The sequence below is a fragment of the Mobula hypostoma genome, chromosome 17, assembly GCF_963921235.1.
Source record: "Mobula hypostoma chromosome 17, sMobHyp1.1, whole genome shotgun sequence".
Taxonomy (NCBI): domain Eukaryota; kingdom Metazoa; phylum Chordata; class Chondrichthyes; order Myliobatiformes; family Myliobatidae; genus Mobula; species Mobula hypostoma.
The window spans coordinates 12,317,095-12,844,822 of record NC_086113.1 but is presented as its reverse complement, the minus strand read 5'-3'; the positions used below and the strand labels follow the sequence as shown (position 1 = coordinate 12,844,822).

The window sequence follows — 527,728 nt, the reverse complement described above, 5'->3', positions numbered from 1 at the left end:
CAGCAATGCCCTTGAATGGAAAATCCTACAAAAAGTAGTGGATGCGGCTCTGTCTATCAGGGGTAAAGCCCTCCCCATTATTAAACACTTCTGGACACAATGTGCTGTTGCAGGAAAGAAGCATCCACTATCCACTATCTCTTCTCACTGCTCTCATCAGGAAGAAGGTACAGGAGCCTCAGGACTCACACCACCGGGTTCAGGAATAGTTCTTACCCCTCAGCCATCAGGCTCCTGAACCAGAGGGGTGAACTTCACTCAGTTACACTCACCTCATCACTGAACTGACAACCAACTCCAACCCCTGGCCTTCTAATGACAAGAGAAGGAGCAAAGGTGGGTTACTGGCGCCTTAAAGCCAGTGGCTTTGGGCAGATGGGGCTCGTCAGCTGTTTTTGACAGCTAACCTAGGAGAAGGGAAACTCTGATCTCAAACCTCTGCTGCCTTGCGGCTACACCCACTCATTGGTAAGGATTTGGGGGTAGAAATCTAGAAGTCCCCAAGACAATTCTAATTTGAGTTGAGCGCTGACTGGAAACTCCTGCGATGCTGCTGGTGCCAAATTGTATCGGCCTCTGCTCTCCTTTGGGTTCATCAGCTGCGTGGAGAGGTGGAGCTTGCTCTCCGCATCGTACTGCCCTGGCTTGAGTTTCACGTAGACTGCTGAGACGCAACATTCATAGTCAACCCCGAACAACAGAGGGCTCAAATGTTACGGGAAGAAGGCAGGAGAATGGGGTTGAGAGGGATAATAACTCAGCCATGATAGAATGGCAGAGCAAACTCAATGGGCTGAATGGCCTAATTCTGATTGTATATCTTATGATGTTTTAGTTACATAAAATACTGAAACTTGACCATCTTCCACTTAGTGACTGACCCCTATATTAAGACGCAACTGCCCTCATCTTTCTTAAGAGGGATCTTATAGAAACATATAAACTTATGAAATGGATAGACAAGGTAGAGCCAGGAATGTTGTTTCCACTGGTAGGTGAGACTAGAACAAGGGAACGTAGCCTCAAGATTCTAGGAAGTAGGTTTAGAAACATAGAAAATAGGTGCAGGAGTAGGCCATTCGGCCCTTTGAACCTGCACCACCATTCAGTATGATTATGGCTGATCATCCAACTCAGAACCCTGTACCAGCCTTCCCCCCATACCCCCTGATCCCTTTAGCCACAAGGGCCATATCTAACTCCCTCTTAAATATAGCCAATGAGCTGGCCTCAACTGTTTCCTGTAGGCAGAGAATTCCACAGATTCACCACTCTCTGTGTGAAGAAGTTTTTCCTAATCTTGGTCCTAAAAGGCTTCCCCTTTATCCTCAAACTGTGACCCCTCATTCTGGATTTCCCCAGCATCGGGAACAATCTTCCTGCATCTAGCCTGTCCAATCCCTTTAGGATTTTATACGTTTCAATCAGATCCCCCCTCAATCTTCTAAATTCCAACGAGTATAAGCCTAGTCGATCCAGTCTTTCATCATATGAAAGTCCTGCCATCCCAGGAATCAATCTGGTGAACCTTCTTTGTACTCCCTCTATGGCAAGAATGTCTTTCCTCAGATTAGGGGACCAAAACTGCACACAATACTCCAGGTGTGGTCTCACCAAGGCCTTGTACAACTGCAGTAGTACCTCCCTGCTCCTGTACTCGAATCCTCTTGCTATAAATGCCAGCATACCATTCGCCTTTTTCACTGCCTGCTGTACCTGCATGCCCACTTCCAATGACTTTAGGATGGAGATGAGGAGAAACTGCTTTTCCCAGACTGTGTTGAATCTGTGAATGACTGTCCAGGGAAGCAGTAGAGGCTACCTTTTTAAATGTATTAAACGTGCAGAGTAAATTTATTTTCGAATTACATATACAACGCAGAGATTCATTTTCTTGTGGGCTTACACAGTAAATACATAGAAGCACAATACAATCAGTGGAAGACCGCACACAACATGACAGTCAAACAACCGATGTACAAGAGATGACCATGCAAATACAGAAATGGAAAGAGTAAATAAATAAGCAATAAATATAAAGAACATGAGATGAAAAGTCCTTGGAAGTGAGTTCATTGGTTGTGTGAACAGTGCAATGCTGGGGCAAGTGAAGTTATCTCCTCTGGTTTGAGAGGCTGATGGTTGAGGAGTAATTGTTCCTGAACGTGGTGGTGTGGGTCCTGAGGCTTTTGTATCTTCTTCCTGATGGCAGCAGCGAGAAGAGAGCATGGCCTGGGTGGTGGGGGTCCCTGATATTGGATAATTATAGGGGAAGATGAAAATATTTGTGAGTAGCAAGCCTGTGGGTGATAGCAGAAGCAGAGAAAACCAGCAGGTTCTTACCTTGATTGTACCTCCCTCTGCAACTGAATTCTCAACTTCCAGACTGGAAGACGATGATATGTGTGAATTGGAAATAGCATCTCCACCTCCCTGACAATCAACACTAGTGCACCTCAGGGATGTGTGCTTGGCCCACTGCTCTACTCTCTCTACACCCATGGCTGTGTGGCTAGGCACAGCTCCAATGTCATCTATAAATTTGCTAATGGCGGAATTGTTGGCAGAAAGGACGCACAGGAGGAAGACATACCAACTAGTTGAGTGGTGTCACAACAACAACCTTGGTCTCAGCGTCAGGAAGACCAAAGAACTGATTGTGCTCTTCAGAAAGGGTGAACTGAGGGAACACACACTGGTCCTCATAGAGGGATCAGAAGTGGAAAGATTGAGCAACTTCAAGTTCCTGGGTGTCAAAATCTCTGAAGACCTAACCTGGACCCAACATATCGATGCACAGCAGCAGCTATATTTCAATAGGAGTTTGAGGAGATTTGGTATGTTACCTAAAACGCTTGCAGATGTACCATAAAGAGCATTGTAACTGGCTGCATATTCATCTGTTTTGGTTGCGGGTGGCTACTGCACAGGATTGAAGTAAGCTACAGAGAATTGTAAAATTAGCTCCATCATGGGCACTAGCCTCTGCAGTATCCAGGACATCTTCAAGCATCAATACCTCAAAAAGGTGACGTCCATCTTTAAGGACGTCCATCACCCAGGACATGCCCTCTTCTCATTGCTACCATCAGGGAGCAGATACAGGAGGTGGAAGGCGCACACTCGATTCCAGAACAGCCTCTTGCCCTCTGCCATCCAATTTCTGAATGGACATTGAATCCATGAACACTATCTCACCACATTTTTATTTCTATTTTTTGCACTACTTATTAATTTAACTATTTAAAAAATAAATATATGTACTTACTCTAATTCACAGTTTTTTTCCTTGTATTATCATGTATTGCATTGTACCGCTGCCGCAAAGTTAACAAACTTCACGACGTGCAAGTGGTATTAAACCTGATTCTGATATCTGGAAGAGTTCAATGCCACACTTTCCCATGATCTATGTTTTTGGTTGGAGGGCTTCCTGACTCCTGGTGAGAACTGTGTTGGCAGAAGAATCAGAAGCAAGCTTGCTCTCTCATTCGGTAAGAAGGTACACGATTTGATCTTGGCCTCAAATCCACTTTTGTCTCAGTTCTCACCTCCCTACAGTGTAAAAATCTGTCTCAATCTTCAATAATTCAACGTCTCAGCCTTTAGTCTGAGGCAGAGAATTTCAAGGATTCATGATCTGTTGAGAGAAATTCCTTCTCATCTCTTCCTTATATAGACAATTCTTTTTCTGAAACTCTGTCCTGAATTCTAGATTCCACCCACCCGCCCTCATCAAACCCAATCATTTACATTTTCAAACTGTTTTTAAAACTTCCCTTCTCAATTTTATAATCTCCATCAATGTCCAATCTGCTCAACCTTTTGTAATAAGATAAGCCATCATACCAGCAATCATCAGGCATGGCTTTGCCAGTGCCCTGTGGCAAAACCTCCCCATATTTTTGCTTTGTTCTCCCATGCAATAGCCGATGTTACATTTAACTTTCACTGTTTTACTGTGTTTTGTCTACGAGGGAACCTGATTCCTCTGTACAGCAGTATTCTGTGGACTTCCACCATTTAAACTATTATTTCCTTTCTGATTCCTCTTCTCAAAATTTCCCCACATTTGAATCCACATGCTGATATTGTGGATCATTTACTTAATTTATCTCTATCCACTCACAGCCAAGATTTTCTGTATCTTCACAATTTCTTTTCTCTCTCTCTTTCTATACTTCTTGCTGCCTCAGTAAAGCAGCCAGCACAATCAAAGACCCCCTTCCTTTGAACAAAAGACAGAAAAAGCATGTACTACCAGGCGTTCTCATCCCCCACCCCCTCCTTTGAACAAAAGATAGCAAAAGCATGTACTACTAGTTTCAAGGAGAGCTTCTGTCCCACTATCAAACTCTTGGACCTGTTCTACAATAAGATGGACTTTTGGTATCACAAACTACCTCGGTATAATCTTCTGCTTTATCATTTATCTGCACTGCACTCTTTCGGCTGCTTTTGCATTTTATTGTGTTATAGGGTAAAACAATAGTATTGTTCTACCTTATTCCAGCTCAATTCACTGTGTAATTATTTGATTTCTAATCAGAGATATAGGCTCTTCCGGCCTTTTAAGCCACACTCCCCAGCAACCTAACGATTTAACCCAGTCTAATCTCAGGACAATTTACAATGATTAATTAATCTACCAACCGGCACATCTTTGGACAGTGGCAAGCAATTGGAGTACTGTACCCGGAGGAAATCCATATGCTCACAGGAAGGAATGTCCAAACTTTCTTACAGAGGACGCCGGAATTGAACTCTGTACTCTGACGCCCTGAGCTGCAATAGCGTTGTGTGGACCACTGTGCTATGGTGGCACCCTGAGCGGTAGGCAAGACAAGCTCTTAGCTGTATCTTGGTATACGTGACAATAATAAACCCATACCAATACCAGCCTTTCTTTGTTGTCAGCAAATTTAGCTATGGCATATTCAGATCCTTCTTGTAGGACACGAATATACAGTGTGCGTAAGTCATAGGCACATACAGTGTGTATAGCTATGGTGCCTAAGACTTCTGCACACTGTATAATACTGTTTATTATGTCTTTCCAGTTACCAAATAACACTTAATACTACTGGGCTAATTCAAAGCCAAGTACTCTGCTCCCAACCAGCTTCCTACCTTAACTAATATTTATTTATCGAACTGCAATACGGAATAGGCCCTTCAAGGCCGTCCAGCAATCCCCAATTTAACCCTAGCCTAATCACAGGAAAAGTTACACTGACCGATTAACCTACCAACCGGTACATCTTTGGACTCTGGGAAGAAAACTGGAGCACCCAGGGGAAACTCACGCTGTCGCAAGGAGCAGCAGGAATCGAACCCGGGTTGTCTGTACTGTAAAGCGCTGGGCTAACCACTACGCTACTGTGCAATAGTGTGAGGTATCCACAGTTACATATAGTATATCTACTTAAGACTTTTACACAGTACTGTAGCTAGTAAATGATTGAAGCCTGAGCATAGATCCTGTGACAACTCACCTGTCGATCTAAAAATGACCCATTAACTCCAACATACAAAAAAACGCAGGGGGAACTCAGCAGGTCAGGCAGCATCTTATGGAGGGGAATACATGGTCGATATTTCGGCCCGAGGCCCTTCACCAGTCCTGAAACGTTGACCGTTTATTCCGCTCCATGACTGCTGGAAGAATGCAGCAGGTCAGGCAGATTTCCAGCATCTGCAGAATCTTTTGTGTTTACCATTTAACCCAACTCTCTTTTGTTAATTAGCCAATCCTCTTTTTTTTGCTATTACTGTACTTTACCCAGAAGAAGCTGAACTTTTAGCTTGTGCAGTACTCATTTATACAGCATCTTACCAAATATTTCTTGCCAATCCAATTTTACTGATCTGCCATTTGCCCACTCTGCTCCTTACAACCCTAAAGATATATAACACATTTGACAAGGCCAGTTTCCTTCTCAAAAAATGTCCTTATGTCAGTTCGATTGTATAATTTCCCAAATATCCTGACTACATATTTAGTAATAGATGGCCAGCATTTTCCCGGTGATGGATGAAACTGATCGAGAGTTCTCTGCTTTGTTGCTCTGTTGCATTAAACTTACAGATTGCTAAATTTTCTGAGACCTTTTGAGATTACAGAGATCATAAACATTGCATTCATTATCTCTCCAGGCACTTTTTAAAGGCCCTAATGCATCCCATCAGGTCCAGGGAACTTGTCAGCCTTTAGTGCCATGACATTGCCTAGTGATGCTAATTATTTCAAATCCCTCCCTCTCCTTTGCCCTGATATTCCGTTAGGATGGGTATGTTTTAAGTGTTGCTTGCCAAGAAGGGAGGTTCAAAATAATTGCATGTTTGTCATTTTCTTTATTTGCAATGTTTTTTTTTTGGCCTGGTCTCATCCCTTGACTTTCCTAATGCCCAGTAATCTGTTGAGCTCTGCTTTGACGTAATCATGGGTGACTGTAAACCTTTGGATGGATTGGATAAATCAAAATGGTAAAAAGTAACTTTGGTCTCAAGTTCATGGAGCGTATTGGAGATCGTTTCTTAGAAGGTTATGGACTTGCATAGTCATGTAAGGTAGAAAATTCTAAAGGTTCCCCATTCTCTGAGGGAAGAAATTTTTCTTTGTATTGGTTTCAAATAGCCTATAGGTATTGTCAAATTCTCAGTTCTGTTCTCACTCAGGTGAAACATTCTGCCTTGCATCTAGTGATCAAGACCTTTATCAATTTTGTAAGTTCTGATGAAGTCTCTTCGTTCTTCTAAACTCAGGAGTACATAATCCTTGATTCATTCCATAACCTTCTTGGAAACTAGCTCCAATACGCTCCATGAACTTGTGACCAAAGTTTTTTTTTACCATTTTGATTTATCATTGGCCTGTCCCCTAAAACTCTCACAAATTTTTATAGATGCACTGTAGAAAGCATTTTTCTAGGATGCATCACAACCTGGTATGGAAGTTGTCCTGTCCAAGACCGGAAGAAGCTGCAGAAGATCGTGGACACGGCACAGCACATCACGCAAACCAATCTTCCGTCCATGAACTCACTTTACACCGCACGCTGTCGGAGCAGTGCTGCCAGGATAATCAAGGACACGACCCACCCAGCCAACACACTTTTCATCTCACCTCCGGGAGAAGGCTCGGGAGCTTGAAGACTCATACGGCCAGATTTGGGAACAGCTTCTTTTCAACTGTGATAAGACTGCTGAACAGATCCTGACCCGGATCTGGTCCGTACCCTCCAAATATACGGACCTGCCTCTCAGTTTTTTTGCACTACCTTACCTTCCCTTTTCTATTTTCTATTTATGATTTATAATTTAAATTTTTTATATTTACTATCGATTTGTACTCCAGGGAGCATGAAGCACAGAATCAAATATCGCTGTGATGATTGAACACTCTAGTATCAATTGTTTAGTGACAATAAAGTATAAAGTATCCAATGCATCCAAAGGTTTAAAGTTACCCATGATTATTGAAGTACCTTTCTTACAAACCTCCATTTTCTTTTGATTAATATTTTATTCTACAGTGTTGCCAAGTACTGTTAGGAAGCATATAAAAATTCTTTCATTTTATCTTTCTTATCTTTATGCACAATACATCATCTGCTCTTCCCATTACAAAATAATTTATTTACTTAATTTGTAATTAAGTTTTTCATTACTAATTTTTAATTAAAATTTGGTCCAGTTTATATTCACTCTGTCATATCCCACTTTTTTGATAAAGTGATAGAAGACTTCATATGGCTTCTTAGGTCCTCTGAAAGCTACTTTGCATATTTTATATGGGTCCTGATGTCCAAATTACTGTAATTAGTACTGAAAATCAATTTTCAATCCAAATTAGAGGCATTTTGCCACCCAAGGCTCTGATCAAACTTTTTTTTTTCCGATCGTATTTTGAATCCAGTCCTGCCTGAATCCCTGGCACATAAGTAATGTTGCTTTGTAATGGTGAGATGAGATTTTATAAGCTACTGTCTTTATTTCTATGTTTTGGTTCTGATCTATCCTTTCAGTGTCTTGTTATTTTTTAAATTCCTGCAGTACTTTACAGTGTCTTAAATTTAGGAAATGTCATGCGAGCTGCTACCAAAATGTTTATGATGTTGAAATGTTAATTAAATCTTTGCTTGAGTTCCTTTATGGATCAGTATTTTTAAAGACTGCTCACATTTATAATATTGATTTAATTTGTGTAAAAGTTCTGTTAAGGTTTGGAAGTACTAGGGCTAATATTATTTAACTATGTCTCTCATAACAGCTGAAAGTACTTACTTAAGCCCATCACCCCAATGGGGCACCAACTGCAGTCAGAGTCCTGTCTTTGACGTTTCTCTTGGTGTTTCTGTAACTCTGTATTTTTATGGGATGGGGTTTCTAGCCCCTTGCCCAACCCTTCCCCTTTTACAGCTGGGCTTGGGACCACCAATGGGGGGCGGGGGGGGGGACGTTGAATAGCGGAGTTATAACAGCTTAAGTTTTAGTAAAATACTATTGTTTTTTTTAAAAAATTGAACATTTCAAATTTCATTGTGGTCCCATTTTCATTTAGTGTGGAATGGCTGCAATTGATCATTATGTGACTTCAAGGATGTATAATATTTCAAAAGTGTCATAGTTTCTTCCATAGATCACAAGTTGCCTGGCTCCGAGTCATTCTAGCCAGCCTTCAAAATATATTTATTATCTTTAATTATGCAGAAATTTTTGCGCTAACAGAAGCTCACTGTAAAGTGGAATTTCTGGAATGTACTTCGGCAAAATATTACTCCTCAGAAAACTGTGTGTAGCCTGCTCAGACAGACAATGCCACTGAAGCACCATAGGAGCCTCTAGGACTGCGATTCCATTACCTATAGCCCTCTAGCTGGGCATAGTACAAACGTAGAGGAAAAGTGGCTGGCTTCATAAGCAGAGGGATGATCGGAATTGAACCACCTTTAGCTGGGAAATTCATGCTTGACTTTGAGAAACCTCCTTACCGAGAAAAAAGCTCTAGTTTCAACGGGGCTCAAATTCCTGGCCCTCTTATGTTATGAATATCTAAACTCACCTGTTCTATTGTTGAGGTAGGTAACTCCTCTGGAGGTTTAACACAGAATTATCCATTATCAAAGACCCCCACCATCCAGGCCATGCCCTCTTCTTGCTACTGGCAGCAGGCAGGAGATACGGAAGTCTTAGACCCCAAGCCACCAGGTTCAACAACAGTTTTTATCTACAACGATCAGGTTCCTTCACTCACGACAACCTGAACTGACTTTACAGACTTCCCCTCAAAGTTTCTTTACAACTTCATGTTCTCGGTATTTTTTATTTGCTCAATTTGTCTTCCTTTGCACATTGGTTGTTTGTCAGTGTTTATGTATAGTTTCTCATAAATTCTATTATATTTCTTTATTTTCCTGTAAATGCCTGCAAGAAAATAAATTTCAAGGTAGTATATTTGACAATACACACTCTAATAATAAATTTCACTTAGTACTTCATATTAAAGTTGAATGCCTTCCTCTTGTACTGCATAATTTTATGATTTAATATTAAAATTCGCATCTGTACTATTTACATTGAAGAAGTTTGTGCTAGTAATGGGGAAAGTTCTAGAATCTATCATGAAGAATTTAACAGCAGAACATCTGCAAAGTGATCGGACAAAGTCAGCATGATTTTCTAAAAGGGAAATCATGCTAAATAAATCTATTGCGTTTTTTTTGAGTATGTTATGAGTATACTAGATTAGAAGATCAGTGGTTGTATATCTGAACTGGCTTGCATACCGTTTAGATTAGAATAGATTTATTTATTAATCACATGTACATCGAAACCTACAGTGAAATGTGTCATTTCCATTCACAACCAAGACGATCTGAGTTCATGCTGTAAGTCCCTCACACATTCCAGTGCCAACATAGCATGCCCAGAATGCTCTGAAGAACAACATGCAGCCAACATAATGCAAACAAAACCAGCAATAGGAGGAAAACAAGCCCCTTTCCCAACCTCCCACCCACACAATCTGGCCTCCAACCCCAGGATAGGTCTCCTCAGGGCCTCGGACATCCAGTCCTTGGCCCAGGCTCTGTACTCGCAACCTCACACGCACTGGGACTCCTTCCCAACCAAAGGGCTTCCCCAGATTCTGAATCCGGGGAATGACTTTCAGGCATCAATCTCCAGGCTCGTATCCAATACATTTTGAGGTCTCACCCAAGAGATTAGTATGCGAAATTACAATATAAGGGATTAAGAGGTAACACTGGCAAGGATTGAGAATTGATTGGCAGATAGTGAACATGGAGTAGGAGTAAATGGGTCTAATTTTAGGTGGCTGGAGAGGTACTGCAGGGATCAGTGCTTGGGTCTCTGCTCTTTACAATCTATACCAATGATCCGGATGAGGACAGTAATGTAATATCTCCAGGTCTGCAGGTGACCAAGTTGGGTGGGAAGCTGCAAGGGAGCTCCAGTATGATCTAGACAAGTGGAAAATGCTTGGTGGGTGCACTTTAACATGGATATATGTGAGGTTAGTCATTTTGGTGGTAAAATTAGTGAGTCAGAGTACTCTTTGAATGATGGTGAGATCGGGAGGAAGGAAATCAAGGTGTGGATGCAGGCCAGATGCTGGAATCAGGCTCTCAACTTGATCAGGCAATTAGGACGACAATGTAAGTTCGCCTTCATCCTAAGACAATATGGATAGAGAGGCAAGGATGTCTCGCTGCAGCGGTACAAGGTCTTGCTGAGATCGTGCAACACAGCCTTCTGGATAAACAGTGGGCCAAACGGTGTCAGTGGGAAGAGGTGAATTGTTAATGTTTCAGGTTGAAACCCTGCCTCAGGACTGAGAATGGGAACCAGATGGAACCAGGCTGGGGGGTGGGGGGGGGGCGGTGTGTGGGAACCTGTGTGAGAATTGGGTGGATGAAAACAGGGAGGGAGAAGGAGATAGGTGGGGGAGATAAAAATGGTACGATCAGAATCAAATGGAGAAGGAAAGGGGGTGGGGGGGAAGGAAGGGGAGTGGAGAGAAGAAAATGAAAGAAAAAGGGGAAGGTTTACTTCAGACTGGAAAACTCAATATTCATGCCATTGTGTTGCAGGCTGCTCAGGTGGAATATAACCCGCTGCTCCGACGGTTTCCATCGTGCTCCATCCTGGCAACAGAGAAGGCCAAGGATGGGCCGGTCAGTGTGGGAATGGAGAGGGATTTGAAATCCCTTCTCCTCTTATAGTGCCTTGTCTGGGCTTGGACACAGGTCTCTGGCAACGTGGTCTAGAACTCTACCACAGTACGCAAAGGATTGAGTTAGAAATGAACCCAGGTCCCAGGTGCAGAGAGCATATGGGAGGCCAGAATGAATAGTCAGATAGGACCGCCTTGTTAAGACCCTGTCAGAGGTCGAACAACAACTACCTGTTATTGAGCATAAAATCCACAGGAGACTGAAATATCCTCCATTGCATCTGGAAAATATATTGCATGCTACCAGCAGTACAACCAAAACCAATATGCAAACTTTCTTTGGAATGCACTCATAATAGGAGGAAGAACGTGGACTGGCACTACAACTGCAGCTGAATGGTGGATGCTTCAGTGATTTGGATGAATTTCCAAGAGATGGAGGAACTAGTGCCTGCTGGGTTTGTGCCAGTTGAGGGAGTTACGGCCCTGGCATTTTTGTCTTGGAACTTTGGCATTTTTGTCTGGAGGCATAGTGGTTAGCGTAACACCGTTTCAGTGCCATTGCAGCAGGTTCAATTCCAGCCGCTGTCTGCAAGGAGAAAGTACATTCAGAATCAGGATTAATTTTGTAAAAATTCATTTACGGGATGTGGGCGTTGCCAGCTAAGCCAGCATTTATCGCCCATCCCTAGCAGCCCTTGAGAAGGTGGTGATGAACTGCTTTCTTGAACCGCTGCAGTCCCTGAGGTGTAGGTACATCCACAGTGCCGTTAGGGAGGGAATTCCGTGATTTTAACCCAGCAACAATGAAGGAATATCGCTGACATAAGTCATGAAATTTGTTGTTTAGTGGCAGCAGTACAGTGCAAGACATAAAAAACTATATAATAAATATAAATAAGAAATACAACACAGTAAGAATACAATAAGTAGAGCAAAAAGAGACCTCCTAGAGGGCCACAACCTTGTGATATGGAGGCTTTCACGCCTCATCGACCCAGAGAGCTCTGCTGGCTGGAGTCAGGGCTTTGTGCTTTAGCTCTAGGTAGAGTCACCCGGCCAAACAGGTCTAAGGGTAGAGGCCAGACTAAGAATGGTCCAACGATCCTCCAGGTTCAGGGATTCAGATTAGGGCTTGCAACCCTGACTAGTAAAACAGAATTGTTACAGGTACAGCAGTGAAGAATCTTCCTGCACCTAAGTGCGATGATATTCCTGAGTCTCCACCCGAGACTTGCATGGATGACAGTAGTGCAAAGCTGAGGAGAAGCTACTGGCATGATGAAGGAAGCCCCGAACATCACCAAGACCATGACTAAAGGCCAAGGAGAGACTGAAATGGAGGACCTTCATTGCTGCCCTAAACACCAGTAGGTGTAACGGCCCTAGGTAAGAAAGTAAGCAAAAGGAAAGTAAAAATTGTGAGGTAGTGTTCATGGGTTGGTACATTGTCCGTTCAGAAGCTTGATGGCGGAGGGAAAAAAGCTGTTCCTAAAATGCTTTTTTCCGAGTCAGGCTGAATGTCCTGGCATATGTCATGACATTTGTTATTATGTAGCAGCAGTACACTGCAAAACATAATAATCAAACCTGTAAATATATATATATATATTTATTCTTTGGAGCATAGAAGGTTGAGGGGGCACTTGACAGAGGTGTTTAAAATTATGAGGGGGATTGATAGAGTTGATGTGGATAGGCTTTTTCCATTGAGAGGGGAAGATTCAAACAAGAGGACATGAGTTGAGGGTTAAAGGACAAAAGTTTAGGGGTAACATGAGGGGGAGCTTCTTTGCTCAGAGAGTGGTAGCTGTGTGGAATGAGCTTCCAGCAGAAGTGGTTGAGGTTGTCATTTAAAGTTAAATTGGATAGATATATGGACAGGAAAGGAATGGAGGGTTATGGGCTGAGTGCAGGTCGGTGGGACTAGGAGAGTGTAAGAGTTTGGTATGGACTAGAAGGGAAGAGATGGCCTGTTTCCATGCTGTAATTGTTATATGGTTATACATGTGGGTAACATATATATATGTTGAAATAAATTGAATAAAAAATAGTGAGGTGGTGTTCATGGGTTCAATATCCATTCTGAAATTGGATGGCAGAGGGGAAGAAGCTGTTCCTGAATCATTGAGTGTGTGGCTTCAGGCTCCTGTACCTTTTCCTTGATGGTAGCGATGAGAAGAGGGCATGACCTGGGTGATAGGGGTCCTTAATGATGGATGCCACCTTTTTGAAATATCACTCCTTGAAGATGCCCTGGATGCAGGGGAGGCTCGTGCCCACGACAGAGCTGACTGAGTTTAACACTTTCTGCAGCTTATTTTGATCCTGTGTAATGTTTCTCCCACCTCTCATACCAGACGGTGATGCAGCCAGTTCGAGTTCTCTCAACTGACTGTGGGTCTTCAGGCCCCTGTACCTCCTCCTTGATGGTAGCAATGAGAAGGGGGCATGTCCTGGGTGATGGGTGCAGCCTTTTTGAGGCATTGTATTTTGAAGAGACATTCTACCCATGGTTGCGTGGGTTTCCTCCGGGTGCTTGGGTTTCCTCCCACATTCCAAAGACATACAGGTTAGATGGTTAATTGGTCACATGGGTGTAAATGGATGGCGCAGGCTTGGGCCACAAGGACCTGTTACCGTGCTGTATTGATTTAAAAAAAAACGTGGAAGAAGTCGAGAAGCAAAACCCTGGAATAAAATTCACCGAAGAAGTTTGATGTACAAGTATTTTTCCCTTCTGAATAACTGTGTTTTTGCCACTGGAAGGTATTCCAGTTGGCAGTGACTGATGAAAATAGGCCCTTGTGATCAAATTAAATGATCTGAACTGAAACACAGCAGGCCTTTATTTCATTGTCAGATGGAGGTATAGAGCGTTGTATATTACTGGAATAAATATTTAATGTAATATTTTAATATAATATTAGCCTTATTGATGTTGTTTCCCTCTAGAGGTAGCTCGGTAGAAAGTATACGACTGATCAAATATTTATGAGTTCACCAGTTGCTCAGAAATTCTTGCACCCAGAAAACATTTAGCTTGCAGCGTGCCTCATACTTTATTAAGCATTTGCTAAGGCAACAAGCCAAATAGATATAGTGCTAAATTATTTTTAAATTTAAATGCATGCAAGTGTTTTAAATAATTACTTACAAGCCCAATGGTGTTTGGAGTCTCTGCCACACGTATTAATAGGCCATGGAGTCTAGTTTCTCCTCATACCCTTTAGTGATCAGGCTCTTGAACCAGCGTGAATAACTCAACTCAACACCAAACTATGGACTCACTCATGTTCTCTGAATTATTTACTTGCCTATCTATCTACCTACCTATCTATTTATTATTTGTTTCTTTTCTATTTGGACAATTTGCCTTCTTTCACACGTTGACTGTCAGTCTTTCTGTGTAGCTCTTCATTGATTTTATTGATGCTTGCAGGCATTCACAATATTGTTCTATTGTGAATGCCTGCAAGAAAATGAATTCAGGGTAGTATATGGTGACACACAGTACTGTGCAAAAGTCTTAGGTACATATATATATAGCTAGGGTGGCTACGATTTTTGCACAGTACTGTAGTAATTTTATGTATTGCACTGTACTGCCACAAAATAAAACAAATCAAGTTTGTTGTTATTTAACTATATACATATATATAAAACGTATATAACCATATAATGTATAAAGAAACAATACGTTTCTTCGAGGCAGGGTGTAGAGCAGAGTAGTATATATAACACACATAACACACAATGACTTATGAAGGTAAGGCTAAACTCTACAGATGAGTCACATAAATAACAAACTAAAGTGCATTAATATTAAATATTGTAAGGTACAGAACAGATTAACCACTGACACTTCAAATACGATATGGCAGGGAGTTCAGAAGCCTAATGGCCTGGGGTAAGAAACTGTTTCTCATCCTGACCGTTTTTGTTTTTATGCATCGTAGTCTCCTGCCTGATGGTAGAAAGTCAAAGAGGATGCTGGATAGATGGGTGGGATCCTCAGTAACACAAAGGACCCTGCATATGCAACGCTCCTGATAAATGACCTGATGGATGGTAGGGAGACCCCTTTGATCCTCTTAGCTGTTCTCACTGTCCTTTGTAGAGACTTCTGGTCTGATGCTCGGCTGCTCCCGTACCAGATGGAGATGCAACCTGTCAGGATGCTCTCAATGGTGCTCCTGTAAAACTTCAGACATCTGTGAGTGATGATTAACCTGATTCTGATATGGGTCTCTTTTATGGACTGAGAGTGGGAAGGGGGCAGGGAGAGGGGAATTATGATAGGAGAAGGGAGGGTGTGGGAAGCCCCAGAGGGGGCATTCTTTAATCAATACACCAATTGTTTGGAATCAAATGACCCTGCCTGGTGTCTTAGGGCTGGGTGTGTCTGCACTTCTGTAACTCCGCCCATCCCTGGCACTCCTTATCTGCGACCTGTACTTTAATAATAAATTTACTTGGACCTTTCGAGTATTGCATTTTCTGTTGATATTTGGAAGTACCTGTGCTCCTGGGAGCCTGAACACCGATGGGAGCCAGAGGTGAAATATTGATTGACTGGGAGGCATCGGATGTTCAGCTCACACATTGTAGAGCCACGGACCAATGCAGCACTGAAGCAAACCCCTCAGTTCAACTGCTCCACACTGACCACGGCATCCTCTCTGCAAGTCCTAGTCGCCCACGTTCAGCCCATAACCCTCTAACCTCTCCCCCTCCATCTACCTATCCAAATGTCTCTTTAAAGTTGCATTTGTAGCTCTTCACCCACTTCCTCTGGCAGATCATTCCATCTACTCTCTATCCTCCATGTAAAGAATTTACCTCTCAGTTTCTTTTAAACTTTTCCCCTCGTATATCTGTGCCTTCTAGTTTTGGACTCCTCAGGCCAAGTGAAAATACTATGACCATCCACCTTATACATATATTTTTCATAGTCATATCCAGATAAACTTCTGCAAGATCATCCCTTGTTCTCCTAGGTTCCAAGAAGTAAAGCTGCAGTGTTGCATCCTCTACATGTAACTCAGGCCCACTAATACTCTCGTAAAGCTTTCTCTTAAACTCAATGCATTGATCCCTCCATGGTGTGCCAGAAGCTGCTAATTTCTTCAATTTTTGGGGGGAACAAGGAATATTTGACCCTCAATTCTTTGATTTGATTCTATTTACCCACCTTTGACCCTATCTTAAAAGATTTTTTGCCCTATAAAGTCCCAGAAAAATAGAAAAAATAATCTCACATTAACCAGGGTTTATCATCTTTCATAAGTAGAATGATCTAACCTGGATCCACAACATCTCCTAATAGACAAGAAGCCACAGCAGTGTCTACTCTTTCTGAGGACACTGAGCTGTGCAAGGTCTCCTGCCCCCATTCTAACGACTTCCTCCAGGAGCACGATCGAGAGTGTCCTGCCTGGCTGCATTGTGTGGTAGGGGAGCTGTAAGGCACCGGACCACAAGATCCTACAGAGGACAGTAAAAATCACTGAGAGGATCCCCATTTGTGATATTTACCAGGAGCGTTGTATAAGAAGGGCCTGAAGCATTGTTGAGGGTCCCTACCACCCATCCCACAATCTTTTTGACCCAGTACTATCAGGAGGAAGGTACAAGAGCATCAGGACTAGGACTGCCAGACTGGGTGACAGCTTCTTCCCTCAGGCCGTGAGACTAATGAATACCCTGCCACCACCGAGGTCTCGTCACTAGGACAGCGAGCTGTTTACTGTTTAACCATGCTGCACACTACATGCATTTTTGTAATATATTTTATTATACTTTATACTTTACTGTTGCCAAACAATTGATACTAGAATGTACAATCATCACAGCGATATTTGATTCTGCGCTTCCCGCTCCCTGGATTACAAATCGATAGTAAATATAAAAAATTTAAATTATAAATCATAAATAGAAAAAGGAAGGTAAGGTAGTGCAAAAAAAACTGAGAAGCAGGTCCGGATATTTGGAGGGTATGGCCCAGATCCGGGTCAGGATCTGTTTAGCAGTCTTATCACAGTTGGAAAGAAGCTGTTCCCAAATCTGGCCGTACGAGTCTTCAAGCTCCTGAGCCTTCTCCCGGAGGGAAGAGGGACGAAAAGTGTGCTGTCTGGGTGGGTGGTGTCCTTGATTATCCTGGCAGCACTGCTCCGACAGCGTGCGGTGTAAAGTGAGTCCAAGGATGGAAGATTGGTTTGTGTGATGTGCTGCGCCGTCTCCACGATCTTCTGCAGCTTCTTCCGGTCTTGGACAGGACAACTTCCATACCAGGTTGTGATGCACCCCAGAAGAATGCTTTCTGTGGTGCATCTATAAAAATTAGCTAATTTATGGTTATATTTTGTTTTATGTGCAGTGTATGATGTACAGTAAGTTTTGCACAGGGTCTGGAGGATCATTGTTTCTTTTGATTGTATATATGTTCGGTCAGATGGATAGTAAAGTTGAACTCAAATGTAGAAATGTTTCCCAGCTGCATTCCTGAAGGGCTGGCTCCAGTTTTTAATCCGTGAGCTCTAGTGTTGAGCTCATCATTCATTGCCACATGTGGCTGTGGAGGCCAGGTCATTGGGTATATTTAAGGCAGAGGCTAATAAGTTCTTGATTAGTCAGGGTTATGGGGAAAAGCCAGGACATTGGGGCTGAGTGGAAAATGGATCAGTCACGATGAAAGGGTGGAGCAGACTTGATGGGCTGAATGGTCTAATTCTGCTATATTTTATGGTCTTACAGCGGTCATCAATGAATGGACGATGTTCTCCACTAGCTACTCTGCCAAATCCTTGTAAAAACTTGGATACTTTGGTCAAAACACTATGATCTAAATTTCTTGGAGCCCAATTCTATGTATTCCTTTCTCATAATGTTTCTTTGATATTTTGTTGTATTTCAGAAACTACACATGTTGACAACAGGTTTAAAGTTGTGTTTCGGTTCCTCCTTATGCCATATTCACCGAAACAATTGGGATTTTCTTCTGCTTACATGCAATTATAGATGTTCCCCATCCGAATGTGTTGGGGAAAATCAGGGGTTAATGTGCACAGAGGATTGGTGGTTCTTTACAGCCCTCACTTTGGAATGCATATTGTGAGCCATCTGAGATCTTCCGAGTCCTTCTTGAGCAGCAGCAAGTGGCATTGTGGTCCTTCCATGAGGGTCAGTCTTCCTTGGGTAACGTTTTTCAGGAGCTGGGAGGTGGAGATTGGCTGGTGCACTGCCAGCCAGACAGAAAAAAAACAGACAGGTTATAGTGCAGACCCTTCAGAATCAGAATCAGGTTATGATCAATGACATATGCTGTGCAATCTGTTGTTCTGTGACAAAAGTACAGTGCAATTCATAAAAAATCATAATAAGTTACAATAAAAGTAAAAGAATATTAAGGCAGTGTTCATGGGTTCATGGACCATTCAGAAATCTGATGGTGGAAGGGAAGAAGCTGTTCCTAACATATTGATTGTGTGACTTCAGGCTCCTGTACCTCCTTCTTCAGAGTGGTAATGAGCAGGGGGCATGTCCCAGATGATTGATTCCTCCTTCTTGAAGCACCATATTTTAAAGATGGGGAGACATGTGCCCATGATGGAGCTGGCCGAGTCTACAATCCTCTGAAGCCTCTTTGCGATCCTGTTCATTGGAGCTTCTATACCAGGCTGTGGTTTAACCAGAGGGAATGCTCTCCACAGTACAAACATTTGGCATTAAAGGCTGATGAGGATGAGGTTCCATGGGGGAATGTGGCCATAGAAAGTGCAAAAGCAACACGAGTGGCTGAACTGGCTGAATGGTGCCACAACAACAACCTCTCACTCAATGTCAGCAAGACCAAGGAGCTGATTGTAGACTTCAGGAGAATGAAACCAGAGGTCCATAAGCCACTCCTCATCAGAGGAAAGGAGGTGGAGAGGGTTAGCAATTTTAAATTCCTAGGTGTTATTATTTTGGAGGACCTGTCCTGGGCCCAACACGGAGCCTCTACTTTCTTAAGAGTTTGTGGAGACTTGGAACGACATCTAAAACTGACCAACTTCTATAGGCGCATATAGAGATCTATAGAGAGTACATTAACTGGCTGCATCACAGTCTGGTATGGTGTGAGCAGAATTATCTGCAGCTTAATGTGAAAAAGACTAAGGAGCTGGTGGTAGACCTGGGGAGAGCTAAGGTACCGGTGACCCCTGTGTCCATCCAGGGGGTCAGTGTTGACATTGTGGAAGATTACAAATACCTGGGGATACGAATTGACAATAAACTGGGCTAGTCAAAGAACACTGAGGCTGTCTACAAGAAGGGTCAGAGCTGTCTCTATTTCCTGAGGAGACTGAGGTCCTTTAACATCTGCCGAACGATGCTGAGGATGTTCTCCGAGTCTGTGGTGGCCAGTGCTATCATGTTTGCTGTTGTGTGCTGGGGCAGCAGGCTGAGGGTAGCAGACACCAACAGAATCAACAAACTCATCCGTAAGGCCAGTGATGTTGTGGGGATGGAACTGGACTCTCTGACGGTGGTGTCTGAAAAGAGGATGCTGTCCAAGTTGCATGCCATCTTGGACAATGTCTCCCATCCACTACATAATGTACTGGTTGGGCACAGGAGTACATTCAGCCAGAGACTCATTCCACCGAGATGCAGCACAGAGTGTCATAGGAAGTCATTCCTGCCTGTGGCCATCAAACTTTACAACTCCTCCCTTGGAGGGTCCGACACCCTGAGTCAATAGGCTGGTCCTGGACTTATTTCATAATTTACATATTACTATTTAACTATTTATGGTTCTATTACTATTTATTATTTATGGTGCAACTGTAATGAAAACCAATTTCCCCCGGGATCAATAAAGTATGACTATGACTATGACTATGACTATGAAACACCAATATCCTTGAATGGAAAATCCTACAAAATATACTGGATAGAGCCCAGTCCATCACGGGTAAAGTCCTCCCCACCACTGAGCACATCAACATGAAACGCTGTCACAGGAAAGCAGCATCCATCATCAGGGACTCCCAACACCCAGGACACGCTTTCTTCTTGCTGTTGCCATCAGGAAGAAGGTACAGGAGCCTCAGGACTCACACCACCAGGTCCAGTAACAGTTACTACCCCTTGACCATCAGGCTCTTGAACTAAAGGGGTTAACTTCACTCAACTTCACATGCCCATCACTGAAATGTTCCCACAACCAATGGACCCACTTTCCAGGTCTTTTCATCTCATGCTCTCGATATCTATTGCTTATTTATTTATTATTATTATTTCTTACTTTTTGTATTTGTACATTTTGTTGTCTTTTGCGCTCTGGCTGAACGCCCAAATTGGTGAGATCTTTCATTGGTTCTGTTATAGTTACTATTCTATAGGTTGACCGAGTATGCCCACAAGAAAATGAATCTCAGGGCTGTATATGGTGACATATATGTACTTCGATAATACAATTACTTTGAACTATATGGGAGGGAGGAGAAAAGTCTGGAAAAGCAATAACTTTCAGGGCTTCTATAATCAGGGGAGCAGACAGCCACTTCTGGCATTGGAGACATGATACCAAAGTGCTACATTGCTTCTTGGCTTCAGGAGTAATATATGTTACCAGTCGAACTGCATAACATTAGAAAGATAGGAATGAACAGTTAGAAATATTGATCCAACTCAGTCCCACTGCCACAGTCAGATAAAGGAATGAGGTGTTGAATTTTTAAGGATCCAGTGAAGGAGCAAAATGATAACAGAATCCAGATTAATCCCAGTCTCACAAACCAGTGATTACAGAAATAGGTGGAAACGACAGACGGGTGGTTGAGGAATGATGCGGGATGGAAGGCTATAAGTCATCAGGCATTGGGATTGGTTATGAGGAAGATGAAATCTGCAAAGGCCAGTTGGGTTGCATCTTAACAAGAGGCAGTTTCCAGGGGGAAGAGTTCTAACAAGCTTAGCAAGCTATTTGGGATCTGAGTAAAAGTGCAGGAGGGAGCTAAAGAGAATCAAAAACGAAAGCTAAAAAAAAAGGTCAGTGAGTTATGCAGAAGAGTCACAAATGGAATAAAAGTAATAGAGGCTTATGAGGTACGGTAATGCACGCTGGTGGTGCAACTAAACAAGGTAGTTCAGTACTGTGCAAAAGTCTGAGACACATATTGTATGTGTAGTTAGGGTGCCTAAGATTTTTGCACAGTACTGTATTCGTCAACATGGAGCGGAGAGCGAGTTTGTAAATCTGGCGGGAGAAGCAAAGGATGTTGGGAATGGCGAGGGCTGGAGCGCCACGGATGGGGTGTGGGACAGGTGGCAGAGAAGGAGTGCCAGGAGTGAGGGGTAGTGCAGGTGCAGACTCACCAGCTCTGAGTTACAAGGCAAGGTCATTTGATTCCAAACAATTGGTTCATTGACAATTACAGAATGTCTCTCTGGTGCTTCTCGCTCCCTCCCCTCTCCCTTCTTTTCCCAACCATAATTCCCCTCTCCCTGCCCCTTCCCACTCTCACTCCACAATGGACACCCGTATCAGAATCAGGTTTACTTTCACTCACATATGTCACGCAATTTTTTTTTGCGGCATCAGTACAGTACAACGCACAAAATCATTGTAGTACTGTGCAAAAGTCTTATACACCCTAGCTGTATGAATGTGCATAAGACTTTTGCACAGTACTTTGTGATCAATTGAAGGATACTGGAGGAACAGAGAGATGTTGTACTTTATGTCGACTGATCAACAAGGCTAGGTCCTAGAAAAATAGGGTCATATGATAATTTAAAATCCATGGAGAATGCTTATCTTTATTAGCCCAAGTATAGAATACTATTTGGGACTAGGAGAGCTGTTTATAATACTAATCTGACCGCAGTTTGAGAATGATTCCAGTTCTGGACACATTACGGGTAAGATACAATTGCACTGGAAAGGCTGTGGAGTAGGTTTATGATGATAATACTAGACTGGAAGATTTTGAAAGGAGATTGTATTGCATGGCGTTTCTTTCTTTAAAACAAAGTGGTCTGAAGAGAGACGGCTGAAATGTATAAAATTATGTGGGGCCTAGATAAAGAAAGTAGGAGGACTGTATTTTCCATTACAGCTGGGTCAAAAACCATAGGGAACAGATTTTATAGGACTGCTGGAATAATTAAAGTGAAGATGAAGTATTTTTTGTCACTGCCTTAGACTGGTGGGTGTCTGAGACACCCTAATTGAAAAAAGAGGTAGACTCTCAAGCCTACCATTTATAAAATACTTCAATGTAGACTTGAAGCATTATGGTCTCTAGGGCCATGAATTAGTATTGGAAGCTGGGATTAACACAGGTGCAATTAGGCTATTTTAAAGATGGAATATACACAATGAGCCAAATAGCCTCTCTCTCTTATAAATTTTCTGTAATTCTCCTGTTATGGCATTTTCTATAAAGGGATTGTACAGTATCTATATAAAAACATTTAGAGCCAGAGAAAAGTACAGCCCAGAAACAGGCCCTTTGGCCTATCTAGTTCATGTCAAACCATGTAAACTGCCTACTCCCATCAACATGCACCCGGTCCACAGCCCTCCATACCCCTACCATCCATGTACCTATCCAAATGTCTCTTAAATGTCGAAATCAAGCTTGCATACACAACTTGCGCTGCCAGCTCATTCAACACTCTCATGATCCTCTAAGTGAAGAAGTTTTCCCTCATGTTCCTCTTAAACTTTTCACCTTTCACCCTTAACCCATGACCTCTAGTTGTCATTCCACCCAGCCTTGGTGGAAAAAGCCTGCTTGCATTTACCCTATCTATAACACTCATAATTATGTATATCTTTATCAAGTCTCCCCTCAATCTTCAAGGAATAAAGTCCTAACCTATTCAAACTTTCCTTATAACTCAGGTCCTCCAGTCCTGGCAACATCCTTGTAAATTTTTTCTGTACTTTTTCAACCTTATTTACATCCTTCCTGTAGGTAGGTGACCAAAACTGCACGCAACGCTCCAGATTTGGCCTCAAAATTTGTGTGTGGTGACTATGGGTCTTCATACTGAACAGACTCTGTGACCTATAGACTCACTTTTAAGGACCCTTTACAAGTCGTATTCTCAGTATCATTTTTACTCGCACAGTTTGTCGTCTTTGTTTATGTATAGTTTTTATATAGTTTTATGTAAGGCTTTTTTGTAAAATTTTATTTATTTTATTTCTTTTTCCTTGTAAATGTAGTCTGCAAGAACAATGAATCTCAGGGTAGTATGTGGTAACATATGTACTTAGATAATAAATTTACTTTGAACTTTCAAAGTTTATTGAATATTTCAACCTCCTGCAGCTACATCCAAAAACTATTTCTGAAATTCTGGGCAAAATAAATATTGCAATTGTGCAGTTCCAGGTGCATGTTATCACTCTCAATCTGAATTCACCACTTTGTCATCAGAATCATGTCTGTCTGACATATTAATATCTGAAAGAACCCAGAGGCTGATGGAATCTTCCACATGAACTCATTACAGATCCAAATTACTGTGCAGAACTACAGTACGTGGATAGGAGGAGCATGGATGGCTAGGTTCAAGGTGAGGGTCGATGGGACTAGGTGGAGTAAGTTTGGCATGGGCTAGATGGGCCAAAGGGCCTGTTTCTGTGCTGTAATGCTCTGTAACTCCATGGCATCAGAAATCTGAAATTAAAACAGAAAATACTGTGTGTGTTCAACACATCGGACAATGTCCGTAAAGGCAAGATCTCAGGTAAATGAATTTACATCAAAACTTTTCTAAAAGATCATAGGGCTAATTTGTTAACCCTGTTTCTCTCTGCACAGAAACTGCTTGACCTTTGTCATCCCAGTGGATTCTGCAAACCACAGAGTATTATCATGGCTTCCCCTCAGCCATGTGCAGCTGTCACAGCATGAGGTAGGAAGCAGAGAATTCTGATAACTATTCATGAATTTCCTAAGCATCCATGTTTAAATAAAAGCTCCCTGTTTTGACAATGCATTGCCCTGTTTCACATTTGCTGTGGTAAACTAGTAAATAGATTGCCATTATATTGATCAAAGTGGTAGATGCTAACCACAGCACTGGACTGACACTCAATTGTACTCACTCCTTAGTTTACCTGGTACTTTTTAGACCATAGGACATAGGAGCAGAATTAGACCATTTGGCCCATCGAGTCTGTTCTGCCGTTCCACTATGGCTGATTTATTATCCCTCCGAACTCCATTTTCCTGCTTTCTCCCCGTAACCATTGCTGCCCTTACTAATCTAGAACCTATCAACTTCTGCTTTCGATATACCCAATGCCTTGGACTCCATAGCCAGTGGTGGCAATGAATTCCACAAATTCACCACCTCATACTAAAGAAATTTTACTAAATCATTCCAGGGAACACTGGAAGTAATTATCTTCAAAGCATGACTGTAGAGGAATCAATTAACCTATGGTATTGATCTCCATTCCAGTAAACTCTTGGGATTCTAAGCAGGTGGGACAAGCTTCCTTTCATACTCCCGGCTTTACTTATTTTTACATCCTTACTCACAATAATTACTTTACAATGCAGCACACCTTATCTTATACAGTGTAGAGGTAGCACTACGGTCAGTGGAATTGTATTATAGTACCAGCGATCACCAGTCCTCCCTTACATAACCCTCCCTCTGTACCCCACAATCTCTTAGTCCTTACGTTAAATCTCTACCCTCAGAGGCCAGATGTATTGAAGTGAGCCAACAGCCTTGAAGCCATCTGGATTACAATACATAGTGAAGGCAGCTCTATTCCACATATGGTAACTTGTTTTGCTTCTGACAGATATTATGCTTGTTACTGTTAGCTAGTAGCTGTGTCATTAGTCTACAATTCCAACTAGACAGGGCAACACAGGGGGTTAATTAGTAAGAGCCAACTACATAGGGTTAATTAGCAAGGGCCAATGAAAAGAAGTGGGGTTTGAGCGAGGCGGCCCTTGCTCGAGTTAGACAGCGTTAGAGTGGTCAGGCTTTGGTTCAACAGGCTCAGGCGAGAATAGGTGGAGGCTAGAACTTAAGTTTGAAAAGTTAGAGGCACGACAAGATTAGGCAGGATGGTAGTCGAAGCAGTGCAGTGCTCCTCCTGTTAGATGTGGGATTTCAGGGTACCTAACGGCCTCCCTGATGACTAAATCTGCGGGAAGTACACCCAACCTCAGCTCCTGACTGATAAGGGCAAGGAGCAGGAGCTGGAGCAGGATGCACTCAGAGATGAATATTTGACTGAGGTTGCCACACTCAGAGCACAGGCTTTAGATAGTAGATGGGTGACCACCAGTAGAAGTAATGGAAGGAAGCAGTCAGTGCAGGGTTCCCGTCTGTGGCCATTCCCCTCAGCAACAATACTGCTGGGGGTGGGGGTTGACCTGTGAGGGCACAGCAGCAGCAGCAGCCAGGCCAGTGGCACTGTGGCCAGCTCCGAGGCTCAACAGTGAAGGGTAAAGTCAGGCAGAACGACAGTGATAGGGTACTGGATAGTTAGGGGGATGGACAACAAATTCAGTGGGCTGAAAAGAGAAGCCAGGATGGTGTGCTGTCACCCAGGTGCTAGGGTCCAGGATGCCTCAGAGCAGGTGCAGAAGATTCTCAAGAAGGAAGGTGAGCATCCAGGGGTCATGGTGCACATTGGCACCAATGACATGAGGTAGAAAGAGGGAAGAGATCCTGTGCAGTGAGTACAGGGAGTCAGGGAAGAGGCTGGAGAGCAGGACCTCCCAGGTAGTAATGTCTGGATTACTCCCAACACCATGTGCTAGCCAGGGCAGGAATAGGATGATAGCACAGATGAATGAGTGGCTGAGGAAGTGGTGCAGGGGGCTGGTTTTCAGATTTTCAGATTATTGGGATTTCTTCTGAGGAAGGTATGACCTGTACAAAAAGAACAGGTTACACTTGAACCTGAGGGGAACCAATATTCTTGTGGGCGGGTTTGCTAGAGATGTTGGGGAGGGTTTAAACGAAGATGGCAAGGGGTTGGGAACTAGAGTGATAGGGCAGAGGATGGGGAAGTTGGTATACATGTGTAGTGAGACTGTGAGGAAGGACAGGCAGATGATAGGGCAAAAATATAGTCAATGGGATGTGGTGAAGTGTAACATAGGGGAAAATTTGAAAAGGGTGATGAAAATAGGAATGAAGGTGTTATACTTGAAAGTACACAGTATACGATATCAGGTAGATAATCTTTTAACGCAGCAGGAGATTGGCAGGTGTGACGTTGTGGGCATCACTGAAACGAGGCTGAAAGAGGATCATAGTTGGGAGCTTAACATCCAAGGATACACCTTGTATCGAAAGGACGGGAGATACAGAAGATGAGCTGGCAGGGATGTTCAGAGAATGAGTCTAGGAATGAAAGGGTTAATGGATGAGGAGCATTTGATAGCCGGGCCTGAACTTGGTGGAATTTAGAAGAATGGGGGGTCGGGGTGGGAATCTCATTGAAACCTATCGAGTATTGAAAGGCCTAGATAGAGTGGATATGGAGAGGATGTTTCCTTTAGTGGGTGAGTCTAGGACCAGAGGGCACAGCCTCAGAATAGAGGGATGTTCATTTAGAACGGAGATGAGAAGGAATTTCTTTAGCCAGAGATGGTAAATCTGTGGAATTCATTGTTATGAACAGATGTGGGGGCCAAGTCATTGAGTATATTTAAAGCAGAGGTCAATAGCAAATAAACATTTTTTGGGCTTCCAGCTGGGTACAGCTATAGATTTTAATTGAAGTTATGATGACAGGCATGTCTAGTCCAGTGGTATTTATACCCCTGTCATCTGTACATCCTGATTGCTTAGTCTTCATTCAGTCAGGTTTCCAATGTACCACCTTGTTTACAATCGAATTCCAGTTCTTATTTAGAGAGAGATCTTTGTCTTTATTAAAATTATTTTTGTCTAGTTTTATTTCAATGACTTCCTTTACCAGGCAGTCTCAAAAGTCATTGGCGCAGCACAGTAGCTTTGTGCCGTCGAAGTCAATCCTATGGCAATTGTGAATGCAGTGTTCTGCTACTGCCGATTTCTCTGGGTAACACAAATGGCTACACCTCCTAAGCTCTTGATGCACGTTTCCACCATGTGCCTCGTCTGGCCGATATACGCTACTCTGCATTCACAGGGAATCCTGTAAAAACCAGCCGTCCTGAGTCCCAGGTCATCTCTGACCCACATAAACTGTGATTTGAGCTTCCTTCTGGGTTTTAGAATCAGAATCAGAGTCAGGTTTATTATCACTGGCATGTGATGTGAAATTTGTTAACTTAGCAGCAGCAGTACAATGCAATACATCATCTAGAAGAAAAAAATATAAAATAATAATAAATAAATCAATTACAGTATACGTGCATTGAATAGATTAAAAATTGTGCAAAAAAACAGGAACACTGTATATTAAAAAAGTGAGGTAGTGTCCAAGGGTTCAATGTCCATTTAGGAATCGGATGGCAGAGGGGAAGAAGCTGTTTTGGAATCGCTGAGTGTGTGACTTCAGGCTTCTGTACCTCCTACCTGATGGTAACAGTGAGAAAAGGGCATGCCCTGGGTGCTGGAGGTCCTTAATATGGACGCTACTTTTCTGAGACACCGCTCCTTGAAGATGTCCTGGGTACTTTGTAGACTAGTGCCCAAGATGGAGCGGGCTAGATTTACAACCTTCTGCAGCTTCTTTCGGTCCTGTGCAGTAGCCCCTCCATACCAGACAGTGATTCAGTCTGTCAGAATGCTCTCCATGGTTCACCTACAGATGCTTTTGAGTGTATTTGTTGACATGCCAAATCTCTTCAAACTCCAAATGAAGTATAGCTTCTTTATAACTCATCGATATGTTGCGATCCTCGGAGACCTTGATACCCAGGAACTTGAAGCTGCTCACTCTCTCCACTTCTGATCCCTCTATGACGATTGGTATGTCCTTCATCTTATCCTTCCTGAAGTCCACAATCAGCTCTTTCGTTTTACTGATGTTGAGTGCCAGGCTGTTGTTGTGGATGGTATTAATCTGGTATTTCTTCTGAATCCTGGCGATCTATCCAGAAACCATGGAAATACGGAGAAGACAGGAAGCTGTGATGGGTTCCTCCTTGTTGTTAGGTTTCCTGGGTTTTTTCATCAGTCATGACGGAATGGCAGACTCGATGGGCTGAGTGGCCTAATTCTGCTTCTGTGTCTTCTGGTCAAATTATAGTCACGGAGGCGTAACGGTTAGCGCATCGCTTTACAGTGCCAGCGATTACTGATTAGGGTTCAATTCCTACCGCTGTCTGTAAGGGGTTAGTGCTTTCTTCACACGACCGCATGGGTTCCCTCCGTGAGCTTCCGTTTCCTCCCACATTCCAAAGATGTATGGTTATGGTTAGTGTGTTGTGGACATGCCATGTTGCCACTGACACATGCGGGCTACCCTCAGCACATTGGAAATGATATGCAAATGGTTCATTTTACTTTATATTTTCGATGTTTTGATGTGGGAAATACACTTACACCGTTGGACTATCACAGAAGGTTTCGAATTGTAGTGGTTCCCCACGAGCTTGACCAGTTCCTCATATGGAATGTCCCCTGGTTTCCGCAGTGTGGCTAAATTCCTTATTAGCTTGTAAGTGTTTGCCCCACACACACATGCTGAGGTTGTGTTGGTTAATTACACCAACAATGTATTTCATGTGTGTTTCAATTTTCATGTGTTGAATAAATCTTAAATCTGAAATCTAATTCCAGGGAACATTGGAAGAAACTATCTTCGAAGCCCATCTGTAGAGGAGCCAACCTACTATACCATTGATCTCCATTTCTGTAAACCCTGGAGCTTCTGGGCAAATGAGAGAAGCTTCCCTTCAAACTAACAGCTGCTATCCCACACATATTCACAATTAGGTTTAATATCACCGGCACATGTCATGAAAGTTGTTGTCATGTGGCAGCAGTGCATAGCAATACATAATAATAAAAACTGTGAATTACAAATTACAGTATGTGCATATAAAAGTTAAATAAGTCGTGCATAAAAGTGGTGAGGTAGTACTCACGAGTTCGATGTCCATTCAGAACTCTGATGGCAAAGGGGTAGAAGCTATGCCTGAATCATTGACAGTGTGCCTTCTGGCTCCTGTACCTCCTCCCTGATGGTAATGAGGAGAGAGCATGTCTGGGTGAGGGGGGTCCTTAATGATGGATGTTGCCATTCTTTACATCCTTATTCAAAGTCGTTACTTACAATGCAGCACACCCTTTCTTTTCATCTTCGATCATTTAAAAAAAATTCATTCCGGTTTCACTTCCCTGTTGATACATGACAAAAGGGGAGAAAATGTAGGTGCACAAATGCACAATATCATACAGAGATCCAAACTGTCTGGAAGTAAATAACAGCCATTAGTTGCTCAAGGCAGCTTAATTCAAGTGCATCAATTGTCACCGCAGGGGCCAAGCTAAGAAGAGTATTGGTTCCTGGTGTGTTTGTGAATTGCAGGAGTAACAGCAAACCAATGTCTCTGCACATAATAGTTCACAAACAACAATCATGCTGGTGGAATTAGAATCTCTGCAACAACATGAACTGGAAGAATCTTGTAAATGAATACATAAAGAGGCTGTTTGGGGCATTTCACAAAAAAATGCCAAGGAACTCAGCAAGTCAGGCAGCGTCTGTGATAACGAATAAGCAGTCGACATTTCAGGCCGAGACCCTTCTTCAGGACTGAGAAGGAAAGGAAAACAGCAAGAATAAAAAGGTGGGGGGGGAGGGGAAAGAGGATAGCTCAAAGGTGATAGGTGAGGCCAGGTGCGTGGGAAAGGTAAAGAGTTGGAGTGGAAGGAATCTGATCGAAGAGGAGGTTGGACCATAGGAGAAAGAGAAGGAGGAGGACACACAAGGGGAAGTAATAGGCAGGGGAGAAGAGGTAAGAGGCCAGAGTGGGAATTGATAAAGAGGGGAGGGAGAGGGGAAATATTTTTACCAGAAGGAGAAATTGATATTCATGCCATTGGGTTGAAGACTACCCAGACGGAATATAAAGTGCTGCTCCTTCACCCTGAGGGTAGCCTCATGTTGGCACATGTCGGAACAGGAATGGAAATTGGAATTAAAATGATCGGCCACCAGGAAGTTCAGCTTTTGGCAGGTGGTGCGGAGGTGCTTGGCAAAGTAGTCCCCCAATTTACGGCAGATCTTACCAATGTGGATGAAGAACACCAGACACAATAGAACCCTATGCTTTTTTTCTGATATCCCAGATATGACCGGATTTATTCAACTTCAAAATTAAACTTTAACTCAATTATTCAAACGTATTAATGTTCAAACTGCAGCTCATCATTGTGTGCTATCCTTCCAATGTAAGCATCTGTGGCCGTTGTAAGTAGTTAGCAAATACATTAATTTGAAGTTCAAAGTACATTTGTCAAAGTATGTGTACTATATACAAGCTTGATATTCGTCTCCCTACAGACTGCCAGGAAACAAGGAATCCCAATGTTGTTGTTTTTTGGTTGTTAAGTCGAGTCCGACTCTTCATGACCTCATGGACTCCGGCACACCAAGCTTTCTTGTGGGAAACTGCCTCCCCCAAGGTCATACACATTGAGTAATATTATCTATCCATTGTAGCCTTTGTTGTCCTCTCCTTTTTTTACTTTCTATTTTACTTAACATGAGAATCTTCTCCAAGGAGTCCTGTCCTCTCAGGATGTGGCCAAAATATTTGATCTTTTGTCTCATAATCAAGCCTCCGAGTGAGCAGCCTGGCTGTATTTCTTCAAGTAATGATTTGTTGGATCTTCTCGCTGTCCAACAGACTCTTACACTTCCCTCCAGCATCCAAGTTCAAAGGCTTTGATTCTTTTGTATTCAGCCTTACCAATAGTCCAGCTCTCACAGCCATACATCTCAACCAGAAATATCACAAACTTGACTATACGGATTTTTGCAGGCAATAGGAAACCCAATAGAACACATTAAACACCCCAAAAACAGATCAAATTGTGCAAACTATAAAAGTAAGCAAATAACATCCAGAACTAAAGTTCACGAAAGTGAGGTCACAGCCATGAAACCAGTCATCACCGCAGCCATTCCAGGACCCCATGAGTTGTGGACCACAACGTCAGCTCAGCACAAAGACAAGTAAACCTCACTGAGCAGCGAGCTGAACACTGGCCTGTCCATCGCCTCTGGCCCGGACAACTTGACCTTAAACCTGCCAAACATTGGCTCATCACTCACGCTCAGGCCCGGACCACACTGCCTCGCCTTGCCTTGGATCTGCCATTTTAAATCAGCTCCAAGTCTGCTTCAGCAATGGCCAAACATTGGCTCATTCCCTGCTCTCAGGCTCAGGCCCAGCTGCCTTGATTAGGCCTCCATATGCCACGCCACAACCATCCTGCACCTCGAGACTTCAGTTCACAATCCAAAAATGTCAGCTTGCACAGGCAGTTCAAAAATTACAGGCTATTGGGAAATGGAAGAGAAGGGAAGTTACAGGCTGTTGGGAAAGAGAAGGAAAGGGAAGTTACAGGCTTTTGGGAAAGGGAAGGGAAGGGAAGTTATAGGCTGTTGGGAAAGGGAAGTTAAGAGAAATTACAGGCTGTTGGGAAACAGAAAGGAAGGGAAGTTACAGTCTATTGGGAAAGGGAAGGGAAGTTATAAGCTGTTGGGGAAGAGAAAGGAAGGGAAGTTACAGGCTGTTGGGAAAGGGAAGGGAAGGGAAGTTACAGGCTGTTGGGAAAGAGAAGGAAAGGGAAGTTACAGGCTGTTAGGAAAGGGAAGGTAAGGGAAGTTACAGGCTGTTGGGGAAGAGAAAGGAAGGGAAGCTACAGTCTATTGGGAAAGGGAAGGGAAGTTATAGGCTGTAGGGAAAGAGAAGGGAAGTTACAGGCTGTTGGGAAAGGGAAGGTAAGGGAAGTTACAGGCTGTTGGGAAAGGGAAGATAAGACAAGTTACAGGCTGTTGGGAAAGCGAAGGAAAGGGAAGTTACAGGCTGTTGGGGAAGAGAAATGAAAAGGAAGTTACAGGCTGTTGGGGAAGAGAAAGGAAAAGGAAGTTACAGGCTGTTGGGAAAGAGAAAGGAAAGGGAAGTTACAGGCTGTTGGGGAAGAGAAGGAAAGGGAAGTTACAGGCTGTTGGGGAAGAGAAAGGAAAAGGAAGTTACAGGCTGTTGGGGAAGAGAAAGGAAAAGGAAGTTACAGGCTGTTGGGGAAGGGAGGGAAAGGGAAGTTACAGACTGTTGGGAAAGAGAAGGAAAGGGAAGTTACAGGCTGTTGGGGAAGAGAAAGGAAAAGGAAGTTACAGGCTGTTGGGGAAGAGAAGGAAAGGGAAGTTACAGGCTGTTGGGAAAGCGAAGGAAAGGGAAGTTACAGGCTGTTGGGGAAGAGAAAGGAAAAGGAAGTTACAGGCTGTTGGGGAAGAGAAAGGAAAAGGAAGTTACAGGCTGTTGGGGAAGAGAAAGGAAAAGGAAGTTACAGGCTGTTGGGAAAGAGAAAGGAAAGGGAAGTTACAGGCTGTTGGGGAAGAGAAGGAAAGGGAAGTTACAGGCTGTTGGGGAAGAGAAAGGAAAAGGAAGTTACAGGCTGTTGGGGAAGAGAAAGGAAAAGGAAGTTACAGGCTGTTGGGGAAGGGAGGGAAAGGGAAGTTACAGACTGTTGGGAAAGAGAAGGAAAGGGAAGTTACAGGCTGTTGGGGAAGAGAAAGGAAAAGGAAGTTACAGGCTGTTGGGGAAGAGAAGGAAAGGGAAGTTACAGGCTGTTGGGGAAGAGAAAGGAAAAGGAAGTTACAGGCTGTTGGGAAAGCGAAGGAAAGAGTAGTTACAGGCTGTTGGGGAAGAGAAAGGAAAAGGAAGTTACAGGCTGTTGGGGAAGGGAAAGGAAGGGAAGTTACAGGCTGTTGGGAAAGAGAAAGGAAAGGGAAGTTACAGGCTGTTGGGGAAGAGAAGGAAAGGGAAGTTACAGGCTGTTGGGGAAGAGAAAGGAAAAGGAAGTTACAGGCTGTTGGGAAAGCGAAGGAAAGAGAAGTTACAGGCTGTTGGGGAAGAGAAAGGAAAAGGAAGTTACAGGCTGTTGGGGAAGGGAAGGGAAGTTACAGGCTGTTGGGAAAGAGAAAGGAAAGGGAAGTTACAGGCTGTTGGGGAAGAGAAGGAAAGGGAAGTTACAGGCTGTTGGGGAAGGGAAGGAAAGGGAAATTACAGGCTGTTAGGAAAGGGAAGGAAGGGGAAGTTACAGGCTGTTGGGGAAGGGAAGGAAAGGGAAGTTACAGGCTGTTAGGAAAGAGAAGGAAAGGGAAGTTACAGGCTGTTGGGAAAGGGAAGGAAAGGGAAGTTACAGGCTGTTGGGGAAGGGAAGGAAAGGGAAATTACAGGCTGTTAGGAAAGAGAAGGAAAAGGAAGTTACAGGCTGTTGGGAAAGAGAAGGAAAGAGAAGTTACAGGCTGTTGGGGAAGAGAAAGGAAAAGGAAGTTACAGGCTGTTGCGGAAGGGAAGGAAAGGGAAGTTACAGGCTGTCGGGAAAGAGAAAGGAAAGAGAAGTTACAGGCTGTTGGGGAAGAGAAGGAAAGGGAAGTTACAGGCTGTTGGGGAAGGGAAGGAAAGGGAAGTTACAGGCTGTTAGGAAAGGGAAGGAAAGGGAAGTTACAGGCTGTTGGGGAAGGGAAGGAAAGGGAAGTTACAGGCTGTTAGGAAAGAGAAGGAAAGGGAAGTTACAGGCTGTTGGGAAAGGGAAGGAAAGGGAAGTTACAGGCTGTTAGGGAAGGAAAGGGAAGTTACAGGCTGTTAGGAAAGAGAAGGAAAGGGAAGTTACAGGCTGTTGGGGAAGGGAAGGAAAGGGAAGTTACAGGCTGTTGGGGAAGAGAAAGGAAAAGGAAGTTACAGGCTGTTGGGAAAGAGAAGGAAAGGGAAGTTACAGGCTGTTGGGGAAGGGAAGGAAAGGGAAGTTACAGGCTGTTGGGAAAGAGAAGGAAAGGGAAGTTACAGGCTGTTGGGAAAGGGAAGGAAAAGGAAGTTACAGGCTGTTGGGGAAGGGAAGGAAAGGGAAGTTACAGGCTGTTAGGAAAGAGAAGGAAAGGGAAGTTACAGGCTGTTGGGGAAGGGAAGGAAAGGGAAGTTACAGGCTGTTGGGAAAGAGAAGGAAAGGGAAGTTACAGGCTGTTGGGGAAGAGAAGGAAAGGGAAGTTACAGGCTGTTGGGAAAGGGAAGGAAAGGAAAGTTACAGGCTGTTGGGAAAGGGAAGGAAAGGGAAGTTACAGGCTGTTAGGAAAGAGAAGGAAAGGGAAGTTACTGGTTGTTAGGAAAGAGAAGGAAAGGGAAGTTACAGGCTGTTGGGGAAGAGAAAGGAAGGGAAGTTACTGGTTGTTAGGAAAGAGAAGGAAAGGGAAGTTACAGGCTGTTGGGGAAGAGAAGGAAAGGGAAGTTACAGGCTGTTGGGAAAGGGAAGGAAAGGGAAGTTACAGGCTGTTGGGGAAGAGAAAGGAAGGGAAGTTACAGGCTGTTAGGAAAGAGAAGGAAAGGGAAGTTACAGGGTGTTGGGGAAGAGAAAGGAAGGGAAGTTACAGGCTGTTGATGGGATTGACCATTGTTCAGAGAAAGAGTGATTAATAGTGTAGTTAGTAGTTTTGTTTGCTGCCAGTAAGGTGTTGCTGTGTTTCACTCGTGTCATCATGCAACTTGAAGATCATGTTACATAAACAAATAATTATTTCACTGGATTTAGAATTCAGTAAATCTCCATCTTCTACATTAGAAATAATATTACACATTAATGCAGTACAAAAGATGGCAATTAATCCAAATGCTTTATAATGTTAAATTTTCAGCAATAATTTGATGAGATTAAGCAACCTTAGTTTTAATCTTTCTCCTGATACATAGTTTTATTAGGTTTAACTAATTTAACACATCCAATATCTATTAGAGTATCTGGAAACTGAATTGCAGTCATTTGTGGTATTGAATTATTAGTGAATAGCTTGTGAAGAACATTTTTATAAAGGAATTCAATATTTACCAAGATCATATGACTCTGCATTCAAATGGGAATTAAACTAATGACACTGATACAATAGGGAGTCACACTGAGGCACAGGGGTAGCCTGGCATCAGTGAATTATTCCTGGATGCTTTGTTAACTCAGAAGAATAAAGTCCTGCACTTTGCATGTAAACTTGTCCATGTTGTAAACTATCTACCTGTACAACAAAATGCCCCAAATGCTCCTCAAATGGATGTTGTTTAACTAGTACAGATAAACTATCAGGCTAAATGACCTAAGATTTCATCAATTAGATATTTTTTAAGAAACATCCTAAAATGGGAGATGGAACAAGCATTGGAGAGGAACTCCAATTTTGGCAGTGAAAAACATGGACATCAACTGAACGTGAATCCCAACAGACAGTTGACTTTCTGGTCAGGTTTGAAGGAGCTTAAAGATACTTGAAGTTTTGTTTTACATCTTCAGTACCTCTAATCATTTATTTACAGTACCTTGCATCCTTTTCTTGTTAAAAGTGGGCTCACATTGAGTTTCCCAAGGAAGTTAAATGATTTGTACACATTAATTATTGAAATCACTAGGTGCCAGTTCAGAGACATTTATGAGGCTGATCAATTGTGCTGCCATCAGCTCATTTTTGAGAAACACAATTCAGATTCAGGATGCTGATCCACCTGCATTTCCATCGGCTTCAAACTTTTGTTCACCTTCCTTTGAAAAGTGGCTTCTGTGTCAACCTCTCCTGTAAGAGGCACTCTATCCCAATGATAGATTTCCTCTTGTCTTTACCTATCACCACATCTGCTTCCGGATCCAACATATAATCCTCCACAATTTCCGCCATCTCCAAAGGGATCCTACCACTAAACATACCTTTACCTCCTCCCACTTCTCCGCTTTCCACAGGGATCGCTCCCTCCGCAATTCCCTTGTCCATTCATCCCTCTGCCCTAATCTCCTTCCTGGCAAGTGGTCTAAGTGCCCACACACCTCCTCCCTCACTTCCATTCAGGACCCCAGGCAGTCCTTCCAGGTGAGGCAACACTTCAACTGCAAATCTGCTGGGGTTGTCTATTGTGCCTGGTGCTCCCAATGCGGCCTCCTCTACACGTGAATACCAATTTCTCCTTCTGGTAAACAAATGCCACTCTATTCCACACTATGACCTCTTACATTTTCTCACCTGCCTATTACTTCCCCCTGGGTCTCCTCCTCCTTCCCTTTCTCCTATGGTCCACTCTCCTCTCCTGTAAGATTCTTACTTCTCCAGTCCTTGATCTTTCCCTCCCACCTGGCTTCATCTATCACCTTCCAGCTAGCCTCTTTCCCCTTTCCCCATCTTTTCGTTCTGGCATCTTCTCCCTTCTTTCACAGTCCTGAAGAAAGGTCTTGGCCCAAAATATTGGCTACCTATTCATTTCTATAGATGCTGTCCTACCTGCTGAGTTCCTTCCAAATGTTGTGAGTGTTTCTTTGGATTTCCAGCATCTGCAGACTTTCTCGTGTTTATCTCAGTAGAGCTACTAGGACTTGATGTTTCAATCCCTATGGTAAGTTGGCACTTTCGATGTTGGCAGTGGGTTTGGAGTGGTGGCAAGGAGGGAGGGTAGGTACGTCATCAGGATCATCAGGTGGGCACCCTCCTTCTTTGACGTTTCCTTGATAAGCCCACAACGTCTCCAGAGGGCTCAATGGTGCTACCTGGCGTCCCAAATCCACCCCCCTCAGTTCCATACCCTCCTGTCTTCATCTTGCAGCCCAGTTGTTGCCTTTCCTTTTAATCCAAATCCAATTGCTGCTTTCTTCTGCTGCGTTTGACAAGGACTTGATTGCTTGTTGGAGGGAGTGACCCCTCACCCCCATCTTCTTCAATAGACTGGTCATAGATGTAGCAACGAATCCCAGACATCCCACTTCTACAGGGAAAATCTTGGTCTTCCAGCCATTCTGGGCAGCTTCAGTTGCCAGTTCTGAGTACATAGTCTTTTTCTCTCAAAAGTTTCTTCGACACCATCTTCCCATGGTACTGTCAATTCCACAGCATATGCTGGCTTGGCTGTTGTGGACCACAGGACCATGTCTGGCCGGAGTGTTGTAGCTGCAATGTCCGGGGGAAATACAAGCTTTTTTTCCAAGTCCACGTCCATTTTCCAATCCCGAGCAACCAGCAGAATGCTTACATCTTTTGATGTTATATGGTGCTGTGGAGGTTGGCCTGCTGGTACAAATCGTGTAATGTGGACATTTCCTGCTGATGTTTGTGGGAGAGCATTTGTGATGATTCGCCTCTGTTCCAAGATTGATGCCAAAGATTTATCCATCATTTTATTTCAAAAAAGCCTTCGAGAGAGTTACCTCCTGGGAGCGTTTACATCTAATTTGATTGCTCCATTGTCTTTCACTTTTTCTTTAAGATCTTTATTCTTTATTCTTTGGAGTGTAGAAGGTTGAGGGGGAACTTGATAGAGGTATTTAAAATTATGAGGGGGATAGATAGAGTTGACGTGGATAGGCTTTTTCCACTGAGAGTGGGGGAGACTTAAACAAGAGGACATGAGTTGAGAGTTAAAGGGCAAAAGTTTAGGGGTAACATGAGGGGGAACTTCTTTACTCAGAGAGTGGTAGCTGTGTGGAACGAGCTTCCAGCAGAAGTGGTTGAGGCAAGTTCGATGTTGTCATTTAAAGTTAAATTGGATAGATATATGGACAGGAAAGGAAGGCAGGGTTATGGGCCGAGTGCAGGTCAATGGGACTAGGTGAGAGTAAGAGTTCGGCACGGACTAGTAGGGCCGAGATGCCTGTTTCCGTGCTGCAATTGTTATATGGTTATATTTCAATAGTTACTGAACAGGTGAACCTTTCGGCAGATCCACAAAACCAGAGTGCAAGCACATAAACTGAGGCACAGGCCAACAAAGAAAGATCGAAGACTGTGATTGATATTGATAGGACCCAAAATACATCTAATCTTTGACGTCTACATTCCAATCTAATACGTCTTTTTTATGTGCGTCAGTTTCTCATTTGGAATCACAGAAGAAAGAAAATTACGCAGAAAGAGACCAACTGTCATTATCAGTTGCCACAGATCATAGAATATAAAATATTACAGCACAGTACAGGCCCTTTGGCCTGTAATGTTGTTCCATCTTTTTAAACTACTCTTTAAGATTCTTCTTCTTAAGCCCATCACCTCTACTGGGGCATAGGCCATTCTACCTCCTTTCACAGTCAGACTTGAGATGGAGTTTACTCTCAGCTAACCCTCCATTTTTTAAAAATGTCCATGATTTTAAAGAGTTTCAAAATGCCTGTACTGTTGTTGCCTCTACCAGCACTCCATTCCATGCACTCGCTGCTCTCTGTGTAAAAAACCTACCTTGTATGGGAACTGTACTTCCCTCAATCGCAGGGCTCTGCAGAGAATGGTGTAGATGTGAACTTACCACTATTCCGGACATTTACAAAGACAGGTGTGTAAAAAGGACCCGAAGGATCATTGGAGACCTGAGCCACCCCAACCACGAACTGCTCCAACTGCTACCATCCAGGAAACGGTACCGCAGCATAAAAGCCAGGACCAGCAGGCTCCAAGACAGCTTTTTCCACCGGGCCATCAGACTGATTAATTCATGCTGAAGCAGCTGTATTTCTATGTTACATTGACTATCCTGTTGTACATAACACTTATTATAAATTACTATAATTGCACATTTAGACAGAGATGTAACATAAAGATTTTTACTCCTCATATATGTGAAGGATGTAAGCAATAAGGTCAATTCAATTCAACCCTATATCCTCCTCCGATCACCTTAAAATTATGCCCCCTGGAATTAGGCATTTCCACCCTGTAAAAAAAGGACTCTGGCTATTCACTTCATCTCTGGCTCATGTCATCTTGTACACATCAATCAAATTGCCTCTCATCCCTCCTTAGCTCTAAAGAGAAAAGCCCTGGTTCACCCAACCTATCCTCCAAAAACACGCTCTCTAATCCAGACAGCATCCTGGTAAATCTCCTCTGCACACTCTCTAAGACTTCTACGTCCTTCCCATAATGAGGCGACCAGAACTGAACACAATGGTCAAAGTGTGATCTAAAAAGGTGAGCGTAAACCAGTTTTCCAATACGTACATCGCTACTGGTAAAATTTATGTATCTGTATTAAATAGCTAATCCACGCATTGACCTCACAGAGAAACCATAACTCGTTTTTCAGATTGAAGTTCTGCGTCTATTTACATTGACGCAGTGGATGGCATCTGTTAGTCTCCCGAGACCATGGATCTGCGCCTGGAAAGTCTTGCTTCAGTCTCTCCAGGGCAAGGTTGTAAGGAAGACTGGCAGTTGCCCATGCTGCAAGTCTCCCCCCTCCACGACACCGATGTTGTCCAAGGGAAGGGCAAGGGCCGATACAGCTTGGTGCCAGTGTCGTCGCAGGAGTTGCCAGAACAAGGTTGAAGGCAACGTCGGACTGCCTTAGGAACTCCAGCTCCGGATTTGTCCTCAGGGTTTACTCCCGAAGCCTTTCCCATGAGTGGGTATGGCCGCAAGGCAGCGGAGTTTTGAAATCAGAGTTTTCCCTCTCTTAGATGGACTGCCTTCCCAGGCTGATGAGCTCCACCTACCCGAAGCACTGGTTTTAAGGCACCAGGACCCATCTTTACCCCTTCTCCTGTCAGTAGAAACGATTCCGTCAGGCTTAGAGGCTAAGCCACACGAGAAGGCCAGGAATTGGACTTGGTTGTCAGAGGCTATTTGAGGCGCTTGCCATGAGGAGAACTTTTAGGTAGTGGGAGCTTATCCCCAGAAGAAGTAACGCAGAGTGGGATTCCATTCATCGGTCAAACAGATTTTAAAGTTATGCGACTTGAAGGCATTCAATTAAAATAGTTTAATTAGGTGTAAGGAAAGAAATTAAGTCAAGTCTTTAGAGAGAGGAGCCCTTTTAATACAGAGAAGGGGGACTTACTGAAGTTCTTGACAGCATTTAAGTTGTGGTCAATCGGGGAATTGGCCCAGTATTCGAGCAATGGAAGAAAATCAATAGTAATTCGTGTCGTTTTTAATGGTCCCGAAGTGGTTGCTTTTTAAAACCGAATGTGGGAAGGATTCATGCTTCCCATGCCAGTGGCAACTCCCCAGTCTCCCGGTCCAGCGATCTACATCTGCCCCAGCCGAGCTGCGCTGAGACAAGTGACCTCCACTTCTACCCTCTCCTCACCCTCGGGGGGGGGGGGGATGGAACGAGTCCACTCCAAGAGGCGGCGGTTCCATAAACCTTATTTCGCTGAGCGACAGGCAGGTGCTCTGCTTTCCTGACCCACTATAACGGGATTGACGTCAAAAAACTGTATCTAATGGCAACCTGGATCGCGCCTATTAATAACAGGCTGCTGGAGTCGGGGGACATTGTCAGCTGCGGAGTAGAGCACCCAACGGCTCAAAGCGGCTATCAATTGTGTGTGCTGTGTACGTCAAGGTGGACGGCGACCATTGGGGCGGCTAATTTCGCACTCTTTCCGGGCCACTTTTTCATTTGGATGAAAAATTCGACTGCTGTCAGATAAAGTGACCCCACTATCCATTTCCGACGAAAGAGCTGCACTAATTCCAGATTTTTTAATAAAATGTGACTTAAAATATTTTAAAAGTCCTAATAATCGGACTAATAAATAAATTAAAACATCAAATGAAATGAAGATATTTATTCTTAGAATAATTTATTCTTTGGATATTTCGAAGTGGCCGATATCCTCTGTTCCACATCGTGGTTTCGGGAAAATTTAAAATAAATATTTAAACTCCTCAGTTTAGACGGGATGAATCATGGGTTTTAAACGGCGGTAGAATCCGTCACTTGACAAACTTTGCAGCCGTCAGTTAGTTTGTGAAAGATTGATCACGCTCCCGCCAGTTAAATAGCGGCGCAGACCGGCTCGCCCGTGGAGCCTCTGTGTTCCGAGCGCGCAGTGTTTCTGCAGCACTGCCCGGGACACCACGTTACAGCGCTTCCTCGCAAGGAGGAGACTGAAGTGATGGGATGGAGCAGCGAAGGGAAGGGATAACCTCACTTCTCGGCTGAGGGCGGGGTCCTCCCTCCCTCTCGACTCCTGATAAATCTGCGACGCCGGGACTGCTTCCCAAGTGGTAAAGTGGGCGGTGAGCACCGGGCGCTAGAGCGCAGAGGGCTGGGCGCTCTGCCGGGACGGAGGAAGGTCCCGGCAGCGAATACGGAGATGCTGACAACTTTTAAGAGCGGAACAGAGCAGGTAACTTTCCTCATCCTCCGCGACCATGGCGGCCATCGACTTCTCGCAGGTGGAAGCTTTCCTAGACCGACATCCCGACCTCTTCGAGGACTACCTGCTGAGGAAGGGCAAACGCGAGTCGGTCAGCAAGTGGCTGAAGGCGCACAAGGGCGCTAGGCAGGTGGGGGGCGGGCCGCCGGGCGAGGAGAAGCACCCGTGCCCGGCCGAAGCCACTCTCCACCGGTCGTGCCAGAAGGAACTGCGGAGGAGCTTCGCCCGCTCCCGGGCCATGACCTGCCACCACACCCTGGACGAGCTGGTGTTCCTGCGGTCTTCCGAGCGGGACCCCAGCCCCAGCAGGCGGGCGCTGCTGCGGAAGGCCAGCTCGCTGCCACCCACCCCCGCGCACCTGCTCAGCGCCCTGCTCGAGTCCCGGGTCAGTGCCCCGCAGCACGCCTCGGCCGCCAGCCACCACAAGCGCTCGCTCAAGGAGGCCGACGAGAGGCAGTTCTTCCTGGAGCTAGTCAAGGACATCTCCAACGAGCTGGATCTGACCAGCCTGAGCTACAAGATCCTCATCAACCTGTGCATCATGGTGGACGCTGACCGCTGCTCCCTCTTCCTGGTCGAGGGTCCAGCCCACAAGAAGAGGCTGGTCTCCAAGCTCTTCGATGTGCACGCGGGCACCACGGTGGTGCCGTCGTCCAGCATGGAGAACTCCAACGAGGTCCAGGTGCCCTGGGGCAAAGGAATAATCGGCTATGTGGCTGAGCACGGGGAGACCATCAACATGCCTGATGCCTACGAGGTGAGCGTTGGCTGTATTGCCGCTTCCCCACACCCCCCTCAGGACACCAAGGATGGCTTATACTGGGGGACACCATGTCTTTCCTCTTAGATAGCAATCACTTGGTCTAACATTTGGGGCGAGTTTTGTCTTACTTTAATACCCCATTGGATTCTTTTGAAAACTTTTAATGGAAAATAATGTGGAGAGGGGAATGCCAAAGGAGGGGAGATTCCATAAAAAGGCTGGGAGTTGGAAGTGAGGTTGCTGTGAGCAAAGTGCAATGATAGAACACTTGTTTAAAAAGAAGTCAGTCACCCAAGTCAAAGTGAAAACCTGTCAACACTCGGTTTTAAATATGGCGTACTATATTCCAAGTCCTGGGTTAAAAACTGAAATACCAGCAGAGAAAGAAAGTGTTACTCACATGTGCTTTTTCAGGGGAAAAGATGCTTATTTATTTTGAAGAACGCCATCTCATTATTGTAATACCAAAACAAGGGGAAAAGATAGTAAGTATGAACTAGGAATGCAACTCCGATGATTGATTGATTTGTTTATTGAGATACAGTACAGAATAGGCCCTTCTGGCCCTTCGAGCCGTCCCACCCAGCAATCCCCAAACTTAATTCTGATCACGGGACAATTTACAGTGCCCAACTCACCCATCAACCGGGATGTCCTTGCACCGTGGGAGGAAACTGGAGCACCCAGCGGAAACCCATGCGGTCATGGGCAGAACGTGCACACTCCTTACAGGCAGCAGTGGGAATTGAATCCTACACTGTGAAGTGTTGTGCTAACCACTAAGCTACCATGCTGGTTGGAAGCCTGCAGGAACAGAAGAATAGTCACTTGGGTGTTGGTTTGTACGACTCAAGAGACTATTACAGGACATTAAATTGTTAGAGCAGCCGACATGAACGTTAGGGGTCAAGCCATTTTGGCAATTAAAAACACGTTATATAATTAAGTCATGAAACTTCCTTTTTAATCACAGAGCTGGTGTATCATTGGGATGGATATGTTGGAACACCAACAGTATTAACATGAGGGTAGTGGCATATGAAGGTGGTGCACCATTCTTGGTTCCACTGTCCAATGACCATCCAACCTAACTGGCAATTTGACAGGGACAAGAAGATGCACGTTCATCATTCATCAAAAATAAGTGTGACTTGATATTTGTGACTGCTTGCACACATCGTTACCCCTAACATTTAAGGATTCACACCTGAGCTCTTTTGGAGTTTGGGAAATTAACATTCCTGCACATTGGTCATGTTATAGGAAGTTCATCCTGATCAGCAACTCACTGGAAGCTCCAGGACCTTTAGGAGTTTTCTATTAGCTTGTAAGAATAGCATTTTAGTATTGGTATTGGTTTATTATTGTCACATGTACCGAGATGCAGTGAAAAGCTTGCTGTTCATACAGATCAACTCATTACACAGTGCACTGTGCTAAAATAAGGTACAACAGTAACAATGCAGAATAAAGTGTAACAAATACAGAAAAGGTATAATGCAGGTAAACAATAAAGTGCAAGATCATGACGAGTTAGATTGCAAGCTCATGACTCCACCTATTGTGCTTTGGAACCATTGAGTTCTCTTATTACAGCAGGGTAGAAGCTGTCATTGAACCTGGTGGAATGTACTTTCAGGCTTTCAAATCTTCTGCCTCATGGAAGAGGAGATTTCTATCCCCCTTTTCCTTTTCTAATGTAAGTTACAGGTCTGGACTCGGGTTGTGGGTGAGGAGCTCTTAAGCAAAATGCTCTTCTGGCATGCAAACATTTGGGGAGCTTGAGTTTGGAAGATGTCTGGTATGTTTTCCTCCTGTAGAGACCCAATCTGGTGAAGGAACCACGTCTTGGTTATTTTCAGTGGGAAGTGGGTGTAAGACATTTTGGCCAGTGATACAGGTTTTGAGGTGTGGAACAGAGTGGTGAGGCTAATGGACAATTTGCACATTGAGGACTGGAAAAGAAAGAAGTCCAGATAAGCAGGAATGACACAAATATGTGCTGTGTTAATTATGGCATCCCACTGTCTTTTATACTTCCTCTTTCTCATGGTAGTTACCTCTAGCTAGAAAAGCCTCCTGCCAGTGGAATGGGTTTGTTTACTTATTCTGTTTAAGTAACTCAAATTACAACACTGCTATATCGGTATCTGTCTAAAGATTCTCACCCAGGTACTATTCTATTCAATCTCCTTTTCCCTCTCTCCAAGTCCTTGACATACTTCCTGTAATTGTCTTCTCCGGGATTTATCACAGTGCTCCCTCCAGCTGAGCCTAAGGAGTGATTGATAAATATCAGCAACACTGCCTTAGGATGTAGTTAAAGGTCATCGCTGGATGAGACCAGAGGAAATTTAGGACCAATACCTTCTTGAATGCCTCACCCCACCCTGAAATTCTGTATAGCGTTATAAGGAAATTATACTTCTGAGGCTGCACAAATGATCACTGTCACTTGGATAGGGTTTTAACATTTAACTCTCAACAATGTCAATTCCAAGCGCGAAATTAAGGAAGCTGCCAAATGTCTCAAAAGCACAGAAAACTTAGAACATTACGGCACAGTACAGACCCTATAGCCCATGATGTTGTGCTGTTCGTTTAACTTACTCTAAGATAAAAAGTTTATGTATTTGCTGGATTTTTCCCCCCATTTCAACAATTTATTTCCAAAGTTGAACAGTGCACACCCATCCCCTCTCTCAACCCCCTCTCCCATACAAGTCCCACGTGCCTGGGCAACACCAGTCACTTTGGTCAGCTCGTACCATAAGTAGGAGGCTGGAGAACCCTCAGCTTGCAACTCTTTGATGGAAATTGATGTAGCCCATGTCTTGGGGTGGTTTCTCTGAGGCACAGACTTTCTGATGGTTGTATAATCACCCGCCTCCCTTCCTTCCTGAAAGTCATGACCAGAGAATTTCTACCCGCCGAGGAGGCTGATAAAAGTTCATACTGAATTGGCGACATGGTTAGCACAACGCTTTACGGTACAGGCGAGCAGGGTTCAATTCCCACCGCTGCCTGTAAGGAGTTTGTACGTTCTTCCCATGATTGAGTGGTGCTGTGGTTTCCTCCAACAAAGCCCAAAGACATACCGATTTGTAGGTTAATTGGTCATGGTAAATTGTCCCACGATTAGACTAGGATTAAATCGGGGAATGGCTGGGTGGTGCAGGTCGAAGGGCCGCAAAGGCCTAGTCTGCTTAGTATCTCAATAAATAAATAAGCTTCCTCAAGAAGAAAATTTAATTCTTAAAATAGCATCCTCAGATACTCAATGATACAAATACTAATGCAAACTTATATTCACCAGAAAATGAAAAGACCAATAAATGACATGACGTGTAGGTTCGAGTTCTGTTTTGTGTTTGTATTGGCTCAGGCCCAATGCTGAGGCGATCGTTATGGTCTGCTGTTTAATGTTATAGACTTGTTATCATTAGGTACTGAGTGGCTTGCTTTCTGAAACCTATCTATATATGATTTGCATTTAAATCCAAAAGCTACAGAGGAAAATAAAAGAGCTGACCAGCATTTGCTACGGTGCATGGAAGCAGCAAATAATATTTGAGAAAATTGCTGAAATCCAAGATTGAACAACATCACCTTTTTTCTGTGTAATAGAAATGCCTATCTTCATTTAAAGTTGCAACTAGCCAGCGTACGTAAATGTGTAGCTTTGAAACAATGCTTCGGATTGTAGTTTTCTAAGCAAACAATATTGTCAGTTGCAACGCAATTAGAATGTCGTCAAATAACCGATGCTTTCTAACGCTGCAAATCAAGTCCATTACGACATAGGCAACAAGCAGATCTGGTGTGGGACTGAAAGAATGAAGATGAAGTCAAGATTTAGATTGTTTGACAGGACGTTTAGGACATCTTGTATGACTTGGAATAGAATGCAAAGAACAATGCATAAACAGAACTAAGCCAATATATACACCATGAGTCAAGGAAGGAGACATCGTCACAGAGTTCCTTGCCAAGCCAAGGAAATGCATAATTGAATAATAAAACACATGAAGAGTGTGTAGTAGATTAAAAGGATGGAACTGAACACTGTTTTAGATAGCCAACAAATGCACAAAAGTGATTTTTTTTTATGATTCCACATTACTTGTATGAAGAATATCCTAACCTATATCAGAATCAGGTTTATTATCTTTGCCATGTGTTGTGAAATGTGTTGTTTTGGGGGACCTGTAGAGTGGAAGATGTACAATATACTATATATTATAGGAATGTATATGTTAAATAAATAGTCCAAAAATAGAGCAAAATTATAATGAGGTAGTGTTCTTGGGTTCATTGTCTGTTCAGATATCTGATGGTGGTGAGAAAGAAGCTGTTCCTAAAGTGTTAAGAGTGTAGAATGCTGCAAAGCTCTGTCGTTAGATCAGTAGCAACTAAAGATTGATTGTGTTCTGGCACTTTCTTCTGTTGTGCTACTTTCACTTGTTACTTTTCATTAATATTAGCAAAGAACACTCCTGTGCCAAAAGCTGTCAGTTTGCAACACTGATAACAGGATGAGCAATTTCCCTTATTTGTGCAATGTAAACAGACCGTATTATTTCCTTTTGCTTTCCACTATCTATTAAATGCTCCTAATGTTGTGCGTCACAAATAGTTTCTGATGGCCAAGTCCAGCTTCTGGCCTTCATGTGTGACTTAGCACTGGCAGAACCATTTCTATGGACAGGAGAAGGGGCAAAAGTGGGTTACTGGCACCTTCAAACCTCGGGCAGATGGGGCTCATCAGTCATGGTTGGCAGCTCATCTAGGAGAAGGAAAACTCTGATCTCAAACCTCCACTGCCTTGTGGCAATAACCATTCATGGGGAAGGCTTCAAGAGTAAACCCCTGCACCCTCTCTAAAGCTTCCACATCTGTCCTATAATGATGCAACCAGAAATGAGCACAATCCAAGTGTGGTCTAACTGGTGTTTTATAGAGTTGCAACATTACCTCAGAGCTCTTGAACTGAATCCTCCAGCTAATAGAGGCCTTCTGGTTTAAGATGGCGCTGGTGAAACTCAGCGACTACCTGCTGGCAACAAACAAGACAAGCAAAACTACTAACTACTTTATTAATCACACTTTTTCTGGTAAACCATCACTGCGATCTATAGTCTGTAACTTCTCTTCCGGGGTCGAGCTTTGGATCCAGCTGTACGACCTGGCATTTTTGCAGTGTGAATTGAAGTCTCGAAGGTGCAGGATGGTTGCAAGGCGCGAATCGAGGCAGCGGGGCCTAGGCCTGAAAATAGGGAATGAGGCAATGTTTGGCTGCTGGAGCGGACTTGGAGGCGAATCAATGTGGTAAAACTGAAGTGAGGCGGAGCAGAGTCAAGGTGGAGCCCGGGAGCAATGAAAGACACGGGGTTTGATTGATTTAAGCAGCAGGCCGAATTGGAAAGGTCAGATATGAGCTGAATTGATGTGGTGGGGTCTGGGCCTGAGACCATATTGAAGGCCTGGGTCCGAGAGGAAGGAATGCACTTAGGTTTGGACGATTTAATTGCCAGGCCAGATTGAAAAGGTCAGGGTGTCGGGGCCAGAGGCGGGGGATGATCTGGTTCAGCTCGCTGTTCCATAAGGTGTACTTGTCTCTGTGCTGAGCTGAGGCTGTGGCCTGCAGATATTGGACTCCTGAACCAGCTGCTGGCTTCGTCTGTGGACTCACTTTCAGGAACTTCGGTTCTGAATGCCTATTTGCTTACTTTTTTGTTGACATGATTTGTTTTTTTTCTCTGCACATTTTTGTTTTACGGTCTTTTTTAATGGGTTCTATTTATGTTTCTTTGTTTTGTGGCTGCCTTTAAGGAGATGAATCTCAAAGTTGTATATACTATAATGTACTTTGAACCTTTAACAACGCTGTCAACATGTGTGGAAACTTTGAAGGATCTACGAATGTGGACCCCAAGATCCCAAAGTCCCTCCACACTGCTAAGAATCCTGGCATTAACCCTATATTCTGCCTTCAAATTCCACTTTCCAAAGTGAATTAGTTCACACTTTTCCAGGCTGAACTCCATTTGCCACTTCTCAGCCCAGTTCTGCATCCTGACAGTATCCTGTTGTAACTTACAACAGCTTTCTACACTGTTTACAACTCCAGCAACCTTAGTGTCATCTGCAGACTTACTAACCCACCCTACCACTTCATGTCCGAGTCATTTGTAAAATAATCACAGAGAGCAGCAGTCCGAGAACAGATCCCTGCAGAACACCCCTGGTCACCAGCCTCCAGCCAGAATGCGTTCCATCTACAACCACCTTCTGTCCCCTGTGGACAGCCAAGCAGCCAGGTGTCCCATGCATCCTGACTTTCTGAATGAGTAACCTTATCAAAATCCACATACACCACAACCGCTGTCCTTTAAATATGCCTTTAGCTGTGTGATAAATGACAGCACGGCCATTCAGTCCCTTTCCTGATCTCATCCACAGAGATTCAATGCCGGCTGATTAACATGGGCTATTGTTTTTCAAGAATCTTCCATACCCAATGTCTGGTTTCATTATGGTTAAAATGGTCTTTGTACATCTATCAGATTATTTATAATCCTTGTACTGTATAAGTGTCTCTTTCACTGAAACTTGTACAAAGATTTTAAATGGTCTTTGTACATGTATCAATGGAAGAGCTAGCCTTGATAGTTTCCAATGTTCTCTTGCTGTGAAGATTTTTCTGAAGACTGCTTCTCACTTGTATTAGTGGTTGCTATCCACATTATTCCTGATTAAAATTGACATTCAATCCCTAGCACCTTGTTTCTTAGGCTTTTTGTTAGGCTTTCTTAACGCCTGCCAGTGTTTGAATTCTTTGTTGCTTCTTTTCAAAGATTATCTTTATTTGTCACAAATTATGACAGTACTGTGCAAAAGCCTTTGGCACATATAGATAGGGTGTCTGAGACTTTTGTACAGTACTATAGTAATTTTATATATTGCATTGGACTGTTGCTACAAAACAAAAAGAAATCTCATGACGTATGTGAGTGATGATAAACCTGATTCTGACATGGGTCTCTGGTGTGGATTGAGAATGGGAAGGTGGCAAGGAGAGGGGATCACATTTGGGAAAAGGGGAAGGGAGAGGGGAGAGAGTGGGAAGCATCAGAGAGACATTCTGTAATGATCAATAAACCAATTGTTTGGAATCAAATGACCTTGTTTGGTGTCTCAGGGCTGGGAGTGTCTGCACCCTGGCACTCCTCTCTGCCACCTGTCCCACACCCCTCCTGCGGCGCTCCACCCTCACCATTCCCAACATCCTTTGCTCACACCAGATTTACAAACTCTCTCTCCATTCCACGTTGACAAACACAGTACTTATTTGCAAAAGTCTTAAGTATATATATATAAAAAACTAGGGTCAGAAACCATCACAGTCCAAATATATTCTGGGGGCAGTCCACAAGTGTCGTCATACTTCCGGCAGCAACGTAGCATGCCCATAACTTACTAACCCTGACTCGTACGTCTTTGGAATATTGGAGGAAGCAGGAACACCTGGAGGAAACGGCAAGAATGTACAAATTCCTTGCAGACAGCCACATGAATTGAATGGCAAATCTCCCAGTCACTGTTATGCTAACCACTACGTCATCCTGTCACTAAGCAGAACTGACTCACCATGAAGTTTGACCAGGACTCACTTTGTTTTGATCCAAGCTTTTTTTTTTGTCTTCTATTCTTATCAGCCACCTAAAAGCAAAGCAAAGACCTTGCAGTTTTATGCATTTTATGGGATGTTGACATGGACCACCATTTATTGCCCTTGAGTATGTAGGGTCTGTCAACTTTTTGAAACACAATTTTCCTTTTGTTGAAACTGCAACCATTTTGGAGTTGAACTGGATTTCCAGTTTTCCCAAGGAAGTCTCCCGATGTATCCATCCCGGGTAATTTGTGATCTGGAGATGGTGGCTTTCCCTAGCAATTTCTGTTCTTGATCTTCAATATGGTTGTCACTGTTTGGTGCTTGTGGTTGGGGTGGCTCGGGTCCCCAATGATCCCTTTTTGCGCACCTGTCGCTGTAAATGTCCTGAAGAGTGGGAAGTTCACATCCACATATGTGCTGGGCTGTCCACACCACTCTCTGCAGAGTCTTGCGATTGAGGGAAGTACAGTTCCCATGCCAGGCAGTGATGTAGCAAGTCAGGATGCTCTCAACTGTGCCCACGTAGAAAGCCCTTGGGACTGTGGGTTTGGGGAAGGAACGAATGATTATGATGATCAGTCAGGAGGCTGCTTTAGTGCATTGCAGCATATCCAGCCTCTGAACAGTTTTTGTAGCCACACAGTCTCGTGAATATGCTGAATTGTAGCGGTGTGTTTTTCCCCTTAACCCATGTGTTAATGCTGGAGGGCTGAGCATTGAAAGTCAAGTGATGGTCATTAGATTCTTTTATGTTGGAAATAACGATTGCCTGGCTGTGTGGCAATAAAGTTATACACACAGTGACCGCTTTATTCAGAACCTCAGAGATGTTCTTCTTCGCACCACGGCTGAAATGCGTGGTTATTTGTGCTACTGTCGCCTTCCTGTCAGCTTGAACTCGTGTGGCCGTTCTCCTCTGACCTCTTTCATTAACAAGGCATTTTCACCCATAGTCAACTACCTAGATGTCCTCCATGTCGGTCCAATTTAGTTGATATGAGGGTCTAATTAAGTAATAGATAGATAGATCAATAGATAGATACTTTATTGATCCCAAAAGAAATTACTGTGTCACAGTAGCATTACAAGTGCACAGCTATACAAATATTAGAAAGGAAGTAAGAAAGAATAATAAATATGTTACCTCAAACAGTCTAACAGGAGGGGGTCATCACTTCCCTGGCTGTAGGTTGACTCATTATAGAGCCCTGTAGCTGAGGGTAAGAATGACCTCATATACTGTTCTTTGGAGCAGCACAGTTGTCTTAGTCTATTACTAAAAGTGCTCCTCTGTTCAGCCAAGGTGGCGTGCAGAGGGTGAGAGACATTTTCCAGAATTGTCAGCATTTTCCGTAGGGCCCTTTGTTCAACCACAGCCTCCAGTTTGTCCAGTTTGACTCCTATAACAGAGCCAGTCTTTCTAATCAGTTTATTGAGCCTGTTGGCATCACCTATGTTCATGCCATTGCCCCAGCACACCACCGCATAGGATATTGTACTGGCGGCAGCAGACTGGTAGAACATATGAAGGAGAGGCCTGCATACTCCAAAGGACCTCAGTCTTCTCAGGAAGTAGAGGTGACTCTGGCCCTTCTTGTACACAGCCTCTGTGTTGGTGCTCCACTCAAGTCTGTCATCCAGGTGCACCCCGAGGTTCTTGTAGGTTCTCACTATATCCACGTCCTCACCGTCAATAGTAATAGAGAACAGTGCAATCTACTGCACAGAGCAGGGAAATGTACTGATACGATAATTTTGAGTCCTGTAGTTTGGACTATTGCCAACAATTTTGGGCCTCACATCTAAGCACAGATGTGCTGACTGTGGCGAGGGTCCAGAGGAGCTTCACAAAAATGATCCCGGGAATGAAAGGGTTAAAGTATGAGTTTTGATGGTTCTGCACCTGTACTCACTGGAATTCAGAAGGATGAGGGCAGGACCTAATTGAAACCTACTGAATATTGAAAGGCGTGGATAAAGTGGAATTAAAGCAGAGGTTTCCAATAGTATAAGAGGCAAGCATCCAAGGCATAGCCTCAGAATAAAAGGACATCCCTTTAGAAATGAGATGAGGAATTTTTTTTTAGATTATGAGGACACGCAGTCCTCTTTTATTGTCATTTAGTATCGCATGCATTAAGAAATGATACAATATTTCTCCGGTGTGATATCACAGAAACACAGGACAGACCAAGACTGAAAAACTGACAAAAACCACATAATTATACCATACAGTTACAATGGTGCAAGCAATACCGTAACTTGATGAAGAACAGGCCATGGGCATGGTAAAAAAAAAGTTCAAAGTTTCTCGAAAGTCCCACATCTCACGCAGACGGGAGAAGGAAGAAAACTCTCCCTGCTATGCCCGACCACAGTCCGACTCTGAGTCGTCCGAAAACTTTGAGCCTCCAACCAGCCCTCCGACACCGAGCACCGAGCACCATCTCTGTCGAGTGCTTCGACCCCAGCCCCGGCCGCCAGCAGCAGGCAAAGCCGAGGATTTGGGGCATTCATCTCCGGAGATTCTCGATCGCACAGTAGCAGCGGCAGCAAACCAGGCATTTCAGAAGTTTATCCAGGTGTTCCTCCGTGCTTCTCACGGCTGTCTCCATCAAATCAGAATTGTGCACGGTACCCTATTTAACAAATACGATATAATTTCACCGGAGAGGCTGCGCGCACTGCATCGCACCGCCATCTTCTCCTCCCGCTGCATCCTTCAGCCGGAGGATGCAGATTCTGTGGAAGACATTACCACATACTGCTGTGGCGGGCAAGTCATTGGTATATTTAATGCAGAGATTAATAGATTTTTGATTGGTAAAGAAGTTAAAGGTTTAGAAGGAAAAGGCAGGTTTGAAAAAGTAAACAGCACTGATTGGATAGCAGAAGAGACCTGATGGGCCAAATGGCCTAATTCTGCTCCTTGTGATCTCGTGCTGTTAAGAATGTTTTGTCTGATAGTAGGAACTGGACGAGGAGACAATAAACATTAAGATTAGAGCTGGGCCATTTTGAGCAAATGAGGTAGAAATTTTCTTCACAGAGTGGAAGTATGAAGTTCTTTGCCTTAGGATGGTGGGTACTTGTAACTTCCAAAATTTAAATTGTTGAAATATTGTCAGTAAAGAGTTTCCAGGAATAAGGAATTGAGATATGTGCCGTGGGGGTAGTGGGTGTAGCTAGTGATAATTTGTGTTATGGTTCATTTAAGTGTTAGAGTACAATTGAGGAGCTGCAGGGTTTACTTCTGTTACACAATCACTGGAATTCTATAGGATTGGAGCTCATTTTATTGTGCTTGCAATAGTAATAGCCTCTGGAAGAATATTCATCCTTTCATTTTCTCTGTCAGTTTAGAACCCTTTGGTCTCTGTGCCTCAGTACTTGACATCTATGAAAGTTCTCAGAAAGCCTTTGAAGCAGGTGCCATGCTGATGGACTGTTGCTACAAATTTCTGTAATATCATTGTAGATGGATGTACCAAGGAAAGATCAAAGTTTTCATTTTAACAGGATCTATATACTTATAATGATGGAGCCATGCTTTATGTAGTCTGTTCTTGGAGGATATCTGCAAATTGGAATTGGGCATTCTCTTAAAATAATTTTGATTAACAGTTTATAAATCTAAAATCAGGACCAATGCTTGATATGAATTAAACTAAATTGCATATAAAACCTCAATAAAATAATTTGAAAATGGCGAATACAAAAAATGTGAAAATGTATTTCAATCCTTTGTAAAGCTCTCAAGATGTTATTTCACCACCTTATGTTTTGTATCGTTAAAAAGACTACTTTTTAATCTCACCCTCTCCCAGTGTAGAGTGCCCTCCTGCTTCAAATTATCCACCATTTTTCTTGTACCGAAAAAGACCAAGGTAACATGCCTGAACGACTGGTGTCCTGTCACACTCACATCAATAAAAAGCAAATGCTTTTAGAGGCTCGTCATGGATTACATCTGCAATTTGCCTACCGACACAAATGATTGACAAATGACACAATAGCCACTGCTTTACATACCGTCCTTACACATCTGGAGAAGAAGGATGCTTATGTGAGAATGCTGTTCTTGGACTACAGTTCAGCATTCAACACCATAGTTCCATTCAGGCTTGACAAGAAGCTCAGAGACCTCTTCCTTGACCCTGTCTTGTGCAGCTGGATCCGAGACTTCTTGTCAGATCGCCAGCAGGTTGTAAGAGTGGGCTCTCTCACCTCCACCCCTTAATAATGGACATTGTATTTCTGGGGCACCGCTCCTTGAAGATGTCTTGGATTCTATGGAGGCTAGTACCCAAGATGGAGCTGACTAATTTTACAACTTTTCGTAGCTTCTTTTGGTCCTGTGCAGTAGCCCCCCATGCCAGACAGTGATGCAGCCTGTCAGAATGCTCTCCACAGTACATCTATAGAAGTTTTCCAGTGTTTTAGGTGACAAACCTAATCTCTTCAAACTCCTAATATACTGTAACCGCTGTCTTGCCTTCTTTATAGTTTCATTGATATGTTGAGACCAGGCTAGATCCTCAGAGATCATGACAGCCAGGAGCTTGAAATTGTTCACTCTCTCCACTTCTGATCCGTCTGTGAGGATTGGTTCATGATCCCTCATCCTACCCTTTCTAAAGACCACAATCCGTTCTTCGGTCCTACTGATGTTGAGTGCAAGGTTGTTTCTGTGACACCACTCAACGAGCTGGTATATCTCACTCCTGTACGCCCTCTCATCTCCATCTGAGATTCCACCAACAATAATTGTATCATCAGTAAATTTATAATTGGCATTTGAGCTATACCTAGCCACACAGTCACGGGCATAGAGGGAGTAGAGCAGTGGGCTAAGCACACACCCTTGAGGTGTGTCAGTGTTGATTGTCAGCAAGGAGGAGATATTATCACCAATCCACAGAGATAGTGATCTTCCAATTAGGATCCAATAGCAGAGGGAGGTACAGAGGCCCAGCTTCTATAGCTTATCAATCTGGATTGTGGGAATGATGGCATCAAACGCTGAGCTATAGTCAATGAACAGCATCCTGACATAGGTGTTTGTATTGTCCAAGTGATCTGAGGTCGTGTGAAGAGCCACTCTATGATGATTTAAGGTGACAATCAACCCAGTGCTGAAAGTAGATCAGTACCCTTTGCCCAGGATAGTAGATATCTTTGCAAGCCTTTCTGGAGGGAAATGCTTCAGCAAAGTGGACTTAGGTGAGACCTACCTACAGATGGAGGTGAAGTAAGTGTCCAGAGTGTTTTTCACCGAAAACACTCAGAAAGGGCTTTATCATGATAATAGTCTTATTTTTGGAGTAGCATCTTCACCTGCACTCTGGCAGAAAGCTATGGACCAGGTGCCACAAGGCTGTCCAGGCTCTCAGTGTTACCTGAATGACATCATTGTTAACAGTAAGGATGACAAGGAACAGCTCCAAATTCTCAGTACAGTGTTAAAAAAATTAGAAGATTTTGGGTTCAGAGCGTGACACAATAAGTGTAAATTCTTTGAACCAAACATCACTTATTGTGGTCACACCATTGATGCACAAGGATTCCACAAGTGTACAGAGAAAATTCAACCCCCCCCATCGCCAAAGGACGTGTCATAATTGTGGTCCTTTTCAGGAAATGTCAAATGCTACAACAGGTTCATCCCAAACCAGGCTACTGTGCTCCACCCCCTTAAATTCATTACTATAGATCAGGAAGAAATGGCAATGGACAAAGGACTGTGAAGTGACTTTAAAAAAGGTAAAGGAAATGATGATGTCAGATACTGACCTCACACATTATGATCCATATCATCTAATGAAACTTGCCTGTGACTCCTTGCCTTATTGTATAGGTGCAGTCATGTCACATGTTATGAGTGATGGAAGTGAACACCCCATAGCTTTTGCATTACGTTCCCGTACCGCTGCAGGTAAAAATTTCACACAGATTGACAGAGAGGTCTTGGGTCTGGTTTGGGGTGTAAAGCATTTCAACCAGGACTTGTATGGAAAAGAGTCTACCCTCATTACCGATCATCAACCACTTCACAGTAGAACAAAAAAAAAAAAAATCAATGAAAAACTACGCACGAGGACTGACGGGCAGCCACTATGCAAAAGAAGACAAACTATGCAAATACAAAAAATAACAAATAAAAGTATTCATAAATAAATGACTTCATAAATAATACTGAGAACAAGAGCTGTAGAGTCCTTGAAAGTGAGTCTTTGGGTTATGGAAGCAGTTCAGTGTTGAGGTGAGTGAAGTCATCCACAGTGGTTCTGGAGCCTGATGGTTGAAGTGTAATCACTTCCTTTGCTATCCACCTATCCAGCCCTTCCAATATTTTCCACTCCACCTGTTAAGGGATTTGTGGATTCCATGGAAATGAAATGAAACCAAATGAATCTTTGACCCCAGGGAATTCATTTCATGATAAGAGGCAAAGCATGTTTTGGGCCACAGTGAGTTAATTTTCCATGGTGCCAGCTGCAAAGGAACCCAGTCATCACAGATTCAAAAAGTACATTTAAAAATCAAAGCACGTGTGCAGTATACAACTCTTAAGAAATAGCAAGGGTAAAAAGACACTAATAGCAGTTATATACAGGCCTCCAAACAGCAGTCGGGATGTGGACTAGAAGTTGCAGCTGGAAATAGAAAAAGTGTGTTAGAAGGACAATGTCAAGATAAGTATGGGGGATTTTAATATGAAAGTGGATTGGGAAAGTCGGGAAGGTAATGGATCTCAGGAGAGGGAGTTTGTAGAATGCCTACAGGATGGCTTTTTGGAGCAGCTTGTCCAGAAGCCCACCAGGGGACCGGCTGTTTTGGATTGGGTGCTGTGTAACGAACCTGAGGCGATTAGGGAACTGGAGGTAAAGGAACCTCTTGGAAGTAGTGATCATAATATGATTGAGTTCAGTTTCAAATTTGAAAAGGAGAAGCTGGTATCAGGTGTATCGATATTTCAGTGGAACAGGGGAAATTACAGTGGTATGAGAGAGGAACTGGCCCAAGTCAATTGGAAAAGTAAACTAAATGGAGGGACAGCAGAGCAGAATTGGATGAAATTCCTACAAGAAATAAGGAAAATGCAGGAAAAATATATTCCAAGAAAAAAGAAAATCATGAATGGAAGAATGGCACAAATGTGGCTATCGAGAGAGGTTAAGGCAAAAATAAAAGCAAAAGAAACGGCGTACAAGGAAGCAAAAATTAGTGGGGAAAAATGGGGACTGGAAGACCTTTAAAATCTTACAGAAAGAAACTAAGAAAGTCATTAGGAAAGAAAAGATGAATTATGAAAGGAAGTTGGCGATTAACATAAAAAAGGATACTAAGAGTTTTTTTAAATATATGAAGAGTAAAAGAGTGACAAGGGTAGATATGGGACCGATTGAAAATGATGCTGGAGTAATTATAATGGATAACAAAGAGATGGCGGAGGAACTGAATGAGTATTTTGCATCAGCCTTCACAGTGGAAGACATGAGCAATATACCTGATAGCCAGAGGTATCAGGGAATAGAATTAGGCACAGTCAAGATAACTAGAGAGAAAGTGCTTGGGAAGCTAAGTGGACTAAGAATAGATAAGTCTCCCGGCCCGGATGAGGTGCACCCAAGGGTTCTGAAGGAGGTGGCTTTGGAGATTGTGGAAGCATTGGAAATGATCTTCCAGGAATCAATAGACTCTGGCATGGTTCCGGAGGACTGGAAGGTCGCAAATGTAGTTCTGCTATACATCGGTGGTTGGAAAGATATTGGAGTCAATCCTCAAGGACGAGGTTATGAAATACCTCGAGGTGCATGACAAGATAGGCCGAAGCCAGCATGGTTTCATGAAGGGAAGATCCTGCCTTACCAACTTATTGGAATTTTTTGAGGTAATCTCGAATAAGATTGACAAGGGAGAGGCTGTGGATGTTGTGTATTTGGATTTTCAAAATGCCTTCGATAAGGTGCCACATATGAGGCTGCTTAATAAGATGAGAGCCCATGGAATTATAGGAAAGATATTGAAATGGGTGGAGCATTGGCTGATAGGCAGAAAGCAAAGGGTGGGAATAAAGGGATCCTATTCTGATTGGTTGCCGGTTACTAGTGGTGTTCCGCAGGGGTCGGTGTTGGGGCCGCTTCTTTTTACAATGTGTATCGATGATTTGGATTATGGATTAAATGGTTTTGTGGCCAAGTTTGCGGATGACACCAAGATAGGTGGAGGAGCAGGAAATGTTGAAGAAACGGAAAGGTTGCAGAGAGACTTAGTCAGTTTAGGAGAGTGGGCAAAGAAATGGCAGATGAGATACAACTTGGACAAATGTACGGTTGTACATTTCGGAAGAAGAAATAATCGGGCAGATTATTATTTAGATGGGGAGAAAATTCAAAAATTGGAAGTGCAAAGGGACTTGGGGGTCCTCGTGCAGGATACCCTAAAGGTTAACCACCAAGTTGGATTGGCGGTAAGGAAAGCGAATGCTATGTTGGCATTCATTTCAAGAGGAATAGTGTATAAGAGTAAGGAGGTGTTGATGAGGCTCTGTCGGGCATTAGTGAGACCTCATTTGGAATACTGTGTGCAGTTTTGGGCCCCCTATCTTAGAAAGGATATACTGATGTTGGAGAGAGTTCAGAGAAGATTTACGAGGATGATTCCTGGAATGCAGGGGCTAACATATGAGGAGCATCTGTCGGCTCTTGGATTGTATTCATTAGAGTATAGAAGAATGAGAGGGGATCTCATAGAAACATTTCGAATGTTGAAAGGGTTGGACAGAGTAGATGTGGAAAGGTTGTTTCCCTTGGTGGGTGAGTCCAGGACAAGAGGCCATAGTCTTAGAATTAGAGGGTACCCAGTTAAAACAGAGATGAGGAGAAATTTTTTTAGCCAGAGGGTCGTGGATTTGTGGAATTCGTTGCCACATATGGCTGTGGAGGCCCGATCATTGAAGGTGTTTAAGGAGGAGATTGACAGGTATCTAATTAGTCAGGGTATCAAGGGATATGGGGAAAAAGCCGGAAATTGGAACTAGATGGATGAATAGTTTAGCTCATGGGGGAGCTGCGGAGCAGACTCGATGGGCCGAATGGCTTGCTTCTGCTCCTTTGTCTTGTGATCTTGTGAGATGCATCTACCCCACAGACAGTCACGAAGCAAAGAAACACCGTGGAACCGGTTCAAAGAAAACATCAAACACCCAACACGCGACAAGAACAAGTTGTGCTAACGGTTTAAAAAAAAACGAGTGAAAAGACACAGAATATAAAACACCAAACCACAGAGTCATTGTTCAGTTTAGTTCAGTTCAATTTATCAATCCAGCAACATGGTAGCAGCTGGTCAAGTGAGTGCAAAGACAGGGGAGAAAGGGGAATCATCGATAGACCTGTAACGTAGGAATGATAAAGGATATGGTAGATGCGCATCTGTTTTGTATATGTGCTACAAGGACTCCTCAGATGTAAAAGACGAGGTTAGCATAGATACATGGAGAGGGTCAAGCTGCTCTTGTGATGGATTCCTGATGAAAGATCTTGACCTGAAATACCAATTGTGTATTGGCCTTCGTAGACGCTGCCTGACCTGCTGAGTTCCTCCAGCAATTTGTGTGTCTGCTTTGGATTTCTAGCATCTGCAGTATCTCTTCTGTATTTAGGTTATTTATCTCCTGTGTGATTCCCTGGGTAAGATTTCCACTGCTACGCTGTGAGGTAGTTTATATTAGCAGTTTTCCGTAAAAGCAGTGCGCCATGCTGGAAAGTGTGTTTTGGCTTCAGCTAAGATGAGGACCCATGTTGTCCGGCTTAGTCAGCCAATCAGGATTGTGGGATGTGAGAGAAGGTTCTAGAGAGCTGTGGGGGAGGAGTTTTCTGAAGGGCAATAGTCTGGTTTGCGGTCTTTTGGCAGGAGCAGCAGAGTGGGACAGAAGGGGGGATGCCGCAGACTGCCGTTGGAAGGAGAGACCCCGCTGTAAGAGGTGCTTTGTGCGGACGAATGGCTCCAAGGAGGAAGGCCAGTACTCCTGAGAGAGAGAGAGGGCTAGTTTGCTCGAGATGGTCTTTGAGGAGAGTTTGAAAATGCGGTGGGTGTTTTCACGCGGACCGTGGGTTCAGCGCGTGAGTAAGAGGTACACCCCCAAATAATCCAATGTTCGAGCTCCAACGCTTACGTGCACATCGGACTGGTTTACCTGTAATGAACCCTTTTCTTTTCTTTTTCCTATTAATTGATAAAGCTGAGACTAGTAAATATGCTTTCTTTATAATTTTATGTAGTATACGATCTGTTATTTCTTGCCAACCAATACTTGTATATGGGCAGTATTTACACAGCATTCACTCAAATCGAAGCTTCTTTAATCAGAACATCACAAGGTTCCTATTTGGTTGAACCCAAAATCATACGGACCCCAGGCGTACGTTGTTTATAAGAGGTGGGCCTTTTCACCGCTGAGTCACGTGGCTGTTAGCCAAGTTGGCTATTGAGTCAAATTTGCATATGAGCCCAGAGAGAGAGTTACACCTCTATACATGAAATCTGATGATTTCCATATTGGTGTGGAATTATAAAGAAGGGACAGGGGGTTATGAGAGTGGAGACTCTGGTCTGCTGGGAAACAGCTGGAGTGAAATTCCTGGGGTGTGGTTCCTCAAGTTCCTCAACCCTAGTGAAGTGAATTTCCTGGGAAGCTAAGGTTCTTCACTCTGGAACAGAGGAGGTTCTGAGGGGATCTGACAGAGATTTTAAAATCAGTGAAAAGACTGATGGGGGCAGATGGGGTTGGGGTGGGAAGAGTATCATGGCCAGAGCTGTTACTCAGCAATGATAAAAGGTATTGTATTGCACATCTGAATCTCGATAAAGGGTCTTGGCCCGAAACATTGGCTGTTTATTTTCTAGGTTGGCATAGATGCTTGGTGTTGAACCTCGGGTGCTTTGAAGTGAACTCTTGCAATAATGTCTTGGGTTCCTGATGAAGCACGTGAGGCTGAAATGCCGACTGGTTATTTCCCTCCATAGATGCTGCCTGACCTGCTGAGTTCCTCCAGCATTTTGTGTGTGCGCTTCGGATTTCCCGCACCTGCAGAATCTCTTTGTGTTCAGAGTTTTTTTAAAAAACAGGACGATTCTGGGTGTAACACACAAAGAGAGCTCTTCCTATCAGTAGAACATTCAGGAACTAGCTGTCAAACCTAGAGTGTCATGAGGAAATGCTTTCTTTTATGCCACAATTTAAAGTTGGTGTCTTTAGCACACTGCCACAGAAAGTGGTCAAAGCTGTCAAATTGTAACGTTCGAAAGGGAGGTGAATAAGAATCTGAATAGAAAAAAAATAACCCTAGAGTGGGATGACCTGAATTGCTCTTGCAAAGAGCTGGTGATGATTGAATAAGGCAAATATTCTTTCTATGTTGTAACCGTTTTCTGATTCTGTGAATAAGTGTGTGTGTCCCTTCGATAGTAGATTCACTTATAAGCATGATTTCTCTAATTGAAACTCAGCAAGCCCAAATTTCACGGATTATAGAAAATCCTGAGGAATTCGTGCATCTTTCAAAGTCAAAGATAACACTTGATTCTTCCATTTGGTCTTTCACAAGCTGAGCAATCTGCCACATGAATTCCGAATACCCACTGGAAAATATTGTTTTAATTGAAATTCAGTTTAATTATTTAAATTTGTACAGATAAGTTTAAGAACTCTAATCTTTTTAATAAACAGTCTTTTTTTTAGTATCAGTTTATACGGTACTGTGCAGAAGTCTTAGGCACATATATACAGCTAGGATGTCTAAGACTTTTGCACGGTACTGTATTTGTCACCATGGAGTGGAGAGCGAGTTTGTAAATCTGGTGGGAGCAAAGGATGCTGGGAATGGCAAGGGTGGAGTGCCACGGGAGGGGTGTGGGTCAGGTGGCAGTGAAGGAGTGCTGGGAAGGGTGGGGCTGAGATGCTAGATAACCTCATTTGATTCCAAACAATTGGTTTATTGATCATTACAGAATGTCTCCCTGGTGCTTCATGCTTCCTCTCCTCTCCCTTCCCCTTTTCCCAACCATGATTCCCCTCTCCCTGCCCCCTTCCCACTCTCAATCCACAATAGAGACTCATATCAGAATCAGGTTTATCATCACTCACATATGTCATGAAATTTGTTTTTTTTTGGGGGGGCAGTAGTACAGTGCAATACATAAAAATACTACAGTACTGTGCAAAAGTCCTAGACACCCTAGCTGTATATATGTGCCTGAGACGTTTGCACAGTACTGTAGGTAGGTAAAATAAAACACATTTCTCATGTATGTGGGTGTTTTAGAATGTCACTTTACCCCATCAGTTTCAAAAAGGAACCATGTTATGGTTTGCAACTTCAAAACATTAAACTAATTCAGAGGAAGATAACTTAGTGTTTACTTTAAGCGAGCCACACATGTATCACTTGGTAACGTGATGATGTATGCAATTCATGTATCCATACATATAATCTGTAATTATTTAAACAAGAATGCTTAATCAAACTGTGTGTATATATATATATATATATATATATATATATATATATATATATACACACACACACACAAGATTACTCAAATATTATAGGCATCCGTTAGTCTTGTGAGACCTTGGAAGGTTTCCAGGGCGCAGGCCTGGGCAAGGTTGTATGGAAGACCGGCAGTTGCCCTTGCTGCAAGTCTCCCCTCTCCACGCCACCAATGTTGTCCAAGGGAAGGGCATTAGGACCCAAGCGGCACTGGTGTCGTCGCAGAGCAATGTGTGGTTAAGTGCTTTGTTCAAGGACACAACACGCTGCCTCAGCTGAGGCTCGAACTAGTGACCTTCAGATCACTAGACCGACACCTTAACCACTTGGCCATGCGCCTCAACTCAAATATTACTGAATAATTTAAATACACAACAGACCATACGACTGATCTGACCCCTTCAACTTGCACTGTTTGGTTCTCTCTCCAGTGTTTATCTCACTTCCCTGTATTATGTTTTGCTATATTTCCTATGCATTCTATATGTGGTAGCATGGCCCACATTCCAACACTGCCAAGCCTCTCCTGAACCCCATCAATTTATTCGGCGTCTTGTACTTTTGATACCCACTTCTGGTCTTCCTGATGACTCTGAACGTCATTGAATTTGATCTTGCTTGTAAGGCTTGTATTAAAATAAGTTCACTCCCTGTCTAGCCCCTGCCTGTGCTATCTACTCAGTATTTGCATTTGCCTCAACTATCCCTTCACTTCAGGATTCTGTGCCTGATGAGAAAGGTTTAACTAACAACTCATATACACTTGACAAGGGAGGGACATTTTATAAAATAAATGTAATTTTATTACTTTCACAAATATTAAATGTGTCTTCTGTTAAATATTCTTAGAATATGTATTTAATGGACATAGTAGTTGCATTCTTTGATTATGATTTTCTTGTAGTTAAAAGCGTCGTTATAATTGTGTATTTTCTTTGCTTAAAAGGCATCTGTTAGTCTTGTGAGGCCATGGATCTGTGCCTGGAAAGTCTTTACTCTCCAGGGCACAGGCTTGGGCAAGTTTGTATGGAAGACCAGCAGTTGCCCATGCTGCAAGTCTCCCCTCTCCACGCCACCAATGTTGCCCATACAGCTTGGCACCAGTGTTGTCGCAGAGCACTGTGTGATTCAGTGCCTTGCTCAAGGACACAACACATTGTCTCGGCTGGTGCTCGAACTCACAACCTACAGGTCACTAGTCCAATGCCTTAACCACTTGGCCACGTGCCCACAAGAGGATAAATAGAGCTTCTGACCTGTTCATGTGTGTATATGTGTGTAGTTTATTGAAACCTGACTCCTTTATGTATCAGATAATGTTTTCAGCTACAGATCCATATTGTATTTTTAAATCCAATTGTAAGTGAGATCTTTCATGGTTATAGGTCTGATTTAATGAAACTATACACCTCTTCTGTATCGGGAAACATTATGGTTATCCATCTGTTGACTTTATTGGATCCAACAGCATAGGGAGAATGCATGTTATTTCCCAATATGTACACCTGGCAGATGAGGCTTGTGCCTGTTTGCTTAGTTGTTCTTTATGTTATTCTAGTTACAGAATTGTGAATGCAATTTAACACTTAATCTTTTTATACACCAGATAGCTGATTACTATCATGAACATTTTCTGTATAGTTTGGAATAAAATGTCTTTAACAATATCTTCCTGCCATATATTTGTCCTGATTTATTGTGCATTTCTCTCCAAATGTAATACAAAGGCCAAGCACGCATCTGCTCCAGTTTGCTTACTGTCACAACAGGTCCACAGCAGATGCCATTTCATTGGCTCTTCACTCAACCCTGAAACATCTGGATAGCAAAGGTGCATTCATCAAGATGCTCTTAATCAGCTACAGCTCAGCATTCAATACCATCATCCCCTCAAGACTAATCAATAAGCTTCAAGCTTGGCCTCGATACCTCCTTGTGATCCTGGATTTCCTCAGTTGTAGACCCCAGTCAGTTTGGATTGGCAAATACATCTCCTCCACAATCTGCATCAGCACAGGTGCACCACAAGGCTGTGTGCTTAGCCCCCTGTTCTACTCGCTTTGTACTTTGGAGCTGTGCTTAGCCTCACAGTCCCATGTCATGTTTAAGTTTGCTGATACCACCACTGTCGTTGGCTGAATCTAGGTGGTGACAAATCAGGCTGAGTGGTTCCACAACAGCAACATCTCTCTCAATGTCAACAAGGCCAAGCAGCTGATTATTGACTTCAGGAGGAGGAAACTGGAAACCATCAAATGCCCCTCATAGATTAATCCTTACATTTCTGGAATTATTCTCAGGAACCTCCTCTGGACCCTCTCCAATGCCAGCACATCTTTCCTTAGCTCACAGTATTCCAAGTGCAGTCTGACCAATGCCTTATAAAACCTCAACATTACATCATTGCTTTTGTATTCTAGTGCTCTCAAAATGAATGCTAACATTGCACTTGCCTTCTTGCCACCGACTCAACTGGCAAGTTAACATTTAGGGAATCCTGCACAAGCACCCCCAAGTTTGTTGCTGCCCCTGAATTTCTGATAATGGTCTATGCCTTCAATCTTTCTACTAAAGTGCATGAGCTGCACCATATTCTATTTGCCTCTTCTTTGCAGATTCTTCTCATCGGACTAAACCCTTTTCCAGACTCCCTGCTTCCTCAAAACTACCTGCCCTTCCACCTATCTTGTTATCTGCAAACTCAATGCAGGGCATTGAGCACTAGAGTTACAACTATAGAAGTCATTTTGTGAGATCACACTTGGAGGATTGTGAGCCGTTCTGACACCCAGCTATAGTCACTGGTCACATTGGTTTCCCTACCCAGAGAAGGAATTATTACAAATCAGAAGTGCAACAAAGGTTTGTTATTTTGATTCCTGGGATAGATATTTGTCGACTGAGAGGTTATGCAGATTGGACCTATACTGGCTAGAATTTGGAAAAAAGCGTGACTTCCTGAAGCCAAGTCTGATATGAAATTTTGTCGCTTTAGATCTCAGGGTGACTTTCATTCTTAATTATCAAACTTAAAGGGTTGGGGTGATAACTCTAACCCTTTAGTTTCTTTGTTCTTCTTTCAATTGCAAAAAAAACCTGGAAGGAAACATGGTTGGAAAGGCCAGGGCTTCACTGAATGTAACAAACCATGACCTCAAGCTGAGGAAGGGCACCACGGGTCCCACTTCTTCTCTGCTAACAAAGTAGACTAGTGTACTTCGCAGTGGTATGTTTGCTGATGTGAAGTACATTGGCCTTGCAGAATCACGGACAAGAGAAAATCTGCAGATGCTGGAAACCCAAGTAAAACACACACACAATACTGGAGGAACTGAGCAGGCCAGGCCCTACAGGAAGTGGGATGAGAGCTCCTTTTGAAATGAGCCAGCTGTATTGAGGGAAGCTACTTCGTGGTCAACATGGGACTCTCACCCTCCTCGTGCTTCTGAGATCCTTGCTCCCCTAAGTGCCTTTTGGACATTCATGCTGCTGATGTAGACATGGCTCATTTTGGCACATAGAACTGATGGGATAGTTCCAGTCATGTCTTTCAAACTTGGAGAAGAAATGCTTTTGATCAGTTCCTACAAGAGATCTATTGAAGTTATGACTGTTGTGCTTGGAAGTACAGTTGTCCTTGGAGCTTTATTACCATAGAAACCAACACATCTAAAAAGTTCTTCATGACCATGAAAATTTGCTATATAATGTTACTGCTGCAGCTACTGGATGCTTCAAGTCTCTCTGCTATCTCCATTACTTATGAAGCAAAGATTTAAGGGTCAATTTTGTTTGCCACCTGCGTTTACATGTAGTAGGAGTTTGCTGTGGGTGTGTTGTCGCAACATGTAACAAAAGACAACAATGTTCAACAATTATAAAGAATAAAACAATTCTTAGACTCTTAGGTTAAAGCATGGATATGCAATAAAATGTGCATAAATACAGAAATACCAGCATGTATTTATAACGTAAACAGTATTGTAAAAACTGGTTTGAAATGTTTACAGTGCAGTGACTGGGGTAATGGATAGAGGGGGCCGGGCTAAATAGAATAATGGTTGATCAGATGAACTGGCTGGGGGGAGAAACTTTTAAGTTGGTGTGATTTTTCTTGTTTCAATAGCCCTGCAGCACTTTCCAAAAGGGAGCTTTTGGAAAAGGTTGACTGTTTACTTTCTTCCGTTGATGCTACTTGGCCCGCTGAGTTCCTCCAGCATTTTGTGTGTGTGTGTGTTATTTTGGAAAAGGCAGTTTGCAGGGTGGGTAGTGCCCACAATCACTTTTCCTGCCTGCTTCCTAGCCCTCTATACATACAAGTCCTGCAGTGATTATAGACTGTAGCCAATAACCTCTTCTGCTGACCGGACAGTTTGCAAATATTATGAGAGGACGAGAGAAACTCTGCCCAGTTGGATTGGATTGCTGCTTCCTGATTATGTGATAAATATGCCCCTAGGATCTGGACCCCCTCCCTGAGTTATATGTGCTATCCTCTGGCAACAGATGGCCGTCTTCACTGCTCGTACTCTCAGCTTGTCCTGCTTAGTTGGCAACGCTGATTTTAAAAAGGGATTATGCACGGTAGAGAAGGTTGTTTATCTTAATTTTTGGTCTTTCTCAAAGGCTGGATAATTGGAGCTCAAAAATTAAGGGAGGGTATTGCCAGGAGTGTATCCGTTTCTCTAGTGCAGGGGTTCCCAATCTGGGGTCCATGGACCCTTGCATAATGATATTGGCCCATAGCATGGGAACCCCTGCTTCAGTGTGTGGGAAGCACAATGCGGAATAACGACTGGGAATAACTAAAACAGCCTTGGACAATGTTCTTGGTTTCTACCAATTACTTGGGCAGAGCAGGAGCGGTAGCAAAGTGGTTAGCACAACATTATTACAGCTCGAGGCATTGGAGGTAGGAGTTCACTACCAGTGTCCTCTGTAAGAAAGTTTGAAAGTTCTTCCCAGATGCATGTGGGTTTCCTCCAGGTGCTCCAGTTTCCTCCACAGTCCAGAGCCATACCAGTTAGTAGGTTAATTGGTCATTGTAAACTGTCTGTGATTAGTGATGAACCCTGGTGAGACCACACCTGGAGTACTGTGTGCAGTTTTGGTCTCCAAATTTGAGGAAGGACATTCTTGCTATTGAGGGAGTGCAGCGTAGGTTCACAAGGTTAATTCCCGGGATGGTGGGACTGTCATATGTCGAAAGATTGGAGCGACTGGGCTTGTATAGTCTGGAATTTAGAAGGTTGAGAGGGGATCTTATTGAAACATATAAGATTATTACGGGATTGGACACGCTGCAGACAGGAAGCATGTTCCTGCTGATGGGTGAGTCCAGAACCAGAGGTCACAGTTTAAGAATCAGGGGTAGGCCATTTAGAACGGAGTTAAGGAAAAACTTTTTCACCCAGAGAGTGGTGGATGTATGGAATGCTGTGCCCCAGAAGGCTGTGGAGGCCAAGTCTCTGGATGCTTTCAAAAAAGAGATTGATAAAGCTCTTAAAGATAGTGGAATCAAAGGTTATGGGGATAAGGCAGGAACTGGATACTGATTGTGGATGATCAGCCATGATCACAGTGAATGGCGGTGCTGGCTCGAAGGGCCGAATGGCCTACTTCTGCACCTATTGTCTATTAGGCTAGGGTTAAATCGGGGGTTCCCATTGTAAACTGTCCGTGATTAGGCTAGGGTTAATTTGGTGGGTGCCAGGTGGCCTGGCTCATTGGGCTTTTCTGCGCTGAATCTCTAAATAAGTAAATGAAGAAAAGGTAATGCTGAGTAGAGGATGTCGTCCTCAGGCATAAAATCCATAGGTTCAGATTCTGATTCATTTATCAGATCTACATCCATACTACCAGCCATGGGCGTTTGTTTCAGCTATCCTGACGGTAGTCTACTTGCCACTCCAGGTAGACATGAAGTCTGCACTCAATGAACTGTACTGCGTGTTCAGCAGCCTTAAACCCTGAGACCATTGCTGGTGACTTCAACCAGGCCAATTTCAAGACTGTACTATCAAAAAAACTACCAGCATGTCTTCTGTCCCTCCAGGGGTCTAACCACCCTTGACCATTGCTACACAACCAGCAGAGATGCCCACCTAGGAACCTCTCTCCACCCATACTTTGGCAAATCAACCAGCACGCGGTGTGCCCCTTCTCCCTGCATACAGATAGAAGCTGAAACGGGAGGATCCAGGACAAAACATCACATTTCACAATGTATGTCTGTTTTGACTGTGAACAAGGTTGTTGGGAGACACTGAAGCTGGCGATATAGATGTCTTTATTCAGCTGGCATCATACTTGAGACACACTTGGAAGAAGTGGTCTGCCTGACCTTCCTTTACATGACATTTTTATAAGCTAAAGATCAAAAGTAACAGCGGGACAATCCTATAGCTGCATTATATCCATAATGCTTCCTTTACATTATATATAAATTTCAAACACCTCCATCATCACACCAACACTCCAGACACCCAAAATGAATATTAAACCCCACTGACTCTGGGCTGCATTCATGCACACACAGATATCTAAGGTCCAATGGAGTGTTTCTTTGTTTGCAATCAACCCTAATTTGAGGCTCCAAAAACACCGTGTTCTGGGTACATTTTAAATTTAATCAACAATCCTTGTTCAGATCTGAAGATGGGTGGCTGGTGAAATTAGCATTTCCTCTACACCAAAACTGCAGAACTCCTAACATATCAGTGATAATAAAGGTGATTCTGAGTCAGACGTATCACTGGTGCAATTCTCATACTCACTTACACACATGGCTTGCCATCGAATAAGCAAATATGTCTTGCCAAACTATTACCTGACCCCCAATTATGCAGCTCAAGGTGATGTACAACTGGGGGGCCAGCAATAGCAACCAACCACATGGTAATGGGTGGAGATTCACCCTCACCTCCTGGACTGCACCCTTATTTATGCAATTATGGGGTCTCTGAGACAGTGACAAAGCTGAGAATACATTATACTTTATACTTTATTGTCGCCAAACAATTGATACTAGAACATACAATCATCATAGTGATATTTGATTCTGTGCTTCCCGCTCTCTGGATTACAAATCGAGAGTAAATATTAAAAATTTAAATTATAAATCATAAATAGAAAATAGAAAAATGGAAAGTAAGGTAGTGCAAAAAAACTGAGATGCAGGTCCGGATATTTGGAGGGTACAGCCCAGATCCAGGTCAGGATCCGTTCAGCAGTCTTATCACAGTTGGAAAGAAGCTGTTCCCAAATCTGGCCGTACGAGTCTTCAAGCTCCTGAGCCTTCTCCCGGAGGGAAGAGGGATGAAAAGTGTGTTGGCTGGGCTGGTCGTGTCCTTGATTACCCTGGCAGCACTGCTCCGACAGCGTGCGGTGTAAATTGAGTCCAAGGACGGAAGATTGGTTTGTGTGATGTGCTGTGCCGTGTTCATGATCTTCTGCAGCTTCTTCTGGTCTTGGACAGGACAACTTCCGTACCAGGTTGTGATACACCCTAAAAGAATGCTTTCTATGGTGCATCTATAAAAATTAGTGAGGGTTTTAGGAGACAGGCCAAATTTCTTTAGTTTTCTCAGGAAGTAAAGGCGCTGGTGGGCCTTCTTGTCAGTGGACTCTGCTAGTTTGGACCAAGTCAGGTCATTTGTGATATTGACCCTGAGGAACTTAAAGCTTTTGACCTGTTCCACTTGCGCACCACCGATGTAAATTGGGTCGTGCAGTCCGCTACTCCTTCTGAAGTCAACAACCAATTCCTTCATCTTGCTGACGTTGAGGGATAGGTTATTGTCTTCGCACCATGCTACCAGGTTCTTAATTTCCTCTCTGTACTCAAACTCATCATTACCCGAGATACTGCCTACAATTGTTGTTGAATACACAAGAGGATCTCACACTCCAATCTAATACTCCTTCTCACATCACAGGCCGAATTCTGATGTTTAAGCTGCAGATGGAGTAAACACAAGAGATTCTGCAGATGCTGGAAATCCAGAACAACACACGCAAAATGCTGGAGGAACTCAGCAGGTCAGGCAGCATCTATGGAAATGAATAAATAGTCTACAATTCGGGACAAGAGTCTTCTTTAGGACTGGAAAAGAAGGGAGCAGAAGCAGGAATGAGGGGACTAGTGCAAAGGAAGAGATATACAAAACACAGGAGATTCTGCAGGTGCTGGAAATCCAGAGGAACACACACAAAAAGCTGGAGGAATGCAGCAGACCAGGCAGCATCTATGGAAATGTAAATATGCATCACTTGCATTCTCTATCCTGACTCCACCATCCTTCTCCCGAACTCTTAACACCTACACCTTCTCTACTGCTCCTGCAGTGCATTGCATACCAAGCTAGGGAGGGAGTTAAACACCTTCTCAAAAATCACCCAAGCCAGAAGCTTTCTCAGCGTTTTTAATGAGAAAACTTTGTGAAACTGCAGAAAGTTAAGTAAAACACGTATTAGATTCAATACAAATCATCAATATACTAATATTATCGAATATTCTCACAATCAGTGTTAAACAACGTCATACACACATGCAACATTCTATAGCTATGCTGTAGACCAGAGTGAGCTCGCGGCACAACGATAGCTTAATAGTGATGAATGATAGACATAATAATTCCTTCAAAGTATATCTACTAAATATTTACCAATATTAAGAAAGCTTAAGACTCATAGATATTGCTGTTTCAAGGGCAAGTAAAGAGCAGATGGAGATGGATGTCTTTCTAAAGTCTTTTTTTCCCCAGTTGAAATCCAAATTAATCCACACAGGAAGTGATGTAAAAAAAAGCTTATGAACAGGAAGTGATGTTTGTACAAAACCAACTGTACAAAAAAAATGAACAGCACCACTCGAGGCAGAGCACCTACCTTTTTCCCTTTCTAAGTAGTCGTTGCAGTGCTTGATAAAAGAGAAAGGAAATGTTACCCTTTTGTCTTTTTGTTTCATACTATACTACCTGATTAAAAATTAACTGTAGTGACACCAGACATGGTTTTCAACTTCAGGAAAACCACTTGCACTCATCTTTACAGCAGTGGCATAGCAGGAGAAACTGTGGGCAGCTTCAAACTTCTACGAGTGCTCATCTTGCACAAACTCTCATGGTCCCAGAATACATCCTCCAGAGTCAAAAAAGCTGGCTACTTTCTGAAGAGGCTGGAGAGAGCTGGACCATGCACACCTATTCTCATAACCTTCTAAGATGTGCAGCAGAGAGCATCCTAACTGTGTGGTATGGAAACTGACTGCGGTGGACAGGAGGGCTCTACAACGAGTAGTCAAAACCGCCCAACTTATCACCGGCAGCTATCTAGGACATACTGTATATACAGAAAAATCCCAGTAATTCACGAAAGATCCCACCCACCCTGCTCGTGGACTGTTTGTCCCCATCCCGTCAGGGAAGAGGCTAGGTAGCATCCATGCCAGGACCACCAGACTCATAAAACAGTAACTTTTCCCAAGCAGTAAGACTGATCAACACCTGCATCCACTAACCCACTTCACCACCCCCACCGCCAACACTACACATGCATCACCTAGCATGTTAATGTACAAACAATCACTCTATGTATATAACAGTAGGATTGCTTTTATATTTGCATTCATTGTGTTTTTTTGTTTTTATTGTGTTCTTTATGCTTATTGTTTTTTTTATGCTGCATTGGATCTGGAGTAACAATCTTTCATTCTTCTTTACATTTGTTACTGAGGAATGACAAGAAACAATCTTGAATCTGGAACAGAATGATATTCTTCTCTTTATTGCTTTGCTGAATATATTAATCCCCTTAAACAACAGAACAACAATGATGTTGCAGAATAAATGAACTTAAGGATATATTTATAAAAGGTGTGTTGTCGTCTGGAAGTATTTCTTTGTGCACTTTTTAATATATGGAATAGATCTGGTGATTTAGTGATAGTGTTATTAAAAGGTCAGTTTTTGTGAGGGGGAATCTTAAGAATTGACTTTGATGAGGAGAATGCTCTCCTCATCTGAATTTATTTTTGTGACTCCCTATAAAATCATGAACAAATCAATTAGATATTAAATCTTTTTCTACTAGCCCCACCAACAATAGTCTGACTAAAAACATATACAGTGGATTCTGGTTAATTGAGATGCATCGGGACCAGTTCATTTTGGCCCAGTTAGACAGTTGCCCCAATTAGCCAAAGTTTCATGGAAATAGTTAAAAAGATATTAAAAAATGACAAACTACGATTTAGCTGAGAACAAATTACGTGTTTGAATGAAATACAGAACAAATTAGAACACTACCAATACTACTGCAGTACTATAAAGCTGTGCATCAGTTCCTAATAGTTATTGATGGAGGAATTTATCCAGCGTACATTGCCATGTTCTTTTGATTGACTGTAACTGAACAAATTCAGTGCAGAGATCTAGTGTAGATGATGGACGGCCATCATACAATGCATTCGATGACTGCATCCTCCAAATCTTCATTTTTCATTGTACCATTTAAGATGATTGTTGATACCTTCAAATTCTTCATAGTTTCTAACTTGTAGAAGTAGTAAAATCTTTTCATTATCATTCCTGGCCATTTCTGTCACCTACAAACCTGAATGTTTGAAACCACAGTGAGCAAAACTGTTCAAAATTATCTTATTGCTCACTTCTCAGAACTGTCAGTGACAAAAATCACTGCATTTGAACACAAACACATGCAGTTGACACTATTTAAAAACTATTTGCTTTAAGCACCGTGTAGTGTCTAACTGTTACACAAGTGCACATGATGGATGCTAGTTAGAAGCTGTTTGTCAACAGACTCCTGGCCCAATTAAAAGGCATTGTGTCCCAAATAAGTGAAGGGAGTCTCACCTATTTTCTTGATTAGTTTTTGTTCTTTGAGAGTTGGCCCACATAAGTGCCAGCCCGATTAAGCGATGGCCCAGTTAACCAGAACCCACTGTAGAGCAGTGTAGGTAAGAAAGCTCCTCAGTTATGTAACTGACACAGAATATTTATATCATCATCAGAAATTGTTTGACCATATTGGACGAACCATGTGTGATTTGCCAGCATGCCATTTTGGAACCAGAACTGCTGTTCTCCTCTGAATCCCACCACGAAGTCGTGCTCCAGTCTGCTTCACAACCTGTCCACTGCTGTGTTTCAGATCAGTGTTGCTCGAATGTCAATTCTCCTCTGCTGTCATCATATCATAATAACTCTGCCTCTTCATTAATATTAACATTAGAGCATCATTACAATTTTAGAAATGACCCATGAGCTTATTGCAGCATCCTGCTGCATTAGGTAAAAACTTGCCCTTGACCACTTTAGCCCCTGATATAAAATATACCTAAATCATTGATCAGATGTCAGGTTTGTGCAATAAGTGGGAATAAATCAAATTGTGGGTTAAAACCTACACACAGTTATCCACTTAATTGTCATTTGGTATTCCTGCTTTCACATTAATAAATGAGTATGTGAAGGGGGAAAGTAATTTATGAAAGTCTGGGATACTTATGAATGTGGTTTGAATAGTAATGTTAAATAGTTTAATAGGAATTATTCTACAATGTACTGTATTTTTGTGTCAGTAAGATCTTCCTGTGTAATATTTATAAGAGCTGCTATTTTCTTTTACATGGTGATACTTCAATCATCTCATTTTTGATTAATTAAAAGAAAAATAAAGCAACAACAAATTAAAACTTAGGAACTGTGGATAGGATATGTATATAAAACTTGTGGAACAGGTGTCCAATTGGTGTTAGAGCGATTTTTGAGTTTAGCACATTTATATTTAGCGAATGACTTTGACCACCAGCCTTCGGGTCTGAGTATAAATCGTGGATTTAATTTGAGTGCAACCCTGAACAATGGGTTCCAAAAAGTCATGAATCCCAGACCTGATAATGCTGATTAAAATTCATTTGGATGTCTGTGGCGTGGATGCGAATTAGGAGGTGTGAAGTTACAAAGAAAGCATTGTAGAGACATTGTAAATATGGAATTGTCCTTTCATGTTTAGACATAAAACATCAAGCCCCACATTAGGCCAGCCAGACTTTCCGACTGAAAGCATCTCCATATAATGTCTGCTGTACCTTTTTATTGTCGAAAAAGGAAGCTGCTTCATACGTACCAGTACAGTTCTCCGGTGACTTCATTCACGCAACAACATTTGGTGTCAGGAGTGGGTTACCTTCGTGTGACTAACAAACTTAGCAGTCTAAGTGGGTTAGTATTTTTAATTTAAAATCAGCACTCACACTTGGGATCTGTTCGTGTCGGTGGTACGTGGGAACACAAGGTATCCTGTACACAGAGAGCTGAACTGGTAGATATAACAGTAGTGTGTGTGCGTGCATGTGTGTTTATGTAAGAGACAAAACTTTGTGTGTTCATTTGGTGAGATGGAGCCACCAGTTGCGAAGGGTTGGGTTCAGGACGCCAGTGGGGGTGGGGGGGGGGTGTGGGGATACACGTTCCAGGGCCACATTTTAGCATACGCGTTTTGTGAGTGTGATGCAAAGCAACACAGCAGATATCATGAGTTCTGGCACTCAAAAGTGGCAGATCGCAGAGTACATACTCTGCGGGTTTAAGTACGCGCTGTTTAACTGGTACCCGTCATTTATATTTTTCGTTGTGTGAGAATTAGTGTGGAGATATTTCAGGGAGAGGTTTTACCCAGATATATCTGTCAGGATGGCACCCATTGAGGTCGGGGAAAGTCAAGTCGAGAACCCTGATGATCCAAGCCAGCCCGTGACTCTGATTATGACCATTCGTAAGCCCTTCACTGCCAGGGAGAAACAGAACGTTTTGCCTGAGTTGCCCTCACTTAAAGTCGCCTGTGGGAATTTGGAATTCTGACGTAAGCTCGAGGAAATGGTTGAAATTCACCAGATGCACCCTAAAGATACAGACATGTGGCAAAAGCCAAGTGCTCAAGCAATATGTGGGACTATGTGGGACAATATGGCCCAGGGGGTGTAGGATGGTAAAGGGCATTTCTGGAAATGCCAGCAATGAAGAAAGATATTGCTCTTTTAAAGGGGAAGTGAGGCAGCGACTGGGGCGAGGTGAGAGTAACTGGGGACGATAATGGCAGTAATTCAGAGAGTTGAAGAGCCTGCCGTGGATTACGCAGAATGTAAATATCAAGCGTATGAGGAGTATTCCGGGTTGGATAATCCAGGGAGGGATGACCCGGTCTTCCTAAAATGAAGGACGGCCTGAGCTCAGCCCACCAGGAAGTTTTAGATTTAGGGATAGCGGTGGGGTTGACCTACTCTGCGATTGTTTCGTGGACTAATGAGATAGGTCAAAGACAATGCAAGAGAAATTGTAGAGCGGCTATAGTGGATGCAGAAGGTTTGCTTTGTGTGCTGGCAGCCTGGGCACGAAGCAAGGAACTGCTGGAATAGTCGTGAGATGGTTAAAGAGTTAATATGCTACAGGTCCGACCTGTTGGGACATGGCTGGAGGCAGTGTCCAATAAAAAGGAAAGGAAAACAGGTGAATGTCACAGGAGACACTCAATCTCTCACCCCATCAGCGCCCAGTCTGACCCATCTGACTGTCGTTCAGATTATAGATGTGGTGAAGGTGGCTTCTTGGTCAGAAGAAGATGTGGTGGCCACCCCGGCGGCCAGCACTGGTGACCCGCGGATGTACACAACAGCATTGTTAGGGGGCCGGCAACGCAATATGTTAGTTGGCACAGGGGCATCGGTATTGATAACTGACCTACTCTTGCCAACAACCGGACAGGCTATTTATATTGCGGATGTAGGAGGGAAAACACGGAAAGCAGAAAGAAGCGAGTTGCAGATACTCAAAATCGGCTGCATGCAGCTTCCAGTGTATTTCTGGGTATGTCCAAATAATGAGGGTATTATCCTTGGATTAGACATCCTAAAGGAAGCAGGGGCTGTTACAGATTTAGGAAAGGGAGACATAATATGTACAGGTCAGGGGCCGAGAACATGTACAGCCAATAGATAACATGGTATAGCCAGCGTAACAGCGTATCCTCCAGGGTACAGTGAAGGAACTAAAACACCAGGGGATACTCAGGAGAGACTGTGTCCGCTACTAACTCGCCTACACGGCCAGTAAAGAAGCCTGATAGATCTTACCAGTTAACAATGGACTACACCGCCCTTAATAAGACCGTGTTGAGATTGCATCCCATCGTGGCGAGCCCTGCAGCAATCCTCTCTCCAGAACATAACGTTTTTTTCTGCTGGATATCGCTAATGGATCTTGGGGGCTCCCCTAAGGTCCCCTTAGCACCTGGGTCCCAAGACCAATTTGCCTTCACCCTGGGTGGGCAGCAGTATAGGTGGACCAGATTCCACAATAGCCCAGCCATTTTTCCTAAGGTCACGGCGCAGACTTTGGAAAAGCTCAATCTAACGCCCTACCAGTCGACCATCTTACAATATGTAGATGATCTACTAATTGCTTTGGAAGGTGAAGCAGTCATTTGGGGGTGGCAGCCAGTGTTTTAGAGATGCTGCGAGATGCAGGGTTTAAAATTAGTCCCCACAGGGCTGAGATAGGAAAGCAAACCATACAGTACCCAGGCTACACCATTTCCCAGGGGAGGAAGGACGTGTCAGATGACAGATGTTCGGCAATCAGCTTCATGCTTTGCCCAGTAAATGTAAGGGGTGTGAGGAAGGTAATGGGCCCATTCAATTACTGCCGTAATTTCACACCAGAGTTCTCAGCACTAGTGGCCCTGATAGAAGCTCTGTGCTACAGTAAAGGCAGATGAGGAAATATATATACATCCAGTCAGCCAGCATGCCTTCGGAGTGGTGCAGGGTTACCCGATGGGCACGGTGAGGATTTGTAACTTCAACAGGGCCAGGTATTCAGCATGGGCACCTAATTAAACAACGGCTGGAAGCAGTGAGTCTGCCAGCAGAGGTGTAAGGCAGTAACTAAAGTAAAAGCTCACCAGAAAGGGGAGAGTAAGGAGCGGGAAGGAAATGAGCGGGTAGGCATCGGTGGGAAGAAGGCAGCAGAGGGACAAGAGGCAGTTGAGGATGCAAGTGTGCAGGAAGAGATGACAGAAGCCAATTTATTAATTTATATGAAGAGGTAGAGGCAGAAGGGAAGGAGAAATGGAGGAGGAAAGGAGCAAAGGAGGGACCTGATGGGAGCTGGACACACGGGGAGGAAGGAGCTGTGGTGGCCCCACCAGGTGTTAGACAGATAGGACTGGCGTTATATCAGGGAAGGCAGAGCACGATCACAACCCTCCGGCAGGACTGGTGGTGGCCAGGGATGTTGAGGAATTTTGCTGCTATGTATCATTTGAGATAAGGGCATAAAGCTACAGCTGGCAAACCACCCAAGGATGAGGGGACGCTGGGAAAACATTCAGATGGACATCACGGGACCTCCGCCAAAAAGCAGGGGGAAAAGCCACTGTCTAGTAATTATGGATCACTTCACTGGGTGGGTAGAGGCTTTCCCAATGAGGGACTGCACCACCAGCACCCCTGCACCGATTCTCGTTCAGGAAATCCTCCCAAAGTGGGGAACCCCAGTCCAGGTGGATTGGATCAGGGAGCACATTTCACAGGGAAAGAGATGAAGGAATGTGCCGACTGTGAGGGATTGCAGAACGATTCCACGTACCCGACCACCCTCGCAGTTCAGGAATGGGAGAAGGGATGAACCCAACAATCAAGACCAGCTTAGCCAAAGCCATAATTAAGATGGGAAAGATATGGGTTGATGTATTACCAGGAATCCTGATGAGATTGTGGGCAACCCCAAACTCAGCCCCTACGAATTATTGATGGGGCAAGCAATGCGACTCCCTTAATTACGGGTTGCGGGGAGCCTGGGGCTTACAAGGATAGAATGACACAGTATGTGAAAAACCTTTGTAACCAACTTAAGGTGTTGAAGGACCGAGCAAAACACCAGCAGCACATTGATGTTCACTGAGAGTTGGAGGGAAAGGAGATAGCCAGCCACCCCAGTCCTGACCACATACCCACAGGAAACGCGAAGGCAGAAGACAGACTGAGAAAGGTTGCACACAGCATCTGAAGGCAGTCACCTCCAGCCTGAATGGGGAGTGAATACAAGTGAGCTGCACCCTTTCAGTAGTCAGGCCAGCGATCAACTGGACAGTTCGGTAGGGGGTGCCACCGGGGAGAGGTCCTTGTAGTCACTCAAATAGAGACTGCCTGCACATCTTCCTTCTTTCCTTGTACATCGATGGACTTACCTTGCTGGTGCCCCTGGATAGAGAGAGTTGTAGCTACCAGAGAATGAAGGGGCGAAGACGAGGAATGTGACAAAGCTGCAATCGGCCAGCGGGGGAAGATGCATTTCAAAACACTGTTGTTCAGATTTCTGGAACCAACTCTCTGCTTAGCATTTTGTAAGTAGTGATTAGGGATGGTAGGGTAGATGTAGCTGCACATAAATTAATTGTGGGAAACTAGATTCCCAATTTCGAGGCTTGGAGTTCAGTGATCAGCATGTCCAGGGATTGATGCTGTGGATTGAGGCCCGAGGATGACTTGTAAGTACAGAAGTCAAGGCCTGTTGGCAGAGCTGAGCCTGGGAGTTTCTGTGAGCCCACTGAAGAGCTCGAAGATGGTGTCTGCAGGCCCAGGTCTGTGTCTGCTGGAGGCCTGGCCTGGTCTGAGTATGTGGGTGGGTGGGTGGGTGGGGAGGTAGGAACAGGGCTTGTTTTTGCTGTTGTTTGTTGCTTGTTGTGTTCTGCGTTGTTCTGCTGTGCATTGTGGGCATGTTGTGTTGGCCCCGGAATGTGTGGTGACACTTGGGGCTGCCCCCACTAGATTTAGATTATGAGGACACGCAGTCCTCTTTTATTGTCATTTGGTAATGCATGCATTAAGAAGTGATACAATGTTTCTCCAGAATGATATTACAGAAACACATGACAAACCGACTTAAAAACTGACAAAATCCACATAATTATAACATATAGTTACAACAGTGCAAAGCAATACTGTAATTTGATAAGAACAGACCATGGCATGGTAAAAGTCTCAAAGTCTCTCGAAAGTCCCATCATCTCACGCAGACGGTAAACCTCCAGCACCGCCAGCTTGCCGATGCAGCATCCTGGAAGCATCCGACCACGGTCCGACTCTGAGTCTGTCCGAAAACTCCGAGCCTCCGACCAGCTCTCCGACACCAAGCACCGAGCACCATCTCTGCCAAGCACTTTGACCCTGGCCCTGGCAACAGACAATAGGCAAAGCCGAGGATTTGGGGCCTTCCCCTCCAGAGATTCTCGATCACACAGTAGCAGCAGCAGCGAAGCGGGCATTTCAGAAGTTTCTCCAGGTGTTCCTCCGTGCTTCTCACGGTTGTCTCCATCAAATCCGGATTGTGCACGGCCCCCTAGTTAACACAGACGGTATTCATTCGGAACAGCTGCGCGTGCTGCATTGCGCCGCCATCTTCTACTCCCTCTCCTACATTCTTTAGGTTGTTTAGGTTGTTAACGCAAACACTGCATTTCACTGTATGCTCCAAAGTTCAAAGTACATTTATTATCAAAGTATGTATAAGTTATACAACCTTGAGATTTGTCTCCTTAGAGGCAGCCACAAAACAAAGACACCTCAAAAGATCCCATTAAAAAACGACTGTCAAATACCCAATGCGCAGAGAAAGAAAAAAACAAATTGTGCGAACAGTAAAAGTAAGCAAATAGCGTTCAGAACTGAAGTTTTATGGAAGGCACATCATCTCTAATGTTCATTTCACTAGAACAAAATCAGGATTTTGTGAAGCTTTGTTCAATTATGAGAAGGTTCAAACTTATTTATCACGTGTAAATCAGAAAATGTGTCACATAGAGTATATTAATAACCATCACACCTGAGGGTGTGCTGGGGACAGCCCGTAAGTGTTGCACAGATTTCAGTGCCAGCGTAGCACGCCCACAGTGATTGGCAGAATAAGATGGCACACAACAAAAGAGATCACAAGCGTCAGAACAGCAACAGCAAAGCAAGCCCCTTTCGTCAAGTTACATTGTGAAAATTTACTCTGCTCTCAGGTCCTAACTGGCATTGATTACCCATTGCTAATTGTCCCTGAGAAGGCAGTGGTGAGCCATGTCTGGATCTGTTCAAAGGTTCAACGTTTCATTTTATTATCAAAGTATGTATGCAGAACACAACTCTGAGATTCATCTTCCCAGATAGCCATAAAACATAGATAAACCATGTGAGTCGTTGGGGCTCCCCTCCTGCATGAATAAAAAAAAGAAACAAAACTTGCAAACCCCTAACCTCTCCCCCCAGCCCGGCAAACTCTCCCTCGCACAAAAACTAACAGATCATCCACCTGAACACGGCAGCTAAAACATCAAACCACTAAATCCCCAAGTTCCTCCCACACACAAAAAAACCACAGTGACTATAGTACCAAACACCCACCCCCTTCCTCACCCAATAAAAGTAACATATCATTCACCCACCAATCGGCAACAAGAAAGAAAGCACAGAAGAACTGATGGAGGCCAGTATAAACTATAGTCCACACCGATTATCACATATGTCTCGGAATTTCGATAACATCCTTTGTCAGCTTCGAGGAGAACAACAGCTTGAACTCAGTCCTTCTGTGGGGTCTTCATCCTCTAAGAAGTGGCCTCCCGATCTTCAGCCTGAGGCGGCCTCCCGTGGGGAGTGACCTCCGGCCCAATGTGAGTCCAATCCATCCAGTTAAATGAGATTCACAGTGCTTTCGTATAGAAGAATGGGGGGGGGGGCGATTTCTTGAAACCTATTGAATTTGGAAAGACCAAGATAGAGTGGATGTGGAGAGAATGTTTCCTGTAGGACTAGAGGGCACAGCCTCAGAATAGAAGGACATCCCTTTAGAATGGAGATGAGGGTGAATTTCTTTATTCAGACAGTGGTGAATCTGTGGAATTCATTGCCACATACAGCTGTGGAGACTAAGTCACTGGGTATATTTAAAGCAGAAGTTGCTAAGTTCTTGATTGATGAGACCGTGAAAGGCTACAGGGAGAAGGCAGGAGAACGGGATTGACAGAGATAATAATGGAATGGCAGAGCACATTCGATTGGCTGAACAGCCTCATTCTCCTCCTATGTCTTATGGTCTTAGAGTGACATACTTTCAGACCAAGATAGTCTTCAACTTGCAGGGGAACCTGGAGGTGACGGTGTTTCCACGAGCTTGTTGCCCTTTCTCTTCTCAGTGTTAGAGATGATATGTTTGGAAGGTGCTGTCGGAATAACCTGGGTAAGTAACTGCAGTACCTTTGTGGATAGCATATAGTGTGGACTGGTCGTGAAGAAAACTCATGTTTTTGGTGGTTGATGAATGATATGTCAGAGATTGGTTGCTTTATTCTGGATGGTGTCTAATGTCTGTGGTTTTGCTATTTGTAAACCATGTAATTCCAGGCACTTTAGTCCCTCTTGCAAATATACATGATGTAGAATCAATGTTCCCTCTAATTTTTTTTTTACAGCCGTGCAGACCAACTATTCCTCTGAGCCGGAAATTTTTACATGGCCTGAAAACTGTGTGGCATTTTAAATGTTCTTTTTTGTAATATGTATGCTATGAATATTTAGAATAAAAATGGAAAAATCTCATACTGCTAATTCTATTTATTAATTGAAGGCTATAATGAAATACAGTACAAGGAAAAAAAGTGTTTTAGGTTTTGAAAACTTTTTTTCTTCCACCTTTATTCTAGCTGTGCTGCAACATGTGCACAGGAGCGTCTCAGTTACTGCTTGGCCTCCACCCGTGCAGCTTAGAAGGAACAGTGTCTGCTGCATTATCTCCCGTCCTCTAGGAGTGGCTTCTCCACCACTACTAATGTTCCTCCAGGCTTCTGTTCTTCACCCACACAGCTTGGTCCATTCCCTGTGTAGCCAGCTCTTGGTTATGGAGTTTACAGTGTACTCTGTGACTCCTTCCCTCTTCACAATCGAGCTTATGATGTTGCTGTGTATCCCTTTTATGCAGAGTTACAAAACACACGTGGACTAAGATGTTAACTGTCCTGTGCTATCACCAGTGGGATCATCAGTTGATCTGCCACCTGTCTTCAGGAGTTTCGGCCCACCCATGATCAAGACTCCCTCGAGGTGGTGGGCCAGCAGTGCTAAAGCACCACCTCCCACTGGTGAGCTCAAAAACTTGGCATCTGCCTCTATCAGAGTTGTTGGTCACTTCCATCCAACAGTTAGTCTACTCTTCAGGTGTCTATGCAACTACTGAAGGGTCTGCAAGATATGTATACACTGTCTGACTATCTGCCCCCTGGACATACTTGGTCCACACCCATGCTGATCCTTTCTCTGCTGCCTCAGCTACAGCCCTGCTGGTTGACTTGATCTCTCTTCTAGTGAAGCCAAGGTCACGCAGCCACTTCTGGAGAGTGAACGCAATAAACCCACGGCAGCCCACTTCGAATGGATAGCATGAGACCTTACACCCTCTGTCTCTGCACTCTGATCTTAATTCTGCACACTTGGTTAACTTGCGTTCATGGGCTTCATCGATGTTGTCTTCCCAGGGGACTGTGAATTCACCAATAACCGCTTCACTACTGGTGTCAGACCATACGATTATATCTGGACGCAATGTGGTGAAAGCTATTTGCTCCGGGAAACTGCCTTTCCCGTCCAGGTCAGCCTTGACACACCAATCATTGGCTGAAGAAAGTATACTTGATCGTGAGAAACTTAAGTATTTCTGCACCACAGCAGTCAGCTTTGATTCTGAGGTCTCCCCCCACAAAAGCAACTGCTCTAGCCGTGTACTCTCTGGCTTCCTGACTAGTAGCTCCCATACTACCCAAGTGTTCTGCGCTAAATCTGTTGCTCACCTAATGGGTGTACACGCACCCACTGGCCATCCACCTTTTTGTAACTAGCAGCCCTCTCTCGACAAACCACCCGACCTGTCTGGTAGCCAGTCCCTTACACAAAACACAGAGACCACACACACAGGGGGCAGGAATGGGTGATTAATGTACCAGGTTTTCAAAGTTTTAGAAAAGATAGAGGTAAAAGGGGGGCAGGACTTGCACAACTATTCAGGGACAATATCACAGCTGCAATCAGGGTAGACATAATAGAGGGGTCAGACACTGAATCCATTTGGGTGAAACCCAGGAACAGGAAGGGTGCAATCATGCTAATGGGATTGTACTACAGAGCCCCTAATAGCCACCAGGACTTTGAGGAACAGATATGTAATCAGATTTAGGAAATGTGTTAAAATAGCAAGGTTGTTGTCACGGGGATTTCTACTTCCCTAAAATCAACTTGGGTCTTCTTAGTGCAAGTGGTTTAGATGGGACAGAATTTGTTAAATGTGTTCAGGAAGGTTTCTGAAGTCAATTATGTGGACGGTCCAGTAAGAGGAGGAACTGTACTGGACCTGGTGTTGGGTAATGAGCCTGGTCAGTTGATTGACCTCTCAGTGTGTGAACAGTTAGGGAACAGTGACCACCACTCCCTAACTTTCAGGATAGCCATAAATAAGGACAGGTATGGTCCTTGTGGGAAAGTTTTAAATTGGAGTTGGGAAAATGAGGCTTTTTCTCTGGCAAGTCCACATCGGATATGTGGAGGGTGTTTGAAGATCAATTGCACAGAGTACAGGAAAGGTATGTTCCTGTTAGAAGGAAGGATGGGGATGGAAAGATAAGAGAACATTGGGTGTCCAGAGTGGTGATGAATTTAGTTGAGAAGTAATAGGAAAAATATATAAAGCTTTGGAAATTAGGATCAAATGAAGCACATGAGTATAAAGAAGCCAGAAAAGAACTGAAAAAGGGAACTCGGAAAGCAAGAAGGGCCATCTAAAAACCTGGCAAGCAGGATTAAGGTGAACCCCAAGACATTCTGTACATACATCAAGAGCAAGAGGATAACTAGAGAGGGTGGGACCACTCAAGGATAAAGGGGAGAACATTTGCTTGGATGCAGAGAATGTGAGTGAGGTACTTAGTGAGTACTTTGCTTCAATATTTACCATGGAAGAGGATGCAGAGGACCAGGAGATCAGTGCTGAGTGTATAATTATGTTAGGGTCAAGGAGTAGGAAGTGTTGGGCCTCCTAATGAGTGGATAGAACCCCAGGGCTGATGCGATTTACCCCAGTTATTGAAGGAGGCAAGAGATGAAATTGCTGGGCCCTTGACCAACAGTTTCATGTCTCCTCTAGCCACAGGCAAGGTTTCGGGGGACTGGTGAGTGGCTAATGTTGTGCCCCTATTTAAGAAGGGAAGAGGGGAAGATCCTGGGAGCTATAGACCGGAGTCTCATGTCTGTTGTAGGGAAACGACTGGAGAAAATTCTTAGGGATAGAATATATGAGCATTTGGAAACCCATGGCCTAATTAGGAAGAGGTGACACGGATTTGTGCATGGCAGGTTGTGCCTTACCAACTTGATTGAGCTTTTTGACAAAGTGACAAGAGAACTTGATGAGGGTAGGGCAGTGGAGGTTGTCTATGTGGATTTTGGTAAGGAGTTTGACAAAGTCTCTCATGGGAAACCAATCCAGAAGATTAAGATGCACGGGGACTGCAGCAAATTGGCTGGTTGGATTCAGAACTGGCTTGCACATAGAAGGCAGAGGGTAGTGGTTGAAGGGACTTAATTGAGCTGGAGGTCTGTAATTAGTGGAGTTCAGTAGGGATCTGTGCTGGGTTCTCTGCTATTTGTAATGTATATAAATGATTTGGATGACAATGTAGATGGGTGGGTTAGTAAATTTGTGGACAACACCATGATTGTTGGAGTAGTGGACGGTGTGGGAGACTGGCAAAGGATACAGCATGATGTAGATCAGTTGCAGATATGGGCTGAGAAATGGCAGGTGGAGGCTCTTAACCCAGGAAATGTGAGGTGTTGCGCCTCGCTAAGGGAAATGCAAAGAGACAGTACAATATTAAGGGTGAGATCCTTAACAGTGATGCTGAGCAGAGAGTCTTGGGATCCAAGTTCATAGCTCATTGAAAGTAGCTATGGTGTTCTCTAAGGTAGTTAAGAAGGCTTATGGAATGCTTGCTTTTATTTGTTGAGGCATTGAGTTCAAAAGTCAGGAGGTTACGTTGCAACTTTATAAAACTCTGGTTAAGCAACACCTGGATAACTGTGTACAGTTCTGGTCACCCCACTATAGGAAGAATATTGAAGCTTCGGAGAGGGTGCAGAAGAGGTTTACCAGGATGCTTGCCTAGTTTAGAAGGCATGTGGCTCGTTAACCTTGTATTGTTTTCTCTGGAGCAGTGGAGGCTGAGGGGAGATCTGATACAGGTTTATAAGATAATGAGAGGCATAGGTAGAGTATCTGTTTCCCAGGGTTGATAGACGCATAGGTGTAAGGAAGATAGAAGGATATGGACATGGTGTAGGTAGGAGGGATTAGTGTTTGGGTGGTTTTGAGGTTGCTGTACTGTTTTATACACACACACACACACACACACACACACACACATACACACACCACTTTTATACCTACCAGTTCAGCTTTCCACCGTGTCCTTTGATACTTTGCAATCCTTTTGTCACTGATCTAAACGACAAGGTTGTGGTTCTCTTGGAGGTAGATTGATCTTGCAGTAGGTTAAAAGGTTGACACAACATCGTGGGCTGAAGGGCCTGTACTGTGCTGTACTGTTTTATGTTTTTTCTTGTTATAGACATTATTATGCTGTTCTACTTTGCATTTTTAAAAAATAATTGTAGAATACTTTTTTTTTTGGACCTTGTACATTTGTCCACATTGGAATGAATAATGACAGAACACTCCATAGTAAGGTTGTCAGCACTATTACAAGCTTCAACTTGCATTACCTTTCAATTGTTACCTTACAATTCGTGGTCACTTCTTTTCTGTGCAAGGCCATGATACAGACCATAAGAATCAGTGTAGATCTGCGACAGTTGTATAACACAACATCATGGCAATAAGTATTCATCCTTGCCATGCTTCCTTTTAGTAAATTCAGTTCACTCGTAGGAGCGACTTGTGAAAAGTCTGCTATGGTTGCAAGGTCACATGTGAATCACGAATAACAAAGAGAATTCAACAACTTCGTTTAACAATGCAGAATGAACCTGTAACTGCACCGGGTCTTAAATCATTTCCGTGTTTCTCATTCAGCCACTTTTCCCATCCACGAGTTGATTTCTATTTCTATGACAAAAAGCCCTTTGTCCTGTTCAGCTGATATATTTAGAAGTAGTGTTCTGAATCTGCTTTTTCTATTGCACTTACCATGTTATGTATCTTTGTATTACCTCCATAATTATCCCTTGGGTGTTGTTCCAGAGCAGTGTTCAGAATTGTTATTCTGCACTCAAATGATGTTATACTATCTATAGGACAATTTAAACCATGTCCCTGGTTAGACTTTGGATTGGTGTTTTAGCATTTGAACAAGCATAAGAAATGAACTAAAATTCCCTTAAATTGGTTCGCAAAAAGCAGTTAACATTCAGATTATCTGAGTGTTAAGTCAGTCAATTAGTTCAAGAGGGCTAATGGTAATTTATCCAAGAAGTCTGATACAAGTAATTCAGGAATTGAAGCAAGCCTTGATACACATGATACTCTTCCTTAAATTAAGCAAGGGGCTTGGGCACTCTTGATTTGAAAATTGTTATTGTACCAAAGTCAAGGTCAAAGACAAAGTAAATTTATTATCAAGGTATGTATATGTCACCGTATACTACCCTGAGATTCATTTTCTTGTTGCCACTTACAGGATAATAGAGGAATACAATAGAATTTATGAAGAATTGTGCATAAACGAAGACTGACCAATGTGCAAAATGAAAACAAATGAAATCATGCAAATAAAAACTAAATCATACTGAGAATATGAGTTGTAGAGACCTTGGAATAAGTCTGAATATTGTGGAATCAGCTCAGAGTTGAGGTGATTGAAGTTATCCGTGCTGGTTCAGATGCTTGATGGTTGAGGGGTAATAACTGTTCCTGAACCTGCTGATGTGAGACCTAAGTCTCCTTTACCTTCTTCCTGATGGAAGTAGCAAGAAGAGAGCATGGCCTGGATGGTGGGGGTCTAACAGATCTGTAAAATGATTCCTCAGTGCTAACACCTCAAGCGACCTGTCCTGGGACCAGCATATAAGTGCAATTACGAAGAAAACATGACAGCACCTCTATTTCCTTAGGAGTTTGTGGAGATGCGGCATGACATCTAAAACTTTGACAAACTTCTATAGGTGTGCAGTGGAGGGTATATTGATTGGCTGCATCATGGCCTGGTATGGAAACACCAATGCTCTTGAACAGAAAATCCTCCAAAAAGTAGGATCCTAGGTAAAGCCCTCCCACCATTGAGCACATCTACGTGAAACGCTATTGCAGGAAAGTAACATCCATCATCAGGGACCCCCACCACCTAGGACATTCTCTTCTCGCTGCTCTCATCAGGAAGAAGGTACAGGGGCCTCAGGACTCACACCACCAGGTTCAGGAACAGTTATTACTCCCCAACCATCAGGCTCTTGAACCTAAGGGGATAACTTCACTCAGCTTCACTTACCCCATCATATAAATGTTCCCACGACCTATGGACTCACTTTCAAGCACTCTTCACCTCATGTTCTCAATACTTACACAGTGCATTAAGGAAGTATAAGATAAAACTATAACAGTGTAACAGCTACAGAGAAACAATAAGGAGCAGGTAGACAATAAGGTGGAAGATCATAATGAGGTAGATTGTGAGGCTAAGAGTCATCTATCGTACTAGGGAAACATTCAGTGGTTTTATAACAGTGGGGTAGAAGCTATATTTGAGCCCTATGGTCAGTGTTTTCAGGCTTTTGTATCTTCTGCCTGATAGGAGAGGGTAGAAGAAGCGGTGAGATTTTTGACTATGTTGGCTGTTTTACTGAGGCAGTGGGAAATACAGAGTCAACAGAGGGGAGGCTGGTTTCATGTGATTAGTATGTGTGGCTTAGATATATTTATGGAAATTATTGTGTTAGGCTTAGGCCAAAATCGGAGGCATTTCTCTGGAAGTAAAGAAAAAATTAATTTAGGACCCTGATTTTAATTCCTGGCTGATTTTGAGTTTGTGAGTGACAGAGTTGGAAAAGTACCTGGTGTTTCAGTAATTTTGCCTGAACTTACTGAATGTCCAAGACTTTACATCCTACCAGCTGGCTTTCCGTCTGGAGGTGGGAGGAAGTGTTGCAATTTCATGAGACTTTGAAACAATTAATTCATCAGAATATCCTGGGCATCTTGTGTTTGGGTGGATGGGCCGTGTGGTGAAGGCAGCCTAAATTTAGTTCAAAAGCTGGACCAATGTTCTTGTTTCTTCTGACATGACAATGGAAAGACAAGCCGGATGGTGCAGTTTTGAATTTAAAAAAACACGTAATGAATGCATAGTAAATTAAAAGAGGATGGGACTAAACAGAGAATTGTTTCGGATGCTAACAAATGTACAGAGCTGATTTTTTTTCATGATTCCACAGTACCCTGATATAGCTTACTTACTTACTTACTGCCTGTTATACTGCTGGTGTTTAGGGCAGCAATGAAGGTCCTCCATCTCTGGTGGTGTTCAGGGCTTCCTTCATCGTGTCAGCAGCTTCTTGTTGGTTTTCACTACTGTCAGCAATGCAAGTCCTGGGTGAGGACTCAGGAACACCGTTACACTCAGATGGAGAAGGGTTCTTCGTTGCTGTTTCCGTAACAATTTTGTTTGACCGGTCAGTTTTGTTTGAGCCAAACCCCCAAACCTGGAAGACTGGTGGACCACTCTTAGCCTGACCCCTGCCCTTTGACCTGTTTGGCATGGGTCAAAGAGCCAAAGCATAAATCCTTCACTCCAGCCAACGTAGCTTTCTGGCTCGTTGAGGCATGCAAGCCTCCAAACGACAACAAGGTTGTGGTCCTCTTGGAAGTATATGTAGCATATTTTATCCTACTGTATATCAGAATCAGGTTTATTGTCAATCACATGTGAAATTTGTTGTTTTGTGACACAGTACGGTTAGTTAGTTCATTATGTGCCGTGTCATATGACGTGGGCGATCATGGTCTTTCTACGACCATGATTGTCCCTGGCAAATTTTTCAACAGAAGTGGTTCGTCCGGGCAGTGTCTTTACAAGATGGGTGACCCCAGCCATTATCGATACTCTTCAGAGATTGTCTGCCTGGTGTCAGTGATCGCATAACCAGGACTTGTGATATGCACTGGCTGCTTGTGCAATTATCCACCACCTGCTCCCATGGCTTCACGTGACCCTGACCGGGAGGTTAGGCGAGTGATACTCCTTGCAAAGCGGTATCCTGCAGGCTAGCAGAGGGAAGGAGTACCTTACACCTCCCTTGGTAAGAGATGGATCTTCACCCTGCCACCCAATGCAGTACAGTGCAATACATAACAACTACCATAAGTTACAATGAGAAATATATATTAAAGAATAAAAAATGCAGAAAGAGAGCAAAAGAATGAGGTAATGTTCATAGTTTCATGGATGATTTAGAAATTTGATGTGGAGGGGAAAGTATATGAAGGTATGGACCATCCTAGTTTGTTTTGATCTATATATAGAACTGTCTAGATTGTATTATTGTGTAAATAAGTGCATGCTCATTGTCTGCTTTATTTAACAGCCTAGCCCATATTAACCACATAATAAGATATTCCAACTTGCGTTATTCTGAATAAAACATACAGTAACCTGTAAGATCTAGTATATCATGCAAGTCAATTCAAGTAGTCCAATCTCACGTGTACTATCACCTCATATTACACACTCTAGCTATTAACCCCAAAAGATCAGTCTAATCTGTGTTATAAAACCATAAAACCACAAAATATAGAAGCAGAATTAGGCGATTTGGCCCGTCAAATCTGTTCCACCATTTCATCAAGGCTGATTTATTATCCCTCTCAACCCTATTCTCCTGCCTTCCCCCCCCACTCCCCCATAACCTTTGATGCCTTAACTAATCAGGAATCTTTATCATAGTCATAGTCATAGTCATACTTTATTGATCCCGAGGGAAATTGGTTTTCGTTACAGTTGCACCATAAATAATAAATAGTAATAGAACCATAAATAGTTAAATAGTAATATGTAAATTATGCCAGTAAATTATGAAATAAGTCCAGGACCAGCCTATTGGCTCAGGGTGTCTGACCCTCCAAGGGAGGAGTTGTAAAGTTTGATGGCCACAGGCAGGAATGACTTCCTATGACGCTCTGTGTTGCATCTCGGAGGAATGAGTCTCTGGCTGAATGTACTCCTGTGCCCACCCAGTACATTATGTAGTGGATGGGAGACATTGACCAAGATGGCATGCAACCTGGACAGCATCCTCTTTTCAGACACCAGTGAGAGAGTCCAGTTCCATCCCCACAACATCACTGGCCTTACGAATGATTTGTTGATTCTGTTGGTGTCTGCTACCCTCAGCCTGCTGCCCCAGCACACAACAGCAAACATGATAGCACTGGCCACCACAGACTCGGAGAACATCCTCAGCATCTTCTGGCAGATGTTAAAGGACCTCAGTCTCCTCAGGAAATAGAGACGGCTCTGTCCCTTCTTGTAGACAGCCTCAGTGTTCTTTGACCAGTCCAGTTTATTGTCAATTCATATCCCCAGGTATTTGTAATCCTCCACCACGTCCACACTGAGCCCCTGGATGGAAACAGGGGTCACCGGTACCTTAGCTCTCCTCAGGTCTACCACCAGCTCCTTAGTCTTTTTCACATTAAGCTGCAGATAATTCTGCTCACACCATGTGACAAAGTTTCCTACCGTAGCCCTGTACTCAGCCTCATCTCCCTTGCTGATGCATCCAACTATGGCAGAGTCATCCGAAAACTTCTGAAGATGACAAGACTCTGTGCAGTAGTTGAAGTCCGATGTGTAATTGGTGAAGAGAAAGGGAGACAAGACAATCCCCTGTGGAGCCCCAGTGCTGCTGATCACTCTGTCGGACACACAATGTTGCAAGCACACGCACTGAGGTATCAACCTCTGCTTTAAATATACCCAATGACGGCTTCCACAGGTGTCTGTGGAAATGAATTCCACAGATTCACCACCCTCAGGCTAAAGAAGTTCCTCCTCATCTCTGTTCTAACTGGATGTCCGTCTATTCTGAGGCTGTGCCCTCTAGTCCTAGACTCCTCCAATATAGGAAACAAACTCTCCACAGCCAGTCTATCTAGACATTTCAATATTCAAAAAGTTTCAATGAAGATCCCCCCATATTTTTCTAAAACCCTACTGAATACAGGCCCAGAGCCATCAAAACACTCCTTATACATTAATCCTTTCATTCTGTGTATTATTCTCATGAACCTCCGGACCCTCTGCAGCACAATATCATTGTATGAGGTACACCAAACAGTAAATCATACTGCAACTTGTGTTATAGACATTGAACAGTCTTCCCTGTGTTTTCTGAGATACCAATCCATATTATCTAATTACAACAGTTTTAATTCAACACTATATGTCTCAGTGGAATAATGAAAACAACTCTCCAATCTATTTGTATTTCAGTGTTTGTCAAATACAGATCTACTTTGTGTCTAAGTATAAAAGAAATATTTTCTTTTCCTTTATAAAGTACTCTGCAAACTAATTTCCTGTAAACGGGATGAAGTGCATTTTGAACTTGCCACGAACACTAAAACAATCAAGGAGAAATATAGAGCTGATGGTTTCTATACCAACTGTTACATCTTCAGTTTAATATGGAAGAAAGGAGATTGAAAATTTATTGTGATTAGTTTTGGGCCCCATATCTAAGAAATGGCATTGGAGCCGGTCTTACAGGTATCCGTTAGTCTCGTGAGACGATGGATTTGCGCCTTGGAAGATTTCCAGAGCGCAGGCCTGGGCAAGGTTATATGGAAGACCGGCAGTTGCCCATGCTGCAAGTCTCCCCTCTCCACGCCACCGATGTTGTCCAAGGGAAGGGCATTAGGACCGATACAGCTTGGCACCGGTGTCGTCGCAGAACAATGTGTGGTTAAGTGCCTTGCTCAAGGATACAACACGCTGTCTCAGCCAAGGCTCGAAATAGCGACCTTCAGATCACTAGACGAATGCCTTAACCACTTGGCCACGTGCCAACACAGTGGGTCTAGACATAGTTTAAATCAATGATCCCGGGAATCAAAGGTATGAGGAGCATTGGATGGGTCTGGGTCAGTACTCGCTAGAGTTTAGGAGAATCTCATTGAAACCTATCAGATATTGAAAGGCCTGGATGGAGTGGATGTGGAGAGGATGCCTCCTTTCATGGGAGGGTCTTGGACCAGAGGGCACAGCTTCAGTAGCATTCCAGGTTCTAAGGGACATCTGTCGAAGGCCGTGATGCAGAAGGGGTGATAGATAGGCTCTGTAAGGAGTCCAAGTTGCACACACAGAGTCCATTCCAGAAAGTTGCCTGCTGCACTGGAGTTTACCAGAGCCTCCTGTGTGCATAGAGCCATCGGGGTGTGGTGGAGGACAGAGAGAGTGAGTCAGGCTATTGTGCTGGAACGAGGGGCCAGTGGAACTTACCAGATAGAAGCCCCCTCGTCTCTACCTGGTGGTGCATTTTCCTGGATGCAGTGGGCATTTGATGGGTAGGTGATCTGTGGCTCTGCAGTAAGTGCACAAGTTATTTCTCCACTGACATTCTTGGTGGTGGCGGGGGGGTGTTTTTAAGGGAGCTCTCCCTAACTGCATAGGTTCAGGGGGCATTGATGATGAGGGTCCTGCAGACTGAAATGGATCTGCCTGATGATCTGCAGGGTCATTCCATAAGATACTTGTCAGTTCGAAGGGCCAGAATGCTGAGGCTTTTGAGATCAGTGGGCATCGCCCGTGTAGATAGTTCAAGAAGCCATGATAGCAATAGGGCAGCAGCATTTCTGCACTCCGCTGTGAGGGTCCTGAGTTCCACAGTGTAATCCTGCACTGAGAGTGAGCTTGATGCGCCGAAGTATCTGATCCACTCCTCCCTTCCGCCTCCCGGATGGTCGAAAACCTGACACCTCAGCGATATTTATTGCACCTGGTGGATTTATTGTCCCAGTTAATGACGGCTACAAGAAAGAGATGACCAAGCCAATCTTGGCTCGTGAGACGAACTGGGACAAGAAATTGCAGCATCGGGTTGGGGATCTGTCGAAACCTGTGGACACTGGAACCCAGGGCTCAGAGGGAGGGGGTTAATTGAGGCAGGGTTGCTGTATCGAGATGGAGAGTTGGTTGAGAGTGGCAAGTAGATGGTCAATGGTCTCCTGGTGCTTCTGGACCATGTACCCATGTTGACGGGCAACTTCCTTTAGGCGAGCATACTCTGCTGGGTTAACCAGTGTTTCACTCATCCTGTCAGAAAATGTAAAGGAGAAAGCTTGACCCAAACACAGAGCAGTGGAATCTATTTAGTGGTGAATGATAATTTTAATAATAGACTGCAAATTAATAAGCCATGAGGGACCACAAAACAAGAGAGAACAGATACTAAACACAACAAGCCAAGGTAACTGAAGGTGAGGAACAACTGGTTGAAGCTGCCTGGTTCGTATGAGTAAGCGACGATTGTGGATAACAGCTGGGTTTAAATAGGTGATGAATTGGAAATGAGTGGCAGGTAATTCCTGTTAGTTGGGTGGAGACTGGGACGTGCCTGCCTCTGCAGGCCTGAAAGATGTTTCCTGTAGTGGAGGAGTCTAGGACCAGAAGGGTCAGCCTCAGAACACAAGGACACCCCTTTAGAACAGAGATAAGGAGGAATTTCTTTAGCTAGTGGGTGCTGAATCTGTGGAATTCATTGCCACAGATGGCAGTGGAGCCAAGTCATTGGGAGTATTTAAAGTGGAAGTTGATAGGTTTTTGCTTAGTAAGGACGCAAAAGATTATGGGGAGAAAGGAAGAGAATGGTGTTGAGAGGGAAATCAGCGTTAATCAAATGGTGGAGCAGGTTCAATGGATTGATTGGCCTAATTCTGCTTCCATTTTTATTAGATTTCTTATCCCATTTTAAACTGTGTGTAAAATTTGGATGAATCATTGTAATTGGTGAAAGAAGCAGGCAACTTGTGTATCAATGGATTCAGTCTAGAGTTGGGTAGATAGATAGATACTGTAGATACTTTATTAATCCCAAAAGAAATTACAGTGTCACAGTAGCATTACAAGTGCACAGATATACAAATATTAGAAGTAAGAAAAAACATTAAGAGACTATTGTGTCAAAAGCATTAACTGCTGTTACTATATAAAACTTTTCGCTCTTGCTTCATATATCTGAAAATATTCAATGTTTTTTTATTTTCTAAAGGATCACCGGTTTAACGATGAAATCGACAAGCTGGCAGGTTATAAGACGAAGTCCATTCTGTGCATGCCAGTTCAGAATTGTGACGGAGAGATCATCGGAGTGGCACAAGCTATCAACAAAAATCCCGCTGGAGTTCCCTTCACCGAAGACGATGAAAAGGTAAGAGTCTCGCACCAGTGTGGGCATTCCTCATTGATAGTACCTTGTCATCAGTGTTACGTTTTGTAGCTTCAACAAGTCGGTTCCTGTCTCGGGTTCGCTTTTAAAATACTTCGATGCCACTGTTCCCTTTTGTAACCTCAAAACATTAAACCAATTCAGAGGAAAGCAAGACAATTGAGAGATGTGAGTCTTAGTTTGTGATTTTACTTTAAGTGAGGCATACATGTGTCACGTGCTCGCTTGACAATGCATGAAATTCATGTATTTTTATATTTTACCCCTTGTGAATTATTTAAATGACAATGGTTAATCAAACAATATATTTACAATACTACTGAAATATTAAATGCACAACAACAGGTTATATTATCTTACAGAAGTATCCAAAATATTAGCATATGCAGGTATATCTTCATTCGTGTCTAGTTTAGTATACTATATTGTTTGTTGCGTAGTTTATTTGGATACCAGTATCCTTTGATTTGTGTAATCTAGTGGGCACTCTAGTTTAGCATCTAGTGTAATGCTTTCAAATGCCAGTGATCGAGGTTCAATTCCCACTGCTGTCTGTAAGGAGTCTGTATGTTCTACCCGCGACCGTCTGGGTTTCCTCCCACATTCCAAAGATGTTTATGTTAGTAGTAAGTCGTGGGCATGCCACGTTGGGAGCATGTTGACACTTGTGGGCTGCCACCAGCACACCCTCACCTTGTGTTGGTCATTAACACAATCGATGCATTTCATTGTAGGTTTACTGAACTTGTGACAAATAAAGCTGATCTTTATCTTTTATCCTTTGATTTGTAGAATATAATTTTAAGGAAAATATATGAGTTGATATATTTTATGTGATACACCATTTTGAATTGCTTTACCTGGAGTGTAATGATATTATATTATTCTTATAGGAACTTTTATGGTAGTGTTTTGAGTGACAGGGCTCCTGGATTATGTATGACCAGACTAATGGAAATCTGACTTTACACAAATTCTCCCAAACATTTTTAAAGCTTTTTTTCAAGCCAGTGATACCACAAATAAAACATTTCATGCTGTTCATTTATAATTGTATGGAGTACATATTCCATCAGATTAATTGTGGATACCTTTAGGGTGATTTTGTTTTAATGAAATGAAAGAATGATAGCAAGTGTTTGTAGAATGATATGACAAGGGTTACTATAAAAAATGGAAGTTTCAGACAATGAGAAATTTGTTTGCAGTCAACTCTCAGGAACAGAACCCTTGTGTAACCCAGGGAGCACCTGTATCATATTCTGCAGATGCTGGAAATCCAAAGCAATGCACACAAAATGCTGGAGGAACTCAGCAGGTCAGGCAGCATCTATGGAAATGAATAAACAGTCAATGTTTTGGGCCGAGACTCTCCGTCAGGACTGGAATGGAAAGGGGAAGATGCCAGAATAAAAAGGCAGGGAGAGGGGAAGGAGGGTAACTAGAAGGTGATAGGTGAAGCCAGGCGGGTGGGAAAGATAAAGGGCTGGAGGAGAAGGGATCTGATAGGAGAAAGGGAGGGAGAAGGGGACTCAGGGGGAGGTGATAGACTGGTGAGAAGAGGCAAGAGGCCAGATTAGGGAGTAGAAGGAGGGGGAGGGAATTTTTTTTTACTGGAATGAGAAATCGATGTTCATGCCATCAGGTTGGAGGCTACTCAGATGGAATATAAAGTGTTGCTCCTCCGTCCTGTGGGTGGCGCCATCTTGGCACAAGAGGAAGCCATAGACGGACATGCTTGTATCAGTATGGAGTGTGAAGATCCGCGAATTTTCCAGTTTGGGTCAGAATCAGGATTAGGTTTATTGTTACTGACATATGTTGTTTTGTGACAGCAACACATAAATATACTGTAAACTACAATATTAATATACTGTATATAAATAAATAGTGCAAAAACAGGAGTAAAAATAGTGAGGTAGTGTCCATGGGTTCATTTTCCATTCAAAAATCAGATTGTGGAGAGGAATAGGCTGTTCCTAAAATGTTGAGTATATGTCTTCACTCTTCTGTACCTCCCCTCTAATGTTACTGATCAAATGAGGGCATATCCTGGATGGTAAGGGCCGTTAATGATGGATGCTATCTTTTTGAGGCCTCACCTTTTGAAGACGTTCTTGATGGTGAGGAGACTAGTTTCCATGATAGAAATGGCTGAGTTTACAACCCTTCGCTGCTTGATCCTGTGTGGTGGTGATGCAACCATGATACACCTGTAGACATGTGCGAGAGTCTTTGATGATATACCGAGTCCCCTCAAACTCCTAATGATCCAGTGTGAGTGTGCTGCAGAGTGGCCTGGGAATTAGGATGGCACTCAGCTATTTGGGCTTAGTTTTTCCCTAACCATTTCTTCAGTGCTTGTAAAGGGTGGACCCACCAGCGCCTTGCATGTGGGCCAGAGTCCAGATTCATGAAGGTAGATGCAATTCTACCAGTATTGGTCCTGATGATGTCCTGATAAAGGGTCTTAGCCCAAAATGTTGGCAATTTATTCCCCTCCATAGATGCTGCCTGACCTGCTGAGTTCCTCCAGCATTTTGTGTGTGTTACTCTGATACTTGTTGTACGTTGTACTGTTCATCTGGTACCCGCTCTGCTGAATTGTTTAGTATTGATGGATGCAGAATCTGTAGAGTCTCTTACCATTTGTTTTACCAATATTGTCCAGTTCCCTTAAATAAAAAGCCCAATCAAAAATTGAGATTGTTTTTCTGAGGAGGGGGAGGTTGGTATCCATTACGTGGATACCCTCTGTCAGTATTGTTGCTCTTTCTGGACGATCTACGAGTGGAACTAGCCACTAGCCACACTAATTATGTAAATGAACCAATTGCCCCTCAAAAGTTTGCTGGCAAATATTTGAAGTCGCTCCAGTCGTACCATGACTCTTTGGATGGATATGCAGCCTCTGGATTATGACCCTTGTGGGTTGTGCTTTCCTGTTCTTACTAGAAATGCTAAGACCATAAGACATCAGAACAGAATTAAGTCATTCGGCCCACTGATGTGCCCTAACAATTTAAAAATATCTTATTTATTATCTCTCTCAATCCCATGATGAATTCCACAGATTCACCACGCTCTGCCTAAAGAAATTTCTCCTCAAGGGTTGTCCTTTTATTCTGGGGCTGTGCCCTCTGGTCCTAGACCCCCCCCCCACTTAGACCCCCAAACATCCTCTCCATGTCCACTCTATCTAGGCTCTTCAATATATGATAGATTGCAGCCATCAAACGCTCCTCATATGTAATCCTTTCACTCCTGAACCTCCTCTGGACACTTCCCAATGTCAGTGCATCCTTTCTCAGATACGGGGCCCAAAACTGCTCACAATACTCCAAAGGCAGCCTGACCAATGCCTCATAAAACCTCAGCATTACATTCTAGCTTTTATTTTCAAGTCTAAACGCAAAGGCTCTTCTTTGAAGGGAGTTTTACTCAAGTTGCAATTGCCATGTGTACCTCAGTGAATTTACGATGCAGCTGCAGAAAGTTATGGGAAGGCTGCACCTTTAAAAAATTTGCTCGATAAATTACAAACATGAGAAGGTCTGCAGATGCTGAAAACCCAAAGCAAAACATACAAAATTCTGGAGGATCACAGCAAGTCAAGCAGCATCTATGAAAACAGTAAACAGTTGACATTTCGGGCCGACACACTTCTTCAGGTTTGAGAAGGAAGGGGGAAGATGCCTGAATAAAAAAGTGGTGGGGGGAGAGGGGAAAGAGGCTAGTTAGAAGGTGATGGGTGAAGCCAAGTGGGTGGGAAAGGTCAAGGGCTGGAGGAGGAAGGATGTGATAGGAGAGGAGAGTGGACAACTGGAGAAAGGGAAGGAGGATGTGACCCAAGGGAAGTAATAGGTAGGTTAGAAGAAGAGAAGGATCAGGGTGGGGAATAGAGGAAGGGGAATTTGTTTTCCAGAAGGAGATAGTGATATTCATACAATCAGGTTGGAGGCTACCCAGATGGAATATAAGGTGTTGCTCCTCCACCCTGAAGGTGGCCTCATCTTGGCACAAGAGGAGGCCATGGATTGACACGTCAGAACGGGAATGGAAATTGGAAGTAAAATGTTCGGCCACCCGGAAGTCCCACTTGTGGCGGAAGGTGCAGAGGTGCTCGGTGAAGTGGTCCCCCAATTTATGATGGGTTTCACTAATGTAGAGGAGGTCGCATCGGGAGCACCGGACACAATGGACGGTCCCAGCAGATTCACAGAGATGTGTTGCCTCACCTGGCAGGACTGCTTGGGGCCCTGAATGGAGGTGAGGGAGGATCTGTATGGACATGTGTAGCCCCTAGGCAGTTTGCAGGGTTCAGTGCTGGGAGGGAGACTAGTGTTGGAGGGACAAATGGACAAGGGAATCGTGGAGGGAGCGATCCCTGCGGAAAGCGGAGGGAGCATGGGAAGTAAAGATATGTTTAGTGTTGGGATCCCATTGGAGATGGTATAAATTTGTGCATACCTTTTGTATGACAGGTCTCTGCATGCTCACAAAATTGATTTTTGATAGCAGGTTATAATGTGCTTTTACACATGGTGGTATTCTTTAGCACAGTTCTGTTGTGCACACATAACTAATGCTGATCCTTATTCTGGCCTCTTCCCTCTACTGTTCAGTCCTGAAGAAGGGTCTTGGTCCGAAATGTTGACTGTTTCTTCATTTCCGTCGATGCTGCCTGACCTGCTGAATTCCTCTAGCATTTTGAGCAACACACATAAAAGTTGCTGGTGAACGCAGCAGGCCAGGCAGCATCTCTCTCTAGGAAGAGGTGCAGTCGACGTTTCAGGCCGAGACCCTTCGTCAGGACTAACTGAAGGAAGAGTGAGTAAGGGATTTGAAAGTTGGAGGGGGAGGGGGAGATCCAAAATGATAGGAGAAGACAGGAGGGGGAGGGATGGAGCCAAGAGCTGGACAGGTGATAGGCAAAAGGGATACGGGAGGATCATGGGACAGGAGGTCCGGGAAGAAAGACAAGGGGGGGGGACCCAGAGGATGGGCAAGAGGTATATTCAGAGGGACAGAGGGAGAAAAAGGAGAGTGAGAGAAAGAATGTGTGTTTAAAAATAAGTAACAGATGGGGTACGAGGGGGAGGTGGGGCATTAGCAGAAGTCGATGTTCATGCCATCAGATTGGAGGCTACCCAGACGGAATATAAGGTGTTGTTCCTCCAACCTGAGTGTGGCTTCATCTTTACAGTAGAGGAGGCCGTGGATAGACATGTCAGAATGGGAATTGGATGTGGAATTAAAATGTGTGGCCACTGGGAGATCCTGCTTTCTCTGGCGGACAGAGCCACACTCAGGTTGGAGGAACAACACCTTATATTCCGTCTGGGTAGCCTCCAACTTGATGGCATGAACATCGACTTCTCTAACTTCTGCTAATGCCCCACCTCCCCCTCGTACCCATCTGTTACTTATTTTTATACACACATTCTTTCTCTCACTCTCCTTTTTCTCCCTCAGTCCCTCTGAATATACCCCTTGCCCATCCTCTGGGTCCCCCCCCCTTGTCTTTCTTTCTTCCCGGACCTCCTGTCCCACGATCCTCTCGTATCCCTTTTGCCTATCACCTGTCCAGCTCTTGGCTCCATCCCTCCCCCTCCTGTCTTCTCCTATCATTTTGGATCTCCCCCTCCCCCTCCAGCTTTCAAATCCCTTACTAACTCTTCCTTCAGTTAGTCCTGACGAAGGGTCTCGGCCTGAAACGTTGACTGCACCTCTTCCTAGAGATGCTGCCTGGCCTGCTGCGTTCACCAGCAACTTTTATGTGTGTTGCTTGAATTTCCAGCATCTGCAGAATTCCTGTTGTTTGCGCCTCTAGCATTTTGTGTGTGTTGCTCTGGTACACATTATACATGGCACCTGCTCTGCTGAATTGTTTAGTACTAATGGGGACAGCACACAATGTGGGACATGTAGAGGATACCAGGTCAGAAGAGCTGGAAGCAGATCCCACACCTGCAATATTTAACACATACTGTAAATTAATAAGTTGGTTTATAATTGTCACATGTATGGAAATACAGTGAAAAACCTTGTTTTACATGTCTCCTCGTAAACTCCAGTGGCAGAATGGGAACTTGCTGCAGTCATTGACAGGTTAACTCCTTTTGGTGGAGTGTGAGACATCGGACACTACTGAAAGAGCATGATCGCACCTTTTGTACCCCTCCACTGCAGAGAGTGCAGAGCAATGACCCCCACGGTACCATAGTGGTTCGCACGACGCTGTTACAGCTGGGGACGTAGGAGTTCAGAGTTCAATTGCCATATCACCTGTAAGGAGTCCGTGCATCCTCCCTGTGGAATGCGTGGGTTTTCCCTGGGTTCTCTGCTTTCTTCCTACTGCCCAAAGATGACTGTACCTCTTCCTAGAGATGCTGCCTGGCCTGCTGCGTTCACCAGCAACTTTGATGTGTGTTGCAAAGACGTACTAGTTAGGAAAATTGGTCATTGTGAATTGTCCCGTGATTAGGCTACAGTTAAATAGGGGGTGTGGTTCAAAGGACCGGAAGGATGTATTCTGCCCTGTATCTCTATATTTATAGAAAATATAAATGGGGAATGGATCAGGACCTGATCTTGCGAGTGGAGGTGAGGTATCTCAGAGAGGATAGAGAGCTGGTGCTTGGAGATCAACAACTTGATGGAGGTCTGGGGTCAGTGCTGTATGTCCAACTGGGGTTTAAAAATTCAGTTGGAAGAAGGTAGGGAGGGTGAGGGATTGCATCTTTGATGAGGCTTGTCCCACGTTCGACCCTGCAGTTTTCCGAAGCTTCATTGTTGGCTGTTCACACGTTACAGGATGTTGGTGTACAGACCTGGAGGAACAGGACTTTCAATTTGATATTTTTCTCCTATATTATTCACTACCGCGATGGTTATTAATGCATTAATTTGTAGCTTTTAATTTTTGTTATGAGAAGTTCAGCTGCTTCATTTATTAAAGAGATGTCTGATTGATTCCAGAACTGTTTAAGCTAGGCATGGATGAATTTATGATTTCTTTGACTTAGAGCAAATCACACCATTGATTGTTATGACTCAGTAGAGCTCGAGTCACACAGTCATAGAGCACTACAGCACAATAACTGGCCCATTGGCCCATTTAGTCCATACTGTCATTCTGCCTAGACCCATCAACCCGTACCTGGACCGTAGCCCTCAATACCCCTCACGTCCATGTACTTACCCAAATTTTTCTTAACTGTTGCAATCAAATTGAGGATCTGAAGATATTGATAATATAAAATGTGCCTTGGTATTTCCCAATGTTGATGTTTGGTGCTTCCTTTCAATCTCCGTATTCCACTCTGAAACCCGTCAGAGTATATATTAAAAAAGTTATTTTTATTTGGAATTACAACATAGTAACAGACCCTTCTGGCCCAACAAGCACACACGGCTCAGTTACACCCATGTGACAAATTAACCTGAAACCTGAAATTGGGAGGAAACTGGATCACGTGGAGGAAACCTACGTAGTCATGGGGAAAATGTACCAGTTCCTTATAGACAGTGGCAGGAACTTAACTCTGGTCACTGGCACTGTAATAGCGTTACGCTAACTGACCCAGCTTTCCCATGCCCTCTCATTGGCTCGTATGACACCTAGCTCATTAGCCAGTGCTGCTAACAGCAACTGGACTCAGTGGTGAGAGGGCCACCTCTCTTAAACAATATACATCTTGGGTCAGTATGACTTGGGTCCAACCAAACAGGACAGTTGGGATGTTTCGATTAACGGAAGCCCAATTTGAGCAAGTGCTGTGTAAATACTTTTTTCTAGCCCTTAAGTCCGAGTGGAGTCATCAGGAAGCCATCATGATGGCGTTTTTTTTAGCAGGTTTTCTTATTTTGATGATGCCGAGTTGCTAGGTCGACGCTCAACCCAGCACAGATGGAAAGCGTGCCAGGGAGCCAGCTGGATTCAAACTTGGGAGCCTTCGCTCCGAAGTCCGGCGCTGATGCCACTACGCCACCAGCCAGCACACGTGTAAATACTGCCCAAAGACAATTATCCGTCGGCAAGATTGTACACCGCATACAATCATAAAGAAAGTGTGTTTACTAACTTCACCTTCATCAACTAGTTATTAAGAGGAAAAGAAAAATATAAAAGAGCCGTTACAATTAAACCAGTCCAAACATGCACATTGTTGGAGCTTATATCTTCCAAAAGCCACTCACTGCACTGAATTTGCATCACCAATCACCAGTAGAACTTCTCATCTTGGACTCCTTTGACTTGCGAAGCACTCCTTGCAATCGGATCTTCCCGTCATCTCTCCCGACATTCTCCTCTCTCCATCTCCCACCAAAAAGACCATAAACCCCACCGGTGTCAGTCACAAATCCCTCTCTGCCTGGCTTTCTCAAGAACCTTCTCCCAATTCCACCATCTTGACTGGCTGACACAATTCCTAAGATAAATATCACTTATCTTTAACCGAAACCCAAACACTACAGGCAGGACACACAACTTTTACACCTGCAGCAAATGACCTGTGGCATCTATTGTCACTGAGATCAGGATGTAAGTCAGTGGATTGTTGTCAGTCCTCACCTTGAACTTGGCACTATATATATAGTCACTTAACTTATTCACCACGGCCTGTTTCAATGCTGGAACTCCAATTTGTGCGTAGGTTAGTTTCGTTCGGAGGGTGACAGGCTCCAGATGATGAAGGCAACAGGTCTCAACCCTTTGCTCTGGTCCTGATTTAGAACACCCCCTAATCCCTCACAGCTGGCTTCAGTATGCAGTACATACAGCAACAAGTGCTTTATTCGGCAACTCTTACAGCAGCTGAAATGCCTCTTCACATTTTGCATCCCATCTTTCTCTGAAAGGCTCCGAAGGGCTAAGATAAACTTTACCTTCTTCTCCTTTTGTTCTCCTCCCTTTTTTCCCCAGGGGAGGGTAACCACAGAGAAGCTGATTCAAAGGGTGGCTTACTTTGGCGTAGACCTTCACAGATAGTACCGACAGAATTCAGAGCACACACATTCTTGGGCCTTGGCCATGCGGTCACCGTCTCTATCTTGGACGGATCTGTAGCTACTCTAATCTTGTGAGACCATGTGCCCAACATACTTGATTGGCATCTTACAGAACTGGCACTTGTCCAGTGACAGTTCTAAGCCTTCAGCTTTCAGGTGACCCAGCACCTTCAGTAGCCTCGTCTCATGCTCCTCCAGTGTGGACACAAACGTTATAAGATCATCATACAAGTACCTCAAGCAAGTTCATCTCCCCAACAGTCTTCTCCATGACATGTTGGAAAGTGGCTGGTACTCCTGATCTGCCCTGGGGCATTCTTTCAAACTGGAAGAATCCAAGTGGACATATAAATGCCGGATTCTCTTTGTCAGCTTCAGTCTTGGGTATCTGATAATACCCGCTCCTTAAGTCCAGCACACTGAACCATTTTGCTCCACTCAGGCAGGCCAGAGTATCCTCGATCCTTGGAAGAGTACATTGGGCAGGGACTGTATGTCGGTTCAGTGTCCGATAGACAATACATATTCGTACCTTCCCATTCTTCTTCCTCACCTCCACTATGAATGACGCATAGGGACTCCTTGACTCAGTAATATTTCCAGCTTCCTTCAGTTTCAGCAGATGCTGCCGAACATCTTCTACCTCCGTTGGTGCTAACCGTTGAGACCTTTCTCTGAAAGCGGTGTTCACTGTCACTCGAATAGTGGGCAAGTACTCTTGGAGTAACCCACTTCAAACTCATCAGTAGAAAAGGCATCTTCAAACTTCAGCAGTTTCTCTGTTAGTCTCCTTTCGCAACCCTCGGGTGCCGGGGAGTCACCGAAGTTGAATGACTTTGCTGTTAACTTTCCCGATCCAGGAGGTTGCCTCTCTCACCGGAAAACTGGATATTATGGTCACCGGGAAAAGATGTGCCATTGGCGTCCCACGTCTGAGTTTCTTGACTTCCTTTTCTGTTTAGATAACTATTGAGTCACTTTCTGAAGGTTTTCTTGTCCTTTGCCTTGCTTGAGATGCCCACCTTCACCACAGTTGTAACATAAAATACCAGCTGCTGTTGTCAAGTGACCCCAGTTAATAGCAGCCCTCTCACTGTATCTCCTCACCTACCCATCGCCTTCTTCTGGTGCTCCTTCCCCCTTTACTTTCTTCCACAGCTTTCTGTCCTCTCCGCTCAGATACCCCTCTCCAGCCCTGTATCTCTGTCACCAATCAACTTCCCAGCTCCTTACTTCACCCCCCCCCCGTTTCACCTATCACTTGTTGTTTCTCCCTCCCTTCATCCCACATCTTAAATCTACTCCTCATCTTTCTCCAGTCCTGCTGAAGGGTCTCAGCCTGAAACGTTGACTGTGTTCTTTTCCGTAGACGCTGCCTGACCTGCTGAGTTCCTCCAGCATTTTTTCTCTGTTGCTTGGATTTCCAGCATCTGCAGATTTTCTCTTGCTTATGATCTAATCAGCCAGTCATGTGGCAGCAACTCAATGCACAAAAGCATGCAGACATGGTCAAGAGTTTCAGCTGATGTTCAGACCAAATATCAGAATGGGGAAGAGATGTGATCGTGATCTAAGTGCCTTTGACTGTTGGTGCCAGACAGGGTGGTTTGAGTATCTCAGAAACTGTTGCTGTCCCGAGATTTTTTGTCACAACAGTCTCCAGAGTTTACAGAGAATGGTGCGAGAAACAAGAAACATCCAGTGAGTGGCAGTGTGTGGGTGAAACCACCTTGTTAATGAGAGAGGTCAGGGGAGAATTGCCAGACTGGTTCAAGCTGACAGGAAGGCGACAGAAACTCAAGTAACCACATGTTACAAAGTGGTGTGCAGAAGAGCATCTCTGAAAACACAACACATTGAGACTTCAAGTGTATGGGCTCCAGCAGCAAAAAACCACAAACAACACTCAGTGGGCACTTTAAGGGAAGTAATCGCAATCTTCTTCTCCTGTTTTCCATTGTCTCATCTCATTCCTTGAGAATTTGGCTCGCTGCTGGTGTGATTTATAGTCTTGTGTAATTCAATTTTGTGCAATTCAAAACTCCAGATATCTGTTGCATTAACAGCCTTCAGTTCTGATGTTACTTTAGCTGCTGGAACCTTACTGTTCGAACAAATTGGTATAATAAATAGGAGATATTTAAGTAGCTGAAGATTGGTACAGTGTAGGAGGCAATACCACAATAAGTAACTGAAGAACATTTCCTAGAAGTATTTAAGATGAAAACTCCACCATGGATGGCTACAAATGGAGGAAGGTTGAGCCTGGGACTAGCAACTCCATCTTGCAAAAACCCAGAAATGACAACAGAGACTCCGAAGACCTCGTCCCTGGGAGAGGAAAGGTCTTCGAAGGTAGATTTACACCTGGGGACAATTGAAGAACTGTCCTGGGACAAAGGACTCTAGTGAGCTGCTGTTGTGGCCTATGCCCCAGTAAAGTGATGGGTGTTAGGCTTCCGAAGAAGAGTAATTCTAAGATGAAATTGGAAAAAGCACGGGGCAGAAAGGAATGAATGATATGTTAATGTAATGGCTTCCGTGAATATCTTTAGTGCAGTATTACAGGCATCTTGTTTTTTATTGGGATCCTTCATATAGCACGAGGAAGCTGGCAGTGACCAACTCCGATCTATGTTTTTCTATTTGATGAGCTTCAGGGTAGTGACTGATCAATCATAGAATGAAGCATCTGTTGAAAACTCTCCAAGTGCATGATAGTGACTTGTAAAACTTTGAAAGATATTTGTAAGAGGACAAGCCACTTGTACAGCCTAAAATATCAGAATCAGAATGAGGTTCATTATCTCTGATATATGTTGTAAATTACAGTTAATTGGGACACATCAGAGCCAGTACATTTTGGCCCATTTTAGCAGCTGCCTCAATTAGCTGGTTTCATGAAAGTAGTTTTAAGTGTATAAAAAAGACAATCTACTGTTTAACTGAGTAACAAATTATGTATTTAAATTAAATATGGAACAAATTAGGACATTATCAATACTACTACAGTACTATACAAAGTGCTATACTTACAAAGTTATCCCACTCCCTCATCTTGGCCTGTGACCACATCTCCATAATGTTAATCCCAGTAAACCGACCACTGCTGAAAATGGAAAAACAAGTCAAGAGCACTGATAAAGGGGTTTATCACTGTAATAGGCTTGTTTTTGTAGTTGCATTTGTACCTGCTTTCTGGCAGAAAGCTATGGATGGCCTCCCAGGCATTCAGTGTTACCTGGATGTTATCATTGTTACTTTGTTGTTTACATAATATATTGTAGTTTATCTGTAAAAATACATAAATGGCATACATTATCACACCACCACATGATACGTGTGCACCTTGCTTAAGATAAAACGAAGTTAGACTCACATTCCTGGCTCTCTTGTTTTCCTTTCAATTAGTTTAATGTTTTGGATTTACAAAACTTAACAGCTAGCAGTTATACTTCATTAGGAATTTCGGGAGATTTGGTATATCGCCAAAGAATCTTGAAAGTTTCTATACATGTACTGTGGAGAGCATTCTGTCTGATTAAATCACCCTCTGGTATGGAGGCTTCAATGAAGGTTCGAATAAAGCTAGAGGGGGTTGTAGACTCAACAAGCTCCATCACAGGCAGTACACTGCATTAAATATCGTCAGTGCGCGTGTTTGTGTTCAAAAAGCATTGAAATTTTTCATTGATATTTGGTGAGGAATAAGCAGAAAGACAATTAAGAACATTTTTGCTCATTGCGGTTTCAAGCACCCAGGCTGGGAGCTGACAGAAACATCCGGAAGTGAAAATGAAACAATTTCACTCCTTCAACAAGTTAGGAACTGTGAAGAATTTGAAGGTATTAACTAACATAATGAAAATAAAGATTCGGAGGATGCAATCATTGATAGCATGTATGAAGGCAGTCCACTATTTTCACTAGATGTCTGCGCTGATTTTGTTCATTTACAGTCAATCAAATGAATACAGCAGCGTGCACTGAATGAATTCCTTGGTTGATACCTATTAGGAATGAATACAGTATTTCATAGTACTATAGTAGTATCGAAATTTGTTCTAATTTGTTCTGTATTTTATTTAAATACAAAATTTCTTACTCAGTTAAGTGATAGTTTTATTTATACCTTTTTAATATTTCCGTGAAACTTTGGCTAATTGGGGCAGCCGCCTTATTGTGCCAAAATGCACTGTTCGTGATGTGAACCGATTAATCAGAATCCACTGTTTTTATAAAATTGCACTTTATAGTTTTTTATGTATTGTGCTGTACTGCTGCTGCAAAAAAACAAATTTCCTGACATATGCCAGTGATATTAATCCTGATCTGATTCTGATTTGGAGATACCTACTTTACCTTTTCTACGGATAGATGTAACTTCTAGTAGCTACCACAGGGTGGCAGAAGATCCTCTTTCACCTGAGAAATGAGTTCAAGCAAATGCAATGAACAGCAAGAAGACCTAATACTGCCACCGTTGGGAATTACAGGGAATTGTTCTTTCCATAGTCAGACTGCACAGATGTGAAACACCAGCTGCTTCTCAAAATATATTTTTGAGGAAATATTCATATTATTAATACTCATACATATGATATTTTACTTGAAAAATCTGTTCTGATGTTGTCAGCATTGTATTGTCCTAAGTTTGCATTTTGCAGGAAAGCAGCATCGATCATCAGGGACCCTCCCACCACCCATGTTGTCTTCTCAGCGCTGCCATCCGAAAAAATGTACAGGCACATCAGTACTCACACCACCAGGTTCAGAAACAGTTATTACCCCTTAACTATCAGCTCTTAAACCAAAGGGGATAACTTCATTCAACTTCACTGGCCTTATTATTGACGCAAACAGGAGGAATTCTGCAGATGCTGGAAATTCAAGCAACACACATCAAAGTTGCTGGTGAACGCAGCAGGCCAGGCAGCATCTCTGGGAAGAGGTACAGTCGACGTTTCGAGCCGAGACCCTTCGTCAGGACTAACTGAAAGAAGAAGTAGTAAGGGATTTGTAAGTGGGAGGGGGAGAGGGAGATCCAAAATGATAGGAGAAGACAGGAAGGGGACGGATGGAGCCAAGAGCTGGACAGGTGATTGGCAAAAGGGATATGAAAGGATCATGGGACAGGAGGCCCAGGGAGAAGGAAAAGGGGGAGGGGGGGGAAAAACCCAGAGGATGGGCAAGGGGTATAGTGAGAGGGACAGAGGGAGAAAAAGGAGAGAGTGAAAAAGAATGTGTATATAAATAAATAACAGATGGGGTGCGAGGGGGAGGTGGGACATTAACGGAAGTTAGAGAAGTCGATGTTCATGCCATCAGGTTGGAGGCTACCCAGACGGAATATAAGGTGTTGTTCCTCCAACCTGAGTGTGGCTGTTCCCACAACCTATGGACTCATTTTCAAGAATTCTTCGTCTCATGTTCTCGATATTCATTAATTATTTGTTGATTATTATTATTATTATTATTATTTTCTCTTTTGCATTTGCACAGCGTGTTATCTTCTGCACATTGATATTTTGAGTGCGGTCTTCCATTGATTCTATTATGCTTCTTAGATTTGCTGAGTATGCCCACAAGAAAACCAACCTCAGGGTTGTATATGGTGACATGTATTTACTTTGATAATAAACTTACTTTGAACTTAGAAAAATACTTTTTTAGTCACACAGTTAATTTGACCCAAGTCTGGGTGTCTTTAGTGTTAGTTGCAAATTTGTGTGTGCGTGTGTGTTTTAGGTGTATTTTTTGAGGGACAACTTTGATGACGTGTTCCTCTACTTCACTAGGGAATTTCTCTCTACTGACTGGTGACTTTGCCTTCCCTCTCTTTATCGGTCAGTGATGTACTATCCCTTTACAAGCTGCCACAAATGATTTAAAGACAGCTACTTTTTGATATATTTAGGACAGTAGTTCCCAACCTTTTTGATGTCTTGGACCCCTACCATCAGCCGAGGGGTGTGTGGACCCTGGGTTGGGAAGCCCCGATTTAGAGAATAAGTATATCAGTTCTCTCCCTGGAAACATCTCCTTTACCAGCAGGACAACAAAGGCAAATAGATTTCCATTTCCCAGACTACAATACTGCTATATGTTATCTTTGCATTGTTTTGATTGCCTTCAATGAATAAAAATCTCAGTTAATTAAATTACACACTATCTATGAAGATAAAAGATCATTTAAAACTGCCATTAGTCATCACTTTTGATCTATTAATTGACTTCACTGCAGCCAAAATTAAAGAATCAGTCAATCTTTATTAGCCAAATGTAACAACATTGTAGCTGCAATCAAGAAGATCTTCTAGTTATTATTTCTACTTTTCTTTATTAACTATAATCTCACTTACAAGTAATTTACAAAATATATCATGAATGTAATTACTAAGTTGGGTGGCCTGGTAGCATAATGCTTTATAGCACCAGCAACCTGGGTTCAATTTCCACCAGTAATCAGAGTTCTGATCTCACCACAGTTTGTAAGGAGTTTCTACATTCTCCCCGTGACCGTGTGGGTTTCCTCTGGGTGCTCCAGTTTCCTCCCACATTCCAAAGATGTACGGGTTAGTAGGTTAATTGGTCACATAGACGCAATTGGGCAGCACGTGCTTATTAGGCCAGAATGGCCTGTTACTGTTCTGTATACTTGAGAATAAGTAAATTAGTACTTGGGGAATTTGCACATATCAAGCAAAAAATACAAGTATGAAGGGAACAGTTTGGCAGAGTAAATAGATAATATTAAATATATCACGTTGGAATTTATTTAGACCATGTGGTCTTTCCTGAGTTCAATGTTAATTTTTTAAGCATCTAGCACTTTACTTGGTTTCTTAAGGTGCCATAGGCAGGGATGGGGACTAGTGGGTATAAGCTTCCACCACTTAGTAAATGCTTCCAATAGTGTGTGTCTCAAATACCCTCAGACAACTAAGTCCAGCTCCTGACCTTCATATGTGGCTCACCTACTAGGCCCACTGGAACCATTTCTACTGGCAGGAGAAGGGGCAAAGGCAGGTTACGGGCTCCTTAAAACCAGTTGCTTCGGGATTCATCGACCATGGTTGGCAGTTCGTCTACGAGAAGGAAACCTCTGATCTCAAACCTCCATTACCTTGCGGCTATACCCACTCATGGGGAAGGCTTCGGGGAAACCTCGAGGAGAAATCTGGAGCTGGGGTCCCTAAGGCAATCCTATGTTGAGTTCAGTACGAATTGGCAACTTGCTGCGTTGCCAATGGTGCCAAATGGTATCGGCCTCTGCCGATCCTTTAGATTCACCAGCTGTGTGGAGGTGGGAGCCTGCTACATGGGCAACAGTTTGCTCTCCATATTGTACTGCTCCAGCTTGTGTAGTGATTGTATATCACGTAGGTAGCTGCAACCTAATGTCCATGGTTAAACCTGACCAACAGGGGGCCTCAAGCTCTGCTGTACAGTAACAAAATAAAAACCAGTAGCAACGCCCACAAAATGCTACTCAGGCAGCGTCTATGGAGACGAAGAAGCAGGTGAGCTTTTGAGCCTAGAACTTTTTATCAGGGCTGGAGAGGAAGGGGACAGAGGCCAGAATCAGAAGGTGGGGAGAAAGGGCTGGAGTACAAACAGACTAAGTAAGATGGAAGATGGGTGGCTGGGGGTTGGGAAGTGAAGTGAGAAGCAGGGTGGTGATAGGTGGAAATGGTAAAGGGCTGAAGAAGAAAGAATCTGATAGGAGAGCAGAGTGGACGATGGGAGAAAGGGAAGGAGGAGAGTCCCCAGACGGAGGTGATAGGCAGGTGAGGAGAAGAGAAGGGGTAAGAGGGGAGCCAGAATGGGGATTGGAAAAAGACTTGGGGGGGGGGGAGAGAGAAATTACTGGAAGTTAGAGAAACCAATGTTAATGTGTTTATATTGCAATAAAACCAATTGCTATAATTGCAGTTTTATTAATAATGCATTAGTTTCTATTAAATATAAAATGTAACCTTAATCGGACTTAAAATTATATTATTTATCAACTTTATATCCCATAATTTATTGAGAGATTTTATTTATTTATTGAGAGACAGCATATTAACAGGCCCTTCCAGTTCATTGAGCCTGTGTTCCCAATTACACCTATGCGATTAATTAACTTACAAATCCGTACATCTTTGGAGTGTGGGAGGAAACCCACATTGTCATGGGGAGAGCATACAAACTCCTTACAGCCAGCGGTGGAAATTGAACTCGGGTCACAGGAATGGTGTTGTGCTTAACCGCTACCTAATCACCCCTTTTAATCTTATAATTCCTTAAATGACTGTCAAGGATTTAATTTGTGTTTTGAAGATCACCTTATAACGGAATATTTCAAATGAGGCAGCATGTCTTTTACAATATGATTTGCAACAGGGCATTGTTCTAATATTTGCATTTGTTGTAGACAGCTATGTATTCATGCCCGTAGGCTTGGTATGGGTGAGAGCGGCAGATATAGGCACACCTAAGTTGGGAGAGGTCCACTGTTCTCTCCTATTAGATTCCTTCTGTTTTCACCCCTTCACCTCTTCCACCTGTCCCCTTCCAACTCCTTAGTTCATCCCCCTTCCCCCTCACCTGATCTTACCTATCACCTGCCAGGTTGTACTCCTCCTCCTCCCCCCCACCCCACCGTACCCCCCGCTTCCTTATTTGGACTTCTGCCTTCATCCCCTTCCAGTCCTGAAGAAGGGTCTCAGCCCAAAGTGTCGACCGTTTATTCCTCTCGATTGATGCTACCCGCCTTGCTGAGCTCCCCCAGCATTTTGTGTATGATGCTCTGGGTTTCCAGCAATTGCAGAAACTCTTGTGTTTATGAAACCATAAGCAGTTTGCTTTTTTTTGCAGCCATTAAGCTCTTTCGGGTCGGGATAAGTAAGCTTAACAAACGCTGTATATGACTTGGAACTTAACAGCTGCCAGCTGTTTTCCTCATTCCCTTCAACGCTTTTACTGAAGGTCAGCACAGTGCTAAGGAGCATTTTGGCCTTAATTCCCTGAGTTGTGGATCATGCAGAGTTATGCCCATGATTCCATTTCTCCTGCGAGGTTCCAATGAATTGTTGCGTGGAGACGCCACAGCAAGATGGGGATGTCAGTGATTTACAGAGTATTTCTCCAATCCAGTTGGTGGCGGTAATGCACCTTAAGTTGGACTGCCGACCATCATTAAAAGTCAGAAGAAGAAGTTTAAAGTTAAAGTCTGTCCAGAGCCTTTGTGGCCTATCAGGCCGGTGCTTAAGCCAGTTTCTCAGAAGAAGAAGAGTTTGCTGAAAATGCTCATCTGTTGTCAGAAGCTGGAGTGCATGGTATTAAATAAGTTTTGCAAAAGAACAAGGAATAAGACTTTTTCAAAATTAAAAAAAAAAGAAAATGTGTGGAAGACCAAGTATGAGTAATTGAATGTGTGATAAAGTCTGAGTCAGTAACTTGCCTGGGGATCTGGACTACATCTAGAGTGCCAGGAGTAGAGGACCTGAGTTATGGAGAAAGATTGAATAGATTAGAACTTTGTGCCCTAGAACATGGAAGACTGAGAGAAGATTTGATAGAGATATACAAAATTTTGAGAGCTATAGATAGGGTAAATGCAAGCAGGCTTTTTCCACTGAGGTTGAGTGAGACTAGAGCTAGAGGTCATGGGTTAAGTGTGAAAGGTGAACTGTTTAAGGGGAACATGAGGGGAAACATCTACACAGGGTGGTAAGAATGTGGAACAAGCTGCCAGCACAGGTGGTGGATGCAGTTTTGATTTCAACGTTTAAGAGAAGTTTGGATAGGTACATGGATGATATGGGTATGGAGGTCTATCGTCTGGGTGCAGGTCAATGGGACTAAGCGGTTTAAATGATTTGGCATGGACTAGATGGGCTGAAGGGCCTGTTTCCGTGCTGTAATTTTCTATAACTCTATGGCTGTATCTGAGGAACTGGTTCTGCCCAGAACACCACTGGTTGTAATTGAAAAAGGAATACAGCATCCTTCTTGTCCTCAGGATGTTCCCAAAACAGTGAAGAGAATGTCTTTTAGTAGCTTCCCATCAGACTACAGGGGGCAGTTTAAAGCCCAGGTGATGGCTCAGCAATCTGCACTCAAACTAACTCGGCAGCGTAGTGGTTAGTGCAATTACTTTACAGCGCCAACAATTACCGATTCGGGGTTCGATTCCTGCCGCCGTCTGCAAGGAGTTTGAATATTTTCACTGTGACTGCGTGGGTTTCTTCCCCCATTCCTAAGATGTATGGCTAGGGTAAGGTTTAGTAAGTTGTGCGCATGCTACGTTGGCCCTCAACTGATTTGATTTGATGCAAAATGATGCTTTTCACTGATGTTTTAATGTTCATGTGGCAAATAAAGTTAACCTTTAACTCTTCAGTAGACAACACAGTGAAATCCCCAGTGCAATTTAGAGGTTTAAATTGATTAAGTGAATCTACTAAACTGCCCATTTCTCTGGGTCCAAGAGCTCTTTCCTCTGTGCGGGTTGACTCTGTATCATGTTGCTAAAGGATGATTGTGTAGCAACCCAAGACGTCATCAAAGTTGGAGTTGTGGATCAAAGGAACTTTGGGATTATGGAAGTGAGAGAATGGGGAAGCTCTATGAACAGCTAGAACTCAAAACAATATTACACAGTTTAGAGGAATTCTCTGTAACACTTACAAAAGCAGGTTTTGAGGATTCAGATCAATGAGGGGGAAAGAACACTTCAATGTTGCTACAGGATATTTATTTAAAGTGTAACAGGAGATAAGAATGATATATACTCAGAGACTACTTTATTAGGTAACTCCAGTGCGTAATGAGTGGCCATTGAATACATATTTGTGGTTTTCTGCTGCTGTAGCCCATCCACTTCAAGGTTCAACATATTGTGCATTCAGAGATGCTCTCCTGCATGCCAATGTTGTAAAGGGTGGTTATTTGAGTTACTGTTGTCTTCCTGTCAATTTGAATCAGTCTGACCTATTGTGCATTCAGAGATGCTCTCCTGCATGCCAATGTTGTAAAGGGTGGTTATTTGAGTTACTGTTGTCTTCCTGTCAATTTGAATCAGTCTGACCATTCTCCTCTGACCTCTCTCATAAACAAGGCATTTTCACCCACAGCACTGCTGTTACTGGATGTTTTTTTTTGTTTTTCACACCATTTTCTGTAAACTCTAGAGACTGCTGTGTGTGAAAATTCCAGGAAATCAGCAGTTTCTGAGATACTCACACCACCCCATCTGGCACCAGCAATCATTTCATTATTAAAGTCACTTAGATCACATTCCTTACCCATGCTGATGTTTGGTTTGAACAGCATCTGAACCTCTTGACCATGTCTGCATGCTCTCGTGCATTGAGTTGTTGCTACATAATTGGCTGGTTTAGATATTTGGACCAACAAGCAGGTGTACAGGTACCTTATTAAGTGGCCGCTGAGTGTGGATACAATGCAGTAAGTTTAAAACACAGTGCAGGTTGATGAGGGAGCAAGTCTCATGCCCTACTGCTCAGTGAGGTCTTTGATTTACAATGACTAGACTGGAGAATCTCAGAGGTTCTTGGCACCGATTGCGATCCTGGTCCAATGAGCTTGTTCACTATATACACTTACATATTCTATCTATGTGTAGTGGAGGATATATTGACTGGCCGCCTCATAGCCTGGCAGGGAAACACCAATGCCCTTGAACAGAAAATCCAACAAAAAGTAGTGGATACGGACCAGTCCATCATGGGTAAAACCCTCCCCACCATTGAGCACATCTACATGAAATGCTATTGCAGGAAATTCAGCATCCATCATCAGGGTCCCCCACCACCCTGGACATGCTCTCTTCTCACTGCTGATGTCAGGAAGAAGGTACAGGAGCCTCAGGACTCGCACCACCAGTCTCAGGGACAGTTATTACCTCTCAACCTTCAAGCTGTTGAACAAAACCAATAGACTCACTTTCAAGGACTCAACATCTCATTATCTCGATATTTATGGCTTACTTATTTATATTATTATTTCTTCTTTTAGCACTTGCTCAGTTTTTTTTGTCCTCTGCACTCTGGTCGAAAGCTCTAATTTGTCAACTGTTCATTGATTCAGTTACTATTCTGGTTGAGTATGCCAACAAAAAAAAGAAAATGAATTTCAGGGCTGTACATGGTGACATATATGTACTTTGATAATAACATTTACATTGAATTTACTTTGAACTTTGAAGAAAACATATGCTTCTTTTCTAATCTCTACAATCCCGTCCGCTACAGTTCTAAAACTAATTATTTCTTAATGAGTTTTACATTGTCAACTGAACCAGTCTTGCTTGTCTCCAAGGTCATCATCAGGAACTGATGAAGGGTCTTGTCCCAAAAGGTCAACTGTTTATTAATTCTCATAAATGCTACCTGACCAGCTGTGTTGCTCCAGCATTTTGTCAGTGTGTTACTCTGAATTAAGCGGCACCTGATCAAGTAGATTACAGAAACAGCATACTTTTGTTTAAATGTTTTGTTTAAAATTGCTGCCTCATGAAGGATGTTATTCTGAATCACACAATGATCCCAGTGAACATTCTATTGATGAATCCTTGCCTTGCGGTCTATGAAAGAAATCCTAGCAAAGCATTGAAAGAGCGAGCAAGATTCAGCCTTTCAAGCCCTGTGTCTACTCCATCGTTCAATAAGGATGTGGAGGACCCTTAACTCTGGTGAGACTTTTCCAGCATATTCTCCAGAGCCCTCAACTACCTTAAATCTAACAATCTATGAATTTATGCCCTGAATACAATCATGACCAAGTCTTCACTGTCCTCTTTGATAGTGAGTTCTCAGCAGTTGTCACCCTTGAGGTGAGGACATTTCTTCTCAGTTCTGTCTTGATTACCATCTTCTTATTTTTGAAACTGGCCATGAGCTCTGAACACCCCAGCTTGGGAAATGCCATCCCTGCTCTCTATCCTACAGAGACAGGATAAAATCTCTGTGGTAAATGTGTTTGTATCGAGGAATATGACGCAAAAATATTTATCATGTTCTATCCATGCTAAAAAGCATAATCAGAAAATATAAAGAAAATGAAATTTAAAAATATTATTTTCTTGTATCACCCAGATTTGATTTGATGTAGGAATGATGAGGTTCAGGATTCAAGATGGTTTATTGTCATTCTTCAGTACTCAAGTGTAAGGAAGAGTGAAATGGTTGTAACTCCAGATTTGATGCAGCATAAAAAACACAAAAAACATACCATAAATACAAAAACAATCCTATAAACACCAAGTGCAAGTGAATGCTTGTGTGTGGCCATACATCATAAGTTTTAAAATACATTATACCTCTTTCATGCTGTTGTTCTTATTCTTTTCTCTATCCATAACCATGATTGTTTTTGGAAATTTTTTCTGCAGATGTGCTTTGCCATTGCCTCCTGGGCAGTGACTTTACAAGATGGGTGACCCCAGCCATTATCAATACTCTTCAGAGATTGCTTGGTGTCAGTGGTCGCATAACCAGGACTTGTGATATGCACCAGCTGCTCATACACCATCCACACCTGCCCCCATGGCTTCACGTGACCCTGATCAGTGGGGCTAAGCAGATAGTACACCTTGCCCAAGAACGATCTGCAGGTTAGCAGAGAGAAGGAGCGTCTTCCACCTCCTTTGGTAAAGACATACCATGTTCTATCCATGCTAAAAAAACATAATCAGAAAATGTAGACAGAAAATGAAATTTTAAATATTATTTTCTTGTAACATCAGGATTTGTTTGGATATAAGAATTATAAGATTCAAGATTGTTTATTGTCATTCTTCACTACGCAACTGTAAAGCAGAATGAAATGGTTTTTATTCCAGATCTGATGAAGTGTAAAAAACACAATAAGCGTAAAGAACACAAAAAAAACTCACAGTAAATATAAATATGAAAGCAATCCTATAAAGCTCAACGTACAGGTAACTGTTCGTGGCTCTATATAATCAGTTTTAAAACACATTTTATATACTGTATATTTATAATATTAATTGTTCACCTTCTGGGCCAGAGAGGTTAACAGACATTAGCAATGATCAGGTAGTTGAAAGGGTGCTCACATTATTTGGTTTGGCACTGCATTGTGTGGTGAAGGGCCAGTTTCTATACAGTATGGTTTTTAGCTATTAGACTTTGCATTCTGTGGTGAGTTTAATGTCCAAATTCAGCAATTTAAGAAATGTCATGGGAAAGTTAATCCAGAACTTCTATTTACTTAAAATATGGTTTGTATAATAATGTTGTACTGAAACCAGAATTATTCAGAAATTCAAATCCATTTTCTTACTAAATTTTCTTTTGCCCAAATCACGGTTTCTGCTAAGCTGTAATTCCCTAAGGGATCTCGTGTATGGTAATGATATTGAATGGTTTTTTACCACAACTGAATCCCCTACTGGTACCATCATAACCCTGGGGGTCATCATTGACCAGAAGCTCAACTAGACCCAATACTATATGTAACTTGGGTTAATTAAACCCAAAGATGTAATGTTAGAAAGCTGCACCTGGGGAGGGATGAAGACAAGGTTTACCAAGTTAACAAAAAGAGAACTTTGGCGGGGGGATGGCAAGGCGTGGGAAAGAGAGAGAAGAGCAGCAAACTATTAGAAGTTAAAGATATGAAACTGTTGAAAGTTGAATTAGTAGTGAGTATCTCTACCCTATTTCCCTACTTACTTGAAGACCTCAGGGTGAAACTCCTGGAGGAGAGATGATAGCGATAAAAGATCTATTGAAGCTACGGCTATAACAAACAGCAGCTGTAATGAGACAATATCGGCAGAGACGAGTGTCCAGGATCTCTACCGTGTAACTGGGAATTAGTTCTGTTAAATCACACCAAGGGATTTGGTCAGGTTTTTTTTGTATAAGTTTCTGAATCAGCTTTCTGTGGATGATCAACTAGTTCATCCAACGAACCAAGAAACCGAGCCACCAAAGGTCGAAGAACCCGTGCGGGAACGGAATGTTTGATGATGTAGAGGATTTAATGTGGTTGGATGTATAAGTTTTACTTTGTTTAAAAGCTGTGATGTTGGAGAATTGCTGTGAAAGGAGTTAAGCTGTATAGATATATATTTTTTAAATTTGAATTTGTAGACTTTCTGACTGGAACTGAAACTGAAGTTAACCATAATACTTAAAAATAGGAATTCAATTAGTTTCCTAACTAACTAGGGATAAGTAACAAGAAAGGTTAGTCTGTAAACCTTTTAAATGGGGAATAACACTAGATCTAATTAATTAGAGAAATTGGAGTAACAAAGGTTATTCTAATGAATCTCACTGATTCTAACTAAAAAGGAATTTGGTTTTTGTTGAATGTTGGAATTTTGAGTTGTTCTTACTCATAAATATTTTGTATATATTGCTATTTTTATAAACAAAATTTGACACCAGAAGTTTGTGTTTTCTATTCACTGCCTCCTTTCCATACCTAGAGCTTCTGATGTCCTGCCTATTAGCACCTGGTGTAGCACTATGTAATTTGATTTTTCTCAGAAATAGTGCAGTGATGAGTCACAGGAGATAAGACAAACACTTCACAGTTGTTACATATAGGTCAGGATGTTGGAGCAAGTGACTTATTTCCTTTTACCACGAAGCATGTCCACCATTGTCAAGGCCTGAATCAGGTGTGTGATGGAATACTTGCCACGTGTCTGAATGAGACGTCCAAAAGCATTCAATAAATTTGATGCTGTCCAGAACAAAGCAGCCCACTTGATTGGTATCAATATACATTGGTGTACTATATACAGTGCTGTGCAAAAGTCTTAGGCACATATATAAAGCTAGGGTGCCTAAGACTTTTGCACAGTTCTGTAGTTGTCACTGTGGAGTGGAGATTGAGTTTGTAAATCTGGTGGGAGCAAAGGATGTGGGAATGATGAGGGCGGAGAGTCACAGGAGAGGTCTGGGGCTGGTGCCAGGGAAAGAGTCCCAGGACAGGTGATGGTGCGGGTCAGACACACCCAGCCCTGTGACCTTGCCTAGTGTCTCTTGGTTCCAAACAATTGGTTTATTAATCATGACAGAATGTCTCTCTGGTGCTTCCTGTTCCTTCCCCTCTCCCTTCACCATGATTCCCCTCTCCCTGCTCCCTTCCCACTCTCAGTCCATGATAGAGACCCACACCAAAATCAGGTTTATCATCACTCACACATGTCAAGAAATTAGTGTTTTTTTGCAGCAGTACAGTTCAATGCATAAAATGACTACAGTACGGTGCCAATGTCTTGGGCGCCCTAGCTATCATGGAGCTCCTAAGCCAACATCACTGTCAGGGTAATTGTCCAAGAAAGGTTGCAATAGCTCAAGAAATAATGGGTGGCATGGTAGCGTAATGCTTTACCGTGTAAGCTGTATGATCAGGGCTCAGTTCTGACTGCCTGTAAGGTGTTCGTACGTTCTCTCCATGACTGCACGGGTTTTATCCGGGTACCCTGGTTTCCTCCCACATTGCAAATATGTATGGGGTAGTGGGTTGTGGGCATGTTGGCACTGGAAGCATGGTGACACTTGCCCGCTGCCCCCAGCACGTCCTCGGACTGTGTTGGTCATTGACACAAACAGCATCTTTCTCTGTATGTTTCAACGTAACTGTGACAAATAAAGTTAATCTCTATAAATCATTTTCCGGATGTGATTTACTATCACTTTCTCAAAGGTAATTACGGATTAGCAGTAAATGCTAGCCTTGCCAGAAAACTTCACATCTTCCAGAACACAAGTAAATAAAGGAACAACTAAATTCAGCCTCTTAATTTGAAACAGTGAGTGCTGTTTGATGGGGGCATGACTTCATGAGCTGATCCTCTTGGCTCTCTGCACTCTTGTTAGTGCTTTTCAATTAATTAACTAATTAATCTCTGATTAATGGAACGGCGCAGTAGTGAAGCAATTAGTATGACACTGTTATAGTGCCAGTGACCTGCGTTCAGTTCCTGCCGCCGTCTATAAGGAACGTATACTGTCTGCCTGTGGTCGCCTGGTTGGGCGCGCCGGTATCCTCACACATTCCAAAGACGTATGGGTTGGTAGTTTAAATGGTCACATGGGTGTAATTGGACGGCGTGGGCTCATTGGGCCAGAAGGGCCTGTTACCAAGCTGTATCTCTGAGTATGTACGTAGAGGAACAGAATCCGAGACAATATTCCTCCTCCGATCTTTGAAGTACTGGGTCTGCAGTTTGTGGATTGGACCATAGTTCCTGGTCGCTCCTTTTCCCGTTTGCTATTTTGGGAGACGCTGAATCGGGACAGCCTGCGGATAATGAACACTGAGCCGAACTGAATACGAACGCTTTTGATTTTGCTCTCGTTCTCCGTGTTTTCGCTCATTCTTTCCTGTTGCCGTTTATGCAATTTGTTATTTGCATGGGGGGTGCTGTTGATGTTCTTGTTACTGTTTGTGGGGGGAGGGGGGGTTAGTGTTCTTGTGATTTGTTCTTTTGCACTGGGGGGGGTGGGGGTTGATGCTTTTGTTCTGAACGGGCTTCATTGGTTTTCTTTGTGCCGTGACTGTCTGTGGAGAAGATGAATTTCAGGGTTGTATACTTTGATAGTAAATGTACTTTGAAATGAATGCTGAGGACAATTGCCAGAGCACCATTCTGTGGATATCTGAGACTACTGTACTCAGCAGAGAACTGAGGATTGGCCAGTACAGTTGAATATAGTGACTGGGACATCAGTTCGGTGTAAGTAGACTTTAAACTCAGTCATATATTAGAAAAAGCATGGCATGCAGTTTGAAATAAACAGCAGTTTAGTAGCTTATACTCAGCTAGTTTTATTTTAATTGGGTTGTGACAAACAAAGGGAATTTTTTGAATTTATCCTAGCATCATTGTAAATATAAATGAGTACGCACAGTAGTAATCTGTAGGTAGCAGACAAGGGGTTACTTGAAGCAGTTTTGGTTGACATTTTGAAAATGTCATACATTGAAATTAAACCCCGCTACACAAAAACCGAATCAGTCATATCCTGTTTATTGATAGCTTGAAAGGTGACATTGAGAACTTTGATAAATTCAGATGTCGCCAGTGTCAAAGATTGAGTTGATGGTTCAGCTACAAATATGTCAGTGACAACATGATGCAGAGTATCAGAGAAAAATTTAAGCTGGTCTAGGGAATAATATTGTGATATCAGACCATGAGAATGACCCTGGGAGATTCATAAACATGTAATAAATCAGAGTGACCCAACAGAGCTGGAGGATAATAAAATGCAGGCAATTGCCTCATTAAAACATTGAGATACCAACATTACCCACTGTTTTTGCAACCTGGTATGCAATACATGATGCACCTATCAGTAGTTTTTTCCCAGTAGTGTAAGTGTACTTGCAAAGACATGCTTCAGTGTTCTTTGGCAATATATTAAAGCAGGATTTTTACTAATTGGTGAAATTAGAAATTTACTAATGTTCTGTATATCTGTCCCGTCCTGTTGGCTACAAGCCAGCAATGCCCACTGGTAACTTGCCCAATTGGCTTTTGCTCATCCATAAGCTTAGACAGTGAGCAAAGGAGGTTACCTGACTCCCATAGGCATCACTTTTCATCTCACCCAAACTGCTGGAGCCACTCAGTGGGTCAGGGATCATCTGATGAAAGGAGCAATCGGTCCTTTGGGTCGAGACCCTTCGTTGGGACTGAAAAGGAAGAGGGCTGAAGGCGAGGGAGAGGGAGAGAAACAGGAATTGGCAGGTGATAGGTGAATCCAGGTGGGAGGGATATGTATAAAGGCATATGGTGAGAAACTGGGGTTAATAGGTGGAAGAGGCAAAAGTCTGAAGAGCTAGTTGGATCTGTTATTGAGGACTTTGCTTCATCCACCTATTAACTCCAGTTTCTCACCATATGCCTTAATACTTCAGATCAAGCGTGTAGCCATGGGCGCCCGCATGGGGCATGTCTATGCCTGCCATTTCGTTGGCCATGTGTTCTAAGCCTACACTGGTCACACTCCCCAAACTCTTCCACTGCTTCCTGAACCCATGCTGAGCTTTTCCATTTCATTAACTTTTGCCTCCAACTTCCACCCTCCCTTCAAACTCATTTGGTCCATCTTTGATATTTCTGTTTTTTTTGTTTTACTTCTCATAAAGCATATGCTGACATATGATGTAAAAGATGCCTTTCACTGTATGTTTCGATGTACATGTGACAAATGAAGCTGACCTTTAATCTTTATAATTTCAGCACATTACTTCTTTTATCTACCACCTCCAGCCTAATGCAAAACGATCCCCCTTTTCTCAATTTTGCTTTAAAAATATTTATTTTGTTTCCTTCCATTTTCTTACACAATTGCATGTGACTCTTACCAAAGTTATAGTTGATGTAACCCAGAAGCTTGTTTTCTTCCCTTTGGGATCTCAGTAATCAGCATTTGGAGCAATTGGTCTTTCACCATGACCCTTGTCTGGCTAGCAGATGTAGAAGATCTGCAGCCACCCAGTTCCGAGGAACCCTCCATCAGCCAAGCACTGTAATCAGCTACCCTTCCCAAACAGGACTGTTTATATTAAAACCATATAATACATTCAGTTGACCTTTGTGAAATTCTTTCTTGGTATTCAAGCCACGCAATTGTCGCAGTGCTATTTCTTTATTGTCATTACTTGAATTACCTCATTATTGTACTGTTTTGTAAATTACCATAATTTGTTGGCACAAAGCGTCAGATTTCAAGACAATTGTAAACGATAATAAACCTGATTCTGATTATCAAGGTGGAACACAAGACGGAGCATAATTCCTTAACAATAATTTTGCCTTAAGTCAATCTCAAGTTCTCTTTCTGGGGATTCAATATATAATGCAGATAACAGCAACACATTGTTGCTTTGTCAGAGGAACTATATTTTCAATGTGGTACTCCATTCCAAGTTCAAGTTTAATTGTCATTCACCCATACACGAGTACCTACAAATACAGCCAAACAAAACAGTGTACTCCGGGATCAAGGTGCGAAGCACAGTACCAACAGTCACACACAGTACAAGGCACAAATAGCATATACAAGTTAGCAAACTCATATAAGATATCAGTAAAATACAGTCACACACAAAAATATATAATCCAAGACCCTGAGTCCATGAAAGTTACAGCAGTCTGCAGTTGAACACTGGGGGGCAGCACCAACTCCAGCTCAGACACCACGCCACACTGCCTCTGGTGGAGTGCACCGACTCTGACGCCTCTCTCCTGGGTGACTGTAAACAGACGACACTGAGGCTTGAGGCCTACTCCTCTCTGCAACTGAGGTCACACAGCTCCTCCGCCATCTGCCCCTGCCAGATGAATTTAAAAAGGAACTACAGTCCTGCGCAAAAGTCTGAGGTATATTTATATAGTTAGGGTGCCTTAGACTCTTGCACTGTACTGTAGTAATTTTATGTATTGCACTGTATTGCTGTGCAATGAAAAAAACGAATTTTATGACATAGGTGAGTGATGATAAATCTGATTCTGATATGGGCCTCTATTGTGGACTGAGAATGGGAATCAAGATTGGGAAAAGGGGAAGGGAGATGTGAGGGAGCCGGAAGAACCAGAGAGACATTCTGTAATGATTAATAAAACAATTGTTTGGAATCAAATGACCTGGATGTGTCCACACCCGCACCACCCCCCACTCCTGGCACTCCTTCCCTGCCACCTGTCTTGCACCCCACCTGCGGTTCTGCACCCTTGCCGTTCCCAACATCCTTTGCTCTGGCCAGATTTACAAACCCGTTCTCCGCTCCACGTTGACAAATAAAATACTGTGCAAAATTCTTAGACACCCTGACAATATATGTGTGTTATATATGTGTACTAGTGTGCTTTACACCCTGGTCTGAAGAAACATTGTCTCTTTTGACAGAATACTTGTATATAGTGAAATGACAATAAACTTGACTTGTTATGTACCTAGGACTGTATATAAATGCATCTTTTCCCCCTATTAAAATCCAAGATACAAAAGTGTTTGTCAACAGAAACTGTAAATCCGCAAATGCTGAAAACTTGGGTGAAATATGTGACTCCCAGATAACGTACAGTATGTTCCAACCTGTGGTTCCTTGTCCAGATAGAACACAAACCATGACAAGTGAAAACTCATTTCAGGCAGTTCTGGCATCAGATGGTTCTTTGCAAAGGTTTATTGGTTTTTAGAACTGTATGATACTTAACTCTTTTAGCGTTTAGCTAGATGGATAATGTGACAAAAAGGCTGATTTAAAAATTAGGGAAAACTCAACTGAATAATTTGATTGGATTGATAAATCTGTTTGGGAATTGTGTGAATTATATTTAAATGCTTCCTCTGATAGGCCATAAACTCGCCTACCTGTTTAGTGAATGAAAGTGCTTTCTTGATTGCTTCACCCTTAACTAAGGTGATATCTTATTTAATGAATACGCTGTATATGACAGAAGGATAGTGTGGGCCAGAAATTCTGAGGTGTACACGGTGGTTATTGTGAGGCTGTTTCTTTAGGGTCATGGCTCATAGCTCAACAGAAACCAGCTACATGCATTTGGGTGTTGACGTTAGGAGTTCGGGAGGCCAGGTGATTGGGGAGCCCAGGAACTCAGAAATGAGGGGGGAGTATTGGGAGCAACAATATGAAAATTACATAAAGAACCTACCTACAAGAAAGCTTGATGCAATGGATTCCGCAGCAGTTGACCAGATAACTAACATGGAAGCTGGCTTTACAATCTCCTGATGGATTCAGTGAACTTGACTCTCAAGAAATGTAGGAATGGCATCTTAAAGCGGACAAGGGTCTGCCATCACCAGAAGAGAGACTCCTGAGGCAGATTTCAGGTCAGAAAAAGCATCGGGGCCTGAGAGCAGAAAACGAATCAGAGTCCAACACCCTTTTCTGTGCCAGACAAGATTCCCCACTTAAGCCCCTCCTATCTACCTGCGTCTGACTCATCTCTGTCTTCTCGCCACTACCATCGCGAGGGAGGTGCAGGAGTCTTGGGTCCTATGCCAACAGGGTCAGGAACAGTTGTTGCCCTACTGGTGTGGACAGCTTCACTCACCTCAGCACAGCACTGATTCCACAGCCTGTAGACTCACTCTGCCTTTGTATGTGTGGCTTTTCATTGATTCTATTGTATTTCTTTATTTTCCTGCAAAAGAATGTATCTCAAGGTTGTATATGCTATACATACTTTGATCATAAATTAACTTTGAATCTTAAATTTTAAGACTCCGGTTGTTCAGATGCCAACACCATATGTTGTTTTTAGGCCTCAAACATGCTCGGATAATGTCTCACTATGACAGTCTGGAGACTTTTGTACACTTTCAGCATGGTAAACCCAGATTAAATTTGAAGAAATGGGATAGGCAAGCACAAAGTACCCAATAATGTTTAATGGTCTTGTTTTATACAAAATTCATGTGCATTGACAATGGAAATGATTTGAGATCGAGGGTAAAATTAAACCAATTACTTTTTCTTATGACAGACCATGGTTTTAAGCAATGTTATTCTTGATGAATTGTGCTCTCAAATGTGAAAATGTTGTGATATTCATTTTAATGATGAAAATTAAATATAATATAATTTCATAAATATGTGGAGAGTCAGAGAGGGGTGTGCCCTTTAGTCCACCGAGTCCGCTCTAGTTATCCACCACACAATTACTAACCTTACATTAATCCCATCTCATCAACCTTTTTCAGATTCCGTCATTCCTCTCTGAGCACTTACGAGCAATTTATCGTGGGCAATTAACCTCCTGGTCCACACGTCTTTGGGGTATGGGAGGGAGCTGGAAGAAACCTGTGCGGTCCTGGGGAAAGCATGCAAGCCCCACACCGACTGCAGCCCAGTTCAGAATTGAACCTGGGTTTTTTTTTGCGCTCCAAACTCGCGGCACAGTTTTGAGAGGAGCAACATTTGTTAGAAGTGCGCGCTTCTCACAGATTTGTAGCCTGTGGGATTATTAGGCTGATACTCAGATTCCTCCAGGACTGTGACTATTGGATCGCTATTGTGTGCTTCTCTCCAGGTACTGCAGATGTACTTGCCATTCTGTGGAATATCCATATCCAATGCCAAACTCTTCACAGCATCTCGCAAAGAATACGACAGAAGCAGGGTATGTATTCTCGAGCAGTGTTAATTCATAGTCCAAATACGCACAAAAAAATTTAGCACTTATCCCCACCCACCTACCTTCTCCCTCACCTGGGCTCACCTATCGCCTGCCAGCTTCTACCCTTTTCCCTCCCTGACCTTCTTATCTGGGCTTCTTCCCCCTTCCTTTCCAGAGCAGAAACATCGATGGTCCATTCCGCTCCATAGATGCTTCCTGACCTGCTGTGTTCCTCCAGCATTTTCTGTGTGTTGCTTAAGATTTCTAGTGTCTGCAGCATCCCTTGTGTTTATAGTCAACTGTCCTCTCCCATTAGATTCCTTCTTATTCAGCTCTTTACCTTTTCCACCTATCACCTTCATCCCACCTTAGCCCTCACCTGGGCTCACCTATCACCTGCCAGCGTGTACTCCTCCCCTCCCCCCACCTTCATGTCCTAGCTTTTTCCTCTTCCTTTTCAGACCTGAGGAAGGGTCTAGGCCAGAAATGTCAACTGTTCATTCCTCTCCTTGGGTGCTGCCTAACCTGCTGAGTTCCGCCAGCATTTTGTATGTGTTACCCTGTATTTCCAGCACCTGCAGAATCTCTTGTATTTACAATTACGACTGGGCATTTGTGTAAGATGGGGGATGTTTACTCAGCTTCCATTTATACACCCCTCCTGCATCCTCAATGCTCTTGGAGTCAACAGGAATGAATAATGGGAGATATTTATAATGTTTCAGAGATGTTATTCTTTGTTTTATACTCTTAAATGCCACACCACCTATTGGTTGACATTGTGATTGGTAAAGTACATTCAGGTCTACATTAATGATGGTGTAATATAATCTATGCAAGTTGAGTTTCATCTCAGTATGACTTTATGATTCTAAGTGTTTCACTAGGAGGGCCAAAAAAGACCAAAATTTTCAGCAGTCTTTCGGGAAAGAATAAAGGAAGAAATGCTTCATTGCCTCTGTGCTGGAACAGATGTGATGGGCTGAATGGCCTAAATCTGCTCCTTTGTCTTATTTTCCGAAACAAATGATGCTTTCCTGTACATAAAGTGCTGCATTTGTTCTAAAAATCATTTCAGTCCTGATGAAGGGTCCCTCTCTATGCCTAAAACATCGCCTGTTTATTACTCTTCGTAGATGCTGCCTGACCTACTGAGCTCCCCCAGCATTTTGTGTTTATTGCAGGTAAAAGTTTGATTTGATGCACATTGACACTTACTCCACCAAAACCCAATAACTTGTTAGCTTCTTATCCACATGGACCGAAGCATAAAGATGATGGAATGCTACATTCTTTCAGTTAAAATGTTAAACTGAAGCTCCATCTACTTTTCCTGTCAACTAGAAGGAGGATTTAAAATCATTTGATGCCTTTCATGAAAGGGCAGGAAATACTTCCAAAGTACTGAACAAAATTCCTTAACTTCCCCTAAAAAGGTACAGTAGTATATTTTACCGCTTCGTTCTTTGCGAAAACTGTTGGCACACAGTACCTGTACACAATATTTCACTCCATATTGATAAGCATGTACTTAAATATATGAAATAACTCCCTTCATTCCAACTGTTAAGAATGGCACAGATCAACTTAACGGAAATATACTTGGTTATTCCCTTCTGACATTGAGTAGCAATTCTGATCTATGTCCTGTTGTCAGGAAGGAGATACAGGAGCCTTAAGTTCCATACCACCAGGTTCAGGAACAGTTACTGCTCTTCAACCATCAGGCTCCTGAACCAGGGTGGATACCTTCACTCACCTCAACACTGAACCGATTCCACAATCTTTAGACTCACTTTCCAAGGAGTCTACAATTCACATTGTCAGTATCATTCATTCATTCATTTATTTATTCATCTGTCTATCTATTTATTTATTTATTAATAATAATGATTAGTTTTTATACATTGTTGGTCTTTGTGTATAGTTTTTCATTGATTCTGTTTTATTTCTTTGTTCTACTGTAAATGCCTGCAAGAAAATTAATCTTAAGTGAGGTATACGTACTTTGATTATAAAAATTTACTTTGAACTTTGAACTTTGAAGCCTTTCCATCATCAGGCACTGCTTGGTTCGTTTTCAAGTTAAGAACTTCTTTAGTTGTGATACCTTATTCTTGTCTCTATTAACCCTGTTACCATGGTTACAGGCATTGCTGAAGGTTGTCAACGACTTGTTTGAAGAGCAAACAGAGCTGGAGAAAGTTGTCAGGAAAATCATGCAGCGAGCTCTGACCCTGTTGCAATGTGAACGGTGCTCAGTTCTTCTGCTGGAAGACATTGAGTCCCCCGTAAGTGTTTCTTTGCTTTCTTTGTTTCAGCCTACAACAGCACAGAGTTCTGTGAGCAGCCACAGTACCGTCGTGGATAGCACAACACTGTTACAGCTCGGGGCGTCAGCGTTTGGAATCCAATTCCTTTCTTTTTATATCTTTTTATTAATTTTTCCAAGATTATAAACAAAATACCAATGTTGATACAAAGAGAATGGAATAATCTTATTGTTAATAAACACATACAGAAAAAATTTCAGATAACACAGGTATAGTAGACTTCTAAACTCACGATGTAATTAATCATAGAAAAAAAGAAATAAAAAGAAAAAAAAATACAAAGAAAACCCCCCCCCAAAAAAAACAAAAAAAAAAGAACTAAATACTCAACCCAAAAAAGCAAATGGAACAAAACAAGGCTAGACCAATATCTTAAATCGAACAGGTTCAGTAATGTCATCAACTCCGCTCCTCTATTCATGTATTTTAAGTTAATACAAAGGATTTGGAAAGGTCGAATTACGTCATATGAAAGTGTTGAATAAATGGTTTCCCAGTCTCTTCAAATTTAACCGAAGGATCAGAAATATCACTTCTAATTTTTTCTAAATTTAAACATAATATAGTTTGGGAAAACCATTGGAATGTAGTAGGAGGATTGGTCTCCTTCCAGTTCAATAAAATAGATCTTCTGGCCATTAAAGTAACAAATGCAATCATCCGACAGGCTGAAGAAGATGAAGATCCCAGCTACATACATGTGCCGAAGACTTTTCAACAGCACTGTACATTCTGTGTCTAACTTTACTCTCATTTAATAAAGAAGTGTACAATTGAAGTTATGTTCATTTTTGTTAAAAGATGAACTCATCATTATAGTTTCTCTTGGATACGTAGGAATAATGTTTATATAATAAAATGCAGATTATGGATAAGGGGACTGAAATTCTATTTTACTTCCAGCCATTTCACTGGTTCATTTCTGGTTTTGGCCAGTCACCCCTTGGACTGATGAGTTTCTGAGTTGAGGTGTTGTATTCTATATCATAATGAATTTGGAAAAAGTATGGATTACCTTTGAGGTATTAAGAAATGAAAAAGTAACATTTTTTTATCTAGGATGTACGTATATTAAATTACAGTTATGGGATAGCCCGTATAGTTGGCCAATATGGACGTCAGTTTGTTCTCAAATCTATTCTTGGTTTATTCTTGCACTCAAGATTCATGATTGTTTAATGTTGTTTTAAGTACGCAAGTGTAAAAGAGAACAAAGTAATTGTTACTCTGGATCCAAGGCAGCACTTATAAAGAAACTCATCATTATCATCATCATCATCTTTATGCCGTGTCATATGACATTGGCGATCATGGTCTATCCATGACCATGATTGCTCTTGGCAAGTTTTTCTGCAGAAGTGGTTTGCCATTGCCTTTCTCTGGACAGTGTCTTTACAAGACAGGTGACCCCAGCCATTATCAATACTCTTCAGAGATTGTCTGCCTGGTGTCAGTGGTCACATAGCCATGACTTGTGATATGTACCAGCTGCTCGTACGACCATCCACCACCTGCTCCCATGGCTTCACGTGACCTTGATCTGGGGGCTAAGCAGGTGCTACACCTTGCCCAAGGGTGATCTGTAAGCGTGCGGAGGGACAGAGCATCTTACACCTCCTTTGATAGAGGCATATCTCCACCCTGCCATTTAAGGATAAAGAACACAACAACAAAAGAAAACAATAAATAAAAATATATCAGATAGTTTATATACATAGATGCACATGTACATAAATTGATATACGTACAGGAGTGACTGTGCATAAGGTGACTCTGACAGGAAATGAAAGTAGTGGTGGTGAGGTGGGTCACTGGGTGGAGGTGTTGATCAGTCTTACTGCTGGGTAAGGTGGCTGTTTTTGAGTTTGCTGTTCCCGGCGTGGATGCAAAGTAGCCTCCTTCTTTCCCCCTGCCATCCGATTTCTGAATGGACATTCAACCCCTGAATACTACCTTACTACATTTTTTGCACTACCTGTTTAGCTTAACTATACTTTCTGTAATTCACTTTTTTAATCAGATATTACATTGTACTGCTGCCCCAAAACAGCAAATTTCATGACATCAGCCATTGATATTAAACCTGATTCTAATTCCTCCCTAGTGGGAATGGGACAAACAATCCACGAGCAGAGTGAAGTGATCATTATTACACTTCCTCAATTTCCCCAAGTCCATGATGGATGATTTTTCCTTCCAGTGACTATTTATCGATAATGGTGCTTGCATTAAGTATCCTTGGATATTTTCCAAGGACTTTCATCAGCAAGAATAAAGGAACAGATTTTCTGCATATACTTAGTAACAATGCATGTTATGGGAGTAAACAATGCTATTAAAGTAAGCCAGTGACCAGCTATAATATATACCGTAGAATGTAAGTTCCGTGCTACAGTAGAGTTACAGAGGGCTTTGTGGACTGGTACATTCAGGAGAAATTCTGTGAAAAATAAAATGTTTCCCTTTTAATATTTCTGTGGCAACAGCGTTAAATTTTCTAGTGTATCATTCAGATCTGTCTTGCTTCCAAATCCACTTTCAAAGCAACAGCATCGCTCAAGGTCAGTGTTTTCTTTGGCAAGTTAGCTGATTGTATCAAAATCTGGAATGAATTTTCTGAAGTGAAAAAGAGCGCCTGTCTTTATTGAAAGAACCTGGCATTTACTTTTGTTTCATGGAAACTGTATAATTGATGGTGTGATTTTTGTCCAAATTATTGCTGTGTGGATTGTGCACAATGTTATTGCGGGCAGAATAGAGTGTGATTGTCCAGCATTTCTTCTTGGCGATAAACACAGGGCCTTCTTCTTTGATTTTCTCCTCTATAATTTAATGCTTCTGGCTATAATTAAGTATTTGAATGAATGCCCCAACAATGAACTGCCTGCATTTCTTAATTGCCTCAAAAGCAGCAGAATAAAATACAGGGACATGGGACTTGAAATGTCTTAGCTCTCTTACTTTTTGCTCTGATTGCAGTCTGGGTCACAATTAATTTCAGCTATATTTTGTTACTTTTTTAATGATAGTGCACAAAACTTGCTGCCTTATACTAGAAGTATTATCCTTTAACTATCATGTCACTGAATCTTATTTGTCCCCATTTTGAGTATTTAGTCAAAGACTTGGGCGGCGTGGTGGAAAAATGTCTTTACCAATGGAGGTGTAAGGTGCTTCTTCCCTCCGCTAGCCTGCAGGTCATCCTTGGGTAAGGTGTAGCACCTGCTTAGCCCCCCACCCCGATCAAGGTGACATGAAGCCACGGGGGCAGGTGGTGGATGGTCGTTTGAGTGGCTGGTGCATATCACAAGTCCTGGATATGTGACCACTGACACCAGGCAGACAATCTTTGAAGTGTACTGAGAATGGCTGGGCTCACCCTTCTTGAAAAGAAACTGTCCAGAAGAAGGCAATGGCAAACCATTTCTGTAGAAAAATTTGCCAGGAACAATCGTAGTCATGGGGCAATGATCGGCCACATCTTACGTCACAGCACATAATGATGATGATGAATCAAAAATGAGAGGCTTCCAAGACCCTTCATGCCTTCTTTCCTTTCTGTACACCAGATGCAGCTTCAGATACTTTTCAATCTGAATTTCCCTCTTCCCCTGAGTCTTGTCTTTGTGTCTCATGCGCTAGATCTTTTCAGAGCAACGGAAGAGTTCTTCGTGAAGGCACTATCAAATCCTGATCCCAGCAAATATAGGCAATATATATACAGGCAATATATACAGGTGAATTCAGGCAATCAAACATAAAATGATTCAATTTTTCATAAGTTTTCAGATAACATGAATATGATACAATATTTATCTTCAATCAAATGCAATCGAGATTCAATTTTATTTTATGCAAAGGTACAGTACAATAACAGACTCTTCAAGCTGAATTAGCCCATGCCTCCTAATTACATCCATGTGACCAGTTAATCTACTAACCCAAGCAACACACATCAAAGTTGCTGGTGAACGCAGCAGGCCAGGCAGCATCTGTAGGAAGAGGTGCAGTCGATGTTTCAGGCCGAGACCCTTCGTCAGGACTAACTGAAGGAAGAGTGAGTAAGGGATTTGAAAGTTGGAGGAGGAGGGGGAGATCCAAAATGATTGGAGAAGACAGGACGGGGAGGGATGGAGGCGAGAGCTGGACAGGTGATAGGCAAAAGGGATACGAGAGGATCATGGGACAGGAGGTCCGGGAAGAAAGACGGGGGGGGGGTGACCCAGAGGATGGGCAAGGGTATATTCAGAGGGACAGAGGGAGAAAAAGGAGAGTGAGAGAAAGAATGTGTGTATAAAAATAAGTAACAGATGGGGTACGAGGGGGAGGTGGGGCCTTAGCGGAAGTTAGAGAAGTCAATGTTCATGCCATCAGGTTGGAGGCTACCCAGACGGAATATAAGGTGTTGTTCCTCCAACCTGAGTGTGGCTTCATCTTTACAGTAGAGGAGGCCGTGGATAGACATGTCAGAATAGGAATGGGATGTGGAATTAAAATGTGTGGCCACTGGGAGATCCTGCTTTCTCTGACGGACAGAGCATAGGTGTTCAGCAAAGCGGTCTCCCAGTCTGCGTCAGGTCTCGCCAATATATAAAAGGCCACATTGGGAGCACCGGACGCAGTATATCACCCCAGCCGACTCACAGGTGAGGTGTCGCCTCACCTGGAAGGACTGTTTGGGGCCCTGAATGGTGGTAAGGGAGGAAGTGTAAGGGCATGTGTAGCATTTGTTCCGCTTACACAGATAAGTGCCAGGAGGGAGATCAGTGAACACCTACGTTCTGTCCGTCAGAGAAAGCAGGATCTCCCAGTGGCCACACATTTTAATTCCACATCCCATTCCCATTCTGACATGTCTATCCACAGCCTCCTCTACTGTAAAGATGGAGCCACACTCAGGTTGGAGGAACAACACCTTATATTCCGTCTGGGTAGCCTCCAACCTGATGGCATGAACATCGACTTCTCTAACTTCTGCTAATGCCCCACCTCCCCCTCGTACCCCATCTGTTACTTATTTTTATACACACATTCTTTCTCTCACTCTCCTTTTTCTCCCTCTGTCCCTCTGAATATACCCCTTGCCCATCCTCTGGGTCCCCCCCCCCATCTTTCTTCCCGGACCTCCTGTCCCATGATCCTCTCGTATCCCCTTTTGCCTATCACCTGTCCAGCTCTTGGCTCTATCCCTCCCCCTCCTGTCTTCTCCTATCATTTTGGATCTCCCCCTCCCCCTCCAACTTTCGAATCCCTTACTCACTCTTCCTTCAGTTAGACCTGACAAAGGGTCTTGGCCTGAAACGTCGACTGCACCTCTTCTTACAGATGCTGCCTGGCCTGCTGCGTTCACCAGCAACTTTTATGTGTGTTGCTTGAATTTCCAGCATCTGCAGAATTCCTGTTGTTTGCGTAATCTACTAACCCATATGTCTTCAGAATGTGGGAGGAAACCTATGCAGTTACAGGAAGGACGGCCTTTGGAAAGTCACTCGGTCACAGGGAGAATATACAAACTCCTTACCGATGGTGGCGGGAATTGCAGCCAGGCCGCTGGTTTTGTAAAGCACTATGCTACAGGGCTGCACAGTTTTGCTTTGACCAGGAATTGAATGTGTGATAAATAGGTGAGAATTCTACCACTGAGCCACCAATGTAAGATTGTTCTCCTTTACACTCGCGTACTGGAGAACGAAAATAAGCAAAGTGGTTGTTACTCCAGATCTAATGCAGCATAAGGAAAAACACAAGGAGCATAAAAAACACAATGTAAATATAAAGGTAATCATATACAACACCATGTGCAATTAACTGTGGAATGTGGCCGTATATACATATGGTTGACTTGTATACATAGACTGATTGTATATGCGTAAACTAACGTTAGGTGGAGGAGTATCTGAACATAAGGCGACTCTGACAGGAAATGATAACGTGGCAAGGTGACCCTTGGCAAGAGAAGCCCTTCCTGGTAGCAGCAGGACATGCGAAACACAATAGTACAGTGACTATAGATATGAGGTACAGAGTGTGAAGTGCAAAGTGTCACTGACCCTGCCTGTATTTGGATTTATGAATTTGAGGCAGGATGCGAATTATGGGTGATTGACTTTCAGATGTGATTGTCTGATGCTAGTCATGTTTGGTATAATTTCACTTCTTGGTCAACGTCAGTGTGGAGGATGACAGTATTTTTTTCTTTGTTGAACAGGTGGTGAAGTTTTCTAAGACCTTTGAGCTGATGTCTCCACTGTGTTGTGTTGAGAGCCATATCAGGTGAGGAATATAACTGATTTTGTACTCGCATATCAGGTTTTTATTAATATCTTTATCATACTTGTGAGAAACCAGTTGGAAAACAATACATTTTTATTTATTTTATAGGGACATAAATTAGGACGGGTTTTTCCACATGGGCAATACAATCTAATTTTGATATAGATACTGTAAAAAGGTACTTAAATAGTTTTGAAATGCATCCTAATTTTGCATTTTGTCTCTTTATAATCATGCAGAACATTGTAAGTAATGCTTTGAGTCAGGCTGGTGGTACTGAAGAGAATCTTTCATGTTCAATTGCTTTCAAGTTCCACCCTTAACATACTGTATATCTGTAGCAAATCTAAAGTGATTTTATACAAAGATTAGAACATTAGACAAAGGAGAAGAGCTAGGCCATTTGGCCCATCAAGTCTGCTCCACCATCCCATCAGGGCTGATTTATTATACCTTTCAACCTCATTCTCCTGCCTTGTCCCTGTAACTTTGACATGTTTACTAATCAAGAGCCAATCAACTTCAACTTTAAATATAACCAGTGACTTGGCCTCCAATGAATTCCACACGTTTTCCACCCTTTGGCTAAAGAAATTCCTCCTCATCTCTGTTCTTACGGGATGTCCTTCTACTCTGCGGCTGTGCCCCCTCTGTTGGAAAAGTTCTTTCTACGTCCACTAGGCCTTTCAGTATTCTGTAGTTTACAATGAGATCTGCTCCTCATACTTCTAAATTCCAATGTGGCCTGGCCCAGAACCATCCAATGTCCCTCATGCAAGAACCCTTTCATTCCTGGGATCACTCTCGTAAACCTCCTCTGGACCATCTCCAATGCCAGTACATCTTTTCTTAGATATGGGGCCCAGCATATTCTAAGTCCCAACATATTCCTCTGCTAATCAAAATGCAGTGCCTGTTATGTTCAACAGTCCATTGGAGACATGTTGAATGACAGATGCTGATGACTCTTTCTTTTATTTATTGCAAAGAGGCCGTCCTCAGAGGTCTTGCCTTTAAAGTTATGTTGAGGGATTGTGAAGACAGACTCCGGCAGATTGAGCGGACGAGACCAATGGAAGGTCCAACGGTCAAGAAGGCGGCCTCTGCAAGCGTCGTGGAACGCGTAGAGCACAACAAGACACAGAAGATGTCCTGGTCATCCACTGCGCCTAGTCCCATCTCCAGCCAAAGCGACTCTTGTCTTGCCACTGGATCCAGATAGGAATTGGGAAGAGAGAGTAAGGCTGACTCTCCCTCACTTAAATCCAAATCAAGCTCTAGTCTCGGCACCATCAGACGGCTGGTGGCGCAGTGTCACCAGCGCCGGACTCCAGGAGCGAAGGTTCCCGAGTTTGAATCCAGTCGAGCCGCTCCCGGGCACGCTTTCCATCCGTGCCCGGTTGAGTGTCGAACTAGCAACTCGACCTCATAAAAAGTACTAATGGTGTCAAGGTCTTCATTGATGACGATGGACAAAACTTTATGTTGAGGGAACAATACTGTCCTACAAATATGTAGTGTCAATATATTAATGGTTATGTTACAGAGCCTATATCATGCCACAGACAAGAAACAAAGTGGATATGTATCTAGTTGTTGGACACAGTCTATTAGTTAAGAATTCTGATTTAGAGTGCAATGCATGGTGGAGTTTCAAGGAAAAAGAAACATTTATATCTCAGATAAAATAGGTGGTGTTGTGGATGTTGAGTGTTATGATATACTACAGGCATATCTTGAAAACCCAAGTAAGTGGGCCAAGGACTGGCAAATGGAGTTTAATCCAAATAAGTGCAGTGTTGCAATTCAGAAAGTCAAATCAAGGTAGGGCTCTGGTGATGTAGCACAGAGGGACCTTGTAGAGAGGAAGTACATGGCTCACTAAGAGTGGAGACACAGGTAAACAGGTGACGAAGAAGGCTTTTGACATGCTGGTCTCTATCAGTCAGGGCACAGAGTAGACCATAGGATATAGGAGCTGAATTATGCCATTTGGCCCATCAAGTCTGCTTCACCATTTGATCATGGCTGATTTATTATCCCTCTTAACCCCATTCTCCTGCAATCTCCCTATAACCTTTGCGGCCTTTAATAATCAAGAACCTATCAATGTCCTCTTTAAAAGTTTCAGAAACTGCTGATCTTCTGCGATATTCACACTCTAGAGTTTACAGAGAATGGTGTGAGAAACAAAAAACATCCCGTGAGTGGGATTTCTGAGGGTGAAATGCCTTGTTAATGAGAGAGGTCAGAGGAGAACAGTCAGACTGGTTCATGCTGACAGGAAATAACCATGCATTAGAACAGAGGTGTATAGAGGAGCACCTCTGAATGCACAACACGTCAGACCTTGAAGTGGATGGGCTACAGCAGCAGGAGACCACAAACGTCCACTCAGTGGCAACCTTATTAGGTACAGGAGGTACATATTAAAGTGGCCTCTGATTGGAGATTGCCAATCCTTGGATCTCATCACTTGCGCGAATTTTACAGAGGTGGTTAAACCCTGTTTTTTTCTGAAGAGGATATGCAGGGTTTCAAATTGTAATTGGCTTCAAGGCAAGTTGGATTGTCTGTGAGATTCCTTTTTAATGCAGGTGAAATCCTAATGCTGATATGAATTAAATCCTTGTCAAAGCTAGCATGGAGAAATTATCGTGCTCTGGTTGGCTGATCAACAACAGGATAGCGGAGCTGGTCGCATCAACAGGTCTTCCAGTGAATATCAGTGATGCCTATCAGGACCCTCGCTTTGACACTGAGGTAAGAGAGAATTATATATATAACTGTGCAAATAAAAACTCCACACCCAGAAGCCTAACTGCACCATGATTCTCTAGTTTGCCATTACATGACGTCTTCTGCAATATTTTTCCAGCCCAGAAGGAAATTTCAACAGGATCTGTCCACCCTTGACTGTTGCCACATGTAAAACACAAAACTCAAATCCTCGCTGAGTGGAAAGTGGAGTGCTTGATCTGCTTTCAAACGCTATTAGCTGAAAGAAAAATGCAAGCTGAGGGATCCTTTTATTGGTTTTTATGAGAATATTCCAGAGAGTGGGAAAACCTTAAACACAAGAGATTAAGCAGATACTGGAAATCCAGTAAAACAAACACAAAATGCTGGAGGAACTCTGCAGGCCAGGCAGCATCTATGGAGAGGAATAGCAGCTGATGTTTTAGGCTGACCAGAGGAATAACCTGTCAACATTTCGGGCTGAGACCCTTCATTAATCCTGATGAAGTGTCTTGGCCTGAAATGTAGACTGGTTATTCTTCTCCGTTGGTGCTGCCTAATTTCTGTGTGTGGGGAAAACTTGATGTTTAAATCATGAGAAAAGCTTCCAAAGTACACCATGAAGGTTAGTCCTTCCCTACTGTAGTGGGCACAGAATAGCATAGTATTCCAGGCCTTCACATCTAAGGCAGCATGACTGGATTCGGACAGGGAATAATGCACAGAAAGATTGCAAAGGGGATTGTTGTAAGGAGGCAGGTAGGTATATTTGAAATGGGTTTGAATGAGTGGGCATGGAGGGGAGAGGGTGGAGGTGGAGAATGGGAGTGACAACAGGAAGGTAGATGGAGATGAGATATTGTATAGGGCAGTGAGGGAGACAGCAAGAGAGACAGAAAGAGAGGAAGAAAGAGAAAGAGAGATAGAGAAAGACAGGCAGAAAAAGAGAGACAGAGAGAGAGAGGGTCAGAGAGAGGGACAGAGAGAGAGAGAGAGAGAATGAAACTGTCAGACCAACTCTCACACCATTTTCTCTCCCTCTGTTTGACTCTTCCCCTCCTCCTCCTCCTCACTCCTTTCTCATCCCCACCCATTTACATTGCTCAATCGCTCACTTTAACACCAGTGGGTCCCTTTCAGCCTCCAGAACTCTCACCGGACTCTCACTCCTCGCTGATCCTGAGTACATCTCCCTCTTCACCCCTTGTCCCGTAAACCTCTCGCCTTTCCTGCTGTGCTTTGGACTGAGGGATGGCAGGAGTCAGAGTTCTTAATTGTGATCCTGAGCATTAGCAAGGCAGGTCACGGAGGAGGTCACTTCACAGCTGGTGTTGAGGCAGGGTTCAGGCCTGAGGCTAACACCATTTTGGGTGCCACCTGGAGTTGTTGTGTGATGTATGTTGCACCCGCTTATATTTGGATCATCAACATATGCATTGGATTGTTATCCTGAGGTCTTTACTTCTGTATAATTAAAACTATCATGTTTTTATCTCTTAAGGGAAAGATTGATTTAATTCAGTTGAAAGTAAGTATTGACTGAATCCGTTCATCCTTGATAGACATCATATATATGATAAACAAAATGTTAATTTTGTATTCCATTTAGGGTTTGTTCATATCTTAAAAACCAAAAGGTTCTAGTATGTACACTCAGAGGCCACTTTATTAGATACGCCTCTACACCTGCTCATTAATGCAAATATCTAATCAGCCAATCATGGGCGGTAACTCAATGCATAAAAGCATGCAGGCATGGTCAAGAGGTTCAGTTGTTGTTCGGACCAAACATCAGAGTGAGGAAAAAATGCAATCTAAATGACTTTGGCCGTGGAATGATTGTTGGTGCCAGACAGGGTGGTTTGAGTATCTCAGAAACTGCTGATCTCCTGGGATTTTCACACATAATAGGCTCTAGAGTTTACAGAGAGTGGTGCAAAAAACTAAAAACATCCAGTGAGCAGCAAGTCCTGTGGGCAAAGATGCCTTGTTAATGAGAGAGGTCAGAGGAGAATGGCCAGACTGAGTCAAGCTGACAGGAAGGCGACAGAAACAGTAACCATGCCTTATAACAGTGGTGTGCCGAACAGCATCTTTGAATACAGAGCACTTTGCACCTTGAAGTGGTTGGGCTACAGCTCCTGAACACCACATTGAGTACTAATCTGTACCTAACAGAGTGACCACTGAGTGTATAATACTTTTCAAAGTTTCTGGTGAACGCAGCAGGCCAGGCAGCATCTGTAGCAAGAGGTACAGTCGACGTTTCGGGCCGAGACCCTTCGTCAGGACTAACTGAAGGAAGAGCTAGTAAGAGATTTCTTACTAGCTCTTCCTTCAGTTAGTCCTGATGAAGGGTCTCGGCCCGAAATGTCGACTGTACCTCTTCCTAGAGATGCTGCCTGGCCTGCTGTGTTCACCAGCAACTTTGATGTGTGTTGCTTGAATTTCCAGCATCTGCAGAATTCCTCGTGTTTACGAATAATACTTTTACCCATTTTGCAAAAGAAAGAAGCAAGTGACAAGCTGGGTCCAAAATGTTCTGTCCTTGGTGCTTTGTTTTAATCCCAAAAGTACAGGAGATGAAATTTCATGGATGTGTGAATAGAGTGAAATGTTTTTTCCCTAATTAAATTCGCTTGTATACCGCACTAAATAGAATGAATAAGGCTGGCACTTGTTAAAATTAATTGTTGGAAGTTCATCCATTCTATTCAGGAATCTGCTCATCAGATTCAAGCCTTCATAGTAAAGCATTTCCAGGTTGTATAAAATAATGCAAGAGAAAACCTGACTAATTATCATGCCTTCAATCATTGTGTAATGTCTCCGTTTAAAACCATCTTCCTTTTGTTAAAAACTAGATTAGTAGGACATTTAAGGGGTGTTGTATTACAATCTACAAGATTAATGCCTTTTATTAATCCATGTGTCGATGGACAAGGCCTCTTACTCGTGGGTCTCCGGAGAAAATGTAGCAATCACTTCAGATCCAGCCATTCAAGGCAATAACATAGCTCCAGAATTGCAGACTAGTAGCTATAAATTATGTTAATTACAAGGGAAGAATTGTCATTATTATATTATACTAAAAATGAAGTACGCCATTGGTTGGAAGGGGTTACTTCACTGTTCAGTTTTATACCTGTAGTTAGTTTAATATTGTGGTACGGTTTATGTTGTCTGTTGATAATAAAGATTAGCTTTATTTGTCATGGAGCATAGAACAGTACAGCCCATCTAAAAAGCAAATCAAAACTCCCCTCCTGCCTACACCATGTCCGTAGCCCTCCATCTTCCTTACATACATGTGCCTATCCAAATGTCTCTTAAAAGCCTCCGATGTATTTGTGTCTACCACCATACTAGACAGTGTGTTCCAGGCATCCTGAGTAAAAAACTTACCCCTCACATCCCCTTCATCCTACCCCCTCTCACCTTCAACGTATGCCCTCTGGTATTAGACATTTCAACCCTGGGAAACATACTCCCCATCTATGTCATACACATATCAAAGCAAACCGTGAAAGGTGTTGTTTGCAGCAATGACCAACGTCTGTGGGTGTGCTGGGGACAGCTTGCAAGGGTCACCATGCTTCTGGCACTAACATAGCCTGCCCACAGCTCGCTAATCCTAAACTGTACATCTTTGGAATGTGGGAGGCAACTGGAGCATCGGCAGGAGTCCTACTCGAGCTGTTAACGTAATACTTAAGGGCAAAACTCAAATAATACTTCTGAATGTGTTCAGTTTTAAACAAAATTAAAAATACCAAATGGCATACTCCTATTACCCCTCATGATATAGTTCATTCAGTTTGTTAACTTTGAGTGAGAAAGTCGATACTGTACAACTGTTTGGGTAATGGTTTCGAGTCCTTCGTCTACAGTATTTCATTTTGGTAGCCTCTACAAGCGATATGTTGTGAGTGGGGGAAATAGAGAGATGGTGGGATTCTTTAAGCAGCCAATTGGAAGACACTTCACTGGCATACTGGACTTTGTCACTTGGGTTAATTATCCAATACAGCAACCTGATGGGGAACTGCTTCACTTAGGGGATAGTGTGAGTGTGGAATGAGCTGCCAGAGGAAGTGGTGGATATGTGGGTTCAATTTCGACATTTAAGAGAAGTTGGGATAAGAACATGGATGGGAAGGGTATGGAGGCCTATGGTCTGGGTGCGGCTCAATGGAATTTAGCAGAATAAGAGTTCGGCATGGACTAAAGAGGCCGAAGGGCCTGTTTCTGTACTGTAGTTCTTTAGGACTCTATAGCGGCTTTCTCTATTGCATTTCCTTTCCTGAGTTTCATTTCTTCTAATAAGAAAACCATAAAAACAGAAGACATAGGAACAGAATTAGGCCATTCAGCCCATCAGGTTTGCTCCACCATCTCATCATGGCAGATTTATTATTCCTCTCAACCCCATCCTCCTGCCTTCTCACCCTTTGACATCCTGACTAATCAAGAACCTATCGACCTCTGCTTTAAACATATCCTATGACGTGGCCTCCACAACTGTCTGTGGTAATGAATTCCACAGATTCACCAACCTTTGGCTAAAGAAATTCCCCCCCCCCATCTCTGCTCTAAAGGGATGTTCAATTCTGAGGCTGCACCCTCTGGTCTAAACTCCCCCCACTATTGGAAACGTCCTCTCCAACCACCAAATTTCACAAGTACAAGATGTACTGTGGAGAGTATTCTGACTGGCTGCATCAGCATCTGGAAAGGGGAAGGGGGGAGGGTGCTACTGCACAGGATGGAAGTAAGTTGCAGAGAATGGTAAAGTTAGTGAGCGCCCTCATGGGCACTAGCCTCCGTAGAATCCAGGACATCTTTAAGGAGTGGTGCCTCAAAGCATCCATCATTAAGGACCGCCACCACCGAGGACATGCCCTCTGCCCACTGTTACCATCAGGAATGAGGTACAGAAGCCTGAAGGCACATACTCAGTGATTCGGGCTTCAATCCCTCTGCCGTCCAATTTCTGAATAGACATTGAAACCTTGAACATTACCTCACTACTTTTTTTTATAAGTTTTTGCACTACTTATTTCATTTAGTTATTGCATAAACATATATTTACTGTAATTCACAGTTTTTTCCTATATTATTATGCATTGCTGCTGCAAAATTAACAAACCACGACATAGTCAATGATATTAAACCTGATTCTGATTCTACAAAATTGTACATTGGCTCATGTTACAGAGGAAACAAAGTTCATAGCATGAAGAATAAAACAGGAAATATAAATTACTGAACATTTTGTACAGGAAATGAAAGGGAGATTAGGAATACAGATGTGATTGAAAGAAAGGGGAGATAAAAAGGGATGGATAGATAAAATAAAAATAACTTTTTATACTACCCAGCTTTAATTTTCTTCTGAAAAAATGGCGCTTGAAAGTTGTGAAATTAATTTTTCAGTGTCAGAGAGGTTGTTCAATGATAATTATCACTTACTACATGCAATTGATTGTTACGGGGTTCGGGTTGCGTTCCTATGAAATTGGCTGTACCGATGTAACGTTTCGTCATCTGCACATGCATCAAGAGATGTAAATTGAAAAAACAATTTGTGTCGATTTACTGATTTTTGTTTTCCATATAATTTATCTTCTGTATCTCTTATTTTTTGGGTAGTGATTTGTGGGTTTTGAAGGGATGAATTTCTGTTCCCTGAGTAGACATAACACTGGACTCATCTGTCCACTAATGCCTGACCGTAGCCACTTTAACTCTTCCTCGGTCGTTTTAAATAGAGAATCGCTGGACAAGCACAGCAGTGTGTGCTGTGATGGCCATTTTCAATGCAGGGAATATGGAAGTTTTCACTAAAAGCAGATTATCTTTAACAAGCAACCTCTGATATTCTGCATGTGTAAGCCTTCAATCTAGAAGTTGCTGTCAGCTTTATCCTAAAGAAAGAATAAATGGTAATAGCTATCATTATTAATATAGCAATATCTGGGCCATTCTGTCAGCAAATCTGACTGACTTTATAAATTAATAACAATAAATTGACGTTTTAAATCAAAATGACCTCGATGATATGTATTAAATTATGATTAGTCCTGTTGCTTGGATAAATGGCTTTAACCTTTACTTTGGTCTAATCTTTAATTTGAAGTTAATTAAATTAATTTGTCATTAGATCATTAATTTCAGTTATCAGTTTCTATCCAATCTAATATTTAGGTCTATTTCTGTGACTGTATTTGGGTATCCAGGCCATTTGAAAAATGTACTACTAATTAATTTGTATGCCAATCAGACAACCTCAATTAATTGTTATTGTTCAGATATATGCTAACCCTTCTGTACTGTTGTGGAAATTTTGACAGACTGATCACATTTTGGTCAAGTAAGCCTCTGCTGCTACCAACTAGAACTTGTAGCTACAAGAAACTGCACATAAGATGCTTCTTGAACACAGTGACTGTCTGATTCTACCAGCTCTTCTGGCAGAACATTCCAGATATTCAGATTCAGGTTTATTTATCACATATATATCGAAATGACTCAGAGCTAGTTTGAACTGAGCTGAACTGAATATGCCTGGACTGGTTTGTTGATTCGTGGTTTGGTGTTTTATATTCTGTGTTTTACACTTTTTTTTTGCTGTTTGCACAATTTGTTCTTTTTTTTTGGCACATTGTGTGTTTGATGGTTGTCTTTGAATGGGTTCCATGGTTTTCTTTGTTTTGTGGCTGTCTGTGGGAAGACAAATCTCAGGATTGCATACTACATACATACTTTGATAATAAATGTACTTTGAACTTGAATTTGAAACGTACAGTGAATTGTGCCGTTCCCATTAACAGCCAAGGACGTGCTGGGGGCAGCCCACTAACGTGGCCACCTATTCCAGCGCCAACATAGCATGTCCATAATGTTTAGCAGAACACATCCAGCAACAAAACACAAGCCACGTTCCTCTCTCCCACCCACACACATACACAGTCCTGTAACTGAGACCCTTTGTCAGGACTGGAAAGGAAAGGAGAAGCAGCCAGAATAGGAAGGTGGAGCGGGGAGGGGAAGGAGTACAAGCTAGAAGGTGATTGGTCAATCCAGTTGAGGTGGGTGGGGGGGGTATGAAGAGAGAAACTGGGAGGTGAATGGTGGAAAAGGTGAAGAGCTGATGAAGAAGGAATCGGGTAGGAGAGGAGAGTGGACCATGGGAGAAAGGAAAGGAGGAGGGGAACCAGAGGGAGGTGATGAGGAGAAGAGAAGAGGTAAGAGGGGAACCAGAGTGGGGAATAGAAAAGGAAGGGCAGGGGAAGAAACTACCCAAAGTTTGTGAAATTGATGTTCATGCTGTCATTTTGGAGGCTATCCAGGCAGAATATGGCGTGTTGCTCCTCCAATCTGAGAGTGCCCTCAACATGGCAGTAGAGATGGCCATAGACCATGGAATGAGAATAGGGAGTAGAATTAAAATGGTTGTCCACTGGGACATCCTCCTTTTTGCTTACCACCACTGTATTGCAGATGGCCCCAGTAGCACCTATCCAGCCTACACCCACTGTCCTTTTCGGCAATTTAAAGCAGGCTTGTTCTCTAACTTTTTCCAATTCCAACAATATGTCATTAACTTGAAGCATTAACTTTATTTCTCTTCCACAGAGGCTGCCTGATCTGCCCTGTTGTCTGTCATTTAAGCGTTCCAACATGTCCATAATCTTGCTTCCAGATTAGCAAAAATACGACATGTGCTGTTCTTGTACCATCTGCTCCTTGGAGGGACGCACACATGAGAAATTTTTCCCGTTGCTTTGTTTTTTTTTCTCTTTTCGTTTCAGCTCCTAGCAACTTACAGATCCATGAGGGGGAGGAAAAAGATGCTTATTGGAACTGATTTATTATTGTCTCATATATCAAGATACAGTGGAAAGCTTGTCTCACATATTGTTCATACAGATCAAATCATTACCCAGTGCATTGAGAGAGAATAAGGTAAATCAATAACAATGAAGAATAAAGCTACCAACAAGTGTAGTGCAGGTAAACGATGACGTGCGAGATCATAATGAGGTAAACTGTGAGGCGAAAAGACCTTCTTATCATATAATAGGTCTATTCAAGAATCTGATCACAGTGGGGTGGAAGTTGTCCTTGTCCTTGTGCTTTTAAGCTTTTGTATCCTCGGGCCGAGAGAAAGCGAGATTTCTCCCTTGCCTGATTTGTAACAAAGTACTTCATTTTTAAGATGTATCCACAATATTTATTCTGATGTTTCATCTTGTGTAAATGCAGACAGAACAGTTCAAAACACATATCATTGTTGACCATCTTGAGAAAAGATATAACATGTGGCTTGTCATGATTTAGTGTTTTCTTAAATGGGTAGATTTCCTATGCTTTCAAGTCAAAATCATGGAATGAATTGCACACTTCATAAGTCCATCTTTTAAGTTTTTAATGTGAAAAGTCTGTTAAAGCTCTTCATGTGTTAGGCTGATCCAGGCATGTACACATTCACAAATCCTGCCATTTCATGGCAATTTAATATCTGCTTCCACTCAAATTGTTGCCCTGTACGGTACTGTGCAAAAGTCTTAGGCACCCGAGCTATGTACAGTACTTATAAAAAATATTCACCCCCTCCCCTTGGAAGTTTTCATGTTTTATTGTTTTACAACATTGTCTCCCTTTCTCTTCACCACTTACATCTCGGACTTCAACTACTGCACAGTCTTGTCATCTTAAGAAGTTTTCGGATGACTCTGCCATAGTTGGATGCATCAGCAAGGAAGATGAGGCTGAGTACAGGGCTACGGTAGGAAACTTTGTCACATGGTGTGAGCAGAATTATCTGCAGCTTAATGTGAAAAAGACTAAGGAGCTGGTGGTAGACCTGAGGAGAGCTAAGGTACCGGTGACCCCTGTTTCCATCCAGGGGGTCAGTGTGGACATGGTGGAGGATTACAAATACCTGGGGATATGAATTGACAATAAACTGGACTGGTCAAAGAACACTGAGGCTGTCTACAAGGTCAGAGCCGTCTCTATTTCCTGAGGAGACTGAGGTCCTTTAACATCTGCCGGACGATGCTGAGGATATTGTACGAGTGTGTGGTGGCCAGTGCTATCATGTTTGCTGTTGTGTGCTGGGGCAGCAGGCTGAGGGTAGCAGACACCAACAGAATCAACAAACTCATTCATAAGGCCAGTGATGTTGTGGGGATGGAACTGGACTCTCTGACGGTGGTGTCTGAAAACAGGATGCTGTCCAAGTTGCATGCCATCTTGGTCAGTGTCTCCCATCCACTACATAATGTACTGGTTGGGCACAGGAGTACATTCAGCCAGAGACTCATTCCACCGAGATGCAACACAGAATGTCATAGGAAGTCATTCCTGCCTGTGGCCATCAAACTTTACAACTCCTCCCTTGGAGGGTCAGACACCCTGAGCCAATAGGCTGGTCCTGAACTTATTTCATAATTTACTGGCATAATTTACATATTACTATTTAACTATTTATGGTTCTATTACTATTTATTATTTATGGTGCAACTGTAACGAAAACCAATTTCCCCCGGGATTAATAAAGTATGACTGTGACTAATCACAGTGGATTTAGTTTGGCTTTTTTGACACTGATCATCAGAAAAAGGCTCTTCTGTGCCAAAGTGAAAATAGAGCTCTACAAAGTGATCTAAATTAATTACAAATATAAAATACAAAATAATTGATTGCAAAAGTATTCACCTCGTTCAAGTCAGTATTTAGGAGATGCACCTTTGGCAGCAATTACAGCCTTGAGTCTGTGTGGAAAGGTCTATGTCAGCTTTGCACATCTGAACACTGCAATTTTTCCCAATTCGTCTTCACAATACTGCTCAAGATGTCAGATTTCAAGTTTCAAGTTTTCAATTGGATTGAGGTCTGGACCCTGACTTGGCCACTCCAGGATATTAACTTTGTTGTTTTTAAGCCATTCCTGTGTAGCTTTGGCTTTATGCTTAGGATCATTGTCTTGCTGGAAAACAGATCTTCTCCCTAGTGGCAGTTCTCTTGCAGACTGCATCTGGTTTTGCTCCAGGATTTCCCTATATTTTGCTGTATTTATTTTACACTCTACCTTCACAAGCCTTCCAGAGTCTGCTGCAGTGAAGCATCCCCACAGCACGATGCAGCCACCGCCATGCGTCACAGTATGGTGTGCTTTTGATGGTGTGCAGTGTTTGGCTTATGGCAAACATAACGTTTAGTCTGATGGCCAAAAAGCTCAGTTTTGAACCCAGCTGATTTCAGAGTCTCCCACATGTCTTCTGGCAAAATCTAGCTGAGATTTCATATGAGTTTTTTCCACAGTATATCTATATTTGCCACTCTCCCATAAAGCTGCAACTGGTGAAGCACCCGGGCAACAGTTGTTGTATGTGCAGACTCTTCCATCTCAGCCACTGAAGCTTGTAGCTCCTCTTGATTTGTTAAAGGTCTCTTGGTAGCCTTCCTCCCTTCTTACATGGCCACTTAGCTCCAGGTAGATTTACAGCTGGACTATATTCTTTCCATTTCTTGATGATTGACCTAACTGTACTCCAAGGGATATTTAGTGACTTGGAAATTTTCCTGTATCCATCTCCTGAATTGTGCTTTTCAATAACCTCTTTGCAGAGTTGCTTGGAGAGTTCTTTTGTCTTCATTGTGTAGTTTTTGCCAGGATACTGGATCACCAGCAACTGGACCTTCTAGATACAGGTGTATTTTTATTAAAATCAATTGAAACAACTTGACTGCACACAGGTCTCTAAAACAGATATCCATTTAACTAATTAGATGACTTCTAAAACCAATTGGCTGCACCAATGATGATTTGGTGTGTCATATTAAAAGGGGGTGAATACTTATGCAATCAATAATTTTGTGTTTTGTATTTGTAATTAATTTAGATCACATTGCAGAGATCTGTTTTCATTTTGACACCAAAGAGTCTTTTTCTGTTAATCAGTGTCAAAAAAGCCAAATTAAATTCACTGTGATTCAATGTTGTACAACAATAAAGCATGAAAACTTCTAAGGGGGTGAATACTTTTTATAGGCACTGTACATAACTAGGGTGCCTAAGACTTTTGCACAGTACTGTAGTAATTTTATGTATTGCACTGTCCTGCTGCCGCACAAAAAAATCATGACTTATGTGGGTGATGATAAACCTGATTCTGATATGGGCCTCTGTTGTGGACTGAGAGTGGAATGGGGTCAGAGAGAGGGGAATCGTGGTTGGGAAAAGGGGAAAGGAGAGGGGAGAGAGTGGGAAGCACCAGAGAGGCATTCTGTAATGATCAATAAATCAATTGTTTGGAATCAAATGACCTAGCCTGGTGTCTCAGGGCTGGGCGTGTCTGTATCTAAGCCACCCCCACCACTGGCACTCCTTCTCTGCCACCTGTCCCACACACCTCCCACGGCACTCCACCCTCACCATTCCCAATGTTCCTCACTTCTGCCAGATTTGCAAACTCGCTCTCTGCTCCACATTGACAAATACAGTACTGTGCAAAAGTCTGACCCTACCTACATATACGTGCCTAAGACTTTTGCACCGTGCAGTACATGACAAAATATTTCTTCGAGAATATTGATGCTAAGGTATTGTATTTCCCAATGACGTATGTTCGGAAAATTGTCATTATTTATCTCTCTAGCATTCCATTAATACTATCAGAGTGCATTGATTTTTTAATTCTTGCTAATTAACTGAGTGTGAGGTTCAATAGTACATTACCAACTAATCATTTATCTGCTTATTATGAATATGATTAATTGATATTTATAGGTAGGTTTTTAATATATCAGAATCAGATTTAATGTCACTGGCATATGTTGTGAAATGTGTTGAATGCGACAGCAGTACGTTGCAAGACATAAATACTAAATTACAGTAAGAAGTAAATATATATTTTAAAAAGGTAAATTAAATAAATAGTGCAAAAAGAGAAAAAAAGGTAGTGAGGTAGTGTTCATGGGTTCAACGTCCATTCAGAAATCAGATGGCAAAGGGGAGGAAGCTATTTCTGAATCATTGAGTGTGTGCTTTCAGGCTCCTGTACCTCCTCCCCGATGGCAGCAACGAGAACAGGACACCTTCTGGGTGATGGGGGCTCTTATTGATGGATGCCGTCTTTTTTGAGGCATTGCTCCTTGAAATCCTGGCTGCTAGGGAGTCTATTGCCCATGGCGGATCTGACTGAGTTTAGAACTTTCTGCAGCTTACTTTGATCCTGTGCAGTGTCCCCGCACCCCTCCCCCCCCCCAACCTCCCAGTGATGCGGCCAGAATGCACTTCACGGTACATCTGCAGAAGTTTGCATGTGTCTTTGGTGACATACCAAATCCCCAGTTGTGCCTTCTTTGTAATTGCATCGAGATTTTGGGTCCAGAAGAGATCTTCAGAGATGTTGACACCGAGGAACTATATAACAGCATGATAGTCATTAAAAAGATAAAAGATGGTAGGAGTCAGGTAGGCTGATAGAGACTATTGTTTCAAAGCCATGTATAAAAGTTGGAACCTATCAGCTTAACAATTGAGAGAAACCTTGTATATATGTTACACCATTAATAAAACTAAATAATTCATTCTACAAACATAGACAACATTTTGTTTTGTTGTACTTGGTAGTTTAGTTTTTTTTCACTTTGAACTTCTGTCCATATTTGCAATGCTCTTAAGATGGCAATGGTTGTGATGATGTTCAGATGGTGATCACCGAGTTCCATTTAGGTCTGCACTTTCAGGATAATATGACAGAAAATGTGTCTGGCCAAGGAAGGTTGAAAATTTAACTGTTAATCTCAGTATTGAAGAAAACTCTTTATGAAATTGACAAAATCGTCAGGTGATCTGAAAGCTGGTAATGAGTTACTAAATGGTAATACTTTTATTGCATTTTATTTTATTTTTATACTTTTATTTTATACTTTTATTTCATTTATTGCAGTAGGCTGGAGTTTGCAGGAGCAAGAATTTACTTTTATTTCACTCTGTGACTTTGTATTGAGGGAAACAGTGAGAGAATTCATTGTCAGATTATACATAGACAGAGGCAAATTGAGGAGCAAATTTAAAACTAAATGTGTTTCATTTATGGAATCTTCCATAACAATTTACCACCTGAAGGAATGAGATTCCACACATTTAATCGATCACTTTGTATTCCTGAGGTTTGTTGGGTAGTCATTAATAATCACAGTATTAGAAGGATATTTCTGATATAAATTACTAGATTTAATATTAATTGAAGAATTTAAGATTAAGATTAGCTTTATGTAGATAATGTTAATCTCTTTATCTTTATTTGTCATATGTACATCAAAACATTGAAGCATTCAATGAAATACGTCATTTGTGTTAACGAAAGACACAGTCCAAGGATGTGCTGGAGTCAGCCCGCAAATATCGTCACTCTTCCAGTGCCAAGATAGCATGCCCACAATTTACTAACTCTAACCCGCACGCCTTTGGAATGTGGGAGGAAATCAGGTCACCCTGGAGAAACCCACACGGTCTCAGGGAGAATGTACAAACTCCTTACAGACAGCAGCAGGAATTGATCATGAATCACTGGTGCTGTGAAGCATTACACCAACTACTTTTCTACCGTACACCCCTAGTTTTATAGATCACTGTACTATACTTTTATGAAATATGGTGGGGTGGTTGTTAAGCACAAGATGTTCTACAAAGCGGTTGGTCACACAAGTCATCCAGTAACTTGAGATGATTAACAACTTATGGCATATATTTTCCTTATCACAAGTTGCTTCTGTTTGTTTATTAATGCCAGAGAGTACCATTCACATCCATTTTTTCAGAAGCTTCCATACCCTTATGAATCCCTGGTATTTTAATTGGGTTGGGGTTCCCCAGATTGGCTGCCATAATTTTGGTGAATAGTCAGTAAAAAAACAAAATGAGACAGAAAGAGCCTCTTTCCTGTTGACCATCAACTAAAATTATGCCAGCCAGCTGAGGAATTTGTAGGTAAAATATATCCTTATGAATATGAGGTGGAGATGATGTTTCTTATAGTAGAGAATCTAGGACTAGAGGCCACAGCCTCAATACAAGGACATCCCTTTAGAACAAAGATGAGGAGGAATTTCTTGAGCCAAAGAGTCATGAATCTGTGGAATTCATTGCCACATATGGCTGTGGAGGCCAAGACATTGGGTATATTTAAAGTGGAGGTCGCAAAGTATACTTAATGAATGAGGGTGTCAAAGTTTACGGGGAGAAGGTAAGAGAATGGGGTTGAGAGGGATAATAAATCAGCCATGATGGAATGGTGGAGCAGACTCAATGGGTTGAATGGCCTAATTCTGCTCCTATGTCTTATATTCATCTGAATAATGCACAATTTGTCTGGTTTAATTTTCAAGAACTTTTGTAAATTTATATTTTCTTCCTAATCAGGAAGTTATTCCGTGGCAGGTTGGCTCAATCTAATGTGAGGGCCAGTTTAAGGATTAGCTAAAAGCATAGAAGGAGACTATATGATGGCACCAAAGCAGCATTATCTGTGTCGCTGAATTTCAAAGTTTAAATCTACGTTCTGCCGTAAAAGCTACAGAGCCTGAGTCAGTCAGGGCTCAACTGTAAATCTAGAAATTAATAGCTAAGGAATGAATCTCCCCTTACAATGAATCAGTGTGCTTTGAAAGCATCTACCAGATGCTCAGCACTGAAATATTGTGTTCAAGTAAATGTATTTGACATGTTGTTTTATTATGTGCAGAACAATTTGTACCCGGAAAGAACTACAAAGAGAAAAATAAATCAGGTCAGCGTCGTATCAGTGGTTTATCAGCATCCAGTGTTTAAAGGCTTAGTTTCGGATTTTCACATTTGCTTAATGTAAATCTGAACCTCCTTGCCCATTCTGGACGCCACGAGAGTGCGGAGTTTAATTTATAGACGTGCCACATTGATCAGACCGCTGCTTCCGCAATCGCAGGAGATGCAGCAGTCATCACAGAGAGAGATGTCAGTAGCTGTGTCCCAATTCCTGCTCGAAACTCTGGTGCCAGGTTTTACAACCCTTCTGAGACCTGACTACCGCAAATGAAGAAAAATCTATGTAATATTAAAACAGATGCTGTGTCTGTGATTAAAGCCTTCCTGTCAGCACCAGTGGCCCAACCAGAAAGAAACTTTAAACTGCAAACCAATGTAGTGTACATAAACATTTAACATTATTATGTTCCAGTAATAAAATTACAGATCTCACTGACCGTATGGCTCTGTGATATGATCAGAAAAGGAAAATCTGCTGAGAGAGAGGGTAGAGATTCCTGAGAACAGACCGGCCTTCTTTGTCGGCCTTCTGCCATGATTGGAAAAACTGCAGGCATCACATCATGACTTCTCCACTCGTCTTAGTGGAGGGTCAGATTCCTATGTATTTAGAAAATTATCCCCATAAATTTCTCCTTTAGGAAAAAAAATATAAAGATCAAAAACGTCTGCGTGCTTTTTGACCTTCCAACAAAATCACAGGAACACAAAGCATTATGGAGGATACGATTTCATTTCTCAGTCATTATTATGAAGGATGACAGCCATTCATTTCCTTTCTGTTAAAGGAAGGATTTCTCCTCAAAATTATCACCGGCAAAGCATATGTCTTTCATTAAATACTTTAGTGCAGATGGCTTAGCTGCAATCTTTATTTGGAATGTGTAGCTGCTGTTTGGTAGGTTACTGACCCCAATATACATTCAGTGGCCACTTTATTAGGTGCCTCCTGCAACTAATAAAGTGGTTGCTGAGTGAATATTCATGGTTGGCCGCAGCTGAGCCCATCCACTTCAAGGTTCGATGTGTTGTGCATTCAGAGATGCTCTTCTGCACATCACTGTAGTAATGAGCAGTTATTGGAGTCACTGTCGCCTTCCTGTCAGCTTAAACCAGCTTGACCATTTTCTTCTGACTCTCTCATTAACAAGGCATTTTTGCCCACAGAACTGCCCCTCACTGGATGTTTTTGTTTCTCCTCGCATTCTCTGTAACTCTATAATGCAGGAGTTCCCAAGCTTTTTCATGCAGTTGACCAATACCATTAATCCAGGGGTTCATCAGCTCCAGTCTGGGGAACCCCTGCTTTAGAGAGAGTTGTGCATGGAAATCCCAGGAGCTCAGCAGTTTCTGAGATACTCAAACCACCCTGTCTGGCACCAGCAGCATTCCACAGTCAAAGTCACTTAGATTATATTTCCTCCCCTTTCTGGTGTTTGGTCTGGACAACAACTGAACCTCTTCACCATGTCTGCATGCTTTAATGCATTGAGTTGCAGCCACATAATTGGCTGAATAGATATTTGCATTAACAAGCAGGTGTACCTAATAAAGTGGTCATTGTGTGTATAGAATTCATTCCTGGTCTAACAGTCTAATGGTGTCATGCTCTAACTAGAGTGGCCAGTGTTTGAATTCAAGGACACTCAGCTGAAATGTTACCTTTGTTATTTTCTCCACAGTTGCTGACTGAAATGTTGGCACTTTTATTTTTGAATGCGAGGGTCCTATTTGGTTAAGTTGTTTTGGAGCAAGTTAAAAAGTAAGCCTTATGATACTTCAAAGTCACTGTGTAAGTTGACAGGGTGTTTAAGAAGGCATATGGAGTGTTGGCCTTCATTATATGGAGGACTGAGTTCAAAAGCTGTGAGGTAATGCTGCATCTTTCTAATACCCTGGTTAGACCACACTTGGAATATCGCAAACATAAGAACTTCTGTAGGTGCTGGGTATCCAGTGTAACATATAGAGAACGCTGGAGGACCTCAGCAAGTCAGGGGCCTTTATGGAAAGGAGTAAACAATGCCGAGACCTTTCACTGGGACTGGAAAGGATGATTCCTTTCCATTGATGCTATCTGTCCTGTTGAGATCCCCCAGCATTGTGTTACACCTGGAATTATGTGTTCAGTTCTGGTCGCCTCATTATAGAACAGGTAATAAGAAGGATGTGGCAGCTTTCGAAAGGGTGCAGAAGAGAGTTTCCAGGGTGCTGCCTGGATTAGAGAGAATGCTTTCTGAGGATAGGTTGAGCAAGCTAGGGCTTTAATCTTTGGGGAGAAGAAGGATGAGAGGTGATATGATAGAGATGTACAAGATAATAAGCGGCATAGATTGAGTGAATAGACAGAGTCTTTTTTCCCCAGGACAGAAAAGGCAAACACAAAAGAACATAATTTTAAAGTCCCGAAGAAGTATCTCGGCCAGAAACGTCGACTGTTTATTCGCTTCCAAGGATGCTGCCTGACCTGCTGAGTTCCTCCAGCATTTTGTAAATATTGCTTTGGATTTACAGCATCTGCAGAATTTCTTGTGCTTGTAATTTTAAAGAGATTGGAGGAAGGTATAGGTGGGATGTCAGAGGTAAGTTCTTTACACAAAGAGTGGTGAGTGTGTGGAATGCCCTACCAGGGTTGGTGGTAGAGGCAGATACATTAGGGGCATTTAAGAAACTCTTAGATAGGCACACGGATGATAGAAAAATGGAGGACTAAGTTGGGGGAAAGTGTTAGATTGACCTTATAGTAGTTTAAAATGTTGGCAAAAGGGTCTGTACTGTTCTGTGTTCAGTTTCCAATTTAAGAAAGATGACCATTTCTACAAATGAGAGCTATCAACTTGGTCAGTCATTCCCTGAGTTAAGGGAATTGCAGTTCGCCTTACTTCATTGGCTGCTCTCAGTAAAGTGACTTCAACTTCAACTGGCGGCTTCACGATAACAGGAAATGTGAGAAAGCTTATTTTCTTTCAGTCCATTACCAAGTAAGACAACCATTCTCCAATAGAAACCAAATGTTCAATTGCTTCAGATGGTTAATGTTTTTTGGCAGAAATTTGTGAGTCGAAGTCCTTTTCACTTAAGTGCAATATTGAAGGGATTGTGTCTTGTTAGCTGAGGTAGTTGTTCCTCTCCGTGCCCTGTGGCGCATCGGGCAGCAACCTTGCCGTTTATGTAGCATTTTTGTCTTTTTTACAAAGCTGAGTTGTTAGCTTGATGCTCAACCCAGCACGGATGGAAAGCGTGCAAAGACCCAGCCCAGATTCAAACCCAGGACCACTTGCCTCCAAGTCCAGTGTGGATGCTGTTGTAGTACTGAATGAGCAGTTGAACTAAGGATTTTTTTTATCATTCTGGGGGGATATTAGGAACTTTGAACCCTGACCAATATTGTTTCTTCAACCAAGAAACAAGAATAGCTTCCTGTTGAAGTGACATAAAAATAAAACAATGTTTAAGCAAACGAGCTCCATAGCAGGGAATGTCTTCAAGTTAATTCACTCTACACTAAATATTTTTATGATTTCAGGATGTAAATAGAAGGTAAACAGTTACTTTTGTAAAACACAGGATATTGTGCAAATGCTGGAAATCCAGAGCAACGCACACAAATTGCTGGGGGAACTCAGCAGGTCAGGCAGCATCCATGGAAAGGAGTAAAGAGCCAACATTTCCCAATTAAACAGACCCACCATCACTGCTGTTACTTTTGTATGGCTCGGATGAGATAAGGAAAGAGAAATGAACTCATTCCCCAACAGCAGAATGGCTCTTACTGAGTCAAAATATAAAGATCAAGAGAAATTTGAACTGTTGCCCAGTATGGGCTAGTGATAAGGAAGTATGAGTACTGCCCTTGTGATTTAATGTACTGTCTGCATGCAATGGAATTTTGTAAATTGAAATTGCAATTTTACTTTGCTAGCAATGAGGAATTGATTAAATGAATAATAGTTGCACTTTTATACATGCACCAGTGCTTTTATACGTGCTTCCAGGTAAGTGTGTTGGGATGCTTTTGAGGAGTAAGGACTCCCAATCAGTCTAGTGGAAGAGAGAAAGAGAGAGATAGAGGAAAAGAGAGAGGAAGGGGAGAAAGAGGGAGCTGGAGAAAGGGGGAATGGGAGATGGAGGGGAGAGATGGGAGCGGGAGAGAGATGGGAGCGGGAGAGACAGGTGGGAGAGGGGAGAGGTGGAAGAAGGAGAGGGAGATGGGACAGAAGGAGGGGGAGATGTAAAGAGGGAGGAGATAGAGAAAGAAAGAGAGAGAGAGAGAGAGAGAGAGAGAGAGAAGCAGTAAGGAGTTCCTGGCAGATCGTGAATAATTACGGACACAGGAGACTGCAGATGGTGAAATCTGAAACGAAAGCTAAACTGCTGGAGGAACTCAGCGGATCAGGCAGAATCTGCGCAGTGAAATGGACAGTCTGGTCATTCCAGATGAGGAGTCTAAGCCAAATATTGACAATGCATTTCACTCCACAGATGCTGCCATGCTCACCGAATCCCTCCTGCACTTCAGGTTTTTTGAACATTTTCCAGATTTTCCAAATGCTTAATATCCATAATTTTTTTAAAAAATTCCACCCCAAATTATTCTACTTAGTTTAGAATATTTACATTCTGTGCATTTAAAATTCAATCTGTGTACTATTGGGACTGAAACAGTCTAATTTACAGTGTAATGTCCAATTACTGAACCAAATGATCTGTTTAATCAGTCTGTGGTTAAGGCCCTCCCAACCGCAAGGGACATGTGGCAGTGCCCAACTGCTAATAAATGACATAGATGGAAAATAGTTGGCACGAAGGTTAAGAAAAAAGTAAATGTACAATTTGCAACAGCTTAATGCACTTTTGTAAGGGTTAAATACTTTTGCAGTGCACAGGATATATTTCACAGTTCAACTAATTTCTTATAAGTGAATTAAAACAATAATTTATAATTTTTCCAGACTTCAAGTTTTGATTTTGGTTACAACAATATTAACTTGATTCAGCTTTTTATATATAATGCTTCTGGCAAGGAAGGTGACCTCCAGAAGGATTCGAATTTGTATCTTTGTTTAGACGTTATGTCAGAATCATAGAGCACTACAACAAAGAAAAAGGCCCCTCGGCCCAGATAGTCTAATCCCATTGACCTGCACCTGGACCGTAGTCCTCCATACCTTTGTCATCCATGTACCTATCCAAAATTTGATTTGCTGTATACGTGGTGGTGGGGTGGAGATATGTCTCCACCAAAGGAGGTGTAAGGCGCTTCTTTCCTCCTCTAACCTGCAGGTCGCCCTTGGGCAAGGTGTAGCACCTGCTTAGCCCCCGATCAGGGTCATGTGAAGCTATGGGAGCAGGTGGTGGATGGTCGTGTGAGCAGCTGGTGCACGTCGCAAGTCCTGGTTATGCGACCACTGACGCCCAGCAGACAATCCTGAAGGGTATTGATAATGTCTGGGGTCACCCGTCTTGTAAAGACACTGCCCAGAAGAAGGCAATGGCAAACCACTTCTGTAGAAATATTTGCCAAGAACAATCATGGTCGTGGACAGATAGAAGACCATAATTGCCCATGTCATACAACGTAGCACATAATGATGATAATGGCTGTCCCCCTCATAATTTTGTACTGAATACCTCTATCAAATCTTCTTATTCTCCTACTCAGTTTTATTGCATATCTAGAAAAACTTCATTTCTAGCTTCAGTAGAAATAAAGCTTTTGAAGCTATTTAATAAAACTGAGTTTTCATCAGGCTACGATAGGGTCTAGTTCGGTGTGAAGTATTGTGTAAGACTATTGAAATCAGAATCAGAGTTAATATCACCGGTATATGTTGTGAAATTTGTTAACTTTGTGGCAGCAGTACAACGCAATACATAATAAATATTAAAAAACTGAATTGTGGTAAGTATATTAAATAGTTAAATTAAATAAGTAGAGCAAGAACAGAAATTTTAAAAAAGCAGTGAGGTAGTGTTCATGGGCTCAATGTCCATTTAAAAGTCAAATGGCAGAGGGGAAGAAGCTATTCATCGAGTGCGTGCCATCAGGCTTCTGTACCTCCTTCCTGATGGTAACAATGAGAAGCAGGCATGTCCTGAGTGCTGGGGATCCTTAATGATGGACTCTGCCTTTCTGAGGCATCACTCCTTGAAGATGTCTTGGATACTATGTAGGCTCGTGCCCATGATGGAGCTGACTAATTTTACAACTTTCTGCTGAGGAACAGGAAGCTGATCATTTGACTAATTTTCCATTAAAGCAAATCTTTGGCCATCACACTGTGTGATTTTGGTGATGCTACGGTACCTTTGTAATTTGTTTGCGTAACAATTGCACCTAAAAAATAATTCATTATGCTTTGAAATTATTATTATATACTCAATAGACAGAGGATAAGGAAGACTTAAACATAATAGCAATATATAACATGAAGATGTTCTTGCTAATCCAAAGAGATTTAAAAATAACCAAGTAACATAAATGCAGCATGGTATTTTCTTAAAAATAATGCCTTTCATGTTCTTGAAAAATATGAAATGTTAATGATGCTCATATTTTCACTGTGTGTTTACTTTTCAGGCAGACCAGATGTCTGGTTTTCACATCCACTCAGTGTTGTGCGTACCCATCTGGAATAGTAATCATCAAATCATCGGTGAGTGGAGACATTTAACAACATTTTTATGCAAAAAAATGGTCTTCGTGCCAATTTCGTCCTCAACGTCTACAGCCATGAAACTGGCCGAATTGACGTAGAACTTGACCTTATCGGTATGTTTTTCTCAGTTGATGCACATGACGCAAAAATGTCAAATTTGCCAATACTTTGAACACATAGTTGTCTCAGTCCATTTTATTTTCACGAGCATGTTGGTGCCAAACAGCTTCCAGCAATAAGTAACTTCCTGCCTTTTGGATGAGAGCTCGATTGCTGGTGCCAGTTAGTTGGTGGAGATTTTGTAATGTCTGCTGAAACTTGACTTGGTGTCGATGAATAAATTGAAACCCCTGCTTGAAATTCTTCTAGCTAAAGTTTTTCTGGTTTCATGAAGATAGGAAACTTGTATTTTATGAGTTGTGGTAAATGGGGCAAATCTTTCATTGCTCCAGTGATGACACCTAATTGTCTCTCTGCCATGCTCTTCATTCTTCCAGCACAGTCTTGTTCTTCAGTGTGCTCCGGCACGGCTCAGTAGCTCCTGTAATAGAGGCAGCTGGCTACATTCCAGCCAAGAGGACCCCTTAACCCCCTCCTGGCTTTAAACAGTCTGTGCTTAGCGTCACTGGACGTTTCTAAGAACCTGCGATATCCTTAAGCAATTCAATGACACCAAGGACCCTAAAAATAAAATATAGTCGAAATATTTTATTTTTCCTTAACAGTCAAATTCAGTCATTAAAAAAAAATTAAGATGAATGCACCAAAAAGCAAATAATAAATAAATAAACAAATTGCCTTTCAACGCTGCGAGAAATTTGGCTTGTCCCTGTCAAATCCTACCAATTTTTATCGATGCAGTATAGAAAGCTTTCTGTCTGGATGGCAGCTGCTGTACACGTGACTGCAGGAAGCTGAAGAGATCCGGTCCTGGTGGAAACATTAAACTCTGTTTTCCCCTCCGTTGATGCTGCCCGACCTGCTGATTGTTTGCTTCTCTCAGTTTCCGTCTCTATTTCATACTTACAGAATCTGCGGCATTTTACTTTTAATTTTGTAATATTTCATTGGATCATCCTGGCTGCATTTGCCAGCTTAACTGCAGAAATTAATATTTTATTAGTGATTGATTAGTACAGCATCTAATGGAGTCTATAAAATTGGTTGATTATGTTTAATATTTGGTATTATAGTATTCAGATTAGATTGTTCTATTTATTATTTCTTTCACTTTATGACAAGGACCGGGCTAAATGTCATCAGTATCTATCCATTATAGTGTAGTAATAAGATTTATTTGTCCTAAAAGGAAATTAAAGAGTGAAGATTCTTCAAATACTTGAAATTATAAACCTTTTGCTGCAGGAGTTGCTCAGATACTCAACCGGTTGGATAGGAAAACGTTTGATGATGCCGATCAGAGGTTATTTGAGGTGAGATGATTTCTTTTCCCACACTGTAATAATGGCAAATTACAACGGTGCCTGTTGAATGTTGCAATATTCACCCCGTCCTGTGATGCACAGCAAGATTTTGACACTCCTGTGATGTGAGCCTGTCTTCAACCTGATTGCTGCAGAAGGCTTTTTGAAGTTCCACTATTATTTTCGAAGTGCCCTTCAATGCTTCTCTCTCTCAGAACTGATTAAGACCATAAGACAAGGGAGCAGAATCAGGCCATTCAGCCCGTTAGGTCTGCTCTGCCATTCCATCATGGCTGAGTTATTTTTCCTCGCAACCTCATTCTCCTGCCTTCTCCCATATCCTTCAACATCCAAACAACCTCCACTTTAAAAATAGCCTGTGACTTGGCCTCCACAGCTGTCTGTGGCAAACAATTCCACAGATTCACTAACCTCTGACGAAAGAAATTCCTCCCCATCTCTGTTCTAAAGGGACATCCTTTTATTCTGAGGCTGTGTCCTCTGGTCCTAGTCACCCTCACTAATACGATTGGTTTATTGTGAAGGTGTACAATTGTTCTCATTATGAGGTTTGTGAATAATCATGCAACAACAGCAGTCACTGGTGCTGAGATATTGATAAAACAGTTTTTCCTGCTGGTCTTAATGAGAAATAATTGAATAATTAAATGAATTGAATAGTTTAAATTCTAACCATTTACCATAGGTATCCTTATATCAGTACAATTTAGGGATCTAAATATATTTATTTATGTATTTATTTATTTTACATTAAGGGAAGTGGCTGTTTCAAAGGTCCAGGTTGTATCAGTGTTACTGGATTTAGAGCTGAACTATAATTAATTTTGGTGTCAGTGGTAATGTTATACGAGCACGCAATATGTTATTTTATTCAGTGGTGCAGAACACCAGTGATGAATCAATGGAGAAAGGTTTTCTATTGCACTGTGTGTAACCAACTTGTTTGCTTTTTACCTGGAAATGGTAAATGATTTTGCCGCATTGTTTTGAGGAGGGATTACCCTTAATATGTTATTTTGTTTTGTACAGACACTGCAGAATTCCCCTGAGACATGAATAAGAAAGAGGCTTCCCAGACTGAGGTCCTTTCCCATATGTGATTCATGCACAGCTACTTTAGTAAAGTTTTTAAATCGAAACTCTTGCAACTATTTATCATTCATACAACATTATTTATCTGGGGTTGTTTTCTCAGTTATTACACCAGCAGAATTAATGTTTTCAGCTTTTTTTAATATAGAAAAATCTTTAAGTGAACCCACCCCCATTCCCCACATAAAGCTACAACTACATACGGTATATTGTTAATAGTAATAGTAATACACATGCTCAAAATCATCAATAGACACCCATATTTAACAATCTAATTTGCCCCCAGGTTTCCTGATGTGCATTGGCCCCTGAATCTGTCAGAATGACCTGCTTTTCCACATTTCACAGAGGCTCCTTTTCTAAAGAGTAATCAATTAATCAATTATTAACTAATCCTGATTCATTGCATAGCACTCGATCCAAAATGTCTTGTTCCCTGCTTAGTTCCGAAAACGTACTTGATACATGCATCTTTAATTTCTTAGCTTACAATTTGTGCAGCCATAGCAGGAAGCTTTTTTATTTTATTTATGTATTGAGGTACAGTGCAGAATAGGCCCTTCCAGCCCTTCGAGCTATGCAGCCCAGCAACCCCGGATTTAAGCAACACACATAAAAATTGCTGGTGAACGCAGCAGGCCAGGCAGCATCTCTAGGAAGAGGTGCAGTCGACGTTTCAGGCCGAGACCCTTCGTCAGGACTAACTGAAGGAAGAGTGAGTAAGGGATTTGAAAGTTGGAGGAGGAGGGGGAGATCCAAAATGATAGGAGAAGACAGGAGGGGGAGGGATGGAGCCAAGAGCTGGACAGGTGATAGGCAAAAGGGATACGAGAGGATCATGGGACAGGAGGTCCGGGAAGAAAGACAAGGACAGGGGGACCCAGAGGATGGGCAAGGGGTATATTCAGAGGGACAGAGGGAGAAAAAGGAGAGTGAGAGAAAGAATGCGTGTATAAAAGTAAGTAACAGATGGGGTACGAGGGGGAGGTGGGGCATTAGCGAAAGTCAGAGAAGTCAATGTTCATGCCATCGGGTTGGAGGCTACCCAGATGGAATATAAGGTGTTGTTCCTCCAACCTGAGTGTGGCTTCATCTTTACAGTAGAGGAGGCCCGGATTTAATCCTAGTCTAATCACGGGGCAATTTACAATGCCCAATTAATCTACCAACTGGTACGTCTTTAGACTGTGGGAGGAAACAAAACACCCTCTGTCACACCTGTTATCAGGTGTGAGTAAGCGCGCCCGATAAGGGTCACAAGTTGAAAAAAAGATGGTAAACCACAATAGCGCGTTCGTGCAAGGGGTTTTATTTAGTACCAGGTAGGAAAAAAAAGCAAAAGCTGTGTAAAAAAAAATGTACTTACAAGTTGACAAATGAAAACAAACATGTCTGTACCAAAATTTACAAATATATAGAAGCTTTCCCCACGACAAATTTTGTCTTTAACTTTCCAACATAACTCTTCACCAACTGTCAGCTCCAACCTCCACACCTCTCTAGCATACAAAGTCCTACAGGCAGCAGTGGGAAGTGAACCTGGGTCGCTGGTACTGTAGAGCGTTGTGCTGCCCCGTTTAGTACCTTGCAGCAACTTCTTTGCTCATTATTACAAATTTTCTGGGATTTCCTATTTCTATATTCTATACGCCGTTCACTTTTCTAATTAGAGTTACAGTATCCATTTTCCACTTAGCATATCTGGAATAGTTTCAACATTTGGTCAGTCTTCAACCAGTTCTTTTCCTAATCACTATTAAATCAAATATCTTCCATCTGTGCTATTACTTTACTTTTTTGCCCATAATTCACACATGAGGAGCTTAAGAAATATGACCAAGAATGGTCCAGTCACTGCTCAGGCTGATCTGTCATTCATTAAGAAAATGGCTGATCCAAGCTTGTTGCTTTCCTCCCGTATCCCTTATCTTCCTTGTTTTTCAGACTCTACCTTACTTCTCTGTCTCCACTGTTAGCCCCATCCATCTATACAGCTCTCTGGGACAGAGAATTCCAAAAGTTCCACCTCATCTCCAACTTTAGTGGGTTCTCCCTTATTCTGAAACTAACCCTACAATTCATAGATACTCCCATTGGAAGGAAAATGAGGGTGCGGAATTGTTATTTATTTTTGTATTCTCTTTGTAGTTCAACTTTCCTGTGCTTGCTTGTATATTTATATAATAATCCCCTACATATATACCTGTTCATGTAAGGGAATGTTCAGGGAATTCTCCAGCAACTACGGTAAGGTTGTTTCTGTATTTTCCAGAAGCTTCTTAGTTTCCTTTGGTAAGCGTCACTCCACTTGAAACTGACTATTTCATAGGTTTATTGTTATCACTGGAGTTTTTGCTACCTGTCAGTTCCCCTGCTAGCCCCCACTCCCAGCAAACTTGGTGACTTTGTTGGAACAGCTTTCTTTATTCTTTTATTTCTACATTGATTATTTCATCCCAAAATTCACAAAATTTACAAATATCCCTCCCGGTCACATACCATCCAGATACACTCAGTGGCCAATTGAGTACAGGAGCGGAAACCAGTGTGGTCATTTGCTGCCATAGCCTATTCACTTAAATGTGTTGTGCATTGAGAGATGCCTTTCTGCACACCACTGTTGTAACGTGTGGTTATTTGAGTTACTATCATCTTCCTGTCAGCAGGAATCAGTCCGGCTGCTCTCCTCTGTCCTCTCTTATTAACAAGGCGTTTATGCCACAGAACTGCCCCTCACTGGATGTTTGTTTTTTTTCCCCCCTCTAACTCTAGAGACCGTTGTGTGTGGAAATGCCAGGAGATCAGCAGTTTCAGAGATACTCAAGCCACCCCATCTGACACCAACAATCATTCCACAATCAAAGTCACTTAGGTCGCATGTACCATTCCTCTGGTACAGAACAAAATGCAAACAGTTCATATCTATCAGATTATTGATAAAGTGAAAGGAATAAATTGTTATCTGCTTACACTCAATTTGTCCAATGATCTGTGTGGATACATTTTTCCCAAACCAAGCATATTAAAATGCACCACACATAAAATAATGGAGGAGCTCAACAAGTCATAGAGCATCAATGGAGGGGAATTAACAGTCAACATTTCAGGCTGAGACCCTTCATCAGGATTTGGATATTGACTTTATTCCTCTCCATAGATGCTGGCTGACTTGCTGAGTCCCCCCAGCATTTTGAGTGTGCAGCTCAAGATTTCTATCATCTGCAGAATCTCCTGTGTTTATATTTTAAAAAAAGCACATTCTGTCTGTTACAATGTCTTGGATGTATAATTTGTTCAGATATTTTCACAATCAGCAGTAGTTGCAGATAATACCATTTTATCATCAGTAATCTGACAGGGTCCAGACGGACTGTGTGTTACTGTGTATCAAAGGAATGGGACATGTTACATCTCTGGATTTTGAGCTCTAAATCTGTCCCAGTAATCTGATTTCTTCAGTCAGAATTTGTTCTGAAATAACTGCATCAGGAATTCATTATATTACCAGAGAAAATGTTTTTCTTCAATATTTTTGACATATACAGCATTGTGCCAAAGCCTTAGGCGTGCGCGCGCACACACACACACACACACATATATATATGCATATATATACATACACACACCTGGGGTGCCTAAGACTTTTGCACAGTACTGTATTTGTCGATGTGCAGCAGAGACTGAGTTTGTAAATCTGGCTGGAGCGAAGGATGTTGGGAATGGCGAGGGTGGAGTGCCGCGGGAGGGGTGTGGGACAAGTGGCAGTGGAGGAGTGCGGAGACGGGGGTGGCATGGATCCAGACACACCCAGCCCTGAGACACCAGGCAAGGTCACTTGATTCAAATAATTGATTTATTGATCATTACAGAATGTCTCTCTGGTGCTTTCCCACTCTCTTACCTCTCCCTTCTCCTTTTCCCAACCATGACTCCCATCACCCCGCCCCTTCCCACTCTCAGTCCACAATAGAAACCCATATCCCAATCAGGTTTATCAGCACTCACATGTCATGAAATTTGTTTTTTTTTGTGGCAGCAGTCCAGTGCAATACATAAAGTTACTACAGTACTGTGCAAAAGTCTTAGACACTCTATATATGTGCCTAAGATTTTTGTACAGTACTGTATTTAAATCTTCATTTGCCAATAACCAATTACTGCCTAACAGACTGCTGTTATCTATTGACTGATAGTTACACACATAATTGCAACTGTAACTTTGTACATGATTTCTAGTCAAGGTCCTAATGTATTTTCCTCTGTTTACTCTAGGCCTTTGTCATTTTCTGCGGCCTTGGCATCAACAATACAATAATGTACAACGAAGTGAAGAAGTCCTGGGCAAAGCAATCGGTGGCTCTTGATGTCAGTATGTTTTTTTAAAAAATTATTATATTTTAAATTGTTGTAGAAAACAGTGAACACTGGTTAATTAAAGGTGATAATTCTTAATCCAGTATAGATGCATTTTGTAAACCTTCGTTGGATAATAAGGGAGAAGGAGCTGTGTTTCACCCCTTTATCTTGTCATCTTAGAGACTAATTCTTTGATCATTCCTGAGCATTGCTTGCTATTTACTCAACACCCTGAGTTCACCTTATCTCATCACTCACATTCAAAGTTCAAAACTTCAGACCAAACTTATTATCTGAGTACGTACATGTCGCCATATACTACCATAAGATTTGTTATCTTGCAGGCATTTCACAGTAGAACAAAGAAATACAATGGGGTCAGTGAAAAGCTGTATGCAAAGACCTGAAAGCAACTGCTGTGCAAAAAAAAGACAAATTGTGTGCAAATACTAATAAATAAATAATACTGAGAACACGGGTTGTAGAGTCCTTAGGTTGTGGCCAGTGATCATTTCTGTGTTGAGACGAGTGAAGTTATCCACAGAGGTTCAGGAGCCCAATGGTGGAAGGGTAAGAATTGTTCCTGAATCTGGTGGTGTGGGTCCTACTTTTTCCCCGATGGCAGCCGCAAAAAGGCGGGGTCTTCTTATTGCTGCTACTGGGACGGTGGGGGTCCTTGATGGTGGCTGCTGGTTTCTTGTGGCTGTACTCCTCATTAGTAGAGGCCATTTGGAGTCTTTTGCTCAGTCTTTGATAAAATTTGTGAGTACTAGTCATTTGAACATTTTTGAGCAACATCAACAATATGTAGCATGAACATTAAGAAACAGGAGCAGGAGTAGGCCATCTGGCCTGTTGATCCTGCTCTGCCATTCAATAAGATCATGGCTGATCTGGCCATGGACTCATCTCCACCTACCTGCCTTTTCCCCATAACCTCTAATTCCCCTATTATGCCAAAATCTATCCAACCTTGTCTTAAATATATTTACTGAGGTAGCCTCCACTGCTTCAATGGGCAGAGAATTCCACAGGTACACCACTCTCTGGGAAAAGCAGTTCCTCCTCATCTCTGTTACAAATCTACTCCCCCCGAATCTTGAGGCTACGTCCCCTAGTTCTGGTCTCACCTACCAGTGGAAACAACTTTGCTGCCTCTATCTTATCTATCCCTTTCATAATTTTATATGTTTCTGCAAGATCTCCTCTTATTCGTCTGAATTCCAGTGAATACGGTCCCAGGTGACTCAATCTCTCCTTGTGGTCAAACCCCCTCATTTCTGGAATCAACCTGGTGAACCTTCTCTGCATCGCCTCCAAAGCCAGTTTATCCTTCCTCAAGTGAGGAGACCAGAACTGCACACAGTTCTCCAGGTGCAGCCTCACCAGTACCCTGTACAGTTGCTCATAACCTCCCTGCTCTTCAATTCAATCCCTCTGGCAATGAAGGCCAACATCCCATTTGCCTTCATGATAGCCTGCTGCACCCGCAAACCAACCTTTTGTGATTCATGCACGGGCATTCCCAAGTCCCTCTGCACAGCAGCGTGCTGCAATTTTTTACAATTTAAATAATAACCTTTTCATTTTTCTTTCCAAAGCATTGTACTCCATCTGCCAGACCCTTGCCCACTCACTTAACCTATCTATATCTCTCTGCAGACTCTCCGTATCTTTTGCACAATTTGTTTTTCCACTGAATTTAGAATCAGCAGCAAACTTAGATACACTACACTTGGTCCCCACTACCAGATCGTTAATGTATACTGTGAACAATTACGGGCCCAGCACCAACCCCTGCAGCTCACCGCTCACCACAGTTTGCTATCTATTAGTTAACCAATCCTCTATCCATGCTAATACATCACCCCCAGCTTTATGCATCCTTTTCTTATGGATAAGTCTTTTATGTGGCACCTTATTGAACACCTTCTGGAATTCCAAGTAAATAACGCCCATCTGTTCCCCTCTATCCACTGCGCTTGTTGTATCTTCAAAGAACTCCAGTAAGTTTGTCAAACAGGACCTGCCTTTGCTGAATCCATGCGACATCTGGCTGATGGATCCATTTCTTTCCAGATGCCTCACTATTTCTTCTTTAATGATAGCTTCAAGCATTTTCCCAACTACAGATGTTAAACTAACTGACCTCTTGTTACCTGCCTTTTACCTACATCTTTTTTTGAACAGTGGCGTGACATTCACCATCTTCCAATTTGCCGGGACCTGCCAGAGTCCAGAAAATTTTGGCAAATTATCACCGAAGCCTTCACTATAACTTCTGCCATTTCTTTCAGTATCCTGGGATGCATTCCATCAGGACCAGGGGACTTATCTATCTTCAGGCCCACAAGTTTGCACAGCACTACCTCTTTAGTGATAGCCTCCCATTGCATCCATAACATCTCTTTGGCATATTAGTCATGTCCTCTGCAATGAAGACTGACACGAAATAATCATTCAAAGCCTCTGCCCTTTCCTCATTACCCAATATCAATTCCCCCTTCTCGTCCTCCAAGGGACCCATGTTCATTTTGGTCACCCTTTTCTGATTTATACGATTGTAAAAACTTTTACTATCCATTTTAATATTTTGCGCTAGTTTATTTTCATAATCTAGCTTCCCTTTCTTCAGTGCTCACTTAGTGGTTCTTTGTTGCTTTTTAAAGTTTTCCCAGTCTTCCAGTTTCCCACTACTCATGGTGACTTTGTATCATCATCATCATCATCAGGTGCCGTGCCCAGTTTGAGCTTTGACTGCCATGGCCCACACACTCCTGTTTCGGGTCAAGTGGATCAATTCATTGGTATTCATTTCCAGTTCTCTGGCTGCTGTCTCCATCATCATTTGTCGTTGTCTTCCTCTTGCTTTCTTCCCTTCAATCTTTCCCATAATTACCGTGCATTCTAACTCCTCTTTCCTAATCACATGTCCAATGAAGCCTTTTCATGATCTCATACATTATTTCTCTTTTTGTGTTTGCTCTGTTCATGACATCCTCATTAGATATTCATTTCATCCATGATATTCTTTGCATCCTCCTCAAAAACCACATCTCTGCTGCTACAATTGATTTCCTCATGTTACTAGATATTGTCCAACTTTCTGAGCCATGTAACATAACTGGATAAACGTAACAGTTCAGTACTCTGAGGTGGGTTGTCATGCCTAGTTTAGTACTGGTCAGTATACTCTTCATTCTTGTAAAGGTGTCTTTTGCCATCCCTATTCTTCTTTTGATGTCCATGTCGCACCTGCCATCTGATGTCACCCAGCTTCCTAAGTAGCAAAAGTTCTGTACTTGTTTTATGTCTTCCCCATTTATTCTCAGCCTGCAGATAGGATTCTCCTTCTTTTTGGATATCACCATATATTCTGTGTTTTTGCAATTGACAGATAGACCCATTTTTGAACTTTCTTCAACAACTATATCAATTAAGTTTTGTAGTTCTTCCTCCGTACTTGCAATTAACAGTGTCATCTGCATATCTAAAATTATTGATATTTTCACCGCTAACTTTGATTCCCAAGATGTCTCTTTTTTTTTGGTAATATTGTTTCACTGTACACATTAAATAAATCAGGGGAGAAAGCACACACCCTTGTCTGATGCCTCTCTTGATTTTCGTAAACTGACTCACTTCTCCATCTATTCTTACAGCGGCAGTTTGTTCCCAGTACAGATTTCTGATTATGCGGAGGTCTTTCGAATCTGGATCTAGAGTTTTCTGTAATATTTCAAATAACTTAGTGTGCTTCACTTTATCAAATGCTTTTGTAGTCAATAAAACAAACAAGCCTTTCTGCACTTGAATAGCTCATTCTGATAGTATCCTTAACATCAATATTGCGTTTCTTGTACCTTTGTCTTTCACAAAACCACATTGTTCTTTACCTATTTCAGCTTGTATCTTACCTTTAGCTCTTGTCATCAAAATTCTTAGAAGTATCTTAGTGATATGACTCATTAAACTTATCGTCCTATGTAATTCATATTCTATTGCTCCAGGTTTCTTAGGAAGAGTGATAAATACTGATTTTTTCATCTCTTCTGGTATTATTCCAGTCTCATAAATGTCATTGATTAAATCAGTAAGTTTTTCAATTCCATAATCTTCAAGAGTGATAATTTGTTCTATTACTAATTCATCAGGACCTGCTGCTTTTCCTTTCTTCATCTTATTTATTGCATAATGAACTTCAGATTTTAAAATACTTGGACCTTCAATGCTTTTCTTAATTTCTGGTTTTTCGCCTCGATCGTCTTCAAACAATTCCTGAATTTACTCAGTCCATCTGTTCGTAATCTCATCTTTTTCCATGATAATGGTACCATCCTTTGCTTTCAAACATCCACCTGAAGAACAGAGGAGCTTTTTAAAGTTTTCTTCTTTAATTAATTGCAAGTAGTCAAGGGATTGTTCAGGTTTTTGCTTCTTTAGTTATTTAAGCTTTACTTTTACATGACACACTATTGGGTTATGGTCGCTATTACAGTCTGCACCTGGATATGTTTTGCATTGAGTGACTGAGTTTCTAAATCTTTGGTTTATAGTAATAAAGTCAATTTGATTTCTGGTGTTATCACCTGGAATTTTCCAGGTCCACAAGTGTCTTGGATGGTTTTTAAAGTAGGTATTCATAATGACCTGATTATTCATCTTGCACCATTCTACCCATTTCTCACCTCTTTCATTTCTTTCCCCTAGTCCAAATTTTCCTATGGAATTTCCATCAGCACCTTGTACTACTTTAGCATTTAGATCTCCCATGACAATAACAATATCTTGAGATTTGCATCCATTCTTTGCTTGTTCAAGCTCTTCATAGAATTTATCTATATCCCCATTTGTTCCATCTGTTGTTGGTGCATATACCTATATAATTGCTAAATCAAATGGTTGTCCTCTGAATCTAACAAGGATCACTCTTTCTGATATTGCCCAATGTCCTAAAATACTTTTTGCCATGTTTTCATCTATAAGAATTCTGACTCCATTAGTATGGGATGTTCCACAAGAATAAATTAGTGGTTTGCTATTGCGTACCATTGGGCGAACTAAAGAAATTGCCATTTCTCTTCCTAAATGTTCATCCGCCTGCACTATAACCGTTGACATTTGAGATCCTAGCTCATCTGCCTTCTCTGTGATAAGTTCAGTTACTGAACCTGCCGGATCTGCTGTTGGCCTTCGCTCGTATCCTGAGTAGGAACCCTTGCAGGTGCCACCGTTCTGGGTCAGAGCGGCCCTGGGAGCAATGAATGACTAAGGGGTAGCTCCACTTTCCCCAAAGCTCTGAAAGTCCCCAATCCGAGCCTCATCACTGGTTGCAGTTTAGAGTCATACCCAGGACATGGTGACTTTGTATGCACAAACTTTTAGTTTGATGCCTTCCTTTATTTCCTCAGTTATCCAAGGCTTGCTCTCCCCACCCTTACTGTCCTTGCTTTTAACTGGAATATAGATTTGATGAGCACTGGGAAAAATTTCTTTGAAAGTTTTCCACTGTTCCTCAACCATCCCACCATATAGCCTGTGTTCCCAGTCTACGCTAGCCAAATCCTCCCTCATCTGAGTGTACTCTCCATTGTTTGGGCATAATACACTGAATTATGAAGTTATCATAGTTTAAATTAGTGATTCCCAATTTTAGTAACAGAAATCCTTCCTTGCTCTGCAGGGCTTTCATCCTGGGGATTGCAGAGTCAAAAATGATGAGAATATTTTTATATATTTTGATTCTTTGTGAGCTAAATTTCCTAAATTTTATTAAAGCTCTTGTAATAGACCCCATTAATCTTTAGCTTTGTCTTCCTGATATCAAAAGAATCAAGCGCTCTAGGTTGGAAGCTATTATTTTTAATGATGCAGAGTGTAGCATGCATGATGTTAGTGAATTTTGACATTGCTCAGAGTGCAGATAGCTGAGGTCTCAGATATATTGCCATGGATGTTGGTTGCTATGGAAACATTTCTCGATAGTCTTCACTAATGTAAAGCTAATGCAGACATATGGGTCTCAAAAGCAGCTAATATACGTAGAGCAGGTAGATCCAAAGAAAGCAGGCTGTTAGTGGATACTTTATTGCATACTTCCTGTACCTAATAAAGTGACCAATGAGTGTACGTTTGTGGTCTTCTGCTGCTGTAGCCCATCCAGTTCAAGGTTCGATGTGTTGTGCCTTCAGAGATCTCTTCTGCACAGCACTATTGTGAATCATGCTTTTTTGAGGTATTGCTGCCTTTTTGTCAGCTTGAAGCAGTCAGGCCATTCTCCTCTGAACTCTCTCATTAACAAGTCGTTTTCACCCACGGAACTACTGGCCACTGGATGCTGTGTTTTTGTTTCTCGCACCGTTCTCTGTAAACTCTAGAGCAGGGGTTCCCAACGTGGAGTCCATGAACCCCTGAGTTAATGGCATAAAAAAAGTTGGGAACCCCTGCTCTAGAGCCTGTTTGTTGTGTGTGAAAATGCCAGGAATTTTGATGTTGTGGCCGTTACAGAGACTTGGTTGAGATGCAGACAGGAATGGGTGCCTAATGCCCCAGGGGTTTGCTGTTTTAGAACAGACAGGTGGGGGAGTTGCACAAGTAGTCAGGGACGATATGATAGCTGCTCTCTGCTGGGACATAATAGAAGATGTGGCAAATGAGTCTATATGGGTAGAACTCAAAAACAGGAAGAGTGCAATCACTCTGATGGGACGCCCCCTCCCCCAATAACCACCGGGACATTGATGAACAGATCTACAGGCAGATTAAGGAAAGTTGTATAAACAATAGAGTTGTCATGGGGAAACCTCAACTTTCCTAATATAAACTGGGACCCTCTTAGTGCAAGAGGTTTAGATAGGGCAAAATTTGTTGGGTGCATCCAAGAGGGTTTTTTAAAATCAATAAATAGTCCAAGATGAGGAGGGGCTGTACCAGATCTGGTGATAGGTCATGCGTCTGGCTAGATGACTGACCTTGCAGATGTGAGCAGTTAGGGAACAGTGACTACAACTCCTTCTGTTTCAGGCTAGCTATAGACAAGGATAGTATGGATTTTGCGGAGAGTATTAAATTGGAACAGGGCAGATTGTGAGAATATTAGGCAGGAACTAGGGCACATTAATTAGGAACAGCTGTGCTTGGGCGATTCCACAACCGACATGTGGAGGGTGCTTAAAGATGAAGTGCCCAGAGTCCAGGACAGGTATGTTCCAGTCAGAAGGAAGGACAAGGATGGCAAGGTAGAGAACCTTGGATGTCAATGATCGTGTGGACAGTCAGAGGCTTTTTCCCAGGGCTGAAATGGTTAATACAAGTGGGTACAGCTTTAAGGTGTTTGGAAGTAGTTACAGAGGAGATGTCAGGGGTAAGTTCTTTATGCAGAGAGTGGTGAGTGCGTGGAATGGGTTGCCGGCGACAGTGGTGGAGGTGGATACAATAGGGTCTTTTAAGAGACTGTTGGATAGGTACATGGAGCTTAGAAAAACAGATGGCTATGGGTAAGCCTAGGTAATTTTTTAAGTAAATACATGTTCGGCACAGCAGTGTGAGCCAAAGTGCCTGTATTGTGCTGTAGGTTTTCTATGTTTCCATGTCAAGATAGATGATGAACTTAGTCAAGAAGGAAAATGAGGCTATAATCAACCAAAGCCCTTGAGGATTATAAAGAAGCCAGAAAAGAACTAAAGAAGGGAATTAGCAAAGCCAGGAAGGGCCATGAAAAGTCCTTGGCAATTAGGATTAAAGAGAATCCCAATGCATTCTATACATACATCAAGAGCAAAAGGATAACGAGGGAGAGGGTAGGACCACTCAAAGATAAAGGAGGGGACATTTTCTTGGATGCAGAGGATGTGGGTGAGATACTTAATGAGTACTTTCCATCAGTATTTACCAAGAAGGATGTGGAGGATAGGGAGATCAGTGCTTGATATGCTAGGGCATTTCAAGGTAAAGGACGAGGTAGTGTTGGATCTCTTAAAGAGAATTAAGGTGGATAAGTCTCCAGGGCCTGATGGGATATACCCCGGATTATTCAGAGCAGCAAGAGAAGAGATTGCTGGATTTTTGACCTATATCTTTGGGTCCTCTGTAGCTACAATCAAGGTCCCAGAGGACCAATGAGTAACTAATTTTGTTCCTTTATTAGAAGGGAACCATGGATAATCCTGAAAACTATAGTCCAATGAGTCTCACGTCAGTTGTAGGGAAATTACTGGAGAGAATTCTTAGAGATAGGATTTATGAGCATTTGGAAAACCATGGCCTAACTAGTGAGAGTAAGCATGGCTTTGTGTGGGGCATGTCGTGTTTTACTAATTCGAATGTTTTTTGATGTGGTGATGAGGGTGATTGATTAAGGTAGATCTGTGGGTGTTGTCTATACGGATCTTAAAAAGATGTTTGATAAGGGACCTTATCAAACGTCTTTTTAAGATCCGTATAGACAACACCCACAGATCTACCTTAATCAATCACCCTCATCACCACATCAAAAAACATTCGAATTAGTAAAACACGACAATTAATCTTTTCAGATTAATTGCAGCAATTAAACTAAATCAGATCAAAGGATGCAGGAAGTTGCCTGTGCTGCCCTCAGACCTGCTCCAAGTCAGGTTCAGTTGAGTTTATTCTAATGCGACAAGTAGGGTGAGGTACAGGTACAATAAAAATCTAGGACTGTGCACAAGACCATTAGACATTAGAGTAGAGTTAGGCCATTTGGCCCATTGAGTCTGCTGCACTATTCCATGACGGCTTATTTATTACCCTTCTCAACCCCGTTCTCATGCCTACTGCCTGTACCCTTTGACGCTCTTACTCATCATGAACGGATCAAACTCTGCTTTAAATATACCCAATGACTTGGCCCCCACAAATATCTCAAAAATTGAGATTGCTTAATGTCATTTCCTGTACAGAAGTGTAAAGAAAAACAAAATCTTTGTTACTCCGGATCTGATACAGCACAAAAAAAATCACAAAAGATAAAGTATACATTAATAATAAATATAAACACATAAGGTAGGTTATATACACAGACTGTTTGTGTGTCTATAAAGTGACACTAGGCTATACATAAGGTGACTGATGGGAATAATAAAGTGCTGGTAGAGTTAGTGGGTGGAGTGTTGATCAGCCTTACTGCTTGGGGAAAAGAACTGTTTTTGAGTCTGGTGGTCCTGGTGTGGATGTTATGTAGCCTCCTCCATGATGGAAGTGAGACAGACAGTCCATGCGCAGGGTGGGTGGGATCCTTCATGGTGTTACTGGCCCCTTTCTGGCCCCTTTCTAAATATATGACCTTGATGGTGGGTAGGCTGATGCCAGTGATGTGTTGGGCAGTTTTGTCTGCCCATTGTAGAGCCTTTATGTCCGCCACAGTATAGTTTCCGTAGCAGGCAGTGATGTAGCTTGATCATCTGTAGAAAGTCATGAGTGTGGATCTGCAAAGATCAGCTCTCTCCAGGCTTCTCAGAAAGTAGAGGTGTCGGTGAACTTCTTCACTGTGTAGAATGTGCTCTGGGACAATGAATTTCACAGATTCACCACCCAATGGCTAAAAAAATTCCTTTGTTCTAAAGATACATCCTTCTATTCTGAGGCTGTGCCCTCTGGTCCTAGACTCTCCCACTACTGGAAACATCCTCTCTCACATCTACTCTGTCTAGGCCTTTCATTAATCAGTAAGCTTCAGTGAAATCCCCCTTGTTCTTTGAAACTCCAACGAGTACAAGCCCAGAGTGATCAAATGTTTCTCCTATGTTAACCTTTTCATTCCTGCGATAATTCTTGTAAACTGCCTCTGGATCCTCTTCCAATGCCAACGTACCTTTTCTTAGATACAGGGCCCAGAACTACGCACAGTACTCCGAGTGTGGTCTGAGCAATGCCTTATAAAGCCTCAGCATAGCACGCTTGCTTTTATTTCAGACCTCTTGAAATGAATGCATTTACCTTCCTTACTACTGGTGAGCCAAGTGCAGGCCTATTTGAAAACCTCACGATTGTAGGAGAGTAGTTGTTGTTGAACTCGGTGGTGCGGGACATCCTGCCTGATGGTGGTGACAAGGAGAGTGCATGACCTCGATGATAGATAGTGCCTTTGTGAAGCTGAGCCACCCCTAGATGCTGTCAGTGGTACGGTGATAGTTCCCTGAACACATCGCAATGAGACTACTCGTGCACCCCGTAGACTAGCCTCATTAACCACAGGTGTCCGACAGCTTTTCCAGTCTCTCTTTTCTCCTCTTGGTTGCCCTGTCTCTATCTCCAGTTCTGAGGACGACTCGTAACCTGGCTTAAGAGAAGATTGCCACTCGCATAAAGAAAATGTCCCTTTTATACCCTTTCAGGCCCCTTACTCTAATACCTTCCCAAACACTCATGTTTTTTTTACCAGAGCTGTAGACTGGAATTCACACTAAGTTCTTGAAACATGTCTCTGGACCGGCTACCTTGTACTTCCTCAAAACATCCCCACGTCACAGACGAGCACCATTTTGTCTTACAAACTTCCATTTTATGTTATACTTTTTACTATGCGCCAAGGAGGAATCAAATTTATTTTTTTAATGACAGGAAGAATCAATTGCACATTAGGCCGCTCAGTGGCCGCTTTATTAGGTGTAGGAGTGGAGCGTAGTGTGGTCTTTTGTAGCCCATCCACATCAAGGTTCAACGTATTGTGCATTCTTCTGGACACCACTGTTGTGACACGTGGTTAACTGAGTTACTGTAGCCTTCCTGTCAGCTTGAAGCAGTATGGCTGTGCTCTTCTGATCTCCCTCATTTACAAGGCATTTTTACCCAAAGAACTGTTTCTCACTGATTTTTTTGTTTGGAAACAGTTTTGTGTGAAAATCCCAGGAGGTCGGCAGTTTCTGAGATACTCAAACCACCCTGTCTGACACCAGCAATCATTTCACAGTCAACATAGCAGGAGTAGGCCATCTGGCCTGTCGAGCCTGCTCTGCCATTCAATAAGATCATGGCTGATCTGGCCATGGACTCATCTCCAGCTACCTGCCTTTTCCCCATAACCTTTAATTTCCCTGTAATGCAAAAATCTACCCGACCTTGTCTTTAATCACTTAGTCACTTAAGTCAAAGTCAATTAGATCACTTTTTTTCCCCATTCTGATGTTTGGTCTAAACAACAACTGAACCTCTTGATCATGTCTGCATGCTTTTATGCATTGAGTTGCTGCTACACGATTGGCTGATTAGATATTTGCATTAACAGTGTATATACAGTGTATGTACGCTGCTGTGAGCCATGCATACTTTGAGTGCAACACAAATTACCATATCGTTTGCATGGAAATATACAAACAGAAGTTTTATTTTGTGCTTTGTGTTATTAGGTTGTAATTGCATTTCAGAATCAAAAATATTTTATTGCCAGCAGGTGAAACACACCAGAATTGATTGCATAAAATACAGGACAATACCATAACAGACAACAGAGACAACAGTGGAAACATGCATGAGAATGCAACAATTAGCACGAACAACAATACTCAAACTTAAATAAACGTGAACATATAAACAGAATAAATATCAACAGAACAAGGAGAGCAAGAAAGACCACTTAACGGATGTTGTGCAGGGACAGTTAGTGTGAGTATTGTTAAGAATTCAGTTACCTAGCACTTAAGAACAATCTGTGACATGGTTCACTTTCTGTACACTGTCTAGTTTCTTGATTGGGAAGATGAGACCTCCCCTGCTCACTGTAACTATGTCAAAGCAAGTGTTCCCTCTTGAGTGGGTAGTAAGTTTAAAACAATTTTAGAATTCTCATTGTAATTGTGAAGGGCAGTTTCTTTTAAAAATGTTTTTGGTGTAAGATAAAATCTGTGTAATGGATAGGGAAAATACAGCTAGGCCATTTAACAATATAAAAGTCTTGCATAGCAAGGACCCTAAAAATCACATGGGTTTGAATACTGTAAAACTGTACCATATCTGACAGCTAAATATGCTGACAAAATGAAACAATTTATGTTGCCATTTGAAATGATAATAGGATTATGACTATTATTACCCCTCTACCCCTTACCATAATCTGTGTTCCTTGAAGATTAAATGGTTGTACTCAGGGGAAAAAATTCTTCAGTCATCGGTCCATCGCTGAAGGAACAACACAGCTCAAGTAACATTTTACTAAGCTATTCACACAGAAAGGGAACCTATATTCAGTTTAAACTGAATTGTTGTAAATTATGTTACTCCATTATTAGGTGCCTGTAAGTAGATATTAGACTGTTTTAAAGTTCTTAATATGGGAAATTGTACTGTAGTTCTAAGGGTTTGGGCATTATATCTGTATAGTGTTGGACCATAAACTTTTCCGCTTTGGTGTGATGCAAAATTCTACCCCAGGCTATCACTTGAGTAGGTGGACAAGCTAGCCCCAAAGACATACAGTTTCTACCTCTTGAACGCCTCTCGTAATGGCACATTTTGTTTCGATGGCAAATTAAGCTTATCTTTATCTGTCCTCGCCGCTTGCTCAGTCCAGCCAAGCTGTGCGACTTTTGCTGAGAAGGGCAACCATCCAGTGAATGGAATCTTTGTAGACGTTGTCAGTGTACTTCCTCAGAGGCCGATGTATCCTCCCCGCCTTTGAAGTTGACCCTATAGGACTTGGATATAGGATACAGAAAGGGCATCACAAGGTGCAGAGAGAAGGCAGGAAGACGTTAGATTAGATTAGATTATGAGGACACGCAGAACTCTTTTATTGTCATTTAGTAATGCATGCATTAAGAAATGATACAATGTTTCTACAGAATGATATCACAGAAACACAAGACAAACCGACTGAAAAACTGACAAAAACCACATAATTATAACATATAGTTACAACAGTGCAAAGCAATACCGTAATTTGATAAGAACAGACCATGGGCAGAGTAAAAAGTCTCAAAGTCTCTCGAAAGTCCCATCATCTCACGCAGACGGTAAACCTCCAGTGCCGCTAACTTGCCGATGCAGCATCCTGGAAGCATCCGACCACAGTCCGACTCTGAGTCCGTCCGAAAACTCCGAGCCTCTGACCAGCTCTCCAACACCAAGCACCGAGCACCATCTCTGCCGAGCGCTTCGACCCCGGCCCCGGCAACAGGCAATAGGCAAAGCCGAGGATTTGGGGCCTTCCCCTCCGGAGATTCTCGATCACACAGTAGCAGCGGCAGCGAAGCGGGCATTTCAGAAGTTTCTCCAAGTGTTCCTCCGTGCTTCTCACGGCTGTCTCCATCAAATCAGGATTGTGCACGGCCCCTAGTTAACACATACGATATCATTCGGAACGGCCGCACGCGCTGGAGTTATTGGGTATATTTAAGGTGATGTTGATAGGTTCTTAATTAGTAAAATTACAGGGGGAAGTCAGGAGAATGGGATTGATTCATCCTCGTTTGAATGTTGGAACAGACTCGATGATCCAAATGACCTAATTCTGCTCCTTTGTCTTATGGTCAATGTTAGGAGGTAATGTGAGAGGCATGAGAAGTAGTGGTACTGGCCAGACATGTTTATTTTAACTTCAGTGCAGTACTGCTAGATAAGAGATTAAAGAACATGAGAAAGGTAAGGTTAGAGTGGACAGCATGTTTCTTAAAGTGGGGGAGCCTAGGACCAGAAGACACAGACTCAGAATACAAGGATATTCCTTTAGAACAGAGATGAGGAGGAATTTTTTAGCCAGGGTGATGAAACCCGAAATGATTGCCACCGACAGCTGTGTAGGCTAAGTCATTGGGTATATTTAAAACGAAGGTTGGTAGGTTCTTGATTAGTAAGGTCATCAAAGGTTACAGGGATAAGAAAATGGGGCTGAGAGGGATAATAAATCAGCTATGATTGAATGACAGAGCAGACGCGATGGGCCAAATGGCCTGATTCTGCTTCTATATCTTATGGTCTTGTGGCTACAAGCGCATCAATGGAGGTAAATCTGAATGTAGTGACCATCAAGGCTGTGTGTCAATCGGTTGAAGTGCATTTGATACAAATATCAGAGTTCACTAAAGTGGACCCAAAAAACATACACTGTGAATGAATGTTGCAAGAAGATTTATTTTCGATAATGCTGACATTCTATATTACCTCTTCATTATATTAATTACATAATGGCAGTCTCTATAACTGGTAATCCAGATTATTCATGTGTGAGCAACTCATGCCTGGATCTGCACTGATAAGATTTCTTTTAAATTTGAGATTTAAGGTTAGCTTTATTTGTCACATATATATCGAAACACTGTGAAATGCACTGTTTGTGTCAAATCATATCTGCTAAGATCGGGTTGGGCAGCTTGCAAGTGTCACCATACTTCTGGTGTCAACACAATACACCCACAACTCACCAACCTTAACCATACGTCTTTGTTGAAACGTGGGTGGAAATCGGAACACCCTGAGGAAACCCAAGTACAAACTCCTCCTGATGAATAACATCATCAGGAATCTACTGTGCCTTGCTAAATTCATCTTGGAGTCTTCTTGCTGAATGTAACAGCACTAAATATGTGCTTTTCCGGCTCACTGTCAAGTCTGTTTGCATCCTAGCCATTAAAAGTGAGGTGGTGGGGTTTCCCTATTGGCTTGTGACAGAGAGTAAAGTGTCAGCAATTTGCAAATTACTTCTCTTTGTTGACTTGCATTGTATAGTGAGACGAACGTGATCCTCTTCCTAATGAAATGGTGCTACAGAAGCTGCCAGTAATGAGTCATGTAACTTCCCTGTGGCAGGAGCTTCATATGTACAAAATAGTGAGTGGACCACGGGCAATGTATTCTTGTAGGTGCTGATTATTTTTGCAAGTGCTCCCTTGCAGAACACATGCAAGATGTACAGCAGCTCAGAAGCTCAAACCTCAGTGGGCATAATCGGTAGATAATGGGCTTTCAGCTGGGAGCCCCTAAGGGAGCACAAGCAGGCGGTGATCGTAGGTAAAATGGCGGAGAATCAGTGGGCTGTCGCTGAGCTGGCCACACATGCCGTATCCAGAAGACCATCAGTTGAGAAAAGAAACCGAAAGCATCAAAAATGTTTGCTGGACTTCCAAATAATCCCTTCAGAATTATAAAAATAATGAAGAATCCAGTTCAAATATGAGCGAATTGATCTAACAATGCAGTGCAAGGATAGACTGGCCATCTCTGTGGGATGTTCCTTAAGGCACTCAAGTGAGTCCTTGTACATCTAGTGTACAGGCCCTGGATATCAAACAGGTCTTAATCCAGGACTAGGGCACTCCTAAAATTGGTGATAGGAATGAAGGATAAATTAAGAGACAACATAAACGGCTAAAATTCTGCAATATTATTTCACTGCATGGATTCTCCTTAATGGATCTGAAAAGAATATATTAGTGTGCTTTCTAAATGGTAGTAAATTAGAAATGATTAGGATCTTTTCATGTACTTACTGCTTGTTATGCTGCTGGCATTTAGGGCAACAATGAAGGTCCTCCATCTCTGGTGGCATTCTGGACTTCCTTCATCGTGTCAGTAACTTCCTCTCGGTTTTCACTACTGTCAGACATGCGTGTCCCGGGTGGAGTCTCAGGAATACCGTCACTCTCAGATGCTGTTTCTGTAACAATCTTGTTTTTGCCAGTCAGGGTTGTTAGCCCTGAAATGAACCCCCGAACCTGGAGGACCGGTGATCTACTGTTAGTCTGGCCTCCACCCTTTGACCTGTTTGGCATGGGTGACCCTACCAAGAGCTAAAGCATAAAGCCCTGACTCCAGCCAACACAGCTCTCTGGATCATTGAAGCACGCAAGCCTCCAAACCTAACGGCAAGGTTACAGTCCTCTTGGAGGTTTTCATGTTCTTCATTAAATTTATCAAATAGAAACATAAAAACATAGAAATCTAAGCACATTACAGGCCCTTCGTCCCACGATGTTGTGCCGATCATGTAACCTACTCCAGAAACTACCTAGAATTTCCCTACCGCATAGTCCTCTTTTTCTAAGCTCCATGTATCTATCTAAGAGTCTCTTAAAAGACCGTATTGTATCCACCTCCACCACCTTTGCATTCCACACACCCACCACTCTCTGTGTGACAAACTTACCTCTGACATCCCTCTAGAACCTACTTCCAAGCACCTTAAAACTATGCCCCCTCGTGTTAGCCATTTCAGTCCTGGGAAAAAGCCTCTGGCTGTCCACATGGTCAATGCCTCTCATCATCTTATACATCTCTATCAGGTCACCTCTCATCCTCCATCACTCCAAGGAGAAAAGGCCAAATTCATTCAACCTATTCTCATAAGGCATGCTCTCCAATCCAGGCAACATCCTTGTAAGTCTCCTCTGCACTTTGTATTTAAGGGGAGTGGCATGTTAAAGACTAATGCGTCATGTTAAAGCTTTACATGGACCTGGTTAGAGCCATGTTTAGCTTTAACATCCTCCAAGAGGACCACAGCCTTGACATCGGGTTTGGAGGCTCTGTTGGCTGGAGTCAGGGCTTTATGCTTTGGCTTTTGGTGGGGTCACCCATGTCAAACAGGTCAAAGGGTAGAGGCCAGACTAAGGGTGGTCCACCGGTCCTCCAGGTTCGGGGGTTCAGCTCAGGGATAACCACCCTGACTGGTGAAACAAAACTGTTACGGAAACAGCAATGAAGAATCCCTACACCTGAGTGTGACAGTATTTCTGAGTCTCCACCTGGGACTTGCATGACTGACAGTAATGAAGACTGAGAGGAAGCTACTGACATGATGAAGGAAGCTCTTCATTGCTGCCCTATACACCAGTGGCATAATCGGTGAGTATAGGTTTAACATAATACATAACTCTTGTGATAGTACCTGATAATGTCTTTATTTACTGCCCATAAAGGAAGTCCATTGTAGATCTACCAGAATGTTACATTGAAAATGAATCTCATTGAAATTGAATCTGCAAAAAAAAGTGTATCTCACAGTAGTATATTGTGACATATGCATACTTTGATAATAAATTTACTTCGAACTTTGAATAGAGGAGTTAAATTACTTGCTGAGATTTTTCAAACTGAGCTCAGACTCCCTGAAATTTAGAGGATTTCAATATCAAACTTTGGAAGACATTAATGGTTACTGATGTGGTTGATGGGGAAAAAGTATTTTTTTACTACTGATTGGTATGGTTAGAACTAGAATAACAAACAGGCCCAATGGAGTTAAGAAATATATGAAATGAAGTGATATTCAGGTCAAATTAATATCGGCAAACAATCGATAGTAATTTGTCCATTTGAAGTTTGAGTTTGAGAGACTTTTTTTTTGTTATCTGCAAATATATTCAGAAGTAAGGGAGAAAGATGGGGAAACATAACACCCATCATTTTAGTGAATGTTGCCAAGGACCAAAGAAGCTAAGTGGTTTATTGCTAATCCTCTGTTTCTATGAATCTGTGAGAGAGATGATGCAAAAGGTGAGAGGAAAGTGGGAGTTTCAGAAACTAATTCTGTGCCACATGCCTCTGCTTCTGAAACCATCACGCTGAACCAGGTTAGGGTGATAGGGAAAGGAGCACAGCTTTGTTCTCCAAATGGATACATGAGAAATGAGGGGATATTAATTTTTATTCTGTTCACAGGAATGATGTGAAATTTGTTAGATTGCTGCACTGCACTCGCTAAAGGTCTGGAGATAGGTGGTTATTCTCTAGTTGGAGACTTGGCCTAGTTTTAAATATCGTGCTCTGTATGCAAGACAACGCCTTTGAAGAAATCGTAAACCCCAGCGGACATTTCTACATACTGAACAAGTTGTTCGATTATTTCAGTATGTTGGCATTAAATGTTTCTGGTTCCTACCAGGCTCCTGCCACAACTTAGGAAGAAGATCTTTGAAACCCCCAGGGGATCAGAAATACTGACCCATAATTCCTTAAAGGTAGCATCACAGGTAGATAGGGTCATAAAGAGAGCTTTTGGCATATTGGCCGTCATAAATCGGATTATTTACTACAGGAATTAGGATGTTGTGTTGAATTTATGTAAGATGTTGGTGAGGCCTAATTTGGAGTATAGTCTGCAGTTCTGGTCACCTACTTATTAGAAAGAAGTCAATAAGATTGGAAGAGTACAGAGAAAATGTACAGGGATGTTGCCATCTCTTGAGGACCTGAGTTATAGGGATGGGTTGAATAGGCTGGGACCTTATTTCCTCGAGTGTAGGAAAATAAGGGAAGATTTAATAGAGATGTACAAAATTATGAGAGGTTTAGATAGGATATTTGCAAGCAGTCTTTTTCCACTGAAGTTGGGTGAGACTAGAACTAGAGGTTGTAGGTAAAGAGTGAAAGGTGAAATACTTAAGGGGAACCTGAGAGGGAACATCTTCACTCAGAGGGTGGTGAAAGTGTAGAATGAGCTGCTGGCAGAAGTGGTGATGCAGGGTAGATTGCAACATTTAAGAGAAGTTACATGGATGAGAGCTGTATGGGGAGCCATGGTCCAGGTGCAAATGGGTGGAGCTGGGCAGCATATAAGTTTGGCACAAACTAGATGGGCTGAAGGGCCTATTTCTGCGCTGTACCATTCGATCATTTTATAGCATGTAGTTATCAACCCTTGCTCATTAGAAAAATAACACATAATAAAAATGTTATTCCACTTTAATGTTTCTAAAGACTGAAGAGGTTTGATTTCGAGCTGTAAACTGATTTATTCAGATCTTGGCTACACAGGAACAGCAGTGTGTGTCAGCAGTTCCAGTGAGGAACGACCAACCACGAAGAAGGATTTACTCCCCCCTTCCTCTCTTACTGAGATAGCCCATAAAAAAAGAATGTTTTTTTTAATTAAGATATAATTAAAATAGATAGAGTGGAACTGTTCTTGTTTTCTTCAATAAAAAATTTGAATCTATCGAAACGATGCACAGATAAACATTTGGGACATTCAGTTCTGTGTGTGCTGAACAATACGATTGCATTGCCACACAGTTTTATAACTGCTATTTCTTCGCTTTGTTACGCTGACAAGATAAATTTGTAATTCAAATGAAAGTAATGTAATAATGTGTTTCGATCTCATTTACCATCTGTTGTATAGTTTTAGATAATTCAGGTTTAACTTATTCCGGTTTCCTATTTCAGCTGCTGTCCTACCATGCCACATGCTCAAAAGTAGAGGTTGATCGACTGAAGGTAAAGCGTTTCCTTTACAATATCCTATGAAGTAGCCCTACCACAAGTTCGTGTAGTATCTCCATTGGACAGGCACCTCTAATAACATCCTCCATTAAATCCTGGAAATCGTGTCCCTCTAAAATAAAACCTTTTTTTATGGAGATATTAAATCAATGCTTGCATGCATGCTGTCTGTTTTTTTTTACTCAGTTGTGCTGGACCCTTGTTTAGTCATAGATTATCTTGGGAATTTCATTCACAAGATGTTTTATATATCAACACGCGTGACTAGATTTATAAATTTGTAAACAGGTTGTTGATTATAAATCTGGACCCCTGTGATTAAATCTAATGCATTTGCTCGCTGACTCTCTACTGCCACATGAATAATCCCAAATACCGGAGATTGGTCAGTGCTGATTATTTATTTAAGTAATAAAACCCACTAACAGTGCAAAAAGCAAATGGGTGAATTTAAGGCTCGCAATCCCCTATTACACAAAGAGTTACTGCATATTACTTTCCTCGTGCATGCTGTTGCTATAATGTCTACTTTTTATGCTATATAGTAAAATGTTAAGTATTGTGCAAAATAAATTACTCTAATCACAAAACTGATAAATTATTGCAATTACTTTATGTATGGCTATTTCTCATAAACAAGTTGTATATATTAAAAGCAAATGTTTAGTTATTTGCTGTGTCATCTGCGTGAAATATACAAGTTCAAGAATTGGATAATGTCATTTAATGACATCATCAATTACGTTGGTCGTATTATAGACATTACTTTATGCACCATTCTTCTAGCTATGAGTACCCACAGCAGACCAGCTACTTTTATTAACCTGTCTCTGGTAATTTTAAGCGGCTTCTTTGTGTAACCTGTCCTTTTATGGACTCAAGGGTTCAATATTAACGATGTTCATTCTGAAGATAAAATACCGATCAGAGTTGAATTTTGAGCCGATCTCAAGGGCAGGTGTTAAATGATTTGCCATTCTAAAAGTGGACCATTTGATAACGTTATGGGCATTTTATGTTTTGCTGACAGTCTTAAGCCATTCAAAATGAAGGAAGGATGGGGAGTTTTGACGTCAGTACAATATTTGGAGCTAAGTTTAAAATCAGCCCGTGATTAAGATATTGCACCGTGAGAGTTTGGGTGGCAGAGTGATATGTCTCTACCGAAAAAGGTGTAAGGCGCTCCTTTCCTCCGCTAGCCTGCAGGTCAACCTTTTGTGCTCTGGTTTCCTCCCACAGTCCAAAGATGTACTGGTTGGTAGGTTAATTGGCCCTTATAAATTGCCCCGTGATTAGGCTTGGATTAAATTGGGATTGCCGGGTGGCACAACTCGAAGGGCTGGAAGGGCCTATTTCGTGCTGAATCTCAATAAGTAAATAAATAAATAAATAAATTTAAGAGAGCCTTAGATAGGCCCTGTAGGAGGGTAAGGTTAAGTTGATCTTAGAGTAGGTTAAAAGTTTGGCACAACATTGTGGGCCAAAGGACCTTTACTGGGCTGATATGTCCTCTGTTCTAAATATAGGGTGGGAAGTAGGGCAATCAATGGGTGTTTATGGGCACACATGATAGTATAGTTTAAAGGGGAATAAATTGGGCATCAGATTGGTAGGATTGGGCATCAGATTGATAGGATTGGGCATCAGATTGGTAGGAATGGGCATCAGATTGGTAGGGTTGGGCATCAGATTGGTAGGAATGGGCATCAGATTGATAGGATTGCTCTGAGAGCTGACATACAGTGGGTATACAATTGACCCTCTATTTTGATTAAAGGATCTTTCTCCTCACTCATTTAATGGAATATTCCTTCAAACCCTGCTTTCCCCACCCCCCAGCAAACTCTGCCAAATTTATTCTCTTTTTACTCTGTGATCTCCCCCCTCTCTTCCTCTACAATCCCTTTGCCCTGACTTGACTCCAGACTGCACTGCCGCCTTGCTGTTTTGCATACTGCCCCAGTCATCGTTCTCTCACAGTCCAGCTTCACCCTGTATCTCTCGCTTTCTGCCATCCTTCCCGCGCTTTTGTTTCCCACCTTCAAGCTCCCCCACCTTCTCATCTGAAATAGACCAGCTCCAGTTAACACTCACACAAACACACACACACTCACACTCACAGGCAAACACTCACTCAGACAGACAGACACTCACACAAACACACACACACTCACACTCACACTCACAGGCAAACACTCACTCAGACAGACACTCACACAAACACACACACACTCACACTCACACTCACAGGCAAACACTCACTCAGACAGTCAGACACTCACACAAACACACACACACTCTCACACTCACACTCACAGGCAAACACTCAGACAGACAGACACACAGACACACACACACTCACACTCACACACAGGGACACATACACTCACAGTTACACATTCACAGACAGACACACACTCAGACAGATGCACTCACACACTCTCACCCGCTCACAGACGCACACAGACACACACACACACACACACTCACTCACACACACACTTGCACTCACTCACACTCACACAAACATCATATTGTTATGTATACCCAATTAATATCCACCAAGTTTAAATTCTGCACAAACCCTTGACACTGTTTTCTTTCCACCTCTAGGTCAATTAACATTAAAATAAGGTTGTTATTTTTGATTTTTTTGATCTGATGTAAAAGATATGAACAGCTTGTTTCTAAACTGCTCCAAATCTCAATTTGTCTCTGTTCCTTTGTAAAATACTCTCTTAGTAACATTAAATATCCCAATGAAATCCGCATTCTGCTTTACTATTGCAGAATTTGGTAAAAAAACACAATAAGATGAACTTGATTACATTCTATTTAAACATCGCTCTGCTTTTTTTTTGGAGGAGGGATAATGAGGAGAGGGAATTCTACACCAGTTATCCTAACATCAGCCTACAGTAGGCAGAGTGACTAGCAACTTTCAGAGTTATCAGTTATCACAGAAGCTAGTATGGATTTACAAAGGATGTTCTTTATATGATGAACACGGTCGGGTTTAAATAATTCTGTTTCCCATTCTGACAATCTTATAAAAAGATTATCAATCCATCACTACTTATTGCATAGAATTTCCTATAATACTTTAATTTGTTATTGCTTTGACTGTCCTATGTCTCATATAATCAAGTATATTGATTACATTGCTAAATAAAATGCCTGCTTTAGATAAATCAAAATATGATCATAGTTCATGAAAGATCAATGTTTCCATCCATTGGGAAAACTCGTTTAATGCTCTTGTGCCCTTTATTAACTGGAAGTTGATGGGAGTGGCATGTCTACTATTACACAAGAAAATTGGTTATAGGTTTGGTAGTGTTTGGTGAGTCCAGTGTGCATTTCCCCACATCTAGCCTGACATATTGCTGCCATCTTACCACCCACGTTTTGCCCAATAAGACCTACACCATCATTTCACTCACTCCTCATAGTCAATTCCTTCATGAACACACACTTTTCTTTCTGTAAACTCTCACAATCACCCCTCCCCATCTATATATCTAGCACTACCACACAGTCTGTTCTACTTCCAACTTGCGCTTCTTCCCTCCCCCCCCCCCCCCACACCTTCTTATTCTGGATCCTTCCCCCTTCCTTTCCAGTCTTGATAAAGCGTCTCGGCCCAAAATGTCAGCTCATTATAACTCTCCGTAGATGCTGCCTGACCTATTGAGTTCCTCCAGCATTTGTGTCTGTTACTCTGGATTTCCAGCATCTGCAGAAGCTGTTCTGTCTACACACAGCGTACTGACTCCCTTTGACAGTCATGCTCACCAAGTGTTGATATGGTCTCCCAGAAAGTTTTGAAAAAAAAAATCCCCCAAAAAGAGATTTTTAACTAAAAGTTAATGTTTATGGAGTTGTATAGAAATTATTAATCCAGCTAAAAGAAAGACCAAAGCCACACACACAAAATGCTGGAGGAGTTCAGCAGGTCAGACAACATCTATGGAAATAACAAACAGTCGACATTTCAGGCTGATACCTTTCTTCAGGACTGACAACTGGCAAGGTATATGATTTGGGACATGGAGCAAGGACTCATATTGAGCGGATATGACTCGTATCTGCCAATGTTCTGTTAATTCGCATATAAATGACAGATGATGATTAAGAATCACACATGCAAATTTGTTGATGACACAATGTAAACAGTGCAGATGGAAAGACTGATTAGCAAATTTAATAGATGTTTCAATGAGCAAAAAATTGTGGCAAGTCAATTTCCAGGCAGGCCCATTTTGGATCGAAGGGAGAAGAATGCTAAAAGCAGAGAAGGTCCCAAATTATTAAAACGTACAGATATGCAGAACAATAAAAGACAACTGATCGAGTGCCTCTCTTTAGTTTCAGAGCAGAAGGGAACTGAAATGATGTTAGAGTTTACCATCTCCTGGTTTTGTCACAACTGAAATGCTTTGATAGTTCTGGATACATTGTCTTAAGAAGGATGTGTTGCCCATAAACCTGACTAACTTGTTCATCAGGCTAATGGATTGTTTGTTCACACACCTGGTGATCATCTGGCGTTATGTGACATAGTATTGGTTAGGCTTTGACACTCACCTGTCATCACCTGAGTGGGTATCCCTCTTCTCCATGAAGTCTACCTGAAGCTTACTTTCTGGTCTAAAATACCAGGGAGTTCAGATGCCATGGCATCTTCCTAGAAATCCTTACACTTTGCCATAGTACATTATGTATGCATTTATTTATTTACTTATTGAGTTGAGCTACAGCAAGGAATGGGACCTTCTGGCCCTTTAAGCCACACCGCTCGGCAATTCCCCGATTTAATCCTAGCCTAATCATGGGACAATTTTCAAGGACCAATTAACCTATCTTTGGACCGTGGGAGGGAACTGGAGCATCCAGAGGAAACCCATGTGGTCACGAGGAGGACATTTAGACTCCTCACAGCAGCGGCGGGAAATGAACCTGAATCATTGGTACCGTAGAGCATTGTGCTGGCTACTATGCTACCGTGCCGCCCAGTGGTGCTACATTAGTTACATCTCTGGTAGAGCTCTTGAAGGAGCCAAACAAAATCTTGATACTGTAGATGATAGAGATTTTCAAAACTGTTAATATATTTCACCAAGGTCTAGAATGGAGCAGATCTTCTAGGAATTTGTAGATACCTCTTCACATAAATAATCTGTTATTTGTGCTCATCAGGCAAAACTCATTACCTGCCTCTGCACATTTGCTTAAAAATGTGTCATCACTTTGCACCCGCTAGTTATTTCTCCTATCAAACATTTACCCCACTCTCTGCCCATCCCCTCTCTTTATCTTCTCATAGCTTCCCTTTCTCCAGCCATTACCTTCTCTGCTCACACTGATATTGCTAGCCCTGCTGCCTTCAATAATCCCAAAAGACTGAAGTAGGGTAAATACTGAAAGGCTTTTATTCGCGGTAAGACGTGACCTCCATGCTGAGTATCTGCCCCTGGTCTGAAGGGGAGGAGCAGGGCGAAATCGCCTTTATTCAGGGATCTGTGAGAGGAGCCACAGGGGCAGTCAGCAGAGCGGCGTGTCCAGACAGTTAACCCAGTTACAACGTGTATATATATATATGGTTTTCCACACCATGCACCACTTAAAGAAATGGGCTTTCTGACTCCCATTTCCTCCACATTTGCTGATTTAACACCAAATCTGCACACTTGAGTTTAAAACCCTGACCTCCCTTGTCATTATCCCTCCTGTTTGTGAATAGGAGGGAAGTACATCTCCCCACGTTCAGAATATATATTGTGATCTTTTGAACGGAGTGACGGAATGTTTTATTTTTAGAGATGCAGCACAGTATTGGGCCCTTCTGGCCCAAGAAGCTTATTTACACCCGTATCACCAATTAACCTAGTAACCCATACTACGTCGTTGACACAGTAACGGCATTACACTAACTGCTGTACTACCATGTTGTCCCTTGTCATGAAGCCAAAACTCTTGAGTTTAAAATGTTATTATTAATGCAGTGATATGGAATCATCATATCTTCATGTCAAAATTTGTTGGAATGTTAACACATCTGTCATTTTCAGTCCTGATGAAGGGTCTTGGCCTGAAACGTCGACTGCACCTCTTCCTAGAGATGCTGCGTTCACCAGCAACTTTGATGTGCGTTGCTTGAATTTCCAGCATCTGCAGAATTCCTGTTGTTTGTGTCATTTTCAGTGTTCAAACAACAATTCCTTAATGATTACTTTCACATTCACAACATACACACATTTCCCTATAACCAAAGGGGATTCATGGCCTTTTATGCTTCTGACTATTTTCAATATTTCCTGGTTGCAATGCTGTGCTGCACCTGTATAGGCCCTGCTTCAGCTTTTAATATGAATAAAAGTTTTGCACCTGAATACATTGTGCCGTTAATCAATGCGCTGTGATCACAAGTAGTGGGAAGGTATTGTGTCACACCTTTTCACATCAACTACATCTTCAAAATGATTGAGAGAAAGTACACTTGATCACAGCACTCCAGCATCTGCAGAACTGGATGGAAGAAACACGAGGAATCTTTTTCCTTTCCCTAAAACAGACTGCTGTATTTTTGCAAACGTAGGTGAGAGTCTTGCCGCTTGCCTGAGCTCCTCACTTTTTATAAGGTCCTCTCCTCTCTCCCTTCCTATGGAGAGGCTCACAGCCTCCCAGAGCCCCAACTAAGTCTTACTTTCTGGGGCAGCACGGCAGCGTAGCAGCGTAACGCTGTTACGAAGCCAGCGACCCGGGTTTAATTCTGCCGCTGTTTGTAAGGAGTTTGTACATTCTCCCTGTGACCATGTGGGTTTCGTCCGGGCACTCCAGTTTTTGTCCACACTCCAAAGACGTACGGGTTAGAGGTTAATTGGTCACATGGGTGTAATTGGATGGCTCCGACTCATTGGGGCGGAAGGGCTTGGTACCGTGCTGTAAATAACCACATTCACAGTCACTGAAGACTAAGCATTTCCCTAAGCCCCACATGCTCCCCTGGACTCCAGTGCACTAGCCCCATATACTGTAGTTCCATGACTCTCTTTACTCCCACGAATCCTATCACCTACCCGAGCTCCGCGTATTCCTCCAAGACCCACTCCAGGGCTGGCAAACCTTTTTGAGAGTATGTGCCCAAATTGGTGATAATCAAATTCTCTCACATGCCATGGTAATTTTGAGCAGAGGTTATCGTTGATTAATGTATTAGTAACAATGATTATAGACTGTTTTAAGGAAAAAGGATGAGCTCGCTTGCTTATTTACATGCATTCATTGTTTTACTATTAATGAAAGTACAACAGTGAAAACATCTTACTGCACCGGATTGTAAAAGATCATTCACTGTTTTATTTGGCAATAAAAATGATCATTATCTTTTTATTATGGGTATAGTTTAAAGAATTGAGTGGTGGCACTGCATGCCATGTGACAACAATATTTTTGTCTGTACCATTTTGGGCTCACGTGTCAGAGTTTTGCCACCCCTTACCCCACGAACCCCCGTCACTCATCCAAGCCCTATGCAATCCTGTGAGCGTCACACACTCCCTGAACCCCATCATTCCAGCTGATTTACCCAGCAAGGCATCATGGCAGTGTAGCAGTTAGTGCAATGGTTTACACCGCCAGCTGGAAGATTGGGGTTCAAATCCTGCTGCTATCTGTTAGGGGTTTGTGTGTTTCGTCCAGGTGCTCTGGTTTCCTCCCACATTCCAAAGATGTGTGGTTAGGGTTAATGTGTCCTAAGCATGCTATGTTGGTGCTAGAAGCATAGTGACACTTGCAGTCTGCCCAACACAATCCTTAGTGACTTGATTTGATGTAAACAACACTGTATGTTTCAATATACTTGCCCTCACAACCTATGGACTCACTTTCAAGGAATCTTCATCTCATGATCTTGATATTTTTGCTTATTTATTTATTATTATTATTATAGTTTTTTTTTCTTTTATATTTACACAGTTTGTTGTCTTTGCATATTGGTTGTTTGTGTGTCCAGTGGGTGTGGTCCTTCATTGATTCTACCATGTTTCTTGGATTTACTGAGTTTACCTGCAAGAAAATGTATCTCAGGGGTGTATATGCTGACATATATGTACTTTGATAGTAAATTTACCTTGAGCTTTCAATTTTAAGCATGTGATAAATAAAGCTAATCTATAAATCTATCAGTCTTCAAGACTCTAGTTTGCTCTCTTCCCGCAATGAAGTCAGTTAACAGTGGCTCTGGCTTGTGACCTTCTTATGCCTCCTCCCATCTTGGCATCAATTTGATGGACAGGATTCAAGCATCCTCAAACCTCACCACTGGAAGAAGTGTAGGTTGAGGCTCAGGACATTGATGAGGATGGAATATTCTACGGGATTTAGCGTCGATGTCTGCTGCATCACTTGTCAGTGAGAAATGGACGAAATAGCATTTTCTTCCTTTCTTTTCCCCGTCGTTAATCGTTCTGTCCTTTCATCCAGGCTGCCAAACTCCCGACGGTCAGTGAGCTGGGGATTGCGCATTTTTCCTTCAACGATTTTTCCCTTGACAGCGATGGAATGATCACAGCCTCACTGAGAATGTTCAAGGAGCTGGGAATTGTGCAGAAGTTCAAAGTAGATTATGAGGTAGGAAGTAAATGAGTGTCTTTTGATGTATTCCCAACTCCCCTCCACTCCATCATCCCTATCCCCCAGGAAACTATTATTCCTTGTGGAACACACACACACAGTGCTGAAGGAACTCAGCAGGTCAGACAGCATCCGTAGAGAGAAATCAACAGTCAAGGTTTCAGGCTGAGACCCTTCACCTGGCCTGGAAAGGAAGGGGGAAGAAGCCAGAATAAGAATGTGGTGGGGTGGGGGAAGAGGGGAAGGAGCACACGCTGACAAGTGATAGGTGAAGCCAGGTGGGGGTGGGGGGGGGTGGAGATAAAGTGAGAAGCTGGGAGGTGATTGGTGAATGAAGTTAAAGGACTGAAGAAGAAGGAATCTGATAGGGTAGGAGAATGGGCCTTGGGAGAAAGGGAAGGAGGAGGGACGCCAGAGGGATCTGATGGGCAGGTGAAGAGAAGAGAAGGGATAAGAGGGGAGAAAGAGTGGGGAATGGAAAAAGAAAGAAGGGGAAAAGGCGGAAGAAATTATTGGAAATTGAAGAAATCAGTGTTTATCCCATTAGGTTGCAGGGTCCCCAACCCTTTCTTTGCACCTTGTGATTTTAAGGTCATGACCAGACAAGCTGAAACACTAACTTTTTACTGATGTGCTCAGTTTAAAATGTAGACTGTAGAGAATGAGTGGAATGAATCTTAGACACCTCTGAAAAAAAAGACCTAATCTGGAGTTTAAGTGCATATTTTTATGGCAGTAAAGTTTTATGGTATATATATATGTATGTCTTGCCATCTTCAGGTAGAATAGTCAGACTACTGGAAAAGGTGAAAAACTGAATCAAACAGGTTATTGCTTTTACACTGCTGTTATGGGCCAAGGTGAACCGGGGCTCTTATTCACCCCCACCCCCACCCCTGTGGTCCTCAGCAAATCGTTATTGCAGTCAGCTGGCTATTCACAAAGCCCACGATGTAGTCAGGCACCCCTACATCCCCTTGCAGCCTGGCTGTAGCTTTCCATTCACGATTCTGGATTGCTTATTGTCATTCTCCAGTGCACGAGCATAAGGGAGAACGAAGTGATTGTTCGGATCCGACGCAGCATAAAAATACACAATGAGCATAGCGAACAAAAAACACATTAAATATAAATATAAAAGCAATCCTCCAAAACCCAATGTACACATTCACATTGACTGATTGTATGTACATACAGTGAGATTAGGTGATGTGTACGTAGTGTTGGTGGAGGGGTGGGTTCCTGGGTGGAGGTGTTGATCAGCCTTACTACTTGGGGAAAGTGGCTGTTTTTGAGTCTGTTGGTCCTGGTGTGGATGTTGACGGGACTGGGACAAACTCGGACTAGGACTGGGATTCCTCATGATGTTGTTTCTGGAAACTAGCTGTATATACAGTATGTCCTTGGTAGCAGGTAGACTGGTGCCGGGGATGCATTGGGTTGTAGTAGAGCCCTCCTGTCTGCCACGGTGTAGTTTCCGTTCCACACAGTGGTGCAGCATGTCAGGATGCTCTCAACTACGCATCCGTAGACAGTGGTGAGAACTCGTGTGCCTAGACCAATTACTTCAGACTCCTCAGACAGTAGTTTCTACAGCATTATTGAACTGACTGTATTGCTACATCCTTCAGGAGTAAAAATCTTTATGTTATGGCTCCGTCTAAATGTGCAGTGTGCAATCATAGCAATTTATAATAATTTATAATAAATAGAACAGTCAATATAACATTGAGTACACTCAAATCAGTGTGAGTTAATCAGTCTGTTGTGTTGGGCACATGGTTAAGGCATTCGTTTAGTGATCTGAAGGTTGCTAGTTCGGGCCTCAGCTGTGGCAGCGTGTTTGTGTCCTTGAGCAAGGCACTTAATCACATATTGCTCTAGTGTCTGTGCGAGGGGTGGTGCCCCACACAGACTTCCAATCTGCACCTTGTAAGGCGTGAAAATGCTCGATGCAGGTCTCTCCTGGTCTGAGTTGACGTTCCCTCCCTCCCTAATCAGTCTGATGGCCTGGTGGAAGAAACTGTCCCGGAGCCTGTTGGTTCTGGTTTTTATGCTGCAGTACCGTTTCCCAGATGGTAGCAGCCGGAATAGATTGTGGTTGGGGTGACTCGGATCCCCAATGATCCTATGGGCCCTTTTTACACACTTATCCTTGTAAATGTCCTGAATCATGGGAAGCTCACAACTACAGATGCACTGGGCTATCCGCACCACTCTCTGCAGAGTCCTGCGATTAAGGGAGGTACAGTTCCCATACCAGGCAGTGATGCAGCCAGTCAGGATGCTCTCAATCATGCCCTGTAGAAAGTTCTTAGGATTTGGGGGCCCATACCAAACTTCCTCAACCATCTGAGGTTGCCATAACGGATAAAGTGACATTCAGCAGGTAGAATCATGAGACTTTTAGCTTTACACTCCCTGCTCTCTCTCCCCTTGGCCCCATAGACATGGGTGCTGATGCTCACTATCTCAGTTAGAATAGCTTGCAATCGGCGATCTTTTGGATAAATTTAAACCTGACCTGGCCATGCCCATCCAAATCTGATCAGAGCTGGCAGACTGGTATTTCGGCACTGGAAACTGACAAACATAGTTGGGCCCATCTGGATCAGATCAGGTAGCCAGGCTCTAAATTAATTAGTTTTGTTTAGAGATACAGCATTACTGCACAGTAACAGTCCCTCACAACCCAACGAGTCTGCGCTGCCCAATTACTCCCCTCTGACCGATCAACCTACGAACCTGTACGTCTTTGGAATGTGGGAGGAAACCAGAGCACACAGAGAAAACTCACACAGTCACAGGGAGAACATACGGACAACGGTGAATTTGAACCCTCGCTGCTGGTGCTGTCGCAGTCCCTGAATAACCGCTATGCTACTGTGCTGCTCCTTAAAGTTCAGTAACTTTTGCACTTAAGGCCATAACAAGGAAGGGTGCAAAGTAAGTATTAAAAGGTCATTTGCTGCTTTCTCCTTTCACACCAGTGTGGAGTCCGTTCACACTTCTCCCTGGAGTTTTATTTGGTGTCTTCCAGTAACTCTCCTGTACGCACCCTCTCCTTACCTCCGAACATTGGCCTTAATATCGCATTGACAGATTTTCCCATTGTATTTTGAACCTTCTGACTATCTCAAAAATATTTGGCCAAACACACAACACATAATTAAGACCATAAGGCATAAGAGCAGAATTAGCCCATTTGGCCCATCGAGCCCGCTGCTGTCTGGTAATAGCTGAGTTATTTTCCCTCTCAGCCCCATTCTCCTGCCTTGAAGACATTGTTAGATCTGGGAAGAAGATAAAGGAAAGTTGTTAAACTACAGGGAACTGAGATGACCTGGAATGTTAGTTCTGTTTCTCTTCTCACAGATGCAGTCTGACAGCCATTTCTACCATTTTCTGTTTATATTTTATATTTTGATCATTAGGTTTTTAAAAAATCTAGAATGACTATCCCTCAGTTCAGATTCTGTACAAAATAAAACTTTATAAGATCCTAAGATACAGGGGCAGAATTAGGCCATTTGGCCCATTGAATTTGCTCCACCATTTTAGCATGGCTGATCCAATTTTCCTCTCAGCCTCAATCTCCCGCCTTCTCCCCCGTAACCCTTCTTGCATTGGTTATGTAGGAAACCCACGCAGTTCACCGGGAGAATGGCTGGAAGGGCTTTTTGCACACTGCCTCAAAATAAAATTTAGAAAAAACCTTATGTGAAGTGTAGATACATGCCATCTTGTTTGATAAATTAAAAAATAATTCTGCTACTCTATTAAAAACAATTTTACAATCTAACTGCAATTCTAGGGATGAGTGGAGTTTATGAGTGGCATTTTTATGGAACTGTTTTCTAAATGTTTAACATAAGCACAATCGTACTTTAAGATTTTTTTTGCAAAAGTAGCATTAATAATTTACACATAATGTGAAATGGATTTAAATTTCATGAAACTGAAACATATTAATTACCCATAAATGCTGCCATGTAAATTCCATTCTGATAAAATTTCACTTAGTGCTGAAATGCCAGAAAGGCAGGAGATGCTCTTTTCATCTCGAAGAGATTTGTCACGTGTGGATCGTGTGAGATGGCATCGCAGGTACAGACAGATCAAACAGATCATCCTATAGTTCATAATGCGTGCAGGAGGGACTCTTGGTTCAATCCTGTCAGAAGTCATTCTCTTCCACGGTACGCCAAAATAATTCTATTGTTTGAATTATGGCCGTTTCTCCTTCACTCAGGGTACCTGTGAGGAATATAAACAAGACTATCCAGCTGTCTTTGTTCCTCCATATATTTTGTCTTACTGCTGGTTCTGGCTGGTGAACATTAGATCTGATATTTGGTTCTCTAGAGTCAAGAAACAACAACAGTAGGAGTAGAGTAATATAGCTTTTATCATGGAGCTAACTTTCCAAGTGTCTCCTTGTCATAATGATAGCATTGATGTGGCTCTAAATTCCTAACCGGGCTACAAAGCCAGTTATAAATCCAATCTATCTAATGTATTAATTACAGTATCTTATCATGGTTTTGGCTGAGGACTTTGTGCTCTGCAGATCACTTATTTCTCTCTTTATTTAGAGGTACAGCAAGAAATAGGTCCTTCCAGCCCACTGATCTGCACCACCGACAACCCACCCTAGTCCAATCGCAGGACAATTTATAATAACTGCTACATCTTTTGACTGTGAGAGGAAACACACACATGTTTACTAGGAGGAATGTACGCATTCCTTACAGACGACGTCGGAATTGAACTCTGACACTGCGAGCTGTAATTGCGTGGCGCTCACTGCTATGCCACCGTAGTGTCCTTCCTTTCTAGGCTGTATCAGGCCACCTTACCTTCAGTTGAAGCTTGATGAACCTTTGCTTGTTTTTACAAAGCAACATGAACTGTAAATGATAACTTTTTGATGGACCTCCAGAAAATTGCTTTTCTTTGAAATTAATAATACAGCAAAACCAAAACCTTGGCAACTTTAGCAGCCTCTGTTTCAAAACAGAGGTCGGGGTTTCTTTTGATTCCTCCTGAGTAACCGAGGAGGCAATGAAAAACACAATTACACAAATAGCTTGATTAAGTAACTTTACTTAGCTCTTAGCTGAAAGAATTAGTAACTTGAGTAATTTTGTTTAACACTTAGCTACGTATCTAATTCAACTTTTAACTACATCTACATATCTAATCTAATTCAATGAAAGCAACAAAACTCAAACTACTTTATTTGATTCTCCACTAATAAATAAAGCTAAAGGTTGCATGCAGTTCAGAGTAATACTTACCAGCAATTCAAAATAAGCAGTGCTGCTCGTCTATTCTTAACCATTCAGACTATAGCCACCAGGGAGCCCCAGTACTTTGAGAAGACATGAAAGGGTATCGAACTCGCCATGCACTGGTCATGATCCAACCCACGGAGAAGCTCCAGTAATGCCTGATGAAGGGTTTCGGCCTGAAATGTTGACTCTTTATTCCTTTTATGCTACCTGGCCTGCTGAGTTCCTCTAGCATCTCGTACATATTGCTCTGGATTTCCAGCATCTGCAAAATCCCTTGAGTTTTTGAAAATACCTTGCTATTATCCAGTTCACGGTCTCCCCATCTCCCCTACAAGTGAACAACAACTCCATACAAGGCAAAACTCCTGATAAGTGATTTACTGGAAACTTCCATGTGATTTCCAGTAAATCCCCTCAGTCAGGCCTACCTGTGTATCCAGAGCCTAAAACAAAAATTTAGTCAACCATTTTGTGCACATATTCTAAACACAGGAGAATCTGCAGATGCTGGAAATCCAGGGTAACATGCATAAAATGCTGGAGGAACTCAGCAAGTCGGGCAGCATCTATGGAAAGGAATAAAAAGCTGGTGATTTGGGCCAAGACCCTTCATCAGGACTTGTCAAATTGTTCAGCCATTTTATAGCTACTACAAACCACTAACAAACAGGAGAAAATCTGCAGATGCTGGAAATCCAAGGAAAACAGACACACACACCCACACCCACCCACCTTTACCTGGAGGAACTCAGCAGGCCCAGGCAGCACCTAGGGTAAAGAGTACTGTGGATGTTTTGGGTTGAGACCCTTCAGCAGGACCAGAGAGAAAAAGATGAAGAGTAGAGTTAAAAGGTGGGGGGGGGGGGGGGGGGGGAGGGAGAAGGGTGAAACCAGGAGGGGGAGGGGTGAAGTAAAGAGCTGGGAAGTTGATTGGTGAAAGAGATACAGGGCTGGAGGAGGGGGAATCTAGGAGAGGATGAAAGGCCATGGGAGAAAGAACAGGGTGGAGGAGCACCCGAGGGAGGTGATGGACAGGCAAGGAGGTAAGGTGAGAGAGGGAAAAGAGGATTGGGAATGGTGAAGGAGTGAGGAGGGGCATCACCCGAAATTCGAGAAATTGATGTTCATGTAATCAGGTTGGAGGCTACCCAGAAGGAATATATGGGTGTTGTTCCTCCAGACTGAGTGTGGCCTCATCATAATTCTGTTTTATCTTACCATGACCTCATAAAAAAAGCATTCAGACAATTTACATGCTGACTCTTTTTTGTATGACTGAAGATGTCAGTCTTAGCTCACTTCTGAATTAGAAGTCATGGATTTAAGTTCAACTCCGGGGGGTTCAACACTGATATTATATTGTGGTGCTGAAGAAGAACTGCATCAGATCTGGGAGCAGACATTTGATTTTATATTCAAGTCCTGATAACCAGCAAGTAGCTGGGAAAGATGCATATTGTGGTTACTGTGACTCAGCCCCTCATTTTTCTGCAGTTTGTAAAAGTCTCACCGATTTTTGTCACTATGCTCCATTTTCCTGATTCCCTGTTAAAATCAGAGCTCAGTTCCTTCATTCATTTCTTAACAAAGTAATATCTTATACAGTACAATGCAAAAGTCTTTGGCACCCTAGTTTTTTTATATGGTTTCCGGATGGGTGATGTCAACATCATCAAGGCTGTCTGGGATTGTCTGGGATTACCTGGAAAGACAGAAGCATGCGAGACAGCCAAAGTCTGCAGAAGAACTGTGGCAACTTCTCCAAGATGCTTGGAACAACCTACCAGCTGATTTTCTTATAAAACTGCACGACAGTGTACCTAAGAGAAATGATGCAGTTTTAAAGGCAAAGGGTAGTCACACCAAATATTGATTTGATTCAGTTTTTTTAAAACTGTTTACTGCTCTTTATAGTAATTTTTTTGATATTTAGAAACTTTTAATTTCATTATTTTTGAAAGCATCTTCACCTTACAAAATTTTTTTAACGTGCCTGAGACTTTTGCACAGAACTGTAAATCTGTACTTTTATATTCCCATATGAAATTTTGTGCTACCAATTTAGCAACATTTTTAACTTGATTATTTTATTTCAGAACTATTTCACAAGCTGTATTTCATTATCATATCACTGTAATCATCTTCTGAACAACATTTAGACAGAGAAATAGAATTTCTAATTTTAAATTACTAAAAAAAAATTAAAACTCGAGGAAATATGAACTCTTACTTCATCTATAATCAAAATTCTGGATTTTCCTCCAAGCTAGATATTGTACTCTAAATCAACACTTAAAAGTAAATCAAATTTGTCTTGATTTATATTAACTGTCATCTGAACTAGCTAATGCATACATATTTCTGTGGTGTTCCAGGTTCTGTGTCGCTGGCTGCTTACTGTGAGAAAAAATTACCGTGCTGTTCCGTACCACAACTGGCGTCATGCATTTAATGTTGCTCAGTGCATGTTTGCATTGATAACAGTAAGTCAGATCTTGTTAGACAGATCTAAAGACTATGCATGTCAATTATAGCATGAAATAGATGACACCAGTTAATGAAGATATGATTAAGAGGGAAATCCTATATTATCTCAGGCACCAATTGATTCCAATATGTAAGTACTCGTAGGTTTGTTTGATACAGGCAACTTGATAAATTGCACAACCTCATTTCCACAAAGATGTGTTAATTAGCTGGGTGAATTATAATTGCTAACTGTTTTATTAATTCCTTGACCTAGGTTATTTCAACCGAAAGTCGCTGGTGTAAGGCAGTTGATAATTTGATATACTAAATAAATAATGGATTCTGTGGACACAGTAATTTAGCAATTTGGAATGAGGAAACTCTCCACAATCAATGCGCTTTGTTATAAGTTCCATAAGTGAGTCTTGTTGCCCATTTTGGAACAAATGTTCTATTTTACCCAGTGTTTTTCTCAACTACAAAAAGACTAGTTTTTAATCTTGTAACCAGCCCATGTATTTTCTCATATTGTTTCTGATTCTTGCCAAACGTGGGCCATTGCCAACTCTTAATGTTCAGCACCACTGCCATCGTCTCCCACTATCACCACCTTTGGATTACTGATAAACAAACTCATAAGTACCAGTGGCTACAAAAGCATATTCGTTATTGTAACCTACAGTACTTTTTATGTATTGCATTGTACTGATATTTCAAAGCAGTACATTTCACGTCAGTTGTCAGTTATAATAATAAACTTGATTTTGATCACAGTTTACATCACAGTTTTCCACTTCTACAACACACAACTCAGCAACTTGAATCACTACCTGGCACTTGTCTGGATGATTGCAGTTCCAGCAACACCATCCATGACAAAACAGTCCAGTCAAGTGGCTCCCAATTTATAGCCGGAGCATTCCTTTTCCATTATTCCTCAAAATGCACTGCAGTAACTAACTTGGACCACTCTGATTAAGCTATCCAAGCTTGTGATTTGTACCACTAAGGACAGGGTAACTTTTGGACAACCACTACCAGGCTTCTATCCAAGTCTCTTCCTGATCTGGAAACAGGTTACCACTTCATCTTTAACACTCTGTGCGGTTCCATAAGGCATTCTGTTGGAATTCAAATTTAAACCTTCTCTCCCACTCCCAATTTTCTAAATTATTTTTGCATTATTTGCAATGCATTTAGATATAATGATGTACTCGCTGGAGTTTAGAGAAATGAGGGAGGATCTCACTGAAACCTACTGATTATTGAAAGGCCTAGATAGAGTGGACATGGTGTGGATGCTTCCTATAGAGGTGGAGTATAGGCTTTGTGATGTCAACAGTTATTTTTGTTTCCACCATGAAGGGGAAAGAAAAATTGAATTTAAATTGTCACTATTGTCATGTACATTCAAATTACATTGTCTGTTCCATGGATTCAGGTTTCAGCATTTCATCATAATTGCCATAGCAACCCATAACCACCCGCTACCATACAACTGGCAAGTTTTAGTTCTGCACATCTCAGATAATCTGACTGTTTGAAATAACAGCATGCATTGCCTACTGAAAACTGAACAGCCTGGTTAGAAAGGAGAGGATGTCCCTTTAAATGAGAAGGAATTTCTTTAGCCACAGGGTGAATCTGTGGAATTCATTGCCAGAGACAGCTGTGGAGGCCAAATCATTGGGTATATTTAAAGCAGAGGTTAATAAGCTCTTGATTAATAAGGGTGTCAAAGATTACTGGGAGAAGGCAGGAGAGTAGGGTTGGGAGGTATAATAAATCAGCCATGATGGAATGGCGAGGCAGACTCAACGGCTGAAAGGCCTAATTCTGTTCCTACGTGTTATGGTCTTAAGTCTGTTTATTCTCTATTAATAAGAGGTAAAATATAGACAGCATCATGCCAAGTTCCTTCAGGTACTTAATTATCCTTATGATTGTATACATACCCTACTCTCACCTACTTTAAAAGAAATACATTACCGTATTTCTAAACTTTTGAAAATGCAACACTGTGACAAAACCGAGTAAGTAATTAATGCAATGGGCAAATGTTAAAAAGAGTTAAGATAGTCAAATTTAGAAGATGTTTAAATTTGGGTGGGCTGTGTTCAGTGGAGCATCTCACTGAATTGGCAGGGGGGGGGTGTGATCTAATTGAAATCTATCGAATGTTGAAAGGCCTGGATAGAGTGGATGTGGAGAGGATGTTTTCTATAGTGGGTGTGTCTAAGACCAGAGGCCACAGCCATGGAGAAACATCCATTTAGAATGGAGATGAGGAGGATTTTCTTTAGCCAGAGAGTGCTGAATTATGTGGAATTCGTTGCCATAGGCAGTTGTGACGGCTAAGTCATTGGGTATATTTAAGGCAGGGTTTGGTAGATTCTTGATTAGTCAGGGCATGAAGAGATACGGGGGGGGCACGCGGGCAGGCAGGAGACTGGGACTGAAAGGGAAATGAATCAGCCATGATGAAATGGCAGAGCAGACTCGATGAGCCAAATGGCCTAATTCTGCTCCTGTACCATTGGTCTTATGTTCATGTAGTATATGGCATGACCAATGAGTTTTCTGGCTAATTTCTTGTCAACTCAAAAAATATTCTTGAGTTGGATGGTAAAACTGTGTTTTCACAGCTTTGGTCCAAATAGAGGACCAGTCCTAACTTGCAGACCCCAGTCAGTTCGGGTTGACAACAACATCTCCTCCACAATCTCCATCAGCACAGGTGCACCATAATGCTGTGTGCTTAACCCCCTGCTCTAGAAAGCCTACAAAAGGTAGTGGATACAGCTTAGTCCATCATAGGAAAGTTCTCCCCACCATTGAGCGCATGTACAAGGAGCATTGCCACAAAAACGCAGCATCCATCGTCAAGGATCCCAGCCAACCAAGCAATGCTCTCTTCTCACTGCTGCCATTAGGAAGGAGGTACAGGAGGCTACTACTACGTCGACTTAGGCCTAGGGGGCCATTGTTGGGCAATAATACAGGAGGCTTAGGTCCCCCATACTAGGTTAAGAAACAGTTATTACAGTCAGCCTCCTAAACTAGCGTGGATAACCTCTCTTACCTCAACACTGAACTGATTCCACAACCTATGGACTCACTTTCAAGACTCTACAGCTCATGGTCTCAGTATTCTTTATTTACTTTATTATTATTATTATCATCATTATCATTTTTGTTCTCAGTTCACGCTGGTAAAACCTGAGGTATGGGCAAGGCCAAGTACACTCATTTCTCAATTGCTAGGAACTTTTGGACTATTCTACTGGTTCTGAAGATTTACAAGATATTACTGTGTACCCGAATTGTTTAATGCTATTGTGAAGTGACTTTGCGATTACACCAGTTGTAGATATTACTGTTGGGACAATATATACCTTGTTCATGTTCCATAGTCTTTCAATTTCCTCTTTTAATTCTGCATATTTCAATTGTCTTTCACTGATTGATTTCTGTGAGTTATGTGTGTTTGAAATGGCTAAATCTATTAACTAAGTTGTTCTTGTTTATTTATCCTGCAATATTATACCTGGATGGTTATTATATCTGGATGGTCCTATGTTCTAATACTGGATTGGTCGTAATATAATTTGTAGGATTCTGACTCTAAAACTACATCAGGCTTGTATTTATATTAAGGTGTGGTGTCTTTTATGAGTTTGTATTTCAAAGCAAGATTTTGGTGAATGATGAATATGTAAGGAAGATACAGGCATTGGACCACATCACAAATGAGCAGGTCCGCAAGACCATCCAGCACCACATTGGCTCCCATGAAGACCTTCTCACTACGGTGAAGAAAAGAAAGCTGAGATGGTACGGCCACGTAACGAGATCCAGTGGCCTTGCAAAGACCGTTCTACAAGGAACTGTGGAGGGGAAAAGAAGGAGAGGTAGATAGAGGAAAAGATGGACGGACAACATTAATGAATGGACAGGGAAAACATCTGCAGTGACCCAGGCTCTGGCACACAACCGCGACAGATGGAACAGACTGGTGCAAAGCTTGGCATGATGGCGCCCCGACGACTGCACCAGGAGTTAAGGGCGCAAGGCAAGGCATTTGCCACTTGATTGCGTTTGTGTAAGTAATCAGATTGAGTTAAATTGCTGCAGGATCCTGTAATGTGCTGGACTGTTTCTGGTTTCTCTCGGCATTTTCTGCATTTACTGTTGGTCTTTTATTATGTGCTTTTGATAATGCTTTTGGTTAATCATCTGGTCCTGTTTTGTCACAAGGAATCCCTCTGTTTCTGGGAAGAGGTATCCAATTCTGAGCCAGGCCTTCAATGTTTTCTTGTTGACATCTAATTACTATTATTAATATTTTTTATTAATTTGCACAGTTTGCCTTCTTTTGCACATTGATTGTTTGTCAGACTTTGTGTGTAGTTCTTCATTGATTCTATTGTATTTCTTTGTTCCACTGTGATTGCCTACAAGAAAATGAATCTCAGAGTAGTATATGGTGACATATGTACTTTAATCATAGATTTACTTTGAACTTTGAATAGAGTGAATAATAGTTTCCACATTAAAAAATGATGCTTCTGTGAAATAACTGTATTTTAGATCAATGGAGGAGTGGAAAGGGAAGAAAGATAGAGAAAGTTTTGCTTGCATAAACTGTCTGTATATTGGCCTCACAATCTGGTGAAGTTAATCCCAAAATATTTAAACACCAGTAGAATTGATAATCAATGTACTGTTAATGAATATTGTTGGGGATGGTGCTGTGCCAACTACTATAATGAATCCCTCCACGTAGCATACAACAAGTCAACACATCCAGTGGCATCAGGCACTATGAAAGGGACAGATCTCAGATACAAATATTATTTATCCATATTCATTGCTTATCTGTGGGAACTCTGCAATTAAGGGGTGGTATGGAATACATCCTTTATGCGCATACAGTGTTAAACCACACCTGCGTTTACTTGTCCATAATTGCTGTGCGGATTGTGAATAATTATCCTCTGGAAACTGAGAGCTACTACATAGATTTACACAATAGCTAACCCATTTATCACTGCCTTACACCAACAGAAGTAAAATGGCCCCACAGAATTTCTGGGAACGGGCAGTCTTCTGTCCATGAGACTGAACGTATTACAATGGTATAATATTTCAATCTGTATAAATTGCCTGTCCTCCTACTCACTATGAAAGTACCTCAGGAGAAATGTTAGTGACTTAAAATTAATTATTTGTCAAATATCCTTCCTTTAGACCGCTGGTTTTCGGGAAATTCTGACTGATATTGAAATTTTAGCCTTGATGGTGGGTTGCCTTTGCCACGATCTTGATCACAGAGGAACAAACAACGCTTTCCAGGAAAAGTAAGTGAAAGTTTATGCCTCTGTGATTTTTTTTCCAAAACGAAAATAATTGTTAAGTCATTTCCTCTTCAGCTAGAGAACTGTAAAACAAAAAAAGTCTCCCCCTCTCACACCATTAGGTGCGTCAGGTTGCAACTTTGCCATTTTTTAGCATCCGTCTGTTTTACGAGGTTGAGTTGCTAGCTTGACATTCGAGCAAGCATTATGTATACTGGGCCTTAGTGCAATTTGTGCTTCACTAATGCAGAATAATGAAAGACAATTGTAAAAATAACAAAATATAGAAATTGGGCAGGCTCAGTTAGTATAAATTATTTGGGTAGGGTGGTAGTGTGGCAATTAGTGAAACACCGTGACAGCAGCAACTCGGGTTCAATTCCTGCCGCTGTCTGTAAGGCGCTTGTATGTTCTCCTGGTGACTGCATGGGTTTCCTCTGGTCACATTGTATAATAGGGTGGCGGGGGCTCGTTGGGCCAAAGTACCTGTTACCGGGCTGCATCTTTAAATAACATAAAATAAAAACTTTTTTTTCCGTCAAAATAGCATTTTAAGACATGAAAGGTCCTTCACTTGCACAAATCAACGTTTTCCATTGTTGATGATCTGCTAAAATTATGAATTAGTTTCAATATGTAAACAGCACTCTACCAACATTACAGACTTTATATACATACAGAACTGTGCAGAAGTCTTATGCACATTCAATATATTTAGCGCGGGTGCCTAAGACTCTTGCTCAGTATTGTATTGTTAGCGTGGAGCGGAGAGCAAGTTTGTAAAGCTGGCAGAGTAAAGGATGTTGGGAATGGCGAGGGTGAAGCACTGTGAAAGGGGTGTGGGATGGGTGGCAGAGAAGGAGTGTTGGGGCGGGAAGTGGTACAGGCGCAGATACACCCTGTCCTGAGACACCAGGCAAGGTCATTTGATTCCAAATAATTGGCTTATTGATCATTGCAGAATGTCTCTCTGGTGCTTCCCACTCCCTCTCCTCTCCATTTCCCCTTTCCCAACCATGATTCCCCTCTCCCTACTCCCTTCCTAATCTCAGTCCACAATAGAAACCCATATGAGAATATGTCTTATCATCACTCGCATATATCATGAAATCTGTTTTTTTCTGTAGCAGCAGTATAGTGCAATACATAAGATTACCATGCAAAAATCTTAGGCACCCTAGCTATATATATGTGCTGAAGACGTTTGCACAGTACTGTAGAAAATGCTGGAGGAAGTCAACTGGTCGGGCAGCATCCACGGAGAGGAATAAACAGTGGATGTTTCAGGCCAAGACCCTTCATCAGGGCGTTTCTCATCCAAAACGTTGACCGTTTATTCCTCTCCATGGATGCTGCCCAACCTGCTGAGCTCCTCTGGCATTTTCTGTGTGTTACTCTCGGATTTCCAGCATCTGCAGAACCTCTTGTGTTTATGATCTGCAGGAGAAACTCATCAGGCTGAGCAGCATCTGTGGGAGGAAAGTGTTTAGGGTTGGAACACTGAATTCTCCCATTTAAATTTACATTGAACATTTAATTTAAGTGTCCTAAAGGGAGTGCATTGCCCCATTTGCCAGTCACTCAAGCTATCCCTTGCTGTGATATTTTCAGCTCCTATTTTTAGTGATATTCCATGCAAAAAATTTTAAAAGCTAGACCTGCAAAACCTGGTCTAATGAACGGCAGCACTGCAGAACTGATTTTGGCAGCAAATTATAGACTTGCATTACATGAGCATTTGTGATTAGCTGAGAATCTTAGTTCCCAATGAACAAAGCCTTGACCCCTAATTCACCTGAAGCCACACTTGTTCATTACTCGCTGTGTGCAGTGACACGTGAAATTGACTAGTAATATATAATTTTGCTACATTTGAAAATTATGTTCATTGATCAAGAAACTCAATCAAAATAATGATAGGTGAATTTCACATGCAAGTATTATTGATTAAATATATCTGTTATTCAGGCGATCAATTCATATTTTAATTAAAATTCAGGTGGTGGCAGAGTTAAAAATCAAATTCATTTTTTTTTTGTCCGAAGTAATAATGGGTCATTTATAAGTTCAAGAGTATTTAAAAATGACTTAGATGGGAAAGTGGAAGGGTGGGTTAGTAAGTTTGCTGATGACACAAAGGTTGGTGGGGTGTGAATAGTCACAGGAGTTCCCAACCTGAGGTCCACAGACCTCTTGCTTAATGGTATTGGTCCATGGCATTAAAAAAGGTATAAAGGGTTGTCGTAGCTTACTGTGGGACATTGATAGGACTGCAGAACTGGGTTGAGAAGTGGCAAATTGAGTTCAGTGTGGAGAAGTGTGAAATGATACACTTCGGAGGTTGAACTTGAAGTCAGGACTCAGGTTTGTGGCAGGGATCTTAGCAGTGTGGAGGAGCAGAGGGATTTTGGAGTCCACGCCCACAGATTCCTCAAAATTGTCGCACAGTTTGATAGAGTGGTTAAGAAGTCACATGGCCCGTTGACCTTCATTAGTCAGGGGAATGAGTTCAAGAGCTGTGAGGTAATGTTGCAGCTCTATAAAACTCTGATGATGATGATGACATCGACTCAGGCATTTGTCAGGCATTTTCATGCCCTACAAGGGGCAGTTCGAAAGGCTGTGTGGGGTGCCACTCCTTGCACAGACATTTCGCAGTATTATTTTACAAGGCCAAGTTGCGAGCTCAGCATCAACTGGGTGCGGATGGAGAGCGCGCACGGGGGGCGGTCTGCCGCTGGATCGAACTGCGCCACCAGCCGACCCTATAAAACTCTGGTTGGACCATATTTGGAAAAGTCTGTTTAGTTTTATTTGCCTCAATATAGGAAGGACGTGGAAACTCTGGAGAGGGTGCAGAGGAGATTTACTAGGATACTGCCTGGTTTAGAGACTATATCTTATGAGTAGAGGTTGATCGAGAGCTAGATCTTTTCACTTTGAAGCGAGAGAGGATGAGAGGCGACTTGATAGAGATGTATACAGTGATAAGAAGTATAAGAAAAGGAGGATATCCAGAGCTTTTTTCCCATGGTGGAAAAGACTAGTATGAGGAGGCATAATTTTAAGGGACGATAGTATGGGGTATTTCAGAAGTAGTGTTTTTTTACATGGAGTGGTTGCTATGTAGAATGGGCTGCAAGGGGATGATGGTAGAAGCAGATACATTAAGGACATTTAAGAGACTCTTAGACCCATGGAGGAAAGAAAAATGGAGGACTAAGTTGGGTGGAAGGTTCAGACTAGTGTTCCCAACCAGGGGTCTGCGGACCCCTTAGTTAATGGTAGGGGCCCATGGCACAAAAAAGTTTGGAAACCCCTCGTCTAGACTGATCCTGGAGTAGGTTAAAAGATTGCCACAACATCATCCTCCAAAGGGCCTGTACTATGCTGTAACGTTATATGTTCTATTTATAACTCTGATGGCTCTTGAGACATGGCTCCAATTGGACTATGGCAGCCGCTGACAATCAGGTGCACCCCTGCTAAGTGGAACTTTCAACTCCCTAGATTTAAGTTCGGGTGCACAGATGGAGGCCTAAATTCAGCTGACTTGGAGCTCTTCTACGCCAGACTCATAACTTCAAATACGTTAGTCCAGGCCAAACCTCAATTGCCCAGGTGTCGTTATTAAATGCCAAATATCAAATACTTAGTTTAAAAAAGGATAGAAAATTTGTGCAGCTGACAGAAATGTGCATTCCTCGGTAATTGGTGCTATTTCCATCAACATCAGTGGGGGAATTTATCATTGTTCTTGGCCATATATTCATCCGTTCTTCATTGTGTGCCAGTGATAAATAACCTAGGTTCTACTTCACAAGGATTTCAGTTTCTGAAGTGCAGCTGGCCGTGATTATGGACCTGATGTATTGTTCCGAGAGAGAATCAGAATGTGAGTTTCATTTTCGCTTTCCTGCTTGACCAATTATGGGGAGTTACAGAAAATAAGCCAATGACTTGGAGGAAAACGTCTTTGAACTCTCTGGGCCAGCTGCTGTCTCTAAAATTCAATATAAATCTAATGGGAGGCCTTTGGGATGGATTCACTGCTTGCTGGCCATTCCTCTGATCTAACTGGAAGAAAATTATAGGGGAATGGTGAAAAGGAAGATGTGCGTCCTTAGACCACGTGCAGCTTGAGAGATTGGGTAGATGTGGAGAGGAGATGAGTTGGCAAGTGAGAAGAGGGATTATGTACGAAATATACAAATTATTAGATGATAAGAATAGATTTATTTGTCACGTGTACATTGAAACATGAAGTGTGTCTTGTGTCAAATCGAATCAGTAAGGATTGTGCCGGGCAAGTGTTGTCACAGTTCCACCGCCAACATAGCAGGCCCACAACTCATTAACCCAAAATGGTATATCTTTAGAACGTGGGGAGGAAACCAGAGCACCTGGGGGAAACTCATAGGGTCACAGGGAGAACATGCAAACTCCTTACAGGCAGCAGTGGGAGTTGAACCCTGACCTTACAGCTAGCACTGTAAGGTGTTGTGCCAACCATTGGACACACAGTCATAGAGTTCCTCAGCACAGAAACAGGCTCTTTAGCCCAGCTGCTTCATACCCCCCAGGGTGGCCATCAAGGCTGGTCCCATTTGATGTGTTTGGCCCCTTTCCCTCTAAATCTGCCCTGTCTATGTATTTTATATTTTGTCAATGTACCTGCCTCAACCATTTCCCTGGTAGCTCGTTCCAGATATGGACCACCCTTAGGCTAAAAGATGTTGCACCTCAGATGCCAACTAAATCACTTCCCTTTCACCTTAAACCTATGTCCTCTCATTTTTGACTCCCCAACCCTAGGAAAAAGACTGTGAGCATTGACTCTGTCTGTGCCCTTCACAGTTTTAAACACCTTTATAAGATCACCCTTTATTATCCTACGCTGCGAAGAATAAAAGTCCCAGTCAGCTCACTGAATGAACTCAATAACTATTAATATAAAATATTAAGAATGCAGAAAATCAGAACATGGCTGTCTGTCACAGAACTCATTTTATTGTTTAATTGAGATTTAAGATTTTCATGAAGTTCTGTGCACGAGTTGGTAAAAATATTAGCCTCAAGGTTTCCCTTAAGATCAAGACAACATGAAAGTTTAAGTTTGTTATAAATTGAAGTTGTTCCTCAATATGCAGTGATAAAGTTGGTTTATGTGAGCCCTTCAGGTATCTGTGCTTATTGAAGATTATGATACCTTTGTGTTTTTGAAATGATTTTCTTTGACATTAGTAACTGGAAAGGCAATTGCTTACTTTCCTGATTCTAAGCCTCCTGCAGCACCCCCCCCCCCAACAATGCAGTTCTGTAGCCCACCAGTTCCGTCCCGTAGTCCCGCCAGTCCCGTCCCGTAGTCCCGCCAGTCCCACCAGTTCCGTCCCGTAGTCCCGCCAGTCCTGTCCCGCAGTCCCACCAGTCCCGTCCAGCAGTCCCACCAGTCCCGTCCCGTAGTCCACCAGTCCCATTCCGTAACCTACCAGTTCTATTCCGTAGTCCCACCAGTGCCATTCCATACCAGTTTAAGCAGAAGAGCAATTAAAATTGAGATACTTTTGCAGGTTTGCCTTTGCCATTGATACCAATAGGGACTGTAATTGACCTCATTGACTGTGAACTGTTAAGGGCAGTACTGTAGCATAGTGGTTTACAGTGTCAGCTGTTAAGATCGGGGTTTAACTCCTGCCACTGTCTGTAAGGAGTTAGTACGTTTTCCCTATAACTGTGTGGGGTTCCTCTGGGTGCTCCAGTTTCCTTCCAGTTTCCAAAGATATACGGTTTAAAATTGGTTAGTAAATTGTGGGCATGCTATGTGGGCCAGAAGCACGATGACACTTGCCCCCAGCGCACACTCAGGCTATTCTTGCAGTGACATAAATGACACATTTCATTGTATGTTTCAGTGTACAAGTGACAAATAAAGCCAATTGTAAAAGAAAATCTATTTTGTTGAGGATTGATGTGGAGCAGTTCAAACTAAACTTATTATCAAAGTGCATATATATCAAAACCCTGAAGAGACCACAAGACCATAAGATATAGGAGCAGAATTAGGCCATTTGGCCCATCAAGTCTGCATTGCCATTTCATTATGGCTGATCCAATCTTCCACTCAGCCCCAAAATCCTGCCTTCTCCCCTTTCCAGAAGGAAAGCTCTAAAAATTATAGGATTGCAAGTATAATTCCTTATATTTCTGCACCATAGATTGTGCTTGCCGTTGACACTGTATTACTATGAAACAGGCTTTCATGAAATTTCAGGATGCTGGCCCTGAAGACAGGGTGCTTTAACTTATTTATTCTATGTGGCAGCCATTAAAGTTAAATTGAAAAAAATACAAGATGCACATCGTGCACTGAATTTCATTTGAAATTGAGTGCTTGCCCAGAAGTACAGGAGCCTTAGGTCCCACGCCATCAGGTTCAAGAACAGTTATTACCCTTCAACCATCAGGCTCCTGAACCTGCATGGTTAACTTCACTCACCTCAACATGGAACTAGTTTCACAACCTATGGACAGACTCTCAGGGCTCTCCAACTCACGTCCTCAATCACTGTTCCCTCTAAGCTGTGTGGGTGCGCGGCCACGCAGTAACTGAAATGCTCTCATGCACGTAGCCTTCGTTGCCATGAAGCTGGAACTTTCTTTTATATGTAATGTTAAAATAATGTGTTTTTGCAGTTTTCCGGCCATGCTCAAAGCTCCTCCAGCAATTTGCTTCATCTTTGTTACATTTTGCAACTCCAAAACTAATTGAAAGAAAAACACAGGAGCCAGGAGATGCGTGTACTGTCCGTTTTACTTTAGTGAGACGTGTACATATGATGTGGTGGCATAATGATGTATGCCATTCACATACTTCCTACATATAACCTGTAATAAACTATGTAATCAAACAAAGAATGCTTAATCAAACAGTATGTTTACAATTTTACTCACATATTAATGAAATATTAGTTATACAACAAGATTCAAGCATGTACACCCTCTTGTATGTACATCTTACATTTTATAGGTCTATAAGATATAGAAGCAGAATTAGGCCTTTTGGCTCATTGAGTCTGCTCCGCCATTTCATCATGGTTGATACATTTTCTCTCTCAGCCCCAATCTCCTACCTTCTCCCCAAATCTCTCTAAGCCCTGACTAATCAAAAACCGCTGCCTTAAATATACCCAATGACTTTGCCTATGGCAACGAATTCCACAGATTCACCATCATCTGGCTAAAGAAATGCCTCCTCATCTCCGTTCCAGATGGACGTCCCTGTATGCTGAGGTTGTGTCCTCTGGTTTTGTTAACTTGGGGCTGGATGTTTCAGGTTTACAAACCACTGGTTGGATGTTAAAGCTGTCGAAATGTTTGCCACACTTAGTGATGGGGGAACATTAAAAAAATGACTATGATATTTGTACATACAAAGTAGATCTAATTAGTACAAAAGTAAGATTTACTCAATCAAGGTTTTCAAAAGTGTATTGAAGTGAACTACTTGTAAATAGTTACTTGCACACTAGGTGGCTCATCAGAGTAAGCACACGGTTAAAATTATGTTTGAGTAAAGTTTTACATCTTCTGCAAAAGCTTGATATCTCTCCTAAAGTACAGAGTTCTGACTGCCCACAGAGATGGGACTGTTCCATTCTTTACAAATATTTACTATTTGTAAAGAATGATGCAGTCCTGTAGAGGTTTTGCTGGCTGCCCGCTCTGCAGAGCGTACTCTTTCATTGGCAATATGGGGGCTGTAAAGAAAAGAGCCATCAGGAGCGTCACAGAGGCTGCTCAGCGACCATGATGACCATGGGTCAAGATCAACGATGCTGCTGGGACTCAGGCTGGTGCCTAATCAACCCAGACTGGGTCGCCTGGGCGAGTGTGTCTGATGTTTAAAAACCCGAAACACCCGATGACCCCCAGTTACATCGCTGATGATGTGTCCCAGCGCATCCTGATATGTATCTCAGCATCAATGTAATCAGTGAAGAATCCCATATAATTTTTAGTGGCCTTTTTAATATCTCCAGTCCCCTTCAAATTATGGTACACATTCCCTTTATTTCACACTGTTTGATTGCCTGTTTAAATTGTACCATTAATTGATATTGCCTCTCTCTATTCTTGCCCCTAAAGTGAAGCAGGACTATATGCATAAAGGATTGTGAAACTACAGCTGTCAAACACTACATGGAGAGAAGATCAGTGCCCATGCAAATTATTTTATATTTTTGTATGACAAAACTATTACAGAGAGCATAGAGCAAACGAGCCTTCCTGAAAATTGCAATAAGTCTACCTTTAATCCCAGTGACCAGTCTGATCTCCTTACTGCAATTATCACAAGAACCATACCTGGAACAGTTATCTCCCTAAAACCACCAGGCTCCTGAACCAGTATGAATAACTTCACTCACTTCACATACCACAACTCTGAACTGATTCTGCAACCTACAGACTCATTTTCAAGGACATTTTACAACTCATGTTCTCAGTGTTACTTTGCATTTGCACAATTTGTCATCTTTTGCACAATGGTTGTCAGTCTTTGTTTATGTATGGCTTTTCATAAATTCTATTGTTTTTCTTTATTTTCCTATAAAAGCCTGAAAGAAAGTACATCTCAAGACATTATGTGGTAACGTATATATTAAATAGTGCCTATAAAAAGTATTCCCCCCCCCCACCGGAAGTTTTCATGTTTTATTGTTTTACAACATTGAATCTCAGTGGATTTCATTTGGCTTTTTTCCCCACTGATCAACAGTATCAAAGTGAAAACAAATTTCTACAAATTGGTCTAAAATTATTACAATTATTTAACAGAAAATAATTGATTGCATAATTACTCACCCCCTTCAAGTCAGTATTTAGTAGATGAAGTTAATGAAGTGCAGTGTTCGGCTTATGGCATTAAGTCTGATGGCCAGAAAGCTCAATTTTGGTTTCATCAGACCATAGAACCTTCTTCCAGCTAACTAGAGTCTCCCAGATGCCTTCTGGCAAACTCTAGCTGAGATTTCATGTGAGCTTTTTTCAACAGTGGCTTTCTCTTTGCCACTTTCCCATAAAGCTGTGACTGGTGAGGCACCTGGGCAGCATATGGATCACCTGAGACGAAGAGTCCTTGAAAGTTAATCCATTGATTGTGGGAACATTTCAATGATGGGCCAAGTGAAGTTATCCCCTCTAGTTCAAGAGCCTGATGGTCTGAGGGTTAATAACTGTTCCTGAACCTGGTGGTGTGAATCCTGAGGCTCCTGTGCCTTCTTTCTTGTGGCAGTAGAGGAAGAGAGTATGTCCTGGGTGATGGGTGTCTCTGATAATTATGCTGCTTTCCTGTGACAATGTTTCATGTAGGTGTGCTCAATGGTGGGAGGGTTTTACCCGTGATGGACTGGACTATATCCATTACATTTTGTAGTGCATACAGGGCCTACAAGAAGTATTCATCCCCCCCCCCGCCCTTTGGAAGTTTTCATGTTTTATTGTTTTACAACTTTGAGTCACAATGGATGTGATTTGCCTTTTTTGACACTGATCAACAGAAAAAGACTCTTTCGTGTCAAAGTGAAAATAGATCTTTACAAAGTGATCTGAATTAATTACAAATATAAAGCACAGAATAATTGATTGCACAAGTATTCACCCCCTTTAATAGGACACACCAAATCATCACTGGTACAGCCTATTGCTTTTAGAAGTCACATAATTAGGTAAATGGAGATCTGTGTTTGGAGACCTGTGTACAGTCAAGGTGTTTCGATTGTCTTCAGTAAAAATACACAAGTATCTGGAAAGTCCAACTGCTGGTGAGTCAGTATCCTGGCAAAAACAACACCATGAAGATAAATGAACACTTCAAGAAACTCTGCAAAGAGGTTTTCGAAAAGCTCAAGTCAAGAGATGGATACAAGAAATTTTGAAGTCACCAAATATTTTAAGTCACTGGACGTGGAAATCATAGAAAGGGTGCAGAGGAGATCTACAAGGATGTTGCCTGGATTGGGGAGCATGTCTTATGAGAATAGGTTGAGTGAACTTGACCTTTTCTCCTTGGAGCAGCGGAGGATGAGAGGTGACCTGATAGAGGTGTATAAGATAATGAGAGGCATTGATCGTGTGGATAGTCAGAGGCTTTTTCCCAGGGCTGAAATGGCTAGCATGAGAGGGTATAGTTTTAAGGTGCTTGGAAGAGGTACAGAGGAGATGTCAGGGGTAAGTTTCTTTACGCAGAGAGTGGTGAGTGTGTGGAATGGGCTGCCAGCGGCGGCGGTGGAGGTGGAAGCGATAGGGTCTTTTAAGAGACTCCTGGATGGCTACATGGAGCCTAGAAAAATAGAGGGCTATGGGTAAAGCCTAGGTAGTTCTAAGGTAGGGACAGCATAGCTTTGTGGGCTGAAGGGCCTGTATTGTCCTGTAGGTTTTCTATGTTTCTAATATCCCTTGGAGTACAGTTAACTCAATCATCTAGAAATGGAAAGAATATGGCTCTTGAACTAGAGGGGATAACTTCACTTGCCCCATTATTGAAATGTTCCCACAATCAATGGATTAACTTTCAAGGACTTTTCATCTCAAGTGCTCCATATCTACGGCTTATTTGTTTATTATTATTACTTTCTTTTTATGTTTGCACAGTTTGTTTTCTTTTGCACACGGGTTGAACACAGAGTCAGTCCGGTCTTTCATTGATTCTGTTATGCTTAATATTCGATTATGGATTTATTGACTATGTCCGCAAGGAAATGAATCCGCAGGGTTGTATATGGTGACATATATGTACCTTGATAATAAATTTACATTGAACTTTGATAATAAGTTTTACTTTGACCTTTGAACTATTGTGTCAGTGAACTGTCTAGGGCTCTGCTCTTGGGGGAGGGGAGGAGGGAGTGGAATGGTGAATTGGATAGACGGATGATACATCTGCGAGCAGGAATGTGTTGTAAGACAAGTCCAAAGCAGCGCACACAGGGATCTTCCCTGTAGTCATGCACTCAGGGAAGTTTTCGCTTTGCTCAGAATTACATTGAGAAGTTAGTGCCAGTGACTACTGTTGTTGGAATCTGGAGCAGCAAGCAGACTGTCGGAGGAGCTCAGCACGTCGAACGGCATCTGTTTGGGAGAAGGAAATGTAGGGTTTTGACCTGAAACCTTGACAATTCCTTTCCCCTCACAGATCCATACAACCCCATGGGTCAATTTATCCTGTTAATGCAGTGACATCCCCTAAATCTAAAACCCCACCTCTTAATAAGACCTCGTATTGCAGCTACCCTCAGTAAAACGTTAACCACTCTGCACTGTCTACCCATGACTTACTTTCTCAATAATTTAGTGAACTACTAGCTTTAATTTAAATTTATAAATATGAAAACTTCAGAATCAGAATTAATATATCTGGCATATGTCATGATATTTGTTGCTTTGTCCTAGGAGTACAGTGCAATAGATAATAAAAACTATAAATTACAGTCAGAAGTATATATAAAAAAGAAAATTAAATTAAGAGTGCAAAAAGAGAGGGGGAAAATACTGAGGTAGGGTTCATTGGTCATTTGGAAATCTGATGGTGGAGGGGAAGAAGTTGTTCCTGAAACATTGAGTGTACGCTTTCAGGCTCCTGTACCTCCTCATTGATGGTAACAATGAGAAGAGGACATGTTCTGTGAGATGGGGTCCTTAATGATGAATACTGCCTTTTTGAGGCATCGGCTTTTGAATTCGCCCTCGATTCTGGGGAGACCAGTACCCGTGATGGAGCTGGCTGAGTTTACAACATTCTGCAGCTTTTTCTGACCCTGTGCAGTGGCCCCTCCGTACCAGACGGTGATGCAACCAGTCAGAATGCTCCCCGCGGTACATCGGTAGACATTTTGGATCTGTAAAGAAGTATGGATGAAAGCACAAATGAGCTACCCTTGTAACTGCATTTCGATTCCACAAACAACTGCAGCTACGGATGCTCACTGCGACTTTTTAATTTCCATTTAATGAACCAATGGATGCCTGAGCACAAGTAGTTTACCAGCCGAGCTCTGATGACTCGTGCATTTGATTCCCTTGCAGGAGCGGATCAGCTTTAGCACAGCTGTATGGGACATCTGCCACTTTGGAGCACCATCACTTCAACCATGCTGTAATGATATTGCAGAGTGAGGTAAGCAAAGGAAAAAAAAAACACTGACTCCAGGCAAAAATATACCCACAATTTGCAAATGCATTATAAAGCAGGAAAGGGGGATCAATTTTTTAATAAACATGGTTGCTGAGCTGCAAAATGTCATGGTTTATAAATTATACTTTTATATAGTTATAGCATTCAACTATAGAATTTATAGTGTGGTAATTATTAAGCCTAACTCTTAATATCAAATATATATGCATGACTGCCCCCTCGATGTAAAAGCCTAGCAAAGCTGAGCTTTTATTACAAATGAAAGTTTATGCTTACGAGGATTCTTTAGCACGAACCAAGTTGATTAGTGCCACACAATTGGTTTGTTAGCCAATAATTTATGTCACCACATTTTTTTAGCCAAGCATGGTATCAGATGAATTGTTATCCCTGTATGCCAGCCATCCTTAGTTATGTATGAAACAGTGATACAGGTTCTAAACCATTACTTCTTACAAGTTGTCATTTGAATATACTTATTGAAATACTAACACAGATTTATCTAGAAGATGGAATTCAGTGGAGTGCCAAAGCTTTTCTTCTATCTTCGCTGCAGCAGCCATTTTGTACCTGGACTTGATGGAACCTTCCAGCAAATATCTTTAAAATGAGACAAATTATCTAGGATGATTTTTTTTTGGGGGGGAAGCTCTCCATATGAAAACACATGGCATGTCTTCATTTAAAAAAAGGTCCCAATTAAGGCAGAGAGAGTAGTGTTGAAAATTTGCAAGGTTAATGTCATAAAATGAAATAGACACATGTGCAGATGATAGAAATACTTTTCAGTTATCAGTTAGATTGTTAATTGGGATGGGCTTTAATTTGTCACTGAGATTTTGATCATTTTCACTCTTACTAGTTGTATGCAAATTGATCCTGTACTTATGTTGGGTTTGGGGGATTGATTTCTATGGGCAAGTAGCAGAACCTTAAATTTCCTATTTGCAAACCTTTGTGATAACTCCTGGCAACTGTGCACTTGAACCTAAAATTTTGCTGGTTATCCACACTCTTAAGTGGGCACTTCCATAAGTTATATAGCTTTGATTCTTCAAGTCTTCTCCCAAAATCTTACATTTATCCAAGCTAACCTGTATTTTTAATGTTTTGGCTTTTTCTGCTAAATTTATCTTTCCCTCCCATTTGTATGCTTTGGAAAATTTTGAGAAGATTCAAGATGTCATTTCCAGCATACAAGTGTAAAGAAGAACAAAATAATTGTTACTCTGGATCCGATGGAACACCAAAAAAAAGATAAGGAACACACTAATAAAAAAAACACAATAAATATAATACATAAGATAGCTTATATAAATAGATTGATTTATGTCCATAAAGTGACGCTAGGCACAGGAGTGTCTGCACATAGGCTGACTCTGACAGGAAATGATAAAGTAATGATGATGAGGGGTGTGTTGAGGTGGGTTAGTGGGTGGAGGTGTTGATCAGTCTTACTTCTTGGGGAAAGTAACTGCTTTTGAGTCTGGTGGTCCTGGCGTGGTCCTCCTCCTTGATGACAGTGGGGCAAACAGTCAGTGAGCAGGGTGGGTGAGATACTTCATGACGTTGCTGACCTTTTTCTGGAAACTTTCTGTGTTTACTGTATGTCTAAAGCAAATATCCAAGTCCAAATCATCCATTATAAGCATGGATAAAGATGGGCGGCAGGGCTGACCGTCAATTTGGAGGTTTGACGATCTTCTATCTACTCTTAGAGTGTGAAGTGCTACATTCACAAAGAATGCCAAAAATGGCACCCAGCTTATGTTGCCATACTGCGATTAAAAAATCCTGGTGTCAGACGCATCCCATTATGGAAATGCAACCTCCAAGCGATTTAATTCCATCTGAGGCTTTTGGTCAAGTGAATGCATGTACTAATGTAAGTGAGCTTCATTATGATTGAAGGTTGGTAAATAGAACGATGTTGTTTTGCTCCTGGGTATTGATGGTAAACAGCTCAGTATCAGAACCAGAATCAGGTTTAATATCACCGACATACGTTGTGAAATTTGTTGTTTTGTGGCCACAGTACAGATCAATAATGTAAACATACTATAAATTACAATAATATTAGTATAATATATATATACACTAAGTAGTACAAAAAGAGAACAAAAATCGTGAGGTTGCGTTCGTGGGTTGGTTTAATTTCTGTTCGGAAATCTGATGGCAGAGGGGAACACGCTGATCTTAAAATATTTGAGTGTGTATCTTTAGCCTCCTGTACCCGCTCTCTGAATCAGCAGTAAGAAGCGAGCAGGTCCTGGGTGGTGGGGGTCCTTAATGATGGATTCTGCCAATGTACAATATGAATGGACATTGCTTTCCCAGTCCTTTCTATTATCCAAGGTTTGATATGGATAACCTGAACTTTATCAGCCAATGAGTGGTCATGGTTCTGCTACTGGAAGTGGGGTGTATGCTGCTTTTATGGCATTGGTGTAAATTTATTTTGCTAAGATGTCCAGTTCTTTAAACTGATACAGATTAATTGCCAACAAAGCCGTGGCAGTTGGATTCTAATGCAGATAGGTACAAAGTCATCACGTGTATAGGGCCAAGTAATAAATGGTTATGATGACACACAGTCCCCTTTTATTGTCATTTAGTAATGCATGCATTAAGAAATGATACAATATTTTTCCAGAATGATATCACGAAAACACATGACAAACCGACTTAAAAACTAACAAAAACCGCATAATTATAACTTATAGTTACAACAGTGCAAAGCAATACCATAATTTGATAAGAACAGACCTTGGCACAGTAAAAGTCTCAGAGTCTCTCAAAGTCCCATCATCTCCAGCGCCTCCAACTTGCCGGTGCAGCATCCCGGAAACATCCGACCACAGTCCGACTCCGAGTCCATCCAAAAAACTCCGAGCCTCCGACTACCTATTCGACAATGAGCACCATCTCTGCTGAGCGTTTCGACCCCGGCCCCGACAACAGGCGATACGCAAAGCTGAGGATTTGGGGCCTACGTCTCCGGAGATTCTGGATCGCACAGTAGCAGCGGCAGCGAAGCAGGCATTTCAGAAGTTTCTCCAGCTGTTCCTCCGTGCTTCTCACGGCTGTCTCCATCAAATCCCGATTGATGCATGGCCCCCTAGTTACACATATCGATATTCATTCGGAACGGCCGAGCGCGCCGCGTTGCGCCACCATCTTATCCTCCCTCCTTTTAAAATAAAAGTCAAAGAAGATTTATGAATCCAGGTACACTATGTACAAGATAAGACAATAAGACTGTAAGATATAGGAGCAGAATTAAGCTATTTGGCATATCGAGTCTGCTCCTCCATTTCATCATGCCTGATCCGATTTTCCTCTCAGCCCCAATCTCCTGCCTTCTCTCCGTATCCCTTCATGCCCTAACCAATCAAGAATCTATTAACCTCTCCCTTAAATATACGTAAAGATTTGGCCTCCACAGCTGCTTGCGGCGGAGAATAGCACTGATTCACCATTCTCTGGCTAAAAAAGTTCCTCCTCATCTCCGTTCTAAAAGGATACCCCTCTATCCTGAGACCGTGTCCTCCAGTCTCAGACTCTCCTACCATAGAAAACATCCTTTCCACATCCACTCTATCAAGGCCTTTCACCATTTGATAGGTTTCAATGAGATTACCCCTCATTCTTCTGAATTCTGGTGAATACAGGCCCAGAGCTATCAAATGCTCTTCATATGACAACCCATTCAATCCTGGAATCATTTTTGTGAACCTCCTTTGAACCTGCTGCGGTTTCAGCACATCCTTTCTGAGATAATGGGCCTAAACCTGCTCACAACACTGTGTGGCCTCACCAGTGCTTTATAATATTCCAAAATTACATCCTTGCTTTTACATTCTAGTCCTCTTGAAATGATTGCTAACATTGCATTTGCCTTGCTCACCACAGAATTAACCTGCAAATTAACCTTTAGGGAATCCTGCACAAGGATTCCCAAGTTCCTTTGCACCTCAGTTTTTTGTATTTTCTCTCCATTTAGAAAATAGGTATGAAAGAGGAATTCACTCTTTCTACAGATTTAAGGGTCAAGAAACCTTAAACCGAGAATGGAGTTCTCAGCATCTAAAGCCTCTCTGTCACTTAGTGTGGTCACCAGGTTTGATGCAGTGATGACATGGCAGCTGACTGGTACTACATCTCTTCCCAAGATGCATTGCCCATTGCCTAGCAACTGTCTCTCTATCACTCAATGTGGTAACCAGGTTTGACACAACGATGTCATGCCTGCTGACTGATACCTACATCTCTTCTCAAGATTCATTGTCCGCTAGGTCTAATTCTAAAGAGACTACAGTAATGGAATATTAGTGCTAAATTTAGAAAGCATATCAAGAAATGAATTTTGACAATAAAGCTTTGGTTAAACTACACATAGAACAGTTGCTTAGTAATGGGCAATGCATCTTGGGAGGAGATGAGGTATCAGTCAGCTGCCATATCATCATTGCATCAAACCTGGGGACCATATTGGTGACAGAGAGACTTGTATGGAATAATTGCTCAGTAATGGGCAATGCATCTGGGGAAGAGATGGAGTATCGATCAGTTGCTGTATCATTGCTGCGCCAAACCTGGGTCGCCAGACTAAGTGACAGAGAAGCTTTAGGTGCTGAAAAGCCCAATCTCAATCCAAGGTTTTTTGGCTCTTAAATCTGTAGGGAGAATGAATTCCTCTTCAACATCTTGAACCAATATTGTGTCTTTAATCTGGATAAAACTTATCTCCAAGTCTTTATCAATTGTATAGAAGCCAAACTATAAAAGGAAACACATCTAACAGCAAATCATATATACAAGAGATTCTGCAATGCTGAAAATCCAGAGCAACAGACAAACAGCAATGTTCTTGTTGCCCTCCTTGAAGGTAAGCTTGCTCTTGAAAAAGGAACAATTAAGAAGTTTAAATTTCAGTCAATAGAAAATAGACGATAGATAATAGGTGCAGGAGTAGGTCATTCAGCCCTTCGAGCCAGCACCGCCATTCACTGTGATCATGGCTGATCATCCACAATCAGTACCCCGTTCCTGCCTTCTCCCCATATCCCTTCACTCCGCTATCTTTAAGAGCTCTATCTAACTCTTTTCTGAAAGAATCCAGAGAATTGGCCGCCACTGCCTTCTGAGGCAGAGCATTCCACAGAACTACAACCCTCTGGGTGAAAAAGTTTTTCCTCAACTCCGTTCTAAATTGTCTACCCCTTATTCTTAAACTGTGGCCTCTGGTTCTGGACTCCCCCAGCATCGGGGACATGTTTCCTGCCTCTAGCATGTCCAATCCCTTAATAATCTTATATGTTTCAATCAGATCCCCTCTCATCCTTCTAAATTCCAGTGTATACAACCCCAGTCACTCCAATCTTTCAACATATGACAGTCCTGCCATCCTGGGAATTAACCTCGTGAACCTCTGCTGCACTCCCTCAATAGCTAAAATGTCCTTCCTCAAATTTGGAGACCAAAACTGTACACAATATTCCAGGTGTGGTCTCACCAGGGCCCTGTACAACTGCAGAAGGACCTCTTTGCTCCTATACTCAATTCCTCTTGTTATGAAGGCCAGCATGCCATTAGCTTTCTTCGCTGCCTGCTGTACTTGCATGCTTACAAAGAATCAAGCTAGAATTACAAAGTAATCCGTGGTGACTATGATAACATGTATATGTCAAATGACTGCATTGCTGGAACCACTCCAGAACTTGCAGAATCTTTTGTATTGAAAATAACTATTTAACATGTTGGTATTGTGGTAATCTGAAGAAAGACATGTAGCTGCTATACCACAAAAAAGAGCTCTAATTCATGAGGGCTTGGAGCATGCAGTTCTGTAATGGTAATCCTGAGAAGAAACACAGATGGCAAAAAAAAATCAAGGGTTCTGTGTCATCTTTGAACATTTCTTTATCTGGCATTCATCTGAAATTCCAATGGGGCCTGAGCCTACTTTCTAACAGAAATAACTGTCACTAAAATTTCAGCTGCAAAGCCGATGGTGCTGTAAAATCTTACCATAAAACAGCAACCACTGCTTTAGGCTACACCCTTCTCCCCCACCCTAGCTCGTTCAGCTAGCCCACAGCTTTACAGCCAGAAGTCACTGAACCCTTGACTCTGTATATTACGATGGTGCACTCCTTTAAAAAAAGAGAATATGTTATCATGACCTTTAATTAAATTAGTACATATATTTTTAAAGTCTGTATCAATTCCGTAAATGCCAATTGCCTGTTTACAGGAGTACATTTGGGACCAAGTAGAGAAGAGGCAACTTTGTCTTTGTTCCCTAAAATGCAAACATAGTGAGCCAGTGACTGTTTTACACTCGCATAAAAAAAAGAGAAAAAAAATTATCTGGAATAATTAATGAACCCTGAGGCAGCTGAACATTTCCAAACACTGGCCCAATAGAAAGCAGTTTTCATCATTAATGTATCATAAGCTATTCAGTGAAAGAAGATTAAAATATAAATCAGCTTCAATCTTCCATATCCATAGGGAACAACATGAAAAAGATGTGCGAGTAATTTTTAATAAATAATAATCCTCAAACTTTTTTTTATCATCTTTGCATTTTAAAGGCCAGATATTCTCCTTGAAGCACTCTTTTTTTACTTCAGTAAACTTTGGGTTCTTAGTAAGTTCGAGAAACAACTCCCAGGAGCCCTGAGAGAAATGATTCAAAGCTTTACAGTTCATTGAAATCTTACGGAAATCTGCATAAAATAATAATAAGGTTTAAAGTTCAAAGTAAATTTATCAAAGTACATATATGTTACCATGTTATGTTAAGTGAACTGAGAATCATTTTCTTGTAGGTATTCACAGTAAATACAAAGAATCAATGGAATACCACACACAGCAAGATGCACCAGCGTGCAAAAAGCAACAAACGGTGCAAAGACAAAAAAAAACAAAATAATAATGATAAATAAGCATTAAATATTGAGAACGTGAGATGAAGATTCATTGGAAGTGAGCCCATAGGTTGTGGAGACAGTTGGGGTGAGTGAAGTTTTGTGAAGTTGTGCTTTGGTGCAAGAGCCTGATGGTTGAGGGGTAATTACTGTTTGGGAACGTGGTGGTAAGAATCGTGAGGCTCCTGTACCTCCTCCCTGATGGCAGCAGTGAGAAGAGAGCATGACCTGGAAGGAGCGTTCTTTGACATTTTAGCTGTGAATCAATCAGCTCTAGCCAAACGCCTGACCAAAGGTATTTGTGAGATTCCCATTAATTGTGGTGTTGGTCCTTGTGCAGGCACCAAATGCTGAAAGCTGACATCAGGATGCTGAGAATTGGTTCTGGTTCTAGGTAAAAGGAAGGGAAACGGTACAGCTTGAACTATCATGGACCAATGCTGCTTCTTCCCATGGTCGCACTGAAATCAGACTGCAAAATATCTAATGCTTGCTTCTGAATTGATCTCGCTTGTCTCCTGTAAAGTTTGCTCCTATGAGCCACTTAATAACGAGGCAGAGCATGTGCAATTTGGGCCAACACACATCCACAAAATGCTGGAGGAACTCAGCAGGTCACACAGCATACCGGGAAAGGAATAACCAGTCGATGTTTTGGGCCGAGACCCTTCATCACGTCTTGGCTTGAAACATTGACTTTATATTGCCCGAAACTTTGAAATATCCTCCAGCATTTTGTGTGTGTTACTCTGGAAATCCAGCTTCTGCAGAGTCTCTTGTGTTTGCGATTTGGGTTCCTCAGAAGGTGATTGTACAGTTAAAAAAAACGAGTTGTCCTTCATTTTCATTCTAAATGGACATCCCTCTATTCTGAAGCTGTTCCCTCTGGTCCTAGACTTCCTCCACTGTAGGAAACATTCTCTCCACATCCACTCTATCAAAGCCTTTCAACATTTGATAGGTTTCAATAAGCCCCTCCACCTTATTTTTCTGAATTCCAGTGAGCACAGTCCCAAAGCCATCAAATGCCCCTCGTACGATAAGCCTTAAAGCATATTAAAATTAAAGCATGTCATTTTGATTAGATATTTTATTCATTTCTCTGACTTAATGAAGTTTCAGAAATATTTTAAGAAATTTTAAGTACACTAGGTGTAAAGGTAACAATAAAGATCAGCTATATTTGTTACATCCTCAAAAGACACAGTGAAATGCGTTGTTTGCGTCAGTAACCAGTACAGCCCGCAAGTGTCGCTATGCTTCCGTCACCAACATGGCCTGCTAATAATTTACTAATCCTTACTAATCTGTATGTCTTTGGAATAGACAATAGGTGCAGGAGTAGGCTATTCAGCCCTTCGAGCCAGCACCACCATTCACTGTGATCATGGCTGATCATCCACAATCAGTACCCTTTTCCTGCCTTCTCCCCATATCCCTTCACTCCACTATCTTTAAGAGCTCTATCTAACTCTTTTTTGAAAGAATCCAGAGAATTGGTCTCCACTGCCTTCTGAATGTGGAAGGAAACCGGAGACCCAGAGGAAACTCTCACAGTCACAGGAAGAAAGTACAATCACCTGACAGACAGCAGCGGGAATTGATGCTGGAAAAGTTACAATAGTTGCTATGCTACCGTGCCACTGTAATCACAACCTAACTGATAGTAAAATTTAAATCTACATTCTTGATACAATTTCAGAATCTGACTCAGGTTTATTATCACTGATACTGTATATGTTGTGAAATGTGTTTTTTGCAACATTATATTCTTTAAATATTGTCCAGTTAACATCACCACCACCATATCCAAATGAAGCTCCAAGTGAGAAACAACCACTCAGAGGTAGAAACAAGTAAAATATTTTTCTGCAAGCTGATATTCACACGTGCCCCCACTTTCATTTGAGTTTGCCAGATCTGCATATCTAGCTAGAGTCAAAGAGTCATGAAAAGTACAGCACAGAAACAGGCCCTTTGACCCATCTAGTCTGTGCTGAAACCGTTTAGACTGCCTAGCCTCATTGACCTGCACCAGGACCATGTCCCTCCATATCCCTACTATACATGTCCAAGCTTCTCTTAAATGCTGATATCGAGCTTGCATGCACCACTTGCGCTGGAAGCTCGTTCCACACTCTCACAACCCTCTGAGTGAAGAAGTTTCCCCTCATGTTCCCCTCAAATTTTTCATCTTCCATCCTTAACCCGTGACCTCTAGTTGTAGTCCCACCAAAGCTCAGTGGAATAAGCCTGCTTGCACTTCCCCTGTCTATACCCCACATAATTTTGTAGACCTCTCTCAAATCTCCTCTCAATCTTCTGCACTCTACTTTTTTATTCTCTTGGCTATTTTAATTTATTATTCACAGTTGCTTTTCTACCAATTCAAAGTGCTGATTAAAGGTTTCTGTTTGATTCTGAATCAACCAGGGCCAAGCCGTAGTTCAAACATTAACTGAAAAGATGTTCCTTACTTTCTCCAGGCAACCATAGCTTACTGATCAATTATGTTTGAGAGGAAGAAATATTCACATATTCCGATAGTAATAAAGTAGATAATTGGGATTTAAAGGGTTATTTCAAAATCCCATTGGTTGTGATTTTGGAATTCCATTTCAAGAATCATATGTCCATGCATTTGATACAAGAAATTAAAATTAAAATCACTAGTTCCAGATTTCGGACTTGTGGACTCAGTTACTGACTCACTGAATCAGTGGCTAATTTCGGTGAAGAACAATCCCACTGCTCTCTCATCTATCTCAACACTGCAATGGGGCTACTAGGACCTTATTCTATATGGGAGGGTTAGGTGGGTTCTTCAGGCCCAGTCCGACTCAGGCATGTTTTCTCATCTGGCCTTGACCTTCCCCACCTCAGCTGTGGGCCAGGTGTCAAACTGGAGGCTGATTCCTTCATTTAACATGCCGATCCCTGTGCTGTGTTACGAGCAAGCTGGTTATTCCTGTCAGAGGAAATCTCCAAAGCTGTTTCCTCTCCCATTAGTGTTTGCCTTAAAAGGAGTGAATTCAGATTCCAACATGGGGTAGAAAAATGATCACATTTATAAAATGTTGTCACAATCTGAGGCTGGCATTTTCCTGTCATGTTTCACTGATTTACCCCCACCCCACCCCACCAGAACTAAAGCAAGATGGCAGCTGTGTGCTTCAGGAACAACTCTGTAGTATTTGAGATTATAAACCTGAGGAAATACTACAGCGTACATTGAGGAAGTAGTTTATTTTTGTGTTTAGAGATACAGTACAGTGACAGGTCCTTCTGACACAAAAAGCCAGCTCCGCTCAGTTACCACCATGTAACCAATTAAACTACTAACCTTTGTCTTTGGGATGTTGGGGGAAATCAAAGCACCTGGACAAGGCCCATGTGGTCATGGGGAGAATGTACAGACAGGGATGGGAATGGAACCCGGGTCACTGGCACTGCAAAACATTACACTACTCTCACAAAAAGTGCTGGTGAACACAGCAGGCCAGGCAGCATGTATAGGAAGAGGTACAGTCGACGTTTTAGGCCGGGACCCTTCGTCAGGACTAACTGAAAGAAGAGATAATAAGAGATTTGAAATTGCGAGAAGGAGGGGGAGATCCGAAATGATAGGAGAAGACAGGAGGGGAGGGGTGGATCTAAGAGCTGGAATGTTGATTTCTCCCTCTCTTTTTTTCTCCCTCTGTCCCTTTCACTATAACTCCTTGCCTGCTCCCCACCTCCGGGCTCCCCTCCCCCCCTTCCTCTTTACCCCAGGCTTCCCATCCTATGATCCTCTCCCTTCTCCATCTCTTAGATCCACCCCTCCCCTCCTGTCTTCTCCTATCATTTCGGATCTTCCCCTCCCCCCACTTTCAAATCTCTTACTATCTCTTCTTTCAGTTAGTCCTGACGAAGGATCCCGGCCTGAAACGTCGACTGTACCTCTTCCTATAGATGCTGCCTGGCCTGCTGCGTTCACCAGCATTTTTTGTATGTGTTGCTTGAATTTTCAGCACCTGCAGATTTCCTCGTGTTTGCATTACACTCTTCTCCCTTGCCATCCCTTACTGTGAGGATAGTCCACACTGATGTTTATGACAGAAATATTTAATATTTAATCGTAATATCCTCACAGTGCAGCATAATCTCTAAATGCTATATAAAATAACTGCCATGGACTTGCAAGCTCAGGGAAAAGAGGAAATTGGCCAAAGAAATGGAGGATTTGAGAAAGTTTATGCCAAACCACTGCAGAAATAACTCTGAAGACTTTTAAGTGTAGAAAGGAGATGGGTTACACCTAAACCCGGAGCTTTGTAAGAATTTTGCAACAGGAGCTAAGAATGAATTGAACATCAAACCAGAGTAGGAAGACCAAAACCTTGTGGTCCTTGATTCCCTCAACATTGAAAGATTTTTTAGTATCTCTTTCTTGGTATACTCAGTGCTGAACCTCCACAGCCCTCCTGGGGAGCAAGTTCCAAAGATTCACTACATTCTGAATGAAGATGTTTCTTTAAACTCAGTGCTGAATAGCCATCCCTATATTATGAGACTCTGACCCCCAGTTCAAAATACTGCAGGCAGACGAAGTATCATATCTGCATATGGAGCTATGTGGTGGCATGACAGCTAGTGTAACACTATCATAGTGACAGCAACCTCGGGTCAGTTCTGGCACTGGCTGTACCTTCTCCTTGTGACCAGGTGCTCTGGGTTCACCCCACATTCCAAGGAAGAATAGGTTAGTGGGTAAATTGCTCACGTAGGTGTAATTGGGCACAGGGGGTTACTGTTCTGTATCTCTAAATAAACTCTGTAAATATAAAACTCATAATTTTACCTAGCTGAGCCCTGTAAGACTTCGGTATTCTCAAAGATAACATTTCTCAACACGGAAGAATGTAGATCCAATCTGCCTTGCCCCTTTTCAAGGGTCAAATTCCAGGAATCAAACTGGTCAAACCTTGTTGTGTTTTCTCAATTGCAATTATCTCCTTTGTTACATAAGGAGACCAGAGCTAAGTAATATATCTCTGTTTGCATTTTCATCAGGAACCTATTCATTTGAGTATGACACCATATGTACTGAACTCAGTGGCTCTGTGTGGATCTCTCTGTCTTTGGCCTCACACTGTTCCAATGAAGCTGAATATTAACTGAAGAAACAACATTTTATCTTACAGCTTAATGCAATGCAGCTGCCATGAATAAACACTTAAGTTCATCAATTTCGGCTAACCAGACTCTGCAGTTTGTATCAGATCTGAGGAAAGATCATCAACCTGTCACGCTTATTCTGTGTTCTGTCTCTGCAGACACTGTCTAACTTGCTGTGTATTTCCAACGTTCTACATCTTTATTGTAGATTCTCAGCATTGCAAAGTTCAAAATAAATTTATTATCGATGTACATGTATGTATATCATATACAACCCTGAGATTCATTTTCTTGAGGGCATTCACAGTAGAACAAAGAAGTACAATAGACTAAGTGAAAAAGCTCAAAGTTAATTGTCATTCAACCATACTTATGAATACTGCCAAACAAAACAGTGCTCCTCTGGGGCCAAGGTGTAAAACAAAACCAACAGTCACACACAGCACATATAATACGATAGCAGAAAAACATAGTTACTAAAACGATAATATGTACAAAAATAATAATGTAGCCAAGTTCCTGAGTGTCATGGGCTGTAGAATGGTGATGCATGGATGTTGTCCTGGAGTCATGCACTCAACTACATACAGACAAAAACTGACAAATACTGCATTTGCAATACTTTGTATCTCACTCTTCCTGTGTTATATTTTCTTTCTCTCTCTCTCTCTCATTCTTTGCATGTCTCCTCCAGATTGATCATCTGAGGTTGCAAGTCTTCATCAACCTTCCTCAGCCACTAGCAGCGTCACATCATTCTGCCTCTCTCAGTTTGCATCCTACTTTGTTCTCTCCATTCCTTGTCTGCAACTTAAAACATGTTCTTTTTTCTTTATTTTTTCAGTTCTAATGAAAGGTCAATGTTAACCCTGTTTTCCTCTATACTGGTGTTGCTTGATCTGCTGGGTATTTCCAGTGTTCCTGGTGTTTATTACAAATCCCCTGCATCTGCAGTTTTTTGCTGTTTGATTTATGTATATAAGACAACCTCATGAAGGAAATTAATCCCCTGTGAGAGGGAAAATTACAAATGAACAACATAAATGTTAGGGATTTAAAGATGTCGCAATTTTTGGCTCCTTAATAACAGTGCGCAGTTTGTCCAATGAGGGGTCCTGCCTCCAGATTGTCAGCTATGCACATGTTACAAGGCAGCTTGTTAGCATGGAAAGTTTGTTGCCATAAGAAGGGAAGGGAAGAGTACAAGAGAAAATCATTTAACCTGGAAGTTTCAATGAACCAAAAATACACTGGGGATATCCAGTTCAGAAATGTTGAATCCAAGTTCAATTGCATCGCTGTCTGTGGGGAGTGTGTACAACCATGTTGGTTTCTTTTGGGCTCTCCCGTTTCCAAGCGTATTCCAGAGACTTACGGATTAGTATGTTAATTGGTCTTAAAGATGCAATTGGATGGTGTGGGCTCATTGGGACAGAAGACCCTGTTACTGTGCTATATCTCAAAATTTTAAAAATAATATAATAATAGAAAACATTTGAATCACCAAGAGATAGATATCTATGTACCAAGTGCTGATAAATTGGATTAGTATACAGTACTGTGCAAAAGTCTTAGGCTCCCCAGCTATATATATGTGCCTAAGACTTTTGCACAGTGCAGCAGATGGGTACTTGATAGCCAGCATGAATCTGATGGGTTTCTTGAATGACTTGTTAATCAATAGCACTTACAGAAAATGTAATCGCTCCTGCATGGTTCATGATTATAAGGCTTACTTTGTAAGTAGTGGAAGCTGGTCCCCTTGGAGCCTGGTGCTGGTAACTGGCCCAGGTAGGTACCGTTTAATTTTAAATCTTGCCCTCACTATAGCTCTCCCTCAGGATCGCCATTATATTTGGCCTGAAAGTTACTTCAACCCATTCCCATATCTAATTTCATCCAGCCTCATTTCTCCTTATGACTTGTGCCCTGATTATATTCTACTGCTCTCTCCTTTCCCTAATAATGTTTCACTGCAGGGCACCATCATGCCCTCACCCTTAGGCCACGCTCAGGGTGGAGGAGTACATGGACTCCTCTTGTGCCAAGATGAGGCCACCCTCAGAGTGGAGGAGCAACACCTTATATTCATTCTGGGTAGCTCCAACCTGATGGCATGAATATCAATTTCTTCTTCCTATAAAGAAATCCACATCCCTCCTGTATTCCCCACTCTGACCTTTCACCTCTTCTCACCTGCCTAGTTCTTCCCCCTGTGTTCGCTCTTTCTTCCCTTTCTCCTAAGGTCCACTCTCCAATCCTATCAGACTCTTTCTTCTCCAGCCCTCGACTTCCCTCCCCCATCCCCACCACTTGGTTTCACCTTTTTGCTATCCTCCTTCCCCTACCCCCACCTTTATATTCTGCCATCTTCCCTCTTCCTTTTCAATCCTGAAGAAGGGGCTCGGCCCGAAACGTCGACTGTTTATTCATTTCTATAGGTGCTTTCTGACCAGCTGAGTTCTTTTGCATTGGACTTGTGTTGCTCTGAATGTCCAATATCTGCAGAATTTCTCATGTTTACTGTCATACAAAAGCTATGTTGATCCACAGTGCAATAGCCATTTCAAATACTGTTTTCAGTGCCAGAGAATTCCTAGGCAGATGAATCAACAAGTTATAGCATTATTATCAATCAAATGGAACATGTGATATTTTCACACAGGACACTTCTGTTTGAATAACACAACCTGTACCAATTATACCAGAAGGCCATTCAGACTTCATAATTAGCACCTTTCTGCTGCTATGTGTCCTCCTTTGCTTTAAGTGAGTCGTGTTTCTGATTGCACTTACTGCCAGAATGGTGCCAGTGAAAGTTGTTTTAAAATGCGGCATGTGACCTTTGTTTCTACAGTTTGATGGATCTGGTGGTATTGATCCAGAGGTTCTTTGCAAGTCATGAATGACGCTTAAAACTTGGTGATTACAGCTGTTTTGTTAAATATTACAACAAAGTATGAACAAAGGAAAACGACAAAAACAAAGTTGTGCTTGTTTCATATTCTCAGACTGGAGCAGGAGGTCCAAACCTTTTTCATGCCATGGGCCCCTACCTTTAACTGAGGACTCCATGGCCCCCAGGTTGGGGAAGCCCTGGACTAGAGATATCATCCAATCAACCGATAAAATGTCCAGATTAAAGTGGTGCAATACCTGCTGTAAGAAAATCTGAGAATCTTCTAGAAATACAAAATCAGCCATTCTACAATTTCTGGAAAATTTACTGAACAATTCCACATATATAACTGCAGCAGATTATATATAAAATGTAAGCAAGCATAGATAAGTTAAACTACAAGAAAAATGCTTGAAAAAAATAATGATTCTACATCCTGCCCAATCCAACAGTTGAAAGAGGTTAACAGAACATTGCTCAGTCTGTAAATGCCAGCAATATTCACTAGCCTTCAACAGAAATACGCTTGGGACTAAATAAGACATCTGCATTTTTACAAATGAAAATATTGGTTAGAGCATTAAGTTTACTAAAGTAAGAACACTCAGGGTAAACTGTCTAGATAACCACTGTTCCTACTAACTTACAGTGTTTATATAAGAAATAGAAAGACAATATTTTTTATTATTTCATATTCCTTTGTCACACAGGCAGCCATCAATCCCAGTCTCCCACTTAAACCCTTGTAATCCAATCTCTCAAACATGCCCATTAACACCTCCCTGTTTCTCTCATTAGCTGCCTACACCAGGGATGATTAACAGTAACTAGATTACTATAAAACCATAAAACAGAGGAGCAGAATTAAACATTGCGGCCCATAGGGTTTGTTCTGCCATTTGATCATGACTGGTTTATTTTCCCTCTCAACCCCATTCTCTTACCTTCTCCCTGTAACCTTTGAGGCCCTTACTAATCAAGAACCTATCAACCACCATTTTAAACATACCCAATGATTTGGCCTCCACAGCTGCCTATGGCCATGAATTCCACAGATTCACCACTCTCTGGCTAAAGAAATTCCTTTTCACCTCTGTTCTAAATGGATGTCCTTCTGTTCTGAGGCTGTGCTCTCTGGTCCTAGACTCTCCCACTATAGGAAACATCCTCTCCACATCCACTCTACCTTGACCTTTCAATATTTAGAAGGTTTTAATGAGATCCCTCCCCTAATCTTCTAAACTCCAGTTAATACAGGCCCAGTACATCAAACGCTCCTCACAGGTTAACCCTTTCATTCCTGAAATTATTACTTACCACCTGAGCTCAGCCCATCTTCCCGCTGCCTTAAGAGGGATAGAGTTGTTCTTGTCCTCACCTATCACTCCATGAGCCTCCACGTCCAACACATCATTCTCCACAACTGCCATCATGTTCAATGGGATCCTACCGCCAATCGCACCTTTACCTCTCCCCAAGCTCCGCTGTCCGCATGTGATTCCCTTGACCATTCATCCTTTCCCACTAATCTCCCCCCCCATCTCTTCTCCTCACCCGTCTATCACCTGCTCTTCCTCCTTCCCTTTCTCCCATGGTCCCTCTCCTATCAGATTCCTTCTTCTTCAGCCTTTTACCTTTCCTACCCACCTGCTTTCACCTATCATCTGCTAGCTATCCTCCTCACACCTTTTTATTCTGGCATCTTTCCCCTTCTTTCCCAGTCCTGAAAAAACCCAAAACGTCGACTGTTTATTCATTTCCATAGATGTTGCCTGACCTGCTGAGTTGCTGCAGCACTTTGTGTGTGTGTGTGTGTACCATCCAACTTACATAACCGTAGGGAGAAGGTTAGAACAAGAGATCAGAATTAGACATGAGAACATAAGAAATAGGAGCAGGAGTAGGCCACCTGGCCTGTCGAGCCTGCTCCTCCATTCAATAAGATCATGGCTGATCTGGCCATGGACTCATCTCCACCTACCTGCCTTTTCCCCATAACTCTTAATTCCCCTTCTATGCAAAAATCTATCCAACCTTGTCTTCGGTATATTTACTGAGCTAGCCTCCACTGCTTCATTGGGCAGAGAATTCCACAGATTCATCACCCTCTGGGGAAAGCAGTTCCTGCTGATCTCCATCCTAAATCTACTCCCCTGAGTCTTGAGGCTATGTCCCCTAATTCTAGTCTCCACCTATCAGTGGAAACAACTTTCCTGCCTCTATCTTATCTATCCCTTTCATAATTGTATATGTTTCTGTAAGATCTCTTCTCATTCTTCTGAATTCCAGTCTGCTGGAGCCGTGCGATAGCTCCAGTACCCTGCAGTGCCAGCCTGCAGCTCTTCAGTAGCAGCCATGCAGAGTTTTTAAGCACAGTACCAAGCTGCCACCCTGGTCAGTTTGAATGAGGTCATGAGCTGAGTTTATCAACCTCAGACATAAAAAGAACATGTCCCTTTTTTTTGCTAGAAAACCCTGCTGAGGTATAGTAATCAGATGGAGGTTGGCTAGGTTCCACTGCAAACTCTCATTCATTTAATAGTTGGCAACATACATTGTAAATACTTGTCCATGCAGATAGAACAATCACAGACATAAAGCTGAAACCCAACTCCTGTGGAATGAAACTCCAGAATGGGTGAACCTTTCATGTTAAAGCAACACCAATAGGTACAGAATTTGACTTACTGCTTGCCCAGGCATATTTCCTGTTGTAGAGCTAAAGGTTAGCCTTATTTGTCACACGTACATTGCAACATAGAGTGAAATGAGACTTTTTCTTCAATGACCAACACAGTTCGAGTGTGTCGACAGGCTTCTAGCGCCAACATAGCATGCCTGTCACTGGATAACCCTAACCCGTACATCTTCGGAATGTGAGACAAAACCAGAGCACCCCAGGGGAAACCCACACGGTCACGGGGACAACATACAAAACTCCTTATGGACAGCAAGCGGGAATTGACCCCTATCTTACAGCTGACCGTTGGATTGCATTGCGCGAACTGTTACGATACCATACCGCCCTGGGAGCTTTTGCTTTTCTCTCTGTCACTGATAGTGCTTTCAAACCTGTATTGAATCCTCTAGAGGTGCTATTGCAGAATAATGAGTAAAACATTCCTCAAAAGTTCTGAAGTTAACTGACCTATGTAAACTTTGGGAGAGTCTGGATCAAGGCCACAGGTGCTTTGGGATCTATCTGCAAGTGATTGCTGTAGCAGAGTAAGCTTGAAACATTTCAGTGTCATTAATCAGAATCCATGCATTCAATATTTACCCACTTTAAGGATAACTTCTAACTCATTTTATTTTTACTGAAGTTGCTGACCATTGCTTTTTCCCAGAAGTGCGAGATTCATACATTTGGTTCCAGACACAATTTCAATTTATTTGTCAAGGTAATATCTGACTTTTAAGTGACTTGCTGAAATGGAGGGTGCTGTGTCTTTGCAACTACATATCAATTAAAATAAAAGTCTACACTTGGGAGGTGGTTTTAACTGGGGTGCTGAATTCACATTGCAGAGAGAAAGCAGTGTGCATGTGCAGACAAGAGATCAATATGCATACATAGACAATAGTCCAGATGTAGTGCTAAGGGGAGTCATTGCTCTAAGAGAAATTGATCCATACATTACACTTCCTCCTCCCTTTAGATTAATACAACATAAAAATGTATATGTACAAAACATTCAATTTCCCTTTCATAAACCATATTCCAAATAAATATGCTTTCACATTAATGGTCCATAGCTAACTTTAGTATACTAAAAAGTCAGTCTTTTTGGTGGTCACACACAAAAAATGCTTGAGGAACTCAACAGGCCAGGCAGCATCTATGGAAAAATAGTACAGTCAACGATTCAGCACAAAATGTTGACTGTACCTTTTTCTATAGATGCTGCCTGGCCTGCTGAGTTCCTCCAGCATTTTGTGTCTGTTGCTCAGATTTCCAGCATCTACAGATTTTTTCTTGCTTGCCTTTTTTGGCGGCATTCTGTTTCTTGCAGGATAGCACCTCTGGACCTCTGGAGTGGCATTAAGTTTGGTGGGTGTTTTGTCTAAGACAACGTTCTCAGTTTCCGGTGTAACTTTGCTGTCAGTGACATGATCATCACTGAGAGGTAAGTCTTGTAATGTGTCCGTCTTGTTGGATGCAGTTGATTCAGCTGTGTTCTTCGGTTGAGCATTCAGAATCTGGTCCACATGACGTCTCAGTGTCTGACCTCCAACATCCACTGTGTACATCAGTGGTCCAGTTCTTGTAGCTATCCTACTGGTGTCCACTTGTCCTCTTGGTAATCACGTGCTAAGATATCTTGTCCAACCTCGAAGCTCCTTGCTGATTCACTTAGCAACTGGTTGAATTGCTTATTCTGCCCTTCCCTCCACAGATCTTGTTTCGGGAATCTATGCAAGATTTCAGATTCCTGTTCATGAGCAGCATTGCCAGAGTTTGATTTGTCATTGTATGAACAGAGTTCCGATACACAAAAGGGAAGTTGCCCTTTTTGTGCTTCAAAGAATTGTCCTTGTCCATCACCTTAATGGGCACCTTGAGGGCTTGGATAAACCTTTCAGCTAACCCATTCATCGCTGGGTGGCCAGGAGCTGACTTGAAAGGCCTGATGCCATTTTTCTTCATGAACAGTCAGAGTTCTTCTGAATTGCATTGTTATCTGTTGTCACTCTTACCACAATTTGTTGTGCTAAGCCTTTTTTGGTGAAGATAGTCCTCAGGACAGAGACAGTCTTTGCTGAGGTGGTTGACTTCATTGGTATAACCTCCGGCCACATCGAGTGATCATCCACAGCAATCAGAAAGATGGAGTCCATGAATGACCCAGCGAAGTCAATATGCACTCTTTGTTGACTTGATGATGGCTACTTCCGTGGGGGTAACAGTGCCTGTGGGGGTACATTTTGAACTTTTTGGCATCCCAAACAGCTTTTGGCCAAGTCTTCAATCTGTCTGTCTATTTCTGGCCACCACACATAGTGGCTCTGTGTGAAGCTCTTCATCCTGACTGTATTCAGATTATCTAACACTCTGGTATGCAGTTGAGAGGGAACCGCAACACGAGATCCACACATCAGGGTTCTTTGACACACCAACATTTGGTGTCCTCTCACTGAGAACTCTGGAAACATAGGGTTACCATGACACGAGGAAATCTGCAGATGCTGGAAGTTCAAGCAACACACTGCAGCAGGCCTAGCAGCATCTCTAGGAAGATGTACAGTCGACGTTTCAGGCCGAGACCCTTCATCAGGACTAACTGAAAGAAAAGCTAGTAAGAGATTTGAAAGTGAGAGGGGGAAAATTCAACACCTTATTTTCCGTCTGGGTAGCCTCCAACCTGATGGCATGAACATTGACTTCTCTAACTTCCGTTAATGCCCCACCACCCCCTCGTACCCCATCCGTTATTTATTTATTTATTATTATATATATATATTCTTTCTCTCTCTCTCCCTTTTCTCCCTCTGTCCCTCTCACTATACTCCTTGCTCATCCTCTGGGCTTTCCCCCCCCCCTTTTCTTTCTCCCTAGGCCTCCTGTCCCATGATCCTCTCATATCCCTTTTGCCAATCAACTGTCCAGCTCTTGGCTCCATCCCTCCCCCTCCTGTCTTCTCCTATCATTTTGGATCTCCCCCTCCCCCTCCCACTTTCAAATCTCTTACTAGCTCTTCTTTCAGTTAGTCCTGATGAAGGGTCTCGGCCTGAAATGTCGACTGTACCTCTTCCTAGAGATGCTGCCTGGCCTGCTGCGTTCACCAGCAACTTTTATATAGGGTTGCCGTGAGCTGGCCATCCTTGCATGGTGATTTCATAGACATTTGACAATGTCGGGTCATTCCTTGTTTCCCCTTGTATTTCGGAATTTGTTACTGGCAATTGGTCCAGCAATGTGGTGTAGAACTCTTCTGCTGGGTCACAGTATAAAGGCATTTCTTCTTCAGTTGCCAACAGTGGAAGACATGACAAGCCATCAGCATTGATGTGTTGTTTGGTAACCTTGAATGCTATGTCATAAGAGTACACTCCTAGGAACATTGCCTAACGTTGTAACTGGGCGACAGACATCATTGGAATTCCCCTCCTGGGTTTGAAAATGGACAGAAGGGGACTGGTGATCGGCCACTAGCATAAACTTTTGTCCGTAGAGGTAGTGGTGGAACTTCTTTATTCTCCATACTAGACTACCATTCAGATGAGCATCCAGAGTTGACATTTCAGGCCTGGGTCCTTCTTTGGGATTGAGGAGGAACACAAGATACAGTTACGGATTGCTGCTTTGATCTGAAAAAGGGTCTCGGCCCGAAACGTCAACTATTTACTCTTTTCCATAGATGGTGCTCGACCTGCTGAGTTCCTTCAGCATTCTGTGTGTGTTGCCTTGAATTTACAGCATCTGCAGAATCTCCTGTGTGTGTAGTGATGTAGAGAGATTGGATTGGCTGGGTTTATTCTCACTGGAATGTAGGAGGTCAAAGGGTGATCTCAAGAGAGTCTTCAGATGCTGGAAATCCAGAGTAACACATGCAAAATTCTGGGGGAGCTCAAGAGGCCAGGCAGCTTCAGTGCAGAGGAATAAACAATCAACATTTTGGACTGAGTCACTTAATAGAAGAGATTCTGCAGATACTGGAAATCCAGAGTAACATACACAAAATGCTGGGGGAACTGAACAGGTCAGGTCTATGGAGATGAGTAAACGGTTGATGTTTTGGGCCAAGATCCTTCATCAGGACCAAGGAGTGACCTTATAGGTTTACAAAATGAGGGGCTTAGATAGGGCCGATCAAGTCCTTTTCTCAGGGTAAGAGAACCTAGAACTAGAGGACATGGGTTTAAGGAGAGAACTTTAAAGGAGATATGCGAGGTAAGTTTATCACATCGGGTGGTGGTTATCTGGTACATGCTGTAAGAGGAAACAGTATAAAAGGCATTCGGCTAGGTACTTGGATAGGAAGGATATAGTGGGACATGGATCTTTTACAATCCGATGGTATTACTGCTCGGCATGGAGAAGATGTGTAGAAAGGCCCTGTATGAATTTACGACTTGGAATATTGTTCTTCTCTTTCTCACTGAAACATTATAAGAATTTTATCAGACAAATACAAATAAAATTAACGTAGCATAGGAAAATGATTTTTATCAGGGTAATTAAATTTACTCTTTTTTTTTACTTGTATGCTGGAATTTCTTACCAAACTTCTTATTCCCCCTTGGTGATAATTGCTCTCCCTTCCCATACCCCAGTTATAAATCAAATTTTAAAACTCCAGGAAGTGATGATTTGTTTTGCAGACATTTGGACTAAGTTACCTGATTTTTGTCTCAATTTTAGGGACACAACATTTTTGCCAACCTTTCCTCCAAAGATTACAGTGATTTGATGCAGTTGCTGAAGCAGGCTATCCTGTCCACTGACCTCATGCTTTATTTTGAGTAAGTATTTCCATCACAACGAAATCGCAATGTAGATTTGGCATTTAAGTTGTTATTGTTTCAATTATAAATGTTCACATGAGTTGCATTTGTCAAGCTGGCTCAGTTCTTAGCACACATATCCCTGTCGGGACGTTCAAGACTTGTTCCAGGATTTTAACCCACAATTTACCTTGACACTTCAGTACAGTACAGTACAGGTTCTTTCCAACTTACAAACACTCCACTTAAGTAGAACCTGTACATACAAACAAGTGTTCTGGGAGTCTGGCAGTGTGGATTTGTTACCTGTTCTGGTGCTGCACACAGCTCCTGCTGCCTGTGAACTCAGTTCACAGCCTCATTTCTGAGTTGTGAATTGTTCGCAGGAACGGAACCCTGCCGACGGGAAAGGCCGACCACCCCCCCCCCCCCAACCTAGCACAGGCTCCAGCTCTCTCCCACACCGCCTCCAGCGTCTCCTCCCCTGGGCAGCTCCAACTGAGGACACCACGACTCGGAAGGCTGGCCCACGCAATAACCTAGGCCTTGGAGCTCCCCTGCCGTTGCTCTTCCCAATAAACCAGTGAACCGGACCCGCAGTATCCTACAAACACAAGAAAATCTGCTGGCCCTGGAAATCCAAAGTAACACACACACAGTGCTAGAGGAACTCAGCAGTCCAGGTAGCGTCTATGGAAAGTCAATGTTTTGGTGATGAAGGGTCTCATCCCGAACCGTCATCTGTTTACTCTTTCGCATAGATGCTGCCTGACCTGCTGAGCTCCTCCAGCATTTTGGCTGTGTTGCAGCATTCCACATGACCAATGTCCCACAAGGGCTTGAAAAATGACCAAGACACTCATTTGCACCGTTTGGTTGGATACAAAAGATCCCATGGAACTTGTCAATGAAAATCATTTCTCTCATTTGCTTTCTTTTTTTTTGTAATTTATTTTTTTATTGAATTTCATCATCAAACAAACATTTCCATAAGATGTATTTCAGATACTGTACATATATATCATATAATCATATTTGTCACAAATCTCCGCATAATATTTATCTGAGGTATACACTTATAGAAAGGAGAGGGAAGAAAGAACAATCGAAAGAAGAAAACTATGTACAGAGTAGGGAGTGATTTTTTTTTTACACCATATTCATTGACTTGTGAGAATACAATCAGGCCTATAAGGTGTAATGTAGTTAAACCATTTTTTCCGGTATAAATAAAATTGTTCCAACTTATGATTAACAGATGCTAACACGAGGAAATCTGCAGATGCTAGAATTTCAAGCAACACACATCAAAGTTGCTGGTGAACGCAGCAGGTCAGGCAGCATCTCTAGGAAGAGGTACAGTCGACGTTTCGGGCCGAGACCCTTCGTCAGTACTAACTGAAAGAAGAGCTAGTAAGAGATTTGAAAGTAGGAGGGGGAGGGGGTGATCCAAAATGATAGGAGAAGACAGGAGGGGGAGGGATGGAGCCAAGGGCTGGACAGGTGATTGGCAAAAGGGATATGAGAGGATCATGGGACAGGAGGCCTAGGGAGAAAGAAAAGGTGGGGAGGGGGAAACCCAGAGGATGGGCAAGGGGTATAGTCAGAGGGACAGAGGGAGAAAAAGGAGACAGAGAAAAAGAATGTGTGTATATAAATAAATATACGAGGGGGAGGTGGAGCATTAACGGAAGTTAGAGAAGTCAATGTTCATGCCATCAGGTTGGAGGCTACCTCTTCCTATAGATGCTGCCTGGCCTGCTGGATTAACAGATGCTGTTATCTTCTCCATTTTAATGTCCAATGTCCATTGTAATTTCCATCCATGCATTTAAAGTTGGGCTCTCCTGTGATAACCATCTCCTGGTGAAGGTCTTTTTACCAGCCACCAGCAGTACATTCATTAAATAGTTATCTCTTTTCAACCATTCTTGAGGTATATACCCAAAATATACGGTCTTACTCTCTAAGAGTATTTCACATTTAAAGATGTCTTGTAGGGCATTGTGTGTCCCACTCCAATAGTCTTTGATAACGGGGCATTCCCAGAAATTATAATAATGGTTTACATTTTGATTTCCACAATTTCTCCAGCAAACAGGGGGATTACTATCATAATGGGATTTCTGAGAGGGTGTAATAAATTATCTTATCAAATTTTTCCACCCAAACTCCCTCCATTTCTGTGAACTGGTACACTTCCATCGATACCTCTATATTATTGTCCAATCTCCCTCAGATATTATTATCCAGCTCTCATTTACTTTCATTTCTCCCCCATACCACTATATCTGCTCTTTCAGTTTATTTAATTATTAATTGCGTCTGCTGCTTCCTTGCAGAACAACAGTTATTGATTTTCTCTATCTATGTACTTGTCCTGGGCACAGCATGTAAGTGCAATTATGAAGACAGCATGCTGCGCGTCTGCTTCCTTAGAAAGTTTGGCAAAACATCGAAAACTTTGACCAACTTCTATAGGTGTGTGGTGGAGAATATATTAACTGGCTGCATCACAGCCTGGTATGGAAACACCAATGCCCTTCAATGGAAAATCCACTAAAGAGTTGTGGGTATGGCCCAGTCCATCATAGGTAAAGCCCTCCCCACCTTTGAGCACTCCTACATGGAGCGTTTTTGCAGGTAAGCAACATCAAGGACCCTCTCTGCTCAGGTCATGTTCCCTTCTCACTGCTACCATCAGGAAGATGGTACGGGAGCCTCAGGACTCACACCACCAGCTTCAGGAACAATTATTAGCCCTCAACTATCAGGCTCTTGAACCAAAGGGGATAACTTCACTCAACTTCACTGCACTGTTGCCACAATCTATTGGCTCATTATAAAAGATTATTCATCTCATGTTTTCAATATTTATTGCTTATTTATTTATTGATTGATTGTTATTTAGTATTTGCACAGTTAGTTGTCTTTTGTACACTGATTGTCTGCCATGTTGGGTGTGGTCTTCCACCGATTCTATTCTGGTTATTGTATTTACTGAGTATGCCTGCAAGAAAACAAATTTCAGGGTTATTTATACTGATGTATATGTACTTGGATAGTCAATTTACTTTGAACTCTGATGATCCTAGGATGCGCTGGGACACATCATCAATGATGTGACTTGGGGTCATTGAGTGTTTTTGGTTTTTCAACATCGGACACCCTCACCCAAGTGACTCAGCAAGGGTTGATCAGGACCCAGCTTTTGTCCTGGCAGCAACGGTCCACAGGTCTCACCTCTTGACCCATAGCCATCCAGGAGGCTCGCTCAACAGCCTCTATGACAGTCCTGATAGCTCCTTTCTTTGCAGCCCCTGTAATGCCAAGGAGAGAGTAGGTTCTGCAGAGTGAACACCCAGCAAAAACCTCCACAACTCACCTCTATAGGCTCGCATCATGCTGTCCACCCCTGTCTCTGGGACTGCTCTACCAGCACCTGGTATTTCGCCTCCTCAATCTGGGCTTCCCAAGGTACAGTCAGTTCTACCATGGCCACCTGCTTCGAGGTTTCTGACACAATGACCATGTCAGGGCTCAGGGATGATGATGCGATGAAGTCAGGGAGCTTCAATTGCTCACTAAGAGCAACTTTCAGTTGACAGTTGGATGCCGTGGCGAGCAAGCCTGCTGGTGTCCTGGGCTGAGGCTGTGGTTCGTCTCCAACTTTGACAAAGGCTAAGGGCTTTCTGGATTGGCAGAGGTGCTTACTGTTGTTGATAGCCAAGGAGGTATTTTCTGCCACTGCCTTCAGCACCTGGTCATGGTGTCCGTGGTAGTGGCCTTCCCCTAGGGATTTTGCGCAGCTGCTGAGGATGTGTTCCAGAGTCCCTCTGCCAAGGCAGAGAGGACATGATGATGCCTCACATTTGCCCAAGCAAAAAGATTAAATTTGTTCTAAAGCAGATTCAGATGGGATAAGATTCCTCCAGTGCAAATTTCTTGTTCCGTTCAGTTTTTGTATTCTCCTTTCCGTTAATCTACATGGTAGAAAAGCAGTGATGTAGTCTCTGAAACATTGTTTGATTACTTTAAGGTTGTAGCTATCATAGAATTTGTACACAGACCCCTGGAGAAATGCAAGTGTACATGGGTGATCTATACAGCAGGGTTTCCTTTTAGTGCTTCAGTTCACACATTTGAAAAGTAACCGTACACCGAGTTAAAGATATTGTGAAGATTAACAAGTTATTTAACCAAGTTTATTGCTGGACCATGCATGAATTTTATCAGAGGTACTGATTGTAATGGACTGGTTCAAATTGATGCATGTACTGGCCATTTGTATTTTTAGTATGTTAAAGTAAGCATTTTAAAAACTGTTTCATTTAATCATATAATTAGCAGATTGCTCATTTATCAACATTTATTGCTGACTGAAGCTATTTAGATGCCAGCAGTTATATGGCATACTTAGTTGTTGGTTTGTTGGAATGCACTCATTTCCCTGAGTGGATTATATTAATCGTGTCTGAAATTGCTATGCCACTTTGCTACTTAAGCACAGATACAACCAAGTACTATTTCCTTTTCATTTGAATGCAGGCTGCGCTCTAAGTTCTTCGAGTATGTCACGTCCGGGGAACATAACTGGTGCCTTGAGAAGCACAGGCAAATGCTGAGGTAACAGAGTATTCTGAAGCTGGTTTGTTTTTTCTCTGTGAAGAATGCATGATCGCAATAATAACGTTGATAACTAATTACACTTAATGAAACTAATTATCAATGAACTAGGCAACTCTCTGAAGGGAGACGGCAGATTCTTGTTTGTTTTACTATAGTCAGGCACAATATACACTCAGTGGCCACTTTATTAGGTACAGGAGTGGAACCCGGTCTGGTCTTCTGCTGCTGTAGCCCATTCACTTCCCGGTTTGACGTGTGGTGCATTCAGAGATGCTGTTCTGCACACCACTGTTGTAACGCGTCGTTATTTGAGTTACTGTCACCTTCCTGTCAGCTTGAACCAGTCTGACCATTCTCTCCCGGCCTCTCTCAATAACAAGGCATTTTTTCCCCACAGAACTGCTGCTCACTGAATCTTTTTCTGTTTCTCGTGCTATTCTCGGCACCACCACCTGCCGACCATTGTGGGCACGCTAGACTGGCACCGGAACGTGTGGTGACACTTGCCCTCTGCACATCCTTAAGTGCCTTGGTTGTTAACGCAAACAAGACATTTCACTGTATGTTGTGATGTACATGTGATAAATACATCTGAATCTGAATCATCTCAAGGGCAATTGGAAGTGAGGATCGGTGAAAAATCATCGAAGATGCATTTGAATTTAGTTGGACCCGTGGGAATAGAAACAGAGACAATGTTTATCAGAATCAGGTTTAACAGCCCATTCAGTTCAAGATTTGACGGGTTGTATGTTCAGAGATGCTTTTCTGCACATGACTGTTGTAATGTGTGATTATTTGAGTTACTGTCACCTTTCTGACAGCTTGAACCACTCTGGCCATTCTCCTCTGACCTCTCTCATTAACAAGGCATTTTCACCCACGGAACTGATTTCTTTTCACACCATTCTCTGTAAATGTTAGAGACCGTTGTGTGTGAAAATCCCAGGAGATCAGCAGTTTCTGAGATACTCAAACCACCCCATGTGGTACCAACTATCATTCCATGGTCAAAGTCACTGAGATCACATTTCTTCCCCATCCTGATGTTTGGTCTGAACAACAACTGAACCTCTCGACCCATGTCTGCATGCATTTCTGCACTGAGTTGCTGCCACATGATTGGTTGATTAGACATCTGCGTTAATGAGCAGCTGTACAGGAGTACCTAAAAAAATGGCTGCTGAGTATAAATGCAACTTTTAAATAACATGTTTTCATCTGTAGAAAGTGTTGAATGGCAAACGATATGTGCAAGTTCAGTGGCCCACTCACCAGGATAGGTGTGTTAGTAGCCTCCTCTCCGTTTCAACTTCTGTCAGTTACTCAAGTCCTGGGTGGAGACTCAGGAATACAGCTGCACTCAGATGTAGAAAGATTCTTCATTGCTGTTTCCGTAATAATTTTGTTCTACCTGTCAAGGTTGTTAGCCCTGGATCTGGAGAACCCGTGGACCCCACTAAGTCTGGCCTCTACCCTTTGACCTGTTTGGCATGGGTGACCCTATGAACAGCTGTAGCATAAAGCCCTGACTCCAGCCAACACAGCTCTCTGGGTCACTGAGGCACACAGGCCTCCAAACCACAACAAGGTTGTGGTCCTTTTGGGGGTTTCTAATGGTTCCCATAACATTAAAAGCGGACTGACGCTGGGATATTGTTTCTAGAGCATTGCTGTTTTATTTTGATTTTCACAAGTATCTGATATCATTGTGTGATACTGGGGAGTGAATTTTGATTGGCTATTTGATTAGTGGAAGGAAGCGGGAAATGAAATGATCGTAGAAGAGTCCAGTCTCGTTCTCCCTGGACACTCAAGCACAATAGTTTTTGGTATTATATGTGATTTGACATATCAACAAAAGATGAACACAAGGGAGTCTGTAGATGCTGAAAACTCAAAATAACACACTCAAAATCCTGCAGGAACTCGGGAGGAGGTCAGGCAGCAAATATGGAAATGAATACACATTCGACCTTTCAGGAATGGAAAGGAAAGTGGAAGAAGCCAGAATAAGAAGCTGGGGGAGGGGAAGGTGCACAAGTTAGAAGGTGATAGGTGAAGCCAGGAGAGGTGAGCATTGGTGGTTGGGTGGGGAGGGGGGATGAAGTGAGAAAGTAGGAGGTGACAGGTGGGAAAGTTAAAGGGCTGGCAAAGAAGGAATCTGACAGGAGAGGACAGTGGACCATGGCAGAAAAGGAAGAGGGGGGCACCAGGCGAAGGTGATAGGCAGGTCAGGAGAAGAGAAGGGTTAAGAAGGGAGCCAGAGTTGGGGATTGGAAGAAGAGGGAAGGGGGAGGGAGCAAAAAAGATCTTTTGGTTAAGGATAAAAACTAGATTATTTGTGTAAGCTGCTGTTCCATTGCTGGGACATGCCTGGCGAGAGAGGACCAGTAACTCTTGCTTCAACATGCACGGTTTGTAATTAAGTTGGAATGTGTCCAGAATATAAATGTTAGATTCAATCTGGTAATTCTCAGTATTGTCACTGAATGTGAAATACTAAATGTGACCCAGTTACTTTGAGTTTGAAGAGCTGTAGTGTCACAGAGCTCTACACTCTGAAACAGGCCCTTTGGCTGAACTGTCATTCTGCCAGGATTGGCTGCTTACCTATAGTCAACAAATTCGATATTATGTTGTGAATAATGCAATATCCCTAGGCAGAAAATGAGGTGCTGCTTCTCAATCTTGAAGCAATGTTGAATGCCAGATTATGACAGAGGATGTCAGGGGAAGATTGGAAAGAGGATAGGAAATTAAAATGTCAGCTGACAGGAAGCTCAGAATCACCCTTGTGGACAGAAGTAATTAGCGGTCACTCAATCTACATTTGGTTTCTCCAATAGAAAACATAGAACAGTACGGCACGTTTGATTCCAGAGGAAATGCATAGACATAGACATAGAACAGTACAGCACGTTTGATTCCAGAGGAAATACATAGACGTAGACCAGTACAGCACAGGAACAATGTTATGCCAAATCAGCTAAAAAGCAAATCAAAAGCACCCAAACGCTAATCCCTCCTACTCATACAATGTCCATATCCCTCCATCTTCCTCACATCTGTGTGCCTATCCAAACGTCTCTCGTGTATTTGCCTCAACCACCATACCAGTCAGCCGATCCCAAGCATCCACCACTCTCTGAGTAAAAAAAATACTTGATTTGGGAGGTAAAGTCGTGCTTTGTTTGGACTTGACATTGGGCTACAATGTTATGCTGACCTTTTAAACTACTCTAGGATCAATCTAACCCTTCCCTCCTGCATAGCCCTCAATTTTCTATCATCCAGTTTTCTATTAAAAATTTCTTAAGTACCTCTAATATATCTACCTTTACCAAAGGCTGTTCCACGCTCTCACCTTTCTGTATGAAAAAATTTACTCTGATATGCTCCTATAGTTTCCTCCAATCACCTTACAATTACCTTCATATCAGCCTGTGATATCATGCATATTGCAGAAGTGAATATATTACACAATATTGAAGAAGGTCTAGTGATTGCTGCTTGGCCTGGAAGAGTTGTTGGGGTGTGTTGATGGTGGGAAAGGATGGAAAGTTAAGAGGGCACCTTATGCAGTCCCATGAGGAAGTTCTGTGAGGGGAGCAAAGCATTCGAGAAGTGGGAGTTCCACAGGGAATGGTCCACATAGAATTCGAGAAGAGAGAGAGGAGGAGATGGGGAGATGGAGCTGGTGGTGGAATCTCGTTGAAGGCAATGCAAATTATGGAGGGTAATCCAATCTTTGTGATCGGCTGGGGTGGAATGAGAGAACAAGAGGGACCCTGTCTGAGAGGAGGGGAGGGCAAGAGCGGATATTTAGGACACCAGAAAAAGGAATTGAGAATTGTTTCAACTCTGGTGGTGGAGAAGCCAAGGAAAAGAAAGAAAGAAAGGCACTTTGGAGGCATTGTTGTGGAAAATCTCACTAGAAGTATATTTGATTAGGGTGTATTTATAAATATGTCTTTATACTTCCTAATCAAATATACTTCTCTTCCAGAATTCAATGTTACTTTTTACATTTGATTGTAAAAGAAATGTATATTTGATTCGGGGTGTAAAGTCATGCTTTGTTTGGACTTGATTCTGCAACTTTTGTTCCAGCTCTAACGATTAAGATGGAAAAACTGCTGAAGGAATGAAGTCCTCATTGGAGATGCCAGGGATTCTGCAGATGCTGGAAATCTTGAGCAACACACACAAAAATGCTGGAGGACCTCAGCAGGTTAGAAAGCATCTATGAAAGGACATGAGAAGTTGAAGTTTCAATCTGAGATCCTTCATCAGGATGGCAATGGAAGATGGCAGAACCCAGGTGGGGGGAGGGGGAGAAGCACAAGCTGGCAGGTAACAGGTGAGTCCAGGTGAGGAAAAACTCTGACTACTGTATTCATTTCCTTCCTTAGATGCTGAATTCCTCCAGCATTTTGTGTGTGTTGCTCAAGTTCTTTCAAGAAGCAATGTGGGAGAAGGTGTACTTGTGATAAATGGTGATCTGGGGGTGTGTAATGGGTGCAGGTCTCTGATGCAGCAACCAAACTGGAGATAGGGATATAGGAAAGAGAAAGGAAGATTCACATCCATCTCTTCACGCCAGCTCAAGATGATTTATTTCATAATATCACACGTTAATACCTCTAAATAGCCTATTTCAATTTTAATTTTTGCTTGTACATATCTGCTGTATGTTGTAATTACTGAATGGATTATAACAATCTATTTCAAAGTACATTTCAATATGGAGTCAATAAAATTATATTAATAACCAAAATATAATTTAAAAATTGAAAAGCTGGAAGTATTCTGCAGATCAAGTGATGTCTATGTTAACATCTTAAGTTGCTGACTTGACTTCAGAATTGATTAAACTTATTGACCTGAAGCATCAATCTCTTCCTCCCTCTACAGGTACCAGCTCATGTGATGAGTATATCTAGCACTTTAATGCTTTTACTTCAGACCTCTCCTGTTCACAGTATTTTGCCTCCAGATAATTGCAATACTGTATCAGTAAAGAAGGAAAAATTCATTGTCCATCAGAAAGAAACAAGCAGATTATATTTGATGTCCTGATGTGGTGATCAGGCTCAAATTGTCCTAGCAGTTCTGATAGATGAATTCAATTTCATTTATCATTACCATTTTATTTTTGGCATCAGGTCTATGCTGATGACAGCCTGTGATTTAGGAGCAGTTACCAAGCCTTGGGAGATCTCTAAGCAGGTGAGTACAGGAAGCCCTTTCCCATCGTGATAAAGAATAATAAATGTTTTAAAATTGCAATGTTGTTATGTTTCAAGTCTCACAAACCACCCCCCCCCCCACCCACACACACACACACGTATATATGCACACACAGGAAAGTCTGCACTTGCTGGAGATCCAAAGAAACACACACAAATGCTTCAGGCTGAAACATTGACTGTTTATTAATTTCCATAGATGCTGTGTGATTTTATATATATATATATATATATTTGTACGTGTGTGTGTGTGTGTGTGTGTGTGTGTGTGTGTGTGTGTATTTAGTAATTCACATATTTCTCAAATCTATATACAAAATTTTATTTTTTTTACCCTTCATAACAAGACAGCTACAGAGTCTATAATCTGTTAAAAGTAAAATTTATACTGCAAAAATAAGTGTATCTGATTAGGGGTGGAAAGTCATGTTTAGCTTGGACATGATTCTACATCTTTCGTTCCAGTACCAAACCAGTAACAGCTTTCATTTTGCTTCCAAAGCAAACCTTGCATGGATTTTTTTTTCTAATGTCACAGATAAAGTTCTCCCCTCAGAACAATCCTCCCTTTAAAAGTGGTGTTTATACTCCGGCCACTTTAAAAGTTGGCTCCTGTATCTAATAAAGTAGCTACTCAATGTGCAGATATTTCTGGTCTTCTGCTGCTGTAGCCCATCCATTTCAAGGTTTGACATGATGTGCATTCAGAGATGCTGTTCTGAACATAACTGTTGTAATGTGTGGTTATTTGAGTTACTGTCACTTTTCTGTCTGCTTGAATCAGTCTGGGCATTCTCTGATCTCTATGAATAGCAAGGCATTTTTCACCCACAGAACTGCTTCTTACTAGATTTTTTTTTGTTTCTTGCACCACTGTCTGTAAACTCAAGAGATTGTTGTTAATAAAAATCCCAGGAGATCAGACATTTCTGAGATACTCAAACCACCCTATCTGGCACCAACAATTATTCTACGATCAAAATCATTTATTTCACATATTGTCCCTCATTTTAATGATTGGACTGAACAACAACTGAACCTCTTGACCATGTCTGCATGCTTTTATGCATTGAGTTCTGCCACATGATTGGCTGATTAGACATGCACAACAATGAGATGTACCTAATAAAGTGGCCACTGAATGTATTTGTACTGTTAACAGGTGCTCATGAATCTAATGCCTGATCCTCAGAAAAATCCAATAAAATATAATTTCTATAAAGTGTTTTTTGTCCTCAAAGGACAAATCTGCAGGAGCAGTATATTTGGTTATTGCTGAAAGTTAAAGGGTTAAAGGTTCATTTATTATCAAAGTATACATTCTGAAATTCTCCTTCTCCAGATAGCCACAAAACCAAGAAAGAAGTGAGTGGCAGCACGTTCAATTTACAGTACATGTCTGTCATGTTATTAAACTGTTTCCAAACACCAGGATAATAACCAGAAATATCTGAACTTTAAAGTTTTATCTCCTCTTTCCAGCTAAATATAAAAGCAACAAATGAAAAATATAATTTTGGTATTAAATTGTTCATTGAAAAGCTATGTAATTAAAGTGCAAGATGTTCATTCATCTACAAAAAAATTATGTTTACTGATACAGTTGTATCGTTATTAATTAAATGAGGCATTTTCTCTTGCCCTGGCTGTCGTATGCCAGCCATAAGTCTCAGTTTTTATCAAGAGTCATCTCTGTTACATTTTGTGATATTTCAAGATTCACACAGTGCCCTTGGCATGAACAATAAGTACCTATTCAATATTGTGATGTGGAGATCAAGTATGGAAAATGCCCTAAGTTAATTACTGCACCCTAAATTAGATAAAGGAAAGTAATTGCTCTTTGAATTATTGCACCTAATCTCATTCAGAATGGCAGAAAAATGATTGATCCGTTTTGTGAGTTATGAAGCAATCTGTCTAACTGTATGTGAACCTATTTACAAATGTGCCATTGCCTTGTCCTATTTACATTACTAATAATTTCTGTGCCATAAATGTGCGGATTTTCTCATGTTTTTCTTAATTATAGGCAAATTAGCCTTGTTGCTATGAAGGATGGTGGGCTATGCCTCAGACTTAATCATGTGGATGCTACATTCACGTAGCTTAGCGACAGTTTTAACACGAGGTTTAACGCAATTTGCATCATGTTTTGCGGTTGTCTTTTTTAAATGTTTGATAAAGAATAAAATGTTTAAATACATAATCGCAATAAAGCACATTACCTTTCCAGACTTCCAAGCAGTAGATATACCCTCTATTCTTTTCAGTTTTAATATCACTGCCATATGTTGTGAAATTCATTAAATTATATATATAGTGCAAAAAAATCATTAGTGGGGTAGTAACACACACAAATGCTAGAAAAACTCAGCAGATCAGGCTGCATCTATGGAAAAGAGTAAACATTCTCTGTTTAGGGCCAAGGCCGAGCCCCTTCGTTCTGATGAAGGGTCTTGGCCCGAAATGCTGACTGTTTACGCTTATCCATAGACACTGTCAGACCTGCTGATCTTCTCCAGCATTTTGTGTGCGTTGCTTTGGACTTCCAGCATCTGCAGATTTTCTCGTGTTCGTGAGGTGTTGTTCATGGGTTCAATGTCCATTGAGAAATCTGATGGAAGAAGCTATTCCTGAATCGTTGAGTGTGTGCCTTTAGGCTCCTGTACCTCCTCCTTTTCTAAGTTACCTAAAAATAACTGTGCTCTTTGTTCTCTTTCTCACATTTAGTTTTAGTTTATCTCTAAACACCTGCATAAATATCTAATACAAAGGTGGAAACATTTGTAGCTCGTCAAAGAAAAGGTAAAGATCAGAAAACAATTGATGTTTGGGATCTGTAACAGCTTTGGAACAACAATGGCTAGTAGTAAAATCTGAAAATAATAGATAGACAAGACAATTTATTACTGATAGTTCCCTTATTCAGAAAAGGGAAGCATCCAGGCCACGCTCTCTTTTTGCTACTACCATTGGACAGGAGCTACGGAGGAATTAGGCCCTACACTATCAGGTTCAGGAACAGTTATTACCCTAGAACCTATGGAAGCCTTTCAAGGACTCTATAACTCATGTTCTCAGTATTTTTTTTGTCTTATTTTTTGTTACTACTTTCACAGTTTGTCCTTGTTGCCCATTGTGGTCAGTCTTGGTTATTCATAGTTTTCATAAACTCTCTTTATTTTCCTGTGAATGTCTGCAAGAAAATGAATCTCAAGGTATTATAAGGTGAGAAATACACACTTTAATAATAAGTTTACTTTGAACTTTGTAATATTACATGAAGCTGTAAAGTCATATATGACATTGATAATTAACTGCTCTAATTAAAATGTGTTCGGTCAGTCTGAAATCACTGTAGGTAAGTTTATAGAACACATACATTTCTGTTTTGTAGGTGGCAGAGTTGGTAACGAGTGAGTTCTTCGAGCAAGGGGACAGGGAGAGAACTGAACTGAAGCTGACACCAGCTGTGAGTACTGACTTAAAAACTAGAATTTTAAATTAACTCTTTTATCAGTTTTTTATTCTGTATTTACGTACGAAAAAAGCCACTCCTTTCTGAGCTCTGCCTTTGGGAAATTATCAGGCAGAGAGAGAACGTCCTTCAAGGATCTGCGCAAAACTTACTTGAAGAAACATATCACTGGGATGGCGCGGTAACACTATCAGAGAGACAACGGCCTGGGTTTTATTCCTTCCGCTGCCTGTAAGGTGTTTGGACATACTCCCCGTGATAGCGTGGGTTTCCTCCCGATGCTCCCTTATTTCAAAGACGTATGGGTTAGTAGGTGAATTGGTATCAGAGATGTAATTGGGCAGCTTGGGCACGTTGGGCCAGAAGGGCCTTTCACTGTGTTGTATCACTAAATATTAAAAAATATATATCCGCGCTGACTGCAGGGAGCCTTTCGATCACATCTGCTCAAAATGGAGAAGGAACATCTCAGGACCTTAGCAACCAGAGCTTTTTGTGCAGGTATCTCACAAACTACAGTACTGTGCAAAAGTCTTAGGTATATTTATAGAGCTAGGGTGTCTAAGACTTTTGCACGGTACTGTATTTGTCAACGTGGAGAGTAGAGCAATTTGTAAATCTGGTGGGAGCAAGGGATGCTGGGAACGGTGAGGGTGGAGTGCGTGGGACAGCTGGCAGAGAAGTAATGTCGGGGAGGTGGTGTGGGTGCAGACACACCCAGCCCTGAGACACCAGGCAGGGTCATTTGATTCCAATCAATTGGTTTATTGATCATTACGGAATGTCTCTCTGCTTCTTCCTGCTCCCTCCCCTCTCCCTTCCCCTTTTCCCAAATATGATTCCCCTCTCCCTGCCCCCTTCCCACTCTCAGTCCACAATAGAGACCCAGATCAGAATCAGGTTTATCATCACTCACATATGTCATGAAATTTTTTTTTGCAGCCGCAGTACAGTGCAATACATAATATTACTACATTACTGTGCAAAAGCCTTAGGCTCCCTCTCTCTATATATATAATAATAAAGGAGGTATGATATATATATACCTCCTTTATTATAATACCATAAGACCATAAGATTTAGGAGCAGAATTAGGCCATTTGGCCCATTGAGTCTGCTCCACCATTTCATCATGGCTGATCATCTTTCCCCCTCAGCCCCAATCTTCTCATATCCCTTCATGACCTGACCAATCAAGAAGCAATCAACCTCTGCCTTAAATATACCCTATGACTTGTTAATGTTACTTCTCCAGATTTGCACAATTTATTTATTCTAGAAAATTAATTGTATAGACATTTCTCTAATAATTATCTCGTGTACACTTCATTCAACTTTTGAACGGTGAATTTAAGATTTTCCCATCAGGAAAGAAAAGATGATAACTCTAAATGTCAACCAAACACTAATTTTGACCAGTTAGATAACTCATTAGTCACAATTTTTAATACTCAATATCCTACTGTTCAACTACTAAACCATTTCAAGATCGCCAAGCTTTATGCTGGCCAGATCTTAATTAAGAAGGAACACATTTTTCAAAACATCTGGGCAACCAAAAATGCTTCACAACAAGTGAAGTACTTCTTGAAGTGCGGTCATTGATGCAATGTGTGCAGTGAATTTACACAGTCAAGAAGGATGTGGCCCCAACAGCAAAATAAAAACACTCTCAATAGATCACAACCTACATTCGTGGAGTGTCGTTGAACACAACGATCGGACTCAGAGGAGTCTAGGACCAGAGGACACAGCCTCAGAATAGAGGGATGTCCTTTCAGAATAGAGATAAGGAGGTAATTCTTTAGCCAGAGAGTGGTGAATCTGCGGAATTCATTGGCACATGTGGCTGTGGGGGCCAAGTCATTGGGTATATTAAAAGCAGAGGTAGGTTTCTGAATTTTTCTGATAGGTTTCTGATTAGTCAGAACATGGGGAGAAGGCAGGAGATAGGGGCTGAGGGAAGTGGATCAGTCGTGATGAAATGGGAGCAGAACAGACTCGATGGACCGAATGGCCTAATTCTGCTTCTATATTTTATGGTTTACAGAGATCTGTTAGACTAATGGTTTAGCACCAATTCATTGATTACAAAAGCTCATGTCCTTCAGTTTGCCTTTAATGTGGCAATCTTGGTACATGTAGCTTTATTGATTGAAGATAGATTTTCCAAATGAAAGGTTCGTTGCTGATATTGCCTGATACCTGTTTTGAATTATGATGATATCAGGCAAACAATACGTAACTCTAATAGTACATTCACCTGTGTTGAATAATCTGTGCAATAGCTGAAGCCAACCTGAATTGCTAAAGTCATTCCAGTCTGTATGACAAGGTGTCCGGTTACAGAGTGTCTCATTATCAATTTTCTGCCATCCCTGCTGTAGTTATTCCAAAGTGGAAAACCTGACTCACCGCTGAGAATCTCAAAACTCCTTTGTATTTTGTTTCAGTCAATGGGAAGGAGAGTAATGGTTGGATCCCACTAAATGGTTTGAAATCTCGTTCTCAGCTTGACAGATGTGGATTTGAGCTTAGTTAAAAATAAATCTAACAATCCCTTATTTGATTCCTGATGCCAGCATAAACCTCGGTCAAAGCCAAGATTGATTGGCAGCTCCAGTTTGCCTGGTTGAGTTGAGATTTTTTTCCGCTATTGTTAGTTAGTTAATCAAATGTTTGGAGCAATTGTGTTTAAACCAGCCAAGATCCCAGCATATGAAAATCTTTACTCACAGTGTTAATGGAACGTTTAACTTTCTAATCTTTTCCGCTAGTCTTTATGACACAGAGAAAATTTTCAAAGATGTTGCCAGAACTGGAGGACCTGAGTTGTAAGGAAAGATTGAATAGGTTAGGACTTTATTACTTAGAACGTAGAAGATTGAAGGGAAATTTGATAGAGGTATACAAAATAATGCAAGGTATAGATAGAATAAATGAAAGCTGGCTTTTTGGACTGAGGTTGAGTGGGACTACAACATGGGGTCATTGGTTAAGTGTGAAAGGTGAGAAGTTTAAGGGAAACTTCTTCACAGAGGGTTATGAGAGTGTGGAACAAGCTGCCAGCACAAGTGGTGCATGCCAGCTCCATTTCCATATTTAAAAGAAGTTTGGATAGGTACATGGATAGTAGGGGTATGGAAGGTTATGTGCAGGTCGATGGGAGTAGGCAGTGGAAATGGTTTGGCATATACAAGATGGGCCGAAGGGCCTGTTTCTGTGCTGTACTTTTCTATGACTCTATGACACTTGAGGATTATTTATCTGATATCTTAGTTCTGTATCTATGTTCTATGCTGAAGACTTTCAGGAACGAAGGTAATAGTATAAAGCACAATCAGATGTGGTGTCGATCATTATATTTTACCAGTCATATTTCTGCTATGTATATTAACTCACAACAATTCCATTTTGTGCCAAATTACTAAAAGGTTAAGTATTACCATTGGTGTTTGTTCAAAAATCAAACAGGGAGGGAGCCTTGAATTAACATTGGCACATGATTTTCTTTGTCAATTTTTACACTATTCTTGAATATTTTTGCTCAGCTGATGAGTACTACTGACATTGACATTTCCAAGGAGAACAGCTGGAAAATATTACTGGGCTGAAGGAATTTCAGTGAGGAGTAGTTATTAACCTAGGGTATTTCAGTGGAAGTGTCATGGCAACTGTGTATATGTTTTCAGCCTGCGCACTCTGTAGTAAATCCCAAAGTCAGCTTCTTTTTGTTCTCCCGCACATCTAAACTGGAAATGTACAGCCTTGAAATCGGATTGGTCAGAAACCACTTATTTAGGCACTAACAGGACAAATCTGTTCACCTGGAGTGCTTTGATTGATGGAGCATTTCTATGTGACGTTTCCCCTATCAGGAGATCGGACTGAGTGATTCAACACATGATCCACTGTAATCCATCATACATCAAACATGCATGTAATGACGTCATCGGCTGAACATCTCAGTGCACAGAGCACAGGCAGTGTTTAATTATTTAGAGATACAACTCGGTAACAGGCCCTTCTGGCCCAACGAGCCCACACGCCCAATTACACTCATGTGACCCATTAGCCTACTGCCCCTACGTCTTTGGAACATGGGAGGAAATCGGAGCACCCGGAGGAAACCCATGCACTTACGGGAGAAACGTGCAAACTCCTTACAGACAGCAGCAGGAAATGAACCCGGGTTTCTGGTGCTGTAACAGCGTTACGCCGTTGTGAAATGAATCTGGGTTTAAAAGCATTGTAATAGCATAAACATTAATCACTACACTACTATGAAATGAACCCAGATTGCTGGTGCTGTAATAGCTTTACACTGACCACTATGCTACTGTGAAGTAAACGCGAGTTTCTGGTGCTGTAATAGCGTTGCGCTAGTTTCTACACTATGTGCCGCCTCTGTTAGTTTTTGCAGTATTTACCGAGACAGGCTGCTGACATCGAGGAACCAGACCAGGCATGGTAGCGTCGCGGTCAGCGCCTGGCTTTACAGCACCAGCGATCACCGATCGGGGTTCAATTCTCACAGCCGCCTGCGAGGAGTTTGTATGTTCTTCCTGTGATCACACACGTTTCCTCCAGCTGCCTTCCACAGTCCAAAGACACATTTTGAGTTCGTGAGTGTGGGCGTGCTATGTTGGTAGCAGGACGCGTGACGACACTTGCAGGCTGCCCAGCACAAATCCGGGTTGATTTGATACAATGCAGATGAGACATTTCACTGTATGTTTCAATGCACATGTAACAAATGAAGCTAATCTTTCTGTATCTATCTATCTATCTATCAAGCCTCAGAACTAGCTGCAGGTGCTCTTTCAACACCGACCCACTGTGTTAAATCTGCAAGGGAATGTTCACTCATTGTGAACCTCATTCAATGGGCTGATCAGTAGTATCAGATTCCATTACTGGGGATGTGGTAATGGACATAATTGACCATATGGTTGATCAGGGATATCAGGACAACAGGCAAAGACCTGTCCAAGAAGAATAAGGAATTCTTCCATCATTCTGCCAATATTAATTCCTCAACCAGAATAGACTGCTTACTGTTTATTTTCTTTTTTTTAAACTGGCTTGGAGTGACAATTATAAATCAAGTTTTGGGTAGTTCAGTGGGAAAACGCTCATGAACAGAGAGGAGGAATCTTACGAGTGACCTTTTTAACACACACACAATGCTGAAGGAACTCAACAGGTCAGGCAGTATCTATTGAAAGGAATAAAGAGTCAACATTTTGGGCTGAGACTTTTCACCAGGACCTGATGAAGAGACTCGGCCCAAAACATCAACTCCTTACTCTTCTCTGTAGATGCTGCCTGACCTGCTGAGTTCCTCCAGCATTCTACGTGTGTTGCTCTGGATTTCCAGCATCTGCAGAACCTCTTGTGTTTATGACCTTGTTAAACTTGGTTCAGGGAGCCCATGTTGCTGTTGTCTTATTTTACACATTTCCTAATAGACCGTTTATGCACCTGTTGACCAGAACGCCCATCCCCTATTTGAATTTGATTCAGAGCCTTCCATGTTTCAAAGATTAATGATTATCTTTATTTGTCACGCGGACATCGAAGAATACGATGAAGTGCACTGTTTACCTCCATGACCAACACCATCGGAGATGTGCTGGGGGCGCCCTGTCAGTGTTGGCATGCCTCCAGTGCCAATATGACGTGCTAACTTACTACCGACATGTCTGGGTGAAAACTGGAACAAACCCAAGCAGTCATGGAGAGGAGATACAAACACCTTACGGACAACAGTAGGAATTGAACCATGGCCTTCCAATCGCTGGTGTAAAGCGTTACGCTACCACGCTGCCCTCAGATTTGATGTCTACTTCTGGTGGTAACTTCATTCCATACCTTCCTCCAAAATGCTGCTCTGCCATGCTGTATACATCCTTGAACACACGTACACAAGGTTTTATTTATTTATTTAGATACAATGCAGAATCATCCCTTTGGGCCATGCCAAGCAGCGATTTAATCCTAGCCTAATCGCGGGAAAATTTTCAATGCCTAATATTTTTTCGGACTGTGAGAAGGAACTGGAGCACCCGGAGGAAACCTACGGGGTCATTGGGAGAACGTACCAACTCCTTACAGGCAGTTGTGGGAACTGAACCCATGTCACTGTTACCGCAAAGCATTGTGTAACCACTATGCCACTGCTCAGTGGTTTCTAGGAGATCAAAAGGTGAACGTAGATGCAGAACATAGACCAAATATTCCTCAGGTTTGCTTTATTGCTCTACCACGTTTGCCTAATTAATAAGAATAATTGCACTTTAAAAACAACATGAGACATTATTGGACATTCAGGGGGCATGATTGCGGTGTATAAAAACAAGTGGGGGGTCATTCTTGTGAAACGCAGCAGTTTTTTCCTTCCTAATGTGGGTGCTGAATTGAAAGGCAATAGTAATCTGCAGTTTCTATTTTTTATACATTTAGAGAATGCCGGTATTATGCAAAGTAAGTGTTGTTGCAGTCAGTAGATGGAAGAAACAAAGCTGTTCTTATTATAAACACAAGAGGTTCTCCAGATGCTCGAAATCCATTATTGCCAGAAATTATTCTCATCAGAAATGAGAGATTATTGAAATGTTAATATACATGTAAATAAATATCTAGAAGTGACCCAAAACATGCACAGTCATATTTTAATGAATATACTTTTATTAAGACACCCCTGATGGAGTTTATGTATTTTTATTGAGGCATGATTTAAACTGGAATAGATACAAAATTTGGCCACTGGGCATACGTTTTAAAATGCAGCTTCTGTGCAATTTGATATAAAGCTCCCTGAATATCAAAAATCTCTGCAGAGCGGAGTCATTTGTCCATTCCCTGCCCTGTGAGGACTCCTAAATCAGGTATGGTAATGCTGGACTACCAATGCAATGTAATAAAATGGCAAATCAGGTCCATTCTCAGAAGGCCATTGATGGCACTTCAGCACAACTAATCTATTCCATGTAACTCGTGAGTTCTGGATCAGCTACTAGAATTTATGACTTAGGAACTGGTCTCAGGTTAGTGTTAAATCCTTAGCAGTTTCTTTTTGCTGCAAGCTCACTGAGGAGAAGGCGAAGGCAGCCAATTAAAATGAGTTCAAATGTGACCTTTACCAGCTGTCATGCTGATTATTGCTGGAGCTATTTGTTCGGACCTGCCTTTAAACTTGCTGCAGATCTTCGGAAGGGCATAACTTTGCGCAAGTCTTCAAATTCACACAAAGCAGGAAGGGTAATCAATGCCTCCACCCACTAACTCACCCCGCCTCAGCAGCGTAGCGGTTAGTGCGATGATACTGCAGCTTGGGTGTTGGAGTTCAGAGGTCACTTCCGGCGTCCTCTGGAAGAATGTTTGTACATTCTTCCCAGGTGCGCGTGTGTTTTCTCCAGGAACTGCCACAGTCCAAAGACGTACTGGTTAGTAGGTTAATTGGTCGTTGTTAATTGCCCCATGATTAGGCTAGGGTTAAGTCGGTGGATGGCATGGTTCGGTGAGCTAGAAGGGCCTATTATGTGCTGTATCCCTAAATAAATATAAGCATAAAATAAATTTCCTGTCAGAGTCACCTTCTGTACAGACACTCCTGTGCCAAGCATCACTTTATGGACATACAATCAATCTGTGTATATAATCTAGCCTTATGTATTTAGATTTATTGTGTTGTTGTACTGTTGTCTTCTTTATCATATTGTGGGTTTTTTTTTTGTGCTTCATCTGGTCCAAAGTAACAATTATCTCATTCTCCTTTACACTGGAAATGATATTAAGCAGCCTTAAACCTTAACCTTGAATTTCATTCTAAAATCAGCAAGTGAAGTATTTGCAAATATCTGGATTTTAATATTTGTCAATATCCGGATTTTCTAATGCTTTATTTGAGGAAATAAACCTAGATTTTAAATATTGTGGCCTGTAGCGATGGGTCTGCCTACAGTAATGTCACAGCTGACACCCAGTAGAATACATTGATGCGTAGGCGAATGTGCCCTGCTGAACGGCACTCATAATTTGATTATAAATTGCACACCAGGGATAGATGATTTATAGCTTGTCAACACCTTACTTGACTTGTTTTATAATTTCCCTTCATTAGGAGTCTTTCATTATTTTGTTTGCTTTTAACAAAATTAATGCATCTTCATGCTCAAAAATCATACATGCATGGAGTGAGCAATGAATTAATCTTTTGACCTTGGAAGTGAACATGCAAAATGTAGGTAAAAATGCATGAAGAATTCTTGAGTTATTACTGCTATTAGCAATCCGTGAATGTCAGGTCCTGCAGTAACTGTACTCTTAGACGTGTGCTGAAACACAATTCTGTCTTGGTGAATCTTCCACAGGCTATCTTTGACCGAGATAGGAAGGACGAGTTACCGGGTCTCCAGCTGGAGTGGATTGATGGGATTTGCAAGCCTTTGTTTGAGGTACTTTTGAAAGACTCAATACATTGTAATCTTTTTTTTAAACTTCTTTCATCTGACTTTCTCAAAATCATTTTGAAACTAGTTGGAGAGCTGTAGAATCCATCATTCAAAAGAAAAAATAAATCGAAATGTATTGATCACTATAAAAATGAACTGTGGAGTAATTTGAGCAGTGGATCAATTAAACACAGCAAATTTTCTTCTTTCATGGTCAATTGAAATGATTCTCAATCTGTGCCCCAAGTGATGCATTAATTGCATTTGGAGGTAGCAAGTGCAATAGAAATTGGCTGGTAGTGTAGTGGCATCTGCACCTAGGATTGCCAACTTTCTCACTCCCACATATGGGACGAAAGTAGCAGTCAAATACGGGACACTTGTGTTTACCCCGAGAAAGACTACCATGACCATGAAGCCTTGCGCGGGCACCTGTGTGTGCCTGTGTGACGTGCGCATACGTATACGTGCCGATTTTTTTTCCACAAATCGGTTTTGGCTTAATCTTCCCAAATACACTGTACATACATTATTTCTACTTTATATAAGCTGTGTATTTATTATGTCATTCCTGCTTTTACTATATGTTAGTGTTATTTTAGGTTTTAAGTGTTAGTGGTATGATTTGGTAGGTTATTTTTTGGGTCTGGGAACGCTCAAAAATTTTTCCCATATAAATTAATGATAATTGCTTCTGCGCTTTACGCCATTTCGGCACGAAATGTTTCATAGGAACGCTCTACCTAAGCGGGAGAAATACGGGACAAGGGCGGTCCCGTATGGGACAAACCAATTTAGCCCAATATACGGGATGTCCCGGCTAATACGGGACAGTTGGCAACCCTTTCTGCACCGGCCTTCAAGATGAATGGTTCCAGGTTAGAATTTGGCCAGCTTCTTGCACAGTTTTCATTCGTACTTGGTTAAGCGTCGAGCTAGCAACTTGGCCTCGTAAAAAAAACAGACAAGAATGCTAAAGAAATGGCAGGGTTGCCACCCAATGTGTCACAAGGCACGGAAAGGAATGACAGGTTCAACAGAGTTGCAAACTCTAGAGACCTGATGAAGGATCCTGGCCCAATAGCTCGACTGTTTATTCCTCTCCATAGGTGCTGCCTGACCTGTTGAGTTCCTCCACCATTTTGTGTGTGTTTCTCTGGAGCTGAAAACTCTGTGGCTTGTAACGATTTGGTTTGGTTACATCACGGCCATATGATATGGTTTAGCTGATCGATGTCCCTTTACAATTATTTTCACATTTGCCTTAGGAAGAATTGGGACCTTTGCAGTTCAGGGTTTTTGTGGCTGGCAATTGCAATAGTTGTATGACAAGTTTCAGGAACCAAAGGCTGGGTTCTTCTGCTACTGGAGAGGGAGGGTCCAGGCTGGGTGAGGAAATCCCTCAGTTATTGTAGTAATGTACCACCCTGGAGAGCCACATGAGTGGCCACAGTGTGACTAATGTAACAGAGCAGCACTGAAAGCATTGCCTATGAATGTAAAAAATGAAAAAGCACTGCATGCTTTGCTCTTGTAATTTTTTTTTATTATGAGTAAAGTTTACTTTGACAAAAAAAAAGTTTCAGGAGCCAGGGGACCACTGGTGGGAGAACAATTAGCAGGTGGGACACCTGAGGTTTCAGAAGCCTTGATTTTGCCAATGCCGAATGGTAACAGGCCCTTCCGGCCCAACAAGCCCACACAGCTCAATTACATCATATAACCTATTAATCCACTAACCTGTTGCCCTAGGAAACTGGAGCATCTGGAGAAAACCCAGGCAGTCAATGGGAGAAGGTACAGAGTCATTCCAGACAGTGGCAGGGATTGAACAGAGCTCACTGGTGTTGTAACAGTGTTATGCAAACAGCTACACTACCGTGCCATTCGTAGACACGAAAAGCTCTGCAGGTGCTAGAAATCCAGAACAACAAAGACAAAATGTTAGCGGAACTGAACGAGTCGGGCAGCATCTGCGGAGCGGAGTAAGACGTTTCAGGCCATGATCCCTGGGCGTATACACAAAATTTTTTTTTTGCAAGTGAAGTGAAAGTTAGTTTTCACAAAGTAAGAAGTTCTGGAATCGCTCCACAGTTCAGGCTGCATCAAAATCTCCTGATGCGATAACTTTGGCACTGTTCCTTGGAAGGACAGGCGCACTGACACCAGCGTACTGGAAGAGGACAACATAACGCCATGGTAGGCCAACGCCAACTCTGATGGATAGGTCATGTCATCCGGATGCCTGACTCATGTCTTCCCAAACAGATCCTTTACTCCCAGTTTAAGAAAGGTCAGTGAGCTCCTGGTGGGCAAAGGAAACCCAGGCGGTCAAGGGGAGAGGGTACAAAGTCATTACAGTTAGTGACGGGGATTGAACATCAAAATTAGCCTGAAGAAATTCAACATTACAGTTAAAAACTTGATGACAATACACTCAATAGATACTGCTGGAGGAAATCTGTCAAAGGAGCCACACTATGTCAGAATGGCCTCCGCAGTGCTGCAGAGAACAAGTGACATTTGCAAAGAGAGAGAATGAACAAAGCAAAGACCCAACCACTAACCAGAGCCATCACTTACTTTTGCCCACACTGCACCAGAATATGTAAACACAAAACACTCTGCAGATGCTGGGGTCAAAGCAGCACTCACAACACGCTGGAGGAACTCAGCAGGTCAGGCAGCATCCGTGGAAACGTTGACCTGCTGACCTGCTGAGTTCCTCCAGCGTGTTGTGAGTGTTACCAGAATATGTAGATCCCAGAGTGGCTCCTACAACCACCTGAGGACCCACCAGTTAGGAAAACCCATTAGGAAAACATCATAGTCGACTCGAGCGATCATGTTATAATCTTTGCACTCATGCTGCCTGGCCTGTTTATTTCTAGTATCTTCTGTTATTATTTCAGATTTCCAGCATCCATGGATCTTTTTAAATATAATTTCAAAGTGGATTGCAAGTTGATTGATGGGTACTGGCAGCCTCTGTGTGTAAGCTTGTCATAGCTCACAGAACATGGCTTTAAATAAATGACTACAAGATACACACTCAACGTTTTAGGAGCAGCTTCTTCCCCTCTGCTATCAGATTTCTGAACAGACAATAAGCCAACCCATGAACATTACCTCACTGTCTTTGGCTCTCTTTTTGCACTACTTGTGCATATATGTATACTGTATATATATGCACACACACACACACGCGCACATGTAGAGAGCCTTGAAAAGGTATTCAGTCCCCACAACTATTTTCACATTTTACTCTCTTATTTTCTAAACTTAAAATATATTGAAGTAGGACTTTCTGAGCTAATCTAGAAAACATTGTGCATTATGTCAAATCAAAAGAAAAAAATCTAAAACCTGTCAACAATTTACTAAAAATCTGAAATTGCCAGGCTGAAAAAGTATGCATCCCCTTTGCTAACTTTCTTCGGGTGCGATACCTCACCCGATTTGTTGATGTAGAAAACTGGAGGATCACCTGAATGAATACCCCCTCTTTCTGTAAGGTCCAACAGTAGGATAAATTTTCAACAAACCAAGCCAAAGTGAAGACAAAAGAGCATTCAAGGCAAGTCAGGGAAGTGATAATAGAGAAGCACAAATCTGGGGAAGGGTACAAGACATCTTAAAGGCACTGAACATATCTCGGAGCTCAGCACAGCCCATTATGAGAAAGTGGAAAAGATATGAAACCACGGCCACACCGCCCCTCTAAACTTAGTCGCCGGAGAAGAATGGCACTTATAAGAGAGGCTACTGTGACGCCAACAGTCACTCTGAGTGAGCGCAGCGGTTAGTGCAAAGCTATTCCAACTCAGGGCACTCTCGAGTTCGAAATCTAATCCAGTGACATTTTGCAAGGGGTTTGTACATTCTCCCTGTGACCACGTGCTCCGGTTTCCTCGCACAGTCCAAAGATGTACTGGTTTGTAGGTTAATCGGTCATTGTACTTTGTCCTGTGATTAGGTTAGAGTTAATCAGGTTTGTCAGGATTTCTGAGGCAGCACAGATTAAAGAGTCAGAAGGGCCTCTATTGCTAAATAAAAAATATTACGTGAACAAAGGGTTGGGGACTGAATACTTTCACAAGGCACTATATGTATAGAAATTTCTTGTTGTAATTCATAGTTCTTTTGTGTGTTGCAATGTACCGCTGCCACAAAACAACAAATTCACAGCATGTGCCAGTGATATTAAGCCTTGGTCTGATTCTGATTCTGAAATACACTCCTGCTATTCTACAGTGTGTGCCTCAGAAAATTCCACCGTGTGGGGCGTAAAATGTGCTCGATAAGCAGCTGGATAGCAGATTGTGTGGCCCCTCTAAACATACTTTCACTCTGTTTCTCTTTGTATGTGCAAAGATGTTTACAAAGCTTGGAATCATACAACAAAGTGAATTGATCTGTCAGTTTTTCTCTTTGATTAACTGCCCTTATTCTACCTCTGGTGAAGGAGGTCTTTCTGTAAGGTTGCTCCCTCCTGTGGTTACGGGTGGAATAACAGATCCACGGAGAACATGAAGCAAGAATGAATCTGTGGGGTGTAAAATGTGCTCGATAAGCAGCTGGAAATCAGATTGTGTGGCCCCTCTAAACCTATTCATCGTATGCTCTTTTTTATAAAAGTTACTGGGAGAAGGCAGGGGAATGGGGTTGAGAGGGATAATAAATCAGCCATGATGGAATGTCTTAGGAGGCTTAATGGGCCAAATGGCCTAATTCTGTTCCTATATCTTATGGTTTTATCTTTCACCTCAACACCATTTTCCTGTACTAATCCCATCTGGAGAGAGAATGGGAGAGAGGGAAAATCAGATTAAGTTTCACGCTGGTGACCTTTCATTAGCACTGTTAACTGTTTCTCATATCCAGAAGGGATTAATATAGGAAAGTGATGCTGAGGTGAAAGATGTGCCTTCATCTCACTGAAAGCTGGAGCTAATGAGAAGCTCCTTTTGCTCAAAAGGTTTTTCTATATTCTGATGCTCTGTCACCTGATGAATATTTCCAGCATTTTCATCTTTATATTTTAGGTTTTCAACTTGCAGAATACTTCAGATATGTTCTTTAAATTCAGTCTTTAGCTACCTCTTGCATTATCCTGTCAAAACTGTACCAGTGTAACTCTTACTGGTGACTTAGCTGAAAAAATAAACTTGGTTTAAAACAGCTTTGCCCAAGCTGACATAGTTTTACCCTATTCTCTCGATTTCTTTCTAAAATCCTCATTGTCCTGGCGTATAGTTCTACAGCAAGGGTTCCCAAACTTTTCTTTATGTCATGGACCAATACCATGAAGCAAGAGGTCCATGGACCGCAGGTTGGAATACACTGTTCTACAGCACAACACTGACAACTTCATCTGAAGTTATTTTTTGTGAGGTGAGAGTTGATTGGGCTTCTGTGCCTCCCTCTGCAATTGGATCCTTGACTTCCTAACCGGAAGACCACAATATGTGCGGATTGGTGATAATATCTCCTCCTCGCTGACAATCAACACTGGTGCACCTCAGGGGTGTGTGCTTAGCCCACTGCTCTACTCCCTCTATACCCATGACTGTGTGGCTAGGTATAGCTCAAATGCCATCTATAAATTTGCTTGTGATGCAACCATTGTTGGCAGAATCTCAGATGGAGATGAGAGGGTGTACAGGAGCAAGATGTACCAGCTAGTTCAGTGGTCCTGCAGTGATAACCTTGCGTTCAATGTCAGTAAGACGAGAGAGCTGATTGTGGACTTCAGGAAGGGTAAGATGAAGGAACACATACCAATCCTCTTAGAGGGATCAGAAATGGAGATAGTGAACAATTTCAAGTTCCTGAGCGTCAAGACCTCTGTGGATGTAACCTGGTCCCAACATATCGACGCAGCTATAAAGAAGACAGGACACCGGCTATATTTTATTAGGAGCTTGAAGAGATTCGGTTTGTCAACTAAAGCACTCGAAAACTTCTATAGATGTACCGTGGAGAGCATTCTGACAGGCTGCATCACTGTCTGGTATGGGGGTCTGCTGCACAGGACTGAAAGAAGCTACAGAAAATTGTAAAATTAGGCAGCTCCCCCTCGGGTACTAGACTCCATAGTATGCAAGACACCTTCAAAGAGCGGTGCTTCAGAAAGGCGGCATCCATTATTAAGGACCCCCATCACCCAAGGCATGGCCTCTTCTCATTGTTACCGTCAGGAAGGAGGTACAGAAGCTGAAGGCACACACTCAGCAATTCTTCCCTGCCGTATGCTTCTTAAATGGACATTGAGCCCATGAACACTACCTCACTTTTTAAAATATATATCATTTCTGTTTTTGCACTATTTTAACCTAGTCAACATACACATATGTACTTAAAGTAAATGATTTACTTACTTTTTCCTTTCTATATTATCATGTATTGCATTGTACTGCTGCTGCTGAGCTAACAAATTTCATAGCACATGCCGGTGATAATAAACCTGATTCCAATCCCGATTCTAATTCTGATTGTCATCGGGCTTTTCAACTGTAGCAGGAATACCATTGAATTTGTTCCTGTTTTCGCTTGATTCTATAGGGAATGTTATTTCCAATAAAAGCTGTTCAATTATATTAACCATTGTTGAGCATCCTGTTAGCTGAAGCAGGTTTGAGTACCCTGACAGCTGTACTTCACAGAGAATGACCAGTTTACAGCAGGTCCAGAATTAAAAAGAGTTCCTTCTGGTCTGAAGTGCTGAGGGCAAAAATATTAATACTTTTCTCAGTAGTAATTCATCTTAGAGTTTACTAAATTTCTTATTTTTCTTACATTATTGTGAAGAAATCTTTATTGCCTGCAAATGTACCAATTGAGAAATTTAAGAAGTGAATACGGGAAGGTAAAAGAGCAGAAGTAATTTTGAAAGCAACATTAGTTTAGTAAGAATTGTTCCTGAAAAGCCTCCATACAATTTCTTACTAGGTCTCTAATAAAATCTGAGGCAGACAAACAAAAGCAGAGAATAAAAGGAGAAATTGTAAAAGGTTGTTCTGTGCCGTACAGTAGCGATTTGACAATTCTCATGCAATAAGTATGATTGATAATGATTAAAAATTTGAACTCGGGAAACTATATAATGAAGCTCCAGTTCAGGAGGAAGGATGACATCATTCTCAATTTCAGTAATTCTCAGTTGTACATCTGGATACACTAAGATTTTTTTTGATTTAACATTGAAGGTAGTATTCTGCAGTCAGCGCAGTCTTAATGCAACCTTAGAAATTAATAGTATTTTTATAATCTTTATGTTCTGCATCAGCACAACAGCAATGAGAAAATCTGAAATGTTTATCCAGAAATTTCAATCAATAGTGTTGTATCTCTTAGTGTAACGTGTGTGAAAATCACAAATTCTTTCTTGGATAAAACACATTTGCAGCCATTTCTGGAATGAATTGCACCGCTGTGGAAATCCAACCGAGCACTTCCTGTCATGAATCATCTTTGCTGGGCTGACTGTTTCCCACCAGAGGCACGTCAAATGCTCACATCCTTTGCCTCATATTTCTGGCGAAATTACCCCACGTTGTTCTTGGGGTGCTTTTGCAGAGCACAATAATATCTCTATGGCAGACTGCTTAGGATGCATAGCAATTTCTGTACGCCCAACTGCACTGAGGTTTTCCACTTCAGAATTTTAAATAATGTGCAGTTTCAGCAGAGGTGGTTAATTGCTTTTTATTAGAATTCAAGTTAAAGTTGAAGTTTATTTTCATATGACTGTACATATATACGACCAAATGAAACAATGTTCCTACAGACCATGGTGCGCCCAAATATATATACCGCACCGCACATAAAACAAATTATTACCATTAAAAGTTAATAAAATTTAATTCAAAATGCATGTAGTACACGGGAGAGGTGATCAGTAAACAGTAAACAGCTCACTGTCCCAGTGATGAGACCTCAGTGGTGGCAGGGTATTCATTACTCTCACAGCCTGAGGGAAGAAGCTGTCACCCAGTCTGGCAGTCCTAGTCCTGATGCTCCTGTACTTCCTACCTGACAGTACTGGGTCAAAGGGATTGTAGGATAGGTGGTAGGGATCCTCAACAGTATTTCTGGCCCTTCATATACAACGCTCCCAGCAAACGTAACCTTAGTGGGGAAGGAGATTCCAGTGGTCCTCTTGGTGGGTTTTACTTCCATGGGATTAAAATATTTTTTAAAGTGTTCAAATGGATCCTATGACATCAGACTCTCTCTAATCAACTATTATTGCATATTCTTGCAGTTTAGAAATTATTTATGTATGTTTACAGGTAAAATGGCATCTTATTTTGTGTTAATTATTCAGACTCCTGTTGTACTTTGTCCATTCTTCAGAGGTGGCCCTTCTGCAGAAGATTCATGATGTTGATTTTATTTGCAGCATGAGATATCTATAAATCTGAAAGCCTATTTCAGTGAAGCAGGTCTAGACAGCAAGAAGGAAGGGAATATTTGTTTATTTATGCATGTACAGTACTTCAGCCAGGTGATATTATTTTGAAAATTAACATTTAATAAAGTATGCATGGATGGAACTGCAGAAGCGAAAAGAAAAATTGAAGCAACCACAGAGAGTGTAAAAAAATTAGAGAGATGTGGAAATCTGGTGGAGGCCATGAAAAATATGAAATCAGTGGAAGAATGAAAGAACATTAATTCAGCAATTGATATATGAGTGTAAAAGTTAGGAAGACCTTTAGTAGAAGAAATGCTTGGTTTCCTATCTATCACTTGTTGTTTTTATATTACCCTTGCTTTATTTTCTACATGTTATTTATTTATGGAATGTCCCTTTATCTCCCTGTATATATTCATCTTTCTTTATTAGTATTTCTTACTGTCTTTTTTACAATCCACAATACTTCGTTATTTTTCTGTATTAATATCTATTTCTCCACCTCCACCTCATTCAGCAAACTTATATTTGTCATGTGGCTTGGCAGAATTGCCATTGTTTTGCAATTTTATGATAAAAATGCACTTTACGATATACATATTAATTTTTTATCCAATAAGTGCAGCTTGGAAATTTGTTTTGTAGTGTTGTTGTAAGGAAGGAGGAGGTGAATAAACAGTACCTCAGGCTTGCTGGATTTTAATTTTATTCATCAGAGTAGGCCTCTGCTGGTGAGTAGGCCTTCTGTGATCAGAGATTTTCTGTTTTTCAAAGGTATTTGTGGAAAGCGTTTAATGCTCACTTTCTTGTAACATTTACTTCAGAAATGTGCATTCCCAAGTACAAATGGGACTGGAAAGCACTAAGCAGGAAACAGAGAAGGACCACCAGAAAAAAAACCAGAACCATTGTATGGATATGAAAAGCAAGAGAAAATCTGCAGATCCTGGAAGTCCAAACAACGCACACAAAATGCTGGAGGAATTCAGCATGTCAGGCAGCATCTATGGAGAAGAGTAAACAGTCGATGTTTCGGGTCCTGACGAAGGGTCTCAGCCCGAATCATCGACTGTTTACTCTTTTCATTAGATGCTGCCTGGCCTGCTGAGTAACTCCGGCATTTTGTGTGTGTCAGTTGTAAGGATGAATGGTTTAGAAAAAGTTATCAGGAGGACGAGCGATTAACTGGAAGATCAGCTTAGTTACAGAGATCAGAGGGTTGAGGAGTGAGCAGTAATGGTGATTCAGAGAATGATGGGATTCTAAGCTGCTGAAGAGAATAAAGTAGAGGTTGGCATATTTGAAAGCAAAGGTGGTCAGTTACATTGTCTAATATTTATATGAGGTACATGTTAGAATCTCATTGAGATTTTCATTTGATTAACAGTTCAAATCCTTTTTATCCATTGAACATACTTTACATACCACAGTCCCAAGGAGACACTGGATTGCATAGAGGGAGGAAGAGTTTAAAAGAAACAAACAGAGGCAGTTGGCACATTTTGTGTTCTGCAATCCCAAGGAGACACCAGATTGCACAGAGGGGGAGAGAATTTAAAAGAAGCGAGGCAAGGACCAATATAAAGAAGTTAGATTTTGCCGTTGTGGGAGCGGCCATTGTGTGAGTGGGCCAGTATTGGAGTCGGGGTTTGAGGCTTTGGCTCATCAAGGCTTCGGTGAGGAGAGGCATAAGCCATACGTAGATTTTTTTTTCATTATTTATTCTTTCTTTTCTTCTTTCCTTTCTATTTTCCTTCCTTCCTTCTTTCTTTCTTTGTTATTGCATATTTAGAGCAGTGGGGATGACAAGCAAGATACTGAAATGCTGCTCTTGCGGGAAGGCACGGAGACCTCTAGGGTCTCTAATGGCTTCAACTGCAAGAAGTGCATCCAGCTGCAGCTTCCAACAGACCACGTAAAGGAGTTGTTATGTTGAAATTATATAAATTGTTGGTGAGGCCTAATTTAGAGTAATTTTGTGTGCGGTTTTGGTCACCTACTTACAGGGAAGATATAAATAAGATCAAAAGAGTGCAGAGAAAATTTATAAAGATTTGCCGGAATTTGAGGACATGAGTTATAGGGAAAGGTTTAATAGGTTAAGACTTTATTCTCTAGAATGTAGATGATTGAGGGGAAATTTGACAGAGGTATACAAAATTATGAGGGGCAGGCTTTTTCCACTGAGCTTGGGTGAAACTATAACCAGAGGTCATGGATAAGGGTGAAAGATGAAATGCCTAACGGGAATATGAGGGGGATCTTCTTCACTCAGAGGGTAGTGAGAGGGTGGAATGAGCAAGTGGCAGATAGAAAGTTGATTTCAACATTTAAGAGAAATTTGGATAGGTACATGGATTGAAGGGGTGTGGAAGGCTATGGTCTGGGTGCAGTTTGATGGGATTAAGCAGATTCATGGTACAGCATGGACTAGATGGGCCAAAGGGCCTATTTCTGTGCTGTAATGTCCTTTGCATATTTAGTTGTATTCTGATGTATGTAAGACATGCTTGCACATCAAGTCTATGAGGCACATTCAAGAGGCATCAATTGGCATGTACAATGCATGTGGTGACAGGGTGGAGGTACGTCTCGACCAAGGGAGTTGTAAGGCGCTCCTTCCCTCCGCTAGCCTGCAGAACACCCTTGGGCAATGTGCAGTACCTGCTTAGCCCCTGATCAGGGTCATGTGAAGCCATGGGAGCAGGTGGTGGATGGTCATATGAGCAGCCGGTGTATATCACAAGTCCTGGTTATTGGACCACTGACATCAGACAGACAATCTCTGAAGACTGTTGATAATGGCTTGGGGTCACCCATCTTGTAAAGACACTGCCCAGAAGAAGGTAATGCCAAATGTCTTCTGTAGAAAAATTTGCCAAGAACAATCATGGTCATTGACAGATGGATCACCCACGTCATACGACACGGTACATAATGATGTCATACGACACGGCACTTGATGATGATGTCATATGACATGGCACTTGATGATGTTATACGACATGGCACGTGATGATGTCATATGATATGGCATATACTGATGATGATGGTTGCATGATGGTGTTGCTTTTCTTTTTATTTATTGATTTTTTCAGACCCAGGGAGTTGCTGGCATTGCCCACTCCTAATTATGATTGAGAAGGTGTTGGTGAGACACTTTCTTTAAACCACTGTGGTCCTTTTAGTAAAAGCACTCCCTCCAGTGGTTATGAATAGCCTGGTTTATATTTCCAAGTTAGGACGGTGGACATCTTGAGAGGGACCTGTGTGTGGTTGTATCTGCCATCCTTGTCCATCCTGGTGGTTTCTGTCACAGAATATGCAGTTTATAAAATGACTGCTGGGAATAATGGTAGAATATTCTTCTTCAGTTGTCCATCGAAATCCGATGAGGACGTCCACTCCTTTAACGGTGAGATCTTTGATGACTATCCAGTCCTATCCTGGACCCACAAGCTCTATTGCAGGTGGGACATGTCTATGTGGTAGTGGTGGCAACCATGGCTGCATTTCTCCTGGCTCTCTTCTGCTGTCTTCTGGTTGTTCTTTCCATCTCCAGAATACGAACCCCGTCCCTACACAGCTGTCGCCAAGTGGTACGGTCAGCAGCAACCTCCTCCAGGTCCTCAGGTCTGATCTTGCACTTCCTTAAAGCATTCTTCATCTGATCCTTATAGCGCTTCTTCGGCCCTCCAGCTGAGTGTTGACCATGATGTAGCTGGCCGTATAACACTCTGCAGGGTACTCGACATGGGGGCATCCTTATCACGTGCCCCAGCCACTGCAGCTGACGCTGGGTGATCATGGCCTCAATACTCCTGCAGTTGGTCTTTACAAGTATTTCAGTGTGAGGCACCCGCTCACGCCAGGTAATTCCCAGGATGCGCTGGAGGCAGCTGATGTGGAAGTGCTCCAAGGACTTGATGTGGCAGCTGTAGCTTACCCGAGCTTCACAGCTATAAAGGAGGGTGGTGACAATAATAAGATCATAGACATAGGAGCAGATTTAACCCATCGGGTTTACCCCACCATTCAGTCATGGCTGATGCAAAAGTCAGGATAATGCAAGAGTTAGCTAAATACTGAATTTAAAGCAAAAAAGTGAAATATTCTGCAGGTTGAACATCTGAAATATAAAGATGAAAATGTTGGAAATATTCATCAGGTGACACAGCATCAGAATATAGAAAAACCTTTCAAAGCAAAAGGAGACCCTCATTAGCTCCAGCTTCCAGTGAGATGAAGGCACATCTTTAACCTCAGCATCACTTTCCTATATTAATCCCTTCTGGATATGAGAAACAGTTAACAGTGCTAATGAAAGGCCACAGTGTGAAACTTAATCCGATTTTCCCTCTCTCCCATTCTCTCTCCAGATGGGATTAGTACAGGAAAATGGTGTTGAGGTGAAAGATAAAACCATAAGATATAGGAGCAGAATTAGACTATTTGGCCCATTCCATCATGGCTGATTCATTATCCCTCTCAACCCCATTCTCCTGCCGTCTCCCTGTAACCTTTGACACTCCTACTACTCAAGTACCCATCAACCTCCGCTTTAAATATATCCAATGAATTGACCTCCACAGCCTTCTGCGGCAAGGAATTCCACAGATTCATCACCCTCTGGCTAAAAAAAATCCCTCCCCAAGGTACATGCTTGTTTTCTGTCTCTCTGCACTCTCCCACTTTTGGAGACATCCTCTCCATATCCTCCCTATCCGGGCTTTTCAACGTTCCATAGGTTTCAATAAGATCTCCCCTCATTCTTCTGAATTCCAGGGAGTACAGGCCCAGAGCCATCAAGTGCACCTCATATGTTAACCCTTTCCTTCCTGGGATGGTTCTTTTGGACCTGCTCTGGGCCATCCCCAATGCCAGCACACTGAGACCATGCTGTACTATATGCGACATACTACGTACTCCATTTTATTCTATATTATATGTCACTTGGCACGTGGCCAAGTGGTTAAGGCATTGGACTAGCGACCTGAAGGTCGTGAGTTTGAGCCCCAGCCGAGGCAGCGTGTTGTCTCCTTGAGCAAGGCACTTAATCACACATTGCTCTACAACGACTCTGGTGCCAAGCTGTATGGGTCCTAATCCCCTTCCCTTGGACAACACTGGTGTCGTGGAGAGGGGAGACTTGCAGCATGGGCAACTGCTGGTCTTCCATACAACCTTGCCCAGGCCTGCGCCCTGGAGAGTGAAGACTTTCCAGCCGCAGATCCATAGTCTCGCAAGACTAACGGATGCCTTTATTATGTCTATTAATTTTGGTCCTTGCTGAGAGGGTCATGACATGGAATTGTTCCCAGAGCTGAACCCCCAAACTTGGAGGACCGGTGACCACTCTTAATCTGGCCTCTACCCTTTGACCTGTTTGGCATGGGTGAACCTACCAAGAGCCAAAGCACAAAGTCCTGACTCCAGCTGGCATAGTTCTTTCGGTTATTGAGCCATGGAAACTTCTAAACCCTACAACAAGGTTGTGGTCCTCTTGGAGGCATTCAATCATGACTGATTTATTTTCCCTCTCAACCCCATTCTCTACCATCTGCCCTTTGTCAGTGTAGATAAAGCATGCACTAATGGCAGGAATATTGATCAGCAAGAATTTCTCCTCCCAGGGGCATTCTGGCAAGTGGGGTGGGGTGGGGGGAATTCTCTTCCTCACCTGTTGGAGAGGCTCTTCATTTACTTACAAGAGAAAATCTGCAGATGCTGGAAATCAAAATAATACACACAAAATGCTGGAGGAACTCTGCAGGCCAGGAAGCATACATGGAAAAGAGTGAACAATCAATGTTTCACGCCAAGACCCTTAACCAGGACTGGAAAAAAGAGCTGAGAAGTCGGAGTAAGAAGGTGGGGGCAAAGGAAGGAAGAAAGTACACGGTGGTAGGTGATAGGTGAAGTTGGGAGGGGGGAAGAGGTGAAGTCAAGAGCTGGGAAGTCGATTGGTGAAAAAGATAAAGAGCTGGAGAAGGGGGCATCCGATGGGAGAGGACAGAAAGCCATGGAAGAAAGGGAAGGGGGAGGGGCACCAGAGGGAGGTGATGGGCAGGTAAGGAGATAAGGTGAGAGAGGGAAATGGGAATGGGGAATAGTGAAGGGGGTCATTGATTCATTCACTCGATGACTTCTGCAGTGATATGACTGAGTGGTTCCTTAAAGTTGTTATAGCCATGGGTGGTAGTGGACCTCATGATTGAGTGGCTACCCTATGCGCAGGCATCACTGTAAGATGAAGTCAGTCTTTTTTTCATAAATTTCATCCAGATTTCCACTTTATATTTTAGATTCAGATTTTACAAACCAAATTATAGGCATATTGCATGCTGTGAAGCTTTCATAGGCCTCTGGAGGAATTTATCAGTATATCCAAGACCATGTCTTACCGGAGAGTGCCCACCATTACAATTTTGTTATGAAGAAATCAAATGCATTTCAATCTATGCTGTTAAATGATTGTACTTTGAATCCAGCTTTTTATGTTTATTCATTATTGTATAATAAATTCTGGCAGTTAGTAGGTATAAAAGAATGAGACATACTAAAATAATTATGAATTGTATTCATTACAAATTCCAGCCTGGTGACACCAGTTTGCACCATTAATACACTGTAGCTTTTCAAGAAAACTTGAACAGTTTTAAGGCTTGAATTGAACAATTTTCCACCACTACTCAAGAGGGAGTCTTCATTATATTAAATAAATTAACTGTAAGATTTATGAGCTTGAGTTTAACCACATTAACCTGCATATATTGAAGTGAAATCTCTTGCGATCTGGTTAATTTTACAAAATCACTCTAAGCATAAAGTTGAGCTTATATTTATTGACACAGTGCTATATTGTGGACAAAAATTTACCTGCCTTCAAGTTTTCCCTCAATCCTCAAGGCAGTAGCTTATGTTGACTAAAGGCAACATGTTGATCCAATGGCTCAACATTGGCCTTTCAATGTTAGGGAAGGCAGAAGAATACTGAATGTCTGAGCATGAAGAGATTTTCTTTCACTCATTTCTCACGGAGCTGCCAGCCAAGAGGTCAACCTGACTGAGAAGTAGCATGGGCCAGTAAGGAGTAGAGCTTTAGCCATGATCCCTAGTGCATAAGGGGGCTGGGGAGTTTTGTAGCTGTGAGACGACAGAATAATACTTCCTACAGTGAGAAGCTTTCAGTCCCAATTTGCTGTCACTTTGTTTGGGACTCTTAGATCCCAAGAAAACTCCCTTTAGCAATTAATGTACAATTACATTATATATATCTGATTTGGACATGGAAGTTAAATGTCATGGTTCATTGCTACAGGACACTCAGAAGATCACCTCCGCTCCATCCGCCAAAACAGACAGGATCTCCCAGTAGCCACCCACTTCAACTCTGCTTCCCACTCCCATTCAGATATGTCCCTACATGGCCTCCTGTACTGCCATGATGAGGCTAAACTCAGGTTGGAGGAGCAACATCTCATATACCGCCTAGGTAGTCTCCAGCCCCTTGGTATGAACACAGAATTCTCCAACTTATGGTAATTCCCTCCCCCTCCTTTCCCCTATCCCTATTTCACTCTTCCCCCACCCCCAGCTGCCTATCACCTCCCTCATGGTTCCGCCTCCTTCTACTACCCATTGTGTTTTCCCCTATTCTTTCTTCAACATTCCTGCCTATCACCTCCCTGCTTCCCCTCCCCCACCCCTTTATCTTTCCCCTTACTGGTTTTTCACCTGGAATCCACCAGCCTTCTCCTCCCACCCTCCCCCCACCTTCTTTATAGGGCCTCTGCCCCTTCCCTCTACAATCCTGACGAAGGGTTCCGGCCTGAAACGTCGACCGATCTTTTCCACGGGTGCTGCCCGACCTGCTGAGCTCCTCCAGTGTGTTGTGAGTGTTGCTTTGACCCCAGCATCTGCAGAATATTTTGTGTTTACTCAGAAGATCTAATACCCACTGATATGAAAAGAACAATGGCCGGTCATGAAGCTTCTTAGTGACCAGTTCTCACTCCTGTTGTGTATACAATATTTCAGTAATATTTGAGTAATATTGTAAATATATTGTTCAATTTAAGGGACTCTTAGATAGGTACATGACGCTCAGAAAAATAGAAGGCTATGCGGTAGGGAAATTCTAGGCAACTTCTACAGTAGGTCACATGGTCAGCATAACATTGTGAGCCGAAGGGCCTGTAATGTTCTGTAGATTTTCTATGTCTCCAATTCAGCATTGTCTGTATGTTTAAATAATTCACTATGGGTTATATGTAAAAGTACATGAATGGCATACGTCATCACGCCACCAAGTCACATACAGGCGCATTTTGCTAAAAGTAAAACTAAGAACGTTCACGAGATATCTTCCGGCTCCATTAATTGCTGGAGTTACCAAAACACAATACCTCCCTCCTTCTTACCAAAACACAATACCTCCCTCCCTCCCCTCCCCACCACTGAGAATATTTACATGGAGCACTGCCACAACAAAGCAGCATGTATCATCAAAGACCCGCACCATCCGGGCCACGTCCTCTTCTCATTGCTATGTTGAAGTATAGAAGCCTTAGTCCCCACACCACCAGGTTCAGGAACAGTTATTACCTTTCAACCATCACTCTCCTGAACTGGTGTAAACAACTTCATTCACCACCACTCTGACAGATTCTACTATTTACAGGCTCACTTTCAAGGTTTCTTTACAACTTTACAAGTGGATGATCAGCCATGATCACAGTGAATGGCGGTGCTGGCTCGAAGGGCTGAATGGCCTACTCCTGCACCTATTGTCTATTGTCTATAACTCATTCTCTGTAATAATTTTTATTTGCAGTTTGTCCTCTTTTGCACATTAATTGTCAGTTTTGCCTGTTTATGTATAGTGCTTTGTACATTCTATTGTGTTTCCTTTTTCCCCTGTAAATGGCTGCAAGAAAATTAATCTCAAGGTAATGTATACTTTGGTAATAAATTTACTTTGAACTTTGAACTTATGTCTCAGCCCCCTGCTCCTTTGCCTGGCTGGGATCGATCTGTAGGTCCATGTTCCTTGATCTCCTGTTGAATTTACTCATTTATAATGGGTAAACATTTTGGGGTAAAAGTTGACATTGCTGAAAGTTAATATTTGAGAACTAGATAGAAGAACAGGAAGATATCCTTCAGATGTTTTATTTAAAATCAAGCTCCTCTTTAATAATTATTGTATTCACTCACACACATTCCCCAGCTCTCAAGAACAATAGTTTAAATATTAATTAAACGTCACATGACCTTGTTATTACGTCTCATAAAAATCCATGTTGTTGGCATATGGTAAATGTGGAAATGGCCTTGACAAGTAGACTTACTGAAAATTCATTGGCTATGTTGCAGAATGAGGTACTCAAAGACCTTGCCGAAAGATTTAACAGATTATCATAGCTGTTACTGTTCTGTGTCTCATGATAAACCTGTCATTCATGCACTTACAGGGTGTATGATGATGTCTCTGGTGAAAGCAAACACAGGAAATTATAGCTGGTATTCTAAATTCCCATCTCGGTAATCTTAAACAACACCTCGGTGTAGCAGAAGAACATCTGCTCAATATTCATGTCGGTAGTTGTTTCATTGACAGTCTTGGATAAATTGTGAAGATGAGGAAGCTAAGCATAGCCTCTATTCCAAAAAAAATCTCAATTAAGTGGAAAGGACACCTGTGAGTTTTATAATACTGCTAAAAAGGCAGCTGGACAATTTTATTGCTTACCATGTAAAGTTTAATTGTTCCTCTCAAGTTCACTGTGTTCATTAATAACGTCAGTTCAGAACTCTGTCCAGAATTTCTGTACCTGTTTTTAAATTTCAATTTCAAGTACATATTTGGATAATGTAGTCCTGAACAGATGAAATTTGAATGAGCTGTTGCCAAGTTTAAATCAACAGCCGAATTTGTTTTCTGGGATCACCCATTCAGTCCAAAATTTGAAGCAATTTTTCAAAAGAACTAAGTTCTGTGCAGCATAATGTTTGAGGAGCTCCTATGAATACAGAAAATAACCAATGTTAGCACGAACAATGTAAGTGGAACTTTGCTTAGGCCAAGGAGCGACCTTTCTTAGAGAGAAATAATGTGGCAAAGCGAATTTTGTAGAGCTTGGAAGAAACGTACAAAATGGCCCAATCACCATCCTTACTCTAAACACAAGAGATTCTGCAGATGCTGGAAATATTGAGCAAAAAGCACAAAATGCTGAAAGAACTCTGCAAGTCAGGCAGCGTCCATGGAGAGGAATAAACAAATTGACATTTCGGGCTGAGACTCTTCAACAGGATAATTGAGTCCTGATTGGCTCCCACTATTCATTCCGTCAATAGCTGCTGCCTCATTTGCTGAGTTCCTCCAGCATTTTGTGTGTGTGTGTGTGTGTGTGTGTGTGTGTGCGTGTGTGTGTGTGTGCGTGTGTGTGTGTGCGTGCGTGTGTGTGTGTGTGTGTGCGTGTGTGTGTGTGCGTGTGTGTGTCTGTGTGCGTGTGTGTGTGCGTGTGTGTGTGTGCGTGCGTGCGCGTGTGTGCGTGTGTGTGTGCGTGCGTGCGTGTGCGTGTGTGCGTGTGTGTGTGTGTGTCTGTGTGTGTCTGTGTGCGTGTGCGTGTGTGTGTGTGCGTGCGTGTGTGTGTGTGTGTGTGTGCGCGCGCGCGCATGTGTGTGTTGCATATTACTTATTCCCTGCTTTTGAAAATTTCCTTCCAGGTGCAGCAACCAAGCACCCTGGATAGCCAGGCCTGTAAACCCACCAGAATAAAATTCCGGAGCAGTTTGAGACATATTTGTTGATTTGGGGATATAACATAGAACAAGCCCTTCTGGCCCAACGAGCTGCACCACCCACCGACCCATCTACGTGACATTTAGCCTAATCCCAGCACAATTTACAATGATCAATTAACCTACTAACTCGTATGTCTCTGGATTGTGGGAGGAAACTGGAGCACCCAGAGGAAACCCATGCGGCTATGGAGAGAATGTACAAACTCCTTGAAGATGGCACCAGAATTGAACTCTGAACTCTGAACTCTGGAACACTCCAAGTTGTAATAGCATTGTGCTAACCACTACACTTCCACGGCGCCCCATACAGCTGAGACTGGCCCATCACTTCCGTGCCAACCATCCACTTCCGATTTACGCAAACCCCACATGGGTCCCGTGTTTTATTTTGCCCACGTTAGCATCAACTTCCCCCACTCACTTACACAGTAGGGGCCAGGCACAGTGGCCAGTTAACCTACCAACCTGGATGTCTTTGGGGATTTGTGAGGAAGCCCCCTTGGTCACAGGGAGATCGTACAAAGTCCACGGACACGGGAGCCAAGGTCAGGTATCAGGAGCAGTGAGGTAGAAGGTCTACACCAGGGGTTCCCAACCTGGAGTCCACAGACCCCCACAGTTGACGATAGGGGTTCACGGCATAAAAACGGTTGTGAAACCCTGGCGTGGTGCTATCTATTACTAAAGGCAGAAAACAGAAACCTAACCCAGGAAAATAACCAATAACTGTACAGTATATTGAAAATATGGTTCCTTTGCAGAGTTATATCTGAGAATTAAAGTACCCCACAACTTGTGACGCAAGGAATCTCCACATCATCTCTCTCACCTCATCCATCTTTTACTGAGTCGACAACTAGAATAGAAATGTTTGAATATTATCATCAGAGAAAGACAATACTTTCATAGTGTCTCGTCATGTGGTCTGGGAGTGCACACAATGAGTAAGGGTTATGCAGCTTTTCCACCCAAGCAGTAACCCAGCGGCCTGCATCACAGCTCATTAAAATCTCTGGCACAAAACTGTCAGGTTTGCTCTCCGCATGGAGCAAAATTTATAATTACACCCAACAAAGCACAGAAACAGGAGAGGGACAAAGATTTGAACAGAAAAGAAATAGGAACTTCATCGAGCACCTCCGTCCCATCCACCAAAAGTGGTACTTCCTGGTGTCCAGTTTAATTTCGATTCCCATTCCCATTCGGACATGTCAGTCCATGGCCTACTCTCGTATTAAGAGGCGGCTATCCACAGGGTGGCAGAGCAACACCTTAAACTCCATCTGAGTAGCCTCCAACCTGATGGCATGAACATCGATCTCCACTTACGGTAAAAAATCCCTCCCCTCCCCTCTTCTTCTGTTCCTCACTCTGGCCTTTTACTTCTTCTCACCGTCCTATCACCTCCTACTGGGTCCCCTCCTCCTTCCCTTTCTACTATGGTCCACCCTCCTCTCCTATCAGATTCTTCATCTCCAGCTCTTTACCATTCCCACCCACCCGGCTTCACCTATCACCTTCTAGCCATGTCTCTTTCCCTTTCCCCACTTTTTTATTCTGGCGTCTTCCCCCTTCCTTTCTAGTCCTGAAGAAGGGTCTTGGCCCAAAACGTCGACTGTTTATTCATTTCTATAGATGCTGCCTGGCCTGCTGATTTCCTCCAGCATTTTGTGAGTGTGTTGTTAGAGGGTATGGCATATACTGGAGAGGCTAGCACATTCCTGATCTTTTTTGTGTGGGTAATAATCCTACTATTTCATAATAAACTCATTGTAAACACTATGTGACAAATCTTGTGTCAAGTATATTGATCACATTTAAGACTTCACTCCTCAATGTGTAAGATGTTTTTATGTCTCCCTTTTTTGACTTTTGGTAAAGCTTTGCTGAAGGTAGAAGCTAGGGACTTACAAGAAGCTAACACTTTGTACCAAATTGTCTGAAAGTAACAGGCCAGGGTTCACATATTCATTTATGTGGGCCTCAGGAGTACTGCATGAAACATAGCTCCAGATTAGTAACTAGCTGTTACAGGGTCAATTCCCCAACTACCTGTGAGCAATACTGTGGAAAATCAGTCTACTAAATATTGCGATATGTTGTTTGTCTGTCATATCCCAACAATGACAGAAGACCTGTGCAGGAGAGTTTTTAAAGTGGAAAAGCCATTGTACTGTGCAGTTCCACTCTCTCGACCTCAGACGTCAGAGTCCAGTGGTACGAACAAGCATCACAACCTGGGGTCTTCCTTGGTTGCAGTGGATGATCACGACGTCTTCTGTGCCTTGTCATGCCCTTGGCTCTCCACGGAGTGTTGCAGTACCACCTTCCTGGTCACTGGGTCTCACTGTAGATCTCATTCATCCGTTCCGCCAGAGCTGACTTCACGTGCTGGGACAGGCATGGTTCACTACCTCACCAGGGTACGAGGTCCCCCAGCTGCCCTCACCTGGTTTAGCCCACCGGGGTGTCGGCGCTGTCACATGCACACAGCTGCCTGGAGCCACAGGTGAGAAGATCCAAAGGTGAGTGAATGGCCTCGGAATGGACATACAAGCTACCTCTCCCTGGACACCCACTGCACCCCCTTTGTGATATAATCACTGGGTATAAAACACAAGGAGAGGCAGATGTCCAGGTGCCCCCACCCTGGATGATTGTCTGTTTTAAGAGCAACTCGGTAACAGAGTGGTTGGCGTACTGCTTTATACTGCCAGCAATCGGAAGATCAGGATCAATTCCTGCCACTGTCTGTAAGGAGTTCATACATTCTCCCTGTGACCGGGTGCTCTGGTTCCCTCCCACATTTAAAGAAGCACAGGTTGGTGTTAGTGAGTGGTGGGGATGCTATGTTGGCGCTAGAAGCACGGTGGTACTTACAGCAGGCTGACCCCAGCACACCTTTGCGCTGCGTTGGTCATTGGCGCAAATGACATATTTCACTGTATATTTCGATGTTTCAATGTACATGTGACAAAGACCTTTTCACCTTTTAGAGCATAAATAGACTGGGTGAAATATGCATCTTGTGACACTGAACGTTCTTGCTTGAGGATGTGTCAGGTTTTTGCTAATATGAGGTCAGCAATGTGCTGCTTCAGTTCTTCAGTGAATAAAATGGCGCTGAAATGTGTATTGGAGAAAGTGGTGGGGGTTATATATTTGCCTGATTTTCCACCATAAACCCCAGAGGAACTCACAGCGAGCCAAAATAAATAAAGTACTGAAATATCCAGCCTCTTACCATTCAGCAAGGTCATACCAGATCACTTAACTCATTGCATATTTTTGCATTAATTGCATATGCATTGATTCCTTAATAATCTTTCAAGATTTTCCTCGAAGGTGGTTCTAATTTTCTAATAAAGCTGTGAAAGATTTATTTTCCCCATAACACGCACATCAATATTGGTAACTAGTGACTAGGATTGTACAGCAGGGCTTACGCTGGAAGAAGACTGTAGCTGTTAAGGTAAAGTGGGGAGTGCAATGAATAAGGACATAAGAGCAGAATTAGTCCATTCAGCCCATTGAGTCTCCCTCACAATTCCAACAAGGCTGATTTATTTTCCCTTTCCACCGCCTTCTCCCCAGAGCCTTTGACACACTTATTAATCAAGAACCTATCAACCTCCACCTTAAGTATACCAAGAACCTGAAATCTGATTTGACTAGGTTGACCAAATGAGGCCCCCTGCCTCATTTTAGTTCTCACCTCGGTGGCTTATCAATCTGAAGAAAGAGCAGGTCTAGTCAGCCAAGAGGAGGAAGCAGCAAGTTCACAACACTGTGAGTTCTAACTTTATTACTGTAGTTGTTTCTTGACATAATGGTCTCGCCAGGAAAAGGAAACAAATAGTTGCTTTTATTGTCCAGTAACCCTGCGGGACTGGGATAATTTCCTTCCACTTCAGTTCTCTGAGTGTTAAGGTGACTGACGGGGTCACTTCGAGTCTTTCAAACTTGACCACAGAAAGGGCAGGATGGGTCAGCGTACAGTTACCAGAGGTGATGAATTTCTTTCATCACTCGTGCAGTTTTATTTTGTCTGCTCCTGAAGCAGGCACTTGGGTTTTCGCCAGACCATCCTTAACACAGCTTAACTTTAATTAGTCATGTACCAGGAGTTCTCCGGAGTCAGTGGCGATGTTTTCTTCTGTTGTTGCTGCTTCTGTTGTTCGGCTGGACATTGTGGGAACGCTATGTTGGCGCTGGAATGTGCAGCAACACTTGCGGGCTGCTCCCGGCACATCCTTAGATTGCGATGGTCGTTAGCGTAAGCGGTGCCTTCCACTGTATGGTTCGATGTACACATGATAAATAAATGAATCTGAATCTACAATTCCCTGAATCGCTTCCTCTGTCTCCGTGACAATTGCTTCCATTTGAGCAAAACTGGGAATAGATGCAAAGGGTCTCGGCCGGAAACATCGACCGTACTTTTTCCCATAGATGCTGCCTGGCCTGCTGAGTTCCTCCAGCATTTTGTGTGTGTTGCTTGGATTTCCAGCACCTGCAGGTTCTTTCTTGTCTGGGGATAAGTGTTTGGTCTGGAAGTCTAACGTCAAGCATTTCAGCATTGCGGCCTGGCCAAGGAAATCGGTTGGTATCGATATAGGTTTATTATTGTCACATGTACGAGATACAGTGAGAACGTGTTTTGCCTACTATTCATACAGATCAAATCATTACACAGTGCATTGAGGCAGAACAAGGTAAAACAGTAACCATACAGAAATAAGTGTAAAAGCTACAGGGAAATTGTGCTGCAGATAAAAAATAAACTGCAAGATCATAATGAGGTAGATTGTGAGGTCAAGAATCCATCTTATCATACAAAGGTTTGATAACAGCAGGACAGAAGTTGTCCTTGAGCCTGGTGGTATATGCTTTCAGGCTTTTGCATTTTGAGTTTAGTTGTGTATAATTCACAGCTAGGGATTTTGGCCCAGGAGAGGACACCAACATTGATTCACATTGTCCCACTGGATTTGGAGGAGTTTGAAGGGATATCATTGGTTGTACCTCAAGTGGCATGATGTACCTGTAGATAGTCCACATTCCAAAACAGGTTGGGTGGCAGAAATCACAGTTGTCTGTGTAAAAGTCTTTGGCACACTAGATTTTTTTTTATATGGTTTCAGATGGTATGGCCTCCGCAGTTCCCTGATCTCAACATTATTAGGGCGATCTTGGATTACCTGTGGAAACAAAAGCAAATGAGACAGCCAAAATCTGCTGAAGAACTGTGGCAAGTTCTCCAAGATGCTGGGAACAACCTACCAGACGATTTTCTTATAAAACTGCACGACAGTGTACCTAAGAGTATTTAAAGCTTTTCATTTCATTATTTTGAAAGCATCTTAACTTTCCAGAATTTATTTACATTTGCCTAAGACTTGCACAGTACCGTATAATCAGTGCTGTACTGGATGAAGACCACAAGATATAGGAGCAGAATTAGGCTATTTGGCCCATCAAGTGTGCTCTGCCATTCTATCATGTCTGATTTATTATCCCCTCAACCCCATTCTCCTCCCTTCTCCAACTAACCATCAACAACCTTAAGGTCCTGATCTTCAGCTAATATTTTCCTAACATGGTCAAAAGAAATGCTGGTACATTGAACTTCATCTCTGATATCTGCCTTTGCTAAAAGCATTATATTTGCTTTTGTAATGCATTTTTCACAATTTTGGGAACTCAGAGTACTTTGAAGGAAACACTGCTGTTGGAAACGCCACAAGCTTTTGGAAACAGTGTTGTACTGTAATCTATGTACTAGGCCAGAATTTGCTGGGGTCTGGACTGAACTTTTGGCATTTCTGAACATGGGTGCTGTTTGGTTTCAACACATTTGCACAAAAGTGAAAGTCCCAGACTCACTGGGCAAGAACTTCCGTTGTGCCTTGTGGGATTTCCTTATGGAACAGGAGCCTGTTGAAACTCCCCGGCACATGGTTAGATCTGCTGCAGGATCTGTGAGACTAATTTAAATTGAGATTGCAGAGCAGCTGGGAGGAAAGGAAAAATGAGGGTAACTTATATCTTTCACTGCCACCAAATTTTGTTCAACGTCTTTAAGTGTTTTAAATGCTTCTAATTAATTTTTTTTCAAATATCTTTTAATATTTTAAATCACTTTTTAATAGTTGTTAGGTGTTTGTGAATGTCATAGATATTGACATATTGAAGAAAACATTGGCAACTTTGCTAGAAGTGGGTTCTTGCTTCTGCTGGCATCAATGACTCGCAGGAACTTCGTTGGTGGTGCCTGTTCTAACCCAACTTTTCTCCCCACATGTAATTCATAGTTCTAGGGGTCTCTCCACTTAACTCTGTGACTGTGAGGCAGCAAAAGGAGAGGTTTACAGGGATGAGGAGCATGCTGCCGAGGGCAGGCAGCTTCCTCCCCCCACACACACACTTCTCCAGTAAATTCCGGGCTTATCTGTTTTAGAAAGGTTCAGTTACGGTTGAAAGTTGAGCAGGACACCAGGAACTACCCCCTGCCATTTTATTCTAAATAATGTCTTGGGATGCCTTTTTCTGAGCAAGAAAAATGGTTGAGATCTCATCTGAAAGATTTTGGCCTCCAGTGGTGCGTGATCGCTGATCTCACATTGGCTTGGGAGTAAACCTGATTGGGAAAGACTCAGAGCTGGAACCCCTAAGGCAGTCCTCATTGAGTTCAACGATGAATGGCAACTCCTGCGATGCTACTGGTCCCGAACTGTATCGGTCTCTGCCGTTCCTTTGGGTTCATCAAATGCATGAAGAGGGATGGGCAGCAGCTTCCTCTCCATGTCGTACTGCCCTGGCTTGTGTATCTAGACAGCTAGGACACAACATCCATGAATGGAGGCCTTGCTCATTCACTCAGTGTGTGAGGATTTCAGCCTAGAATATTATGGTCATCTCTCTTGAGTGAGATATGTATTCGTAACCTTTGGACTTTGTGGCAAGAATGCCACCCACTGAACCTCAAAATCCTGCGCTCTAAATAAATCATATTGATGGTTGTTGAAATTACAGAGTCATAGAGCACCACAGCACAGAATCAGGTCCTTCAGCCCATCTAATCTGTGCTAACCTAGTCTTCTACCTAGTCCCATCTACCTGCACCCAGGTCATAGCCCTCCACACCCCTCTACCCCTCTCATTAATGTACCTATCCAAACTTCTTTTAAATGTTACAATTGAACATCCGTCTGCCACTTCCACTGGCAGCTTGTTCCACATTCTGAGTAAAGACATTCCTCCTCCTGTTCCCCTTAAATATTCCATCTTTCACTTTAAGCCTGTATGTATTTAATCTATCTGTACCCTTCGTAATTCAGTAAGTCTTTGTAAGATCTTCCTTTTCCCCGATCACTGACCAGGCTTCAATTCCCGTTGCTTTCTGTGAGGAGTTTGATCATACTCCCTGTGACTGCACGGGTTTCTGCTGGGTGCTCTGTTTTCCTCCCACATGCCAAAGACATACAGGTAGGGTCAGTGAGTTGTGGGTATGCTATGTTGGTGCCAGAAGCATGGAGACTCTTGTGGGCTGCCCCCAGCACAGACCCTGCTCTGTGCTGGTCCTTGAAGGAAAACAATGTATTTCACTGAACGCTTCCATGCGCATGTGACAAATAAAGCTAATCTTTAATCTTCCTGCAGTAGAAAGATCAAACAGTGGAGTTTAAATCTTGTTTAAAATTAGTAATCCTGGGTATGCTTACTAATCCACCTTGAAGTAAGCTGCATCATGGATACAGGCCTCTGTAGCATCCAAGACATCTTCAGGGAGCAGTGCCTCAGGAAGGCAACGTCAGTCATTAAGGATTCCCAGCCCACAGAACATTGCCACTTCTCATTGTTACCATCAGGAAGGAGGTACAGAATTAAACTGAATTGACTTTATCTCTTACATCCTTCACATACATGATGAGGTAAAATCTTTACGTTCCATCTCCATCTAAATGTGCAATGTGCAAATTATAGTAATTTGTAATAATTAGTGTGTACAGCAGGACAGTCAATATAGCATAGAAGTACAATTGTGTCAGCATGAATTAATCAGTCTGATGGCCTGGTGGAAGAAGCTGTCCTGGAGCCTGTTGGTCCTGGCTTTTATGCTACGGTACAGTTTCCCGGATGGTAGCAGCTGGAACAGTTTGTGGTCAGGGTGACTTGGGTCCCCACCGATCCTTCGGGCCCTTTTTACGTACCTGTCTTTGTAAATGTCCTAAACAGTGGGAAGTTCACATCTACAGATGCGTTGGGCTGTCCACACCACTGTCTGCAGAGTCCTGCGATTGAGGGAAGTACAGTTCCCATACCAGTCAGTGATGCAGCCAGTCAGGATGCTCTCAATTGTGCCCCTGTAGAAAGTCCTTAGAATCTGGGGAGTCATGCCAAACTTCTTCAACTGGCTGAGGTGAAGATTGAAGCCACACACTCAGCGATTCAGGAACGGCTTCTTCCCCTCTGCCATCTGATTTGTAAATGGACATTGAAACCATGAACACTATCTCACTATCTTTTTAAAAAATTCTATTTTTGCACAACTTATTTTAATTGAACTACTTAATATACTTTTATATTCTTACTGCAATTCAGTTTTTTCTATTTTCCGTTATTATGTATTGCAATGTACTGCTGCCACAGATTTAACAAATTTCACGACATATGCCGGTGATATTAAACCTGATTCTGATTAATGGTTGACTCAGTTTTCAACTAGTACCATGTTGGTAAAGAATGTGGAACTTGGCTTATTGAAATTAGGTACTTATGCTCCTCCAAATGTATCTCAAAGTTTTCAGAGACTGTTGTGCCTTTGCTTGGTTCACTGATTCACTCTCCCTTTTTATCTTCTCCTCACATTCCAGGCATTGGCCAGGCTGAATGGCAGGATCCAGCCCTTGGTGAACGGGATCAATGCAAATAGGACTAAGTGGGAGGAGCTCTATACAATGCACTGTCAGTCCCATGGTGTCACAGATGCTGCTAATTGCACGCTGAAGATTGAAGTAATCAACTAGTGAAATTCAGACCTTAACATGTTTCTGGCCTGACCTTATTCTGCATTAGGACAGTTTGACCCTCTGGCAGATGGAATGTTAATGGCCAAGATGCAAATACTGTGAATCATCAATATTACTTTGGCTGCAGCATGAATCTTCAGTGGCATTACCATAAATCCCATCTGCGTAGCTGCAGAGGAAGAGGCGCAAATTCATTTTGCTCTCTGATCAAGTGTTGGGTATTGAATGGAGTTTAACACCGCAAATATTCAACAAGAAGATCGGCCATCAACAGTCATGGACCATTTCACATGTATCCCATCGTGCACCACTCTGTTTGCTACCTAAGAGCATCCAGTAATTACCGTGGTGATTAAAATCATAATCTGCCATCTGCTACCGCTGCATTCTTTCGGTGCTTTAAAAGAAATCTGCTACTGGCTGGACAGCTTTATTAAAGCGAATTCTAGTTAAATCTGTTGGCAGCAGGGTACAGTGTCAGACTGACAATGGCTTATTGATGTTCGAGGCAAGATGCTCGCCTGACAAGTAACTGCTCGGCATTCTGGGATGGATCCAAGGGACTCCACTTAAAATGCCATTCCAGAAGCATTTTTGAATATCAATTGAGGCATCAATTTCTCATCAGGTTTCGGCGGCATTGATCATGTGTCGGAGTCAGTATTTTAATGAGATAGTTAATGCTGCATGTACAACCTTATCTTTAGGGAAAAGTGGGCATACTGTGCTTTCCAATTTTAGTGTCACTGATCATACTAAATGATGTGGTCACATGATCTGTAGCCAGTTCCTTTCCTTCCCATTGCTGGGGCAGTGTCGATTTTATTGTCAAGTAGTTATTCTTAAGCCATGGATGACTGATCAAAACATTTTTTTTTATTTTTTACTTTATTCAGAGATACCACACAGAACAGGCCCTTCTGGCCAAACGAGCCTCACCACCCAGCAACCCTGGTCCAATCACAAGGCAATTTACAATGACCAATTAGCCTACTCACCGATACGTTGTTGGACTGTGGGTGGAAACAAGAGCATCTGGTGGAAACCCACGTACTCATGGGAAGGATGTACAAACTTCTAACTGAAGATGGGTCTCGACCCAAAATGTTGACTGTTTATTCATTTCCATGGATGCTGCCCGACCTATTGAGTTCCTCCAGCATTTTGTGTGTGTTGCTTCGAATTCTTACAGACAGTGTTGAAATTGAACTCTGAACTCCAGCGCCCCAAGCTGTAATAGCATTGCGCTAACTGCTACGTTGCCATGGCGCCCATAATTAAAACATACATTTATTTAATAGGACTAGAAAGTGGGATATGCATCTGAAACACGAGAAAATCTGCAGATGCTGGGAATCCAAAGCAACACACAAAGTGCAGGAGGAACTCAGCAGGCCCGGCTGCATCTATGGAAAAGAGTAAATAGCTGACGTTTTGGGCCGAGACCCTTCATCAGGACTGGGAAGAAAGAGGAGATGTCAGAGTTAAAAGGTGAGGGAAGGGACATGCATCTGATTTTGTTTAAGGACAACAATTTTTACAGAGAAAAGCATCTGAAATTAAAACAAACCTCTAGCCTCTCCATTGATCAGTGCTTTGTTTGAGAATAAGCCTGTCATAGGAAGATAAAGTGTTCTGTTTGAATCAAGATAATCTCGTGGGCCAACATTAGTATATTAGCAGAACTAAAATAATTGACCTGCAGAACTTACGGGCAAATGAGACAGAAAATCACACAATTGTGGTTAAGTGAATGCTAAATTGAAGCAATGTGTGTACTTGGGGTCTGTATAGTATCAAATTCACCTGTAACATCCTCCGGAAAATTGACTAGCATACAGAACTGGAATGTGGGTTAAATAATGCAAGTACCCAAGGGAGGTACCACAGCATGAAGCACTAATTATTGAAGAGAAAAAAAAACTGACGAGAAAAATAAACCTACTTGTATTAGGTGAGAACAAGAATTCTGTTAGTATGATGACTAGAACACAGAACATAGAACAGTACAACAAGCAACAGGCCCTTCGACTGTGCTGAACCAGTTAAATTTGTAATCAAATGGCCAACTAAACTAATCCTCTCTGCTTACACAATCTGCCATATCCTTCCATTCCCATACATTCATGTGCCTATCCAAACGTCTCTTAAAAGTTCCTAATGGACCTGCCTCGACCACCTCCCCAGGCAGCACATTACAGGCATCCAGCACTCTCTGTAAAAAACTTTCCCCTCACATTTTCTTCAAACTTACCCCCTCTCACCGTAAATGCGTGCCCTCTGGTATTATTTCAACCCTGGGACTTTAAAATTATTGAATCAGTCCAGAAATATTAAAGAGAAAGACAGATTAATTTATATTGTGGTGTGTAATCTCACAAAATGTCAGTGCTCTACAACCGCTGAGTTACTGTTCAAACAACACGGTAGTGTACTGGTTAGTGGATCACCTTACAGTACCAGCCATCACCGATCCGGGTTCAATTCCTGCCACTGCCTTTAAGGAGTTTGTAAATTCTCCCCGTGACCGCCTCGGTTTCCTCTGGGTACTCCGGTTTCCTCTCAGATTCCAAAGGGTTTGTGAGTTATAGGCATTCCATGTTGACGCCGGAAATGTGGTGACACTTGCATGCTGCCCTCGACAATCCTTGCGGATTTCATTTGACACAAACAACATATTTCACTATATATTTTGATGTACCTGTGATAAAGCCAATCTTTAAGTGTACTCACCTTTGTTAAATAGGAAATTGTACAGTAATTGTAACACAAATAAGTCACACAATTGTAGCTGTTTCACAACAAACTTCAGGACATATGTCAATGATATTAAACCTGATTCTGAATCTGATTCAAAACAGAGTACAGTGTTTGCCTGCCGTTATCTCTGAGTATTAAACATCCAATCCTTATATCCCCTACCTACAAGCACCAGGCCTTTAACATCGTGTCCAAACCATGTTCCTTCTGATTGCAGCTTGCCTATTGAGAGAATGGGATAGATGAGTTAGGGTTAACCTCAAATTAATGTTTGCATTTACAGATCTGCCAAAGTCACCTAAATTATGCTGTTACTTTTATTTAGTATCATCAGCAGCAGCCAGGCTCAGTCAATCATGTCCTGATCTTAGCAAGGTGTTCTTAGAAAGAGTAAGTCACCCTCTAAGACTTAAGGCACTACCTGAGCAGTCACTTCATCGCAGTGTTGGAAGGAGTGTACTGGTGAAGATGATGCACACAAGATGAGACGTTAAACTAAAACACTCGATTTTTGTTCAGTTTGAAATTACACCCAGTGAAAACTTCATTAACATAGGAAAAATGCTCATGGTCTTCTGCTGCTGTGGGTGTGGCCCATCCACTTCAAAGTTTAACGTGTTGTGTGTTCAGAGACGCTCTTCTGCGCACAACTGTTCCAAAGTGTGGTTACTTGAATTACTGTTAGCTTCCTGTCAGCTTGAACCAGCCTGGCCCCTGACCTCTCTCATTAACAAGATACTTTCTCCAACAGAACTGCCGCTCTTTTTTTTGTTTGTTTTTTGCACCATTCTTTTAAACTTGAGAGACTCTTGTTAGTGAAAATCCCAGAAGATTAGCAGTTTCTGAGATATGCAAATTGCTCCATCTGGCACCAACAATCATTCCACAAACAAAATCGCTTAGATCACATTTCTTCCCCATTCTGATGTTTGATCTAAACAACAACTGAACCTCTTGTCCATGTCTGCATGCTTTTATGTATTGAATTGGTGTCACATGATTGGCTGATTAGATATTTGCATTTATGAACAGGTGTACATAATAAGATGGCCACTGACTGTAGAATTTCAATGTCACTAATCAGTGGGGACCAGCATCACCAAAAAACACATTATTTACTGTACTGTATTGTCGACATGATGTGAAGAATGAGTCTGTAAATCTGGTGGGAGCAAAGGATGTTGGGAATGTCAAGGGTGGAGCACCGTGGGAGTGGCGAGTGACAGGTGGCAGAGGAGGAATGCCGGGGTGAGGTGTGGTGTGGGTGCAGACACCCTCTGCCCTGAGACACCAGGCAGGGTCATTTGATTCCAGACAATTGGTTTATTGATCATTACAGAATGTCTCTCTGGTGTTTCCTGCTCCCTCCCCTCTCCCTGCCCCCTTCCACAATAGGGACCCAGATCAGAATCAGATTTATCATTGCTTACATATGCAAAAAAATTGTTTTTTTCTTTGCAGTAGCAGTACAGTGCAATACATAAAATTACTACTGTACTGTGCAAAAGTCTTAGGCACCCTAGTTTTATATATATATATGTGTGTGTGTGTGTGTGTGTGTGTGTGTGTGTGCCTAAGACTTTTGCACAGTACTCTATTTGTGAGTTTTGGAAATGCACAAATGATGGTCACTTTTAATTCCATAAGAACAGTGAATGAACTTTAATTTGTGAAATTTCTTGGATACATGATATTGAATGGTACTGAAAAAAAAAGCATTTCATACCATTGGCTGTAATTTTAAAGAAAAACTAAAAGTTTCAAGTAAAAAAAAAGAACAAAATGGACAGCAAAACCTTTGACAATAGAGCATTTACAACTCAGTAGTGCTGTAATGAGAGTTCTCCGGAAAATAACTGCTATGCCAGAATGGAGGTGTGTAGGAATCGGTGTCATGTTCATTTTGGCTCATGAGCTGGCAACAAAGCAAATCTGAATTGTTTCTATAGAATGGCCTGATGTAATGATGGTAAATTCTGGATCAAGTACCTTAAGCATGTTTGATTAAATAAAATAACTACGATGATTGATTTAACTGACTACCAAGATGCACTGAGGAAAGCATGCATTAACCATTATACTCATAGTCTTGGAACATAGCTGTTAACGAGAAGAGGTGAAGTACCATGACATAAAAACATTACAATATCATAAACAGGAGCAAGAGCCAATTTTATGAGCATGTGTTTAAAAATAACTTGCAAGTTTCTGACAGGTCAAGATAACTAGCTTCAAAATGATTTCTTCAAAAGGAATCAAACTAAGAAAAATATTTCCCATTTCATTTTATTGAAGTAAGGAGTGTTAACTATTTTGGGGATTGTTTGTCACAGTGCATGTCTCAATCCTTTTTACAATCTAGATGGAATATCTTATACTCATGGTATTTGCACTTTAATTTCAAATATTGCTCTTCACTTACTCCACAGAGTGAAATTAGTTGCAGCTGCAATTTGGACTATTTATTTAGAGATGTTTAATTTAGACAAGTCAGTCATAGATTCAGTTCCTTGTTTATGTAGCTGTTGAATTAACATTTAATGAGACATTGATGAATTGTTTTCATGCAGGAATATTGCTTCACAGGGCATTTATTTTCTCTACATGTACTGTATATTTACACTCATCTAATTCCCTGTGGTCCAGTAAAATAAAACTATGGCCTCATATCAAAACGTGTATTGTTTCACAACTGTGCCTAACCAAATTAAGTACAAAGTGATAGTGTGGGTCAGGAATGGTATGAGAAAGGGGAAACGATAACATAGAACATAGAAGAGTACAGCACAGGAACGGGACATCCAGCCCACAATGTTGTACCAAACCAGCTAAAAAGCAAGTCAAATGCATTAAACATCAATCCCTCCCACCTACACAATATCCATGTCCCTCCGTCTTCCTCACATCCATGTACCAATCCAAACATCTCTTAAAAGCTTCTGATGTATTTGCCTCTGCCACCAGACCAGGCAGCACATACTAGGCATCCGTGACTCTCTGAGTAAAAAACTTACCCCTCACGTCCCCCTTGAACCTCCCCCCCCCCTTTACCTTCAGTGGATTCCTCTAGTATTAGGCATTCCAACCTTGGAAAACAGATACTCCATAATATAACTCTATCTCAGCGTAGGTTCACAAGGTTAATTCCCGGGATGGCGGGACTGTCATACGTCGAAAGATTGGAGCAACTGGGCTTGAATTTAGAAGGCTGAGAGGGGATCTTATTGAAGCATATAAGATTATTAAGGGATTGGACACGCTGGAGGCAGGAAGCATGTTCCCACCGATGGGTGAGTCCAGAAGCAGAGGCCACAGTTTAAGAATAAGGGGTAGGCCATTTAGAACGGAGTTGAGGAAAAACTTTTTCACCCAGAGAGTGGTGGATATATGGAATGCTGTGCCCCAGAAGGCTGTGGAGGCTAAGTCTCTGGATGCTTTCAAGAAAGAGACGGATAGAGCTCTTAAAGATAGTGAAATCAAAGGTTATGGGGATAAGGCAGGAACTGGATACTGATTGTGGATGATCAGCCATGATCACAGTGAATGACAGTGCTGGCTCGAAGGGCCGAATGGCCTACTCCTGCACCTATTGTCTATTGTCTATTATCTATGCCTCAGTCCGATCACCTCCCAGCTTCCGGTGCTCCAGAAAAAGTAACCCAAGTTCATCCAGCCTCTCATGATAGCACATGCCCTCTAAACCAAGCAGCATCCTGGTAGTCCTCTCTGTATCTTCTCCAAAGCCTCAAAATCCTTCCTATCGTGGGGTGACCAGAACTGTATGCAACACTCCAGATGTGGCCAGACCAGAATTTTATAAAGTTGCAACATAACCTCTTGACTTTTGAACTCAATGCCTCGACTAATAAAAGCAAGTATTCCATAAGCCTTCTTAACAATTTTATCAACCTGTGTAGCCACTTTCAAGGCACTATGAACTTGAATCCCAAGATCTCTCAGCTCAGCAAAACTGAGCACCTTGTGTACTGTCTCCTTGTATTTGCCCAACTGAGGTACATACCTCAGATTTATCTGGGTTGAACTCCATCTGCCATTTCTCAGCCCATATCTGCAACCAGTTTATATCATGGTGTTATCTTTACTAACCTCCTACACTATCCACAACTCCACTAATCTTGGTATCAACCTCAAATTTACTAACCCACCCACCTACATTTTCATCCAGATCACTTATATACATAACAAACAGCAGAGGTCCCAGCACTGATCCTTGCAGAAAACCACTAATTACAGACCTCTAGCTGGAATAAATCCCTTCAACCACCACCCTCCGTACTCTGTGCGCAATCCAGTTCTGAATTCAAACAGCCAATTCGCCACAGACCCCATACATCTTAATCTTCTAGATTAGCCTCCCATGAGAGACTTTGTCAAACTCCTTACTAAAATCCATGTATGCAGACAACATCCACTGCCCTACCCTCGTTAGTCTCTGCCATCACCTTGATAAAAAACTCAATCAAGTTGGTAAGACATGATTTGCCCTGCACAAAGCTGTGCTGGCTCTCCCTAATTAAGCCAAGGGTTTCTCACATTTTATCCAGTGCAGTATTGAATAATCTCATCATCTAAATGAAACCCTTGTGCCTGTTCTCTAGTATTGTGTAACTACCTGAATATAAGAGCAAAGACGTAATACCGAGGTTTTATAAGGCATTGGTCAACCACTCTGGGAGCAGTTTTGGGCCCCTTATCTAAGAAAGGATGTACTGGCATTGGGGTGGGTTTAGAGGAGGTTCATGAGAATGATCCCGGGAATGAAAGGGTTAATATATGAGGAGAGTTTGATTACTCTGGGCCTGTACTTACTGAGTTTAAAAGAATATGGGGAAGGTTGGGGGAGGGGGCGGGGTTCTAATTGTAGTCTATTGGACATTGAAAGGCCTGGATAGAGTGGATATGGAGAGGATGTTTCTTATGGTGGGGAAATCTTGTACTAGAGGGCACAGCCTCAGAATAGAGGGCTATCCCTTTAGGACAGAGATGAGGAGGAATTTCTTTAGCCAGAAGGTGGTGAATCTATGGAATGCAATGCCACAGACGGCTGTGGAGGCCACGTCATTGGGTATATTTTAAAGCAGAGGTTAAGAGGTTCTTGACTGGTACGGGTGTCAAAGATTATAAGGAGAAGGCAGGAGAATGGGGTTGAGAAGGATAATAAATCAGCCGTGATGGAATGGCAGACCAGGCTCAATGGGCCAAATAGCCCAATTCTACTCCTATCTCTTACGGTCTTAATCAGAAAGAACATACAGAACATGAACTACAAAGTTCCCGAACTTGAGTTCACAGCCACAGAGGCAGCTCTGCACTACAGCCGGTCCAGGAGCCCAGTGGCTGCAGGCCTCAGCCATGGAACCTGACCTGCACAGAGGTGAGTAAAGCTGCGTGGAGAGGTGATCTGAACACTGGTTTGACCTTTGCTCTCAGCCTCGACACCTTGATCTTTTTAATCTGGCTCAGTGTTTAAATCAGCCAAACATAGATTCCTTTTCCGCTCTCAGGCCTAGGCCCTGCCACTTTGATTCAGCCTGAAGTTTGAATCAGGCTGCCAGTCTGCCCAGCAATGGCTGCCACGGCAGACCTGCATTCTCGAGAGTCTAGTTTGCTGAATCCTTCAGGATACCGCAAAAACGCCAGGTCGTAGGGACGGTTCAAAAGCACAGCTCCCAAAGGAGAATTACAGACTGTGAATTGCAGTATTCATAGTTCAAAAGAAGTATAATTAATAGAACAGTTAGTAGTTTGGTTTGCTACCCACAAAATGTCATCGTGTCTCACCGGTGCCTCTGTTCTTATGTCAGTTGTAACATGAATTCTCAACTCTTCTTAACCAAGCATAACTGATACTATAACTAAAATATCTCAATGTCCTGTCCAATAAAGGCCAGCATGTTGTACGTATTTTTCACTACTTTTAGGAAACCATTTACTTACCCCTAGGCTCCCTGTTCAGCAACAAACCCCTTGGTCCTGCCTTTCATTGTTATGTCCTGCCTTGGTTTAACTTTATAAAGCGCATCACCTCACGGTTGTCTGAGTTAAATTACATCTACCATTCTTTGAGCAACGTTCCCACATGACCTCATTCCTGTTATGATATTCGATCACTTCCTTCAGTGTCCATCACACAACCAACTTTGGTGTCATTTTAGAACATAGAACATAGAAACATAGAAAACCTACAGCACAATACAGACCCTTCAGCCTACAAAGCTGTGCCGAACATGTCCTTACCTTAGAAATTACCTAGGCTTACCCATAGCCCTCTATTTTTCTAAGCTCCATGTACCTATCTAGGAGCCTCTTAAAAGACCCGATCGTATCCGCCTCCACCACCGTCGCTGGCAGCCCATTCCACGCACTCACCACTCTCAGCGTAAAAAACTTACCCCTGACATCTCCTCTGTACCTACTTCCAAGCACCTTAAAACTATGCCCTCTTGTGCTAGCCATTTCAGCCCTGGGAAAAAACTTCTGACCATCCACATGACCAATGCCTCTCATCATCTTATACACCTTCATCAGGTCACCTCTCATCCTCCGCCGCTCCAAGGAGAAAAGGCCGAGTTCACTCAACCTATTCTCATAAGGCATGCTCCCCAGGCAACATCCTTGTAAAGCTCCTCTGCACCCTTTCCACCAGAGACGTTCTGTCCGTCAGAGAAAGCAGGATCTCCCAGTGGCCACACATTTTAATTCCACGTCCCATTCCCATTCTGACATGTCTATCCACGGCCTCCTCTACTGTAAAGATGAAGCCACACTCAGGTTGGAGGAACAACACCTTATATTCCGTCTGGGTAGCCTCCAACCTGATGGCATGAACATTGACTTCTCTAACTTCCGCTAATGCCCCACCTCCCCCTTGTACCCCATTTGTTATTTATTTATATACACACATTCCTTTTCTCTCGCAAACACGAGGAATTCTGCAGATGCTGGAAATTCAAGCAACACACATCAAAGTTGCTGGTGAACGCAGTAGGCCAGGCAGCATCTCTAGGAAGAGGTACAGTCAATGTTTCAGGCTGAGACCCTCGGCCTGAAACATCAACTGTACCTCTTCCTAGAGATGCTGCCCGGCCTGCTGCGTTCTCCAGCAACTTTGATGTGTGTTGCTTCTTTTTCTCTCTCTCCTTTTTCTCCCTATGTCCCTCTCACTACACCTCTTGCCCATCCTCTGGGCTTTTCCCCCCTCCCCCTTTTCTTCCCTAGGCCTTCTGTCCCATGATCCTCTCATAACCCTTTTGCCAATCAACTGTCCAGCTCTTGGCTCCATCCCTCCCCCTCCTGTCTTCTCCTATTATTTTGGATCTCCCCCTCCCCCTCCCACTTCCAAATCTCTTACTCACTCTTCTTTCAGTTAATCCTGACGAAGGGTCTCGGCCCGAAATGTCGACTGTACCACTTCCTAGAGATGCTGCCTGGCCTGCTGCGTTCACCAGCAACTTTTATGTGTGGTGCTTGAAATCCCAGCATCTGCAGATTTCCTCGTGTTTGCACCCTTTCTATGGTTTCTTCAAACTTGCCACCTACATTCTCATCCAAATCTTTAATATAGAAGATGAACAACAACGAACCCATCAACGATCCCTGTGGCACATCACCGATCAAAGGCTTCGGATTGGAAAGCAACCCTGTACTACCATCCTCTGGCTCCTCTTAGGGAAGTTAAAGTTACTAACCCTTGCAACTGTAGTAGTCCTACAGCTACCTGTGATCTCTACTTCATTAATTCCAGTTAACTACTAGCAACCCATCATGCAACCCCATCAAACTGATCATCACTTTCTTATTCTGTATAGCCTCACTAGATATAACCTCACTAATATTCTAGGTACTGTGTGATGTTCTCCCCAATCAAAAATGTAATGCCCATTTCTCTCTTATTTTTACCTCTATCACACTAGTAGCATCTGTACTCTGGAACATTAGAAACAAGAAGGGGTCAATAACTCTACTGGATGTTTTTATAGACCACCCAATAGTAACAGGGACATAGAGGAGCAGATAAGGAGACAGATTCTGGAAAGGTGTAATAACAACAGGGTTGTTGCAGTGTGAGATTTTAATTTCCCAAATATTGGCTGGCATCTCCCTAGAGCAAGGGGTTTAGATGGGGTGGAGTTTGTTAGGTGTACTCAGGAAGGTTTCCTGACACAATATGTAGATAAGCCTACAACAGGAGAGGCTGTACTTGATCTGGTATTGGGAAATGAATCTGGTCAGGGGTCAAGTCTCTCAGTGGGAGAGCATTTTGCAGATAGTGATCTCCTTTACCATAGCATTGGAAAGGGATAGGAACAAATAGGTTAAGAAAGCATTTAATTGGAGTGAGGGGAAATATGAGGCTATCACGCAGGAACTTGGAAACATATATTGGGAAATGTTCAGCAGAAATGTGGCAAATGTTCAGGGGATATTTGCATGATGTTCTGCATAGGTTAATTCCAATAAGACAGGGAAAGGATGGTAGGGTACAGGGCCGTGGTGTACAAAGGCTGTTGAAAATCTAGTCAAGAAGAAAAGAAAAGCTTATACTTTCAAAAAAAACTAGGTAATGATAAAGATCTAGAAGATTATAAGGCTAGCAGGAAGGAGTTTAAGAATGAAATTAGGAGAGCCAGAAGGGGCCATGAGAAGGCCTTGCTGGACAGGATTAAGGAAAACCCCAAGGCATTCTACAAGTATGTGAAGAGCAAGAGGATAAGTCATGAGAAAATAGGACCAATCAAGTGTGACAGTGGAAAAGTGTGTATGGAACCGGATGAGATAGCAGAGGTTCTTAATGAATACTTTGCTTCAGTATTCACTATGGAAAAGGTTCTTGGTGATTTTAGAGATGATTTACAGCAGATTGAAAAGCTTGAGTGTATAGACATTAAAAAAGAGGATGTGCTGGAGCTTTTGGAAAGTATCAAGTTGGATAAGTCTCTGGGACCAGACACGATGTACCCCAGGCTACTGTGGGAGGTGAGGGAGGAGATTGCTGAGCAACTGGCAATGATCTTTGCAAAATCAATGGGGACAGGAGAAGTTCTGGAGGATTGGAGGGTTGCAGATGTTGTTCTGTTATTCAAGAAAGGGAGTAGAGATAGCCCAGGAAATTATAGATCTGTGAGTCTTACTTCAGTGGTTGGTAAGTTGATGGAAAAGATCCTAAGAGACAGGATTTATGAACATTTGGAGAAGCATAATATGATTAGGAATAGTCAGCATGTCTTTGTCAAAGGCAGGTCATGCCTTACGAGCCTGACTGAATTTTTTGAGGATGTGACTAAACACATTGATGAAGGTAGAGCAGTAGATGTAGTGTATATGGATTTCAGCAAGGCATTTGATAAGGTACCTCATGCAAGACTTACTGAGGAAGTAAGGAGGCAAGGGATCCAAGGGAACCTTGCTTTGTGGATCCAGAATTGGCTTCCCTACAGAAGGCAAGGAGTGGTTGTAAATGAGTCATATTCTGCATGGAGGACTGTGACCAGTGGGGTGTCTCAAGGATCTGTTCTGGGACCCCTTCTCTTCGTGACTTTTATAAATGACCTGGATGAGGAAGTGGAGGGATGGGTTAGTAAATTTGCTGATGACACAAAGGATAAGGGTGTTGTGGATAGTGTGGAGGGCTGTCAGAGGTTACAGTGAGATACGATAGGATGCTAAACTGGGCTGAGAAGTGGCATATGGAGTTCAACCCAGATAAGTGTGAGGTGGTTCATTTTAGGAGGTCAAATATGATGGCAGAATGCAGTGTGGAAGATCAGAGGGATCTTGGGGTCCAAGTCCATAGGACACTCAAAGCTGCTGTGCAGGTCGACTCTGTGATTAAGAAGACATATGATGCATTGGCCTTCATCAATCGTGGGATTGAGTTTAAGAGCTAAGAGGTAACTTTGCAGCAATATAGGACCCTGGTCAGACCCCACTTGGAGTACTGTGCTTAGTTCTGGTCACCTCACTACAGGAAGGATGTGGAAACCATAGAAAGGGTGCAGTTGAGATTTACAAGGAGGTTGCCTGGATTGGGGAGCATGCCTTATGAGAACAGGTTGAGTGAACTTAGCCTTTTCTCCTTGGAGAGGCGAAGGATGAGAGGTGACCTGATAGAGGTGTATAAGATGATGAGAGGCATTGATCGTTTGGATAGTCAGAGGCTTTTTCTCAGGGCTGAAATGGCTAGCGCAAGAAGGCACAGTTTTAAGGTGCTTGGAAGTAGGTACAGAGGAGACGTCAGAGGTAACTTTTTAAGCAGAGAGTGGTGAGTGCGTGGAATGGGTTGCCGGTGACGGTGGTGGAAGCAGATACGATAGGGTCATTTAAGAGACTCCTAGAAGGTACATGGTGCTTGTGGGTAAGTCTAGGTAATTTCTAAAGTAAGTGCATGTTTGGCACTGCACTGTGGGCCAAAGGGCCTGTATTGTGCTGTAGGTTTTCTATGTTCCTATGTTTCCATTACTTCATCTTACCTTACACTGTGCAGCCTACTCACCAAAGCCTTGGGACCTCCACCTCAAAGAAAGACACTTTCAGAATGGCCACTCCAAAATGATCGAGGAGCTACGTATAATGTAAAGCAATATGGCTTCACACTGAAATAACATTGTTTACGAACATCCCCTGTTGCTAATTTCCACTTATGGCTAATTGCATTTTGATTGGTGTATTGTTGGGCAGTAATCTCCATATTCATAAGTATAATATAAGAATACCTAATTAAATATCGACTCTTTATTCCTCTCCATAGATGATGTGTGACCTGCTTAGCTGCTTTAGCATTGTGTGTGTGTGTGTATTACTCTGGATTTTCAGTATCTGCAGAATCTTTTGTGTTTATAATTAAACCTCTTCCTGCATTGCTCTTAAAGGAGCATTACAGAAATTATGAACATATATTTTAGTGATAGTATCAGCTGTGCTTGGTGGATACCTATTGGTTACCTGCTAAAATGTGAGAAGCAAGAACAAGTTCTAAACTAATGCATCACAGTATCACCAGCCGGACAGCAAAGAGATTGAAGACATCAATTGGAAGCTCTGCTCCAAGCCGGCAGAAGAGAGAGAGGTCAATCTCTAATAAGTACTTTTTCTGTAGAGTGTCTTGACAAAGAAAAACTATTTTAAAAATGCATTAGCAGATCTAGTGTGCTTTGTGCAAGGGAACATTTTCAGAACCACTGTCAGTAACTCAGTGTACCAGTTAGAACTGCCAGACAAAAATATGTGGCGTGCTGGACCTATTTAATTCATGACAGAAATAGAAATATTCAAAGATCAAAGTTCAAAGTATATTTATTATCAAAGTACATCTATATCACCATATACAACCCTGAGAATTATAGTCTTATGGGCATACTCAATAAATCCATATAGAATCAATGGAAGACAGCACCAACTTGGGCATTCAACCAGGGTGCAAAAGGCAACAAACTCTGCAAACACAAAAGGAAAGAAATAATAATAATAAATAAATAAGCAATAAATATCAAGAATGTAAGATGAAGAGTCCTTGAAATTGAGTCCATAGGTTATGGAACACACATCAAAGTTGCTGGTGAACGCAGCAGGCCAGGCATCATCTCTAGGAAGAGGTACAGTTGACATTTCCATTGCTTATGGGAACAGTTCGGTGATGAGGCAAGTGAAGTTGAGAGAAGTTATCCCGTCTGGTTTAAGAGCCTGATGGTTGAGGGGTAATAACTGTTCCTGATGGTGTGAGTCCTGAGGCTCCTGTACCTTCCTCCTGTTGGCAGCAGCGAGAAGAGAGCATGACCTGGGTGGTGGGGGTCCCTGATGATGGATGCTGGTTTCTTGCAACAACGCTCCATGTAGATACGCTCAATGGTGGGGAGGGCTTTACCTGGAATGGATTGGGCTGTATCCAATACTTTTTGTGGGATTTTCCATTCGAGCACGTTGGTGTTTCCATACCAGGCCGTGATGTAGCCAGTCAATATACTCTACACATCTGTTGAAGTTTTTCAAAAAGTTTCAGATGTCATGCTGACTCTTTGCAACTCCTAAGGAATTAGAGGTGCTGCTGTGCTTTCTCCATAATTGCACCTATGTGCTGGGTCCAGGACATGTTCTCTGAAATGATAACACTACAGAATTTAAAGTTGCTGACCCTTTCCACCTCAGATCTCCTGATGAGCACTGGCTCATGGACCTCTGGTTTCCCTCACCTGAAGTGAAATTATCAGCTCCTTGGTCTTGCTGACAGTGGGTAAGAGGTTATTGTTATGGCACTTCTCAGCCAGATTTTCAATCTATATGCTGATTTGGTTTGGCCTCCGATGGTGAAGTCATCAGCAAACATGAGTGTAAAATGAGTACAGTAGAGGGCTAAGCACACAGCTGTGTGGTGCTTCTGTGCTGATGGAGATTGTGGAGGAGATGTTTTTGCCAATCTGAACTGACTGAGATCTGCAAGTGAGGAAATCAAGGATCCAATTGCACAAGGAGGTATTGAGGCCAAGGTCTTGAAGATTATTGATTTGTTTTGAGATGATAATGGTATTGAATGCTGAGCTGTAGTTAATGAAGAACATCTTTGCTGTCCAGATGTTCCAGTGTTGAGTGAAGAGCCAGTGAAAGGTTATCTGCTGTGGACCTGTTGTTCCGTTAGGCAAATTGGAGTGGATCCAAGTCGCTTCTCAGGCAGGAGTTGATATGTTTCATCACCAACCTCTCAGTTGAACACAAAGACAACAAGGAGCCCTATTGAACAGAGTTTTCTATGTAGATGTACTAAAATATATTTACCTGTTATATACAGTATCTACAAAAATACTGCATTGTGACTCTACTTTATTACATCACAATTTCCTAAATGCTCTGTTACTACTTCCGATTCTGATTCCCATTCCCATTCCAACATGCCAGTCCATGGCCTCCTCTTGCGCCAAGGTGAGATCACCATCAAGATAGAGGAGCAACACTTTATATTCCATCTGGGTAGCCTCCAACCTGATGGCAGGAACATTGATTTCTCCTTCCAGTAAAAAAAATACCCTCCTCCTCCCTTCCCCTCTTCTTCTATTCCCTACTCTGACCTTTTACCTCTTCTCACCTGCCTCACACTTTCCTCTGGGTCCCCTCTTCCTTCCCTTTCTCCTATGGTCGACTTTCCTCTCCTATCAGACCTTTACTCACCTGGCTTCACTTATCACCTTCCAGCTAGCCTCCTCCCCCTTCCCCAACTTCTTACTCTGTTGTCCTCTCCCTTCTCAGTCCTGAAGAAAGGTCTCAGCCCAAAATGTCGACTGTTTATTTATTTCTATAGATGCTGCTTGACTGGCTGAGTCCGTCCAGCACTTTGTGTGTGTTGCTCTGTCACTACTTTCTCATAATGAATTCCAGCATTTTGCCAGTGTTGGATACGTTTGGCTTTCTGTCCCCCTCATTTCTTGAAGGGAGTCATTACGTTTGCAATTTTTCCACTCGCCTGGGTGCTCTCCACCATACGCGGAACTATGGAACATCAGAAAATCATCCTTGAAAGAGCTTCCTTGAAGACCAAAGATGCTGGCCATCAAATTCACAGATCTTATCAGGCTTTAGTCCCATTTGTTAGCCAAATATTTTTTACTAGAATTTTTGATTTTTGTAGATATGTAGCATGTAAATTATTGTGGATTTATTTATTGCTATCATTTTATTGCACAACAGACTAAGAAACGTTCCTCATTTATACGATTACTAATGTCACAATTGCTCAATCCAGGAATTAATAAAAAAGATCCGAGACAAGAGATCCTGGCAAGGAGCCTGGAACTGTTCTGCTGTATGGATTTAAGACATACATCTAATAGGTACAAATACGATATCCACAAAGTCTCTATCCTTATCCATCCAGCTAGACATAAAAAACATACCTTTGCACAAAGCTATTTCCTTCAACCCACTGTGCAGCTCATTGCACGCCCTCGATTCTTAAGTTTTGCCCCACCCACTTTCTGTCTCAATATTCCCTCTTTCCTAATAATATATTAAAAAAAAGAAATTCCAGAAACTTCCAATATTTAGCATGTATTCCAGAATAGCAGAAATTCCAAGAAGACAATGGAAGGAAGAACCTAAAGAAAAAAAAACTCTGACTGAGATTAAAGGTTCAATATTCAAGATTTTCTGTCAGGTTTACAACAAAACATACCATGGAACACAGTGTTTGCATTAACAACCAACGCACCCAAGGGGTGCCATACAGTTTTAGGCGCCACATAGAATGCCCACAACACTCGGTAGAACCGCACAGAACACAGCAATGGTGGTGAATCTGTAGAATTCATTGCCATGGACATCTGTGAAGGCCAAGCCCTCTGTATATTTAAAGTGGAGAATGATAGGCTCTTGATTAGTAACTTGATTAGTTCTTGTATTAAAGGTTATGGGGAAAGTGCAAGAGGATGGGGATGAGAAAGAAGATAAATCAGCCATGATGGAATTGCAGAGCAGACTCAATGGGCCGAATGGCCTAATTCTGCACGTATGTCTTCTGGTCTAAAGTAACAAAACAACAGCAGCAAAACAAGCCTGTTTCCTCCCTCCCTCCCATGCACATACACAGTCCTCTAACTCTAAAACCATATAACCATATAACAATTACAGCACAGAAACAGGCCATCTCGGCCCTTCTAGTCCGTGCCGAACTCTTACCCTATCGTTTGTCTTCTCTAGTCTCCAGCCTCAGATTCAGACTCAGACATGCAGACATTGGGCCTTTGGCTACCCCAGTGGACTCTCAGAGATTCACAAACCTGGGGCTCTGGCCAACAGGCCTGGACTTCTGATACGACCCACTGGGACTCGATCCTCAACCTCAACATCAGCCTCCTCGATGAGGTGAAGTCACAAAATGGTTACTGTTGGAATGATGAAAGTAGCAGTCAAATGGCTGAGGAGAAGTAGAATACCCACTCTCTAGCTGCATTAATTTAAAATCAGAAATAGGGGAAAGATTTTTTAAAACAGACTTACATTGAAGTGCATTTTTCAACAATAATTGCTAAAATTTAAGACCACAAGACCATAAGACAAAGGAGCAGGTCAGCCATTCGGCCCATCGAGTCTGCTCAGCCATTTCATCATTAGCTGATCCATTCTCCCATTTAGTCCCACTCCCCTGCCTTCTCACCATAACCCTTGATGCCCTGGCTACTCAGATACCTATCAATCTCTGCCTTAAATACACCCAATGACTTGGCCTCCACTGCCGCCCGTGGCAACAAATTCCATAGATTCACCACCCTCTGACTAAAAAAATTCCTTCGCATTTCTGTTCTGAATGGGCGCCCTTCAATCCTTAAGTCATGCCCTCTCGTACTAGACTCCCCCATCATGGGAAACAACTTTGCCACATCCACTCTGTCCATGCCTTTCAACATTCGAAATGTTTCTATGAGGTCTCCCCTCATTCTTCTAAACTCCAAGGAATACAGTCCAAGAGCGGACAAACGTTCCTCATATGTTAACCCTCTCATTCCCGGAATTATTCTAGTGATATAACTAATAATTTATATTAGTTTAAAGTCCTCAAAAATGATTGTTTAACTTTCATGCAGTATAGTGAAAACTGAATGATAATTTAGTTGACTGAAGTATAAAATTTATTTATTTGGCTGGTCTGCTAGCTTAAGGTGCACCTTAAAACTAAAAATCACAAATCAAGGAATCCTTAAAGGTTCAGAATGTTATGCTTTCTTGATGTAATGAATTCACAATCAAGAGCTCCATGAATCTTGAGTAAGGCTCTGCAGCAGGGACAGAAAGCCTCAGAAGCTTCACCTTAATTAGATTTACATCGATGAGGAATGCTCGACAAATAGATGACTTACAGATGAGACATTAAACTATCCCATCTGTTCTCTGAAATAAATGAACAAAAATTCCTGGCCACTGTTTGAGGAAGAACAAATGAGTCTGCAAGTTCTCTGGCCAACATTTTAATCCTCAACCAACATCATCAAAAACAGATTAACTAGTTACTAACCATTTGTTGTTTATGCAGATTTGCCATGCTTACATTGATGACCACATTTGCCAAACAGTTCAACAGTGACTACAAACAAGAGAAAATCTGCAGATGCTGGAAATCCAAGCAACACACACAAAATGCCAGAGGAACTCAGCAGGTCAGGCAGTAGTTATGGAAAAGAGTACAGCCCGATGCTTTGGGCCGAGACGCTTCAGCAGGACTGGAGAAAAAAAGACGAGGAGTCAGAGTTAGAAGGTTGGAGGAGCAACATCTCATATTCTGTCAGGGTAGACTCCAACCAGATGACGAGGACATCGATTTCTCAAAATTCCGGTAACTCCCCCGCCGCCCCCCCCCCCATTCCCCATCCCCTTTTCCCTCTCTCACTTTATCTCATTGCCTGCCCATTGCCTCCCTCTGGTGCTCCTCTCCCTTTTTCTTTCTTCCATGGCCTTCCATCCTCTCTTATTAGACTCCCCCTTCTCCAGCCCTGTATCTCTTTCACTAATCAACTTCCCAGCTCTTTACTTCATCCCTCCCCCCCGCTTAGTTTCACCTAGCACACTGTGTTGTTTCCTCCCCATCCTTCTAACTCTGACTCCTGATCTGTTTTTCTCCAGTCTACTGAAGGGTCTTGGCCTGAAGCGTCAACTGTACTCCTTTCTGTAGATGCTGTCTGGCCTGCTGAGCTCCTCCAGCATTTTGCGTGTGTAACAGTGACTACAGTTTAAAACACTTCGTCAACTGTGAAACACTTCGGCATCTATTGAAAGTGGTACCACATTATTGCAGGATTACATGACTGTAAAGAATAATGCAATAAGCTAATGCCTTGGTGTGTCAGAAACATCATATTGCTTTTTAAAATATTCCACCATAGGTGATACTTATGTGATATAATACAGTTTTATATTATGGTAACAATTTCTTTGTTGTAAAGGCACAGTGTAATGAAAATAGAATATTTTTATGAAGAGTCCTCCTGAAAGTCCTTGGCCCAGAACATCGACTCTATATATATCTACATACACACACACCTCTGTATATAGGCATCCGTTAGTCCCGTGAGACCATGGAATTGCGCCTTGGAAGGTTTCCAGGGTGCAGGCCTGGGCAAGGTTGTATGGAAGACCGGCAGTTGCCCATGCTGCAAGTCTCCCCTCTCCACGCCACTGATGTTGTCCAAGGGAAGGGCATTCGGACCCATACAGCTTGGCACCAGTGTCATCGCAGAGCAATGTGTGGTTAAGTGCCTTGCTCAAGGACACAACACGCTGTCTCAGCCAAGGCTCGAACTAGCGACCTTCAGATCACTAGACGAACGCCTTAACCTTTTGGCCATGCCTCTATACAGTATATACATATATGCAACAAGCTCCTCCTCTCCACGCAGTTGATAAATACAAAGGAATGACAGCGACTGATACAGTTTGACACTAGTGGTGTTGCAGGAATTGTCAGTCGGCATTGAACTCAATGTAGGACTGCCTTAGGGACTCCAGTTCTGGATTTTTCCGCAGGGTTTACTCCTGAAACCTTTCCCATGAATCAATATAGCTGCAAGGCAGCAGAGATTTGAGATCAGTGTTTTCCTTCTTCCAGCTGAATCAGAATCAGGTCTAATATCACCGGCATATATTGTGAAACTTGTTAACTTTATGGCAGCAGTACATTGAAATACATGATAAATAAATATAAAGAAAGAAACAGCTACATTAAGTATATATATGTCTATTAAATAGTTAAATAGTGAAAAAAACCCAGAAAGTAGTGAGGTAGTATTCATGGGTTCAATGTCCATTTGGAAATCAGATGACTGAGGGGAAGAAGCTGTTCCTGAATCGCTGATTGTGGGCCTGATTCACTATCAATAACTCCAAAAGACTGGAAGTCGAGTAAATGCTGAAAGGCTTTTATTAGCAGTAAAGTGTGACCTCCACCATGCTGAGTATCTGCCCTGGACTGAGGGAGGAGCAGTGGCACAATCGCCTTTATTTAGGGGTCTGTGGGAGGAGCCACAGGAGAAGTCAGCAGAGGGGCCTGTCCAGACAGGTAACCCAGTTACAACATATATACATGGTTTACCACAGGGCCTTCAGCTTCTGTACCATCTTCCCACCACAGCTGACAAGCCCTATCTGCCCGAGGTAGCTGGTTTCAGCCCCTTCTCCTGTCAGTAGAAATCGTTCCGCTGGGCTTCGTACCCAAGCCACGTGTGAAGGTCAGGAGCTGGACTTGGTTGCCAGAGGCGATTTGGGATGCACACCATTGGCAGCATTCAATAGGTAGTGGGAGCTTATCCCCACTACCTCCACCAGCCATAACAACCTCAAGGAACCCAAATATATGTAATATATTTAAATAAAGCAAGATGTCACAGCATCGGCAAGAATGCACAACTCATAGTGAATTAAAATTGACCAGAAGGTGATGAGAATTCCCATACCAAGTTGCTATGAGAGTCCAGTTTTGCTATGAGAGTACGTTTTAATTGGGTTGTCAGCTAGAAAGGAAATCTTGGAAATATTTGCTTACATAAATCCAAAGTTTCCTTGAGGGTGGGTTTGCCCTCAAAGGACGAATGGTAATGTAACTGTCGGGAAAAATTGATGGGAATGCAAATAGATTCAAATTTTTATCTCTATCAAGGAATCTTTATTTTGCCAAAGAATGGACATCAAACATTCCTATATCAGGTCATTTTCAATCTTCTAACAGGCTGGTTGGATGGAAGTTATGCTAAGTTAAAAAATGCTAAGTTAACAAATTTCACGACACATCAGGTAATAAACCTGATTCTGATTCTGAAATAGTAAATCTAAAAGGTAGATTGCTTGATCATAAACACAAGAGATTTGGCAGATACTGGAAATCTAGAGTAACACACACAATATGCTGGAGGAAATCAGCAGGCCAGGCAGCACTTGTGGAGTCAAAGTTTCAGGAAGACCCCTTTCAATTTGGTCTAATCAAGTTGTCTTGGGTGTGACATTTCGACTGGATAGTCAGCAGAGCTTAGATCTGGAGGATCAATTTGCCAGGAGCTGTAGATATAATGAACTGTACTACATCCTGAATTATATCTAAAATCGTCTTGAATTAAAGAATGAGTAATGTACAGATTAGAAAATAGCTTGCAAACAGAACTGTTAGGTACATTATTAACATGTAGGGATCATAACAGAGGCTGATAATTTGTTGCCACACAAAATGCTGGAGGAACTCAGTAAATCAGACACCATCTGTGGAGGGGAATAAGCAGCTGATGTTATGAGCCGAAAAATCAACTGTTTGTTCCCCTTATAGATACTGCCTGGCTTGCTGAGTTCCTCCTGCATTTTGTGTGCCTTTCTCTGGATTTCCAGCATCTGCAGAATCTCTTGTGCTTATAATCATTTATCATATTTTGTTTTATTGCTTCTGTAATTTTATGTCACGTTATCAGTTGTGCAACTTTTAATAATATTAGTTTCATTTGGTCAGACTTTAATGAACTTTGTAAAGAGTTCTCTATTGTGCTGTTAATTAATGACTGGTTTTGCTCACCTAACTGGGTTTGGGCTGAATTCAGAGGAAACTACCTGCCTATGTTCTGTTACACAATCTGACTTTAACACAAGCAAATTTCAATGTTATGAGAAGAAGAAATATTTAAAGGAAACAAAACATGATAACAACCACTCTAAAGGATTATAAAAAAAAATACCCAAGAATTGATTTTTTTTACAGTTCTTTGTTGAAACAGATTTTTAGCACAATGTCCTACTTGGACAATGTTTAGATGGAACTATGTGTTTTATTTATTAACAAGATAAAATGTGGGTCTATCTTTGCAGATGTTTACACAGATCGAATGGAATTACTTCTGCTTATTGGATTCTGGTGTAGAATTGTTATTTTTTGTATTTTCTTTGTAGTTTAACTTTTCTTTGTTTACTTGTATATTTATATAACCACATATGTATATGAACTTCCAATTATTTGTAGTGTTAATTCAGTATTTTTCTACAAACTTCCTAGTTTTCCTGTAACCAGTGTCACATCACCCAGATCTGGCTATTTTATAGGTGAATTGTTGTCACTGGGATGTTGCTATCTCTGGTTAGAGCATGAGATGACCATGATTTCTTTGTCTTCTTTTGTTCATTCTTTGTTCTTGTAATACTTCATAAAATGGCCATAAGCAGCAAGTTTTATGCCTCATTCTTGGCTTCCAAAGAACCTTTGGACCACAAAAGCACCATTAAGATCTAATGTACCTTTAATGTGAAAATCAAAGATCAAACTTTACTCACCATATACATGGAAATACATTAGGAATTTAATGTGGTGGATTGGTGTGAGATGCAATGAGAAACAATATTCAACAATTATAAAGAATAAATTATTATATAAAATACAAACTTAGAGTTTAATGTACAGATATGGAATAAAGTGTTCATAAATACTGTACCAGCATGTATTGACAATGTAAGCAGCATTATAAAAAGTGGCTTAAAGTGCCTACAGTGATTGGGGTAATGGGGGTGGGGGTGGGCGAACTAGAGTGGCTGATCAGATTAACTTCCTGGGGGAAGAAACTATTACAATGGCATGAGATTTTTGTTTCAATAGCCCTATAGTGGTTTCCAGAAGGGATCTTTTGGAGAAGGCAATTTGCAGGGGGGGTAGTGTCCGTAATGATTTTTTTCCTGCCCGCTTCTTTGTCGCGGACACATACAAATTCTTCCTGAAGAGATTCGGGTGAAAGCATATTGTTACACGGCATGGTGCACATAATAATGATTTTATAGTCACAAGAGTGAAATGTAACTTCAGTGGAAACTCTATCTGTTGTCATTTCTCTAGCTCCTGCCAGTCTAAAGACGAGAAAGCAAAAACCGTAACCTGACCAGCAATACTGAATGTCACCAGCAAAATTAAGTACATTTTATGACAAATAGGGTGACCTGAAATTACTGAAGAAATGAAACAAAAATATGTTCTCTAAACAATCCCTGACTGCAAGTTAGAACTTATTTAATGCAATATTTTTAACAAATTATTCATTCGCCCTAAACATTGTCAGGTTGAAAATGAAGGGAAGCAGAAATTAAAAAATGTGCCGGAGGAAACTCGAGTTCTGACTGGGATCGAATCCAGCAAACACAACTCGGCTCCTGCGGCTTTCCAGTATTTATGGTACTATAACATGCTAAATGTATCTGCAGAGGATCATCCTATCTGCAGCTGTTCAAACCATCTCTCAATAGTAAATGCAGAGTGATTTTGAGCAGATACCAACCAACCATTAAAATGCCAATTTTTGCTTCTTTTGCATGCTAATTTACCGCTGATGCTAATGAAAACTATCCAGTGGAACATTAAACAACCCAATAAGGCAGAAATGACCTGCCTGACCTTTCAATAAAAAATTGTCTTCTTCTGAGTTGCATGCAGCTAAACCTGCGCTGAATACAAACTGTTTTTAAGCACGCCATCAATGAGAGCTCCGTGTTTGAGCGAGGAAATGAATTCCCATGAGAAAGAACTGATTGAATCTTAATCAAATCCATTGGGTTACAGAAAAAGGGCATAAATTCCCAATCAAAGAAAGAATTCTCCTGACAAATAAGATATCAAAATTCAAAAAGGGACTGCAAGGGCAAATATGGAAATACATTGCTGGGGAAGATCACGCAACATTGAAAGTCAAAAATGCTTCTCTCACCGGGAATAGATTCCAACATCACAAAGTGAGAGTAATATAAATTAGCACAAAAATGGAAAAAGATGGAGATGCAACTGCCAAGGAATTATGATTCAGGATTCAGGATTCAAGATTGTTTATTGTAAACATGTGTAAAGGAGAATGAAATGATTGTTACTCCGGATCCGATGCAGCATAAAAAATAAACACAATGTGCTTAAGAACACAATAAATGTAAGTACATGAGAATATCTGTTTGTCTGTATATAAAGTAACTCTAGGTACAGGAGTGTCAGCGCGTGAGGTGACTGACAGGAAATATGAAGTAGTGGTGCTGGGGGTGATGGGGGGGGGATTAATGGGTGGAGGTGTTGATCAACCTGATGGCTTCTCAGGTTGGAGGAACAACACCTTATATTCCGTCTGGGTAGCCTCCAACCTAATGGCATGAACATCGACTTCTCTAACTTCGGCTAATGCCCCACCTCCCCCTCGTACCCCATCTGTTACTTATTTTTATACACACATTCTTTCTCTCACTCTCCTTTTTCTCCCTATGTCCCTCTCATTACACCCCTTGCCCATCCTCTGGGTCCCCCCCCCTTGTCTTTCTTCCCAGACCTCCAGTCCCATGATCCTCTTGTATCCCTTTTGCCAATCACCTGTCCAGCTCTTGGCTCCATCCCTCCCCCTCCTGTCTTCTCCTATCATTTTGGATCTCCCCATCCCCCTCCAACTTTCAAATCCCTTACTCACTCTTCCTTCAGTTAGTCCTGATGAAGGGTCTCGGCCTGAAACGTCAACTGTACCTCTTCCTAGAGATGCTGCCTGGCCTGCTGCGTTCACCAGCAACTTTGATGTGTGTTGCTTGAATTTCCAGCATCTGCAGAATTCCTGTTGTTGGCTTGGGGGAAATAAATGGTTTTGAGTCTATGGTCGTGGCATGCTGTGTAATCTCTTTCCTGATGGGAGTTCATGAGTAGGATGGGACTGCATTCATGACATTACTGTCCCTTTTCCAGCACCTTTCTGTAAAAATGTCCTTGATGGGGGGTAGACTGATGCCGATGATGTGTTGGGCAGTTCTAACTACCTGCTGTAGAAAGTTCCCGTCAGCCAAAAAGAGGATGAATGGACAATATACATAAATGGACAGAACAGGAACATATAAAATAAACTGTGGGAAATGCAAGCTGCTTCACATTGTGAGGTCATGAGTGTAACACGTTTGCTGAGCAATAATTAAAGGTGAAGCAGAAAGGGATATGGGGTACCGGTAAATTTGGCACTTAAAGTGTCAAATGGTTGTGAAGCAGCAATGAACAATGCTGAATTACAACGCTGGGTCAGCAGAGGACATCATGCTAATAGAATGTGGTCAGAAGGATGTGGCTGAGGGAAGTCAAAGTACAGTTTATTGAATTCTGTAAGTAAAGGAAACCCAAATCATAACTTTTCAAGTAAAGCAAGATATTAAACCAAGGACTGACAATCTAGAGAAGGGATAAAGAAAACCTTCACACAGAGCTTAATTAAAACTTACACACATTCAGTTAAAGTTTGGGATGCATTCTAATTTCTGCAGGGCATTGTAGAGGGGGTTCTTTTTGGAAGAACGAACTATCGTGATTATGCATTTTAGTTATTTATTTGGAGATACAGTGTGGAACAGGCCATTCTGGTGCACTGAGCTGTGCTGCCCAGCAACCCACCTATTTTAATCCTAGCTGAATCACAGGACAATTTACAGTGACTAATTAACCGATTAACTGGTACGTCTTTGGACTGTGGAGGGAAACTGGAGCACCCGGAGGAAACCCATGCACCCACCGGAAGGAACTTACGAACTTGCTTACAGAAGGGGCTGGAATTAATCTCCGAACTGTGATGCACCAAGCCGTAGTAGTGTCGCGCTAAACGCTATGATACCATGATGCCCTTTACCATGGTGCCATCTTCATGTGGCATTAAGATCAATTCTGCACCCCCACTAGGCTATCATTGCTTGCAAGAGGCATATCACTGAAGATCATGGGTGCATAGTCTACGACCTTGCATAAATGGAATAAGAAAGCTTGAGTTACGTGTCCATAATTTCCTACCTTGCACTCTCTGCTGAGAAGGCAAGAGAGTAGCACTGCCACTCTAACGCAGACTGAGCCGAGATTTATTCCAGTACTGACAGCACAACAAATCACTCCATCTTGCTGACATGGGGTTGTTACTCAGTAAAGCAAAGAGCTGCTTCTGACATCTACACTTAACTGCAGACGTCCTGAAATTGTTGCTGTTCTGCGAGCTGCAGAGTTGTGCACATATTACTTACCTTCTGTTATTTCACAAAAGACTAATGTAAAACTGACTTTATTCACTCAGAAGACCATAAGATATACAGCACTATGCAAAAGTCTTAGTGTGTATATATAGCTATGACATTGCACAGTACTGTAGTAATTTTATGTATTGCACTGTACTGCTGCCTCAAAAAAAGAAAGCAAATTTTGTGACATATATGGGGAAGGGAACATCGACTCAGACCATGAGAGGCCTGTGTCGGGCATTGTCATGCCTTACAAGGCGCAGATTGGAAGTCTGTGTGGGGCACCACTCCTCACACAGACACTAGAGCAATGTGTGGTTAAGTGCCTTGCTCAAGGACACAAACACGCTGCCACAGCTGAGGCTCAAACCAGCGACCTTCAGATCACTAGATGAACGCCTTAACCACTTGGCCACGTGACATATATGAGTGATGATAAACCTGATTCTGATATGGGTCTCTATTGAGGACCGAGAGTAGGAAGGGAGCAGGGAGAACAGGAAGAGAGAGAGGAGGGAGCGGGAAACAGCAAAGAAACGTTCTGTAAAATTGTTTGGCATCAAATAACCCTGTCTGGTGTCTCGGATCTGGGTATGTCTGCACTCCACTCTGGCACCCCTTCTCTGCTACCTGCCCCACACCCTTCCTTGGCACTCCACCCTTGCCATTCCCAACACCCTTTTCTCCCTCCAGATTTACAAACTTGCTCTCCGCTCCATGTTGACAAATACAGCTATATATGTGTGCCTTAGACTTTTGCTGAGTACTGTAGGAGCAGAATTAGGCCAATCAGCCCATCGAGTTTGCTCCACCATTCCATCATGGCTGATTTATTATCCATCGCAATAACATTCTTCTGCCTTCTCCCCATAAACTTTGATGTCCTTACTAATCAGGAACCTATCCACTTCAGCTTTAAATATACCCAATGATTTGGCCTCCACAGCCATCTGTGGCAAAGAATTTCACAGATTTACCACCATCTAGCCAAAGAAATTCCTCCTCATCTGTGCTCTAAAGGGATGTCTTTCTCCTCTGAGGCTGTGCCCTCTGGTCCTAGACTCCCCCTCTATAGGGCATCTTCTCCATGTAACAATACTAACAATGATAATTCGTGTTGAACCACCTCTCTCACCCTGAAAACTTAATTTTATATTTGGTATCTTATTCTCCAGAAGAAGGCAATAAAAGTTTTATTTAATATGTTTTATTTAATTTCCTTCTTTAGTCTTACACAGATGTCTCTTTTAGCCTCTGTACAAATAACTTTAAATACCATTTATTATTTCATGTTTCATTCTTCCAGAGGGAATTGTTCAATCTGATTCACAATTAAACGCCCTGCTTCTTTTCAGAGGCACAGCTCCCTCTAAAAAGGGGAATGAATTCAAGTTGTCCATAAGAACATAATGCATATGAGCAGAATTAGGCCATCCGGCCCATTAAGTCTGCTCTGTCATTGGAAAGGAGGAGATTTGCTCTAAGAAATCCACAAATATTTTGTAGGCAGTTATAGTCATGTCAAATACTGAGCATGTTCCTTTAATTCTAATTTAGGTCTGTACAGATTATGCACTTCTATCAACATTTTCTAAAGTTTTAGAAATCAGTATATATGAATTAATTTCTTAATTGGGCACATCTGGCATGAAACAGCTCTCATGGGGAGCGCTAGTTGGTATTTTAGAAGCCTATAGTCGCTATTCTCACATCCATTTAAATTAAATTAACTGATGGAAAATGAGGAGCTGCAGGCAAACAATTTCTCTGCTAACATTTGCTGCAAGGACAACATTGCATGCAGAATACCAATCAGAAATATTGGTCCCATAATCTACAAACTGTTGCAAATAAAAATCCTTTCTTTGCTGATATAATAATGAATCAAATTGTGCACTTGTACGTGCACAGTCAGAGAGATTGCTTTGAGAGAACATGTCCTCATTTTGCGTGGGAGATGTGGGTGCAGGAGAATGCACCTGATGAAGGAAGGAGAGCCACAGTGGGGATATGAAATATTATCTGATTTCTGAAGAAAAATAAGAAAATGAAACATTAAAAAAGGGAACATCAGCCAGTTTCATCATGGGCATTAACCTCCCCAGCATCGAGGACATCTTCAAAAGGCAATGCCTCAAAAAGGCGGCGTCCATCTTTAAGGACCCTAGTCACTCAGGGCTTGCCTCTTTCTCATTGCTACCATCAGGGATATGGTGCAGGAGCCTAAAGACACACTCTACACTTCAGGAACTTCTTCTTCCCCTCTGCCATAGATTATGAAGACACACAGTCCTCTTTTATTGTCATTTAGTATTGCATGCATTAAGAAATGATACAATATTTCCTCCGGTGTGATATCACAAAACACAGGACAGACCAAGACTGAAAAATCTAACAAAACCACATAATTATAACATATAGTTACAACAGTGCAACAATACCATAACTTGATGAAGAAGTCCATGAGCACAGTAAATGTCAAATGTCCCACATCTCACGCAGACGGAGAGAAGGAAGAAAAACTCTCCCTGTCATACCCGACCACGGTCCGACTCTGAATCATCCGAAAACTTCGAGCTCTGATCAGTTCTCCGACACCGAGTACTGAGCGCCATCACTATCCGAACGATTCGACCTCCTTCTCGGTCGCCAACAGCAGGCAAAGCCGGGGATTTTAAGGCCTACCCTCCGAAAGATTCCTGACCGCGCAGTAACGACAGCAGCGATCGAGCGTTTCAGAAATTTTTCCAGATGTTCCTCTGTGCTTTCACGTCCATCTCCATCAAATCAGAATTGTCCACGGCTCCTATTTAACAGATACGATATCAGCTTTTATTGGCGGGCTGTGCACGCGTGGCGTGCTGCTTCTCTTCTCCTCCCATAGGATTTCTGAATGAACAATGAACCCATGAACACTTCCTCACTATTTTTTAAATTTTTGCTTTCTTTTCGCACTGCTTATTTAATTTGATTTTTATATATACTTATTGTAATTTATACTATTTTTTATTATTATGTATTGCATTGTACAGCTGCCACAAAACAACAAATTTTATGACATGTGCTAGTGATATTAAATCTAATTCTGAAAGCTGAAAACCAATCCCTCAATCCCTGCAGGGACCTTGGTAAGACCATTCAAAATAGTGTGGTCACATATCCCGTACAGCATATGTAGCTTAAGAATAAATTTTACTTTATCTTTGATTTTAAAGGAGGAATTGGGCTATTTGCATTTGTAAGTTGCTGCCTGATGGTTGTCTGGAGCCCCAGTACCAAACCTGCATCAGTTTACCTAGTCTAACCTGCAAAAGAGAAGGGGTTCCGAGAGGCTACCGCAAAGCAGGTAAATATTTATAAATAAATAAGAATGAAACCAGTAGAAAGAGCAGTGTACCTCCCAATGTCATAGAAAAGGCAAGGTCACTTCTCTGAATGACTATCTATCCAATAGCATTCACATTTGGTCAAAATGAATAGAGCGACGGCTTCATTTAAGCATAATACTTTTACAGCGCTAGCAACCTGGATTCAATTTCTGCCAGTCTGTAAGGAGTTTGTACGTTTTCACTGTGACCTCATGTTTTTCCGCCGGGTGCTTTCGGGTTCCTCCCACATTCCAAAAGATTAGTGGGTTAGTAGGACAATTGGTTGCATTGCAGTAATAGGGCAGTGTGGGATCACTGGACCGGAAGAGCCTGTTATAATTTGCTAAATGTCTAATTTTTTAAAAAAACATGAAAACGTAGAAGTAAAGAGTGTTAATAGGACTGAAGAAAGTCTTGCCTCTCTTCCCAAGAACAACTCAGTCAGTCACATTCTCCAGCTCTTTCCCCTGACCGTCCAGTTTTTTCCCTCAACTGTGAGTCCTATATATTTTGTAAGTAATGCTATCATCACCATTTTAGATTAGATTAGATTCATTTAGAATAGTTTTATTTGTCACACGTACATCAAAACATGCAGCGAAATGTCTTGTTTGCATCAAATCAAATCAGCAGTACTTGCACTGGGCAGCCTGCAAGTGTTACCTTGCTTTCAGCACCAACATAGCGTGCCCACCATTTTCCGGTAGCATGTTCCAGCTCCCATTGAAAAGTTTTCCAGAAGGCACGCTGGATTCTTTTTCCAATCACCCTAAATTGGCACCCTTTCAGCAACAGAAATAGTTTCTCCTTATTCACTCAGGGGTGGCAAACCTGTGGCACACGTGCCCAAGATAGCAGGCAAAAAAGGATTTTAAAACCTGCCCATGATAAGAAGATGCATATTGATTATCTTCACTACCAAATGAAGCAGCAAATTACTTTGTGACAATCCAAGATCAGTGAGATGCGTTCAGGGGTTGTGTGTACAAGTGATGGTAGATGATGCATTTTGAAATCCTTGCAGACCTAGTGTATACATCAGTACTTGGATGGCAAAAGGCTAGGCCAGTAGGCATTGGCTTTGCTCTGATTATATTATTTTCCTGTTATCTGTGAGTGAATACTAGATATTGACAGATAATATTGGTAAGGACTGCATGCATTTTGACACCCCAATGAATATTTATTTTTCAATCATCTCTTAAAAGATTAATATTTGAACAGATTTTCTAATGTGCTTCAATCTGTCTCTGTTATTCTTTATTAATAGTAAAGCAATGAATACATGTAAATAAGCAACAGTGCTCAACATTTTTCTTTAAAAATTTTCCATAATTATTGTTGCTAAGTACATGAGAGAACTTATAGATTATCACCAGTTGGGCACAAATCCTCAAAGTTTGCTGCCCCTGGTAGACTCTTGATGACTTGGAACCTTCCAGAATCTAGATTTAAAATTTCCTCTATTCTAAGGAGAACAGTCCAAATTTCTCTATCCTATCAAAAAGAAACAAATTTCTCAGCCCTTGAACTTCAAACCTTTCTACAGTGCCATTTCCAAATGTTATTAAACAACATCCTGATTTCAATTTGGCTTGTTCTTTCCATTTTGTCCTTAATGATAGTAAGTGGCCAGGTTAAAATGGAGAAACCTTCCATACAACGAAGTGCAATTGGCCAGTAACTAAATCAGAAAAAGTGAATCTCTTACTTGCACACCAGTCATCTGAACTAAACAGCTAATTTGTCGGCAGTTAACTGGTACTGTGTGATCTTCAAACTCATATCACTGTTAAATGTTGCACAAGTGTGTCATTAGGAATGAACCTTGGGAGCTGTAGTTCACAATGAACATCATAATTATAGACAACTACATCGCCCTGTCTTCCCCAGCTGTTACCCTGCAGATTAATATAACCAGCACAAACTGAAATACATGTGCAGATGTCAGATTTTTATTCTATACCCAGTTGACTAATAAAAATAGCATGGAGTTAGATTTTTATGATCTATAATACATTTATTGTTGTGCACTGGTCTCTTTTGGCTGAGTTCAATAATGTTCTTCCATTGTCCAAAGTAAAATTCGTTGTTACCATCCAGTATGATCAAGTTAAAACCAAAAACAAAGTTTCTTAGGTTTAGAGGATAAATTGAAGCCTTTGCCTGCTTCTAGACATTGCTGGTTGCAAACTCAACACTAGACCATCAGATGAAGATTAGGTTGTTTGAGCTGTGGAAGTAGTTGTCTCTCCACTTACTTACTCTTATAAGAATGCACTAGTCATTGACCGAATTGAGATATGGTATATATTCCTGCATAGAATGTACTCAAAAGTAGTATTACAGGCAGATGGGGCTCGTCTTCTCATTTATCTACGAGAAGGAAATCTCTAATCTCAAACTTTCGCTGCCTTGCGGCTATACCCACTCATGGGAAAAGTTTCGGGAGTAAACCCCAAGGAAAAGTTTGGAGTTGGAGTTCACACCTACGTTGAGGTCAACACTAACTGGCAAACCTGCAATGCCGCCCAGTGCCAAACTGTATCAGTCTCTGCCGTTCCTTTGGATTCATCAGCTGTGTGGAGGGGGGAGCTTGCTGCATGGGCAATAGTTTGCTCTCTACGTCATACTGCCCTGGCTTGCGTATCACATAGGCAGCTGGGACACCACATCCATTGTCGACCCCAACCAATGGAGGACTTCATAGTATTAACAATATATTCTGGTATAGTCAATAGAATATCTTACACATAGCTGTTTTCAAACTGTAACTGATACTAAAATTAATGAATTCAACCTCTCTGGCTCTACTGAAAGTTATTACCCTAAATCATCAGGCTTCTGAACTGGCGAGTATAACTTAATTCACCACAACTCTGAACTGATTCTATGATCTACAGATTTGCTTGCAAGGACTTTTTACAACTTGTGTTGTCAGTATTGGTTTTTATTTTGACAGTTTATATTCTTTTGCACATTGATTGTTTGTCAGTCTTTGTCTATGTTGAGTATCTGCACCACGGACTGGTATGGAGACATCACAAATGAAAGAGCCTCCAGAAAGTGATGGATACAGCCCAGTGCATCACAGGTAAACTCTCCCCACCACTAAGCACATTTACAACGAGCGTTGTCACAAGAAAGCTGCATCCGTCTTCCAGGACCTCCATCATCCAGGCCGTATTCTCTTCTTGTACTACAATCAGCAAGAAAGTATAGGAATCTTAAGTCCCACACAACCAGCTTCAGCAGCAGTTGTTATGCTTCAGCAAACACAATCCTGAACTAACATGGATAACTTTACTAACCTCAACACTGAACTGACTCTACAGACTCACTTTCAAGGATTCTACAACTCACATTCTCAGTGTTAATTATTTACTATTTTTTTGTTTGTACAATTTGCCTTCTTTGCACACTGGTTGTTTGTTAGTCCTTGTTTATGTATAATTATTCATAAAGTCTATAGTATTCCTTTATTTTCCTGTAAATGCCTGCAAGGAAATGAATCACAAGGTGGTATGTGGTGACATATATGTACTTGGATAATAGGTCATTCTGACTTCAAGTTTTTCATAAGATTCTATTCTATTTCTTCATTTTTCCTTGTAAATGCCTGTGTGAAAATTAATCTCAGGATAGTATATGGTAACATATACGTACTCTGATAATACATTTACTTTGAACTTTGGACTTTTTTTCCTTGCACAAAACTTTGGATTAAGATGTGTGTGGGAGGTCACGTCGATTGATTGCAATCGCAGGCAGCAACATTAGTTTTGTGCAACCTGCTGATGTGACTACTTTCTGAATCCTATAATCTTTGGCTGCATCAACATGGATCCAGTATTTGGAGTATGTTTCTCCATAAGACCATAAGACATAGGAGCGCAATTACGTCATTTGTCCCATTTGAATCTGCTCTACTATTCCATCATGACTGATTTATTTTCCCTCTCAATCCCATTCTCCTACCTTCCCCCCATAACCTTGGATGCTCTTACTAATCCAGAACTAATCAACTTCCTCCTTCAATATACCCGATCACTTGGCCTCCAATTCCACAGGTACACCAAATTCTGGCTGAAGAAATTCCTCCTCATCTCTGTTCAAAAGGGATGTCCTTCTGTTCTGAGGTTCTGTTCTAATAGACACATCCTCTCAATGTCCAGTCTATCTAGGCCTTTCAATATTCTGCAGTTTTCGATGAGATTCCCTCTCATCCTTCTAAACTTAGGTGAATGCAGGTCCAGATCCAACAAATGCTCCTCGTGCATTTAGCCTTTTGTTCCAAGATTTGGGGTCATCCTTGTTAACATCCTCTGGACACTCCAATTCCAGCACATCCTTTCTCAGATTAGGGGTCCTAAACTCTTCACAATACTCCAAGTGTGGTTTGACCAATACCTTATAAAGTCTCTGCAATATATCCTTGCTTTTATCTTCAATTCCTCTCAAAATGAATGCTAACACTCCCCTTGCCTTCCTTACTACTGACTCAACCTTCAAGTTAATCTTTTAGGAATCCTGCACTAGGACTCACAAGTCCCTTTGGATCTCCAATTTCAGAATTTGCTCCGCCCTCCCTTACTCATTCTAAAGTGCATGACCATACAGTTCCCTAGTTCCCTACACTATATTGGATCTGCCACTTTGCCCATTCTCCTAATCTGTCCAGGTCAATCTGCAGACTTCCTGCTTCCTCAACACTACCTCTCCCTTCACCTATCTTCGTATCATCCACAAACTTGGGCACATAACCATGAATTTCATCAATTGTGTACCAAGTCCAAATTGTGTACAAAGTTCACAAATCAAAAAAACAGGGATGCAGAATAAAATCAGACTCACAGAATTTGTATAAAAGGAAGTAAATGGTTAAACACAACCTTGTTTTCTCCAACTCACATTTCTTGACGCAAGCAGGTGACATGGCTTCACGATAAAGAATATTATATTTATAGACTGTTTTCTAGGAATGCAAACCCCAAACCCCTCATAATGCTGAATTTGCCTGTACAATCACATTCCTAGATACAGAAAAGACAACTCGTTCCCAGCTTAAAGATTCATTACAATAATGTTATTCACTGCAAAACAAGTGCAGGCATTCAGGGTTAAAATGAATAGTGTGCTCAATAGGAATGAGCCACAGCTAAAGGCCTTTCTATAAATGTAACACATAATGGAATATTGTTAACTCAGATATGTCAAAGTGATGACTCTTGTTATTAAAGTGGAATTACTTATTTCCCTATCCACAAGAAAAAGTGTAATTAAATAAAGAAGACAAGGTGAGGAATAAAGCTATTGTTGCCAATAAAGCTGCTGAGTTAATTACTACAAAAATTAAACTAGGCAGAATAAGTCTGTTGTGAGTTTAAACCAAATGCAATTTAGAATAAATTTAATTCTATTATCTTACATGTGCAGTTCCCAGACGTATGAACTTTGCTTTCATAAGAGAAGTTGCTTTCATATCTTACAGGTAATGGAATGATCAGTAAGATTCAGCAAGGCATGGTTGCTTTTGCATGCTTTTTGAAGTATAAACTGGGAATCTATTGAGTCTCTGCACCAGGCGGTTGCATGTGTGACTCCTGGCATTTTGGAACCCTAACCCTAACCCTAATCCTAGCCCTAACTCTATCCTAACCTGAATCCTAACCCTAACCTTACTTCCCAACCTTCTTTGCTACCTGGATTAATTAAATTCCATCCTTCTCAGTTCTGATTGAAGGTCTCAAACCTGAAATATTAATACATTTGCAACAATAGCCTGATGAAGGGCCTGTGACCAAAACGTCGACTGTTCATTTCCCTTCATAGATGCTGCCTGACCTACTGAGTTCCTCCAGCATTTTGTGGGTGTTGCTCAAGATTTCCAGCATCTGCTGAATCCCTTGTGTTTTTATTGATTACTTAGAGATGCAGTATGAAATAGGCCTGTCCAACCCTTCAAGCTGTGCCACCAGCAGCCCACTGATTTAACCCGAGATTAATCACAGAACAATTTACGATGACTAATTAACCTACTAACCGGTACGTCTTCGGACTGTGGGAGGAAACCAGAGCACCCGGAGGAAACTCACAGATTTGTGGGAGGATGTACAAACTCCTTACAGACAGTGTCAGAATTGAACTCCGAACGTTGACACCCTGTAATAGCGTCGCGCTAACCGCTCGCCACCGTGTCTCTGAATGAACTTTGTCCATCTCCAAGATTGTCAAAGTTCAGTCTCAGGTTAGACTACATTCAGATTCAGGATACCTCCATCCTGTGTTAATCCTTTGTCCTGCCTTTATTCCAGCTGGATCATCACACCACAGGCTGGGTGGAAAGATTTCAAATGTGCCTCCTGTCAAGAATTAGCCACAGATGCAGTCGTGGCCGATGATGTGGCTGCCAGAAACATGATCCAGCTGACAGATGGGTAATGAAGGTAATACGAAAAGTAGTTGTCTGTGCCCACTGGTAGCGCAATCACTTGCGTGTTTTCCTAAGGTGTCATTCCCTTAATGGAGAATGCCTGTGTGTGACTTTATTTAACTTGGGAAGTTAGATGCACGGGAAGCCACCACACCATCTTTAACCGATGAGGATCAGGGCGCAGTGGCATGGCATGCAAGACGACTGGGGACCCTTCACTTCTGCAGCCTTCCTCCACCTCCCCTGCCGTTGCGATGTGTCATTTTCTGCCAGCTCCACCGCAGAGGTCTCAGTTGGATTGCTCTCCGTCTGGAAACTGCCCTTTGACCTTACCGCCATGGATGATCCTCCCAGAAGCTAAGCCCCAGACAGCATCGCTCTCGGAATCTCAGGACCTCTCAAGCCTCAGGACAAGGTGAAGATCTTCAGAGAAGAAAGAGTCCGTACCCACGAATGAACAGTGATCATGGCAGTATATTGGTTTATCTGTTCCTATCATGTCTACAATTAAATGCACCAATCTATTGCTAAATATTTAATCAATGGCTCAATTCATCAATCGAAAATGAAACCTGGGGCAGAAGAAAGGGCTCTTTAAATGTTGATTGGTTGAAGGATAAAAAAGAATTCTTAATGAACAAGGAGAACTGTAGAGATGCCAGTGTACAGCAAAAGTTTCATGGTTCCTTCTTCTTTCGGCATCTGTTAGTCTTGCGAGACCATGGATCTGCACCTGGAAAGTCTTCACTTTCCAGGGCGCAGGCCTGGGCAAAGTTGTATGGAAGACCAGCAGCTGCCCATGCTGCAAGTCTCCCCTCTCCACGACACCAATGTTGTCCAAGGGAAGGGCATTAGGACCGATACAGCTTGGAACCAGTGTCGCCGCAGAGCACTGTGCGATTAAGTGCTCAAGGACACAACATGTTGCCTCGGCTGGGGCTCGAACTCATGACCTTCAGATCGCTAGTCAAATGCCTTAACCACTTGGCCACGTGCCCACTTCATGGCTCCTAGGTGTTCACTTAACATTGATACAGACATTATGTGGGAGTCAAATTCACCATATAAAATGTCCTTTCAGCAGGAGATGGTTCAATGAGCCTGTGGGCCAATTTCTTTTTGTGTTTCTTATGATGGAGAGGCCTGCAAACACACAGATATATGAGTGGAGGAACATGCTAAACATGTGAAGCATATGGATCTCAATGAACCAGTTGAAACATTCAAACAATCAAAACCTGCAACATCTTTTGCTGGCCTTAATTAACCAATGAGTTTATACATTCACCCACATTCCAAAGACATATTGGTTAGGGTTGGTGAATTGTGGCCATGCTATGTTGATGCTGGAAGAACGGAAGCACTTGCGGACTGCCCCCAGCTCACGTTAGACTGGGGTGGCTGTTGGCACGAAACAATGCTTTCACTGTGTTTTGCCATTCGATGAATATATGGCAAATAAAGCTAATCTGTCTTTCTTTCTCTGTCACATCACATCTTCATAACCAATGTGAAAAATAACTGATTGAAATTACATTCAAATAACTCCTTTTAAATGTGGAGACAGAAGAATCTTCACAACTGCTTAAGAAAACAAGAAGATATCAGGAAGGATGATTGAAGAAGTGGGTGTTAAAGAAGCTTTTAAAGCCAGAAGAGAAGACCTTAAGAAAATGAATTCCAGACCGTTGGTCTCTGCAGTCAGATACATGAAATGAACGGATGCAAAATGCCTGAGAGATAAGAAGCAGCAGAGCAAACATTCTGGGGGAGGGGGTGGCGTTGATGGAATGTAGCACCAGGGGAGTTTAGAGTTGGGAAGACTGAGGTCATGGACCAATCTGAATACAATAACAAGAACTTTAAGTAGCCTTGTCAAGTATTTCCTATGCATGTTGTCAATGATTCCTCCAAGAGCATCTCCCAAACCTATAATCTCCATCCCCCTAAAGGACAAAGGCAGCAGCGGCCCTTCAACACCACCAGATGCAGATCTCCCACAATATACCCAACACTAAACTGTTCCCATAACCTATAACTTACTCTCAAGGACTCTTCATTTCATGTTCTCGATATTTATTTATTATTATTTTGTTTGATTTTTTCTGTTTGTGTTTGTGCGGCTTATTGTCTTTTGCACATTGGTTGTTTGTCCTGAGTGTGGTTTTCCATTGTGTTTCCTTGTACCTCCTGAGAAAACTAAAGAAATTTGGCCTGTCCCCTAGAACCCTCACTAATTTTTATAGATGCACCGTAGAAAGCATTCTTCTAGGGTGCATCACAACCTGGTATGGAAGTTGTCCTGTCCAAGACCGGAAGAAACTGCAGAAGATCGTGAACACGGCGCAGCACATCACACAAACCAATCTTCCATCCTTGGACTCACTTTACACCGCACGCTGTCGGAGCAGTGCTGTCAGGATAATCAAGGACACGACCCACCCAGCCAACACACTTTTCGTCCCTCTTCCCTCCGGGAGAAGGCTCAGGAGCTTGAAGACTCATACGGCCAGATTTGGGAACAGCTTCTTTCCAACTGTGATAAGACTGCTGAATGGATCCTGACCCGGATCTGGGCCGTACCCTCCAAATATCCGGACCTGCCTCTCAGGTTTTTTTGCACTACCTTACTTTCCATTTTTCTATTTTCTATTTATGATTTATAATTTAAATTATTAATATTTACTCTCGATTTGTAATCCAGGAAGCGGGAAGCTGTGATGATTTGCGTTCTAGTATCAATTGTTTGGTGACAATAAAGTATAAAGTGTGAAGTATAAAGAAAATTAAGCTCAGGGTTGTATATGCTGACATACTGTATATGTACTTTGATAATAGATTTACTTTGAACCATTCTGACTTGGGAAATATATCACTGATCCTTCATGATCATTGGATGGGAGCTTCCCATCCTATGGTACTGCAGGAGTACCTTCACCAGAGGGACTGTAGTGATCAGCACCAGCACCTGCCAAGCATTGTGAGCATACGTGGCGACACTTGCCCTCAGCACGTCCTTAGGTGAGTTGGTTGTTAATTCAAACAAGACATTTCACTGTACGTTGTGATGTACATGTGATAAATACATCTGAATCTGAATGAGCTCAGGGGCAGCTGGAGATGAGAAGCAGTGAAAAATCACTGAAGATGCATCTGAATTTAGTTGGACCTGTGTGAATTGGAACAAAACTGAAGTTTGTCAGAATCAGGTTTGTTAGCCCATCCACTTCAAAGATCAGCATCTTGTGCGTTCAGAGATGCTCTCCTGCGCACTCCCGTTGTAATGTGTGATTATTTAAGTTGCTGTCACCTTCTGACAGCTTGAACCACTCTGACCATTCTCCTCTGACCTCTCACATTAACAAGGTGTTTTTCACCCACCGAGCAGTCACACCCTGAATGTTGTTTGCACCATTCTCTTTAAATTCTAAAGACTGTTGTGCATTAAATTCCCAGGAGATCAGCAGTTTCCGAGATACTTAAACCACCCCATTTGGCTGCAGCAATCATCCTACAGTCAAAGTCACTTAGATCACATTTCTTCTCCATTCTGATGTCTGGTCTGAGCAGCAACTGAACCTCTTGGCCATGTCAGCATGTTTTTGTGCATTGAGTTGCTGCCACGTGATTGACTGATTAGATTTAATGAGCAAGGGACCGGGTTTACCTAATAAAGTGGTCACTGAGTGTATGTTGCGAAATTTGTTCAGTAATGACAAAATTGGTAATGAGGAACATTTGCTTAAAGTTATTGCTGAGAATTCCAGCACATAGCTAATGTTTCCTGCCACTGATCAGAAAACATTGAGTTGAAATATCATCCTGTCCCTGATGTTAAAATTAGGTCCGAAGTCCATAAGAGAGCTGGATACTCAACAGGCTATACAAGTCAGAAGAAGTGGTGAGCTACAGCTTATCTTCTGTAGGTGAGGACAAACCAGTCAAATCCCCGTTTAGCTCCTAGCCCAATGGCTGATAATTTTGCTTTAGCATGATCGTGACTGCAGTTCAGCTAGAGATGTGTCATTAGTGAACCAGGACTTCAGAATTATAATATTAAGCCTCCTTTAAACTGACCATATATTTAATCCACAGACAAATGTGACTGCAGTAATGCTTCAAACCCTCTGGGTATTTGCTTTGACCATGGGGAAAGAAGCTCCCCACTAGTTTCCCAAATGTGTTCAATGCAATAAATTCTCGCTGTTAGTCACTGTGATGATGCTCTAGCCTATTTTTCAAAAACAGGATATTTCATACACTCAGTAGCTACTTTATTAGGTACACCTGTACACCTGCTTGTTAATGCAAATATCTAATCAGCCAATCATGTGGCAGCAACTTAATGCATAAAAGCATGCAGACATGGTCAAAAGATTCACTTGTCGTTCAGACCAAAATTCAGAATGGGGAAGAAATGTGATCTACGTGATTTTGACTGTGGAATGATTGTTGGTGCCATACGGGGTGGTTTGAGTATCTCAGAAACTGCTGATCTCCTGGGACTTTCACATGCAACAATCTCTAGAGTTTACAGAGAATGGTGTGAAAAATAAAAGAACATTCAGTGAGTGGCAGTTCTGTGGGTGAAAACACTTTGTTAATGAGAGATGTCAGAGGAAAACGGCCAAGACAGGTTCAAGCTGACAGGAAGGTGACAGTAACTCAAATAACCGCACGTTACAACAGCGGTGTACAGAAGGATGCCTCTGAAAGCACAACACATTGAACCTTGAAGTGGATGGGCTGCAGTAGCAGAAGACCAGGACATCTATTCAGCGGCAACTTTATTAGGTACAGGATGTACGTAAATTAAGTGGCCACTGCGTCTATCTTTCTACTTTATAAAATTGCACTATACGTCTTGCAGAAGATGCAGCGCTAGAGGTGCTTTAGTTAAATGGTCTACGCCATGGGTGGCCAACCTCTTACATTCCATGCGTTAATTTTTTTCACGCACGAGTTCAGATGCGATTTTTTTCATGCACGAGTTCTATATTAACATATTTTTGCAAGGATTGAATGGGCGTACAAGAGTTGTATGGCACATCTGAACTCGTGAGTGAAAGAATTGTCGCATGGAATGTAAAAGGTTGGCCACCCCTGGTCTATGCATTAATGGAATAGTAATTAAATGTATTATATTACTGCAGAGACTTCAAAAATATCTAAGATAGACTAAAAACTCGGCAAATTTGGAGGTACAATTTTTTGTGTTTCTGGTTGCAATGCAAATTATTCAAACAAATACAAAGCAAAATTATATTCTCTGGCCATCAACTTAATTACTCTGTTGCAGAATTTTCTTTATTTAAATGCCTAACAGTTAGCGTTAACTATTGTAAGAAATAATCTACATCTTAATAAGCATAAGTTACATAAAAGATCACTTGATTTGAATAAATGAGATGTGTGAGTAAGATGAATGATAGAAGCTATCAATGTATTATAAATGAGGAAGTCTCTCAATATTACTGACAGCTAGTCACTGCAGTGTCTACAGAATTTAAAGAGTTACCAAATCAAAGTAGGAATTAAGTTGCTGAATAATAAAATAAAAAAGGTGTAGGACAAAATGATGAATGATTGGACTTGATGAGTTCACATTTTTATTTGTTTGAGACATCATTAAGTTACTTATGAGAACATAAAGTAACACTTGAAGGTCTCCAAGGATCTAGAAGATGAAGTAATTTTTAGCCAGTTTACAATACTGGAGACAAGTCAGTTAACAAAGCTCATGGGAACCTGTTTGTCAAAGTGTGAAGAAAATGGTTATTTCTCAGCAAGTGCAGCCAAACATCTCAAAAGATGAGAAGCAGCCTGAATTCTTTCCACTGATGTGACAACCGGATCTCTGAGATACCAGAAAAACTTCATCTAATGCAATCAAAAATGCCCTTCTGAAAACAAATGGAAATGCTGTAACATTTGTAGAAGGCCAGCAGAGAAGAACTAACATGAAATGTCATTTCTGAGGATTGTTCAGAGCCTCTGATTACACAGCCTGTGCGCCAGGCTTCTCGCCCTGCTTGAGATAAATCAGGAGGTTGCCATAGGAATGGACTAATGCGATGTTTGTTTATGGGGAATGAAGAAGTGACAGTGTCAGTGAATGACATTTCTATTCTCAATGAAGATTTGTTCCTGTAAGTGAATTTGGCAGCTTCGTCTGTTTCCTCTCAACTGCGGTGTCGTAGCAAGAAACAAAATGCCTGCTATTTGACACATTGGATGTTTCTACATGTAAAAAGTCTTAACACAGTTTTGGAAAATGGAAAGAAAAATGTACATTTTAGGAAAAGAATATATGGATAAGCACAATATAGGATTACCTTTTTATTGTGGTGACAAGCACGTTAAATATTCCTTTGCTTGGGGAAAAGCTGAATAGTATTTATTTGCACGATGTTATTTTCTTGCCGTACTCTAGGTGCAGATTCATTGTATAATATATGAATGAGTAAAGTTCAAAATTAAATTTATTATCAAAGTATCTATATGTCACTATATGCAATCCTGACATTCATTTTCTTGTGGGCATGCTCAATAAATCTATAGAATAGTAACTATAACAGAATTTCAAAGAGGTATATTTAAAAGTATATTTAGCAGGTAACATATTCTCAGTTTTTGAGAATATTTAAGATGTTTAACCTTTTGTTGCAATGTGTTTCACAAAGTGTCTTCTGCCCTTAAGCTTGTTTTGTTCTGCGGGCTGTTACTGTTACATTAATTCTGTTCTCTGAATCGTAGCCAGAGGCTCTTCCTGGGGGCCGAAATGGTTAATAGGAGCGGGCATAATTTGAAGGGGAGCAAGCATAGTGGATTGTCAAAAGTAGGCTTTTTTTTAACACGGAGAATGGTAAGTGCGTGGAGCATGCTTCCAGGGGTGGCGGTAGAGGAAGGTACCTGGAACATAATGTATCAGCTGCTACCACCACTCCTGGCAGGGCGTTTCATGTTCTACATTAGGGACATTTAGACAGGCACATGGATGAAAGAAAAATAAAGGGCTCTGAGGAAGGGAAGAGTTCATCTTGGAGTAGGTTAAAGGGTTACCATAACAACATGGGCTGAATGGCCTGTTCTGTGACGTACTGTTCTAGGCTATAAATTATGTTCACAGAGAAATTCCCTGCCACATTCCAAAGATATATGGGTCAGCAGGTTAATTGGTCAAATGGGCAAGGGCTTGTGCCTGTTACTGCACTGTACCGCTAAATTATAAATAAATATATAAATCACAGTGAAGACATCTATTACTGATAATGATAATTATACTCTGGTAGAAGACTGGGAAACCCAATTTATAGACATGTTTGAGCATGTCCGTCTTAAATCATCTGCCTCTTAAGTAATCATTAGAAATTCTTGCTTTTTCCGTCCCCAACCTACAGACTCTGGTGTTAGAATGAAAGTTTGCATTGCTCCGCTGCCTCAGATTATTGGCTCGGCACGGGCTACTTACTGAACTAAAGTAAATCTGCTACGTGTGACACAGTACAATGCCGAGTACTGTATTAATTTACAGAGCTATCAGTTGACTGTCTTTAGACAGCGCCATCGAACAGTACAAAGCAGAAGACAGCTGCTGGGTCCATTTAGTCTGGATTTCAAAGAGAAATCCAGTTAGTTCCGTTCCCTTTCTTTTGCCATTCTTCCACAATTTTGCACTCTAAATATTTGCACAGAGCCATTTAGAAGGTCTCTATCCACTACCCTTTCAGGCATAAATAACAGCAAATGCCAGAAGTACCTGCTCAGCCAGCATGAGCAGAGAGATAACACTTCAGACTGTTGATTTTTTTTAGCAGAATCCTTTTATGCAATTGGCTTCAAATTTGAACCACATATTCAATGAAAAGCTTCTTTCCCATTAATCTCACAACATTGCCCGCTAGTTACAGAACCTTTGATCACTGGCAACTCTACCGTAAGACCATAAGACATAGGAGCAGAATTAGGCCATTCAGCCCATCAAGTCTGTTCCACCATCCCATTGTGGCTGATTTATTATCCCTCTAAGCCCTATTCTCCTGTCTTCTCCCTGTAATCTTTGACGCCCCTACTAATTAAGAATCTATCAACTTCCACTTTAAATATACCCAATGACTTGGCTTCCACAGCCATCTGTGGCAATGAATTCCACAGATTCACCAGCCTCTGGCTCAATAAATTCCTCCTCATCTCTGTTCAAAACCGACTCCTTCTATTCTGAGGCTTTGTCGGCTGGTCCTCAACTGCCCCACTATAGGAAACATCCTCTCCACAGCCACTCTATCAAGACCAGGGGTTCCGGACCCTTTTCATGCCATGGACCAATACCATTAAGCAAGGGGTCTGTGGACTCCAGTGGAACCCCTAACCTAGACCTTTCAATAACCAATAGGTTCCAAGCAGATCTCCCCTCAATCTTCTGAACTCCAGTGAGTACAGACATGGAGCCTTTAAACACTCTTCATACATTAACACTTTCATTCCCAGGATCTGTCTCATGAACCGCCACTGGATCCTTTCCAATGCCAGCACACTCTTTCCTAGAACTCCTTTTTGAATTCCTTATCTTAGATAAGGGGTCCAAACCTGCTCACAATACTAATTGCAGTCTATCCAATCCTTTACAAAGCCTCAGCATTATATCCCTGCTCTCATATTCGAGACCTCTTGAAATGAAAGCTACCATTGCATTTTCCTCCCTTACCATCGCCTCAAATTGCAAGTAAACCTTTAGGGAACCCGGCACAAGGATTCCCAAGACCGTTAGCACTTCTATTTTCTGAATTTTCTCCCTGTTTAGAAAATAGTTTATTCCTTCTACCAAGTGCATGGCCATACACTTCCTGACACTGTATTCCATCTGCAGCTTCTTTGCCCATTCTCTCAAACTGGCGAGGTCCTTCTGTAGGCTCCCTGCCCCTCCACCCATTTTTGTATCATCATTGGCCATAAAGTGGTCTATTCTGTCATCCAAATCATTGACACATAACATGAAAAGAAGTGGTCCAAACACCAACCACTCTAGAACACCACTAGTCAATGGCAGCCAACCAGAAAAAGGCCCCTTACTCCCAATATCTCATGTCATTGCCCTCTGGTCACTGGGAGCTTCTTCTCTGTATTTGCTCTATCTAAACTCCACTTAGCTGCTGCTGTTGTAGGGGAACAGCACCAGCTTCTCCAGTCCAACTACCAGCCGTAATTCCTAATTCCTAATAAATCCCTTCTCTGTCCTCCCCAGAGCATTTGGACTGAATCTAAAATGCAATGCCCAGAATTGGAAACAATACTCTTCCTGGGACAAAAATAGAACATAGACATTATAGCATGGGAAGAGGCCCTTCAGCCCATAAAATTGTGCTGTACCAATTAAATGGCTAACTAAACCAATCTCTTCGGCCTATGCAATGTCCATATCCTTCCACTTTCCTCACATTCCTGTGCCTATCTAAATGTTTCTTAAACATCCCCAACTTTTCTGTCCCTACCACCACCCAAGGCATTGTATTCCACCATTCACTGTGTAAAAAATTTGCCCCTCACATCTCCTTCGAAAACCGTGCGTATGTGGGTTCAGCTTTAACATTCCACGTCTCATGCTTGCTACTTTTAGTTATTAAGTCAATGATCCTCTGCCCTACCACTTGTTCGTTCAATCTTAAGTGCAAACAAACTTTGGTCTTGCACCATCTTTAAAATCGTTTAACATCCGTGGTCTCTCTACAACCTTCCTACCGAAAAAAATCACCTCACTCCCCTGTATTGATCTTATCTGTCCTGAGTCTGTTCAACACCAGCTTCCTCAGGCCTTCTTCAGTTCTAGTATAATCTTTTAAATTTTTTTGCTACATGTTCGAGTCTTGTGGCATCTGTAAATGTCAGCAATGTACCACTCATATTCAGACATATTTATTGCATATACATCAAAATATGCAGTGAACTGAGTCGCTACATTACCAACAAATACACAACTCAGGATGGGCTGGAGGCAAACTGCAAATGTCGCCACTTATTCCAGTGCCAACGTAGCACGCCCCCAATGTTCAGCAGAGCAACACAAGACAGCAGCAAAACAAGCCCCTTTCCCACCTTCCCACCCACCCACCCATTCTCACACACACACACACACACACACACACATACACACACACAGAAAGGCCTCCAAATCCAGCATAGACCATCTCTGGAATTCCAGGCCTTGGCTCCAGACTCTCAAACCTGCAGACACTGGGCCTCAAACCTCCAGTCCATGGCCTGGACTTACAGACTCTGAGACATCAGTCCTCTGACCTCTGGACAAGCTGACCTAGGAGCTTCGACCTTTGGGCCTCTGCCTCAGGGCTCACCGAGCTCTGGAGTTCGGCCTTCAGCAATAAGACTTTGCTGACTTATTTCCAAAGGGAGGGATAGAGAAAGTCCGGAAGAAGAAAGTGGTCTTTAAGCAGATAACATCCTAATGAAAATATGTCACCTAGACATGACTATCAATTATATCAAGTAGAAAGAACCCCAGTGATTCCAAATAACACTTCGCACCACTTACTCGGGCACAAATTTGTTGCTTATACTGTACTGTGCAAAAGTTTTAGGCAGATATAGCAACACACATCAAAGTTGCTGGTGAACGCAGCAGGCCAGGCAGAATCTCTAGGAAGAGGTACAGTCGACGTTTCAGGCTGAGACCCTTCGTCAGGACTAACTGAAAGAAGAGATAGTAAGAGATTTGAAAGTGGGAGGGGGAGGGGGAGATCCAAAATGATAGGAGAAGACAGGAGGGGGAGGAATGGAGCCAAGAGCTGGACAGGTGATTGGCAAAAGGGATATGAGAGGATCATGAGACAGGAGGCCCAGGGAGAAGGAAAAGGGGGAGGGGGGTGAAAAGCCCAGAAGATGGGCAAGGGGTATAGTGAGAGGGACAGAGAGAGAAAAAGGAGAGAGAAAAAGGATGTGTGTATATAAATAAATAACGGATGGGGTACGAGGGGGATTAGCGGAAGTTTGAGAAGTCAATGTTCATGCCATCAGGTTGGAGGCTAACCAGACGGTATATAAGGTGTTGTTCCTCCAACCTGAGTGTGGTTTCATCTTTACAGTAGAGGAGGCCGTGGATAGACATATCAGAATGGGAATGGGACGCGGAATTAAAGTGTGTGGCCACTGGGAGAGCCTGCTTTCTCTGGTGGACAGAGCATAGGGTGCCTAACACTTTTACACAGTACTGTAGTAATTTTACGTATTGCACTGTACTGCTGCCGCAAAAAAATTCAAATTTTATGACATATGTGAATGATGATAAACCTGATTCTGATATGGGTCTCCGTGGTGGACTGAGAATGGGAAGGGGACAGAGAGAGAGGGGAATCATAGTTGGGAAAAGGGGAAGGGAGAGGGGAGGGAGTGGGAAGCACTAGAGAGACATTCTGTAAGGATCAATAGACCAATTGTTTAGAATCAAATGACCTTGTTTGGGGTCTCAGGGCTGGGTATGTTTCACCAGTTCCATCTCTGCCCCTGGCACGCCTTCTCTGCCACCTGTCCCGCACCCCTCTCATGACACTCCACCCGCAATATTCCCAACATCCTTTGCTCCCGCCAGATTTATAAACTTTTTCTCCTCTCCACATTGACAAGTGCAGTACCGTGCAAAAGTCTTTGGAAGCCTAGCTATATATACGTACGTGCCTGAAACTCTTGCACAATGCTGTATATCAACACACGTTTGTGACTAAAGCCCACCTTGGACGTTCTCTCTTCTCCCCTCTCCCATCAAGCAGATGATACTAAAACCTGAACACACACACTGTACAACCAGGCTGAAGGACGTTTCCACCCTGCTGTTATCAAACTCTAGAATGGATCCTTAGTCCAATGAGATCGCCACTTGACCTCACAATCTATCTCATCATGAGCGTGCAACTTACTGTCAACGTGCACTGCACTTTGTAACGGTAACACTTCATTCGCATTTCCTTATTGTTCTACCCTGCGTTACCTCGATGCACTGTTGTAATGAACTGATCTGTAAGGGCAGTATGGAAGACAGGTTTTTCACTCTATTTCAGTATATGTGACATTAATAAGCACACTTACCAATTTCAAGGCTAAAATATCTTGGCTTCTACACTTACTTAGCAATTTAACACAGATTCCACGTAAGTCCACTGACATATCCAGTTTAATATTGCCAACCTTTCAAATGCCTGGTCTTTATTTCTATTTAATACCATACAACATCCTGGAAACTTCCTCATTTACTGCAGCTTTGGTATAATCTTCTGCTTCCATAAATACCAGTTCAAAATATATGATGTTCTTTCTATTAGTGTGTAATGGTGACAGGGGAGGGTATCCTGGTGAGATGCGGAATGACCTTGACAATCTCTATCTAAAGGATAAAGCATTCTACATGACTCCAAGTGCTCTCAATGCACCAGTGTTAACTTTTGTCATATTTCGGAGCTGCTGGTTAGAGTCATTACAAGAAGCTAGCTCAAAATGTTCGAATACAGAAATAGTTCAAACGCATATAAGTAGGAATGCGCACAAAAGAAAATTACAGAATCAGTTCACTAAATCAGATGTGTGAACTCTTATTAAAAAGCTAATTAATTTTCTGGTTCAACGTATAACCTGCGGGCACTATTCATAAAGTACTTGTCACTTTTTTAGTCACAATTAGTAAGAGCAGACTGCCATAACTCCCTGCATTAAACTCCCTTGTAGAGTGAAATATCTGAATAAAAGCACATAGTTAATATTTATGAATGTTTTAAATAATCAAGGCATTTAATTTAAATGTAAAAGTTGGCAGAGGCTTTTTTTAACATGGACCACTAAAAGTTTCTCCATTAATTTGGAAATGAACCCCATTTAGTGAAATGACCAATGGCTTTAAAACATAGCAGCAAGGAATACCGGACTGTACTGAATCCCACTGAAATTGTGACCAAGCTTGGAGCAACGCAGATTTTATCTATAGTAGCCAGCAGGGTTGATGTTTCTTTTAAGAACCAAAATGAACTGCAATATTGTGCAGGATTTCACTCCTGAAAACTAGATTACTACATTGGTCATTTTTCTACAGGGGGTACGGTAGCATAGTGGTTAGTGCAATCAGTTTACAGCGTCTGCGATCACTGATCAGGGTTCGATTCCTGCTGCTCTCTGTAAGGAGTTTGTACGCTTCCTCCAAGTGCACCCACTTTCCAAAGACACACGGGTTCGGTTCAGTAAGTAGTGGGTATGCTATGATGGTGCCAGAAGTGTGCTGACACTTGCGGGCAGCCCTGCACAATCCTTGCAGATTTGATTTGACATAAATGATGCATTTCACTGTATGTTTCAATGTACCTGTAACAAATAAAGCTCATCTGTAGATGCTTTCCCCTCCAAAGAGGACCACAATTTTGTTGTAGGGTTTGGAGGCTTCAATGACTCGGAGGGCTCCGCTGGCTGGAGTCAGGGCTTTACGCTCTGGCTCTTGGTAGGGGTCACCCATGCCAAACAGGTCAAAGGGTAGAAGCTAACCAAGGGTGGTCCACTGATCCTCCAGGTTCAGGGGTTCAGCTCAGGGTGAGCAACCCTGACTCGTAAACAGCAAAGAAGATTGCTCCGACGTCTGAGTGCAATGCTATTCCTGAGTCTCCACCCAGGACTTGCATGAGTGACAGTAGCAAAAACCGAGAGGAAGCTACTGACACGATGAAGGAAGTCCTGAACACTGGCAAAGATGGAGGACCGTCATTGCTGCCCTAAATACCAGCGATGTAATTAACAGTAAAGTAAAAGCAAATGCTTCCCCCATTGTTTCAGTGGCGGCAGTTCACTATAACAAACGATGACAGGAAACCTGTGCAGGAGAGTTTTTAAAGTGGAAAAGCCATTGCACTAGGGAAGTTCCACTCTCTTGATCTCAGAAGTCTGGGTCCAGCGGTATGAACAAGTGTCACAAATTGGGGTCTTCCTTGGTTGCAGCGGATGACCTCATGCCCTTAGATTTCGACGAAGTGTTGCAATACCACCCTCCTGGCCGCTGGATCTCACTGTAGATTTCATCTGCCCAATCTGCTGGAGCTGACTTCATATGCTAGGACAGGCATGTCCCTACGTCACCAGGGTATGAGGCCCTCTAGCTACCCTCACCTGGTTTAGCCTGCCTGTCGAAGTGCTGTATCAGGATGTGGTTGTTTTCACATGGGAACATCTATTTGAAGTCACTGGTGAGAGCTGAGTGTCTAGTGGAGTCCAAAGATGAGTGAACTGCCCTGGAATAGACACAACGAGGCCCTTCACCAGAGGTGCTAACCCTCCTTGGCAGCCTATACACTCTGCTGTTTCAGTGCAGAAAGAATAAATAAGCTTCTTAATTATAACGTTTATATTAATTATTAACAAGAGGATAAATTATCTGGTTGTCCTAGCTGAAAGCAGAGACTAAAAAAGTTTCTGAAGATTTATGAAGTTGGAAGGAGAATGCTCTTACTAAATTTCCATTCATGGAGTGAGTCAACCACTTAAGCTGAAAAATTTAGTAGCTGTCATGAGATATGGATGTTACGTTTCATTATAAAGCTCCATTAGAGACTTAACCACCAATAGTATCACATCAGATGTACATATAGTTCACCCCAGTTTGTACATCCTCCCCATGTTTCTTCCAGGTTCTCCAGTCTCCTCTCTCATTCCATAGATGGAACAGTCAATAAATTGTGGACATGCTATGTTGGCATCAGAAGCATGGCGACATTTGCAGGCTGCCCCTCGGCACATCTATTGAAGCATTTCAAAGTTCAAAGAACATTTATTATCAAGTTATGTAAATTTTATACAACCTTGAGACTTGTCTCCTTACAGGCAGCCACAGAACAAGAAACCCAAAAGAGCCCATTTGGAAAAACACCAACAAACACCAAATGTGCAGAAAGAGAGAAAAAAAAAGACACAAAATTGTGCTAACAATGAGAGCAAGCAACAGCAACAGCATTCAGAACGAAAGTGATCTATTATCGCGAAGCCCGGAGCAGGCCCTCAGCCTCGGTGAAGCGGAGAGCGAAGCAGACGTCACGGAGCAGCAACTGGTCCAACCCTTGCTACATGTGACAGACAGACCTACTCTCAATCATGAATTTAATTATACAAATAGAGTATAGCTAGAGTGTATGTCAAAAGTCATGGGATGTTTGGTTGAAAAGCTGACACGATGCATGTCGGGTTACAATTAGATCAGTTCATCAGGAGATAAATGTATAAAGTTTATGCACAGCCCAGTATTGTTTTTCTTGGAGGTGATGGAGTTTAAATTCATTGAGGACAGGAAGATGTGAGCCAAACATGTTGAGTAATAAACAATCCTCTACTAATAACAAATCGAGTTTGGATCAGCAGAACCCAATCTAAAAGGATACACCATGTATCTCAAGACTAAATAAGGACTTATTAATCAGATGTAATTGTGTAATTCTTAGCCTCTGTTTTTTTAACTGATAGATTTTTCATTCTCTTAACAAATTAAATTCTTATTAGTTTTTAATTGCTTTGTGGCGTGCACTCATTGTATGAACCACAGCAGTGTAATCTATGCGAAACATAATCTTTCCTGAACGCCGCATCATAACCACTGAGATGGTATTAGAGTCAATGCGCAATCCGTGCAGCAATATAGTTCGCAGTTTAAATTAACATTTCAGTCAAAGTACGGTTTTTGTTTAAACATTATAGCCATTTACTTAGAATGGTTGATGACGCGCCGGGGACGTGATTGATATACTGCTCCTGGGCCAGCCATAATTCATTTGTGACTTGGTTCCTTCATTAGAAGGCAGGCCAGCCCATCCGTGAGATATACGCTATGAGATTGATGATTTCTGCCCTCTTCCCAGTTCTGGTAGAAATCCGCTGGAAGTGCAGTGAAGAATTTGGATTTTGGGCGTGGATGCACCAGGGAGACACCCGACCTTCAGACCAGTACCCAAGATGAAGTAACCATTTCTGACCCTGGATATGTTGCCTAGTCAGTATTCAGTTTCCTTAATGACAGTCATGGAGGGGAGGGGTATGGAGGACATTTTAATTGGCACATGAATGTGCAGGGAACGTAGGGAGCTGGACGTGCAGGCAGAAGGAACTAGGCTAGCTAGGGTTTTCATTATTAGTTTTATTGGTCCAGCACAATATTGAAGGCCAAAGGTCCTGCTCCTGTGCCTTACAAATGCATGTGGCATTTTGTTGTGGGAAACACTTCAAGTGCCAGTATACTCAATGATCTTTTTTATTTCCAGAATGGTGGTGGGCTGGGCATCACATTTCCAGAAATTCCATGTCCAAATCATTACTCCGAACCAGAGCTAGCCATCACTATTCCAAGTAATTACTTGGAAATATTTTGTACATTGCAGATTCATTCAGTGGCCACTTTATTAGGTACTTCCTGTACCTACTACCATGGCCACTACGTATACGCTCGTGGGCTTCTGCTGCTGTAGCCCATCCACTTCAAGGTTCGATGTGTTGTGCATTCAGAGATGCTCTTCTGCCCACCATATTGTAACACATGGTTATTTGAGTTACTGTTGCTTTCCTGTCAGCTTGAACCAGTCTGGCCATTCTCTCCTGACCTCTCTCATTGACGAGGCGTTTTTGTCCACAGAACTGCTGCTCACTGGATTATTTTTGTTTCTCACACCATTCTCTGTAAAGTCTGGAGACTTGTGCATGAAAATCCCAGGAGATCAGCAGTTTCTGAGATACACAAACCATCATGTCTAGCACCAACAATCATTCCAAGATCAAAGTCATTCAGATCAAATTTCTTCCCCATTCTGATGTTTGGTCTGAACGACAACTGAATCTCCTGACCATGCCTGCATGCTTTCATGTATTGAGTTGCTGCCACATGATTGGCTGATTAAATATTTATATTAATGAGCAGGTGTGCAGGTGTACCTCATAAAGTGACCACTAAATGTATATGTAGCCTGCAGTTCCATCTCTTTAACATCCCCAAATAATCCTCTTAATTAAAACTTCAGCATATCATTCTAAATTTTTTTTTATAGGCATCCGTTAGTCTCATGAGACCATGGATTTGTGCCTTGGAAGGTTTCCAGGGCACAGGCCTGGGCAAGGTTGTATGGAAGACCAGCAGTTGCCCATGCTGCAAGTCTCCCCTCTCCACGCCACCATGTTGTCCAAGGGAAGGGCATTAGGACCCATACAGCCTGGCACCAGTGTCATCGCAGAGCAATGTGTGGTTAAGTGCCTTGCTCAAGGACACACATGTTGCCTCAGCCAAGGCTTGAACTAGCGACCTCCAAATCACTAGACGAACGCCTTAACCACTTGGCCACGTGCCAATACAAACTTAGAATAACATTCTAAGTTATTTCACTATATTAATCTCTTTTTTGGACTGTTTATTTGTTTTTATATATGTTTTGTATCGAGGATCAACTTTATTCACCATATGCATTTACATGTATTAGGAATTTGCTGTGGCATGTTGGTGCAACATGCATACGTTTACAATTTAAACTACATTGTGCAAGTTGGGTTAATGCGGACCTGCTCTCTTCTCACTGCTGCCATCAGGAAGAAGGTACAGGAGCCTCAGGATTGACACTACCAAGTTCAGGAACAGTTATTACCCTTTGACCATCAGGCTCCTGAACCAAAGGGGGTAACTTCAGAGGAAATCACACTGGAGGAAATAATGTATCATTTCTTAATGCATGCATTTCTAAATGACAATGAAAGAGGACTGTGTGTCTTCATAATCTAATCTAAACTTCGTACAACTTCACTTGCCCCATCTTTGAAATGTTCCCACAACCAATCAACTCACTCTGAAGGACTCTCCATCTCATGTTCTCAATATTCATTGCTTATTTATTTATTACTATTATTTCTTTGTTTTTGTATTTGCGCAGTCCGTTGACTTTTGCGCACTGGTTGGATGCCCAAGTTGGCGCGATCTTTCATTGATTCTGTCATAGTTAGTATTCTATGGGGTTACCACGTATGCCTGCAAGAAAATGAATCTCAAAGTTGTACATGGTGACATTTTGATAACAAATTTATTTCGAACTTTGAATGTATATTTTCAGTGCATTGCGATGTCAGGAATATTAGGTAGAAGGGAGTGGTGGATCTAACTAGAATGGTTGATCAGATTAACTGCCTGGGGGAAGAAACTTTGAAGATGGTGTGAAGTTTTTGCTTTAATAGCCCTATAGTTCTTTCCAGGAGGGAGTTCTTGGAAGTGACAGTTTGCCACGTGGGCAATGTCTGCAATGATTATTTTCGATAATTAGTTTTTTTTTCATGTTGCACTGTACTGCTGTTACAAAACAACAAATTTAATAATAATGAACCCGATTCTGATTCTGATACCATCCATGTAACTTACAGAGTGGTCATTATTCTTGGCCAAAACCAAGATGGCGCCAAGCTACAACCTCTATTGAGTCGCAGCTCAGATATATTTGCTTTTAAATTGTGGAACTGTTAGATTTTTAATTGTTTTTAGATATACAAGGATAGTTTTGCAACAGAGAGGGGTGTTAGGGGTCAGGTTAAGGTTTAGGAACAGGGATGTGGGGGAATTGGAGGTCAGGCCAGAGTCTATGTCTCTGCTCTGTGTTTGAAGACCAGCTACACGGATGTGAGATACCTGTGGTCAGATCTCGTGTGTCGGACCAGCAGAAAGTGGATGGGCGCCCCTCCCCCAAGGTCAGGGGGTTCCTCAGTCGGAGTTTTGTGTGGTCGAGGAACAAGTTCCAATGACCACCTAGGTTCCCGCAATCAGCGATTCTGGACTTCGAGTCCTGAGTCCTGGTGTATCGTGGGATTGATGCCGAGGATCGGGCCTGACGATGAACCGGAATCCGGAAGTCAAGGCCCGTTAGCCGGGCCCAGGTCTGTGAATCTCTGAAAGTCCACGCGGGAGATCAGAGCCCAGTGTCTGCAGGTCTGAGTTTGTGCCTGCTGGAGGCTGGAGTCCTGTGATTAAAGGACTGTGTTTGTTCGTGGGTGGGAGGGAGGAATGGGGCTTATTGTTGCTGTTGGGCATCATGGGCATGCTGTGTTGGCTCCTGAATGTGTACCGGGCTGCCCCCAGCGCACCCTTGGGTGTGTTGGTTGTTAATGCAAATGACACATTTCATTGTATGTTTCGATGTACATGTGATAAATAATCATGAACCTTAAATCTTTAAATCCTTGACACCATTCAGCCATCTATTATCATTCTCCAGGGACGAGAAAGAGGAGGACCCAGCAACCTGAAAGAACCAGATGACTCTATCATCCAGCTGCCTTATTTCAGCACCCAATTTAACAAGTACTCCATTTCTCTTAAGGGTAGCATCAGTGAGCTGACAGATGTGAAGACCCTGATGGAACCTGGGTAACATAACATGGAGCTCTGGTGGCCGGTTGCTTGGAGTCTAGTGATATTTGTTTTTTTTTTCTCACGGTAACACGTCGAAGCTGCACCCTCTCTAACATGCTGGTATAGAGAGTTTTATTTGGTTTTTTTTTAGCGCCGGAAATGTGGGACAGAAGCAAGGTCGCATTGTGTATTCCAGGGACCAGCTAATGCCGGCCGGTTTAGCGAGCAGAGCGGCGGACACCCCTGCTGAAATCCGAAGGAAAACACACAGAAGATGCAGAGGGGGATCAAAAAGTCAAGGAAGGAGGACCGGGTTGAGACAACAGAGACTTATGGAGAAGAGGAGTTCGGTGGGTAATACCATTCCGGCTGACCGGAAGTGCACTGAGAGCGGTAAGTGTAAAGGAGTTGGGTGCTTACTGATCTGGTTAACAACAGATGGTGCAATCTGGGGCATATTACGATTGAAAAATGTGTTTGTAGACCGGATATTAAACTTTTTACTGTTGGACTTCGGCCACATTCCACCATGATACAAATCTCATCTGCAGATTACCTGCAGCCATACTGTAGCATGTGCCAGTAGATAAACACACTGCTGAGACAGAAACTCAGAATGCTGTCCAGAGATTTGCCTGGTCTATGAATTACTTAGGACCTTAGGTCCTACACCACCAGGTTCAAGAACAGTTATTTCCCAGGCTCCTGAACCAGTGTGAATAACTTCACACACGTTAACACTGAACTGACTCCATAACGACAGACTCACTTTCAAGGACACTACAACTCAGTATTATTTATTTACTTTCTTTTTATTCTTTGCACAATATGTCTTCATATAACCATATAACAATTACAGCATGGAAACAGGCCATCTTGGCCCTTCTAGTCCGTGCCGAACTCTTACTCTCACCTAGTCCCACCAACCTGCACTCGGCCCATAACCCTCCATTCCCTTCCTGTCCATATATTTATCCAATTTAACTTTAAAAGACAACATCAAACCTGCCTCAACCACTTCTGCTGGAAGCTCGTTCCACACAGCCACCACTCTCTGAGTAAAGAAGTCCCCCCTCATGTTAGCCCTAAACTTTTGCCCTTTTACTCTCAACTCATGTCCTCTTGTTTGAATCTCCCCCACTCTCAATGGAAAAAGCCTATCCACGTCAACTCTATCTATCCCCCTCATAATTTTAAACACCTCTATCAAGTGCCCCCTCAACCTTCTACACTCAAAAGAATAAAGACCCAACTTGTTCAACCTTTCTTTGTAACTTAGGAGATGAAACCCAGGCAACATTTTAGTAAACCTCCTCTGTACTCTCTCAATTTTATTGACATCTTTCCTTCATTTTCACATTGATTGTCAGTCCTTGGTCTTTCTAGTTTTTCATAAATTCTATCGTATTTCTTTATTTTGCTGCAAATGCCTGCAAGAAAACAAAGCTCAAGGCTGTATATGGTGACATATATGTACTTTGATGATAAATTTAATTTGGACTTTGAATTCCTTGAATGGGAATGTGGGGAGGAATTGGTGATAAAAGGGGGCTGATATCTTGTAATCTCGTAAGCACATCTACCTTAACTGGTGTTCAGCATACTTCACATACTGAGCATACTCGCACTTGGTTGAAGCAGCAGACCAAGGAATGTCTCATGGGAATGCTATGAGATACTTACGTTCAGTCTTTATGGCTGCCAGGGATTCCTCAGAAAGGAATTCCATTCTTGTGAAACCAGCAACTGTATTTGTATTTCAAAGGTATGTTTGATTCATAATAATATTTACAGGAAATATAATCAATACATGTCTTTCCCCACATTTATTGTATCATCAATTCTCTATGGAGAGGAGAAGTTGGCGGCGCGATGCAGCGCGCAGCGGCCACTCCGGTGATGAATATCCGTTATTTGTCAAGTAGAGCTGCCGTGCACAATCTTGATTTGATGGAGGCAGACGTGAGAGCACGGAGGAACATCAGTGAAACTTCTGAAATGCCTGATTCACTGCCGCTGTTACTGTGTGATCCAGAATCTCCAGAGGGGAAGGCCCCGAGTCCTCGGCTTTGCTTGTTGCTCGGCGGCCGGGGCGGGGTCGAAGCGCTCGGCAGAGATGGTGCTCGGTGCTCGGTGTTGGAGGGCTGGTTGGAGGCTCGAAGTTTTCGGACGGACTCAGAGTTAGCTGTGGTCTGGGGCTTCCAGGGTGCTGCATCGGCAATTTGCAGCGCTGGAGGTTCATGGCAGGGAGAGTTTCTCCCTTCTACCATCTGCGTGAGATGATGGGCTATCGGGACTTTGAGACTTTTTTTAACCGTGCCCATGGTCTGCTCTTTATCAAATTATGGTATTGCTTTGCACTGTTGTAACTATATGTTACAATTATGTGGTTTTTGTCAGTTTTAGTCTTGGTCTGTCCTGTGTTTCTGTGATACCATACTGGAGGAACATTGTATCATTTCTTAATGCATGCACTTCTGAATGACAATAAACGAGGACTGAGTGTCCTCATAATCTACTTCAATATGTTTCTCTGATAAAGTGGCTGATGGCTCTGGGCCTATACTCATTGGAGTTTAGAAGAATGAAGGGGGTATCTCATTGGAGTCTACTGAAAATTGAAAGGCCAAGGAAGAGTGAACGTGGAGAAGATATTTCCTTCAGTGGGGGAAGTCTTAAAGGGATATCCTTCAGAACAAAATTACGTCCATTCAGGTAGGAAGAATTTCTTCAGCCTGAGGACAGTGACGCTGTAGAATTTATTGCTCCAGAATGCTGTGGAGGCCAAGTCATCGGGTGTATTTAAAGCAGAGTCTGGTAGATTTTTGATGAGGAGGGGCATCAAAGGTTACCGGGAGAATGGGGTTCAGAGGGATAATAAACCAGCCATTTTGGAATGGCGGAGTGGACTCTAAACCTCGGCAAGCCTCTACCCCGTTTACAGTGCCTGCATATTGAGACCAGTGGCAGAGGCTAGGATGAAACAAGAGCTGAATAAGTAGCTACTAACTCATCAGAATGTGCAACAACATTCTCATCTTGGGCTCTAGTGTTCAGAAGTTGTGGGAGGGAAAGGATCAGCTGATTGTTATATCCTTTACTTCAATAGAAATGAAAACCTAGGCCCTGCAGTAGCCAGAAATGATGTCTTTTTTTTTGCAGAGGATAGCAGATTGATTGATGTCATAAATCTTGGAATGGCCTGTGTGTTTTTTTTATTGTTAATGTGCTTTCTGTAGGAGTTGTTATGCATCAGCTATCAAGAATTAGAGAAGAAAGTAGAAGTGACTTGTGTTCAAATATCATTTAAGGAGTTTTCACTTTGCATTCTGAACTTCTTGAAGCGTGGGAGTGGAAGACTGATTATATGACAGTATATGCCACAGATATTTACGTTGATGACTATAACCAAGTGCTACGTGATTGTGACATGAATATGCTTAAGACCTGAGGAGTTATTCTGAGCTGCAGAATGACTAGCCAAGGAAAAGAGTAAATATAATGTAAATTTTTTGAATTGAAAAGACGATGTGGTTCTTTGCTGTTCCTTCTTGAAAAGAGAGCTGGACCCACGTTCAGCCTGAGGGCATTAGCGTCTCAGTTTACTGACAGCTGCCCACTGCTAAAGTTTGAATGATGTGAAGTCAGGGGGCATCCTTTGCATTCCACGCACTTGATCCAAAACCGCTCAGTCTCTGGCACCGACTTCGGTGGTGGTCTCTGCTCTGCAGGCAAAGGAACGTGAGTACTCTGGATTCAGAAAAGGTCAAGAAAATATCATATGTTCAAAGTGGATTGTAAAAAGAATGTAGCTGCTGAATCTAGCTTGGCCACAGAGGAGCCAGACCACACCCACCCACGGCGACTTAACAAGTGCTTGTCACTGTCATAACTGAGGAAAATCCAGGCAGAAGTATTCTCATTCTGCAGCAGAAAAGCATGAAACTGATCATAAAATCATGATACTTCTTGCAACAAATCATGAAACATGTTTGGGGCCTGCATGGTAGTGTAACGCTATTACAACACCAGCAACCTGGTGCAATTCTGCCACTGTCGGTAAGGAGTTCGTAGGTCCTCCGCATGGCCGCGTGGGTTTCCTCTGGGAGTTTCTGTTTCCTCCCACGATCCAAAAACGCACAGGTTTGTAGGTAAATTGGTCAGGTGGGTGCAATCGGGCGGCGCCGGCTTGGGAGGATCTGTTGCCCTGCTGTAACTTTAAATAAATAAAATTGAATAAATAAATATTTAAGGCAGTAGGATAACATTAGCGTTTGTAGCATGGTGGGTGATGAGGAGGCTAATGCTTTCTGCTGCAATGGGGGGGGAGGGTTGACACTTTACTGCTGCTTGTGCATGGGGGAGATTTAGGGTTCTATGTCTTTCTGTCGTTCATTCTTTGGGGCTTTTCCTCTATTTCATGGATGTCTGTGAAGAGTAGGAATTTCAGGTTGTATATAGTATACATTCTCTGATATGAAATGGACCGTTGAGCCATTTTATATCTCCCATCATGCTCTACACCATCCTAATGCTCCAAACCAGTTGTGAAGTCATTACACCATCTGACCCTACATCATTACAACATAGCATATAGAACAGTACAGCACAGTATGGGCCCTTTGGTCCATAATATTGTGCAACATTTTAACATACTCCATTGCCCATAACCCTCCATTTTCCTTTCATCCATGTGCCTAACTGTTTCTTAAATGTCCTGAATATATCTGCCTCTACCACCAACCCCAGCAGTGGGTTCCAGCCACTTAGCACTCTCTGTGTAAAAAACTTACCTCACATTCCCTAAACTTTCCTCCATTCACCTTAAAAGGATGTCCGCTGTTATTGGCCATTGGCACTCTGGGAAAATGATGCAGGCTGCCCACTCTACTTTTATCAAGTTGCCTCTCATTCTCCTTTGCTCCAGAGGTAAATCCTTCGCTTGCTCAACCTATCTTCTTAAAATGTGTTCTCTAATCTAGACAACATCCTGGTAAATCTCCTCTGGACCTTCTCTGAAGCTTCAACATCATTCTGCTCCATGGCTCCAAATCTTGGCTAATATAAACCAAGGGAGCAGGTGCGTTACTCCAGTACCACAATCCTGCAAAATAATTAGGTCTTCTTAGATGTCTAGTGATGAAGTACACTGTCAAAAGTCAACCCCATCTCTCTCAGCTGACAACTAGGCCAATGTTTCGCATTAGTCGGGAACACCAGAGGATTCTGATGCTGAGTGTTTCCACCTTTCACCCTTCTTTGTGGATCACAGCGGGGAGTGATCTTCCAAGTTGGTGCCATGTTGATTTTTAAAAACATGGATGTTCCCAGAGCAACACAGGCAAATGAGTAAACAGTTGATGTTTCAGGCTGAGAAACTTCTTCAGGATCCTCTACCCAGTTAATTTATGAATTAATATTATTTATTGTTAATATTTCACTCTCTACCTAAAGATAACTTTGTGTGTCACATGTACATCAAAACATGCAGTGAAATGTGCTCTTTGCGCCAATGACCAACACAGTCTGAGATATGCCGGGAGGCAGTCTGCAAGTATCACCATTCTTCAGGCATTAACATTGCATACCCACAACTTTCTAACCCTAACCTGTACGTCTTTGAATGTGGGAGGAAACCGGAGCACCCGGAGGAAAGCCACATGGCCACGGGAAGAAAGTACAAACTCCTTACAGAATGGTAATTATGAGTTGGGATGATAGTTTGAAACAGGGAATCAAAGTTTAAAGTACATTTTTTATCAAGATATGTATATGTCACCATATGCTACCTTGAAATTAATTTTCTTGCAGGCATTCACTGTAGATACAAAGATACACATTACGGAGAGAGAAAGTCTGTGGTATGTCAAATTACCGGGTGAACGAGTAGCCTTTAGGGTACTGCAAGTCTGTGTCTTTACTGATGCTTTGCTGCATGCTTGAGTGCTCGGTGGGGGGTGCCGATGCTTTTTTGGTGTTGGGGGAGGGGGAGTCTTTGCTTTGCTGCTGCTTATGCGTGGGAAAGTGGAGCTGGGGGAGGGTGGTCTTTGGGGTTCTAACATTTAATTGTCATTCATTCTTTGGGACACCCCTCTGCTTTTGTGGATGTTTGCGAAGAAAAAGAATTTCAGGATGTATATTGTATACATTTCTCTGGCATTAAATGTACCTATTGAAACCTATTGAAAAACTACACATACAAAGATTGACAAACAACTACAGCTAATGGGAATAAAAAATCTAGATAAGTGTGAAGCAAGCTGCCAATTTATTTGGTTTATTTTCACACAATGTCACGATTAGACCAGGGTAATGTGGACTAAGGTGGGAGGGTAGAGATATGTCTCTACCAACGAAGTTGTAAGGTGCTTATTACCTCCGCAAGGCTGCAGGTCACCATTGAACGAAGAGTAGCACCTGCTTAGCCCCCGATCGGGGTCACGTGAAGCCATGGAAGCGGGTGATGGATGGTTGTATGAACAGCTGGGGCACATCACAACACTGACTCCAGGCAGACAATCTCCGAAGTGCATTGATGATAGCTGGGGTCACCTGCCTTGTAAAGACACTGCCCAGAAGAAGGCAACAGCAAGCCACTTCTGTCGAAAAATTTGCTGAGAACAATCATGGTCATGGAAAGATCATGATCGCCCACGTCATACGACATGGCACATAACAAACGAACAAATGTGGAATGGGGTTTCTAAGGAGCTGCTTGTTGCCAGAACCTTCTGACCCAGGCTTCAGTAAGGAGTGAACGAGTCTGAAGAGGGTGGAGATTTGCCTCACTGATTTTTGCAGCTACACAGCAGTTTCGACAGTGTTTTATTTTAGAGTCTGTCCTCCCACCGACATCTGCTCTTGCTTCTCTCTCATTCCAACAGGGTCAAGCACATCCAATGGCCTTCGCATGCAATTATCCTGAAGAATGAGGAATACTCCATAAAGAAGGCATTACTTCCTTCTTCAGAAATTAAAGAAGCTTTACAAGTTCTGCATTACAAAGTAGTTGGCTCCTCTATGTTTTCAAACAGGAATAATACCAAATATTTTGCTTCAGATGCTCCCTCAGGATAGTTCCTCTACAAGACGGGATTACCCCTTTTTGTTATACCATGTAGAGTCATTATCATTATACTTAACAATCAACTCGGCCTGTGTCTAAGTTCTATATTTTGTTGATTACTAAATTAATTGGTTCAGCACAATTCTGTAGGCTGAAGGGCCCATTCATGTGCTGTAGTATTCTATGTTCTATGTTCTATTTAATTGCTTCTAAGTGTGTCCTAAGTTTTTCAAGTGCTTTAATTTTCTAGAACAAGTTTTAAACATTTATATTCTTGAAATCAGTATACTTAATCTTTGAAATCTTCTCAACGTTTGTTAATGCCGGAGATATTCAGCAAAGCATGACGCAGTTGTGGCTCACAGCTTTCTGGAGTTTGGGGTTCAGTTCCGGCGTGGTTCTGTAATGAGTCTCTGCAGTTCCCACGGAATGCGTGGGTTTCCCCCGAGTGCTCCGGTTTCCTCCCACAGCCCAAAGACATACCGTTGATTTGTCATTGCCGTGATTAGGTTAGGGTGAATCGGGGCTGTGGGGTTGCTGGGTGGCATGGCTCGAAGTGCGGGAGGGTTCCATGCTGTTTCGCTAGCTAAATTAAATCAAATTTATCCACAAACATTCAAAGTAAATTTCTTATCATGTCATCATATGAAATTCAGTTTCTTGGAGGCATTTTCAGGAAAATAAAGAAACACAATAACATTTATGAAAAACTACACACAGACGCTGGCAAACCATCGATGTACAAAAGAAGACAAATTGTACAAAGGCAAAAAAAAACAAATAATAAGAAGAAACAAATAATAAGATAGCTAGATAACTAATACTGCCAACATGAGTTGTAGGTTCCTTGAAAGTGAGTCCATTGGTACTTTCTACTTTATACTTTATTGTCGCCAAACAATTGATACTAGAACGTACAATCATCATAGCGATATTTGATTCTGCGCTTCCTGCTCCCTGGAGTACAAATCGATAATAAATATTTTTTTTAAATTAAATTATAAATCATAAATAGAAAATAGAAAATGGAAAGTAGGGTAGTGCAAAAAAACCAAGAGGCAGGTCCGGATATTTGGTGGGTACGGCCCAGATCTGGGTCAGGATCCATTCAGCAGTCTTACCACAGTTGGAAAGAAGCTGTTCCCAAATCTGGCTGTATGAGTCTTCAAGCTCCTGAACCTTCTCCCGGAGGAAAGAGGGACGAAAAGTGTATTGGCTGGGTGGGTCATGTCCTTGATTATCCTGGCAGCATTGATTATCCAGGAGGTGATGATTGAAGGGTCCTTCACAACTTTAACAATCAGTTCAGCCCGGGGGCAAGGCTCAAACAATTCTCAAAACATTTCCATGGAATTTACAATCAGTGAGACTTTCCACTGCTCAGAGCTTTGCCCACCTGCTTTGTTGAGGAAGATTGTGCCATGGATCCTTGTTCAAGGTAAGAACCAGTTTAGCAGATAGATGAGTAGTAAATAGAAGAAGCAATGTTCCAAGAAAATTCCAGATCAATATCTCCATTTAAGCAGTGGGCAGGCTGTGAAGTCCATTAATCAAAGTATTAATTTTGGCATACAGTTAGATATTCTCTGAAATGGTTTATGTCCCAATGACTGCAGGTGCATAAACTGTATTTCAAAGGTTCATTTACAAAGGATTTTAAAGGTTCATTTAAAATTAGAGAATGGATAGTATGCAACCTGAAATTCATACTCTTCACAGACGTCTACGAAACAAGAACTCCATAGGATGAACGCTAGAAACATCGAAGCCCCAAAGCCCCCAAGCCCCCCTCCACTCTCTCACCCAAATGGCGGCATTGATTCCCCCTGTACGTGCCAGCAGGAGCAATGAACCCCTCACCACCTCTCCCAACCATGCAGCAACAGCAGAAGCCCCCCCCCCCCCAAAGAGAGCCCAATCCAGAGTCCATCAAAAGTATTTGGTTTTAACACAAGTTTATTAGTGAAAGAGGTAAATCAATGCACATAAGCAGAGAAAGCCAGCTGGCGAACACCATTAAATTCCGAATGAAGTCATTTATTTGTTTTTGGTAACAAACAGGAGCAAGTGCTTCCTCCTTGGAGACTTTAATTGTGTTTGCTATGCAAATAGAAAACAGATCAGAGGGCTTATTAAACCTTTATCAGGTTAAAATACATATAATTCATTGGTTAAAATAAATATTACTTGTTTGAATATATTATATAAATAAATTTTACCTGGCCTTACACAGCATTTTATCACATCATGAAAGTGTCTGCAGGTACTTCCAAAATGAATCACAATTGAAACACAAGGGCTATTCTTATAGACCAGATGTGACAGTCATTCTAAACTGGCAGTGTTTCATCAAACTGCTCTGAGATGAATGGCTGGCCAACCTGTTTGGTTGTTTTGCTGAGGGAGCTATGTTCACAAGGACCCAGCAAGAGCCATCTGCCACTATTCTCCTCCTGAACAGCCTGGGAGTTTAATTAGTCTCATTTGCAGGAGGGAAGTGTATGATTCCAAAAAGTTAGAAAGAACGGTAGCCAGCTCACAGTAAATACAACTGCAGAATTCACATGTCATATTATTAACATATTAGGAACTCGTACGTTCTCCACATGACCACTTGGGTTTTCTTCGGGTGCTCTGGTTTCCTCCCACAGTCCAAAGACATACCGGTTGATAGGTTAATTGGACATTGTGCTATGGTTAGGCGAGGATTAAATTGGGGGATTGTTGGCTGGCATGGATCAAAGGGCTGGAAGGGATTACTTCACACTGTATCTTAATTAGTAAATAAATACACTCAGTGGCCACTTTATCAGGTACACTTGTACTTCTGTTTATTCATGCAAATATCAAACCAGCCAATCTTGTGGCAGCAACTCAAGGTGTAAAAGCCTGGTCAAGAGATTCAGTTGTTGTTCAGACCAAACAACAGGTGAAGAAATGGGCAAGCGACTTTGCCTATGGAATGATTGTTGGTGCCAGGCGGGGTAGTTTGAGTATCTCAGATACTACTGATCTCCCGGGATTTTCACACACAACTGTCACAGGTTACTGCGGGACATTGAGAGGATGCAGAACTGGCAGATGGAGTCCAACCCAGATAAGTGTGAAGTGGTTCATTTTGGTAGGTCAAATATGACGGCAGAATTTAGTATTAATGGTAAGACTCTTGGCAGTGTGGAGGATCAGAGGGATCTTGGGGTCTGAGTCCACAGGACGCTCAAAGCAGCTGTGCAGGTTGATTCTGTGGTTAAGAAAGCATACGGTGTATTGGCCTTCATCAATCGTGGGATTGAATTTAGGAGCCGAGAGGTAATGTTGCAGCTATATAGGACCCCAGTCAGACCCCCACTTGGAGTATTGTGTCGCCTCACTACAGGAAGGATATGGAAACCATAGAAAAGGTGCAGAGGAGATTTACAAGGATGTTGCCTGGAGTGGGGAGCATACCTTATGAAGACAGGTTTAGTGAACTTGGCCTTTTCTCCTTGGAGTAACGGAAGATGAGAGGTGACCTGGCAGAGGTGTATAAGATGATGAGAGGCATTGATCATGCAGATAGTCAGAGGTTTTTTCCCAGGGCTGAAATGGCTGCCACAAGAGGGCACAGGTTTAAGGTGCTTGGAAGTAGGTACAGAGGAGATATCAGGGGTAAGTTTTTTATGCAGAGAGTGGTGATTGTGTGGAATGGACTGCCGGCAACGGTGGTGGAGGTGGATACAATAGGGTCTTTTAAGAGACTTTTGGATAGGTACATGGAGCTTAGATAAATAGAGGGCTATGGGTAAGCCTAGTAATTTCTAAGGTAGGGATATGTTCGGCACAACTTTGTGGGCCGAAGGGCCTGTATTGTGCTGTAAGTTTTCTATGTTTCTATGTTTCTAACTGTTTCTACAGTTTACAGCAAATGGTGCGATAAACAAAAAATCATGCGTTGAGCAGCAGTTCTGTGGGAAATAGAATGACCTATTAATGAAAAAGGTCGGAGGAAAATGGCCAGATCGGTTCCAGCTGACAGGCAGGCAACAGAAACTTAAGTAACCAAGCATTACAACAGAGGTGTACAGAAGAGCATCTCTGAATGCACAACATGTCGAAACTTGAAGCGGATGGGCTACAGTAGCAGAAGACCATGAACGTACACTCAGTGGCTACTTATAGTAGCCAATAAAGTGGCCACAGTGTAAAAGATATAAGGGATGAGCTTATGGACTCTAAAGTACAGATTCTTGTTCATTCATAAGGACTGCATCAAGGCAGATCATGTGGCGGCTCAAATAAAAATCCTTGAAAAACTATTGTTTTGATTAAGGTATTGAGTGGCAGGCTGGAGATACATCTCAACCAAAGGAGCTGTAAGCGCTCTTTCCTTCCGCTAGCCTGCAGGTCACCCTTGGGAAAAGTGTAGCACCTGCTTATCCTTTCCCCCTTTATCAGGGTCACGTGAAGCCATGGAAACAGGTGGTGGATGGTCATATGAGTGGCTGGTGCATTGCATATCACAAGTCCTGGTTGTGCGACCACTGATGCCAGGCAGACAATCTCTGAAGAGTATTGACAGTGGCTGGGGGTCACCCGTCCTGTAAAGACCCTGTCCAGAAGAAGGCAATGGCAAACCACTTCTGTAGAAAGATTTCCCAATAATAATCATGGTCACAGATAAAAAAAAGAATAAAAACAGCATGAAGGAGGTATTAAAGACCTCCATGATCGCCAATGACATATGACACAATACATAATGATGATTATGTAGTCCAGTGTTGTCTGAAACACATTAATCTTTCGAGCTTTTCGCAATGAGTAGTCTGCTGGGGCATTGACATCATAATCCACTTCTATGCTTGGGTGACATGCATTCTTCCCTTGTTGCGTGGCTCCACTTGTTAGCTGGTCCTGGCGTGCTTATTCTGAATATCACTGCATGATTAAATATTCATTCTTGTTCTGTATCCAAATCTTCCCGATTTTGTCATTTTACACTCTAGAATTGCAGCTATTAGCCAAGAGGTCAATTGGTAGTGGACTGCTTATAAGCCTTTGTCTGTACCTCGGGCACTGACTACAGGAATGATTACCCTCAGATCATTATCAATATTACAGGCACTTGGGTCAAATCCTCATCTATCTCCCAGGGCATTTTTCAAAACTTAACATAATGTGTTTCATAATGGACAGCTGATCAATTCATTTCCAGTTGGAGACTATTTACCTTATTGTCACTGACCATTTGTAAGAGATAGAGAGAGAAAAAAATCAATGATAATTATTGTAATGATCCTAACGAATCACAAACAGAATAAAATACTGAGGACTAGAGGTACCATTCTGGGCCCCTTATTCTGGCATCTTTGCCTTTCCTTTCCAGTCCTGAAAATTTGGCCTGAAACGATGACTGTTCAGAGCAGAGGTTCCTACCCTTTTTTATGCCGTGGACCTATACCATTAAACCTGGAGTCTGTGGACCCCAGATTAGAAACCCCTGGTTTAGAGGGACACACTGAAGCTTGATGAAGTCACCACAAGGGCTCAGTGAGGAAGGAGCACAGCACGGAGCTCTTCAACTTCTGGAGGGGTGGGTGAGAAAACCCCTCAAATATTGTGGTGGTATACTACCCCAGGGAGACACATGAATGGTGGCAGTGCTACTGGTGTACAGGAATGTGCTGTAATAGAACAGTAAATCAGAGATCAGAAAATGGGATAGACTATTGTCCAAGCAGGATTCTGATCTACCTGTTTTCAGTGGAAAGTGAATAGATCTTCTGTTTGTCCATCCCATCTGCCAGGGTCATTGTATAGAAGAGGTCCTGGCTAACAGCAATAATTGTGGCTATTTTACTACGGTAACATCTCTAAATAATTCTCACTGGGAAGAGTGGAAAGAGAGGGATGGGAGTGTGGGGGAGCTGCACACGTGTCCACTTCCACTGAGTGCCCTAGATAACAGGAGAAATAAAGTGAAGGAGGAGGAAATGTCCTTCTCTGATTTAATTACTTCAAAGTTCAAAGTAAATGTGTCATCAAAGTATGTATATGTCGCTATATATTACTCTGAGTTTCATTTTCTTGTAGGCGTTCAATTTTACTTTTCAATTTCTTGCCTATAGATTCAGGAGCAGGTGTTCCAACCCCATGTTCAGCGAGGTCTCAGAGCAAGACACTTCAAAATCAAAGTCAAAAGTAAAACTTATTATCAAAGTACGTATATGTTACCACATATTAACTTGAGATTAATTTTTTTCAGACATTTATGGGAAAATAAAGAAATAGAATAGAGTGTATGAGAACCACACATAAACAAAGACTGACAAACAACTAATGTTCAAAATAAGACAAATTAGGCAAATTAGAAATAATACTGAGTTGTAAGAAGTCATTGAAAATGAGCACGAGTACAAATTTCCAGGAATTTGGACATGATTACATACAGATGTAGGCTGTCATCTTCAAAATTGGCTTAATTATTTTTCTTCATTGAAATGAAACTACCTCAGACATAAAGGTGGGTTTCCTTCAACAAAAGTTACATTTTTAAAAATATTAGTCTGATCCTGTTATATATGCTTAAGCAGTTCCTGAGATTTCTGTCAAATCATAGAAGTATTTTTTTACAGAGAGCTTTATGAATTCAGGACACGGAAGTTTTCTTACAATGGAATCAAATTGTTTTCATAGTGCTATTGCTTGTTTAGCAGTTGTGTGATCCTCTTTGAAATAGTACTAGATTGTTAGTCATCATAGTTTCAGTGACAGCTGCTTTGGTTTGAGGTCACACTCAGGTTGGAGGAAGAACACTTCATATTCCATTGGTGTTGCCTCCAACCTGATGGCATGAACATGCTTATGGTAATTTCTCCTTCCCTCTCCCCTTACTCCCTCTTCCATTCCCCATTCTGGCTCCCCTAGCACCCATTCCCTTCCCCTCACCTGCCCATCGCCTCTCTCTGGTGCCCATCCTCTTTCCCTTTCTCTCACGGTCCACTCTTCCCCCTGTCAAATTCCTTCATTTTCAGCCCTTTACCTTTTCCGCCTCTCACCTCCCAGCTTCTAGCTTCATCACTCCACTCCCACCACCCATCTACCTTCCCCCTCACCGGGTTTAACCTATCACCTCCCAGCTTCTAGCTTCATCACTCCACTCCCACCACCCATCTACCTTCCCCCTCACCAGGTTTAACCTATCACCTCCCAGCTTCTAGCTTCATCACTCCACTCCCACCACCCATCTACCTTCCCCCTCACCAGGTTTAACCTCTCACCTCCCAGCTTCTAGCTTCATCACTCCACTCCCACCACCCATCTACCTTCCCCCTCACCGGGTTTAACCTATCACCTCCCAGCTTGCAATCCTTCCCCTCACCCTACCTTCTTATTCCAGCTTCTAACCCCTTCCTTTCCAGTCCTGATGAAGGCTCTTGGCCTGAAACGTTGACTATTTAGAGCATGGTTTTATTAACACCATGGACCAATATCACTAAGCAAGGGGTCTGTGGATCCTCAGGTTGGGGGCCCATGATGTTGAGGGTCACACTGAAGCTTGGTGCGGCCACTGCAAGGATTTGGTGGGGATATCCTGCAGTATAAGGTTCTTCTGCTGCTGGTGTATGTTGAGTGAGGAAGCCCCTCGATTATTTTAGTTATATACCACCCCAAGGGACCACATGAGTGACGGCAGTGCTATTGGTGTGTAGGAATGTAATGGAACAGTGCTGAAGGCATTGACTATGAATGTAAAGATTGAGAAGGCATTGCATAATTTTTTTAAAAATTATGGATGAAGTTTATTTTGATTAATAAAAAGACTGTTTATTCCTCTCCATTAATGCAGCTGATCCAATAAGTTCCTCCAGCATTCTCTGCATGTTACTCTGCATTTCCAACATCTCCAGAACCTCTTGTGCTTATGCTCCATTTCTAATAACTTTGCAAAAATCATATTTGTCAAACCTTACTTTATTGCCTGAAAGAAAGACCTCTGGGGTTAAAAAAGCAGACATATGTATAAACATAAACACCCTTGCGTGATTACTTTAACTATAGAGTAAGTGATCCCTAATTTAAGAGACCAATAAAACTGGCATCCAGCTTGTTAACTCTGCTGTGTAACCCTGAATTGTGCTGCTGTGCTGATTCTTGGCTGCAAATAGGCAATGGCATGTTGTAAAATATGCCATCATCCCAGAGAGTTAGATATTAATTATGGGCTACAGTAAGAAACTTCTACAAAATTGATTTCTCTGAGCCCTGCTAGTATTTTTTCAACCTGATATGACAAGGCTGCAATCTTTCATTGTCCAGTAAATATTTCAAAGTGCTAACCTCACTTAACCAGAGCTCTTTCAAATGGTTCTATTAGAAATGGCATGAATGATTATTTTTGGCAAAGTACAGATGTGCGCACTGATGTACATTATCAAATATCTATTGATTGCAATTCACTATAAATAAATACTTTCTTTGAATTATCAGTTTGTCCATAGTCAACGATAAGTGCTGATTCTGTAAATGAACTAAGAAAAAAACAAATTGAATTGACAACCTTTACTCAAGTATATTTCAATCGGTATCTTGTATTTATTTATTGAGATACAGCATGAAACAGGCCCTTCTGGCCCTTCGAGCCGTGCTGCCCAGCAACCCCCGATTTAACCTTTGCTTAATCACGGGACAATTTACAGTGGCTAATTAATCTACCACTTGGTTAGGTTTTGGACTATGGGAGGAAACTGGAGCACTTGGAGGAAACCCAGGTGGTCACGGGACGAACGTACAAACTCTTTACAGCCAACGGAGAGAAATGAACAAAGCGTTAGGCTAACCACTACGCTACCATGCCGCCATTTTTTTGAATTAAATGTCTGACTTGTAAACTTCTTCACAAAAAGCACAAAAATCATTGTAATCAACACCATCATAAGAATTATAATCATTGAATGTGAAGAACACAATCTTCAGAGCCAAACCACAAGTTTCAATGAGGCAAAGAATATTAGGCCTTTCCTTTGATAATCATAAAGACAAGAAAATCTGCAGATGCTGGAAATCCAGTGCTGCCTGGCCTAATGAGTTCCTCCAGCATTTTGTGTGTGTTCCTTAAATAAGCATCTTAGTTTTTTAAACAGATGGAAATGTTAATACATGACATTGCATTTTATTTGTCTAATATTCCATATTCAAATTAAAAGAATATATCATGTAATAAATTATTGTACAAAAAGTTTGGCATGGACAATTTGGATGTAAAATCCAGATTTCACCCTAAAATGGCTCTCTCACACACACACACACACACACACACACACACACACACAAACAACCAATCATAGTTGGCAGGGCATCTTTTGGCAAGTAAGTTTGAAAATGAAACATAGCAGCTGAAAGATTGACTTTATAATGGTGCAGTGAGGAAAACAGAGAGACCTTGGTGAACGATGAAACCCGCAGACAGTTCTCCTTAACTAATGAGATTTGAGGATTGGGAAATAAAGCGAGATGAGGGAGTTGTTTAGAAAGGGAAAATTCAGATTGAAAGGAAGTTGAAAGATTGGATTAAGACAGACAAAATAAAGGGGGAAATGAAAAGCTAGACAAAGATAGAAAAATTGAAAATTTCACATTTTCTAAAGCAATTCACCCATTGAAGGAATGAGACTCCAGCACAGAATTGTTCGTTTTCTGGGCAAGAATGGCTGATTGTTTGTCATTGACAATAGATTGCTGAAAGGTGGTTTCTTTTCCCTGCCTATTTCAAGATTTAATTTTCTCAGGTGAACTTAATGGGTAATTAATGTGAAGTAGAGTAACTTCATCAAAATTTCAATTACATAAAGACTGAGATGTTGATTAGTGGACTAACAATATCATCCAGCAATTTCTGATAATCCATGGCATTTTCCTCCTTGTTCACCAATTCACTATGTCATGGTCACCCGCCATTATATCAGCAGAGTATGGTTGTTTACTTTGGCAAAACAACTGCTGTACATCCAAGACTATTGCATGGCCACAGAGGAGATAAATAGCTGACTATCTATTTCCTGCAGAGATTGTTGATGAGTTAAGAATCTTCGAACTTTCAAGCCTCAAACTGAGATATACATAAAAGGAATTTGAACAGAACCACTAGAAAAACCTGAATGAATTATTGATTTGACAAACTTCAATGGATGTGTGGTGGAGTTTATTGACTGGCTGCATCACAGCCTGGTGTGGAAACACCAATGACCTTGAATGGAAAAGCCTACAAAAAGTATTGGATACAGCCCAGTCCATCATGAATGAAGCCCTCCCCACCATTGAGCATTTCTACAAGGAGCATTGTCGCAGGAAAGCAGCATCCATCATCTGGGACCACCATCACTCAGGCCATGGTTTTATTCTCACTGCTGCCATCAGGAAGATGGTATAGAAGCCTCAGGACTTGCACCACCAGGTTCAGGAAGAGTTATTACCCCTCAACCATCAAGCTCTTGAACAGAAGGTGATAACCTCACACAACTTCACTTACCTCTTCACTAAAGTGTTTCTACAACGTACGGACTCACTTTCAAGGACTTTTCATCTCATGTTCTCAATATTTATTGCTGATTTATTTATTATTATGATTTCTTTCTTTTTGTATTAGCACAGTTTATTGTCTTTTGCACAGTGGCTGAACGCACAGCTGGTGTGGTCTTTGTTGCTATTATGGTTATTATTCCGTCATGGAGTTTGAGTAAGCCTGCAAGAATATGAATGTCAGGGTTGTAAATGGTAACATATATACACTTTAAACTTTGAACTTGGTTAACATTTTATCTGAAGGCCCTTGAGAGCATTGAAATACAATCAGGCTTTTCAGCCCTTCTAATACGAAAACGTTACATATTTGTGTTACCTCTGAACTCGATTATCAACCTGAAATCTTAATCTTTGCCCTTTTAAACTCAAATCCTCAGCCACCTGATTCAAGGGACAGGAGAACCACTCAAAGTCCCAAGAAAATATAATTATTCTTTAATTTCTGTTACACTTCTCTAAATTGATAATAATAAAATGAAACATGGCAATAGACTGGAAGGAATATTTGTGCTGCACTGTGAGTGATTATCAAGGCAATAGATCAATGTAAATAAATACAAGCCAGACAGGCTTGTCATTACAGTGCATTTATGGAGCAATTGTGAGGTGTCTACATTTTACTTCAAAAGCCAATGCAGAAAATTAGAAAATTCACATTGTACTATCAGGATTTCAATTCATTAGGTCAAAGGGTAAGTGATATAGAACTTAATGGTTATAAGAATATCAATCATCAATTATCTGTGCTATTTACTACCTAAAATATAGATGTTGCAAATAATATTTATGGTCTAGTTATTTAATTTCTCCAGAATTTACATGAGATAGAAAAGACCAGGTCTTGTTTTGTAAGTTACTAGCTTGCTTTAGGTGCTGGGCTTTGAAAATTTGTGTCGAGTGAACAAAGGGCAAATTGTGAGGCATTTTCCTGACAGGTCACAGACAATCCATGGAAATGGATAATTTATGTCCGAGTACAACCGTTCAAAAGGAGGAATTTTCAAAATTCCCTTACACTATGAAAAACTGTCATAAAATAGAAATATTATAGTCCTGGGAACGGTTTGGAAATAGGTATACAGGAGATAATCTATGTGTAGTGCTATGGAAACCAGTTTATGCAAAAGCATGTCTGTTTTTATAAGATGATGCTCTGATGCTCACCTTAACCATTTTGTAGTTAATTTCCCTTCAAAGCTCCCTTCCATTCTCTTTCTTTGTTATTAACCATCTCACTAATGTTACTTTATGTGTTCGTAGATACTGAGGATTTGCTTAATTGACTCGGCCTATGTGTTCGTATTATTTCCCCAACATCCACCCCTCCCCACCTTGTGGGGCAAAGGCCTTGCCCTCATTCAGTGTCAGATATGATGCTGTTTTTCAAGGCTCTATACCAATAGAATTTGCCAGTAGTTTGAGGGAAAAACTGCACATTTTTTCCAAAACAATGCTTTGGATATGAAATGAGCAATATCAATTTTCCTTGGTCACACTTTGGGCAGTATTGAATACCATTAACACTTTGATTTTGGGACACAAACCCTGCGCTGATACGTAACGAAATACCTGAGGAAAATAATTCAGCGGGGGCCTGCACTGTGCTCTCTGCTGCCTTGTTGTTTTTGCGGCCTCAACTTGCACCCTCCCATACAGTCTTTTCAAAGGTTAAACAATCAGCGGGAATGCAAAAAGCTGCAGTAATAGCACAAGGAAATCAAAGTGAGTGTGAACCTTTTCTGTATTATGAGCGAGAATTGAAGAAGGGCTGGTGGGCGGCTTCTTTCACTTTCTGTCAATGTCAGGGTCTCATCTGTGTGAAAAGTGAAATGCCATCCTATTACCAATCATTAGGAGGAGTGACAGCATCATTTGTCAGAAGCCAGACAACACTGCAGCTGCTCAGCTTTTCCCATTTTCACAGAACAAAATTGGCTCATTATAGCCGCAGGCAGCAACAGTGCTCTTTCAAGCAAATCTGTCCCTGTGTGGAATGGCTATTATCTCCCTAGTTTTTTTTTCAAGGAAAGGAGCAAAAACCTTGCAAAAGTCAGCAAAAGTCTGCTGCGTATTCAGCTCAATACGCGGCAGAAACTCAGTGGAAAAGGGTAAGGGAGTCCCAACAATGGGATTCTTTATGGAAGGGGCACCAGATGCCGTGAAGAAAAGGGACCGATAACGCCAGCTATCAGTTGACCCTGATGCTCGTAGCTGTGACCTATGGCCCGAGTATAATTGCTGCAGATGCATCGGCTTTATCGTTCATATGTTCCTCCCTGCTCCGCTGAGCTAAAGAACAGATGGGTCATCAGTGAGTGTTCATTGTTCCCTCACGCTACGCTCCACAAAGCTCACTGCTGGTTATCCGATAGTTAAGATTTAACCAGCTAAACACAAGCTCCCCCCACCCCGATTCTCCTTTTGGCTCGCAGCAACATTTTCTATCTTTGACGTCTCGGAATAAATGTGCCTTAGATCATACGTGAAATATAATTTTAATTTATCCAATCCTTCCCTGCACTTCAGGGACAGAATCACGTTTATTATCGCTGGCATTTCTGTTTTATTTAGAGGTACAGTGGGGTAACGGGCCCTTCCAGCTCAATGGAACAGTGCCGACCAATACACCCATGTAACCAATTAACCTGCTAACCTGCCCATACGTCTTTTGGGATGTGGGAGGAAACCCACACGGTCATGGGGAGAACGTACAATCTCCTTGCGGCGGGAATTAAAACCAGGTCGCTGGGGCTGTAATGGTGTTGTGCTGACTACTACACTACCGTGTCGCCCATGAAACCTGATGAAATTTGTCGTCTCGCGATAGCGTGCAATACATTAAAAATCACTGTAAGTTCTAAAGAAAAGTATAGAATTAAACTAGGTAGTGCGAAGAGAGAGGCAGATAGTGAGGTAGTGTTCATCGGGCTCGGGGTCCGTTCAGAAAGCTGACGGCAGGAGGGGAAGAAGCTGTTCTTAAATTGCTGAGTGTGCATCTTCAGGCTCCTGTACCTCCTCTCTGATGGTAGCAGTGAGAAGAGGACATGTCCTGGGTGGTGAGGGCCCTTAACGATGGGCGCCACGTTTTTGAGACATCTCCTTGATGGTGGGGAGGCTTGTACCCATGGCTGACTTCATAAAGGAGATATGAAATAATTGTGCATTTTCCCTCAGACTGGACCGGAATCTTTGATGCATTAAATTCTAATTATATTTTCAAATGTATTTAAACCATAAATTCATATTACAATATCTTAATTGCATTATCCCAAAATTTATTTTAATAAATATGGACGTGAAGTAATACATAAGGTGATAAAGGCTCAGAATGAACGCAGGAGGTAAATCAGTGGTGAGGACTGTAGCAGGGGAGGCTGTCACGTCACACTCATTTTAATGGAATTGTCATTACTATAATATGCAGTGGCCGGATGCTTCCTGTTGTCCTACAGGGTGGTGGACTTCGTTACAACTTGATCTTCTGGTCATGTGGCATCGTTGGTGTGTAGGCATCACTGCATCTGCCATTGTGAAATCGTGCTCTTTCAGGAGACGGCCATCACAAATATGAAATAAAAAAGGAATAGGTTGCGGGCATACTTTGGCCCTGCCATCTCAACTGGTCAGCACGTTCATCCAGCAGACAGTGAAACTAGTAACTGTGCTGAAATCAGTCTACTCCGTCATGGGCGCAAGTCTCCTCACTATTGAGGAAATCTTCAAAGGGCCATGCTTCAAAAAGGCGGCGTCCATCATTAAGTGTCTCCACCATCCTGCACTCAAATAGCTAATCTCGGCTGTGGTAATAATACAGAGAATATCATTTACCTCTGTAGCCCTGACTAAGGAGAAATTGTCATGATTGATGAAATCACATTAGTAATTATTTTTTTCTTCCATGTAGAATTGTCCAAGTTTTGTCTAGTAGCGAGATGCAACCTTTAATTTAATTTTTCTCCTATGTAGACCATACTTCTTATAAATGAATTGAAAGCTTAAATCAACAGCACACAAATGGCCTTCCAATTTCAATCCTGAAGTGTCTCTACCCGAAAAGTCGACTGTCGATTTTCCACCACAGATACCGCCTGATCCATTGATTTTCTACAAATTTCCACAGATGTACTGTGGAGAGTATTCACCATCAACTATGGAGGGACCAATGCACAGGATCAGAAAATGCTGCAGAGGATTGTATGCTCAGCCAGCTCCCATCCTTGACATGTGCTTCCCCAGCATAGAGAATTTCTACAACAGGTAATACCTTAGGAAGGCAGCATCCATCACTGAGTATCCTCACCACCCAGAAAATGCCCTCTTCTCATTACCACAATCAGGGATGAGGGATAGGAGCATGAAGACATGCACTCAATGATTTACGAATAGCTCCTTCCCCTCTGACATCAGATTTCTGAACGGCCCATGAACCCAGTAAGTTTTTGCTAAATTCATTGTTTTGCTCTATTTTAGTACTATATTAAAAAATATTTCTTACAGTAACTTTCAGTAATTTTTTAATGTATTGCACTGTACTGCTGCCGCAAAACAACACATTTCATAACCTATGTCAGAGAAAATAAACCTGATTCTGTTTCTGATTCTGAGTTCTTTCATATGTTGCTCCAGATACTTATCAAAACTTCTTTTAAACGTCATTGTCGAACCGGCATCCACTATGTCCGCTGGTAGCTCATTCCACACTCACACCACCCTCTGAGTGAAGAAGATCCCCTGCAGGATTATTCGTCTACTACCATTTCAGTTGAATCTCTCTGTGTATGTCTGCTCCAATCTTGTTACTGTCTCCCTGTGCAAAGTTTTATTTTAATAGTACATTGTCTCTTACTGTCCTCTGTACAAAGTTGTATTGAAACATCACCAATAATGTCGTCGGCCGAATCAAAGGTGGTGACAAATCAGCATATAGGAGGGAAATTGATAATCTGGCTGAATGGTGCCACAACAACCTCTCACTCAATGTCAGCAAAACCAAAGAGCTTATTAGGAGGAGGAAACTGGAGGTCCAAGGGCCAATCTCATCGGGGGATCAGAGGTGGAGAGGGTCAGCAACTTTAAACTGCTTGGTGTTATCATTTCAGAGGATCTGTCCTAGATCCAGCAGTTACGAAGAAAACAAAACAGTGCCTCTATGTTCTAAGAAGTTTGCGAAGAATTGGCTTGACAACTAAAACTTTGACAGACTTCTATAGATGCGCACCAATGAGTATACTAACTGATTGTATCGTGCCCTGGTATGGAAACACCAATGCCCTTGAAAGAAAAAAGCATACAAATACAGCCCTGTTCATCACAGATAAAGTCCTCGCCATAACTGAGCGCTTGTACAAGGAGCGCAGTCACAGGAAAGCAGCATTCCAAGGATACCTACCATATAGGCCATCCTCTTTTCTTGCTGTGGCCTTTGGAAGGAGGTACAGAAGCCTCAGGACTTGCAGCACCAGCGAGAACAGCTATTACCCCTCAGTCATCAGACTCTTGAACTTCAATTAACTTCACTCACCCCAACACCGAATTGTTCCCTCAACCTACTGGCTCACTTTCAGTGACTCTTCATTTCATGTCTCAGTATTTATTGTTTATTTATTTATTATTATTATTTTGCCTGCATTTTTTCCTTTTTATATTTCCACAGCTTGTTGTCTTTGGCATGTTGTTTGTTTGTCCATCATATTGAGTGAGAATTTTCATTGATTCTATCGTGTTTCTTTGCACTTATTGCCAATATCCACAAGAAAGTGAATCTCAATATATAATAACATATACTGTATGTACTTTGATGATAAATTTATTTTGAACTTTGAACTGTTTTGTAGTTCAATGTTGTTAATGTTAGTACTATCCCTCTGTGTAAGCTAGTTTTTTATTGATTTTTCTTTATAATTCATGTGTCAATCTGCTGCAATGGATATCTGCGAGCAAGTTCCTAATCAGGCTTTATAGTCTCTTCACTCATGAGAGTTATACATTACAGTATATTTTGATATGAACTTTGTAAGCTACTTAATTCTACATGGTATAGTGATATGAATAATGCTGCCATGTGGTTATCAACAATGGTTAGTTGTCTAGAAGTTCTAACACTGAGACTGGAGCTGGGGTTTTGCCCAGTAGGTAGGGGTAATGGGTTTAGCTGAAGTGGATAGATTGGGTATTGTCAGTTGGGGGAGTTGGATTGAAGGTTAAAGACCAATGCTAGTGGTGAAGGAAAGGGAACTAGGAGACCTACTCCTTCTGTTGGAAAGATCGGGGAGGGATTAGTATTGATGAGGGCAGACTGTGGATTCAGGACATAGTCAGGAGATGGGGGCTAATAGAACTTTTTTTTTTACTTGAAGCAACACACACAGTCCTAATGTAGGGTCTCAGTGCAAAACATCAACTGTTTATTACCCTCCATAGATGCTACCTGTGCTGCTGAATTCCTCCAGTTTTTTGTATCTGTTGGTATGAATTTTCATGATATGCAGAGTCTCTTGTGCCTATTTATTTTTTAAGTTTTATTTGAAGATATTGCAGTATCGTGCAAGGGCAGTACTTGTTGGGTGAAGGTGGAAAGGTATGATTGGTCTGATATGCTAGTCCATTTGGTGCTGGATAATCCACATTTCCCCCCTGACTACTCAGTGACAGGCTGCCAGGTGACACCATGGTCCAAAGGAGAGCACCATACAGGGATTAACATCACCATTCAGCTACTGATGCTGAAAGTTGGACAGGATTGACTCATCTGTGGAATAGCCTGGTTGAATTATCCCAATGACATAGAAATTAATTTTCTGAAAAGGAAATTTTTTTGGCCACATGATGACAAAACAAGCATCATGTAATTAAATCAAAAAAGTAGTGCAAAACAGAGGAAAAATACTGAGGTAGCTTTCAGTAGGTTCCCTTATGATTTTACTACCAGATTGGTACACAGCAAAGCCATATCAAGTTAGGAAATGGAGATTGCAGGATTCCTCAGCATTGACTCCAGTCCTCTTAAAGTCTCATTACATCAATCAAACTTGGAAATTGTCACCTTGAATTTGGGCATCTGGGATTTATTATGGGCCACGATGTTACTTATTCATTTATTTATTGAGATACAGCGTGGAATAGGTTGAGATACATTGCGGAATAGATCCTTCTGCACTTTGAGATTGCAATTTAATCCCAGCCTAATCACTTTACAATGACTAATTAACTTGCCAACCGGTGTGTCTTTGCACTGTGGGAGAAAACTGGAATATCCAGAGAAAGTCGACGTAGTCAAGGGGAGAATGTACAAACTCTGTACAGGCGGGAGTTGAACCGAGGTCGCTGGTGCTGTGAAGTGTGCTGCCATGTCACCCCAACACAAGTTCCATTTGTGTTTCACTAGGTCATGTTAAAGAGAATGCCAAGAGCCACAGACTTCCTACAGGTGAAGAACTAATCTGATGATGCTCCTATTGTCATCAGGTTCGGATATGGCCCAAGTGCAGAGTGAGAGACACTGAAGTGGGTGGATATTTCACAGACTTCATTGCGAACAGCATTAAAGAGAAAAAAAACAGAAAACTCTGGGCCAAACAGGATCGTTAGCTAAAACTCTCAAATGGTGATCGAAGTCTACACTGCACCTGAAAAGAACAACTAAGAATAAAACAGATACCACTTGACTTCAGAGTCAGTTAACACAACTGTCCAATTTCTCAGGCAAGGCGGAATGCAAGCAAGCAGCAAAGCGTTACTGTGTCCAAGGCTCGACAAATACTACAACGGAATGAATGGAGTTAAATACTATCACAATGAAATAATAATTAGCTGACACGTGCATATTCACAAGCGCAATTGCCGTATCTATTGTGCTGCCGAATCCGAGGTTGTGACAGGGACCCCCTCTCTAGGGGCAGCTCTTGGGGTGCCACAGACCAGTGTCCGCGGAGGTCCCAAATGAGGGACGTCCAAGGTGTCCTTCAGTGATGCTGGTAGGTAAGTGCCATGGTGTGCACTGCCAAAGACTTCCACGTAGAGACAGAAACAAGAGCTTATACAGAGGTAGTTTGACCAAGTGACACCGTGAGATGGATCATACTCAAAATGAGGACCCTTTGATTAGAGTTAATCGGGCATCTGCTTCAAGAATAAAACTAACACCAAATCTCTGAGCCTATCAAAATAAACTTAAACTTAAACAGAAAGCACCAGGAAACTGCATTACAGAGAGCGAATCGCTTGAGAAAAACACAAGGGACTCTTAAACCATTGATAACTGTTAAGCAACAATTAACCAATTCAGGTGCTCTAAAAGCCTCAGAGCCCAATGCTCTGATGCCCTGCACAGGCCTGAAGTTACTACAGGATCCCCTGCCTATAGTTGGCACCTGATGGCCCAGGAGACCTGAAAACTCGAGATCCAGGGAGGACTCGAGAGACTTGGGGATCTTGAGAGGGAGGCATGGGGATCTCGAGAGGCCGGGAGACTTGCGGATCCAGAGAGATAGAGATTGGGGAACCCTGAGAGACCTGGGAACCCCAACAGACTGAGATCAAGAAACCTCAGGCGGGGCTGAGAGTGAGGCTTCGGAGTCCTCGAGATGGGGAGGACACAGAAAAACCCTAAACACATTGAATAAGCCTTGGAAACAATTGGAAAAATAAAAACCTTGGGAACAGAGAGAAGTCCTTGGGAAACCTTGAAAACGTGAAACTTGAAACCTAGAGAAGGAACTTTTTCAAATCTTGCTCACAGTGTTTTAACTTTCACAATTTTTTCCAGAGGCAATTAGGATATACTCTCAATTTTACAGATTAAGACAGCATAGACAGGTTTCTTTCATCGCTAAGCTAGCTGGTTCTCTGTAGATCTGTTTAATTTGCTACATGAAAGTTCAATTTTCCCTGTCTGTATCATGACTTTCATAAAGAGGTTAAAAATACTGTTGATAGGGTTACTTTACTCGTGTATTTGCACACTCCAGCCAGGGATCAGCTTTTGGAGTAGCGCTCTTCCAGAATTTACACTATTGACTTGAATGATGATTGGTTGAGTCGATTGATAAACTTGCTTGAAGCATTCATTTGTTATGCAGATCTGAGTCATGGGGCCACAAACCTGGGAAGCTGGGTACTTTGACTTGTAAAGCTTGGAATGGATACCAGGGAAACTCAATGTAGACTAGAGAAGCTCGGAATGTAGACTCAGGACTCTCGGAATGTAGAGTCAGAACATGTACTCAGAATAAAGGCACCCTCTCCTCAAGCCACCAATGTCAAAACGTCACCATTCAAACTTCGCTACGTCCATTACTTGCAAGACCCTTCTGTCACACTGGAGACAGAAACAAGAGTTCATACATAGGAATTCCAATGGAACTTTGTTGCCTTGATGAATTACTCTGACCAATGAATCCCATGGCCAAGGTCAGCTGTCCTCTCTCTGCTGGGTCCATCATTGTGTGGTCGAGACTTCCTGTCACCAGGTTCGGATATGGCCCTAGTGTGGAGTGAGAGACACAAAAGCAGGTCGATAGTTCACAGACTTTAATGCGAATGGTGTTAAAGGAAAAAAAACAATAAACTCTGGGCCAAACAGGACCGTTAGCTAAAACTCTCAAATGGCTGAGTGGAAGCAGGCAGCAAAGCATTGCTGTGTCCAAGTCTCGACAAATACTACAACGGAATGAATGGAGTTAAATACTAGCACAATGAAATAATAATTAGCTGATCGTAAACACAAAATAATCTGCAGATGCTGGGGTCAAAGCAACACTCACAACATGCTGGAGGAACTCAGCAGGTCGGGCAGCATCCGTGGAAAAGATTGGTCAACGTTTCGGGCCGGAACGCTTCGTCAGGACTTGTGCATATTCATGAGCGCAATTGCCACATCTACTGTGCTGCCGAATCTGTGGTTGTGACACCTATAACATCTCTCTAGGCATCTGAAGTTCAGCATGCAATGAGCTATTTAACATTCTGTGGATTTGATCAAAGATTTGCACTCCAACTTCTTTCAGTGTCGAATAGTTCCGGACTATTAAAATTCTTCAAACTTGGACGAAGAGCTTTGCAGGGAATGCAGACTGACACAGATGAGTCAAAAAGAGCCCAAGGTTCTTCTCACAGGCATGACAACACGCACATACTTTGAATGACATCAAATGCATTTACATATATCCTACCCATTCCCCTTTTAACAAGAAGCAATAAACTAGTTGACATATTTACAAATGTTGTGAGTTTAATAGGATTTGCATTCCCTCTATACCTTCTGCTGTTCTGTGTCTTCAAACTTCCAAGTACATCTATTATCAAAGTATGTATACCATAAACAACCTTGAGATTCGTCTCCTTACAGGCAGCCACAAAACAAAGAAACCCAATAGAACCCATTAAAAATAATGTCAAAACACCCAATCATGCAAGTAATAAAAGTACACAAATTGGATTCAGAACTGCAGGTCACAAAAGTTAGTCCAGCAACACAAAGCCAGCAGCCAATCAAGTAGCCCTGGAGATAGAACTAGAGATAGAACCGATGTTGGCAAAGCACCATCTTTGGATTCATTGAGTCTCATCATGATTCTTAGTCATGTTCTGAGTGAACTTCAACAGTTCTTCAACAGTTAAAGAGTATGTTCAAACTGAGAGTATTTATTCCCATTCCCTCCGGTACCCTTAAACTATGCTCTGTAGTATTTGGCATTTCCTCTCTGGGAAAGGAAAGACTTTGACTATCGACTCCATTTATGCATCTTGTAATCTGGCACTCTAGGGAAAACAAACCAAGTTTATTCAACCTCTCCTTCTAACATATGCCTTCTAATCTAGGCAACACCTTTTGCCCTCTTCAAAGCCTCCACATCCTTCCTATAAATGGGCAACCAGAATCAAATGCAATACACCAGATGCAACCGAAATTTTATAAAGCTGTAACATAACTTCCTGACTTCTGAACTCAGTGCCCCAACTACTAAAGGCAAGGCAAGGATGACATATGCCTTCTTGACCACGCTATCAACCTGTGTAGCCACCTTCAGGGGGCTACGGACCTGGATCACTTGGATCCTTCTTGTTCTCAACTAATTTGCAGTACTATTTCTAATTCTTTCTCCTCAAACTGCAACTCAAATAGGCCACAATTTAATTGAGAACTTCTCGAACTTACCATTCCAACACGAGCATGAGGTCACTTGAAGTCTCAGCAACGTCAATACTATTGATGTCTGTGATTCTTTGCCATCCAGCCCATCCTTGTCACACAGAATAGGTATGTTTTCCTGGTGTTTTGCCTCATATGATGATATCAGATGGTGTGAGTTTAGATTGATACGTGCGAGACTCAAGGAGTTCAGATAGATCAGTCCAAGGTTCTTCAGAGACTTTATCACTTCTACATCACTGTTTGTAATGCAATAAACTTCTCTCTCTTGAATGAGTGTGGATGCACCACTGTGAGGAAGCTCAGCATCGTCTACAATAATCTGGCCTGCCTATCTATGACCTCAACCTCCAACCTAAGCAGACACTCCCTCCTCCCTGCTGCACAGTGGCTATGGTGTGAAAGGAACTCTAAAGCTCATCTCAACTTTGAGGCATGGTAGTGTACACTATTACAGTGCCAGCGACATGGGTTCAATTCCTGACATTGTCTATAAGCAGTTTGCATGCTTTTCCCCTGACCTCATGGGTTTCCGCTGGGTGCTCCAGTTTCCTCCCACATTCCGAACAAGTACAGGTTAATAGGTTAATTGGTCATATGGCTGTAATTTGGCAGCACAAGCCGGAAGGGCCCGTTACTATGCTTTATCTCTAAATAAACAAACAAATAAATAAATAAATACTAAAGAAATAAACTACTGACCTTGGGTTTTCTGGAAGGACATGAGCAGCAGGTCTGTGCGCCCATTGCCACTGGCACATTCCTCTCCTAATCAAATGTTCTAAAGGTTCAAAGGTTAATTTATCATCAAAGTATGTATGCAGTACTGTATACAACTCTGAGAGTCGTCTTCTCCGGATAGTCACGAAATCTAAAAAAAAAAGCATGGAAGTCAGTTCAAAGAGAAGCAGCAAACTCCCCCACCCTACCGCCGCACATAAAGGAATGGCAACATGATCATCAATTCCCCTTAAACCCCCCTCTCTACATGAAACACAACAAGAACTGACCCTACCCCTGCACAAAACGTAACAAGGACATTGACCCACAAATTCCCCTCCCCGCACTAAAAAACTAACAAAAGTGCAACAAGAACATGATAGAGTCACAGAGCACTACAGCGCAGAAACAGGCCTGGTGGCCCACCTGGTCCACAGCAAACTGTTTTGGGGCCTAGTCCCAATGACCCACACCAGGACCAAGGCCCACCGTGCCCTCCCATCCAGACACTTATCCAAGCTTCTCATATCATAGATATCACAGTTCCTTCCTTATCTTCACTGGACTGAATGCATCAGTTCAAGATGCAATCTCACCATCACCAACACAAGAGGAATTAAGGTGCATGATTATTACTGGTAAAAGCAGAAATGCCCACATGCTAAAAAATTTATAAAAAGGACAGTGTTTTGTTTTGTTTTGTTATAATCATCACTGGTACTGAAAACTAAAGACTCTATCTTATTTTCTTTTTGCATTTCTTATTATCAAATTTGTTGAGCCTTTAAATTTAGTAATGATCTTTTGTCTGAATAATTGTTACCATGTGTCGGGCACTGCAGTATAATAATGTGCACTCACGGGGAAGCATGCACTGTTAATCTAATCTGTAATATTTTTGTAGGTGACTTGCAGTGAACCTGCATCATAAAAATTGACTCCTCTTGTGTGACTGACCTGGTACATCACAATCACATCAGCACCTATTCCATTTTCAAAGTATGTATCTTAAAGAATAACAAGCATCCCATAGGTTCACAAACAATTCAGCCTTTATGAGACCCTAAGACAGAGGAGCAGAGTTGGGCCATTCGGGCCATTGAGTCTGATCTGGCGTATCTTGGAGTGCAACCGAAAGTGGAAACGTAGGTGGATAAGGTAGTAACAAAAGTAGTACGGTGGGCATGCCTTCAAGTGGAGCACTGAGTACTTTGGTTAGAAAATCATGTTGCAGCTGTATAAATCTTTGGTACGGCCACTTGTGGAGCATTGTATGTACTGTATAAGAACGATGTGGAGTTTTGCCATGCAGAAGAGGTTCACCAGGATACTCCCTGGTTAGGGTCATGTAGCTGAAAGGATAAGTTGGGCAAATTTGGCTTGTTTTCCCTGGAGCATCAGAGACTGGCAGGGGAGGAGGGCACTGCCTGATGGAAGTATATAAGTTTAAGGCATCCGTTAGTCTTGCGAGGCCATGGACCTGCGCCTGGAAAGTCTTCACTCTCCAGGGCGCAGGCCTGGGCAAGGTTGTATGGAAGACCAGCAGTTGCCCATGCTGCAAGTCCCCCCTCTCCATGACACCGATGTTGTCCAAGGGAAGGGCATTAGGACCCATACAGCTTGGCACCAGTGTTGTTGCAGAGCAATGTGTGATTAAGTGCCTTGCTCAAGGACACAACATACTGCCTCAGCTGGGGCTCGAGCTCACGACCTTCAGGTCCCTAGCCTTAAGCACTTGGCCACATGGTTAAGTTTGTGAAAGACATAAATAGGCCAATTATACAAAGTCTTTTTATTCTCTAGAGTGGAAATGTCAAAACTAGAGGGCATAGGTTCAAGCTGAGTAGGTGGAAGTTTAAAGACAATGTCATGTATTTAATATTTCAGTAATATTTGAGTAATATTGTAAATATATTGTTTGATTAAGCATTTTTTGTTTGTTTACTTAATTCATTATGGGTTATATGTAAAAGTACATGAATGGCATATGTTATTATATAAAGCATATTCCAGTCAAAAGTAAGGACAGTAAGTGTGGGGAGAACCAGCCTTGGATAACTAAGAAAATAAAAGATAGTATCAAATTAAAAGCTCATGTGTACAAAGTCGCAAAGAGTAGTGGGAGACTGGAGGATTGGGAAAACTTTAAAAAGCAACAAAGAGCAACTAAACAAGAAATAAGGAAAGAGAAGATAGAGTATGAAAGTAAATTAGCACAAAATATAAAAACAGATGGCAAAAGTTTTTATAAATATATAAAGCGGAAGAGGGTGGCTAAAGTCAACGTAGGTCCCATGGAAGGCGAGAAGGGGAAATTGATATTGGGTGATAAGGAAATGGCTGAGGCATTGAACGACTATTTTGTGTCGGTCTTCATGGTGGAGGACACATCTAATATGCCAAAGAATAATGTTATGGATGAAATGGGAGGTGAGGACCTCGATAAAATCACTGTCACTAAAGAGATAGTCATGAGCAAACTAGAGGGCCTGAAGGTAGATAAGTCCCCTGGTCCTGATGGGATGCATCCCAGGGTGCCGAGGGAATTGGTGTTGGTAATCATTTACCAAAATTCTCTAGACTCTGGGCAGGTCCTGGCGGATTGGAAAACAGAAAATGTCACACCACTTTTTAAAAAAGGACGTAGGCAAAAGACGGGCAACTATAGGCCAGTTAGCTTAACATCTGTAGTCGGGAAAATGCTTGAAGCTAGTGAAATACTTAGAAAGGAGTGGTTCCATTAGACAGACGCACCATGGATTCAGAAAGGACATGTCCTGTTTGACAAACTTACTGGAGTTCTTTGAGGACATAATGAGTTCAGTGGATAGAGGGGAACAAGTGGATGTGGTATACTTGGATTTCCAGAAGGCGTTCGATAAGGTGCCACACAGGAGACTTATAAATAAGATATGGATGCATGGAGTCAGAGGAAGTGTATTGGCATGGATAGTGGATTGGTATAAGAAGGCAGAGAGTTGGTATAAATGGGTGTTTCTCCAGTTGGCAGTCAGTGGTGGGTCGGGTGCCGCAGGGGTTGGTGCTGGGCCCACAGCTGTTTACCGTTTACATTGATGATTTGGAAGAGGGGACTGAGTGTAGTGTAGCAAAATTTGCTGATGACACTAAACTGAGCGGAAAAGCAAATTGTACAGAGGATGTGGAGAGTCTGCAGAGGGATATAGATAGGTTAAGTGAGTGGACCAAGGTCTGGCAGATGGAATACAACATCGGTAAATGCGAGATCATCCACTTTGGAAGGAATAATAGAAGAGCAGATTATTATTTAAATAGTGAAAGATTGCAGCATGCTGGTGTGCAGAGGGACTTGGATCGCGTGAATCATGAATCGCAAAAAGTTGGCTTTCAGGTACAACAGGTTATTAAGAAGGCAAACAGAATGTTGGCCTTCATTCTAGAGGGATTGAATTCAAGAGCAGGGAGGTCATGCTGCAACTATACAGGGTACTGGTGAGGCTGCACCTGGAGTACTGTGTGCAGTTCTGGTCTCCATACTTGAGGATGGATATACTGGTTTTGGAGGCAGTGCAGAGGAGGTTCACCAGGTTGATTACAGAGATGAAGGGGTTAACCTATGAGAAGAGATTGAGTTGCCTGGACTATACTCTCTGGAATTCAGAAGAATAACAGGAGATCTTATAGAAACATACAAAATTTTGAAACGGATAGATAAGATAGAAGTAGGAAAGTTGTTTCCATTGGTAGGTGGGACTAGAACTAGGGGACATTGCCTCAAGATTCAGGGGAGAAGATTTAGGACGGAGATGAGGAGAAACTGTTTTTCCCAGAGAGTGGTCAATCTGTGGAACTCTCTGCCCAGGGAAGCAGTTGAGGCTTCTTCATTAAATATATTTAAGATACTGTTAGATAGATTATTACATCGTAGGGGAATTAAGGGTTATGGGGAAAAGGCAGGTAAATGGAGTTGTGTTTATGGACAGATCAGCCATGATTTTATTGAATGGCGGGGCAGGCTCAATGGGCCGGATGGCCTACTCCTGCTCCTGTTTCTTATGTTCTTATGTTCTTATTAAGCCACCACATCATAAGTGTGCCTCACTAAAGTAAAAAAGAAGTGGATGTGTTTATCTCATCCCCGTCACCACTGTTATGTTTTAACTCCAAAACATAAAACTAATCGAAAGAAATAAACATGAGCCAGGGATAAAAGTGTCCCTCTCAACCCCCATTCTCCTGCTTCTCCCCATAACCTTTGACAGCCTTACTAATCAAGAACATATCAACCTCCTCTTTAATTATTCCCATTGTCATGGCCTCCACAACCATCTGTGGCAATGAATTCCACAGACTCACCGACACCTGGCTAAAGAAATTCTTCCTCATCCTTGTTCTAAAGGGTCATCCTTCTATTCAAAGGCTGTGCCCTCTGGCCCTAGACTCCCCCACTATAGGAAACATTCTCTCCACATCCATTCTATCTAGGCCTTTCAATAGTAGATCCCCTGAGAATACTTGTGTTTCCTTAAAAGTGTAAAGATAAAGTTTATTGGAACAAAAAGATTTGGGGCAGCAGAATTTGTTATGGAGAAACGAGAATGCACTTTTATTCTAACTCTACACAATAAGATTCAAAATGACCACCCCCCCCCGCCAAGTAATAGTCTTGCCATTGTCAATTTTCTCTCCACAAAGTCTCAGAAAACTCATTACAAACACTGAATGGATCTTTATCAAGCGCCTTTATTCTTTATTATTTGCAAGGGGAAGTTCACCACCACTCCCACCAGGGATGGTAGGGGACTTCCAACACGCAGTTTACAAAGCATACCTTTTATACATTAGAATGACTCACTCCTTTCCAGCGAGCTCGGTCCTCCCAATATATTTATTGTAGTCTGTCATCTGCGGTTGACTCGTTTCTGCTACTTACTAATTCTTGCACAATGTTCAGTACATTGGGTGCTTGCAATCGCATATTCCTTTAGTAAGCACATTTCTTGTAGTCACGTACATATATTGCAACATAGCACTCTGGGATTGCCTACTCCATTTTGTCACATCAAATGGTTAAAAGAAATACAAAGTTCAATGCATAATTCCACACCATACTTAGAGTGCTCTTTGCTTACACAGAGAAACATTAAACTGTGCTACCAAATTAATTATTGAATGGAAACTGGTGGGTGTCATCATCTGAATTTTATTCACAAAGCAGAAGGGTTTACAGAGGAATGAATTACACTGTGATGTGACTGAGTTTGTGCAATCCGTGTGAAATGATCAATAGCAGGCTTGCCTAAATACTAAGCCAATTAAGAGACATCAATCAATAGCCAGCTACTTGATGGATATATGAACCTTTAGGTTTAAGGACTGATTCTTTTGAACACTGAGTCTTTAACTGAGCCATGATACGCTGCCAGAGAAAGCTATGAAGATGAAGATGAAGATTCAGGTGCTTACATCATGTTGAGCTACAGAAGTATTACTACACCTTTACGCTAACCACTACACCACCGTCTCGCCCCAAAAAGGAAAAGTGAAAGATTGAAATTTAACTTACACTCAGTGGCCATTTTATTAGGTACACCTGTGCACCTCATTAATGCCAACATCTAATCAGACAATCGTGTGGCAGCAACTCAATGGATAAAAGCATGCAGACATGGTCAAGAGGTTCAGATGTTGTTCGGACCAAACATCAGAATGGGGAGGAAATGTGATCTAAGTGACTTTGACCATAGAATGGTTGTTGGTGCCAGACAAAGTGGTTTGAGTATCTTAGAAACTGCTGATCTCCTGGTATTTTTTTATGCACAACAATCTCAAGAATGGTGCGAAAAGCAAAAAAAAATCCAGTGAGCAGCAGTTCAGTGGGCAAAACCCCCTTGTTAATGAGAGAGGTCAGAGGAGAATGACTCGGCTGGTTCAAGACAATAGGAAGGCAGCAGTAACTCAACAACGTTACAACAGTGGCATGCAGAAGAGCATCTCTGAATGCACAGAACATTGAACCTTGAAGTGAATGGTCTACACAGTAGCAGAAAACCATGAAATGCACTCAGCGGCCACTGCAGAAGATACCTAATAATGTGACCTCTGAGTATTCCTGGTAAAAGAAAGTAAACTTTAAAATTGCTCTGTAATTCTGTACACCTGTTGCAATTCAGTGAATACCTGTCGTGCAAGTGCAGCTTTTAAAATAATCACACCGACCATCACAAAGCATGCACATCTTAAGTTGCATGTTACTTCACATAACTGATAGATAAGTGTGTGCATCATTCATGCTAAAGTCCAACAACATCATTTTTGTACAATTGAGAATCATACAATAAAGGCGCAACAGTGCCTTTATTACCTGCAGAGCACGAAGAAAGCTCACCTCTGTCCCAGGATACTGACGGACTTTTACTGCTGTACCATTGAGCGCATACTCACCAACTGCATCTCAGTGTGGTATGGCAATTGTCCCGTATCGGACCGCAAAGCACTCCAGCGTGTGGTGAAAACTGCTCAGCGGATTATCGGCACCCAATTGCCCACCATTGAGAACATCTACCATAAACGCTGCCTGAGCAGGGCGAAAAGCATTATCAGGGATGCATCTCACCCTAACCATGGACTTTTTTCTCTCCTCCCATCCGGTAGGCACTACAGGAGCCTCTGCTCCCACACCAGCAGGTACAGGAGGAGCTTCTTCCCTGAGGCTGTGACCCTGCTGAACCTCTCATCACAGCGCTAAGCAGTATTGCACCCATATTGTACTGTCTCAGTACATTTATATTTGTGTGCTGTAGCACTTTTTTTATTTGCAGTTACTTCGTAAATAACGCTATTCTTCGCATTTCTGGTCAGATGCTAAAAGTATTTCATTGGCTTTGTATCTGTACTCGGCACAATGACAATAAAGTTGAATCTAATCTAATCTAATCTAATGTTCTAACCATAAAGTTCATTTGACCTGTCTAAGGGCTATGAAGAAGATATGAGAATTGTCTAAGAACTGAGAGAAAATATAAAAGAAAATACAGATGGTAAAGCATCAGGACATCTGAAGGAAATGGATCAACAGACACATACCAGATGCTCTTAGATATCATTATTTATAGAAAATAGCTTTTTTTTCTTGTTTGGTTAGATTGTATCTTGAAAGCAAGGAAAACTGAAATGAGAACCTGGTCCCATTTCCTCACTGTGCCCTGAAGGCCTCCAACAGCAAGTACAGCAAAGAAGTCGTCCTGATTTGTAGCAGACACCAGCCTTTCATGAAGGCCAATATTCTTGCTGAAAAGGTTCAGGGGGGCAGTGCATTCTGTTGGTTGCTGGATTCTGGCTGCTCCTTATTTCTTTGTTGCTATTTTGGTGCGATTTTGAATCATGGCGGTCTACAGATAATGAACTCTGAGCTGAAATGAATATGCCTGGACTCCTTTGATTTTGTGTTTCATATTATGTGTTTCTTGCTCTTATTTTTTGTTCCCGTTTGCATGATTTGTTTTTTTTTAGCATGTGGGGGTGGGAGGGGGAGGTTTGATGTTTTTTCTTTGAATGGGTTCCATGGTTTTCCTTGTTTTGGGACTGTCTGTGGGAAAGACAGATCTCAGGTTTGTATACTAAAGCATAGAAACTTAGAAAACCTACAGCACAATACAGGCCCTTCAGCCCACAATGCTGTGCCAAACATATACTTACTTTAGAAATCACCTAGGGTTACCCATAGCCCTTTATTTTTCTAAGCTCCATGTACCTATCCAAGAGTCTCTTAAAAGAGTCCCTATTGTTTCCACCTCCATCACCATCACTGGCAATCCATTCCATGTACTCACCACTCTCTGCGTAAAAAACTTACCCCTGACATCTCCTCTGTACCTGCTTCCAAGCACCTTAAAACTGTGCCCTCTTGTGCTAGCCAATTCAGCCCTGGAAAAAATCCTCTGAGATGTCTTACCCATTATCTCTGTCGTGGATAGTAAGTTCTGATAGCACAATGCAATGCAGAGTGGTTATTCCAACTTATACACACTTCTTAATTGTGGGAATGTAGAGGGTCTTATCTCCTCTGGAGCACACAATGTTTTGCTTTGGTAAAATGGTAAAAGTGTGCAGAGGTATCACAGTTGGGGATTATTCTGGAGTAATGTAATTATGGATATTAAAATGAGAGTCAGTCTTCAAGTATAAAACTGATGCTTTAAGGCAATTGAAACTCATCATTTTGTGTGGGATATTCTGATTCTCTTCCATTGAAACCTCACAGGTAAGTCGAGAGGTGAATATTAGACCATAAAGCATAAATGATAGGAACAGAATTAGGCCATTTGGCCCATCGAGTCTGCTCCGCCATTTCTTCATGGCTGATCCATTTTCCGTCTCAACTGCATTTTCTTGCCTTCTCCCCATAATCTTTCATGCCCTGGCTAATCAAGGATCTATCAACCTCTACCTCAAATGCGTTCCGTGACCTGGCCTCTACAGCCACCTATGGCAATGAATTCCACAGATTCCACTTAGACATAGGAGCAGAATTAGGCTACTTTGTCCATCAAGTCTGCTCTGTCATTCCATCATGGCTGATCCCAGATCCCATTCAACCCCAAACACCTACCTTCTCGCCCTATCCTTTATGCCCTGAATGATCAGGAAACTGTAGCAACATAAGACCATAAGACATAGGATTCAACATCCTCTGGGTAAAGAAATTCTACCTCATCTCTGTTCTAAATGGATGTTCCTCTATTCTGAGACTATGCCTTCTACTCCTAGTTTCCCCCACTGTAGGAAATATATGCTCCACATTCACTCTATCTAGGCCTTTCAACATTTGATAGGTTTCAATAAGATCCCCCTCATTTATCTAAATTCCGGTGAGTACAGGCCCAGAATCATCAAATGTTCCTCATACAATAATCCGTTCATTCCCAGAATCGTTCTCATGACGCTCCTCTAAACCTGCTCCAATGTCAGCACATCCTTTCTTAGATAAAGCGTTCAAAACTGCTCAAAATACTCCAAATGGAGCCTCACTAGAGCCTTATAAAGCCTCAGCATTACATCCTTGTTTTCATATTCTAGTCTTCTCAAAATGAATACTAACATTGCATTTTCCTTCCTCACCACTGACTCAGCCTGCAAGTTAATCTTTAGAGAATCCTGCATGACTCACGAGTCCCCTTGTACCTCAATTTTTTAGATTTTCTGCCCATTGAGAAAATAGTCTACATTTTCACTCCTTCTACCAAAGTACATGGCTGGCCATACATTCTGCTACACTATATTCCATCTGCCATTTCTTTGTCCATTCTCCTAATCTGTCTAAGTCCTTCTGCAGCCTCTCTGTTTCCTCAACACTACCTGCCCTTCCACCTGTCTTCATATCATTGGCAAACTTGGCCACAAAGTCATCAATTCCATGATTGACGTATAACATAAAAAGAAGTAGTCCCAAAACTAATATCTGCAGAATACTAACAGTTACTGACAGCCAACCAAAAAAGGCTTCCTTTATTCCCACTCTTTGCCTCCTGCCAATCAGAAAATCCTCTGTAAGGGGTTTCTTTTTTTATATGTCACTGCGTAGTCTAATTAAAATGGCTTCTCTGTTATGTTATAATTGAAAGGGCTTCTTTGTTATGTTAACTGCTGAGAAAGTCCTCCCGTTAGCAGTTTGTTTGGATCACGTTACTGATAAGAAGATGTTACGAACCAATTGGGATAGTTGTTATGCTTTTGGTGTGTCTGTAAGATATTGTATGCGCGGGGTTTTGGAGGAGAAGGCGGGAGAGAGAGAGAGAGAGGAAGGACCAGGTGCTGTGAGTCCGCTAACGGGGTCGGACCCCGAGGTCCAGGGTGAGGAGAGGAGATGGAGACGGACTCGTGTGGAGCTTCTGGTTGACCACTGTCGTCGGTCCCAGGCGGCCGGTCGAGGTGGTCCGAGGGGTCGCAGGGTGAAGAAGAAGGGTCATGAGCTCCAACTATTTGTGCATGAAGAGATTGAACTTTGATAAGTGTGGCGCCTTTTATTTTCTTGTTATATTTTATTCTCTATTAATTATATAGTTCCAGTGATATCTATAAACTGTAAATCATTTAATCGTATCTGGTGTATTGTCTATTATTTGGGTGGGGTGGGGTACATCACACAGCATCCACACAAACTAATTACCCAGTTTGGCGTGACCGAGGGCTGTTTCCCTAGACAACAGCGAGCCGAGCGACCCTGAGGGTGGCCAGGGGGCTACACCTCTATCCATGCTAGTATCTTTCCTGTAATACTATGGGCTTGTTAAACAGCTTCATGTATGGCAACTTGTCAAAGGCCTTCTGAAAATCCAAGTACACAACAGCTACTGATTGTCTATCCTGCTTGTTATTTCTTCAAAGAATTCCAACAGATTTGTCAGGCAAGATTTTCCCTTAAGGAAACCATGCTGACTTTGACTTATTTTATCATTTCTCTCCAAGTACCCTGAGACCTCATGCTTAACAATCAACTCCAACATCTTCCAACCACTGAGGTCAGACAAATTGGCCTATGGTTTCCTTTCTTCTGCCTCTCTCCCTTCTTGAAGAGTGGAGTGACATTTGCAGTTTTCCAGTCCTCTGGAACCATTCCAGAATCTAGCGATTCTTGAAAGATCACTACTAACATCTCAACAATCTCAGCTACATCTCTCAGTATCCTTGGGTGTAGTTCATCTGGTCCAGGTGACGTACCTGTCTTTAGACCTTACAGATTTCAGCTTTCCAAGCATCATCTAGCAATTTCATTCACTTCTGCCCCCTGACACTCTCGAATTTCTGGCATACGGCTAGTGTCTTCCAAAATGAAGACTGATGAAAAGTACTTATTTAGTTTGTCTGCCATTTCCTTGTCCCCATTACTACCTCTCCAGCTTCATTTTCCAGCAGTTCAATATCTACTCTCACCTCTCTTTCACTCTTTCTATATCAGAAAAAACTTGTGGTATCTTCTTTGATATTATTGGCTGGATTACCCTCACATTTCATCTTGTCCTTCCTTACGGCTCTTCTAGTTTCCTTCTGTTGGTGTTTAAAAGCTTACTAATCCTCTAATTTCCCACTATATCTTGCTCTATTATATGCTTTCTCCTTTTCTTTTATGCTGTCTATGACTTCCCTTGTCAGCCATGAACATATCATCCTAAGTTTAGAATACATCATCTTCTTTGGTATAGATGAGGGGTGATTGATATGTTCGTGGTCTAAGGTAGAAAGAGTCAATTTTAGAAAACCTAACACATTTACTTTTCAACATAGTCCCCTCCTACATTTACACATTTAGTCCAGCGGTCGTGGAGCATATTGATCCCTTCTTTGTAGAAGTCAGCGTCTTGGAACTCCAGCAAGTTGTCCACAGCAGGGGTGATTGATAAGTTTGTGGCCTAAGGTAGAAGGAGATGAGTTATTAACTTCAAACTTTCATTGTCCATTGTCAAGAGGAAATTTACTTGCTGCAGTTTGCAGTGAAAGTAGTTCAAAAGGAGTATATTTAAGAGGAGAAATGGTACAATTTCCTGCAGCCCGCAGAGAGTTATTCATGTTCGCTTGATTACAGTGAAGTTGAGTGAAGTTATCACCATCTAGATTACGGTGAAGTTGAGTGAAGTTATCCCCTTTGATTCAAGAGCCTGATGGTTGAAGGGTAGTAACTGTTTCCGAACCTGGTGGTGTGAGTTCTGAGGCTCCTGTACCTTCTTCCTGATGGGAGCAATGAGAAGAGAGCATGGTCTGGGTGGTGAAGGGCTCTGATAATGGATGTTGCTTTCCCATAACAACGTTTCATGTAGATGTGCTCAATAGCAAGGAAGGCTTTATCCGTGATGAACTGGGCCATATCCACTACTTTTTTGTAGGATTTTCTTTTCAAGAGCACTAGTGTTTCCATACCAGGTTGTGATGCGGCCAGTCAATATACTATGCATTATTCATGGAGCCATCCCTCAACTCTGTAACAAAAGGACTAGGTTTTGATTGTCTAATGTTTGTGCTCAGAAGATTTCAGACTAACCACTGATATTTGAATATTCAAAGGGCCTCCACTCGCTGGAATATGCTATCATTGTAAATATATAATTCTACAATGTTAACTGTCTATATTCAGGCTGTTAAAGTTAAGCTGGTGATTATAGCCATGAAACTGCAGTTAATTTCTTATTATTCGCTCTGTGTTCAAAAGGTATAAAAGTGTTTAAGAAGAGGAGAGATAGGTTCTCTGCTGAAGATCTGCTGTGTTCTAGTAAATATTTTATATCTCTCAGTTAAGCTTCTGAGAGGGTTAATTTAGTCAGTGACAACAGTCACCAAAACTGGTGGATGAGATTCTTTGAAATACCCCTGCACAAGAAGTGACTTGAGCCTCCACCCTAGAATGAACTGGCAGAGGACGTGGTTGAGGCAGATACATTATCAGCATTGAAAAGACACTTGGACAAGTAAATGATTAGGAAGGTTTAGAGACATATGGTCCAAATGTGGGTAAGTGTCACTAGCTTGGATGGGAATCTTGGTCAGCATGGACATGCTGGGCGAAAGGGCCTTTTCCTGTGCTGTATGACTCAATGTCAATGTTTATTGGCATTGTACCATGTGCATTTTTCCAGGAGACCCCTGTCACAGAAAACCACAAATGGCCATTAGATACCTTCTGTTCCTAATAAAGTGGCCACTGAGTTTTTGTTCGTGGTCTTCTGCTGCTGTGCTCATCCATTTCAAGATTTGCCGTGTTGTGCATTCAGAGATGCTCTTCTGTACACCAGTGTTGAGTTACTGCGGCCTTTTTGTCAGCTTGAACTATTCTGGCCGCTCTCCTCTGACCTTTCTCATTAACAAGGCATCTTCACCCACTAAATTGCCACTCACTGGATGTTTTGTCTTTCACACCAGAATTTCTCTGTAAACTCTAGAGATGGTTGTGCGTCAAAATCCCAGGAGTACAGCAGTTTCTGAAATACTCAAGCCACCCTGTCTGGCACCAACAGTCAGTCCATAGCCAAAGTCACTCAGATCACATTTCTTCCCCATTGTGATGTTTGGTCTGAAATGCACGTCCATGTCTAAATGCTTATATGCATTAAATTGCTGCCATATGATTAGCTGATTAGATATTTACATTAGTGAGCAAGTGTTCATAATAAAGTGGCCACTGAGTGCACATGTAATAAATAAATAAACCTAAACCTAAATATCTGCACACAATGTAATATTTAATCAGACTATTACAAGGACAAAGTCATCACACAAGCATGGCATTTAAGAGCTCATTGGAGAATTCATGATCATAATATTAAGTTTACTTGGTGGTCTCTGTCCAGCGATGTCTGAATTTTGTTAGGCTTATGTAATTTACCTCTAGCAGCAGTATAATTTAAAGCAGCAAGAAGCTGAGAGCTTAAATAATGGCCTGGAAGTTCCTGGCAGCAGTGTCTGCCTCAGCTGGCCATTCACCAAAATCCACATTGACTTTGTGCTCATTGCCCATTGAGAACTTGCGTGGAGAACCTGCCCCTGTGTGACAAGGGGCTGGAGAGAACAAGCAATGCAGGTGGTAAAAGCCAATAGCTGTGAGGCCCAAATAGTTCCTGTCACAGAAAGGCTGAAATTAAATTTGACATCTGTCTAATCCATGCATCAGTTTAGCTGCCTAATGAAACTGTCAAAAAGCTCTGAAAGGCTGTGATTCACAAGCAATTTAAAGTTCATCAAACTGCACAAAAATACTTATTTAAAATAAATTACTAAAAACATTTGTAAACAATTAAAAACATACATGTAAATAGATAAGAATAGTTTAGAACAGAGAGGGTCATGCATCTATGCAATTTATGGCCCCAGACGGCAGTGGAGGTCACGTTATTGGGTACATTTAAAGCCGAGGTTAATAGATTCTTGATTAGTAAGGGCATCAAAAGTCATGGGGAGAAAGCAAGAGAATGGGATTGAGAGAGATAATAAATTAGCTAAAATGGAATGGCAAAGCAGAACCAATGGGCTGAATGTTCAGCTCCTATATTTTATGGACTAAAATGAATTCCAATCAATGTTCCTCTGCCAGGTTTAACCTGGCACAAGTTCTGCAAGCTGATTTCCCAGCTCCGGTACTCAAGAACTGCAGGAAACTGTGGCTGCGCTATTCAGTTCCGTGAGGAGTCCAACTGGGAGCAGTTCAGAATTCCATGTAAGCAATCCTCAGGGAAGTCTGAGCCTTTGAGAGCAAGCAGCAATGACTGATAAAAAACTGACGTGCAGAAAATGGAAAATAAAAACAAACTTTCCGTGGTGAGACACAAAATGCCAAAGTCAAAGTCAAAGTAAATTTATTATCAAAGTACGTACAGTACATGTCACCTGGAGATTCATTTTCTTGCAGGCATTTACAGGAAAATAAATAACTACAAAAGAATTTATGAAAAACCATACATAAACGAGGACTGACAAATAACCAATATGCAAGAGAAGATAAATTGTGCAAGTAACAGGTTCCCTGGTTTTTCTTGTGGCTGCCCGTGGGAGGACAAATCTCAGAGTTGTATTCTGTGCACAAACTTTGAAAATAAATATACTCTGAATCTTTGAATAATACGGAGAAAATCAATTGTAGAGTCCCTGAACGTGAGTCTGTATTTGACGAATCAGTTCAGAGTTGAAGTGAGTGAAGTTTTCCATCTCGGTTTAGGAGCCTGATGGCTATCAGAAAATAACCTCCAAGAGGACCACAACCTTGTCATTGGGTTTGGAGGCTTGCGTGCCTCAATGATCCAGAGAGCTATGTTGGCTGGAGTCGGGGCTTTATGCTTTGGCTCTTGGTAGGGTCACCCATGTCAAACAGGTCAAAGGGTGGAGGCCAGACTAAAAATGGTCTACTTTTCCTCCAGATCTGGGGGTTCCATTCAGGGCGAACAACCCTGACGGGTCAAACAAAACTGTTACGGAAGCAGCAATGAAGCATTCTCCTACATCTGTGTGTGTGTGACAGTGTTCCTGAATCTCTACCCAGGACTTGCGTGGTTGACAGTCAACTGAGAGGAAACTACAGACATGATGAAGGAAACCGTGAACACTACCAGAGATGGAGGACCTTCTTTGCTGTCCTAAATGCCGGTGTTGTAACAGGCAAAAGAAGAAGAATATGTAAAATAAAACAAAACTATCAAAGATAAAATTAACTAAGTATGTCGTGGGGTGGTGGAGGAAGTAAAAATTTTAAAATAATGGAAGGATTTTAGAAAAAATAAATTCTGAGCAAAACAAGTAGATGCATCACAGAAGGAAGATTCTGGCAACTACATGCCCATAAAAGAGTTTGTAAGTATAATGTGTGCAAGGTTATAAGTTCATTTCTCATGTCAGATTTAAGTGATTTTGCCATCAATAATTCTCCAAAAAAAATTAAATATTGGATGTAGTCCAAGAGACTAATGGCAGTAGTTCTAGATGTAACATTGAGAGTTTATGTTGTTTATGTGTTCCTTCTTGGTATTTCAAGCCTGCTATGATTATATAAAGCTGCTCTTTAAAATCACTTAAGTAGGGAGAATTACAATGCATCATTGCAAAAACAAAATATTTCTTTGTTATTTACTAAGTAGTTTTTCCTCTTTTCTACGTTGTTACATTTAACAACATAAAATTCACACATTCTGAATCAATATAAGTTTAGACTGATCTTTTCCAAACAAACTAATTAGCATTATCCAGATCTGAGAAGCTTCCTAGTATTCAATTAAATATGGCTCCACAAGGGATAAGGCTAACTGATGCTTTCAATGGACCAACTGAATGGCCTTGTGTTATGAATCTCAGCAGGCATGAATAAAGGATTTTTCATTCGTTATATGCCATGTCATATGATGTGGGTGATCATGGTCTTTCCATGACCATGATTGTTCTTGGAAAAATTTTTCTACAGATGTGGTCTGCCATGGTCTTCTTCTGGGCTGTGTCTTTCCAAGACAGGTGACCCCAGCCATTACCAATACTCTTCAGAGATTGTCTGCCTGGCGTCAGTTGTCGCACAACCAGGACATGATATGCACCAGCTGCTCACACGACCATCCACCACCTTCTCCCATGGTTTCACATGATCCTGATCGTGGGGCTAAGCAGACGCTACACCTTGTCCAAGGGCGACCTGCAGGCTAGTGGAGGGAAGGAGCATCTTACATCTCCTTTGGTAAAGACATATCCCCACCCCATCACTCTAGAATAAAGGACACAGGATATTTTATCATGTCAAGCCAATGAAATACCCGGTAGATCAGATTTCTGCACAGCAAGAACTTGCTGCCCTACTCAGTATTTATTCACAGTAATGTTGGGAACCAGACGTTGTACAAACCCCAGTAACCAATGAACATCCTACCTCACCTCTAACTCACTGTGTGTTCTGCTGCACACCACTATTTTAATAAGTGGTTATTTAAGATACTGTCACTTTCTTGTCAGTTTGAATCAAAGGTGAGAAGGAATTTCTTTAGCCAGAGGGTGATGAATCTGTGAAACTCTTTGCTACAGATGGCTGTACAGACCAATTCATTGGCTTACATAAGCAAAGGCAGGTTTCTGCAACATTAATGGACTCAGGTTCTTGGACTCTATTTTACTGATACTGTATTTTATATGTGCTTTGTGCTGTGTGTGACTGTTGGTACTGTGTTTTTCACCTTGGCCCTGGAGTAACGCTGTTTCATTTGGCTGTACTCATACGTATTCGTGTATAGAAACATAGAAACATAGAAAATAGGTGCAGGAGTAGGCCATTCGGCCCTTCGAGCCTGCACCGCCATTTATTATGATCATGGCTGATCATCCAACTCAGAACCCTGCACCAGCCTTCCCTCCATACCCCCTGATCCCCGTAGCCACAAGGGCCATATCTAACTCCCTCTTAAATATAGCCAATGAACTGGCCTCAACTGTTTCCTGTGGCAGAGAATTCCACAGATTCACCACTCTCTGTGTGAAGAAGTTTTTCCTAATCTCGGTCCTAAAAGGCTTCCCCTTTATCCTCAAACTGTGACCCCTCGTTCTGGACTTCCCCAACATCGGGAACAATCTTCCTGCATCTAGCCTGTCCAATCCCTTTAGGATTTTATACGTTTCAATCAGATCCCCCCTCAATCTTCTAAATTCCAACGAGTACAAGCCCAGTTCATCCATTCTTTCTTCATATGAAAGTCCTGCCATCCCAGGAATCAATCTGGTGAACCTTCTTTGTACTCCCTCTATGGCAAGGATGTCTTTCCTCAGATTAGGGGACCAAAACTGCACACAATACTCCAGGTGTGGTCTCACCAAGGCCTTGTACAACTGCAGTAGTACCTCCCTGCTCCTGTACTCGAATCCTCTCGCTATAAATGCCAGCATACCATTCGCCTTTTTCACCGCCTGCTGTACCTGCACGCCCACTTTCAATGACTGGTGTATAATGACACCCAGGTCTTGTTGCACCTCCCCTTTTCCTAATCGGCCACCATTCAGATAATAATCTGTTTTCCTATTTTTGCCACCAAAGTGGATAACTTCACATTTATCCACATTAAACTGCATCTGCCATGAATTTGCCCACTCACCCAACCTATCCAAATCACCCTGAATAATGATTAAGCTTGAACTATTTATTAGATTTTTGATTAGTAAGGGGCACCAAAGTTTAAAGGAAGAAGGCAGGAGAATAGGGTTGAGAGAAAAAATTTAATCTGCCATGATGGAATGGAGGAGCAGTCTCAATGGGCTAAATGGCCCAATTCTGCCCCTGTGCCTTATGGTCTTAGATTCCGTCTTGTTAATTATGTAGGCCAAATTTGTTCACCATGGTCAAAGCTGCCCCTTTCCCTTTCCTCTCTTCTAAAATGCCTCTGAAAACCTAGTCCACCTTTCTATCAGGCTCTGAATTATTAACTATTCCAATGTTTTTTACCTAGCTTTTTCATTGTCCATGCAGTGTATTCCCTCTCAAAGCTCTGTTCTCCACTTTGAAAATTAGAACCAGGTTAATGCTGTATATCCCCTTTAAACTGTTCTCCAACTTACTTAGATCCTGGCTAAACCATTCCTCTACTGATCCTGCACTGGCTGCCCACGTTCTAGCACCTAAATTTTAGATCTATGACTGCCTCAAAATCATGTTTTCTCTCCTTAACCCTTGATCTTCTAACTGTGGTCATGAAACCCATTTCCTCCTCTCCAATAAAACACTTTTTCATTCAGGCCTTTGCTCAGGCAAAGTCAAAGTTAAAATAATTTTATTCTCTAAATACATACTTTCTTTTAGAAACAGCTTCTTCCCCTCTGCCATCCGATTTCTAAATGGACATCACTACTTTTTTATTATAATTTCTGTTTCTGCACTATTTTTAATTAAACTATTTAATATACATATATATACTTACTGTAATTCATTATTTTTTTCTGTATTATCATGTATTGCATTGTACTGCTCCTGCTAAGTTAGCAAATTTCATGACATTGTAGTAGGCAGCCGTCGATCCCAGGGGATCATGGGTTTGTGCCTCTGGTGGACTGTGTCCTCTCCAGGGCACAAGCCTGGGTGGGGATTTGAAGAACCGGCTGTTGCCCATGCAGCGGGTTCCCCCTCTCCACGTCACTGATGTCGTCCAAGGGAAGGGCAAGCGCCGATACAGCTTGGCCCCAGTGTCGTCACAGAGGTTGCCAGAGGGAAGTTGTAAACAACATCAAACTGCCTTAGGGACCCCAGCTCCGGATTTCTTCCTCGGGGTTTACACCCGAAGCCTTTCCCATGGGCGGGTATGGCCGCAAGGCAGAGGAGGTTTAAAATCAGAGATTTCCTTCTTCTCGGCATCTAAGGCTGATGAGCCCCACCTGCCTGAAATGACATATGCCGGTGATATTAAACCTGATTCTGATTCCGATTCTTACAAACATTTACAGGAAAATAAAGAAATACCACAGTATTTATGAAAAGCTATACACAAAACAAAGACTGAAAACAATGTGCAAAAGTAGCTAAGTTGGCAAATAATAAAAAATAAATTAGAAGGTGAGTTGTAGTGTCTTTGAAAGTGAATCTGTAGGTTGTGCAGTCAGATCAGAGATGTGGTGAGTGTAGATATCCACACTGGGCTCAGGTGCCTGTTGGTTGTAGGGTGATAACTGTTCCTGAACTTGGTAGTGCGGGACCTAACGTTTCTGTGCCTCCTTCTCAATGGTAGCAGTGAGAATAGGGCAAGGCCTGGTTGGTGGAGAGGCCTTGATAAAGGTTCAAAGTTCAAACTAAATTTATTATCACAGTACATCTATTTCACCATATACAACCCTGAGGTTCATTTTCTTGTGAGCATATTTAGTAAATCTACAGAATAATTACTATAACAGAATCATTGAAAAGCAACCCAGCTTGGGCATGGTGTGAGTTTTGCCTCCTGTCTTTTACATTTGCTCTTTTAATACACTTCACACTGATTTAAAGCTTGTTCTTCCTTCATTTCTATACTAGTAGCTTTGAGATACTGGACTTTCTACATATGTGTTCAGTGGACTGCTAGGTTTCTCCCAATGTCAGTAGGACATTCTTGTAAAACTGAGTGATAAAAGACAATGGCCAGAGAGTTGGTACTTTTCAAATTCTGTCCCCTACTGTTGAAGTTCGTCATCAGGAAAGTACATTCAGAACTCTGAAGAGAGGTCGGGAGAATCCACTGAGATCCATGTCTCAATTTTTTTATATGCGAGTGAATTGCTACATTCAAATCTCCTTTAGGCACAACCAGCATTGAACTTAGTAAAGGGATTTGTGGATAATGAGTACCCTGCCACCGAGGTCTCCTCACTAGAGCAGCTAACTGTTTGCTATTTACCTGTGCTGTGAACTATATGCACTTTATATTTTACTAACATTTTGGTGGTAATATTTTGATTTACGTGCTGTGTGTGATATTCGTGTTTGTGGGTGCACCGTGGTCTGGAGGAACGTTATTTCATCAGTACAGTCAGATGACAATAAACTTGAACCTGAACAGGAACTTCCTCCAAGAGGACCACAACCTTCCCATTGGGTTTGGAGGCTTCTGTGCCTCCAGGTCCAGGGGTTCAGCTCAGGCTAACAACCCTGACTAGTGAAACAAAATTGTTATGGAAACAGCAATGAAGTATTCTACATCTCCTGTGTCCTATGTGTGCTTCATTGCCTCCTTATGCACAAGGACAATTTCCAGAAAATATAGCAAAGGTCAATTTCTTTGAAGAGTATCATTCTGAAGGTAATTTTTTTTTGGTTGCTGATATTTTATCTCTATTCTGTGAGGATATTTTAGAAGGTATGGATCGAAGACACTAATTAATGTCAAATAGTCGAAAAGTTCCTCAAAGGGGACCACAACTTTGTCGTTGGGTTTGGAGGCTTGCATGTCTCAATGACCCTGAGAGCTAAGTTGGCTGGAGACAGGGCCTATATGCTTTGGCTCTTGATAGGGTCACCCATGCCAACCAGGTCAAAGGGTAGAGGCCAGTCGAAGAGTGGCCAGGTTTAGGGCACAGCTCAGGGCTAACAACCCTGACTTGGAAAAACAAAATTTTAATATAAACAGCAATGATATTCCTGAGTCTCCATCCAGGACTTGCATGACTGACAGTAGTGAAAACTGAGAGGACGCTACTGACACGATGAAGGAAGCCCTGAGCACCGTCAGAGATGGGTGACCTTCATTGTCGCCCTAATTGCCAGAGGTGTAATGGGCAGTAAGTAAGAGAGTGAACAGCAGAATGGGGAGGCTGGACCAAATAGCTGGAAAAACTGGATGCTTTCACAACCAACTGCCTTTTCAAAAAGTGAAGTATAATCTTGGAGGGATTATTTATGTAACAGATGGCAGATAATGAATAGTTATCTCACCGTGCTTGTACCTTACCAAATTTATTCCATGTGCATCAGCAAGCAACCTGATCAGGGAGATTTTCCCAGGAGCAACCAGATGTTAAATAAAAAAATGAAACAGCTGGATGCTGGCACTAAATGTAACTATAAAAAACTCTTTATAAGAGATGTTGGCTTTTCTGAAGAAACAATAATTCAAAATCACTTATTGGTCTTTAGATTGAGATATCTAGTGAAATTCTACAGAAACACATCAAACACGGTCTGACAGTCTCCCGTGTCCTATATGTGCTTCATTGACTCCTTGTGCACAGGGACAATTTCCAGAAAATATAACAAGGGTCAATTTCTTTGAAGAGTATCATTCTGAAGGTAATTTTTTTTGGTTGCTGATGTTTTATCTCTATTCTGTGAGGATATTTTAGAAGGTATGGATCAAAGACGCTAATTAATGTCAAATAGTCGAAAAGTTCCTTAAAGAGGACCAGAACTTTGTCGTTGGGTTTGGAGGCTTGCGTGCCAATGACCCTGAGAGCTAAGTTGGCTGGAGTCAGGGCCTATATGCTTTGGCTCTTGATAGGGTCACCCATGCCAACCGGGTCAAAGGGTAGAGGCCGGATGAAGAGTGGCCAGGTTTAGGGCTCAGCTCAGGGCTAACAACCCTGACTGGAAAAACAAGATTTTAATGTAAACAGCCGTGAAGAATCCTCCTACATCTGAGTGTGATAGCATTCCTGAGTCTCCACCCGGGACTTGCATGACTGACAGTAGTGAAAATTGAGAAAAAGCTACTGACATGATGAAGAAAATTCTGAACACTGCCAGGGGTGAAGGATCTTCATCACTGCCCTAAACACCAGCGGTGTAACGGACAGTAATTAAGTAATGTCAAAAAGCTACAAACACACAACAAAATAACTGCAATATCTTGAAATATTATGTTGAAAATCTTACAAGATCTCAAAGTTTAGTTTGAGAGTGAACATCACTTATTTTGAAAGAGATAAGATGCATTAAAATTGAAATGTATGAAAATTTATTCATGCATTTGAAATGATCTGTGGTACCTCAGAATGCATTTTGACTAGTTCTAATCATCTTTCTTCTGCCCTGCTGGGTTAAGAGTTTATTTTAGCAGTACCAGTTCCACATCACCTGGCATTCATTTCTGTTATTTATGCTTGTTCAGCCGATCTTTCCAGCATCTACTTACAAACTAGGAGTACATTATAAGGAATATAAGGAGTGATCTTTTTAATTATAATTAACAGTATCAATGAAATTTTGCTTTTCAAAACAACACATGAAATTTGATTGCTGAGTATGGGATCTGTACTCACCAGATTTCAAGTCTATAAGCTTTCAGCATCACATACTCGCTTCATCAAATCTGGTATGAAAATTGGCAGGATATTTGAGGCCTATTACCTGATACCCCAGTGTTGATTTTATAAAGCTGTCCCTTAGTTAAGTGGTTGGCCGTGTTATAACTTTGCGGTAGTCTCAATACATTTTGTTATGAAAGTGTTTCCTCTTTCTCTCATCTTTCTGTCAGTAATGTATCATTCACACAGTGTAATTTTCCTCCAGAAAATATATCTAGTAGAGTGTTTTTCTTTGATTTATTGACTGTCATCTTGAATCGTATATTGTAATGTGACTCCCAAAAGAAATTTTTACTTAATTGTGTTTGTCATCAATTTTATTTTTCATCTGGCACAATAAGAGAAATGAATGTTTTAAAAAAAGAAAGCTTAGATTTTTCCTCCAGATGAGCCGTTGCTTCAGATTATAGCAACCCTTTTCCCTCGACATTAAGTGACTCACCAATCCACTCACTCGTACGTGAGCGTGCAGCTAAAGGGATGCTGAAGAGGATGTTTACTCTTATCTGTGCTTCACAAAAGGACTTGAAATAATCTATCTTTTTTGTCATAAAATGTCATTGATCTGCTGGCGTTTCAGAAATCTGCCATTTTATTTTATTTATTTAGAGCCATAGTACAGAACAGGCCCTTCTGGGCTAAATGAACCGCACCATCCTGCAACACACATACTTAACACTAAGCTAATCACGGGGTAACTTACAATAAACAAATAACCTGTAGCCTTTGGGCTGTGGGGGGAAACCACAGCACCTGGAGGAAACCCCCATTGTCCATGGAGAGAACATGCAAATTCCTGAGACAGCATCAGAACTGAACCCTGAACTCCAGACAGCACAACCTGTAAAGTTTCCTTATGAATTTTGGTGTCAACAGTAATAGTAGTGGGAGATAATCAGCAGTAAACTGAGATTAGTTCAAGTTACTGTCATTCTACCGTAAACATGTATACCACTAAACGAAACAACATTCCTCCAGGCTAAGGTGCACAACACATCACCACAAATAAATTAGGAAATAATAAGGTGCATTTATAGCACAAGCTAGAAGTAACTGTGCAGTGTAACCGTGACTGACAGTCTTGGATGTTTCTCTTGTGCTCGCACGACCCTGTTGGACATTGATAATGTCAGGTGCAACAGGCCTGTTTCCATTGTGTGGTGGCGAGACTGGCGATGAGGCAGCAGGGTGGCCTCAGCTGGAGCGGGGACTAGGCCTGAAGCAGGCTTGCCTGCTGCTGCAGTCCAGGTGTGACGACACTGGATGCGGTATAGCATGGAGTCTGTGCTCATCCGGGAGCTGGCCTCTGCCATCAGTGCTGCCCTTCAGAGTTCAACAAGCAGAAGGACAGGCTGGATTGCTGGGAGCTGTGCCATTGATCTGCGTGTTGCTCAGGGACTTGGACCACATGTGTGTTTTCTTGTGTAACGGTATGTGTGTGTGGTTTTTTTTGCTCTCTTGCTATTTTGAATGTATGTTAAGCACCCGGATCCCAGTGCAACGCTGTCCCGTTCAAATAAATCCATGTATGCTCTGAATGGTAATTAAACTTGACGTGATTTGATTTGGAAAAGTAAACAGTATAACGCTATAGGCGCACTTAGTACACCAGTTTTGTCTACAATGGCAACCTCAAGGTGGGGTTGAAAACTCAAAACCTCAGCCCATTACAAGCATCAGTCATCATTGACAAACATTAGTGCCTTCCTCAAAATGAAATCACTAGAGACCAAAGAAACCACACATTAGTACAATTTTCCAAAACCAGTATGATGTAGGTAAAATATACACTATTATAAAAGATTAGCTTGATTTGTCACATGTGTATTGAAACATACAGCACTGTGCAAAAGTCTTAGACACCGGAGAAACATTCTGTAATGATTAATAAACCAATTGTTTGGAATTAAATGACCTTGTCTGGTGTCTGCACCCACGTCACATCACCCCTCCCCCCTCACCCGGGCACTTCTTCTCTGCCACTTGTCCCATGGTGCTCCACCCTCTTCAACATGCTTTGCTCCCACCAGATTTACAAAATTCGCTCTCCTCTCCGCATTGACAAATACAGTACTGTGCAAAAATCTTGGGCACCCTGGCTATATACTGTATACATGTCCCTAGCCTTTTGCACAGTACTGTCGTACACATCCAAGTCTGAGAAAATAAAGTAAACTCTCAGGCAACATCTGTGGGAAAGAAAAAGGGAATTTTTGTTGCAGGTTGAAGCCTCTTGTTCAGAACGGTGAAAGAGAGGAAATGAATTACTTTCTTGATTCTCTCTTCCCACATGAATTGTGAAAAGATTTTTCTTCTAATTTCTGGTTATTTTGCTGATCACCATCATTCAATATCCTCTAGTTTCTGACCTGTCTGTCAACGGGAAGTCTAAGATATCTATTCTGTCTATATCCGTCATAAGTTGAGACAGCTCCTCTCTTCCAAGGAGAATCATCCCCACCTTCTCTGGCCTATCCACATAATAAAAATCATTCACCTCTGGAACGACTTTAGTAAAGCTCCTCTTCAAACCTCTATTTTCCAGAACTGGACACAATACTAGCAGTACCATGAAGATTCATCATAATCTCTTTATTCTTATGCTCTATCCTTCTATTTCTGAAGCCCAAATATAAAGTGGGCCACAGCTTTCTCGAGCACCTTCATTCTACGCGCAACTGGCAGTACTTCCCGGTGGCCAACCATTTTAATTGCACTCCTCATTTCCGTTCCAACATGTCAGTCCATGGCCTCCTCTACTGCAACACTTCATTTTGTCTGGGTAGCTTCCAAAGTGTTCATTCAGTTCTCTAACTTCTGGTACTTTCCAACCCCCTCCCCCTTCTCTCTTTTTCCATTCTTCATTCTGGCTTTGCTCTTAACCCTTCTCTTTTCCTCACCTGCTCATCACTTTCCTCTGGTACCCTCCTCCTTCCCTTTCTCCCATGGTCCACTCTCTTCCCCAATCAGATTCCTTCCTCAGCCCTTCACCTCTCCCACCTATCACCTCCCAGCTTCTTACTTCATACTCTCTCCCCCACCCTTCTACCTTCCCCCTCACCTGGCCTCACCAATCAGCTGCCAGTTTGTACTGCTTCCCTTCCCCCCATATTCTTCCCCCTTCCTTTCCAGTCCTGACGAAAGAGCTCAGTCTGAAATATTGATTATTTTATTACCCTCTATAGATGCTGCCTGACCTGCTGAGTTCCTCCAGCATCTTGTGTGCATTTATGAAGACTGACATTCAAGGTATTTATGTCAACTTGCTCTGCCACTTTCAATGACCACCTGAATCTCTCAATTCTTTTTCTTCCTTTGGAACTGTATGCTCTACATTATATTTATTTTTTCTCATTGTTTCTAGCAGTGTGTACTTCATATGTCTCAGCATTCAAATTCAAAGTAAATTTTATAATCGAAGCACAAAAACATCACCATATATAATCCTGAGTTTCATTTTCTTGTGGGCGTACTCAACAAGTCTGTAGAATAATAACCGTAATACAATCAGTGAAAGACCCCCAGCTAGAGTGTTCAACCAGAAGGGGTGAAGACAACAAACTGTGCAAATAATAGTAATAAGTAAACAAACAATAAATATCAGGAACATGAAACGAAGAGTCCTTTAAGCAAGTCCATTGGTTGTGGGAGCATTTCAATGATGGGGCAAGTGAAGTTGAGTGAAATCATTCCCTTTGGTTCAAGAGCCTGATGGTTGAGGGGAAATAGCTGTTCCTGAACCTGGTGGTGTGATCCCTGAGGCTGCTGAACCTTCTTCCTGATGGCAGTGGTGAGTAGAGAACATGAGCTGGAGGGTGGGGGAGGGGGTCATTCATTCCGTTTCATCCATTCTTTACCCATTCTTCTATTTCTCCAGCTCACCTAAGTTATGCTGAGGTCAGTGGCTATGTACCTTTCCCTTCATAACACCTGCAAGCTTTTTAATCAGCGACATATTTAGAAATATTTTAAATAAGAGGAAATTTCCTCCTGCACAGCACTGTATTTGTCAACGTGGAGCAGAGAGTGAGTTTGTAAATCTGATGGGAGCAAATGTTGGGAATGGTGATAGTGAAGAGCCATGGCAGGGGTGTAGGACAGGTGACAGAGAAGGAACCCCAGGGGTGGGGGGTGTTGTGGGTGCAGACACACTCAGCCCTGAGGCTCCAGGCAAGGCCATTTGATTCCAAACAATTGGTTTATTGATCAATACAGAACATCTCTATGGTGTTTCATGCTCCCTCCCCTCTCCCTGCCCCCTTCCCACTCCCAGTCTACAATAGAGACTCATATCAGAATCAGGTTTATCATCACCCCACACGTCATGATTTTTTTTTGCGGCAGCAGTACAGTGCAATACATAAAATTACTACAGTACTGTGCAAAAGTCTTAGGCTCCCTTGTTATATATACTGTGTGTGCCCAAGATTTTTACACAGTACTGTAATACAATTCATTAATATATATTATGAAAACTAATGCCTTCATCCTAACTCTTTAGAAGATACTAATGCTACTAATTTCACTGTATAACTTCCTGTAATTTTAAAAACAACTCTTCTATTACTGTTTGCATGATGGATGCAACTGGTTCCATCATGGATTGGTATGGAAACTATGCCGTCAAAAGAATAGACATCCTTTTCCAGGAATGGAAATGGCTATGGAACATGCTGGACACAACCCAGTCCATCGTAGTGGAAAACTCCAAGGATTGAGGATTTGGAGCACTGCCACAAGAAAGCAGCATCCACCATCAAAGGCCCCACCGTCCAGGCCGTGGCCTTTTCTCTTTGCTCCCATCGGGCAGGAGGTTTAGAAACCGCCAGGCTCAGGAACAGTTATTACCCTACAACCATCAGGCTTCTGAAACAGCATGGATAACTTCACCTCATCATACTTTGAGCGGATTCTACAACCGTCAGACTCACTTTCAAGGACTCTTTACAACTCATGTTCTCAGTGTTATTTTTATTTACACGTTTTGTCTTCTTATACACATTGGTTATTAATAGTCTTTGTTTATTTATAGCTTTTTTTGTAAAATTCTATTTTTTTGGTTATTTTTCCTGTAAATGCTTGCAAGAAAATGAATCTCAAGGTAGTATATGGTAACATAAATGTATTTTGATAATAAATTACTTTGATCTTTGAACTGTTCCCTGTTTCCTGTTATTTTCTTTATAACCATTATGCTGAAGCCCTTTTATTCCATGGGCTTCAGTCTTGACCTATTATGAGCACTTTACAAAATGACTTCTTAGTCCACATATATCGTATTAACTGCTTTTCCTTCATCAATCCTCTCTGTTATGCTAAACACTTACGATTTTCCTTTAATCTTAGTTGAATTTCTTTAATCAATGCACTTCTCTCCTAGTGATTGTTACTTTTATCGTTTACTATTGTTTTACAATTCTCCCAGCCGCTATGATTAAATTGATTGGCCTTTAGTTAATGAGTTCATCTCTAACTCTGTTTTGAACAAGGATCTAATGTTCCCAATCTACCAGTCTTTAGGCACCACAACTCAACTTATTAATGCCTAAAAGTAATAGTTTCTTAGAGTACTACAGCACAGAAAGAGGTCCTTTACCCCATCTAGCAGTTGCCGAAATGTTACTCTGCCTATTCTCATCGACCCACCCTGGAGCATACGCCCCCCCGTCTATGTATTTATCCAAACTTCTCTTAAATTTTGCAATCAAAATGTTGGAATAGAAAGTTAAGGCCAAAACCTCTGCAATTTATTTCCTTTTTTACCTCTTCCACTTAAGATACAACTTTCTGCTAAGCAGATTACAGGCCTGTTTACACATTAGAAGCCCGAGTCTGAAGTTTAGTTGTCACATCCCATGGATATTTATACATCTGTTATCAACTTCTCATGCTCATACTGTGTTGCCTGAATAACAATGACCAAAGCAGAGGAGAGATTTTGGGAATGGGTTTTAGAAAATATTGGGAAATTGGCTCACCTGTACAACAAATCCCCAATTGTTATTCATCTTGTTGGATTTGCCTTCTCCCTACGGCTATGCAATGACTTTCCAGCTGTCAATATCATATCACTACCTCCTTATGACTTACAAAATGATGCAGTTCAATTACTACAGTCCAAGTCTTGGTCCTGAAAAGAATTGAACTTCTGCTTAAATGTAGATGTGTGGCTACAGTACTTACATCCAAGTGTTGCTAATTCTGATGCAAAATTGAACCTAGGTAGCACACATACTGTAAATGTCACTTACAGAAAATAAGTTCAAAATATTTGTTTCCTCTACCTCTGGATCTCCTGTATTACATGCCCAGAATGTCACAAAGATAACTTCACCTTCAGAAGATGCCTAAACCTATCTTCCAGATAAAGACTTCGATGTCTTCTATTTTGTGTTTAGTTCAATGTTTTTTTAATCTCCTGAAAGCGGACTTAGTTCTTGTCAAAACTGGATTTCTTTTACCACCAGGCATTACATAAAATGCAAATGAACCAATCTTCAAGTGGATTTATGGCCATTGCGCAAAACTATACATCGTTCAGACATAATTAGCGTTCACTAATCTGACTCAGGAAAATCATTGAGAAAAATGGTTTGGCAGAGCAGAAATTTTGATGACAATCTTGGCAAGTTTTCACTTCAGAGAATCCTCTGGACTTGAGTAAGTTAAATAAACCTCTACTTTGGTTGGCAAAAACTTAAACAAAGAGTGCTGTAAATTCATGGGGTTATATGGCTAATAACCTGATGCAAAAAGATACACTAAAAATCCATGGGATGCAAAATTTATTTCATATACATTATTTGGAATGGCATGGTACCGTGGTGGTTAGCACAGTGCTTTACGGTACCAGCTACCCAGGTTCATTTCCCGCTGCTGACTGTAAGGAGTTTGTATGTTCTCTCTGTGACTGTGTGGGTTTCCTCTGGGTGCTCTGGTTTCCTCCCACAGTCTAAGGATGTACCAGTTAGTAGGTTAATTGGTCATTGTAAACTTTCCCACAATTAGGCTAGGACTAAACTGGAGGATTGCTAGGCAGCGCAAATCAAAGGGCCAGAAGAACCTATTCCCCGTGGTAGCTTAACAAATAAATAAATTTCCTTGTGAACTGTTTTTGGAAGTCAATTCAAAAACATTAATATTTGTTTGTAATTCTGTTATATATAACTGGTAGCATTGAAAATAAATTTTCACATTGCTCAAAAATGTACTATTAATTGGTTAACATTTCCATGAAACGAAAACTAAAATCTTTTTTTAAGATTAGCTTTATTTGTCACATGTACATCAAAACTTTGAATTATACATAGAAATGCAATTTTTTAAGTCCATGGCCAACACAGTCGAAGGATGTGCTAGGAGCAGCCCGCAAGTGATACCAAGTTTCCGGCGCTAATATAGCATGCTCACGATTCACTAACCTGTATGTGTTTGGAATGCGGGAGGAAAGCGATGCACTGCACCACACAGTCACAGAGAGAACGCACAAACTGCTTACAGGCAGTGGCAAGAACTGAACCTGTGTTAGTGGTGCAGTAAAATGTTACACTACCGTGCCTTAACAAATTGAGGTATATCACATTTTCTGTGTAAGTCAAGCATTCAAAAGGACATTGCATAATAGGAAGTTCATTCCGCTTGTGAAAGAGATTTAAAATATCTGGTTCATGACACCGCATGCTATCCATTCTCCCCTGCTTCTCTACACATCACTGCAGCAAGATAAAGGGAGTATCACTTTTCCTTTGTCCTCTTTACATCATCTGGAGACTTTAGCAATGAGTGACCAAAGTAGAAAGGATTCCACTCCAAGCATTCTAAGCTGGTTAATCTGTATAATTTATTGCCACAGGTGACATTGGGTGTATTTAAAGCACAAGTTGATAGGGTCTTGATTAGTCAAGCTGTCAAAGGTTATGGGAGAAATCAGGAGAATGGGATTGAGGAGGATAGTAAATCAGCCATGATGGTGGAGCAGACTTGATGGGCCGAATGGCTCAATTCTGCTTCTATGTCTTATGATCTTATTATTCCAACACTTCCGTCTTTCACGATTACAGTGAGGGAACTGAATAAAATGACTGCCCTGCGTCAGCTCCAAGTTTTTAATTCTCTTATTTAATTGAAAAGAAAATGGCAGAATTCACCCTGCTCTATGTCTATACTTTCAAATTTATGGATAAAAATTGCTCTTAATTCTGGAGTGACAGCTTTTCCGGATCCTTGCTTTATTAACAAGAACGTGAAAACATTAGCCCTGGGAGGAGGCAGGGTAGTGGTGCTGGTGCAAACTCATCCAGACCTGAGACACCAGGCAAGGTCATTTGATTACAACCAATTTGCTTATTGATCATTACAGAATGTCTCTCTGGTACTTCCCGCTTCCTCCCCTCTCCCTTCCCCTTTTCCCAACTGTGATTCCCCTCTCCCTGTCCCCCTTCCCACTCTCAGTCCACAATGGAGATCCACATCGGAATCAGATTTTTCATCACACATATCTGTTATGAAATTTCTTTTTTCTCTGTGGCAGTACTACAGTGCAATATGTAAAATTACTAGGTTAGTGTGCAAAACTTTTAGACACCCTAGCGATATATATGTGCCTAAGACTTTTGCACAGTTCTGTACATTTTCTATTTTCCTGTGGGTGCCTGTAAGTAAATGAATCTCACACTTGTATATGGTATACATATGTTGATAATAAATTTACTTTGAACTTTGAAATACAACAGAAAACAAAAACTCAATATCATGAATTTTAAACTACTGCACATAAAATTCCTGCTACAGACACACAAAACATTCAGATTCCTATCCCAAACACCGCAAATGCTGCAGTATGTTAATGGTTAACTCTCTATTCCATAAACACAAGATAGCTCACAAGCCACAAGAATAAGAATGAATAATGCATGTACATATTAAATTATCTGGGTAGTTAATATTCTAATTACGCAATCACTGTTCCCTCTAAGCCTTATGGGTTCGTGATCACGCAATAACAGAAATGCTCCCTCGCACATAGCCTTCGTTGCCACGCAGCTGGAATAAAAACAGACAAGAAAAATTTTATGAAATATGGAAGATTTTCTTTGTTGTACTGTATTACATTATACACTTCAATTAAGAAAATATGTGATTTTTAAATTTTCATTCTAAATATTTATAGTCTGCATATTATAAAAAAAGTAATTTAAAATGCCAGCCAGTTTTCAGGCTGTGTAAAAACTTCCTGCTCAGAGCAGTGATTGATCTGTGCAGCTGTAAACAAATTATTGGAAGCATAATTTGCAATGCTTATGTCCATATTCACAATAAAGAAAAGATGTTTGCTGGATCATTTTCCAGTCAGACTGGACCTGAACTGAGAGTTTGTGATTTTCACCTGCTCAGCTGCACAGGCAGCACAAACATCTGGCAGAGGGTAGTGGAACCCTCCATGCAAATACGGGAGGAATTCTGCAGGCTATATATGGAGGGAAATAACCAGTCGAAGTTTCAAAGTTCAAATTTCAATGTACCTTTATTATCAGAGTATGTACACCATATACAACCTTGAACCTTCTTGCAGGCACTCACAGAACAAAGAAACTCCATAGAATCCATGAAAAACCAAGACTGACAAACATCCAATGTGTGAAAAAAGAACAAATCATGCAAATAACAAAAAAAATAAACAAATAATATATCGAACATGAACCGCAGAGATCCGAAGTCCACAGCTGCAGAGTCATTTTGGAGCTGAGGCGAGCGTAGCCAGTTTAGGAGACTAATGGCTGCAGGGCAACAACTGCTCCGAAACTGGTTATGTGAGACCCAAGAATCCTGCACCACACACCCCATGCTACTAGCAAAACAACAGGAAAATGGATCAGACATAGGCAGACAGGACAAGCTCAGGACTCCACCAAATGTACAGGCCAAACTTTGCAATATCATAAAAAAAAACATTCACCCTCTTATCTGCTTGAACATTCAAAAGGGTTGAAGTTCATATTTTACCTCTGTGCTATATCCCTTGATTCCCTTTGCCTGACTGCACACGTCACAGCACAGCATAATCCCCCAATGAAGAGAGCTCCAAAATGTTAAATCTAGCATTTCTTTCCTTTCATTCTCCCATAGGTTCTGGAAATGGAGAATTGCTCTTAGAGGCTCCAGAAGAAGAACCTGTGATCTCACTTTCCACGTCCCTGAGATCACCCTAAAGTATCGACCTCCCACAGCTGAATCAGTCGCTTTATTACTGCGCACAAGTAGCTTCTGAGTAGTACAACTCCCCTGATGTCCCGCAGCATTTTTAGAACCACAGATGATCTAAAACTCACACTGCTGGTTTATCATCCAAATCTGGGGCCCATTGGTAATCAAGACGGATAAACACAGTTCTACAATTTCACTCAAAATGTTTCTTGCTCTGATCTCAATACACAGCGTTAACCCAGTGATCAGTTAGGAAGTGTATTTAAAAGGTCAACATTTCGTCCAGACTTTTTAAGTGAATTGGAATGAAACATGAGACAGGAATGGTGGGGTGTTAAACTCTCTGGGATATTCTCAGATGCCTGCCACTGACATTTAGATATTAGGTAGTTACAACTAACAGAAGGGAACATCAGGAAACAACTTTACAAAATATTTTAACATTAATGTAAATTATAGATATTTATTAATTGCATATATGTTAAAATAATAAAAAATAAAATTAATTAATTAAAATAAAATGGAATAAATTAATGATGAATGGAAATAGATTTAAAGATTAGCCATGTGCACTTCAAAACATACAGTGAAATGTATCACTTGAGTCAATGACCATAACAGTCCATGCTCCCAACACCAACATGGCATGCCCATAATTCACTAACCCCTATCAGCACATCTTTGGAATGTGGGAGGAAACCAGAGCATCCAGAAGAAACCCACATAGCTATGGGAAGAACGTATAAACTCCTTACAGTTGGCAGTAGGAATTAAACCCAGATCAGTGATCGCTGGTGACGTAAAGCATTGCACTAAACATTACGCTATGGTGTATTGTATCAAACAAGTAAATTGTAAGCATATTGGAAAAATAGCTGCTTTGCTCTGTTAAGGTACAGAAGCACTGATATAAGCCAAAGCACTCAACATAGCCATGACAGGAATTGTTGGTACATCATTGTTTGCATACAGCGCATGAAAGATTCAGTCATCAGGTGCCGACAAAGAGGAATGACTGGGTGCAGCAGTTCACCAAACAAAATAAACCAAGGAGTAACATTAAACTGTACAATTCCCAAGATGTTTGGTTCCTAATGAACCGCCCCAAGTCTGAAATGGGGATCTGGCTTCTACCAACCACACTTGAGTGAAACTTAACATTATATATTTTTCTAAGGAAAGAAAAATCACTTGGATTGAGGGCACTTATTGGATTCAAGACTCAGCAACAGGTCATGAATGCTATTGGAGTTTTTGTGATCCAGGGTAACTGTTAGTGTTTAATGTCATATCATAGGCACAAGAGAAACAGTATGCAAACATTATGTAACAGACCTGGGAAAAACAAAACTTCTCACTTTGCAGACCAGATGCTCCAAGTTGATGGGCTCAGTTTGATTTTATTGACTGTCTTGATTAGGTGTTTACAGCACAGGATTAGAAGAGCATAGCAATAATATTTTTATAAAGTATTTTTATAGTCAGGTATGCTGTTAGCGCTAATAATTCTCCATTGCTAAGCAGAGCTCCCCTTGCACTGATGTTTTGACTTTGCTATTTCCTTGTGAATCAATAATCTTCATCAGTGAGAACAAAGAACAGTATTTCTTTGCTTTATTGTGTATGCTGCCAAGACAATGAATCTCACGGTAGTATATGGCGACATGTATATACTTTGATCATAAATTTACTTTGAACTTTTTAACTTTGAATGTAGATTAGGACAGAGCAAACTTTAAATACTTGCCTATGATAAAACACCGTGATTTGCTTCAAGAAGAATTTAATAACAATATAGCCCAATTTTAGTTCATTAAAAATTGCTTATGTAGGGTGCCACGTTAGTGTAGTGGTTGGTGTGACGTTATTACAGCTTTGGGTCTCGCAGTTCAGAGTTTAATTCCGGCGCTGTCCAGAAAAAGTTTATATGTTCCTCCCCATGAACATACCAGTCAGTGGGTTAATTGGTAATTGTAAATTGTCCTGTGATTAGACTAGTGTTAAATAATGGGTTCTAGTCAGTGCGGCGTATTGGGCAGGAAAAGCCTGTTCTACACTATATCTTTAAATAAATAAATAAATAAATAAATAGATCTGCATAGTTATATTGTTATTTGATCCCTCACTGTTCACAACATAATCTTGAAACTGAGAACCACAATCGATGGCAAATTAATAATCACTCAGAGTATCAACCAAATTTTAAAAATTAAAAAAGAAAAAAGCTAACTATAATTTTTAGTCCTCTCCTCACTGGGTAGTGCTGTTCCAGTTTATATGATTAATGTTCAGTTGTACCATTTACTAATCTGAAATCTAATAAGAGGATTAAATTTTGTGCATAACAATGAACAGAATAATAAGAATCAAAACAGAAATATATTGGAAATACACTAAAGACTCATCAACATCCACAAGGTAAATTTAAAGCATGAATATTTAATACCTATTTATTGAGAGACAGCTTCTGGCCCCTTCAGTCGCGTCGCCCAGCAACCCGCCTATTTAATGCTAGCCTAATCATTGGACAATTAATAATGACCAATTAACCTATCAAGCAGTACATCTTTGGACCATGGGAGGAAACTGGAGCATCTGGAGGAAACTCACATAGTCATCTGGAGATCGTACAAACTCCTTACAGACAGCAGTGGGAATTTTATGTGTTATCCCTTTTCATTGGAGTCCAAGATCTCATGTGTGGCTGAACAGGGCTTAGGTAGTTTATTCTGTCTGCAGTTCTATTTGTGTGTGGTGCACAAATGAAAACTAGGGCTGGTTTTCAAGTCCTGTTGAAGGGTCTCAACCTGAAATGTTAACTGCTCATTCCTTGCAATGAATGCTGCCTGACCTGTTGAGTTCCTCTGGCATATTGTGTGTGTTAAACCAAGGCTGGGGCTGGATCTGCAGAGGATGTGGGAGAGAGTTGCTGGCGTTTGGAGATGAGACATTGGTGGGGTAGCAGTGGGGGAGTGGCTGGTAATGAATGAATCATTAAGCAGAGGATGGAGGGTGGGATCTGCACTCATTGATGGGAAGAGTGTGAGGTAGTGATGTCAAGAGCTACTGTTGGTGGCAGAGGTAGACTTGGCTGAAGAATCAGGAGAGTCAGGAAGGAATGCTTAAGGTTGCGAGAGTTGGCAGGTCAGATCAGCAAATCAGCATGTACATTTTGGGTTCATGGGTTATTTGTTGGAGAGGGAATAGTGGAAGGTTATAAATTTGAGTAGTGTGGGAGTCACCACCAGGGGAATGGATTGGGTGTTAGTGTCTGGATGTTGAAGAAGAATTGGGTAAGTAAAATATTTAGAAGGGACTTATCTGAATGGGGTTTCCCAGGATCAGACTAGAACCTGCACAATAATATCCCCTTTAAGTTGAACAAAACAGGTCTCACGAGCACATTGAAAATTTCCTTCTGGAGAAGGGGCCACCCTCTTACTCTCCATCTGCCCATCACAATATGTCTTGCCCTCTCCCACCTTCTCCCTCTCTCCCTGCCCATCATTCTAAGTCTTTTCCTCTTGCACCTTCTTCTCCATCTGCCCATCACTCTTTGTCTTTCCCTCTCCAACCTTCCCCCTTTCCAGCTGCCCATCACTGATGTTTCCTCTCTCACACTCTATCCCTCTCCATTTGTCTATCATTCTATGTCTTCAACTCTTTGGCACTTGCACCTATCACCTCCCAGCTTCTAACATCATTCCTACCCCCATCTGCCTATCACCCACCTGCTCTTGCTGCAGCCCTTCTCTAAATCTTTTGAATCTGACTATCTCCCCCTTTCTCTCCAGTCCTGATGAAGTTTCATGATCCAAAGTGTCAACCGTCCATCTCCCTCCACAGATGCTGCCTGACCCACAGAGTTCACCCAAAGCCTTTTGTTTTGCTCCAGATTCCAGTATCTGCAGAGTCTTGTGTCTCCTTTTAATTGATTTCAAATGCCTCAAAGCATTTTATATATTTTTAATGTTGTGATGTTTTATAACTGATTTAAAATGTTTTGGATGTTTCAGAGATAATCAGTAATTCTCAAGCTTGTTTAATTTAATTTCCAGTACACGTGTAAAGGAGAATGAAGTAATTGTTACTCTGGATCCTATTCAGTGCAAAGAAAACACAATATGATAAAGAATACAATAATAAAAACACAGCAAATATAAATATATAAGATAGTTTATATACATAATTGATTGTTTGTCCATAAAGTGTTGGGCATGTGGCCAAGTGATTAAGGTGTTCGTCTAGTGATCTGAAGGTCGCTAGTTCGAGCCTCAGCTGTGGCAGCGTGTTTGTGTCCTTGAGCAAGGCACTTAACCACACATTGCTCTAGTGTCTGTACGAGGAGTGGTGCCCCACACAGACTTCCAATCTGTGCCTTGTAAGGCATGAAAATGCCCGACGCAGGCCTCTCATGGTCTGAGTCGACGTTCCCTCCCCTCCCCCCTCCCTTCCCCCATAAAGTGTGTGGGCAAATGGCCAGACGAGATGAGATGTGTACAAATGAGATCTCAGAAGTACAGATATAATAACTTGTGAAGTATTTTTCTATGGGTGGGCACGTGGAGTGAAATGAACGGAGAGAGAGATACCCAGAATGGATCACAGATGGCCAAATCTATACTAACACACAAAATGGTGGAGGAACTCAGCGTGGGTTAAGCAGCAACTATGGAAAGGATAAATGGTCGATGTTTTGGGCCGAGACCCTTCATCAGGGCCAAATGCAGGATTCGAATGAGGGTGTTGCAGTCCTGTTAAAATCTCTCACCAGCCGCTATAGTTTCCAGTCTGAAGCACGATTTACAGCTTAGTTCATGTTTGGCCTCGATCTCCTAGACTGGAGACTGCTCCAGGCACCGTGGAGCTCACTGCTACTCAGGAGTTTGACAGAGCAATTCGCATACAAGAGATAGGGCAACTTGACTGCCACTCTACCTGAAGAAAAGTAAAGATCTTGTCAGATTTAAAATGTGTTGTGTGTGAGCGACATTTAATCTATAATTGCTCGTCAAGAGAAGTGAAGTGTATTAGAGTGTGAAGTGATGAGTAAATGGCTTTTCAGGCTTTGGCACCTCAGAATCTCTCAAGTAGGCAAAAGCTTATTAACAGACCATCGCTCCCAAACTGCTCAGTAACAATTCATTACCTCAGCTTCTGTGTGATGGAAAGGCTTTGGCTTGCGCCTGACTGAGAAAGACAAGAAGATAAAATGTTCAAAGCATTTTTCCCTGTAAAATAATTTTTCCTCAGTTTTTTTTCCCCTTCTGGTGCAGTGAACATCAAAGATTTCCCTGTGGCTGAAAGTGCTGAACACAGAGCTGTCAAACTCTCAGTGACCATCAGCAATAATTTCCTAACAGAGAGCCTCAGTAAAAACAAGGCTGGCTAGATATAGACTGTTTTTTCTAGCTGCGCCTCGAGCTCAAATATTTTGCTATCGTACAAATCTAACATGACAACTGGGAGTTAAAAAGATATACTAGATTTGACTAGGGTGACGGTTGTCTCCATGCTCGAAGGCAAGAATCTCCATTTGGAAACTGAAGAGATCCCAAGTTAGTGTTGGTTCTGTGGTTGCACAATCAAAAGGTTACTGGTTCAAGTCCTGTATGAGGGAGACTGATCACCAAATCCAGATTGATGTCTCACTGCTGCTGGTACCGTTGCAATGCAAGAGAAAGCGGTGGCAAATTTGTTTATTGTGAAGTACTAAGATGAACTGTTTTTGGCGGTGCTGGTTGAAGGATGAATGTTGGCAGGACACACTGGAGGGAACATCTGTGAAAACACAGGGGACTGTGTTTGATAATATACAGTCAGTGACCACTTTATAATATGAAGCAAGTGAACTTTGAACGCATATGAGTGATGATAAACCTGATTCTGATATGGTTCTTGATTGTGGACTGACATTGGGAAGAGGGCGGGGGGGGTGGAATCATGGTTGGGAAAAGGGGAAGGGAGTGAGAAGCACCAGACACTCTATAATGATCAATAAATGAATTGTTTGGAATTAAATGACCCTGCCTGGTGTCTCAGGGCTGTGTGTGTCTGCGCCCGTGTCACCTCCCCACACCAGGCACTCCTTCTCTGCCACCTGTCTCATATTCCTCCCATGGTGCTCCATCCCACCATTCCCAAGATCCTTTGCTCCCACCAGATTTACAAACTTGAACTCTGTCCCGTGTGTGTGTGTGTGTGCGTGTGTGTGTGTATGTAACCGGGTGACCATCGAATCTTATTCATTATCGTTAAAAGTGTATCTAGGCATCCATCCAGGTAATGCTAGAATAGTTGTCTGTGCCTTTAAGGGGAGACGGTGATGTCATTATACACGCGCAGGATAGTGGGGCTTTGGATTTGAGTTCCTCCCGGAGATGCTGGGCATGGTGAGGAAAGATTTTCACGAGTGAAAGCATCGACGCTGGATTACGTGGGTTGTGCAAAGTTCCTCACCAGCCAAGTAGAATTGCCACTACCATATTAGTTCTGTATTAGTTTAGTGCGGTTTGGTTTATGTACTTTTATACTGCTTATGCAATTTGCCGCTACACAAGGGTGTGGATCGAAAGTTAAACTGAGATTGTAACGGCAAGAACTGGTTGTAAATTCGTTCATTTTGTTTTGGGACCCTCTTCCGGCACTTAAACTTCTAAAACAGATAAAGGAATTAAAACCCGGAAAAGTATTTGTTGTCCTGAGTGTGTACTTTTCCCCAGGCTATACATATACACACACACACACACACACACACACACACACATGCATACACACATATACACAGTATATAAATGTGCCTAAGACTTTTGCACGTAACTGGACGTGAGTTGAGGAATACAGGCTTAGTGTTGGCATATTGCTATAGAGTACATAGGCATCACAGTTAATGTCAATGAGTTGAGCCACAAGGCCTGTTTCTGTGTAGTGTAAGTCTATGACTCTCTGTGGAAGACCTCAGTTACTGAACGCGGCGGTTCAGTAGAAGTTTTCAATCATAGTTACTGAGTTCCAGTAATAAATAAATCGCAATATTAGTTAAAGACTGCTGGTTATCCAATGACTATCAATCTCCTGAACCAGCCTCAAGGCTGAACTGACTCCACACCCTGTAGGCTCAGTTTAAAGGAATCTACAACTCAGAATAATTTACTGACTTTTTTTTATTATTTAAACAATTTGTCTTCTTTTGCACATTGGTCTATGTCAGTTATGTTTTTTTTCATAAATTCTATTGTATTTCTTTATTTTCCTGTAAATGCCTGCAAGAAAACAAATCTCAAAGGTAGTGTATGGTGAGGTATGTACTTTGACGATAGATTCACTTTGAACTATATAGAAGCTGTCTATAATACTCACTGAACACAAGCTCTGAGTGCTAATTAGTTGAACTGTTTGTACGCAGGAGCTATCAATAATATTTAGTGGATCTAGATTATACAGTGGCTCTCTGTACTGGTTACTAAGCTTTTTTAAGCAGAAACTCTGAATGCCTTTGGAACTTCAGAGAAGGCAGAAAGATCCATATTTTCTTCTTGCCTGGCACTGCTGAATGAGATATTGATGTACACTCAGTGACCACTAAGCGGGTGTTTGCATACAACTCTGAAATTCTTCTCCAGATCGCCACAAAGCCAAGAAAGAAAAGAACAGCAGCACAATTATCAACCCCCAAACCCTCCCTCCCCACAAAAGAACAAACAAAAACGGAACAGGCACATCGACTCCCCCACCCCTTCAAATCTCCTCCCCCGCACACAAAAAGCACAGAAGATAAAAAAATTATAAGATTAAAAAAAGAGTCCATAGTCCAAGTCCATATCCAAAACGCAGAAAACCGGGGAAACATTCTCCTGGGTAACGGTAGCAGCCTTTCCTCTTTCCGGCAGCAGAGCAATCAAAAGGCAGCCAGCCAGTGCTCACTTTCCACATTTACCTCAATGCTTCAATTTCCCTTGTCACTTTAATCGGCGTTAAATTTCTGTGAAATTTTACCCTCTCACCTTAACCGTGAGCCATCCAATTTTAGTCTCCCTCACCCTTGGAACCAGATGCATGGAGCCTGAAGAAATTCTTTCCAACCTTGAGTGGAACCGAGGGGCAATGGCAGTGGTCCCAGTAGCCAAGAAGAATGGGTCTGTCAGGATCTGTGGTGGTTTTAAGGTCACCATCAACCCAGTACTGAAAGTAGATCATTACCCTCTGCCCAAGACAAAGGATAGTTTTACAAGCCTTTCTGGAGGGAAACACTTCAGCAAAGTGGACTTAGTTGGGGCCTACCTACAGATGGAGATAGAAGAAGAATCCGAAGTGTTTCTCAACATAACCACTCACAAAGGACTTTATCACTATAACAGGCTTAATTTTAGAGTAGCACCTCCACCTGCGTTCTGGCAGAAAGCTATAGGCCAGGTGTTGGAAGGCTGCCCAAACCGTCAGTGTTACCTAGATGACATCATTATTACCAGTGAGGATCCCAACTCTCAGTACAGTGTTAAAAAGATAGAAGTTCTTCTACAGTGTTAGAAGATCATGGGCTCAGACCATAACTCAACAAATCTGAATTCATTAAATCAAGCATCACTTATTGTGGTCACACCATTGACGCACAAGTTTACATAAGTGTGCTGAAAAAATTCAAGCAATGGTGTATGTCCTAAGGCCAAAGGATGTGTCACCATTGCAGTCCCTTTTAGAATTTGTCAATTACTATAATAGGTTCCTGCTAAACCTGGCTGCTGTGCTCCACCCCTTGAACTCATTATCACAGATCGGGAAGAAATGGCAATGGACAAAGCAATGTGAGGTGGCTGTGCAAAAGGCAAGGGAAATGCTGATGTCAGACACATTATAATCCGGATCATGTAGCTTGCCCATGATGCCTTGCCTTATGGTATAGGTGCATTCATGTCACATGAAATGAGTGATGGAAGGAACGCCCCATAGCCTTTGCATCATGTTCTCTTACTGCTACAGAGGAAAATTACACACAGATTGATAGAGAGCCCTTGAGTCTGATTTGGGGTGTAAAAGGTTTCAACCAGAACCTGTATGGGAGAGAGTTTACCCTCATTACAGACCATCAGCCATTAGTGTATGTTTTCAATCCACAGAAGGGTGTTCCACTAACAGCAGCAGCAGGAAAGCAGAGATGGGCTCTGTTTCTTGGAGGCACAATTACAAAATCAAATTCAGGACAACATCTAATCATGGAAATACTGATGGATTGTCCTGTTTACCCTTGGAAAGGAAATAGCTGAAAATTTGACCAAAAAAAGGATTCCCTTCTAAATGTATACTCCCTAATGCAAATTAAAAGTTGCCCCATCACAGTGGTGATGATCCAAAGGGAAACCAGAAAAGACCCCACACGGTGTCAGGTCTACATGACCACCTAAACTGGCTGGAATGTGCAGCAGGCATCCCTCTTCCCCCATTTTTACTAGAGCCAGAATGAACTAGCCCCTGCCTTATGTGGGGATTGATGGTTATTGCACTGTCCAAGCTCAGAGCAAGGTGTTGGAGGAACTATATGCTGGTCATCTACAGTAGGCGTGGTCAAAATGAAGGTGTTGGCTCGAAATTTTGTGTGGCGGCCTGAGATAGATGAGTAGATCGAGCAGCTTGCCATGCATTCGTCGGGATGCCAACACATCCAGGACATGCTGTCCTGTAGAGGGCATAGTTTAGTCTGTTTGAAAGCTACTTCCATCATGCTGATTGGTCCATTTAAAGTTTGCGATGCTCTTTCCCCATTGGTTGGCTTATGGGCGCAATGGAACCCATCTCCAGTTCTGGGTAACCTGTGGGTATAAAAGATAGCATGTGCAAAGGGTTCACTCTCTTTCTTTCTTGTCACCCATGGGGCTGAATTCGTGATCAGTCCTGAAGGACCAAAGAGAGAAATATAGATGCCCCCCACCCCACCAGTAGTTGTTTAGTTAAGTATCCTTTCCTAGCATGCTTACTTTTGTGTGTTATTTTTAAATTGGGGAGGTTCAGCAGAGTATCGGTTTGTTTGAAGTGTAACTAAATAAGCTAATAGTTTTGGGTGACTTAGATGAACACCTGTTTAATTAGATGCCCAATTTAGTCTTTCATTGTTCATTTCTTAAATAAATACCTCACACACCCATTTTAAAATCTGTGTCTCCTGTTTCACTCATTGGATCCTCGAACCAGCTCTCCCACGTTACAGATGCCAAGATTAGTGCAGCCATCCATGGGAAAAACCTGGATTAGCCCGGCAGAGGAATCATGCAGACTTTGCCAGACCATTCATGGGCACAGATTTCTTGGTAGTAGTGGATGCAACTGCAAAGTGGCTAGATGTGGGGAGGAGAAGATGGCGGCCCAACGCAGCGTGCGCGGCCGCTCCGAAATGATATCGTATGCGTTAACTAGGGGCCGTGCACAATCCTGATTTGATGGAGACAGATGTGAGAAGCACGGAGGAACACCTGGAGAAACTTCTGAAATGTCTGCTTTGCTGTCGCCGCTACTGTGCAATCGAGAATCTCCGGAGGGGAAGGCCCCAGATCCTTGGCTTTGCCTATTGCCTGTTGCCGGGGCCGGGGTCGAAGCGCTCGGCAGAGATGGTGCTCGGTGCTCGGTGTCCGAGGGCTGGTTGGAGGCTCAAAGTTTTCGGACGGACTCAAGAGTCAGCTGTGGTCGGGTGCTTCCAGGGTGCTGCGGCGCTGGAAGGTCATGGCAGGAAGAGAGTTTCTCTTCCTTCTACTGTCTGCATGAGATGATGGGACTTTCGAGAGACTTTGAGACTTTTTTTTTCCCGTGCCCATGGTCTGTTCTTCATCAAATTATGGTGTTGCTTTGCACTGTTGTAACTATATGCTATAATTATATGGTTTTTGTCAGTTTTTCAGTCGGTTTGTCTTGTGTTTCTGTGATATCACACCAGAGGAATATTGTTTCATTTCTTAATGCATGCATTACTAAATGACAATAAAAGAGGACTGCGTGTCCTCATAATCTAATCTAATCTAATGTGTTCCCAAAAGCCTCCACTACAGCCTTGCACATTGGTGTATGTTGAGAAGCCTCTTCTCAAGGACTGATGTTTCAGAACACTTAGTCAGTGACACTGGACCACAGTTTGTTGCAGAACAGTTTCAGTCATTCCTGAAAATAAATGGAATAGGACACACTGCATCTGCACTGTACCATTCAGCTGCAAGTGGCTTGCTGGAAAAGTGTGTCCGGAGTCTAAAAACAATGTCAGCAGAACATACTGCACTAAAACTGAATCAGGAGCTCACCAATTTCCTCCTTACATGTCACAATGCAACACCCTCCACATCAATAACTCACCAGCTCCGCAGTTCCTGGGTTGTCCCTCGTACTCATGCTTGGATCTCCTCAAACCCAGTCTCAGGAGAGTATGCAGGACAAACAGCTGAGACAGATTGAGGACTCCTCAAACAGGGAGATTCAATGTTTCACTCCTAGACAAGCAGTCCTGGTAAGGGACAACAGAGGTGGTTTAAAGAGGGTTCTTGGAAAGATTAACGACAGAATGGGATCACTCTCCGGTCAAAATGACAATAAAAAGTGACTTGACAGTGGGGATTGCATCTGAAGTCATCCGGAAATGACACTTTGATCAGGTGAAGAGAACAGAGTCAATTGTTGGAGAAGAAAGGTGTCCAAAACTGACAGAACCACTTCCTGCGGTCCCAGAGTCAAATCCTACAACCACCTTGGAGGAGATCTCAGGACCCGAGATTATTTCACAGCCACAAGTCTCACCTGCCAAGCAGAGTGACCCCCCCACCCCCCCCACCGCACCCTCTTTGATGTTATGATGTTATCCCACAAGAGTAAGAAATCCTACACCATGATTCAATCTTTAGGCCTGAATGGGACAATTTAAAATTTACTATGCTGTGAATGTCTCTATAGTGTGTATACAAGATGACTAGAGAGCATTACATTAAATATTTGAGTTAAGATGCATTCTTTGATGAGTTGAAGTTTATAGCCAGGCAGGGAGGAGTGTTGTTTATTTAGTATTTTGGTAATATTTGAGTAATATAGTAAACATATTGCTTTTAACACACACAAAATGCTGAAGAAACTCAGCAGGCTAGGCAGCATCTATGGAAAAGAGTAAATAGTCGATGAATCGTGCCAAGATCTTTAATCAGGACTGGAAAAAAAGAGATTGGATATTGTTTGATTTAACGTTCTTTGTTTAAATAATTCATTATGGGTTGTCGGTGAATGGTATCCATCATTATGCCACCATGTCATTGGTGTGCACCTAACTAACTAACTAAAAGCAAAATTAAGCGTACATTTTCTCTCAGCTCTGTGTTTTTCTTTCTTTAGTTACAAAACATAACAATATACTTATGCTCTGCCTCAGTAACCTAATGGAACTTCTACGTGACCGGTATACAGAGACTCTGGGTAATTTTATTTTATTTATTTACAGAGACACAGCACTGAATCCTTTGAACTGCACTGCCCGGCAACCCCCAGATTAATCCTTGCCGAATCGCAGGACAATTTACAATGTGCAATTAACCTGCCAACCAGTACATTTTTGGATTGTGGGAGGACGCCCACACAGGGAGAACGTACAAACTCCTTATAGGCAGCAGCGGGAATTGAACCCAGGTCACCAGTACCGGAAAGCATTGTGCTAACCACTACTCTACCGTGCCACCCCAAAATCAAGGACCAGTATTGAGAGCTTCTACAAGACTCAATAATAAACAGAGTGAACCTCTATACAGACACTAATCTTGCTTTAGCTAATTTGCACTGGGAGACAAGTTACATATGTTGAGTTATAATAACTCCAGTTAGCAAAAGAAAATTTTTCCAATCTCTTTTGCAAATACATAGTTGGCCCACTTAACAAGACTTCTTCTGTTGGTTTCCTACAAGCCAGCTATTACATTTGGATGATTAATCATAAAATGTAAAGGTTACTGCAGAGTTCAGCCACAGTCGACACAGTGGTGAATGACCATTTTATAACGCTGACCTGAACACTGAACTTTGAACTGCGGTGGCAGTGGCAAGAGGCTTTTCACACAAAGCTTAAAAAACCATTTTGTTAACGTTCCACGATAGCCATTCCTTAGTATATTGACAGGACTACAATAAAGAAACAATCATAAAACTGGTACCTGAGCAGTAGCTGTTACTGCTGTGTAGTTAAAAAATTTTTAAATGCCCAATTTGCATAATAATTTTTAAAATCATATTATATCCTTTATCTAATAGAATTTTGAGCAGAAATTGACCTCAAGCTGTTAATTACAAAAACATAATCTGGTTTTCTTATTCTGTTGAGAATCCAGATGATGTCGCCAATTTCTTGAGCTCTATTCATCTTCAAATAGGACTAATAGAACGGCAGCATGTCAATCCATTTGGCACAGTCCCCTCAAGCCCCTTTGAAGAAGCTTTCATGTTGTAATCTGAGAAGGAACAAAGTTCAAAGTTCAAAGTAAATTTATTATCAAAGTATGCATGCGTCACCATTTACTACCCTGGGATTCGTTTTCTTACGGGCATCCACAGTAGATACAAAGAAACGCAATGGAATCAATGAAAAGCTACTCACAAAGATGGACCAACAACCAATGTGCAAATGACAACATATTGTGCAAATACAAAAAGAAAAACAACATCATTAATAGATAGATAGATAAATAATATTGAGAACATGAATCGTAGAGCCCTTGAGATTTCTTCTCCTTGGATGTGCTGGTTGTTTACATAAATGGTACATTTCACTGTGTGCTTCGATGTGCCTGTGACAAATAAATGAAACTGAATCTGCAGGAAAATATAATAAAGGAAATTATGCTGGAAGGCACCAAGACTGATCACGTGAGACTAACTTGGGCATCCAGGAGCTTTGTAGCTGTATTTCAGATTGGAAACACACATGTCTCAAAGAAAAAGAAACATCTTTGATGACACCTGAAGGCCAAAGGGTAACGGAAAATGGTTTAGTGGTGAAGCACCTTCGATAACTCCGAAAGACTGAAGTAGGGTAAATACTGAAAGGCTTTTATTCGCTGTACAATACGACCTCCATGCTGAGTGACTGAGGGGGAAGGGCAAGGCAAAATCACCTTTATTCAGAAATCTGTGGGAAGAGCCACAGGGGCAGTCAGCAAAGGGGCGTGTCCAGACAGTTAACCCAGTTACAGCATATATATGGTTTACCACAAGCGGTTAAAGAATTTCACTGACATAACTGTTCAGTTCTTAATCAGCAACTGAATTTTATTGACTACAATTTTAAGGATTCTCATCTTTAAATCTTTGGCAATAAGATTTAAGCATCCCTTGGATAAATCCTACTTTAGAATTGACCCTGCACTGCACATCATCTTCCTTTCATCAAGTTCTTTACTCAACAGGACAGTGGTTAATACCTGCACTCAGTCTGCAGGAGCGGTCCCGAACTTCATGATGCCCGTCACTTTAATTCACCGTCCCATTCCCGCTCTGGTCTCTGCCTGTAGCCTTCTGCCCAATGCAGGCTCGAGGAGCAACACTTCATCCCTTGCCTGGCATGTTGCAGGCTTACGGGACTCAGCACTGAATTGCCCAACTAAAGCAATACCCCCAAGGAGCTGGAAGAACTCAGCAGGTCAAGCAGCAGCTATGGAGCGGAATAAAGAGTTGAGGCTGAGACCCTTCATTAAGTCCCAATGAAGGATCTCAGCCCTAAGGTGGTTCTTGTAACACTACTACAGTGCCAACAACACAGGTTCAATTTCTGCTACACTATATAAGGAGTTTGTATGCTCTCCGCATCACCATGTGTGTTTCCTCCAGGTGCTGCAGTTTCCACCCACATTCCAAAGACATACTGGTCACGTGGGTAAAATTGGACAGAGTGGCCTCGTTGGGCTGGAATGGTCTGTTACCATGCTGCATCTCTAAATAAATCAACTAATAAAAATCAAGTAGCCTCATTTCCCTGGTCCATTGCAGTAACTGGAGAATTGGCTAGTTCTTAAATCAAAAAAAATATTTAGGTACAAATACAAGAGAGTCTGCAGAGCAACACACACAAAATGCTGGAGGAACTCAGCACAACAGGCAGAATTTATGGAGAGGAATAAAGAGTCGCCATTTCGGGCCGGGACCCCTCCTCGGGGATACTTAGCCATGTTAATCCAGTATTGCAAATAGTGAACAATCATATATTATTGCAAATCTAAGAACAATAAACAATATTTAAGAATCTGGAGGCTTTCTGGTTGCTAATAGAAGAGTCAGAATTTCAAATGGCTCGCGTTACTGTGGAGACTGCAGTTTCCCGGGTGTCTGAGATGCATTCTGGGATTGGTGAAGCTGCATCTCCCCCTGATGTGCCAGATGACCTCACATTGAAGTGCAAGCTCGCCACATTAAAGTAACTGCTCCCCACTCCCTGATCACAGCCCACTGAAGCCTGCAGAGGTGAGGAGGTGACGTTGTCTACGAAGGTTGCATTCCCCCTAGTGGGTAATCATATAAAAGTATAGTGTAGCAAAGTTTCTGCAGCTTCATTGGTAACATAGAACATAGAAGAGTACTGTGCAGTATGGGCTTTTCAGCTCATGGTGTTGCACTGATCTATATAAAGCCACACTACAATCTATCTAACGTTTTCCTCCTCCATTCTTCTTTCATTCATGAGACTAAGTCACTTGAAAGTCTCTGCCACCACCCTGGTAGTGCTTTCCGCTCTCCATGTAAAAAGACTACCTCTGACATCTTTCCTTCACTCACCTTAAAGGAATGTCCTCTGGTGTTGGTCTTTGCTGCCCCAAGAAAAAGGTGCTAGCTATCCACTTTATAATCTTATCCACCTTTAGCAGGTTGCCTCTCGTCCTCCTTCACTCCAAAGAGAAAAACATCCTAACTGCTCACACACAGAACAGGTATGTTCAGGACAAAAGTTCTCAAGCTGGGGTCCTTGGACCCCTTGCTTAATGGTATTGGTCCATGGCATGAAAAAGGTTGGAAGTCCCTGGTTTAGGAGGAGGGGAATGGCAGGGACTGGACAAGTAATTTCATTATGTCCACAGTTGTTTCCCAATCTTAGATCTGTCATTAGCTGGTGGCTTTTCTTGCAGCATATAGCACCATTTTGGCAACACAAAAGAATCATTGGGCCAAGTCAAGTATATGGGGCTACAACTGAGTGATCGACATTCCTCCTGTGCAGAAGAGTTGACATTTTGGGCTGAGACCCTTCTTCGGGACTCAAGAAGAGCCTTGGCCTGAAACTTCAACTCTTTAGATGCCTCCTGGCCAGCTGAGTTCCTCCAGTATTTTGTGTTTGTAATTCCTATTTCATATTCCTTCCTTATCCACGTACTTTCAAAATGCCTTTTAACTGTTGTGATAGTATCTCTTTCCAATAGCTACTCTAGAAGCTCATTCCATATCACCACCACTGTCAGATCTCATTTCAATTTCTCTCTGTGCCCTCCAACTCTAGATTTCTCTGTCCTGAGAAACACTATCCATCCCCTTCATAATTTTGTAAACCTCTCTGGTCCTACAGTGAAAATAAACCCAGCCTGCCCAAACTTTCCTTATAACTACAGCCTTCCATTCTAGGTACTAGCCTAGTGAATCTCTTCTGCACTCTCCACATAGCAACCACATCCTTCCTCAGATGTGGCAACCAGAACTGTACAAGTGTTATCTAACCAACGTTTTGTACAACTGCAGCATGACACTCAATCCGTCATGGGTAAAGCCCGCCCCATCATTGAGCACATCTACATGAAGGGTTGTCGCATCCCATTGTCAGGGACCCCCACCACCCGGTCATGTTCTCTTCTTACAGCTGCCATCAGTAGCCTCAGCCTTCCACCACCAGGAACAATCACCCCTATCCCATCAGGCTCTTGAACCAAAGGGGATAGCTTCACTTGCCCCATCACTAAAATGTTCCCACAACCTATGGACTCATGTTCTCAATATTTATTGCTCATTTATTTATTATTAATTTATTTTGTATTGGCACAGTTTGTTGTCTTTTGCAGACTTGTTGAATGCCCAAGTTGGTGCAGTATTTCATTGATCCTATTATGGTTATTATTCTATTATGGACATATTGAGTATGCCCACAAGTAAACAAATTTCAGGGTTGTATATGGTGACATATGTGCTTTGAAAATAAGTTTCCTTTGAACTTTGAACTTCCCAACAATTATACATCCCTTAAAAGTTAAGCTGGGGTGTAAAAATTCACAGAAGTACATTTGAATCAGAAGCATGGTCAAGTTTAAAATCACCCACTGATGTCGTGAAATCTGTTGTTTTGCAGCAGTAGTCCAGTACAAGTCGTAAAATATAAATTACAAGAAGAAATATATACAAAACATGAAATAAGTACTGCATAAAGGGCAAAAGCAATGAGCGACACACACAAAATGCTGGAGGAACTCAGCGGGTCAGGTAGTGTCTATGGAAATAAATTGTCAACGTGTTGGGCTGGGACTCCTCAACAGGACTGATTAAAAATAGTGAGGTCCGTTTCCTTTCTTCCTATTGCAGAACTGTGGAGCTAATAGAAGCAATGTTTTATTAGTTAAGAATACTGGGTACATGTTCAAATAACTGATATCTCTTTGGTCTTCTATCTCATTGTAGTTATTGCAATGCTCACTTCTGCCCCAGTAATGGAACATTTTTCTCTCAGTTTGTGGCAGCTTTTTGTTATGCCTAAAACATAACAACATTTCTTGATCGTGCAAATCTTCGAAACTCACAGTGGACGGAAATAATTTTGGACATCCTGAACCACAGTTCTCTCCAAACAGGCTTGTTGAAGGAACCAGTGGGTGACTAGTTAAGGTTCTGGAACGTCTCCTAATAATCTGCAAGGTTAAATGCATGACAACCATAAGTTTCTAGAGTCATTGGTATTGAGTGATCATCATCACAGCCACGGACAATAAGTACAGCTATATCTGCATAGTTAACTACTGCATTTGTAGTCCTGATCCATTCTGAATATGACCTATCTGGAAAAAGCTAAATAATTACACTGGAAATTTTAAACAAATTTCTTGTCAACTATTTTACTTTATATTCTTAAAAACTGAAAACAAAATACGATATTTGAAATTAAAGTAGATAACTAGATGCTATGGACCTTCTTTACACAAAGTACTGCACCCATCTGGTTCTCTCCCTGTTTCAGTCAGTCATTGTCTAACGCTTTAAACCATTGCTCCTGACTAATTAGCATGTATAACATAAGAACAGTACAGGCCCTTTGGCTACAATGTTGTGCCAACCCTTTAACATACTCTAAACTCAATCTAATCCTTCCCTCCCACAGAGCCCTCCATTTTGCTTTCAGAAAACAGCTTTCCCTAGTGACAGGGAATGAAAAATGACTACATAATTGAGATTACTTTTTGGCAGTACAAAATGATGTGTGCAGGTAAAAGAGTAGAATATTCTCCCAAAGGCAACTGGAGAAGATTAGCTATTGGATGACAGGAACATCGCCAATAATGGGAATGAAGGAAAAAGCCACGTTTACCTGCAAAATATTTTCATTGCAAGAAGAGTTGTCTTTCTTTGATTAAATTCAAGTAGGAAGCGATTTGAGGATGGCCGCATACAATTATAAAAATACCTTATGTAGTGAGATGATGATTGATTATGAAAACTGAATATTAGGGCAGATTTCCGAGTGCAAGGCCATAAAATAATGGATGTGCTTCTCAGATCAGGCATCATCTGCGGAGAAAGAAGCCAAGTCAGTTTCCAGGCTGGTGGCCTGTTACTACAAAGGGCAACGCCTAGAATCAGAGACAGAGGAATGAAGAGAAAATAAAAGGATAAAAAGAAAAATAAAAACAAGAACTGCAAACACAAGAGTTTCTGCAGATGCTGGAAATCCAGAATAATACACACAAAATGCTGGAGGGACTCAGCAGATCAGGAAAGGAATAATCAATCCATGATTTGAGCTGAGACCCTTCACCAGGACTGGAAAGAATGGGGGAGAACCCAGAATAAGGTGGTGGGGGGAGGGATGGGAGTACAAGCTGTAAGATACAACATTGATGAGGCAAAACATTGTAATTGCTAGGAATTTGATATAAAATTAGAGAATTTTGGAAATATTCACTAGATTAGGGACATTTATAGCGACAAGAAAAGGGTCAGAGTTTCAGGGTTATATCTTATCATCAGAACTGGCTGATTCTGACAGAATTGAAAAGGTCCGTAATCTGAAATTTTTGAATTCTGCACACTGTTTACGCACAGATCAAATCATGAAACAGTGCATTGATCTAAAATGAGGTAAAACAATAACAAAGCAGAATAAAGAATAAAATCTGCCGAAGAGGTGCAGTGCAGGTGAACGACAAAGTGCAAGACCATAACAAGATGAATTGTGAGACCAAAAGGCTGTCTTATCGTACAAGAGGTCCATCCAAGAGGCTGATAATGGCGGGATGGAAGCTGTTCTCGAGCCTGGTGGTATGTGCTTTCATATATTCTGCTTATTAAGAGAGAGGAAGGAGAGAATGCCCAGGGTGGGTGAGGTTTTTGATTATGATGGGTGCTTTACTGGGGCATCAAGAAGTGTGGACAGAGTCCACAGGGAGGAGGGAATAAATAAAAGTTGAACTATTAAGGACCTTCAGGCAGCTTCTGCAATCTCCAGCGATCTCACTGGATCACAGGCATTGGGCCATCGACTTCCCCGGCAGACTCGCAGAGATTCGCAGCCTCAGGGCTCTGCCCTTCAGGCTTCAATTTCCATACCTCTGATCAGCCTTCAGGAGACATGTAGGAAGCTTTGAAAACCAATCACTAGAGACTTGCAAGGAATTTTAAAGAAGGCAACAGAAGCTGAATATTGAAATACAGGTTGGACCTAGGCTCGAATGGAGCAAGCAGCAGGAGATGGGAGCGGATGTTTTAGAGAAATTATCTGGAGCATCTGTTTGAATGCAATAGTGATGGACAGTTATCAGCCGTGGCAGCGGGAGGTGAGAGAGGTCTGGATATCAGGGAGAGGATAAAAATCACATTCTTGCGGAAAAATTTACCCCAGGCAGTGCACTGGGTGCAACAGGGTCAGCTACCGGACATAGCCAAGGAGCTACGCATGGTAAGATCTGGTCTCGGCAGTACAGCTGTGATTGACGTATTCCAGCTAATGCACGGATGTCGGCAGAGATAGCAATCATCCGATATCCATTACCACTAAAGGTCACTAATGCTTCAACTTTCATTGCACAAAGTGCTTCAGCTCAAGGACATCAAAGGAGGCTATTACTGCTCCCAGCATCCACTTCTTTAAGGAGACAGCTGAGGGGATATTTCACAACACACTTACCTACTGCAATCTGCAAAAGCAGCAGAACAGTTAAGTTTCTTTGTTAAATGACCAAGTTATAGAAAGCAATTGAACTGTGGAGATTCATGCATGTCACCAATCCTATGGAATGTACAACCAGAAGGAGATGATGCCATATCAGAAGAAAGCTTTAAGGGAAAGCAGGGATAAGGCTAAGCTACAATCTCTGATACAGGAAAAGAGGTGCAATCTGGTCCCATCAGGTGCTCTCTAGATGCATCCTTACCTAGTTGATCCAGCATACATTTGGTTAGGATCCCATGGGACTCTACAACTCATGGTCTCAGTATTATATGCACTCAATGGCCACTTTATGATGTGCACCTGTACACCTGTTCGTTAACGTAAATATCTAATCGGCCCATCATGTGGCCCCCAACTCAATGCATAAAAGCACGGTGAAGAAGTTCACTGGCTGTTCAGAGCAAAGATCAGAATGGGGGAAGAAATGTGGTCAAAGTGACTTTGAATGTGGAATGATTGTTGGGGCCATACAGGGAGATTTGAGTATCTCAGAAATTGCTGATCTCCTGGGATTTTCATGCACAACAGTTGCTAGAGCTTACAGGGAGTTGTCGGGGGGGGGGGGGACGGACATCCAGTGAGCAGCAGCTCTGCGGGTGAAAACACCTTGTTAATGAGAGAGGTAGGAGAAAAATGTCCAGATTGATTCGAGCTGGCAGAAAGGTGACAGTAACTGAAATAACCTCACGTTACAACAGTGGCGTGCAGAAGAACATCTCTGAATGCACAACATGTCGAACCCTGAAGCAGATGGGCTGCAGCAGCATATATTTCTACAAAGAAATAGAATTAAAATGATGAAAAAAAACTGTACATGAACAACGTCTGACAAATACTCAGTGGCCACTTTATTAGGTACAAGAGGTACATAATAAACTGGCCACCGAGAGTACATGCCTAGTTGCACAATTTGTCTTCTTTTGCACATTGGTTGTCTGTCAGTCTTTGTTTATCTTAAGGTTTTTTCATAAATTCTATTCTACTTCTTTATTTTCCTGTAACAGCCTGCAAGAAACTGAATCTCAAGGTAAGACATGGTGACATGTCTATACTTCGATAATAAATTTATTTTGAAACCTTGAAACATTGGAACCCTACCCGCAAGCTGTATTGGGTTCATTCTTGATGCAAACCCATCTCCGGGCCAGTATAAGACGTGCTATGAATGTCATGTTTATTTTTTCATGGGGCACGGAGTTGGTGGGAGGGTGGGGTTGCAATGATGGTGGGAAAGGTTGGTGGTTGAGAAGATCAATACTGGAGCCAGAAGGGATGAGAGAAAACAGAAGAGGGGGCTGAAAGTAAACAAGGAGCGACATTGATGGCCAGACATATGTTTGGACAGTAGGGAATGTTGGATGAGGAATGTGTACAAAGAAAAGGAATTAAACGTGCCACCGGAGATCCGAACAATGTGAGATGGTGGGAAGAGGTGGGAGCGGAATGCGGAACAGTAAGGCTTCATAGACACGAGGAGTTCTGCAGATGCTGGAAATGCAAAGCAACACCCACAAAACGTTGGAGGAACTCAACAGTTCAGGCAGCATCCATAGAAATGAACAGCCAGTCAAAGTCTTGGGCTGCGACCCTTCTTCAGGACTGGAGAGGAAGGGGGAAGAAGCCAGAATGAAAAGTTGGCAGGAGGGGAAGAAGGATAGTTGGAAGGTGATAGGTGAGGCCTGGCGGGTGGGAAAGGCAGAGGAAGGAATCTGGTGGGAGAAGTGACTGAACCATAGGAGAAAGGGACCTATTGGGAGGTAATAGGCAGGCCTAGAGAGGGGAATAGAAGATGAGGGAAGGGGGAGGGAAATTTTTTTACCAGAAGGAGAAATCAATATTTATGCCATGAGATTGACAACTACCCGAACGGAATATAAGGTGTTGCTCCTCGACCCTGAGGGTGGCCCCATCATTGTGCAAGAGGAGGCCCGGGACCGACATGTTGATCAGGAATGGGAATGGGAATTAAATTGTTTGTCGGCTGTGAAGTTCTACTTTTGGCGGATGGAGGGGGGGTGCCTGATGAATGGTCCCCCAATTTACGACGGGCCGATGTAGAGAAGGCCACATCGAGAGCACCAGGTAATAAGGTCTCATCCTCCTTAACTAAAACAGAGAAGACATCAACTCTCCAGCTAAATCTTAACTGGAGAGTTGACAGTGTGACCGATATCTCACACAAGACTTGGAGGAACATCAAGTTAATCTAAGTGTTCCTTTTGTTTATTTATTTTTACAGAGATACAGTGCGGAATAGGCCCTTCCAGCCCTTTGACCCATGGCACTGAGCACCTACCCAATTTAACCCTGGCCTAATCATGGGTCAATTTACAATGACCAATCAACCTACCAATCAGTTTGTCTTTGGACTGTGGGAGGAAACTGAAGCACCCGGAGGAAACCTACATGTTTGTGTAAGTGTGTGTGTGTCCATCTTTTGGGATGGAGCCGGAAACTGTAGATTTCATCTAGAAAATAATTACTGAGATCACGAAAGTTGCTCAATCCTCAACAAAGTTTGTCTTCTGGCGGCGAAGGCAGAGAGAATGAAGGGAAGCCACTACAATCAGTCTGGGCTGTGGCAAGGTTAACAATGCAAACACGTTGACATTTTTGCATCACAAGTAAATGGAACATTTGGTAACAACAATGTTGTAATTAACAAGTTAAATGACAGCTCTTGCTATGAGCTGTGTTCATAGTGTCCCACTGTTGTACTGCTAGACATTGTCATGCACTGTAGCTCGGCTGCGCACAATTAACTCCAAAATGTATTGTCATTTGGTGACTTGGTGATGCCAACAGATGTCAACTGACTGGTCTAAATTGATCTGAAGAATTTTGACTGCTCTTCTGGGGCCAGATGACAACTACACAAATAAATGAGGCCTATTAATGTCACAAAGTGATTAGGCTGTATTGGTTTTATATGTAAATGTCCGCTAACATTCACACGCACAGGTCACGTAGAGAAAAGCCTGGCGGATCTGCCTAAATACTGTTCTTTACTTGCTGACTTTCTACATAATCCTGCACCGTGTTACCACCCTGGAAGCAAGGACAGGTAGAAATGTGAATAAATAGAAATAAAATGTAAAATATGAGCATTTCAATCTTTAAAACCTGCGCATATGAAATCATCCTATCAAATTTTAAGGGATTCAATTAGTCAAATAGCAACAGAAATAAAAAGTCTACTTTTACGGGTATAATATTGCATGACAAAGTAGTACCAACAAGCAATTTCCTGAGCTATGAGAGTCACAAAATACTCGTTAAAATTAATGGAGGATTCATACAATATTCAGAGTTAGTGCTTTGGCAGATCACCAGTGACAAGACACCCACTAGAATCCACAAATGGCAAAACTAGGTACCAAAAATGAGCTGCAATTGAACCTTTTTGGCCCTCGGAAGTCTCTGGGATTGTAATATTGTCAGGGGTACTGCCCTGAAAATGGAAGTGGGGAAGTTGGGTGGGGAGGCACTGAGTGAAGATATAAGGTTTGTGATAGAAGAGGCAACGAGCATTGGGATTCACAGATCTGGAGGTTGAAAGATACCATTATATCATTCCAGAATGTCAAAGCTATTCCTTCCATAAGCATTTCATGGAAATCAGCCCATTGTTCAAGTTTGGTTGTCATTCACCACACACGTGAATCCAGCCAAATGAAACAGCGTTCCACCAAAGCCATAGTGCAAAGTACCATACCAACAGTCATACACACCCCACGGAGCATATAGAACATATAATGTATATTCGATGGGATATACCCCAGGTTATTGAGAGAAACAAGTGAAGAGATTACTGAAAATTTGACGGATATCTTTGTACCCTCCCTAGCTGCAGGATAAATTAATGAGCATTTGGAAAACCATGGCCTAATTAGGGAGAGCCAGCATGGCTTTGAATGGGGCAAGTAGTGTCCTATTAACTTGATGGAGTTCTTTGAAGAGGTGACGAGGGTGATTGATGAAGGTAGAACTGTGAATGTTGTCTACCTGGATTTTATTAAGACATTTTACAAGGCCCCTCATGGAAGGCTCCTGCAGAAGATTAAGATGCCTGGGATCAATGGTGTATTAGCGGTTTGGATTCAGAACTGGTTTGTCTATAGAAGACAGAGGATGGTGGTTAAAGGGACTTACTCTAGGTGGAGGTCAGTGTTTAGTGATGTTCTGCAGAGATCTGTACTGAGACCTCTGCTGTTGGTGATGTACGTAAATGACCTGGGTGAAAATTTACATGGGTGGGTTAGTAAGTTTGCAGATAACACGAAGATTGGTGGTGTTGTGGGTCGCGTAAATGACTGACAACGAATACAGCAGGATGTAGATCAGTTGCAGGTATGAGCAGAGAAACGGCAGATGGAATTTTAAACCAGCCAAGTGTGAAACCTACAAATAGTGGTGGATACAGGCCTGCCAACACAGGCAACTCAGTATTATTTACTTACTTTTTTTTCATTATTTGCATGATTTGTCATCTTTTGCACATTGGTTGTTTGTCAGTCTTTGTGTGTAGTTTTTCATTGATTCTATTGCATTTCTCTGTTCTACTGTGAATGCCAGCATGAGAAGTGAATCTCAAGGCAGAATATGGTGACATCTACCTACTTCGATAATAAACTCACTTTGAATGTTGTTGAACAGCACACCTGTAATATCCCAGTAAACCTATCCAGACACACTTTTCCTTATTAAACCCTGGCTGTCTGCTCTCGCTGTATATATGCCATCCCTGAAACAACAGGGGTATTGTAGCTCAAGAAGGGTTAGGCCTGCTCAATCGTCACTAACAGTCAAACCAATCAGATTCTAATCTAAGATTTAATCAATTTATCAATAAGACTTAGAGGTTCTCTCACCTCATTATAGAAAGGATGTGGAAGCTTTAGAGAGGGTGCAGAGGAGATTTACCAGGATGCTGCCTGGTTTGGAGAGTATGTTTTATGAGGACAGTGTGAGCAAGCTCTTCTCTTTGGAGCGAAGGAGGATGAGAAGTGACTTCATAGGTGCGTACAAGATGTTAAGAAGTATTGATCAAAAAAAACAGCTGGACACTCTTTCCCAAGACAGAAATGGCTATTACAAGGGGGCGTGATTTTAAAGCGATTTAAGGAAAGTATAGAGGGCATGTCATAGGTAAGTTTTGTTTTACACAGAGAGAGGTAGATGTGTTAAATGCTCTGTTTGGAGACTAATTCTTCCCAATAAATCCTTGAATGGAGAATCTTACAAAGAATAGTGGATATGGCCCAGTCCATCACAAGTAAAGCCATCCCCACCATTGAACATATCTACACAAAAGGTTGTCACAGAAAAGCAGCATCCATCATCAGGGACCCCCACCAGCCAGGACATGCTCTCTTCTCTGCTGCCAACAGGAAGAAGGTACAGGGGCCTTATGACTCACACCTAAAGTTTCAGGATCGGTTATTACCCCTCAACTATCAGACTCTTGAACCAGAGGGGATAACTTCCCTCAACTTCATTTGCCCCTTCACTGAACTGTTCTCACAACCTATGGACTGGCTTTCAAGGATTCTTCATTTCACGTTCTCGATATTTATTGCTTATTTATTTATTATTATTATTTCTTTCTTTTTATATTCACACAGTTTGTTGCCTCTTGCACATTAGTTGAATGCCCAAGTCATTGCGGTCTTTCATTGATTCTGTTATGGTTATTATTCTTTTGATTTATTGAGTACGCCCATAAGAATGTGAATGGCGACATATCTGTACTTTGATAATACATTTATTTTGAACTTTGAACTTACCTAGCTCATTCTTGCAATGGGTTTGGAGTCTTTAACCTGAATATCAGTATACAGTTCATCATAAGTTAATGGTAACACTACATGAGATATGAATATCTGCTTGACATATCCAAAACAGAAATATCTCAGAAATTCAAGCTAATTACCGTACCTGACCACAACACTGATAAATATTTCCTGTAAGGTCTTGGAACACTTCCCCTCATTTTTGTCAGCTGTTTCAAACTTCACACACTGTACTTTTGAAAGTACTATACTAGAAGGCAGGTTGGAGATACGTCTCTACCAATGGAGGTGCTAGGTGCTCCTTCCCTCTGCTAGCCTGCACATCACCTTTGGGCAAGGTAGTACCTGCTTAGCCCCCCGATTAGGGTCAAGGGAGCAGGTGGTGGATGGTCGTAGGAGCAGCTGGTGCATATTGACTGGGGTCACCTTGTAAAGACACTGCCCAGAAGAAGGCAATAGCAAACTACTTCTGTAAAAAAAATTTGCCAAGAACAATCATGGTCATGGAAAGACCATGATCGCCCACGTCGTATGACATGGTACATGGTATTTCCCAGCCACAATTTTATCCTCAACCATTTTATTCCTGTACCTCATTTGCTGCCCAAAGAACTGTTCTAACGCTTCACTTATTTAATTCTGACCAGTACTGCTATTTAATATTTTCCTTAAGTACACAAATTTACATCTCTTAATTTATTTTAATTTTGCTCACCGCAACTACTTTTTATCTACATCACCTGTTATTCCTTTCTGTGAATACTGCCTGACCTGCTGAGAACTCCAGCATTTTATACGTGTTGTTCACAGTTCTTTTAATTTTTCATTGATTTTTTCCAAGCTTCCTGCTATTATCTGATTACAACAGACAAGATCTAATTCATTTTGCTAAGTCAGAAAATGACATAAACTTGCTGTATTAAAAATGCTGCAATTTCTCTTACTTTTAATTGCATTTTCTTAATAAAATTAGAGCCTTCACTCGTTCATTCAAACCTGTCTAGGTTAAAAGCTTTCAGTCACCCATCAAGGAAAAACACACACAAAACGCTGAAGGAACTCAGCAGGTCAGGCAGCATCTATGGAGAGGAATAAATAGTCAGCCCTTCATTAGGATTCTGAATTTCCAACATCTTCAGAATTTCTTGTTCAAAGTTGAAAGCAAATGTATTATCAAAGTACATATACATCACCATATGCTACCCTGAGATTCACTTTCTTGCAGGTATTCACAGCAGAACAAAGAAATACAACAACAGAATCAGTAAAAAAATTTCACACAAACAAAGCTTCTGTTTATGATCTGTCAAGGAATCAGCCTACATTTATCCCTATAGCGCGATCACTCCCCAAGTGAATAAAAGGCATTCTGATGTCTCCAGTCCAGAACCCCCTTCCGACCATCAACTCTCTGGATACCCAGAATTGCAAATTGCCACTTCCAATGTAAATTCCGTAAGGTGGCCGTTTTTCTCTCTCCCAGTCTCCACTGCAGTGTCTTCTAGCTGGCTACTATCATTCCTTTCTACTAAAACCTCTGCTTCATCACCTTCCAGAAGAAAATCTGGATCCCTGGCCATGACCAGGGAAAGAATTACTTACACACTCGCTGTTCTTTTCCTTTCTTGATTCAGTGGCCAGGCGCTAGCGGGAATGCAGCTGGTAAAGTACGTGGATGGAATGTGCTGGAGACTTTCCTTCAAAGAAGATGCTGAAGCTCAAGCTGCAGCTCAGCGTTGGGAAAGCTTTTTGCCTCTCAGGAGAAGAGTCACCGTATATTTTTTAATATTCTCCATTGAATATTCACATTTTTGTGTGTGTGTGTGTGTGTGTGTGTGTGTGTGTGTGTGTGTGTGCGTGTATGTATGTGCGTGTGTATTTGTGTGTGTGTCTGTGTGTGTGTGTGTGTGTGTGTGTGTGTGTGTGTGTGTGTGTGTGTGTGTGTGTGTGTGTGTGTGTGTGTGTGTGTGTGTGTGTGTGTGTGTGTGTGTGTCTGTGCCTGTGTTTACAGTGCAACACGTTAGGAGAATATTTTAGATCCTCGTTCACCAGGCTTCACTTGATGACAAACCCTGGTTACATTAAGTTTCCCAAGATTCCAAGAACCCACATTGTTACCCGTTCCTGTTCTTCCTGTCGCCCTTCTACAGTTTTTCTTGACATTTGCCATTTGTGTGCAAATGTCCGTCTCTCTGTAACGTGTACAGGCTGGGAAGTAAATTGCAAATTTCTGCACTCATCATTGCTATTTAGAAATTGCATTTCGGACAATTAATTCTCTTTTTATCTAAATCATAGCAAGAAATGTATGGTAAAGAGGAACACTCTAATTTCAAATTTTTATCACTTACCCATTGGTGAAGAATAATAAATATACAAAAACAAATATAACTGTTCTCGGTGACAACAGAAAACACTCGGTGACAACAGGAAACACTCAGTTATGCCCAGCAAACACATTTCAGTTTATTGTGAAATGTTCAGAGATATGATAAAGGAGAGTGTAGTTCCTAATAAAAACAATTCTACAATTCTTTCAGAATCAGAATCAGGTTTACCTTGTTATGTAGCAGCAGTACATTACAATACATACTAAAAACTGCAAATTACAGTAGGAAATATATATATTTTTTAAAAGTTAAATTAAATAATAAACACTAGAAAGTCTCCAGGTGCTGGAAATCCAAAGCAAGACACACGAAATGTTGGAGAAATTCAGCAGTCAGGCAGCATCTATGGAAATGAATAAACAGTTGACGCTTTGGGCCGAGACCCTTCCTCAGTCCTGACGAAGGATCTCAGCCCGAAATGTCACCTGTTTATCCATTTCCATAGGTGCTGCCTGACCTGCTGAGTTCTTCCAACATTTTGTGTGTTTAAATTCAATAAGTAGCGCAAAAAGAGAAAATAAAGGTAGTTGAGGTAGTGTTTGAGGGTTCAATGTCCATTCAGAAATTCTTTATAGGTTGGTTTGGCATCAGAAAGAATCCTTACTGGGTTACTGGGTTACAACCCTGACCTTATTATAATATAGTCACGTAAGATTAATGAAATTTCATGCAACATTTAGCTATATAATTAGAGTTCATCGCATATTGACACCTTTTAACCTAGCGCTCATGTCATTCAAACTACAAGGTTTCAATATCAACTTTTATAATACGAAGTATTATTTTTAGAGAATATGTGGAGAAACAGATTAAAAAAAGCAAGATGTTTCATAGAATCATAGAAAATTTGCAAAGTGGAAGAGGCCATTCAGCCCCTCGTGACCATACTAGTTGTAAAAGAGCTATCCAGCCCAATCCCTCTTTCTAGTTCAGGATTTATAGTCCTACAGATCATGGCTTCAGTTACATATCCCAGTGCTGTTTAAATATTTTCTGGGTTCTTGCCCCTGCCACCCATTCAGTCAGTGAGTTCCTAACTCCTATAACCTCTGGGAGAAAGTATTTTTCCTCTTCTCTGTTGAATCAGGAGATGTCATGATCCAGTAGAGTCCGGAATGAGGCATAAAACTTGTTGTTTGTGGGTGTTTATTAACTGATATAAGAACGAAGAACGAACAAAAAGAGAAAAAAGAACAAAGAAGTTGTGGTCGTCCTATACTAAAAACTAACTCAGTCTAGAGAGACAACCAGACATTCCAGTGGTAAGAATAATCTATGAAATGGCCAGATTCTGGTGTAACCTTACTGTCCATGCCTTAGCTAATAAAGGAAAGTAACCTGGATGTCATTTACACATCTTCCTGACCTATCCTGCTTCCTTTCCAAGTACCTCTGTTCCTCCATGCTCCTCAATAATGTCAGGCCATTTATTACACCTTTGGAATAGTTCTACAAATAAACAGGTTAATACTGCTCAGTTTCAGCTTTAGAAAACGTAAAACAACCAAACTATTGCCCAGAAAGTGGCCATACGAGAGTTGAAAATAAACGGTGATCCATCCACCTTGTGCCTCAGGGCAAACATGATGCAGTTTATGTTAGCTGTGAGCAGAACTTTCTCCTTAAGTTTTGGTCTTAGTGACCTGCTGTACAATTAATTACACTCAACCTGCCAGTTATTTGAAAAGTTTAACTTGACATTCTGCTCTGCCTTACTAGTAATTCAGAAGTTTGGATATTCGTTTTAAATGGTGCTTGTGATACCATGATACTGTTAAACCATTAAAGATAATAGAAATTATGATGTTGTTTACACAAAAATGGATAGCTATGCTTACCACAATCCCCACTCCTATTCTGACATGGTCAGTCCATGGCTTCCTCTACTGTCACAACGAGGCCACTCTCAGGCTGGAAGATCAACACCTCATTATCTGTCTAAGTGGCCTCCAACCCAATGGGATGAACATCAATTTCTTAAACCTGGTAATTTTTCCCTTTCCCCTTCCCTCTTCTTCTATTTCCCTCTCTGACTGCACTCTTACCTCTTCTCTTCACCTATCTATCACCTCCCCTGGTGCTCCTCCTCCTTCCCTTTTTCCCTTGGTCCACTCTCCTCTCCTTCACCTCTCGCCCTTTATCTTCCCCAGCTATCACCTCCCAGCTTCTTACTTCATCCTTTCTTCCTCACCCAGCTGGCTTCACCTATCACCTTCTAGCTTGTATTCCTCACCTGACCAACCCCCGCCCCCAACCTTCTTATTCTGGCTTCTTACCCCTTCTTTTCCAGTTCCGATGAAAGGTCTCAGCTCAGAACGTCATCAATTTATTCATTTCCATGGGTGCTGCTTGACCGGCTGAGTTCCTCCGGCAATTTGTGTGTGTTGCTCCAGCTATGCTTAACATGTCCCATCATCCCTGAAAGAACACCAATCAGATCAGAGATGATAAAATGATTCTCTAACTAATCTTGTGTCCCAATATGCCCTTCTATTCTGGGATCACAACACTTGCAATTCTGGTAGCAAATTTTCATTTCTCTTTTAATGGGGAAAATATCCCTCTTTTGCCCTCGGATCGACATAAGTACCTGGCAGAAGTGCATAGAAAAGATTGTATGGCAAGCTTATAATGAAAGCTATCTAAAGCTCGTATAGTTTAAACTATTGGACAACTTCTGTTACGGGCATTCGATTTTGTTCCGCGCTCTAACAAGGCAATTAGTTAAGCCCAGGCACAAAAGAGAAAAATCACTTCTTTTGCCGCCAGACAATCATTAAACCCAATGATCCTGATGTTCCTTGCTGATGAGCATCTAATGATTGCAACAATCCCAAAAGCACTAACTTACTGCCTTTGTCCTTAACTTTGCTTTGCTGTTCTTCAGTTATTGTCCTTTGAAAGGACAGACGGCCCATCCGTGTTTCAACTGCACCCCAACGTACCGCAATTGCAGTTACTTTCTTCGGCCATCAATCCACCCGGCCCTGCTACCCTGCAAATGCACAACAGATCTATTAAAAGAAAAGGAATCCTGATGAAGTGTCTCAGTCCGAAACGTCAACTGTTTACTCTTTTCCATAGATGCTGCCTGGCCTGCTGAGTTTCTCCTGCATTTTGTGTGTGTTGCTTTGGATCTCCAGCATCTACAGATTTTCTCGTATTGAAATATATCTCCCTACATGTCAACAGGTCTCAGGGTGGTGTCTCCAACTATCAAGACTGTCATGTCTACCTACACAAATGGCTAGTTTCGAACATCCTGCTTATCTACATTTAATTTAATTAATTTATTTATTTATACGCAGCAGTAGCAGGAACTTCTGGTCCAATGAGCCTGCACCACCCAATTACACCCATGTGACCAGTTAACCAACTAACTCGTACATCTTTGGAACGTGGAAGGAAACCGGAGCACTTGGAGGAAATTGGAGCACCTGGAGGCTATGGGGAGAATGTACAGACTCCTTATAGACAACAGCGAGGAAATCTTAAATAAGTTCTCCTATATTTTTTATGAAATAAATATTTGGTATTTTAGCAATCATCATCATTATGTGCCATGTCATATGACGTGGGCGATCGCGGTCTTTTCATGACCGAGATTGTTCTTGGCAAATTTTTCTACAGAAGTGGTTTGCCATTGCCTGCTTCTGGGCAGTGTCTTTACAGGACAGGTGACCCCAGCCATTACCAATACTCTTCAGAGATTGTCTGCCTGGCGTCAGTGGTCACATAACCAGGGCTTGTGATACGCACCAGCTGCTCGTACGACCATCCACCATCTGTTCCCATGACTTCACGTGACCCTGATCGGTGGCGGGGGGGTGGGGGGGAGGAGGTGGGAGGAGGGTGCTAATCAGGTGTTTGTCCAAGTGTGACCTGCAGGCTAGCGAAGGGAAGGAATGTGGAAGTATATTACACCTCCTTAGTAGAGACATATCTCCACCCTGCCACCCTACTTTAGCAATAATGTGACATAAAACTCTGAAAGTTATGGAAATATTTTGCAGATAAGACAACATCAGTAGACTATCAGAGTTAAAATTCCAGAATAACCCCTTAATCACAATTGGTTCTATCAGTTCTAAAGTTATCAACTTGAACTATTGAAGTCTGTTCATGCTGATTAGGCATCCGTTAGTCTCATGACACCAGGGATTTGCGCCTTGGAAGGTTTTCCAGGGCGCAGGCCTGGGCAAGGTTGTATGGAAGACCAGCAGTTCCCATGCTGCAAGTCTCCCCTCTCCACGCCACCGATGTTGTCCAAGGGAAGGGCATTAGGACCCATACAGCTTGGCACCGGTATCGTCGCAAAGCAATGTGTGGTTAAGTGCCTTGCTCAAAGACACACATGCTGCCCCAGCCAAGGCTCGAACTAGCGACCTTGAAATCACTAGACAAACGCCTTAACCACTTGGCCACGTGCCAACACATGCCAATTAGGCTCAGATTTACTTATCACATGTACAATTGAAGCATACAATGAAATGTGTCGTTTGTGTTTGTGTTAGTATAAAAATGTGTGGGGGGGCAGCCCGCAAGTTTTGCCACACAACATGGCGTGCTTATGACGCTCTGCAGAACAACACAGAACACAAAAAGCAACAAAACAGACCCCTTTCCCTCCCTCCCAATGACCCCCCACACACAAACAGCCCTCCAACTCCAGGTCAGTCCTCCAGCCTTCCAGACTCCATAATTTGCAGCTTTTATTCCGGATGTCGAGCGTAAGCAATATTTTGTGTCTGAGCTTTAGGCATTTTAAGGGGAAAAATTCCAAGTGGAATATTCAAGATCCTGAGTGTGTAGAGCAGGCTGGCATGCATTGAAGAACGTAGGAAGCACTGCTTTCTATATCCTCTACAGCCCAATGTGATGTCACCACCCTAGCACGTGCCAAAGGTGAGGTTTCTGTCCATGTTTACTTCTGCCAATGATGCCATTCATATCTCGGGAACAAATTTGTGAATGGAATTGGGTCACATGTCTATGGCTGAAGGAATAACAGTGCGCCCCATCAGGCTTTTCCCACTGAGGCTGGGTGGCACTATAACCTGAGGTCATGGGTTAAAGGTGAAAGGTGAAAAGTTTAAGGGGAACATGAGGGGAAACTTCTTCACTTAGAGGGCTGTCAGAGAATGGCCAGAGCGTGGTGCATGAGATTTCGATGTTTAAGAGAAGTTTGGATAGCTACATGGATGGTAGGGGTATGGAGGGCTGTGCTCCCAGTGCAGGTCAATGGGAGTAGGCAGCTTAAATGGTTCAGCACAGATTAGATAGGCCGAAGAGCCTGTTTCTGTGTCTGTACTGTTCTATGACACTATGACTCAATAGAGACAGAGGAAGGTACTGTTACTCACTAATTGGAGTTAGAGATCAAGACATTGTTGAAGAAAAACGTCCACTTTGATTTGTTAAACTAACTGTTTATTTTCAATGGTGGTAATGGATCCCAATGGTATCAAATCCCACAAGAAGTAGATGTATGTCATGTTGGATTGATCAGGTCACTTGGAGGAAAATCCCTAGAGTTACCCAGCAATTGAACAGAAGCATTCCTTCCTCAAAGCCTAGAATTTTACTTTGCTTGCCAATACAAATTGGGCAGAAACCAGGAACATCCAATTTCTCATCAGATTCCATACTTTATGTTAAAATTGGCCTGTAATTATGCAAAACCAGTCAGCCATATTCAGGACTGGTGTGTGTGTGTGTGCGTGTGTGTGGTTTTCAGTATCAGTTAACACTGAGGTATCAGTGTCACATTCTCCACTTGTGACATGTGGTGATTGTATTAAATAACCATTATTATATACAAAGGTTTTTCTTCAATCAAGACATGTTTCTTTGTTTTGTCTTCCTTGCCAGAGACCGTCATCTAATTTTTCTTTTTCCTCTTTTCTCAAGGGAAACATAACTCTCTTATTTTTTTGCATAAACATCACTAACTAATAACCAGAAAAATGAAAGACAGTAAACAGCTGCCCAAGAGCTGTCTATTCTTCTGGTGATAAATGAGCCATTATTCATATATTTTAAACACTGTCTCTCGTCCCAATGAAGTACTTGACAACTGCATAACGCTCTACAATTAGAGCCCGAGAAAAATGTGCAGTTAAGACCTTAAGAGCAGAGTATTGAATAGACTATTTTGGACTTTCAATCAACTTGCATTTAAAATCCAAACAAGAAGGAAACTGTGACTGCTTCGAGCAATATTACAAGCTGTCTCAGATAACTGTAACCAAGAAAATATATAGTTTATATAGGTATGAAGAATGAATTGAGTTTCTTCTCTGTTTGGTTTCAGAGAAAGTCACATGCAAAAGCAGAACTGAAAAAAGCAGTTGCCAGAAGTTGAATGTTAGCATGTTCTTAGCTGCAACCCTTTGGCAGGTACTAAATGTTTCCTTAATTTAGGACTTGACATCGAAAAGGAGCTTGTTCTTTGTAATGACAGAGTGTCAGACAAACCTTCTGAGATAGATTGATGGACTGACACAAAATCTTTCAACCTTAATGGAGAAACCAACCATCTAGCAATTGGTAGAGGGGGAGACTGATGTCAGATTTATAGATTATTTCTCACCTACCTATGTGACAGAAGTTCAGGCACAAACACTACAATCTAACTATGCTTATTCAATAACACATCAAAATATTGCAAAGCACTTCAAGCACACTGAACCACTTTAAAGAGCAATGATGATTATTTTGAAAAATGCTTACTTTTGTACCTTCAATCGTGCAAATCCATTGGCAAGTTCAATATGAAGCTAAATGATTTTTAAGGCATTTTTTGCTCAGGTTGCCACCACAATAGTTTGTTTGACACAAGTTTGTGATTTTTCTCTGACAGAGGCCAACAAACTGTCTTTGAAGATTTTTTCCTGAATAAAATGATGCGAGACAAGGAATGAATCCCTCATGAAGATTCTACTTCTTGTCAAATCAGATTCTGTGTGGAAATATTTAAAGGAGAGAGAAAAAAAAACATACTCACTATAAAAGGAATCACTCTCAAAGAAAACATTTTCCAAAATAAAAGACAGTGATTATTGTCTTTTAAGGTTAGAAATGATTCCAGTTTTTCTTTCTTTTCAAATCTTTTTATTGTTATATTGTACAAAAAAAAACATAAGTATGTTGAAGTAACAACACTTACAATGTCTCAAAAAAGACATTATCTTAAAGATCGCAAAAAAATTTTGAGATAACAAAAAAAACCGACTAAGCAGAAAAGTGAGAAAAAAAAAGAACCCATTAGGTGTACAACCTGGAGCCATGCGTCATACAAAAAGCTTCTAAAAATAAACATCAGACTGCCAGCAAAAAAAGGAAGTATACTAAAAAATTTACAAATAAATCGTGGAAAAATTCTATCAATTAGCTCAAATTATAATAACCAGCAAATGAGCCCCAACTTTTCTCAAAATCAAATAAAGGTTCAAAGGTTCAACTTCTAATTTTCTCCAAACCAAGACATAGCATCACTTGAGAGAACCATTGTGACAAAGTGGGAGTTGATGTATCCTTCCACTTCAACAAAATGGCCCTCCTAGCTATCAATTAACAAATGCAATAACATGTTCATCAGACACAGAAATAGAATGAATATTTTGAGGAATTATTCCAAAAAGCACAGTTAATTTATTAGGTTGTAGATTAATTTTAAGTGCTTTAGAAATTGTTGAAAAAACTGACTTCCAGAATTGTTCCAATATAGAACAAGACCAAAACATATGTGTCAGTGTAGCTATCTCAGTTTTACATCTATCACAATGACTATCCACATTAGAAAAGATTTTAGAAAGTCTCTCCTTCAATTTTAAATTGAATCAGTGAATGGCTAGCACATATTGAAGAAGAGTTAACCAACTTCAAAATCCTCATCCAATTCTCCATCATGAAAGTCAAATTAAGTTCCTTTTTCCAATCCTATTTAATCTTAGATAAAGGACGCTTATCCCATTGTAATAATAAATTATAAATTCTTCTAACAGAACCCTTGATCGAAGGATTCATACTCATAATAGTATCTAACAGGTCAGCCTCCAATATGTAAGGAAAATACTTAAATATTTTTGTAAAAGACGTCTAACTTGAAGGCATTGCAGAAAGTGTGAGTATAAAAGAGAATATTTATCAATTAATGGTTCAAAAGACATCAATCTATCTTCTTTAAATAAATCCAGTTTTCAAATTCCAGTTTTTCGCTAGCAGTCCCCATTTCTCCCCTCAGTAAACTTCCTTCTTCTCAATCTTTCTTGGTCACTCCATCATTAGCTTTGTGTGATGCAGGGCTGTTGTCCTTTTGTGCTGTGTTCATGATTTAAATGCGACATTGAGACATCTGTAGCCAGTAAACACTCTGAATAGGTATGCCACTGAGCTCTATCTAAAACATTGCATTGATAGCACCGGACAACATTTTTATCCAAAAGTGTTGCTTCCTCACAATTTTTTTTTATTTATGATAGACCACTTGAAGCTGAACACAAACATAATGAATGGGAATGAGAGGGTTAACATATGAGGAACGTTTGTCCGCTCTTGGACTGTATTCCTTGGAGTTTAGAAGAATGAGGGGAGACCTCATAGAAACATTTTGAATGTTGAAAGGAATGGAAAGAGTGGATGTGGCAAAGTTGTTTCCCATGATGGGGGAGTCTAGTACGAGAGGGCATGACTTAAGGATTGAAGGGCGCCCTTTCAGAACAGAAATGCGAAGAAATTTTTTTAGTCAGAGGGTGGTGAATCTATGGAATTTGTTGCCACGGGCAGCAGTGGAGGCCAAGTCATTGGGCGTATTTAAGGCAGAGATTGATAGGTATCTGAGTAGCCAGGGCATCAAAGGTTATGGTGAGAAGGCGGGGCAGTGGGACCAAATAGGATAAAATGGATCAGCTCATGATAAAATGGCGGAGCAGACTCGATGGGCCGAATGGCCTACTTCTGCTCCTTTGTCTTATGGTCTTATGGTCTTATAATTTCAGACTATGAATTTGGAGAAACAAGAAATTAATTTTTATTGAATATAATACATTTAATTGCCTAACGGTGCTGACCCTTTGTGATGGTTCAACTAAGCTAAAAATGTTTTGTTGATGATTTTCATTTGAAGCTTCTCGCTTAAGTGTCCAACAATAATCAGCCAGCATTGATGGATTCTAGTTCCCCTGATCCCATTTCTCCCTGACCACAATGCCCGTGTGAAATCTTTCACCATGCTTGTCACTGACAGCACCAAGATTTGCAGGGAAGAAGTCCAAATGGGAATGCAGAAAATGAATCTTTCGTGACATGTTGCACTTAATAGTTTTGTATGCTTGAAGACGTGGTCAACCAGCTGCATATAGCTTAGTGCTCTGTAAATGCCAAGAAAAATTTTCAGCAACATCCTTGAATGCCTTCCATGTGATTTTCTCCGGTCCCACTAGAAGTTATTTGAATTGCCTGTCAATGATTGATTTGTAGACCAACAAAAATGCCTTTATTAATCTTGGCATCAGTTACTCTCACTTGAATTATGAAATGAAATAATAAATATAGGCGATTTTGGAAAAAATAGTGTATTTTAGGGAAATTTCATGGTGATTGTCATGATCAGCAGCCCAAGATCTATTAGATACACCCAAAAGTACTCAGGAAGCAAAATCTTTGTTGTCCAGTATAGTCTAGTGGAGAAGGAACAGACTAGAACTAACTCAATCAGAAAAGCTTCCATCTGTTTGTTAGGTTCCATGTGTGAACAAACAGTGAACACTGCAGCTAATCGGCCACTTTGCCTCCTCTGGGAGAGAACTTCAGGTCACTGATTTGTAAAAGTCCTCAAGGTGATGGTCATGGGACAAATGTATGGAGGATAATACTTGAAATTTACTTGGAATAATTGGAAAGCTGCTAGTGACCAGTTTTGTGAATGAAGATTATGTTTAACTTTAGCAGGAAGCATGAGGGCTTGTAGATCCAGGCTAGAGGGCAGCAGAAAGATGTCAAGCAACAGGCAAATCAATCAAGGGCTTTCTGGCAGCACTAATCCTACTTTCAAACTGACCATGGAGAAATGCTTGACAGGGCTCTATTTCTCCTCAGAGGTCCTCATGGGAAGCCGTCTCATAGAGCAGCCTCATCTACAGCTGTCAAGCTGGGCCAAGATCACCTTGACACTCGCATGGAAACACAGCAATGCTCTAAATGTCCATGGCACTGAAACTGTCCGGGACAGCGCTGGAGAAATTAGCAGTATTAGAAAGGTAATGTAGCTGCTTTTTATCATGGGTAAAGCCCTCCCAACCATTGAATACATCTACATGAAACACTGTCACAGGAAAGCAGCATCCATCATCAGAGATCCCCACCACCCTCTCCCCTTGCTGCTGCCATCAGGTGGAAGGTGCAAGAGCCTCAGGACTTGTACCAATAATTTCAAGAACAGTTACTACCCCACAATCATCAGGCTCTTGAATGAAAAGGGGATAACTGCATTCACTTGCCTTATCATTGAAATGTTCCTTCAACCAATGATCTCGCTTTAAGAACTCCTGATCACATTAGCTCATGTACCCATTATTTATATTTGCATTTGCACAGCTGGCTGTCTTCGGCACTCTGGTTGATCTTTCATTGATCCTCTTATAGTTACTGTTCTATAGATTGCAAAGTATGCTCACAAAAATGAATCTCAGGGTTGTATATGGTGATATTTATGTACTTTGATAATAATAAAATCTACTTTATGCTTTGTACTTTGCTCTTAGAAGAAAGTCTTTCATTTCTTCTCTCTGGGTAGAGAGAAGCAGATAAAGTGAGTTTGGGAAACTGTGAAGACTGGTGGTTGGTTTCATCAGTGGAGACACTAGTTCCTCCACATCATCACAAGGGTATCCTGAATATTCTGAGGTGTGCAAGAAATATCACTCTCTCAAAACATTACATTAAATAATTCACTGGAACTCCATTCTCCATTCTTAGGCTTCTTAAATATCCCTTGTGATCTGCCAACACCTCCCAGTGGCTCAGGGCATGAGAAACAGTCATCACTTGGTGCTAGGCCAGACATAATGTACCATATCCCTCTTCCCTTGTGGACAGCAGAGGAAAAGCTCTTTAAGCATCGGTTCCCTTCCCAGCAATATGTGCAGCAATAACATGGCAGCCTCAGAACAGAGGGATGTCCATTTAGAATGGAGAAGAGGAGAAATGTCCTTAGCCAGGGGAGGGGTGGATCTGTGGGATTTATTGCCACAGACGGCTGTGGAGGCCAAGTCACTGGGTATATTTAAGGAAATGTTTGATAGGTTCTTGATTTGTCGGGGCATGAAGGGGTAGAGGGAAAAGGCAGGAGATCGGGGCTGAGGGATAAAATAGATCAGCCATGATGAAATGGTGAAGCAGACTCAATGGGCCAAATGGCCTGACTCTGCTCCTATCTCATACAGTCTCATGGCACATGTAGGATCTGAATATACAGCTGTAGGACACACACAGTCTCCAATTTAGCAATGAATCAGTGTTCTATGTGACAATTTTGCAATTCCTTTTTGAGATCTAAATGAGTATTAATGCTTTGGGAAATATTTAACACACCAAAAACGTGTAAATTCCAATTTATAGGCTGTGATAGTTCGGAACATTTTCTAGTATTAAAGGTTAAAGATTAGCTTTATTTTTTACATGTATGCAACATTTGAATGTCAAAACACATAGAGAAATGAGTCACTTTGCTTTAACAACCAGTACGGTCCACGGAGATTGTGCTAGGGGTAGCCTGCAAGTGTCACCGCACTCCTGGTGCCAATATTACATGCCTGCAACTCAATAACCCTTACTAATCCATATATCTTTGGAGCATGGGAGAAATCTGGAGCACCTGGAGGAAACCCGTGCAGTCATGGGGAGAATGTGCAAACTCCTTACAGGTTGAGGTTCAAAGTACATTTTTATCAAATTATGTGTACATTATACAACCTTGAGATTCATCTCCTCACAAAGAGCCCCAAAACAAAGAGACCCAAAAGAACCCTTTAAGAAAAAGAAGACCATCGAACCCCCAATATGCTGAGAGAAAAATATAAAATGTGTGAAAGTAGCAGGGTAGGATTCAGAACTGAAGTTTTTTGATTGACACAAAGCCGGGCATCAACGCAACCAGAACAGGCCATGGACCCAGTTCAGCGCAGGACCGAATTAACGTCGCGGAACAGAGAGCAGAACTGAGCAGAACTGAGATCCCTGTGGGAAGTGAATTGGGGGTCACTGGCACTGTAAAGTGATGCACTAACCATGATGCTCCCACTACTGTCTAGTATTGGTATTGGTATTGGTTTATTACCGTCACCTACCAAGTTACAGTGAAAAGTTTGTCTTGCACACTGCTCATACAGACCAAATCATTACACAGTGCATTGGGCTAGAACAAGGTAAAACAGTAACAATGCAGAATAAAAGGTTAAAGCTACCTACAAGTGTAGTGCAGGTAATCGATAAAGTGTAAGATCATAATGAATTAGATTGTGAGGCCAAGAGTCCACCTTATCATACAAGAGGTTCACTCAAGAGTCTGATAACAGTGGGATAGAAGCTGTCCTTGAACTTGGTGATTTACGCTTTCAGGCTTTTGGCAGAAGAGGATTTCAGAAAGGTAATTTCAGAATTCAAGGCATGGACAACCCAAGATGGCCATGAGTGATAATGCAAATAAAACTAGGCTACTTGCATTGCTGTGATGAGACAAAGAACTATAAAAAAATTAAAACATGATGTAGTTGCCATTCAAAACTTAAGACAGTGTACAGAAGAATGACAATAAACAATCTTGAATTCCTGTGTGAGGATGTAATTGAGATCAACAAGCATAGAGGCAAGAGGTGAAAGACATTTGCTGCAAATTAAAATCTGAACTTTTGATTATTCTAACTTTACAGAGGGTGAAAGATGGGAAGGAACCAGGATAGATAGCACTGGAATAAATTCAAAAGACTTGGAAATGGTTGGGTTGGGTTGTTCACTGATCTTGGCAACGATAGGAGGACAACTCAACCCAACCATCAGCCGCCCGAGCTATACATTTTCTGAATTATTTCCATTCTTGGAAATATTCAACAAATCATTCTGTTACTGCATTTCCCCCTTAATATCATTGCTTTGCCCTTCTACTGTCTTGATGAACTTATATTTTGAAATGATTTGTATGCACGGTGTGCAGAACTAGGTTCTTCACTGCATCTTGGTGCATGCATCTAAATATTATCAAGGATCCCACCCATCCATCTGGCATCCTCTTTCACTTTCTACCATCAGGACAGGACAACAGGACGGACTGGCAATGAACCTGGAGGAAGGATATTGGCTGTTTTCCTCTTAACCTAGGGTGCTGCGACCCATTATTGCATTCCAAGCTGCTGATACAGACATCTACTGAATATAAATATGGATAGTGTTAAAACAGTAATCTAGAGCGGCTGACAGAATAGCTTTCAGCAATTCAACGATGTACTGTTTCTTCAGAGGAATTTTGAAAACTGACACATGATCTTTGTGTCCATTTAACAAAATCACACTTCAAACAGACTACATTTGAAGCCTAAAAATAATCAATTTGAAAATGTCCTTTCATTTACAAAACGTGTTTTGGAAGCTGCATAGGAAAACACTGCACAAAAGGTGATGCCTGCAGTCAATTCACTTCAGTCTGAAGAAAAGACAGATTGCATCAAAGCCTTCAGGTGCAATGAGAAAACATCTGGGATAATGTATCAAAATGTCTTAAATCAATTGCATTGTGGCTCAGCGATCAAAGGTCAATCACCATTTAAAGTGGTAGATGTGCCATTAGAGTGTTGATTATTCTGACTTCTTATATGGAGTTTAGAAGAATGAGGAGGAAATCTCACTGAAATCTATCAAATATTGAAAGGTCTTGATAGAGTGGATATGGAGAGGATGTTTCCTGTAGTGGGGGAGTCTAGGACCCAGAGGGCACCGCCTCAGAATAGAAGGACGTCCCTTTAGAACAAAAATGAGGAGGAATTTCTTTAGTCAGAGGGTGGTGAATCTGTGCAATTCATTGCCACAGACAGATGTGGAGACCAAGTCATTCCGGTATATTTAAAGCAGCAGTTGACAGATTCTTGATTAGTCAGGGCGCCAAAAGTTATGTGGAGAAGTTAGGAGAATGGGGTTGAGAGGGATAATAAATCAGCCATGATGGAATGGTGGAGCAGACTCAATGGGCTGAATGGCCTAATTCTGCTCCTATGTCTGATGGATTTTATATCCAAACAGTTTCCTGAACCAAAGTAAAATATTATCCAGGCTGGACACCTGATATAAATTTGAAAATTGCATCAACCAGCATCTGTGGAATGACCTTTATTATGTACTTACAGGTTTGCACTTACATTGTAGTACTAGCTACAAAGTGAAAAATGTACAAAGCTACAGAAAATAATTAGGTTCCTTCTAACTGTGCTTTGCACACTTCAATAACCCAAGGGATGCCACAAAATCTTAACAGGAAAAGTTCTCCACTATAGGTTATTTGTAGCAGAATTATTAACATATTTCTTAGGGCCACATTTATGATTTCACTGCAACTAAAGCAAGAAGAGGAAATCGTAGTCAGAACTATTAAAATAATTTGGTGCAATATGTTGCCATTTGATTTCAAAATAGCAATAATAGCACCATTATATTAAACAGCCTGTTTGCCTCAGTGACTTGCTATTTACCAGTTATTTTCCTATCTCCGTCGTTCTGACGTCAAAGTTAATCAGCTTAAAATAAGTAGGTTCACTCTAGCTTTAGAATAATACTGGTGGAAAAAATACCCCCATGTGTTTCCTCTCTGTATCTCAGAAAATTGTTTTCCTTTCGGTCCTAGTTTTATTGTAAATGAAACAAGGAAACCTGTTGTTTTTCAATCTCCTTCCCCTTTTCTGTTACTTCAACAGCCACCGCTCTTGCATTGACTAATCTTCGTAGGTGCTTTATTGGGCCGCATCCCAAGGCAGTGAAAAGCACAATTTGAATGCAGGTTCTAAAATTTTGGTCATAAACATTTATGTCCTTTTATTTTATTGCCTAAAAAATTCATCCCTAGTTGATGGCACTAAGTGTAGCATAGGACATCAAAATGTTTTATCCTGTCTCTGAATTTTTTTCTAATGAAGTCAATAAAATGAATTTCAGAGGCAAAGTATAGGCACTCACATTGTGATATGGTCTTTGAACTCTGCCAACCATAGATAGACTTTTATAGAATGAATATTATTCTTTTACCTTGATTTTTGTGTTGATTGTATTAAGTACCGCATTATTTTATTTATAGCTTTTTACTTATTTGCAATTTGTATTGGAAGTAAATTATTACTGGTTTTCTTATGGATAAATCTTCAAGAACATAGAACATAGATGAGTACAGCACAGAAACAGGCCGTTCGGCCCACAGTGCTGTGCCAAACCAGCTAAAAAGCAAATCAGAAACACTCTAACGCTAATCCCTCCTACCTACACCATGTCCATATCCCTCCATCCTCCTTACATCCAAATGCCTGTTAAAAACCTCTAATGCGGTTGCCTCTACCACCATTCCAGGCACCCGTCACTCTCTGAGCAAAAAATTTACCCCTCACATCCCCCTTGAACCTACTCTCCCCACTCCTCCACTTTCAATGCATGCACTTTTTAAGTGGTAAACTTCATAGGCATTTCATACACATGCAGGCTAGAGATTTGAAGAACAGGCCCTCATGAGATTTTGCTGTTAATAACTTGATCAGAGTCAAAATCGGGTCCTTTATCACCGACACACTGTAGGTCATGACATTTGTTGCTGTACAGCAGCAGTACGAAGCAAATATATAAAATTTACAATCAGTTATGAAATAACTAAGAAATACAACAGATGAGTAACAAGGGAGTGTTCATGGATCCATGGACCGTTCAGAAATCTGATGGCGGAGAGGAAGAAGACGTTCCTGGAACATTGAGTGTGGGTCTTAAGGCTCCTGTACTTCCTCCCTGCTGGGAGTAACGTGAAGAAGGCATGTCCCGGGTGGTGAGGGTCATTAATGATGGATGACAACTTCCTGAGTCACTGCCTCTTGAAACTGTCCTTGATAGGATCTTTAGTGGCCCCAAACATGTTGATGGTAGGTGGTGTTGTCACTGTGATCTAAGTCATCAGAGAGAGACGGAAGCTGGTGATATTGAAGTCTTTATTCATCACGATAACAGGCATTCTTCTGGAGGTCTTCTCAGTACAGTCACAAACCCAAAGTGACTCCTAAGATTGAAGGCAATTCAATACAAATCCAATAGTTACAATGACATTGTTTACTTAAACATTTTGGGGTGAATAATGCTTCCTTTGAAATGCATATCTACAGTGGTAGACACCTCTGAATATTCAAATACCTTTGCTGGGACAAAATAATTCACACAGATTGTCTAAAAGCTTCTGAGCACAGGAATCCAAGACACCCAGAATTAATGCTGTTAGGGCTGACACTGCATACTCAAATATCCCACCTACTGATTGCCTACAGCTGTGACCATGTTTGAAACCAGCAATCTGATCTGCCAATTTGAACTCAAGTCACAATGGTGCTAATAACTTAGTCAGTGTTGTTTGCTTTGATGTAGGCCAGTTAACACACCACCATTGTCTTATGCTGCATATGAGAACTTCAAACTGATGACTGCATGCAATTTACATTGAGAACTGAAGACTAGTTGTTTGAATTAGTATCTACCATATAAACATATAACCATATAACAATTACAGCACGGAAACAGGCCATCTCGGCCCTTCGAGTCTGTGCCGAACTCTTATTCTCACCTAGTCCCACCAACCTGCACTCAGCCCATAACCCTCCATTCCTTTCCTGTCTATATATCTATCCAATTTAACTTTAAATGACAACATCGAACCTGCCTCAACCATTTCTGCTGGAAGCTCGTTCCACACAGCTACCACTCTCTGAGTAAAGAAGTTCCCCCTCCCATATTCACAAAACTGCAAAATATTCCCCGAAAGATGGACAATAAGAGTGCTGATTGTGAAGAGGAATTTTTGAACAGGAGGGAGTAGTGTCTGATATTTGGATGAAGTTGTCAACTATCTCACAGGCAGTTTTGGAAGGTGTCCGACCTGATTTACTGACTCCTGTCACCATCTGACCGCTACGCTACCTGTGACACATCCGTTGTTATTCTCATTACATAAACCACGGGACCAACAAAATTCAAGCAAATTAGGCAGGTTGGGAGAAAAGCTGCTACGAATACAATTTAATTCCAAATACAGACCCATGGATTTAAATTTTGCTATATCTAAGCCAATGATAAAAAGTCTTTTTAAATCTTTTTATTGAATAAGTATACAAAAAGGTAAGCCATATAAACATTAATACAATGTTAAAGTATAATAAAATTCCAAAAGGTATCAATACCAAAAAAAATACTACAAACAATGTAATTTAAACATAAGAAACCAAGATAACATAATAGTATACTAAATTTTATATATATCAATGGAAAAAAAAGAAAAAAAAACCCCAAAGAAAACCCACCGTGCAACTAACTAAAAGCAAAGCAAAGCCAATGATAAAAAGTCAAGTGAACCCAATCTGCAAAATAAAAAGCAGCATAGTTTTTTTTTTAACTTTAGACATAAGCCAAAATCATGCTTGGAACAGAAATAAATGAAATTATCCAAATTAGTATCTTAAGTGGAAGTTAAAAACATAGCAAAAATTACTACTGCAGCACTTATGAAATAATTAGCTTGTTTTTTTTTGTCACTGAATTATTAAGTAAAGTTAGAAGAGCTCTAATTCACACCTGATACTGGTGTCTATGAACATTGCTGAGTGTGGAAATCTGAGTATTTGTATTAGCAATAACATCACAAACACCAGCGTCAGGTACAATGGTTTTCCACATTTGTCCTTGAAACCTGCAGTGTGCTACAACTGATGAATCACGCTTGAGACCACTTAAGTGAAGAGGGGCGGCTGGTCGATGGGAAGGATGAAAGATGTTCATTCAACTGAACTGCCTTTTTTTAAAGATTAAAGATTGTCTTTATTTGTTGCGCGTTCATTAAAGCATTGAAACATACAGCTTACGTTAACCATCAACACAGTCTGAGGGTGTGCTGGGAGCATCCCACAGGTGTCGCCACGTTTCCGGCGCCAACGTATCTCGCCTACGACTTAGTAACCGGTACGTCTTTGGAATGTGAGAGGAAACCGGAGCATCCAGAGAAAATCAGCACTGTCACGTGGAGAACAAACAAACTCCTTCCAGACAGTGGCAGGCCCTGAACGCCATCAATGACGCGAGAAAGTGTTACGCTAGCTGCCTCCATTCAGTTTACTCTTTACACTTCTAAAGTCTTCTAAAACATATTGTGCTACTTGTAAAATGTTTTGAGTTCATTTTAAAGGATTTTCAGAATATCTAACACAATCCAAATCTATTTGTGATATTCTTCATAACATCATCCCTTGGACTTTAAGAGACATTATGTTTATGTGATTATGTGGAGTTGAAAACCCACAAAATTAAAAGCAATAACACCATTGTTAGAATTCTTTCTCTAATCATTTTAATAATTCTCCTTGTAACGGGGCGGCGTGACAGTGTAGCGTTTAGCGTAATGCTTTTGCACCGCCAACTGTAAGATGGGGGTTTGATTCCTGTTGCTGTCTGTACATTCTCCCTGTGACCACGCGGTTTCCTTGTGACACTCTGGTTAGGGTTAGTGAGCTGTAGGCACTGGAAGTGTGGCGACACTCTCCTCTCTGAGTTGCTTTGGTCCAAACAATGCATTTCATTGTACATTCTGATGTATACATAACAAATAAAGCTAATCTTCATATTTTTTTTCTTTTTATTTGAAGTAACTACCTTTTTCTTAACCATATGAAACAAGTGAACCAGCTTTGAAGTTAAAAACAGAAGGTAGGAGAATTTCACAAACCATGTGAACTTGTTCACTGTTGGTACCAACAGTGCAATTATCAATCTGTAAGTAGCTGGGAAACGATAATTTACCTCTTCTCTGCAGTAATGCTGCGTGACCAGGTGTTTCTTGTATTTGGGTTCCTGTTTCAGATTTCCCTTTGGCCATTAGCATTTGGTTGACAGCTTCAACTTAACAGGTTGACAATCTGCAAATTGAAACACTGACAAAGTAGCAATCAGCAGCTATTTTAGTTATTATCATGATGAGCAATACAAGTGGATAGTACTTCTGGCACTGTTTGACATTTTGCGCGTTGTTTTAAAACCCAGCCCCTAGCACATCCTTAGATTGTTGGTTGTTAATGCAAATAACACATTTATGCTTCAATGCACATGTGATAAATAAATATGAATCTATCAAGTTCAAGTCTGTTTTCATCTGACTGTACATATATACAACCAAGCGAAACAATGTTTTTCCGGGTCACAGTGCACCCACAAAACGTACGTCACCATCAGCACATAAAACAAAATACTACCACAAATGTTGATAAAATATAATTCAAAATGGATCTCGTGCACAGCACAGGTAAATAGTAAACATCTCATTATCCTAGTAACGAGACCTCGGCAGTGGCAGGGCGTTCATTAGTCTGCCAGCCTGGGAAAAGAAACTATTATCCAGTGTGTCAGTCCTAATGCTGATACTTCCTGATGGTAGTGGGTCAAAGAGATTGTGGTAGGGATCTGTTATGTTTGTTCTTAATAAAGACAAACTAAATAAATAAAGGCATCCGTTAGTCTTGCGAGACCATGGATCTGCGCCTGGGAAGTCTTCACTCTCCAGGGCGCAGGCCTGGGCAAGGTTGTATGGAAGACCAGCAGTTGCCCATGCTGCAAGTTTCCCCTCTCCACGACACCAATGTTGTCCAAGGGAAGGGCATTAGGACCCATACAGCTTGGCACCAGTGTCGCCGCCGAGCACTGTGTGATTAATTGCCTTGCTCGAGGACACAACATGGTCCCTCGGCTGGGGCTCGAACTCACGACCTTCAGGTCGCAAGTCCAATGCCTTAACCACTTGGTCACGTGCCCACACAAAGACAAACTAACACATCTTTTATTCACAGACATCAGGTAATGGCTGCAGCCCAACCTGCGTGCATGCAACCAGCTCACCGACGTCACTTCTGGTTCTGAGTGAACCACCTACATTGCACACTGGGAACTGCAGTTCTTTATTATGTACAGATAATAACATTAGATCCTCAGCAATGCTTCAGGCCTTGTCTACAATGCTCACGGTAAATATCACACTAGGGTAGATATAGTTAAAAGTTCAATATCACTTTGACTCCACCATTTATTATGGATAAAGAGAAAAGAGGATAACATATTTAAACTAATGGACACAGCCACCAAAAATCAGAAGTGAAGGTGAGCAGTAGTGTGGAAACAGTTCTGAAATTTAATCTGCATGTTAGAGCTTAGATTCATTCCCTCTGTTTGCCATTTTTCAATAACATAACTCAGGACCAATGCCATCTTTTTGAACCTTAGAACTTCTGCATTAAAGAGCCAATAAATGTGCCTTGAACCTGCTTCTTAAGAAGAGCAATGAAATCTACTGTGTGGCAGCTGTACAGAGAGAGAGAGAGAGAGAGAGCAAGACAAATTGTCAGAGAGACTGGTAAAGAAAGACAGGAAGAATTAGAGAGCACAAGGCGGGGTAAAGGCAGTTACTGATAGAAAAGAGCATGTAGTTTTTTACCTCAGTCTATGATATATGCTTTTAAAGATCAAAGAGATGACAATCTCCTAGGGCCTTGCTCACAGCCAGCTTTTAAAATGACTAGTCTTTCAGTGATATTTCTTGTTGTGATGGCATTGGATTCCCTGTAAAGCTCTAAATTCAGAAGATTTTAAGCTCTGTTCGATATAGATATCTACAGGTACCCTCACTATAGAGAGATTATGTTATCCTACTCTTCAAGGGTGAGCTGACTTCCCTGTCAAGCTCTGCAGCAAGATCTAGCTGTCAATACCCATTGCTTGAGTTGTGGGTCCCCTTTCCTTATCAAGGAGGAGGTACTTCCTGTTAAGGAAGTAGTTTAAACATTGTTGTTTTATTTTTAATGATACACATATAAATCCGTATACTTAAATCTTAACACATTTATAAGACTCACGGAGCATTTCTGATGTCCTAAAGGTTTCTGAATTACAAAAGATTTGCTAACTACAAAGTATTTCCAAACACGGGTAGCTTGGTGCATCAGGGAGTTCAGAGTTCAATTCCAAATACTCCCTAAGAAGTTTGTACGTCCTTCCCATAAGCATGTGGGTTTCCTCCAGGTGCTCTGGTTTCCTCCCACAGTCCAAAGGCGTACCGGTTAGTAGGTTAATTGGTCATGGTAATCAGGCCAGTGTTAAATAAGTGGGTTGCTGTGTGGAGCAGCTCGTTTGACCTGAAGGGCTTGTTCTGTGCTGTATCATGAAACAAGACATTCAAATACCAATAAGTTGCAGATGAGCGAGTTGTTCTTTGCAGAGACTGAAGAGTGAAGAACGAATTGTAGTTCTTCTTTCTGTAACTCCATTTTCTGTGGTTCTCCAGTCATTCCTAACAATCCCTATACTGTGATGCTGTTTATACTATTTTCTACTACATGACATCATCTGCATGTGATGTGTTCCAGATAACTTTGCTGGGACAAAGTAACTCACACAGATGGTCTTAAAAGCTTCTGGCGACAGAGATCCCAAAATTCCACAATTAATGCTGTGAGGACTGATCCTCTGAGTACAGAAATCCCAACATGTAACATGTTTGATCTGTTAAGTAACCTAACCTCCTTGCCGTGTTTTTGGCTCATGGAGATAAGTCTCGTGGTCACTTTACTTTGCAAAGCTGTGCATCCAGCTTTGAACTGATTGATACTTGTAATTCACATTAAAAACTGGGGACTGGTTTTGGTTTACAACAAAAAACTGAGCAAAGAATATTTTTTATCACCGACAACTCTGTCTATTTGGAAAGGTCATGGAGCTATGCCGGAAAGCTGAGATTTGCAATAAGCCTCTCTCTCCCTAGAAAGCGAACATCTGTCAATTTGTAACAGGCCAAAATGATGGGTGAGCCTGGGCATCTCTTGCTGAATGTCTCCGGTGATGGGAAAACAGAATAACAGAAGTCACAAGTTAGACATCAAACTACGTTTGTAATAGAAACATATCAATCACCATTACTCTCATACCTTCATTTCTAGACTTTAGCAGTATCACAAGAGTATTGTGACACAGACAATGGGTATAACAAGCTGGAAGTCTCATGAATTTTAACACATAATTGTATCTTCATGATACGAGTAGAAACGTGCTTTTGCTATTGAATGCGGAAGAACTTTCAAAGTCAAGATTGGACTCATAAGCCACTTGAGAGCCCGTAAGTAGATCAACAGAACGGAGACCATCATCCTCGCCCTTGAGGGATAGCCACGACAATGGTTATTGAACATAGAACATTAGAGTATAGTACTGGCCTTTCAGCCCACAATGTTGTACTGACCTTTTAACCTAATCTAAGATCAACCTAGCCCTTCCACCCACATAGCCCTCCATTTTTCTATCATCCATGTGTCTATTTAGGAGTCTCTTAAATGTCCCTGATGCAGGGGTTCCCAACCTGGAGGCAATGTTCTCCTCATTTAATGATAGGGGGTCCATGACATAAAAAAGGTTGGGAACCCCTGCCCAAATTTATCTGTCTCTATTACCATCCATGGCAGTGTGCTCCACGTACCCACCAGTCTCAATGTAAAAAATGAGCCTCTAACATCCCCCCCCCCCATACTCTCCGTCAAGCCCCTTAAAGTTATGCTGCCTCATATTAGCCGTTTTCACAATGGGAGAACAACTCTGGTTGTCCAATCTCTCTGTAGCTTTTATCATTTTGTTCACCTTTATCAAATTATCTCTCATCCTCCTTTGCTCCAACAAGAAATCTCCTACCTTGCTCAACCTATCCTCATAAGACATCCTCTCCAATCCTGAGAACATCCGGTAAAGTCTTATTTACAGTTTTTGGAAGTACAAGAACAATAAAGATGGTTAGCAATTGCAGATCTTATTTCACTAATGTGTTTATAACCAATGCATATTACATTTATATATCCTAATGACAGAATCAGAAACTCATTTTTCTTTGTTAATGAGATTTTTATACCTGTTCTCTGAGAGAGAATAAAGGTGGGTGAGCTGGTGTATTTGATCTCCTCTCCTTCACTCCAAACTAAAGTAGGATAACCAGTTTAGCTATAGAGGGTGGTGAATATGTGGTATTTGTTGTCATAGGTGGCTGAGAAGACCAAGGCATTGGATATATTTAAGGCAGAGGTTGGCAGATTCATGATTAGTCAGGGCGTGAAGGGATATGGGGAAAAGGCAGAGGATTGGAGGTGAGAGGGAACTGGATCAGCCATGATAAAATGGCAGAGCAGACCAAATTCTGCTGCTCTATCTTATAAAAACATATTTCACACTCAAAATGTGAAAACTCAGCAGGTCAAGCAGTATCTATGGAGAGGAATAAAAAGTCAATGTTTCAGGCTGAAACCCCACATCAGGACCAAAATGCCAACTCCTTATTCCCCTCCACAGGGAAGTGAGCTGACCTCCATAGGGAAGTGAGTTACCTCAGGGTGTTGTGTGTGTTACTGTGGATTTCCAGCATCTAAAGAATTTCTTGTATTTATAAAAGCAGATTTTATTCTGAATCACAGTGAAAATGGAAGCAACATCAACTATCACGAAACAAAAAGGAAGTTTGAAAAACACCTTGCTTGGTAAGTAATACAAGTGACCGATAATTAACACGGGTCTGTATTTCACAGTAGATGCCCAAGCTCAGTATTTGTAATAGTGCTGCTGACTGATTCACTCTGACTGCTGCAAATGTCAGCATTATCGAGCATCAGTGTGAGACATAACCAGTTGTTCTTGTATTAGGAACAGCTTAGAACTGTCTTATGAGATCAGTGTACTTGAGAGCAGGGCAGTGACATTGTTGGAGCTAAGGTTCAGTTCCTCTCATTTGGCAATTGTTTAAGTTTTTGCTCCTCTCTCCTACTGCCAGCTCCTCCATAACACATCAGCACCTTGCAAATTGAGTTCAAGAGCCACAAAGTAAAGTGGCAGCTTTCTAAATCTCAGGTTAGACCACACTTGGAGTACTATGCTCAGTTCTAGTCTCATTATAGGACAGATGTGGAAGTTTCAGATGGGATGCGGAGGGGATTGACCGGGATGCTGCCTGGATTAGAGAGCGTGTCATACAAGGGTAGATTAAGTGAGCTAGAGCTTTGCTCTTTGGAGCGAAGGAGGATGAGAGGTGACTCTGTCGAGGTGTACAAAATGATCAGAGGTATACATTGAACGGACAGGCAGAGACCTTTTCTCAGGGCGGTAATAGCTAATATGAGACGGTGTCATTTTAAGGTGACTGTAAGAAAGTGTAGTGGGGTGTCAGAGCTAAGGTTGTTACTCTGAGAGTAATGGGTGCGTGGAACGTGCCACCAAGCCTGGTGATAGAGGCAGATACATAATGGGCATGCACATCAATACTCATGACCTTCCGCAGATGCACAAATGAGAGCATCCTAATATGCTGCATCACTGCATGGTACAGAGACTGCCCTATGGCAGATAAGAGGCCTCTACAACAAGTAGTTAAAGCTTCCCAACGCATCACCAGGACCAGCTTAACCACCATTAAGGACATGACCTGCTATGCAAAAGTCTTAGGCTCACATATATAGCTATGGTGCCTGAGACTTTGGCACAGTACTGTATCTGTCAGTGCAGAGTGGACAGCAAACTTGCATATCTAGCGGGAGCAGAGGATATTGGGAATGGCAAGGTGGAGCGATGTGGGACGGGTGTGGGACCGGAGGCTGAGAAAGAACGTCAGGGGCGGGGAGGTGGGGGGGGGTGGCACGTGTGTAGACACACACGCAGCCCTGAGACACCAGGCAAAGTCATTTGATTCCAAACATTTGGTTTATTATCATTACAGAATGTCTCTCTGGCGCATCCTGCTCCCTCCCCTCTCCCTTCCCCTTTCCCCCAACCATGATTCCCCTCTCCCTGCCCCCTTCCCACTCTCAGTCCACAATAGAGACCCATATCAGAATCAGGTTTATCATCACTCACATACGTCATGAAATTTGTTTTTTTTTGCAGCAGTACAATGAAATACATAAAATTACTACAGTACCGTGCAAAAGTCTGAAGTGCCCTTATTACTTTTGCACAGTAATATACACACTGGAAGATGCCAGAAAATGTCCAGCAATATCATAAAGGATCCCACCCACCCTGCTGATGGACTAGTTTGTCCCACTCCTGTCAGGGAAAAGGCTACGCAGCATCCACACCAGGAACACAAGACACAAAAACAGTTCATTGTTCCATGGTGTCAGGCTGATCCCCCATTAATCACCCCACCACGACCACTTTATCATTTCTTGTCAGAATCACCTTAGCGTCACTTTATACATACAAACAGCCTAGGTACAGTATAAATGCTGATCTTATGTATTTATATTTATTGTTTTAATTGCATTATTTATAATTATTGTGTTTTTATGCTGCATAGGATCTGAAGTAACGATCACTTTGTTCTCTTTTATATTTGTGTACTGATGAATGACAATCTTCAGTTGAGATTCCCAGAATCTGCAGGACCTCTTGCGTCTCCCGTTGTACCTACTTCTAGCCACTAGAGGGAGATTGCACTAAATATCATCTCTCCTGCGGGCGAGGGAGCTGAGAGGAACAGTCACTTCATTCAAAGCATGTTTCCTATCAACTGGTGAAGGATGTTGAAGGCAGTTTGTTCCACCTTTCAAGCTGAGACAAGAAGCAGAGTACTGGAAGGTTACAATAAATTAACATGCTAAAATGGCCTAACAAACGCAAGCAAACATTCTACTGACTACGGCTGTCCAGGCTGTTTAAAGTATACCTCATGCTTTAATTGTACTTTATAATCTAATAAGCATGAGGAATTAGTGGTCACTTTGAACTAAAAATATGATGATTATTAAGTTAATTGATTGCATGTATAATGGACGATTCAGCTGGGATTCAGGAAAAAAATAGATACACAAACCAAAGGAGTCTTCTGCACTATATAAAATGTAAAATATAAAATGCAAGGGAGGTCAGTGGGTGTGTGGCTGTAAGGTTTGATTGACTAGTACAAAGACACAAACACATCTAAACAAAAAGTATATATATTTATATATATAATATATGCATTGACTTTGAATCCCAGTACAAGTACTGGCAAAGAGAAAGAGTAGATTTATGTGTTAGGTTGAGCTACAACATGGATGTGAAGTGCAGAACTTTTAACTCCCTCAAGTGACCTCCTTTAAGGTTAAAAAATGATTTATACATGATTTCACAGAAATATGTCCCTGGGCCTCTTATTAAGACTTGAAACAAGTCAGTCTGTGCCATTCCCCAGTTCCTTTTATTTCCACATGAAAGTGATTAGAGATGTTTATCTGGGCCAGAAAGCTGGGGGTTGCTTTCATCACTGAAACCATGGAGATGTCAAATACATCAGAAACTACCAGAGATTCAAGTCATTAACCTGCCTCTATTTTCCCCCACCATGTTACTTGGTGCAACTGCACATATTTGCAGGACAGGAAATAAAGCATCCAGATTAAAACATTATCGAGAGCAGGAAAGTTGCCTCTGCATAATTTGTAGCTACAAGCCAAGATATGTCTAAACTGTGTTTTCGTGTTTTTATCCTATTTGTTGTTACCCATGTTGACAGTCAGATATTAAAATTGCACTGCTTTTGCTCACAGTTGCAGAAACTATATGCAAGAATATCGTTAAAAGAACAACTTGTAGTTCTTGCTGTTGGAACAAAGGGGACAATTTTACTCAACTTCACTGAAATGTTCCCACAACCAATAGACTCACTTTGAAGGACTCTGCCTCTCATGTTCTCAATATTTGTTGCTAATTTATTTATTTATTTTCCTATCTATTTATTTTTTATTATTATTATTATTATTTCTTTCTTTTTCTATTTGCAACTTGTTGTCTTTTGCACACTGGTTAAACATTCAAGCTGATGCAGCCTTTCATTGATTCTATTATGGACTTACTGAGGATGCCCACAAGAAAACAAATCTTAGGGTTGTATATGGTGGCATAAATGTACTTTGATAATAAATTTACTTTGAACTTTGAACTGCTTGTGCACGGGAGGGGGGAACTCGGGGGGGCCTTGAGATTCTAATGTTTTAACTGTCATTCATTCTTTGGGGTGCTCCTCTGTTTTCGTGGATGTTTGCGAAGAAAAAGAATTTCAGGATGTATATTGTATACGTTTCTCTGACATTAAATGTACCTATAGAACCTACCTATTGAACTTTGAAATGTAGGAAACTCCTTGAGTAGACCTTTTATATCTGTTGGGAGCTCTGAAATCAAAATAGAACATTCTAGATCACACTCCTTTCTAAAGCATAAAGAATAAACAAGCCCAGTGTGGTAAATCATTTTTAAAGACACACACAGACTGCCACTTATCAATGTTCCTAATCTCAAGCAAGACCCTTTATCCCTCAATTCCTTTTGCCCTTTCCTTTTAAATCACTCTTCCGGAATATTCACTCAATAAACTGTTATCATATTGAGTCAGACACTTCTCTGCCATTGTTCATTCTGGCTGCATCTCCAATCATGAGGGAAAACTGAAAACCGGGTGGTCAAGTCATCAGCAGGGACCTCAGAATCGATTTCAATGTTTAAAATAAATCTGGATAGGGACATGGATGAAAGGGGTATGGGGCTGGACTATCATCCAGGTGTAGGCCAATGGGACTGAACAGATTAATAGTTCGGCACAGACTAGAAGGGCTGAATTGCCTGTTTCTGTGCTCTAGTGTTCTATGACTCTGAAGATACTGTGATTCTGCCCAAGGAGTTGGATGCAATTTGTTTTCACAACCCCTCCCCACCTCCCTTTTATACTTTGAGTATATAAACCTTAAATCTAAAATGATGGAGCATCCATTCAAAGTAAAATATGAATTCCTATTAAATACGACAAATGCAGTCAAAGCGCAGTCCAGCAGTCTAATAGTGTCATATAATAGATTATTAAGTTTCATTGCAATTAACCAAATTTGACAAATGTAACATCATGATGAATAATGATTTGATAAACTCTTCTAATTTATATGTATGGAAAATTGTTATTATTTAAATAGATGTTTTAAATGTACAGTATTATATGAAGCATGCACACATAAGCTCAGACAGTGGTTCATTTTCCAATTAAGTAAGCCAATGTGAGAGGAATAACAGATGAAGTTCCATTTGCTGGTACCTTGACATGAGTGAAAATGTGTTTTAAAATACTGATCCGATGAGAATCGCAAAAGCAAAATCTTGGTTCACTCAGAACAGAAGTATATACCTGTTGTTGGTGGAATGACATCAGAGGGTCCAGTGTAGTCTATAAGGAAATGGCTCAGAGTCAAATCTCCTGCTACACACGCCGAGTGGCAGGCACACTGCTGACTGAATCTGATGAATTCTGCCTCCCAGTTCTGAATTTGCTGAAGACTGTTGATACACAATTATAATAATGCACTACAGTGAGTGACTTGGGTCATTCATGCCATAATCTGCAGAGACTTTTAAACTAAACTTAAAGGCATCCGTTAATCTTGCGAGACCATGGATCTGTGCCATGGAAAATCTCCAGGGCTCAGGCCTGGGCAAGGTTGTATGAAAGACCAGCAGTTGCCCATGCAGCAAGTCTCCCCCCTCCACGACAAGGGAAGTGCATTAGGACCCATAGAACCTGGCACCAGAGTCATCGCAGAGCAATGTGTGTGATTAAGTGCCTTGCTCAAGGACACAACACGTTGCCTTGGCTGAGGCTCGAACTCATGACCTTCAGGTCGCTAGTCCAATGCCTTAACCACTTGACCACGTGCCCACTTTAGTGACTTTAGTGCTGCCTTATACACATGGTGGCCACTTTCTCAGGTATCTCTTGTACCCAGTAAAGTGCCCACTGAGTGCATTTTCGTGATCTTCTGCTGCTGTAGCCCATCCGCTTCAAGGTTCAACGTGCACACAAAATTCTGGAGGAACTCAGCAGGCCAGGCAGCATCCATGGAAAAGAGTAAACACTCAACATTTTGGGCCGAGGCCCTTCGTCAGCCCTTTCAGTCTCTTTTCCATAGATGCTGCCAGGTCTGCTGAGTTCCTCCAGCATTTTGTTTGCATTGCTTGGATTTCCAAAATCTGCAGATTTTCTCGTCAATGTTCGACATATTGTGCATTCAGAGATGCCTTTCTGCGCACCACTGTTGTAACACGTGGCTATTTGAGTTACTGTCGCCTTCCTGTCACCTTGAACTAGTTTGGCCATTCTCCTCTGACTTCTCTCATTAACAAGACACCTTCTCCCACAGGGCTGGATTTTTTTTTTTGTTTTTCCTACCATCATCTTTAAACTCTAGAGACTGCGGTGCATGAAAATCCCAGATCAGCAGTTTCTGAGATATTTGCCACCCCTGCTGGTACGAACAATCTTTCCAGAGTCAAAGTGAATTTGATCACATTTCTTCTCCCTTTCTGGTGTTTGATCTGAACAACAACTGAACCTCTTGACCATGTCTGCATGCTTTTATGCGTTGAGTTGCTGCCACATGATTGGCTGATGAGATATTTGCATTAATGAGCAGGTGTACCTAATAAAGTGGCCACAGAGTACATGCCATCACAAAGTTGAGCCACCAATTATCATTAATTTTCCCACCAATAAAATCAATATGAGGTTAAATGTGATGAATTAACCACACTGGATCACCTTAACCACTCAGACTATTATAGAATAGAAGCTGAAGATCCTGAATCAGTAAAATATTCAATCTTTTACTAGGTGCCTGAAGGAAGCGTTTTCACTGACCTGTAGGAACATCACTAGAACCTTAACCTTAATTAAGCAATACATTTCATGACTTGACAACCAGGCATGTTCTAATACTCCCTCATCTGATTTTATGTTATTTTTTATGGAACTCATGCATTAATAATAGGATTGTACCCACTACTAAGAAATGGTTAAGGATCAGAGGCAGTCTCTGAGTTTCTAATTTAAGGTCAAATTTATACATTTATATATTTTCAATATTACTATCAAATATTGAAAGGCCTAGATTGAGTGCATGTGGAGAAGATGTTTCCAATAGCTGGGGAGGCTAGGACCAGAGGGCACAGACTCAGAACAGAGGGATGTCCCTCAGGAACAGGGATGAGGAGAAATTTCTTTAGACAGAAAGTAGTGGATCTGTGGAATTCATTGCTACAGACAGTTGTGAAAGCCAAGTCATTGGGTATACTAAAAGTGGAGGTTGATAGGTTCTTGATCAGTCGGGGTTTCAGAACAGAACATGTGTCAGGAGAACATAGAGCATAGAACATACAGCACAGTACAGGCCCTTCGGCCCACAATGTTGTGCCGACCTCTAAACCCTGCTTCCCATATAACCCCCACCTTAAATTCCTCCATATACCTGTCTAGTAGCCCCTTAAATTTCACTAGTGTATCTGCCTCCACCACTGATTCAGGCAGTGCATTCCATGCACCAACCACTCTCTGAGTTAAAAAACCTTCCTCTAATATCCCCCCTTGAACTTCCCACCCCTTACCTTAAAGCCATGTCCCCTTGTATTGAACAGTGGTGCCCTGGGGAAGAGGCGCTGGCTATCCACTCTATCTATTCCTCTTAATATCTTGTACACCTCTATCATGTCTCCTCTCATCCTCCTTCTCTCCAAAGCGTAAAGCCCTAGCTCCCTTAATCTCTGATCAGTCAGGGTGACAAAGGTTACAAGGAGAAGGCAGGAGAATGAGGTTGAGAGGGATAATAAATTAGCCATGAGTGGGTATAGCCACAAGTCAGCTGAGGTTTGAGATCAGAGTTTGCCTTCTCCTAGATGAGTTGGCAGTAATGGTTGGTGAGCCCCCTCTCTCCAATGTGACTGGTTTTAAGGTAGCAGTAACCCACCCTTGCCCCTTCTCCTGCTAGTAGAAATGGTTGCACTTGGCTCAGTAGCTAAGCCACATGTGAAGACTAGGAGCTGGGCCTGGTTATCAGAGGCTATTTGAGACGCATGGCTTTGGGAACTTCTCCCCACTAGCAACATCACAACTCCCCAACTATGACAACCTTAAGGAATAGTCTGTAGATCTGAATAAATCTTCACAAATGAAGCTCAGGGAATATCATTAAATTCTTACAGGCTTCAGACAGCTGAAACCTGTGGAGAAAGAGAGGAGGGTTTGAGCTATGGTGGAATTCTGGTATAGCAGCAGGAAGTTTCAGTCAAAGACCAGCAGGAGGTGACCAGCCAGTTCTGAGATAGAGAGCAGCAGGGATCACTTTCACATTGTGAGATGGCATAAAGCAGGCAGTAGCAAACCAGCAGCTTATTTTAACTCTTTCACTATTTTTACTTACATTAAAGTTAACGGAATTAAAAATCAGGATGGCTGTGAAATGACCTGTTCTTGCATATCATACATTAGAAGCATTTTAGAAACTTTTAGATAGGGACATGGATGATAGAAAAATGCAAGGCTTTGTAGATGGGAAGTTTAGATTCATCTTCAAGTAGGTTAAAAGATTGGCACATCATCATGGGCTGAAGGACCTGTACTGGGTTGTAATGGTCTATATTCTATGTTGTACGTTCTATGTCTACACAAGGTCAAATTCTGGTGAGTTCAGTTGGCAGCAATATAATGGTCTGAAAATTGTCATGTGATTGCTTTTATCAGAGCAAATTAAAATGGCACTGTGCGAGTTTTGTGGGAGACCTTATCTGTATCAATATTCAGTTGACCAAAAGACCCAAGTGACCACGTGGGATGGAATAGACATGCATGTTGGAAACTTATACAAAGGCCTTTCATCTGTGTGTTCAGCTGTGCCGTTGCAGAGAGCTGAGCCTGCAGAAGGAGCCCACAGGACAGTAGAGCAAAAGCATCAGGGCAGTGAGATACTTATGGGGAGAAAGTAAACAATTGAGGGGAAAAGAGAGGTTGGGGTAGAGGAAAAATAAAGAGCGTTGTGAAGTTTTTGGGGTTTCAGCTGAAGAACTCCAGGAGCAGTGTGACTACATGCTAGAGAGGTGCTCTTCAACAATAACCCTGCAGTTAGCGCCATTTCGATACCCAAGTTTTAAAAAGATTATTGAGATACAACACAGAACAGGGCCCTTCCAACACTTCAAGCCGCACCACCCAGCAACCCCTGACTTAACACGGGATAAATTACAATGACCAATTAACCTATCAACTGGTACGTCTTTGGACTGTGGGAGGAAACTGGAGCACCCGGAGGAAACCCCCACAATCACAGGGAGAACATGCAAGCTCTTCACTGGCAGTGGTGGGAAGTGAACCTGGGTCTCCTGCACTGTAAAGCATTGTGCTAACCGTGCTGCCCCATGTTCCTGGGTATCGTTATTTCGCTGGACCTTGTGTAGGAGAACCATATCTTCTTCATTAACAAAAAGGCTCGGTAGAGGATATACTTTCTGCGGCAACTGATAAAATTCCCTGGAACAGACCGGTCCAATTCTGCATTGCCATCATAGAGAGAGTCCTCACATCAGCCATTACTGTCCGGTTTGGCGCAGCACCCTCTCACAGGGAACTGTCAGGTCAGCAGAAAAGGTCATTGGCAGCAGTCTACCATCACTGCAGGCCCTGCGTGTGTCCAGGACAAAGAAGCGGGCAGGAAAAAAATATCTCAGACACAATCTACCCTGCAAGCTGCCTTTTCCAAAGACTCCTTCTGGAAAGTGCTATGGGCCTATAAAAATATCAACTTCACACCATTTAAAAATTTCTTCCCCCAGGGAATAAATTTGATCAACCACTCTAATTAGCCCCCCCCCCAACTCATCTCTATCTATTATCTCAGTCACTGCACAGCATTTTTATAATGCTGTTTTCATCGTAAATACTTCTGATATCTATGTACAGAAGTTTGCAAAAATCTTAGGCAGGTATATATAGCTAGGTACCTATATCTTTTGTACAGTACTGTATTTGTCAACATGTGTGGCACATGGCCAAGTGGTTAAGGCATCAATCTAGTGATCTGAAGGTCGCTAGTTCGAGCCCCAGCTGAGGCAACGTGTTGTGTCCTTGAGCAAGGCACTTAACCACACATTGCTCTGCGACAACACCGGTGCCGCTTGGGTCCTAATGCCCTTCCCTTGGACAACATCGGTGTCGTGGAGAGGGGAGACTTGCAGCATGGGCAACTGCCAGTCTTCCATACAACCTTGCCCAGGCCTCAGTCATCATCGAAAATTGATGGACAGCCGAAGAAGAGAGATTTGTCAACACGGAGCAGCGAGTGAGTTTGTAAATCCTGTGGGAGCAAAGGATGTAGGAATGGCGAGGGTGGAGCCCCACAGAAGAGGTGTGGGACAGGGTGCAGAGAAGGAGCACCAAGATCACGGTGTGCTGCAGGTACAGACACACCCAGCCCTGAAGCACCACACAAGGTCATTTAATTCCAATCAATTGATCTATTAATCATTAAAGTGTATCTCTCCGGTGCTTCTTACTCCTCCCCTCTCCCTTCCTCATTTCCCAACCATGATTCCCCTCTCCCTGCCCCCTCTCCACTCTCGGTCCACAACAGAGACTCATATCAGAGTCAGGTTTATCATCACACACATACTGTACATCATGAGTTCTTTTTTTTGTGGCAGCTGTACAGTGCAATACATAAAATTACTACAATACTGTGCAAAAGTCTTAGGTACCCTAACACTCTCTCTCTCTCGACACACACAAACACACACACACATATATATATACACACACACATTTTATTCCATATCTACACTTTAACTTCTAACTTATTTTTATATAATTCATTATAATTATTGAATCTTGTTTTTGTTGCCTGTCATGCCAACACATCATAGCAAATTCCTAATAGATGTAAGTGTATATAGTGAAAAAAGTTGATCTTGTTCCTTGATATCTTGGGTTCGTAATTTCAGCTACACTCTCAGAAGTGGTCATTGTGGTTAGTAATTGATATTCGTGCAGATTGTCTGGAGGAATGAGACGTGGCAGGTGATATAACCTTGTTGGCATGATGTTGACACAACGCTGGCTTTGCTATGTCCTCTTTGTTCACTGCCTTTGATTCATCATGGGTATTTGGTTTTGTTTGAATAGATAATAACTGGCTGAGTCACTCTTCTGAATCAGGGCATTATACGTCTTGACCCAGCTGAGAAGATGTGAGCTTGAATTACCTCAACCCCATTTGTTGCAGGCAGCTACCTGGAGAGTGTCAGCTCTCTTAGCCGCAGCATACCATGCCAATTACTCAAGGAAAGGACCTTTAGACCAACTGCTCCAGATTGCTATGATTAATTATTCTTGCATCCCAATCATTTTGTTTGAATTGAACTATTTAAAATAGGTTCCAGCTGTTGGCCATTGTTATGATGGAAATGATTAATTGTGGTATGATTCAGTCCGTGAGTGTGTGTGTGTGTGTGTGTGTGTGTGTGTGTGTGTGTGTGTGTGTGTGTGTGATTTTAAATGTTATATATAAAAAAAACAAATTCTGAGTGGGGATATAATTGAGGCATTTTTGACTAAACGAAGAAGTAATTGTGCACAAACATTCAGCAAACTCAGGTGTGATTAACTCTCATCAAGAAGAGCAATAAACCCAGCCTTGTGTGCAAGGTCATATTGTTTGATGTCTTTCCACAGACCACTCCAAATAAATGTGTTCAGGAGCTAAGCACCATCGAGCTTTTTCTCTGTCAAAGTGTGAGCTTGTCTTTATTTTTGTCTGTGCGTAGCAGCCATTGGACGCAGTCGGTTTAAAATGGATGAATATAACTATAACCTCACATTCCGTCTGAGTAATCTCCAACCTGATGGCATGAACTTCCATTTCTCTAACACCAGGTAATTTCACCCCCGTCCCCCTTCTCTCTTCTTCCAGTCCCCATTCTAGCTCCCCTCTTACCTCTTATCTTCTCCTCACCTGCCCATCACCTCCCTTCGGTGCCCCCCTTCCCTTCCTCCCATGGTCCGCTCTGCTTTCCTATCGAATTTCTTGTTCCTCAGCCCTTTACCTTTTCCACCTATCACCTTCTCACTCGGACTCCTTCCACCCCCCCCCCCAACTTCTTATTCTGGCTTCTTCCCCCTTCCTTTCCAGTCAGGATATGGGGTCTTGACTTGAAATGTCAACCCTTTATTCCTTCCCACAGGTGCTCCCTAAACCTGCTGAGATCCTCTGACACTTTATTTATTTATGGAGATGCAGCGTGACTTGAAGGGTCGTAAGGTCCAATTCCTTCGAGACTATGGGTCCAGAAATCCCCCTGATTTAACTCTAGCTTAATCGTAGGACAATTTACAGTGACCAATTGACCTACCAGCTGGAGGAATCCCACGCAGTCATGGGAAGAACGAACAAACTCCTTACAGTTAGTGGCGGGAATTGAACCTGGGTCGCCTGCACTGTAAAGCATTGTGGTAACCACTACACTACCGTTACTCAGGATTTCCAATATCTGCAGAATCTCTTGTGTTTATAAATAAAAATATTGCAAGGTTTAAGTTATTTAAACAGAAAGTGGCACTCATAATTAATACATAAATCTAACATATTTTGCACATGATTGAAATGAAATTCTCCTTCTGCCAATTACACCCAATTAGAAGGATTTTTAATAGACAGTAATATATAAATGCACAAACTGTGTACTATATCCAAAATGTAGCCGCTAAATTTATTCTGCAAAATATTTTCTGAAACTGTTCATATATTAAATTCTATTAGATGTCATGGAGAGCCAGAATCAATTAGCAGATGTTGTTACAGGGACTGTTTGAATTCAGAGTAGGAGACTGAACGCCAATGTACAAAATCAAAGGGCCAATGGTAATTCAGTGCTGTAAAACAGAGTTATTGATGTCTAATGTAACATGGCAGGAGCATAGACCACAACTCTTATTTTACACATTTCCCTTAAAAGATTTGTGGTAGATTTGATTGGTCCAAAACCATTAGGACTATTTATGCAATAAATTCAGAGCAATATCGCATTTACAGACCAAATGTTACAAGACACGTGGTATATTTTCATGCATTAGTTTGCAGTCAGTGTTCGGCTGAACTACATAATACCATATTAGATGTTTTTGTGAAAATTGTACACCAGGAAATGAATTATTTGACCTTTGCTAACCAAGCATTATTTTTCCACTGCAGGAAGTAACGCAATTGTACCATGAGTATTTTATATTAATGCAAGTTTTATAAATTAAAAAGAAAATATATGTAACAGCAATCTAGTAATTAGTTGCTCAAAGTCCAAACTAAATTTATTATTAAAGTACGTGTTTGTCACTATAGACTACCCTGAGATTCCTTTTCTTGGAGCAAAGAAATACAATAAAATCAGTGGAAAAATATACACAGAGACTGTCAACAACCAATGTGAAAGAGAATAATCAATTTAAAAAAGTATATATAAGTCCAAAGTTTGTGGAATCAGTTGAGTGTTGAGGTGAGCTTTTCATGTGAAAACAATATTGGACCAGTTATTACCACTCGACCATTGGGCTCTTGAACTAAAGAGGACAAATTCATGAACCCCATCATTGAACTGTTCCCACACCCCTATGGACTCACTTCTAAGGACTCTTCTTCTCTTATTTTAGATATTTATTTATCTATCTATCTAGCTATTTATTTATTATATCTCTTTTGTATTTGCACAGATTATTGGCCTTTGCATATTGGTTGTTTGTCTGTCCTACTGAGTGCATGCAGTTTTTCATTAATACTTGGATTTACTGAGTATACCTGCAAGGAAATGAATCTCAGGGTTGTATATGGTGACATATATATACTTTGAACTTTTGAACTTTGATGGACTGGGCTGTATCCACTACTTTTGCAGGTTTTTCAGTAATAAGATAGATCTAAAATGAATTAAGATTTCCAAGACAAAGAGTTCTAGGTATTGCTGAGCGTTGGGTTTGTGACATTATGGACTGATCGGTGTTATTGTGAAACTCTGAGAAGAACAATGAAGCAAGAGCAAACTAGCAATTTCAAAGAAACCCCCGCTTGATCAAAAAAGTATTAAGCATTGCATGGGCCACATTCCGTTAAAGTTATTGCACATCATGTCAGGAAGGTCGTATTATTTTTGGCCAAAGCAACATTACCTGTTTTGCGATAATGCTTAGAATGAACGTCCAGCTGTGCTCTCTCTGAGTTTTACCCACACGCATCGCGAATAAAGCACATGTTGATGCTCTTTGACCTAGGAATTATGTTGCGTAGCACAGTGTTTTTATGTATCACGTGGAAGAATTTAGTCAAAGGCCCTCCTTGATTCGGTGGGAGGAAACTGGAGCACCCAGAGGAAACCCACAAGTTCACGGGGAAACATACAAATTTCTTCCAGACAGCGGCGGGAATTGAACCCTGACTGGTAGTCGCTGGGACTTTAAAGTGTCGCACTAGCCACTATGCTACTGTGCTGCTATACAGCGATCTATAACATATACAGATTATTTAAGTGCACGCATGCATATGCCAGTGTCCATATAAAGCAATATTATGTGGTCTTGGATGCTTTATGCAGCAGCCTTTGCCGAGGAATGTAAACTGGGCCGATGATCTAGCATCGAATGTCACGTACCGGTAAATCATACTTCCACACAAATGCCTCCTGCTAATCCCAGAGGATCCAAGAGACAAAAGTTCCACATCACAACAGGATAAAATATTCTCTTTCCCCTGGTCTAGAAAACCCAAAGAAAACATTAGTAATGTCAGCCATAAGTTATCTGCTTAATTCCCACTCCCCCCCCCCCACCACCACCACCACGATTTTGTCCGGCACAACTAAAGAGCTTAGAGCAATGACAAGATTCTCAGTGTGTACAGATTACTGTCAATCATCTGCCGTGAGACGTCACATCCCTCCATGTCTTCAGGTCAAGAAGCACTTAGCAGAGTAGGTTGGATTCTTTGACAATGTATCTCTTTGTTTTTGATGGCTATTCTCTTGGTGTTACCTCTAGCTCAAGTAAAATTCACATGTCATGAATGCCTTTAACAAATGCAAGGCGACAGAGAGTTGCCCTTATCACCCTTGTCTCACTCTGTTCAGAATCAGGATCGGGTTTATTATCTGACATACATCATGAAATTTCTTGCTTTGCATCAGCAGTACAGCGCAAGCATAAAATATACTGTAAATTATCGTAAGAAATATATATTTAAAAAGATAATGCAAAAAGAGAGCGAAAGTAGTGTGGTTTCATTGTCCACTATCGCTGATATGTCATGAAATTTGTTGCTTTGTGGCAGCAGTACCGAGGAGTACATGAAAAATTACTGTAAGTTGCAATAAGAAATTTAAAAATAAATCGGTTTAAAAGGGAACAAAACCTGAGGGAGTGTTCAGGGGCCGTTCAAAAATGTCATGTGGGAGGAGGATAAACTGTTCCTAAAACATTGAGTTTGTGTCTTCAGGTTCCTGTACCTCCTGTTCAATGGTGGCAATGAGAAGAGGGCATGCCCTGTGTGGTGGGGGGTACTTATTGACGGACGCCATATTTTTGAAACGTCGTCGTTTGAAGATGTTCGCGATGGTGGGAGGCTACTGCCCGGGATTAAGCTGGCTGAGTTCAAGATTTATAACAAGACACACAATTCTGTATTCTTCTGTATTGCAAATCTGTAATGCAAAGATTCAAAAGGTTCATTTTATTGTCAAAGTATGTATGTGCAATACAACTCTGATATGCATCTTCTCCAAATAGCCATGAAGTACGGAAAAACCATGGGGTTGTTGAAAGAAAAGACATCAACACCCCCCCCAACTCCCCGCACAAAAAAGAAAAAGAAAATTCGCAAACCCAAACTCCCACCCCCTCCCTCCCACAAAAAGTAAGATATCACCCACATGGAAAATGGCAACAAGAACATCAAACCCCCAAACTTCCAACACCCTGCCTCGCACTAAATCTAACAGATCGCACTCCCGGAAAATGGCAGCTAGAACATGAAAACCCCCAAACTTCCAACCCCTGCCTCGCACAAAAGAACAGCAACAATAGCAAACCACCCCTCACACACTAAAATGAACAGAACGTCCACACAGAAAAACACCAACGAGAACATCAAACCCCTAACCCCGACTCCTCCCTCACATTTGGAGTTAACCTAAAAAACTGTAGAGTACTATGTAGATGGCAGAGTATTCTGTATTTCGATGCAGCTGCATTGAAAATGTACTTACCGTGGGGTGAAAGGTGGTAATTACTATCACACACAAATCACTGGAGGAACTCAGCAGGTCAGGCAGTAGTAATGGAGGGGAATAAACAGTCGACTTTTAGGGCTGAAGCCCTTCATCAGGAGTGCAATTCATTATTGACTCCTGATGAAGAATCTCAGCCCAAAATGTCATTGTTTATTCCCCTCCATTGATGCTGCCTGACCTGCTGAGTTTCCCCAGTATTTTGTGTGTGTTGCCCAAAATTTCCAGCATCTGCAGAATCTCTCGTGTCTGTGATAAAGACCATACCTGGATTGTTCCATTCCCCCTTATACTTCCCGGCATAAGTTTTGTTTGCATATTTTATAAGATTTTCCACTAGACAATAAGACATAGGAGCAGGATTAGGCCATTCTGCCCATTGAGTCTGCTCCGCCATTTGATCATGGCTAATCCATTTCCCTCTCAACCTCATCTTCCGTCTTCTCCCCAAAACCTTTCACGCCCTGAATAACCAAGAATCTAACAACATCCACATTGAATGCACCAATAAACTTGACCTCCACAGTCGCTTGTGGCAACGAATTCCACAGATCCCCCACCCACTGGCTAAGGAAATTCCTCCTCATTGCCGCTCTAAATAGACATCCTTCTATCAGAGGTTGGGCCCTCTGATCCTAGACTCCCCTCTATAGGAGGCATCCTCTCCACATCCACTCGATGTAGGATTTTCACATCACACTTGCACTAATTACATTCCCATGAAATTCTATTTTTGTAGTACTATGGAGGAAATCAGGCCAATTTGTTCAAGTAGTAAACTCTGTTGAAAGGTCCCACAAGTCTTTACAGTGCAGCCCCGGACTAAGATTCTACTGAATAAAGTTCATACCTACCTCACTCCCGCACTCCATTAACTAGCCATTACAGTTCCCCACCCACACTCTAAACCTCTCCATCCCAGATGTCCTCCAATCAAAGTGGGACTCTAGACCCGCTTGCTCACCTCCCTTAACTTCCCAGTCTCTGATTTCTCAGAGATTTATTTGATCTCCCTTCCCTGCCCATTTGATCAGCCCACCAAGGTTGGTAAGTTGGCTCTTTATTGTCATATATTGAAGTACAAAAGATTTAAAGATTCAAAGTACAGTATTTATACAGCGTATAAACTTGAGATTTGACTTCTTCACAGCCGACCACGGAACATCTGTAGGCCACCCTGATTCAAAATCTCCTAAAATAGCAACAAAAAAGGAGTGACCAGAAACCAGAAACAAATTATAACATGAACTACAAAGTCCAACCTACAAACCGCAGACCCAGAACTTCACACCATCTTCCGACAGCATCAAGGGAGAGAGAGAGAGACCATTCGAATGCAGGGACCTTCATTTGGGAGCAGCGACTGAGAGGGACAGAGAGGCTGTCACACTCAGACATCTTCTGAAAACCTCTGATCTCCCTTCGGTGACCCTCAGATCTCCACCGTTCCGTTTCTCTGACTGACCTAACTGCCCTCTGACATCCTCTGATGGGTTAGGGGTTCCCATCCCCATTGCAAACTACAGCCTGCTGGTGCTGCTGAAGTTTGCCATGGAGAGGGATTCCCATAACCAAAACAATTGCTGACATACCACAGCCTAGGGGAGCCTTCGGGGAGCACCAGAATTTATAGTTCATTGCCTTGCAAACATTGTGCAGTAGCTGATCTATCTATCTATATATCATGTATATTAACGTCTCTGTTTAATCTGCTTATATGATTTACCACTCTGCCTCATTTTAAGCTTAGTCAAATTGTTTCCATATACTTGGTTTTGCAAAGCTCTGCTATTTATGTCTTTGATTCTCTTTATGAACAAGGCTACGGAATTGTGCTCCTTGCAGAAGAGACACTGAACTCGCAACACATTGAACCTTGAAGTGGATGGACCACAGCAGCTGAAAACGACAGACGTGCACTCTGTAGTCATTTACAACACACACAAAATGCTGGAGGAACTCAGCAGGTCAGGCAGCATCTATGGAGAAGAATGGACAGTTCAGTATTTTGTGTGTGTTGCTTTGGATTTCCAGCATCTGCAGATTTTCTCAATTCAGTGGCCATTTTATTAGGTACAGGTACCTAATAAAGTGGCCACTAGGTACACATTTTTTTGAGATTCAGCGCAGAATAGGCCCTCCCGGCCCTTCGAGCCACGCCGTCCAGCAATCCCGATTTAACCCTAGCCTAATCATGGGATACACGAGGAATCCTGACGAAGGGTCTCGGCCTGAAACATCCACTGTACCTCTTCCTAGAGATGCTGCCTGGCCTGCTGCGTTCACCAGCAACTTTGATGTGTGTTGCCAATCATGGGATAATTTACAATGACCGGTACATCTCTGGAACATGGGAGGAAACTGGAGCACCCAGAGAAAACCCATGCAGTCATGGGAAGAACGTAAAAACTCCTTATAGGCAGTGGCGGGAATGTGCAACGTAACAAAATTATGAGACAGAGGATTAAAAGAATCGCATTCTGCAGTGTCCTTCACAGGTTTTGCATACCCGAGTGTAGTTGGAGCTAACTGAGAAATTTTAAAGTGCAGTTAATTGTACTGAACTAGCTTCCTCATGTGCCTTGAAATTTGATGATTCTGTTCCATGTTTTAAGGTACAGGGTTTCTTGTTCACAGCTCCTGTTCACTCCTCAGTTTTCAATAACATACCTCAGAGGCAAAGTCTGCTCTGCCATTTCTCCTGGTGTCAATCTCGGTTCAGTAGATAACACTCCCTCCTAAGTCACCAGTATTGCTGTTGGAGACTAATTTTGGACTGACTTTTCAGAACCGAGGGAATACTGCAATGTTGGAATGATCTAGTAAATGAGGTTTTAAATTGAGGCCGGCTTGCTCCCTCATTCCTAAAGCCATTAGCCTCTGCCTTGAACAAACTAATCCCGATTCCTCACAACTAATGTGAGTAAAATTCCTAGTCCCATTGTGGACTATTGCCGGCTGGTGGGGGTAGTGCCATCCACAATGGACTTTGAGGCGAGTGGTCCTGGGGGTTCGAATCCTGCCAGCTCCTTGCACACTTTCCATCCGTGCTGGGCTGAGCATCGAGCTGGCAACCTGGCCTTGTTAAAAAAACAGACAAGAGCAACAATTGCGGTCTATGGAAGCTTGCTGTGATCGAACCGGCTGAACCAGTTTCTACATTACAATTAATTCATAATTTATTTATCGTCTCCAATTGCATTCGGGTATCCAGAATCTATGAATGGTACCATAGAATGGATTTTTTAAAATCCTCTGCCTCATTTTTCCTTTACCTTACACATACGTAAATTGCTTTGGGGTTGAAGGCATTGAATGTGCTTTATGTATACGTTCAGTGGCCACTTTATTAGGTACCTCCTATTAGATCTGCTGCTGTAGCCCATCCATTTCAAGGTTTGGTGTGTTCTGCTTTCAGAGATGCTCTTTTGCACACTACTGGTGCAACACACAATTATATGTGTTACTGTCACCTTCCTCTTTGCTCGATCCAGTCTAACTATTCTCCTCTGACCGCTCATTAAGAAGTTATTTTTGCCCACAGAACTGGCGCTCGCTGGATTTTTTTCTCACACCATTCTCTATAGAGTCCACTCCGCTTAGATCCTTCAAATCCATTGTCAAAGTCAAAGTGAATTCAACATCAAAGTTCATATATTACCCTGAGATTAATTTGCTTACAGCTGTTTATAGGAAGGTGGGGTGGAGATACGTCTCTACCAAAAGAGGCGTAAGGTGCTCCTTTCATCTACTAGCCTGTCGGTCACCCTTGGGCAAGGTGTAGCACCTGCTCAGCCCCCGATCAGGGCCACGGGAGCAGCTGGTACATATCATAAGTCCGGGTTATGTGACCACTGATGCCAGGCAGACAATCTCTGAAGAGTATTGATAATGGCTGGGGTCACCCGTCTTGTAAAGTCACTGCCCAGAAGAAGGCAATGGCAAGCCACTCTGCAAGAAAATTCGACATGGCACACAATGATGATGATGATTATTTATATGAAAACAAAGAAATACAATAGAGTTTATGAAAAATATAGATCAACAAAGACTGACAAGCTACCAATGTGCAAAAGAAGACAAATAGTGAACATTTTTTAAAATAAATAATACCGAGAATTTAAGTTGTGAGTCTGTTGGTTGTGGAATCAGTTCAGCGTTTCTCTGATTACCTCTGTATCCTTTCATTCCTTTAATATCCACATCATAATGAATGCACAACTCTCCAGAGCAGCAAATTCTGAAGACCCACCACTCTCTGAGGGCAGAGGGCTCTCTTCGTTTTTGATTTGAATAGCCCTTCTCTTATTTCGCTTTTCACTCACCTTTACCTTACTCTTCCTCCATTATCCCGTCCTCTCCTCCATGGACTCGCTGTCTCAGTAAAGAAGACAGCATAATCAAAGTCTTCTCCCACCCCAGACATCTTTTCTTCTCCCCTCTCCCATCGGGCAGCAGATACAAAAGCCTGGATACAGGTATCGCCAGGTCTAAGGACAGGAACTATCCAACTATTATCAGACTCTGGAATGGACCGTTTGTATGATAAGGCTGCATAATCTACTTTGTTATGACCTTGCACTTTATCGATTACCTGCACTGCACTTTCTCTGTAGCTGTTACACTTTATTCTGCATTATTATTCTTTTACCTCAGTGCTCTGTGTAATGATTTGATCTGTATGAACAATATACAAGACAAGCTTTTCACTATGTCTTAGTAAACCAATCCCAATCCAATCTGCCCTGCCATTTCCCTAGCACAAACCTTCACTTGGGCTCTATCTCTTTCCAGCACCACCCCAACCAGTCCTATTTCATTAACATGAGAGATTCTGCAGATGCTGGAAATCCAGAGCAACACACACAAAATGGTGGAGAACTCAGCAGGTCAGGCAGCACCTATGGAAATGAATAAACAGTCGACATTTTGAGTCGAGACACTTCTTCAGGTTTTCATTGCTTTCTCTCCTAGAACGTTGTCCACTATTGATCTTCCTTCCGATGTTCCCTCTGCTGCTGAGAATTTCCAGCGCTTTCTGTTTTCTTTCAGGTTTCCAGCATCAGTGTAGTTTGTTTTTATTCCCCTAAAAAAAAACGTTTCTAATCTTTGTTTCTTGATTTAGGCTTCAGAAGAAGTTAAGTTGCAGACAGATAATTACCTGCTCTGGTTTGGTCCCGCGTGACCTGGTGAGAATTTAATCTACCTATCTGAATTTGCTTCAGCTTTTGGGATCTGCATGTTGCCCAGATGGACTGGAACATCTGACATTTGGCACATCAAAGAATTCTGTGCCTGCTGAGGGCCGGTTCCCAGCCTAATCTGAAATAATCGTTCTTCTCCATCCTGCTTACCTATTCATATTGAATGTAACAATCGCGGTATAGAAAGTAAAAGACTGTTACATATTGCTGTAAAGTCTGTTCAAAGTAGCTTGAATCCTGCTCTTCATCTGGAGCTTCTGTTTGTTTAAATCAAGGACAGGCCTAGAGTAATGTCTGAAGCCAGGCTAACAGCATAGCCAATGGAGAATTGATCTTCTGCTTCCTGATAATATACATTTTATGTTTAGTGAAAAATTAGTCTTTTTTCTTTTTTTAATTTAACTTATTTTATTGTGACACTCTGTGGGGTGGGGGGGGGGGAGTATGGTGGACAGGCTGCCCCCGCTTTTCTGATGACCAGTACTGTTTATTGTTCTTGTGTTAAAATGCTTTTGCAGGAGTATGGTGAGAAGTTCCAGTTCATTTATTGCTACATTTTAGCTTAGGTTATGTAGTTATTTGCTTGTGTGTTTGTGGGTTATCCCAACAGTAACCGGGCTGTGTGATAGTCACCTCCCCCGTCGGTGTGAGGCTGGTTGGGTTCACTCTCCGGGTCATGGTGCCTGGTCTGTTCTGTGTTTATCACAATAAAATGGTTGTTGAGTTAACGAGCTTCCTTGTCTGTCATTATGGACCAAATGCTCGCCATAATATATATACAGGTATTTACCGTAATTATTACGTGTTGCAATGTACTGCTATCGCAAAACAACAAATTTCACAACATATGCTGTTGATATTAAATCTGATTCTGAAATAAAATCTGAACTCACTACTTTTTGAAGAGGTGGAATGAGCATTATGTTGTTAAAGAAACCTCATCATACTGCGAAGAGTTAGACTGACAGCTTTTTCAGATGGTGAATCTTGCACACAATTCTGTTTCTATTGCAATACCTTCCTTCATTAAAAAGACTTTGTTATTTTCTCCAGATTTCAGACCACCCCAATCTAATGGGTGAAAGAAAAAATGGCTTGTCTTCTCTGTCTATGAGCACGGAGGAGATGCATCGGAAGAGCATAAAAATGATTTGGCTTCCTATTCCTCTTCTCCCTCTTGCCTCTTCTTAACATCTCAACACAGTGGGTAACACAAGATGCTGGAGACCCTGAGGAACACACAAACTGCTGGAATAACTCAGTAGGTCAGACACCATCTACGGAGAGAGATAAACAGTTGATATGCTAACCACTGCGTAAAGTGAGGAGTCAGTTGTATTTGAAAGAGCGTTCTGCAAATCACCCACTGGGAAATGTAATCAGAACTAAAGTTGAAACAAATAGCACTATAGTTTAAAGGCAGGATATGCCAAAGATGATATTGTGGGATGGCGCTTTGCAATAGAGGCAACCTGGCTTCAATTTCTTGTTGTTCATTCTTCCTGTGACCGTGTGGGTTTCCTCCGGGTGCTCTGGTTTCCTCCCATAGTCCAAAGACGTACCAGTTGTTAAGTTAATTGGTCATTGTAAATTCCCCCGTGATTAGGCTAGGATTAAATCAGGGGATTGGTGGGTGGCCTAGCTCAAAGGGCTGGAAGAGCCTGTTCTGCACCATATTTCAGTAACTAAAAAATATCTAAAAATAGCTAGTTTGGGCTCTCATGATGAAGTTACTCAGTCCAAAATGTCCTCTTCATAGATATTTCCTGACTTGCTGAGTTCCTCCAGCATTTTGTGTGTATATTACAATGTGTACATCAAAAACTCACTACCTCAAGGTTCATGGTATAATTGTACGACCTGCAAGTTATTACATTATATTACATGTTTAGACAAATTACTTTTTCAACAGATGGATTGATAGATGGAGATTGATGATGCTGGAATAAAAAAATCAACAATTTCACTCTCAACAATATCATCTTTGGCATATCCTGCCTTTAAACTATAGTGCCATTTGTTTCAATTTTAGTTCTGATTACATTTCCCAGTGGGTTATTTGCAGAGTGCTAATTCAAAATACAACACGTACTTTGACTCAGCAATTTGCAAAGTGCACCGTGCCACACATTTACTGTATATAATACTCTGGCTTGTTTTGTTTTAATTCAAAACTCTTGCAAAAACTCTGAACTGTGCATGATATGGTCCATTGATCACAGGAGAGGGCAAACTGATTGTTCTGTCTGCTGTCCACCAACTGTTAGAAGAAGTCAGAGAGAGAGAGAGAGACAGAGATAGAGACAGTGAGAGAGGGAGAGGGAGAGGGATAGGAAGAGGGAGAGATAGAAGAAGAGAAGAACAAGACATGACTGGAAGAGACTGATTTCCTCTCTAAAGTAAAATGAAACATAATGAACTGCAGAATCCTGCATGCACGACAACCTGAAATCAATGGTACAGTTTCTTTGTCTTCTTCACAAATATTGCAATGCAGCAACAAAATAATCATTTTACAAGGGTTGCAACACAAATACTAGGACTGATGATCTAGACCATAAGACCATTAGACTTGGGAACAGAATTAGCCTACTTGGCCCATTGAATCTACTCTGTCATTCTATCATGGCTGTTGTATTATGGCTCTCAATCCCATTCTGCTGCCTTCTCCCCATAACCTTTGACGCCCTTACAAATGAAGAATTTATTAACCTGTGCCTTCAGTATACACATCCACAGATTCACCACCTTCTGGCTAAAGAAATTCCTCATCTTTTCTGTTCTAAAGTTGCATCCTTCTATTCTCAGGCTGTGCCCCCATTTTTAGACTCTCACACTATACATAGAACATAGAATATAGAAATCTACAGCACATTACAGACCCTTCAGCTCACAATGTTGTGCTGACCATGTAGCCTATTCTAGAAGCTGCCTAGAATTCCCCTAGTGCATAGCCCTCTATTTTTCTAAGCTCCAGCTTCTAAGAGGCTTTTAAAAGACCCTATTGGATCTGCTTCCACCACCCCCATGGGCAGTACATTCAACACACCCACCACTCTCTGTCAAAAACTTATCCCTGACATCCCCTTGGTACGTATTTCCAAGCACCTAAAAGCTATGCCCCCTCGTGTCAGACATTTCAGCCCTGGGAAAAAGCCACACGATCAATACCTCTCATCATCTTATGCACCTCTATCAGGTCACCTCTCATCCTCCCGTCGCCCCAAGGAGAAAAGGCCAAGTACACGCAACCTATTCTCATAAGGTATGCCTGTAGGAAACATCTTGTCCATGTCCATCTAATCTAGACTGCTGTGTATTTAATATTTCAGTGATATTTGAGTAATATTGTAAATATACTGTTTGATTAAGCATCCGTTAGTGTTTACATAATTTATTACAGGTTATATGTAAAAGTCTGTGAATGGCATTCGTCATTACGCCATTACGTCATAAGGGCATGCCTCACTAAATATAAAAATGAAGTTTACATGCATTCTGGACTCTTGTTGTTTTTTTTTCCAATTAGTTTTATGCTTTGGAGTTACAAAACATATCATCGACCTTTCCATATTCAGTGGGTTTCAACGAGATCCCCCCTCTTCTAAACTCCAGTGAGTACAGGCCCAGGGCCTTCACACTGGAGTTGCTGATTTCAAGTCCCACTATTCAAAGTAAGTGAAATTCTGTGCAGCATTTGTTTAAAAATGGAAGTCAAATTTGTACATTGTAGTATTCCATTAAAGACAACAAAGATTTTTGTGATAAATCCATTCTGTTATAATTGCCTTACACTGTGACAGGAGACACCATTTTGCTCTTTGCTAGTTTGTCATACACAGGAGCCAGCCCTCCTATGATAAACAAGTACCTTGTAACCTGGTTTATCCAACAGCCTGACTCATTTAGTAACAGCAATATCAAGCAGCCTTAAATTAGCTGAAGTAAACATCTTTTGTTTGTAACATGCTGTATATTGTTCGGCATTCTCAAACAGAATCTGATTTAATATCACTGATATATGTCATAAAATCTGATGTTTTGTGACAACAGTACAGAGCAATACGTGAGTCCTGACGAAGGCTCACGGCCTAAAATGTCGACTCTGCACTCTTTTCCATAGCTGCTGCCTTACCAGCTGAGCTCCTCCTGCATTGTGTGTGTGTGTGTGTGTGTGTGTGTGTGTGTGTGTGTGTATGTGTGTGTGTGTGTATGTTGCTTTAGATTTTCAGCATCTGCAGATTTTCTTGAGTTTATAAATTATTACCATCAGTTACAATAAAAAATATAATGAAATAAATAGGTAGTGCGTTAAGAGAGCAAAAAGTGAGGTAATTTTTATGGGTTGGTTCATTGTCCATTCAGAAATCTGATGGCTCCTGTACCTCCTCCCTGATGGTAGTAATGAGAAAAGGCCAGGTTCTGGGCGGTGATGGTCCTTAATGATGGATGCCAGCTTTTTGAGGCATCGCCTAATGAAGATGTCCTAAAAGGTGAGAAGGCATGATGGTAATGGCTGAGTTTATGACTGTATGCAGCTTTTTCAGACTGCACAGAATGTTTTATTCAGTTTCATTCTATTACTTAATCACAAAAGCTGCCGCTGCCTGTAAAGAGGTTGGCCGGTAAGGGACCGCATGGGTTTCCTCCCACAAAAACGTACTGGTTGGTAGGTTAAGTGTTGTTTGCTGTTCCTTTTCGTGCCTGGGTGTCTGTTTCAGCATTAGTCTGTTTTTTAACGATGCCAAGTTGCTAGCTCGATGGATGGAAAGGGTGCAAGCAGGCAGCCAGTTTCGAACCTGGGGCCATTGGCCTCGAAGTCCAGTGCTGATGCCACTGCACCAGTGGGCAACTCGGTAGGTTAATTTGGTCATGATTAGGCTTGGGTTAAAGTCGGGGGATGGCTAGGGATGGACGAGCCTATTCCATGTTGTATCCCAATAAATAAATTTTAAAAAGCTGGGAATCTTGCCTCCCTCAATATTTCCTTTATTCTCTGAAAACACAATGCTTGAAATTATTATCTAGCTATTTTTATTGACTTCCCTTGATTTCTCTCCTACTGCTTTCAATCTAGGTGGTGCTTTGTGCTTTCGGCATTGTTCCTTCGCCCAGGTTGCTTAATTTGAAGAAAAACTTAGATTGACTGCTAGATAGTTTGAACATATGGCATAAATACAATACACAAGAGGGCTGTGGTTTAGAGTATAATAAACCAGCAGTAAGTCAAGCCTGCCCAACTTGCTCACCCTTCCAGCTTTTTAGTTATGTTGCTGACATTGCTCTCTGATTTATTATTCAGTAAACCCGTTAGAACCTATAATGTGATCTTTATTTAAAATATTCATCGAAACCTTGAAGCAAGAGAAAAAAAAGCTGTGTTTTAGATTGTAGATTGATTTACACTTCTTTTCCCTCTCTACAATCTAAAACAATGTTATTTTTGATCTTTACTTCGAAGAATCACAGCGAGTTGAACTTTCTGCTACGTATTAAAAAGATTGTCAGTAAATGGCCAGGAAATATCGAAGTGTCTAGTTGCAGAAAGTTCTTGCACTACCGCACTAAAGAAAATTGCCCCAGGTAATGGAGCACATGTCAGCCACTTCCACAAATCCTTCTTAGTATTACCAAAGGAAATGAGAACCAATGAAAGTATGTGTAATCCATTACAACATAATTTTTGCAGCTGCTATGTCAGGTCAAAGGCCACCATTGAACTTGGAAGCACAAAGCTGAAACTGTACCTCTTGCGACTTGATTCTCTATATCTTAAATTAACTCTCCAAATACCAATATTACCCATCGTTATTTAAATTTTTGGACACCAGAATGATATGGAGAAATAGCGTGTTCTTTTCAGCGATAATTAACCAGGGAATGTATTGTTAGGAGCTCTGAATGGCAGGTGGCATTACTGAATATAACATTTTAAAACTGCAATTCGCCTGCTGTATATAAAATGTCAAACTGAGTGAGGTATTTTCTGTCTCGGAGTAAGTGAACTTTATTTTTCAATTTATTTTTGAGTGAGATTGTGCAGACTTTTTGTGGAAGGTCATCTGCTACTGAGTCAAGTTACGCGAGAGATGCCATCATTTTTAAATGGAAAGGTGAAATAAGGTGCCTAAGAACTTTGCTTTTGGGCGTTGGGATATATCAGCTCCAATTTACTGATAGTAACCATATCATATTTTTAGTTAGTACAACAACTCGGCATCATCTGGAGATTTTCAATGAGAATTTCCACGCGATGAGGCATAGATCGAGCAGACAGCCAGAAACTTTTTCCAAGGGTGGAAATGCCTAATACGAGGGGGCATAATTTTAAGGTGATGGGAGGAGAGTTTTTTACATAGAGAGTGGTGGGTTCGTGGAACACGCTGCCAGGGGTGGTGGTAGAGGCAGACACATTACAGACATTTAGGAAACTCTCATAGATGACAGAGAAATGGTGGGGTCTATAGGAGGGAAGGGTTAGATGGGACTTGGAATAGGTTAGAAGGTTCACCCAATATCATTGGACAAAGGGCTTGTAGAATGCTGGAGTTCTGTGTCCTATGTTCTAACTACTTGTGCAGATCTCCAGATTCACTGAGTGAAAATGATTTGCATTAAAGTTCCACTGCTCTTCCTGGCTAGGACAGTATCTAACACTGAGAGAGAAAACATATGGTGTGGATCCTGAGAAAAGCATCCAGGAACAGTCAGAAACCGCCATGGGGCAGACTGGGAGGTCTGATCAGAAGAATGCATGGTGCCAATTGAGAGAGCTAATGGAACAGACTGGAAGGATCTCCGAGCCTGATCAGGAAAATCCACAGGACAGACCAAGAAAGCCCGTGACAGGACTGAGAATCTCCACTGAGTAGGTAAGGAGACCCCATAAAACTGGAGGTAGCAGAAGCCTGATTGGGAGAATCTGTAGGCCTTTTCTGAGGAGAATAGCTGGGCCTCATATGAGGATCCATGTAGATCCTTATCACAGATGCTCTCTGACCTGCTGACTAGTTCTAGCACTTTATTCTTTTATTTCTGATTTCTAACACATTATTTTTGCTTTTTGTGGCTTGAATTGTAAGGTTGGGTTATATTTTATGCTTCCACACAAATTCTTGAATCGTGTACATAAAATCTTCATATTGCACTGTGTAGCCTATTAAAACAATTATTTCCTTTTATTCATTTCATGAAGAAATATTACTTCATATATTCATTAGTGGAACTCATTCTATTAATATATCTGAAAATAGGCGGTTTGGTTTGAGTATCTTAGAAGCTGCTGATCTCCTGGGATTTTCACACACAACAATCTCTAGAATTTACAGAGAATGGTGTGAAAAATAAAAAACATCCAATGAGCGACAGATCTGCCTTGTTAAAAGGAAAAACACACACACAAAATGCTGGAGGAACTCAGCAGGCCAAGCAGCATCTATGGAAAAGAATAAACACTTGACATTTCGGGCCAAGACCGTTCTTCAGGACTCATGCTTATTAATAAGAGAGTTCAGACAAAAATGGCTAGGCTGGTTCAAGCTGGCAGGAAGATTGAAGGGAAGAAAGCAAGAGGAAAGCAAAGACAAATGATGATGGAGACAGCAGCCAGAGAATTGGAAATGAATACCAATGAACTGATCCACTTGACCTGAAACAGGAGTGTGTGGGCCATGGCAGTCAAAGCTCAATCTGGGCACGGCACCTGGTGATGACGATTAGCGCCAACCCCTCCCCCGGTCAGGGTCATGTGAAGCCATGGGAACCAGAGGGGGACGGTTGTACGAGCAGCTGATGATATCACCAGTCCTGGTTATGCGACCACTGACGCCAGGCAGACAATCTCTGAAGAGTATTGATAATGAGTCACTTCACTTGTAAAGACACTGCCCAGAAGAAAGCAATGGCAAACCATTTCTGTATAAAAAATTGCCAAGAATAATCGCCCATGTCATACGACAAGGTACAGAATGACGATGATGACCTCTCATCTTAAACCTATATTGTCTTGACAAGATAGCACGGGAGGAGGATTCTAACTACTCCATCTATACATCATATCATTTAATTTGTGTCCATAACGTCACACTTCAGCTTCCTTTGCTCTAAGGGGAAAAAAGCCCAACTTATTTAAACTTCTCCCCCCCCCCCACCAACTAAGCTGCACAGTAGTGTAGTATTTAGTATAATGTTTTTACAGTGCTAGTGAGCCAGGTTCAATACTGTCATTGTCTGTAAAGAGTCTGTACATTCTCCCTCTGACCGTGTGAGCTTCATTCTGCTGCTATGGTTTCCTCTCCCCTTCCAAGCAACTTACAGGTTAGTAGTTTAATTGGTCACACAGGTGTAATTGAGCAACATGGCTCACTGTTGTGTCTCTAAATATTTAAAAAATCAACTATATGAAAGCCCCCTGATCCGGGCAACATCCTAATAAATATCCTTGACACTTTCTCCTGCGCAATCACATTCTTCCCATGGTACGTCAAGCAGCACTGCAAACAATGCTCCTGGGGCGTCCTAACTAATGGCCATATCTGTTCTCTCAGGTAGATGGTGAAGATCCTGTGGTACTAGTCCTCTGAAGAGCACAGGAGTTATATTCAGTGTTCAGGCCAGTGTTATCCTCCCAAAGCAACACTACTGAAATTAATCTTCTGGTCGTCATCATTGTGTGTGCTTGGGAGTGCTTGTTTTTCTCATAATGCAGAAGGGGAATTTGTTGGCTATAAGGGCCTTTAAGGCATCTTGAGCTTGTAAAAGTAGAAACATGATTACATTCTTTCTTTCTGGGCCTGTGCAGTTATTGCTGAGTTGCCAATAAGACTTGTTTTAACACTTGGGGAAGAACGTCCTGTCATGGTTTACTTACACCTTTTAATGGTGAGAGAGGGAGAGAGAAAGAGAGAGCGAGACAGACACACAGACAAAGATAGAGACAGAGGAAGGAAGAGAGCAAGAGAGAGAGCAGAGAGTGAGAGAGAGAGACAGAGAGGGATAGAGAGAGAGATGGGGAGAGATAGATAGCAGAGAGCGAGCGAGAGAAAGAGTGAGTGAGAGAGAGGGGGGATAGAGAGGGAAAAAGGGAGAGAGGGAGAGAGAAGTTTTGACTTATCAAGCTGACAAGTCTGCTACAATTCTTTCTTTACTCTCAGCACTCGGCAGCTAACAGGATCAGAATAATGATTTGCAGTTCCACGGGTGCGATTCCTACTGCTAATTGCAATTGATCCACCCAAAATAGAAGCCTGGTTTTTAGCCACTGTGCCTCCTAATCTGAATTTTCCAGCTGCTTTCACTGCTGCCACTGAAGGTACTGTTCCCGAAACACAGGGAACTCATTTACAATTTGCACACATGCTTTGGTTTAATTTTCTTAGTCCTAAACCAAACAATCAGATCATGATACTAAAAAAGACCATGGTTTAGGCTGTTGTAAGTGCAGTTCAAATATCCAGAAAGTAAAACCAATCTATTTATTTGACTCTCCTAATTTCACTGTTGGGGTGGTGGGGTGAAGGTATGCCTCTACCAAAGGAGATGTAAGACACTTGTCTCTGCTAGCCTGCAGGTCACCTTGGGCAAGATGTAGCACCTGCTCATCCCCCCAATCGGGGTCAAATGAAGCCATGGAAGCAGGTGGTGGATGGTTGTATGTGATATGTGACCACTGATGCTGGGCAGACAACCTCTGAAGAGTATTGATAATGGCTGGAGTCATCCATCTTGTAAAGATACTGCCCAGAAGAAGACAATGGCAAACCACTTCTGTAGAAAAACTTGCCAAGAACAATCATGGCTAATGGCTAACACGAAAGGGCACAGTTTTAAGGTGCTTGGAATAGGTACAGAGGAGATGTCAGGGGTAAGTTTTTTACGCAGAGAGTGGTGAGCGCGTGGAATGGGCTACCAGCGATGGTGGTGGAGGTGGATACGATAGGGTCTTTTAAGAGACTCCTGGATAGGTACATGGAGCTTAGAAAAATAGAGGGTTATGAGTAACCATAGGTAATTTCTAAAGTAAGGACATGTTTGGCACAGCTTTGTGGGCCAAAGTGCCCGTATTGTGCTGTAGGTTTTCTGTGTTTCTAATCATGGTCATCATGATCGCCTATGTCATTTGACATGGCACATAATGATGGCAATGATTTTCTCTGTAGTTCAGGGTCTGTCTTTTTCACAGAAACTCCTCCTGGCTAACTTCTCTCCTAGTTCCAATGGAGCTGCTTTTATCCTGGGATCCTGGAGATGTGCTGGGAACAAACTTTGCCCCACTAGGAATTAAAAATATGTTGATTTTCACATGTGTGGAAGACTTCGATTAGAATACCCTGAAGGATTACCAAGCTGAAGCTGCAGTTTAATATCGTCCAACTTTCCTTTACAGACTAGAAAACCTAATGCACCCGAAAGGGTGTTGTAGATGAGTTCTCACATTTTCGGGTTTGTGTTCCATCTCCAGTCTTCTGTCGTCAGAATCAGAATCAGAATCAGGTTTATTACTACTGGCAGCAGTACAGAAAAATACATTTAAATGCATTTTCTATGTTTCTATGTTTCTATGTTTCTAAAAAACTACTGTAGGTTGCGATAGCAAATATAAAAAAAATCATGCAAAAAGTGAGTTACAATAAGATAAATAGAGCAAAATAGGCAGTGTTCCTAAGTTCATTATCCACTCCAAAATCTGATGCTGGAAGAGAAGATGATATTCCTAAAACATTAAATGTGTATGGGTCTGTGTGTTCAGGTTCCTGTACCTCCTCCCTGATGACAGCAATGAGATGAGGACATGTCCTTGATGATGAGGGTCCCTAATGATGGATGTCACCTTCTTAAGTCGCCACCTTTTGAAGGAGTCCTCGATGGTGGAGAGGCTCGTGTCCATAATGGAGCCAGATGGGCTTACAGCTCTCTGTAGCTCTTACCAATCCTGTGCATTCGCTCCTCCGTACCAGATGTTGATGTAAACAGTCAGAATGCTCTCCACAGTACATCGTAGAAATTTGCAGAAATCTGTCAAAATGATGTTGAATTCTCTAGAGATCTGAAGAAATGTGTAAAAATTGTACGTAATGTCCAAGGCGTTGGGTACAATGGAATAGACATGGTTCCTTTTCAGGAATGAAAATGCATGGTTGAGCTTGGGTTCAAGGCTAGGTTCCAGAGGACTGAGTTTGCCTGACTCCACGGCGGTGTTGCTGGTAGAGAAAGAAGCCGAAGTCCGTGCCTTGTATCAGCAGGAAGAAGAGCCATCAGTGAGCCTTGTATTGAAATGAGGATCAGAAAAGCCAAAAGGTATGTTATGAGGGGTGAAAACAGAAGCTGACAGCACCAGGGGTTTCAGTGGATATGGAGGTAGAAGTAATTAGAAGATCAAAGCTTGGAGCTTAGACTTTGGGAAGTAACAGGATTTGGGTGGAGTGGGGAGTGGGAAGGGCTGGTCAGATCCCTGGCTGATCAAGGGTTCAGGAATATTGATGCAGTCTGGTGCAGTGTGGACAGAGAAAATATAGATGTATGACAGTATTACCTGTTGGGGTGCCTGTAAAGCATCTCCTGCACTTCTGGTCTTGTCCTGGTCCAAGATCTTCTCAGGAGAACCTAGTTGCCTCAACAGTTATCAATTGAGGGAGAACTTATTGCAAGTTTGACACAATATGCCAAACAAGGACTGCATGGTTATTAAAGTCACCCATATAAACCTACTGTGAAAAGGTACTTCGAGGAGTTAGGATGACTCACTTCCATGTGTAAATTTCCATTGGCCCTTTTATGGATTGTTACTGTTCTTCATACCCAAAAGTTTTGATTTTCAAATGCTTTAAATAAAAGAGTGATGCAATTCCCAGGTATGTGTATTTTCAATGACTTACAGAGGATAAAGAGAATTGTGTATCTTTAAGAATTTCTTTCAAATCAGTCCACAAAGGGAAAGCCTGAAACATTTGTATTGGTTCTCTGCTAATGCACTCGAAGTTTTGACTGTAGCAAACCATCCTTCTTGGATATTTTCTTGTCTCTAGCTGAGAGGTCAATATCTGATAATAATTTTAATGGAATATAATATCTTCTGAATTGTAATCCCTGCAGATGATGCTGATGAATGGCTGTTGAGACTGGCCAATCAGTCTGCCATGCCATCCATCAATTCGTGACAGACAATGGCAAACGAGAGCAGTTTGCGTCAATAGGACACCCTCTACAAGGTGCTTGAGCTTCATTTTTCTTGACAAAGACAAAATTCGGTGACAGGCCAAAGCCTGGCCATTAATCAAGTCACTCAGTAGAATCGGTGTCCTACACCCACAACAATAAACAAGCTACCCCCTCCTCCTTTATTGGACAGCTGGTGTTTGTACCTTTCTTACAGATGCTGCATGTGCCTCGTTTTATTCAGAGAGTTACTGCCTGCCTTCTGTGACATTCTTACTTAATTCTGTATGACTTGATTGAACATGACATGTACAATATTTACAGAGGTGAATTGATTCAGATACGTTGCCTAAGTCCACTCGCAATTTTGTCTCCTTTAGTTATACAATGACTCGGTGTCAACTCGTCTTTTCTACCTCACTGTACCAAGAAAATGCTCATTACTAAAGCTGCATTGTAAAAATTTCCCATATATCATGTGAGATCAATTATAATCATTTATTTACATAAAGCAGACAAAACAGAATTCACTGGACATGATGTGGAGTGATGTTGTACTATCAAAATTAAACAGCCGACCTGCAGGGATATATTGTTCTGTACTTTAATGCCAATCCTGGCTGACATCAGAAACCCCAATAGATGATGGCATGAGCTTGATTAAATGAGCCATTCATAAATGTGGCACAACCTCCAACATGTAGCATTCTTTTTTATCGCTGATTCCAGGAACGCTTTACCTAACGGAGGTGGTTAATCAAAGGCAAACAAAATCAGGTTTTAAAGTCCCTTTCAGTAGGAGTATATTCCTTGACAATTACAGAGCACCAGATGCCAAATTGAAGAATTACTGGCACTTGCATTGCATAAGGGCAGCTCCACAGGGGCCGTCAGCCTCAGGAATACTGACAGCCTCCCTTGTGCTTCCTCACAGCCGTCATCCTTAGTGTGGGATTACTTTTATCTTGTGGACACAGGAGCTGCTTCTAATCACTTTACATCTGGGCACCGAGGGTCAAATGCGAGCCCAGAGCTGCCGAGAAAGACCCGTACAAACTGTCACCTTCACTAGACAGATAAGCTGTTGGTAGGACATGGTGAACTAGAGCAAACAGCCAGCCATCAGCAAACACCATAAATATGTCAAAGTGCCAGCAGGAAGATGAGGCTTTGCACATATCCACAGCCCTTTGCTTAATGAACTGTCAAGGCTTCGGTGTGGTGTTCATTTTCTAAAGCATGTGAATCAGCAACATTAAGAATCTTCTTAATGTCGTTCCCATTTTCAATAATGTAGCTAAGGGCTACATTATTATTCCAGATATTTCCTTATCCTTAAATCTTCTGAATGCCTTCAAGTGTTTTACAAGAACTTTGAAAAACAAAGTTTTCCAAGGAAGCAAACATTGCATGCTTATTTTCAGTTTTTTAAGTTATATTTCTGGTCTTGATCATCTATTTTTGTTCTACTGCCTCTTTGCAAAGTGGCAACACCACCAGATTCTATAGGCTCCCAAATAGATCAGAGTCAGATTTAATATCACCAGCATATACATATCATGAAATTTGTTAACCATGCAGCAGTACAATGAAATACATAATAAATAAATATAGAGAAAAGAACTGAGTTACATTAAGTACAGGTAAGTCTATTAAATAGGTAAATTTAAATAAATAGTGCAAAAGCAAAAATAAAAAAGTAGTGAGGTAGTGTTTGTGGGTTCAATATCCATTTAGAAACCGGATGGCAGAAGGGAAGAAGCTGTTCCTGAATCACTAAGTGTGTGCCTCCAGGCTTCTGTACCTTCTTCGCGATGGGAACAGTGTGAAGAGAGCACGTCCTGGGTAGTGGGGATCCTTAATGATGAACACCACCTTCCTACAGCACTGCTCCTTGAAGATGTCAGATAAATATAAACAGTACTCTGAGAGCACGAGTTAGCAATCTCCATTACAGAAGAGCTAAACATCAAGATATTTAATCTCGGTGAATCTTTATTCATGGCACAGCAATAATTTTGTTTAATGAAGTATTTCCCACATTCCAAAGATGGATGGGTTAGTAGGCTAGTTGGTCACCTGGGCTGAGTGGCCTCTTTGGGCAGGAAGGGCCTGATACTATGCTGTATCTCTAAATAAAATAAAATAAACTCCATTTCGCACATAACCTCATTATTTATGGACATCCTGGATATTTTAAGTTGTCCTACAAACATTGTCTTACCCTTGTTTTCAGAACAACATACACAAAATGATGGAGGAACTCAGCAGGCCAGGCAGCATCAGAGCTTGAATCATTTAAGTCAGAGATTGTCTCCAGTTTACAAAGTATTTCTCAAGTGATCTCACAGTGTGAACCAGTAGCCTACCACCTTTATAGATGATGGTGTCTATTTGAATATTGCTTGTAATTTAACTGTGAGCAAGTTTTTTCTGAAGTCTGATTATTGATGGTAGTAATGGTTGCTATCCACAGAACTCCTGATCAAAATCGGCTTCAACTTCAAACAGTGTTAACTTTGATCTCTTCACACAAATGCTACTTTTCCTGCTGGGTGCCTCTAGTATTTTCAGTTTCTGTGACTAATTGTCAACAGTGCAGAAAATTCCAAAGAGCTGGACTTGAATTAGTGAATCCTGGATGATGATATTCTCGCTTTGCTGCACGTCTGGCATTGTAACAAGGAAAAGGGAAGTTCAAGCTAAGTGTAATGGTAGAGTAGTGATTAGCGTACCTCTATTAAAGCGACGCGATGTTCAAGGAGTTTGTACATTTTCCCTGTGACCGTGTAGGTCTCCTCCAGGTGCTCCGGTTTCCTCCCACTTTTCGAAGAGGTACAGGGTAGTAAGTAAATTGGTCACATGGGTGCACTCAAGCTGTGAGGGGTCTTTAGGGCAAAAGAGCCTGTTACCATACTGCTTCCTTAAATAAAATAAAATAAACTCCACTTTGCAGATAACTTCATTATTTAAGGACATCCTGGATAATTTAAGTTGTCCTCATTTTCGGAGCTTGATTCATTCAAGCTAGAGGCAACTGGGATCAAATGGCCCTTTACAATGATATTGTGGCATAGATTACTTTGCAAGGTTGGTTCTTTTCAGTAGAATCCATGCTGTTGGCCCTGTGTTTGGAAAACAAATTCGGAAGCGTTGTCAAAACGTTCCCACAAAGAACACTTCCATCTCATGACTGTGACCCACCACGCTATATGTCATTTCTTTACAAAATGGAATCCTGGGACCTTACTCACCTTCTGGTGTCATCTCCAACAACTCCAGAGAAGGTCAACAAGAACGAAAGGGTTAACATTTGAGGAGTATTTGATGGCTCTGGGCCTACACTCGCTGGAGTGTAGAAAAATGAGGTGGAATCTCATTGAAACTTGTCGAATATTGAAAGGCCTAGATAGAGTGGACATGGAGAGGATGTTTCCAATACAGGGGGAATCAAGAACCAGAGGTCACAGACTCAGAATAGAAGGGCATATCTTTAGAATGGAAATTAAGAGGAATTTCTTTTGCCAGAAGGTGGTGAATCTGTGGAATTGATTGCCACAGATGGTATGGAGGCCAAGTCATTGAGTATATTTAAAGTGTAAGTTGATATGTCCTTGATTAGTAGGGGTGTCAAAAGTTATGGGGAGAAGGTAGGACAACTGGGGTTGAGAAGGATAACGAATCAGCCATAATTGAATGTTAGAACAGACTTGATGGGTTGAATGGCCTAATTTTGCTCTTATGTCTAATGGTCTAACTTGCTGACCCTCCCAAATCCCTCTTTATAATGATGTTGGTGAAACCAGGCCTGAGGCAAAACTTCAAATCTCAATGTCTTTAAACACCATATCAACTTTCCGGATCAGGGAGAGAGAGAAATTTCAACTACTCTAATAAATAATAAGAAACTGTTTGTATAAAGTTTTTCATGTGTTGTTCACTGTTCAGGTTAAAAGTTTTTACTTCCTAAACGCCCTGCTGAGGTGGATCAGAACAGAATCCATCATCCATCTCTCAGTAAGGGACAAGGTGCTGTGGTGAGGAGAGTGATCCATTGTGTCTCATTTTCCAACGTTTGAAGGAAGACAAAATGACTACACAAAGCAGTTCTTAGACTATATTCTCACAGCAAGCAGAAAACCCTCCACTCTAAGAATATATAGGCAGTCAAGAGTTCGGGTCCCAGTGAAATTAGTAATTCTCCTGGTCTTCTCACGACTCATTTCCTGACTATTCAATTCAATGACAAAATTTTCACGTTCACAGCATTACTCATAACTGTCAATCGTCCTCATGCAATCCTGATCTGCTAAGCTTGAATAAGTATTATTAATTTTCCTCTCAATGGCATTGTACTGACAGAGGAATAATATTCTCTGGTTGTGAATATTGATTTGATTCTGAAGTTTAACTTTTATTGGTATTATCCCACAAAGGCTTTTCTGAATTCATTTAACCATTATTATTAGAATCTTGAAATCAGCAGAAAATGAAATGAGTGCTGTTGCTCTGAGGCCCACAGACCAGAAAGCTCCCAGGATGATCTTTGTATTACACTCCTGTAACCTGACCGCTGATGAGGTAGCTATGATGGGACTAAGGTTACATTTAGATTTGTGCTTACCAGTTTATGTAAAGAACTTTCAGAGTTCATAAAGTTCAAAGTTCAAAGTAAATTGATTATCGACATACAGTATATGTACAGTGGCAGGCAAAAGTTTGTGCACACTGGTCAAAATTTCTGTTACTGTGAATGGCTAAGCAAGTAAAAGATGAACTGTTTTCCAAAAGGCATGAAGTTAAAGATGACAGATTTCTTCAATATTTTAAGCAAGAAAACTTCTTTATTTCCATCTTTTACAGTTTCAAAAAAACAAAAAAGGAAAAGGGCCCGAAGCAAAAGTTTGGGCACCCTGCATGGTTAGTACTTAGTAACACCCCCTTTGGCAAGTATCACAACTTGTAAATGCTTTTTGTAGCCAGCTAAGAGTCTTTCAATTCTTCTTTCAGAAATGTTCGCCCATTCTTGCTTGCAAAAGGCTTCTAGTTCTGTGAGATTCTTGGACCGTTTTGCATGCACTGCTCTTTTGAGGTCTATCCACAGATTCTCAATGACGTTTAGGTCAGGGGACTGTGAGGGCCATGGCAAAACCTTCAGCTTGCACCTCTTGAGGTAGTCTATTGTGGATTTTGAGGTGTGTTTAGGTTCATTATCCTGTTGTAGAAGACATACTCCTTTCATCTTCGGCTTTTGTACATACTGTGTGATGTTTGCTTCCAGAATTTGCTGGCATTTAATCGAATTCATTCTTCCCTCTACCAGTGAAATGTTCCCCGTGCCACTGGCTGCAACACAAGCCCAAAGCATGATCGATCCACCCCCGTGCTTAACAGTTGGAGAGGGGTTCTTTTCATGAAATTCTGCACTCTCTTTTCTCCAAACATACCTTTGCTTATTGTGGCCAAAAAGTTCTATTCAAAAGGTTCAAAGGAATATCTAAACAAGCCTGATGTATTTTGGAAAAAAGTTCTGTGGACTGATGAAGTTAAAATAGAACTTTTTGGCCGCAATGAGTAAAGGTATGTTTGGAGAAAAAAGGGTGCAGAATTTCATGAAAAGAACCCCTCTCCAACTGTTAAGCACAGGGGTGGATCGATCATGCTTTGGGTTTGTGTGGCAGCCAGTGGCATGGGGAACATTTCACTGGTAGAGGGAAGAATGAATTCAATGATGATGATCAGCACATTCTGGAAGCAAACATCACACTGTCTGTAAAAAAGCTGAAGATGAAAAGAGGATGGCTTCCACAACAGGATAATGAACCTAAACTCACCTCAAAGTCCACAGTGGACTACCTCAAGAGGCACAAGCTGAAGGTTTTGCCATGGCCCTCACAGTCCTCTGACCTAAACATCATCAAGAATCTGTGGATAGACCTCAAAAGAGCAGTGCATGCGAGACGGCCCAAGAATCTCACAGAACTAGAAGCCTTTTGCAAGGAAGAATGGGTGAAAATCCCCCAAATAAGAATTGAAAGACTCTTTGCTGGCTACAAAAAGCATTTACAAGTTGTGATACTTGCCAAAGGAGGTGTTACTAAGTACTGACATGCTGGGTGCCCAAACTTTTGCTTCGGGCCCTTTTCCTTTTTTTGTTATTTTGAAACTGTAAAAGATGGAAATAAAAAAGTTTTCTTGCTTAAAATATTAAAGAAGTGTGTCATCTTTAACTTTATGCCTTTTGGAAATCAGGTCATCTTTTTCTCGCTTAGCTACTCACAGTAACAGAAATTTTGACCGGGGTGCCCAAACTTTTGCATGCCACTGTATATGTTACCATACATAACCGTGAGATTCATTTTCTTGTGAGCATAGTCAATAAGTCCATAGGTTAATAGCCATGACCGAAGCAATGAAAGACCGCACCAAACTGGGTATTCAAACAACAGGACAACAAACTGTGCAAATACAAAAAGAAAGAAATAATAACAATAAATAAAAAAACCAGTAAGTATGGAGAACATGAGATGAAGATTCCTTGAAAGTGAGACAATGATGGGGCAAGTGAAGTTATCCCCTGTGGTTCAAGACCCTGATGGCTGAGGGCTAATAGCTGTTCCTGAACCTGGTGATGTGGGTCCCGAGGCTCCTGTACCTTAATCCTGATGGCAGCGGTGAGAAGAGAGCATGCCCCTGATGATGAATGCTGCTTTCCTGTGACAATACTTCGCACAGATGTTTTCAATGGTGGGGAGGTCTTTACAGGTGATGGACTGGACCATATCCACTATTTTTCATAAGGTTAAGGGTTCCAATTTTGTAAGCTTTGTGGAATTTTATTTATGCCACATTTTTGAAGGACAACAAACTCAGAGCAAAGGAGTAAAACTATCGCTCATATGTTTACTAAACTTCAACCTTCCAGGTTAATGCAAATTAGGGTATTGTTTGATGACATAATCACATTAGCTGAGCCCAGTATTCACCCATTAATTGCCATCAAAAACCAAATGATCTGATCATTTTCTTTCACTAGTATTTATGAAGCCCTGGTGTTTGCAAATTAGCTTCTGCACTTCCAGCCAAAGAAGAGACATAACAATTTGGAAACTACCACATGAATTGTTTTCAAACATCCTCCGGCAGCAAAAAGAGTTAGATAAAAATTTCCTCTCTGCATGGTAAAGGACAGTCATTAGGTTTTGTTTAGGAACTCTCTTACTGTTGTTTTGCAGAGGGATCAGATCAATCTAACAGAAACTCATATCCAAGATAATGTCATTCATTTGTCCCCTCAAGAAAATAAATAAAAATCTTGAACTCAAGAGATTCTTCAGATGCTGGAAATCAGACGAAATGCCGGAGAAACTCAGCGGGTCAGTCAGCATCTATGGAGGAGAAAAAACAGTTGATGTTTTGGGCCGAGATCCTTCATCAGGACTGGAAAGGAAGGGGGAAGAAGCCAGAAGCTAATATCTTTTTACCGTACTAATGTGATAGTCACTCATCAGCTTATCGATTCTGGTTTCAGCCTGAAACATCAACAGTTTATTCCTCTCTATAGATACTGCCTGACCTGCTGAGTTCCTCCAGCGTTTTGTGTGTGCTGCTCGGGATTTCCAGCATCTGCAGAATCCCTGGTGTTTCCAGTTACTTGAATGTTGTCAAATGCATTTTCTTAAAGGTTTTTTAAAATTTTTATATAGTCTGAATGTGAAATGCTCCACTTTCTTATCAAGGCCACAAGGAAACATGTAATGACTGTAAGTGTGTTGAATGTATTACTGAAAACTAAGCTACATCTCTAGACTGAAAATTATGGAAATGCATCTACTGAGAGTTATGCACATCCTCAACAACCTGTCCACATTGTAAAGAAAGAGGCTGACGGTTTATGGGGAGCATGGGGGGAACTTCTGCACTCAGAGGATGGTGAGAATGTGGAACGAGCTGCCAGCAGAAATGGTGGGTGCAGGTTCATTTTCTATATTTTAAGAGGAATTTGGATAGGTACATGAATGAGAGGGGTATGGAGGGCTCGGACCAGATGCAGGTCAATGGGGCTAGGCAGGGTAATAGTTCAGAATTGACCAGATGGGCCAAAGGGCCTGTTTCTGTGCTGCAATATTCTATGACTCTGACTCTATGAAAGAAAGGTCCAAAACCCTTTCTCTCACTTATCTGAAAATGGCACTTCTTTGCAAATTAATTACTAATTTCTGCAATTAAGTTACTTTAAATGCAATCCTATTCAACTGAAAGCCAGCCTTTTCTACACTAAATGGCTCTTGATTTGCCTTGTTTCCTTCGGCTTCAGCACCATCTGAATAGCTGCCTCCTTGGGGACTTCTCTTTCCCAGAAAATAGACGTTGACCAGATGTGGGCCAACCTGTCACCCTGCCTTATTTCAACAGCTACATGTTGTGTATGCTGTGTTTAACATACTACAGGTACAGCATACCCTTCCAAAGGGATTAGGGTTTTCAAATCTAGTTTGGCATATTCTCGGAGATGCAGTCATGTGACCTAGCACACATGACATCAGCACATTCTTTCCAGAATTGCATTATTCTCCTTTAAATTTCCACAAAATTTTCATACAAGTTTCCATACAAGATTATGTAAAACTTGGATTGTGATTTAAGCTTTCTTATTTTCTCAGCAGTTAGTTAGCTTGTGAAACAATATTGAAATTGTCTTTCACAATCAGAGAAACTAAGTTTCTCATAGTGAACTATTTTCAATCAAGCTTAACTTAGTTCATGTCATTCCTAACAGAATTAACATCTGTGGCCAGTGTTTAAATAGTGACATAGCCAACAATAAAACCGAGAAGTATAAATTCAAGAGATATTACATTTAAGGATAGAATTCTTGCAGAAGCCTAAAGCAGTTTGACAGTCTCAGCCAAACTTACCTAGTAAAAGCTGAATTTGATGACATTTATTGATTAAAATAAAAGAGCATCAGTATCAGGATCACAGCCTTATAAAATGGAAAGGATTTTTCTAACTTGTCAATGGTTTTGGATAGTGCTGTGATAGAAGAGGCAGAGATTTTCATTCCTAATTTAACTGATCAGAGACTCAGCATACAACAAAGAGCAGTAACTCTGCCGTTCTGAATTGACTATTATTTTGCCATTGAACCCATCAGGAAAATCTGTTAATCAACAATGCTGAAGATCTGAAACAAAGATAGAAAAATCTGAAAAAATTCAGCAGAATCCCATTTGAAAAACTCAGAAATGAAGGTATGAGATCCAATCTGATATAGCACATCACTTAGTGAAGTCAATTAAAGGTGCATTCCCTTCAGAATGCCAGGTTCCACCAGTATCTCTCAATGCTATGGAGAGGAATGCCTCGGATGGTAAAAAAAATCTTTCCAAAATTTCCCTTTTATGTAGAATTACTCGATTAACTAAGCCCATTGGTATATCTGTTTCACCATCTCTTTTTTGCCATTTCCTTCAAATGAAATTGATGGAGATGGATGTGAAAGCACAGAGGAACATCTGGAAAAATTTCTGAAATGCTCGTTCGCTGCTGTCGTTACTGCGCGGTCGGGAATCTTTCAGAGGGAAGGCCTCAAAATCCCCAGCTTTGCCTGTTGTTGGCGACCGAGATGGAGGTCAAATCATTCAGATAGAGATGGCGCTCAGTACTCGGTGTTGGACAGCTGATCAGAGCTCGAAGTTTTCGGATGACTCAGGGTCGGACCGTGGTCGGGTACGGCAGGGAGAGTTTTTCTCCCTTCTCCTGTCTGCGTGAGATGTGGAACATTTGAGAGACTTTGAACTTTTACTGTGCTCATGGACTTCTTCATCAAGTTATGGTATTGTTGCACTGTTGTAACTATATGTTATAATTATGTGGTTCTGTTAGTTTTTTTCGGTCTTGGTCTGTCCTATGTTTTGTGATATCACACCGAAGGAAATATTGTATCATTTCTTAATGCATGCATTACTAAATGACAATAAAAGAGGACTGCGTGTCTTCATAATCTAAAAAAATCTAAAATTAATTACCTCTACTTCAGGCACAATCTCATGAGCATATTTCACATCTTCCACGTCTTATAAGTGGATAGAAGGAAGATTTGTCTATGGTATGCCCAATTGGAATTTAAAAATTAATTCTAACTGGGGTGGAATCTTAGCCAAATCTCAGTCTACCTCATGATCTGGGCTTAATCCCCCTGCTGCAAATGACTTACGATCTTTTGCTCCAGGAAAGTTCAGACCACTCCATGTTCTGTTCTTAATTAATTGTTTAATCTGAGGAGGTTTGGAATAAGGTTGGCATGGAACAGCAGTGTAGTAGTTAGCACAACACCTACAATACTGATTGTAAGAATAGGGTTCAATTCCTGCCAATGCCTGTAAAGAGTTTATATGCTCTCCCTGTGACCGTGTTGGTTTCCTCCAGGTGCCCTGATTTCCTCCCACATTCCAAAGATGTACAGTTAGGGTTAGTGAGTTGTGAACTTGATATGTTGGCACCTGAAGCATGGCAACACTCTTGAGCTGCCTGGCACAATCTTTGCTTCTTGGATGTGAGAAAATGGCACATTTCCACTGTCTGTTTCAATGTACATGTGTAAAATAAAACTAATCTTTAACCATTTCTTTGACACTCGAGAATGATTTTGCTCACCTTCAGGAACTTCAAAACCAGCGGTTTTTGATGCATATTTAATATTTCAATAATATTTGAGTAATTTTGTATATATATTGTTTAAGCATTCCTGTCTGTTTAAATAATTCATTATGAGTTATACGTAAAATAAGTTAATTGCATACGTCATCACGCTACCACATGATACATAAGTGCCTCTCTTAAAATAAAGACAAAGTTACGCCCGTATCTTGGACTTCCCGCGACTTCCTTTGAATTAGTTTGATGTTCTGAAGTTACAAAAGATAACAGTTTTCCCATTTCGATTAGTCCCAGGGTCAACAGTTGCCCCAGACAAGTTTGTTTTCACTCCAGCAAGAGAGAACATAGGGTTTTCTGGGTTTTGAACATATGACCGTGCAAATTTAAAAAGACGTTGTTAGTCATGAATAAGCTTAACTGAACACACTGCATTACTTAAGCTGATTTTCTCTTCCCCCTGTGACTAATATTATTAGCTACATTCAATTAGGGCAGGCCTGGTGAACGAATGTGAATGGCACTTGGTGTTAAATTTGATAACATGGATGGACAGAAAAGAGAGCACACTGCATTCAAACAGGATAAAACCACTCCCCCACCCCACCCCTGATGGAGAGCCTCATCCTGAAACGTTGACTGTTTATTCACTTCCATAGATGCGACCCGACTTACTGAGTTCCTCCAGCATTTTGTGTGTGTTACTCTGGGTTCCCAGCATCTGCAGATCCACTTGTTATAAAACCACTTTTTTTTGTCACAATCATTAGTGAGAAATGAACATAGACCATAGAATAGTAAGCACAGGAATAGGCCTTCTGGCCCACAATGCTGTGTCGAGCCAACTAAATTAGTAATCTAGTAGGCTAACAAAATTAATTCCTTCTGCCTACACAATGTCCATATCCTATTGCTTCCCTCACATTTATGTGCCTACCTAAACATCCCTTCAAAGTCCCTAATGTAGCTGCCTCTATCACCACCCCAGAAGTGCTTTCCAGGCACCCACCACGCTCTGTAAAAAACTTGTCCCTCACATCGATACCACAAACCTGTCTTGAAAGAGAGCTGGGTTTTGATTTCGCTGCACAGAACGTAGGAAGTAATTCTCCCTCCCTGAAGTTATGTCAAATGATTAGCAGGGCCACAACCTCCTAACCTATTCACTAAACCTTCACTGCGGGGATTTTATCCAGGACATTCCTGCAAAAGCTTCCCAAGCTGAAACTTCAAGGCAGGGCTTGCATTAGAATATCCAGAATGTTCCAGTGAAATGACAAGTAAATATAACCGAGCAATACCAAGACAGGGAAGAACATAAACACAGGAGATTCTGCAGATGCTGAAAGAAATCTGACAGTTACATTAAGCAAGGAACTTGGTAGTGGGCATGCATTGTATTCCAACTCTGGAATTCAGATTTACTAACTTCAGATTTTGGAAGTGGAGCGCAATACATGAAGGTTGTATAAGGTTGTCATAGTGGGGGGAAGTAGCGGGGATAAGCTCTCACTACCTATTAAATGCTCCCAAGGGTGTGCGTCTCAAATAGCCTCTGACAACCAAGTCCAGCCCCTGTCCTTCACGTGCAGCTACTCTACCAAGCACAGGGGAGCCATTTCTACTAACAGGAGAAGGGGCAAAGGTGGTCGCTTTGGGCAGATGGGGCTCACCAGCCGTGGCTGGCAGATCAGCTAAGAGAAGGAAAGCTCTGATCTCAAACTTGGCAGCTATATCCTCTCACGTGGAAGGCTTCGGGAGTTAACCCCAAGGAAAAATCCAGAGCTGGCGTCTCTAAAGCAGTCCCCTCTTGAGCTCAACGCTGACTGGCAGCTCCTGCGACACAGCTGGCCCCAAAATATAACGGTCCCTGCCGTTCCTTGGGATGCATCAGCTGGGTGGAGAGGAGGAGCCTGATCCACGGCTAACAGCTTGCTCTTGGACGGCCCTGGCTTACCTATCATGCAGACAGCAAGTAAGCAACATCATGGTCAACCCTGAACAACAGAGGATGCGTCATGTGTATGAAGAGAAGAAAATGGGGACAGCACATAATTGTAGATTGACCCTATTTAGCCACAACCTCTCCTTTAAGAGTGGAATTTTAACCATGTGTTAGAACTGAAACAGCTTTCGTGAAAGGGACTTAAACTTGCCGCCACCATCATTATGTCCATTGTCATGTGAAGTAGGTGATTATGGTCTCATGGTTCTTGGCAAATTTTTCTACAAAAGTGGTTTGCCATTGCATTCTTCTGGGCAGTGTCCTTACAAAACAGCTGACCCCAGCCATTATCAATACTCTTCAGAGATTGTCTGCCTGGCGTCAGTGGTCAGATGATCAGAACTTGTGACCTGTATCAGCTGCTCATACCTGCTCCACCACCTTCTCCCATGGCTTCGTGTGACCCTGATTCAGGAGGGTAGGGTTAAGCAGGTACTACACCTTGCCTAAAGTGGAGGGAAGGAGTGCCTTACACCTCCTTTGGTAGAGATGTATCTCCACCCCGCCATCCATAAGACCATAAGATATAGGAGCAGGAGTAGGCCATTCAGCCCATCAAGTCTGCTCCGCCATTCAATCATGGGCTGCTCCAATTCTTCCAGTCATCTCCACTCCCCTGCCTTCTCCCCATACCCTTTGATGCCCTGGCTAATCAAGAACCTATCTATCTCTGCCTTAAATGCACCCAACGACTTGGCCAATAAATATAAATATAAAAGCAATCCTATAAAACACAATGTACAGGTAACTGTAAAGTGGCAGTGCATAGGGGGACGAAGGATGCTGAGGGGCTGTGGAGAAGAGTGGTTGTTGTGGGTGTAGTGATAGTGGGATGATGGGGCGAGTGAATCGTGTTAAGGCAAAGTTATTGGAAAGCATGTAAGCAGAAAATCTTGCTCTTCTTTGAACAGTGTCATGGATCAACCAAGTACAGGTGGTTAAGATCAAAGTTGTATTTTGAAATTCAGTAAAATTAAGGGAGAATCTCTTCATAGAACACATAGCCTGTTCCTGTGATGTGCTCTATGTTCTCTAAGGCAAATGAGGATCAAGCTAGAAAATGAATGAAGTTGGAAGATCACTCATAAAGCAGGATACTAAAGGTTTTTTCAGTTTTATAAAGAGTGAAAGGGAGATGAGAGTTGATACTCTACAACTGGAAAATGATGCTGGTGAGGTAGTAATGGGGGACAAAGAAATAGCAGAAGAACTTATGGGCACTTTGCATCAGTCTTCATTGTGTAAGACACTAGCCATGTGTCAGAGGTCCGTGAGCGTCAGAGAGCAAGAGTGAGTGCTATTGCTATTACAAAGGAAAAAGTGCTGGGCAAACTCAAAGGACTTAAGGTGGATAAGTCACCTGGACCAGATGGACTACATCCCAGAGCCCTGAGAGAGGTTGCTGAAGAGAGAACGAATGCATTGGTCATGATCTTTCAAGAATCACTTGATTCTGGCATGGTCCCAGAGAAATGGAAAATTGCAAATGTCACTCCATTCTTTAAGAAGGGTGGGAGGCAAAAGAAAGGAAATTATAGACCATTTGGCTTAACCTCAGTGGCCGGGAAAGTGTTGGAGTCTATCATTAAGGTTGAGGTTTTGGGATGCTTGGAGACTAATGATGAAATAAGTCAAAGTCAGCATGGTCTCTGTTAAAGGATGCAGTGGATGTCATTTACTTCGATTTTCAGAAGACATTTGATAAGGTGCCACACATGAGGCTGCTTAACAAGATAAAATCCTAAGGCATTACAGGAAAGATACTGGAATGGACAGAAGAATGGCTGACAGGGAAGAGGCAGTGAGTGGGAATAAAGGGGGCCTTTTCTGGTTGGCTGCGGGTGACTAGTGGTGGGTTCTGTATTGGGACCGCTACTTTTCACGTTGTTTGATTGTGGATTAATGGCTTTGTGGCAAAGTTTGCGGATGATACGAAGATAAGCAAAGGGGTAGGTGGTGTTGAGGAAGCAATACAATTGCAGCAGGACAAAGACAAATTGGAAGAATGGACAAAAATGTGGCAGATGGAATACAGTGTTGGGAAATGTATGATACTGCATTTTGGTAAAAGGAACAACAGTGTGGATTTTTATCTAAATGGGGAGAAGCTTCAAGCATCAGAGGTGGACTCCCAGAAGCTTAATTTACAGGTTGAGTCTGTGGTAAAGAAGGCAAATGCAAAGTCAGCATTTATTTTAAGGGGGATAGAATATAGAAGCAAAAAGATAATGCTGAGGCTTTATAAGACACTGGTCAGGCCACACTTGGAGTATTGTCAACAGTTTTGGGCTGCATATCTCAGAAAGGTTGCATTGTCATTGGAGACAGTCCAGAGGAGGTTCATGAGAATGATTCCAGGAATGAAGGGGTTAGCATATGAGGAGCATTTGGCAGCTTTGGACCTGTTCTCACTGGAATTTAGAAGAATGTGGGGGGATTTCATTTAAACTTACCGAATGTTGAAAGGACTAGATAGGGTGGATATGGAGAGGAAGTTTCCTGTTTTGGTATTCAGAACTGGAGGGCACAACCTCAAAATTGAGGAGTGACCTTTTAAAACAGAGGTAAGGAGGAATTTTTCTAGCCAGAGAGTGGTGAATCTGTGGAATGCTTTGCCACAGACCGCACTGGAGGCCAAGTTCGTGGGTATATTTAAAGCAAATGTTGATAGTTTCCTGACCAGTAAGGACATCAAAGGATATGGTGAGAAGACAGGTGTAAGGGGTTGAGTGGGATCCGGGATAAGCCATGATAGAATGACAGGGCAGACTCGATGGGCCGAATGGTCTAATTCTGATCCTAAGGCTCGGAAAGGAAAATCATGGTTGGGAAAAGGGGAGGGGAGAAGGGAGGGAGTAGGAAGCACCAGAGAGGCATTCTGTAATGATCAATAGAGCAATTGTTTGGAATCAAATGACCTTGCCTGGTGTCTCAGGGCTGGGTGTGTCTGCACCCACACCACCCCCCTCCCACCGGCACTCCTTCTCTGCCACCTGTCCCACACCCCTCCTGCAGTTCTCTACCCTTGCCATTCCCAACATCCTTTGCTCCCACCAGATTTACAAATCCGCTCTCTGCTCCACGTTGACAAATTGCGCAAAAGTCTTAGGAACCGTAGCTATATATATATGCCCACGACTTTTGCATAGTACTATGCATCGAAACATACAACAATTGTGTCAGATCAAATCAGCGAGGATTGCACTGGGGGCATCCCTCAAGTGTCACATGCTTCTGGCACCAACATAGCATGCCCACAATTTATTAACCCTGACCTGTATATCTTTGGAATGTGGGAGGAAACTGGAGCACCTGGAGGAAACCCACATAATCATGGAGAGAACGTACAAGCTCCTTACAGTTGGCGGTGATTTTACAATTTTATAATTTTACAGCCAGCAGCTACAAAATAAGAACATAAGAACATAAGAAATAGGAGCAGGAGTAGGCCATCCGGCCCATGGAGCCTGCCCACCATTCAGTAAGATCATGGCTGATCTGCCGTAAACTCAGCTCCATCTACCTGCCTTTTCTCCATAACCCTTAATTCCCCTACTATGTAAAAATCTATCTAACTGTTTCTTAAATATATTTAGTGAAGAAGCCTCAACTGCTTCCCTGGGCAGAGAATTCCACAGATTCACCGCTCTCTGGGAAAAATAGTTTCTCCTCATCTCCGTCCTAAATCTTCTGCCCTGAATCTTGAGGCAATGTCCCCAACCCTAACCCTAAATAGTTCTAGTCTGATGCACTAACCACAATGCTACCAGGCCACTCACAGTTTTCTGGGAATAATGTGAGTAAAATGGAAACCAGTATTAATGGCCCTATACCCTGCTTTAGATGTGTCACCAATGGTTCTTTAAGGAACTGTTGGTGAATATACAAAAGGTCTTGCGTGATCACTAATTTCCTCCCCCACAAAACCATTGAGGATGGCAGTAATTTCCTGAGTTCCTATTCAGTACACTAACATTCCCAGTAGACTTATCTGTGGGACTTGTGCTCCGGCCAAAATTCACTAGGCCACCGTGGGGAGTCAGTACTGGAGGCCTCAATGATATTCTCAGTTTTCCTGAATTGCGACTTTGAGGCTTGGTGAATTTCAGCTCTCAGTTTCCTGGTTCTGCCTTGCCTTACAATATGCCAGCGCTGTTAGCCAAGTTTGGGGCATGAACTTGTTGGACTCTGGTAGTTTAGACACCTTCTCAACATGTGCGGTCAGACTGAGTGTGTGATACATAAAACTCACAACATGCTGGCTTTGAGGTGACTGGGCTAACAACGGAACCAAGTTAACATGAACGGGTTAAAGAGTTCCACGGAATCATATTTCAAGTAAGAACCTAATCATGTCTGGATTCAATTACATGAGATGGTATGGCTGCTTTCTAATGATGGTAAATGCATTCAAAGGGGTGAAATATGATCTTAGCAGGCAAAAAAATGGTTATATTTATTTTTTTTCACAATTGCTTACTAAGTTGTTTCCATATTCCAAGCAAATTAAAGAATTGTACAATGATGTTACTTGTCAGCTTAAATAGGGACATTTTTTTCCTTAACACAGCCTGGGAGTGTAGAAAAATTCTACCTTTAATTATTTATGAAGTTAACATGATGAGTTTGGAAATCAGATTAAATGAATGCATTATGTTAGTTTCCATACTTCAGACACCTGCCTGGCTTTACATTTTAAATAGGTTCACCGTAAAAAAAATAAATCAGATGCTTCTTTGGGGACTGCCAGGCAAGTGCATATCTGCACGATTTTATGTCCTTGTAGAAGGGTGAGAGTGCCCCAGCCACGACACTCAGCAGACCAGATTTCTGAAATGGTACTTGTTTCTTCTAATGCAAGAATTAGCAGCTTTCGAGTATTTGTCTAATCATTTATTTGTTTATTCATTGGTCACAGGGAGAAACGTACAAACTACTTACAGGCAGCAATGGGAATTGAACCCAGGTCACTGGTACTGTAAAGTGTTGTGCTAACCACCATGCTACCGTGCTGGATTATCGCATGTTGAAATGGACATTAATTTTTTTAATGAGTTTTTTCACTGAATCGGAACAACGTTGGCATTTTTGTCCATTTCCAGTTTTCCAGAAACCGATGAGGCGGTAACGAATCAATCACTCTGGTGGATCTGGAGTTAAATAGAGCCCGGCTACACTTGGTTGCCACTTTACTGTGCAAAGGCAGCAGAGAGAAGAGAGCATGGCCTGGATGGTGGGTGTCCTTGACGATGACTGCTGTTTTCTTGCGGCAACAATTCTTTCAGATGGGGGGAGGGCTTTTCCGATGATGGACTGGGCTGTATCCACTGCTTTTTGTAAGCTTTTCCATTCTTGGGCATTGGTGTTTCCATACCAGGCCATGATGCAACTACTCAGGGCACTCTCCACTGTGCATCTGTAGTGTGACCACTATAGGTGCACCATCGAAGTTTAGTGAAGTTTTAGATAACATGCCAAATCTGCGCAAACTCTAAGGAAGTAGAGGCACTGCCGTGCCTTCTTTATGTGCTGGTCCGAGGACAGATCCTCCGATATGATAACATCAAGGAATTTGAATTCCCTGACCCTCTCCACCTCCAATCCCCTAATGAGGACTGGCTCGTGGACCCCAATTTCTTCCTACTGTAGTCAGTAATCAGCTCTTTGGTTTTTCTGACGTTGAGTGAGAGGCTGCCGTTGTGACTCCATTCAACAGGTTTTCAATCTCCCTCCTACATGATTGTTTACTAGCCACCGAACAAATCTTACGACATATGTCAGCGAAAATAAACCCGATTATGATTCTGAAATTTCCATTTAACTTACTGCTGATTATCGGAGGAACAGCTGGATGATATTTTTGAAGCAAACACCAACCTTTATGAAGGGGGCATTTTGTTCCTTAAAAGGTTAATTAATATAAGTTTGAAGGATCAAATATTCTTTACTTGAGGTGGTAAGGATCTCATATCGCTAATCGAATTTGGTGAAACACAGATTGGTTCAACTGAAGAGAAGTATAAGTTTTTGAAAAAGGCTGTCTTTCCTTTTCCCAAGAGAATGGGTTTTTTCTTTTTATTATTAATTCAAAGTAACAGCTTTAGGATGTGATGAAAGAGTTTGCAGCTCCAAGGTGCAGATGTGATTCTTGATCCAGATGCTCCGCACATCTGTATACCATAGTTCAATTCACCAAGGAATTTCATGTAGCAAGCAACGTGGCTAACCTATCTCCTTTCACAAGTCAGCTGGAGTTGCACAGAAGTTCTCCACAGGCTATCAGGTTCTGTTGATTATCTGAGGTGTCTGTGAATGTTGGTTATTACCATGCAATGGGTACTTCTACCAGCAATTGCTAAAGTTACAATCATCTATTTACTGGGTGTTTCACTTGCAAAGTACTACCCATAAATCACGTATTAAACAGTAATGGAGAAGCAAGCAAATACCAAAGAGACGGTCAAATTGGCTGTCATTTCCTGTATTGCGACAGAGTCTACAATTCAAAACGTGCTTTGTTGGCTGTGAAGTTCTTTGGGGCAACCTAAGGTTAGGAAAGGCACTTTATAATTGCAGGCCCTTTATTCTTCTAGCACAGCAGAGCACAGTACAACTCGACTTTAAAATATCCCTGACATGTTCTAACATTTATCACTTTTTTTTTTGTTCAGAATGGTCTGGGTGTAGGAATATATTATCAATGGACAAGTTAATAATATAAGTTAGTAACAGGATAACAGGATTGAAATGGAAAATAAATCAGCCATGAATAATGTCAGAACAAACTTGATGGACGGAATGGCCTAATTTGGCTCGTATGTCTTATGATCTTAATTATAGTTAATTTTGACAAGATGTCAATTGCTTAGAAAATTTATTCCCAATCAATAGCATTAAATATGCTCTTTGGTGTTCCTCTCCACAATTGCGGGCACAAAAGAACCTGCAAAATTCTTAGTACTGAATTTTACAACACTTGGAGGGAATATTTTTTCTTTGCTATCATTACAAATGGTAAAGTACACACAGTGGGCAGTTTATTAGATACCTCTTGTACCTAATAAAGTGGCCAGTAAGTGTATGTTCGTGGTCTTCTGCTGCTGTCGCCCATCCACTTCATGGTCTGATGTATTGTGCATTCAGAAATGCTCTCCTGCACACCACTATTGTAGCACATTGTTATTTAAATTGCTCTCACCTTTCTGTCAGCTTGAAGCAGTCTGGCCATTCTCCTCTGACCTCACTCATTAACAAGGTATGCCCACAGACCTGCTGCCCACTGGATTTTTTTTTTTGTTTATCGCACTATTCTTTGTAAACTCTAGAGACTGTTCTGTGTGAAAATCCCAGGAGATCAGCAGTATCTGCAGTACTGAAACCAGCCCATCTGCCACCAACAATCATTCCACGGTCAAAGTCACTTAGATCACATTTCTTCCCCATTCTGATGATTGGTCTGAACAACAACTGAACCTCTTGACCATGTCTGCATGCTTTTTTATGCAATGAGTTGCTGCCGCATGATTGGCTGATTAGACATCTGCATTAACAAGCAGGTGTACAGGTGTACCTAATAAAGTGGCCACTGAGTGCATATTCATAATGATAAGATTTACTAAGTATTGCATGTTGCTTATATTGAAGAGAAATAATTTAACTAACCAAAAGTTAACCATTCTTTACTGAACAGTTACACAGCATAAGCTTAAAGAGAATCAAACTTGAATGTTCCAAAGTCAGAAGTTTAACACATTTGGGAATTTGGTGCAGATTGGGGTGGGGAATGATGATTTGTGCCTCCATATTTGTAACTTGTGAATGTTTCAGGCAGGAAATAAATTCTAGCACAAATGCAGAATAATGTAGGTATGGAAATCTGATCTTCATTGACCTGAAATGTTTACATTGTTTCTCTCCTCCACATATGCAACCTATCCTGTGAAATAATTTCAGTAAGTTTTGGTTTTCTTCAAATTTTGTCCTGTGTTCAGTGCAATGTATATGTTAAAGAAAGGTTATAGCATGCTAGAAAAATAGAGCAATATGGCTTGAAATTCATTCCCTGTTTAGTAGCTTTTCAGAATCAGAATCAAGTTTAATATCACTGGCATATATTGTCAAACTTGTTGTTTTGTGGCAATATATAAAAATACTATAAATTACGATAAGAAGCATCTATTAAAAAGTTAATCAAATAAGTCGTGCAAAAAGAAGGAAAAAAATACTGAGGAAGTGTTCATGGATTCATTGTCCCTTCAGAAATCTGATGGCGGAGGGGAAGAAGCTGTTCCTGAAACACTGAGTGTGTGTCTTCAGGCTCCTGCACCTCCTCTGTGATGGCAGCAGTGAGAAGAGGGCATGTCCTGGGTGACGGGGGGTCCTTAATGATGGACGCCGCCTTTTTGAGACATCACCTTTTGAAGGTGTCCTGGATGATATGGAGATTAGCGCCATGATGGAGCTGGCTGTTTGCCACTTTCTAGCCTTTTCTGATCCTGTCCCCTCCAGATAAGATGGTAATGCTACCAGTCAGAATGTTCTCCATGGTACAGCTGTAGACATCTACTCAAACTCCAATAATAATACCAGGTATAGTATTATTCAATAATAATCAATACAAGGTAGTATTTTAAAACACTACCTAGTAGAAGTTGTACATTCTACTGATTTTTTTTTCCCACTGAAGTCAATCCATAGTGAATACCCGATATTAGTTCCAGCTGGGACTGAATTTCAGATTAACTTTTAGGAGGCGAGCAAGTTTTGGGGCACACAGTAACGCTGTGGGTATTGTAATGCTATTACACTGCCAGTGACCCAGGTTCAATTCCGCCGCTGTCCGTAAGGAGTTTATACGGGACCGCGTGGGTTTCTTCCGGCTGCTCCCACATTCCAAAGATGTACTGGTTAGGAGATTAATTGGTCACACAGGTGTAACTGGGCGGAGTGGGCTCCATGAGCCAGAAAACTCTGTTAACGTGCTGTATCACCAAATAAATAAAAATCAATAAACTTGTTAAAAATAATGTACAGATCGATAAAGTAGAAGTCTTAACTAATATTGTGCTGTGTTGTGTCCCTGGTTCGTCCACACTTGGAACATTGTGTTCAGTTCTGGTCACCTCATTATAGGAAGGATGTGGAAGCTTTAGAAAGGGTGCAGAGGAGATTAACTGGGATTCTGTCTGGACAAGACAGCATGTCTTATGAAGCTAGGGATAAGGTAAGGGCCTTTCTCTTTGGAGTGAAGGAGGATGAAAGGTGATTTGACAGATGTGTAAAAGATGATAAGAGGCAAAGAATTAATGGATAGCCAGAGACTTTTTCCCATGGCAGAAGTGACTAATACAAAGGAAGCATAACTTTAAGGTGATTGGAGGAAAGTATAGGGGGGATATCAGAGGTAAATTCTTTACACAGAGTGGTGGATGTGTGGAACGCCCTGCCAGGGGTAATGGCAGAGGCAGATACATTAGAGCATTTAAGAAAATCTTAGACAGGTGCAGGGATAATAGAAAAATGGGCAGTTGTGTTGGAGGGAAGGGTTAGATTGATCTTAGAGTGCACTAAAAGTTGGCACAACGTCATGGACCGAACAGCCTGTACTGTGCTGTAATGTTCTATGTTCTATAATACATTTGCTTAAGACCATAGAACATTGTACAGTGTAACATAATGCAGACCTTTCAGCCCACAATGTTGTGCTAACCCTTTAAACTACTCCAATGTCAATCACTTCCCTTTTACTCAGCCCTCTCCTTTCCTTTCATCCATGTGCCTATCTAAGAGTCTCTTAAATGTCCCTAACATATCTGCCTCTACCACCACTCCTGGCGCACACCTGTAAAACACCAGTAAGTGCTTGAAGGTAAGATCAAAATAATGGGGTTGTATCACATTTCTGGCCAAAGGCTGAAGGACTAGGTGTGCCGTGCATTCGGACTCTCAGCTCAAGGAGCTTTGTGTACCACTACTATTCACGCTGAACCCAGCAACACCTCACCTCACCTTTAGTTTGGCCCTAATCTCTGCACTGCAATCCCAAGCGAACTCTCGCAAAGGTTGTGGAGAGTAGGGTTACCTGACCACATCAGCGTGAGCCTGGTGACCATTTTAAGAGTGGAGAATGAAAAGGTACTCAGAAATGGTAAGAGGAGAAATGGTTCAAGTACAGACTTGCCTCGCAAACCCAGGTCTGTATTATCTATACTTAATAAAGTGACCACTGTGTGCCTTCGAGGTCTTCCACTGCTGTAGCCCATCCACTTCACAGTTCGCTATGTTGTGCATTAAAGGCATTCTTCAGCACATTCACTGTTTGAAACTTGTAGCAATTTAAATTACTGTCACCTTTCTGTCAGCCTGAAAATATCTGGCCACTCTCCTCTGACCTCTCATTAACAACGGGCATTTTCCCACAGAACTGCCACACACTGGATGATTTTTTTTTGTTTTTTTTTCACCATTCTCAGTAAACTCTAGAGAGTTGTGCATAAAAATCCCAGGAGATCAGCAGTTTCTGAGACATTCGTCCTACCCCATCTAGTACCAATAATCATTCCACAGTCATAGTTACTTAGATCACATTTTTTCTCCATTCTGACATTTGGTCTGCACAACAACTGAACCTCTTGACCACGTCTGCATACTTTTATGCATTGAGTTGCTGCCACATGATTGGTTGATTATGTATTTGCATTAATGAGGTGTACCTAATAAGGAGGTCACTGACTCTATGTCGCATTGAAGTATGTGACCCTTCAGCCATGGCTTTGTGTAAACCGAGATGGAACCAGTAACAGAGCTCAAGGCCAGGATCTTGTGTGTTTGAACCTTGCTCTGGAGACGTAAGTAGTGACTCTCCATTAAGAGTGCTACACAAAGAGATGCTGCCTTTTGATGAGAGCTCTCCCAGGAGTACATTAAAGATCTCGACTACTACTTTGAAGATGAGGAGGTGATGGATCTTCTCTACATCAGCCAACTGTTAGCCATCAATAAATACTTCTTGGAAATCTGATAACTCTCACATGAACGCACGTAGGAGCTTGCATTCCATGGAGTTAATGCTGCATTATTGACAGAGGAACTACACTTCAAAATGTGCCTCTTAAGATTAACTTTATTCATCACATCGAAACGTGCAGTGAGATGTGTCTTTTGTGTCAATGACAAACATGGTCCGAGAACGTGCTGAGGGGTGCATGCTTCCAGCGCCAAAATAGCATGCCCACAACTCACTAACCCTAACACATACGTCTCTGGAATGTGGGAGAAAACCCACACGGTCATGGGGAGAATGTGGAAACTCCTTACGTTCTGTATGAGCTTTGGCTATAAACCACTCCATGGTTTTACACTCAATGGCTGTAGAGCACTTTAAAGCATTCTTAACATGAAATGTGAATAATGGCATATTAATACATAAAGAGTGGGCAAGCTTGCACTAGAAGGAGTGGTGGTAAGAGTGGGCTCCCTCACCTTTGCCCCTCTGACTCTCAACACTGGTGCCCCTCACTGCTGTGTACTAAGCCCCCTCCTTTACTCTCTGTATACCCACGACTGTGTCGCCACCCACAGCTCCGATCTGCAGATTAAATTTGCTGACAACACTACACTGATTGGCCTAATTTCAAATAATAATGAGGCAGCCTACAAACAAGAAATGGTGTCAAGAAAACAACCTCTCCCTCAATATCGCAAAAACAAAGGAGCTGGTTGTGGGCCACAGGAGGAATGGAGACAGGCTAACCTCTATTGACATCAATGGATCTGGGGTTGAAAGGGTGAACAGCTTTAAGTCCCTCGGCATAAACATCTCCAAGGATCTCGCGTGGTCTGTACATACCAGATGTGTGGTGAAAAAGGCACATCAGCACCTCATTCACCTCAGACAGTTGAAGAAGTTTGGTATGGGCCCCCAAATCTTAAGAATTTTCTATAGGGGCACAATTGAGAGCATCTTGACTGGCTGCATCACTGCCTGGTATGGGAACTGTACTTCCCTCAATCTCAGGTCTCTGCAGAGAGTGGTGCGGACAGCCCAGCACATCTGTAGATGTGAACTTCCCACTATTCAGGACATTTACAAAGACAGGTGTGTAGAAAGGGCCTGAAGGATCGTTGGAGACCCAAGTTACCCCAACCCACAAACTGTTCCAGCTGCTACCATCTGAGAAACAGTACCACAGCATAAAAGCCAGGACCAACAGGCTCCGGGACAGCTTCTGCCACCAGGCCATCAGACTGAGTAATTCACGCTGACACAACTGTATTTCTATGTTATATTGGCTATCCTGTTGTACATAACATTTATTATAGATTACTATAACTGCACGTTGCACATTTAGATGGAGACCTAACGTAAAGATGTTTACTCCTCATGTATATAAAGGATCTAAGTAATAAAGTGAATTCAATTCAATCTTTCTTATTTTCTTTGCATTCATAGCAAAACTCTGAGAGCCTTGGAAATTCAGTGCACGGTCTTCAGATTGTGACAGTATAGTCTTTCAGAAGAAGCTACTCCAGAATAATACTAGGTAGATCAATAACAAAGGACTAATGACAAATTGATAGACATCCCTCTCAGCATTATATCGTTCATTCTTTACATGCCACGTCATATGACATGGGCAATCATAGTCTTTTCATGATCATGGTTGTTCCTGGCAAATTTTTCTCCAAAAGTATTTTGCCATTGCCTTCTTCTAGGCAGTTTCTTTACAAGATGGGTGACCCCAGCCATTTACTCCTCAGAGATTGTCTGCCTGGCATCAGCAGTTACGTAACAGGACTTTAGATATGCACCAGCTGCTCATATGACCATCCACCACCTGCTCCCATGGCTTCTTGTGACCCTGGTCAGGGGATAAGCAGGTGTATCACCTTGCCCAAGGATGACCTGCAAGCTAGCAGAAGGAAGGAGAGCCTTATGCCTCCTTTGGTGGCGATGTATCTCCACCCTGCCACCTCCAGCATGATATATGGCTTGCGTAAGAACGTAGACATGGTGGTTTTCCCAAGATGATATTGTCCTTATCCTTCCTGATATTAAAAAATGCAGGTGAGTCATGTGCCTTTGTAGTAAAACTGATGATTTGTATGAGGCACAATTGTATGAAGCAGCACGATAGCCGGGGCACATGGTGAGCCTAACACCTTACAGCGCACACTGTAATATTCAAGTTCAATTCCCAACACCGCCAGTCAGGTGTGGGTTTCCTCTCACATTCCAAAGAGGTATGGAATACCATGTTTAGTTCTGGTCACCTCATTATAGGAAGGATGTGGAAGCTTTACATAGGGAGCCTTTCTTATGAGGATAGGTTTAACAATCAGGACTTTTCACTTTGGAAAGGAGGAGAATGAGAGAGCACTTGATAGAGATGTATAAGGTAAGAAGAGGCATTGATAGAGTGGACAGCCATAGACATGGGAGGGAAGCATTAAATTGACTGTGGAGCAGGTTTACAGTACAGTACAGCATTGTGGGCTGAAGGGCCTGTACTGTGCTGCACTGTTCTATATATTAGTTCAGCCACATCTGCACCAGGTGCATCAAGATGCAGCTCCTTAGAGAACGTGTTATGGAACTGGAGTTGCAGCTCGATGACCTTCAGCTTGTTAGGGAAAGTGAAGCGGTGACAGACAGGAGCTACAGGGAGGTAGTCACCCCAAGGCTACAGGAGACAGATAAATGAGTGACTGTCAGGAGAGGGAAGGGTAACAGTCAGATAGTGGAGAGCACCGCTGCGGCCGTCCCCCTCAACAATGAGTACTTCATTTCGAGTACTGTACTGTTGAAGGGACGACCTACCTAGGGGAAGCAACAGTGGTTTTGCCTCTGGCACTGTGGCTGAGAAGGGCAGGAAACGGAAGAGGATTGCAGCAGTAATAGGGGACTCTATAGTTAGGGGGACAGATAGGCAATTCTGTGGACGTGAACAGGAAACACGGATGGTAGTTTGCCTCCCAGGTGCCAGGGTCCGTGATGTTTCTGGTCGTGTCCACAACATCCTAAAAAGGGAGGGTGAGCAGCCAGAAGTCATGGTACATATTGGTACCAACGACATACGTGGAAAAAGGGAGGAGGTCCTGAAAACAGAATACAGGGAAATAAGAAGGAAGCTGAAAAGCAGGACCTCAAGGGTAGCAATCTTGGGACTGCTGCCTAGGCCATGCGACAATGAGGATAGGACTAGAATGCGGAAGAATTGGAGCAGGGTGCAAGGATTCAGATTTCTGGATCATTGGGATCTCTTCATAGGCAGGTGTGACCTGTACAAAGGGATGAGTTGTTCTCGAATCCAAGGGGTACCATTCAGAATAAGGTGCACAGAGAGATTGGTCGGTATGATGTTGTGGACATTACTCAGTCATGGCTGAAAGAAGGTCATAGTTGGAGTTTAACATCAAAGTGATTTGAAAGGACATGGAGGCAGGCATAGGAGGCAGTGGTGTGCCTTTATTGGTTAGAGATGGAATTACATCTTTAGAAAGAGGTGACATAGCGTCAGAGAACGTCGAATCTTTGTGGGTGGACTTAAAAGTCTGCAAGAGTAAGAAAGCTATTATGGGAATCATATACAGGCCTCCAAATGGTAGCCAAGATGTGGGGTTGAGATTGCAAAGGGAGCTGGAAAAGGCATGTAATAAGGGTAATGACACAAATGCGAAGGGGGACTTCAATATGCAAGGGGATTGGGAAAATCAGGTTGATATCGGATCACAAGAGAAGAAATTTATTGTATGTCTATGAGATGGCTTTTAAGAGCAGCTTGTGCTTGAGCCCACTTGGAAAAAGGCTAGCTTTGACTGGGTGTTGTGTAATAACCCAGATTTTATTACTCTGTTTAATGTAAAGGAACTCTTAGGAGGTAGTGTCATAATATTATTGAATTCATACTGCAATTTGAGAGGGAGAAACATAAGTCACATGTATCAGTATGGATATAAATGGAATAAAGGGAATTACAGAGGCATGAGAGAGGAGCTTGCCCAGGTAGATTGGAGGGGGATACTGGTGGGGATGACGGTAGAACAGAGCTGGCTGAAATTCCTGGGAATATTTCACAAGGCGCAGGATAGATCTGTCCCACAGAAGAAGCTGTTCTCAAATGGCAGGGCTAGGCAACCGTGGCTGATAGGGGAAGTTAAGGACTGAAGAAAAGCTAAGGAAAGGACACATAAGGTAGCAAAAATGAGTGGGAAGCTTTTAAAATCCAACAAAAGGCAACAAAGAATCTATAATAAGGGAAAAGATGAAATATGAGGGCAAACTAGCCGATAATATAATACCATATATGAAAAGCTTTTCAGTTATATAAAGAATAAAAGGGAGATGAGAGTTCATATTGGACCACTAGAAAATGATGCTGATGAGTTAGTAATGGGGACAAAGAAATGGCAGATGAACTTAAAGGGTACTTTGCTTCAGTCTTTACTGTGGAAGACACTAGCTGTATGCCAGAGGTCCGTGAGTCTCAGGAGCAGGAGTGAGTGCCATTGCTATTACAAAGGAAACAGTGCTAAGCAAACTCAAAGGTTTTAAGGTGGATAAGTCACCTGGGCCAGATGGACTACATCCCAGAGTCCTGAGAGAGGTTGCCGAAGAGATAACGGATACATTGGTCATGATCTTTCAAGAATCATTTGATTCTGGCTTGATCCCAGAGGACTGGAAAATTTCAAATGTCACTCCACTTTTTAAGAAGGGAAGAAGACAAAAGAGAGGAAATCATAGGCCTGTTAGCCTAACCTTAGTAGTTGAGAAAGTGTTAGAATCCATTATTAAGGATGAGGTTTCAGAGTACTTAGAGACTATTGATAAAATAAGTCAAAGTCAGCATGGTTTCTGTTAAGGGAAATCTTGCCTGACAAATCTGTTAGAATCCTTTGAGGAAGTAACAAGCAGGATGGACAAAGGAGAGACAGTGGATATCATTTACTTAGCTTTTCAGAAGGCATTTGATAAGGTGCCACACATGAGGCTGCTTAACAAGATTACAGGAAAGATATTGGCATGGATAGAGGAATGGCTGACAGGCAGGAGGCAGTGAGTGGGAATAAAGGGGGCCTTTTCTGGTTGGCTGCCAGTGACTAGTGGTGTTCCTCAGGGGTCAGTATTGGGACCACTACTTTTCACATTGTTTGTCAATGATTTAGATCATGGAATTGATGGCTTTGTGGCAAAGTTTGCGGATGATACAAAGATGGGTGGAGGGGTAGTTAGTGCTGAGGAAGTAATGCAATTGCTGCAGGACTTAGACAAATTAGAAGAATGGGAAAAAAATGGCAGATGGAATACAGTGCTGGGAAATGTATGATAATACATTTTGGTAAAACGTACAATAATGCGGACTATTATCTAAATGGGGAGAAGATTCAAACATCGGAGGTGCAGGGGGGACTCCTAAAAGGTTAATTTGCAGGCTGAGTCTGTGGTAGAGAAAGCAAATGCAATGTTGGCATTTACTTCAAGGGGAATAGAATATAAAAACAAGGAGATAATGCTGAAGCTTTATAAGATACTAGTCAGGCTGCACTTGGAGTATTGTCAACAGTTTTGGACTTCTTACCTCAGAAAGGATATGTTATCATTGGAGAGGGTCCAGAGGAGGTTCATGGGGGTTATTCCAAGAATGAAGGGGTTAACATATGAGGAGCATTTGGCAGCTTTGGGTCTGTACTCACTTGAATTTAGAATAATGCATGGGGATCCCATAGTAACCTACCGAATATTGAAAGGACCGGATAAGATGGATGTGGAGAGGACGTTTCCTCTGGCGAAGGTATCCAGAACTGGAGGGCACAGCCTTAGAATCAAGAGGTGACCTTTTAGAACAGAAATAAGGAGAACTTATTTTAGCCAAAGAGTGGTGAATCTGTGGAATGCTTTGCCATAGACTGCGGTGGAGGCCAAGTCCATGGGTATATTCAAGATTCCTGATGGGTTGGTGCAAAAAGGGATCTGGTGAGAAGGCAGGTGTATGCAGTTGAATGGGATCTAGGATCAGCATGATGAAACGGTGGAGCGCACTCGATGGGCTGAATGGCCAACTTCTGCTCCTATGTCTTATGGTCTTATGGCCTCAGCTGAAATATTGTGTGCTACTGTTGTCATCACATAAAGTTGCAATTGCAATGGAGAAGGTTCAGATGAGATTCTCTTTGGATGTTACTTGGGATGGAATGTTTTTTTATGATGAGACAGGCTAGCTTGTCTCCCTTGGAGACAGAAGGATATGAGGGAACCTGATAGAAATATGCTGAATTATGAGAGACATAGATGAGGCAGATGATATGAGACCTTTCCCCATGACATATATTTCTAAGATCAGAATTAGGTTTAATGTGGATCTAAGGAAGATTTTTTTCTGGTCTTCCTTAGATCTAGTGCCTTCCTCTACCACCCTCTCAGACAATATGTTCTAGTTGCAATCCAGAACACGCTGGCTAAGAGGGAAATGGAGACAAGTTCACCCACAACATTTAGAAGCACCTGCATGAGACCATGAATCACGAAGGCGTAGTAAGACTATGGAAAAAGTACTGGTAAATGGGACTAATAATATACTGGAGTCCATTGAGTTGGTTATTGGTAGTGCTCCATGGCATAAAAAAGGTTGGGAACCCTTACTATAGAGAGTCCAGAAGAAGATTTTGTCCTGAAACATTGACTTTGTGTTTATTTCCATGGATGCTGCCTGACCTGCTGAGTTCCTCCAGCATTTTACATTTGTTGCTTTGGATTTCCAGCATCTGCTAACTTTCTCATGGGTAGTGAGGCACCCAATGGTCAACATGGACATAGTGGTCCACAGAACCTGCTACAGTGTTATATTAGTCTATGAATTAAATATTTCTCTTGTCCTTCGAAACTTCAAGGAAGCTGAAAATGTGTTGTCCAGATGTCAATCAATTCACTGCAGGCAAACGTGTTTCCAGTTAGGACCCGGCTTGGAATTCCTAACATGCACTAGTCAGCATAACCTTGCTTTGTACAAGAAATTAAGTTTGAGTTCTCAGCTTCAATCCTAGATGCAGGGTACAAATCAGGCAACTAGGTAAATCTGTAGCCTATCCCTCCACTTCTTACTTCTCACCATTGAAGTATAGACTGATGCAAAAGATTCAAGAAATGTTTGCATACTGTATCATTTAATGTCTAGGAATATACTCAGTGGCCACTTTATTAGGTCCAACTGTACGCCTGCTCATTAATGCAAATATCTAATCAGCCATTCCTGTGGTATCAACTCAATGCAGTCATGGTGGAGAGGTTCAGTTGTTGTTCAGGCCTAATTTCAGAATGAGGAGGAAATCGGATCGAAGTGACTTTTGACCATTGTTGGTGTAGATAGAGTGGTTTGAGTATCTCAGAAACTGCTGAGCTGGGATTTTCACGCACAACAGTCTCTACAGTTTACAGAGAATGGTGCGAGAAACAAAAAAAATCATCCAGTGAGCAGCAGTTCTGCGGGCAAAAATGCCTTGTTAACGAGAGAAGTCAGAGAAGAATGGCCAGACTGGTTCAAGCTGAGAATAACTCAGATAATGTCACATACCCGTTACAACAGTGGTGTGCAGAAGAGCATCTCTAAATGCAAAACACATTAAAACCTTGAAATAGATGGACTAACACAGCAGCAAACCACAAACATACACTCAGTCTCCACTTTATTTAGTACCATTCATGTTTGAGGTCTTGATGGAGAATTATTCAATGGCAGAAACAAGAGTACTCCCCAACCTCCCTCTGCAGATGAATCCCAATCAACATAATTCAGGATAAAAACCCATTCAGAATGAATGAGAACATCAAAGCTGTTTCATTAATTAATTGTACAAACTGAAATAAAACCATATTTTACCATTGAAGTCAGTTTCTTGGAAGGAAACATCAGATTTCACAATGGAACACATTTAAACAGCATAATTACACACTGATGCATTAAATCAGAAGTTAATTTGTCTAAGTATAAATTCAAGAGCTTCAGTTAAATAAAGGAAGTCTTTGCTTTTTTTCTTTTTTTACTCTCTTTTTTACTTTCTTTGTAACCTGAAGCTCTTGAATGGGGATAAATAACCTTGGCTGTTCAGCTGGTGTCAACCGATAAGGTTAAAAATGACTAAGGCAAGTCAGTGTGAACACTGATTTACTATAGAGGAACATCTGGTAC

At 41.9% G+C, this 527,728-nt stretch overlaps 1 protein-coding gene across 2 annotated transcripts; it reads left to right on the top strand.

The window, feature by feature from the left end:
- The first annotated feature begins 41,516 nt into the window (after positions 1 to 41,516).
- On the top strand, positions 41,517 to 292,924 carry LOC134357680 (dual 3',5'-cyclic-AMP and -GMP phosphodiesterase 11A-like). 2 transcript variants are annotated; one of them, XM_063069298.1, is made up of 21 exons: positions 41,517 to 42,278; positions 94,906 to 95,064; positions 127,166 to 127,255; positions 129,403 to 129,543; positions 132,099 to 132,146; positions 135,794 to 135,858; positions 138,501 to 138,621; positions 159,999 to 160,074; positions 161,443 to 161,510; positions 166,887 to 166,979; positions 186,087 to 186,137; positions 194,628 to 194,774; positions 202,450 to 202,557; positions 207,794 to 207,903; positions 219,982 to 220,072; positions 242,445 to 242,545; positions 247,076 to 247,153; positions 252,325 to 252,388; positions 255,809 to 255,883; positions 264,265 to 264,348; positions 292,453 to 292,924. In XM_063069298.1, the coding sequence occupies exons 1-21, from the start codon at positions 41,517 to 41,519 to the stop codon at positions 292,603 to 292,605; spliced, it is 2,685 nt and encodes an 894-aa protein (XP_062925368.1). In that variant the 3' UTR covers positions 292,606 to 292,924. The 2 variants fall into 2 exon arrangements, with proteins under 2 accessions (XP_062925368.1, XP_062925369.1); XM_063069299.1 differs by lacking the exon at positions 132,099 to 132,146.
- The last annotated feature ends 234,804 nt before the right edge of the window (positions 292,925 to 527,728 follow it).

Coding starts and splice junctions, on each gene's coding strand:
- LOC134357680 (XM_063069298.1), top strand. CDS start 41,517: ATGGCGGCCATCGACTTCTCGCAGGTGGAAGCTTTCCTAGACCGACAT. Junction 138,622..159,998: donor ACCCTCGCTTTGACACTGAG/GTAAGAGAGAAT, acceptor TTTACTTTTCAG/GCAGACCAGATGTCTGGTTT. Junction 160,075..161,442: donor TAGTAATCATCAAATCATCG/GTGAGTGGAGAC, acceptor CTTTTGCTGCAG/GAGTTGCTCAGATACTCAAC.